General features: G+C 33.9%; 1 protein-coding gene across 6 annotated transcripts; it reads right to left on the reverse strand.

The window, feature by feature from the left end:
• Positions 1-210,718: 210,718 nt before the first annotated feature.
• On the reverse strand, positions 210,719-481,794 carry Gulp1 (GULP PTB domain containing engulfment adaptor 1). 6 transcript variants are annotated; one of them, XM_076866246.2, is made up of 14 exons: positions 481,224-481,794; positions 388,750-388,852; positions 318,803-318,877; positions 313,217-313,278; positions 264,332-264,403; positions 258,470-258,568; positions 249,632-249,769; positions 236,738-236,854; positions 236,461-236,541; positions 235,971-236,063; positions 226,592-226,816; positions 224,629-224,767; positions 218,394-218,488; positions 210,719-212,660 (listed from the first exon to the last, which is right to left on the reverse strand). In XM_076866246.2, exons 3-14 carry the CDS (start codon positions 318,828-318,830, stop codon positions 212,589-212,591), a joined length of 1,221 nt encoding a protein of 406 aa, XP_076722361.1. In that variant the 5' UTR covers positions 318,831-318,877; positions 388,750-388,852; positions 481,224-481,794; the 3' UTR covers positions 210,719-212,588. The 6 variants fall into 6 exon arrangements, with proteins under 6 accessions (XP_076722361.1, XP_076722362.1, XP_076722363.1 ...); XM_076866247.2 differs by lacking the exon at positions 481,224-481,794 and adding an exon at positions 480,309-480,578; XM_076866248.2 differs by lacking the exon at positions 481,224-481,794 and adding an exon at positions 448,042-448,097.
• Positions 481,795-576,716: the final 94,922 nt, after the last annotated feature.

Consider the following 576,716-nt stretch of genomic DNA (forward strand, 5'->3'; position numbering starts at 1 on the left):
TCAATCACTAAAATTCCATCGGAATATTCACTAGACATTTACTTCATGCTAAACAATGCTAGAGGAAGATCACAAAAGGAATTGTGATGTCCCCAGGTTTGAAGAATGCAACTTTTTAAAAACTTATGTCTACAAAAGCAAGATTTTTTTTTAAGAAAATGCTAGCTTCCTTTCACTGTTTGTAAACTTGGTCTGAGAAATCAGGGAATTGACAGATTTAAAGAGAAAAATGTCAAACAACTAGCCTATGTATTAAATCTTCCTCTTTCTTCCAAAATCACAGTACATAAATCAGAATTCTCTTACTATGGAAAAAATATTGGCTCCATAAAAATGCCACAAATATTTAATTTCATTTGGTATAGCAAAAGCAAGGTTGAAAGTTTTGACACATTTACATATTGAACATGGACTGAAAGATCAGATCATTGTTCCTCCTTGTACATCTTTGTGGGGTCTACTGACCTAAAGAAAGAATTGTTCTCTCCCTTAAAAAAGTCAGAACAGAATTTCCATTAAACACAAAGTTTATGAAATCTTTACCATTATTAGGAAGAAACTTTTCTATCTCTCCCAGACATGTATTTTTCTACTTTATATGCTGAGGGTTACAAATTCAAGTGTCTATGGTGGAAACACAGGAAGCAGGCTGGGGGCAGCAGGTGAAAAAGCAGGTACCCACCCTGGTAAAGGGAATCAAGGTTACATGGTAGAAATAGGCCTATTGTTCACAAGCCATTTCTTTTCTTCCCAAGCATAGGGCTGCAGTGTATTTCCTGACCTTCATTGTCATTAGGGGATTGCCACATATGATTGATTTCTAGCTAATGAGACTGACAAACACCATATCTAGGTCCAGATCATGAAGCCTCTTTATGCATAATTCTGTATTTTCTTTCTTCTTCCCTCTGCTGGAGAGGGCAGGACCCAGAGGAAGATGGTACCATAAGATGAAATGAGTTTGTGCCTTTGATATACTGCGTGGTGGAAAGCCATTCGGAAAGGTTGCTGAATCGCAGGAATACATTTACTGAACCATGGCTTTGGGGAAAAAATAAATATTTATTATGTTAATCCACTGAAAACTTGTGGTTATTCCTTGCAGAATTCATCTTCTCCTGATTGATTTATATTACCATACTAAAAGGAAAGCTCATGATTTCCATCTCAGTTTTTTATGACAAACCAGGAATCGGAAGTGTAACGTGAAATCCCTTAGTTATTAAATATTGACTAATAATTCAAACATTTAAAAAAAACACTACTTAGCCTAAGCAAATTGATTGTAAACTAAAAGTGATCCTCAAGATGCATGTTGCAGCTTCCTTTAGCCACATGGGATCACTCACCATTTCCTGAAGGTCCTTGGTCTTTCATGCCTAGTACATTCATTCACATTTTTCCCTCAGCATGGAATGTCCTTCCGCATTTCCTCATCTTTTTCTCCAGACATTTGTGTACCTTCAGTTAGCATGAATTTTGTTGCTTTTGTTTTATTTGTTCTTGTTTGCTTGTTTATTTTATAGTACTGGGCATTGAACCCAGGGCCTTGATCATGCTAGGGGAGTGCTCTACCACTGAGCTACATTCCAGCCCTTTTAATTTTTGTATTTTGAGATAGTATTTGCTAAGTTGCCAAGGTTACCCTGGAATTTTTCGTTCTCCTGCCTCATCATTTTGAGTAGCTGGAATTACAGTTGTGTGCCAGCAAGCAACATGCATAGTTAAGGATTTATTTGGTATAGAAATTATTTGTTTTATAATTAAATTTACTCATCACATAGACAAAAAGAGATTTATATAAATAAGAAAGCATGAAACAATTGAGTAAAAAACTTGCAGCAAGAATAGATGCTTATAAGTTGGAAAGTGTGTGAAGAGGAAAAAGAAGAAAAGGCAGGTTGATGATGGGAGTGAGGAATTAATCAGAGTAAATAAAATTGAAACTATGCTATAGTCTTCCATATTAAAATGAACATTTATTTTCCCTCCATATTTTCCCCTTCAAAGTATAGTCAGAAAGGGATACAGAAACATTACTGTCGATTTGCAGGAGGTGGAAATCATTCAAAGACATTTTGTTGTCAATATTATTTTATATGTCTATACCCAAAGAACTTAAAATCAGCATACTATAGTAACACAGCCAAATCAATGTTGATAGCAGCTCAATACTCAATGGTTAAATTGTGGAACCAACCTAGATGCCCTTCAATAGATGAGTGTATAAAGAAACTGTAGCATATATACACAATGGAATATTACTCAGCATTAAAAGAGAATAAGATTACGGCATTTGCAGGTAAATGGATGGAGGTGGAGATTATCATGCTAAGCAAAGCAAGCCAGTCCCCACAACCAAAGGCTGAATGTTCTCTCTGATAAGTAGATGTTGATCCATAATGGGGGAGTGGGGCATGGGAAAGATGGAGGAACTGTGATTGGGCAAAGGGAAAAATGGAGAAACTGTGGTTGGGCAAACCATAGCACAAGCCATTCAAATTCATTTCATGTACCCCAGGTATATGTATGACTGCACATATGGTATGACACTACATCATGTACAACCAGAGAAATCAGAAGTTGTGCTGTAATTGTGTACAATGAATCAAAATGCATTCTGCTGTCATATGTACCTAATTAGAATAAATAAATAAATAAATAAATAAATAAAAATTTTAAGAAATATTATCAGTTTGCTGAAGTGGCAGAGCAAATTTGCACTGGAGGAAGACACTATCTTCAAGTGTTCTTACATCTCTGGTTTTGTATCATAGGTATCAGATAACCAAGATTAGAAAACAAAATTTTAGGTGATTGAACTATAGTTAAAAGAAGATAAATTTTGTGTATTCCAAAAGTAAATTCTGAGCAGTTTGCTTATGCACATAGTTAATATGTTAACCTCAAAGAAGCCTACCTACAAGGATCTGTCAGAACTAACATGAAAGAGAGCTGAGCAGAACCTGTTATATAATCATATGAGAATAAAGAAAGAACTAGATAGAACAAAGCAATTATTAATATCTTTGTTATTCTAAGGGCTTCAACAATGCTATAGAGAAAGATAATTGGTATTTCAAAACCACATTCTCATTTTTGTTTTACATAAATATAAGGCATTAATTCATAATGCTTTTTACAAAATATTTGTATTGACACAATTCAAATGTGTTCACAAAATAATCATCAACTATTTCTTCCATATGCAAATAAATATGACATAGTTTTCTTCAAGATATGAAGTTTAGAACCCATCCTTGAATCTGGGTGATCTTTTGGCTTGTTTTGATTAATACTGCATGTTAATAAAGTATGCAAATATTTGCCTTGATTAATAATGCAGAAAGAGTAACCCTTCTTCAGTCTCAGGACTAGGACTTAGTGGACCTACTAGCACCTGATTTCATTCACCAGGAAGTCCAGCCACTGTGAAGAGAAGTCTAGGTTACTCACATGGAAAGAAATAGGCCACCTAGAGAGAAACTGAGGTCTTAGCCAGATGTATAAGTAAGCCCAGAATCAGAGCCCACCACTTAAAGGGAAAGCCCGCACCATCTCAGACAGTCCATAACATTCTGTCCACTTCAGCTGAGATGCCAGACACACATGTGAAGCCACCTTAGAGTTTTCAGACCCAGTTGATTGAATCATACCCACCCCTCCTCAACAATTATACCATATGGAGAACAGAAGATCCACATCCACTGGACCCTGGCAACTTCTATTAACTTGATCAAATGAATGGTCATTGCTTTAGAATATGAAGTTTTGGGGTAGTATATTATATAGCAATAGATAAGTGTTACATGAGATTTATGAAATCAGAATTATTCTTGGAAAAATGTATATAAGTAAAAATATTTTAAAATTCACTGTTTCAGTCTAATAGGTATTTTAGAAATATGTATCTATATGAGATGATTAGAAATTTCTAAATATGTTCTTTGTTGATGAGGTTTTATGAAATTGCTATATGAGTGAGATGACTTTTAATTTGCTCATTGGCTCAAGCCAATCTTAGTCTCTTTTTGAAGAGATTAGGATGATTTGTGAGTGTTAATGGCAAAGACCATCTGAGGTTAGTGATGGCTTAAAAGACGTCTTTTGTGTGTTGAGAGAGTTTATCATATGAAAACCCAGCTTAATGTAAAGAGGTAAAAGGAGGTATATAGACAGAAGACTCTAGAAACAGGCCCCCAATAACCCCTAAATGAAGGCCAAAATTATCTCCATTTTGTTCCGATTCGAATGATCACTTCAAGAAATTTCTAAATGGGCTAAGTAGGCTATTATCAGACTGGATAATTTATTTAAAAAAATAGATGCTTATTAGCTCCTGGTTTTATGGTCCTGGAAGATGGGAAGTCTAAGAACTTTGATCCAACATCTGGCAAGGGCCTTCTTACTCTAAAATAACACTGTGTAGGGCATCACATGGTGAGACAGAGCAAGCACGATAACTCAGGTCTCTTTTCCTCTTTGTTAAAGTCACTAATTCCCTAATAGTGGCCTCGTCCTCGTCCTCATCCTCATCTAATTGCAATTACCTGCCAAACACCCCATCTCCGATATCATCAACATACAAATTTGCAGGTTGAAATTTCAACACGTGAACTTTTGGTTGACACATTCAAACCATAGCACAGGCCATTCAAATTCTTTTCAAAAGATCTCATATATTTTGCTGGGTGGAGTGGCACATGCCTGTAATCCAAGTAGCTCGGGAGGATGAGGCAGGAGGATCACAAGTTTAAAGCCAGCCACAGCAACTTAGGGAGGACCTAAACAACTTAGCCAGACTGTGTCTAAATAAAATATAATAAAAGAGCTGGGGATTTGGCTCAATGGTTAAGTGCCCCTGAGTTCAATACCTAGTTCAAAAAAAATTATATGTATTTTACAACAGAGGCAATAAATGAAATAACACTGGAAGGCACAGATGAAATTTTAGGCTCAAATTGGGCTTGGCCACTCCCAATCTGAGTACATTAGACACATGATAAAACTTTAAAAAATATTTTTTTTAGTTGTAGATGAACACAATATCTTTATTTATTTATTTCTATGTAGTGCTGAGGATCGAACCCAGTGCCTCGCATGCAAGTGCTCTACCACTGAGCTACCACCCCAGCCTGACAAATAATAAAATTTTGCAAATCACAATTTCCTCATTTATCAAAGGAGGCATTTAAACTAGCTGATCTCTGACATTTTTTAAGCTAAAAAAATTTTGATTGCATGATCTGGTCTTAAAATGTAGCATATAGCTCTAGATATTAAATTTATACTGTTGTGGCTGTTCAAGGAAAAGCCTTGCAACTGCAATTTTGCTACTTTTAGCCTAAAAAGAAACAAGTGTAATTGCAGACAATTCTAGAGGGTATTGGTTTTGAAAAGATATCTTATAGGTTTCATATAGATGTGAAAAAATGCATTGTTTCTGTATTTAAAAATACACAAAACTTTTAAAAGACTGTGTTTAATTATTGTATTTTTTTGCAACATTAAAATTTGTCTGTTCTACATGACAAAGGCCTTAAAACAGTCTTTCTATTAGGAAATCCTCAACTGGCCACATGTGTGCTATTAAGCATTTTCATTTGGCTCTTCTCTGCAATTAGCATTCCAAAAGTTATGATGACTGGTTGTGAATACCATATGTTTGGCATCAATCCTTAAAGTTCTGCCACATGTTCATTTTGATAGCACCAGTTCTATGGTGGAGAGAAACAAAAGGTTTCCAAAGGTTTCAAATCAACATTTAAGCCACACATTTTTAAATTGAGTAAGGATTAAAGACCATGATGATTACAATTATTTGTGGGTTAACTTGGGCTGAATGTCCATATTGTGCTCAACGCATACTTCACAAAATATTATACACAAAATAATAATAATGACACTTGGAATACACAAACTGAACTTGCCTTGTCAAATTTATTTGGAGAATATACAAGTTAAAGTTTTAATTGTAAATGGAATTGGAAGACTGCATCATGATACTCATTGGGGTCTTTAAGCCTCTTGTCATGTATTTAAAGAAGTGATGTGTAAGATCACTATTTCACATGAATGGGACAGGCTTTTTCATTCAGAGTTTGACAGAGTTTGGTTTTAATCTGATTTCACTAAAGAAAAGGAAGATTGCCATGAAAATGGCTCTTTAGTACCCAAAGGGATGGCTTAAAGACTTAAGGATTTTTACAGATTTGCTATCATTATTCTCCCTGACTTGGTTTTTTTTTTTTTTTTTTTTTTGGCCATTTTCTATTGTTTGGCAGTAAGTAGACTCAGTTGATGGCTGCATCAGCATGGTTGAGTAATCAGAAAGAATTCAAATACTTAATATGTACAGTGGGACCTAAAAGAACCATGATCGCTGATGATCTTTTCAACTGAAATGGTAAAAATGATCATTAATAGAATGCTCCATTCTTCATATTTGCAGACATTTATCACCAATGTTTATGAATCATGAACACAATATTTCTAGATCTCTGCTTTGGCAACCTGTGGATAAGAAATAGTGAATCAGACTATATGGGGGTTGAATTAACTGAGCACTAAGATCACTACTTATCTTAGGACTGGATTCTAAAGCTATGTGATTAAACCTACAGATGGTCCATCAAAGTATTAAAGGTAGAAAGCACCAACCTCCTTCACACAACCTCTGATTCCTCGATTAGTGTGAAGGGATTGGGACAATGAATTCATCATGAAAATTCTGCCAACTGAAGGAAGAATCACTTCCCACCTTCTTTGCTTCTACATCTAGTCATCTACATAGATTTCCTGAATTTGTTCCAAGTTTCATCAGAATTTGAGGTTTTAGGTTCACTAGGAATTGTGTGCAGTGAGATGTTGGTTTATTCATTCTTCACTCACATAAAAATGTTTTGGAGCTAGTCCTGAGTGCCAGGTTCTCTGTTAGACATAGAATATTCAGCAGTGTTCAAAACAAGTATGGTACATCTTCATGGAGCTTATAGTCCTGAGGTGAAGCAGTTAAACATAAACAGACAATAATACAAATTGTTAATAAGAATGGTATAGTTATGTGACCATCAAGGACAGGAAGCAAGCGAGCTTTTTACGGAGCAATGTTAACTAGTCCTAGAATTCAAAGGAGATTTCCCTAAGGAAGGATACTAATTTCACTTAAGGTTTCAAAGAATAAAATCAGACAGACAAGGAAGGGTCAGAGTTAAAAATCTGGAAAGTATCAGTAAGCACTGAGTTTGGGGGTGCAGGGGAAGTTAATTTACAGATGATCACCTCTAGGCAAAAAGTTTTGAAGGCCAAAATCCAGTTTAGAGAAACATGCACTATGGAAATTCTCACTATTTGTAGTAGCACAAACATATACAAATTATATTATTCATTAATATATGAATGTTGATTGGAACCAAAAGATGTTGATTTGAACCAAAATATATAATATAGTTTGATGGATTAGAAAATAAACATATGGATAATTACAAAATAGTAACTAATTAAGACTATATGCTTATTGATATGAATAATTGGATAGATTTTTGTGTTTTTCCATCACTGAGGTAATGGAAATTGACACGTTAATATAGAATTGCTGCTGCTAAGACCAGTGGGGGAAATTGAAAGCATTTCAGAGAGATTCCTGGCTGTAGTGTTGGCAAACTATTTTTCTATTGGCTAAGTATATTATCACAACCTTCTGAAGAAGAAAAGGGAAACTTGTGCCCAACATGTTACTAGTGATGTTCTGGGCAATCATTCTGCACCCCTCCTTCCTTTATTTTATTGGCAATGTTGCACACAAATTTTTACCCCTGGTCTTTGAACACAGTTAGGAATCACCTGATGTTAGCATTGCACAGACAATTTAGAAGTATATGGAATCTAGTATAATAATAAATGTGTGAAAAAAGAGGTCAGTGTATTCCATTTTGCAGCATAGATCCTCTCAACCTATTTAGGAAATCTTTTTTAAGTTTTAGTTTTAAAACTTTAAATTGACTTTTTAAAAAATCTTTAAGTGTTTTAAGTTTTAGTTTTGTGGAACAATTAAACCAATTGTCCTGCCACACAAAGCCACACGTGATTCAGAATACTTTTGCTCTCATTCGGCTGTAGGCTGTTTCTGAACTGTGGTAGTAATCTGGACCAATTTCCTGAGAACTATAGATTGCTGCCTCTCTGATAATGCTGCTGGCCATTGGTTTGAAACACCTGTACTAAGAGGAAAATTCATTTCATGGAGTTCATTCCTTAAAAGAAAGAAAAGCCAACAAATAAATGACCTCATACTACACCTTGAAGCCTTAGAAAAAGAAGAACAAATCAGCAGCAAATACAGTAGAAGGCAAGAAATAATTAAAATTGAGCTGAAATCAAAACAAAAGAAACAATCGAAAAAATTGACAATACTAAAAGTTGGTTCTTTGAAAAAATAAATAAGATTGATAGACCACTAGCCATGCTAACAAAGAGAAGAACAGAGAGAACCCAAATTACTAGCTTATGGGATGAAAAAGGCAACATCACAACAGACAATTCAGAAATACAGAAGATAATTAGAAATTATTTTGAAACCCTATACTCTAATAAAATAGAAGATAGTGAAGGCATCGATAAATTCCTTGAGACATATGAACTACCCAGATTGAGTCAGGATGATATAAACAACCTAAACAGACCAATATCAAGTGAGGAAATAGAAGAAGCCATCAAAAGACTACCAACCAAGAAAAGCCCAGGACCGGATGGATATACAGCAGAGTTTTACAAGAACTTTAAAGAAGAACTAATACCAATACTCCACAATCTATTTCAGGAGATAGAAAAAGAGGGAGAACTTCCAAATTCATTCTATGAGGCCAATATCACCCTGATTCCCAAACCAGATAAGGACACTTCAAAGAAAGAAAACTACAGACCAATATCCCTAATGAATTTAGATGCAAAAATCCTCAATAAAATTCTGGCAAATTGTATACAAAAACATATCAAAAAGATCGTGCACCACGATCAAGTAGGATTCATCCCTGGGATGCAAGGCTGGTTCAATATACGGAAATCAATAAACGTTATTCACCACATCAATAGACTTAAAGATAAGAACCATATGATCATCTCGATAGACGCAGAAAAAGCATTCGACAAAGTATAGCATCCCTTTATGTTCAAAACATTAGAAAAACTAGGGATAACAGGAACTTACCTCAAAATTGTAAAAGCTATATATTCTAAGCCTCAGGCTAGCATCATTCTAAATGGAAAAAAAAAATAAATAAAGGCATTCCCTCTAAAATCAGGAACAAGACAGGGATGCCCTCTCTCACCACTTCTATTCAATATAGTTCTCGAAATACTGGCCAGATCAATTAGACAGACGAAAGAAATTAAAGGCATTAAGATAGGAAAAGAAGAACTTAAATTATCACTATTTGCGGATGATATGATCCTATACCTAGAAGATACAAAAGGGTCTACAAAGAAACTACTAGAGCTAATAAATGAATTCAGCAAAGTGGCAGGATATAAAATCAACATGCATAAATCAAAGGCATTCCTGTATACCAGCGACAAATCTTCTGAACTGGAAATGAGGAAAACTACCCCATTCACAATATCCTCAAAAAAAATAAAATACTTGGGAATCAACCTAACAAAAGAGGTGAAAGATTTATACAATGAAAACTACAGAATCCTAAAGAGAGAAATAGAAGATGATCTTAGAAGATGGAAAAATATACCCTGTTCATGGAGAGGCAGAACTAACATCATCAAAATGGTGATATTACTAAAAGTTCTCTATAGGTTCAATGCAATGCCAATCAAAATCCCAACGGCATTTCTTGTAGAAATAGATAAAGCAATCATGAAATTCATATGGAAAAATAAAAGACCCAGAATAGCAAAAGCAATTCTAAGCAGGAAGTGTGAATCAGGAGGTATAGGGATACCAGATTTCAAACTGTACTACAAAGCAATAGTAACAAAACCAGCATGGTACTGGTACCAAAACAGGCAGGTGGACCAATGGTACAGAATCCACAAAATTACAACTATCTTATATTCGATAAAGGGGCTAAAAGCATGCAATGGAGGAAGGATAGCATCTTCAACAAATGGTGCTGGGAAAACTGGAAATCCATATGCAACAAAATGAAACTGAATCCCCTCCTCTCGCCATGCACAAAAGTTAACTCAAAATGGATCAAGGACCCTTGATATCAAATCAGAGACTATGCGTCTGATAGAAGAAAAGGTTGGCTCCAATCTACATATTGTGGGGTCGGGCTCCAAATTCCCCAATAGGACACCCATAGCACAAGAGTTAATAACAAGAATCAACAAATGGGACTTACTTAAACTAAAAAGTTTTTTCTCAGCAAGAGAAACAATAAGAGAGGTAAACAGGGAGCCTACATCATGGGAACAAATTTTTACTCCTCACACTTCAGATAGAGCCCTAATATCCAGAGTATACAAAGAACTCAAAAAATTAAACAATAAGAAAACAAATAACCCAATCAACAAATGGGCCAAAGACCTGAACAGACACTTCTCAGAGGAGGACATACAATCAATCAACAAGTACATGAAAAAATGCTCACCATCTCTAGCAGTCAGAGAAATGCAAATCAAAACCACCCTAAGATACCATCTCACTCCAGTAAGATTGGCAGCCATTATGAAGTCAAACAACAACAAGTGCTGGTGAGGATGTGGGGAAAAGGGTACTCTTGTACATCGCTGGTGGGACTGCAAATTGGTGCGGCCAATATGGAAAGCAGTATGGAGATTCCTGGGAAAGCTGGGAATGGAACCACCATTTGACCCAGCTATTGCCCTTCTCGGACTATTCCCTGAATACCTTAAAAGAGCATACTACAGGGATACTGCCACATGGATGTTCATAGCAGCACAATTCACAATAGCTAGACTGTGGAACCAACCCTGATGCCCCTCAATAGATGCATGGATAAAAAAAAAAAATGTGGCATTTATACACAATGGAGTACTACGCAGCACTAAAAATGACAAAATCATGAATTTTCAGGGAAATGGATGGCATTAGAGCAGATTATGCTAAGTGAAGCTAGCCAATCCCTAAAAAACAAATGCCAAATGTCTTCTTTGATATAATGAGAGCAACTAAGAACAGAGCAGGGAGGAAGAGCAGGAGGAAAAGATTAACATTAAACAGAGTCATGAGGTGGGAGGGAAAGGGAGAGAAAAGGGAAATTGCATGGAAATGGAAGGAGACCCTCATTGTTATACAAAATTACATATAAGAGGTTGTGAGGGGAATGGGAAAAAAATAAGGAGAGAAATGAATTACAGTAGATGGGGTAGAGAGAGAAGATGGGAGGGGAGGGGAGGGGGGATAGTAGAGGATAGGAAAGGTAGCAGAATACAACAGTTACTAATATGGCATTATGTAAAAATGTGGATGTGTAACTGATGTGATTCTGCAATCTTTGTAATGTTTTGAATAACCAATAAAAAAAAGGAAAAAAAAAAAAAAAGAAACACCTGAAGGTACTTCGAGAAAGTTCTGAGAACTCTAAAAGGTCAATGTGACCCTCAGCACATGAGTCAGGCTTCTTTAAACACTCCAGGAGCTTTCCCATAACTTTTCTCTGTCCTCGTGTCTCCAGGTCTAATAAATGGAACAAATGGTTTGTGACACTCAAATCAGCCACTTGTGGAGGATTCAGGCTGTGTTTGCCTTTTAGAAACCTCAAAACTTTGGCAGTTAGAGACCAAAAATGCAGGGTGTGGAGTACTGTTGCAGCCTGGAGAAGGGAGAGCCTGGAACAGCGGTGCCCACTAGCAGTAGGAGCCAAATTCTAAGGTCATGGGGAAAAAGAGCTGGAAGTTACTTTGAAGTAACTGTATGGGAGCCAAGATCTTACAGCAATGGCCTTGCACACCCCACCCCCAGCACATTTTCAAGGGGTAGCCCCTCCTCTGCTTTAGCTCCATGCATTTAAATATGCAGACATTGACAGTAATTCCAACTGTAGGAAAAGCCTCCCAGCCTTTTTTTCCCCTCTCTTTAATTTCACAACTCTCTAAAACAAAGGATTTGGTAACCTTTACATGTTACTCTCACCCAAACAAGGGAGATATTTTCCTTAGTTTATAAAGCTTTAATTATTTAATTAGGGTCAGAGTTAAAAATCTGTTTACAAAATTAGAGAGTTTACAGTTTACAAAATTAGATAGATTCTAGATGTTTCTAGGTCCAACAAAAAAATAAATTCAGTGTAAGTCAAGTGACTGGCTCTGGCATAGCTATATCATCTAGAAATTTAACACCAATCAACTTGTAAATGTAGTAGTAGCACTAGTAACACCTTGTGTTTATACAATAGGTGTTCAGAGAGCTTTCCAACTTACCTCACTTGTTCACAACAAACCAGTGAGGTAAGTGGAACAAGGCTGTTATCCATACTTCAAAAATGAGGAAACTGAGACTCCAGAAGATTAATGTGCCCAAAGAAATGCTGAAGGGTAATGCCAAGACTGGAAGCCAAGCTTCCAAATTCCAAGTGTACTCTTTTTTCCATTACTCAACTGCTTCTTTCTCCATCTTACAAGAGTCATCCAGACTTATTTTTAATTTGAAAGGAGGAGGAGGTAATAGACATTTGAGAAATGGCTTTAACATTGCAAAAAAGAAAAAAAGAAGGAGGAGAAGAAGGAAAGAAAGAAAGAAAACAGTGCAAAGTGTAAAGCAGATGTAGGGCTTGGTTCAACAATGTGCATACTAACTAATGCTTGGGACTCGTGGCACAGGGGAAGTCTGAAACAGACTTAACTATACTCACATAAAAATAATATAACTAACAGTCTTCAATACAGAGTTTGCAGCTCAAGAGACTTCAGTAATTAATCACTTACTAAAAATAGCCATATATTCTAATATATTCTAATGCCCAATAACTGTATTAGTAGAAGTCTCTAATAGACTTCCAGATGACCTAATCATAAAACAGTTTTCACTTTTCATTTTAGTTTTAAAGATTAGTGTTTTGTTTGTTTGTTTGTTTGTTGCTGTTTATAAGATTGGTGCCTTTCAGATCATACTTTACTGATTTTGTTCCAGAGGAATAAAGTATCTTGATAATTCAATGCACTCAATGCACACAACTGTTATCTTCACTTTTTTTTTGTCATTTAAAGATGGACTTAATGGTTATTAGCTAACTAAAATAGTGAAAGATAATTTTAAAAATTTAGATCATTCTTTCCAGAAATAATGAAAAAATATCCTTACTAGAATGTACAACTTGTCAAATGACTACATAATAATGCAAGAATGCAATTTGTTGCATGACTATTAAAGAAAAACTTTAATTAAAAGAAATGAGTAAACTTGCCTCTTTGACAGTTTAATCTTCAAAGATCAGGTGCCTCTATCAAATTGTAATTGACTTAAAAATAGTACTACTGTTTTATTCGCTTTGTGAACAGAAAAGGAATCAATGCCTTAACATGAATGAGAAGCACCTATGATCAGGAACACCAGGCTGTCAAGCTGGCTACACCGAGAGCTGTGGCCTGAGCTTACAATCAAACATGGACTATGAGGACAGGAATGTCAGTTCCCTTCCCTGACTTTGAAGGAAGTATCAATAACCCTGAAAAAAAACTAAAAACCTGAAAAGAATTTTACAGAAGGATGTTTTTCTAATACTGTAGCGGACATAGAAAGATCATTTATTATTGAAAGAAGGAACTTTCTTCTATCAGACAGGAAATTACTCAACTCCTTGGAATGTAAATCAAATTTTCGAAATGAACAACTTAATTTTTTTTCCTACTAAAAAATAAGAGTCTGCTAAAGCAGCTCTTTAAATATTTTAAAACCACATTAATGGCTTAGATGCAGAGATTAAGAAGAGCACATGGGTGGTATAAAGCCACAATTCGGAAACAAGGACTGTGTTCCACACCATGGAATTTAATGTTTTATCTTCCAATTCATGAGTAAACAATTTCATTGAAATGCTGCATGTTTATGGAAAAGTACTGAAAACTAAGTATACTAGTTCATGAATTGTCATAAAAGGAACAGGACTGTGTAGCCACAAAGGAAGTCAGGAAGTCAAGCATCACCAGCACTTCAACAACTTCCTTTAGGCACCTGCCTCCATCACAATCCTTCCTCCCTTCATATAGCTACTATTCTTCCTTCCAATACCAAGATGGTATTTGTCTCTTCCTGTCCTGTATATAAAAGGGGTTCACATAATGCATGCTTGTTTGGTGGTTGGGTCTTTCCATTCAGGTTTCTGATTGTGAGATGCACTCACGTTGTTTTATATATTATGCTTTTTTTTTCCATTTTTCTATACTAACCATGCCCCTTATATTATTATACCACAATACATTTATGCTTCCCACATTGAAGAGTATTCATATTATGTCCTGGTTTATTCATTATGAGTAATGTCATATTCTTTTATTTACTCGTTTTAGGTATATTATTACTTGGTATATTCCTAAAAGAGTGCTGTGGATTATAATATATGCACATGTACAGATACAATCCATTTTCCAAAGTCATTGTAATTAATATTTTCATGAGTATTCTAGTTTCCCACCATCTTTTCTACCATCTAAAATTGTCATTTTTTAAATTTTGTGATTTTTGTTATCTGAAAGCTAATATTGCTATTTTTTCACATATTTAAATGAAGCTATTTGGTAATCCTTTCTTACAAATTTCCTATTCAAGTTGTTCCCCCTGATTTATTAAATTCAATTTGGTCTTCTTACTTATTTCAAAAAAATATCTCAAAAAAGTCTTGAGACTTTTTTGGCCTATGGGTTATTTAGAAATATGTTGTTTAATTTCCAAATATAAGTGGTTTTCCAGTTATCTTTCTGTTACTGTTTTCCAGTTGAATATTCAATTATAGTCAGAGAAAAGAATTTATCTGATTTCCCTTCTTTTACATTTGTTAAGGTGTATTTTATGGCACATCTGCATTAGTGTTCTATGCTTCAGAAAAATGTGCATTCTGCTGTTTTAGATGAGATATGCTATAAATGTCAAGCATATCAAGTTGATTGATGGTGCTGTTAAAGTCATGTGTACCCTTACTGATTTTCTGCTTGCTGGGCTAGCAGTTACTGATAGAGGAATGTTGAAATCTCCAACTGCAATAGTAGATTTATCTATTTAACCCCTTCAGTTCTGAGATGGGATAAAAAAAAAGAAATAAAAAGTATGTAGGAAGGAGACAAAAGAAAGAACAAGGAACTATAACTTTAATCTGAAAATCTTATGCTAAAGTTCCACATTCCTTCCCTCTCTAAGCCAGTTCTCTCTCCTAAACATTACTCTCCAAGTTCTTCTTCCATGGCTGTCCCTCCCAAGTTTCTGGGAAATCTCCCAATCTTAGAGTTCCATAAATTCATGCACTTATTGAAGATTACCTTGTATTCTGTTACTTAGTCTATGCAATAAATAGATTGAGCACAGAGAGATAGGATATTTTAAGAAACCTATTATCTAGGGTACTTTCCACCATTATCTGTTGATCAGATAATGGAGAACACATCTTCCTAAGAATCCTGAGACTTACCAGACCACCATAAACTAGTATGTAATCATCAGACTGATGTTATCCACACATACTTTCCCATGTTCACTCCTCACCAAGTTTGCTTAAGAGTCTGAGAGTCCCCAAAGCATCTTTCTCTTGAGTTGGCACACGTTGTCCCTTGAATGTGTCCCTACTTTCCTGAATAAATTTGTATCTCTCATGCATCCTCAGATTCATTTCTGCAATAATTGTCAAGAAGCCCACTCATCCTGGTTTGAAGTTCCCCTCTCTAGCAACTTATTGAGCTCTTCTGGTAACAGTTCTATCATTTTTCCCTTTATATATATTTTGATACTCTATTTTTAGAAATTTGCACATTTCCAGCAACCTGATCTTTAAACTTACTGATTTTTTTTTTCTTTTTCTTAAATCAACCAAGGAGGCCATCAAAAGCATTCTTCACTTGTTACTATGTTTTTGATTTCTGGTGTTTATTGATATGTCTTACTTATTCTAACTCACTGCCAACACTATTCCAACTGTTCTTCTCTATCATCTACTTTTTCCATTAGATCCTTTAACATTCTAAAAGAATCTTGTGATTCCAATAACTATGTCTTAGTTGAGACTGTCCTGAAGATTGCTTCTTTAAACTGTTTTTTTTTTCTTGACTGTTTAGAATGTCTTGCAAATATTATTGAAATCCAGACATGTATATCAAGTAATAAAGAGATGAGATAAAAAAGGCCATCAGTGTGAAATTTTATGTTAATCTGACTGGTAACCAGGTTATGTTTAATGCTTGTTTCAAATTACTCTTTGTTTTTGCTTCCTTTTTTTGACTTTGGGCTCCCTAAATACAACTCCTCAAAGAGTCTTTGTCTTTTAGCTCCTTCAGAAATAATTACTGTTATTATACTGGAGCCCAGTTAACGTGATAGAAAGTAATGGGTTGAAAGGAACAGTCTTCAATCTTCCAATCAAATTACAATAAAAACATTCAAATATTTCACAGATTCTTTCTCTAGTGATATACAATTTTCTCTCTATTTCCTACTCTTTTTTCCTTGGCTGTAAGTATTCTCTATCTATAACCTCAATACCCTAACACCCATAACTATATTTTAGTTGCCTGCCATCTTTGGAGACACAGCAATGCTAGCATGAGATGGACTGGGAGAGATTAATTTCTCTCGGATAGGATAAGGCTTTGGCAAAGTGATTTTCCTTGTAGAATAGATCTTTGTTATGCGGGAGGCTTTATGTGTATTTCATAGTGATTACTCTCTCCCCTGCCTTCCAGAGCCAAGAGGGGATTTCTTTCAGATGTTCAAAATGAAAACTAGGTGGACTTCCTGGGTAAAGCCCACAAAAGGATAGAGACACTTGGGAGTTTCTCAGTCTTACACTATTCCACACTCAGCTTCCAGAAATGTACCAAACTTACCACTTAAGAGTTCATCCAGTTTAGGGCTCCTTTGCTCTCTACTTTAGGTTCAGCTCTTGGCCTTGACTCTGTATTTGCTTGTGTCTCCAGATTTCAAGGTGATGGCTTCTCCTCCTACCCTAATTTTAGACATATTTGTAAACGATATTTACTTTGTAATTTATGGATATAACTTTCTACATATTTATTATTCAGTCAAATTTATTAAATATTGCCCAAATTTTCTTTATAAACCAGTTTTTCAAAAACATAAATAATTTGATACATTAATCATACTAATATGTCAAAACACAAAAGAAATGAACAAAAGCATTATAATCTTTCTTTCTTGAAATTTTTTGTTTTCATATCACTTTAAGACTACATATTAACCCAAAAAAGTAGCACTAATGACTTTACATTCTGATTAAAATCAGGGTGTTGATTGAATTTCATTTTATTATAAGACAATGATAACTTCAGAAATGGTTGCTAGATACTTCATTTAAAAGAATGTTTATCTCATTTTTAAATTTTGGATGAGATTAGTATTCATGTTTTCCAGAGAAGAGACACTTTTGTTTTAGTCTTGAGAGAATCTAAAATCAGAGTTATCACAGATTTTCCCATGCTTGGTTTCAATAATCCACTCTTATAATTTTTCAGTTACTACCTCTCAATCTTTAGCCAGAATCTAACCCTCATTTTCCATACATGGAGCTGTCCTAGATCCTCATTCATTGCCCTTAATATCTGTTATAACTTTCAGAACTGACATTAAGTCACTCTCTCTACATCTTTTAATGCTATTTTGAGACTTTTGTTGGAAGATCTGTGCAGATGGGATTTCCAGCACTACCTGACTTTATTGATTTCTCAGGAAAGTAAACAGTAGCCTAGAGGCCGATTTGGTCTACTAAAACTAGACATACTGAAAATATGTTCTATGGTAAAATTGCAGCAGAAATTGATTCCATCACTGCTACATTTAGAAGGAAAATATACTTTGGCTTTCACACAAAGCACATAGTGAACATAGCCAATCTCTCCCTAGCCACCAAATGGATTCTCTCAGAGGTAATGACTCAAATCCAGCAGCTGGAGAAAGCAGAAATGCCTCTAGGCATGAGAGTTTGTTTTAACTGTCTCAGTAATGTGGGAGTAAGACCTGTAAGTATTTTGCTTAAGCAGTCAGCAGGTGATTTGTTTTTACCTTTTTACTTTCTTTATAGCTTTCACAATAAAACTTATTCTTTTAATTGATCCTTAGAGATAAAATACCAAACAGACACTTTCTTTCTTTCTTTCTTTTTTTTTTTTTAGAGAGAGAGAGAATTTTTTAATATTTATTTTTCAGTTTTCGGTGGACACAACATCTTTATTTTATTTTATGTGGTGCTGAGGATCGAACCCAGCACCCCACGCATGCCAGATGAGCCTGCTACGCTTGAGCCACATCCCCAGCCCCCAAACAGACACTTTCATTCGTGTTAATGGTTTATTTGGTGAAATGGCTCAAAAATTAGAAGCAGGATATCAAATTTATATTGAAATAAAAGCTCATTAATTGCCAGGCCAAGTTCTGTGTACTTCCTCAAGTTCAATTGTGTCTATTTGATATCAAAAGATGCAATAAGAGAAAAATAAATTTAAATATCCAAATATAGAAACATGATAAATTTTGTCTCTTTGGAGATTTATTATATAACCCAGACTGAATTGTGTCCATTCACAAATTCAGTTAATTTAAATAAATGGCCACAATTCTTAACTGGAATCAGGGAGAATGCACACCTATGTTTTAGTTAACTTTTTTTGACGCTATGATGAAAAGACCCGACCAGAACAATTACAGAGGAGGAAAATATATAGGGGCTCACAGTTTCAGAGGTCTTAGTGCATAGAAGGTCCATTCCATTCATTGAGGCTTAAACTGAGGTTGAGTATCATGGGGAAGAGTGTGTCAGAGGGCCGGGGGTCACATGATGATCAGAAAGGAGAGAGAGGGGAGAGGGGAGAGGGGAGAGGGGAGAGGGGAGAGGGGAGAGGGGAGAGGGGAGAGGGGGACACACACTTGACTGGCCAGATACAAAATATATACCTCATAGCCATGCCCCCAGTGAGCAACTTCCTCCAGTTACACCCCACCTGCCTCCAGTCACCACTCAGTTAATACCCTCAGGGATTAATTCACTGATTAGGTAAAGGCTATAATCCAGTCATTTTTCCTCCAAACTTCGTGCATTGTCTCACAACCAAATTGTAACTACCCACTTCACTGTGAGAGATACTGTAATGAGTTATTATAGTCAATAATTTTGGAAAATGATGTGATGTACACAAAAATCTTACAGAGCGATTTTACAATATACTCTTACCAATTCTGCTTTTAAATCATTATTTCTCCCTTCTTATGAAGAACTACTTGTTTTTTGAGATTCAGTAATCTAGAAATCCCAAACACTTATTTTCCTTGTTTTTACCATCTTATGACCATGTGGGTACTCCCAAGCACTACTGATATTTTGGGTACTGGGCTTACTTTCCTTTTCTCATGAAGTTTTTCCATCAGCCTGAATGGCTTCACCATCCATACATCCAATATTTTAGTTTGTGGTCATTTCTTTTTTTTTAATGTAAATTTTTTATATACATATGACAGCAGAATGTAATACAATTCTTATTACATATATAGAACACAGTTTTTCAAATCTCTGGTTATATACATAGTGTATTCACACCCATTCGTGTCTTCATACGTGCACTTTGGATACTAATAATCATCAAATTCCACCATCATTAATTACCCCATGCCCCTTCCCTTCCCCTCCAATGCCTCTGCCCTATCTAGAGTTCATCTATTCCTCCCGTGCCCCTGCTCCCTATTTCACTATGAATCAGCCTCCTTATATCAAAGAAAACATTCAGCATTTGGATTTTTGGAATTGGCTAACTTCACTTAAAATTAGTCTTCTCTAACTCCATCCATTTACCTGAAAATGCCATGATTTTATTCTCATTTATTGCAGAGTAATATTCCATTGTGTATAAATGCCACTTTATTTTTTATCCATTCATCTGTTGAAGAGTATCTAGGTTGGTTCCACAGTTTAGTTATTGTTAATTATGTTGCTATAAATATTGACATGGCTGTGTTCTTGTAGTATGCTGTTTTTAAGTCCTTTGGGTATAGACTGAAGAGAGGGACAGCTGGGCCAAATGGTGGTTCCATTCCCAATTTTCCAAGAAATCTCCATAGTGCTTTCCATATTGACTACACCAACTTGCAGTCCCACCAGCAGTATATGAGTGTACCTTTTCCCCCACATTCTCTGCAACACTTATTGTTGTTTGTATGCATAATAGCTGCTATTCTGACTGGAGTGAGATGAAATCTTAGAGTGGATTTAATTCGCATTTTTCTAATTGCTAGTGATGATGAACATTTTTTTCATGTATTTGTTGATTGATTGTACATAATCTTCTGAGAAGTGTCTCTTCAGGTCCTTGGCCCATTTATTGATTGGATTATTTGTTTTTTTTTTTTTTTGGTATTTAGCTTTTTGAGTTTTTTTTATACTCTAGTGATTAGTGCTATATCTGATGTGTGAAGGGTAAAAATTTGCTCCCAAGATGTAGGCTCTCTATTCACCTCACAGATTGTTTCTTTGCTGAGAAGAAGATTTTTAGTTTGAGTGCATCCCATTTATTTTTTAAGAGAGAGAGAGAGAGAGAGAGAGAGAGAGAGAGAGGGAGGAGAGAATTTTTTAATATTTATTTTTCAGTTTTCGGTGGACACATCTTTAATTTATTTTTGTGTGGTGCTGAGGATCGAACCCAGCGGGATCGAACCCGTGAATGCCAGGCGAGCATGCTACGGCTTGAGCCACATCCCCAGCCCTGCATCCCATTTATTGATTCTTGATTTTAATTCTTAAACTCCTAGAACTAGTAAATGAATTCAGCAAAGTAACAATATAAAATCAACACCCATAAATCAAAGGCATTTCTGTATATTAGTGACAAATCCTCAGAAAAGTAAATGAGGAAAACTACCTAATTCTCAATAGCCTCAAAAATAAAATAAAATAAAATAAAATATTTGAGAATCAACTTAACAAAAGAGGTGAAAGATCTATATAATAAAAATTTCAGAACACTAAAGAAAAAAATCAAAGAAGATCTTAGAAGATGGAAAGATCTACCTTGCTCTTGGATAGGCAGAATTAATATTATCAAAATGGCCATACTTCCAAAAGCACTATACAGATTTAATGCAATCTGATCAAAATTCCAATGACATTCCTCATAGAAACAGAAAAAGCAATCATAAAATTCATCTGGAAAAATAAGAGACCCAGAATAGCTAAATCAATCCTTAGCAGAAAGAGTGAAGCAGGTGGCATCACTGTACCAGACATTAAACTATACTATACTATACCACTCAACTGCAGTCTGAAAAGTTAAATGGAAGATTCCATAAATAAATCATTTATAATCATATTCTGATCTGAGAAGTTTGATGAAATCTTAGAACATCCCATTTCATTCCAACCTGGATGAAAAATATCTCTTTGTTCAGAGTATCCACACTATATACACTACCTGTCCATTACTCACTTAGTAGCTAAGTATCATATAAACTTTCACAGTATCATAGTGCTGTGTTCAACTAATCCTTATTTTATTTAATAATGGTATGAAAGGCAAAAGTAGTGATGCTGACTATATAATAGGACAAAGAAAATTCATAAACTGTTTGCTTTAAGTGTATTTTGAGAGAGAAAAAGAATATATTCTCATGGCATTTATTGAAGTATAATGTTATGAGTATTCTATTTTATTATTGTCAATCTCTTTACTGTGCCCAATTTATTAATTAAACTACCCTTGTATGCATGTATAGGACAGCAAAATAGTATACATAGAGTTTGGTACTCTCTGTGGTTTTAGGTATCCATTAGAGGGTGGGGATTTAAAACATATCTCCTTTCAATAAGGAGAGACTAATGTATTCCATTGAAGGCTCTTGACTATGTGATAAGGCAAGAAAACATAATTAAAATGCATAAGTACATTTTTTAAAAAGTATAATTGTCTCTATTAGCAGATGACATAATTGTTTACAAAGAAAATTCCAAGGAATTTATAAAATATCCAATAGAATTAATAAATAAATGTGACATAGCAGTAGAGTTAATATACATACATCAATGTATTTTTCATACTTATCTAAACAATTGAAAAATTAAAACTATTTACAAATGAATCAAAAATCATAGAATACCTGAAAATAAATTGACCTAATTTACAAGTGCAGAGGATTTGAACATTAAGTACTACAAAACATTGCTGATAGGTGAAAAGCCTAAGTGAAGGAATTGGGAAATTCAATTTTGATGTTATCTCAGAAAAAGTACAAATGACCAAAAATTATATGAAAAGAATGTTTGACATCTTTAGCCATCAAAGAAATGCAAATAAAAACTACATTGAGATTCCATCTTGTTCTAGTCAGAATGGTGAATATCAGGAATAAAAATAATGATAACTTCTAGTGAAGATGCAGGAATAAAAAAAACTTTTCAAACTGACTCATTCAATATGAAAATGATGTGATTAAAGCTTTATTCTTCATAAAAAAATGTTTGACTGATTCTAAAACTTTTGTAGAAATTCAAAGAACTTAGAATTCTCAGTGAAGTCAGAAGGAGGAGGAGGAGGAGGAGGAGGAGGAGGAGGAGGAGGAGAAGGAGGAGAAGGAGGAGGAGGAGGAGGAGGAGGAGGAGGAGGAGGAGGAGGAGGAGGAGAAGGAGAAGAAGAAGGAGAAGGAGAAGGAGAAGGAGAAGGAGAAGGAGAAGGAGAAGGAGAAGGAGAAGGAGAAGGAGAAGGAGAAGGAGAAGGAGAAGAAGAAGAAGAAGAAGAAGAAGAAGAAGAAGAAGAAGAAGAAGAAAGCTGGAGGATTTTCAATTTCCTGGCTTTGAAAATTACTATACAGCTACAATAATTAGAATGATGTGGAACTGGCATAAAGACAAACATAAATAAACAGATCAAGGAAATAGAAAACAGTCTTCAGCCTCCAGACTACAGAGGAGTATCCTTTAAATGACTTGTGCATTTGACTTGGTTTTTAATTTTCAGCAAAGGCACAATGATACAAAAAGGAAAAGTTTCTCAACAAGTAGTACTAGAGCTTGTGAATATTCATGTTTAAAAGCATCCCAGAAATAATGTGTAGAATTATAAAACAATCTTGCAAAATCCAAAGCATGGAGCTAGGATTGTGGCTCAGTGGTAAAGCGCTAGCCTACCACATGTGAGGCCCTGGGTTCGATCCTCAGCACCACATAAAAATAAATAAATAAATAAAGATATTGTGTCCAGTTACAACTAAATAATAAATATTTAAAATTTTTAAAAAGATCTAAAGCATAAGGGATCAGAGGTCTAAATGCAAAATCTAAAACTTTAAGGCTTGTGAAAGAAAACATGACAAGATTTATATGGAAAACAGAGATAACCATAATAGTAAAATTGGTAAATTATACATCAAAATTAAAGCTTTTGCTCATCAAATGACACCATTAAGAGAATGAATAAGGAAGTCACAGACTGATAAAATATATATGAAATGTGGGTGTGTATGTGTATATATGATCTGTTTTCTATATATGTAAAAATCTAGATTTCAATTAAAAAAAACAGTGAAAATGGGCAAGGTATTAGAAACAGATACAGGAAAATGCAAAATAGAATCTAATGTATGAATCACTCACCAGAATGACTGAAGTTAAATATAAAATCATACATAAATATAATTAGGTTACAAGTTTTTAAATGTGATTACCATATTAGAAAATTCTAGCCGTTTTTATGAAGTTAAATATTCATCTTCCCTTGACCCAGAAATTCTACTGCTAGTAATTTACCCAAAAAAAGAAAGTATATGTCTAATAAATTATTCCTTCATGAAACTGATCAAATTATATTTTTGTTGTATGTATATTTAAACATGTAACAATGAATTCCACTACTATGTAAAATTATAATGCAACAATAATTTTCAAACACTTATTCAAGAGTGTTCATATGGCCTTTATTAGTAATAATCTAAACAGTATAAAGCCTAGGTATCCATCAATAGAAAATGAATTAGAAAGCTCTGATAAGTTTTTTTCAAGATGGCAGAATAAAGGAGGTCGCTTTCCTGGCTACTCCATGGGGTGAAACCAAGAAAGGAGATAGGCAGCTTCTTAGCAGGGTTTGTGAACAAAAAAGAGTGGAGGACTTTACTGGAATTTAAAACTGGACATTCAAAGCATATCAGGACTCAGGAGGTTAGATATAACAAAATAAGGAAAAATCCCCAGCAGCATAGCCACTGCCAAGGCTGGGCCCAAAGCACCAGCCAAAGCAGTCCCTCCATGAGTATACAGGAGGGATAAGGGAATTAAAGGAACCCACATTTTGGGGAGGCCTGAGGCGTGTCTGAGTATGGGGCATTTAGCGATAAAGGACATTGCCCAGCAAACCTGAAAGATGCGCTGCACAATATCCATGTATGAGGAAAGAAGCCACCATCTCTCCAGGCAGCATACAGAGAACAAAGGAAGGAACTATTTTGCAGCAGCTGCACAGGGGTTGGCAGCTGAGGGAGCTGATTCCTGGCAAATCCGAGTTGTGGCCCAAATGTAAGCCTAATAAACACACACTGCATGACACAGAATGTGACCAGGAAAAACTCAAACATGGAGAGAGGTTTACATAGGGGACAACTGGTCATGGAAACCCACCTACCTCTACCCTTCCCCTCCGATCTGACTGCTTTCAAGACTGAGAGAGAGGCATCTGGCTGGGAATACCAAAGGGCAATGGCAGAAGAGATTGTTTGGACTGAACCTGAGACCAGAAAATATGAGGTCTGAAGGTGATGCAGGGGACTAAGACTTGGTCCTCTACTACATGAGTGGAACCCTGGGGAGAACCCTGGAGTATAGTCTTCCAGCATGGACCAGCAAGTACTGGGTGCTGGAGGTGAGCTGATTTAAAATCTCAAGACCAATTGGCATTAAGCAAAGAGACTGGAGCCCACCTAAGCCTAAACCCTGACTCCAGGAACTTAGCCTATGGGATTGCCTCTCTCAGACCAGCAATCCAGAGGGTTGAGCATCACACTCTAGAAGACCCCACCTAAAACTGACGAGAAACAGAATATTTGAACTTCAGTAGAAAGAATTCTTTAACTCTTCATCTAGATCTTTTTTTAAAATCATCTTTCTATGTTTAATTGTGACCCTAGTGGCACATGGATATTTATACATATTCTTATTTGTTTATTCTCATTTCTGACATTTTTGAAGCCAGTTATTTTTCTTGGATGTGTTTTTTGTGTGTGTGTGTGAACTAGGATGTTTGATTAGTATATTTTAATTTTGTTTTGTATTCTTTTATTTTTATTTTATTTTTTTATCTTAATATTTTTCTCCTGTTTCCTTTGATTCTCTTTTCTTCTGCTAACAGCCAATCTCTATTGTTCTCTCTTTTACTCTTCTTTTAATTTTTTACTTCTTCTTCTCTCTTCCTCACTTATAATCATCATACCCTATATCACTTCTGTTCCTTCCCTGTATAACATTTGAAATTGTAAACTCTTTTTACTGAAGGCAATAACTGATCATATTATTTTTGTTTATGGTGGTAATTAACATTGTAGACACCATAGTAGGAACTATTTGGTTTAACATTGGATATTGTTTGCATGGCTTGCTGTTCTTATTTGTCTCCCTCTAAACAGTGAGGTACTGGAAAATTTCAGGGACACTGTAAGTCCACAGGGTAGAAAATCTACTATCTCAGATCCATATTACTAGATGGGTAGATACACAAACAACATGAAAAGCAAGGGAACAAATTGCCCCAGACAAACAAAAGATACTCCAATAACAGAATCCATTGATACCACAGTGGAAGAAATGTAAGAGAAGCAATTTAGAATATAGATAGTTAAAATGATCTGTGAAGTAAAGGACGGTATAGGAAATGAAATCAGAGAGAAAATACAGGAAGTGAAAAACCACTTCAAAAAGAGGCAGAGATTCTGGTAAAAAAAAAAAAAAAAAAAAAAAAAAAAAAAACAGAAATTCTCAAAATGAAGGAAACAATAAACCAAATTAAAAATTCAATAGAAAGTATCACTAACAGACTAGACCACTAGGAAGACAGAACCTCAGGCAATGAAGACAAAATATATAATCTTGGGAACAGAGTTGACCATGGAGAGGATATGATAAGAAACCAAAGAAATTCCAAGAACTATGGGAAAACATGAAAAGACCAAATTTAAGATTTATTGAGATAGATGGAGACGCAGAGATCCAAACCAAAGGAATTCATAATCTTTTCAATGAAATGATATCAGAAAATTTCCCAAACCTAAAGAATGAAACAGAAAATCAAACATAAGAGTTATAGGACCCCAAATGTACAAAATTACAACAGACTCACACCAAGGCATGTACATTATAATGAAAATTCCTAGCATACAAAATAAAGATAGAATTTCACCAAGGCATGTACATTATAATGAAAATTCCTAGCATACAAAATAAAGATAGAATTTTTTAAATGCTGTGAGAGAAAAATATCAGATTATGTGTACGGAGATATGAAAAAATATATTATATATTTATAAAAGTAAATACAGCTTAGTAATAAACTACTGGTATCTGCAACTGGTATCCTTAATCTGTGTTAAGGAAATACTAGTTTGAGCAAAAGTAATCAATGATTAAAAAAAAAAAAATCAGAATAGTGGAGCCAGGATAAGGATTTACTGGAAAGGAACGTAAGGGACATAAAAGAACTTTCAGGTTTATGGGAATGTTTTATATCTTCATACATATTTGTGTCCCACATATGAATTTTTTCATCTCATTGACTGGAACAATTAAAATTCAAAAAGTTCACATTTTTATATTTTATATAAATATTATATTGCATAAATATTTTATATTTTATCACAAAAAGTAAAATAATGAATAACTAAGAGTATCAATGGTAAAAAGTTAGCAATGACTTGCATTAATTTTATGATGTGTTTTGAAATGCATCAAAAATAAGATTGATTAATGCATGTATAAAAGGATGATCAAAATAGTTAGCTATACGGTTAATGTCACCAAATATTTATTTGAATCAAGCTGATTAGAATATGGGTGCCAATTGCATTATTATTGTACCTTTTCTGAATGTTTGGATATATTTATGATAAAACTTCAAAAAAAATAGGTAAATTGGCAAATTTGCTTATTGCCACTCGAGAGCATTTCATTTATCTCCAACTTGTTCCTTCCATTTTGATCTGTATTAGACACCTTCCTCCATTCTAAGGGATCTTTATACTTACCATTATCCTCAAATTTACTTAACATCTATGACCTCTTGATCTTTCTTATCACCATTTAAGTATGCTCAAATTTCTCATATTTTACAGATAATAGTTTTTAAAAGACATTTTCCTTGGATAACAACTGACCTATATTATTTTTTTATTGCCACTTTTTTGAAAGAACCACTGCCTCCTCTTTATTCCTGTTTCATAACTGATTTGCAATCTGGTCTCCGTCTCTAGAACTCTTGAGAAATCTTAGAGTAATGAAGAATCCTATTGCTAAATCCAGTTGACCATTCTCCTTCCCTACTTGGAAGCTTGGCAGCATTTTTCATGGTTAATTCCTACTTTCACTGCTAATTGATATATTATACCAGACCTCAGTATATGAAAAATGAAAGTGTGCAATAATATCTAAGCCACTCCTTCCACTCAGCACCTCCTCATACCCATTCCTTATTCAAACTATACCCATCCCTCAATATAATTGTTATGTTTCAGTCAAGTTCTCCTTGATTATGCCACAGGAATGATTATCTTCTGAATTAGTTTAATGTCTACTTTAAAATAGTATTTATTTATTGATTACATTGATTATATACTTGATGCTGATTCTATGTATGTGGTGCAGGTAAATAAAAAAAAAAGATAGAAATCTCAATAAGCATGGAGCTTTCTAAGCAGAAAATTGACTGCATAGAATCATAATCTTAAAAAAAGATGCTAAACTGCCTCACAACTTGCCATACATTTAGAAAAGTCTAAGCAGTAGATAATTATTCAAAAGTGGTTTAAGAGAATTATACATACAATTCTTTCTTTATTATTTTTTATTTTTTTCTTTGATGCCAGGGATAGAACCCAGTGTCTTGTGTATGCCAGGCAAGTGCTTTACACTGAGCTACACACTGTTTTCTTTCAAAACAGTTGATATTTGGTGTGGGGAAGAACAGGAGAATCAGCAAATAAGTATTACATGCCTTCTATGTATACTGCTTTATATTAATCACTTAATCCCTATTGTCATCAAATTTATAGATGACATTACTGAGGCTTAGTGGAATTAAATTATTTGCCAAGGGTCACACAAGCCATAGGCATAGTAGAAATTTTTACTGATACATTGACTCCTCTGCTAGATTCTTACAAGGATCTCAGAATAAATAGATGTGGGATTATTTAATTCTTTTTCTAACACTAGAACCCCTGATATATGTCTTTTTTGGTTCTGATTCTAATTAATGAGTATGATGCTTATGTTTCCTAAAGATTTATTCTTTAAAAGAACTTTTTAACCTAATATTTGATGTGATACTAAGATTTTTAAAATGCATATAGTTTAATGAATACTAATAAAAGTTTACAGAAACGATAAAGTATTAAAAACATTACCAGACTGAGATCCTAATCAGGATATATATCCTAATTAAGATATATTCCATGCTTGTATAAATATGACAAAATAGATTCTACTGTAATGTGTAAGTAAAAAAGAACAAAATAAACACTTGTACTTGTATATAGGACAACTCAGAAAATTATAGTGAATGGGTGCAATCTAGCACATGATAAAATGCTGCAAACACCATTAAGTTGGTGTCAATAAGAAATTTGCTTCTTTTTTAAAGAATGCAAATGCTGGCATTATCAAGAAAAAAATTTAAGACTTATTTTTCATCGTTATGAATTTGTACTGCTGATACTTGTCCACTGAAACATTTTGACTTGCATAAATTATGTATATTCTCACTTTTATATTAAAATTTCACACATAGATAAAAATGAAAAAATAGCCAATATCTGATTTTTCTTCCATACATTTTTCACTCACAACATATAGTCAGGTACCTTTTGACTCCATGGAGGGAAAATATCTAATTTTCAGAACTACCAAAAAATAGGAAGAAAATATTTTTTTTTCATTTGGAAATGAAATGTTGGAATATTTCCATCATGCCTTTTTAAGTATATTTTCCATCTATGCAGCATTCTAGTGGATGTCTTTGGGCATAATTGTTACATGTTTCCCATGGATCACACCCACTTCTCTAAAGACCAGCCAGAAAAGAGGAAGGAGTCACTTGCTTTCTAGAAAGCATTAATAGTGGCACTCTAGAAGCACACATCTGTACTGAGCAATTACTTGCATGAGACACTGGAGGAGAAATTTGCAAATCAGAATGTTCAGTGGATTTCTGACAACCTCTAATTTTATGGAGTGTGGTACGGACTAGGCCTACACTGAGTTCTCTTCACTCCTCCAGTAAAGGATGCACTATTGCCAGCAGCTTTTGTAGACAGTTGCTCTCTAGACAGTCGGCTCTCTACCAGCTATAGAGACCTTCTTACTTACCCTACTTCTTCTCCCAGTGGAGCTGGGGAAGGTGGAGGTACAAGCTGACCTATCAGGACTACAGCTGTGCAGCAATGACTGTGAACACAATTCTATTTTTAAATTAATTAAATGTATTAGACCTAAATAAAGTACAGCAAAAAATCATATATTTTCTCTGTAATAATAATGATGAAAACTGTCTACTTCATTAATGTCTTATAAACATTAACAACGTTGGAAACACTGAAGTAATTGCCAAGTTATTTTGTAGTAGAAGAATGAAGCTTAAAGTCAATATTAAATATTTAAATCAATGAAAAAAACTAGCTAAAACAAAATTTTATTTCCTGCCTTTCCCAGAGGCAGGAAATAAAAAAAAATATTTGTACTCTTATTGGATTCTAATTGTGTAACCATCAAATTATGTTTCCTTGTTGCCACTTATTAACATAGTCTAAATATGTGCTAGGCAAATAAATGGGGCAGATTTCACGTTATATCCTTCCTTTTTTAGAAGGAAGTTAAGAATATTGTTTTCCTGATATTAACACAATTATATTCAGGCATTGCATTTAATTGGGTGTGGGTATGTGTGTATGGGGTCTGTGGAGAGAGGATATGTGGAGATTCCAAATTGCAGAGTTGCAACAATGGTCTAGGCTCAACTATGGTGTCTTCAGTATTAGAAACAAGAATCCAATCTCTTCCTTTTTCTTTCTCCTAATTTAAATCACTCCTGTGTGTGCTCTGTAAAACACAAAGCTCATGCCTTTTCCATTTCTAGGAGATAAAGAATTCCACAAACTTCAAATTATCTCTAAGTGATTAACCGAATTCCAAGAGAACTCCCTCCACCCACTGTTGCAATTCTATGAATGTAGAAATAAGAGATATCAGGATTTAAAAACTCAGTGAAATAGAGTCAAATGGTGCAGAGGACTTAGAGGAAAGACACATGAAATGATCCTCAGAAAGCAAAGTCCATCACTGAATGCCAATATACTAAGCACTGTATGGAACCTGATAGTTTGGAGAAGGGGGTTAGAAGTAAGTGAGGCTAGAGGTTACAGTTTTGGAGAAATATTACTTTTGGAGAAGATTCATATTACAAGTAGAAATGATAATATTCCTTTTTGAGTGCCACACAGAGAAAGAAAAAAAGAAAAGTGGTCCTCCAGCAAATGCAATTGAGAACAATGCATGTACTCTCTCTGCCTCCAAAAAAAAAAAAAAAAAAAAAGAGAGAGAGAGAAAAAAACTAACAGATAAGGCTTTCCTCAAGGTAGGTAATTTTTCTCCCTTAGAAAAAAAATTAAACTGGAGAAAATTCTACCACTACATTCTGTAGTGAATTAAATGGCTCCTGAATATTAGAAAATGCCTTGAATACTAAATGCCAAACATCTTCCTCTTTGAGCTGTAAATGTTGTTGCTTTTCCTCCATGTTGATTATATTATCTATTTCAGGACCCCAAAATCTACTGCTTGATTTATAGTATGTTTAGGTTTTAGATGTTATCTATTTCTACTCTAGCAGATAATTTTCAAGTTGTTGACATTACTGATTGTCTTTTATTCTGTAAAATGGAGGTACATCATTTCTATATCAAAGTGCATCCTTGAGGGATCTATCAGGAAGGCAGAACATTTACACAAGGACACTTCATAATAGCTCAAACAAAACATTTACTTTCTTATCTGTATACTTTGCTCATATTTTTAAAATTTTTATTGAAATGTTCTTTCACCTCAACCTGGTTACCTCTGTTTTCATTCTAAGAAGTGTAGGCATAAAAACATTTTCTTCAGATTTCCTGAATCCTCCTGATAACCAAAATTAAAAAATAGTTGATAATTTCATAGTACATTGTGCACATATTATCATCATTTATCACGTAATGATGTTTGTCTGACTCAAACCATGTAAGATTTAATTCAGGTATAATAACTGTCTCTTTGAGACCTTTCTCAATGTCCTTTTCCAGCCTCCTTCTACCACCAGCATGTCAGATGTCCTTTCTTGAGCTCCACAGCATCCTGTAATTACCTCTATCATCCTGTTTAATACAATTTATTTTGAGTTTATGCTGCCTATGTTTCAATCCCAGGACAGAATAAATTCATAGAACATAGACTATTGTTCTTACTATCTCTATCATTGGTGTACAGCTCAGGGCTGGAAATATAGCTAGGGCTTAATAAATAATTAATGTACAGATATTATTAGAATATAGTCATTATTATTTTTTCTTGATTTGGAAAGTAAACGGTACATGTCTTCAAACCTGCAACTGAATCTCACTTATTTAAGAACCCAAGGGACAGCTTATTATGTATTCTATATTTTGTAAACATTTCTTGAATGTTTGAATGGAATGATTTTATAGTATTCCTATCTCAAGAGTTAATTCAGACAACTCCATCTGAAGTGAATTGAAACAAAATAAAGAAATGAATGAATAAATAAATAAGTTGCTTTATTTGCATCATACCAGCACCCGTTTTTGCACAATAAAATTTCTAGTACTAAAATATAAGTTACAATACTTGTATCTTACAAGGGTTGGAAAGAAATGAGCATATATCATATTATCTTCCTGGTAAAATATCGTTCCTGAAGTAAACTTCTTAACACAACTTGACAGTGCAGAAACCATTAAATCTTATTCTTGTAGAGTTTAGACAATGTTTTTCCTACTCAACGATCTAGAATTTATTTCACTTTGAACATGAAGAAATCAGGAATTGTATATGGCTACTGAAATCAGAATCAACGGCCCAGTCTACATCTAGAGGAATAACACAACTAAACAGTTAATAAAGTGTGAGAGATATTATGTGTCATAAGGGTTTAATATTAGAGTTTAGGGTAATCTTCAGTTCCTAGCATTGACTACAATCTTCAGAGTATAGTTCATCAAGAACTGTTTGTTATAATAAATGGTTTTCTGATTAGCTATTTTTGTGGCTTCCCACAAAAGTATGAACTCTTCATTTCATTTTATGAATAAGCATCATATTTTTCAGAGAATAATTTATGGGAAAATATAGTTTTTAAAATAATTACAGGCAGTAATTTCACAAAATTTCTAAATACTGAAAATTTAATTTATTCATATATTATACATGTTAAAGATTTATATATATACATTTATATAATTATGTCCTAAAACAAAATTAAAAGCTTACAATTAAGAACTAGACTTTAGGGCTAAGGTGGTAGAGCACTTGCCCATCATGTGTGAGGCACTAGGTTCAATCCTCAGAACCACATAAAAAAATAAATATATAAATAAAAAATAAAGAGGATTTTAAAAACTATGCTTTAAATACTCATGTAGAATTAAAATTTGGAAGCTGTTCCTATGATTAATCATGCAAAAAAATCTGAAATATCAAGAAGATATTTGTGATTTTATTTTAATGTACAAAAGTCCTTCAGTGGTGTTGGTTAATAACTTGGTCATAATTTCAAGCTGTTTTCCATATAATATATAGAAAGCAAAGAAGATCATTAGATCTTATAACTATTAATTGGCATGTTAGAAAATGAAGATTTGTTTTAAAAACATGCCTGCTAAGACAATATCCCTTCACTTTTGATTCATAAGATTTGAAGTAATGTATATATGTATGGATTTTTATATATGCTTCCAGTTAATATCCTCTAACAAGTTAATTTCTTCCTTTTATAGTCAAAGAAATTGCATACTAGGAACTCTAAAAGTTCTAGAGTTCAGGTATGGATACACAAGGTTACAATACAATATCACTTGAAGCAGAATGGTATTTAGTTACTTTACTGAGAATATGAAATACGTGTTGGTCGTTATAAATGCCCAGAACCTATTTAAAATATATTGTTTTTCTTGAAGATATAACTTATGGAGGTAAGAAAATCAATATGCTAGGAGAAACATACATTAAATTCTCTGTAAGTTTTCAAATTTTATTATAATTACTTCTTTTCTTTGAGAGACAATGTTTTTTTGAAGAGCCAATTTACTTCTCATCTTACTGATTAGAAGAACTAACTAAAACATAAAATTTAAAGAATTGAGAAAATAGTCACACAATATAAATTTAACCACTATAAATTAAACATCCAGTGACATTCATTATAATCACAATGTAAACCATCTATGTAATTCCAAAGTATTTTCATCAGCCCGAAAACATGTTCATACCCATTCAGCACTTGTTGCTCAATTTCTCCTCCATCTTTCATTTAATATATTATTGAGTTTTCTTTGCATTGGTAGCATGAATCAGTAATTCATTCTTTCTTAGGGAAGGATAATATTCCATGGTATGTCTATACCACTGTTGGTTTATCCATTCATCTACTGGTATACACTAAACTCTTTTCATCTCTTGGTTATTGTGGAGCTATGCATATGTGTACAAGTGAGTACCAATTTTCAATTTTAGGGCATATATACATAGAAATCTCCTCTTATGATACATTAAAAACAAGCTTGTAAATGAGTTTTCACTAGTCTAAAAAGAAAGCAGATATTAAAGAATATTAAAGCCATGATTTATTATAATAGGTAATGAATATCTATTATCAAACTATAAGTGGATAAATACGGTAATGTTCATTGCCTACCATGTCACACCTTATTCCTGGAAATGAAGGTAAAATATTAATAATTTATCACATTTTCTAGGATAACTTTCAAATTTATTTTATCCATTCAAGATAAGATATTTGTGATTTTATAAGACATGATCTTGCCTATTTTGAGCTAGATTTCTCATTAACCTCTAGCACAATACCTTGCCAAATAGATGTGCAGACAAATGCATTTTAGGTGTATAAAAAAATACTGTGTTTATGGCCACTTCACAATACTGGCTAAGTTTTATCCAAATAGGATATGAAACTTTGAGTCTCTCTCCTTTTAGTGAACTTATTTGATGGGAAGTTTAGAGCAAATTTCACTGAATTCTTGGAGACAACTGAAAATACTGAATCAACTTTGTCAAACCTAAATAAGAACTATGAAAGAATACTAGACTCTGAAAAAAAAAATTAAATGCTTACAGAAGAAATACTACTCAGATGCTTCAGGGATATAAGCATTAAGGGAAGCCTGAGATACCATGTTTCTATAAACAAAGACAAATACTCCATATGCTAGTGCATTATTTCTTTTTAGTAGAATTAGATGCTCATCTCTTAGCATCATGTCTCAATTCATTTCTGACATACTCATAGGTCTTGTAAACAACTAAAATGTTCAATAATTAAAGATGTTCCTCAATTTACAATGGGATTATATTGTGAAAAATCCATTGTACATTGAAAATGCATTTAACATATTTAACTTGCTAAACATCATAGCATAACAAAACAGTACACGGTGTACTATCAAGAGCATTTACCTTCACAATCACGCGGCTGATAGAGCTGCAGCTCTCTTCCTCTGCCCAACATTGTGAGAACATATTGAACTGTGTATCATTAACCTACAAAATGGTGAAAATTCAAAATTTAAAGCACCGTATCTCCTGAATACATTTCAAATTTATACCCTTGTGAAGCTGAAATACTGTAAGTCTAACCATCATCAATTGAAGACTCTCTGAATATGATGCTTACAATTTATTTCACATAAAATGTTTGGGATTTTTTTTTATGTCATTGACAAAAGTTGGTATTTCTTTTTTTAAAAAATGTTATTTTGTGAAAAAATATATAATGTTTTTATTGTTTTTTAGTATATATATATTGTTTATATATATATATATATATATATATATATAAAACAATAGGATTCATTTTGACATAGTTATAAAAGCACGGAATATAATTTGGTCTAATTCAGTCCCTAGTACTTCTCTTTCCCTCCCTTCCTCCCTCCGTGTTCCTTTCCATCTACTCTGTTGACCTTTCTGCCATTCAATTTCAGTTTTTTTCCATTAGTGTCTTGTGGATATAGATGATGGTAAGATTCACTATGGTATATTCATATATGTACATAGGAAAGTTAGGTCAGATTCAGTCTACTGTCTTTTCCTATCCCATCCTTCCTCCCTTCCCTTTATTTCCATATTTGCCTTTGTCTACAACATTGATTTATTTATTTTTCTCTCTCTCCCCCCCCCTCTCTCTTCACCCTCTCTTTTTTTTCTTTCACATATGCTTGTAAACATGAGAAAAAAATTTCTTCATTATTTCATAAGTCATTCTCTCAGATTATAGAGAGAACTAACTTTCACAATTTATGTATTTCTTTTTCTTTTAAAGAACGGTATCTAGGTTTTACTGTCAAAGCAGTTTTATTTGCAACTTTTATCAGTATCACTGCCTCAGCATGACTTCTTTGATGTGGTCTCTGTTTCAATCTCAATTGGCCTGAACTGAAGGGTACTGGGTTGGCTATTTTTAAAATATACCTCTAATGGTAAATGGATTGTTAAAATAAGCACTAAAGTTAAAGCAAAGAACATTTCCCTAAACTTACTATCCGTTTACATTTATATATTAATTTGTATTAGATTTCTTTAAATCTATATAGTGAGTGATAAATTGTAAAAGAAGCATATGTCTATTATATTTGTTAGTAGTGTACATATTATATATGTACACATTTGCATATGTGTGTATAATATTTATATAACACACGTATATAGGTAAGTTTAAGGTAGTTTAGTTTGAATGTTTTCTATTCTTAAAGTGTACTAGTCAGGTCCTTTTTTTCTTCCTTCGGCATTTTCCCCTCACTATTTCAATTTCAGTCTGGATTTTATTGCACAAAAAAATGTCTCTTTCTCTGATTTTTCTAGCCTGCGACATGTGATTAATGGGGCTTCTTTTAGTTATGATATCATTGCAGTCTCAGATTCAGAGACATGGCAAATTCTGTAGACTTCTGCTTTTCTAATTACCGAAAGCAAAATACACTAGGTAGTATTTAAACACAGCTAAGGAGAGAATTCCTATTAGGTCAGAAAGCAGGAAAGAGAGGCTTAACATTGAATTTACCAGTTGGAGCTATAAAGCCCTAAGTACGTTTTGTGATTTCTGCACGTCTTAGGCCCAACTAGGTCTGACAGAGAGCCACCACGGACACATTTCCTGTCTTAAGTCAATGTTGGACCTGGCCCCAGAAGCTCACAGTGTTATGCATACTTTTTCCAGACTTTGGCCAGGATAAGCCTCATCTCACCGACACATTACTAGCCTGATTCCCTGACTTGGAACTGCCAAAGGAGTCTAGGTTGCTCAATGAATTCAAAGTTTACTGCCGGGAGTGAGAAACAAGTACTCCATAACTTTCGCCTGAACCATGAAGACACATGGTCTAAATGTAGGGAGCATTCAGTTTTTGGCAATCTATATTTTACCTAGTTTTGCAAAAACATTACTTAAATATGAAATGTTTCTCTGGGAAATATGGTTTTCCAATGCCTTGTTATAAAAATTCAAGCCAAATTGGAACTTAGTCATTGGGAACCAGGAAAGGCATTTCAACATTTAGGAAACTCCTGTACAGAAAATTATGACTCTGCAGAGTTTTAGAAAAACATGTTAGCCACTCACTGACCATGGTAAAAAGGTTCTCCAAGTAATTCAATATCTTTAAAGAGAGGAGTTAGACAATGAATAAGAGAAGTTTAGTTAAGATGACCACAGTTAGTCATCAAAAATATTTTCCTGCCTATGACAGATCAATGTGGTTTAAAATTGTCTGGTGAGAGGTATATTTATTTATGCATTTGTTTTTCAGTATTCCTCCATGAAAGCCAACATAAAAAGATTTGCAAAACTCATTTGTAGAAATATATAATCTATTATAAGAAAAATTCACCATAGCATTAGTAAGAAGTCTATATTTCCCCAGGAAGCATGCCTTAAAAACAACAACAACAAAAACTACATGTACATCAAAAAGGCACTAATAAAAAGAAGAAGAAGAACAAGAAGAAAAGGAGGAGGAGGAGGAGAAGAAGATGAGGAATGGCTTACTATATTTGCCAGTAAATGGATGGATCTGGAAAATATTGGGCTAAGTGAAATAAGCCAGTCTCAAAAAATCAAAGGTCACATGTTATCTCTGATATGTGGACGCTAATGCACAAAAAGGGGGGACAGATAAAAACAAAGAATAGAGAAGCAGTGGAGAAGACAAAGGGAATGATTGGAAGGGATAGGATAAGGAAAATCAGTGGAATGAATCTGGCATACCATTCCTATGCACATATATGAATATAACACAGGGAATCTCACCATCGTGCTCATCCACAGGAAATTAATTTTTTAAAATATGGGTAAATGGTAGAAAGATCAGTAGAGTAGAGGAAAGGGAGCAGTGAGTGAGGGGAAGCAAAGGGATGGGAAAACACTGGGAACTGAATTGGAACAAGATAAATTCCATGTTTTATATTTATGCCAAAGTGGATTCTACTGTCATGTATAACTAAAAAGAACCAATGGGGGGAAAAGTTACAGTAAGTGCATACACATATACACACAAGAAGCATAAATGAAAAGCAGAAAAATCAGTAGAATAGAGGGAAGGGAACAGTAGGAGAGTGGAAGGGAAGGAAAGTAGAAATACTAGGGACTGAATTGAAACAAATTATATTTTATGCTTTTATGTCAAAATGAATCTTATCATATGTACAACCAAAAAAATAATAAAAAAGAAAAATATTCACTACTTCTTTATTAAGCATCAATTTAAAGTCTTATCAATTTAATATTCTATTGGAGAACAAGGAGAGATAAATAGTATTGTACTTCACCTCCACTTGCTCCCATAGTGTCCTTCCATGCTCAGTGAGAAGGGAAATATTGGAATAATTACAGGACATTTGATTTATAATCAGGGTAGTAGAAGCACCCTTTTTAAAGAGCAAAATATTCTCAGGAGTAGAGCCACTGGGGCAGTTAAATACCCTATAATGGAACTTGTCTTCAGAATGGCTTCCAATAGGGCATGGAGAATTTGAAAAGTTGCCTTTTGCTGAGGCTTGGCACTGCTTTTCTCATGCAGAAAATTCTTCATGCCCTCCTTGTAAGGGGTGCCAAGGGATTCCTTCAGAGTCTGTGGGGATATCAAGACCCTGACAAAAGAACTATATTACTACTCCCCATCCTTTTCAACATAAGGGAATTTCATATTTCTGTGGAATTCTGTGGATGTGGTAATATCTTTAGTTCAGACATTTTAATGTGCTTTCCTTTATTGAATGAAATCATCAAGTTCAAAAACAATAATAAATGTTGACCTGCTTTACATGGTTCAACAAGACTACTCTGCTAGCCTGCTGAAATACAAGACCATCCAATACTGAAGTCTTTGTAAGCTTACCCTCTCTGTAACCAGGTGAGGGTAAGTGGCATGGAGGATAAGCCGTTATATAGATGGCTTTCAGTCCAATATAGTGTCATTCGGCTTACCATACTATTCTCACCCTGGGTAATAGTCCTGTTTTTTCATCAAAGTACAAGTTCTTTCCCTATTTTCTAGTCTCAATCTCAATCTAAATAGCACAATTTGCAAGGCCACACTTTTAGAATAATTTTTGACTGAGTATTTGATTATATTTCAATTGAAGAATCTTCTACATGAGAAGATTCTTCAACAAGACTGCCAACAAGACTCAGAAGACGAGGAATTTCTCAAAAACATGAAGAATAGTGAGGATGTGGACCAGTTTTTTTTTTTTTTTTTTTTTGTTGTTGTTTTAATGTAAAGAACAACAAATGTTGCCTTAAAAATTAGGGGGAGGGGACTAAAAAACATAACATACACCCTTCCTCACATCAATATACCCTTTCTCAGGATGTTTTTACCTGTCTCATGTATGTCAACTCAATGACTCTTCAGTTAATGCTTTTAATTAAAAGTCCAAGATTGCTAAGTGAAATTTTTTTCTATACTTTGGTATTGATTCAGTCTTGAAATATAAATTAATTAAACTAGCTACAGTGTATCTCACTATAGCCAGAGTGGCAGCCTGCAACCAGGCGGAGCCTGCCATACAGCCACACTAGGCCTGATGCCTAGCAAGCCGTGCCCAGGCGTGATGATCTCTTATCCCTCAGAGACTAGGCCTGGGCATATTATGGAAGTCTGCTGCAGGAGCTTATTCCACACAGTGCTGTAGTTCCATCCTAGGACCTCAACTTCTTCCTATCTAACATGCCACCAAGAAAATGTAAGTGGGGTAGGCCTGAATGAAAGTTGGGACTCAAGAATTGACCAATAGTGTTAGTACACTTGCCAAGCCCAAATTAGCATAAGTTTGGACCAATAACAGTCAACCAGGTGCAATATAAACCCCTGGACTAGCACACTCAGAGGGAGAAAACCTATTATGGAGTTCCCTCTTGGAATACAAGAGTTCTGTTCTTGTTTCTATTCTCCAGTAAATCCTACTCTTACACTCACTTATCCTAGTCTGTGGATTTCTTTGAATTCACATGATAAGAAACCTGAAAGAACAATGAGTTCATTGTGAGCTGCTGGGGTCTGCTGCAACCCTGGAGAACACTAAGAGCTGCAACATTCTCAGCTGCATTCTACTGCAGAAGCAGTGAATTGAGTTTCATCTCAAAACCCTGGTTTCAATAGGAGGAAAGACTTCAGAGGCCTATTTCTTCAACTAGTTATGAGCTTAACAGCAATGTTTATATCTTTCCTCTTCCGTTGTATTTCATGATACCTTTGCTTTAAACTAGTGAGCATCTTAGCTAATTGAAAGACTTTAACCAGGAGGTGGCAAGATAATTGGCAATCTTATCTATAGAGCATTACCACAGACATCCTACAATCCTAGGTAGCTGGGATTATAGATGTTCACCACCATATCTGGCATATTTTTTTAATTAAAGTAACATAAATTAGAGGTAGAAATAGAATCTAAATTTCCAATGTAATTATAATATTTTTGTTCTTTATATCTGCAAACTGAAAAAACATACAGTCATGAGAATATGAAATAAAACACTGTGTTTGTAGGTGTAGTCACGAGAATATGAAATAAAATATTGTGTTTGTAGGTATAGTGCTTATAGATATCACTTTTATTTGCATTCCAGTCACCTCTCAAAATTTTGACTAGGGGAGAAACAATATTTTTTGTTAGTTCAAAATTTATCATGCCTTATAGAATTAAACCTCATCAGGTTTTGTCTGCCAGGAGACACAGTAAGTGAATCTCCTCCTATGCTATTTAAATGTCCCTTAAGAACAGTTACTTCTTGATACTTCTTGAAAACAATGTACATAGTAAGTAAAAATCATGGTTTTTAGTCAGCTATGTTGATCTAGGACTGAAGGAAAAGAGAGGTGATCAGCATGCACATAGCAATTTTTATTTTCCATTTGGCTATTATGAGCCTTTTTCTTAGTATTAGTGTTTTCTAATATACTGAAGTATTAGTATTTTCATACCCTGAACCCTCTTTGGAAAGTCTTATGAATTTTCACAAACTTCTTGACAATTGTTCTTTAATTTTGTTTCTGAAATCCATTATCATTAACAATTAGCAATGAATTCATGCAAATTTTAATCTTATCTCAAACAAAATGTAAAAGACATGTTACTCAAAATTTTGTGTAAGGGAATTTTTGCTGTTCCTATTACCTTTTAGAATCTACTTAATTAGAATTTTCTACCATGAAATGGCACTTCCAGTCGCTGTATTCTTAGGCATTGAGTGTTGAAACAGATTAAAGTATTTTGCTCATTAGTCAACTGGTGGTCAGAAATTTTCTTGGAAACCATTTGTGATATTCGGAGTCTGGTGGGACTGAAATAAGAATTGGCCTATTGGGAATTGAGTCACTAGCTCATGCAAATTATGGGTGTTTCTAGAACTGTCTCAGACCAAATTTCATCTTTTAGACTACCACTAATGTACAAACCAGACTTTATGAGTAGGTACATCAGAAAGCCCATACTTTATGACTTCAGGGAGTTTGATCATCTGATATTCTCAAGGTTAGGCATTTAGTCCTCAAACTTTTTTTATTTTTAAAGTATTTTTTAGGGCAGTTTTAGATTCACAGAACATTTGAGAAGAAAATATGGCAATTTCCTGTGTATACTCTGCTTGTAGGCATGCATAGCTTCCCTCATTATTAACATTAATAATTAGGATGGGATATTTATTATAATTTATGAACCTCCATTGATACATTATTATCACCCAAAGTTTATAGTTTACATTAAATTCATTCTTTAAGTTATTTATCCTATGGTTTTAGTATCATACTGATTATTTTCACTGCCTTAATAATTCTCTGTTCTACTCATCTTTTCATTTTCTTTGTTTTAAATTTCTAATAAACTTTCAAACATATATATGAGAGTAATAGAATGATATAACAAATCACCAAATACCTATATCTCAAACAATTATTAACACATAGATATTTTTATTTATCTATATATACCATACTCACCAATAACTATATTTTTAAAACTAAATACCAGACATGTTATCATTGAACTAAAATAACTCAGCATGTATCTCTAAGGGATTAAAAAGTATTATTAAAAATAATACTATTATCACATATAAAGGTTAACAATGATTCTTTATATCCACTTAGAATTTCTCCTGCTGATAAATACATATATTTTAAAGTGGATTTATTAAAATCAGAATCAAAACCAGTTCTGAATATTGCATCTGGATCTATTTTCAAAATCTTTTAATCGGTAATAATTGCATCTTCTTTTTAAATGTTATTAATTGATTGAGGAGATCAAGTTTTTATTGTGTAGAATTTCTTACATTTTAAAATTGGTGGATTACCACTACAGTGTTTTTAAATATGTTCCTCTATCCCCCATGTTACCGATATAATGAAAAGTTAGCCAGGCTTGTTGGCTGTCATCCTATAATCCTAGTGACACAGAGGCTGAGGCAGGAGGATTGCAAGGTTGAGGACAGCCTGGGAAACTTTGCCAGACTCTGTCTCAAAGTAAAATAAGGGGCGCTGAGATGTAACTCAGAGGTACATTCCTTCTTGGTTTCCATCCTCAGTACCAAAAAGAAAAGGAAGTTATTCAGTTATTCAATTTTAAGAATATTCCACAAAGGAATATTGGTGTACTCTTCAACAATTTAGTAATATTAGTGTTTGTGGAAGAAAAATGTGGACAGGAGAACCATTAAAGATTAAATGATGATAAAGAGGCATGAAAAATAAAAGTAATGAATAGTGAGATGTGTTATTTTATAATAAAGGACTTTACTGGAATAATTGACAAAATTTGATAGAGTCTATAAACAATTCATGCCCTTCTATTATTACAGAATACATTGTATTTTGACTTGGATTATTGTATTGTGGCTAAAGAAAGTAGGTCCTTATCTTTAGAAAACACTTTCCTAAGTATTCAGGGATAAAATGTATTAACTGAATGGTTCATAAAAGTATATATATTTGAACATTTAAGTGTCTATATTTTTATGTATGTACACAGAAAGAAAGAAAAGGAAGAGAATGAAGAGGAGAAATATCAAAAAATGTGGCAAGTATTAATATTTGCAGAACTTGGATGAAAGATACGTATGTTGAGATTCTTTGTTCTTGTTAATTTTTCAGAAAGTTCATATTTATATCAAAATAAAAAAGTTTACAACTATGACAGATCTGGGGCTTCATGAAATTCATGTTTAACAATTTGTCAAGAGTATTTCATGGGCAATGTTTGATCTTCCTACTGCATCACATAAAAAAGGACAGTATGTCTGGTTGTTTCTCTTTTATGATGATGTCAGGATTGGTAGGTGGGATCAAGCATTCAGACTGATCCTTTGGTGAAGATATCGTAAGTTTTACCAGGTATTGATGATGATTGCACAGATTGTTTCTGTAGGGATTTAAAATAGTTTTATATTGAGATTTTGTCATTCCTTTTGCATTGCTAAGCTGAAATTCTCCTACAAAGAGCTTTTACTTATCCACTATTTGGTTAGCTTGCAATAGAGTTCATTCAGTAAAGATAACATAGATGGCTTCTTTCCCTTTCCTTAAGAGTTTTCAGAAAAATAAGACTTTGCCTCTTAATTTTGCCAAATAACCAGGGTCCTTTTTGGTGTTCTTGGAATGTAACATTTTAAATGCATAACAATGCATCCCTGTCATGATTTTTATTTATATCAAAATTCTCATAGTTGACCATGGGGAACTCTTTGATTGATGGGCTTTTAATACAACTATCATAGTTTTTGAAGCTTCCTTGTCTCCTAAAGAAACAAGACACTATAGGTTTATCTAGTTTATTTCATTATTCAGACCTCACATCAGTCATTTCTTCAAGGATTTCTGGTTTCTCCCAGTAAGAAAGAGTGTATAGGCAATAGTTCAACAAATATATGAAAAAAAGTTCAACATCTCTAGCAATTAGTGAAATACAAATTAAAACTACACTGAGATTTTTTCTTACTCCAGTCAGAATAGCAATCATCAAGAATACTAGTAACAATAAATATTGGTGAGGATATGGGGAAAAAGGTATACTCTTTGTGTTGCTGGTGTTACTGAAAATTGGTGAAATCGCTCTGGAAAGCAGTATGGAGATTCCTCAGAAAACTTGAAATGAAACCACTATTTGACTCAGTTATCCTACTCCTTGGTATATTCCCAAAGGACTTAAAATCAGCATAATACAATGGTGCTGGAAATCAATGTTTATAGCAGCTCAATTCACAATAGCTAAACTATGGAACCAGCCTAGATGCTCTTTAACAGATGAATGGATAAAAAAATGTGGTATATATACACCATGAAATATTACTCAGCCATAAAGAGAAATTAAATTGTGGCATTTGCTGGTAAGTGGAGGGAACTAGAGACTATAGTGCTAAGTGAAAATAAGACGATAAGAAAAAAGTCAAATGTTCTCTTTGATATGTGGATGCTAATCCACATAAGGGATTGAGGGAGAGAAGAATATAAGTACTTTGGATTAGACAAAGGGGAATGAAGGGTAGGGAGGGGGAATGGGAATAAGAAAGATAGTAGAATGAATTAAATATTACTTTCCTATGTTCAGATATGAAGATACAACCAATGTAATTCCACATCACATATAACTAGAAGAATGGGAAGTTGTACTCCATGTATGTATATCAAAATATATTCTAGTGTCATGTATAACTAAAAAGAACAAATAAAAAAGAAATATTATGTAGTTTATTATTATATTTTCATTTCAGTGTGAAAATTACTGGAAACTAATAACTTAAAACACACACAGAGACACATACACATACAATCATATAGTTTTTGTAAATCAGAAATGTGGGCATGAAATTTACTTGAGTCCTCTGCTTGGGTATCTCAAGACTGAACTCAAGAGTTAAGCTGACCACCATTCTTATCTGTACCCTTAAGTATGGAAGAATTTCCTTCCAAGTTCATTCAGATTGTTTTCAAAACTAACTTCTTTGTGGCTGTAAGACCAAGAGCCATAGCTTATTGCTGGCTGTCAGCTGGAAAATAGTCTCTAGTGTTGGATGCCACACTCAGTTTCCTCCAGAATGCACTCTCTGTAGGTAGTTCACATTGCAGCAGCTTGCCCATGCAGCCAACAAGAGAATTTTTTTTCACCAAAACCTGCTAATGCAGAGTTTTGTGCAATGTAGTGTAATTCTGAGATTGACATCCCATCATTCTAGTACATTCTAATGGCTAAAGATAAGTACATTGCATTCAATAGGGAGGGAGTTATAGTGGGCATGAGCCATTGGGGTTTACTTTAGGGTTTGTCCACCATGAGGATCACAGTTTGGATCACCATGGTAGCCACTGTTTCTTAATTGATCAATACTTTTAGACCTCTTCGGGACCCAAGCTATGAAATATATTCATTAGATAGAGAAAAATACATCTGGAGTTTATTAATAATGCACATCTGATGATTTTTATTTTATAATACCAACTCTTGAATACTCCAAAAGTCTTGATTTCTAAAGACTTCCTTATAATTTACTTACTTCATTATATGCATAGGTGCATACACACAAAAAAAATGTACACAAATATTCAGTTTAATATAATGTTTATACTGCAAATATTTTTTGCAGGATATAGTTCAGAAGTTTTTTCATGCACAGAATATATTCAGAGAATAATTCCTGCATTTTGGAGTCAATAAGAATAATTCTTCTCTTCATATATTTGCTTATTATGTCCCATTTTTAAAAAAATCTTAGTTATTTTTGTGATTTCACTTTTTCATAATTATATAGCACATTTATGTAGTTCCAGAGTCAAAATTATAAAACAGGGTCCAGAGTATCGTAGCTTTCATTTGTTATTTCTTTTACCTTCATCTTCCTATATGTTTATTTCCCTTATTTCTAATAATTTCATTAATTGTGTTTATTCATTTTTGTTTTTAATAAATAAACATGTGGATATATCCCTATCTATCCATCTATCTGTTTATCATCCTCATCTCCCCTTTCTTATTTCTGAGTATGTGGGTTATTTCTTATCATTTGCTATTACACATTTTCACTTCTTTCTTCAGAATTCCCAGAGAAGTAGGAATTCTTCCAATCCAACTTTCTCTCCTAAACCACATGATAATCTCTCTCCGGGATCTCAGTCCTTCTTGCACAAACACCAAACATGGATTGATTGCAGGGACAATCCTTAGTACAACTCCTTGGCTCTACAAGGGAGAAAAACATCAAGTACTTCATGACTTCCTTCCCTTCTTCACCAAGCACTTCCACCACACAGATCTACGTGATGCTTTGGAAAAGGTGGGGAATATTCACTGCTGATTGGAATGTAATCAGAGCAAGTCTGCTGGACTCATCAGTGAACAATGCCCTTAAATTCTTAAGAGTGTTTTCTAATCTATCATTATTTTGTACATCCTCTTCTGTAATACCTTCAATATTTTAATTTAGGTGATAGGATTCTTGTGCTGTCTCTAATAGCATAACAAACATGTTTTAGCTATAAATAAACTACCATATTTGCATTCACTAAAATTTTCAAATACACTGGTATTTTTTTTCTGAGCAATCTACACAGAAACAATGATGTCCTATCCGTTTAATTGTTTTCTGCTTCAGCTTTTCACCATAAAATTCTTCTAACATTTGGAATTACATAATCAAATCCCTATCCCATCACTCTATCAGTTATCATTATTCTGTACATGTTTCATCTATCCTTCAGTTTTTAAAAGATATTTAAAAGCAAATCCTAGATATTATAGAATTTCAATTGTATATACTTGAGTATATATTTCTACATATACTTGAGTATATACTTATAAGACATAATTACAATACTATTTTCACATCTGACACAATTACCAAACATTTAATTTATCCAAAACCCTCTCCCCATTTTCCCTAATTATATATCCAAACAACATTTACAAGTTTCTTTTGATTGCTATGTATCTCAGGTCTCCTTGAATACATAATATCCCTTCTCCCCCCACCCCCCTTTTTTTTTCCTACTGAAACTGAAAAACTAGTTTCTAGTAGTACTTTTGATTCTTAATTTGAATGACTGTGTTTTAGTGGAATCATTTAACATGATCCCTTTCCTTTATGTTTGGTGGAAACTTCTGTCAGAGGTTTGATTATATCTAGGTGCAAATTTTTAGCAAGACTGCTTCATGTGAGATGCTGTTTATATCTTATTGCTTTACATTGGGAAGAGTTAAATATCTGAATATTCACTTTTAGAAATTTTAATATTTATTAGTGATTTCAGAGATGGTGGATCTAATGCTCTAGAGATTTGTCCATAAACTTGTTTCCTACTGGTTTTAGCAGATATTGATATTAATGTGCAGATCTATCATTTTCTTTGGTCTTTTAAGATGGTAAACTTTCAATTCCATTATTTATTCTTTTTTGTTTAACCATGATAGCACTATCTTTAAAAAATTTCCACATTAACTATTTGATTAATCTACAATATAGTCCACAAAGAAAGATAGGATAAATATTTGAATCTTTCCTTTATCAATATACAAAATAATGAGTTGAAACCACAGTGTGCTCTAGACATTTCTGTTTGTTTTTAATTTTTTAAAGTTTAAATTTATTTATGTATTTATTTTTTAAGTTTTAAATTACTTTTATTACAAATACATTATTATAATTGTTCTAATTTATTATTGGTACTATTGTTAATCTCTTACTGGGTCTGATGTATAAATGAAGCTATATCATAGTTATATAGATATAGGAAAAAAACATGGTGTATATATAGGGCTTAGTACTATTCATGGCTTCAGGAACCCACTGAGGTCCTTGAAAGCTATCCCCTTCATCAGAGCCCAGTGGCACATACCTGTAATCCCAGCGGCTCAGGAGGCTGAGGCAGGAGGATGGCAAGCCCAAAGCCAGACTCAGCACCAGCGAGACACCAAACAACCCAGTGAGACCCCGTCTCCAGACAAAATACAGAATAGGGCTGGGGATGTGGCTCAGTGGTCAAATGTCCCTGAGTTTAATCATTGGTACCCTGCCCCAAAAGAAAAGAAACCCCCTCATACAAGGGGAGACTACTAACTATTATTACTTTCAGTTTGCAAATATGGATACAGGAGCAAAATGCGTAATGTGGCTGAGTTTGCACAGTGAGGAGGTATTGGGGCTGGGTGTAACCTACACTGCTGCTTTCCATGGTACACTTGAGAGGTGACCCAATGTGTACCCCAAGGAACTGGCATCTCCATGGCTCACTCTCTTTCCTGGCCCTTTTCTTACTCAGGCGTTCCTGAAGAGTGACCATGTAGCCCCCATGGTAGAGAGTAAAATGTATATATTTATTGGAGATGTGATGTCTTAATGCCTATATACATTGATGAATGATGAAATCATGTTAATTAATATATATATATATATATATATATATATATATATATATATATAAAATCTTGGGTATTTATCATTTCTTTATGGTGATACCATTTAAAATCTTTTTTTTTTTTGGTCCATGCTTATCAAACATCAGTATTATTTATAAGATATACCAGGCTCAACTTACATATTTGCTGCCTCAGATCTGTTGTCATCTTCTTTCCAAAGAACCCTAGTTTGCTTGTTTGCTTTAGTGGACAATAGAATTTAGAGAACACCATATGGAAGGTAGTGTTCCTTTGCACTTTCTGCAACATTACACACACACACACACACACACACACACACACATTGGCAATAAAAATGGTGGATATGCAAACATACAAGTGGACGTATAATTTAGGAAGTTTAATACATTGCTAAATTAATACACAAGTATTGAACAGTGTGAAGTTATTCTAAATATTAAAATAAACTTTAAATATGCAAGTAGGAAAGAGCATTATATTTATTCTTATTGGTTAATACACAGAGGCCCCAAACACTCATTTTTTGTAGAACATAATTGCTCCAGCTGCTGCTTATATTACACAGCTGTCCTCAGAATTTTTCAATTTCTATACTGCACGACTAAGCCAGATATTTTCAACAGTTCCATTGTTCATAGCTCCCCAGTGAATATACAAACATCCTGCAAGTGGCGTGACCTAGAACATTGCAAACACATGGACAGAACAACTAACTAAAGAGTTGCTATATCCTGACTCACTGTTTATTAATAATTTATTACCAGTAACAAATGTAGGTCACCACGTGCATGAAGAATAATTACAATTAAAGAGAGATGCATCATTAAAGAGAGATGCATCATTTAAATAAAATGTGTGGGACAAGAGCAAATATTTCTGAGCATGACTAAAAATGTTAGTGCTCTAGTTTTAGGTAAGTGAAGGACACAGTAACTTTCCAGAGCTTGCATTCTACTTTATTCTTTTATGTATTCCTCAATTGCAAATTAATCTGCAAATATCTTGAGGATTATATATTTAGGAGTTAAGTTCTAAATCAAATGTGGGACCAGTCACATTATGTTGTGAGATAATATATTTGTTTTCATTAATGACTTTCAGAGATTAAGTATATAAATATCTAAAACTGAAAACTGGTTGTGGAAAATAAATATCAGAAGAACCCTTGGATAATAAAAAAACGGGGGGGATGGAATCAATAACAAAAAAGTGCTGATAGTAAAAGTAAGTCATAGCTCTTATTTATTGATCACTTAATATGTGTTAGTTTTGGTATTGAGCAGTTCTATCAAAATAATTCAATTTTTCCCTCACAAAATCCTCTAAGGAAGATATGACTTTATTATAGTTGTTACAGAGAACTGAATAGTAGAGAGGTTGAGCATTTTTCCCAGTTAGCAAGAAACAGAGCTAAAATTCAAATACAGAGATACTCTTGAAGATTTCTATACCTGAGTGGCAGTGCTTCTTAGATCTATGAAAACACAAGTGTTTCATGAGTGCTTATTAGACAAACTTACCAGGAGGGAGAACTAGGCTATATCTGTGGAGGTAGAAGTCTCATTAGTCAAGGAAATAAGGAGATAGAAAAGCATAGGAAATGGTTTTAAGTGTTAAAAAAAAAAAAACAGAAAATTTTATACTTTATTTACTTGATGGCAGTTTCTATAATATTATACAGTAGAAATCTTTCAAATGTAATACAGTCTATGTGGTTCTGAAAAAATATATAATGTGCATAGTTTTGAATCACATAAATACACAATTAAAGCTACACTTAAATTTCATCTCAATTCAGTCAGAATGACAATTATCAAGAAGACAAGTAACAATAAACGTTGGCGAGGATATGGGGAAAAGGGAATGCTCATACACTGCTGGTGGGACTGCAAATTGGTAAACCCTTCTAGAAAGCAGTATCTCCATTTTTTTTCCTTAAAAAATTAGGAATGAATCATCATTTGAACCAGTTATCCCACCAATGCAGTGGTATACATGCTACAGTAACACAACCACATCAATGTTTATAGCAGCACAATTCACAACAGTTAAGCTATGGCTCCAACCTAGGTGCTCTTCAACAAATGAAATGTGGTACATGTTCGCAATGGAGTATTAATTGGCCATAAAGAAGAATGACTTTAGGACATTTGTGGTAAATAGATGGATCAGGAAACTATCATGCTGAGTGAGATAAGTCCAATCCCCAAAACCAAAGGTCCAATGTTCCACAATAAAGGGGAGGAGGGATAGAAATTCAGTAGATTAAACAAAGAGGAAAAAAGGGAAGTGGGTAGGAAGGGAGAAACAGTGGAATTAATCTGACATAACTTTCCTATGCACATGTATGAATATACCACGTGAATCTCACCATCAAGAGATTAATTTGAAAAAAATAACTGTTGGTAAATGGCAGAAAGACCAATAGAGGGAAAGGAGCAGAGGGTGGGGAAAGAGAAGGGGAAGGAGAAGTACTGGAGTCTGAACTAGAACATGATATTTTCCATGCTTTTATTATTATGTCAAAACAGATTCTACTGTCATGTAAAAGTAAAAAGAACCAGTAAAATGTCAAAAAAATACACAATGTGCACAATTATTAAACAACTTAAGTAGGTTTATGGAAAAATAAATTTGTACAAGCCACTAGATAGTTGTTTTAATTTGTATCCAGAGCACTCCAAAGAATTGGCTCTCCTTTTAAAATATTAGCACAGTTTTAAAGACTTTTATAATTCTAATATGTAAGGAGAAGTTATTGTAAATACAAATGTTTGCCTGTTGGAGATGATGATGGCAAATAGAGAAAAGGTGGTATAAAAAAAAGCTTCATCCTGCTGAGGTATGATGACAAAGATAGATTGTAAATAACCAGGGAGAACTACAGAATAAGCACTTTAGACATGAATACATGCTCAAGCTGAGCCAAGAAGAACTAGGGTTGGATGGGCTCATGGGTAGTACTCAATCCTTCTGTAGACTGGTGCATTTAAATCTTGGTGCACCATACATTCAATTGCCATTCTTTACTATGCTAGGAAATATTTCACATAGACCTACATGAATTCTGAATTATACTGACCTCACCTTCCATTTACCAATTGCAAGTGCTCACATTCTTCTTACAGAAGAATATGTAAGGCGTTGAGATTGTGGCTCAATGGTAGAATACTTGCCTAGCATGTGTGAGGCACTGGGTTTGTTTCTCAGCACCACTTTAAATGAATAAAATAAAGGCTCATTGACAGCTAAAAAATATTTTTAAAAAAAGAATATGTAAGAGAACACACTGGGTTCAGTTTTCCATATTTACTAACCATATGGATAGCTTAATGTTAGTACTCACCTTTTCCTTTGGCAGATTTTTGCATATGTATTTTTACATTAGTATGATGGAAATAAATAGGTCTAAATACAAGATTTCATCTATGAAAAAATAATTTTCCATCTATCATGTTCTTAAAATGAGGTGTGAGTGTGATGTTATCCTTTGGGTAATAGTTGTAGAACTTTATTTTACATGGAAAAGTATTAGAATGCCTCTAGCCAGCCCAGCAATAAAAACCTAGTATGCACCTGCTGTATGATGAATTGCCTTCTTTGTATTAAATGAAATTCTGTCAAGTGTATGAATTAAAGAATGGCACTCAGTAATATATTATGAGCTCACACTGTATTGCTCTACTGTTTCTTTTAAAATTATTCAATTCAAGGTGACATTTTAAGATCATTTTTCATACAATAGAGAGGATATGATTAGTTATATATAAACAAATAAAAGGATCTGTTATAAAGCTTTATAAAATAATATCACCAATGTTATGTTTCTCAATGGCAGTGTATTATTTATAATTAATAAAACAATAAAAATTAAAATTTGGTGAATTTGCAACCACAATCACTACGTTGTGGAAGACATTTCTCCAAAATGTTCAGAAGCTCTGCACAGCACAAAACAATGTGGCTGAGCTAGACTAAAACTACATGGAGGCAGAAGAGAGATTATAGGGTCAAAATGAAATAATGCTTCATTTCCCAGATTAACTGTGAATTATGTAGAGGAAATGCAACAAGTCTCATAGGCTAGTGAATGCTAGGCAGCTTTTAAGATCTCATTGACACCACATTTAAAAAAAATCTAAACAAAGATATTGTGTTCATCTACAACTAAAATATATTTTTTAAAAATCTCATTGACAATAAGTTTTTGCCTACTTTTTGAAAACAATTTACCATAAATACCATCTAACCCAATTGGAAAGCAACTTAGTGCTAAAGGGAACATAGGAAATGCATATTTTTTCCTTAAAACATGACAGATTAAAATGATGCGCTAGATTTATGTTTTATTTTTGTCAGTTTTTTCATTTGAAACTTAAGTATTATTAACATCCTAAAACAAAGATATATTACCATCAGCATTTATCAAATGACACATTCAAAATAATTATTACCAAATATTTATGTAACAACTTCTTCAGAAGTGCTAAAACCAATGAAGTTATTATAGAAAATTGTGGGGAATATAAAGCACATGAATTTTCTCCATTTTTAGGTGTCCCATTTCATTTCTCATTGCCAGTAACCATAAAGAAAATGTATGCAAGAATAAACTTGAATTATATTAATAAATTATAATTAAAAGAAAGTAAAAGACATTAGATTAGCTTCCCATCGTTTTATAAAAACCAAAATAGCAATTAGCTGATGTCATTGAAATACTCCATCTGTATCTATTGATCAATCTATGTAAACTATTAATATATTTGTTCCCTACTGGGCTTCAATAATTATTTAATGTACTTAAAAATAGCAAAATATAACACATACAAAATATATGCATACCTAGAAATTATACATATATTCTCATTATTGCTCTAAAATCAGATCTACCTCCTCTTTCAAATGATAACTTTCAGAACAAATTGTGTCAACTTCTAAATAAAGGTGGCATACGTGTCTAAGGCTTTGAAAAGCCTTTTGCTGAGATACAGGAATAAGATCCATGTGAGGTTACAAGCTATCCAGTTGGCAGGAGATCTGTGTAGCTTTAAGTTTTAAAAATATAGTGTAATTGCCTGTGACCAAATGCAGAATCTCACCTTTAGATGGCTTGATATAATGAAGAAGCAAGAAAGGGATGTGAGATTTTATTTCCCAAATTAGCAATGTGTGATTTTGAGCTTTTTGATAGATCTATAGTCTCTGCTATCAGGGTAATGATCATTTATCCAACAGTGAACAGAACTTGAGAGATTTTCTTCCTCATATTGAGGTACTCAATTCAAGAGAACTGCCCATACTTAAAAACTGGAGGGACATTTTTTTTCCTTTATTCTCTTACAAATCTTGCAGTATCTATTCTGAGTTCCAGGTGAGGTACATTGATGGTTTGAGAGATCAAAGATGCAGCCTCCAGTGTTAAAGTAATTTATAATTTAGCAAATACAGTGACAGATTTTCAAATCATACATGCATAAAAGAGAAATCTTAATTGTCTTAAGGATGTAGGCTATTTTTATAAAAGGGAGTGTCAACCAGGCAGAGAGGAGTCTGGGAGTGCTCTTTCCTTTCTGCATTGGACAAGTGCTCTCTAGTTCAGAGTGATGGATAAAGGCTGTAAGTGAGGGATGACAACAGTCCCTGTTTGATAGGAACATTTAAATTATTTAGGATATAGAAACTCTCTCTCTTTTAATATCTAGGCAAATTGTATAATTCAATGTGACATTATTTAAGGATCTATGCTTTATAGAGTCCAGCTAGGTTTATTTACTACCAACAATCCTTCAGTTAGAGGTATCTCTATAAGGGTGTGCAATAGGTAAGATTTCTTCCTTCTGGTAAATATTATTAGTTTTCTGACCCAAAGTTCCAGTTATAAGGCAATTAAACCAGAAAGTCAGTTTCCCTTTTACTGTGTTCCTCCAAAGGAAAAGATGGATTGCAGAACAACTTCTTGAACTTCTTGAGCCCACTAACGTAATCAGAGAGACATGCAATTACGATCCATATTGGATCACTCTGCTTAGCCTGTGATCATGATGCTCACAGCTAATATATACCGTGTGCTGACTTAGGGAGGGGTGCATCTCTAAATTTATTTTAGTCATCTTTTAATTTAGTCTTCTTAGAAATCCCATATAATGGGTTTAAACAAAATCGAGTGACAAATTATTTAGGAAGCTTGCTAAATATACAAAACCAATAAATGGTAGAGCTTGGAATTGAAGTTTGGCAAAATAGCTCCATAACCTGCTACTGTAGAAAAACGTGTGCTTGGCTAGGGTGGTATACAAATTTTCAACAGAGCATACTGCCTAAACAAGGCCAAGGAGAAATAGGAGAAATGTCTTCAATAGCAAATGTTGGATGAGCCATGTTTTCCATAATGGTAGTTGGATAATGGGTGTAGGAAAAGGCAAAGGGAGAAACTTTCAATGAAGGTTTGTTTAATTAAGTAAATGCTTTCAACTTCACATGAATTTGCAAAAGCAAGAATTTTATATTTTCCTGAGAAATACTGGAAGGACAGTCATATGTCTTTTTAACTCTCTAAATTAAGTAAATATTTAAATCATTAAACACTTAAAATAGAAACTTTCCCAAAGAGATGCTTCACTTAATTAAATATTACAAAATGAGTATGATGAAAATATTTCTAAATAAATTAGATGAATATAATTAAAAACAACCCCCTAGGATAGTATTTAGTATAGGGATTGCTTGCCTAATAATTTCTAAGCTTTGGATATTTATATTTTTAAAATTTTATCAATGAATTTCTTTAAAAAGTGTTGCAACAATATCAGTATAAACATAGCCAAATAAAGAGATGAAATTAAAGGCACCAAATACAGAATGAATTCAAGTACCTTATTAATCATCCAAATAAGACTTCATTTAATCATTTATAAAAGAGAAAAAACAAACCAAAACCAAAACCTATACCCCTGGATAATCACCAAAATGAAATTGCTGACCACGGAGTTAGTGTATGCTTACTGAGAAATTTTCTATCTATTTTCCAAAATGGTTGTACCATTCTATACATCAATCATATTCAGCTTTCTGGTTTCTCACAATTTAAGGTTAGCCTTTTAGTCAACATAAGCCATATCTAATTGTGGTTTTAATTTGCAAGTCTTGAGTAACAAAGGTTAATGATTGATAAATATTGCTAATTCTTCTATCTTCCTTTGAAATGTATATATTAAGTGTTTTATTATTTTTAATTGTCTATTTTTGTTATGAAGCTATACATATACTTATCTTCTGGATACAGGTCCTTTAACACGTGTGTTTATAAGAAGTTATTTTCTATTGTTGCCTGGCCTCCTAGTTCATTTTCTTACAAGTGTTTTTGATACCACGTATGTTTAATCTTTATGAAATCTGATTTACCCTTTTCTTTTTGTTGCTATATCTTACTGTATTTTGGGTAAGACATTGCTACTTTTCCTAAAACAAGAATATATTACATTTTTTCTTGTTTAGTTTTCAGTTTCATTTCATTATACATCCAGAACATTTTTTATAAAAGGATCCTTGACATTCATCAAATTTACTTACAGATATAATACTAAACTATCATTTGTTGAATAGAACTTTTTTCCCAGTTAAGATATAAGCTCAACTCATTTGCTCTTATTTTTCAAGATTGCTTGGTTATCATGTTTTCTTTGATTTTACTCATAACATTTCAAGTCAGCACATCTAATTCCAATAAAATAAAAACCAAGCTGAAATTTTGACTAGGATAGCACTGAATACACAGATAAATTTAAGGAATTTTTTACATCTTAACTATGAAATTTTTAAAATCATTATGGGCCTCTCCATTTTTTTATGTCTCTCTCTTTTTTTTTTTGCACACTTTTACAATGTTTAGTGTCAAGTTTATAATTTTTAAACTTCTCCTGGATATTTTAAGTTTTGGTTTCAAGTAGATTAAATATTCTAAATGTTGTTTGACTCATAATTTGAATATCCAAAATGTAATTCATTAAATTATTAAATTATCACATAGTCTAATTCATTAAGTTAAATAAGAATGTTATCATTATCTCGAAGTTGTAAATATCACATTTTTTGGCACACATCATTATCAATTTATAGTTTAAATATTTCTAAGTACACCAGAAACAGAGAAGTACTTCTGAAAATCACAAAGAATATCTAAAACCTCAAATGTTAAAATCATTCTTTATTATGAAAATCTAATAGTTTTCCCTTAAGATTGGAAGCAGGGCGAGTTTTTATTTTCAAGTATATATTAGCCAAATTACAGTGAAAACATCACCAGTAATTTTAATAGAGAACTTTCAATATAAAGAATTGTTAACTAGTAACAGGGGATCTGTGACTAAGGTATAAGGAGGAAATAAAAGAATAGGAAAATCAGGCTGGGGGTGTTACTTAGTGGTAGAGCTCTTCCTAGCATTCACAAGGTCCTAGATTTGATCTCTGGTACTGCAAAGGAAAACAATTTAAAAGTACAGAAATCAGAAATACATAATAGTCACTATGTCTAGAATTGAAGAAGAATGCCCAAGGATGGAATAACTTGATAGAGAGACCACTTTTCTACTGATATTCCGACCTTGCAGAGAGGGTAAGACTGTGGTTCACTTCATGGTGAAAACTCACTGAGGGAGCACTGGATAGTGGGTAAGCAAAACTCATTGAGATATTTCCACTGGGCTGCTGGCAATACTTCCTGGTGCCCAAATACAACTGGATATCTTATGTATCATTGAACTCTATGAACCAAAGGCATAAGAAGAAAAAAATAAATAAATCATAGCAACACCAAAAGGAGAACCCCCTTTTATCAGTAGTGTCCCTCCAGTACTGAAAATATTTAGCATGGAGCCAGCCGGCAAGGAAGAAATGTTCATATGTTCCATTTCTAAATAAATATGAACAGAGAATTATGGATTTGGAACTGTGAATAAATAAATCAAATAAACACGCATTTCACTGCTATTCAATATTGTATCAACATTGTCTTTCCTCAGTATAATGAATCAAGACAAAAAAAAAATACATGAATATTAAAAAGAATTATGCCAAATTCTTTTTATTCATAAATAAGCTAATTGTTTACAACCAAAGTCCTGAGGAATCTATGAAAACTATTCATATTATTAACTCAATTTAATAAGGTTTCAGGATATTATGATATCAGATCTACTTCATTTGTATTTACTAATATCAGTCGCATTAGATTAAAACGAACACATTTAAAATTACACACATAATTGTCAAGTAGTCACCTGGAGACCTTACTAGCAACTGAGAACATGTAGGTTAGACATTAGCCATCTCATACCTGGATAAACTCCCTGTATGTGAGACCAGCAGAGGAACTGCTCAGCTGACACCTGCCTCCCCTGCAGAGAACCTGGGGTTGTTTTAAATAATTCAATTTGGAAATGGATTGTAAGATAGGAAGAGATAAGTACTTCAATTCTTTCAGCTATATTTTACAAATTTTGCCATGTTGTATTGCCCTAATTATTCAGTTTGTTCTATTTTCTAAATTCCTATGTGATTTCCATCTTCATCTCATGGGTTGATAGATTCTATTGCTTATTTTACACATAATGGCAATGTTTATTCTCATTACTATTAATTTCTAATGTTCCTCCTTTGTAGGACTATAAATATTTTCTGTTCTTGAAGTTTACAGAGCTTTGCCTTATGGCTTAAAATGTAATTTAAGTTTTTGAGTGCTTCCTTTCTACTTGAGAAGAAAGTTTATTTTGCAGTTATTTGAAATGGAGTTCTATACATTTCAATTAGATCAGGTTGATTGTATTGTCCAAATATTTATATCCTTATTAATTTTGATCTATTAATTTTAAGGTAGTATTAGATGGATAATAATATTACAAGTTTATTTCTCCTGCTATCTCTGTAATATTTCATTTCATATACTTTGAAGTGTTGCTCTTTCACACAATCATAGAATTATCAGCCCCTTCCTTTTAACAAATATGCAATAAACTTACTAATAAAGTTAAATTATTGACATTTAAATTATTCATTCTATTATTTTCTCTTTTCATTATATTATTGTTCACCTACTAAAATAAAAACTGTATAATAGAAAATAATGATATAATATCCACTCTAACAACTTTAATTTTGTCAGACATTTTCTACATTATTTTAAATCATTATGACATGTAAAATAGATATTAAGATTATATTTTGTTATTTTGTCAATTTCTGACATGCAATATAAAGTGAATGATGTCACCGAGATTTCAGTGAGTGGAGACTTGCCTGACCCCAGAAGTCTTCTTTTGATGTATAAGCCTATTATTGTTTACATTGCATTTTCTAATGCATGTTTGAATTTCTTAAATTCAACCATAAATGACACTTTTAAAGTTTTAATCATTGTTGTCTGATATTTGAAAATCTTTTTAAAATTTATTATCACTGATTGTCTAAATTGAGCTGTAACTTGTCCATGCCCACCATAGAATGCTTTCCAATTCATTAACTGAATTGTTAGAGAATTCTTGTTTTTTATTCTGAAAGCACAATCTAGTATAACATAAGTTTTTTTTTTTTTAAGTTAAAGAGAATAAATGGATCAGATAATTGTGGTTTATTACAAGGGACAGGGTTGTTTTCTCCCATAGATACTAAGCTATTTTTTATGGAAGTTAGCTTATCTTTCCTCATAGGCACCATGATTACAATAATCACAGAACAGACCTTTGGATAAGTATTCATAGGACATAATGAAGTACTTAAAGATTTAAATCTTTCATTCCCTCATAATTAGAATGAATATGTTCTGTTTTTATATATATGTGCATTTTTACATAGTATGCTACTACCACTTTAACAATTATTTATAGCATCAGTTTTAACTGCCCTTGCTTTTAACTTAGTGATCAATTTGCAAAAGGTACATGAAAAATCTTACAGTGGTATGTGAATTATGAAATTCTTTCTTTTTTTTATTCCTGGTACTAGAAAGTGAACCCAGGGCTCACTTTACTACTGAGCCACATTTTTATTTTTTTTATTTTGAGACAGTGTCTCCCAAAGTCGCTTAGGGCCTAGCTAAATTACTGAATGTCCTGAAAGTTGTGATCCTCCTGACTTAGGCTCCTGAGTTGCTGGGATTACAGGCATGGGCCACAGTGCCCAGCAATATGTGAATTCCTCTGAATATTTTAATCTATTTACCACAATAAATTTTTTCTGAAAAGTGAATACTTTCATATAGCATGATAGTAGCTTAAATACAGATGTATAGACTGGAACAGAATGATGTGTGTAGTCTTAAATCCACAGGTCTACAGCTAGCTGAACCTCCACAAGGGCACTAAGGACATGCCTTGAGGAAAGGACAGTGTCTTCCACAACAGGGTGTTGGCAAAACTACATAGTCACATGTGGAAGGGTGAAACTAGACCCCCATCTTTCAACATACACAAAAGTTGACTCAAAATGGATTGAAGACGTAAATGTAAAACCTGAAGCCATGAAAACTATCAGAAAAAACAGAGAGATGCTTCTGGACATTGGAATGGAAAGGGATTTTTGGGATAAGATAACAAAAGCACAGGACACAACATAAAAAAGAGATAAGAGGGAGTACATCTAACCAAAAATCTCTGCTTCTGTAAAAATGTGTCTTTTATGGCATTGTTTATTAGCAGGCTTACTCTTTCTGAGCTAGAGTCAGATATTTCTGAGTTCATTCATTTGCCAGATCTCTAATGATGTTATACAATATCTTTTAAAAAACATTTGTCTACATATAATCCTATTCCTATTCAATTTTTCAAGAGTTCCAAAATTATGGTGGAGGGTTTATATTTTATCATTTTTGCCTCTAAAGGATCACCAGAGTTTAACTCTTGTGATATTCCTAGATTCATTGCTTGTTTTTGGTGGAAGAGACTGAGGTTTCCAGATGGAAATGTTGCCTTAAAGAAGTATCTTCATATTAATGGTTGTAAAAAATAATTTAAATTAGTCCCCCCCGAAACTTGCCTTTCCTTTAAGTAGTTTTCTTTGGAAAGTTTCCATCTTACTTTTGTAGCAGTAAGCTGTACATATTTTTTAAATAAACCAACAAATAAACCCTTTTCTTTCTCTGTTGCTTTTATTAAGTGCACTCTGTGCCTATCCAGCTGTGCGGGCTGTGGGCCAGTACTGTGAGTCACTGCCCCATGTTCTCCATACACGAACATGAACTAACACAAAGGAAAATAAAAGATACTGGTCTTGGATTTTGCTTACAGCCAAACCTTAGGGAAGGGAGGAAATCTTGTGATTTTCAGGGAAGTCTCATTAGCCATAATTCCTTCAATTATGACATCTTGATCTTTTTTTTATTAGTTATAGGAGATCAAAAGATGGAACTGGGATAAAAGAGAAATGGTCCTCAGAGACATCCTTGATTATGTTTTAGCTAGGAAATCCCTCAACAAGGTTAGCAAATATTTTTACAAAAAAAAAAATGTCATGAAAGCAAAACATTGGTGATAAAATGCAAACTGAATATGAGTTTCTCAAAGCCGTAAAATTTTGCAATATCCAATCTTCATATAATATGGGTACAAACTTTCTGCTGTGAAGTCTTTTTCTGTGTTGATTAGAAGGACAGGACCTGAGATCTAGAGGAAATCTTATAAATTACATAGTGAAATATTTTGAAAATATTGCTCAAAAATTTCACAGATTAGAAAATCAAGTTCCAGCAATTTTAAGGGATTTACTTAGCTTTATTAAGGTAAATTTTGCCAGAATCAAAGCAAGAATTCAGTTTCATGCCCTTGTCTATTGTTATTTCTAGTGCATTCCCTGCATTAGTTCTTTTCCTTGGCTCTAACATCAACAACAACAAAACAAATTGTGGTGGTTGGTGTTTAGCTTATTCCTAAGGATACTTTAAATTGTCATTTGATTTACATCACCAACTTACACTTGGACTGGAGGTGGGTTCAACACCTGGTTTAAATAATGTTTGTTGGACCTAGAAATTTCTAAATTACAGAGCAATTGTACTTCTCATTGCCAATTAGAAGAGAAGCAGATTCACAAACATTCTCATGCCTCAGAGATGAGAAAGCTTTAATAAAGCCAGTTGGCTGAAACAGCACATCCCCCACCCCCGCCTCCCAGCTTCTCTCCCTAAGGAAGGGAAGGGTGAGTAAGAGTCCAGGGCAAAAGTGAATCTGAGGATGAAGATATGCCACGTAGCTTCTAGGGAAAAAAAAAAAAAAAAAAAGTCCAGATCTTTCAGAAGAGTAATCAGAACATAAATCCAACATTCTAACATTTTCAGAAGTTTAGTTGCTCTGTATCTCCAAAATGACGTCTCAGAGTTATTCTTACTTTTATTATTTATCAATTTCTTTCTTAAAAGATATAATTCTGCTTTTCATAGTGTGGACAAGTCTGCCTAGATTCAAAGCTACTTCTGTGCAAAGTGTAGGGCATGAGATCACTTTGAGGGATTACTATGTGGTTATGTAATCAAAATTTGCATGTTGCATACTTTGTGTGTCAGTAATTTTAAATCAATACAGGGTTCTTTGAGAACCTAATGCTCCTGCAAGTGGCAGGGACCAAAAATCTTTGCTACATGTCACTTTTCCTGGCCATGTTATGAACAGTGAAATGTCTGTCTTTTATCTTTATGACATTTAAATAATGTCAACCACGTGATTCCTGTTATTTTTGATTCTGACTTTTTGTGGGGTCCAAATGCTAACTCCATTTTACTGAATCCTCCTCCAGTAAAAGTTCTGGAAAGTTTCAAGTGCATATAATAAAAAACAGTGATGAAGTACCTTAGGAATGCAGCTTTACAAAATGGCCATGTAACAGTAAACCTACTAGAGCTGGGGAAATACTGTAAAGTGTGGTAAAAAACGTCCATCTGAGGGCAGGAAAATTCAATGGGCATTGCAACTATCACCTCTGTCCTCTTGTACCCCAAATTTAAGAGTGACATCACAAAACTTAAAGACGGACCACAGCTACTGTGGGAGAAAAGGAAAAGAGGCAAAAAAAAAAAAAAAAAAAAAACAAATACAGGGATATGAGGAAGAAGGACAAAAATTGTGATTAAAAACTAGCTTTGGAGATTGTAGCTATTAGACCTGGGATAGGAGGTATTGCCTTCTCACTGGAGGTAACCATGGCTTTGGAACTCTGGAAGGTGGGGTTGGCACACACAGATGGAAGCGAGTCCATCACTGTGAAGGACTTATTTTCAACATTTGGCTCAAAGACAAAAGGTTGTTGCCTGTAGCTATGTTCACATAGTTGTTAACCTTGTTATGAAAGACACATGCTCTAAGCTCTCAGTCCAATATAAAGTTTGAGTTCCCCTGGTGTCATATTTTAATTTGTTCTCTCAGCCAGAGCCATTTGCCTCTTCCAAATGACTCACTTCTGTATCACACAATGTGCTTGCTGCTTACTGTTCTTTCCCAGAGACCAGGATGCTCATTTTTTAGAAATGCTATTTGGAGGTATTGTATAATTCTTCTGGGTAGAACAATAAAGATTATCAAGCAAAGAAATGCAAAGTCATGTAAAAAAATAGAAGAAACCTTTATTTAAAAATTGGACACCCTCAAGGGTGGTTGCATATTCATTTTCTTGACACCCTTGAAGACCCACTGTCTGTATCATTTCTTCTATCTATGCAGTAACAAAATTTACTTGGGGGGAAAACTGGCTTCTTGTTTAGGAAAGTTCTTTAATAGACTTTTTAGCTCTAGAATGTAAAGTGTCTATAGGGAAAAGTTAGGAAAATACAGCAATTCTATTTCTAATGTAGTCAAGAGTGTTTACCTCAGGGAGAAAGTGTTTCATTATTGTTTATATGTTTTATTATTTGTTCTAAAGTATGCGGACTTACTCTATAAGCTGTTGGTTGGTGAGGTAAGAGGAGGGGCCATAAGCTATGAACATCTTTCAGTTCTGAAGTTCTAGGCCCTAGAGTCCTCAGAGGAGGCCTGTACCTAAAAAGGGCAGGAACAAATGAGCCCTCTTCTATGGGAACGAAAGAAATAACGTACTTAAGGAACATGGTATCTATATTAAGTTTTAGAGGATTCCAGGTTTTATATCGTGATTCTCCTCTGTCAACTCCAAACTTCATGCAGTCTGAGGTACACAATAGCTGTGAGGTAATGGGGCCTTAGTGGGTACTTTCTGCCTACACTTGAGATCAAGTGGAACAGGGAGAAGACAGCACCCAGGATGAACAGTGGGCAGTGAGCTGGTGGTGATTAAAAAGAAGGTAGGAGTTCAAAATGAGACGTGAGTGACCAAGAGAAAAAATACATGTTCCAGTAATCTTGGAATTATAGTGGAAGGCTCTGAACTTGGTACAATTACATTAGATGAAAGCATGAGGGTTTGGGAATACTTGGCATATCTAGGAAAATAAGATTATCCAATTACTTCAGAAGGCTGAAAATATAAAATTAGAACGTCTAAAAACCTATAAATAATGTTTCCAAAAAGTAATATACTTCCAATGGTTTAAAAGCAAGTACTTTCCATCTGAGACAACCCAGAGGATGGGAGAAGAGGAAAGATACCAGGGAGATTTGTTGGTCTCTATTACTCCTCTGAGGTTGACACAGTACAGAGGATTGTGTTGCTAGAGGAAAAATTCAGAGCTAGTTCATATCATCCTCTGTACTTAAGCACATCTTTGTTATTCAAGAGTGATGGCATTGTGCTCTTCCCAGGAGTACCACTAAAGGATCACACATATTTTAAATTAATTTCTGTATCTTTGAACTGTCCATGCATAAACATACTTGAAGACTGGTAAAATAATACGATGTGAACCTTTAATCTTTAATAAAAAAGAGCAATCAGTAACCAATATCAATGAAGCTTTATCTGTTACAAAGAACCCAATATTATTTTATCTTTCTAAGCTACTTAAGTGATATTATTTATTTTAACAAGATTTTACATAATTGGTTTGAACAGACTGTGAGCTCCTCAAGGGTGGTTGCGTATTCATTTTCTTGACACCCTTGAGGGCCCACTGTCTAATAGGCAATCAAATAAGCTCATTAAGTAAAGTCTTTCAAGAAGAACTCAATTTTTGAATTACTCTGGATGTCTAAAACATAAAAAATCTTTGGGCTACTGTAATTTGATGGATTAATATAAACTCTTAGTATCCATTTGCATTATGTATCCTTTGACACATATACAACATTCCTGACACATATACAACATTACTCAACAGGACATGTTGAGTAACCCTGGGGGTTACTCAAGTAGGTCTAAAACATTTTTACATTTGATCTTTAACCTCTGATGATGATTATCCCAGCAACAGTAAAAGTCTCTGGAATCAGAGCTTGAGTCAGTGAGGCCCAATTCTCTTTTCTGTAATTTTTTTTTCTTTTTTGAACATAACATGTTTTCCAAACTAAAAATGAAGGTTTCATTTTTTCATAAGCCAGTGTGCACATATGAGCTGCTGTGTGCATCCCAAGATGCCTCACAAGTGAATGAAGTTTTTCTTCCCCCTTTTATTATTGTTTCTTCCCTCTTTTATTATTATTACCAGATATTATACTCCAATTTTGGCTGAGGCAGATATTACATAATCAGGAAGAAAAAGTAAATTTTGCTCTCCATTAGACATTCCCTTAAAAAATGTCATGACTTAGTTCTATTTGCACCCATTTAAAGACCTTTCTGATGCATTTAGCTGGAAATGTGGGACATGAAGCTAGAATAGACATGTGACTTTTGAACTGAGAATGAAGAACATTGTTATATGGTACAAAGATCAGACATTAGATCAGGTTGAATTCCTTTATATTAGGTGTTGAATTTTATCCACAGTCACATTCAAGCACACATACATATAGTACAAATGTGACTGTAATTCAGATATAAATCTGGTAGATTTTTTTCTATCCTTTATAATTCATACTGCTAAAAGTGATATTTACTTCAGGTAAATACCACCTTTCCCTTTCACTGACATAATCTGAAATACACACATGTACACTCATATAAAGTTGATAAGAGCATACAGAATGCAAAAATAACAAATAAAGTTTCTGAAACAGGGTATCTTGCTGGGGAAAATAAAACAATGATTTTGATATTCAGTTATATTTTGTTAACAACAAAAAAAACACTCTTTGATAAAAAATGAGATATTATTACATGGTGAGATTTACAATCTATTACAAAGTAGAAAACAATAGTGACATTTTTGTTTTCTAATTTTCTCACTTTAATTTGAGCTAGATTCTTCTCTCATTCTTAAACAAATGAGAAAAGAATCTAACTTAAAGTCAAAATAATTTGAGCATTAAAAAAATAAACTTTTTAAACAACAAAAAGTATACTAAGACAAGATTCTAATGTCAGTATTCCCTGGTAAAGAAAATTCATCATGGAGCTAAGGATGTAGTTTAAAGGAGAGAGAATGCAACCCCTGGAGTGGGGTTGTATGATCAGAACTATGACTGAGGCTTGCTGAATTACATAGATTTGCGATCCCCAAGGCATCTATTCCTTGCTTCAGTGAGAGTGGCAAGAGTGGCATCTGGAAGATTCATCTCCATTATGTCTAAAAGCTTATAAATGAGGAATTTACTCCCTTCTTAGTATTTCTAAAGTTTGGCCTCAAACTCAAATTCCTGCAGTTCATCCTCTAGATAATAAGGAGAAGCAGAAAAACAAATATGTTATAAACGCATCCATCAGATGATGTAACAGAGTCTGGCAATCATTTTCCTTTTCAAAAGATACACCATTTGGGTATAACAATGTAGTAAATTGAGGGGTTACTCTGGGACCGAGTTCTAATTCCCCAACTTTCATGCTTTATTAGAAAGTGAAAAGGATTTAAATAAGAGGGTATATGTGGATTATTGGGGTAGGGATGGAGCCAAAGGGAAGAAAGAGATCAAGGAGAGCTTTTTGTGGATGCAATCTAAAAGCAAAAATACTTTTTCTTCTTCTTCCCTCTGGTTTTTCTTTGGTCAGTTGAAGTATGCTCAACTAACAAGTGGAGTTCTTTGCTATTTCTCATAACCTGAGCCTCAGCTCTTGTTCCTCTCCTTCAATTCCAGGAATCCATCTTATTTTCATGACGTTCCCTCAATTTCCCTGCCTCCTTGACTGTGGCATTGCTCTGTGCCCTAGTTGGTTCAGGTTCCTGTTCCGTACTCCTCAGGTGAGATACTGTGCTGTCAGGGCTCTGCTGACCCCAGAATGCAAGAGGCAGAGAAGTGAACACAGTAAAGCAAGTGGGAAAGCAAGAGCTCAGGAGTCAGAGCAGATTGTAAATTCCTGTCACTCACTTGAATACCTCCCAAACTCTTCTATTTATTTATCTATTTATTTAATATTATTATTATTATTATTATTATTATTATTATTATTATTACTTTTTTTGATACCAGGGGATTGAGCTCAGGGGAGCTTAACCACAGAGTCAATCCCCAGCCCTTTAAAAAATACATATTTTATTTAGAGACAGGATATCTCTGAATTGCTTAGTGCCTTGCTAAATTGCTGAGGCTGGCTTTGAACTTGCCAACCTCTCAATCCATTGGGATTACAGGTGTGCGCCACCACACCTCATAACCCCCTACTCTTTTTTTAAACTGATAAATGGGATAAATTTTATAAACTACTTAGCACAGTGTCAGTGTCTGGTCCATAATTAGCACTCATTCATTGCTGTGGGAGGTGATATACAAATATAGCCATTACCATTATTATGTTGTTTTTGTGACTATTAAAATTTATTATTATTATTATTATTATTATTATTATTATTATTATACTATATGATTTAATCCCTTATCTAATAATTTTGAGCTAGATTCTTCTCTCATTCTAAAGCAATATATTCTACAACTTAACTACTTGATGATTATCCAATATTTTATTAAACACTTATGTTTAGTTAAAAATGTACTGCATAATCTGTACTGCCCAACTTGTACACTTTGGTTCTATCTACTGGTGCTATATAGGATTAACTTATCCTTTCATTTATGTTGAAACAAACATACATGTATGTGCCACATGTGTGCTTGAGAATGAGCTAGATGGAAACAATATAATAAATGAGGCAGATATCATGTTATATTAGTCACCTTTGCATTACTACAATGAAATACCTGGGGCACCTAAATTATAAAGAGAAAAGGTTTACTTAGTTCACAGCTCAAAGTCCAAATTAAGGCAGCCCTATGTGTGGGCAGGGGGCCACACATCATGGTAGGAAATAAGTAGTTATATGTCAAACAGGAGCAGAAAGAGGACAGGTGGGGCCTTTATAAACCATTCCTTCAGGTGTCACACAATAACCTAAGTACCTCTCCAACAGGTCTACCTCACCAAGATTTTACCATCCCCCAACAGCACCATGCTGGGAACCAAGGCTTTAATAACTGAACTCTTGAGGCACAAAATCCATATCTACAGCCTATACCTACAACGGGCTAGTCAGAAAAAAAAATATGTATGAATGTAATAGATACAAGGATAAGACATATTGGAATAAAGGAGTGATCATTTCTCACAAAGAAGTTCTTTAAGCCGATTGTGATTAAGTTCCATTTTGAAAGAATAAAGGATGTTTCACCTTTGAATCAAAGGTAGAAACAGAAACAGAAGGATGAGGGAAAATGCAGCAGAATGTGCTCTATGGTGAAGACATGAGGAACTTGGTCACCCCAGTATAAGAGGGCTTTCATGATGGGTGTCCAGGGCAGGAGGCACAAAGAGAATGGGTGCAGATGAGGCTGAGATTTCATCCCAGGGGATGTGTATGTCATGCTAAATTTGCCACATATTACATACTTTTGCCAAAACAATAGGAACTCATGGGATGATTTTAAACTGGAAGACTTCATGTTCAAATTACAAAATATCAATCTGTAAAATGGATTGAAGGGACTCTAATAAAAGCAGAGAACCATTGAAACAGAAGTCAGTGATTCTGGCAACATCTCATTCCTTGAGATAATGACCTTTATTGTTGTTAAATTGACTACAAAAGCAACATGTGCTTTCATGATTTTGTAAGCATCTAAATCATACTGTTCACTAACGGCAAAGCAATTTCTAGCTTTACATGCATAAATATTATCTCTTAATTTGTGCCTACTTTTCTAACTATCAAGATATCGTTTTCCTTTATTGATTCCAAATTTAAGAGTATCTGAAATTTTCAGTGACTAAATCTATCACTTAAAATCATTATGACTTAATCTCATTTGGCATTTATTAATCTTTTTTTATAGAAAAGGAAACTGGGTGATGGATTCTAATATTACCTAAATTTGTGCAGCTAAAACGTGGGAAAAGAAGTCTGAACTCCAGATCTTCTGAGACAATGTGTGTCTTCAACTTCATGATGCTTTTTATTCAGTGTGTATTCTTACACAGATAAATTATTTAACAACAGCAACAACAGACTAATTTTCATGTTGTCAGACAAACAGAATTGGAATTTGAAAATGCATGAATGTGGACAATGGAAAATTAAAATGGAAAATTAGCTCCTTTTAAAATAAAATAAAATCATATTTGTTTTTTTCTTGATTCATTAGAAAAATATTGTGTTCATCAGTAAAATTAGAATAGTGTTTAATTTGTCTGGCAGAAAAGGAAAGTTAAAACAAAAACCAGTAAGGAAAGAGTATTAAAAATACACTACTAACCAAATTCTGGCCAAGAAAGCTTCTGTTACATTATCCATTCACATAAAATATGTATCCCTGACATATGTAGAAAAAAAATGAATTTGGATTTGATTACTCAGTGGCCAAAGCTTTTCAAATTATATTATCCATGCTTTAAAAATATTAGAAAATAAAATTTTATTATTATGAGTGACATCTTTTATAAATTTCTAATGCTGTATGAACTATAAAGTGAGGTTGAATCAACTTAATATGTAACTAAGCGGATACAGTGACTACATCTCCTTTGGACCAGTAACATCTAGTGAGTTTTCATTAAAACTACTGTAGTTATAGCAAAGGAAAGGTTAGAAGGTTTTAAGTTTTCTCATGCTACTCTAGTAACTACAGTGTGCCCATCCTCCAAAGTGAATAGTGTTATGCCTGATGCCAGAGACATTCAGATTATAAGAAAAGTATCTCCTACCATGGCAATGCATCTCATCCATGGAGAGGACCAGTGCATGCAGCAGTAATGCAAGGTACCAAACACGTTTTTTAAGTAATTCTTTTTTTTCCATTGGCATTTAAAAATTTGTTTAAATAATTTTCAAGGCAAAAATCAGAACATTTTATAACTCTTTACAATTACTTTATAATTTAGGTTTATTTTCTTTTTTTGATTTTAAAATCAAAGCATGGAAACCATAATCTTTTCATTGCTTAAAGACTTCAAAAGTTCTTTCTGGCTCTGCTTCTTTTTTATTTAATGCTATTTAAGTTATATTTAAAAATTACCAGGTTTGGTTGCCATTTGAAATCACAAAGGGTATATGAATTCTAAAATTATTTTCAGATTCTTGGAACTGAATATTCTGTTTTATGATTAATGACCACCCAAAAAGAAATGTGGTTTTAAACTTGTCATTGCTTTTACTCTTTAAATGATCCTGATTACTTTGTTTGTCACTTACTACAAGTGCTATTACGATTTGGATCTTTAATATCTCCCCCAAAAGCTTGTGTGTTAGGTAATGCATGACTGTCAGGGGTAAAATTATTACATTATGAGAGCTGTAACCTCATCAGTGGATTAATCTATTCAGTGGATTAATAATTTGAATAAAATCCTGGGTGGTAATTATAAGCAGGTGGGGCACTGCTAGAGAAAGTAGCTGAGGGCATGGACTTGAGTATGAGATCTTGTCCCTGGTTCCTTGCCCTCTCTCTTCCTTCTTCTTTACTATCATAAGATAAGCAGCTTCTCTCTACTATACCCTTCCATTATAATGTTCTGCCCCACCTCAGGCCCAGAGCAGTGGAGTTGGCTGACTATGAACTGAACCTCCAAAACTATGCATCAATATAAACTTTTCTTCCTCTAATTCATTTTTGTCAGATATTTTGATCACAGTAACAAAAAACTATCAAACACATAAATTGGTACTGGGAATTGGGTTTATTGCTGTGACATATATGACTATGTTGTTCAAAAGCCTTTGAAACTGATTTGTGAGAAGAGTTTGTAAAAATTTGGAGATGTAGACTTAAAAAGTCTTAGACATTGCAAGCAGAGACTAGTGGGTGATTCTGGTGAGAGCTCAGAAGATAAGAATTTGGTTAGTAAAGGCTGTGCTCATGAAGTTTCAGTGGAGAATGAAGGCTCTATTTGTAATTCAACCAGAGGCCATTCATGTTATATTCTAGCAGAGAATTTGTCTGTATTCTGTCCATATCTTGAGACTTTCTGTGAGAATGAATTTAAAGGTGATGGATCTTTATTAAACTGGTGGAGGAAATTTAAAGGCATAACAGAATCCTGGCAGTAGTGTCTTTTAGCCAGACTTACCACAAGAATCAGAAGCAAAAAATCAAAGGAGAAATATTTTAAAAGCTGACAGTTTGGCCAGGAAAGCTTAGGTAAAGTTGGAGATGGGTGTCAGAGAGGCTTCCACCAAGATTTTAAAGGCAGGTAAGGAGGACAGGCAAAGTGTAGCAGGTTCAGAATCCCTGTTGACAGCCCATGGGAAGGCAAGGCATGAAGCTGTAAAATAGTCAAACCTAGAATGGAGATCCCAGGTGTTAAGAGATGTCAGGAATGTGAATATCTGCTGAGCAAAGCTGCAGGAAGCAAAAAAGAAAAAAACCTGGTCAATGGGAGGACATATGGGCTACAACCAGCAAGATAATAAGGGAAGGGCTGCCCCAAACCTTTGAAACTCACATCTTCTCATGACCATGTGGCATAGGTGCCAGGTATGAAGCTATACAGCCCAATGTTTGCCTGGCTGGTTTTTAGTCTTGCTTTGGTTCCATCCCATCTTTCTGTGGCCCTATTCTCCTTTTTGGAATGTGAGTGTTTATTTTGTGTCATTGAATATTGGTTGTAAGTAACTACTTTTTATTTTTATAAGAGCTAACAGCCAAGGGTTTCCCTTGAGTCTCAGATGAGACTATGGACTTAAACTTTTGAGCAATGCTGAAACTGATAATATGGAGACTCATGTAGATATTCTGAATGCATTTTGCATGGTGAAGAGGCATGAGCTTTAGAGGTACAGGAGTACAGTGTAATGGGCTATATCCTTAACATCCCTGAAACTGAAAATGTTCATGTATTAAGCAAAACAGTAGTGTTTAGAGGTAAATGATTACAAGAATTATAACTTCACCAGGGGATCAATCCCTTTGATGGATTAATAATTTGAATGGACTACTGAGTGGTAACATTAGGCATGGTTGGGGCATGTCTGGGGCATGTCTGGAGGAAGTAGAAAACTAGGGAGGAGGTGGCATGTCTTTGAGCATATCTTTTCCCTGACTTCTTGCTCTCTTGCTCTGCTACCTGGCTACCAGGAGCTGGGCAGCTTTCCTCTGCCATGCCCTTCTTCCACAATGTTCTGTGTCACCTTGGCCCACAGCAATAGAGTCAACCAATCATGGACTGAAACCTCTGAAACTGTGAGCCCGGAATAAACCTTTCCTCCTCTGAATTCTCTTTTTCAGGTATTTTTGTCACTGTGACAAAAAACCTGATAACATAAGGAAAATTTCTCAACTTTTCCTGGAACTACAGCCTGCTGCATTCTATGGTTCTATGCCCCCTTTCCTCATCTTCAAAGCCAGCAATGGTGTATCTAGTCCTTTTACATCACATCAGGCACATGTGGCTCCTCTTCTTCAGTATCCTTCTTCCACTTTAAAGAACTAATGTAATTATATTTTTCTTTTCTGATAATCCCAAGTGTATTTTAAGGTAGTTGAACAGAAACTTACTTCCTTTGGCAACTTTAATTTCCTTTGCCATGAAAACTCATATGTTCACAAATGTCAAGGATGCTGGGTGCAGTGGTGCATGCCTGTAATCCCACCAAAAAAAGAAAAAAGAAAGAAAAAGAAAAGAAAAAAATTTCAAGGATTGGGACAAGAATATCTATCTTTGGGGGCAGAAAACAACATCCCAAAAGATGAGTATTAAAAGCAAGCTAATTGAAAGAAGTTAATTATGAAGGACCACATATTACATGTTTGGAATACCCAAAATAGGCAATTATATAGAAAAGAAAGTAGGCTGGAGGATTAGGCATGTTGTGGGAGTGACTGCTAATGGGCAAGGAGCTTCTTTTTGGAATGATTCAAATGTTATAAATTGATTGTGGTAATGATTGCTCAACTCTGAATTTCCTAAAAACCATTACCTTGTACACTTTAAAAGGATGGGTTATATATGATATACATATCAAGACATAAAAGTTTAAAATAAAAATTATATCTATATGTAAAATATATATAATATGCTTTGCCTTCCTTAGTTTAAAGAGGAAAAATGAATAATTCTAGTTATCTGGTCACTCAGTAGTTCATAGATAGGTACAAAGTATCCATTCAGCAGCACTAGCGAGTTTTAAAAATAAACTTTAAATACTGGGACAATGTAGATTTATATGAAGTTATAGAAGGTAAATAATATAGAGGGATCCTTGTATATAGTTCACCACTATTGAAGCATAACTGCAAAACTATCACACAGCTGATACCAGAGTACTGATAGTAACACAGAAGGACACAGTCAAGATTTGTCTATGGCATTCAGTATAGAATATGGTCCATAGTGACATATCCTATTTCATATCTAATATTGGTAATTTATGTCTTTTTTTTGGATACTGGGGCTACTAAAGGGTGCTTAACCACTGAGCCACATCCTTAGCCATTTTTTTTTTTACTTTTTATTTTTTATTTTTATTTTGAGACAGGGTCTCACTAAGCTGCTGAAGGCCTTGCTATGTTCAAATTCATGACCCTCCTACATCAGCCTCCTGAGAACTAGGATTATAGGCATGCAACACATGCCCAGCTGGATCATATTTTTAATTTATTCTATCAGTTTTTTATTAATCTCATTAATAGCCTTCATATTCAATATGATAATTAATAATTAGTGCTTCAATATGGTATTTCATCTTTAATTTTCTATTTTTTCTCTCTGAATTTTTTCCTTTTGTTGTTTTTTTCCTGATTTCCTATGTGCTACTTGGTTATTTTTTTAGATTTCTATTCTTATTTATATTGCATTTGATTCTTATTACACATCTTTTTGGGGATTACTCTAGTTTTTACATTTTATGTGTAATAGACACACACACACACATACACATAAACATCATATTCTCCTATTGCTATTTTACTAGGTAATGTATAGAAACCTCATATTTATTTGTATTTCTTTGCCTTCTGCATTTGTAAAATATTTTCTTCACATTTAGATCCACATTAGAAGCATTATAATTTTGGCTTTTGTTGTTAAATATAAGTTGGAAAACCCAAGAGAAGAAAGAAAATCTTCAAACGTCAAGTAGCTCTCTGTGAAAAAGCATAATTTCCTCCTAGAATCCTAAGAGTTTGTTGTAACACTGCTGTTGGCTTCACAGAGAATACACTCAGCATCCCTATCTACCACAGGTATGTGTCATTGGATCTGCCTTACTATGACCTGAATGGCATGGCGAAATGTATGGCATCCTCAATTTACTACACTTTCTTCTGTTGCTCTGGGTCCCAATTGAAATGGTAACTTTAGACATAAACCAATAAATAGGAAAGAGAAATTTTTCTGAATGTAGTATATGCTGCCTTCAAAATCCACAAGAACTTCCTAAGTGGTATACTTCTTCATCAGTGGCAAGATGTGAAAATGGCAATGACTTGTCTTTTACTTCACAAAAGATCATTCTATCACATGCCTACACCCAAAAGATTGACCAATGTAGCCAAATCCCCAAATCCTCTATTGGTCATTGCCATGTCTTATTAGGATATCCATAATGCCCTGCTCACCATGTCCAGCTAGCATGATATCATAACTACGGCAGAGATGATGACATTTCATAGACAACTAAAATGATCACTGTATCATGTTGACCCTACAGTGACTCTGCAAACCACATTGTGACACAATAGAGGAGTGTGAGTAGGTAGTGAATGTGCACTATTATACTTGACATAGAAAAGTAAACTGCTTTTGATTCTCTTTATTGGTAAGTGGAAAGAGCAGGCTCTTCTATAAGAATTACAATGTGCTTAAATTTATATAGATCATCTGTTACTATCTGGTTTGGGTTTGGGCCAGGCAGATTAACTAGACCTATGATAGAGACTATATCCTACATCTTTAAGTCTTGGGTGGTGCTAATCTCTGTAGTTATTCTCTGGATGTTGTGTTGTTTCAGAATTAGTATCTTAGCCAGGTCAGGGTAGTTGGGTTGGGATTGATCAAAATGGTGGCTGTATAATTACAAGGGTTTCAATTTGGCCTTTCCTATCTTAATGGCTCTCACTCCATGGATCAGAGAACCAATAGAGTGTTCTGCCAGATATTACTTAAATCCATCTTATTTAAGTATGCTGAGGCTGGGAATTCACCACTTATTGCCTTGCACTCATAGATCTGCATTATAACCACAGGATGCCCATTCTTCAGGCAACAGTTACTCTGGCAAATATCTGCAAGCCCCTCTGAGGAGACATTGGGGGAATTTTTCATTTAATCAATGGCCTCTTGGTCTAAAATCAAGCAAATTAATCCCCACCATAGCTACTTTGCACCATAGCTACTTCTGCATGTGGTTTATCTCCTGTTACCCAGTTTTCTTCTGCTAGTTACCTCCTAGTTGTATCTCATATTTCACCTCCCTAGAGAAGACTCTCTAATTTATACTTACAACATTGTGCATCAAATTTTTGTAGTGCCTAATCATATACTAGCTTATTAGTATCTTTCCTACTAGACTGTAAGCATGTCAACGACTGTAAGCTCCATGAAGCAATGGTCTGATCACCATGCCTAGAATTTATTTAGCACCTAATAACTTTTCATTCAGTAGAAATAATAAATGACTGAATTCCAAAAGCATGCAACATTATAAATGTCATAATTAATAAGAAATCATCATCAGGTTTACACACCTCTTAAAATTACTTTTGCTCTTTCCTAGGTTCTATTCCCAACATGGTTGTGGCAGCTAGCACAGTCAGCTCTGTTCCAGCTCTGCAGTCCCATTACTTCTCTTTCACCCATAGCTCATTTGAAAGAACACATTCTATCCAGATTCAAACCTAATAGCAACAAGAGAACTCAATTTATCTCTTGTTAAATTTAAAACAGACACTCTAAATTCTCATGATGGGACATGAATATTTCACAAACAAATAATACCCACCCCAACAATATCTTTAGATAATTAATATGAAAAGGGGAAGACTGAGCTGAAATTTATTATGAATCAGAATTCTATATCATGAGAACATAATAATTTTGTATTTCTATATAAATGTGGTACTATTAATAGAAATAGCATGACCTAACTCTGGCTAAATTACTAGCAAAGCATAGCTAGCTTTGTGAGTTTGTTTTCCAATGTATCTCCTGTGCTTTCCTTGACCATTTGTTTTCCTTCTTTCTTGGTAATTTTTTGTCTTTTTTTTTTTTCCACTAGGACTAGGCCTTGTGCCATTTCGGTGGATACTGTGCATGTACTAGGTGCATCTGAATAGTGAGCAAGTCTAAGAAACTACAAAGGAAGCTATTGAGCAGTGACGATGGGGAAGCAACATTTACAGATAATATGAGGCTCTTCATTGTAAAGTGTCAGAAAACTTATTTTCAGAGCAGTTTTATTTTAATCTTAGGTTTCTAAGTAGATGCTTACTGTTTTCCCCAAATAGTTTAAAGGAACTAACATAAGTATATGAAATGGTAAACATGACTAAGTATTCATAACATCCAAATTCACTGATAATTAACTGGTGTAACTATAAACCTGATATTTTGTGCAATTTGTGTCTGCACTGTGCATATTAAACACCAATTGCTCACAGAGTGTTCTCTACTTCTTATATGTCAATACCCTAATACTTTCATTCTCCCTCATTATTCCCTGCACCTTTCATAAAATTATTTTAACCTGCCATTTATTATGCATAAAACCTCTGAGCTTACCATTGAGGGTTGAAATTTCCTCTCTGAGTCCTACTAGGTCTGCTTTATTTCTTAGGTTGTCAATTTTTAAAAAGTTATATCAGAGTTAATTGTGGTTGGACTAAAGCCAAAGTTTCTCTTTCTGCAGCTTCTTCCTCTCTGGCCTCCTTTTCTCTTCTTTCTTCCTATGGAAAGGACAAGTGTCTAAAGGCATATTAAGGGATTAACAGGACCTAGGCCTTCCCCAGTGAAGTTAATCATTTGATCTAACCAGCAAACTAATAATTTTATGTCCCTCCAAACTGATATTGTTTAAAAATATAGCCAATATTTCATAATGGGGCATGTTCAATGAATGTAAAAAGGGTTTTACTTAAATGTTATTTAAAGTCTTGTTTGGGAGAGGCCAAATCTATTTATATTTTAACAGTTATAGGAGAACACCTGAGATAAGTAGCAACCACCATAATTTGACCTTTTTTGTGCCCTGTTTTAGCAAAGTTCAATTGAGAGATGGCCTGGGTGCCCTGCTCTGGGTCTCCTTAATTTGGCTCTGAACACACAGAATTCACCAAGAACACCAATGCCATCTCTTTTTCCTTTCCTTTCATCTGTGTCTCCTTCCCCCTACTCTTTCTCCTACGTCATCATACTACCTTAGTTTCAGCCTCTCAAATCCTCTTAGTTGCCACATCTCCTTTTCTTTCTGTGGCATTTCTTTTTCTTTTCTTCTGAGATGAAGAACAAAGAAGACGAATAACAATTAAAAGGTAATGTAATGCCTCCTCTTTCTCCTACTCCATTATTCCCTCCTATGGCTACCAAGCTATCTTTCCAACTTTCAACTCATTCATTTAACTTCCCAGCTTGAAATCTTTCTATAACTCCCAATTTCTGTAAAATGCTTTCCAATATCTTTGGGATTCATATATAATATTAATATGCTCATGCATCTGCATTCCTAAACCGAGGCTCTTACGGGACAGAAAATGTTCAATGCACATGTTGCAGGGCTTGTGGGCTTTTGTGCTTATCTTTATTTATTTTGTGCAGAACTTACTAACTTCAGGCAGGGAAAAGACTTGTCATAAACAATTATTGACTAAAACAGCCAGTGGACAATTTCATATTTTTTCTGTAATAGTATACTCTCTAGGCTGTAAAGATGGAAAGCTTAGTTCAATGACATGATGAAGATTAACAAAGAATATGATACCCTCTCCTTGACTTCTGTCCCCAAATAAAAAGCACAAAGTTCAATAGGAATGCTCTGAATAAAAAGATTTGTCTTTGTAATATGATTATAAGAAGTGATTTTAACAGTAAACTGTTCATTAAAAAAAAAAAAAAATCATGGAACAAAGCCAGCACTCTGGCAAAGCTGCGAGGGGATGTTTGGACCAGTGGGTGGTTTAACTTCATATTACATTAAGTATCACATATGTGTGTCTAATTAGGTGTGCAAAACTAGAAAGGGCTTTCTAGGTAACAAAATGTACACACTGTTTTTTAAATCACTTAAATATCATTAAACATTATTAGATATGCTTATCTTAGAAGAGTTTTTTCACATAATGCGTGGAAAACATTATTATTTATGTTTTAAGTTTTACAAATTACAGTAGAGAATTTTCCATCATAATTTTGACATTTGGTGGTTTCATGTTTTTGTAGTATTTTGTTGTTTGTTTTATGAAAATGTAGAAATTCTAAGGGGGAGAGAGTAAGAGATGGCCACTATGCCACATCTGATTCTCTAAGAATCCATATGTCATATGAGGCCACCAAGAAATTCTCTGTACATAGTGTTTACTCTCAATTGTTTAAAAAGATCTCCACAAAAGTGGAAGGTGGGATTCGATATAAAATTAGTTATACCAAAGGAAACTTTTTTTTTTAGCATACTGACATAAAACAGCACATGAAATATAAGGTCAATTGTAAGCTATTTTCTGTGGATTTTAGTGCATATGAGCAAAAATCTTGTGGACATATCTGTAAGCTCTCTCTACTGTCTTTCCTCTCTCCAGTTCACAGTTCAAAGTCTTTCTCTGCCAAACCCTATAAACATAATAGAAAACAGTTTGTCTTAATTAAGTGAATGGATAATGGAACACTTTTTAGGACCCATTTTTACCAATGGATAATTAATTTAAGGATAACTATTAAATCTATATTTACCTTTCAAAACCACGTTAAATATAATTCAGGATATGTTTGTATCAGAGAGGCTTCTAAACTATTGGTGGGAATACAAAGAATACACGAAGAATAGAAATGTTCTTTTAAAAATATGGTATTGATTTATTCAAACAGATGAAAAGAGCTAAATCTTTTCAGTTAGGCCAACTGATGAGTAAGAGGGAAGAAGGCTAAAAGAATTTGAAGGGTGTGAACAAAAAACACAGACAGCAAGTGTTTACCATTATGCAAATGCCCACTGGGTAAAACAGCAACATTCAGAATACACCCTGGTTCTAATAAAATATTTAGACAAAAACAATTGTCATTGGATGAAAAATTCATGGCTTGAATTATTTAAACTGAACAAATAAGAAATGTTAAATGTTTTAGCAGCTACTAGGAAATGTAAAAAGGTCATGTATAGAAACTTACTGGATCATGCAAATCAAACCCCCAATTTTTTCAGGTATCACTTTTCAGGATATCAATTAAATGCTAAGTCAAAGATGTGGAAAATTTCATTGTATCTGGTTGCATGTTTCATTGTGATCTAATGTTCAGAAAGTGGGCAATATGTGTTTCTGCTAAGAGTGTTGAATGATTTAGGCCAGGACTTCTCAATATCCTTGTCAGGTAATACAGGATCTTGAGAACTACCTAGAAGAATGCCATGGATATCTCAAACCCCACTGCTCCTCAAAGCCTCTCAGAACAGAGTATATCTAAATTAATTCAATCATTATTTTTTTAAGTCACAAGTATTCAGAAGACAGGACACTTAGGAAAGATAGGCACCATGAAATAAAAGCAAACTCCTAAGGACTTAAGAATCATTGCTTGGGGCAATAATTGTAACCATGAAATGAGTAACTTTTCTCATTAGTTAAAATCCTCCCCGTGATTTGGTTCATGGTTAGCCAGCACTCTTGATGGCAGAGTTTTATAGTCCTAACAATATAGGGATATGGTTTTGTTCTGTTTTGGTTTATATCCTTTCCAAGACCACTAATTATGGTAATTATTTATTTCTTTAAACTAAAATCAGATTCTAGCATTTGACAATCCCTCAGAGTATAATGGGAAGGAACACAGCATGGGACAATTCTATTTTGGTTTAATAACAGAGGAATACAAATCATACCAACTTCAGAGCACTTAATATTCAGTTCTGAGTATGGTAGCTTGGAAAAAACACAAGAGGAAAATAAGGCTTATTCATGTTTCAGTTTGATTATTCAGTTGATATTTAATGAATCTGCTATGAGGAAGGCACAGTGCTGAGCAGAGAGACCAAAATAGCCCCTGCCCTAAAGGAGTTACCCAAAAAGAAGGGGACATTAAACATTCACAAAACTATGAAAGACTGTAAAAGTAATGAGTGTCATAAATAAGAGCTATTGGTATTCACCAGAAGGATGAAAAATATTTTAGTATACAGAAATACAGAAGATAAGGCATTCCAGTTGGAGAGAATAGACCAAATATGCACAGGTCACAATGGTTTATATAGTTAATGGTTCCCTATGGCTGGAACAAAGCCAGTGCTAAGGTTAGATTGGAAGGTGGGATTCAATATAAAATTAGTTACACCAAGGGAAACTTTTTTTAGCATACTGACATAAAACAGCACATGAAATATAAGGTCATTTGTAAGCTATTTTCTGTGGATTTATATTGTGAAATGTAAGGTCAATTGCAAGCTATTTTCTGTAGGAAAGCCAGTGTGTTTCATAACAAACAAGTCCAGTGATAGAATATTTGCTTTAGAATGATTAATTTTTTTTTGAAATATGCAAGAATAGCTGAAGTGGGTAAAATATGTAGGCATGAAGAGCAGCTTCTGATTTTTAAGCCACAGCATTATCTTAAAATGAGGGTAAGAAGAGTCTAATGTTGGGACTGTAGTCAATAATGGAAAGGAAGGAAGACGAAGGATAGAAGGAGGCATTTTGAATTATAAATTGCCACATACTTCCAAAATTTAATGTTATCAAGATATTTTTGTAACTACATTTCAGTACTTTTAACAAATTAAACTAGTTATAGTATTTAGAAATAACATGCATTCATGCATAATATTATAACATTAGCAACATAGTTTATTTTTGTTTTGTTGTTATTTTGGTTTATTGCTTTTTCAATATTGGGGTATGAACCCAGGGACACTCTACCACAAAGCTACATTTTTAGCCTTTTAAATTTTTTTTTTTTTTTTTTAATTTTGAGACAGAGTCTAAGTTTCTGAGACTGGCCTTCAACTTGTGATTCTCCTGCCTCAGCATGTTGAGTAGATGGGATTACAGCTGTGTCATCATGCCCAGAGGATGTATTTGATTTTTAACAGTTCATTAGATGTTAGTAATATTCTGCATGTTCAAAATATTTGTAGAATTCCTAATTTTAAAAAATTCAATATTTGATTCAATTAAAATGTGAATGGATTAATTAAAGTTTACCTAAGTAGGCAGGTACAAATCTAAATGCATCAGTGTTAATGAATGAACAATAAAGCCAGCTAGTAACTGCTGAAGACTTATAAAGTCAGTCTTTGCATAAGTGTTTTATATAATACAACTGTGTGGGAGTAACTTTTGGCTTGCAGCTAGCAGCTATGAGTAGCTCAGAGTGCTAGGATAACCTATACTCATACAGGCCTGACAGGCACACCTGCAGAATGGGGCACTCTGCTCTAGGGAGCTGCTTGAGCAAAACCACATCCTCAGTGATTGACATCAGCATTGCCAGAAAACCCAGAGACAAGGGCCCCAGGGCATGGTTCCCCCAACTCATAAGGCCCCCTTTTCATAGGGACAATGATCTTTCCAGACAGCCTTCCACTACATAGCAATATCTAGAGCTTCCTCATAGTGCAGTTACATTGATCATAAGATGTTTGGTTTCTAAATGTTAGGTAACCTGCTTGCTTATGTATGATTGGAGGATGTGCCCTATATCATTTATAACCTCTTCTGCATTAAAGGAGCTTGCTGGAGGTCTGCCACCTGCTTCCGCTCAGCAGCACCCAGTATCTGTGTCTTGACTCTGCATGTGTACCCACAGCGACTGAGTGTAACCGAGGGACCCACAAAAACACACCTGTGTAAATAATCTAGTTCTTTTAAATGATAGGAAATCCCAAGTTTACATAGCTAAATTGAAATTAATGACACTAGATGTAAAAATCTATTATATCACAAAGGAAAAGTTAAGACATCAACTCTACAGTGACCCTAAGAAATAAGTGATGTTGGAGTGCTTAATGTTCTATAAAGCCTTTTAAAATTTAAACCTGTGATAGAGAACTATTTCCCAAATAAAGAATGTTTTACTGTTTTCTTAAGTCATTTCACAGGGCTGCACGTATAAAACTGGAGATTCTCTGTGTGTAGTGTGGGTCAATGACTAAACAATCTAGTCATTGTTATATTATAACCAATTGTTCTTTTCTCTTATATACTTCATTCTATGTCTTGTCCCATTCCCACACTTTCCTGTTTATGCCCTTAATTTCTATCATCATATGACTGTACTGACCAAATAAAATCCTCCTTTCCAACTTTTTGCACTGCCTATAATTGGGGTTTTTGTTCCTCTCTGTGGTGTTTGTTGCTGCTGAATACTAGGGAATTGCTTCTTTGACCACCAGAAATTTTCTTCTTGGCATTTTTTCCTTCCGTTAAACTTGGGAAACCATATTATTCAAAATAAGTCCATCCACCATTTGCCACACTGAAAATATTCATCAGAACTTAAAGGGAAGCGTCTTTGGAAATGCCAAAGATCCCATTGAGAGTCCTTTCTACAGAAAGAAAAGTACTTATGTTCCATGTACTTCATTTATTCTTTAGTACATTCAGAGGCATTTTCATTTCTTTATATTTTTACTACTTCTATTGTCTCAGCTGAAAAGCTTTCACCACTCATTCTTGGAAATTAAAAAATGATAGAACTGCCTTGGAAGTCAGATAACCTGATGTTAAATCTGGTTCTTTATTAGGAGCCGATTTTCCTTTCTGAGTATAAAATGGGAGTTATTCGTTTATAATTGCTCCTCCAGTTTTTGATTTCTAGGAATTATAACTGAGTTATGGAACCCAAACCTTGAAAATTATTAAGCAAAAAAGAGAAACAAGCAGAAGAAAAAAACAACATAGATTCTAAAGCATGAATTACTTGGAAGTTATATGAACATTAAATTTTTATTAGTTATTTAATAGTCTTTCCTCAAATGTGTTTTCTGACTATAAATATCAAAATATAAATTATATAATTTATATAATAAATGTCTTTATAAAATATTCACTTTTAACTTAAATTCTGATGGGATTAAATGGAAATATCAACATTTCCCCATTTCTTTGAGTTTTAATCTAAATATACAGTCAATTATCATTGTGCTGCAATTGTTCGATAAAATAGTTTTGTCATTTATTTTCCTTTTTTTCAAAAAACCATTGTGATCTTTTGATGCACTTATTATTGTACCTTGTACCGGAATAAAACTAAAGTTCTTTTGTATTACCTGCAAGAATCTACAAGAACCCAGCACCTTCCTAATTCCTCAAGCATCTGATGTTAGGTTCTTCATGTACTTGCCACACTCCTGAAGACTGAGGAAACTAATGAGATTAAAGAATTTTGGAAGTTACAAATCATGAGAAATTATGAAATATAAAGCTCATTGAAAATACAATTATTTAGGGCAGCTCCTGTGTGATGATAGGTTTCCCAGAACCTTGATGCAGCATTGGAAACAATATCCTTCAAGAGGCAATAGTATAATTATGCAGATACACATTGTATTGATGTCCAGTATGATCACAAATCAACCTAGTAAATTGTATGCTCAACTATTTGGTAATTATAATAATCATAATCATTTGAATTGATTGACTGTGGTCCTCAAAGGCATTCTCTTATCATCTACATCAATCTTAATTAAGTGGTAAAAGCTTGGTTCCCAATACAGTGATAATAAGTACAAGAGACTTTAAGGAGTGAATCATAGTGGGAAGGCTTTGGCCTCATGGAAAAGTTCTCTTGAAGTGAACCATAGGACCTTGGTTTCTTTCTCTGTCTTTCACTTCCTGGCCATGAGGTGAATGACTTTGCTTTGCCACACACCTCTTGCCATGGTATGTTACCTGACCATAGTCTTCCAAGCAATAGGGCCACGGGGTGTGGTGGAGCACACCTATGATCCCAGCAACATGGAAGGGGGAGGCTCAGTGGTTATGCGCCCCTGGGTTCAATTCCAACAGATTATGGTCTACTCTCTCCAAAACTGAGCCAATCAATAAAAACCTTTTCTCTATAGAAGTTGACTACTCAGGTATTTATTATTGTAAGAGGAATCTGACTAACACACATCATTTTTAGATAAGGACATGGAGGCTCTGAAAAGACAGTATTCTAGTGAAAGTCACACAGTTCATGCACAGAACTGCCAATCAGAGTGCATACACTTACTAAACATTGTCCTGCCTCACTCCATCTACAACCTCAAATAGAGCGCATTTACAACCTCCACAGAGCACAGTTATGTTATTTTACATAAATTATTAAAATCTATCTTTTAGAGACTCTTGAATAGTTCCTATCACAACTGGTTGCAGGAGATTTCACTCTAGTTTTATTTCAGGTATGAGTTTTAGAAAAAAGGCAAGGCTGTGTTTGTGTCTTTGCCTCTAATGTGTTTTAACATTTACAACACAGTTTGATCCCAGATTCATTTAAGAATGAAATATAATTGCTTTTTTGAGAGTAGTCATATATTTTCATTTTATTACTATTCTATGCTTCATATGCACTTCCACTTACCATTAAATCTCACGATTCCTATACTTAACATCTGGATAAATAGATATAGATTCTATGCCAAAGAGCAATACATGGAAAAAATCCTCTTGGCACTCACCAAAGATTTCCATTTCTTTAAAATTAGACTTTGCTTCTCTAGTAAGTAGAGATGAAAGCATATAATTAACCAATTTTTTTCAACTTAATGTTATTTTTCTATGTTAATTCTCCCCCAACACATCTGTGGCTTTTATTTTTGATGAAGCAGTGTCTCATCCTAATGGTAGTTAACTACTGAGTTTTTTCTCCTTTCCTGTGTATATAGGAGCATACATTCAATTTTGAAAACTTTCCATTTTTCTGTGTTCTTCTCCTGGTGATCTCAAGCCTATTAAAGCATATATTAATGTATTTTCAGAAAAAAAGATGCTTGATTTGCTCACACAGACTGCCAAAACAAACTGCCATTAAAACAGCATATCCATTTGTATTTTACTAAGTTAATGGGTGTCCCTGATATTTCTCAATTTGGCACTGCACCTAAAAATTAAAAAGGCAGTTGGAAATTTCAGACTCAGTGAGTTAAATGATACATATGACATCAGTATTAAGAGTGAAGAAATTTCACAAAATCCCCATACTTTCATTTCATTTTGCTTGCCAGTTATTATAAAGAAAGTCACTGTGATTTTTATACAAAATTTTTAATGGTATACAATATTGAATCATCTAATTAATTTCAACCATGCAAAACCAGCCACCCAGAAAAATGAAAGCTATACTTGCTAGTTATGAGACCAGGCCATCATTTCTGCCAATTTGCACTTCAAAGCTGAATCATTTTCCCTAAGAAACCTGAGCTTTTTTTTTTCAGACCAGCACTTTTTATATCATATTCTTGGTTTAATTTTTCTCCCCAAATAGCAGATGCTGTGTTTTCTCAAAGGGAATCTCATATGATCATTTGAACAGCTATGATTGAAAGGCCCATGTTTTTGCAGAGTATACTATTTTGTGAAGAGGTTACATTTTGTTTCTTAGTTGACCACTTACTCCATGTCTGAAATGGTCAAGAAGAAATATAATTATTGCTTCACAGATATTCTTGCTAATTCAACTCACCTGTAAAATAAACCAACTAAATGTTTGACAAGTTAGAAGTGTTCATGGAAATAGCTCTCTATTCATGCTACAATAACCTCGAATGTTGGAATCATGCACTGACCTCTAAATAACGCAGTTATTGAACTGTCAGTACAACTGGAAGAAAAAGGATTGTATTTGTCCTTAAATCTTTATAAACATTTTGCTGACATAGATTTAATGGCTTTCAACCTTCTTTCCCCCAGCTTTTTTTTCCTTTAATTTTTATATTGTAGATAGACAGTGTGTCTTTATCATATTTGTTTATTGTTACATGGTGCTAAGGGTCAAACCCAGTGCTTCACAGATGTGAGGCTAGTGTTCTGCCACTGAGTTACAGCCCCAGGCCTCCCCCAAACTTTTCATAAGCAGAAATTGGGGAGAGTAGTGAATAGATATTTTCACCTTTCTACTTAATATTTTTGAGAAAAAATAGGTCCCTGAATTTCAGTGACAAATATTGTCTTGAAAACACTAATTATTTTTGCATTATAACCAGTGAATGTTCATTTAGTTGCTCATGGTGGGTCCCATGTTTTCACACATGTGTCTTACATCATTGACTTTTATAAAGTTATCTTAATTAAATCTCTGTTCAAATAAAGGTAGATTTTGTATTTCCCATTTCCCTCCCCACCTCCTCTTCCTGTTTGCTTTCCTACACTTTAGCAATCTTTCTTCTATTTATCTGTGGTTTTTATTTAATTAGTGCATTATGGATATATACAAAGGTGAAATTCACTGTGACATACTCATATATGTACATAGGAAAAGTTTGGTCAGATTCAGTTCAGTGTTTCTTCCTTTTCCTTTCCCTTTTCCCTTCTCCTCTATCCCCTACAATGTTTGAGGTAAGTTTCTTTTATTCCTGGGTTCTCTAGGGTTTTAAAATAGGTGTTGGACTCTATCAAATGCATTTTCTGTATCTATTGAGATATCGTGTGATTTTTGTTTTTAATTCCTCTTATGTGGTGAATTACATGCATTGATTTGTACATATTCAATCAAACACCAGGGATGTGTTTTGAGTGCAGTTTGCCAATACAATATAAAGAATTTCTGTGTCTGTGTTCATCAAGGATATTGGTCTGAAGTTTCCTTTCTTTTTGATGTGTCTTTGTCTAGTTTTGGTATCAGGTTGATAATGGCTTATTAAAATAAATTGGTAATGTTCCCTCCTTTTACATTTCATGGAATAATTTGAGAAGGATTGGAATTAGATTTTCTTTAAATCTGCAAGAACTCTGAGAATTCACTGGTACTGGGCTTTACCTTGTTGAAAGATTTTTAATAGCTGCTTCAAATTCATTACTTGATGTTGGTCTACTTATGTTTATATGTCCTCATAGTTCAATTTGGGTAGGTCATATGTTTCTAGAAGTCTGTTAATATTTTCTAGAATTTCTAGTTTGTTGGACTATAAATTTTCAAAATAGTTTTTAATTAATTATCTTCTGGATTTCAGAAGTGTTTATAGTGATAATTTCATTTTCACTTCTAATTTTGTTAATTTGGGTGTTCTTTCTCTTTTGGTTTGTTTGGCATAGCATTTATCGATCTTGTTTATGATTCTCAAAGGACCAACTCTGTTTCACTGATCTTTTGTATTTTGTTTATTCTCAGTTTCATTGATCTTATCTCTGATTTTAATTGTTTTCTGTCTGGTACTGACTTTGGTCTTAGTTTGTCCTTTATTTTTTAGGGCTAGAGGTGTGATGTTAAATTACTTATTTGGTATCTTCTTATTTTTTAAGGTAGAAAATTGTTACTATAAACTTCCTCTTAGAACTGCCTTCACACTTCCCCCCAAATTTTGATATGTTATATCACTATATGTTCTTTCTGTTTGCTTCTGGGAATTTTTAAAATTCTTCTTTGATTTATTTTGCAAGCCATTCCTCATTCAAAGTGTATTATTTAATCTTCAGGTGTTAGAGTTATTTCTATTTTTTATCTTGTCATTGATTTCTAATTTAATTCCATTAAAATCTCATAGTATTATTTCTATTTTTTGGTATTTGCTAAGATTTTTCACTATGCCCTAAATATGATTTATCTTAAAGAATATTTCATGTGCTGCTGCTAAAAATTTCTGTTACGTCTGTTTGATTGATAGTATTTTAAGTTCTGAAGAATCTTTTTAATTAATTGATTTATTCAAATTTGATATACATGACAGCAGAATGTATTTCAATTCACAGTACACATATAGAACATGATTTTTAATTTCTCTGGTGGTACACTAAGTAGAGTTGCACCATTCGTGTCTTCATACGTGTACTTACAGTAATGAGTCCATTTCATTCTACCATCTTTCCTACCTCTTTGCCCTCTCCCTTCTCCTCTCTCCCCTCTGCCCAAAGTTTCTCCATTCCTCCCATGCTCCCACCCCCAACCCCATTATGGATCACCATCCACATATCAGAGAAAACATTCGACCTTTAGTTTTTGGGGATTGGCTTACTTCACTTAGCATGATATTCTCCAGCTCTATCCATTTACCTGCAAATGCCATGATTTCAATCTCTTTTAATGCTGAGTAACATTCCATTGTATGTATATGTATATGTATGTATGTATATATATATATATATATATATATATATATATATATATATATACATATATATCACAGTTTTTTTTAATCCATTCACCTATTGAAGGGCATCTAGGTTGGTTCCACAATTTAGCTATTGTGAATTGTGCTGCTATAAACACTGATGTGGCTGCATCACTGTAATATGCTGTTTTAAGAAGTATAAACTGAGGAGTGGGATAGCTGGGATAGGTGGTTCCATTCCAAGTTTTCCAAGGAATCTCCATATTGCTTTCCAGAATGCTTGCACCAATTTGCAGTCCCACCAGCATTGTATAAGTGTGTCTTTTCCCCCACATCCTCACCAGCACTTATTGTTGTTTGTGTACTTAATAGCTGCCATTCTGATTGGAATGAGATGCAATCTTTTAGTAGTTTTGATTTCCATTTCTGTAATTGCTAGAGAATCTTAGAGTAGTTTTGATTTCCATTTCTGTAATTGCTAGAGATGTTGAACATTTTTTTCATTTATTTGTTGATTGATGGTATATCATCTTCTGAGAAGTGTCTGTTCAGTTGCTTGGCCCAGTTATTGATTGGGTTATTTGGGTTTTTTGTTTTTTGGTGTTAAGTTTTGAAAGTTCTTTATATATAGTAGATATTAGTGCTCTATCTGATGTGCATGTGGTAAAAATTTGATCCCATTCTGTAGCCTCTCTATTCATCTCACTGATTGTTTCTTTTGCTGAGAAGAAGCTTTTCAGTTTGAAAAGCTTTGTCTAGTTATCTCATACTAGACAAAGGTGCCAAAAATATACATTGGAGAAAAGATAGCCTCTTCAACAAATTGTGAAGATTCTTGATTTTATTTCTTGTGATATAGGAGTCTTGTTAAGAAAGTTGTGGCCTAATCTGACATGATGAAGATTTGAGCCTACTTTTTCTTCTATTAGGAACAGGGTCTCTGGTCTAATTCCTAGGTCCTTGATTCACCTTGAGTTGAGTTTTGTGCATGGTGAGAGATAGGGACTTAATTTCATTTTATTGCATATGGGTTTCCAGTTTTCCAAGCACCATTTGTTGAACAGGCTATCTTTTCTCCAATATATGTTTTTGGCGCCTTTGTCCAGTATGAGATAACTGTATTTATGTGGGTTTGTCTCTGTGTCCTTTATCCTGCACCATTGGTCTATAAGTCTATTTTGGTGCCAATACCATATTGTTTTTGTTACTTTTGCTCTGCAGTATAGTTTAAGGTCTGGCATAGTGATGCCACCTGCTTCACTCTTCTTGCTAAGGATTGCTTTGCCTATTCTTGGTCTCTTATTTTGCCAGACAAATTTCATGATTGCCTTTTTCTCTTTCTATGAGGCATGTCATTGGGATTTTTATTGGAATTGTGTTGAATCTGTACAGTGCTTTTGGTAGTATAGTAATTTTGACAATATTAATTCTGACTATTCATGAAGAAGGGAGTTCTTTCCATCTTCTAAGGTCTTCTTTAGTTTCTTTATTTAGTATTCTGCAGTATTCGTTGTACAGGTCTTACACCTCTTTCATTAAGTTGGTTTCCAAATATTTTATTTATTTATTTATTTATTTATTTATTTATTTATTTTTGAGGTTATTGTAAATTGGGGTATTTTTCCTAGTTTCTTGTTCAGAGGATTTGACACTAATGTACAAAAATGCTTTGATTTATGGGTGTTGATTTTTATATCCTGCTACTTTGCTGAATTCACTTATTAGTTCTAGAAGTTTTCTGGAGGAATTTTTTGGATCTTCTAGGTATAGAATCACGTTGTCAACAAATGATAGTTTGAGTTCTTCTTTTCCTCTCTGTATCCCTTTGATTTCTTTTATCTGTCTAATTGCTATGGACAGTGTTTCAAGAACTATGTTAAGTAGAAGTGGTGAAAGAGGGCATCCCTGTCTTGCTCCAGTTTTTAGAGGAAATGCTTTCAATTTTTCTCCATTTAGAATAATTTGCCCTTGGGCTTAGTATAGATAGCTTTTATAATGTTGAGATATGTTTCTATTATCCTTAGTTTTTCTAGTGTTTGAACATAAACCGGTGCTATATTTTGTTGAATGCTTTTTCTGTATCTATTGAGATGATCATATGATTCTTATCTTTAAGTCTATTGATATGATGGATTACACTTATTGATTTCCACATGTTGAACCAACCTTGAATCCCTGAGATGTACCCCACTTTATCATGGTGCACTATTTTTTTTAATATTTTTGTATTCAATTTGCCTGAATTTTGTTGAGAATTTTTGCATCTATGTTCATTAGATATATTGGTCTGAAGTTTTCTTTCTTTGATATGTCTCTGTCTGGTTTTGGAATAAGGGTGAGATTTGCCTCATAGAATGAGCTTGGAAGTTTTTCCTCTTTTTCTATTTCATGGAATAATTTGAAGAGTAATTATATTAATCTTTCTTTGAAGGTCTTGTAGAATTTAGTTGTGTATTCTTCTGGTCCTGGTATTTTCTTGGTTGGTATGCTTCTGATGGCATCTTCTATTTCCTTGCTTGAAATTGATGAGTTTAACCTGTATGTTGTACTGATTCAGTTTGAGTAAATTATACAATTCTAGAAATTTGTCAATGTCTTTGATACTTTCTAATTTATTGTAGTACAGGTTTTTAAAAATAATTTCCAATTATCTTCTCTTTTTTTCTTTTTCATCACAGATTTCAGTAATTTTAATTTTCTCTCTCCTTCTCTTTGTTAGCATGGCTAATGGTTTATCAATTTTATATATTTTTCAAAGAACCAACTTTTTGTTTTGTCAATTTTTTTCAATTGTTTCTTTTGTTTCATAACTAGTTGAAATATATACTTCAAAAGAAAACAGAAAACTTTGTTATGCAAGAAGAGTTAGAAATTAAATCAAGAATGCAGAGAAAATTATGCAAATACAAACACAACAGAATTTGCAGGAATCTTGGGCAGAACATTTGACTCAACAAAAATGAGTTACATGTATTGTCTTAGTGCCATAAAAATGTCAAAGGATAGAGTTTCCTTTGTTAAAAATTATTCAACAAATATTCAACAAACTACCTCTATTACTATTATCAGTTCTCAATCTAGGATACCATAAATTGTAAAATACATCAATTTTTTTCTGCAAATGAATACATAAATATTATATCAATTATGCTTTTTAAATTAACCTACAAACAACAATTTAAAATTTTATAAACTATCCCACTAGTCATTATTAGGCTGGAAACTATTTTCCCTCAAGCTTTCTATATCCCAAGACAAAACCCGAGTCCCACTCAATTGATTTTGAAGATATAATTTCTAGGCTTAAATATAGTATCATAAATTTAAAAGTTTAAGATTGGTGTGAAGTACTACTTATCAATACAAATTTACCTTACCTTGAATACCCTGAGGGTTCCTAAATAAAAGTGGGGAAAGAATAATGATATAATGATGCAGAAAATATTGGGTCATTGAGCAAGTGTTTCAGCCCATTTCATATACAGGAATAACTGTTAGTTTAATCAACTCAGTGCAGGTTAGGGATGATTTTTACCTGATTTTTTTGAGGGGTGTAATATTTAAGCAAAGCATAAATATTTCTCAAATCCTAAATTATTTGAAAACATAATAAGGTATTAAGTGGCGTTCAATACATTCTAGTAATTTGAAATAATCATTTAATAGCAAAAAAACCCAGCTTTAATTCAAGTGTCAGCACTCATTCTAAAAATCATGTATTCAATTCATGAATTGTCATAAACTGTAAGTTCTTTAGTCAGACACTAAAGCAATTTTAGCTGGTTTTTTTTGGCTGAGATAAATAATTCAAATAAGTTGTATTTTAAAAATATGGATAATATTATTACTTGAAAAGAAATTTAATTTTCAGCATGAAAATATACCATTCTTATACTAACTGCTTCATGCTTTTTATCTAATATCAATTTAAAGTTTTGGAAAAATTGGAACTAAGACCTTATGGAAATGAATTCTCCTTTTAAAATGTTTATTATCTAATAGATATTGAGTAGAAGATAATTAGATTTTGCATAAAAGATATCCATTAAGGGAAATTCATTATATATAAATAAAATATCTTCACACTTTAATTCAACAACTTTTTCAGCAGATGTGAAGGAGAGTAACACAGTCCCCTGAAATCAAAAGTATAAATATGACCTTATAAAATTTATGAAATGAGTGGAGAAAACCTAATCAAAAAGCCAAAAGTCAGTCACCTATAACAGAAAATGAACCAATTTTTTATTTTACATTTAAAAGTTTCTAAAAACCAACAAAATAATCCAACAGTGCATGAGGCAGGGATGTAGTTCAGAGGCAGAGTGCCCAGCATGTGGGAGGCCCTGGGTTCCCAGAACCAATAAAGCAATGACAATAACCCTAAATGAGTGCCATACATAAGAAGAAAAACAAATAACTTTAAACTTACCAAAAAAAATACATAACCTAACTTGCAATAAAAGAAGTAAAAAATTAGGCTGTAGTTGGTTTTCACCAAAGAAATTATTAGATATATTTTTAATTGTAACATAATGTATTAATAGGGTAGGTAAACATAACTTCTCTGGCGATCAATTTACCAATGTCGATCAAAGAGTAAAAAAAAAAAAAAAAAAATATATATATATATATATATATATATATATATATATATAACCATGTTCAAGAATTTGTTTTATTCTTCAAATGCCCCAAATTATACAAATAAGAATATACACTAGAACATGTTTGTTTATAATAATAAAAATTGGAGAGATATATAGATAAAAGATATCCATTAAGGGAAATTCATTTTATATGTTATATATATATAATACAATAAGAAATATATAGTATATTATGTACTAAATGATGTTACATTTATATAGGAGAATACGATGCTATTTTTAAAACAAATATTGTTTTTATAATTATTGTCATGGTTTATCTCTAAGATATATTACTGGGCTGAGATTGTACCTCACTATCAGAGAGCTTGCTTAGCCCATGTGAGGCACTGGGTTTGATCCTTAGCACCACATAAAAAATAAATTAAAAAAACCAAAGGCCTTCTGTTCATCTTCAACTACAAAAAATTTAAATAAAATTAAAGCTATATTGTTAAATGAACCATGTAAATTGAAGAACATTATAGAGAATGTCTTATAATCTATGTGAACTATATAAATGTGCCAGTGTGCTTTCCTATACATAAAGTAATTTATGTTTGTGTTTTCATATAGTTTGTGTAGAGACAGAACCTGGGGTCTTGGGGAAGTATGGATAAAAATCATAGTTTACTTCATATACTCATTCTTTCTTATCATTATAATAACCATATAAATTATACTATAAAATTATAACAAAAGGAATTTTTCAGTAACACAGGTAGGAGATGAGTGCCTTAGTTTGGGGACTAAAGTGAAGATGCAATTAATAAAATCAGATGGTATCATTTGCATAAGAATACTTAGAAAAAACCACGTATGTTGACATATTTCTGGCTTAGTATCTGCTGGACCTCATGATCAGATTCTGTCAAATTCATCCTCTCTCATTTGTAAAAACCTTATTTTTACTTTCATCCATTATTAATTTCTAAAGTTTCATTGATATAAATTATATGACTTTTTTGTATGTAGTAAAAAGTCATCTTATTTGAGTTGAATAAATAAAACTGAGAAAATTTGCTTGTCTACAACAAACAGCATAATCTACTGGTCCATGGAGAAGTAGCTGAGATAGCAGCACCTAAAAGCCAGTTCATTAGCTGATAATCCAAGCTGTGAAAGAGAGTGGGGCACCCAAAACACATATCTAGCTCTGCATGGGTTTTGTATCTATGCTTTTAAAATTTACTTTGTTCATACATTAATCAATTTTTAAAATATGCCTGCTTTTTTTTTTTTTTTTTGGTACTGGGGATTGAACTCAGGGGCGCTCAACCACTGAGCCACATCCCCAGCCCTGTTTATTTAAAGACAGGGTCTCACTGAATTGCTTAGCATCTTGCTCTTGCTGAGGCTGGATTTGAACTCATGAGCCTCCTGCCTCAGCCTCCAGAGCCACTGGGATTATAGGTGTGTGCCACCTTGCCTGGTTATGCCTGCTTTTTAAAGGTATTAGAAAATATATTTGAACTGCTAATAAAATACAACCAACAAAATGTTATTTCCATTAGATGTTAGATTTTTATAAAAGTGAAAATATATTTCTACTTTAGCATATGTTGTAAATTATAGTCTATATCCACGCTGCCATGAATCCCGCACACAAAGTGACAGAAGCACATGATAAATGTTTCTGTTCCTTACTGCTGAGGCATGTCTGAACTCACGTCTTCCAATTTGGCAAAGACTTTTTTTTTTTGTTCCAACATTAACTATTTTTAATTCATTAGTTTGGCACACTATGATAATAAGTAATATGGAACATATTCTATACCTTAAAGACTTTCCATAAAAATCACAGACACAGAGCACAGCTCTAAAACAGTCCTTCGGATGGATTTAATCCAAAAGTAGACCAACTGGTCAAGGAGTACTCATAGAAAACTACACGCTTTCTTTTCTTTTTTCTTTTTTTTTGTCTCTCTCCACTGTTTTTTTGAACTGAACAATGGTTCTTCCAGGTCATTATGTCACCTACCCTAACAGTGACCACATAATGTCATTTCATTTTTATAAAATTCTCATAATGTCACAACACCGCTAAGGATGCACTGAGGGGTTTTTTTTGTTGTGAATTTCTCAGATTTCATGTGATAATCAAAATACTTTTTAAAGGTCAGTAACAAAGCTCCAGTTTTTATTTTACCAGGAAGTACAGATCTGTCTTTAAGATAATCAGTTATGAGTGTAGTAAATGACTTTATCCTTAAAATCATCAGGACTCTCATAGACAAAATATTTCACTCTGGCTTTACAACAGCCCTATAAAGATTTCAGGGCAGTGGGGAAAGTGTGGAGGAATTGTCTTTACAGCATACTACTGCCCAAAGCAGTTCCTAAGCTGATATTGATTCAGTCTAAGAAGTTCCTTTGGCCAGACCACATACATAAGCCACTGTCCACTCTTCTGTAGGCTTCTAGTGCAACAGAGACAACAACAAAAACCCGTCAGCAAATATTTTCCATTCTATCAGGCAGGATCTAGATGTACTCTCAGACCTAGAAGTAATAATGAGTCTGGCCCTGGATCAATCAGGGTGTCAGGATCCTTCCTCCTCCAATCTTTCTGTGGTGGAAGGTATGTCAGTGGTATCAAGTGCCAAGAAAAGAAGAAAAGGGTCACCTGTGGGCTGAGGGCATCTCAGTCGTGGAAAGCAGGGAGTGGGCTATAGAGCTGAAGCTGGTCATTAGAGGGATGGAGCCTGGATTCTCATGATGAGCAGCCTTTGGGCTCTTTCCATGTTTTTTATTGGTGCACTATAGTTTTACATAATGGTGTGGTTTGTTGTTACATGCACACAATATAACAATATAATTTGGCCAATATCAGCTCTTCCTCTCTCCTACCTCCACCCCAGTCCCTTTCTTCTACTGATTATTTTTATTCTCTTACTTCTCAGCACCTGTCTTTCAATAGCTCATTTTACCAGCTAGTAACATAAATAAAAGTATGAACAATCTCTCCAATCCAAATAGCATTTTTCTGAGAAGGTATTTGATAATCGGTATTTTATTAATGTATATCAATAATGAATGTTTTTCCACCACAATGGCAATCACATTTCAACATGAGTTTTGGAAGGACACATTCAGACTATACTAGCAAGAAATTTCCAGTAATTGTCATAAATTCCTATTAATAAGAAATATTTGAGTTTTGAAAATCTTTTACTTTTTACCAGATATCAAGGTTCAGGGACTATTTTTTTTTTGTTGTTGTTGTTTAATCGATATTATAGTTAAAGAAGGAACATATGAAAAAAGACATTTTACTTGATCTTAGAAATACACAATGACTATTTTTCTTTTAATCATATACATTTCAATCTGTTGTTGTCCATCTTTACATAGAAAGCTTTAAAATAAAGATAACAGGAACACAAGATGGCATTTATTCACTTCTATATAACTTCTATATAATTATTTTATAAGTCTACATGATTAATGGATTTATTACTTCAATAGTCATTGAGTAAAGATGTTTTATTTTTTGTGCCCTCTTGAAATGCTGGGCATGTAAAGCCCTAGAATAATACAAAACTATAGAGGAAGTGTAATTAATAGAATGAAGCTTAAGGTGTTTCACATAGGAGGCTACATTTGGACTGATTTTACAGGAAAACTGTTTCCTAAACAAAGGAAGAAAGAGGCAATGAATACCAGAATGACAGGTGGTACAAACACCCAGAGGTATTTATAAAGATGATATTATAAAGAAATAGTAAAAAAAAAATCTGCAAACTGTAAACTGGAAGGGCCTGAGGTAAAAGCAGCACAGAGGTAGATAGCAGTGCTAAGTGGTTCTCCTCTTACCCTGTAGACCATGGGAGCCAGAGGGATAGCATCAGAAGAGTTATAAGAGGGTATCTGTCTATTATTACAAATTACAAATAATTTTATAAATGAGGCAATGAACAATGCAGACTTTGAGATCTTGGAATACTAAAGAGAAACTCCTTGGAAAGTTCAAAAGAAATCTAGCCTCCCCTTGGCCAGAAAAGTGCAATGATTTCACCTACAAAACATTGAATATGTTACAGTGCACACCCAACATGAAGATAGAGTGGTTATAAAGTATGCTCTAAAATATTCTCTTTTAAAAAGGAAAGCATACAAGAAAATTAAATTTTCCTTGAAATACATTAACTACTGTGAACATAAATGGCTACAAAATATTTGCTTTTTATGAAGCATATTTATTTAGTTTTTCAGTATTTTATTACTATTATTTTTGCTTAGTTTGTTTCATAAAAATGTTACAAAAATGGCAATTTTACCCATTCATTTAGTCATATTTTTATTAGTAAAAATATAGCTCAGTTGATAGAGGGCTTCCCTCGCATGTACAGGCCATGGGTTCAATCCCCAGCACCACTAAATAAACAAACAAACAAACAGGGGAAAAACACTTTAATTAAAATTATGTTTGTAATCTTAATGTTTACATACCCAAGAATATAGTAGTAGGTTGCTATGCTTGTTATTGTTCTGTTTCATTATGGAAACTTCAAGGAACCCCTCAAGATTTGCTTGTTAGAAATATGAAATATTTCTGAACATTCTGGGTGTAAAATAAATAAAAACATCCTTGTGTAAAAATTTTTAACATTAAAGCTTAGAGTTCTCTTTCTTACACATGAGGAATCTTAACAACACTACAATATAGAATAAAATTTACTTGAGCTCTCTCAGAAAGTGAAAAAATGTATGATTCTAATCAAATAGCTATGTATTCGAGAGTGGTCACTTAATTCCTGGAAGGTATCTACTCCAACCTTTGGCTGTGGCATCTAGCAACCTAAATTTACCCAGAGTGGGGAAAGGATTCAGTCTTTCGTTCTCTGGGTCTGTATTCTGCACGGGTGATTCCTGGAATTGCTATAGGCATCTTGCCACCATCATGGTAAATCATCTGTGGCCCACATAGAGACTCACTTAGAAATGATACCTGGAACTCTGATTAAACTATTGGTGAACACCTCCTCTTCCTAAGTTTCAAGTTTCATTTGAACTGGCATAGACCTTTCATTTAAAAAAAAAATGTTTCAATTGTACTCTCTGATACTTGTAATTGAAAACAATATCATTAGCATACATTGAAATAGTCTATGAATAAAAATAAATTTCTCTCAATTTGTATTTTTCATTGTATCATAAGAAAATCAAAAGAGAAAAGAGAGACAGGAGGCATGAGCTCTAATTTGATTTAGTGTGTACAATGTCCTGGACACTGAATACCCACTGAAAGTAAAGGTTCCATGAAAACATGTGTCTCACTTCAGTAAAATAAAATGACTAGGGCTGAAATTGGCACAATACATAATTTTACTAAAACAGTGCAGGTACTATGGTTAAGGTATCCTCTCAAGACAGAAGTGCCACAACCTCTGAGGGTGTTTTAAAGAACCAGTGTTAGCAAGGTGAAGAAAGCAAGGAGATTTTAACACATGAGAAAAAGTATGTGTCATGAAACAGCTCATTGTCATCAGGGACTATTTGGCTAAAACATAATATATGACAAGTATTCTAGAGATAAATAAAATTGCAGAACTCATGAAAGAATGATGTGCATATTTCTGAGTTCTGGTCTTAAAAAGACAAGCCTTGATATTTACTGTGTTCAATAAAGCACATAGGGTACATTGGAATGACTGATAGCTGGAAAAATATATCATGCCTAGGTATGAAGAGAATAACAGTCCCAGACAATTATTTAAAATAGTAGTCCCTGAAATTTAAGGAATTATTTATTCAGACTAAGTGATCTAACAATAACAGTTCAAAGAATGTCATGTACCTGAATTTGAGATCTCTAATGGCCCATGGTGGGAGATATCAGTTATATTTAGTCTGTGTCTCAAATATTCTTTGAAGTTTAGAAATCACACATTCCATTTTCACTGGTTGGAAACTGCCTCTGAAATATGTCAGTGTTGAGGTCATTGGATCTCATTCTTTTCATTTTGCCACTTTACCAACTTCAATAAATTTTATATTCTTTTATAGACATGATCACATAACCACAAGGAGCTTTGTAAACACCAGCCCTATTAAAGTCCAGCAGGTATATTTTAGCACACACTTAAGTTTGGGTGAGGATTCTGGAAATAGTTTTCTTCCCCGTGATGATACAATTCTGGGTTAGTACATGGACTCTGAGTAACACATTCCAGCTACAGAACAGTTCAGGTTTAGTCCACTGCTCTCAGAGGTGGAATCAATGCCAGTGAACATCACTGACTAGTTCATACCACACCCTGAAACTACCAGAGGTTGATTCTCTTGTGCTTTGGAGGAATCAATTTATAATATTTTATGATAAAAATCATTGCATCAACTAACCACATCCCTTATGCATAGCATGAGGTCAGACTAACTGATTATTTTAAAACCTAGGGCCAATTATAAATGTCTGGAATTTCCTTTTGTTCAGAATAAATACCAAGAAGAGAAATGCAGTATAAGTTTTTGTGAAACTGAGAAAATTAATATCCATTCCGTCTTCTTAAAAGACTTTGAAATCTACAGTACTGTGAGCCTAAGAAAAAAATTCTCTGGTTTCTAGTTTTACTTGTTTTAAGATATATATATACACACACATTTTAAGCTAGTCAGGGGTAAGATGTGAGTTAAATAATGCCTCTGTGCATCAGCAAACCAAGCCAAGCCAGAGATTCTGAAATGATCAGTAGTCCACTTGATAACTGACTGAATAAGGGAAACAAAATAAATATAAGTAAATACAATAATTAGCAGTAAGAAAAATAAATAAAATAGGAGTAAATACAATAATAAATCATTCTACACACACAACCTCGCACATTCATGGCATGCAAAATCCTCAGAAAATAACCCTTATGAAATCAAAACAATGTATTAGTGCTCTCTAGACAGTGATGTCAGGAAAATGTCAGCTGCTGATTCCTGTCTGACAATATCTGATGTATAGTAACTTACATATGTTGAAATTGTTCTTAGCAACCAAATCTGGTTTATATTACAATTCCAGAATCAGTTCTTTTATCTGGGAGGCCAAATATGTGACTGCATAATATATATTTAATATGTTAGAAACAGGGTGCAAATTGAATTCAGAAACTCTGTTAGCATGCTAGTGTGAGTGTATAAATTGGCATGTGTTACTTATTACCCATGAAACTTCAACTTTAGTATTTGTTGAAAATTATATCATTAACATTAGTAAATATTTTTGAGAAATAGAATAAAATAGCAAATGTTAAATTACTTGTAAATTGTTAAATAATATGCAATTATTTGATATTGTGCACAAATTTCTACAGAAGTTCTTGCAGTCTAGTTCATGAATCATTAAAATTCTTTTCACCTTTATTTATCTGACAATAGCTTTAGTTTACTTACTTATTTAGACAATAGATTAATTAGATGTCAGAGTCTAGATTGATAGATTTTTCATTGATGATATGTTATTTTGCTCTTAGTCTGTCATTTTCCTCTCAATTTTTCCTGATGTTTCAATTCCCAAAGTATATAGCTGTGGATTTTTATTTCATTTTTTGTCATTTATTTCTTGCTCTGTACTTTCAATTAGCACTTCCAGTCTGAGGTTATATGTCTTCAATTCTGTTAAAAAAAAATACCTTACCCATTTAAAAAAAATCCCAGATAATTTCTAAAAGAAGAAATAAAAATGGCCAACAAGTATATGAAAAAAAGTTCAACATCCTTAACAATCAGGGAAATATAAATCAAAACTGCATGAGATTTCATCTCACTCTAGTAGGGTCTGTATTCTGCATGGGTGATCATCAAAAACTGAAAAAAAAATGCTGTTTAGGATGTAGGGAGGAAGGATATACTGTCCAAAGTACAACAACTTTGGAAAGCAGTATAGAGATTCCTTTTAAAGACTAGGAATGGGATCTCACTCCTTGGTGTTTATGAAAAGGAACTAAAATCTTCATGCTATAGTGATATATGAATGACAATATTTATAGCAATGCAATTCACTATAGTCAATTTATGGAGCCAGTTTAGGTGCTGTGAACTTATGAATGAATAAAGAAAATTTTATATATATATATATATATATATATATATATATATATTGGTATACAATGTAGTTTTACTAAGCCCTAAAGAATGAAATTATGTCCTGTGCTGGTAAATGAATAGGACTAGAAAACATCATGTTAAATGAAATAAGCCAAACATAGAAAGGGTTGAATTTTTTTCCCTCAAATGTGGAAGGTAAAAGAGGAGTTGGAGGACAAAAAAATAAATGAAAAAAAAAGAGAGAGACTTCAGGAAAATAAAAGGTGGAGACCACAAGATAGAGAAAGAGACTGAGATTAGGGAAGAAGGAAAGACATAGGGGCATATTAGGGGATAAAACTACCAAATTATGCTATGTCCACGTATATATACCACAATGAAGAGTGTGTGTATATTTATATAATTTTAATGCACTTATAAAAATAATCATTACAATATTAGAAGGAAGATTGTAGAGTAGCCCAAGAGGATCTAGGGAGGGACGAAGGAAGGAAAAACAAGGTACCAGGGAATGGGACTGATCCGATTGTTATGTGCATGTACAGATATGACATAATGAATCTCACTATTATGCAAATTATAAAGCACAAATGAAAAAAATTCTCTTTTCTTCCACCTTTCATTATTGTCTTTTAGAATTCTTCTTAGAACCCTGATGACTCTTCTCAAATTACTTTCCATTTCTCAGACTATTTTTTCATGTTTTACTTTTTAATCTCTTTTTTTAATATTTATTTTTTAGGTGTAGATGGACACAACACAATGCCTTTTATTTTTATATGGTGCTGAGGATTGAACCCGGGTCCTGCCTGTGCTAGGCGAATGCTCTACTGCTGAGCCACAATCCCAGTCTCTTTTTAATCTCTTTATATTGTGTTTTTGGAGAATTCCTCAATACTGTCTCTGAATTGGCTAATTAGTATGTTTACTTTCAATAGTTCTAGTTTTTTATTTCCAAGATTCTTAATTAGTTCTCATGTCAATTCTGCCTATTTTCAATACTTTTATTCATTGAATGATTACTGTTCATCTCTTGAAGAAGCATAACTACATCTCTTATTCAATCAGTTGCAGATTGGTATATTACCTTTATTGAACTCACACATAAATATTAATTTTGTTTACTATGCAATTTAGAATTAGTTTTATTTGTGCATGTTTTGACCTCTTATTTATACACTAATATTTAATTGAGGGATTTTTTACTCATTTTTTATCATTATTTCCTTGCATATTTCAAGAACCAAGTTCCATATCTATAATTTAAATAGCCACATTATATTTAAAAGTAACAAAATTCTTATTCTAATCATTTATACAAAGGAGTTCTCTTAGATAGCAAACTTTCTTTATTTATGAAAATACCTTGTTTTGTCTTTGGGGAGCTTAGTATTACAATTGTTTCTTCTTTTTATTGAATTATATATAAGAACTTCTATATACACATACATACATATATATAAAGTGACTTCAGAACCTCCCATTAAACTAGATACAAAATGTTTGTCTCCTTTATGTGACAAACATTTTGTATCTACATTTTTGTATCTACATTTGTATCTACATTTGATGTGTCTTGGGCTTATAAATTTCTTTAGCCAAATGAATATTAGCAAATATGACACAATGCAAGGCTTTGCATGTGCTTACATAATTTGCCTGAGCAACTTGAGTTTCAATAACCAAGAAGGAAAAAGAAAAAAACACCCTTGGTAGCTGAAGATAAGAATGCCACTCTGTAGCACAGGTAAACCAGATGAACTGAACTATAACCAACCCAGAAAACCATGAATGGGAAAATTATATTTTATTGTTTTAATCGATTGAGACTTTGGGGTTCTTATGTAGTACTATAGGAGGAAGATATGAAGAAAGCACAGTTTGACAAAGAACAATAAAGAAATGCCTGAAGTCTCTCCCTAAGAAATAACATGAATTTCACTGAGCGGGGAGCAGAGAAGAGATGAGGATTGCAGTAAGGTAGAAAAACAGATGCAAAGACAGATTTTGGTATCATAGCAGAAAAATGGAACTTGAATACAATGTATGTTAGTGAAAAATTCCTGATATCAAGTTGGTCAATACTTGACAGTTTAATCTATTATCTAAGTAAATTCAAATTTTTATAATCCCTTCTGATTTCCTAAACTGGTTGTAAATTCAAATGCCTTATAGGTGTGAGTATATGTGCAAATGTGTGTTTTCAATGGAAAAATAAAGTAGTTGAATGATATACTTCAAAACAAAACAGAAAACTTTGTTATGCAAGAAGAGTTAGAAATTAAATCAAGAATGCAGAGAGAATTATCATGCAAATATAAACACAATGGAATTTGCAGGAATATTGGGCAGAACAATTAATTTAACAAAAATGAGTTACATGTATTCTGTGAGTGCCATAAAAATGTCAAAGGACAGAGTTTGCTTTGTTAAAAATTTTTCAACATATATTCAACAAACTACCTCTATTATTATTACCAGCTTTTCAATCTAGGATACCATAAATTGTAAAATATATCATAAATGGTATATCAAATTTTTCTCCGAATGAACACATAAATGCTATATTAAGTATGCTTTTTAAATTAACCTACAAGAAACATTTAAAAAATTGCTTTAAGTTATATTTTAGTTTTGGATTCTATGAGAAGGAGACCGCGGTTAAGATTAAATATGCAAAGGTTTATTGGAAAATGCCTGAGGGGAAATGAGGTGGTGTGGGGCAGAAGAGGATGAGAGAGTCTTCAGATCATGGTACAGGTCCATCCCTGATGGAGGAGAGAAGAAAGGAAAGTTTGGATGAACAGTGCAGTCCTATTAAAGTTTCAAGGGTCTTCAAGTAAATTTGAATTTACTTGAATATTATATAAATTTGTGAAGTCTTGACCAACCTGATACCAGTGTTGTTTCCACATTACACAGTTCAAAAACAGATTAGGAAATTAATGCAAGTCTTTAAACCAAGTGGTCTGTAAGAAAAAGATCTGGCTCTGAGTCTGTGGTGCTCATCAATGTTTAGAGTGGCATCTGGGAAATGTGGCCTCTGTGCATGGGAAATGATGGATACCAAAACACCTGGCAAATTGGCATTGGTCAATTATGATGCCTGTAGTGGAGACATAGGTATGAAAGGAGTATTTTCATGGATGCCACAGGTATACAATATCTTCTTTTGCAGATTGAGATGAAAGATCAATTTCTTTCTACGATTTATACCTACTGACATTATTTTTAACACAGATATCAGAATTTTAGATATTTAATGAATATTCATCCCAGTAAAGTCTCAATATTTTTAAATTAATATTTTTCTTTTAAAATTATGTCTTATTTAACACTCCGACATATAAAGCAGATAGAGCCAAGATGGTTTGGATCAAGTTTGGAAAATGTTTCCTGGAGCACACACTCAACCTCTTCAGTTCTTTCTCCTGTGGACAGTGTAACCCTTCACCAATATTTTGTCCATAGAACATGGTGCAGAAATAGATTGTGAAATTCATGTTATGTGAGTGGAAACACCTACTTTTGTTGTGATTATAAACTGAAAACACTCAATCCAACAGTGGGTATTGAATCTGCTGTGTGTTTTTTACTGATGTTCTCAGCTAGACTGAAGAAATGCTCTTCTGGGTTTTGGTTTGGAGAGTTCCTTGTCACAAATGTCTTTTGGTTTTAGTCAAATGCTTTTTCTGCTTTTGGTTTTTAGGTGACCACTGCTCTGGTCTTGATTTTCTGTGAATGCAGTGAATCTCATAACTGATATTCAAATGGCTAATTTGAATTTCTTATATCATAAAATACTGCATTTAAAAATATTTCTGGATCCAATTTGCTACTATTTTATGGAGGATTTTTGCATCAATGTTCCTGAAGAGTATCATTGTTATTCTGCTATATTCTCCAAATATAATATCTTCATTAGGATTTCTATGATTATGACCACAAAATCAGTTGGAAAGCATTCTTTTTTTTTTTTTTCATTTATTACATTGGGACATTTGCATTTTCTTGTTGTTTCTTTTCTTTCTTTCTTTTTTTGGGGTCTATTTAGTTAGGGGTTCATCTTTTTTGTTGAAGTTTTCAACAATTTGAATTTTGGCCTTATTTTCACATATTGTTTGGCATTTTTCTCAATTATTTCCTTTCTTAAACCTACTTTAATTTAATTTTCTGTTGTTTCTACTTTCTTAATGTGGAGATTTCAATCCTGAATCGTAGACATTTCTTTTTTATGTATAATTTCGGCATTAATAGTTTCATATCACTGAATGATTCAATTGCCATTTCAATGTTCCTGATAATTCTGGGGAGAAAATTCTCATTGGGGAAATTAATTGTATTTACTGAATTTAAAATTTCAAGAAAATTCTTTAGGAAAAAGTTTATAAAATACATAATTCATCTTCTTCAATGATATGTTGTATTACTATCTCAGTAAAACATGGAAATCAGTAAAACATTAAAGTTACATTATACCTGGATTATCAAGAACAATATCCAAATTAACAATTGTACTTTCATTTATTATCCTGCCTAGGTTCTAAAGTCTGCAGGATATATTCAAAAAGTCCCAAAGTAATTTTGATAAAAAAGGAGACTTTGGTTATCTAGATATTACTATTTTTTCTTCAAAATGCAACAAGAAAACCCAGAAGTGTGGTTAAGTATTCTGAAGGATATATTATATTCCTTCATGGCTCTGTTCATATTTCCTTTCTCAACTTCACCTTCTCCAGTCCTAAAATTCCATTGTTTTTAAATCAAAGAACACACTATTAGCTGAGAAAAGTATTTTTGCTTAAAGTAATGTGGAATTTTAGATACTTCTTTAAATCCTCATGTATTTCAAAAGACAAACATGAAAATAAAATTTTTATGTGATACAATTCAACTCATATCAAATTATAAAGTAATATATGATTTTAAAATATGAGAAGAAACATTGTTCTCTTCTCATGGCATCAGCTTTATACTGCTTTGTTGAAGGTACAGAAAAAACGATTGAACATATGCTCCCAAAGACTGTTACTTAGTTAATTCTTTAGCAGTTCACCATTGTCAGACTATGAAAGTTTTAAATGAGACTTTGAGTTGTCACTACTATATGAGGTTATATTTGGCATTTTTAATTCAGTATGATTTCTTATCCTTTCATCTTCATCCTCACATAATGGGCGGCATGTTTTTAAACATAATGGCATTCTATTTTGTGTCACTGGCAAGAAGCCCTATGTGACTTCAAACTTAGACTAATAGACAGAGCTCCTTTTTATCACTGACTGTAAGAGAACTTGGAAAATATTTTATAAAATTAACAACCATACTGAAAAAAAACAATAACTGCATTGACTGTATTCTCAGAAACAACAGAATATTTTGTAATTAGGAATATTAAGAATGTAAGTTTAAAAGTTCACCTTTTTATCATGTGCTATCCGGCTGCTTATGATGATTTCCATGAATTTATGTCAATCATAAGAACAAAGTACTTGTTAATAACATTATATATTGCAGACAGCCATTTAAAAGATATTTATCTCAGATTGTATATTCTTTTTTTTTTTTAACCAGGGATTATAAGAGTTCACAAAAGAAAAAAATAAGACATAAACACTGTATCTTCAATTGGTGAGAGAATCTATGTCAACATTTCATATTCACAAAATTAGAATTAATGCTTGTTGAGTGTGCCATGTGTCAGATTGTAAACCTTTGCCTAAATAACATTTTTAATTTAACCCACTGCATACTCTCACAAAGGTATGAAGTTTTGAATAAATTAGGTAATCTGCCCTGTTTACCCATAGTAGTGGTGAATAGTCATTCTACCCACACAAGTCTGACTGCAGAACCCAGACTCTTAAACTTTGTCTCCTCTTTGTGCTGTCATTCTTGAATTTTACGTTCAGAAAAATAAAAATTTGTAGGGAACTGAAGTAAATTTTACCAAGTACAAAACCTGGAATCCAAAGCCATTCAGATCATTAGTTTTGATGATCTCTTTCCTTGTAATGTATCTTTTAATACCCTAGATAATTACACATTTGTTCTCTAACACAATGTATATATCAATTATGAAGTATGTGAGCATTCTAAAGAATAATTTTCCACCTTTTTTATCTCTAGTATCTATTATAGTACCTGGAAATATAAAGGGTTTTTTTGAATAAAACTTTCAGAAATAAATTTCCAAAATATACTTTGATATTCTCACAACTGTAAAGGTGGCATTGCACATAAGATAATTACAATTAATAAGAAAAATATTAAAAATTGGAAAAATTAACTAAATCCAACAAAATCTCAGGATGTATATATCCTGAATTATGGAATTCCAGAGACATGCAATTTATTGTACATGTATGCCATGCTTCAGAGTTTAAGTAGGGGCTACAAAAATCCCACAAATTGATTTCACATCTGAATACAGACTGGGAAGTTAATAAATATTCACTGAATGTCTAAAGTGGGGTAAACATGTGTCTTCTTAGCATGTATAAAACAACTTAATGTTAGATTGCAATTTTCAATGAAAGATATCCAGCTTTCTATTGATCCAGGTAAAAAATGATTCATCTGACTGGGGTACATAATTTCCAGAATAGGCAAGATTTCCATCAGAGTGGATTATATGGGATAGAATGAATACAGTTAAAGAAATAAAGTGATGAAGAACAATGTCACACTGGAGAGCAAAGTTTAAGACTGTGATGAAAATAAAAACCAGAAATTTTTATTTCATGATTGACTCATGTTGGGTACTAATATAAGTTATTTAGAAGGATTACCTGATTTGTGCTCCAGCATGGACTTTGTGGTAAATATAATAATTATGAGCCCTATTTTGCTAAAGAAAAAAAAATCAAAGAAATTAAGTGACTTACCAAAATAATATAATTAGGAAACAAAAGTCAGGGTTTGACCTATACTATGTGTCTCTAAAAATTTTAAATATTAACCTTAAAGTATTAAGGATATCAATAACACATTATTTAAATTCAAATATTGAAATATGTTACATCTAAACAGGCAAATAAACATGGAAGACAATCCTAACATTCTGTAATTTAGGGGACTGGGAGATTATCTCTCGTCTCAACAAATTAGCTGTACTTTATATTTATTTTCATTTATCTTTCCTGTGCCTAGATTTGCCAATTTGAATATTGAAAAGGCCAGAGCTGATACATTAAGAAATAACTGTTTTAAACAACCAACAATAAAAATTAATTAAAAAAAAAAAGAAGAAATAACTGCCTTCTTCTCAAACACTTCAAGTTTGCAGAAACCCAGGCACATTACAGGGTTTTTTTTTTTTTTTTTTTTTCTTTCATCTGATTCGTTTCACCCTTAGTACACAGTGATATTTACATGATCAAGAATGGGGTTAAGGGGCTGGGGCTATAGCTCAGTGGCAGAGCCTCACATGTGTGAGGGACTGGATTTGAGCCTCAGCACCACATAAAAAAATAAATTAATAAATAAAGATTAAAAATAAAAGACTTTATAACATAAAAGAGTGAGGTTAAATCATTCATAGTGCTAAATTGAACTTCTAACTATTGCTAACACAAATCAAGGTAATTTGATGAGACTGTGTTACAAAAACTAAAATATAAACAACATTAAACTGCACTTGGGTGTGATGGATTAGACATTTAGAGGTATTACATTAGACAGATTATGGCCGTTTAGAGGGAGAAGATACTGTGAGCCCTGCACAACTAAAGGGTAGTGCTTAAGGGTGATGATAAGATAGATATTTAAAAAAAAATTTGAAGCTGTAATCTTATAGAATAAAATTTCTAAAATATCAAACTACAAATTTTTAAATCATGTAGCAAATAAAGCTAAATTTCCTATACATAATATTAAAAACATTAAAAAATACAATATTACATTTTAGCAAGTCATCAAAAATGTTATAAATGAGTCAGAAATATATTATAATATGTCATTTTTGAAAAAAAGCACAAAAATTTTCTTCTATGACTTATCATTTAATCCCTAGAGAAGGTATCCTAAATTTTGTTTTAAAGGTAAACAACATCCACATGAATGAACAGAAATCATTATAGTTTTATTTATAGAATATATCTTATTTCCCTTATTCTCTGATCCCAATATACTAATCCCCATTTCAGAGATCTTAGCCAAATATGTTTTCATACATTTTAGCATCAATCCTAGTAGACATCAATTATAACATGAGCTAATAGTGATAACATTCTTATGTGCAACAGAGAAATCAAATAAGATGAATAAGCTTAATATATTCAACTGGTTTTGTTATGCAGAGAAACAGCCTGACCACCCAGTCTGATAAATGCCTGTGGCTTACATGTAGTCTGCCAATATCACTGTCCCACCACAGGCCACAGGATCAGGAAACCTGTTTCCTGTTAGCTGCCACCTGGCAATGCCCAGCTCATGTGTACACAAATCCAGAATGTTCAGGATTGCTCTCTTCCTGCTCCATTGGAGCTGTCCATTTTATCAGGTACCCCCTTCTGAAGATCAAGAACAAAGGATTAACTTTCTATTAGGTCCTAATTGAAAAGTATGAGGGTAAAGCCCCGATTTCCATTTAGGAGATGGGCAAGATTGAACCAAGCCCACCTCACCCAACTGTTACACCGTCTTAGGGCTCACAGTATCTTCTCCCTCTAAACGGCCATAATCTGTCTAATGTAATACCTCTAAATGTCTAATCTGTCACACCCAAATACTTCATCCAAAAAACATCATTCTCTATTCTTATATACAATCAATAATGTATTATGTCTCTCTTAACTGTTATGGGTGTTATTATTTTTTTAAAGAGAATAGTAGTAAATATTATGCTGACTTTCATCTAAGGAATAATGTAAAGTTTAATCCTTATACTAAGTTATTCACAAAAGAAAAGTGAATTTTTGTTATATTAAAAACCTAAACATTTATTTTTTTTTAAATCTACACAATGTTGAATATAGAAATGAGAACTACAATAACAATTTTTAAATATAAAATTGGAGGGAATATCAAGTAACATAATATAAATTCTAAGAAATGAGACAGAGATACTAGCCTGCATTAAAAATAAAAATACTGTAATATATACTATAAATCAAATTAAAAGTGGAAGGGTTCAATAAATATTCATGATACATAAAATGAAGGATTAACATATATATATTTCAAAGATCTAAAACTCCACTTAAAGATAAAAACTCAATGGAAAGGAACAAAGATATGAATACAGAGTTTACAGAAGATACAGTAAGAATGGCAAAAATTATTTAGAACATATGTACCTTCACTAATAACTAGGAGAATACACTTTAAAACAAATACAAACAAAGTTTCAGTCCTCACATTGACAAAATTTAAAGAAGTGGTAATTATTGTTAACATAATTGTCAGAAAATGACAACTTTGAAATAATGTTGCAGAGATTAAAATCGAAAGATTTTTGGTAAGGAAATTTCACTACAAATATTTGTGTAGCATAGTTATTTAGAATGCAAATTACCTGAATTAAGAGTCTGAGTCTTTCATTTACTTGCCACTATTATCTCTGTACCTGGAATTCTTTTACAAAACACACACACACATACACACACGCTTGGATGTTAATAAATAACTTACAGATTGAATTCTTTGCTCAATAAAAAACTTCCTCTATTCTAAAAATATGACATATTAATAGCTACATTTGTGATATTCTCTTTCCCAAAGCAAAACAAAAACATTTGAGATATATATATATATATATATATATATATATATATATATATACACACACACACACACACACACACACACACACACACACACACACCAATTGGCTAAGATATTAATTCCAAACAAACAAAAATCTACTTTAAGTCATTCCTAAAATACAACATGATTATTTTATCTCTCTAGTCTCCTTCAATTTCTTTGTCTATATTCCTTTATTACTCCCACATTCATCCTAGCAAGCATTTATTATATAGTTATCTTTCATGCATTTTGTTCTGGATTATACAGAAAGAAAAAATAAGTACAACATGTTTAACCTTTAGAAAACCAAATGAGGAAGTAGCATTTATACAACCAACAAAAAAGACAAAGGTGATGAAATTTATAAAAGATAAAGTTCAGTGGAGGTACAGGTCAGAGACATTTTTTGGCATTTGGGATTGAAACCAGGGGTCACTATACCACTGAACTACATCCTCAGCCCTTTTTGTTTTGAAACAGGTTCTTGATAAGTTGCTGAGGCAGGCCTTGAACTTGAAATCCTCTTACCTCAACATCCAGAGTTGCTGGGTTAATAGGGATGCACCACTGTACCAAGTGAGAAGTTGGTTTTAGAGAAAATTTCATTAAGGATTTGCTATTCCTGTGCATATTACATTTAATTGATACTGAAATATTGTCTGAAAATTATAGGATAAAGATAGCATCACAGTTTTTTTAACAATTGTGTTTTTCAAAATGTTTCAAATGAACACAAATTTTGCAAATATTTAGAAGAGTTTAATAGAATGCTTTAGTGAACCCTGGCTGAGATGAATAATTGTTCTCTGGTGTTTCTTTTCTAGAAACTCAGGTTCCTCAATATGGGAGAGTGGAATGAAGAAGGGTTACATAGATCCATATTTCAATCAGTTTGATATTGAATGATGTTACTAAAGATATGGATGAGAATTTTAAAAATTATTTTTTAAAAACTAAAGGAAACTCGTAAGAAATTAACTATGGCATTGTTTTTTTGCATATGCATTATATCCATCATAGTAACTAGGAAAAAGTATAATTTATATAAAAAGTGAATTACTTCTATTTTTAGTGCTCATGTTGTTTTTGTTATTTAAATTTGTCAGCATTGTTTCCTATTACTGGCTGAATTTTCTGTATTCATAGGTCACTGCCCCTTACAAAAGGCAAATAGTTCCCTTTGCCTCTTTGGTCCTTCAAAACACCCCAACCCCACTTCTGGATCTCTGTTCTGCTACTTGTACCTCTCTCTTGATTGCTAATCCTCCAAACATAGATTTCCCATTCCCATCTCTGCCACAGGTATCCATAAGACCATTGTCCCTTAGGAAAGCATGGAGTTGTTTTCCCTGATTTTGCATTGACCCAGAAAATAAAACGTCTGGGTCGTGGGGCTATGAGTTGCCAGTTTGGAAGGGGACAAACATGATCACCTAGCTGAGGGATGAAGAGAAGCAACACAGCATAGTGCCGCTTCCAACCGGCGAGGGACGGCAAGGTTAAGAAATACACAGGACACCAAGGTTCTTCATTCAGGAGGAAGCGTGAGCACTTTATTGTCAAAGTTTGTTCCCTTATATACCTTCTATAACAGCAGTGGAAATTTTACCCCAAACGGGGGAGGAGTAACATCTGCTACTCTTGGGTTACCGTGACCGTCCCTTATCAGGAAGCTCCGAGAAGGCCAAGATGTTCCCAAAGAGGCACATATGTCTGAGGCAGATAAACAGGAAATCGCAAACCTGATTCATGACCCTGTGAGCTGGCCACTTTGACATGCAGAACAAGGAACTGGGGGCTAGGGGCCAGGGAAGGCCTGCTACCAGCAGCATAGGTGGAAGCTTGCACAGAATAAGGTTGGAAGAAAGGATAAGGACAATGACTGGATAGTTAGTTTTCTGGTCCCTGAAAGGGAAAAGTGGAGGACCTATACCTGTAGGATACCTGTCACTGACTGTTGGCTGTTTAGTTAACTATTTCTCAATGATTAACTCTTAGTTTAATTGCTGCCACTTTTGTGAAGTCCTCCCTGTCTGTCTCAGGGGTACCTTACCACAATTTCTTCCATTTAATTTTACATTTTAATTTTTATGAAAACACGTATCTTATTGTTTTGTGTTACTACCATAAAGAAAATCTGATTTTCTTAGCACCGCCCCCCCGCCCTAAAAGACAGAATACTTATCTGTAAAATGCTGGAGTTACTGCCTGCAAAGCTCCTATGTCAAAGAAATGTTTCTGAAGGAAGACAGGAGCCAGGCCACTATTTTACTCTTGTGGAGTGAGGTAATCAAGGTGAAGGTCAGCACAGAATTACCTGACATTGTCCATGGTAATAGGAGGAAAGGAGAAAGTGGGGAATTAAACAAAGATAAGTAGATAGATAAAGGGCCTAGAAAACAAATGGAGTTTTCAGATTTTAAAGAAGTAATTCCAGATATAGGGGAAAATGCATTATACACTGAGATGTCTCCAGAATTGCAATTGGTTTGGTAATAGTGGTCAAGATGGTAAAAGGGGTTGGTTGGTACATGGCAACATGGGGGTCTGCTCTCTAAGTAGCTGTGAGTGCAATACCAATTTCCACAACTGTAATTCTTTAATTATAAACTGTCCTTCTTTTAAGTGTAATCTAATTAAATACAAGGGCTTTTTTAAAATCTTGATATCACTGGTAACCCGCATAATTCACATTCTATTTTTTCAATAAATAATGATGGAATGAATGGAAAAAGTGTTTGAGAAACTCAGAACACAGTTGCTTAATAGGATTTTAAAAGTTAAGTTCAAGTTGTAAATATAAAAAGTTTTAGAAATCTTTATTCTAAAATCACACTGGAAAAATAAACCATAAATATATATTCAGTATGTATATTTCAAAGCATCACTATGCATTTAGATAAAACTGAGGAAAATTTTTGTTTAAAATTATTAATACTTAGATGTTAAAGATGAAATAATTATAATGAAAGTAATGCTTTGATAACATTCATTATAATTATTGCTTCAAATGTTAGGCTCTGAGAAGTTAGTATTTCTTTTTCATTTCTTAAAAGTGTGTCAATTATTATCAGCCAATGAAAAAGAAGTAAAAGATTTATTAATGTTAATTTTAATGAAAGACAAAAATTTTCAATGTTTTACAATTATATACAACACACAATAGGAATGAGAATGAATTTGAAATTAATGAGAATGAAATAGGACAATAGGAAATCAGAAGGAGTTTTTAATGTGTTTTAGTTAACCAGTTAATTTACCTGTGTTTTTTTCATTCTATCCAGTGAGATATTATATTTGTACTTGCATATTTAAAGTACCAGAGGGATGCATTTAACTGGAGAATTCAGATCAAAGAAAAAAATGTTTACATAGAAGGAAGCGAGACTGTTCCTGTAAGTGGAGGGCCTTAAGATATCTTTCAACTATCCCAATGTTAACGGATTTGTTGAATTTTAATATTCTTGGCAAATGCATACATGTTCTGGTCCAAATTATTCAAGTTCAGCCATAGAATCCCTGAAAGTTATTCAGGATTATGATTCCTCTAGACTTGCTATCTCCTAATCTTTTGTTAATGCGTATATACTGACATTAGAGAAATTGCATACTTATGAGCTTTTACAGGTCTATCAAATAATTTGAGAAGATTTATACTAGACAGCTAAAAAATTATGCCTGCAAAAAATGGAATTCTTAAATGACTACTTTTTCTTCCCATCCTCAAACCAGTCTATAACCAGTCACTAGAGGCAATAAATACATAAATAAATAAATATAATTTGTGTCAATTTATAGCCAGAAAAATCTTTGCAATTGTTCAACTTTCTGACTTTTATAGATGAAGAAAGTCAGAAAGTTTGTGTTGCAGAGATGAATAAAAGTATATATTTATGAATTTTAAGTATTGTGTTTATTTTTAAATTAAATTTGTTTTAGCTGGTACATATAATAATATTATGCATATTATTGGGGTAATGTGATGTTTTAGTACATGTATAGATTGCATAATTTTGAAATTGGGTTAAACATACTAGTCTCCTCAAAAATTGATTCTTTTTATAACACAAACTTTTTATAGTATATGACACAGACTCATTATAAATATATACATGAATACACACACATATACAAAATCCTGGAGATTCAACCCTTTTGTACATATTTCTTCATATATATTTAAGCACCTGTGTATGCAGGGAGAAGGTCAGAACAGGATTCCATGCTTTTATCTTCCAGAACGTTCTTTCCTTCCCATTATAGTCTTGTTTATAATTTTTAAATGAATGGCTTTAATGCTGTGGATGTTCTCTTAATTTCCTCATTAACAAAGCTAATTTCCTACCCTTATTAAATAGCTTTCAATACAGTGGAGATGCTTATCTAAGTACCCAAGAAGCTTTAACAACTTTAACAAGCTTAAACATCCCTCCAACTTCTCTGGTAGTCTACACATAATAGAGGGCAAGGTTGATGGAAGTTACTGAGCAAACACTTTCTGGGTGTTTTTGTAAATATTTTTATGCTTCTGTAGTGAAGGGAGGGAATCTTCTACTGTTATTCAGAGGGCTGGTGTCAGCACCAACCCTAATTTTGTCATTTCAATCAGGTATCAATCCATCTAGTGAGATGATTTTTCTCACAGCCAGAAAATATTCAAGACAGATATGTAAAATCTGTAAGAAGTGAGTGTATCAAAAGGAAATCTCTGTAATGGTTTTGGCTCTAGAGTTACTGAATCTTTAGCCTCTAAGAAAAGAATACTCATAATTAGTATATTAATTTTATAGCATAATTTACACGATTACATGGACACTGCTAAATGTAAAGACATGAAATAGTCTCACATATTTCTTATTTCATCACAGATTAAAATTCACTTTGTATCTTGAGCTCTTTATTATAATTTTACATTTTCATCTTTTCAATCTCCACATTAAACATTGGGCCCAACACATAGTAAGAACTGAAATCATGGCAAGTAAAAAGCCCTTTGCATTATTCTTTCAGTGATAGAAAGATGGACTTCCCAAAGCATCAGTGCTATTATCTTGAAAGGTTACAGTTGAAATAATAATTTTAAGGAAAACATATCAGGCCTTCACAGTGGACCAAAATCCTCTTGTCAATCAAGTAGTACTTCCTTTAAAATTCTTTGTCTACAACATGACTGTATCCAAAGCCCAGGCTCATAGTGTGTATGAGCAACCAATTAAGATTCAACATGGCCCATGAGAAAAGGAAAAAGAACTTTTATAACTTGTAGGATAAATCATTCCCTTTAATGTCCATTAAAAACTACAATGATTTCCTTGTATCATCCAGAATAACATGTAAAATTTTATCTTGATAGAAATGTTGCAATACAAACATGATTTATATCTGATGAACATGATGCAATCTCTTAGCATGAGTAGTTTTACGTAAAGCCTGCTGAACAGAAAATGAGGAGCTAAGTAATCATATTCAATTGGTGTCCTGTAACCAAACAAATAATCTACAGAATTTCTTACCTTCCCCACATTATTAAAGGGGCTGAAAATACGAATAAGTATTTCATAAATTCCTGTGCATGAATAGTGAAAACGTTTTCAAGTTTCTAGGTCATCCCAGCTTCTTCTATGATTTCATGTTACTGGAAAACAACACAGGGCAAACTGGAGATGAAGTAAGAAACTGAATGAGCCAAAGTTGTCTTTCTCTCTACCCTCAACTCCCATCAGTCTCTCTCTCCTCCCTTGATTTAACTGATTTTCTTTTCTTTCTTTCTGTCACAGATGTTACTAATGATGCATCGATTGCTGAAACCAATGTGGAAAATATTTCACAAAAGAAAAACTATCCCTTTAGTTTTATTGCCAGGTATAAATTGATTCCATACTGTCTGGCTATCATTCGTGTTGGTTCTCTTTCTTTCAGCACAAAATGTATTCTCTTGCACTGACATGTGATGTTTTAGTTCTTTGCAATCCTTAATATGACACTGACTCTTTCATCTGAGGTAGAGGAGAGATACAATGGAGTTTCTCTAACTACTTAGAAAATGAAATATAAGAAATTCCGTTTAAAAGCCTCATTAACTTTGCTTTATTTTAAAACATTTATATTTTAACTCATTTCTCTTTGAAAATATAAACTATATCTTGATAATTAGCATTATTAAATGTTCAGACAGTATTTTTAAATGCATAGCTATAGACAACTTGCCAAAAACTAACATTTCACCTGAGGAGTAATCCCTAAATGTCTAGCTTTTAGATTGCAAATTATTTTGCAGCTTGATGCTTGAGCAAAAATCTAATGATGATGTGTTCTTCCCAAAAGCTTCCCAGAAGAGATTCCTTTCTCACAAGTCATAGATTTCAGATCCTACTTGAAATATAAATCATTCAAACTTTTAAAATGGCTAATTTGACATTTTTATGATGATTTGTGTTTTGAATAAGTTGAAACCAAGAAAGAAATATTAAAAGATAAATTATCTGGTATATATCTATTTTTTTTCACTGTGAATAAGATGTGCAAAGCAAGTTCATGATGCCTCCCCCAGGTACATGAAATGCAGACTTGAATGATCTCACAGATACTTTTCTTCTTTATATTATTTAATCCATAAATGATGTAGGTCATCCATTAAAAGATAATGAGTATTTGGAATGTTATAATTTCCAAAGCACCCCTCCCACTCCCCAAAGCATATTTATTTCTCTTCACATTATTCCACATTGTTTATTAAAAAAAAAAGAATTACAGAACATAGGAAAACATTTGCAGAAGTATCACATAGCCACTCTAATAGGACACCTTTTTAAATAGGTGTCATTTTAGACTAATATGTTAAGGTCTGCTCATCATTCACTATTCTCAAGAAGTCAGTGCAAAGAATAACTGAATGTAGATTAAGTTTTCCTATAATTACATAAAATCATTTTATCTTATTTCTTCATAACTTCTCTCCAACAGTAGAAGACTTAAAGACTAGACAATAGACTATTCCAGCAGCCCAGAGAATTACTTCAGAACTTACATGTAAGTTAAAGTTGAAAAATTAGGTGATAAGGCAAATTTAAATTGAAAACAAGGATCCCAATTTAGTAAAAATAAAAGAGATAACAAGCATAATTTTATGTGTCAGAAACACCTAGTACATACAGATTTTGTGTTCAGACAAATCCAATACATTCCAATATAGTCGAAGGGAGAAGACACCTAGCATATAGAGACTATTGCCATACCATATTAAGATTGAATCTATTTAAATTGCAACTTTAAGTGCATGTTAATGATAAACACTGTAACTGAAAGAAAATTTAGTGATCATTTTCTTTTTTGAAGTATAAAAAATAATATACTGAAGTATGATTGATATATAAAAACTACATATATGTAATGAAAACAATTCAATGAGTTTGGATGCATGTGTACACCCATAAAGTCATCACCATAGTCAAGGAAACAGATAAGTCCATCATCTCCAGAAGTTTTCTTGTGTACATTTGTGTTTTGTTTGATGGTTTGTGGTAAGAACATGAGATACACACTCCTAATTTTTAAGGGAATAGTATGGTATTACTCAATTATAGGAAGTATGTTACAGAGCATATCTCCAGAATGAATTCATATTGCATAACTGAAATGCTACACCAAATGCATGACAACTGTCCATTTTTCAATATTTTTCCTCTCCCCAACCTTTAGTAACTACTGCTGTTTTCTCTGCTTCTGTAAGCTTGACTATTTTAGGTTATTCATATAAGTGGAGTCATGCAGTTCTTGTCCTCTGGTGACTAGCTTATTTCACTTAACTTGATGTCCTAAAGTTATCCACAATATTATAAATGTCTATATCTACTTCATAGTAGGAATATATCATATTTTATTTGTCCAAACAACATTTGGGTTATTTCCATCACTTAGTTTTTGTCTGAATAGTGCTGCAGTGATTTGGGGGACTTAAAACATCACCTTGGGATCCTGAATTTAATTCTTTTGGACATACAATCAATAATGGGATTTCTGGACTATATGGTGATTCTGTTTATAACTTCATACTGCTTTCCAAAGTGACTACACCATTTCACATTCCCACCAACAATATAGTACAGTTCTAGTTTTTCTACGACCTCACTAACACTTGTTAACTTTTAATTTTTGATAATTCACCTCGTAATAGGTTTGAAGTGATATCACATTTTAGTTGCAATTTTCATTTCCCTCGTGACTAGTTATGTTTATCATCCTTTCATATCTCATTGGATATTTGTTTGTTCTCTTTGGAGAAATCAGTTATAAAACATAATACAGTCCAGGGTTGGTGCAAACCTATAAATCCCAGCAACTCAGGAGGCAGAGACAGTAGGATCACAAGTTCCAGGACAGCCTCAGGCAAATTAGTGAGACCCTGTCTCAAAATAAAAAATAAAAAAAGGCTGGAGATAAAACTCAGTGACAGAATACCAGTGGGTTCAATCCCCAGTACCAGAAGGAAAAAAAAAAAAAGACATAGTACAGTTAAATCCTGATGTTTGCCGTAACTATTTCAAAGCAAGAGTAGTTTAAGTACCATGGACTCATCTGACTGGAAGACAAATAACTTAAGCCCAAAATAAAGTATTGTGTGCACAGATATTTATAGGGTAATTATCTTATTTCAAAGAATATTCACTGTCTTCAATATAAAATTTAATTTTGAAATAGAAAAACGATATTAACTTTCTTACTTTTGAAACAGAGGACATGGTGGACACATCTGTCTGCTAGGGCTGTGGCTTAGGCAGGTCTGCTTCTCTTGGGTACAGTGTTGGTTCACCATGAGTAAGTGTCAGTGACAAAGCTGGAGTTATCCCTGGGTTCTGTCCTGAAGTTAAAGGTTACTGTGTGGCCAAGAGTTTCCTCCACAACTTCAACCAATGGCTGGCATCAATGAAAGTTTACTTCAAACTTGAAACCAGGGAAAATATTATCTTTAAACTCTTTTTTTTACATTGAGTTCAGTAAAATGTATTATTAAATAGTTGTATTCTTCTACACATATTATGGAATTTTCACATTGAGCAAACAAGCAGATGTAAATTCAGATTAGTCTTGCTGTGTGAAAAAAAGCATAACTTTTGTGTTACAAGTAGATTTTTTCTGTTAACTCCCCTTTTATAATGGCATTCAAATTTCTTTGTATCATCTCCCTCTTCCCCCCCCCAAAAAAAACTGAAATACTTCTCTGGCTTTAACTGGCATTTCCATTTTGTTGATTCCAAAATCTCTTAAAGGCCCTAACGTAGGCTAAAGCTCAGAAAAGCTCCTCTGTATTATAGAAATAAATTCTACTGTACATCTCAGGTAGTTTCAGAGACAACTCAGACTCATTGCATATACAAGTGATCTCTAATCCATCTCATAAAAACATAAAGAAAGCTTTCTCCTCTCTTCTCACTTTTTACAACCAGTCTCCTAATGTAAAAATAAGAGAGTCCACCCTGGAATCTTGTCTCTGTGCAGCATTGTTATAATCTCTCCCCCTGCATCTGCTCTTCTTCCTAATATACACACTCTCTGAGTAAAATTTCTAAATCAAAAAGCAGCAAACTTTGTCTCTGCTTTTTAAAAATATGCTCACTACTTCTCATTACACCAAGGTAAAAGTTCTTTGTATAATATTTAAGATCTCACAAACTGATTACTTTCTTTCACTCATCTCTATGGTACTCATTTCCTACAGAAACACAATCTTTTATGGACATTACAAATATATATATAAAAAAAAATACGTTACCAAAAGAACTTTTCCTTTTTGCAACCTCAGGTCTTTGCAAATGCTAATTCAGCTGCCTGGAACTTAGAACTCATTTACCTCCTTCTACCTTTGTTGGGCTGGTGGATGTCTATTTACCTTTTCACATTAACATTAAACATGACTTCTTATGTCCCTTCTTTCTCAAAGCTTTACTATCATTATGTGTTTACATTGTATAATGTCTGACTAGACTTTGAAAAATGTGGGTTTAGAAGCATATTTTTGACTACATTTGCCTTTTTGTGTTCTTAGTCCTTCTTGGACACTTTTGCACAAATGATGACATGGATATATATCCATTACGTGTTAAAAGACTTCTAGAAAAAGGATGATATTCTCATTATAGATCAATTAATTTCAAAGTTTTCTTTCATATTAATAGCTCCTATGGATCTGGAAATCATCCACTTGTCAATTTCTCTATAATCTGAAGGACAATTCTATCAGCAGAGGAAGGAATTAATGAGATTTAAGAGCAGAAAGTTAAATTTTGATGGTCATTCAGTTAATTTAATAAAGTGCTGCATTAAAGAATCTGCTCAAAAACTATCACATTTACATTTAATTTTGGCTTCATGTAATCTTATGGGTATATGAATATCACCCCCCACCCTCCACCCCCTTTCTTTTGTTGAGGGCATTAACCATTGGAGAAATTATGTGATTTTGCCAGACAGAAAATTTAAAAACATAAAAAACAAAACTTAAACCCATAACCTCTGGCTCTGATTTCCAACTTCTTCCCTTTCACCTGATCAAATGAGGTTCAGAAGCATGTTTTTGATAAAGTGTGAAGTCTATGACAATATCTGGCCCGATGTTGAAATGGAGTTTGGAATCCAAGAGATAATTATTGGGAGGTAAAACCTTGATCAGAGGAAACAGGATTGAGTATGGAGGAAAACAGAACATAATGTATATGTAACAAACAAAACAAACAAACAAAAAATAACTTGGCCAACCAAAAGGGGAGTTCTAATGCAATGACTAATGTCTGCAAGTCAGGTTAAGTCACACTGTGCAGAAATTTCCAGGTCCTACCATCCTGTCATCAATCATTTTGTGGGGCTGCTCGAGAGGTACTGGGGCTTATTCAAAAGCTGAGGCAGATCTTCAAATCAGCTAGCTGGCCTCCTTGTGTCTGTATGTCAGTGTTTCTCATGATGCTGCATTATATTCTATTGTGGGGGAAATAAAAATTTTGAAGTTGTTAGAATGGTGGAGCAAGGGACCAGCAGCTAATTTCCATAGATGCCCTCAAGGTGCATCTTCTCTTCAAGATGATCATAGAGAAGGAGTTGATTCCCAAGGGTATTGAGATTATATGTGTTTTTAAAAGTCTTACTTCCAGAAAAATTGTGTTCCACCAAAAGTCCACGTGGCTGCAGCCCTTTATGGATTGTCATCCTTCTCCAAGAAACCAAGCTGGCCTTGTTCAGTGATTATTTTTGAATAATCATCAGAATATGAGAAAATATTTCCTTATGAGTCACATAATTCTATTTTAGTGCCTTGTAAGCAAGTTTGTACATGAAACATGAAAATGAAAAACAGCTGGAGTCAACATTTTGTAAATGAGAAACTTTCTTTAGAAATCTGGAAGTTTACAGAATGTGCAAGATGGTTTGGAATTATTATTTTTTTTTAAATGGACAGACCCTTGAAAAGAAAGGAAAATTTTAACAGCAGGGCAACTTTAAGTATAAAAATATTTCATGCTACTGATCAGATTCCTAAACAAGAAAGATTTTTTAATTTGTATAGCTAAGTATTAGATAGATCAAATAATTGGCTTGTGATTAGAGAAAAGAACTTTGCTAAAATCAGTTGAAATTACAGCACTACTTTTATTTGCTATTGGTAGATAGTATAGATAGTACCTATACTGTAAAAATGTTTCTAAGCATTCCACATGGGAATCATAAATATTTTGAATTATAAGTTTTAATAAAAAATGATGACTATAGGTAATTATAGAAATTCATAACTGAATTTGTGTTTTATGCTTGTATTCACTGAGCTAAAGAAAATATTAATAGCGAATCATGATGACAATGGCCCATTGGCAGTTAATTTCTGGAAAAATAAAGTTATCATTAGGAAGAAGCAATACCTCACAATACACAATCTTATGTTCTTGCCTTTTAAAAATAAACAGGTCCTTCCAAAATCATCATTCTCAAATAGAAATTGACTCAATTAACTTAAGATGATTTTCAAATACTGCATTCAACTTCATGTGTCCTATGAATTTTTAAATCTTTGCAATATTGTTTGCTTTTTAAATTCTATATATTTTTTTCATCCAAACTTTAAAAAAACAAATAACTGGAAATATTCTCAGTAACAGTCTATAGCTGTTCTTTAATTTTTATTGTGGGTATATTACAGGAATGCTTATGAATATGTCAGCTGGGATTAATGATGTTACATCTGTGGTTGTATCCAGACTAGAGGCCAAGTAAATGGAGGTCAGCAACAAACATATTTTTCAAAATAGCTAAAAAACATTGACTTCTATTTTTATAGTGTTTAAAGAGAACTAAAGAATATAATGTTCATGGAATATAATTTATAACATCCCACTTTTAATCCTCTTTCTCCTTTATTATATTTAATCAGCTCTTTTCCCAAACAAACATGCTTGTTTTTTCTCACTTCCCTTTCTCTTAAGTTTGGAGATTGACAAAAGAAATGTTAGGAAATGTTAATAAAATAAGTCTTCCTTAAGATAGAAACTTACAATTTCAGGGTGAAAAGAAGGAGAAATACAGGCTAGCAATAGTAACCTCCTCTTTTGGTGATATATCATGAATATAATTTAATTAATATAATTATTCCTAAGGTCATATTTTTAGGACCCATTCTAATTTAACAATTTTACAAAATGTTCAGACATTTTGGGAAAAACATTTCAGGAGTATAGAGCAATTTAGTACTGTGTCTAGAGAAGCCAGTATGTCACTCTAAATGTTTTCTCTGGAGGCTCAATAGCCTAGAAGTTAAAGAGCTTTTTAATGACAAAATCACAGTGGTTTGAAACTCACATAGGCTTTCCTTTTAACAGAATCCCATAGCTTCATCATTCTTGGTATTTCGACTCACTCCACAAATCCATCTTGGATGTCACTAACTGCACAGTTTGCATCTGGCCTCTATTGCACTTTGCCCTCAGGTCACCTCCAGCTGGCTGGAGGTCAGGATTCCTAGGGCTTCTGCTGCTTGTGATAGGAACACTTTTCTCTGGGCAGTAGCACCCTACAATTTATGACTATGGTTAAAGGTGACAAAGATGTGATGTTTTGAAGGACATCAATGAGTGGCTAAGGATAATACAAGAAAACAAAAAGGAAAAAAAAAAAAAAAACCCTCTAGCTTCAAATCAGATACTTTCCCAGGATTATATGACACAAAATTAATAGAATGCCACATTACTCAAGTTCCACAATTACATAAAAAAACTTTTAAATACAGAAAATTTTGTTTCCTGTGGAAACTTGAGGAACTGTAAAGAAGAGGTAAGTGTACTTGGGAGAAACTATGACAGGAAGTGCTGTGCTTTTGAATCTTTTTATTTGTTTTTGTTTTATTCTGTTTTGTTTGAGTTTTCACTCTAGAAATCCTCAATCCCTTAGTTTATATTATTTAAATTTCAGTTGAATTACTGTACATCTTATGTAGTCACTTCTTAGCCAACTCCCTGGGGAATCAAGGCCTTCAAAGAATCCAAAAGGTCTGGGCAAAATCAGGCAGACCCCAGGACCAGCTTGGACTCTGGCCCAGATTTTCTCACCTCCTGGAGCAGAGAAACAAAGAGAAAGTCAACAGGAGATTGGGCTCTGGCTGCAGCAGTCCATTCCTCAGACTCAGCAATCTTTCTGAGAGTGTGAGGCAGGGAGAATGGGAGAATCCTTACCAATACTTCTGAAGGAGCAACTATTCCCATTTTAAGGGTTAAGACTAGAGACTGACAAAAGAAGAAATATTTGGTTCTTCCTACATACTCAACAATGGTATAAACTAGAATTAGATTTGACTGTAAATAATCTAAATATGCAGGTATTGATCATTCTCTCACATAACAAATATCCTGAGGTAGCTGGCACTTGAAACTTTCATTAATATCAAACCTCCAGGCATCTTCTGACATTTTTTGGTCTATCAGTTTTTATGTAACCATAAAATTTGAACCAGAATGAGGACCAAACTTAAATTTTTATGCCACAAAAATATAGCACCAAATTATAGAAAGTAAAAAACCTGAATTATAGTTATTTAATAGCACCATACTGTCTTACTAATTAAATTATCCAATAATGCAAGAAAATAGACTATAAATAATGTAATTAATGGAGTTCATACAAATACTTACAAACATATACATACATATATCTGTATCTGTTATGGTTTAGATGTGAGGTGTCCCCCAAAAGCTCATGTGTGAGACAATACAAGAAGATTTAGAGAAGAAATTATGAGAACCTTAACTCAATCAATGAATTAATCCCCTGATGGGAGTGACTGAGTGGTAGCTGATGGTGGGTAGGGTGTGGCTGGAAGAGGTATGCCAAGGGGCATGTCTTTGGGTATTTATTTTGTTTCTGGTGAGTGAAATCTCTCTCCTTCTTCCTGATCATTATGTGAGCTGCTTCTCTCCACCATACTCTTCCACCACGTTGTTCAGCCTCACCTCAAGCCCTGAGGAATGGAGCTGGCTGGCTATGAACTGTGACCTCTGAAACCACGAGCCCTAAATAAACTTTTCCTACTATAATTGTTCTGATCAGTCTTTTAATCTCAGCAGTAAAAAAACTAACTAATATACTATTTAAATTGTTTATATTATCTTTATGAAAATATACACAAATATCTAATACATATTCATTAAATATTTTACCTTTTCAGTGCCTAATGTACATATTTTTATATCTAATATTTTTCTTCTTCTAACTCAATTCTTTGAAAATCTCTTTCTCCATATCAATGAATTGATTTTATTAACTCCCAATTTTGTTGCCTAACATACTTAAATTATGAGTTAATTTCACTGTTTTACATTGGTTAACAATGTTTTATGTAATTCTTCCCCATCAATCTCATCTCTCTTCTCATTCAAGGAGCTGAACTCCATATGTGCCCACAGACATAGTATGACTATAGCTGTTGGCTTTACCTCTTCATTGTGAAAAGATCAAATTTCCAACAAAGAACACAGTAGCAGAGAATGTTGAGGAAATTTTAGCTAACCCACTTTTTAAACAAGCATTCATTTATTATATCTATCCTGAGCTTCTTATCTCTCCCATCCCCAATGTTTGATACATAGATTTCAGTGCAAAATTGAAGTGAGATTTATTATGAAATTGGTCACTGAATGGCGCTTAATGCACTGCTTTATGTCTTTTAAAAACGTAAATTTTATATCATTATTTTTATCTGTATTAAATTATCAAAAATTTTAAACAATAAGAAAATTGTTATATTAAGGCTCTTGGACTGAATTATAAACAAAATGCAATGAAGAGCATTTATCCATATCTATTCAAAGCAAGGTGGCATAACCACCATTTCAGGTTATTACAAATATAATATATATTTTAGAATAATAAGATATGGACTTAGCTAACATTTTCCTCATGTGAAAATTACGTTTTGTACATGAAATAAAATATCTCGTTTTTTATGATTTGTTATTTTGATATATTGTAATAGATATGTTCTCAACATAAAAGCAAGAACACTTCTCATTCTCAATTAAAATTGACAAATCATATCATTTTATACCCATTATAATAAGCAGAGAAGAAAATGTTGATTTTTTTTTTCTCTTAACTTTTGTTTATAGTTCTAGTCACAATTTCCAATTCTTTATTCTCATGTTGATTCTGTCATCTCAGGTACAGAATTGGAAAGTCTCACTTTGTCTTTTTTTCTGGTACTGGGGTTGAATCCAGAGGTACCATACCATTGAGCTCCAACCCCAGCCATTTTTGCTTGGAAACAGGCTATCATGAAGTTACTCAGGCTGACCTTGAACTTGCCATCCTTCTGCCTCAGCTTCCTGAGTCACTGGGGTTACAGGTGTGTACCACGGTGCCTGGTTGAAAGTCTTCTATCTCTACAATTTTTGTTTTATTATTTTTAAAGTGTACTGATCTAATGTGGTAAAGAAGGTAGCAATCCTATGGAAAATAACAAGAATGATATAATAAAACTAGAAAAAGAGAATCTTGCCTTAAAATCTTATGAATCTTTCAAACATAATCTGCTAATAAACTTTATATTTATTTTTAATTAAAAAAGAAAGAAGTGTATTATCTACTTGGAAATCTAACATTGCAGGATGTATTTGCCATCTGATTAAGGTATAAAATTTAAATATGATGAGATTAATATTCCTGAGCCACTAACTTTCAGAAAAAAAAAATACATTTTGGCTTTTTAAATAGCTATCAACCATTTAATATGTGACTTTATTTGTTAAACTATTAGTACATGATTATTCAATACATGCTCAGCACAAAAAACTTAATACATGTATAAATTTATAAAATGCAACAAACGTGAAAAAATCATAAGTCACTAGATCTCTATAAACTTTTGGTAAGTTTATATAGATATAGACTAGTTGAAGACTTACTTTGGATAACTTTTATAATCTCCCTTAAAAATATCTTAATATTAAATATAGAGGAACAATTTTCATGTCAAGAAAATCTTTTAATATTGGTTTCATAGTTATACCTGTAGGTTATCATTTACTTAATCATCACAGTATTTTGAGATATTTAATTTAGGTTTAGTATTTGCTGTTATAAACACTGTAATTATGGGGTGTTTGAATATGACAACAAGAGTTAACACTAGCTAGTCCAGAATTGTTTATCACATTTTTACATAGGTTCATTTAATACTCATGACGACTCTGTGACCATAAGTACCTATATTTTACAGATGAATATCAAAGGCACAGAGAGGAGAGGGTTACCCCAAAATAAGATTATAATGCATTTAGTCTTCCTCTGAAGACCATCTCTGCACCACCACTATATCATACCTTGCCCCACCAACAACTTCAGTATATCTTCAGAATATCTTTTTCCTTTAGAGAAATCCCTATAAGTCATGTTTTGGATGACATTGAAAGAAAGAATAATTTTTAATGAACTGACTACATTGGAAAATAGTTTTCTTAGTATTATTCCAACATTCAAAATTGTAAGAAAGCTGTAAGGATTCTGTTTAGCCTCACTCATAAAACTTTTTAATTTTTACTTTTAAAATATCTCTTCAAAATCAAAAGCTGTGTCTTTATTTTTATCTTCAGTTTTTAAAATATTAAATCATTTTTAAAAGTTTAATGATTATTTTTTTCTTTTTTACTTTTAATACTTTCTCTTCATATCCTAATATGTATTTTCTTAATAATATATAAAATATTTGTGTTAAGGAAACATATTTCATGTAATGTTTGTGATGGCTTCCTTGAAGTTTTGCTATATAAAGTTTGTAATGTTTTTCATTTTAATTTTCTTTTTAAACAAATGATATTTTTGAAACTGAATTTTTGGCTAGTTTAAAGGAAAGTATATTCTAAAAAGTATATCCTAGGAAGTATAGTATAGAGTATATTCTGTAGTTGGATCTATAACAACCTTAATGAACTTTCCAAATCACATACATGTTTTTGAAAGTCTAAGAGATATAAGTTTTAGTTATGTTTCTTACAATTTCTACACACACACACACACACACACACACACACATACACACACACCATGATTTTTTAAAAAAATAAACATGCTCTTCAGGAATGTGATAAGGATGGTTTTTAAATCACCAATTCCTAGAACTATCAATAACATTTGATCAACATGATTCTAAATAACTCTTTATTGAGAAAATAAATACAGATTTAGGGGTTGGGGTTGTGGCTCAGTGGTAGAGGGCTCACCTAGTGTGGGTGAGGCACTGGGTTTGATCCTCAGACCACATAAAATAAATAAATAAAAATAAAGGCATTGTGTCCACCTACAACTAAAAAGAAAAGAAAAGAAAAGAAATACAGATTTAACTTTGGCTATGTCTTCCTAGTATTAATAAAACTCTTATATTTAATTTTAATTAAATGAAATCTCTAAATTGCCATAAAACTGGTAGAATTGTTAAAATTCAGGAGATTATTTCTTTACCAAAATAACACCTTCTGAAAATATCCTTCTAAAATTAATGTACAAATATTATGAAATTTGAAGTTTTTGGTTTTTTATTTAGTTATAAATTATTTCTAAATGTTATTTCACACCATTGTAAAAATTTTGAAACTCACATATAATACATAAAGCAGTAAAATGATATACCCATATACACTAGATACTGATTATTAGAATTATTAACATCTCTGGAGACTCTTAAAATTATATTGCAATTACCACAATTCAATTTAATCCCTCTTATTAAGGATGATAAAATATACATCTATGTGTCTCATTCCTCTCATTCCCTTGATTTGTGATAATAGAGTTGTGTGTAGTCTTCCATTCTATAATATGAAGTGCTACCTGATTTCAGCTTTATTACCTGAGAGGATTCAGTACCTCCCACAGGTTTCTTTTCCTCCACCTAAGGCAGTTTCCACAGTGCTGAGCTCTTTATACTCATTACCTCTAGGTTGTTTGTTGTGAAATAATTTTACTAATATTTGCTTTTGTGTCTGGTGCTGAACTTGCCAAAGCTCTTTGACACATGTTATCATCTAACTGTGGCTGTGATACTCAAAGAAAATTTACCTGGGTAAAACTCTGGGGTATATTTCTTTCTTTCAATGTTTTGTAGACATAATTTACTAGATAGAATACACTGCCTTCCATCTTTGCCTGGACACCAATTATAGTGACATTAAAACCCCAAGACACATCTAGTACCTCTTCTTTGTACTCTGGTAAATAACATGCTTCATAACTTCACAGATTCCAGTCTTCATTTGTTTGTCGTTGTTGGTTTTTTTCATTGAAGTTTTCTCCTATTATGTATTTGAATAGAGTTTGTATTCTATGCATTCTGTACTCTTCAAAACCACCTATCCTGTGTGGCCCAGATGTCCTTAATTATCACATTTTAAATGTTTTGTAGGACCTTTTATTTAGCTGGTATTTTCCTTTTGTTAGGTGATTTGGCTCAAACCTATCCACACATTTCTGACATTTCTTTCAGTCATTTTACTCTTTTTTTGTTTCCATGGTAACTTTAATAGCTTTAATTCACTTCATTTCTTCCCCAGGCTCTGTTCTCAATTTATCATTTGTACTCGTCATAGTCTTTTGATTCCATAAAATTTACCTCTTATTTCTTTACTTCTTAAAAACTATGATGATGCTAACATATATTACTTTAGATCATAAAACATAATTTTCTTATGCCTTTCCATATTGTGGTGGGGTGATTTCGCTGCTACAGATATTTCATGTTTATATTTTGATTATTCTTTTAAATTGGTAGTTTCACACACAAAAGATTTTTTTTCTTTTTTCCCCCCTCATTAAACTTTGAATGAGCACTGACTTCCTGTAAAATATAATTCAAATGGGGACATTTGGAAGTGAGAAACAGAGTGAACTAATTTTCTAGAACAGATATTTTTCTGTTTTTTCTTTTTCTTTCTTTCTTTCTTTTTTTTTTTTTTTTTTTGGTAATCCTACTACATTTCTTATCCTAAAGCCAGGACTTGCCTATACTTTTGCTCTTTGAGAGACTCTTGGTTCTTAGGGCACTTCTCCATAGTTTTAGGGTCTCTATTTGGTGGTCTGGCTTCTCTCTACTTTTTCATTCTACTTTTTTACAGTCTCTTTGAGGTACGGAACCACATCCTGCATAAAATAAATTAACATCAGCTATATTTTTCTTTAGCTTTCCTACATAGTCATTCCAAACTGAATTTCTTTCTGGACATTTCACAGAAAACCTGTGATCAATATGGAACTGGGTATAATCCTTCTATTCAAACCACAATTGTGTTTCCCTTCATTTAGGTGATACTAATTTTTGGAAATTATGTACTTGGCTGAAGTTTCAAGGCAACCAGTGTTAGCTCTCAGAATGTTCCTCCTCTGAGTCTGGTCTTCAGTGTTGGCAAGCAGACTATATGGTTTGAGGTTAGGGCTGTCTTCCTCATTTCACCAATAAGATGTTTTCTCCTGATCTTGTATGCCTTTTTGTTGTTTTCAATGAGTCTGAGGGAGAAGAGAAATTCCTTCTTTTTCCTCTCATTTTAGTTCCATGTTTTACTTGTCTGTTGTAATGCACAAATAACTACATTTTATTCACAAACAAATTTTAATATTCTGTTGGTTATAAGATGCTGTATATTTTTAAAAAACTAGATGAAAGAATTTTGAAGGTTTAATGACAAAGAAATGATAAATGTTTTAAGGTTACTGACATGTTTACCTTGATTTGAACGTTACACAATTGTAAACATGTATCAAAATATCACATAGTACTCCATAAATATGTATAATTTTTATGCATCAGTTAAAATTCTAAAAATTTAAAAAGAAAAAATTATGTTAGTGATCTTCTAGTGACGGACTTTTGCTTTGTCTTCTCTAGTGATGCATTAATACAGGATTGCTATTTTCACAAATCATTCACCTCTGTTTTTATTAGTGTTGCTTTAGTTTGGTTTAGATTTGATCATTCTCAGATTCCAATCCAATAGCATTTTGGATACCTTCTCCTCAATATTGGGAATTGAGAAGATATCCACTTCCTTTCTTCATTCCTTCCCAATTCACAGTGAAAAAAACTGGTGAAGCTAATAAAGCTAGTTTAGTTAAATTAGTTTAATTTGACATTTTAGATATAGTTCATCACTGGTACTTTAAAAGAGAAATATAGAAGTCTATGAAGTCTCAAACATTTATGTCGATGCTTGTAATATTTGCAATTACTTTTTCTTTACCTAGATTCATTGCCGTACTTCAGTTATTTTGTGTGAGTTTGTTGTTATGAGATTAATTTTATCATGATCTTCACTTTATGAATTATATATTCAAGTACTTACATATATTTTAATTGATTTTACTTACAAAAGAAAACCTGTCAAGCTAGTCCAGTCTCAAGGGGCAATTTTTCCTAAACATTGTTAAGTGGAATTCTATTCTGTTTTCTTAAGTTATGACACAGATTCTAAGATTGGCTCATTTAATCCCTTAATAAGTACTGTGTGTGTGTGTGTGTGTGTGTGTGTGTGTGTGTGAAAGAGAGAGAGAGAGAGAGAGAGAGAGGAGAGAGAGAGGGAAGAGAGAGAGTATGAGTGTATTCATGTTTAAAGATCATTCTATTTGCCCTTGATCTTCGCCTTTGAATTTCAAAGACATTGCAAAGCCTCACCAGGCTTGATGGCGCATGCCTGGGATTACCAGCAGCTCAGGAAGCTGAGGCAAGAGGATCCCAAATTTGGAGGCCAGCCTTGGTACCTTAGCTAGAACCTTTGTCAAAATAAAAAATAAAAAGAGCTATAGGGCAGGGAGTGTAACTCACTGGTAAAAGGCTCCTGGATTCAATATGCAGTAACACAACAACAAAAAGAAACAAAAAAAGGATATTGCATAATTTTTTTCTAAGTCCAGTTTAGTTTAGCCATGATCTCTTTGCTGAGGTTACATTTCTTTATGTCACTGATAATTTCCCAACACTATATTTGTTTATTTCCCACTATCTCCTGTTTCTCAGATCTCTGATATTTGAGGGTGAATAAGTATAGCATATTCATGGACATTATTTACTCTCAAATTTTATCCTGATTCTATTTCATCCTGTGCTTTACTCAGGCAAACTTGCATTCCAGAAAACACTGGAGTGTAACTAGTTTACTCCTAATGCTTTTCTAGATTTGGACACCATTTCCCCCAAAGAATTCTCAACATCTATGCATTTGTATAGAAATAAACTACATATTTATGTTCACTAACTTCCAGCTTTAATGATAACGTGGGTTTAGAAACAGAACAGTAATAGTATAACTGTAACACCAGTAATAGATCAGAGATATGTTTTGGTCACATTACAGATATTGCATCAAATTCAAAATAAACTTTATTCTAAATATTTGCAATTACTTTGATATTGTAGCAGGCAACAGATTCACTGCTTGTGATTTTACTTGTAGCATTAATAAGAAAGAACATTATTCTGATAGCACAATTTTTCTTAATATTGTAAGGAACACATTTAAATTCAGTTGATTTCCTTTGAAATCTATAGCAGTGTATTTTATTTTGTGAATTAAAAGATCATCCTTTTGAGACAGAATCTGTAGGCTTCCTTGGGTAAGGAATCTATGGGTAGGGCATCCATGGTATTCAAAACGGAAAAGGAAGGGGGGGTTGCTGCAGCCCACTATGCCACTCTGGAAATCTTAACTAGCCAAATGTGTGCTCTGGAACACTGGCCATGGGGAAACAGCTGTCTCCTGGCACTCCTACCATGCTCTGTCATTCTCTGTCCTGCACAGACTGTGTGGCTTCTAAGAAAAACATGACTTCCCTTTGAGATATCAAGTAGATCATTAAAGTACCCACAACTGAAGACAATCTAGTAACTTTACTACTCATGAAAGATTCCATCTTGAAGGAAGATCTGCGTAGCACATCTTTTTGGTTGTAACAGGTGTACTATGGACAAAGCAAGGGGCAGTGAGAGGCACAGGAAACTCTATGCATTCATTCTACTTTCTTAGGCAGTGTCTAGAACAATTATGGAACAAAAGAAGTTGGTTATCATCAGTGTCAAAGACTTTTTTGATATTACAGATGAAGTTCTATTATTACACTTAAAAATCAACTAGTCTTATTGACCTGATTTATACCTGGTCTACACAACTTGAGTTTATAGTGTGTGATAGTAGCCAATATCCCTAGGACTTGAGAAAATTGCATTTTTTAAAACTTTGAAGTATATCAATATGCCAGGAAATTTTTGATTCAAAGAAATACACATTTAATATTAAAACATGGGAAATAAATCAATAAAAGTAGGTATAGGATACAATATAGTATTAGTTAGGGTTTTACTATTCCTCCTACTTAATGATACAAAACACACACATATATTGTCTATAGGAAAAAGAGCTTAGCATGAGCTGTATATTTATTGTGTATGTATTTGTGGAGGGTGAGCTTTCAAAAAATGTTCTCTAACTTTTTGGCAGATATATACATAATTCTACCTTTACAGTATTTTCCTTTCCTCTCACGATGCTTATATAACATATTCCATTATATGAACAGGACTAGTGCTATGGCAATAATTTAAATGGATTACTGTGTGGTAACTATAAGCAGGTGGGGAAGGGCTGAGGAAGTAAGTCAGTGGGGGTGTGCCCTTGGGGAAATTAAAATTGTCCCTCGTTCCTCCCTCACTGTCTTGATTTCCTGGCTGTCATGGGGTAAATAACTTTCCTCTGCCACACCCTTCTGCCATGATGTTCTGCACTACCTCTGGTCCAGAGCAATGGACTCAGCAGACCATGGACTGAATCTCTGAAACCATAAGTCTAAATAAACTTTTCCTCCTCTAATTGCTCTTTCAGGTATTTTGGTCACACTGATGAAAATCTGACTAACACAAGTATAAATTAAATTAATTTTTCAATCACACAAAAGCTTTCTTATAGTGGAATGTTGTTTGTTAATAACATCACATGGTTAGTCTGTAGCTTATTACATAATAGATAAATATCTTATAATATTCTAAATTGATATAATATTTCATTTATTTAAAAAACAAAGAACTTTGTGAAAATAGAAACAACATTCTCAAAATAGAACTCTTTCCTTTAGAGAGAAATTCCAGAGAATTCTCTGTAGTGACATCTTCTCTTAGTCTATTAGGAAACAGTCAAATCTTGACAACCCTACTCCCTAGCTGGGACATGCAACCCTCTCCTTTCCAAGAACTCATCCACTCACATGGACTTACAGTAAGTGACAAGGCCCAGAAATTAGCTCTCATCATTATATTCTGCATTTTATCTTCCATTACTATGAGTAACAAACATAGCATACTGATTAAGAGTGTGGTCTCTGGAGTTGGACAGGAATGTGAGTAGGTGTCATGCCACTTGCGAACTGTATGACGTTGCCAAATTATTTGATCCTTTTTGTGCCTTGTTTTTCTCTTGTAAAACTGAATTAGCAACACTCAAACCATGGGTTTTCTGGAGAAATACCTGACATCATAAATGCAAAATCCCTATGGTACTACTTGGAACATATTGTATTGTCAATTAATATTTACTATTGTTTTTAAATTGTAGGCAATTTATTAAATACCAAAGTTTTCTCAATTGGCTTAATATTTGACTTTGGTTTGTAGTTTAACTCAATCATTACCACCTCATTCTCCTTGTCAATAACTGATTGAAACTTAAGTAAATTATCACATTCTCCAGGATATCAAACCATAATCTTCTTCATACTAACAAAACTTAAATGGAAGTTCACTGATGCTTTTAAGTGAAACAAACACATCAACAATAAAAACTTCATTTGAAAGAAAAAAAATGGAATGATTTTTCCTCTTTCTATCATATGTGTAAATGTGAAGTATGTAGTCAGCCATCTTACTATTAGTCTTAAAATGCAGCCAACACCTACACACACAGGAGAGAGAGAGAGAGAGAGAGAGAGAGAGAGAGAGAGAGAGAGAGAGAGACCATAGAGAACTAGAGAAAGACTGAGAAAAACACATTGAATTGAGCCAGCCATAAGGCAGAGCATACCTCTTAACTTCCAAGTGCACAACAGATATTTTAACTCTAGCAAGCTAAATGTTAGCTTTTTTCTTCTATTTGGTGAAATGGGTTCTACCAGGGATCTTCTTCTGAAATATGAATGTACAAAATATATGTATTTGTATGTACATTGGTTGTGAGACTTTTAGTTGCAACAAACATAAAATATAGAGCAGGTTTGAAAAATAAAAGGATTGTTTTATATCACATAACTGAAAAATTCTTCCACTAAGACCACAATCTCTTGACATTAAGTAAGCCCCATCGCTCTAAATTTCCTTATTTTCCTGGCATTGTCTTCTTTCCTGTGCCAACATCCCTTTAGTCCAAATCAAGCCCCCTTCAAGAAAGGGCAGCTTCCTTTCATAGCGAACAGATGCCTACCTAAGCAAGAGTGAAGCATCTAAAAGAAAATGATGTTTCAATTGGAAAGGAGAAAAAGATAGGTAATCAACAATGTCAGCAAAGAGTGTTGCTTACCCTTCCTCTCATTAACACCATATTACATACCCTGAGGTAGTAGTGATAAGAGTGATGATACCACTGCTTAGTAGGTGCCACTCACTCTTGTGAACAACACATATTTATTAATTTAGTCCACATAATCACCTATGTTATGGTAGTGTTATTAACTCCATTTCACAGGGGAATTAACCAGGACATGGAGAGGTTAGGTGACCTGTCAATTGTTCATCCTAAGAAGTTGTTGAGATGGAGTTTGAACCAAGTGATCTGGTTCCAGAAGAAATTGTCTTTACCATTGTGTATTAAGCATCTTTGTACTGGTAGTTTATAAAATTCAATTCAAGCTGGTTTTATCCTTTCTTCTTTGAAAGCCACTGATAATAGAGCACGTGGATTGTTTGTCAAAACTTATGACTGTAATTGAACAAACTTCTGAAAAGCCTTATACCTATGGGACATGGAAACAGGCAAAGAAAATGAAGAAGGGAAATGATTAATTATATATTGAATTTTGAGTGAGTTTCCTCTTTTCATACTATGTTGGTTTTGAATTTTAATGGACTATGACTTAGACAAAAAAAAAAGAAGAAAAAACATGCTGAAAGATTTCCACCAGAAAAAAAGGACATATCACTAATGGCAAATCATCTCCAAATCCTGAGATGACAATGAGACGTGAATCTACCAAAATCTTGGCACCAAATTTCTAGGACAGTTTGACCACTATCATTATAATTAAAATGGCATGAGAATATGGTGTCACCATCAAAGACTTTGACCACTGATCCTGAAGTGGTTTTGATTATGAATCAGTTCTTCTTAACAATGCACATTTAGGCAAATGCTTATCACCAGGGCTACAACTAAATCCTTATTTGTGATTTTTTTTTCCTTTTTTTTTATTGGTTGTTCAAAACATTACAAAGCTCTTGACAAATCATATTTCATATATTAGATTCAAGTGGGTTATGGAATTTTTAATTCACTCAATGAAATGTATTACATGCCTATTATGAGCCAGGAATATGGACATATAGCACTCTAGAAAACAGGTGAACTTTTTGTTGCATTATAGATTAGAATGGTTTGAACAAATGCAGAAAAATAACCTCTCAGTGGAGTGAAACCAATAGCTGGTGCAACATACTATTGTAGAGAAAAACGATGTGGTATATAATAGTAACCAAACATGTGATAATCTACTTTGAAAATGGGCTTTTGAGATGTACATGGTTCCAAATCAGATCTACAGAAGTTAACCAATGTACAACTATAGTCATATCTCAAAAGGCATTTTATATGCCTGCACATTTGCTTATCACTGCCCTGAGTGCTGTAAGGAATTGCACCCTCAACATTTTTACTCTTTCCACCCTTTCAACCAACCCACAACTGATGACTGTTTACTCACAAGGCCATTGATGTAAATACAGCAACATGATATTTAAATACCAAGCATAAAGAGAAAAAAAATGCATAAGTGATTCTTGGTCAACAAGAGTTAAGAAGGCATCATTTATTTACCACCGTACATCTAAATTACTGGGCTTAGACCCTGGTAGAGTTGTCTACCCCAACAATGAAAGAGTGACTCAGATTTTTCATCTGGCCCCAATAATTAGCATGTTGTTCTGAGAGAATGACTAAGGATCTTTGCCTAGTCACTTAATTGTATATTATAAGTAAAGGACCCAGAGAGTTTTAACATTCTCTTCCAAATATTATTGGGTAGAGTTTTCCAAGATAAAATACACAGAACTTCATGTCTCATACTTTGTTTTTTCTTCCATAAGAAGGTTCTTTTTTCTATTCTTTGGTGAATTAGAGTTTTGAAGAATCCACAAAAATTTGGAAAATGTCTTATATGAACATTTTGGGAGAAAAAAAAAAAAAAAATATATATATATATATATATATATATATATATATATATATATATATATATAAAAGTGGTCCATTCCCAAAGTAAATTTCTTTTTATTGTAACAATAGGAAAAAACAACTGCATGCTTCATCATGTACTTAAATTATATCTTGCCCATCAATGTGCCCTACATGTTTGAAAAACTTCCATGGTTACTTTCAAATTCAGGGGGAAGGCTTGCTTGGCTTAGAGACAGACTGAAGAATAAAAAAAAAAAATGGATATTTGGGAATTAATAGCAATGTTTAAACTTGATCAAAAATAAAATGACACAGCACTATTGAAAACAAAATCTATGAAACTTTGAAGAAATATTCTAAAGCATACAGAAAAACAGCAATCAGAAAGTTTAAAAAAAGAATTCTGTGGACAAAATGGAGTCAATGAGGAGAAAAGGAAAAACTCAGAGGATAACAGAAGATTACATTTTCTATTTTCATGAGTGTTTCTTCTTCTTCTTCCTCACAACCATTATATATTTCAGCCTTGTTAAACAGAGGGGTTCCAGGTGATTCGCTTTAGCAATTAAATATTCCTCAATGTAATATGTGTCACTTCTGAGCAGACACTTCAAGTGCATTTTTCTTTTGTCGCTTTTCCATAACATCTGCTTATGTCCCAAATAAAAACCTTTTGTTTCTTGAGTCTAAGTTCTACAGTGAAAATTATAGGGGATTGTTCTTTTACAAAATATTTTGTCACTGCATAGTACTCTAGATTCTAAAGTCAGATTTCTCAATATTCTTACCTGTCCCCTGTCCTAACTCTCAAAGAATACACACAGTATTAAAAAATAAATTGTTTTATGTGGTTGTTTTGAGGGATTAGTGAAGTTTTGTAACTACAGCATATTTTATAACCTAACTGTCATGCAAATTGTATGTGGCTGTACTGGAAAACCTCAAGCATGTGGCACTTACTTCATGGCCAGGCAGTAGGCTATGACAAAACTGCTAGGAGATATTGAAGGACATTGACAGAATGCAGTTTAACATCTCTAAAACTGCACCAGGTCTCAGTTTGGAAACAGACCATTTACCTACTGAGTTTCTGCCTTTGGTCCATGGCTGCATTAACAAGTTTCTACAAGACAGAGATAACTCAGCAGAGAATTGGCTGGATTCCAAATAAAATTTAAGAAGTATAGAAAGTCAAGAATATTGGCCTTTTGTAAAGTTGAGATATTAAGTGCTCAAATTTTGAAAACTCAAAATTATTTCTTTCTCTCTCCCATTCATTCCCTCTCTCTCTCTCTCTCTCTCTCTCTCTCTCTCTCTCTCTCTCTCTCTCCCTTAGTAGAAACTACAAAGGAAATGATTGACAGCTTTGACTACCAAAGGAAATGATTTAAGAGTTACGGTAATAAACTTCAAAACTAAGTTAAAAAAAAAATCTGTGGCAGAAATATTTCCATCATATAAAAAAACACAATATCACATTCATTTATATATAAACTGCTTCTACAAAAGAAGAGTCAAAAAAGACAAATAGGCAAATCAGAAAAGAATAGGCAATACAGCAAAAAAATAATAATCAGTCAATAATTATATAAAACTATACTCAATGTAAGCATTTAATATCAAGGTAAATGAATTGGAACCACATATAAAATAACCCTAATGCCTGTGTGTCTTGAACTGTAGGGAAAGAAAAATTCACATTCACTTTTGAGAAGAGTAAGAGTTTGTGTAGTCTTTTAAAAGGGAATTTTGGCAATATCTAACATTTTTAGTTATGGTTAATGTTATCTCTAAATATATACACCATACAATGCTTGTGAATGTAAACATACTTAATGGATTTTAAGGGCATGAATATTTTAAAAAGAAAAGATCAATCAGGAAGAAAGTTGACTGTTACGACACATTCATATAAAATGACAAATGTGAACAGTTAAAAATTGGTCTGCCTCTAGGAAGATAACTTAATTTTTAGTTTTTATTTTTTTCTCTGACATACAGATTGTTTAGAAGAATGTTGTTTAATTTCCACATATTGCTGAATTTTCCGAGATTCCTCCTATTGTTGCTTTCTTGCTTTATCCCAATGCAATATGAAATAATATTAGAAATTATTGTAATCTTCTTAAATTTGTTAAAACTTATTTTGTGTCCTGTCCACAAATAATTATCAAAAACTTTGTGAATAAGATAATTTATTAAATTGCATTTGCTAATTTTCATATGGAATTCTTGCTTACCAGGTATTGATAATCTTCATAGTTAAAAATAAACTAATATAGAATTTCTTTCTGCTACCCTTGAATCTGAAATAGAATTTCTTGTTTGGGAGTAACTTAAATAATGACTTAGATTCATTTATAACACCTCAGATAAGTACACTATACTTATATATTTTCATTTTTTTTCATTTATTCATTCCCAAAGCCTGAGGTCATACTTGTTATGCAGGTCAAATTTGACAATCAGCAGAAAATTCAACCAGTCATCAAGATGTTACTGTCTGCACAACTTAGAAGCTTTTTGAAAATAAGATGATGACTGACTGAAAGATTTCTGTCTTTGAAATATTCAATAAATATCCTAGAACACTGGAACCCTTTCTACTAGAAATAAAATGGAGTGCTGAACATCCAACTGCACTTTCAAAATTCCTTATGTATATTGCAGGTAGGATAAAGTTGAAAATAGAACAAGAACTTAGAGATACCCTAATGACAGATGCATTCTTGAGGCTCCTAACGCATTTTACACACACACACACAAATATGTGGACCTTTTTAAACTGACATTGTGATTGTGATTTATCTGGAAAACATTTGTTTTTATTATGAGATTTTAAGTCATACACCTCAAGAATTAACCATAAATGTTCAATATTAAAAATCAATTAATCTAACCTAATTAATTCTTCAAATAAAAAGAATGTGAACCAATGGTGTGATACCAACTTGATCTCCTCCAAAATTTTCACCCACTTATTACAAAGAGGGCATTTCCAGTACTTAGACACCCAACAAATTAAGTACTGGAAATGCTTCAAAGACTTAAACACAGTTATCCAAGTTTCCAATTTATTTCTAAACTGTCTTGAGAAATGAAAACATACATAGCAAACTCAAGGCTATCTGCCAAAACTATTTTGCAATTAAATGCATAACTCCTACATGAAAACAACTTTAATTGGTAAAGTATATTTAAAAACACACCTTTACTTAACTACTCGTAGAAATACCTTTTTAGTAATAGGTTTGATAGCAAATGCTATTAATTAACAAATAATTGCCAAAATTGACTACATGGATAAGTGGCTTACAACAGACACTTGTTATAATATATGATTGCAATAACATTAAAATAAAATTATATTAATTAAGTTGTGGGAATAATGCTAGGGTATGATGTGCTTAAAGAAGGTACATACACAATTTAGGGCCTGATGAAACCTGAAATTAGTACTCAATAAAATGACATGCTAAAAATTTTGAATTGATTTTTAATGCAAAAGGGAATCATCAAAATAGTCTGGCTTGAAAACTACTACAGATTTTGGAACACACTATAGTGGTTATATATTAGATCAGAAAACAATTGACTTGGTAATTATAGTAGAAAAGAGATGCTAGGTGAGTTCAGATGATAGTTGACAGAGAAGCAATTTAATGATTGGAAAGGAGAGTACAAAAAAATCCAAAATAATATATACATTATATATGCTTCAATGTTGTTCTTGGTGAATGTAAAATATCCAAATGTAGTACAAAAATTATGTACTTTTGTTTATGTTTAGACAATAATTTTCAAATGCTATTTTTCAATTTATTGATTGCTTAATTAGTGTACATCTAGTTTTTGAACATCCACCATGTTCCAGGTATTATTAAAAGTGTTGAATATATTTCACATGATTTCTGCTCTCACGAGGTTATATTAGAAACTCCAGATAAAAAACATTGCATATAAAATCAGACGTGAAGACAAATGTAGCAGAATAGAAGACACAGAGACATGCCCATATAGAGCTGCCTAATAATAGAAAAAGGTGCCATAAACATACGTCAGAAAAAAGATAGGATCTTCAATAAAAGATGCTGGGAGAATTGGAAAGCCATATGTAACAAAATGAAATTAAACCCCTATCTCTCGCCCTGCACAAAACTCAAATCAAAGTGGATCAACGATCTAGGAATTAGACCAGAGATCCTGCACCTACTAAAAGAAAAAGTAAGTCCAACTCTCCTTCATGTTCCTGTAGAAACTGACTTGCGGGCTGGGGATGTGGCTCAAGCGGTAGTGCGCTCACCTGGCATGTGTGCGGCCCGGGTTCCATCCTCAGCACCACATACAAACAAAGATGTTGTGTCTGCCGATAACTAAAAAATAAATATTAAAATTCTTTCTCTCCCTCTCTCACTCTCTCTTTAAAAAAAAAAAAGAAACTGACTTGCTTAACAAAACTCCTAAAGTACAGCAGTAAAATTAAGAATTAATAAATGGGATGGTATCAAACTAAAAAGCTTCTTCATAGCAAAAGAAAGAATCAAGAGTATGAAGAGAGATCCTACCAAATGGGAGAAAAATCTTTGCCACCTGAACCTCAAATAGAGCATTAATCCCCAGGATATTAAAAAAAAAAAATGAAAAAATTAACACCAAAAAAATAAATAAATAAACAAACAAATGGGCAAAGGAACTGAACAGGCAGTTCACAGAAGAAATATGAATGGTCAATAAATATATACAAAACTGTTCAACATCTCTTGCAAGTAGAAAAATGCAAATTAAAACTACATTGAGATTCTATCTCACTGCAATTAGAATGGCAACTATCAAGAATACAGGTAACAGTAAATGTTTCAAGGATGTAGGGGAAAAGGTTCATTCATATTTGGCTGGTGGGAATGCAAATTGGCACAACCGCTATGAAAAGTAGTATACAGATTCCTTCAAAAACCTGGAAAGGAACTCCCATTTGCTTCAGTTCTTCCACTTTTTGGTGTATACCCAAAAGACTTAAAATCTGTATACTACAGTGACACAGCCACATCAGTGTTTATAGCAGGTCAATTCATAATAGCCAAGCTATGGATTCAACCTAGATTCCCTTCAATAGATGAATGGAGAAAGAAAATGTGGAATATATGTGCAATAGAATACTACTCATCCATAAAGAATAACAGAATTATGGCTTTTGACAGTTAATAGATGGAAATGGAGAATATCATGGTAGGTGAAATAAACCGATTCCAAAAAGCCAAAGCCTGAATTTTCTCTCTGATATGTGAATACTGATATACAATAAGTGAAGGGGAGGGAGGATTGGAAGTTCATTAGGTTAGACAATGGGGAATGACAGGAATGGAGGGGGGATGGAATAGGAATGATAGTAGATGGACATGACTTTCCTATGTTCACATATGTATACATCAACAGTGAAACTCCATATCATGTACAACTGGGGATCCTAATTAGAAGAAGTTATACTCCATATATGTATAATATGTCAAAATAAACTCTACTGTTATGTATAACTAAAAAGAACAAATAAAGAAATTTAAAAACCAGTTGCATAAACAAATAAATGGAAAATTGCAATTGATGAATTCTGTGATGGAGATTTAATATGCTTTCAAAGTGAATAACAAAATGGGTAAAACAAAGTTTTTGGATAGGATTTTAGCAAAGGCCACTTTGAGAATTTGGCATAATAAGATATAAATAATGAGAGACTAGATATGAGTGTGAATAATGTACCATGTACTTTAAAGAAACTATCATGTACTTTACATAAGAAATTTGAGTGCTCAGCATATGTACAGAACAGAGAGATAGTTAATATGGCTAGGACTATTATAAATTAGTAGCAGTATATGAAATATAAACTAAGGTAGAAGAAAAATTATGCTTTCTAAGCAATAGAACCTAGATTTAATTTTATTCTAAAGTCAGTGAAAAAAGTTTCTGAACTCAGTTTCTTCATTATAAAGTGATTATAACTGTACACCATAAGGCTTTCACAAAGATTAAATTAGTTACAATAAACAAAATAGTACCCAGCAACAAGGAAGCACTCTATAATGATTATTGTATTATTATTATTTGTAATACTGAAATATAGAAAGCCTTGAAAATAATTTGATGGAGAATGTAGGGAGAAGGTACCCTTAAACATTGCTGGTGGAACTGCAAATTGGTGCAACCACTCTGGAAAGCATGATTGAGATTCCTCAAAAAACTAAAAATGGAACCACCATTCAACACAGTCATCCCACTCCTCATTATATATCCAAAGGATTTAAAATCAGCATACTACAGTGTACAGTTACTTCAATATTTACAAAATCACAATTCATCATAGCTAAGCTATGGAACCAACCTAGATGCCCTTCATTAGATGAATGGTAAAGAAAATATTTATATATATATATATATATAAATATATATATATATATATACACACACACACACACACACACACACACACAATGGAGGATTATTCAGCCATTAAGAAGAATGACTTATGACATTTTCCAGTATATGGATCAATCTAGAGACTATCCTGCTAATGGAAATAGGCTAATACCAAAAACAAACAAAACAAAACAAAAAAACCCAAAGATCAAATATTTTCTCTAATATGTGAAAGCTAATCCACAGTAAGGAGGTAAAATCAAAGAATAGATGTTCATTGGATTAGTTGCACATACATGAATAAACCACAGAGAATCTCATTACCATGTACATCAACAAGACTAGGGGCCAAATTAGAATAATTAGAATATCATAGTATATATTCCATGCTTCTACAATAATGTCAAAATGAAATATACTATCATGTATAACTAAAAGGAACTAATAAAAAATGAAAGTTAGGTTTGGTACTATTATCAATGCATTAAGCAGATGACTAATCTTTCTTATTAGATAGCAGAACAAATATAAAACATATTTGATATGAATAGCAATATTTACTGAATCTGAATGATTACTATATGTAGGGTCAAGGCTTGTAAAATATACCAGAAACCAAAAAAACAAAAACATGTCCTCTCCTCTCATAAAAGGTTAACATTTGACATGTTCAAAAACGATTAACTACCATAAGAATTGATTTCTGTTTAGTCAGCTATTTTGTTGCTGTGACTAAAAGATCTGACCAGAACAATTTTAGGGGAAGAAGTTTTATTTAAGGATTCACAGTTTCAGGGGTCTTAAAAGGCCAGCTCCATTCCTCAGGGCTCAACTTGAGGCTGAACATCATGAAGGAAGAATGTGACAGAGGGAAGCAGCTCACATGGTTATCAGAAGCAGAGAGAGACTCCACTCTCCAGATACAATATATATATACCCCATAGCCATGCCCCCAATGAACCACTTCCTCCTACCACACCCAATCTGCCTCCAGTCACCACTCAATTAATCCAATCAGGGATTAATGCACTGATTAGTTTAAGGCTATAACCCAATCATGTCTCCTCCAATCTATGCATTGTCTCACACATGAGCTTTTGGGGGATACCTCACATTCAAACCATAACAATGTACCTTTATACAAACATGAAGTACAACTTATTCTAATTAGGATCTCAGTCTTGAGAGTATACATGATGTGGAGATTCACTCTGGTGTATTTATATTTGTACATAGGAAATTTGTCAGATTCATTCCACTGTCTTTTTCTGTTCTTGTCCCTACTCCCCTCCCATCAGTCCCCTTTGTAAAATCCACTGAACTTCTATTCTTCACCTCTCCCCCTTGTTGGGATGTAGTATATTCTTGTTTTGTTTCTCATTGTATTCTATTTGAATAAATGATAATTAGATGATTTTTCAAATGTTGAAGTAGGCAACATGTTGAATTCATTTAAATATTGGATTAAATTAAAATGTTAAACTTAAAAACATTCATAATACTTTGTAATTAAATACAGAAATGAATAAAATGTTATTGAAAGAAATTTGTAAAAAACTAAATGAGAAGTATAATAGGTTTATGATTTGTCTGAAATTGATACATAGATTCAATATAATCCCATTTAATATACTGCTATGTTAGTTCTTATTATCATGATTGTTTTGACCAAAGCTGATAAACTGATTAAAAAGGTTACTAAAAGTGCAAAGGGCCAAGAATATTCAAGACAATATTGAAAAACCAAGCTGGAGGATTTGTACTATCAGATGTCAAGATTTACTTTAAAGTTAAGGTAATTAAGACAGGGTAATGTTGGTATAAGGATAATGTTTTGTCAGTTTTTTGCTGCTGTGACTAAAAGATCTAATCAGAACAATTTTAGGAAAGGAAAAGTTTATTTGGGGGCTCACAGTTTCAGAGGTCAGGCAGGATATCAACTCAGAAGAGTGTGGCAGAGAAGCAGTTCACACAATGATCAGAAGCAGAGAAAGAGAGACTCCACTTGCCAGATACAAAGTACATACCCAAATCCCTGCCCTCATTTGCTCACCTCCTTCAGCCACACCCTACCAGTCTATAGTTACCACTCTATTAATCCCTGTCATGGGATTGATTCACTGATTGGATTAAAACTCTCACAACCCAATCATTTCTCCTCTGAATCTTCTTGCATTATCTCACAAGTGAGCTTTTGGGGGACACCTCAAATCCACACCATAATACTTAACAAACTTAAAGAATACTTAGCAGTGTTTCAGCTGGAAGTAGACTGATTTATGACAAAGAGGACACTGATATTTTCAATAAATATGCATGGGTAAATTGGTTAATTATATGGAAGTATTAACCTTGATCTAAACCTCACATCCTAAATAAATATGAATTCTACTCGAATCACCAATTTGTGAAATATAAAGCAGTAAACCTGTGAGAAAAATCCAAAAAAAGAACTAATTAACCTTAATATAGAAAATAATACATTTCAGGCATGATCTAATCAAAGATCAATCATTTGTAGTGAGAAAAATCAACCCTCATAAATTTTTCATAGATTGCTGAATGAACTTATAATCATGAATAATTGTAGTCTTACACCACATTAGAGTTTTAGGAAATGGGTATCATTGGGCTTCCTCTTTTACTGGTTGCTTCTAAAATGAGGACTAATGAGGTCTGCTCTTCTTTTTCCACTTTTGTTCTGTGGGGCAGGATTTTTTTTTTTTCTTTATTTTTTTCCCCTTTGAGTCTGCTGCATGTGGAAGCTGCAGGTTTGTGAGACCAGTGTTTTCCAAGCACCCTTGGCAGACCTCCAGTCCTTTGAAATTTAGTTTTGCTCTCTAGGCTGTAATGGTTTCCATTCTAAAGCTTAACTTCAATATCATTCATCTTACAAATGTTTGATCTTGGGTTCTTTAAGTGGACTTCAAAATTCTATAACTTATAAATAATAAGATAACTATGTACATAAAAACAGCCTTAAATTTATTTTATCCATTTGTACTTTAAATAAAAATTCAGAGAACCAAGATGTCTTCATTTTTGTCAACTGCTTACAAACTACAAGGATCCTATTAAAATGTATGTGGTAGAATATGTCAAAATAATGTTTCTCAATTCACAACTACACAGAGATTTTTCCACATTTTTTAAACAGAACTGAGATCTGTTGCACATTTCCTAAACTTTAAAATCCCTGCCATTTCTGAGGCGAAGAAAATAAAGAGAAAGGAAAGCATTTTGCCCATGGCCCTAAGAGTAGGTTCAATGTTACTGAAATTGTTTACATAAAAAAATATTAAATTGAATATCAAATATAAACACACATTCCTTGATATTTTGGGCAGTCATTTTATGGCATGTACTGTTACCAAAATAAAAGCTTATTTTAAAAAATTGAGAATAAAACCTTCTTAGACTATAATTTTATGTGAATTATATTAAAACACTAAGGATAAATTTTATCCATTTTTTGTAAACTATACAAAGAGAGAAAATGTAATATTTAATGTAATAAATTAGCACTTTTATTCATGCAGGGTATTATTTTTAAAAGTTAACCTGTATATTAGGTTAACATTATTTTTTCAGTTATCTTTTATGTGGAGTAATGCATTAAAATAACAACTAAATAATTATAATATTTTCTCAAATCTCAAAAAAAAAAAATGTTGTGTCAGAAAACCAAGAGTGTAACTCAGACCATCAGTAACAGGTGCATTCTAGAAAGAAAGAAGCTGGAAACAAGTTATACTAACTCTCCTGTTGATGTGGAAATTGTTTGATTTTGAAAAATATTAATAAAAATATTCTCAACAAAGAACTAATGAAGTATTTATGACTTAAAATATATTGATTTTGTTTTCTTCTCACCTTTTTTTTTTTTGTTGTTGTTGTTGTTGCAGGAATTGAACTCAGAGGCACTTAACCACTGAGCTACATCCCCAGCCCTCTATATTTTTATTTTGGGGCAGTCTCACTAAGTTGCTTAGGAGCTCTCTAAGTTGCTGAAGTTGGCTTTGAATTTTCAATCCTCCTTCCTCAGCCTCCTGAGCAGCTGGGATTACAGCTGTGCAACACCATGCCCAGATGTCTTGCTTTTTGTATTCCAAAAAAATTATTATTCATTTTTATGTATCATAGATAAAATGGTCTATGATAAACTGAACTGTCTTATAATAAAAAATTAAAAATCTCAAATTTAAAACCTAACTGCTTGTGTTACATATATTGTTTCATATTCTCACGTTTTTAATTCAAGTTGTTTTTGTTTTACATCAATATATGATCTTGCTTTTAAAAGAAAAATTAACCTAAGGTTCATCCATCCTGGTGTTATAGAATGAGCACAAGTAGAGAGCCCCATTATTCCTAGCAGGAAATTGACGGAGATCAACTGCCAACGCTGTGGAGGCATTGGCAATTTAGGGGTCAGTATAAGAGATGAGGGACCACAAACAGAGCAGTCAAAAAAACCTGAATAAAAATTGTCTTTTTCTTACCCAGCTCCTAAGGTGCAACTTCAGCAACTCCTAAGCTGTAAATTCACAAGGTGCAACTGCTGGGAGTCTGAGAACTGAACTGTGATTTCAGAGGTTGGACAATGCAGAGAAGACTTGGAAACGGGTGTGGCGAAAGTGAAGAATTCAGGTGAACATTCTAGGCATGCAATTAAGGCCAAAACAGACCACATGTATTACCAGAACCACACACTAGAAGTAAACACGATAGCAATAGGTCAGGGCAAAACCTAGAATACAACAACAACCAACGACTAAACAGAGGCCTGCAAAGGTCAAGATCTTGGCCAGGAGGTTAATTGCTTCCTAAAACAGAACCCAACAAATCTGTGGTGTTATATACACACATAATATATATGTAAATTACACATATAAATGGTATGTATTTATAGTTTCATTGGATATGTGTATAATAGATAAATGATTTCAAAAGTTATAATATATGATTGGGGTTTTTATCTACATCACTTTCTTCATGCAACTGTGGTTGACTGAATTCAATATTGCCCTCTCTCTTTTTTAGTTATATCACAAAGCTTTCATCTAAGATACCGATTCACATTTTAACATTTCTGAAATTGGGATATGCCTTATAATCAGTATGTGTCATAATTTAACTAGCAACTTTTTAACTTTGCTATCAGTATATAAAATAATATTGCATAATGCTATCGATGTAGTCTTTGGTCCAATGAACTCTGGTGAATATTTGAAAATGTAACTAATTATCTGTTATTATGGATAAAATACAAAGAGAAATTATTTTAGACAGCCATAAATGTCACCAAACTAAGAAATGATGCATTAAAAGCAAAACATTGACCTGTCAACATAATGATCAGACTGAGCCATGGCTGTCATTTATTAGCCAGATCTTGGAAAATTTCTTATGATTGTTCAGCTTGGTCTCCTCATCTGTAGAACTACATCAATAATAATAATGCACAATTCTAAGAGTTGTGAAAATTGAATAAAATTTAATATGTACAATATATTCAGGCACCTGAAACTATGGCTAGAATAAACTGAATGCTGAATGAATAGTAACCATTTTTATTACTATGATGATGATGATGATAAAGATATTGAGTTCTTCAATTTCTGTCATACACTGTTTCAAATAAATGTATATACTTATCTTTCATTCCTGAAGAAAGATAAAGGAAGACACGCACAAAAAAAGGGAGACAGGAATTAAAGTAAATAAAACATCAAAGGAAAAAAAGAAGTAAACAAAGAAGAAAAGGTCAATGGAGGAAAGGAAGGACTTATGTAATACAATGATAGATATAAAGTCATCTTCTTATGTATAAGTAAATTTGACAAAAATTAAAAGTTATTTTGTCATTATACCCAGTAGACTGTAAACTTTGTGTAAGAAAAGATATGACTTTTTTATTTTTCACTCAATAGTATGCTTAAATGGTAGGAAATATATGATGAAAATAGGTTATAGGTTGTAGAATTCCAGTTTTCTAAAGGAGAAAATTACCAGGTTATGAAAAAGAAATTGGATAAAAACAGAAATGAAGAGGTTCTATTTAACAATATTCAACTTAGTGTTAAAACTACTCAGCACTGTTATGAAGCAAACTTTAAGATAAATGATTATAATATCCAAATGACAGAGAAATATAAATATTTATAATGGAGTTCAGATTTTAAATGATATCCATAATAATTCTTTCAAGATTCTAATTTGTCTTCTCTGCTGATTAGAAATAGCAAAATTACAAATAGAGTGTAACACAGATCTTAGACAAATAGCAGAGAGAGAAAAACAGGAGCTTGTGGGAGAGACTCTGCCAATGAAAGAGAAAGAAAAACTACAAAAAAAAAAAAAAAGTAAATGTAAGAAAGGTGCAGTCCTCAGAGGTCATTAAAGCAGATCTGGAGTCCTCACACCCAACTTAACCTAGGTTCACATTCCAGTCCCCCAGTGATAGTACCTTAGGCAAGAACTGTCCTACCCCTTAAACGTATATAATCCGTGGAAATTACTCAGTTGAACATTTACCATAAAGTAGGCCTCTGTCAATGACAGCTTTTATTATTATTACTACCTTGGTAAATATCTTAAAATTACAATTTATAAAACTAAATTTATTACATGCTGTATCATCTGTTTATAGAACAGGTAAGAATGCTTTTCAAAAAAACATGTAGCATCCAAGATGTTTAAAAAATGATGACAACCTTTTGTGTTTGACTGAGTATGTTTACTTTTGGAAATTTATCCATGTAGGGTATCTCCTCTCCCAAGGACAGTAGGAAAACTAGAATAGACTATCTAGTATACATTTCATCCTCAGTTACAATCATTATAACTTAGAGTAAAAGGGTATTCTCTTTACAGATGCTGCTGTCCTTGAAAATAAACGTCTGAGCCTTATCATTTTTGATAAACAATGTAGAAAACTCTGGAGATCGTTCAGCTTGCTAAGGGATTTGATTTCCTTTATCACTCCTATTCATTCTTTCATAACCTCGTGAAGGGTGCAGCTGTGATGGGGCAAATTAGCTCAAAACAGAGTGAAAACTGACCAAAGATTTGGAGACATTTTTCCTCCTGCTTTCAGAAGAAACACTCTGTCTTTAATGTTTTCCCCCTTAAGCCACTCTGTCACTTTGCAGCCACTCCCCTTGGCTCCTAACAACAAGAATATGTCATGATTCTCAAAGAGGCAGCTGCATGTGGTTACTGTGCTGTGGCCTGCACACATATCAGGTCGACACCTAATTAAATACTGAGATCATTAAAAAATAGATGTTCAAGTTCTGTATGTTTGGAAGAAACCAATAGTAAAATGACTACAGCTCATTGTATAGGCATAAAAAGAAAATGTTAGTAGAAAGGATGACCTTGAAAGTGAACATAGGCACATGTACAGTGAGAAAGTGTCTCAGCTCCTTCATCCTGCAAGTCTTTGACAGCTAAGAGCTGAATGATATGCAACCTTATAAACATTTTCTCCAATTGTCTGTGACATATTTTGTGTATTCTGCTCAAGTTCCTTCTATCCTCAGATGTTTTAATTTTATATTATCCTTTATTCAGAAAGCAATTTAAGGCAAAATATTCTGATACATTAAAAATATACTAAAAAAGAATGCTTGCCAAGTAATTTATGTGCCAAACATAAGAGCATATTTCTCAGTTATATTTTTCTATAAAATTGGATTAAGATTGACATATTTAAGTAAATATATATTTAAATAAATTATATGCATCATATACTAATCTATATGTCTGTGTTATCATTTTAATACATTTGTATTTTTTCTTTTCAAATTTAATAAAGACTCATTTTCTTATTATTTGCCATTTATTCTGAATTGCTTATTTTTTTGTGGAATATACTATTTATCTCCTCATTTATTTTCATATTTTTAAAAGTATTTAATTATAGAACCAAAGATAAGTCAAAACTCTTTCCTTTTAAGTTTCCTTCACTCTATGCATGGAATGCACAAATCAGGCAAACAAATATTAGAAAGAATGAGTTTATGACTATTTCACGTTGTGCAACTTGGTCTCAGAGCATTTTTAGTGGTATCTTCTTCCCAGGCACAGTGGAAATGCAAAATTATCTTTATGGGGTCCAGATGTGTGTCAAATAAAAAGTTACTCTAGAACTATTTGATGCATTATTCACTTTTTTCCACATTTATCAGGCAGAGCAAAACTTGACCTTGCATTATATAAAATATCTTCTTTATGAAACTGTTAAAACCATCAGTATGGCTGCTCATTAATGGGCTGTCTTCACAGTTAAGATTTCATGGACAGGAAATACCCTGATAGTAAAGACCCACAGAATTTTTCCAAGTACATGGATACAGTCCTTTCAAAAATCCCAAGCTCCTTGGAACCTTGCTAGTTTCCCTGTGTGAAGCTTATGCTACACAGTTAAATGAAGTGAAGTGTACCTATCCTACAGCTTCAGTGCAGACAGGACTTGAATTTGAAGCATAAATTTGTTCAAAACCAAATTAAGTTAAAAGAGCCAGTCACAAATAGACTTTTTGTGTCAGTACTTCTTTCTGATATGGAAAAGAGCATGTTATCCCCACTTAAGTAAGTTAAGTCTTATGTCTCTTCAAAAAAGAATGTAAACTATTTGTAAAGTCTTCCAAATATTACAACTCACTGCCAAAACACAAAGGGTAGAGACAAGCATAGACTATTAAAAATATATATTTCTAATAATTTTGTTAAAGACTGAAAAGGAGGAAAAGTAGTTGATATCAAAGTTTGTAAATTCAAATTTTATCTTAGACATTTTTAGTGACAAATTACAGTTCTCATTAGCAAGGCACAGAAGAACATTTCAACAATGGCTAATCACCCATTATTATTTCAATAATGTGTAATCATCAGAGAATAATGTACTTAAAGTTTAGGTATTACTTTGTACTTGGTTCAAGTTACCACATTCTTTTTTAAAACCTGCCATACTTTTGTTTTTAATTTTTTTCATTGTATATGGACACAATACCTTTATTTATTTATTTGTGTGTGGTGCTGAGGATGGAACCCAGTGCCTCACACTTGCAAGGCAAGCACTACACCACTGAGCTACAACCTAAACCACATAAACTATTTTCTTCTATAGTCTAATCTCTCATTTGCCTACTATTTTATGTAAGTAAAATGAATTCAAAGTTGGTAAGATGCACATGCATCATTTTTCCTCCACAAATATATAAATGTAATACTAAAAATCCATTTTTAAAATCAAAACCACTGGATATTTACAATCAGTAGGTGTTTGGAATTAGAAAAGTGGAAAAAATGAAAAAAATGTGGGGAAATCAGAACACTTCTACTTGCTGTTGGGAATGTACAAATGGTTAATTCACTGTAGAAAAATATTTAGTACTTCTTTAGGATGTTAAACAGAATTCTCACATGACCTAGCAATTATCACATGACCCATTCTAGGTATATAACCACAAGAATTGAAACTAGGTATTCCAACAAAAACTTATACATGAATGTTTTAGCAACACAATTAATAATAATCAAAAGGCAGGAACAACCCAAATGTCCATCAACTGATAAACACATAAATAAATGTGTTACCATATTCATACAAAAGATCTCATCCTAACACATAACAAACACAGAACTGAAATATGCTACAACATGGATAAACCTTGAACACATTATGATAAGTGAGTAAATCAGACACAAAAGGGCATATTATGATTTTCTTTATTTGAAATTCCCAAAATAAGTAAATACATAGAGTTAGAAAGCAGAATAATGTTTGTCAGGGACTGGAGGTGAAAATGAAATAACTACTAAACAGATATGCACTTTCCTTTTAGAATGATGAATTTTCTGGAACTAGGTAGCAGTAATGATTGTAAATATACTAAGTTCCCCTGAATTTTACACTTAAAAATGTGTTTTATACCAAAAAAGTTGATATAAAAGGTTGACATTTTTGATAGCCACTGACCATAATGGCCTATAATTACTTAAGAAATTATGTATTTTCATTGGATTCTATAATACTTTTTTACTGAAAAAAATGAAAGCATGAATATCTCTGTTCCTTCTTGACAGAGGGATTAAGATTAAGATGACGGACAGCAAATAAATTCATTCATGGATATAAACCTATAATGAGACCAATGAGAATGAAATGATATCAGCAAGTATTAATTATCAATGATATTCAGGAAATGAAAATGATGAATGGTGCAGTCGAAAATGTTTGTGGTCCCCAGAATCTATTTTCCATACTTTATTTTAATAAAATTTAAAGGTGGGATGATGAAAATTAATTAGAAACCTATTAACAAAATATTTAATTTCCAAGTTCAATTTTGAATCATAGATTAAATTTCTCAAGGGATAATAGTTACCTTTGTTTACAACCAGGTTTCAGAGCCTGGATTTATTGATCACTGTTCTTTGTTAAAGCCACTCACTAAAAGTAGAGACTACCAAAAAGTTCCAGTATATGTAAAAGTTTCATGATTATTTGTAATTTCTGCCAAGATATCCACAATGAGAAATAGACCTCCAAGCTTTGCTTATGCAAATTATTCAGAAAACATTATTGATACATGAGAGGTCTTCAGTTTCTTGTTGTGCTCTTACTCTGTGTGTGAGCTATGGCAAAAATCCCAGAATCTGGTTTAAAGCAAGAAGAATGAATCTATGTCAACTTTAAAAGAACAACACTTTTGCTGAGAACATTAAAACACTTAAAACAATAAGCAAGGGGTATTAGGAAGAGGAGCATAGGAATTCTGGAATGTAAACTGTTTTGTTATTTAAAATATGTGTGTGTTTGAATTCTTCAAAGAGCAGCCCTTCTGTTATCTCCAACATGCACAAATCTACTGTATTGTAATAGCCTGTAGAGCTCTGGGTTTTTAGAGTTTACATATGGCATATTATCATTTTATGGAATTTAAAAAATATTTTTAAAATTGTATATTTCTTACTGCACTGGTGTTTGGGCATAAGGAAATACAGTGAGATGGTGGACAAAAAATTAGAAATAAAGTATTAAGAAATCTGAAATTTGACAGGTTCAAGAAATCAAGAGGTGCTGAAGAGAAAGCCTAAGGGTATTTGGTAAGCTTGATGTTGGGACACTGGGTCCCAGAGGGGCTTAGACTCTTGATTGAACTAAAACAATCCTATCCTAATTAGCTCCCTCAGAAACACCAGGAAAATCCTGCAGGACAACTGCTTCAGTGGAAATCACCATACAAGGATCAAGAATGTCAAAATTTTCAACTCTCTTTATCCTAACCTCGCTTTCTTCCACCTTTGACTGAGAATATACTCTTAGCTTCTTATCATATGCTCAAACTTTCCATTCCATTTAAAATTAAAACATCTTAATGCTTTAGAAGATAGGAATTAACATTTTGGATTATAATTTTGAAATCAATCTCTTGAAATAATGTCTACCTTTAACTCATTGGTTTTCAATGTGTGAAAAAAAAATCAAGTTTTGTGGGTCAAAATAAGCAAAATGAAATAGAAATATTCCAAAAGACATTCTGGTCTTGTTTTTAAACTATTAATTACTGTTCTTTAAATAAAAAGATTGATAATTAGGTAAAATATAAATATTTGCATTGCAGTATTTTAATTCTTTTTTAAAAATTTTATTCTCACTTTATAAAACAAAAACAAAAGCTAAAAATCATCTTCTTAAGAATCATTTGTCTGTGATTTTTATACTTTTGATGTCATTGTATCATTTTGGTTTCAGAATAATTCAGGTTCCTCTAAATATGTTGGGAAGTATTTAATCCTGTTGTATTTTCTGTTAATAGAAAGTATGGAATTGGTTTTATTTTCTTCATAAATGTTTGATAGCCCATGAAACCAGTGAGGCCCCAAATTTTCTTTTGGGGGGAATGCTTTTATATATAAACAGCACATGTGAAATGTTCTGGTATAAAACTGATTAATTATTCAGATTATCTATTTGATAATTTATATCCTTAAGGTATAATAAATTAAACTGTTTTTAAAATTTTATCTACATAGAATTTTTGGTAGTACTATTATGTTTTTCAAAGTTCTGTTAATCAGCATTTAATTGCTGTGACAAAACACCTAAGAAAAAATAACTTAAATGAGGAAATATGTGTGAGGGCTCACAGTTTCTGAGGATTTGGCACACAGTGGCTGGGCCACATTGTTATGCATCTGTAGTGAGGCAGAATATCATGGCAGGGAGAGTACAGCAGAACAAAGCTGCTCACCTCATTGTGGCCAGGAAGCACAGAGAGAAAGGGGAAATGGAGGTGAGGTCAATATATACCCTTCTAAAGTAAGCACCCAGTGACCTACCTCCCCAAACTAGGCCCCATTTCCTACAGTTTGCACCTCCTCGAAATAGTCCATTCCATTATTATGAACCCAACAAGGGATTAACCCATTTATGAGGTCAGAGCCCTCATGATTCAATTACTTCCTAAAAGCTCCACCTCTGAACATTGTTCTATCATGCTCCATGCCTTCAACATATGAGCCTTTGTGGGTCATTCCACATAGTGACGGTAACAGTGTTTATGAGGTCAGTAATGATGTTTCCTTTTTCATTTCTTACTTGGTACTTTTTGTTCTCTCTTTTTCCTTCATAAATCCATAAAGAACTTTTTTAAAATCGGTGATTGTGTAATACAATAATTTCTTGTTCTCTTTTGCTCCTCCTTATATCCAACTCACTTTTAGCTGACTTTATAAACTTGATGCTGCCTACAACTTGAAAAATCCTAATGTGCCCTTATGTTGCATAATCTATAACCTAATAAAAACGTACAAACTATTTTGGAACAAGATCCCTGAATGAATGAAAACATAATTAAACTAACTTTTATAGGGAATAATAAAAAGATTTTGCATGCAGTGATGCTGCTTCCCCTTATTTCCTATTTCCTCTGCTCTAAGCAGTTTTTTTAAAACTTTAATTATTTTGTATATTTTTTCTCTAATAAACAAAATTAATAGATTTTATTTGTTCACAGCATCCTGTGATGTTCAAAATACACACACACAAATCCTTTGCAATGGCATCATTTTGTTTTCCTAGGAAAAACATCCTTTCAAAATTCAAAAATATTCAAAATTATAATTTTACAGGGTTATCACTGTACCCAGGCATTCCTTATTGATTCTGTAATCTTTCCATATGATTCATTAATTCAAGTTTTTAGATCCTTAATTATTCAAGTTTTTTATAGGAGAATCTCTCTTGATTGAAGTCAGGTTAAAATATATCATATATGCTAAAGCAAAGAAAATTAATTATGGTTGGGAAGTGCCAAACTTCTCAAGATATATCAAAGAAGTTCATCACATCACAAGAAGAGGGGATGGCAACGCTTTAATTGATAAGCATTTATCCATTTAGTTTGGGAAACAGCTGGTTTCATATTGACCATTTTCCATCCACACCAAAATAGCAAATGCAATGATGTTTAGATTCTGCTTCTTCTAGTTTCTATGTCTTGCTGACAGAAAAAATTATTTTAATAAAGGATTAATTTTTCTACCAATTATACCATTCTTCTGCCAGGAAAATATAGTTTGGTGTGCCTGGTATCTTCTTTGAAACATATTTAAAAAATCATTATTTTCATAAATTATATTACAATTAAACTTATTTTCCAAAACACTTAGTTACAAAAATATGCAAATTTTTACATCTTTGCCTATCAACATGCACATTTTAAGATCAGCTTTATAAACTTCATAATCTTAAAAAATAAAAATGGAAAATGAAGTAACTTTCTTCATTCAAAACAAAACAAGTATAAGAAATACAAAGATACAAAGCTAGATTACAGAGATTGTTCAACTTTCCCTGAAATAATATGTGAATTATACTCTTTCACTGACATTTCAAACAGCTATATGAAATGATTTTCCCAAAGCAATTAAGTATAACAGGCAACTATTCAGCTATTATCTGCTCTTTCCAGTAGATAATAGATTTGAATCTCATCAAATCCAAATAATGAGTCTAGTAAGTCATAAAAAGTGCTCAATTTTCTTTTTGATGTGAACAGTTTAGTATTTGGCTCCCTATACTAAGTGGAGGGAGTAGAGTTGGTGTGTAGTGTGGTGGAGTTGGTGTGTAGTGTGGTGAATGAGGGAACAGAAAGGATATGAGGTGCCACAGACCCCATCACCCAGCTCCGACATTACAATCATTCAAACACTATAACCCTTTTTCACCTCATGTTACCTGTCTAAAAAATAAGGGCAGCTATAATGTGTAAAATATATTTTAAAATGAAGCAGTGCTTAAAAACTTCCGGATGTTTGCTTTTGATTTCCATTTGAGGAAGTAACTTATCTAACGTGCTACTGTTATGATGAACATATTGGCATTTATTGGATCATTTATGCAATTGTTGTAATTTCCAAGTTGATAAGATTAAACCCATATTGATATTTCCATGAATGTATCTGTTGTTCTGCCCAATTCTTTTTGGTTGTTGTTTTAATATAGTGATGTTCTTATGGGAGCTTGCATCTCACATGATTTGGACTGTCAGTTCGAATTAAATTTGCTATGGATATCCTTTCCTCCTATTAAGAGAGATAAAGTTTATAAGTTGAAACCCACAAAACTCTTGAAACCAAAATAACTATGGTTACTCTGGCATAAAAATTCATGATCTGTCTACTAATAGCATCTGAAAATGTTGCCAGACCAAATGACACAAAACTGATTTAAGCTGTTTTGAGGGTGTATTGTCTAAAAATTTGACATCTTTTCAGGCCTTCATCATTGCTATTGATTTATGTTTGTGCAATTTACCTGTCATGATTTTTACATCCTTGGAAGGAGATGCACAACTAGAATGTTCTGATCACCAGGACTTCCTGTACTGATCCCCAAGTTTCCTACATCAAGTGGTTTTGTTTTAGCTTATGAAAGGCTTTGGCCCTTCTTTTCACCAAAAAGTTCTAGAACAGAAAGTACCTTCTACCCCTGAGTTTTTCAATATTGATGTTGAACATTTTAATGATGTCAGGAAAAACTCTGGCCATTTGTCTACCCTACTACATAACAAAATGTGGTCTCTCGTCCTAATTTGAAGTTGGATGTGAGTGGAAAATTGCTTCCCATGCTACTATAGGAACCTTTTTCCTATTAATGGAATGAAGTATATTTTTGGGGGGCATGATGCATGATATATGCATATGATATACTTAAGATATTTTGTTTTGTTAAACCCTTTGCATATTCTAATTTAATTAATGATTTATATGCTATCTTACACCAAGATGAAATAAAACTGAATCCTTCTGCAAGATTAAACAGACCAAGTTATACACTTTATAGTCAAGTGATGCTTTGAATCTCAAAGCCCCAGTGTCCTTAGATCCTATTTAAGCATTTCTAGAAATCCTATGGCTGCGTATATCTCCAAACCCAGACTTTCACTTTCCAGGGTACACTAAGGAGCCAGATCCACATAGAAAGAAGGATTGGCTGTCATTTGGTCAATATTGTTTGGGTGAATGTGATCTACAGCAAGATACTGGAAAGACTGTTTCAGAAATGAGTCTATATGTTTATCTCTTTATAATCCTCAACGACTTGAAAGTAGGATAACTTGGCATACTATTGCAATGAAATCCTTCACAGATGCCTTTCAATTTCTGACTAATGTGTAAAGTCTGTTTTTCAATTAAAAAGTATAAAGACAACTTCTAGTTAAAAAAATAAAAAGCAGTGTGCAGGAAAATATAAAGGCAAAATAAAGATGGTATTTTGTTTTCCTATGAAAATGGCTATTATTAAAAAGACAAAACATACCAAGTGCTAGTGAAGATGTGAAGGACAGGGAACTCTTGCATACTAATTAGCAGGGATGTAAGCCAGTAGAACTACTCTAGAACTCAGTATGAATTATCTATCAGTATTTTTATCTCTCAAGAGATAAAAATAAAACTACTATGCAGCCCAGCAACCCCACTACTGAGTATATATTCAAAGGAATTGAAATCAGGATGTTTAAGAGAATTTGCACTCCCATGTTTATTATAGCACTATGTATAATAACCATGTGGAAATACCTAAGTGTCCATTAATTGATGGATAAAGAAAATGTAGTACATATGCACAATACTCTTTGACCACAAAAGAGGACAGGATGAGATTCTGTCATTTGTGGCACAATGAATAGAACTGGATCACATTATATAAAACAAAATAAGCCAAGCACAGGAAGACAAGTGTCACATGATCTCTCTCATCTAGGGAATCTAAAAATGTTGATCTCATAGAAGTTGAGAGTAGAATGTTGGTTACAGAGGCTGAGGAGAAGAGTGGAGAGGGATGGGGAAAAGTTGACCAATGGGTAATAAATTATAGCTAAACAGAAGAAAGTCTGATATGTTACTTCAAAGAAGAATGGATATAGATGACAAAGTCTATTGCATATTCCAAAAACCTAGAAGAGAGCTAGTGGTGTTGCTCAGTGGAAGAATGTATCCTGGCATGTGGGAGGCCTGGTTCCACCCCCAGAACTGCAAAAACAAACAGGAATAAAAGAAATAAAGATAAAAATTGATTTTGAATGTTTTTCCTGCAAAGAAATGATGTGAGATAGAGATGTTTACCTTGCTTTTAACATTACATCATGTATATATCACATGATGTCCCATAAATGTGTATGATCTTTTTATGTTTTAATGCACCACTTTTAAATTTTTTAAAATAGGAGGGAAACGTGAGATGGATTTTTAAAGAGCACATAAAAAATTTTGTCACATATAGCATCCTCAGGCCAGAACATTAGAACTTTAGGTCATTCACTTGTTTTGGAGAGAGGGAAAGAAGATAATATCCATTTCCAATATTACCTAATATAGGAAGCAAAGTAAGGCTAGAGCTTCCCAGGGTCAAGGAAGACTCAAAGGCAGGGTGAAACCTATAATTATGCCTGCATGTATTCTCTAAGTTAAATTTTACCTTAACTGTCCATTTACTCCACCATTCTTCTCACTTTTAAGACTAGACTTTGGAGTTTTTTTTTTTCACTCCAGTTAACAGAAAGAAAATATGAAATCTTAATAGAATTAGAAACATGGGCAGCTATGTGATGTTTTCCTTTGCCTACCTCAGAGAGATTGAATTATTAGTTCTAATTCTTCACTTTTCTGTGATCATCATATTCATCTATCCCAGTGTCTAGAACTTGAGCTTGGACTTGTGACTCACTTTAGTCAATGCATTGTTAGTGACATACTGTGAACTAGACTTGAAACATGTTTGAGTAGATGTGTTTCTCCTCATTCCTGTCTGCTTTTCATTATAAGTATTTGCCTGAGGTAGTCACTGGCACGAAATGGAGCAGACCTAGATTCAATCCAAGCCAAACTTGGAGGTCAGCCCTGCTGAACGCAGGCACGGTAAGCCAAACATCCACAAACCACGTGTCATGCACCTGTATTGTAGGACATCACACAGTTGGAGAAAGTGTGTGTTATACAGCATTATTTGGCAACAACTAAGTGATCTATTCTTCACTTCAGTGAAGAGTTACAAGAGCCTCCAAACTGGAGAGGGGCACAGGAAATGTTGGAGAAAACATCCTAGTGAACAAAAATTTACAGGTTCATTATTAATAAGGTTTTCCTACCATATGATTACCCTACCCGGGCTAATTGCATGTAAAAACGTAGTAAATGACAGAATCCTCTTTTGAGTATGGAGATCCAAGATTAAGGGCCATCTGTGGCAATGCTATTCTGTATCATCCAGGAAGTTTTTAAGCCTCATTTGGAAATCTGCAAGAATACAGTATGAAAGCTATAGGGAAGAAGTGACAGCATATTATTTACAGGCATATTAAGGCCAGACAAGCACCCTGTCCTCATGTTGTTCGGAAGAACATTTAAAGTTTCTCATGCTCCACTCTCCCCTGCAGAAGGAAATGAAGGTGTTGGTGGTTTGGAAAAGCACACACCATGGAAGAAGATGCAGACTTGTTATCTAACCAGGCATTTGACAGGATCCCAGAGAATGCCAGTAAGGGATAAAAATATGCCAGAGGCAATTACTTGTAGCTCAAACGATGCCAACATGAAACATTGGCCTGTTCTCCTGTAGCTTATTATCATCCACAGGAAAAGGATCTGAACTGCAAACCTCCTGAATCACAGTGCATTAAATTGATTTTTGGACAGGAGATGTTACAAGCTGTAACATGAATCTTAGCTAATACTCCTCAAAACTGGAGTTCCTGTCTATCAACATATTGCTAGGATTTTAGTGGTCAAGGAAGAATTCTTCTCATTGTAGAGAAAAACAAAGATGTCTAGCCCATTTTATTTAGGCACTATTTTAAAAAACTAGGTCAGCCTATTATATTTGGAAGAGAGCCAAAAAGTCTAATATTAATGCCATGAGGAAACCAGAAACTGAGGACCATGTTGTGGTAAATATGATAGCTCCCCTTCCTGAAGAGGTCTTAAGAGATTCACAAACTACTTTATGCTTATGCCTAAGCACGGGATCACCCACGAAGCAAAGCTGGAAAAGATTAGATTATTTAAACACCCAGAGAATTCTTTTTAAAATATTTTAAAATACTATGCTGTGGTTGAACAGGAAATCTTTCAGATGAGGGAGGGAGGGGGAGAGAGAGAGAGAGAGAGAGAGAGAGATTACATCTATTAACTTCTTAAATATAATACCATATTAATCCACATATTTAAAAATCTGTGAATCAGGTTGTTTTATTAACCAGGCAACTAAGATTTAGGCATCATCCAAGTAGGAGATACAGAATTGAACTTGAGCCTATAGGATAAATATACCACAAAACAAATACACACCTGCTTGTTTATAACTTTAAAATTCCTCTTGTGTATCCTGGTGATATTTGTTTTAAATACTTGAATTTTGATTTTGATTTCCTTAAAATTCTTACTATTCTAAGCTCTCTTGTCATTGAACCAAGATCTATTCATCTGTAGTGTGGCTTTTTTTTTTTTTTTTTTGCCATGAATATGCATGTGAATCCACAGAAAACAATTTTTAAAAAATAACTCAAATCATTTTGAAAAATAACTTAGCATTTAAATGTATGCTTCCAACCTTTTTTTCCCACCTTAAAACAATAGGTCAATGACTTTAAAATAAGTTATCTTGATAATCTGTACATATAATTATAATTATATATAAATTTAGGTACACAAATCTACATTTTATGTCAAAGAAAATCAAATATGCACTCCATATTTGATAATATTCATCCAAACATTTAATGTTGAAAGAAGAACATACCAAAAAATAATCATTATGTATAGTTTCAATTTAAGAATAAAGGCAGACTGAAGATACATTTTGTGTAAAACTAATTGTTGTTCACTGAATTTAAGCAATTTCCCTCGCAATTTCTTACATAAAAGCCCTAAGACCAACTTCAATTAAGATGCTTAAAAATATAATTGCTTGCTATCAGAACCTTATTATAAGAAAATAGCATAGTTGACACATATCTTATTATTGTTCAGATTAATAAGAGAAAAATTAATCAGTACCTTTGTCATTCAAATCTCTCCTTTAACTGTCATTATTTTAATCATCTTTTTCACTGCTACAAACTAAAGAACCCAACCAGAACAACTTTAGAGGAGGAAAAGTTTATTCAGAAGCTTACAGTTTCAGAGGTCTCAATCCACAGACAGCAGGCTCCATTCCTCTGGGCTCGAGGTGAGGCAGGACATCATGGCGGAACAGTGTAGTGGAGGGAAGCAGCTCACATGAGGATCAGTAAGCAGAAAGAAAGACTCTACTCACCAGATATAAATATATACCCCAAAGCCACACCCCCATCCCCTCCTCCTCCATCCACACCCCACCTGCCTCCAGTTACCACTCAGTTAATTCCATCAGGGATTAATTCACTGGTTACTTTAAGGCTCTCACAACCTGATTGTTTCTCCTTTGAACCCTCTCGCATTGTCTCACACATGAGCGTTTGGTGGACACCACATCTAAATCATGAACACGTATAACTATTTTATTTCCAATTACTTATACATGACTCACCAATTCCAAAGCAATATACTTAGTGAGTTACAAATATGGTCTTTTGATATCTCGTAATAACCCTAGAAAGTATTATCATCTCCATTTCACAATAAATGAAACTGAGACACTAAGAAGTTAGGAAATTTAGGTAGGTTCTGGAAGCCTAAAGCTGAGGATTGCAGTCTCAGCAATTTAGCAAGATATTTTCTCAAATAAAAAAAAAAGAAAGAAGAAGAAAAAAGGCCTGAGGATGTAACTCAGTCATCATCATCATCATCATCATCATCCTCATCGTCAATAACAAAAAAGAGAGAAGTTAGAAAATTTGTCATAACACAGCCACTGAGGAAAAGGCAGGACCCTGAACCAGGCAGTCTGCTTTTAGAGACTGTTCTCCAAATCACTACTCTACCACAGATTTCTTTTTATATTTGTTTCATATGGGGAAAAATGTATTTTTCAATGTAAGTTATTTATAACTATATCATATGAGTATTAAAATCATGGTATCATTAACCAATATGGTAAGCAATAACATGAACTGCACAAACTTTATACTTATAGTAAATAAGTTTTTCATGTTCTTTTTAAGTGATTGTTCAACTTATTTTTTTTTTCTTTGCTATCATAATCAGAAAACCATTTGAGGCATGGTCTTTCTTTGTTTAGATTAATCTTTACCTCTTTCCATAATCGTCCTGTATTGTTCCTTCTTCTGCTCTACCCTCTCTCCTTCACTCTTTTATAAATATCCCTTGACATCCTACTGTGAGGAAGTCTTAATACCATGAAAGATTCTCTTTCCACTAAAGTACTTGAGATCTCTGAGCCAGCCATTGAAATATTTTTGAGATCTGGGGAACTATTCTTAAGATAACTCCTCTACAACAAATATAAAATTGATCTCTTTTGCAAATCTGAATTCATGTCTACTCTAGACATGTAATTTAGGCCTGGGAATGAAGACATTTTTTAGGCAAGGGTGGTACAAAAGTGTTTCAAACATAAACAGTAGAATCAATAAAAGCAGAAAAGCCTGACTTGAGTTTAGGAAATGGAGTAGGAACAGAATGACAGAGACAGACAGAATTCCATGTTCCTCTGCAACAGAAGATAAAACTACAGAGCAGTTATTTGTAGTCATAATGTAGAGAGGACTCTGCAATTTCAGACTCAGGAATTTGACCTTAATTTAGCAAAAGAGAGGGTGTCTTCCAGAGATTCAGGGTGAGGAATGGCAAACCACAACATGGCAAACTACTATTTAAACAAGATTAATTTTGGTCGGTGGCCATCACTGATCAATCATCGTATGCACTTGGAAGGTGAGATGGCTCATCTGCAAGGTGATAACTTGATTTAAGAGAACCAGAACCCTTTTTGACACAATAGTTTAACTGAATTTTGTAATGTAGATCAGTCTAAGAAACTTTTTTTTTCAGGTAGTTTTCAAAATCTCCTTCATTAATCCTTAGCAATCGAATATAACTGTTATTACCAATTGTATTAAGTTTACTAAGTTCTTCTCCATGATGCCTTCACATCATCAAGAGCTCTTTTGAGCAATCTTCTAAATAATATCTTTCATGAATCGTTTCATAACTACAATTGTTGGTAAGATTCCTTGCTCTCACTTAAACTTAACCTAATTTATGTTGTTTTCAATCTGATTTTCTAATTAATTCACTAAAATGTGTGTACTGATTTTCTTAAAAACACTTAACTGTACTATAAAACTGGATTTTGATTCTGTTTTTAAGGATTTTCCAGAAGGCCATTTTGTATTTTTCTTAAGAGATCTTGGTGTCTCTCTCTCTCTCTCTCTCTCTCTCTCTCTCTCCCCCTCCCTCCCTCCCTCTCTCTCTCTCTCTCTCTCTCTCTCTCTCTCTCTCTCTCTCCACCCCCTCTCTCTGGATATATTCTAGGAATATGAATGAATATATATTTTTGTATAAAAATTCTTCTTATTTTGCAAAAGGGTTTCTAAAACAGAATTTAAAAATTATCTACCACAGTATTACTCAGAATATGAATCTTTCAAAAAATTGTCTTTCTAACTTACTTGTTAAATCTACTTACCACTTAAATTTACTGGCTATGAATTTTCTTCCACTGTCTTACTTAATTCACATTGTGATAGTATTTTTTTTATAAATATTTGCTGTAAAAATAATCTTAACATTGCAAACTCTTCAAGTTTTCTATAAGTTGGTTGCTCTTTCTAAAGATCCAATGATTGTTAACAAGTTCATCCATTATCTTCTTCTGTAATCTATAATATGTTTGGTTAATTAATTTGGTTTTACAAATTAATTTTTATTAGTCTTATAATTTTTAGTAGTATTTACAAATAATTTTAGTGGACCCTTTCTCCATGTATGTGGAGCAGAGGGTACTCTTGATGTAAAATTGACTTTTCTTGGAAAGGGCAGCTAATCCTTACAGTATACATCCTTTAATTTCATACAAAATTATTTTTCTAAATCGATAACATAGTTTTGCATAGTGTATGAAAATCAAGTACATTTGCCCTCTGAAATAAGATATTAATTTTTATATCACTTTAAATTTTGTTTGCTCCTCCATTCTAGATATCTAATATCATTCATTATTTGAGAAAAGGATGGGAGTGTGTTGTTTCTAGAGTAACTGTTCCCTTGGAACTTGAGAAATTAGATTGAAAGCCACTCCTGAGGCCATTTTTTTTTTTTTTGTCACTGCTGAAATTACTGTTGTTCAAACACAAAAGTACTTTTGAGAATCTAAATTTTTTTTCTCAGTGCCATATGGACCTGTGGGGCTTTTCTAGAAGTACTACCCAGAGGTACTTAGATTTGTTGTTTGTGTAAGCCACATACTGTCCTTCCTGCAGAGATGGAGATTCTGATAGACCTAAAAACTCCAAAATTCTAATCTCCTCTCAGTAACTGAATCCCTTCTCTTTCACCATCATATGACTACATTATCCCTTTAGTGCCAAACAGCTGTGCATCCCCAGAGTCTGTAGTCAGTACCTGTACCAGCTGTGTTGTCTCAGCTATCTTTTAAGTCAGATGTGCACAAAGAACAATAAGGAAATGAGTGCTCAGTCGGTAACAGTGTGCTCCTGTCTGAAGATAATGCTAACAATCTGCTCTGGTTCAGCTGGCTTGGCAACTTTTCTGAACCCTAACCTTTAAACTCTCTTCAACTTTTGCTGAAACTGTCCAATCTAGCTATTTAAACTAAAGAGCTCCTGGTGTTCTAACACTGGAGTTGAACTCTTTTCACTTTAACATGCATTCAGGTTGGTCATATTTTTCTCTTGTAATATGTGACCTAATAAAAATTTTGCATGATTATTGTAATCCAATTCTATCAGACTTAGTGGAACTTAAAAACTTTAGTGACGATTTCCTGATGGCAATATTTTTTCCAAGATTTATTCCAAAGCTATATCAATGAACACAGCTGCAAAATCAAAATACAATAATATGTTCCACAATTCCTAAGATCAAAAATTAGGAAATTATTTTTTTTCAGTCTTTGTGTATGATTTTAAGCAAATAATTAAAACATGTTTATGATCATTGGTCAGCCCCGCTCACACACTATCAGACAAAAATAAATATATACCATGATAGGGTTCCAAACAAAATGTTGCAGAAACAATATTGTACATTGGTAATCTTATCTTAATCTTTCTATAAAATTAACTCATTAAATTTGTTCTAGATAATCAGATTCTTATGATGAAGACTCAAAGGATCAGAATCAAGGTTAAGTAACTTTTTTCTTGTTCTACACAGCAAATAAGTAGAAGTAAAAGCAGAACTTGTCACTCAACAGTTCAATGTCTGTCTATTCTTTCTACGAAGAATTTTGTAAGAAAACTGAAGAGAGATACTGGGTCACAAAATAATTTTCAAGGCATTGGACAATGATATTGTATAACTCCTGCCTTCAAGTGTTAGTCAAGATGTAGTGGATATCTATTATTCTATACTTTAAAATTATGAATAGAACACTGACCTAAAGTTGCTCTGTGATGTGATCAAAGGAAGTCAAATTGCTGTGTACTTTCACACGTGAGGCTAACAGAATGAGTAGTCCAGGAAAAAACTTAAAAGACATGTACCAGGGATAAATGTTCAGACTGATGTTAGTGATAAAACATTCCACACCAAAATCTTTTAAAGAACAGAGTGTAGCCTTATAAGCATGGAATATACTTGATGTCTAGTTTCATTCTAAATGCATTAAATTGACAGATTTATCTAACTATGAATTTAATTCTATTCTATTATCTCCAACAACAACTTTTTTTCTCCACAACAAAGTGAAATACTTACAATGATATCTGTTGAACAATGTTTCCCAAATATACCTCTTTCTCCTCTACTCTCCCCGTGTAATATTTCTTGTTCTGGGCTTGGCTTATATGACTTATTGTAAATAGTCTGCACATCCATCTATGTTTTCACAAACAATGGGATCTATCTTTTTGATGACTGAATAGTATTTCATTATGTATATGTACAATATTTTCTTCATCTATTCATCAGTTGGTGGATACTGAGGTTGTTTCCCATTTTTGGGCTATTGTGACTAATATTGTAGAGCATGAAGAGTGCAAAGGTCTCTTAGGTATACTGATCTCATTTTCTTTAAAAAAGAATTTTTGTTATCAAACAACATTTGTTATCTTTTATCTTTTTGCTAATAGCCATTCTAACTGAAGTGAGGTGATATCTCATATTGTGGTTTTGGTTTGCATTTTTGTGATAACTATTGATATTGAATATTTTTCATGTACCTTTTGAATCTCTGTATGTCTTTCTTTGAAAAATGTCATTGGATAGGCCAATTTTTAGTTGGACTGTTTGTGTTTTTGCTATTATGTTGTTTCAATTCCTTATGTATTCTGATTATTAACTCCTTTTCAGATGTATAGTTTCCAAATTTTTTTCTTATTCTATAGATTGCCTCTTCAGTCTGTTGATGGTCCCCTTTGCTGCGCAGAATTTTAATTTGATGAAATCACATTAACTTTCTTTTTGCTTTTGTTTTCTGTCCTTTTGAGTTCTTATCAAAAATCACCCTTGTCTGTTCCAATGTCCTGAAGCATTTCCCCTATTTTTGTCTGTAGTTTTGATATCAGAAGAATGTCAGTCTTGTAGAATGAGCTTGAAAAATTTTCCTTTTCTTCAATTTTTTGACACAATTTAAAAATAAGTGGTATTAATGTTCTTTAAATGTTTGGTAGAATCCAACAGAAGCCACCTCGTTCTGGGTTTTTCTTTAATGTGAGAATTTTTTTTTTTATTATTTTGGAATTACTGATCTGTTCTGTTTCTATTTCTTCATTATTCAATCTTGATAAAGTGTATATATCTAGAAACTTGTCCATTTCTTTTAAATCAGTGAATTGTTTGGCATACAGTTGTTCATACCACTAGCTTTTTTTATTTTTCAATCGTAAGATTTCTTGTTTTGAAAAAAAAAATGTTTTACTCTTTGTTTCATTCATTTTTATTGACTTTCCATGATTTCATTGAGCTCCCTAGTATTTTGCTCTTCTTCTCTTGTTTTCATTGATTTCTGCTCTTTATGATCATCTTCTTTCTGCTTGTTTTGGATTTATTTTGCTTTTTCTAGATTCTTGATGAAGACTTAGACTATTTATTTGAAACATTCCACTTTTCTTTTTTTTAATCTTAAATATTTAAAATGATGGTTTTGATTTTTTTAATTGATTTTATTTTTTTAAATACATGACAGCAGAATGCATTACAATTCTTATTACACATACAGAGCACAATTTTTCATATCTTTGTATATAAAGTGTGTTCACGCCCATTCACGTCTTTATACATGTACTTTTTTCTTTTTGTATTACAACTCTTATTACACATATATAACACAGTTTTTCATATCTCTGTTTGTATATAAATCAGGTTGACACCCAATTCGTGGTCTTCATACATGTACTTTGGATAATGATGTCCATCACATTCCACCATCCTTGCTAATCCCCTGCCCCCTCCCTTTCCCTCCCACCCCTCTTCCCTATCTAGAATTCATCTATTCCTCCCATGCTCCCCCTCCCTACCTCACTAAGAGTCAGCCTCCTTATATCAGAGAAAATATTTGGCGTTTGTTTTTTTGGGATTGGCTAGCAGCATTATCTTCTCCAACGCCATCCACTTACCTGCAAATGCCATGACTTTATTCTCTTTTATTGCTGAGTAATATTCTATTATGTATATATGCCACATTTTTTTTATCCATTCATCCATTGAAGGGCATCTAGATTGGCTCCACAGTTTAGCTATTGTGAATTGTGCTGCTATAAACATTGATGTGGCTGTGTCCCTGTAGTATGCTGTTTTTATATGGAAAGTAGTATGTAGGTTCCTTGGAAATCTGAGAATGGAACCACCATTTGACCCAGCTATCCCTCTCCTCAGAAACATTCCACTTTTCTAATGTATGTAGTTAATGTTATCAATTCACTTCTTAGGACCATTTTAGTTACCTCAAAAATTTTGATGTTGTATTTTCATTTAGTCAATGTATTTTGTTATTTCTGAGATGTGATCTTTAATGAAAGATAATTTAGGAATTTCTTGCTCCTTTTCCAAATGTTTGGAATTTTTCTCCACGTTATTATCATTATTATTATTACCAGGGATTCAACGCAGGGGCACTTAACACATCCCCAAACCTTTTTAGTATTTTTATTTAGACACAGGGCCTCGGTAAATTGCTGAGCCTGGTTTTGAAATCTTCTACCTCAGCCTCCAGCACCACTGGGATTACAGGCCATGGCCTCCCAAGCCCCTGGGATTATAGGCTGCCTCATGATGCCTGGCAAGTTCTCTGTTCTTAGGGAGAGCTAAACACTATAGAGGATGCATGAGGTGGTAGGTTTTCTTTCCCTCTCATCTGGGGTCTCTGCATAACAAAGCTTTCTGGATTCAGACAAATCACAGTGGCACATTTCTCCAATAACTTGTATTTAAAAAAGATCAATAATATATGTGAAAGTCTTTGATAAAGGATAATATAAATTTATGGCAATATTGTTTTTCAACCAACTACAATTTTGCTTTTGGATAACTGAAATATTCCAAAGAATCCCAGACTAATGTTATTTATACTGATGAATAGTTTAATGCAGGAATTAAGTGATTATTGTCACTTTTTAACAAAAGTATATTGAGCAATTAGGAGGGAAAATAGAAACCTAGAAAGCCTGAGTGAAGTCTTGACAATAATGGTGCATTAAGGAACCTGACTCTGAAAGCCTTACTTACACTTGAAAGGATGTAGGGCCTCTAGCATCAACCCATGTCCATAATCATGACTGTAAAACCTGCACTGGTTGCAATCTAAGAAACAGCAAATATATTGAAATAATCCTATGCTCTGCTCCTGTCTCACAGTCTTAGGGGAAGTGAAGTAGTAACTACTAGTGAACAGCATACGTTTCTACAGAGCTATAAATCTGTGCAAAGATCCCTGATGGGAACTCTGTCCAATCATCTTTGCAACTCAGAGCCAACCATGCACCAGAAACCTAGAGAAGTTTCAGCAAACTGATATCAGACAAATATTATTGATGGGTATCAAATACTACCGAAAGTAATTGAATGAAGAATTATATCACACCTTTTAATCTCATTTTTAATCTCTAAAGCCTTATTTTATCATATCAAAAGTGGTTTGGCTAAAATCTGTTACAGAGTCAAAAGTTCCTTGTGTGTGTGTGTGTGTGTGTGTGTGTGTGTGTGTGTGCTCTTAAAAATTATGTATTTTAGGGCTCACCTAGCACATGCTAGGCCATGGGTTCAATCCTCAGCACCACATAAAAATAAATAAATAAAATAAATGTATTGTGTTCAACTACAGCTAAAAATAAATATTAAAAAATATGTATTTTGCATTTATCTTGCTATTAATTCAAAATTTGTTAGAAAGCAACAATTACATATTATATTCTAACTTTATTCTGTTTTGGCCAAAGAGCTCTATGACTAAGATCTGCATATTTGTATTCTACTGTCTGTCACTCAAAGGGATAAGCCAAATTTTAAAATTCAGCTCTTTTATAGGAATGATTTGAAATATAGATTTGTAAAAGCCAGGCAAGTGAATATCAGGTCTTATATAAGCTCCTGTGTAAGTAGCTGGATAATTTTTAATTAGTGACTAAAAGCACTGTGAAAGTCAAGGTAAAATAGAGTTAAATTCTACAGTTAAAATGAAATTTAAGACAACTGGGCCTGACCTCATTAAGAAGAAATTACCAATATTAATTCTGTCAGATGATATTTATAAGAACTATAACCACATAATTAATGGAATGAGTTAATGAAATCAAAAAATTAAAATTCTTTTAGATATGCAGTAGTTTTAAATTTAAACAGTATTAGTGTCATAACAAATATTGCCTTATTTTTACTGTAACCTGTGTTGAATTCCAAACTGAATAATTTCCAAGCATATATATGAATTCATGAATATGAATATAAGAACTTTTCTAGATGGATCTGATATAGACATATGACCATGATATAATTATTTTGAAATAGCAGGCAGGTTTCATCATACCTTTCAAAATATCTACATCTTTGAAGGCAAGAAATGTGTTTTATTAACTTTTTATTCTTCCAAATACCCAACACTATATTCTGCACATGACGAGTTGCAAAATATGTAACATCAACGTTGTTAGGAAAAATAAAAGAAGAAAAATTAGACTCATAAAATTTATTAGAACTTATTATTTTGTCCTCTTTCACATTTGCCTTTACCATTTATATGGTAATCTTCTGGAATAAAAAAAGCTTCTATAATAGGAAATGCATCAAAGCAACATGATCACTTCAGAGAAAACAAAAATAAAGCAAGATTCTTGATCCAAAATTGAGCTTTTAAAAGAAAAAACTGAACCTTTCTTTATTGAAGAAAAACATAAAAAGCATTCCAAGGATGTTTTGAATAAAGTTGATTAAGAACAAAACTATTACTTTTAAAGAATTATGAAATTAATATGTGATACTAATTTAAAAAGTTGTAAATGCTTGGGAATCTCAACTTAATGTTAGAACAAACTTTTAAACTACATGCATATATGATACAAAGATAAATTTAATTAATTCTCATTAGATGAGAATTCACCACTAATTCACTACTAATTATTACTCATATTGCCAATTTATTATCTAAATAAATTATCTAAGTGCAAGTGCACGCAATTTAATTGAACATTATCCTGGTGACTTGCACAAAATGTCTCTATAAACTCTCAGCTGTCTGTAAGTCAATATAGTGGGCTTAAGTAATTTTTTTCTGTTCATGTATGAATTCCTTTTTAGTTATAACAGAGTATGAAACACAGAAACTTACATCATGAGGAAGAATTATTTTCTCACATGATCACTGTCTGATTCAATTAATGTGAGTCATTGCTCAAAGGTGTTGGTGTTCTGGGTTGTCACAATTCTGTTTTATTCATAGTTGCAAGATGACTGCAGTGGCTCCAACTATTACCTCATGACTTGCTGAGGCCTAAAGGAAATATCACTTTTTAAGAATAAATAAATATTTCCCAGATACTCTCTAGAAGATTTTCCTTGCCAGTTGTTATTATTATTATTATATCTTTGCTTTTTAAATCAACCATTGGCAAACACAAAGAGTTTCCAGGATTTATTTATACTAATCATTATTCGTTCTTCGGGGGTACTGAAAGAGTTCACCTTCCATGAACACATGAAGGAGGAAAAAGAAAAACAAACAAAAAATGGGATTCTGGTGGCAAGAAACAAGGTACCCAAGAGATATCACCAAAACAAAAACAAACACAAACAAACAAAAAACAACTCTCTTAATCTCTCTTAATTATATTTAAGTGAAACTGGTTTCACTGTATTGTTCAACTTTCACAATTAGGCTTTATTTAAAGACTTGATTTTAGAAGAGGATTGTTTCATGTCTACCTTTCTAGTTTTTGATTCTGTAGCCATATCATATATCTGGGGATGTTGGACTCATCGCGATTTAACATGCTCTTGCAGAGGATGGTGCCATGTTTATTTCTGCCCAGAATCCCATTTCTACCTTACTCATTCAAAGAATAACTTACAGCTGTGACAAGACTTGACAAGAACAATTGTAGAGGAGAAGTTTATTTAGGGACTCATGGTTTCAGAGGTCTGTTTTATAGATAGCCAGCTCCATTCCCTGGAGTTCTAGGTGAGGCAGACTATCATGGCAGAAGAGTGTGTGAAGGGAAGTAACTCACATTATCATCAAAGAGCAGAAAGAATCTCTACTTGCCAGATACAAATACATACCCCAAAGGCAAGCCCCCAGTGCCTCATCTCTTCCAGCTATACCCTACCTGTGTCTAGTTACCACTCAGTCAATCCCATCAGGGGAATAATTCACTGATTGAGTTAAGGCTCTTATAACCCAATCATTTATCCTCCAAACCTTTTTGCATTGTTTCACACATGAGCTTTGTGGGGGTCAACTCACATCCAAACTATAACACTCAGTATTCTGAGTTTTAACATGGTAATATCTTTAATGGCTGCAGGTTATTGAGTTATACACAGATTTAGTATAGTTAATATTTTCTCTGAGGGATTTTACGATTGCTTAAAATTCTTATTCTTGAATATCTTTCCACATGAAACATGATGAAGGTGTGCATGCAATTTCCTAAAATAAATTCATAAAAGTAAAATTTCTGTATTAAAAGGTATACTGATAGAAATTTTGAAATGTTTTCTCAACTCCCTGGCAAAATGGTTTCACTTCTACTTATGTTTAATCAGTATGTAATGCTGCTCACTTACTTGCATCTAAAAAGATAGATATTATCAATCTTTTTTATAACATTATTTTAATTGCTTTCAACTAGTGAAATATCTTTTAATTTCATTTTATAAATCATATAGCACTAAGTATTAGGACCTATCCTTAGGACTATGTCTTTCTTTTTAAAAATTTTTTGGTGCTTTTAGATATACATGAGAGTAGAGTATACTTTGACATATTATACATAGATGGAATATAACTTATTATAATTAGGATCCCATTCTTGTGGTTGTACATAATGTAGAGTTATACTGGTCGTGTATTTATAGATGAGCATAGAAATGTTATGTCTATCTCATTCTACTGTCTTCCCAATTACTATCCTCCTTCTTTCTTAACATTCCCCTTTGTATAATCCAACAAACTTCTATTCTTCCTCTCATCACCCTAATTTGTTGTGGGTTCACATCCACATATCAGAGAGAACTTTTGGGCTCTGTCTTTTAGAGACTGGCTTATTTCACATAGTTTATTTCACTTCAGTTCCATCCATTTACTGGCAAGAGCCATAATTTCATTCTTCTTTAAGACTGAGTAATATTTCAGTGTGTATATAAACCACATTCTTGTTATCCAGTCATCTGTTAAAGGACACCTAAATTGGTTCCATAGCATGGCTATTGTGAATTGAGCTGTTATAAACATTGATGTGACTGACTCACTGTAATATGCTGATTCTAAGTTCTTTAGGTATAGACCGAGGAGTGGGATAACTGCATCAAACAGTGGTTCTATTCCAAGTTTTCTGAGAAATCTGCATACTGCTTTCCAGAGTGGTTTTGCCAATTTTCATTCCCACCAGCAATGTATGATGGTACCTTTCTCCCAAATCCTTGCCAACATTTTTTGTTACTTGTATTCTTGATAATTGCCATTCTGATTGCAGTGAGATAGAATCTCAGTGTAGTTTTAATTTGCATTTCTTTGATTGCTAGAGATGTCAAACATTTTTGCATATATTTTTGACCATTTATATTTCTTCTTCTGTGAACTGCTTGTTCTATTCCTATGCTTGTTTATTGATGGGGTTATTTATTTTTTTGGTGTTAAGTTTTTTGAGTTCTTTGTGTATCATGGAGATTGAAGCTCTATTTGAGGTATAGGTGCTAAAGGTTTTTCCCCATTCTATAGACTCTCTCTTCACATTCTATAGGCTCTCTCAATTACATTCTTTATTAATTCCTTTGCTGTGATGAAGCGTTTTAGTTTGATACCATCCCATTTATTGATTCTTGATTTTACTTCTTGTAGTTGAGGAGTCTTATTGAGGAAGTCAGTTCCTAAGCTTATGTAATGGAGACTTGGGATTACTTTTTTTCTAGTAGGTGCAAGGTCTCTGGTCTAATGAATAGGTCCTTGATCCACTTTGAATCAAATTTTGTGCAGGGTGAGAGAAAGAGCTCCATTTCATTTTAATATATGGATTTTCAGTTTTCTCGGCACCATTTATTGAAAAGGATATCTTTTCTGTAATGTATATTTATGGCACCATTGCCTAGTTTGAAATAACTGTATTTTTGTGGGTATGTCACCATGTCTTCTTGTCTGTTATATTGGTCTTTACGTCTGTTTTGGTGCTAATACCATGCTGTTTTTGTTACTATAGCTATGTAGTATATATAATTAAAGGTCTTGTATTGTGATACCTCCTATTTCACTTTTTTCACCAAGAATTGCTTTGGCTATTCTGGACCTATTAGCTTTCCAAATGAATTTCATAACTGCTTTTTCTGTTTCCATGAAAGACATCATTGGGAATTACATTAAATCTGTATAGTGCTATTAGTAGTATGACCATTTTGAAAATATTAATTCTACCTATCTAAGAACATGAGAATTTTTTCCATTTTCTCGGGTCTTCTTCAGTTTATTTCTTTAATGTTCTGTAGTCCTTCATCCCTTTTGTTAGATTTATTCCCAAGTATTTATTTTTTTGAGGCTTTTTTGAATTGGTTAGTTTTCCTGATTTCTCTTTCAGTTGATTCATCATTGGTGTACAGGAATAAAATTGATTTTGCAAGTTAATTTTGTATCCTGCTACTTTGATTAGTTCCTTTATGAGTAGTAGAAGTTTTCTGGTGGAGTTTTTTTTTTTTGGGGGGGGTCTTCTAAATATAGAATCATGTCATAGGCAAATAGGTATAGTTTGAGTTCTTCTTTTCTATTTGTATCCCGTTAATTTCTTTCTACTCTCTAATTGCTCTGGCTAAGGTTTCCAGGACTATGTGGAATAGAAATGGTAAAAGAGAGCATCCCTGTCTTTTTTGCAGTTTTTAGAGGGAATGCTTTCAATGTTTCTCCATTTAGAATGATGTTGGCATTGGTTTTAGCATATATTGCTTTTATAATGTTGAGGTATGCTCCTACTATCCCTAGTTTTTCTAATGTTTTAAGCATTAATGTATGCTGAATTTGTCAAATGTTTCTGCTTCTATTGAGATACTCATGTGATTCCTGTCTTTAAGTCTATTGATGTGATAAATTATGTTTATTGATTTCCATATGTTGAACCAATCTTGCATGGCTGGGATGGATCAAACCCATTTGATCATGGTGCACTAACTTTTTAATGTTGTGCATGTGATTTGTGTCAGTATTTTATAAAGAATTTTTTCATCTATGTTCATCAGGGATATTGGTCTGAAGTTTTCTTTCTTGATGTGACTTTGTTTGGTTTTGGTATCAGGGTGACACTAGTTTTATAAAATGAGTTTGGAAGAGTTGCCTCTTTTTATTTCATAGAATAATTTCAGGAGTATTTGTGTTAATTTTTCTTTGAAGGCTTTGTAGAACTTGGCTGAGAATCTGTCTGGTTCTGGACTTTTCTTTCTCCGTAGGCTTTTGATGATGTCTTTAACTTCATTGCTTGAAATTGATCTGTTTAAATTTTCTGTCTTCCTCGTTCAATTTGAGTAGGTCATATGTGAGAAATTTGCCGATGTCTTCAAGATTTTCTACTTTATTATAAAATAAATTTTAAAAGTAGTTTCTATATTCCAGTAGTGTCCATTGTATTATTACCTTGTATATTACAAATTTGAGGACTTTGAGTTTTCTCTCTCCTTTTCTTTGATAATTTGACTAAAACTTTAAGAATTTTATTTATTTTTTCAAAGAATCAACTTTTTGTTTTGTCAATTTTTAAAAATTTTTTTGTTTCTATTATTTAATGTTGGCTCTAATTTTAATTATTTCTATTCTTCTGCTGCTTTTGGTGTTGATTTGTCCTTCCTTTTCTATGGCCTTGAGAGGTAAAGTTAGTTTATTTATTTGATTTTCTATTCTCTTAATAAATGAGTTCAATGTAATGAACTTTCCTCTTAGAATTGCTTTTATAGTGTCCCAAAGATTTTGATATGTTGTGTCACTAATCTCCTTTTTCTCTAAGTATTTTTTATGTCATCTCTGATTTCTTCTATAACCCATCATCATTCAATAGCATATTATTTAGTTTCCAGATATTAGGGTAGCTTTTATCTTTTATTTTATCATTGATATCTAATTTCACTCCATTATGGTCTGACAAAATGCAAGGTATTATCTTTATTTATTTATTTATTTATTATTTATTTTTGTATCACTAAGAGTTGCTTTGTGGCCTAAGATATAGTCTATTTTAGAGAGGGATCCACATGGCTACTGAGAAGAAAGTGTATTCAGTTATTGAGGGATGAAATAGTCTATAGATATCTGTTAAGTATAAATTATTAATTGCATTTTTTAGTTCTATAGCTTCTTTAGTTTTTGTTTAAAAGATCTATTGAGATGAGATAGGCATGTTAAAATCACCCAGGAATATTATTTTGTGATCTATTTGATTCTTGAAATTGTGAAGGGTTTGTTTGAAGTATGTAGATGCTCCATTGTTTCAAGCATAAATATTCAAAATTGTTGATATATATTTCCCTTAAGCAGTATAAAATAGACTTCTTTGTCCCTTTGATTAATTTTGACTTGAAGTCCACTTTTTCTGATATGAGAATCAAAACCCCTGCTTATTTATAAGATCCATGTGAATGATATATTTTTTCCCATTCTTTTACCTTCAGTTTGAGGATGTCTTTGCCTATGAGGTGAATCTCTTGGAAACAGCATATTGTGGGTCTTGTTTTTTAACCTAATCTGCCAGGCTATGTCTTTAGATTGATGAGTTTAGAACATTTACATTCACTGTTATTATTGGGAAATGATTTTTATTCCCTGTCATTTGATTTATTTCTGGTTTTTAATATGAATTAGTTTCTCCTTCTTTGATTACTATTCTTATAGTGTAGTTTCCCCCTCTGCTAGTTTTCAGCATTATTTTTCCTTTCTTCTTTATGAAATATATTATCGAGTATATTTTGTAGTGCTGGCTTTCTAGTTGTGAATTCTTTCAACTTTTGTTTATCACAGTAGGCTTTTATTTCATCATCAATTTTGCTGTGTATAGTATTCTTGTTTGGCACCCATTTTCTCTCAGAGCTTTGTATATATTACTGCAAGACATCCTAGCTTTCAGGGTATGGGTTGAGAAATCAGCTGAGACCTTGGTCTGAATCTGTTGTAATTTTTTATATTTGGGGTTCTGTAAGCCTTCTGTACTTGAGTTTCCATTTTATTCTTAAGTTTTAGAAATTTTTCAGATATTACTTTATTTTTTAAAAATTGCGCATTCCTTTGGTTTGTATCTCCGAACCTTCATCTATCCCAATAAATCTTAAATTTGGTCTTTTCATGTTATCTCATATTTCTTGAAAGTTCTGTTCCTGGTCTCTTAACATCTTTTCTCCATGGTCAATTTTATTTTCAAGATTATATATTTTGTCTTCATTGCCTGAAACTGTCTTCCATGTGGTTTAGTTTGCTGGTGATACTTTCCAATGAAGTTTTAATTTGGTTTATTGATTCCTTCATTTTGAGGAATTCTGCTTTTTTTAAATCTGAATCTCTCTTTATTGAAGTGATCTTTCACTTTCTGTATTTTCTTTCTGTATTTTCTCCCTTACATTTCCCTTTACTTTTCAGATCAATTTAACTATGAGCATTCTACACTCCTTCTCTGACATTTCTTACACTATGATGTTGATGAATCATATTATTGGAGTATCTTGATTTTGTTTAAGGTCATTTGTTTCCTTGTTTGTTCATGTTGTTTGTGTGTCTATCCATTTAATAGTTGGTTTTGAGGCAGTAGAGTTTCTATCTTGTGGACTTATAGTGTCCCGGAAGGTTTCTAGTACTGCACTATTTAGGGGGAGACATATTAAAAACAGCATCCAATGCAAACAATTTACAGCATTAAAATGAATAGTTCTTGCTATGAAATATACAGTGTTGATTTTCACAGTAATCAGAAATGATATGATCAGTTACTGTCCACAGTAAAAACTGTAAGTTTATAAAAGGGTTTAAAAGTTCAAGTGGTGGGGGCTATGTTTGTTGCTCAGTGGTAGAGCACTCGCCTAGCATGTGTAAGGCCCTGGATTTGATCCTCTGCGCTACATAAAAATAAATAAATAAAAGGTACTGTGTCCAACTACAATTGAAAAATGAATTTTTTTTTTTTTTAAAGTTCAAGTGGTGGACAGGGATAGCACAGAAGTGGTGTAGGTAGGATGTGATGATTATGAAGAAGGAAGAGAGAAAATAGAAGAAAAATATTAAAGGAAGTGTAAAAGAGAGAATAGAGATTAACTGCTAGCAGAGGAAAAGAGAAAAGAGGGAAACCAATAAGTGACAGGAAAAAAAAACTATAAAATAATTCTTTTTTTACAAAGAAAAGGTTACAAGAACAAAATCTATATATAGTAATCAAACATCTGAGTCCTCAAAATATCGATACATGAAAAATCACTAGTTTCAAAAAATTCTAGAAATGAGAAAAAATAAACAAACATAAATATGCATAAGTATCCAGGTAAAGATAGAGTTCATTGAGAGGAAAGAAGAAGAGATTGGGGGTAGAAAAGGGGCTGTAGATTCAAGAGGTGAATACAGCAAATGCAGGGGCAATGTAGGATGTGTTTTTTGAGGGGGAAGCAGAAAAATGTAGAGGCAAAAGAATTAAAAGAAGAGTGAAAGGGAGGGAGAACAATAGAGTTTGGCTGTTAGCAAGAAAAAAAGAGAGAAATAGAAACAAAGGGAAACAGTTGTGAAACAGATAATAGAAAATCAAACAAAATATACTAACCAAACCCCTAACCCTTAAAAAAAAAAAAAAAAAAAAAAAAAAAAAGAGCATGGAAAAAAATGTTACCTTCAAGAAATGCTAAAAATGAAAAAGCAGAAACAAATCTGTATGTGTACAAATGTATAAAGGTCATCAAGTATCAATCAGCATACATTCGAAAACAAAACAAAAAGAAAGAAAAAATAATAATAGTCAAGGAGAGTCTCTTCATGCTGTCTGAGCCAAAGTGTTTTTTCATTTCTCAGTTTCCCTTCTCAGCAAGTGTGAGGAGCCATGGAAGATGCTATCCGCTTCACTTGCTGGGTATAGTTTCCGCTAGGTTTTGTGAGATGAGTTTCTGCAAGGGAGGCTCCCAGGGGTGGGGCTATGGTCTGGTATTGCCCCAGGTGTTTTATTGCATGGAGAATTGGGGGGCATTAATGAATCAAAGCACTTTTGGGAATGGATCCTACTACTCTCCTCAGTACACTCTTATGGGAAAGGGAGTCAGTCCTTCATCAATTCTTTTGTTCAGGGATACTGCTCTTTTTTGCCTCTCAAGAACTATTTCAAAGCCCCAAGCTCAATCACTCTGTCCCATTCCGATTCTCCCTGCCACAGGTCCTGTGTACTGCCAGGTTCAAGGGACCAAGGGAGGGCAGGCTTTTTCCAGCCTTTGTGATCTATATTACCCCCAGTCACAATGATCTCCATGCTAGAAATTTGCCATGCCAGAGACTCTCCTGATTTCCTAGGCTCAGATGAGATCTCACAGTTGGCATCTGCCATATTCATGTATTGTGTTCAGCCCCCAACTCACGGTTCTAAGTTGCCAAGTGTGAGTTTAGTGCCTCAGAGGTACTGAAATGGCTCCCATTTGCTCCCTGGGCACCGGCAGGCAAACTGATTTTTTGCACCAGCTTAATGAGCCAAAGAGCCTCTGCATTGGCCCAGGGCAGGCTGCCCCTCCCATCCTGGGATTCTTCATGCCTAGACTTGCCCAGCACTTTCGGGCCTTCTCTGACCTTACGTATTAGAGTTCCCCGCTGCAGCCCAGAGCTCAGCTCCAGCTCTGTTCCCTATCCTTGACTGATGTACCCCAAATTTCCTAGTCTTCAAGGCTCTCTGTCTAATATTGAGTTTTTTTGTTTTGTTTTTTCACTCACCTCCCAGAGAAGTAGTTTTCTTACTCTTGAGTCCTGAGTCATGGAGCTGTGAGAAAAGCCACTTTCCGCACAAATCTACCGTCCCCTCAGGACTACGACTTTCATAATTTACCTAGTTTATGAGTAGGTGCTAATATGATCACTAATTTAAAGAGAAGAATTAGGCACAAAGAGATTTCCTCCCAAAGCCATATGATTAGACATGGAAGCGCCAGTGTTCAAACCAGGTAGCTTGGATCCAAAGCTTAAAAATGATTAAAACTTATTCTTTTACATAGTTCATTTTTTATTTTAGTGTTCAATTTATTCATCTATCTAGAATATGTTATGTGTATAATGTATGCATATAATTTTTATTCATTTTAAAATAAATAATTGTCCAAACAGCAGTGAAATACACATTTTATCATCAATTTTCTTCCCATACCTGGAATAGTTTTTGAAGAATTTGATTAGGAATATTGGATTAATAGACTGTGAAATTTTTTTCTCAATAGATTTAAGCACAATCTTAATAATGAACATATTCCTCTATGTGCTCTTTGCTAATCCACATATTCATAGCTGTGCTAGCCTACATTATGTTAAGTGTAATTTAATCTTATAGTATGTGCTAAGAGACTATAAGATTTCTTGTATACTTCTAGCCCCCATTTTTAAATAATTTTAGTTGTTTACAGATTTTCTTCCAGATGGACTCAAAAATAATTCTAAATATGAACTTTAAAATTCTATTGACAAACAACTCTTAGAAATTTGATTTCTAAAGGAAATTGGCATTTTTTCAATGGTGTTGTCTTATCCTGACAAATGGAATAACCCTTCATTCTATTTTGTATGTTCTTCTTTTATTATTACTTATATTTTTTACTTCATAAAAATCCAACATATTGTTCTTGTTCCAGTTACTTCTTGTATTTTATGAACAGTTTGGGGTAAATGCATATATTTTATTGACAATTTTCTTGTTTATCATCAAGTTTTTGTTCTTTTTGTTTATTTATTTATTTGTTGGATATTATTGTAGAAGAGGCTCATAGTTTTCACACTCAAAAACATTAATAATAATAATAATAAAAATAACAATGACTTAAACTAATTTTGCTTTTCAAAATGTGAAGGTTCTTTTTGTTAGATATTTGTGACCTCAAAGCAGTTCCTTTCTAGACCTAGGTGAAAGGAGTACCTGCCCCAGAGCATGCTCTTTTGAGAGCCCCATGTAGCAAAAATGCCACTCATGTTCCAAATATGCTTTTCTGCATGTCTTACCCAAAGTGCTCACATCAAAATGTATTTCTCTCTGGGCGCCACAAAGATCTGGGTGCTGTGCGGCTTGCCACCCCTTCACAAAAAAAAGTTACTTCTGATAGTGAAGAGGATTTCAGTAGTAAAACACTTCACCAAGAGAAAGGGCAGGTTTGTTAATTTATCAAATTATTTCTCTCAGCTTCAATCAATAATGTCCATGTTGTCAGGGTAGAAGAACAGATTACACTATCCTTAAGATTTTTGTCTACTTGAATTATAATTTCAAATATTTAAACCTATGATGTGTGGGCCTACGTTTGTACCCCTGTCCTGGACCTTATAAATATGTTATCAAGTGATACAATATAATGGAAGCAAAGTAGACCATATTCTGCCATACATAAAATTATTTGAAGCAGGCACAAATAGTCATATAAATACATCCCTGTAAGTTCAGTGAGTTCTGAAGTTTTAACATTCCAGGAAGTGCCCACATGGAGGTGAGTTTGAATCATATTCAACATTATGTCAGTGTCAGGATTCTGTTAATTTTCTAATCAGATTCAAGTTAGACTCATTTATATGTCACTCTGCACAAGACCAGTCAAAATTCTAATCTTAGGATCATCCTACCAAATTCTTCCTTCCATTCACACAGACCTGAGCTGCCTAGGCTAATCTGCTAATGCTTAAAAAAAAGCAATTGACTCTGTTAGGTAGATTAAAATAGAATTTTAAAGCTCCATTATGTTACCTCTCTCTGATGTGTGAATTCTTATTTAGTGTCTTTAATATGCCAATTCCTGAATCATATATTCTCAGGCTACTTGCCATAGTGTATAGATTAAAACAAATAGTATTCTAGGTACTGATACATTAAAATGGATATTAAATGTAATATAATGCATTATTATAAAGGGCTTTCCTAAAATTCCCCAATAGAACTAGGCTCCTAGAAGCCTACTGCAGGCACACACCTTAATGCCTCACTTCTGGAATACAATTAATTTGCTTCAATTATGGAAGTTGTATGATTGAGTCTCCCCATGCTTACCGGGACTCCAACAGTGTTTCTGGTTTTGGCAAGTGATGCTGACCATTTTGCAATTGACTCTACAGGCCTAGAACAGTACTTAGGAATTCGAATAGGAATCTCGACCAAGAGTCTTCTGTAAAACAATCAAAATTGACTGCTTTATGTCAACACCAGACTGCTAATGTAGGAGCTTTCAAGGTCTGTTTGCACTTGTTCTCAGCAGAATTTCAAAGATGCTCTAAGTTTCAGGAATGGAATGAATCCTGACTTCTAGCCGTCTTTATCTCCCCTAATTGAAGCTGAGAAATAGTTTTTGTAATCTAAATGTTAGGCTGTATTCTTTACTTCTTCCTTTCTCTCTCCCTTTCTTTCAACAGATTCAGGAAAAAAAAAAAAAACAAAACGAGCTTTCCGAGAACGTTTCTCTTCCTGGACCTCCAGGAGTTTGGCTGCCAGCCCTAATGTCCAGAGGGGGGAAAATAATGATGCATTTGGTTCTCTGCAGAGCCCATTACTTTATCCCTGCCCTTCCTCTAGGGGTTTTCTTGATCAGGAGTTAAACAAAGGCTTGTGAAATGAATTTCAACCTAGGAAGGTTTACTTAAACTCACCAGCCCTTTTCATTTAGAGCCAAACCACTTTGAGCAGAGCAAGGCCCTATAGACCACAACCCATTGCCAGACTTCAAGAGGGCTGCACTTTGGAATAAAATGCAATCAATAAAGAAAAAGCAAATTTTATCTTGCAGTTCACTGGCTGGGTTTGATTTTCTCACTGTAGAACTGCAGTGTTCACAAACAAAGCATTTAAAATTACTCAAAAGAAGGACAGCATCCTACATTTTTTTTCTAACTTTTCCCATCCACACACTGCTTTCCCAAACCTAGATGTCATATGTTCTGGAAGGAAGCATAAAAGGGATTTGTTCAAGGGCCCCATTTCCCAGGGGTCCCTTCCCAGTTTAGTGCCCAATGCTTGTAAGAATTAAAGTAGCTGCTCCAGAAAATTCCCTCAACTGTGTCTGTTAGAGGCCCTCCCTTCCACGTCTCCTGCTGAGAGCACTCCAAGTTTGATTTGAGATGTTGGCCAGGAGTGATTTTTAATCACTCACAGGGTTCTCTCTTGCAGAACTGTTCACATCCCTGAGGCTAGTGATGGGATACTGATCTGTAAACAGAAGGGTAATAACTGCCAGATCCTGCAGTGCCAAAAGAAAGATTGCACTGTGAAACCTTGGGAGATGAGATTGTCTAAATTCTGAATTCCATACAGTCAGGGAATTCCCTAGCATGGGACTTTTGCTGTGAGCAATGCCTCTTGTTCCTGGTGTTCAATGATGTTAACCACAAAAGAAACATTGCATGCCTCTATAGTAGTCATCCTTTCTTCTCACCCTATCTTCTCAGGTTTTCCCAGGCTTCTGGTTGATTCTGTCCAGAGATTAGAGGCTAGGGATAAGATTCCAAAATCCAGAGTCCTTGAGATAAATGACCCCTCATCCTCCATTTCTTTTTTGTCTTATTCCGTAAAGGGCATTATAGATTAAATGACTGGAATGAGGTAAAACAGAATGGTTGTGTGTATATGTGTGTTTGTGTGCACACATGTGACCAGAATTTGTAATGCAATTAGTTTGCATAAATTAAAGAAGTCACATGACTGAGCCTTCCCATGTCTCCTCTACACGGTGCTCAATATTCACTGGTAGTGGGACTTTTGCGTTCTACCATGGAAGGACAAGACAAGGTAGATTTTTAATTTCAAAAACAATATTGCCCAGAGAGAGTGTTTTAGAACACATTTAAGAATGTGATAATAATAATAAAAAAAAATGGGGCACAAGACTCACAGGTTTCTCTATGAAATTGGAGCTTTACTAAAAAAAAATAAAATAAAATAAATGTACAGACAAGGAAGGCATTTCTCACTTGTCCAAAGGGAACTTGTCCAAAGACTGTATCTGGAAGATACAGTCGGGATTATCTGACTATTCAAAATTAATTTTAATCTTTTGTCTAAGTGATAGTAAACCCTTGTCAATACTAAGGAAAGGGGGTTTATAAGATTATAAAATATGTCATAAACTATTCACATGGATCATCAGTTATTCTCCTCACTAACCTATGAAATCAGGTTCATTTTTAAAAAGAAAGAATCTTAATTTGCCATTTTTATTCTTAAACCTCCCTACAAGGAGCTCTGATAACTGAACACAGGTTTTATTCTGTTTTCCAGCTAGGGAAATTCAAATAATAAAATTTCAAGATAGAAAAATTCAAGCTACAGGATTGTCATTTAAAACTCCATTACATTTTTAAAAAATATCTTAGTTAGTTAGGATTGTGTTTGGTTGCATGCAACTGAAAATTGAATCTTGTATCTTGTTATTTTTTTTTAAATTCCCAAACAAGACACTTGGACATAGATTGCTCAGAATTGGAATAAGTGATCAACCATGTATTAAATAGGTTTTTTTGTATTCTTCTTTGCATCTTTATTATCTGGATTTCTTTTTTACAGCCCCAGGCTATTGTGCATCTAGGAACCATGCCTGTGTTCCAAGAAAAAGAGGAGAATAAGAATTTCCAACTGACTTGTCCACTTTATATCAAAGACTATTATAAATTTGCCCATAAATATTATTTTATAATTGAAAAGGGGTATGAGTAGTTAAGTAATTTTAGTTAGCCATGAGCAAAATTAAAGTTCTTTTAGCAAGAAAGAATGGGAAATGAGTATTCAGTATACTACAAGTAATATATTTTGTAGCATTTTTTAATATTTGAATTGCTTATAAATTTTATTCAATTTTAGCTTCCAATGTGAGCTCATGAGAAAATCAAACATGTTTTTTTAATCCAATCCTGTCATGTATCCATTTGTTCATCATTGAGACACAAGATTACAATATAGTACCTTACCTATTGTGTATTAGGCTAGGTGAGGACAAGAAAGGGGAAAATAGCAACACATTTCTATATAGACTATATATGAGTACTACTTCTCGACTATATATGAGTACTACTTCTCAAACATTAATTTGGTGGGGAAATGAGAAAACAAACCCTAGGTAGGGAAATCTTCTTAAATGGGATGACAGGTAAGATTTATCATGTCTCCAAGAATTTGAAATGATCTCTATAATTTCACAAAAATCTCAAAGGGGCAGAAAAGAAGTGGAATTTAACAGCCACTCACATTGGTGTCTACTCTGAATCTGCTCTTTGGGAATAGTTTCAACCTATTTAACCTTAACATCTAGTAAGGACAATATGTCATTTGATGAATTGTAAACCTAGAAGGTTTTTGTTTACTTAATTTTTTGATTGATCATATTTAAAAACTAAATTATTAAACTATCTTAATGAATGTCAGTGATGTTGACATGCAGAAAGAGACAAGGAAAAGTCCGGAAAGCTATGGGTATAAAGAGTATTCTCTAGGAAAGAAAATGCTAACCGAGTTTACAAGGGGAAAAAATGTGTATTTCCTAATGAAAGTCTAGTTATGTGATAGGCCAGCCCTTTCATGTCAGACCTCTGGAAAAGCAGAGACAGATCACAGCATGCAACTCACCAGGTCCAACCCAACCGAAATCTAACAGTTTTATAAGAAATAGACAGTTTGCAGATATTTTACAGCGGCACTGTCTGAGTCTCATGGACCATGCACAGAGACTTAGATCAAAGCCACAAGACATGTTGAGGTTAAGCTCGTGCTTGAGTTTATCCAGAAACAACGGAAACATGATATCATACCACATCAGGGAATAACCAAAGTGGAAACAGCACAGTTTCACTGAAGGGTTCAGTCTGTGGTCAGGTCACGCAAGAAAAGGAGGAGAAAAAATAAATTGCCTTAAAAACTATATTTTCCTTTGTAAAAAATTATCGTTAAATTATGATCTGTAAGTTCAGGAAGATTTTTACTAGAGTGAGAAAAACCAACCAATGAAGACATTTTGTGCAATGAATTGCTTGTAAGTCTTACTTTTCTCTTTCCTTCCCAAGTCTCAGCATTCTACATCAGAGGCTCAGGTTTCACATCAGGCAAGCATGTTCTGGTAATAATTGCAAGTGTGAACTCTTGTGGAAGGAAAGCAAGGTGATCCCTAGTTCTTCCAGATAACTACATAAAACCTAAAGGACTGTTTTGATAATAAATGCATTCTGCCTTTCTCAACAGCAACATCAATAAAAATGCCAAATCATTTCTCTTCGACTTTCAAAGAATGATAATTATCTTATTTTGTACCTTAAAATTTTCATGCAGATTTTCAATTTAGTGTTCACTGAATATCAGGCCCACATTTATTAATAAAACATCATGTTTACATCCTCTTGATTACTTCATAACTAAAATGAATGAGGATAATATCTTGTACAATAATACCTTGCATTTGGTCATACTACTTTTTTTTTTTTCTGCTGTAAGATCCAGCTTTCTATTTATTACTCACATTCATCTTCTTCTCAATTAAATAAGCACAGATCTTTCTTATCTCTTAAAAATAAGAAAGGGGTTGGGGATGTGGCTCAAGTGGTAGCATGCTCGCCTGGCATGCGTGCAGCCCGGGTTCAATCCTCAGCACCACATACAAACAAAGATGTTGTGTCCACCAAAAACTAAAAAATAAATATATATAAAAAATTTCTCATAGTAGAGGATAGGAAAGATAGCAGAATACAACAGTCACTAGTATGGCAATATGTAAAAACGTGGATGTGTAACCGATGTGATTCTGTAATCTGTATACGGGGTAAAAATGGGAGTTCATAACCCACTTGAATCAAATGTATGAAATATGATATGTCAAGAGCTTTGTAATGTTTTGAACAACCAATAAAAAAAATAAAATAAAAATAAATAAAAAATTTGTCTCTCTCTTTCTCTCTCTCAGTGTTGAAGCACTTTCCTAGCATGTGCAAGGCTCTGGATTTGATCCCCAGTATCACAAAAATGAAATGAAATTAAAATAAGGAATGAATAAAGGTAATTTTCTCTAAGACACACCAAAGTAATATTTCAGCAGGGATTAGAAGCCTATCTCTTTTTCTCAGATCTCATTTCATCATTTGAATTTGAAAACAACAGTAAAAAAATTTAAGAGACACACCTATTTACTTTCACAGGTAAATATGGATGTTCTGGGATTGATTAGTTTTCCATTCTGTTTAACTAGTTTTAGCTTCCTAGAATGTTTTTCTTTAAAGGTAAGGATATTTTCAATCAAAATTGGAAATGTTTCTAAATGTCATTGGGAACCTCTCTGTTCCTTCATAGCTGTTGTGTACAACATGAAATAAAAGAAACCTACTTCTGCTGATCTTGTTCCTGGTGTGTACAAGGACATTGATTTCTCCTTGTGGTCTCTTAGATAGACAGCACTTGACTGCTTTAAAGCTGTAAACCTTTAATTCAACAACTAAATAGATCAACTGCTCGACATTTCCAAAATTATAATAGACAAATGTATCAACAGTCCCCTTTTTCTCTTCCTCGTATGTCATTTCTTTTTTCCTAATTTTTTTCTCCCTTTGGCCTCTTTTTATATTGTTTCTTTCCTTGGCAGAATGGTTAGATAAATCACCTCAAATTAAATGTTGAAATTGTGTTTTTATTTTTAGAAAAGAATCATTTTACTTTACAAAATGAATTCTGGTGACAGCCGGGAGTTGCCTAGGTGGCAAACCAAGAATCAGTGGTTTATCTGAAATTCAAATTTAATTTGATTTAAAAAATAGCCAAGAGTTTGGAAACTTGTAAAGGTAAAATCTAGAAGTAATTCTGAAGCACTACAAGTGTGAAGCACCTGTAAGCAATAAGAAAAAAAAATTGAACCTAGGTATAATCAGCATATACAAAGCTCTTCCTATATGCTCCCTGCCTTTTCAAGAAAAATAAATTAAACATTTAAAGGAAAAAATCTTGTCTTTAACACTTGTATTTTATCCATTATATAATTTGAATTTCAAAAGACAATCTTAGGGATACTTGTAAGTAACCAATAGCTAGCAAGTTAATGTATAAAAATATACTGGAAACCTCTTATTTCCTCACTCATGGAAGTGATAGAAAACTGTTCTGAGATAATGAAAATTTCTTTTTAACATGTTAAAAGCTTCAATTCCCTCTAAATCTGTCTCCAATTCAAAATTTAGATTTAGAATTGGAAGGATCTGATATCACATAACATTTAAACACAACAGTGTTTACAGGCCTGCATCAGCCTTTTCAAGCAACAGAGGTTGAAGAAACCCATATGGGTGGGATGGGTGGAGCTGAATGCTGGGAGATCTTCACTGTGGATTAGTATGTGTTCCATATGCCACTCACTTTCTTCATGATCCCACTTTACTGCTGCAGCCCCCAAATGCACTTACTGGGACTAAGTGCTCTGTCTCCAAAATGCTTATCAGTAACTGTAACTTGCTCTGTTCCCATCCTGTAAATGTCTGGCTCTGTTTCGATATTTACCTTAGTAGTTAAGTCTGTTTTATGTTGCTTGGACATTGGGAGAAGAACTTTTTTTCTACTACTTGAAAATATGCCACAATAACTTCAACATATTCTTAGGAACATTCAGGTTTTTGTTGTGGTGGTGGTCTCAATTGAGAGTTTTTGTTTTGTTGGTTAATTTTTGGTGATAAATCAAAAAATAATAACAATAATGAAGGGCAACTGAACTATAATAATGAAAAGCATACTGAACCATATTATGGCAAATATCCCAGGAGGGAGTAAGTTTCACCATGACTATATTACATCTAAAACTGAGGCATAGAAAGTTTAAGCAAATACCCTTGCCAATAGCAGACATGGGATTCACTAAGAATCCACTGCTGAACTGCCATATTTATTATACCATCCGTCTTATAAATCAAGTCAACAATTAGTTATGAGTTATGCAAGAACAGATCTAGTCCCCCTACACAAGTTCTTAGTTGTTTATTTCTGATTATAAGCTCATTAGGTTGGTAGTTAGGAGATACTAGCTGTTGATTCTAATTTACATGTGAGACATGGGTTCATAAGCTCTTTGTACTTTACTTTTATTGTCTGTGCAATGAAGTTGTTCAAATAAATAGTCTGTAAGGTCCCTTTTGTACCCTAAATCCATTTGCTTATAGGAACTCCATTCAATAGGATATACATGTCCACCTTAATTGCCTCCCTGTCTTTAAAAATTTCAGCTGGGAATGACAAGGATGTGGGGGTGGAGATTGAAAGTCCCTCTCTCTAAATTTTTGTCGCTTCTTGTGAAGTAGGTATAAAAGGTAGACTGGGTTCTGCTTAGATACATATGACACCTAATTAATTAGAGATCATATGTTCCATAGGAGATAGAAGATAGAAAGAAAACGGATTATAAGATGTGGATCTTGGGTCTTGAAGAATGCACAGGACTTAGATAAATGGAGTTTATGAGAAGAGGATTCCACATCAAGGAGACATTCTGGAAACAAATACGGAGGCAGGAATGAAAACCATGTGTTTGCAGGGGTGGGGGAGTGAGAGAAGCTGGGACACGCTGGAAATAATGTTTTCATTTTGGCTTATCTTTTTTTTTTTTTCCATTTTGGCTTATCTTGAGAAATAGCAGAGGAAAGATAAGTTGAAGTTAAGTTATAGAATGTCTCAAATGTTGGTGATTAGGGATCAATTGCTGCATAAATAAGTACCACAAACCCAGTGGCTTAACACAACACCCATTTATTATATCAGTTTCTTTAGGTCAGAAGTCTGATCATGACTTAGCTGAATTCTCTGCTCAGTGTCACACAGGCAGAGATCAAGCCCTTGGCAGGGACTGCTAGCTTATCTAAGAGATGGCCATTCAAGCTCTTTCAAGCTCACTCAAGTTATTGGCAGAATTTACCACCTGGTGATTGTTTGATTGGAATCCCCTCTTTCTTCCTAGCTGTGAGTGTGGAGGCTCCCCCAGCAACTGGAAGCTTTCATGTACAGGCCTTCTGGAAGCTTGGGAGTTTATAGCTTCTTAGAGATCAGCAGGAGAGTGCTTCTCTGACACTTCATTTACTTTCACTTGAAAGTAGTTGATTATGTCAGGTCCAGCCAAGAGAATCTGCCTTTTGATTAACTCAAAGTCAAATGGTTAGTAAAATAACCAAGAAAGTAACATTGTATTATAGCCATGGGTCCTGGACCCATGAAGGAAAGAGGATTATATAGGCCATATAAACTAAAGGCTGGGAATCTTGGGGGTCCTTTAAAAATATTTCCTACCATACTTGGACAGAAAAAAATACTATATGATAATAGAAAATGATAAGTTTTTGTGTTTGAGAAATTTTTGTTGTATAAATCAAACGTAGAAAGGCATATTAGAATACAATGTTTAAAGATGATGGTGAATGTTATGTATCTGTGTTTCAGTAACTCATTTCCCCATATGTGAGTGGGGTTCCCCTGATGGAACATAGCTGGGTCCCTCCATAAGAATTGTCCTCTTCCAAAAAAGAGCTGCCCCACCTAACACTGCACCTTATCCTCAGGGGAGGCTACATAAGTAAGATGTACAAATCTTCCCTAATTCAGTACATTTCTATAAAAAAAAATTCCAACTACATTGATTCCAACAGGATCATTTGAAGTCTCTATTGCAAAGAAGGTACATGGCAACTTCCTCTGCCCAATACTATTTCCTCCATTTCTTTATAGGTGTTGTTCTGCAGATTTCCAGCATACAGTCTGTTTCCACATAGGAGAGGACAGGATCACTTCTGGCAGACTAGCAAGGAGAATTAATCACTGCTAATAGAATACTGATAAACCCAGTAGCAATGCAATTGATAATAAATGACATAATGAAATAGTTTAGGTATTTAAAAATTTGGAGAAAATAGTGATAAGGAATATGCAATTGAAAATTCTTATTTGAACATGTGAGTACATTCAGCAATAAATAAAAATAAAACAAATGGTGGCCTGCTAAGGATAGTCTTTCAGTTTAAGGCAAACTATGTGAGACAAGAGCTCCTTGTAAAAATGCAAAACCTGGGGGGAGTTGGGGGACGTTGAGAGTAATGCTCGGGACATAAAGGGAAGGCTGGCTCCAGATAAGGTTTGATTCCTGATTCTGGAAATTCGTTAGGCCAAGAACAATGCTTTTATTGGGAAAAACAGAACTCTGAGACATGATATAAGACATGGTTCAATTAAATAAAACAATGAATACTTTTTCATTTTATAACCATCGCGCCAACAGAAGAGGCCTAAACATTCTGTTAAAGGTTTGTACTCTTCATCTATTGTTAGAGGTTCAAGAAGTCTTAAACATGCAAGAGAACATGCATTATTTTGGGGATCAGCACCTACCCATCCACTGGACAAAGGAACCAATAACTAGAGTCAATTCACAATATAACCTAGCAAAGGTAGTAAAGAGCTTTCCTCCTGAGGGATGAAATAGACTATGCCCCAAAGATGTTGCAGCGCTATATACTGGCAGTAAGTGGCAAAACATTTGGGGGCCAAGAGAAAAGAATGATCAATTTGGATATTGGTATGTGGTCATACGCCTGTGATACCTGTTTTTAAAATCTGGGAACACAATATGAATATGCCGATAAGAAGTTTTTTGGATTCTTTAAGAAAGTGATGGTATAATGTGGTGAAATAGACATACATAACTTTATTGGGGTAGATGGTGAAAGAAGATATAAAAAGATTGCGAAAGAAGATACAAAAAGTGCTATCAGAGTGGATAAAATGAATAAGGCCATAGAACTCACCATTTATGTACCTGAAAATCACACAGAGGACATCTTACGTATCAAAAAGAGAGAATATGCTGTGTGAGGAGCACTAAAGTTGCTGAGAAAATCTGTGGTTGTTGTCCTCTTTAGGATGATGGTGGGTGGTATTGATACAGAAATGGAGTTCCGTATAGCAAAGGGGATGACAGACTCATCATACATAGGTCAAGTGGAAGCATTTAACTGTCAGAAGAAAAGTTCTGCAATGATCATAATGAACAAACAAGGTTTGTCTCTCAGGCAAGGTTTTTGAAAACTATGGAGGTGGTCAAGAAAAAATGTAATTCCTAGGACCAATGTAGATCATTAGCCAACAGAAGGATTGCTCATTCTATAGCTATAGATACGGTATGGATCCATCTTTATAAATAAAGCACAGATGATCATCTGCGTCCAGTAAAAAGCCATCACCTGTATTCAGAATTGAACAGGTTTTCAGAAGCAGAGCCCATCTGAAGGGAAGTCCTAAGGAAAGTCTTTAGGAATAAGGATTCTGCATAGCACATCAAGCATATGGGCTAATTACACTCCTTGACTTTTTTCCATAGAATTTATGACCCATTACTTGAATAATTATACATTGAGGAAGTATTTTGAGGACAGATGGACACAAAACATTATCAACCTTTGTGTGTGTGTGTGTGTGTGTGTGTGTGAGAGAGAGAGAGAGAGAGAGAGAGAGAGAGAGAGAGAGAGAGAGAACTTGGAGCCTTAAAATAAATGAATTCCTGGCCAAAATTCAACTTTCAGGGGATCTCTTGGGTTCTCAGTCATTTCCCTGTTAAGGAAACTTATACTTTGTTACTAGACAAAACCTTCCAGGTGGTCCTTGGCATTTGGGATTGGAGACATTACAGTAGAATAAATAAAGTTTAATCAATTGGAATTATACACCCTTCAGCCAAGATAGTAAATTAAAAAAAAAAAAACACAAAACAATGGGTATTGAATTCTGGGGAAAAGAATGGTGAGAATGGCAGTAATTAGTTGCATTCCTAAAAACCCAAAGGATGCAGAATTGATGATCACAATAATCCCACTCAATTTAGCTGTCTAGTCTTTCAAGGTAGATTGTAATAGATGACAATGGCTCTTGTAAATGATATGTTTTTCTGATCTGGAAAACAGATACTTTTCCATTCTCCTTTCCAGAAAAATAGTCATGACAGGAAATCCTCCAAATGGCCAGAGCTTTGATGATGCACCTGATCATCCACTTTCTGAGGAAAGAAGACTGTTTCTAGGAATAATATTTCCAGATGAAAAAAAAAAAGTGGTGAGTTTGTTCATTGTTCCCATAAAAAAATATTGGAAAATTCATGCCATGGAGATGTGGCTTTAAGTCATGTGGATGGAACTTTGGGAGAGAGCATGGAATGTAAAGATTTTTGTATTATACACTAAAAATCACCATAGAGCATCCACATGGAAGTAGCCAGAAGCAACCAAGAAGACAGAATGACTTGGCCATTTGACAATTACCACCTTCTGTGTTGAGCAAAATGGGCACAAGAACAAAGTGGCATAGTGACAAAGAGGAAAGATGTGCCTACGTCCAGAACCCTTGGATTCTACTTTCTAAGGCTCTCTAGCTACTATCACTGTCAAATTTGCAATAGGCAAACAATAGAAAATATCCCAAATTTCTTGAATAGGTACCATTCTCTGAGATGAAAACTTAGTATTTGATGGCAAGTTGCTTATATTGAACCACTTCTACCCTAGAAAGAATAATATGTCATCATCATTGAAATGAACATATATTCTGGTTATGATTTTAACTTTCCTGCTGATGCAATCTTAGGATATATATATATATATATTTGACAAGAAATTCCCAAATAACATCACATCGTATCAAAAGAACCTACTTAGTAATATAGAAGGAATGATGTGGGAATACACCCATGAGGCTCATAGGGGCAAATTACATACTGTTCAATGCCAAAGCTGCACTTCTATTAGTATGAGTGCCTTATGACACTGCAGCAAAGGTATCAATTCAGAGATTTCCTGTGATCATGAAGGTCCATCCCCTAGGATGCAGTATATACCCTCAATCAATTACCATTTTCATTGATATGTCACTCTTAAGTAGAGTATGTTATGTCAAAGAGTAAGTGTAATCCTACTGTAATTCAGTAAGCCATCTGGAGAATTCACTTTTCCAGTCTCTGTAGTTATTGGTTTCATGGTTTCAGAAGTTTTGGTTCTTAGCACTTTCACCAAGGAAAAAGCAAAAATCCCAAGTGAGATTTAAGCTATGAATACTATCACTTTCTTTACTATCCAAGAGATCTTATACAAGTAAAGAAGCACTACCCTTGCTGAAAAAAATTGCCCCGAACCTTAGGTAGAAGTAGGATTGCCATTACATAATGAGTGTGGGCAATCCATTGAAGAATTGCCTAGTAATTTTCCTGCTTAATTTTGATAGTAAATAAGTGAATGTAGCAACTATAGCCTAAAGAGAACATGGAGCCCATACTCTCAGTTGCCTCATTGACAGGGGTCTTGCTCACCCTACTAGGATAAGCATGTAGAGTGGGATTGATACCATCTAAGATAAGAATTTAGAGTGGATAGTAGTAGAAAAAAAAAATGGTAGGTATCTTTTACTTCCCAAATACTAGCTGCAGAGATGGATGCTCTAAGTTTCTCCCCTAATTTTTCTTCTGAGAATATCCTCAGGAAAAGAAGACCAACCAGAATCATAAAGGATTTTTTTATTCATCCATGAATGAGTACAGAGAATGTGCTTCTTCCTCTCAGTGTGGAAACCTTGGTGGGGGCAGGGGGCTTCCAGCAGCACAGCTCCCTTTGCTACTGCATGGCAGCCCAACATCATTCTCTGCACAGATCTTTTCTCTCACTCTTACATAAGGGTCATCACTAAGAGCAATCTCCAGTGAATCACCTGCAGGTAAGTATCCATCACAGAGTCTGTTCCTTATGGAATCCCCCTATCACATTATTATGTCATGATAAATGTAGCATTTATTTAAAACATTAATCAGAATTCACTGAGGCCAACTTGCCTCTCACTGCTCAATGCACTACTTTTCAAAGGCCTTCCCCTAGGTTCTGATTCTTGCAGTTACCCTAGGGCCTTGTGCCCATGTTTTCTTCTTCACACTATGGAGGAGGGGAGTCATTTCCATCTGGGTTCACCCACATGTTATCAACCACTGCTCTGCTTATCTTTTTCCCCAGATGGGAATCCTTACGAAATTCCTATTAATTTATAACTTAAATGCCCACAATTTAGCAGCCTTGTTTATCTTCTTTTCTTTCTCTCTTGTGAAACCCCATTGAGGGTTGCATATTTCATATCTTCCATTCTGGGTAATCTACCCTTTAATAATTCTCAAGTATTCCTTTTGTAGCCAACCTTCCAGATAAAAGTATCTCTGCTCAGTTCCTACTTTTTGCATGGAAAGCATCTCAGTATTTTCAACCCTGGAAATACCTCACACATACATTTTCAGAAAATCATGTTAAGACAAGTAAGAATTTAAATTATGCTTTTATTAGTGAGGTCTCACATTGACTGACTTTTAAAAATGCTTCAGTTCTCTAAAGTTGATCTAATACTTTTTTTCTGGGCCAACCCTCAGGCCATAAATTACTTTGGGAAAAATATAATTTTGGAGATAGGACTGCCATACAACTAAAAAGAAATGTGAACACAAAGGTAGAGGTAGAACTGTGAATCAGGTAAGAGTTCATAAACAAATTGTGTGCTATTAATAACCCTCTATAACAACTCTGTACTGTACACTATTAGTGAAGCAAAAAGCATACTTTGTAGTCATCATTAGTAAGCAATTTGCTAACTAGTAGGAAAGGCAGTAGGCATCACATAAAAGAAGAATAAATGTAAGATACCAATCATGCCCGAGTAGAAGTTAATAAGACTGAGAATGTGATAGAAGATATTTCTTATTTTTAAAAAATAGATTTATACTTGTAAAAAGGGGACACTGGAAGAGTTGAGAGTCATACAAGTCAAATGCTTACAAAAGGAAAAAAGGTAAGAAGAGTACAGTTAAACAGAATGTAACTATTTTCTGTTCAGTGTCTATCTTGCTGAAAGAAGCAAAATTGGACAGTCAGTCAGCAGCCACATACAGTTCAATCCACATCTCAGTTGCCTAAGCACTCATATTTTCGAAGAATTTTTGCCAAGTTTGGTTTTGGTTTAAATTCTTCCTTGAGATTAATTTCAAACCATAGAAAAAGCGCAGAGTGTTTGTCTTACCAGTAAGTAACCTGGATTATAGTTTGTGGGAGTCTTGGTTCTCCAGCCTTGCTTGGCCCAGAGACTTCTGGCAGATGTAGGACATTTCAAAAGGCATACTTCGGGCTGCCGTGGCAGGGGAAAGCCCTGTCCTGGACCAGCATCCTGATTCCGGTTATGTTAGTCTTGTTAGGATTTATTTAGTTTTGAACATCCAATTCTAAAAACACTGAATCTCATTTTCATTAAAGATACTAACTTTGTAGAGCAAAGTTTTAGGCAGCTAAGTATTTCTTATTTTGTGGAACAGAGAATATAAAATTACTCTGAAGAATACATCTAATTTAATTGTTATTAGCTCATTCAATGCTGTATAAAACAAATACGAAATTCAGCCTTTTATATTAATTTTCTTAATGCTTCAATATTATCGCCTAAAATTTAGTTGAGCTATTAAGAATTATTGCTGTAACAATACCCTACATTCTTCTGCTACATATAATAGTAACTAACATTTAGTAAGTGGATCTAGCTTCAGATACTTTACATATTCATTTTCATTTTAGGATTAATTTTATGACTAAATACTGCTCATATTTTATAGGTAAGAAGGGTTAAAAATAGTAGATAATTTTCTATGGTCATAATGGCAGTGAGGATCATTATAGGTATGATGGAATTTCACTGCTTGCCAAATTCTTTGGCTCCCTGTTGAACTCAAGTGTTACATGCCTATTGAACTCCAGGGTATGCAAGTCTTACTTGGTTAATGAAATCACATCTTGCTTTTTAAGCAGCAATGACATGTGGTGCTACCAAGCAGAACTCTTCAGTCCAGTAATTGTCTTGATGTGACTCCTCTTTACTACAAGATCAGTAACGCCCAGTTAAGATATGTTAACCTGGTGCACAGTTTCCTGTAAAGCAGAATATCAACAACCCCTAATAAATATGTGGTGTGAATGAGAGACGTTTTCGTTAGCTCTTGGTACTTGAGGGTTGTCCATTGAGAGCAAATCATTGCCTAGAATGATTAGTTCAATAGGAACAATAAGTAGAATCACTATGATTTAAAAGGCCTTTCCATTACCCTTATTTTAATTCCTCTTGAGTTATTCATATATAAAATTTTAATATCCTCAATTTGGCTAAAATCCCCTGGAAGATTGGTAGACTATGTTAAGTTTTTACTTTCATATTGCTGTCTACTCAACATATTTATGTGGCATCTTCTGTGAATGAATGATGTTGCATTCATTTACTTCCAGTAAAATTTTTTCGATTTAAATTCAGGACAACACGTATATAGTACACATGTCTTTCCCTTTAAAGGAACTTAGGCATAATAAGTACAACTATTTTTTCCCATTCCCCAAGGTTCTTATTTTCCTGAAAGACATTGACTAACTCTTGAATTGAAATAAACAGGACTTTGAGGATAGTATAGGAAATTATTTTGTAACATTTTTGCAACTTAAAAAAATCTATTATTTCTATTGATGTTCTGTATAATTAATGACTATGCAAGTCAGACTTAATTGTCATCACTTCTGTGTTTATAAATCCATAGTTCTCTTACTTTTTTAGACTGCACTGACTTTTTTTTTTGTTTTTCTAAGGAAAAATGAGCATTTCTACAATTAATTTTATTTTTATATCTATATTGGATGCTTGATATTTTTAAGGTTATGTTAATTTAAAAAACTAAGTCAGTAAATAATTAGATTACTTTATCGCTCAAGTAACCTGGTACTTGTTTATTGTGGAACAGTGTTTAAATTTACAGAAAAATATAGGCCAGCTTGGAAAACTTAAGGAGATACAGTCTCAGAATAAAAAATAAAAAAGGGATGGAAATGTAGCTCAAAGGTAGAGTGTCACTGGGTTCAAATCCCTGTACTGCAAGTAAATGAATAAATGAATAAGCAAATAAATAAATAAAAGAAGAGTTCCCATATGCCTCATATATATTCCCCTATTTTAATCTTACATTGTATAGTGCATTTGTTGTAATTGGTGAATATTATTACAATATTAATAATTGTTCACATTTCATTATTTTCTGCCTCGTTTATTTTTTTTCTGCTACAGGATCCCATGAAGGGGATTTAACAGTACATTTGGTAATCACTGTCTCCTTAAGCTTCTCTTTGCTGTGGAGGTTTTGCAGACTGCTCTAATTTTGATGACTTTGTCAATTTTCAGTAGAAGTGGTCAGCTCATTTGTAGCAAATCCCTCTTGGGGGATCTGTTTGATTGTTTTGATTTTTATTATCAGACTAGGGTTATGGATTTTGGGGTGGAAGTTTTCAAAGGTAAAGGCCATTTTCATTACACCCCATCAACATGATTGATAATGCTTACCAGGTCTCCCCACTGCAGCTTTAACCACTGCTCTCCTCCCGTAGTGTACTTTCTCCACACCACACTGCTCTTCTTCCCAAGCAGCCTGCACTTAAGAAATGGGGAGTCACACTTTTACCTTTTTGGAGGTAAAATTATCTACATAAATTATTTGGAACTCTTCATTATGGAAGATTTTCCTTTTCTCCCCGAATCTATTCCATCACTTTAAATCAAATCAATAGAAACTCATGAATATTTATTTTTAATTTATTATAGTCCAACAGTGCTTTATTTTCTTGCTGAGATTATTTGATCTTTGGGCATTGTAATCTCGTTTACTTGATTCTTGTATCCCTTTGAGACACCCCAATCATTGTATTATTTATTTTACTTTATGTTTTTTTTCCTTTTTTAAAGAAATCTTTTTTTTTTTTTTTTCAAAAGGTACAAAATGTCCCCAGCTCATCTCATATATTTCCTTCCCCAAACCTTATTTTTCCAGGAGAATTCCTGGTTCCTATTGAAAAACAGTATTGGAAACCAAGATTTGGTAACTGATGTGTACATTTCTAGTGAAACATGATTTTAGATCCTCTCAGTTGCGAGAGTAAGAAATGTTTGCCTGTACACTGAGAATTAGAGATATATTTCTATAAATATTCTCCATATGACAAATTGTATCTGTATTAAACTAAATTGGAGTCCTACTCAGGACTCCAAGTCAAATCCACTTCCATGTGCCTCACTCTAGCCTTCTCTCCTTGCTTATCTGTAACCATCTGCTTCCACAGTAAGACACTGGCCACCATCATCTGCCATAGGATTTCTTAATTGTTTAATTTCAAGAGTACAAAGCTCATGTGTAATTCCTTTTGCTTTATCCTTTAAGATTCCATACAAATCTAAGTATTCTTAGGTCATCCATTTATTAGCACCCCCTTTTGGTGTGTTTATTTTTAAACATTTGTAATATAGTGAAATTAGTAGCATTCTGCATTTCACCCTGGCATCCCCAATATCCTAATTATTTTTTTGCTTAACTTGTATCCATTAGAGTTCATTTTTGTGCTGTAAAGTTCTAAGGGTTTTAAAAATGTATATTATATAAATAATATATTATACAGAATAGTTTCACTGTTATTCAAATACTCTTTCCCCTGAACACTAGGTAAACACTGATTTTTTTTAATCTCAGCAATATTTCTGTCTTTTCCATAATGACATTATTAGAATCACACTTTATGTTTCTTTTTCAAACTAGCTACTTTAAGGTAGCAATATGTATTTAATGTTCATCTGTATCTTTTCTTGACTGGATAGCTGATTACTTTTTTTCCTGAATAATACTGTATGGGAATACATTCACAGATGTAGCATGGTTTGCTCATATATTTACATGTTGGAAGACATCTTGTTTGCTGCCAATTTGAGACAATAATGAACAAAATTGCTGCAAACATTCAGGATAGTGTAGATATAGGTTTTTAACTCATTCGGATACATACCAAGGTCATTATTGGTGAATTAAATGGTAAGAACATATTTAGTTTTGTAAGAAACTGCCAAACTGTTTCCCAAATTTGCTGTATGTACTACTTTATATTCTCACTTCAACGACTGAGAGTTCATGTTGCTCCATATCCTTACTGGCAATTGTCAGTATTTCAAATTTTATCCAAATAATATTATGTAACTTGGAAGTTCTAGTTGAGAATGATATCATCAAGAACAGTCACAGTCCTAACATTTTACAATATTTTTCTTCTGATAATCATTGGTCCCAGAAAGTTTCTTCAAAGTTCACTTCAGAATATTTTAACCTTAGCTACCATGGTAAACTCAGCACACCATTAATAACTATCACTGTACTTGCATATAATTTTATAAAAAGAAACTAAAACCCAAATTACAACTAGAAATTAAAGGAATATATGTTAGAGTTCAGTAAAAAACATTAAAAATGTAACAGAACATAACCCACATTCTATCATATGCCTAACACAATTTGCGTTTTACTTAAAATTCCAATAGAGAAAAAAAAATTTTGTGAATTAAATTAAATTTAATGATAGAAGTGCCATTTATTTTATAGTTACAGAACACATATACTCATTAAGTCATCATTAATATTTATGATAATTTTGATCTTGATAATTTTAAAAAATCATGAATATTTCCCCATTTTTTTATCTACTTAAATGTTACCTTCTATTTTTAGCTCGGGGATTCTTAACATTATCTAATTTCTTAGTTTTCATCAAAGAAAATTATTTAAGATTATCTAAGAATGGAGTGAGCTGTAAAGGAAACATTTGAAATAATATGTTAATTATTTATTTCAATAAGAAAATATCTATGCCTCATGGATTTTAAGGCATTCATATGAAAATCCACTAGTTTCTATTGTACTTTCACATCTGTAGGCATAAAGTATTGATATAATAATCAAAAATTTCTGTTAAATAATGCACACAATTTTATAATACACTGGGAAAAAAACATGTTACAGTTGTTGATAATAAATTATCTCTGTCACCTCTAATCCTGGATCTGCCTGGACTATCACTATAAATATTACATAGGAATTTAAATATCACACTTTTCTATATACATAATTGTCTTGGCTATAGTTCATATTAACACAACTATTATGAAGTATCAAAATAAAAGTCAATAATAACTTATGAACACATCTGGGAAAGTATATAGATAAAATAAGAAAATATTCTGTATGGTTACTTGTTACTTATGAACACATCTGGGAAAGTATATAGATAAAATAAGAAAATATTCTGTATGGTTACTTGTTACTTATACATATGGACATATATTCTATTCAAAAAAAGAGAAAAAAGACTTCCATATATTTTTTGAGAAAAATTCACTTAGGCAAAAGGAATAGGAATTCCTTGATGCATTCCCTGGCTTCACTGAATGAATACCTGGTGGTGATTGTAGCTATCTTTGAGATCCTATATCTAAAAAAATAAAATAAAAATCATTATGAAATGCTATTCAGGCTATCTCCTTTAAAACCACATTTCTGTAGTTTGATAATAGCCATTTCATATTCTGCTGATCCACAATTTTTAAAGCCATGTTTTTAACCCAAGTAGTTGGCACAATTCTGAAGCAATGGCTTTATTCTGGGAAATCTTGCCGCCATGATTAGTGGTTTGACTGCAGTATTTCCAACTCTCTGCAGTAAGTTCCCACTGATGTGCTTGTGGTTTCACGTATACCAAAGACTGTTCTGTGATGAGTGCTGAAGGGAAAGGATTGTTCATCTCATAATGGTCTTTCTGGCCTCATAGATACATCATAATCTCTAGCAGTAATCTTGAAATTTTGGCAGTCATAAACAAACATTATTCTTGCCAATATATATTCGTGTTTATAACATTTTCCTTTGATAATTTTGCCTTTAGGAATTGAAATTTTAAAAATATGTGCCTAAAATGTTTCCAAAGTGAATATCCCAAGCTATTTGGATATTTGGTTTAGACCAAATTCAGAATCACATTTCTAGACTCCTCAGGTCTGTACACACATCTATCTATCTATCTATCTATCTATCTATCTATCTATCTATCTTTTTCCAGTGAGAGAAATAAGTGTGTATGAATGTGTATGTGTGGGAATGTAGCCATGGTGTAGATATTTTAATTGTCCCATCAGAATATGTACATTGAGGCACATATTGTTAGTAAAAGACAATAACTTGCTTTTTATTCCACTCTATACCCACTCAGGGGAACAGACTTCAGTTGGTACAAAAGGGCCTCATCAGAGAAGTCTTTTAACATAAAGCATCTGTCTCAAGTATTAAAATGAGACTTCAGTTTTCCTCATAAATACCATCACAGCTGACCTTTTGAAACAGAGCTAAAGTTTCTTTCTGTTTTAAATTGTTCATTCTCATGAAGAACAATAATGAATTAATGCATTTATTTTAATCATGTTTGGCCTTTCTTGAAAGCAAGCACATTCCAAAATAACTCCATTCCTTTAAACATCCACGAAATGAATTCACTATTGCAATTTTCCTGATAATTAAAGAAAAATATTCCTGATATTAGATGCAAGTTAATATTAAATATTATTAGGTATGTATGAAATGCAATTGAACAGACTTCAGAAACATAGAAACCAAGATGGTAAAATATCTCCCTTCTATTGTTCCACTTATTTTATTTTGTTTTTAGTTAAATGACTTTCATGCATTGCTCTTCTGACATTAGTCCAATTTTCCTTTAGCCTTCTAATTTTAGTTGTGGAACAGTGCGGGAAACAATCTGGTTTTGATGGAATCCCAAATTTTTGTGAGTGTGTGTGTGTTCTAAATAAATTCAACTAGGTCATATGACTCATGTGCTTTCCATGGTCTCACTGGTTTTATTTTCTGGGTAGAAACTAATTAGTCTTATTTGACTAGATAGACATTCTTGGTTGCCTCTTAAAAAGATGAACTATTTACTAACAGGGATGTATTTTAGGTTTCTTTCTTTTAAAAAATATTTTCTAAAGATTAGTGGAAATCTGATCAATTTGTGCAGCAGAGACAAATACTGGAGCCCCTTGTGGTTTACAGAGCCAGCTGTTTTCTCGAGCTTCAGCTCTGTGTTTAAGCTTAAGGAGGGGATGCAGAGTGATGAGAAACGCACAGGGCTGTGCTGCCTTTGGAAGATTTAACAAGCATCCTGGGGATTTTTATGTTCTCTGCATTTTCATTCCTTTATAGTAAAACAAACATAAAAAACGTTGCCAAAAAAATCTACTCAAGGAAGTATAATTCAACATGTCAAAGGCAAATTATACTTGAATCCATTTTAAAAAGTATTCTAACATTCACACTTGCACATATAAAACTTCATTGTAAAACCAAAGAACCTAAAGGCAAGTTGCTATAAAAATCCAGATATATGATAAATTCTCTGCAAGTCTGCATATCTCTATGCATGTGAGCATAGTTAAGAATACCTGTGTTTGACATTTTGGCATAGTATCATCTTATACATTCTAGTATTTTCTTTGCTGGCACTTTCAAAGGTTAGCTTTCAGTTGGAAAGAGGGAAGCCTTTGAATTTTTGTGTGACACATGTCATTGATGGAGAAATTACTCTGAAAAAGTGTCACACCATTGATACTTCTGTAGAGAAACAACAGTTCTATTCTGGTGTGAAGATTTTCTGAAGTCTGTCTGCAAATGTGTCCCTAGGAACATGAAAACTTGAGAAAGGAGAGGATCTGAATGATATTTTTGCTTTGTCCTGTACTTTTTATGAAAGAGAATTCTATATAAGAAACATGGTAATAAAATGATGCAAAGATGGTGACAGTTTTGGGATCTCCCCTACCCTCTTTCATGGGACCATTATCACCTCTGAGTTCCTGCTAATTAATTGCTCTTTGTACCTGGAAGTCTTTGATTTATTATTTATTTACACTAGCATGTAAATAAAATGTGAAATGCATAGTTCCCTCTGACATTTTTTTTCTTAATCTCAGGTTTATCTGGGGGATTTTCTTCTTTTCTACATTAAAAGAGCTAATATTTATGAACTTCAGGAGCCAGGATCCAATTATATGACTTTCCTAAACTCAAATATCAGACTAAAGTGTTAAGCATAATCTCATCATGGCATAGAGATTCACATTTTAGTTCAGTGATTCCCGATAGATCAGGCTAAGCTATTCTAAAGCAAAGGTAATTAATGTAAGTAATCTTAAAAAAAAAAAAAAAAAAAAAAACCTACTTAAAAATTCAGGTAAGGTATGTTGTGAAAGTTTTAAAAGTAGAGTGATTCCAAGAATCCAATATTTATTTTTCTAATTGCTGCTGGTGGCAGGAAGTCATGAAACCCTAGCCAGTTTATTTTCAGGTAATTTTCTTTTAAATTCCTTTTATCTAGAAAAGAAGAAAACTGTAGGCATTATCAGAGAACTAGAGGAAACAAAGAGGAATCACTGTAGAAAAGGCCTGTTATACAATTGCATCATTGTTATTACTCCCTGTCCCACAAATGTTCAAATTTGTCTGGAAAATGAACAGGACAAATATCTGTGCACAGTCACTTTGTCAACATAGGTAAGTTGATATCTCTAACGATTTATGACTTTCCCCTCGTTACTTCTCCTCTCCCATCCCCTGGGCTGTCTACAGTCTAGCACAACTTAAGCTAATCTAATTTCTACTAGAGCAGCTACTAAAAACAAATAAGTGGAGTGTATAGGTGTGTGTGAGAGGGACAGAAACAGAGTGAGAGATCAGAATTTTCTGCATGTTTTTAAAAGTTTCCTGTATTTACTGGTGATAATTATCTATTAAATTATATAAGGATACTGAAAGCAAATAACTGATTTTTAAAGCATATAAAAAGTGTAATGGGGCGGGGACTGTAGCTCAGTGGTAAAGCACTTGCCTAGCATGTGTGAGGCGCTGGGCTCAATCCTCAGCACCACATAAAAATAAATAAATGAAACAAAGGTATTGTGTTCATCTACAACTAAAAAACATTTTAAAAAGTATAATGAAGACAAAGCATAAGAAAATAATACCCATTTTAAATGGATCCTAGTATAATATTAATTTTTTTTCAAGTATTGGTAGATGCAGCTATAAAATTTTTCTACTTCTTTTCCTTTCAAAATGCAGCCAAGAAACAAATATCTCTCTTTGCTTTCTTTGCAAGAAAGAACCAGTCTGGATTATTTCCAGGCTATCCAGACAGCTATTTCTATTGGGAGGAGTGACCTCTGGAACAGACTAGAACATAGCAGGCTGACCAGACAGAGGGAGGAGTAGGCAACTGGGAAGGACCCCAGCATGTTCTTGTGAAATCTCATTTGAAGATGACAATGAAAAGTTAAGGAAAGATAAATGAACTTAAAGATATTTAAAGCCAATGAAAAATGTGTGCCCACATATGGAATTCAAGTGAAATTACAGTGTGAATTTCTGACTATCATTCTTTAATACACATGCTGAACAAATACAGCTCTCTACCCTTTTGAATATAGGTAATGCTTCTTAATTATATAACATTCATGTATGAAGCTCAATAATCATTCTTTTGTTTTCCTACTTCAATTGAGCCAGGTTTCCTTAGCCTGTGATTCTATGGTTGTTGTTAAATGCTTTTAGATAATTATCAAGAGGTTTATTTAGCAAATTATTGCTGTGGAGTGTTAACACAACAGTAAAGATTTCATTTACTTATAGAGGAGAAAGTAGTTATCTTCTAATATTTATCTAGAAAATATGTTGTTCTTCTCTTTCTAAGACAGCACAAGAAGCCTGAATTCACATCAGGAGCAGGAAGAATGATGAAGAATGACTTAACCTTTTGCTGAATGCTTATGGGTAAAAATGTTGTGGTTGGCACCAAAGAGGATACAAGGATGTCAAAGCAATCCTTCACTTCAAGAGGGTGGAACAGAAAATTTCTAAAGAATATTTTATTAAAAATAAAAATTTGGATGTTTCCAAGATTATATTTAATAATTTTTGAAAAAATATTAATAAGTTGATTAAGTCAAAGGTACCAAGAAAATGCTATGGGATTTCAGAATATTCTTTAGTAGGGGACTTAGGTAGGAACAGTGTTAAACAGGAGAATCAGATGATAACTTTTACACAATCAAGTCCAGTCAACTTTAATGAAAATAGCAACACCTAAAAGTCATAAAGAATGTTCTAAATTATCTATAGAGTTGTCTGCAAATTGGAAGAGTTTATTTCAATGAGTTTTGAACAGTCATCTCAACAAATGCCAAATTGTGGCTAAGGTAATTAAATAAGGTAGATTTTTGAAAATTTTGTTACAGTCATGCTGGTAGTATTCATTAACACAAAACAAAATTTAGTGATACAGAAACAAGGATTTCAGCTATCAAGCTATCATGTAATGTCAGAGAAATGAGGAAAAAGACTTTAAACTCAGTGCCTTCTTAAGTATGCCATCTTTGCGTATCCGTATCCTTTCACTCTGGCTTAAGAAATAGTGTTGCTGAAAATCTGTGAAGTCAAGTGGAAAATTAATCTAGAGAAAGGCAATGTATTTAAGTAATATCCTTATTTCATAAAAATTAATTTGAAAGCAAAGGAAATAGAAGATTTAATGATTTTAGGGATTGGTGTCTTTGCTGGAGTAAAGGGATCCCCACTATGAATTAATTCAAGAGAAAATTGATTTTGTGGGAGAAAATTTCATAAGCTTGTCACCTTGGACCTTATGTAACAACATATGATCAGACCATGAGATGACTGTATAAGAATTAAGGATTGGGTAAGGTTTTTGAGAAGGGCATTGGAGAGATTAGTTCTTAAAAAATTTGTCTGAAGTTATAAGGAGAAGATACTTACTGTATGAGATACATGTGTCTGTGGAGAACACGAGTCATGCCCATATCAACAATTTGCTAGCTGCTTATGGGGATCCAGTTTAGGTGGAGTCTGAAATTTAGTTGTCAAAAGTGAGTCCAAGATTCAACAAGTTATTTAACAGAGGCTGAAACCCAAAATCCTGAGTAAATATTGAATTTGGAACTATAGTTGGAAACACTGAAATAAAAAAAAAATATTAACAGCCAGTTTTTGTTTTCATGGTAATAGTAACATCAAAAATAATAAAATATATCAGTGGTTAGAAATGCAGCATCATAAAGTCTATCAGAAATTCTATTTGAAAACGAATTCCCATCAAATCACTAAATTAAAAACTTCAAATCCAAAACCCAAGAAACAAGAAGAAAGAAAGAAAATTATTGCCATTATCCTGTCTTGATAAACCTCACACTGGATATCTGACACTATAGACACTAACATAAGAGAAGTACCTGAATTTAAACACAGTCAAATACAAATGTTCCCAGGGAAGGTTTTGTTTCACTGGTTTTCATTTAGTAGCTCTATAATTTTCTTTTCCCTTTATGACTAAAAAATTACTGAAGGCTGGGAGCCTGTCAATTTAACATATCTATTAGCATATTTACTGCCTGTTTTCCTACCACATAATACATGTTATTCACATTTATTGAGTAATAAAGGAATTTTATTGTATGAATTTGGGAATTATTCACTGTACAAAGGCAATGTACGTGAGACTTGTGTGGTTCTAAGATGATTAACACTATGTTTTGGATAAATTCAAAACTTCTTCATAATTGCACAATTAGCCATAACAAAAATTATATTATCAAGTCCACATTTTGAGACTGTGAGCTAAGACACTCTTTGTCTTACTAGTTTAAAAAGTCCCCAACAATGGGAAGAGATTATTTACATAATATAGTTATTGCACCAGATGCTTCTAGTGAAAGGAACAAAATCGTGACCTCTCTCATCAGCAGGATCATGTCCATGTTTTCACAACTGAATGACATTTTCTCAAAAAAGCTAAAATGTGTGTGGGCTGTAGGAAATAAAGCTAAAAGTAAAGACTTTCTCTTTCTTTCCTTCCTTTTTTTTCTTTCTTTCTCCCTCCCTTCCTGCTTCTCTTTCTTCAGCTTTGATTAATAACCAAAAAACTTATTGTACATAGTTGCAGATTATGTCTAGAGATTATAGTTGCAGATTATGTCTAGAGATTATTTAATGAGTAAATGATACAATTTAATTTATTTAAAAACTTTTATTCTCAGCAAAATCAAACATATCATTGAGTTTACATAGAAATACAATTTCCAATCATACCTTCATAAAAATGCACTGGTGAAATAGATGTTCATAATTAATGACCAGTTATGCACTATTTAATCATGCCAGTAGCAGAATTGATTACCATTAAAAATTGGTAAAGTAACATCTTAAATGTGCAAATATCCTCTTAGTACTTTATTGTGTTACCACTGATAATAAATGGCCACTAATATATATATATATACCTATTACATAAAGCTTTTTAAAGTACAATAAAAATACAAATTCTATCTGTTAAAAAAAGCCATTTATGTGGCTTCTAATCATCCTCATTATATAAATCCCAAAATACTATATGACAAACAAAATTATAAAGACTCTTCATTATGAAACATATACTACCTCTAATTAACATATGACTTAGCAGATAATAACACAAACAAGAAGGTTCATATATGCCATAAAATATAATGGAAATACATACAATTTTGCATAAGCATATTTGATTTATTTTACTAGTGAAAATGTACCTTAACAGTTGAAGAAATTTCCATGAGTAAAAGAACCGATTTATATATTCATTTATTTTTGAGAGCTACCCTCAAACTAAGCCTATATTTTCATTAATTTATTTTTCTTATAATGTGATAAAGATAAACCACATTAAAATTTTTACCATCAATTTTTGCCACATGGATACTGTTATTCTGTCATATGATGGGCAAAGATATAGAAAACAAATATTTTCAAATGTCTGGGTTCATCAGCACATCACAAATAAGGTGCTAGAGAATTTTATATTGCTCATGTTCAAGAGGAAGCTGAATAGAAACTTAATTTTCATGAAAAAATGAGATTTTGATTCAACAAAACAAAGACAAATGGTATTGACTTAATATTTTGATAATTTATATAGATAGCTATCATAAATTTTAAAGTATCAAATGAATGGGGGATCAGAAAATAAATTTTGGTGAGGAAAAATATCTCTATCAAAGAAGAGAATATGACATGATGATAGTCCTTATTTAGTGACGAGAAATACAATTGGCAAAGTAAGCATGGATGCTAGGCATTGCACCTATGGTAAGCAAATATTCCAAATGTTTCACATGATGTTCAGATGTCATAGCAATGTAACTTAACACATTATAAATGAAATTTTAAGATTTCATAACTTTTTATTTTTTCTACGTTTATGAAACAAATTTGACATTTTAATATACCTAATAACAATAATTAATATTATTAGCTTGTATTTACTAATATTTGAAATAAATTTGATTGAATTGTTATTGGAATTTCTATCCTTTTTTAACCAACTAAAAATTTGTGACCTGGTAGCATAGTAGGCAAAGTTCAAATTTTTCCAACAACGTGAACATTTTATACATAGAATGACATCTGTCAAATGAATGGCAACATGCTTTTTCCTTTGAAAATAGGGCATGTTTAGTTTGGCATAGGTATATTTCTTCAGAATTTTAAACAGTTTTATTAAGGTATGGCTTTTTGAAGATCAGTAATAAATTAACAGCCTGGAGAATGAACACAAATTTCAAGGTGCTAATTATTTAGAACTTAGACAAATCAGATATTTGCATAATCTCTTTCAATTATAAATTCCACTACAACAGAAACAAATGAATTTTAAAGTATGTTATACATAAAACTAAATTGTTTTAAAATAAAAGTACAGATTAACAGTGAATGTGAAGAAATTTTACAGTTTTGACTTTCAAAATATTAAGATATTAAAATATATTTTGGCACATGTATAATACGTTCCAAAGTAATAATGCATGATATATGTGTATACAAAAAATTTAACATGGATGAACTCTTATTCTTGACATCAGCACCTACTGTCTACTGGGTCGAGACAAAATACAGTGCCTTCAAGAGTTAGTCCCATTTTGAACCCCTCCTGTAAGACAGAATAAAATCATTAAAATAGGAAATGCCCATGGCCAAGTAAAATAAAATCAGTAAGTAGAAGAGAAGATGAACAAAAGTTGAAATCTTTGTACTTCAATCAACTAAGAAATAATCATATGCAAAATTCTGGCTTGTCAAATTTTTACACAGATGTACATCACTGGCAGTTCTTTTATAACTTATTAAAATTTTAATGATTTAAATATATGTGAGGTTATCATGCATGAGAAACAGAAGAAATTAACCATATATGAAATTAAGTACTTTTAAGACTTAAATGCTTCTTTTTCAGTAGAACCTATTTAATATGTCAATTCTACTGTGGCTTAATTTGTTGAATTTAAAGATAATTATTGATTTAAATATTATCAAGAGAGCTACACCTCGTGGTGATGAGAAGTTCAAGATAGCCTGGTAATCTTCATCATTTTTTTCCTGGTTAACTCTGTCAGAGCCTGGGTAAAATACATTTTGTAAATGTAGTGCTATTTCTGGGTGCAGCAGAATCCTGTAGACCATTGTGCCTTAGAGAAACTTTCCCAAGTCCTGCTATTGTTCTGCCTCCTTGCACTCCTGTTTCCACCAGCATGTTTTAGAAGTTAAGTTGCTGCTGATTTATTGACCTAAAGTACGTCACTGTCATGAAAATTTTGTGCTTTTTATTTCCCCTAACATTTTTTATTAAAACTTTGTGGCAAAAAAATATGTGCTTCTCCACCACAAGCTCTTTTATTTTGCATAAGACAATTCAACTGTGGGCCATTGCTAGGTTTACCCTCTCCCCACATCTTCTCACTGGCCCCTAGTCTATGCACATTTGTCTATAAAGAAATGAAAAGCATAGACTCCCAACAATCAGTGGAACTGAAGGTCACATTGGAGGTTTCCTTGTGGAACCAATTAGACTACGTATTTAAAAGCATTTATCTTTCTAAATGCCAATGCAAGCATTTTCATATAGAGGAGATAATATTTATAAACCTGCAAGACACCCTTTGTTTGTAATTAATATTCTAACAATGCTCTTTACTATATGTATAGCATAAAGCAAGGCTATCACTGCATTTTTAAAACTTCTTTTCAGTATATGAAATACAAATTATATTAAATACAAATACAAATTAAATTCAGTAAAGGTCAGAGTACAGACCATAATTTTTTTTAAAGATTTGTTAGTATTACAAAAAGAAATATTTTCCCATATTACGCATAGTTTCTAGTGGCCACCAACTACTTTAAAAAGTGAATATTTTAAACTGAAAATATTGGAAATAAACTATATTTTCAAAACATTTTATGTGGATATCTGAAGGGCTATGTACTGTCATCTTCTAGTATATAATGAATGATAAGGGATAGGTACATAGGTAGAAGTGATAACTAGAGAGATAATTACCTTTGGAAAGGATTGATACCATATGGCATTTTAATTTTATCAGTTCATTCTGAAATTAAACTAGTATCACTTCCTTTATCCTGAATATATTAACTATCAATATGTCATCAGTATTAAAGGCAAAACAGCAAAGTTAAGTAGGTATCAAACATTATTTCAATACTTGTTTGTAAAGCAGATCAATATCTCCATGGTGATTTTTAAAGGATCCTTTCAAAGTTCCCTTAGGAAATCTACTCATCCTAATTAGCACATCTTATAAAGCTCCTTGGTTTTATTTCCTCCTAAAATGAAATTTCCTGCACATTTTTGACCTTCCTTCAGAAGTTTCGTTTTGAGAATCATATTTTAATTAATTCTGCATCCCTCCAACATTTCCATATTGTCTTGAATCTTAAACTTCTGAATGAAAAATGAGACTTTTTTTAGGTATTGATGGGAATTATCATTAACTAGTATCACAAAAAGAATAATTTTATAATTAACATTAACATATAAATTATATAATTTTTAAAAAATTTTTAATATTTACTTATTTATTAGTTTTCGGCGGACACAACATCTTTGTTTGTATGTGGTGCTGAGGATCGAACCCGGGCTGCACGCATGCCAGGTGAGCACGCTACCACTTGAGCCACATCCCCAGGCCTATATAAAATATTTTGCTCAACTGCATTGCTTATTGAAATAGAGAAAAGCATATCAATGAAAAACGTGTCATATGTAACAACTGTTTACATGCTGACATAAGTATTGAGTCTATATTTTTCCTATGTATAGTTTTTTAATGATTTTAAAGACAGCATAAATAACTTTCTCATTTATGTAATATATATATCAGCTATAATTTTCCATTTTTCTGTTTTCTCTACCAGAACCAATTTCCTGTATTACAGTTCAAATAAAACTAATTTATCCTGACTATACAATATAATTTTAAATTTTACAATTACTTATTAACTTCCAGTATTTTACAATCATGAATACAGCTAATATCATATTTTTGTGCATAGAGATTTAACAAATTTCTAATTATTTTCTCCTCAGAAAATAATAGACTATTTCAAATATTTTAATACCAGATACAAATTAAAATATTATTAACAAATTACCATCCAAAGGGAAGCTGTGAATGTCTTAAAGTGTTTGTTGCAGCATTCTTTCACTTGTGCTAATTACTAGTAAGAAAATGAAGTAGTTAATTTGCTAGATCAAAATAGCATTCAAAATTCTTTAAATTTGTATGTTTCTTTTTATTAGACAATACCTGTATGTATGTTAGCTGCATGTGGTCTTCTTTTGTGATCTTCTGTTTTTTATTTTTCTGTTGATTGTTTAGTTTCCTAATTTTTGTTTATTTCTGTGTGTGTGTGTGTGTGTGTGTGTGTGTGTGTGTGTGTGTAGCATTTATATATCCCAGCGGAACAGATTATAAAGAACTTTATAAAACTACATGTGGGGCTGGGGTTGTGGCTCAGCGGTAGAGCACTCGCCTCGCACGTGTGAGACCCTTAGCACCACATACAAAAATGAACAAGTGAAATAAAGGTGTTGTGTCCAACTACACCTAAAAAATAAATATAAAAAAACTATATGTGTATATTCTTCCTTATAAAAATCTATCTCCAGTTCAAAAGTCTGATGAATATTCATATATATTTCAAACATTTTTAACTGCCTAATGCTTTTGAAATTTACTTGGATATTATTGTAAGTTTTATTTGCCTGGACATTAATATTCTCCTAAATTATTCACCATTGACTTGACACCATTTGTGCATAATTCTTTCATCCTTCATGACTTACCCATCTTGTTTTTTAGCATATTAAATTATTATGGCTCACACAGTATGTTTCTGGGCATCAATATTATCCCACTGATTGGTTTATAGGAGACATGTGCCACTCAGTTTAAATTATATCAGTTCAAATAACTATATTATAGATTTCAAATAAATATCGAATTTTCTAATTAGTTAAAATGAAATATAGCTTAGCATTTCTACTTATATTCTTACATGCATAAGACATTCTGTGATTTGAAACTTAATTGAATTAAGAATTACTAAGTCAAAATCCTCTGTAAATCAAAGAGGAAAACAATATTTCACTAGGCTTATTAACTTAATGCAGCATCCAGAAACTATTATACTATATTAGCCTTTTACATGATATGCACAGATAGAAATAGTAGTTAAATGTGCACAATAATTAATTAGGAACAGCAAGGTTATTAACAAAATTCATCATAGACTTAAGTAAACAAAACATTATTTTACTTTAATGTGATCTTACAAGTAAATTCTGCACTAGAAGAAACAATCAAAAAGATGAATAACACAAGAGTGACTAAATCATGGAAAAAATAACCTTAAATTGTGAATAGTAAAACTTTAACCACAACTAATGATCTGATACAGTCATATGAAATTGCTGTTTGAATATTTATTAAATAAAGCATGCAACATTAAGCATTTAGCTTTAAAAAGGTTGTAAGTTGCTGAAAATAATATACCAACCATCGCTGGCGCTACCCACCATGAAAGCAGATGAGAATAAAAAAAGAGATTAAGAAAATATTAAAAACAGCAAAAACAAAAACAAAAGCACCACAGTTTAAAGTTATTTGACCAACACATCATTCAATCATTCTGATAGTGTTTCTCAAACTTGATTGACACAAAAATCGTGAGATGGAGGCTCGTTTTTTAAAATCTATGGACTTTTTAAATTTTGTGATTAAATAAAAAACCTTCCTAGCCAAGTAGTTTTTATGACCTGAGTCACTCTAACAAGTACTGCCCTATCAGTGCCCATGTTTGTGTTGCTCCTACAAACTCATTAGTCCCTGGTTGTATAAACCTAATTGCTTAAATGATGAAAAGAAAAGGAGTTGATTTTATATGAAATACATCATCATCAATAATTAATCATGCAGGTTTTGAGTAAATTTTTCATAGTATTTGAAATACATAAAAAAGGTGGGGAATTTGCATAATCAGAAAGGATACTGATTGAAAAAAGCAGAAATTTAATACAGTCATTTTAATTTTAGCCATATGATATCACCCACTCTGTAACACTAAAGTTCTTAATTTGCATTTTGTAGGTGATTCAATGTCATTTTTATTTAATTATTTTTTGCATTCATAATTATGTAATAAATGTAAGGGTAAGTTGTTTATAACTTTTTTTGTCAAGATTTGGGACACAAAAATTTAAGTAGATTTTAAAGATCAAAAAGAATTTTTCATAGAAAAAGAACTACAAATCATCCAACTTGAAAAATATTGTTTTAAATATACTGTGAAAATATATGTTTAAAAAACTCAGCTTTTAAAATGTACACAGTATTAAATCTACAAAAATAAGGAGTTCACATAACACCTAGAAAATAGGACAGTTCAAAATGAGTGGAAGGGTATTTGTATTATTTTTCCAGGAAGAGGAACATGTTTACTAATGTTAGATCAGAATTCACCCACTACGTTTTTGGAGGTATATGTGTGGGAAGGAGTGAAGCATAGAGAATGATGGAGTAACTCAGGACTAATTAATGGAAACACCCACTTCATATTGCCTTAATGTCTTCAACATCTCTTCTCATGAACCTTCATCTTACTGGTGTCTATCTGGATTCTACCATATAGAAACTTTTTCATCAATAATAGGGCCTAATACCTTCATCAAAATGTAAGGGAAAATATAAAGAGAGGACTTTAGTCTTTTCAAGCCTGCTTATTAATCATGGAGCATTGTATAAAGCTTTTAAACCCAATTTGCTCAATGTTTCAGAACAGTTTAGAATTCAAAAGTGAAAAAGGAGACAGAAATGAAAACTCAACTCACTACATTCCTAAAGAAGCTGTCACTGGGTGTCTGCTTTTTCAATAATAGCCCAGAAGTTATGAACCACAGCTACAATGCTTCCTTTCAGACAGAATGACTTTACTCTTACAAAGATTTTCCCACATCTACCCATTTACAATTTTGAAATTGTTAAGACTGAGAAATCTTATAAATCTATTGCAATGACCTTTTAATTTCTGGATTTCAAACAACAATCCATTAGAATCCATGCCATATTGTTAAAAAAAAGGAACCATCATATTTCCATTGTAAATTGAACCATAAAAATAAAAATCAACAACTTAATCCTTATCAGACGTATTTTTAGAACTAGATGTAATTTTTGATGTAGTTACTTTTAAGTAATTTTTATATTGACAATAATTCAAGAAAAGAGTAGTTTGATATATAACATTTTCTTTGTCCCTAATTTAAAAGGGGTGAGCAATTTATAGTTCAATGTGTTAAGATGGTTACCTGCATCTCATCTAATTTTGATTGAATATCTGGAGGGAAATCCCCTGCTCCACAGTTAAATGGGTCAAAAGGTTCGGCTCCAAACAGATCCCGTTCTAAAAGAAAGAAAGTATTTTAGTAAAGGAAATGACTAGAAACAAATTGGGGCAAATCTGATTTCAAAGGCAGGATTATATAAATAAATACAATATTTATATGATCAACTAAGCCTCTATACACTTTACATTTTATGTTGAGCTTTCTGGAGTTTAGACTAAGGAAGTGAAAATCCATTTTATGAGATTAAAAACTGTTTGATTATAAAGAATTGTAATCCAGAGATGTTTCTGTGTCTTTAATGTAGAAATATCAACCTCAACAAATATTTGATAATTAATATATTACAAAACTTGAATGTTTGCAACATGTAAAATTTACTACAATTGACATAATTTTTATCAAGACTTTCCTAGTTCCATTTATTGTTATGTCATAAAAAATTAGAAAGTGATAAGACCGAAGAGATTAGTAAGTAGTTTTATTCATAGTTTATATGCTTTTATAATACTTTTTACCCAGAAAAAAGCTCAAGGCAGTTTATCTTATGTACTATGAAACCATATCATCTTCATAGATAGCCACAATGAGACAAATTTTGAACAAAGTCCTCCTATATCAGCAATAAATTTATATTTTACAAGACACTGCTCTAACCCCTGAGATATGAAACCTTCATCCTTATATTTATTTTTAAGAAACAGCAGGAAAGCAGTATGAAAAAAAGCTCTATTTGTGTGTATTATAAAGTATGTGCCACTTTGTGTCATTAAAGAAGTACCAAAGTTAAAATTCATGTTTGTAACTTATAGAATATGTGTGGCCTATTATATAATTTAAAAATTTGAAAAATATTAACATTTGATTCCTCTGAATCAATTCAAATGAAATCTGAATTGGAAAATATTAGATAATGTATAGGAAGAATATTGATATATATATTTATACCATTGTTTTGCTGAAAAGGAATTCCCGGTGGGGTTCAATGGTATATAAGAAGTAATATTCATGCTATTTCTTTATATCATTTCCTCTAGAATCACTCAGGCACTGTCATCATGAAGGATCCTTGCTTTTCTCAGTTCCAAATATTTTTCAGTTTCTTGAGTTATTAATAAGTTAATAATTGGTAAAATATTTGAGAGTTTCTGGAACAGGTGAGTATTATATAAATAAAGGGAACATATAATTCATTATCCAAATAAGGCACTTCTAAAGTGAAAGAAGCATTCCCAACAATTACATTGGGACAAAACTCTAAAAACAGAAGTATTTTCAACAAATGGGAATGTATTGTTCTTACCTCCCTCCCTCTGTTCAATAGGGCTCAGGCAATAAATAAAAATTTAGAGAATGGAAGAACTTTTCTTTGGAAGCATGTTCTGGTAACCATGATACCACAAGTACATGACCCAGTGCTTTTCACATAGTGTTTGTTTAAAAGAACATATAAATCTAGATGACAGACTGCTGATCAGAGAGAATAGAGATTGTCATAAAATAGACTTTTCTCAAGTTGGAACTACAGAATCACTAGAGATTTCAGGTGCGTTTTGGAGAGTATGCGGTATGAGTGGACATGCTGGCTTCTTCTGTCAAGAGGTTTCCTAACTTATTCTCATGAGCCCATGATTCTCTTCCAAGTTAAAGAACAAACCACTCTGCACATTAAGAGACTAATTCCATGTAAATTAACAAACATTACGGAACTCCTTGGTGTTTTTTGTTTAGCTCATGTGGGTATCAAATTAGAATAAAAATTATAAACATTCAATATTCATGAATAAAGATTTGCTATGTATTAAACAAAATTAAAATTAGTTGAGTCTGATGCAGGGGTAAAAGAATAAAAACTAAGAGGTGGTGCTTCACTCAGTCATTATTTGCTGTATTCAGAAAATTTATTGAACACATATATCATGCATTTTACTAGACAGTGGTTTAAAGTAGCAGAGAAAGAACCATGTTCATTCATTCACAGAGTTTATAGCCAATTAGGGAACATAAGTGAATATGTGAGGAGGTCTAAATATGTGAAAGGCAAGGATAAAGAAAGAGATGCAGATTCACTCATCAGATAAAAAACAAATAAAAAAATAACTCCATCATAACATCAGGGTGTTGATGACATTTTCTAAAACATACTATGATATGTATGTCATGAATTATTTCCTCAATTTTGCATTGGTACAAAATATATCCAGAGCAATTAAAACATAATTCAACTAATGTATTGCAATATATATTTTAGTTTAAATTAAATTTATTTTAACTGATAATAAAAACATAAAAATTTTATTTATGAAATAAATACACACACATACATACATCATACAATGTTTTTTATCAGATGAAGCATATCTGTTAGAGCATTAAACATAGTAGTTGGGTTCATTTTAATATAATTATACATGCATGAAATTTTATGTACTCAAATTTTATGTAGTTCCTGTTCCCCATCTTTCCCTCCCTTCCTCATTCTCCTTCCTCTACTGATCTTCCTTTCACTCTCTAATTTATTTACTTTTGACTGGTATCTACATATACATAAAGGTGGCATTCACTGTAGTATATTTATATTTGCACAGAGTGTGATTTTGTTAATTTCATTCCACATTTCCTCTTCTTTCATACCCCTCTTTCATACCTCTTGACCTCCTTCTGCTCCACTGATTTTCCCTATATCTTTATGATATCCAATCCCTCCACCTTTTTTTTTAAATTGTGCTCTAGCTTCCACTTTTGAGGGAAAACATCCAATCCTTGATTTTTTTTTTTAAATCTGGTTTATTTCACTTAGCATATGTTCTCCATTTCCATCCAATTTCTGGCAAATGCCATAATTTTATTCTTTATGGCTGAATAAAACTCCATTATTTATATATAATATATATACTGCATTTTGTTAATCCATCCATCTATTGATGGGTTGATTCTATAATTGGCTATTGTGAATTGTGCTGCCATAAATATTGATGTGGCTGCATCACTGTAACAGGCTAAATTTGGTTCTATGGAATAAACGAAGGAGTAAGAAAAGTTGGGTCATACGGTGGTTCCATTCCTAGTAATTTGAAGAATCTCCACACTGCTTTCCAGAGTGATAGTACTAAATCGCATTCCCATCAACAATGTGTCAGAGTCCCCCAGCCCCACATCCTCACCTGCATTTTTTATTTGTATTCTTGATAATTACCCTTCTGACTGGAGTAAGATAAAATCTTAGTGTAGTTTTTATTTCCATATCCCAAACTTAATTGCTAGAGATGTTGAAAATATTTTCATATCTGTTGATCATTTGTATTTCTTCTTTGAAATTTCTTCTTTTGCCCATTTATTGATTGGGTTATCTGTGTTTATGTTGTAAGCTTTTTGAGTTCTTTCTGTATTCTGGATATTAATCCCATTCAGAGGAATAGCAGGCAAAGATTTTCTCCCATTCTATGGGCTGTGTCTTGATGCTCTTAATCATTTTCTTTGTTGTGAAGAAGCTTTTAATTTGATGGTGTCTTACCATCTTAGTTTTATTTCTTGAACTAGTTTTAGTTTTATTTCTTGATTCTTAGTTTTATTTCTTGAACTTTAGGAGTCTTGTTAAGGAAGTTGGTGCCTGCAGTAATATGATGGGTTGCTGACCCTATGTTTTCTTTTACTTTCAACATTTCTGGTCTAATTCCTAAGTCTTTGATCCACTTTGACTTTTGTTCAGGGTGATAGAATATCATTCTTTTAGATATGAATATCCAGTTTTCCCAGCACCATGTATTAAAAAGGCCACCTTTTCTCCAACAACTGTTTTTGGGACCTTTGTCAAGTATCAGATGACTGCAATTATGAGGTTTGCTTCTGTGTCTTCTATTTTGCTGATCTTCATGTCTATTTTGATACTAATACCATGCTGTTTATATTAGTGCAGCTCTGCAATATAATTTGAGATCAGGCATTATTATGCCTCCTTCATAGCTCTTCTTGCTTAGGACTGCTTTGGTTGTTCTGAGCCCCTAATTTTTCTAAATGAATTTTAGGTCTGTCATTTCTAGTTCTGTGAAGAATGTCACTTCTATATTAATGGGGATTGCACTGAATCTGAATATTGCTTTTGGTAGTACAACAATTTTGACAATATTAATTTTGCCTGCCCAAGAACATGAGAGGTCTTTCCATCATCTAAGGTCTTCTGCAACTTCTTTTTTCAGTGTTCTGTACTTTTCATTATAGAGCTCTTTCACCTCCTTAGTAATATTAATTCCCAAATTATTTTATTATTTTAGCTATTTAAAATATACAGCACATTTTCATTATCTGAAGTCACTCTATTGTACAATAGCATACCTACTACTATTAAACTGTGACTGAGTCAATTGAGTAACCTCTTCCCATCCCTCCCTTCTCCCTATTCTCCCCATCTTCTGGTAACTACAGCTCCACTGCCAACTTCTACATGATCAACTTTTTAGTATTCTACATATGAGTGTGATCACATGCTACTTCTTTTTCCTGTGTCTTGCTTATTTCACTTAATATAATAATGTTCAGTTCCATCTACATTTTCCCAAATGACAGTGTTTCATTCATTTTAAATCTTGAAAATATTCCATTGAATATACGTACCACATTTTTTTTTTATCTATTCATCATTAATGGACACTTAAGTTCTTTCTATTTATTGTCTACTGTGAACTGTAGTACAAAAAACATAGATGTCCAGATGTGTCTTTGACAAACTGCTTTCATTTCCTTTGGATATACAACAAGTAGTGGGATTGTTGGATCACGTTACTATTTTTAATTTTTTGTGGACATACTAATTCACATAATGTGCAAGAGTTCCCTTTTATCCTTTTTCCAGTACTTGTTATCTTTTGTCTTTTTGATAATAGTCATTTTAACTGGAGTGAGATGATTTCTCTTATGGTTTTGGTATGAATTTTCATGATGATTAGAAAGATTTAATGTTTTTTCATAAACTATTGGCCATTTGTATGTTTTCCTGTGAGAAATGTCTATGTAGATCTGTTGTCCATTTTTAAATTCTTCCTTTAGCTATTAACTGGTTGAGTTCCTTACATATTCTAGATATTAACTCTTTGCCAGATGTAACTTGCAAATATTTCTCCTATTCTGTAAGTTGTTTCTTTATTCTGTTGTTTCCAGTGCTATGCAGAAAATTTTGAGTTCAAAGTAGTTCCATTTGTCCATTTTTGCTTTTCTTTCCTATGCTTTTTGGGATTTTACCCAAAATTCTTGCCCATTTCAAAGTCTATTTTGAGTTGATGTTTTGAAATATTTTCATAAGTTGATTTTAATGTCCCTAATATTTTACTTAAGTCCTGTAAGTGAATTAAGTACACAACATGAGCAATGCATGATGTTGTTTTCCATAGGTGAAAAGAAATATATAGGTCCTGTCATATATTAAAGCCTTCAACTAAAACCTGAGAGTTATATTCAAAATGTATTAGTGTTAATGAGAAAGAATTCAGTAAAGCATAAGATCTCTTTTCTTCAGTTTCCCTTTGGGCTTAGTGACTGATTTATGGCCACTGAACACTATTTTTTTCATATTCTCTGACAGGGACAGATCAATATGCAGGTAAAATATCAAAATGAACATTTGTTATATGCTTTTTAACTTAGAAAAAAGGTACTTTGATATTTCTTCCAGATACATTGAAAATAAAACATAAAAGCAATGTTTTTTAAGCATTTTTGAAACCCTGAGAGTGGGGAACAAAACTTACATATCATTAAGATATAAACTGATTCATAGAATTGATGTAATTTATATATTTTCCACCAAAAATACCTATATAGTCTATAACAGTAATATTTAAACTAGGATCTATTAATAAAGTTAAAAAATAGCTAAAATTATTACCTCCAGTTATTTTTTACAAAAATTACTGATATAATCCCAAGTATAATAAACCTATAACTAAACAATTTTATTATGATGTAAGTAAACCTACACCAAAATATCATTGTTCAGTAGGTTCAAATTCCAAACAAGGATGTCTTTAGTAGTACTTTCTGAATTATAAAGTAAATTAGCTGCATTTGGCACATACAGAAAAACATAACACTTTAATAATTAGAGTTGTTAGTGAGCTTGTGAAGATATGCAATTCTCACAGTGTTAATTAAAATTCAAAATGTATCCAAATAGAGCAAGAAATATTTATTTATTTAGAAAGCTTACTAATCTCAGCAGATCTTGAAGGTACTGGGGGTGGCTGTGTGCCATTGTGAGTAGGTATGGAGGACTGGTGTGATACTGGAGAAAATGGAATCATATCAAAGATGTCAGTGGAGGGTGACTTTGGTGTTACACTGCCAGCCTGCAATGAAGATGATATGAATTAGTTGGCATTTCATATAGGCACTTACCACATTACAACGCTAAGCATTTCAAATGCATAATAATACATACAAATAATACATATAAACAACAAATTTTGTTGAATCATAAAACTTGACATTCTATAGATCATGCAGTAAAATAAAGCAAAATAAAATACACATTCTTCAATAAGCACCCCAATTAATTTGACAATAGGTCAGCAGTCAACCAAAGATGGTATATTAAAATAGGCTAGTTCATCTTCTGATTATAAATAATTTTTAAAAATCAAAAAATTAACAATTTAATGTGGCTTAAATTGTGGTAAAATGCTCATTTGCAAGAAAGCAATGGAAAATGTCTGCAATATTCTCAAAGTTGATGGCAATAAGGGTGGCAATGCTAGTCTATATGGATACCCAAGATGTTAGAATTTTGTATACCTAAAATTATTTCCACTTTTATCAGACAATTAGAAATATGTTAGAAACTATACATATAACGAGGTGATTTCAGTAATATATTTTGTATAAGGTTATACATTTTAAATAGAAATAATAGAACGTAAGTAACTCATCTTCCCAAGTATAAAGATTTATATGAAATGAACAATTTATACATTTTTAAAAACTAAAGTATATTTTAATTTGTATTGATAAGTACAATGACTATAAACGGTTATTTATTGTAGTTTATCTCATTTCTGAAAAATTTCATCTTGTTTTCTATAATAAATAGTGCCTTATAAAATAAATTAATAATCACCAAGATACCAATAATATTATTGAATTATCAGATAAATGTTTGTCAGGACTAAACAAATGCAGGGAAACAAAAATGAAAATGTAGCCAAGAAGTAACATGAATATGAAACAATCATCAATTTACCAACCAGTGGAAAAATATATATGTGTGTGACCTCCTATGGAAACTATCTTATCTGATCAGGAATGAAAGAAAAAGAATTTCCCTTCTGAAAAGGGATACAGGAAAAATATGCTTTTCCTCTACACCTTTATCAGGGATTGTTTCAAGTGGTTCTTATTGAAGTTAGAGATTTAAGACTACACTCATTTTTCTGATTCACTGATGTTGCATGAGATTTAAGAAATATACATGAGGCTGATTGTGTACACACAGAGTGAAAGGTTTCTGATTCTGTTAAAATGGTTTTAAGTGCATTTCTTCAAGCGGCAAAATTGTGTCACCTTTTGTTAAATATTGAATTACTGTACCCCTTGCCCTTCCTTCTTATTCAGGAATAATATACTTCCCATACCTCCCTGGCTTCCATATCTTCTTCCTTTCTTCTCAGGATGTAAAAATATTTAAATCTTTCCTGTCATTAAAAACAAAACAAACTGACCAAAAATGCCTTTACTCTTTACTCCTCCTTCCTGTTGTCTTTCTTTCTCCTCCCTTCAAGACTAAGCTTCTTGAAAGAGGCAGTAGTTTTCCTTTTCCAACCACTTATTTAATTTCCATCTAAACTTTGTTCTTTTTGCACTGAAATCTACTGAAGCTGCTTGTACCTGTATCACCAAGAACCTGATTTCCCAATTGCCGTGACTGGTGGGTCCTTCAGGTACTTTATGTACTTGTCCTATTTCATCTTTTAGATTTCTATATTATAACCACCCTCTATTTGAAACTCTGATATAGGGGAACCAAAAGAAATGAACATGGCACACACAGAGACTCCTATTCCATCACATTAATTCAAGACCTACCTGACTTTTTTATTAGTATAGAAATGGCACATTTCTAGAAGTATAAAAAATTAGGGGGATAATAAAAGAAATTTACTGCTTTGAAAATTTACATGTAGTCTTGAAATGCTGCGCTGACTGACTGGCCTGGGAAGGCCACTTTTAGAAGGCGGTGGTATTAACAGTCCCAGTGATAGTCTGGAATCAGGCGAGTTGACAGGAGGGACAGAAGTGGAAGACATGTTTAGACAGGGAGATGAAGCGTCACCACTACGCCAGAAAGTGGATGAGCATCTCTGAAACCTGTGTGGCTCATGACCAGACGTTCTGTGCAGCAGCTGCGAAAGAACGACAGAGAGAAAAACACTAAGGAGAATAAAGAAGGCAAGGAGGAATGGGAAGAATACATGAAAACGAATGTGTAAAAAAGGTGTTTTGTGAAAATATGATTATTTCATAATAATGTTAAAAAATTAAAACATGTACTTCAAGTTGATTTCTCCTACTGTGGGGGTTCTCAAGATTCTCACTTGCTCAGCTTGATCGTTTTTCAGGGAAATATTTTGTGTTTAGATATCTAAAATAGAATATTGTTTTCATGGGGACCTGAGAGAAAGGGATTAGAGCAGGGAATGAGGAGAGCCCCAGTTTTATTTTGGAGAAGTCCTCAGGGTAATGAGATGGAAAGAGAAACTATTGCAATAAGAGAAGATTAGTCACTGAAGGAGGAGTAACTCTCTTAAATAAGTTACAGCTTTGTAGAATCTACAAAAAATGGGTTACACTATGTGTTTTAGATTCAATCTTCAAATCAGTCTTTTCCAATGTTACTAATGGCAAGAGTAACATGTTTTTATTATAATAGGAATTAAGACCCATAGATCTGTGACTTATTCTTCTATGACTAAGAAACATAGCCAAAATTCAGAACAGTATGCAGTCGCGGTGACCTTCCTTACAAAGTGAGGAGTTTCTAATGGCAAGGCACAATGGAGATGGGGAGAGACTCTTGAAGAATCTCAAATAAATCACAGAGATAATTTTAAAAAAATAAGCAAATAATACCCTGAACTGGGTCTGAATATCAGTCTTTAGAAGGCTTCTGGGGGTTATTTCCCTAACCACATAAAAACCTGCTCTCAAGAGCTGAGCTGGAGAGAACACTGACCTGCCAGATGCCACAGAAGTCAATTAAAACAAGCCAAAATGAAAGTAACGATTAAGCCTTTTACTCTGACTGTGAGCTCATTAGTGCAAGGCCAGAAAGAAGGTGCCTGTTCCATCCAGGCTCCATTTTCCCCATGAAATGGCAGTGGGCAAAGTTCAGAAGCATCACTGCAGAAGTGGGACATTGCCTCATTGCTGAGGGAGCCTGAACAAGAAGTTCCTAAGGGTTTTGCGCTGTTGTTGGCCAATGGTCCTGAGAGAGGAAAAAGGGTGAAGCTAGGAGTAGAAAAGTACTAAAAACGAGTCATAGAGGAGAACCAAAAGGCAGTTTGGGCAAAAGCACTCAAGGCAGTCTCAGCCAATGACCCTGTAAAGATGCCTCTGAACAAATGATCGAAATGCTGAAATACAAGAAAGCATGGCTGTCCAGTGGGGCGAGTGCTGGGCTAAACTCCTCCAGCTGTTCACTGATCCTGATGGAATGGGGAGAGCAGTTCCCCAGAGGACTTGCTTGGGAGCCTTGACAATCCCAGGTGATCCAGGCTGAAAGATCACACACTGGGTGTGGGTCTGGACTTGGATTCCCCAGCTGCCAGTCACACTTCAAAGATTTTTCAACACCCAATAAGATTTAGAGGCAGCCGATTTTGACAAGCTTCATTGTGAAGAGTTACCAAACTAAAATTAGAATTAGAAGAGACCTTAAAGGATGACCTTAGCTGTTTCTCAATGAAAGCTTCATCATCCCAACCCCATTCTCCAGTCTCCGTGTACATTCTTTGTGTTACCCCATGTCTTTTAATAAAGTCCTTTTCCTCTTAAAAAAAAAAAAAAAAAAAAAAAAAGAAGGGACCAACAAGTTTGAGGGACATCCTCTACCTGGGAGTCACCTTTTTACACACTGTAGAAGCAGAGGGGGAAAGGAGACAGTGTAAAGTGAAATATTTACATTGAACGAAGGGTGCAGTGAGGAAGAAACATCTCTGATCATTTCAGTTATATATCACTCTATTAATATGTATATATAGCTCTAAAATTATTGACTTCCCTCTTGATCTCCATAGTGATATTTCTTCATCTGTTTAACTATATAAGGATAATTCAGGCTATAATTTAAAAAATTCATTTTGGGCATGTATCTTTTAGTGAGTGATTCTGTCATTAGTGGCCTCCTTATACTTAGTTTTCTGGTTACAACTAAAAGCTCCCTGTGCCAGCAATTTTGTTTTCCAAAATACTCTATATAACACGTTGGAGTACTATATACATAAATGTATGTATTTTATGAATACATATTAAATTTTCAATGAATATTTGCCTAAATTTACTATATTTTTCTTAAAACATAAGTTGTTCATATTTTTAGTAAAGTATAGTAAAATAGTAAGTAGTAAATATCCTTGGTATCACCTGAATTAAAAATTAAATGGAAATATTCTATATTGGTTTATGACAAATAATGGCCCCAAAATATTCACTAGATGCTTCAAAACAGACTGAAGACCAACATAACCTAATACAAAAGCACTCTAGTATTTTTGTCATGGTGTTAATACTATGGATTCACATAGTACTACTTTCTGTGGAAAGGTACATGTAAAAATGATGTTTGTATATGATATGAAAATAATCAAGTATTCAAATTCCCCAATTAAAGGCAATTTCACTTTTAAAATGGATACAGTAGGCATATCTGGTAATGCAATAATTTGGGTATAGTGAGTTTAAGATTAACACTCTCTCACAGGTCTTCTTTGTGTCATTGGTAATTTGGCTTTTTTTCCCCTCCCTGTTTGGAAAGACCCTCCCTGTCATGTGGGTCTTTTAAAATACTGAATTAGCTGTTTTCAGGTAAAATAAAGAGATTTCACATTAAAATCCAGAATACTCCTGGAGATTTAGCAACATAAAGTCGGCCCACGGACTTGGACAAGAATCACTGACTGACATTGACTACCTACTGAGTCTCTGAAGTGGGCCTGTGCTCTCAAATTTATTGCTACCTCTACATGCCCATGTCACACTCTTCTGTCACAGCCTGGGCTTACTGACATTTGGGTTTGTGATCCCTAACCTAGGAATAATTCATGTCAAGAAATTAGATGTAATATCTCTTTCATTGTAAGAAAGAAATCTAAGCCTGGCACATTGAAGTATGTGAGTACATGTCAGCAGCACCTAATTCTTCACCAGTGTTAATGAAATAGGAATAAGTAGGGCTGGGGATGTGGCTCAAGCGGTAGCGCGCTCGCCTGGCATGTGTGCAGCCTGGGTTCGATTCTCAGCACCACATACAAACAAAGATGTTGTGTCCACTGATAACTAAAAAATGAAATATTAAAAAAATTCTCTCTCTCTCTCCCTCCTCTCTCACTCTCTCTTAAAAAAAAAAGAAATAGGAATAAGTATATGGACATAGCAACTAAATGGTATACAGTAGCTTTTTTGTCACTAGATTAAATGTTTTGTGTGGTTTGACTAAGTGTAAGATTTCTGGAATTATTATTAGTTTTTAGCAGTTATTTTTAGCTACTTGAGACTGTTCATCTTTTTAAAGAATTAATTACTTTGCTTAGATAAAAGCTTGATCCTTTGGGCGTTTCTTCTGTCAGTATTTTGACAGATGATAAGAAGCCAAATATTTTAGGCTTTCCCATAGGATCACATGGCACCACTACTTAACACACCCTTTATGCTTATAATTCCAAGTGTTATGATCTTCAGGAGTATGCACAGGATTTAAAATGTAATGCTAAGAGAAAATCTGTGCTTAACTTATTACATGTTAATTCTGCAGAATTTGTTAGATTGTCAAGTTATATTAATAATGAGTGTCAATATTTGATATTTGTTGTTGCTGAAGTTTTATAGCTATTTTTTCCTCAGTAAGTTGTGGCTTTAGGTACATTTAGGCCATAGCACAGCTTTGCAGTAAATGTTTCATCAAGGTAAAATGCCACAACAGTGTTTAAATCCTATCAATAAATCCTGAGCACTTTTAAACTAAAGCAAAAACTGAATTAAAGTTTAAAAAGTTTTGTGATAATATCTCTAGAAATATTGACACAGAAATATTATTAGTGCTATTAATTTGCATTGGCAATAGAAATCCCTAAATACATTTTAAATGTAAAACAAACAATTTCCAAGATAAAACAGCTATAAAAATAGTGAAGATTCAAAATTCTATTTAGGATTAAGTTTAAAAAGTGAATTCCTTCAAGTTTATAATTTAAACAGAGATGTTTTAATTTTTTCTAGTTAAAAGAATATAAAAAAGAACTCTGATGATGGGATAGTATAATGGTAGTGTGTACAATGTTTTAGCAGACCTTTCTAGACTGTCATGCAGATTCATACTTTCAAAGTTCATTCTTATGCCACGTTGTCAACATCACTTCTTAAATAAGTTTCAAAAGTAATGAATTTTCCAGTTTAAATTTAGAGCACTAGGAATATTTTTTGTTTATTTGTTTGTTTTTCGGTTTTCTAGGTCCATAGCTGGCTTATATTCTTTCTTATTTGTAAGACCTACTATCGAATAGTTCTCACAAGGATCTTGCAAATTAAGTGGAGATGATTATCCACAAAGAACAGAGAAAACTGAAAGAAGGAGTGACTATAAGACTTGACCAGGTACTTCTAGTCGCAAATGAAATGAGAATGGATTTACTTCTCATTGAATGGAATTTGCTCTTTTTGAATCATTTTTTAAAAAACTAGCAATTATGAGAGTGAAGTTGTGGACTGGTAATTCACTTTTTGTGGGCACCAAATATTCTTGTACCAATGTTCATGTTTAACATTTATGCCTTTGTTTAAAGATTTGCATTGGCTTGTTGTGTAATTGAGACTTTTCACAATCTGCTCTTGCCCATCCTGACTTCAAGAGTAGGTTAGAAAGCACTAGAAAAAATAAACAAGCAGGTTTGTTTACCCACAATGAAATACACGTTTTAGGTCATAATTGTCTTATCAAGTCTAATCAGGGGCTGCATACTTGATTACATAAAAGTAGAATTTTATCTAATATTGGGTTTAACTGAAAGAACATTTATTTAACTCTGCAATAGAAAAAACAGTATTCCGTAGAACTACAATTTTATTCATTTAACTTCCTGGCAATAGTCTGATTTGTTTAAAAGTTTCTAGAGCCAGCAAAGTTAAATGTAAGCACTCAGACGTAAGAGTCAAAAGGAACAATTTGATTTAACTTTCTATACCCACATCTTATAATGGAACAATCTTCTGGAGGTGTTCATGAGGCTAGGAGGGCAGAATAAACCCTTTTTCTAATATAAATACAGGCAACACTGCCATGTGAATGTAATAAATGGAAATCAGATTGTTCCTAGATAATTAGAACCAAATGGTGGAAAACCCAACCTCTAATCTATTGCCAAACCACTAGAACACAGCAAAAAGCAAACAGCACAGTCAAGTAACGGAAATTTCTCAGTGTATCTAAATGATCGTTTAAAATAAGGACCCAATTTCTAAAACCAGTGAAAAGATTTCCACAATCTCAGTGTGTTGCAGAGGTATGTATTATGGGTATTATCAAAAGATATTTCATTTGCCAGAAAAGAAACCCATGACTAAACCAATTGGTGGTACTTAGGAGACATGTAAGCATTCTGGATTGGAATGGTCAGTTGTGAAGAACCATCAGTCCTGGGAGGCCATGTCACATAACATACTGAAAGCTCATGGAGAATACTATGACAAATTAATTGTATAAAATAAACCCATCTATATCATAATTTCAGTGTACAAAATGGGACTTGTTATTCATTTCAATTTTCCCCTAAAATATGGGTTCCTGATTAATCCTTGAAACAAAGTATTGTGAATTTGACAGTTTTGGAGAATTCTATCCTCTGAACTCAAAACAAACAAAACCTATAAGGTCTCCTTTCCAGAGTCATGAGCTCAGTGAACAGTCACTTTGCCAGCTGGGTGGCTTCTGTGAGGTGCTTTGTGTTCTGGCTCTAGATTATGTAAAACTGATATTCAAATTTCAAAGAAAAAACTGATGTAAAACATTTTTAGTTCAAAAGAAATTTCATTGCTCCAGCATGATGGCAAGAAATTAAACAAGAGATGCTCATATTTTAAGTTGATACTATAATTATTTACAATTTTCATTGTCTTTTTCAAATTTAACTTCAATTGCTTGAATCATCAACAACTCTTCTAAAGTGGCAACGTTTCATACTAAATAAGTGTAGATAAATTTATTTTTAAATTTTAATATCAGAAAATTGGTAGCTCATTTTAACAGATATGAAATAAATATACTTGCACTCAGTGTTACATTAGTTTATTTCACAGCTACATAATTAAGCTTGTAAATGAAAGGCAAAAGTGTTTGTTCATAATCAGTTTAAAAAATGAGAGCAAATCAACAAATGCCTGTAACAATATTTTCAAAACCATTTGATTTAATCAGTTATGTCAGTAATTTACATTTTAAACACTGACACTTAATTTCACATTTAAATTTTAGCAGTTTAAAAATATTCTTGAGGTATTTTGAGAATCAAATAATTTCTATTTTCCTTTGTTCACAGGCGTATAATTTGTTTCTTTTGTTCACATACATATTTCTTTGTGGTGAGAATATTTAAAACACCCTGGTAATTCTCAAGGATTATTGATGGTGCCATGTTGTACAGTATTCTTCCTGTCAAACTGAAATTTTGTTTCTTTTGACCCAAGTCTCACCTTGTTCAGCCTTCCCCACTACACCTCTGTAGGCTGTAACCATCATTCTGTTTTCTCCTTCTGTGAGTTAGACTTCTTTAGAATCCACATATAAGTGACATGATGCAGTATTTTATTTGTCTTTCTGTGCCTCGTCTATCTTACTTAACAGGATTCTGTCTTAGAGAAGATGTATATGTTCTAGTGTATGAGATTTAATCTTACATGATTAAAAAAATCATGTAAGACTTTAGAAGCTGAACATTTGTTTTAACAAATATTTTTCTAAGGTAAAGAAAAAGCACAAAGATATTACTGTGGCAAAAGAATATAAATACACTACAAAGTTAGAATTTGAGTTATTTTTACAATGATTATTTTCTACACCTGAGAATTAAGTGTAAAATGCAGAAAAAATGATTTCTTCTTTTGATTCATCCTATTAACTGTAGTCTTAGAAGCATACATTCAGATAGATTCAATCTGAGATGAACACAACACCTAAAATAATTATTAAGTGGGTTAATATTTTAAGAGCCAATTCATTTTAATGACTAGCTATTTTAATAGGTTTTTGTTTGTTTTGTATATCTGATTCTACCAATGAAAACTTCTGAATAAATGAATATGCTCACATTCTGTCTTTCATTTACATTAACTTTCTTGCTTACCACATATAATAGCTATTTCAGTCAAGTGGTCAAAAAAATGAATGCAATGATCATCGAATCATTCCTTTTACCCCTTACCATTTCTGAAGGTGAGTTGGTAAACCCAACAGATAATCAGAACCAAGCCTAACCCATCCTCTCATTAGTTACACCAGTTCTGTTCCTGAAAATTGACAACTTGGAGGACACAGGGAAAAAGGAGGGGGAAACAGTTTTATTAATATGCCTCAAATCCCTCTAATCCTTCCAAATCTTGCCCCTCAACATGGTATCCTCAGGGTTCTTTCTTCAAATAAAGCAAAAACACAGTGGAAAAGCTCTGCTTCTGTATCCAAAATGATGATGCATCCATTTTATAACTTTGCCAATACAAAAGCATTTGTCATAGATTCTACAAACAACTGTCTTTAAGACTCCTTGAAAAAGTAATTTCCCCTTTATTTTTATATTTTGTCTCATAGAATAGTTTATATAAAATTTCAACAAAAAGGGTACACATTCCATTTGGGTACCAAAAGTTGAAGAAAGTATTGGAGCTAATTTTCTGTCACTTGGGAAGAAGGAGGCAAGAGAAAAATTGTAATCCTTGAGAGTAGTAAACAGTGAAGAGAAAAATTAGGAAGGCATAATTATAATAAAGCCAGAACTCAAAGAGGATACCCCACCGCCTCAATGTGCTTCTCATAGTTACACAGGTACCTTCCTGGGAACCTCTGTCTTTTCAGCCACATCAGCCCCACATTACAAAACCTATGACAAGCAATGGAAAGCCCAACTTTTTCAGTGTGAATGGTGGAAAGTGTGAGTTTATAACTAAAAAAAAATTTTTGACCCATCTTCAAGGCATGCCACATTTGAAGCCATAAGTGCAATTTCTTTCTTTCTTTTTTTTTTTTTTTTAAGAATTTAACCTTTATTTTTATTTATTTATTTTTATGTGGTGCTGAGGATTGAACCCAGTGCCTCACTTATGCTAGGCAAGCACTCTACCACTGAGCTACAACCCCAGCTCCATAAGTACAGCTTTTTATAGAAGCATTTTTCATAATGATGAGCTGGTGAACTATTTTGAGTTTTTAGATGTAAACAAAATTACATACCTACATATGAAAATTTTCAAAATTCTTTCAAAAGTTTACTTAGACCACAATTGTGTTTCAGTTAATAGTATCATTCAATAAGTTATATATTAATTTTAAATATTTAATAATAACAATAAAATATACACATTAACAGAGATTAATTACAGTGGTACAGAAGATTCAAAAGGAAAAATAAAGTCCTAAATACATTTTGCCTACAAAAAATATTGTTTTCAATTTCAATTACTTTCAAAATATATCCTTCTGCACAAATCAAATAATAATGATGTCATACATGGTATTGGGAAAAGGATTTCAAAACTGTGGCAAGTCAGAAATAAATAATTTAACTACAAGTACTTGAGTGTTGTCGGCAGAAGCAGCCACTTATTTCAGTGTCTGAAATAAAATTGCCTCACTCCCAGTGGGAACGCTTGCCATGTAATATAAGAAACCATGTTTAGTCTCGGTATCAGTCCATTTCCTATAACAAAGTTCAGCACTCCAGGAGTAGACAGGCATGGGTCATTAAAACTGACCTCAGTAAATGCTAATCAATAAGAATGAAAGAAAGAATAAATTACAAACAGAAAGATAACCTTAAACCTTAAGAACACATGGGAGGTTGGATTATTTTAGAAAACAAAAGGGAAAGAGCAACATGGAAAACAACGCTGGCCTGAACCCCAGAGGCAATTTTAATTTTTAATTAGCCTGGTTTATCAGACTTCATCCCTATCTGTGTTTAATTTTAAATTATGGAACACAAAGTATTATAATTTGTTGCAGAATTTACAACTCAGAGAATGTTTTATCACCATATAATCTTGTTTTAAGGAAAGCATACACATATTCAATACACTTACTGGAGATGTTGATACTTGAGTTATTCTCAACTGATTTTCCAAATCTTGTACTTTATTTTTAAGTTCCGTATTTTCTGTTTCTAAGTCTTGGATCTAAAAAAGCAAATGAGTACTGAATAACTTTCAGAAGTATTTCTTGGTAAATATTGGCTATTACATCGACTACATTAACAAATAACATTTTATTTACATATGTATTTTTAATATACTCTTTTGTGCACAGGGGAGAAAGTTATTTTACAAAATAGGAATTATAGAGGATTCTAGGTCACTGGAAAGATAAATTCAATTTAAAGTACATTTTATGTGTGTGCAAATTTTATGTTCCTAATGTGTCATCTTTGTGTTTTCTTGTTGCACTGTGCAATCTATACCCATAATCTTGGAGTATAACCACAAGACAGTGAAACTTGCCTATGATGTTTTGAAGAGTGGAGAAAGGGTGTAATTTAATTACAAAGGAATCTGATCTGCATGGGAAACCACTTACCCAGCATCTGCTGCTTCTGCTGCTCTGATCCCCATGAGAAGCATCAGGAAGTGAAGCAAAGTCACATGAGAACACTAAGTTCTTGTGGGAATTCAATATAAAATAGTTAAAAACTGTGCAGGGGATCAGGAATGAAAAATTATAGGAACACAGTGAAAGCAGTTCCAATCAGTGTGGGGGAAATTTAATGGCAGGCCTTCTAAATTTGTTTGATGATATGCAAGCTTCCCTGTACTTACAGCATACAAATGTGAAACAACAAGCTTAGTTTACTCACTCTTTTCTGTAACCCTGCAATCTGTTTTCTTGTTTCAACATCTTTTCCTCCAGATTCTAGAAATTTCCTGTATGCCAGGTCAAATGCTTGGCCAATTGTTAAAGTTATCTCTTCAGCCTTTACAAACAAACAAACAAACAAAAAACAAAACAAAAAAATATTTGCATTTTAATCATAATATGCTAAACTGTACTTTAAATTAATAGAACACACTCGCATGAGGTACTCTAAGACATTCATAGGAAGTACTTCAAAGGAGCAATAGATAGGGACAGGGATGAGTAAATAAGTGAAGGAGGTCATGCTAACATTAATTCAATGGCTACAAAGACAATTAGGTGTGTGTGGGGGGGAGGCCATTGATGAACCACGAATAAATAGCTATTGAGTTTAGAAGCAAGAATTCCTTCTTTATGTCTTTTTATTTCTTTTATTGTATTTTTTTCCTAGTTGTTTTCTTCCCCTCCCCAAATAATCAGTGCCTATTAAATGAAAACTCAATACTAAGTGCAATTTCTCTTGTTGCTCTGCTCTTTTTTTTCCCCTAGTGAGAAAATGTGGCTAAATGCTGAGCAGGTAACCTGAATGAGGCCACCTGGGTGGAGCCTGTGGAAAACTTGAGGAGCACATTCTATAAATGAGGCAAGTTCTGTTCAGTTCCACTTAATCGCTGTCTGGTAGAAATGAATAATTCCAATCCAGAATGGTCAGGTCTTAAGTATGCAAGATGAGGTCAGAAACCCGAATTATAATGGGAGATCTCCCAATTTTAAGTGAAAGCGAACCATTTGTATTTTTGTAAAGCAAGGTGGATTGAATAAAATATAATTGTCATCTGAATTCATCCTGGTAAATAATTTACCATGTATGATCCATCACCTAGAAACTGCCAAAAATATCCACCAGAAAGTCCACCAACTCATTCTCTCTCCATTCATATCTTCACTAATTTTCATGGAGTCTATCATGAAGTCCACATTAAAAATATATTTATTTACAATGTTAACATTTAAAAAAATTAGAATAAAAGTATGGCAAACAGATTGAAGAAGACAAGTATAATGTTTTAATGACAGGAAAACTGATAGAAACAGTATTGAAAAGGCTATGCTTTAATTAATCTACTGAATTTCTAATACTTCGTGATACACTATGATTAACCTAATGTAAAAAACAGAATCTATTATTAAAGCTTAGACTATTTAATTGATAACATAATTTTTGGAGCTCACTATTTGTTTAAGGAGAGCTTTAGCTGTGAGAAAATATTTATGGTGCTTAACTGAGCTAACTAAAACATGCAAAATATGTACATAAAATTGTATAGAAGGCCCAGTTGTCTTATAAAAATGTAGGAAAAAGACAAGAAAATAAACTATGATAAGTTACAATAAAAATACTAATGAAATGAAAATGCCAGATACCAACTTATGTATGCTTACTTATTCAAGCCAATGAAAAATATTCAAGGAAAGAAATTAGTTGTGGTACATACTTGTATCATATGTAATATTTAAAAGTAGTGAAAGTGATAATGATAGGTTGTGTGATTCTCAACAAATTTTTCTGTTTCTAATGTAAAAAACTGGGGTAAATGTTTTTACTTTACAATAAAAATATTATATTTCATTGTGATTTATTTTTTCTCCTTTTAAAATCATGGTTTCAATGTTTCCTTTTAATGAGTCATTGTATTATCCTCAAATTCTCACAGTGTATACAATAATCCTTTAAATGATAATGTTGATGATACATCATTAACAATAGTCCACTTCATATTGTTCATGACAGTGACTTTTTTAACAATCATATTCTCTTTTTATAACAACAAATACTTATGAAGCATGAAACTATCTGGTAAGTATTCTGTATATATTACCTTTTTTGATTCACATAATGACTCTGACATGGGATTATTATCTCTACAATATGGATCGTAAAACTTCAATTCTCTATGGTTGAATATCTTTCCTAATATCTCAGTGAGTGGAGAAAACTGAGTTCAAATCCAGAATGTCTGATTCTCCAACCTGTGTATACAATCCACCACCTGTGTATACAGATATATATATATATATATATATACATTTTGGAAGGGGAGGTAGGAGGATAAATTTATATACCAAGAAATGTACACATCATAACTGTACAGATTTTTTGATAAATGAATATAAGTACCATATAAATTAAGACATGAAATATTGTCCCCTTAGAAAGTCTTCTGTGCCTACTGCTAGTCAAATCCCACCTATTATGGACATTTACTGCTTTAATTTCCATGACAATGGTCAGTTTTGTCTATTCTAAATATCAATAAAAAATGAATCAAATAGTACTTGTTCTTTTGTGTCTGGCTTTTTTAATAATGCAATGTGTTTGAGTTTCATACACACTGCATGTTTCAATAATACATCTGTTTTATTACTTATTTGGTTTTTCATGTTATGTATAGACTATAACTGGTTTATCCATTTTCCTATTGGAGGACCTTCATGGTGTTCCAGTACTTAGTTATTATAAATAAAAAGTACAAACATTCGTGTAAAAATCTTTTTGTTGACATGTACTTCCATGTTTCTGGGTAGATACCTAGAAAGTAAAAATTGCTCTATCATAGGATAAGTCTGCCAAATGGTTTTCCAAAGTAATATAACATTTCACATTCCAACCAGGAGTAAGAGATTTCTAGCTGCTCCACATTCTAACCAACATTAGACATTAAGTCTTTTTATCTTGAGTCATTTTACTGGATTAGTGACACTCTATTAAGGTGTTAGTAATGTTTATAGATTAACATACAATTCTTATTTTTAATAAACTACATTGCATCTTTTTGACATGTTTAATGCTTTTGTGATCATTTCTGAGAAATCATTGTAATCCAAAAACTCACATGTATTCTTCAATATTATGAAAAATGCAAGTTCTATATAAGAATATAAAAACTTCCATTTTTAAGTTGACCCACCTTAAGTTATTTTTACACAGCATAAGTAGGGGTTAATTCTTTGTAACTTAAAAATATACTTAGCTAGTTGTTCTAGGACTATTTGTCAAAAAGACTACTTTCTTAAATAAATTATCTGTTCATATTTGCATAAAAAAGAATATATGTTTGGATATTTTTGGACTCTACAATATTGCTATTATTTGTCTGCCATTACATTGGTACTACTCTGCTTGATAAAAATTTTTTTAAAGTAAGTTTTGAAATCAGGAACTATATGTCCCCCACCCCCACTTTGGTGTGTCTTTGAAGATTAATTTTTTATTTTCATGACCATTTGTTTTATCATATTAGAGGTAATTTCAAATTTCTTCTTAAAATACCATTCTGATATGATTGTGAATTTGTCTTTTTCTATTATATTTTTTAAAATGAAACAGAAAATCTAATAGAAAAAGACACGAACATATATTGGTCCTTTAATCATTATGACACCTTTAATAGGATTCTTTAATCATTACTAGCACTATTTTTTTCTTTTAATTCCCTGAGTACATTTGTAAAGCAGCATAGCATTGCAGATAAATTTTAAAAAGTTTTCTTTAATTCTAACCTTCACCTTTGCCCTTGCCACCTTTGTGGATGTAATGCCTAGAAAAAGGTCATAAGGACTGCACTTATTTATGTGTATATACATGTTCACATACGCTCTAAGAGTATAATGATACTAAATTTTGATTTATAGCAACTTTTTAGTCTGGAACTCTGTATTAAATATCCTATTCCTTTATTTCAGCTATATTAATTTCACCAATATCACATTAAATGTGAGTGATATTAACTTAAAAAATTAATCTTAAAATGTAACGTATTGTGTTCACAACTATGTAAAACATAGTTTTTCCCCTATAATATCTTTCAAATGAAAGCTATTGTTAACTTAGAGATGAAGAGCCAAACATTTTAAGAAACATAAATCTGCCTTCAGAAATAACTTATGAATGATGGGACAGTATTTTGAGTTTCTGCCTCAATAATGTTAAAGTTCATGTCTTTATTAGTATGTCACACTGGTTTTCTACGCTAGAAAAAGTGTATTTTAGTCAATAAACTTTATATAATATAAACCTCGGAATTCAACTAAATTCATATTCAAATATCTATGACAGAAATTACATACTCTGATGCTTTACTGGTTATTAGAATAAAATGTCTGGTTATATACAATATCAGATCACAGAAAAAGATCTCAAATCAAAATAAATAACTTTTAAATTTTCTAACTATAGTTTAATTTTAATAGTTTATAAAGCAAAGTATGCCAATTGAAATTTAAAAAATAAAAATGGCTTTATGCATAATATCTCATAATTTAAAAAAAAAGAGATTCTCTAAATAACTACAACAACTTATTATTTGGGAAATATGTCATAGTCCTACAAAACTGTATTTTTAAAATAAAATAATGTTTCCTGACTCATAAATAAAGAATTTAATGATATGAATATATAATAAGAGAATTACACTTAGATAAATTTCATGGTTCTTGATTTAAATTATTTTAAAAAGTAAAAAGAGAAACAATAAGTAACTTAAGTTTTTAAAATTTATTCATTTTTTATTCTAATTTGTTATATATGACAGCAGAGTGCATTACAATTCATATTACACATATAGAGCACAATTTTTCACATCTCTGGTTTTATATACAGTATATTCACACCATTTGTGTCTTCATACATGTACTCAGGATAATTTTATCCATCTCATTCTACCATCTTCTTTACCCCTATGCTCCCTCCTTATCTCTTTCACCCCTTGGCCCTATTAGATTTTTAACTCAATTAGCAATGTGGGAAGATCAATATAGGGCAGTAGCCCTATGTATTCCTACTAATTACACAAAATTTGAGTGCCTGGCTGAAAATATCAAATAGGTCAGTATTATAGTAATCACATAGAAATGAATATCAGACAATTTAATTAACTTAAATTATTTTTCTGGTTTACAATTGCTCACTCCTGCCTTTGTGTCAGAATAAGCCAAATTATTTGTTTCTTAAATTGTGGATATAAATTTTGCTATTTCATAAACTGAAGAAATGAATACAGCAGTAAAGGGAAATATTTAATAACAATAAGCTTTCAGATCTTTATTATCAACTAGTTATATTAGGTTGGATTACTAAACTAGGAAAACAGTTTTTATTCTCTGATAGTGTAATGAAATATAAAGAGCAATAATATTTTTAGTTAAAAAAAGTTTTGTGTCAAAAAATTTAAAAAGGAAAACAAAATGTTACTATAGAATAATACATAATAAACAACTTCTCCCAAATAGACCTTTTGAAAGGACTTCATATAATGATTACTTCTAGTAATAATGTATGATTCTATGGACAATGAACAATTTTTCTACAAATATTAAGCAGGTAAAAGAGAAGTTTTACACCTTGCCATATCTTACACTGCACTTCAAATTAAAAAAAAATTAAGCTGGAGGAGATGTGATGTGATAGTTTTGTCTGCTTATTGGGAGAAGCAGTATCCAATAAAAAAATTATATATATATTCCAATGCATACATTGGAAAAAAATGTGAAAACAAAGAATATCAAAATACGGCCTAAATGGTTACAGTGAAAATATTGGACTTATAATAAAGAAGCCAAATCAACCATATCAAAATGAATTCTGTATTCTAATATTATTTTTAAGTCTATATGTTATACTTTTAAAATATTCTTTTCAGTTATATGCAACACCAGGATACACCCTGACATAATCACAACAGCATGAAACATGGAACCTAACTCACTTCAATTCAGTCCCCAACACTACCCATCCCCCCTACTCCTTCCACTCCACGGATCCCTCTTAAATGCATTTACAGTTTACTTTTTTTTTTTTTAATTTTAAGTGTTGTATGGATGCATCTTATGCTGAGCCCCATCATGCTGCATCCAAGCCTGCACATGCAAATATTCAGTCAGATTCATTCCATTCTTCTTTCATTTTCCTGTCCCTTTTTCATCCAAATCAATGCCCTAAGTTTTCCTTATTGATCTTTCCTGTATTTTGATAAAATTTGTTTTCCCTTTTTTCCCCGTCTCTTTTTGTTTGTTTTTCTTTTTTTATTCCCTCTCACCTTACTTTGGATTAGCTTCCGCATATCAGAGAAAAATTTGACTTTGACTTTTGGGAACTGGCTTATTTTACTTAGCATGATATTCTCCAATCCCTTCCATTTACTAGCAAATGCCATAATTTCATTCTTTTTTATGGCTGATAAATATTTCATTGTATATATGTGCCACATTTACTTTATCCTTTTATCTGTTGAAAGGCACCTAGGTTGGTTCCACAGTTGGCTATCGTGAATTGTGCTGCTGTAAACATTGATGTGGCTGCATCACTGTGATATGTTGATTTTAATATATACCAAAGAGTGGGACAGCTGTGACACATGGTATTTCTAGTCCTAGTTTTCTGAGGAATCCCCATACTGTTTTCCACAACAGTTGCATTAATTTTCATTCCCACCAACAATGTATTAGTGTACTTTTACTCCACATCCTTGCCAGCATTTATTATTATATACATTCTTGATAACTGCCATTCTGATTACAGTGAGATGAAATCTCAGTGTAATTTTGATTTGCATTTCCTTAACTGCTAGAGATGTTGAACATTTTTTCATGTATTTGTTGAGCACTGTATTTCTTCTTTTGAGAAGTATCTCTTTAGTTATTTTGCCCATGTATTGATTAGGTTATTTGTTTCTTTGGTGTGTTAAGTTTTTTGAGTTCTTTTTATATTCTAAATATTAATGCCCTATCTGAAGAGCAGGTGGCAAAGATCTTCCCCCATTTTATGGCTCTCTTTGTACTGCTATCCTTTGCTGTGAAGAAGCTTTTTAATTTGATGCTATCCTACTTATGAGTTTTTTTTTTTTTTTTTTTTTTTTTAATTTCTTGAGCTTTAGAAATTTTGTTAAGGAAACTGGTTCCTGTGCTGACATGCTGGAGTGTTGGACGTATATTTTCTTCTTGCAGTTTCAGGGTTTTTGGTCTAAATCCTAAATCTTTGTTATGCTTTGAGTTGACTTTGGTACAGGGTGACCGATAGGGATCCAATTTCATTCTTCTACATATGGATTTCCAGTTTTCCCAGCACCATTTGTTGAATAGGCTATCTTTTCTCCAATGCATGTTTTTAGTGCATTTTTCTAATATGAGATAACTCTATTTACATGAGTTTTTCTCTGTGACTTTTACTCTATTCCATTGGCCTTCATGCCCATTTTTCTGCCAATACAATGGTGTTTTTGTTACTATAGCTCTGTGGTATAATTTAACGTCTGGTATTGTAAATGCCTGCTGTGCCATTTTTCTCACTAAGAATTACTTTGGTCATCTGGGCCTCCTACTTTTCCAAATGAATTTCTTTGACTAACCAGGAATTGAACTCAAGGGCATTTGACCACTAAGCCACATCCCCAGCCCTATTTTGAATTTTACTTTAGAGACAAGGTCTCACTGAGTTGCTTAGCACCTCGCTTTTGCTGAGGCTGGCTTTGAACTTGTGATCCTCCTGCCTCTGTTTCCTGAGTTGCTGGGATTACAGGCATGTGCTGTTGTGCCTACGTCCAGATGAATTTCATAACTGCCTTTTCTATTTCTAAAAGGAATAGCATTGGAATTTTAATGGGAATTGCATTAAATCTGTATAGAGCTTTTGGTAGTGTGGCTATTGTGACATGATTATTTCTGCCTATCCAACAACATTGAATGTCTTTCCATCTTCTATGATCTTCTTCAATTTCTTTCTTTAGTGTTCTGTAGTTTTTAGTAGAGGTCCTTCACCTCTCACAAACCACATGCAACAACACATTAAAAAGATACTTCACCATTACCAACTGGGTTTCATTCCAGGGATGAAAGACTGGTTGAATACACAGAAATCAATAAATGTAATTTATCCCATAGAGTGAAGGTCAAGAATCACTTGTTTCAATAGTTGCAGAAAAATAATTTGACAAAGTGCTGCACCCATTCCTATTTGAAATACTAACAACAACAACAACAACAAAAAACTAGAAAGAAGGAACTTACCTCAACATTGTAAAGGCTATATATGACAAACCCAAGGCCAACATTATACTGAATGGAGAAAAAACAAAAGCATTTCCTCTAAAAACAGTAACAAGACAAGGATGCCAACTTCCACCACTCCTATTCAACATGGCCAATGAAACCCCAGCCAGAGCAATCAAACAAGAGAATCAAATTAAAGGGACACAGATAGGAAAAGAGGAGCTCAAATTATCTGTTTGTTCATGACATGATCCTATAACTAGTAGACCGCCCCCCCCCCAAAAAAAAACTCTACTAGAAGAATTCTAAAGCTCATAAATGAACTTATAGTAGCAAAATATAAGATCAACACTCATAAATCAATGATATTCCTATACTCAATGATGAGTCTACTGAAAAAGAAATTAAGAAAACTATTCCATTCATAATAGCCTCAAAAATACTTGGAAATCACTGTAATATTATTTTTAAACTTAATGAGATAATGGGCTGAGGGTATAGCTCCATGGTAGAGCACTTGCCTAACATGAACTAGGATTGGATTCAATTCCCAGCACTACATAAAATAATAAAGTTGTATAAAATCATATATTAAAAATGAAATGACTAAAGAAGTTGTATAAATACTAAAACTTAATAATATATGATCTTATCAGTAAAGGAAATTCCAGTTTTGTAGCATACTAACATTTAAACTTCAAGGAAACTAAAAATTTATGGATCTGATTCTGTTACTATCTATCTAGCTTTGTGATTCTCAGAACTTCAATGAATCTCTCTGCCTGTATTTATTTAAGATAAGATAAAAGGTTTGGTTCAAACAGACCATGACTTATTTTTCTAAGTAAAAATTTCAGTCTGAGATCATTTTAGGCTTAGATTCACTTAAAAAAGAATACATACAGGTCCTGTGTGCACTATATCTGGGTTCTCCCAATGGTAACATATTTCAAAAATCTACTAAAAATCACAACCAGGATATTGACAATAAATAGTTAAAATGCAAAAATTCCATCTCTCATCTTGCTGTTTTGTACATGTACCCTCTTACACCTTGTTCTCAGACTTTCTTTAATCTTCTAGCAAACACTAATCTATTTTCCATTTCTATGATTTAGTAACTTTGAGAATGTTATAGAACAGGAATCATGGAACACATAAGCTCTGAGAACTGAATTTTCTCATTCCTTATTTTCTGAGGAGTCATCAGTGAGCTGTTATTGTATTCACAGTTCATTCCTTTTTATTGCTCAGTAGTGTTCCATGATTAGAATGTATCAGAGTATTTAACTATTCAGCCATTTTCTGTGGTGTTTGTAGATTTTTTCCATTATGAATAAGCTGTTATAAATCTTTGTGTATAGGTTTTTGTGTGAGCATTTTAAGTTTTGATTTCTCTTAAAATTTTTTTCAAATAGTGCATATGATAGTTGCATGTTTAGTTTCTATGAAATCGACAGACTGATTTTATCCAAGTGTCTGTAGCATTTGGTACTTTTATTGCAGCTTTAATCGTGTAGTAAGTTAATTGTGTAGTAAGTCACTTCTCGTTTTGATATCAATTTGCATTTCCCCAATACATAACTATTGTTAATATCTTTTCATGCACTTACTTGCCAATTTTCTATCCTCTTCAATAAAATGTTCTATCTTTCAGTTTTCTGTCAGTTTTCTAATTTGATTATTTTTATCCTGTAGGTTGTCAAAAGTTCTGTATGCTAGACCTTTGTCTGATAAGCAGTTTGCCAATAGCTCTTACGAGTTTATTTCTGTGTTCTTTACTATGTTCTATGGACCTATTTATCTATCCATCTACCAAAACTACAGTATTCTGGAGTAATCCTTTTTGGAGTTCACTGGATTTTTTTAAAAGTATAGGTTTATGTTATTTGTTAAATTTGGGGAGTTTTCAACCATTTATTTCTTTGAGAGCTTTTAGAAGGCACAGCTGCCTTCTTTCTCCTCTCTTTCCAGGACTGGAAGGACACACAAATGTTGGACATTATGTTACAGTCCCACAGGTCTCTCAGGTTCTGTTTCATTTTTGTTTCTTTTTGGGTCCTTCTGAGTGTGTGCATGCAGACAGGCACATTCATGTGTGTGTGTGTGTGTGTGTGTGTGTGTGTGTGTGTGTGTGTATTACATATTTATTATGTCTGAACTGTTTAGAATGGATATTTTCTATTTGTCAGAAAATACCCAAGTCACTAATTCTTCTGGTTTCTATTTCTTTGTTTAGGTTTTTTTATTTCTTTAATAAGACTTTCTACTTCTTCAGCTGTGCTTGTAATTGTTCACTGTCTCAAATTTTATGTGGGTAGTTGTAAAATTTTTGTCTTATAATTCTATTATCTCTGCCATAACGGTTTGGGGAATCTATTGGTTCACTGTTTTTCATTTAGTTTAAGATGGTTTTGTTTCTTGGTGTGAAGAAAGGTTCTCGGTTGAATCTTGGATATTTTGGATACTACTAGGTTATGAATTCTAGAAATTATTTAAGTCTTCTGTTTTTGATGGTTCCCTATGACACACACCAGCAGGGAAGTGAGGGTGGAAAAGCCCTGCCTCATAGTTCCCTGGAGGGGACAGAGGTTCACTCCCTTTTCAGTGATGGTTCACTGCGGAAGGAGGGAGACTCATGAACATGAATGGACAAATACAGTGATGGAAATCTAAACTCTTGGATTTTTTTCCAGATTCTGTTACTACTTAACTTTGTAACTTGGGGAAACTAAAGGTCTCTGGCCATGATTTGTTAAAATAAGAGGAAAGAATTATGCCATTAAGTTATAAGTTAAGTTATCAAACATTTTTTAAACCTATCAAACCACACTCATTATTTTAATCAGAGCCAATTAAATTTCATAGAGAATGATACAATGAAATTAAGGAAACATTTCCTCTTTGAGCTCATGAAGCTGATACAAACTTGTGATTTGAAGACATTTTGCACACTTGTTTTTCAAAACCCAGGCTTGCATCTACCTGCAGCACAACTGCTTGCTAACTGGAGCAGACCCAATTGATATATATATATATATATATGTATTTTTATATGAGACGTAAGAGTATTTTAAAGTCACCTCTTACGATTCTTATGTACACAAACTGGTTGTGAATCACTGCTTTCACTTTAATAAATTGTCAAACTTCAGAAAAACTAAATATGATATGCTATTTCCAAAAAGAATAGTAGGTAAAAGGAACAGAAATTCTAGTAATCAATTATAGAAATTTATGATTGAGAAGAAATAGGGTCTATGCTATTTAAAAGATATGACTATACATTTGGGCAAACATTTTATGAGCAAGTAGCAGATTTGGATGGATATCATAGAAAGGTATAACAAGTGTAAACGTATAAAGAAGTATGATATTTATAATTAATTATGATTATAAACATTACAGGGGACCCCAAGGAAGTGTATTTCTATGGGTACAAAAGGAAAGACAAGTGAGTTAATTGTTTAGTGCACATGTTAAAAGGTTATTATGTTTTACACATAGAAGATATTCAACAAATATCAACTTTAATCTTTCCAATTACATAGAGAAAAACATCTGCAAATAATCATGATTATGAAACACTTGAAATATGTAAATGTAATGCATTAATTCAAGAGGATAAATTTCAAAAGCAATTTGAGTTTCATACAAAATATCTTTTTGTGTATATAATAGTGTCTTATATGGGTAATCATATTTTTCAAATGAGATATTCCATAATATCCACTGGTTCTTAAAATGTATTATTATACCAAGTAGGTTAGCACATTAGTTTGCCTTTTTAAAGCACTAATGTTTAAAAGATATATATATAAAAAAAAACTTGAGCTACTTTTGGTAAATTTTCATCTTGAGTTTTTCCTTAAGGAAAATTTATGGAGCATCTGTGGTCCACCTGATGCAGAAAGTACATATAAATAGAAAGGCATTTGTTCTCAAGAAGATAGCACTCTAACACTAGAGATAAATGACACAATATGATAATAATATTAGTAATACTCTATTTTTGAGAGTGAAAATAGCAAATAATGAACTAAGTTTTATGTCCTTTTTAAACCAATAATATTGAGGATAAACATTATTCCTTCATTGAAGAAAATGACTGCAATGTGTACTTGTAACACATATTTTAAGTTTCATAGAAGAACTCAGATTAGATTATGATTAGAATTAGTCTATGCTTTTAAAGCAAGACACAGGATTTTCTTTAAGATTCCAGATAACTGATGAATGGTTGCCTGATTTACCTCTTGGAATAGCCTAACTGGCCTTACTAAGAATTTTAGATTAAATTCAAAGCAAACACGCACACTCACATGTACACACAATATTACTACCTTTCATTACATTAAATGACATCTGAATGACAGATATCAAGAACCAAATATTTAAGGTATTAGAGAATTTTTTAAAGGAGCCATGCAGATTTTATTTCATGGACCTTATAATACTATTCTTCATGAAATCTATCACATTCCAGGAAAACTTTAAAAAAAAAACAACAAAAAATAGTTTCTCACCATTACTCTTTGCATTATGTCCATATTGCTAAATATTTTTTGAGATTAAAATTACAAATGACTGATTACAAGATATATAAATGCACAGCACAAGTAGGACTGTTGTTCTAACAAAAGAAATTTGCATGCAAGCTTTTCCTCATAAACATAAGAATTTAGTTAAAGATGAAATCCTGAAGGATATTCTCATGACAGGATGAATCTATTAGTGTACTTAAGTATTTACAGACCTTATTCACTTCCAAATACTTTATTAATGTCGGAAACAAGGCAATTCCTGGCTTGTAAAATGGAACAAACCACCCTAAAACATCTGGCATACTTACACACTTTTCGCTGTCAAACACATAGCACAAATGTTTATTTGACTCAGAATCTTTGCATATGAAAGTGAATATCCTCTTGTCAGTTTTATCATCTGCACAAAATGATATTCTATGAAGCTGGCAATTGTGTTGGACTTCCTGTGAACACAGATGGAAATAAATACTGTTGATGGCAATTTTTTTCTATTTTCTGAAACATCAGCATGTGTTAATAACATATAACTTAAGACTTGAAAAGTGTAATAATCATCTGTTAAGCTTTAGTTTAACAATTACATATACCCCAAATTTAAACAAACATGCAATGTAGATGAACCTCCTGACTCGGGATTAAACTAAGATATTCATTTCAATAGTACTCAAAAAAACACAAGAATATAAGAGAATCTGAGTCCCACAGACTTCCAGAGCTTCAAAGCATCTTAAGAGACCATATACTTTAAATCCTTCATGTTTATACTGGAGAACTTTGAGGCTCAAAGAGATTAAGATACTTCAAAAAAGAATTAGCCTAACCTTTTTTTTTTAATCCAAAATTCTTTTCATTTTATGTCATTGTTACTAACTAGCATTACAATTAGAACATAACCTCATCTGGAGAAAAATTTCACCCAGAACATACCACCATTTTCACTCCTAGTTTTTTTTAATTGAATTTTATTTTGCATATCTTCATAGTTATTCATACACTCCTGAACTTTTTATGTCTAGGTAGGTCAACCTTGCAAATTATGTAATGTTCTCAATGGGAGAGGCTTCAAATGACTGTATCAACCCTGCTAATTGTAGAAAGACAAATAACTGCAACCAGACGTAGAGCTGCAGTACACTTAAGTGCACACACATACAGACATATACACAAATACTGAATTATAAAACTCATGCAAAACATCAGAATGTACTTAATTAAAGTAAAAATATATATAATTAAATAATAATGTTTTACAATACTATTATTTAGTCAAAAATTGAGTATTCGATACTACTTATATACTTACATTCTAATAGATCAATATTATTTATTCATTTATCTATCACAGTTTTCTGAAACATGTTGAAGATGAAGAAAAAAACTTATCTATTTATTTAATTATGAATGATGTAAATAAGTAAAAAAAATCTACTGTGGCTATTAGTATCTTTTTCCTCCTAGAATGTGTTACAGTACTAGGAATAGGAATCAAAAAGTCAGGCTACCTATATTATTTAGTGGGTATTGTACATGATTACAGATGGAAGCAACTATAGTATCAGCCAAGAAAGACAAGTGAATGTCCCATTAGAAAACCTGATTTTAGTAATGTTTATCTAAAGGTGGTTCAGTCTACCTTAGCACAAATACCTGGGTTGCCCATTGCAAACACTTTCCTCATCTTCACCCAGATCAATCAGAATCTCAGAGATTTTGATCAAAATAAATATCACTAAGGTAATAAAAATTCTTATCCTCTCAAGCTCAGAGTTTGATATGTCAGCTTGTTAAGATTTGATCTATCATTCTGATTTGCATTACTGTTCATCAGACTAAAGATTAGCATACAAAATGAGCAAGATAAAGAAATGTTAAGAGAATTTGCCAACAACATTGCATTTTTCCTTAGATGTAAACCAAATAGTAAACCACCAATGAATTTCTTGGCAAGCCTGAAAATTAAAAGAGGAAGAACAGTTATGCTTGTAAAGTATTACTAGATAGCTCATATGTCTATGTCAACAATAGAGAGGAACAGCTTTGAAGAGAAGGTTCAACTTATATAGGCTTTTTCAGACAGAAAAATCAAAAGATTTGTTAATATAGCTGGGTACACCTGTAATCCCAGCAGCTCGGGAGACTGAGGCAGGAGGATCGAGAGTTCAAAGCCACCCTCAGCAAAAGTGAGGTGCTAAGCAACTCATTGAGACCCTATCTCTAAATAAAATACAAAATATGGCTGGGGATGTGGCTGTGGCTCAGTGGTGGAGTGCTCCTGAATTCAATCCCTGGTTCAAAAAAAAAAAAATGTTAATATAACAGCAATGCAAAAGATATAATGTGGTGAATTTAATTCTTTTTCAATTGATATATATATATATATTATTTACATAGGCTTTTTCTTGTAGTCTGTGCTTAGATTGACAATGATCACTAGGTCTACATCACTTTAATAACTACATAATAATGTTAATGGTACATGAAGAGGCAACATCACTGTCATGCCATATAGAAAAATTATTCTAAAGAGAAATCACAAGGAAAATGCAAAACACCATTCACATAACAGGTGGTCAAGTCTAGGAAGAGCTTTATTTATCTACCAACCAGTATGAACAGAAAGCCTTAGTTATAAACAGTGTGAAATCATCCTAATATTTGTGTTAGCAAAGGTATCTTCCAACAAAAGAAGATTAGGGAGCTGAAACTTGTAAATTCCTTATTTTTAAGGTATTTGAGGTTTTTGTTTGTTGTTTTGCTATTATTGTGATAGATCTTTATGGATATTTAATGTAGCATTACTTTTGGTAAAATGGGATTAAAAAAAAAAACAACAGGAAAACAACAAGCTACAGTGCAGACACACATATCCTTTAATACTAGTTTAATGGAGTTGACACACAAAAAAATGAATAAACACCTTAGCCCCAGTCATCTACACCACATGCTTCCCACATGACATAACCTTCATCAGGAAAATGAGTAAGAAAAGAGAAAGGGAGAAAGACAAGGTACTGATAAAAAGGATATAGGATTCAGGTGTTAGATTGCTTTTGGTTCCATTTTGCCCTCTCAATTGGGAAAGAAAAATATTTTATTTTCTATAATGTTTTAAAATCCTGCTTCACACATATAACTATAAACAAATTTATTTTAGAAGTTTCATATATGAAATTTTTTCTTAAAAATATAAAACATATACCTAAAATGAAATGAATGACAGGGTGTTTTTCTGGTCCGTTCATGTCTCCCTGGTGGTTCCTAAGTACATGTGTGTGAACAGGCCATACTGAAGTTCCCTGGAGCAGGCTTGTTTCACCCTCTTCCGCTCTCCACTTACACACCTGTCCTTTTTCTGCAGATTTAAAATGCCCAAGCAGACTGCAGAAGTCACTCCACATTCTTTAGTGTGCCCTGGGGCACAAAGTGTCTGCAGAGTTTGTAAATCCCTTTTTCTGTACGGGCGATTGAACCCAGGGCACTTAACCACTGAGTCACATCCACAGTCCATTTCATTTTTTACTTTGGAACAGGGTCTTGCTAAGATGTTCAGAAGCTCTATACATTGCTGAGGTTGGCTTTGAACTTGAGATCCTCCTGCCTTAACCTCCCAAGTTGCTGGAATTACAGATGTGCACCACTACACGGCTTACCTTCATTTCTTAATGGAATTAAAAAAAAAAAAAAGAAAAAGAAAGAAAGACTTTACATGTATGAGTAAAGAGTAAGATACAATATACTCATATGCAATATCTGAGTAAAAGTCACTTGTTATATATTCATAGGTAGTATAATTGAACATACATATCATCTCAAAGATCTTAAAACTCTGAGATTATTCTTCATATTTTTTGGGAATAAAACTTCAGATGCTTCTTTCCCATTAAAAGCTTAGAAAACTCACTCTTTGGGAGAAAAATACAATTGAAGCTCTTTAAAAAATAGCTAGTAAGTATAAGAAATGAGGAATTTTGAATAGGAAATAAAATTGGCATTATTGACTTCAGTAAGGTCATATAGAATGATTATAAGTCTTGGTTTTATCTATTCATCTGTTGATGGGCACCTAAGCTGGTTCCATAACTTGGCTATTGTGAATTGCACCTCTGTAAATATTGGTATGCCTATATTAGTATAGTATACTGATTTTAATTCTTTTGAAGTAGGACAGAAGAAGCTGGACACCCAAGGAATTTTCAGGAAGCAGGTTTATCGACTGCAGTTGGTCCAGAGGGATTATCGCCTAAAATTCTCTGGACTTTATATTCAGTGGGAGGTGGGGCTTGAAAGTTTAAATAAAAATAATTTTTTTCTTTGAATTCCCAGAAAGTACTTTTTGAACCAGACAGAGATTGTATAAATCTTTACCAACATAACAGAGAGAATATCTTTTGCACAACAACCTTGACTGTAGATTCTAAATCTATCATACCTTTTGTGTGCAAACCTGGCATTTATAAGAAAGAGGAAGCTTCAAACCACAATTCCCTTTGCAGACATTCTGCCGATACTCTTTGTAAAAATCTGATGATAGGAGAAGCTTAATTATGGCCAGGGTCTTCTGGGTGGGGGTCTCTGTTAGGCTTCACTTTTGGACAAGTACCAAGGAGGGAGATAGCTGGGGCATTGGCAGTTCTGTTCTTGGCCTTTTGAGGAATCTCCACACTGCTTTCCAAATTGTTTAAACTAATTTGCAGGCTTATGAGCAATGTTAAGTGAACCTTTACTTCACATCCTCTGCAGCAATTACTGCTATACGTATTCTTAAGGATTTCCACTCTAACTGGAGTGAGATGAAATCTCAGTGTAGTTTTGATTTGACTTTCACTGATTATGAGGGTATTCTTAACACAATGAAGTTTCACTCAGTCATAAAGAAGAATGAAATTATGTCACTTGCTGGTAGAGGGATGGAAATTAAGAATATCATGCTAAGTGAAATAAGCCAGACTCAGATGTTGGGGGCTGAATGTCTCCTTTCTTGCAGAAATTAGAAAGAAATAAGGGGGAAGAACAAGAAGCAGAAGATATCATGACAAAAAGGAGAAGAGTAGAATAAAGGAAGGAGATTAAAGGGAAGGAAAGAGGGCTATGTAAGGCAAGCAATTGTGGAATGAAATTCACAAACATGTGCATATAGGAATACCGCATAATGAATTCCACTTTTATGTCCTATAATGCACAAATTAAAAAAATAAATAAATAGAAGGAAAACCAGTACAATATAGGAAAGGGATCAGAGGGAAGGAAAGAAGGGATAGGAAAATTCTGGGGATTGGGATCAAGGATCTATGTTATACATATTTATTTTATGTCAAAATGAACCCCACTGTTATGTACAACTCCAGTGACCTAATAACATCATAAAAATATCAACTGATTAATGCTGTTGAGTTGAACCCCATGTAACTGATATTTTATAAATGGAATTTAGATGAGGGAGGCATGGAGATTTGAGAGTAAAAACTTAAAGAGAACAGAATGATGGTTGATAGGCTACCCTTATTGGCAGAAATTTGGAAATATGATTTTTCAACAACAAAAATGGTAGATGGGAATCACCCACTTTCTTATCATTTTTTGCCTTTGTTTCTTTATCACCAGTAAAAAAATTTTTAAATCCATGTGAATTTTAAGACTATTTGCATTATTTTTTTCTTTGCTCTACAATATCACCCATATGAAGTTTTTTTAAAATGTAATTTCTAGTTTTACATTTACAAGTTTAGGAAATTTTTTTTTCTTCATTCCAGGTAAAACACAAAGATTAAGAGAGGAGCTAAACAAATAGCTTGGCAAACCCTAAATTACTGGTTAATGATCTTTACAACAATAGGTTTTCTCAAATGGTCAGGAAGCCAAGAAATAAAAAGCAAATCAATATGCTAGCAGAATGGGCTGATGATACTGGAGATTAAAACCAGTAATTTTTATTTTGACACTGAGTCTTGCTGAGTTGCTCAGACCAGCCTCAAACTTGTGATCCTCCTGCCTCAGCTTCCAGAGTAGCTGGGATTCATCAAATGCCACTGCATCTTGTTTGAAGGTCTTAACTTTTCACACACCTTTCACTTGAATAAAATACTATTTTATAAAAAGGTCATATGAAGTCATACAGGAAATAATAGGTTTAGTTAAAAAAGAAAAAGTTGCAATGCATACCCATATGCTCTTCACTTACCTGAGGGTAGCAATGTGCCACATTGCATTCACAATATCTATTTTTATATATAGACAGACTCCCACACATGTAGTATTAGTGGCAGTCATCTTATAGTTTTTAATTTTTTTATATTTTGTACTTGTCTGAGGACACACCGTTATTAAAGTGCCAATTATAAAAACTAAATAAATCCATATTTGTATTTTCTAAATACCTATATTTTATATAAATTGAATATTTTGAATTTCCTGAATTTTTAATAATAAGAGAACCATTTAGTAGATTATAGTACATAGACTGCGTGTATGCATTTGGGAAAATTTTGTAGCCTACAATACACCATGTTATTTCTGAATCAAAAACAAAAGAACATGTGAAAATGGCACATAGAGTGTACATTATTGACCCTACATATTTTATATTTCAAGATGTGCTTTGATAAGTTCCAAACAAGGACAAAAAATTTAATTAAAAAGTAATTAACATACACACACAAATATACACATACTCTGAAACTGCTACACAATTTGTATGGTTCAGAAGAAAACTTTCAACACACACATGGGCTCCAAATGACCTACTCTGGATGGACATGTGCCAGGATATACCCATTTAATTTAAAAAAGGAAATGCAAGAAGAGGATCATTTTTCTTTTTGATTACATGTAAAACTACACCTAGGTTACTATACTTCTGGCTGCACTACCCTCTGTAACTAATTGTTTCCTCATTATATTGACTTTTTTGTAACCATTATTTGCCCAAAGAATATTCTCAGCTCATTCACATATTCAAAATATAAAGCATCACTGTCACTTGTCTTATTTCAGAGATGACTACACATATTTCATTATGTGCTTCAATCATCCTTCCATTATCCTTTTACCAATTCCTTTTTTCACGATTTCCACAGCAGTTATTTTGGCATAGCTATAACTTAAGTAAAATCTCTATATCTTTGTTGCTATTTAATATTGAGGATGGATAATAGAAGGATCCTAGATTAGATGGTCTATTTGTGAGACGTCTTAAATCCATGTCTTGAAAAGTTTGAAGGAATGCCATTGCTCTTTAAGATGGACTTGAATAAGAGTAACTGTGGGTATATCCAAGTTATAGTCCCGTTGTTCTTAAACATTACAAATGCAAATTTTTCACATTTAGAGATTATGGTTCCATAGGCTCACATGGGACCTTACAATTAATTTTTGCAACTGCTTCAAGGCAATTTTCATGCAGGTATTCCATGGACTACAATTTGAAAATGAGGCCTACTGCACATAGTCACCAAACCACATGCACTATACCAGATCTCCTCAAACCTTAATGCACACAGGAATCACCAGGTTTTTCCATAAATTGTGGATTACATATTCAGTGGGTCTGGATGATGGTGCTACTGGATCTTAGACTTTGAGTTCTTGGAAGCTAGTATTCACATAGGTGAAGGTATCAATGGCATCTGCTGGGCTGTGGTCTAAAAGTTTCAGACCCATGAAAAAAAATTTCACAGTCTGTTCATGGGCTGGGTTTCTTTTGCCTTTATAACTGAATTAATTTTTCAATAAGCACTCTACAGTGATAGAGAAAAACTGACAATTTGAATTTGTAAAATGATTAGAGTTGAATTTTAATCAACTTTTCCAATCATGGTCTTACAAAATTATTAAATAATTCAGAGGCACTGGGACTAAGCTACTATATTAGCTTAATAAGGCTGCCATCACCAAATCTCATGGTCCAGGTGCCATAAATAGCAGAAATTAATTTTTTCACACTTCTGAAGGTTAGAAATCCAAGACCAGGTTGTCAGTAGATTTGTTGTTTTTGAGGCCTCTCTTCTTGGCTTTCAGATGTCTGCCTTCTTGCTGGGTCTTCACATGGCCTTTCCTCTGATTGAAATTTCAAACCACAGTGTGTCTTAATGTCACTGAAATTGGAGTATTGGACTATTAAATTAAACAAGCATTGTTTAATTTAATAGTCCAATACTCCAATTTCAGTGACATTAAGGACACACTGTGGTTTGAAATTTCAACAGAGGAAAGGCCATCGTGAAGTATAACAAAAAGCATTTCAGCAATCAAGGCAGCCAACTCATCACACCATTGCAGCCAATGTGGTGATTTCTCTACTTTGCCCATGGTTGTCCTATAAGCACTCCCACCTCTGGCTGGTGGGTGAGTTCTCTGATCTTGTTCTGATTCTGAGTCTACCTGGTTCATGAATCTAATGTTTGCGCAAATAATCTCTGTTAAATTTAAATTGTTTTCCTTTTAACAGGATATAAAACCTTTTAGAAGGTTATTAACTTAAATTGAGGCTATTAGTATGTTCCCTAATCCAATCCAACTGGTATCATTATAAGAAGAGAAAATTGAACGTGAGAAGTGACTAGAGGAGGATGTTCACAGAAGGACAATTGTATGAAGAGGTGGTAACAAGAGGGCCTCCATCCACAATCTAAGAGGGACTCAGAGCTTACCCTGTGAGCTCTGGATCTTGGAGCTGTAGTTTCCCCAGCTATGAGGATGTAAGTTTCTGTTGTTTAGCCACCCAGTCTATGGGTTATTGTTATGGCTTCCCTAGAAAACTAATATACACTGATTATGTCTATAAATAATAAAAATCAAAATAGGACATTCTAAAAAGCACACAGATCTTTTGACTTCTTCCATATCCAGTGAAGCACATTGGGTGCATCTTTTTTCATATCACCCGAAGAAGAATTTCTAAAAATAAGTGCAAGTGCTATTGAATGTGTTCAGTATAAGTTATTGCATCTCAAACACAGGCTGAAGAACAGACTACTCAGAAAGAAACTCCAAAAGTTTTTCCCCCCTCTAAAGCTCCTGTAGAGTTTTAAATCACCACTGAGAAATAATCGATTCACCAGTAATGAATTTCAAATATTCATTAAAACAGATATAAATTACAATTAATTAAACTTTAGAATGCTCTGATGTGCAAAAATAAGCCTTACCTTTGTTTTGGGTTCTAGAATTTTTACTCCATAAATTGATATTTGCAACTCAACTTTAGGGATTTTCTGGCCTTCAGATTTCTTGATGTGTCTCGCAAACTACAAATAAAAATTATTCATAAAAAATTTAATTCTGTTTTTGTGGAGAATGAACACAAATATACAAAGTTTTATTCAATGTCAAATTTTCATTAAATGAACTATTGCCCATTATAAAGCATTTTGTAAAAATAATCTCAAAGTATTTAGTAATCTCAGCACTTTACCATTATAATTCAGATTAGTTTTCAGTAACTTTATGAAAACATGATTTTTTAATGTACTTCTTTCGTGATATTTGGAAAATTGAATTCATACCAAACAATCGAGAAAACTTCATTGATAAACAGAGATAATTTTGCTTTCCTGTGGATCCTTTGCTTTTAATAGCTTGAGAGAACTTGCAGTTCACCAACTGTTGGATATGCCATCTTTGTTATTGCTAGATAGTTACCCAGTTTGGTGCACTACCCTACCCAATACCAAACTGTTGAACAAAAAGAGACACACTGCTATATCACAGTCAAAGCTAAGAACTGAGGTAAGTACCAGCTAAAACACTGATATGTAGATCTAGATTCAGGTTAGAATTATAAGCATAGTGAACAGCTAGAAAACAATTTTCACAATTTTTTTTTTTGTACCAGGTATTGAACCCAGGGCCTTATATGTATAAGGCAAGTGCTCTACCACTAAGCTACATCCTCAGTCCAAGAAATATTTTTAAGTGCTTTCAGAATAGTATGTATTATTTATTTGTACTGAATTAGTTAAGTGTATATAAATGTATGTTAGATTCTACTATAAAATCAAAAAGAAATATCAGAATACTCATTTACTTAGTAGATGCAGTTTCTAAGATCTAATTTCTTTCAGCTTTACCAGATTTATTGGTGGAAAAATTACAGGAACTCAGTTAAATGTGAATATTAACTAGTGCATATATTTTAGAACTTTGGAATGCATACACACACTCATACACATATTTATAAACACAAATAACAAGTATGCTATTAACTATAAATATTTTTAGGCAATAATTTAGAACACACTGGCATTTTTAAAAAGTTATTCATTGTTTATCTGAAATTCAAAATTTATTGGGCGTTCTGATTCATCTGGCAACCTCACTGTCTCATTCCTTTCCTTCTCACCTTGGTCTCTTCACCTTTCTTTCTAAGAAAAGGAAGAGATTTTTAAAAATAGGTTCTCTCACCCCTCTTCTAGGGCTTCCAAAAGTTATTTTCTAGTTTAACATTTTTTCAGCATCTGGATACTCTTCCTAATAGACTCAAAATAGATCATCTGTAAGGCCAGGCAGAGCTCCAGTCCTCTTTGTGTCATATTTATTTGCATTGCGCATTTCACCCTAATTTAGGGCAGATGTGAATACACATGGTATGTTTCAGTCCTGGAGCAGGGAGTGGTTAAAAGCCTTTTTCTCTGTGCACAGCTTTGCACTGCCATGGAGAGTAACATAATTAATGCATATATGTATGCCTTGAAGTGTCTGCCTTCGTATCCCAGGGGGTACCTTTTGTTTTTTTCCTTGTTAGGTGGGATAACTGTTCAGCTTACTGACTTTCCTGTTCTTTGGATGTAGCCTGCTCTTTCTTTTTTCTTTTTCTGCATCTGGCAGGCTCACATTCTACACATGAATCAACTAACTTGTGCCAGATAATTTTCTTTTTTGTCTTTAAGAAACGTGTTTCTCTTTAATGAAGATCAAAATTTCTTCCAGTTATCTCCTAAAGAATGTGCATTAATTTTCTTTTCCCTTCACCATTTCCTACGTAAATTGGCATCATCAAACAATTCAGGAGTTTTCACATATAAAAACTTACAAAACAAATCAGCTGCTCTGTGTCTATGTGGAGGCATCTGTCTAAGCAAAGCAAGTCCCAACTGCTGGCTGTGGAACCATTTATTCTACTTGCTTCCTCCCTCCTGTTTTCTCCAAACACAGTAACAGTGGCTCCTCAGGCCTCTTTCACATCTGGACACAACCATCCCTCTGACCTCTGATGAGAATTGTGCAACTTCTTATTTTGTAAAACGTCCACCACAAAACGAACAGCAATATTAAACTTAGCTGTCAGTAAGGCAGAAAAAGAAGAATGGAAGAAAGGAAGGAAGTAGGCAAGCAGGGCCTGATGGTAGACAGATAGACACACACACACACACACACACACACACACACACACACACACACGAGGGGTGAGAAGGAAGAAAGGCAGAGAGTAAAGGGAAGGAGAGAGCATAAAACAGAAAACATATGCATCCAAGTTCCTGAATCTTTCTCTCTGCTTCACATCAAGATAAGTAATGGTAGTCACAGCAGCTTCAGAGATCATCCAACCCAATCTTACCATTTAAAAAATGAGAAAAGTCCCTGAGAAATTATGTAACTTGGTCATAAAATGGGTTTGTAGCAACTAAGCCTAGAACCTACCTTTCCAGATGGGCACCCAACTACCCTTCTTGTTAGTGCACGTTTTCTGCATTTAAAAAATAAAATTCACAGCTCTGTTTTCATGTATATCAAGGTTTATACTGGTTATTGGGCTTGACTGATGAAAATATGTTGCAAAGCCCTTAGGCTTAAGGGTTTTTCAACTTATATTCTAAACAGTCTAATATTCTCCTTCCTGTTTCCTAAAACTTAAGCTTTCTGTGTTCTACACTGTGCATATTCCCCTCTGACTCTCCTCCTTTTTTCCTACTTGTAGACTTCTTAATTGTGCTCCCAAGTATTTCTAAGTTTGAAGTGTCAGAAGACATTGAAAGACATGCTGATAAATCCATCTTACATTAAATTCTTCCCCCCATTTACTGTTTTAATGTTGATTCTTGAAGAGTGATTTTGCCATTTCTTTTCATTATTTCTTCAGTGGGTTTGGTTCTTGGTAGAGCTAGCTAGATAGAAGGATCTACCACTAAAACTTAATATGATAATCTAATATAAACAGTCAAAGGGGATGAGGCTTACACATATTGAATAGTATCTGGACACAACAAAAACACAACAAAACCTTTTTCATCAAAAAACGATGAGAAATGATGAAGTTTTGCTTGAAATGTATGAAGTACTTAGTTAAATATATATTACTAAGTAGAACTGCTAAAGAAAATTTAAAGGGAGCACTGAACTTCAATGTCACCCTTACAGAATTTCTATTTCTCAAAGGACTTTTTAAAAAGTGAAATCTTAACCATATTACTAATGAAACATGCACTTTGTGGCAAGAAAAATCAGTTTATACTTTGAATCTATTATTCTGAGTTACCATTCACTTCTGTTGTTTGTTATATTTAAATTATTAAAGTATTCATAATAATTGAGTGGGGAAATGAGCTATGTTTGTATATAATATGATGAATCTCTAAACCTTTTATTAGTTAAATACTAGTTGCAAAGATAAAACAGTTATGCTGCACAGAAAGAGTGAGGCTGAATGGAAAAACTGCTGGGCTGAGATTAACAGGACTCCACAGTGAATCCCAAAGGCCATAAACCTTGAAGTAACTTCATATAATATCAGTGCAGCTCCACCAAAGTGAGGATTTTTCCTCTAAAAATGGGGCTCAGGAATGCCACCCCATGGTTATCTCCTAGAAAACTGACAAGTTTTGAATCTGTATTTCAGTACTTATTCATAATTAAACATTATAAATTGTTTATGAAATATGAGACCTCTGATATTTATGCTAGTTGTGTTAACAAAACAACTAGATAAATCACTATTGAAAATGTAATTCAGTATAATAACAACAACAATTATATAAGTAAACACATAGAAACTGAAAGGGTTTTAAATTATTACATTTCAAAATATTTGGAACATTTTGAAATCTCAGGCTAAAAAACAATTAAGAAATAGAAATTACATGATTAAGAAATAGAAAGTATGTTGTATTCATAAATGCAGCTTCCAAAAGTAAAAACTCCAAAATTATTAATTAAAATTAAAAATTAATTAAAAACAAAAATTATTACGTTTAAGAACAACTTATAAAGTCTAAATCTCCATTGACATAAAATTCTATATAAAAAATTGCTTAAAATTTTTCAAAAACTAAGCAGATGTTATGAAACAAAGAAACATGAAAAATAGATTATTGAAATCCTTAGTTTTTATCAGCTTGAATTAAATTTAGAATTCTTATTTAATGTTAGAAGGCAATATATTTAACATTGCAAACTTTTGAAAAATAAGTAAATATAAATAAAACGATACCTTATGTGTCAAATGCAGTCAAATCCTAAACTACAACAGATTTCAAAAATCAGTCAGAGTATATATGTTTGAGAAAAATAAGCAAGAAATTAAAATGGGGCTGTTTATACAAGGCAGTTAAGCAAAATTTTTTGGTAGAGTCATAGCACCACCTGCTGGCATTTACATGTCAACAAAATTTAAAAGTCAACAGGATCAACTTTTAAAAAATAAGTGCAAATATCTTTGGTATAATTTGAATTGTAGCTCTGACCTCAAATATAGATAAATTAAAACTTACAATAAAATAGTTCAAATTTATTGTTTTATTCATTATCATTAATGTATGTATCTTTACCCTTTGGTACACTTTCCTGAGATACAAGCTTTTTGAAATCAACAAAGTAAAGATTACTTATTAAGCATACAATTGTTCTTGAAGACACTCGAGAGACAAAAGCTACTATCAATTAGGTATACATTTTAAAACTACACTACATAAATTTTATCTTATTGTAAATCCTATTCATTCAAGCATGTGAAGAAAGAAGTAACACATAGGTATTTTTAACAAGATAAAGATGAGAAGTCTGTTGAAATAGTTTTTCTGATTTTAAAATCTCAGTGAGAACAGTATCCAGATGAGAAGCAATTAGATAAACATGTAGTGTGACATCTTACATAATATTGTTCTAAGGAAATATCAATTATGAATATGTGGAATTACTTCTGATTTTCTCGGGAAACTTGTTGATTATGAATGTACAGTTTTGCTTAGATTTTCTCAGGAATCTTGTTGATGTTGAGTCTATGGGGCCTCTATTCAATGTCCTCCTCTACCCTCTGATTCTTACCAGTTCCTCTATGGCTGCTCATGGGCATGGCCTAATCTCTTATATTTGCATAATATACAGGGTCACTACAAAATTCTGCTTTGCAATCACCTCTAAGTGCATATTGCTGACTGGTGGATATGGACTGCAATATATATATTTTTCTTTCTAGAATTTTTTTATTAATTTTTTGTTTATATTCGACAATAGAATGCATTACAATTCTTATTACATATATAGAGCTCAATTTTTCATATCTGTATACAGAGTATATTCACACCAATTTGTGTCTTTATACATGTACTTTGGATAATAATGTCCATCACATTCCACCATCATTAAGAACTCCATACCTCCTTCCCTTCCCCTTTGCCCTATTCTCTATTCCTCCCACGCCACCTCTCCCTACCCCACTATGAATCAGCCTTGGATTGCTATATTATTACCAGCTTTTGAGTGAGGGCATTGTCCAAGCAAAGTGAAGTCATGCTACTATATGTTGACCCTTATGAAATACTACCACTAAAGATTTTAGGGATTATGAGAAATTAACACTGTAAAAATACAATATGCTGTATAAAGAACAATAATTGTGTGTACATATTTATTATTTAAAAATGTCTCCTTGGTCTGATGGTATTTATTCAATAGCTAATTTTTACCAGGGAGAAGTTATCCCTGCCACAAAACATTTTCTGTTTTTATTTCCATCAATCTGTGATAACATGACAGGTTCCTTACACACTAGGCATTAATTAAAGGAATTTCCTTACCTTTAGTTTCCTTACAGCATCTCTCACAACTTCTGTTCCTTTCGGCTGCTCCACTTCTGTGCTGCCAAGAAACTGAAAATGGTAATTTGTGAGAACACATGCTATTCCATATCATTTATCACCAGAACACTGTGAACTACAGCACTGCACAACTGAATGGTTTCATAGAATGCAAACTTCAGTCCTAATTAAGTAGAAGAACCATCAATTAATTTCTACTATTTTCAAAACATATGGAAACATAAATATATTACTTGAGCATTTGTAATTCCTATTATTCAGACTTTAATAAAAACAAAGACTTTTCTTACATATTTCATTTTCAAATGATTACTAGAAAGAAAACAAACTGATGATTGGGTCCAAAGGAATACAGTTGATCTCGACATTAAAAATTTAGTAAGTATTAACAATTAAAAATTTTTATAAAAATTCAAAGCACATAAATATTTTTATTTGTTACTATAGCTAAACTTTGATATATTTCAGATTATAATTTCACTATATTTTCCAACCATGAAACTCATATAGCATGTAGTGTTTAAAAGAAAAAAGTTTTTAAAGCCCAACATATATTATTCAGTAAGCTATATCTGGGTTTGACTTTTTAAAAGCACACAATTTATAATTTAACTGTTTCAAAATGACCCCGAAGGCAGTCACTGAGAGTGTTAGGTTAAATTTAATGAGTCTCCAAAAAGAAAAGGTTTCCTAATAATTATCATATTTTGATAAAAATCTCTACCCTGGAGAGAATTAGGTCCTCCTAAATGGAGTCCATCATCATAAGATGCCCAAGACCAATCAGATGAAATATGCAAGTTTTATTCTAGAAAATATTTCTATGAAATTGCACATAATTATTAAATTCATGAAGTATATAGTTTCCCAAAGGCTGGTTTCCCTCTTGTCACATACCACCAACTAGAACACCATTGCCATCACGAATCTACCACTGCTCATATGTGTGCACCAGATTTCCATTAAGTGATTGAGGTGATGGATATGTGTGCATTTCCAAAGTGGAAGGGAATGATATAGTAAAGTCACAGTATTTCTCATTCTTCCCTCCACTCTTGAAAAAATAGCAAATTCATTAAGAGTCTTAGTTTTTTAAAATGAGCTTTCTGTGTTACCCAGGAAGCAAGTTAAAAAGTAAAAATACAGATTTTTTGGACAAATAATCCACAAATTTTAGGGTAGCACTAGGAACTTATTTATCTAAAAGCATTGTAATTGATGGCTTGGGCTGAAATCTGTAGGCAAAATTTGAAATCAGCAAACAGATTATGAGGATAGTTGAAAGTAGATAAAAAGGGTAAGTTGAAAATACAGATGATTGCTGTTCCTGAGAACCTAAGCTGGGTTGCCCTGAGGCAAAGTGAAGTCCTGCTTCTTAGGTTCTATAAGGTACAAAGTTTCTTTTTCTAATAAGTTCAGATTCTACCAAACAAATGCTACTGGGGTTTAGGTAAGATATGTCAGGCACTGTGACCCACTGTGACCTAAAGATGTTGGTGGACCAGGCATATATAAAATACCAAAATGAATGAGAAATACTCACCTTAAAAGGAATTGAAAACCTGTCCCCTCTCACCAATGAGTCTGCTCATTTCCTATGTTTTTTTTATAAGTGTTTTCAACTCTGGCTTCAAGACAGATTCACAGGAGGAGATTTAAACTATTCTCAATGCCTACAAATCTGATTCAACAGATAACATCTGTATGTTTTCCAGCTCCCAAGGTGATTTTAATGTGCTGACAGTTTGAAAAGCAAGGATAAAGGGTTCAAGTTACAGAGGAGGATGTAAGGCAAGAGGAGCTATTTAGCTGAGAGGAAATCCATGGTGTAGACTCTTCTTCTCTACTTCTCTGAATTGATCAAAGCACTGAGAGACAAGTAGCTCCATCCTCAGCCCTTATTATTATTTATTTCAAGATAGGGTCTTGCTAAGTTGTTGAGACTGTCCTTGAATTTGCCATCCTCCTGTCTCAGCCTCTCAAGTATGTGGAATTACAGGTGTGTGCCACACTGAGCAAAAGCATATTCTTTATGGATAAATTATACCTGTACTGAAGAAGAAAGGATCTGAAGTATTAGTGACAGTCTATAAGAGTAACTGGAAATATCTTTGGAAAAAAATTCATACTTTGGCAGAAATGTTGAGTCATTAAGTATTATATGCAAATAGGATCACATGGGAAAATTATGGAAGAACTCCAAGGATATTCTAAATGAATCTACCTCTAGCAGTGCTCTAGGAACCTTTTAATATATTTCTTTCACATTGGCTTTAATTAAACCAACTACGAAATAAAACAGTGGTAGAAGCCTTGAATGATGGTAGAATTAAACTAAAAGACACTTTAATATGAACTTGCTACTTGACCCAGCTTTTTCTTATGTAATTAGTAAATAATTTTAAAATTGAAAAAAAAATAGTCTACCCTTTATATTTCTTGCATATTTTTGAATTATAAAAGTCATAATTATTCTTACTCAGTAAACAACTCATATTTACATGCATCTAATTTCTATATAAAATATTTATAAAACTTAAATATGATGTATCTGTGCTAGAATGAGCTCTAGGCTCAGAATCTGAAGACATTAGAAAATTACTTAATCTCTGTCTTATATGACTGTTTTGAAAAATACAGATAATAATACACTTCTCATAAAATCATTTCAAAGAGCAACTGCAATAAGAAAAGGAAACAACACTGTAAACGGTGACATGTTTTATAATTATGAGGAATTACCATTCCTTTATTTAATGTTGGTCTGGGGAAGACACAAAGGTTTAATGGACACAGTTGTGCCTGCTCAGCTTTTCTGGGATCAGTGTCATCAGCTCAGGGACCCCTCCTCCAGCTTGCCTGTGCTTTGCAAGTACTGACTCACTTGCAAGCCCTTCAGAGTGTTCTAGTTAGGCAATGAAGTCCGCTTGCCAGTACTGAGAACTAGAAGCACCTGGGAGATTTTTGCACTGCTCCCATCCTCCTCCCATATCATGACATTCCTTAGCCAACCTCTTACTTAGTCAGGGGGTAGAAAAACCTTCCTCCTGTGCCTGGAGGCATAAAGGTGTGATGCAGAGCTTCCCTGGGACTCAGGATGAGTAAGCTTCCCCCATGCATACTCTTCTGTGCTATCCTGCTTGGGTTCCTCTGCCTTTCCTGATTCTGTATTGATTTCACTGGGAGCACTCTCTTCACAAAGCACAGACACCTAAATCTTTAATTTGGGGTCAAATTCTGGGGCTTCCAGCCACTGGTTAAATGTTTTAAATGCTTACATTTCAGAAACATACCACCTTGTACACAATGAGACAAACAACTAAAATTTTCTGTCCTAAGTGCTACTGAAGGCTTGTACAAAGTACACAGGTGGGACTGAAGACTGGTTTTCATCATTTCTACTCTGCGTGGTGCCTGAATGGTGGAGAGAAAAAACTGAACTGAATCATGCCAGGGCCAATGAATTCAGCCACCCCTTCTCCATAGAAGAGGTGTCAATTAAACCAGGCCAGGGTAACTGCAGACTGTACCATGCTAGGCATGGCTGAGAGATGAAATGAGGTGCCTACCATGTTAGGCAGAAGTGCATATGCTGACTCTCTTCCTTTGCCCATGTTCTAGGATACCGGGCGTCAGTCTTATAAGTCTCCAGGGAGGAGAATTCTTCCTTAGTGAAAGTGGCCCAAGAAAAATAACACAACCTATGCTGACAGCTGAGGTTCCTACATGCTGACAATCCCTGCCCAAGCACATGTCACTCAAGTTGGCTTTTGAAGATCTCAGTCTTAAATAGAAAGCACAGCAAGTATGTGTATATATTTTAGAAAACCCTCTCCCCTGAAGAACTGCTAAGAAAACAAACAAGAACAAAAAGAATGAGAAAGTAGGAAAAAGAGGGCAGAGAGGAAAACAAGATTGTTAAAACTCTAAAATCAATATAAATGTATTGAATTCATGATAAAAAGAAACAAGACACTTAGAAAAGCAGCATTTAGAGAACAAAAGAGAGACCATAGAAATTAAAAATGTGACTTAGATGATTTTTAAAAGTAGTAAGAATACTGTAAGATAAAGTTGAAGAAATTCATCAAGAAATAATTATTGGATGCTTACTATTTTTTCAAGTAATATCCTGGGAGGTGAGACTATAGCAGAGAAGAATCCAGGGTAAATTTCCTGACTGTGAGACTTACATGTTAGTGGGACAGAAGAACAACAAATGAGATCATATAAATAAATAAATGATATGGTGCTCTAGAAGTATTCTGGAAAGAGGGCAACATGAAGGGGCTGAAGCTCAAAGCAAGTGGGTGTGTCTGTGGGTCTGGTGCCTGCTGTGCCATTTTAGAAGATTGGAAGAGACCTTCCTGACAGGGTCAAACAATCCAAGTAGGAAGGATGCAATCCAGCTAGATATTTGAGGAAGGCAGAGAAGGAAAAAGGAATAAAAGTATGAAAGTCAGATATTGATATGAAAGAGAAAATGAAACACAGACGTTACTGAATCAGAAACTCTGATTCTACTTGCATCTATGGAATTCAGAAACGGAATTCTACTCAATCAGAAACTCAGGAGCTGGGCCCCAGAAAACAGTTTCAATATGCCCCAGGTGATCCTCATATATGCTTAAATCTGAGAATCACTGTCGAAGGAAATCCAACATCAAATTATACAGAGTTCTAGAAAGAGAATTGGAAAACCTGAGGAAGAAAATTCCCAGCTTTCCAAGAATCAAATCTATGCATTCCAGATTAAAGAATGGTTACATCAAATTAAAGAATGGTTAGACTTCTATGTAAAAATACATAGAAGCACAAACAGGTTCATCATCAATACACTGGGGATAAAGATCAGAAAACTCCAGAGAGAAACAACATGTATAAATGACAACAGACTTCTTCAGGACAGCAACAGTGGAAGAAAATGACTGAATTCTGAAGAAGAAAAAATGATTTGAGCCAAGTTTTGAGTCTATGAGGAAAAAAAACAAAATCATACTGATAGGTGCATGGGCACAAAATTCTGCCCTCCTATGCCCCAGAACTCAGTAACAAAAAATGGGACTAAAATAAAACACAGAGAAAATGGAACCCAGGAAATGGGAGAGATGGCAGGAGAGTGTTGATAGCCACTGCAAATATGATAGATCAAAGCACAGCAGTCAGCAGGTTATCCAGAAACAAAGAACCAATGACATAAGTAAAAGGAAAGCAAAAAGCATCTGCTTCAGTGAGACTTGGGAAAGGACCTGGAGATTTTTTTTTTAATATTGTTTTCTTTTTTGTTATAAATCCTAGAGAAATAATTGTTTAAAATGAACATAAGTTACATTGATGAAGCAAAAAATAAATTAAGTGCCCAAATGACACTGTGCTAATTTTGCACGTATTCATCTATTCCTTAAGAATATGAGTAATTCCTGTTATGGTGGTGCATGCCTGTAATCCCAGCTCTTCCGGAAGCTAAGACAGGAGAATCACAAGTTCAAGGACAGCCTGCATAACTTATGAAGACCTATTTCAAAATGAAAAATTAAAAGACCTGGGAATCAATCTCCAGTAAAACCACACATACACACACACACACACACACACACACACACACACACACACACACAGTATTTACTACCAGATAAGCATTTACTAAGTTCTAAGTGGAAAAATTTTCCTATTTTCATGAAGTATACATACTAGTGAATATTTGTGTGTGTTTGTATGTCTATACTATGTCTCTGTTTATGTCTAGATCATAGACAGATGCTTTACATCTTAGATGGCGGAAGTAAAATAATACAAAAAATGATAGGCAGACTGGGCAAGTATGGATATTAAGACAGAGGTAAATAGGAAAGTCCTCTGTAAAAATGTGTCATTTGCAGGCTATGGTTGTGGCTCAGTGGCAGAGCACTTGCCTCGCACATATGAGGCACTGGGTTCAATCCTCAGCACTGCATAAAAATAAAAGAAAATAAAGATATTGTGTCCATCTATAACTAACTAACTAAATAAATAAATAAATGTGTCATTTTAATTGAGACCTAAAAGAAAGGAAAAAGTGAAACTCAAACTCAAGCATATTGATATTAAATGCTTCTGACATGTTAACTAAAGATATAGACTCAGGAACTATGCATACAATGCTGAAGTTTAGGGATGAGATCTGCATAGAAAGATGGGGGTTAAGGGAATCCACTAAGATCTCCCATGGGAGGCTGACAGACTGAGAAGAGCACAAAAATTATGGATCCCCAGGTAGTTTCCAGGCCCAGGCCAGAAAGGAGAGAATGTTGCTTTAAGGGGAATGAAAACAGTACTCAGGCAAATGGCCAGGGGGATTAGAAAGTGAAATCATTAATACTGCTAATTAGAGTTGTCAGACTCAGCAAATAAAATTATAATAGGTCACTGCTGGTGGGAATGCAAAATGGTACTTCCAATGTAACCATCCAATGATAGCATTAGATAAACTTATGAAAGCAAATAAAATGTCTTCTGTTACTAATATTATTTATTCATTTATTTATCTGGCATTATTATGCTTATATATGTCTAGCTATAGTATGTGTCTGTGTCTATACATATTGAATTTTAGCTACTAATTGAGTCATTAGAAGGGTTGAGATTAAAATACTAGACAGGACCATCAAACAACATGGACAGATAGGGAAGACATAAAATATCAGAGACACATTTAGAATATTAGACTAAAAAATTAAGATGATAGCATTACTTTCCTAAAACTGTTGTTGTATTATTTATCTATATTGGAATTTATGACAACATGGCATATATTTTCCCCCAATTTTGCAGAATCTAAAATGCTTTTAAAAATATTCTATAAAGAGTTTGATAAAATAAAAAATATCTGATGCTATAGACCTGATTTTATATTCTGTACAAGTACTGTAACCCCTGAGTCTCTCTGCTCAGATGGAACGCTATTGTCTAGGCAGATGTACTCAAAATAGTCATTTTATAGGCTGCAGTCTGTCTGTTGAAATTGTAAGTATAAAAATGTCATCATTTTTCTCCCATTTACAAAGTACATACCTTAAGGCCTCTTAAGTTAAAAATGCTATTAATATGATAAGTTTTATTAATATATACATTATGGGGGTATACTGGGGATTGAATTCAGGGGTACTCAACTGCTGAGCCACATCTCCAGCACTATTTTGTATTTTTTTTCAATTTAGAGGCAGGATCTCAATGAGTTGCTTAGCACCTTACTTTTGCTGAGGCTGGCTTTAATTAATATTTTTCCAAATTCTCACAATTATTTTTCAATTAATTGAAATACAGGCTCCTCTTTTAAACTAATGACTGTAAGTGATATCTATAATTAGTTACTTCCATTTTTTTCTGTATTGAATTATGACCACCACAGAATTATCACAAAAGAATGTGAAAGTTTGAGAATCCTACTCTCATTTGTAAATATTATTAAAATGGACTTTTTTTTTTTTTTCCAATTTAAAGGCTGAATGGTTTATGACTCACTTTTATGCCAGTAGAGAGCAGTGTTGGACATCATTTGGATTTAATAATGTCTGCTCTTTCTCAAATGCTTTAGAATCACTCTATCATTAATGTAGACTTTTTTAAAAATGAAAAAACTAACAATAACTAAAGAGTTACTGCGTCTAATGGTTAGGACACTATTTACCATAAGAAGGAGCTAATTTATAATAGTCCTTCTTATGGTAAATAGTGTCCTAACATTAGAGAAGTACTCATTATAGTTATTGTTAGTTTTTTCATTTTTTAAAAAAGTCTACATTAATGATAGAGTGATTTAAAGCATTTGAGAAAGAGCCAGACATTTTAAATAATATCATTTCAAGATTTAAAAATGATAAATTATTGGTTGTTAACCAATGATGTACAAATTAGAAAAAAAAAAAACGTGTGTGTATCTTTGTAAACATTACAGAACCTCAAATATAATGGGACAAATTTTTTGAGTCAATTTGATACTGTATATGTAAAAAATTTTAAGAAAAATTAAACTTTTTAGCTACTTAACTGTACCTAATAGAAAAGTCATTCAGGAGTAAGACAACTTAATTTTATAGCCTTTATTTGGTTGAATTGCCATGTCACAGTGCCAAGTCCCACAGGAAATGTCATTTTGAAAAGCACATCATAAAACTTGATTGCTAATGTTTGATCAGAATCAATAATATTTAAACCTATTACTTGATCACCAAAAATATATTCCTGAAAAAAAATTAAAATAATTAAATTAGAGAAAAGGTTAAATGCTTTAAATACTCTAAATGTTGCCCTTTAAAGGAGCACCAGGAAATTTTGATAGAGAATTTTTAAAGATTATTGTTAATATTAAAAAATTCACAACATTTATTTATGTTTTGATTTTATATTTTTCAACTTATTGAAACAATTTGCTATTAAATATACTATTTTTATATGAATGTAGTGTGTATTGTTTTAGTAGCCTGTTACATTTAAAATAAGATTACTAAATAAATAAAAAAATAAGATTGCTAAATTTAAGCCCAAATAAACCTACTTGCTATAAATAAGAACCTGTGCTCATTGCACAAGGGATTCCCAAGCTGAATTTTTATTACATGTCAGTAAGAAGCAAGTTTTTGTCCTGTCTCTGGAGGCCCGTCCACAGTCCAACATCCTTCACATCCAAGAAGTGAAAAAGGTGGAGTGAAGAACAGGGAATTCTCCTGTATTTTTATAAATAGAAGCGTTATAAAAATAAGTAAGCACCAACTTGTATAGGAAACCAAAAGCATGAGCTTGGAAGCCACAGCCTATTTCCTCCTTAGAGAGCCACATAATTGTAACATGGACTTTGGAGCTCTTCTCAGTCACTTTCTATTATTTTTTAGGTGTAAAATGAGGATCATGGAAATGAAGTGACTTTCCAAGGTCACAGAGCTTGTTAGTGGCAGGGCTAGAGCTACAATGTCAGCTCTCCTGATCTGGGGCACATACTTTTTATGTTTCTATCTGAAATACAACAAAATAGATTGAGAAGTATATTACATATGTGACCATTAGTCAGAATTATATTACATAACTTTCTATGCCATGTCCATTGGGCTAAGGAAAATTTGTTATAAATACTTCTTATTGGGAGATCTACTCAAAATCTGAGAGAGTCAAAATAATATTTGGTCTGCTCTTCAGTCAGATAACCTGAGTTTTCATTTACTAATTCCACTATTTATCTACCAACTTATCACTTCTTCAGTTTTGTCATTAGTGAAATGTGGAAAACAGTGTAGTGAAATTAAATTAGAAAGTGCAAGTGACTAAAATAGGGTGAATATTTGATGAATTCATCTTTATAAATTAAAATGAAATAATAAAATAGTTGTAACAGGTAAAGAAAAAGAGCCAAGCCCTCACAATGAACTGTGAAGTAAGCAAGAAAAAAAATGAAAAGGAAGAAAAAGAAAAATGCTATTTTAAGCTCCTAGATTTGATTTTTGACTCTTGAGGAAGTTAGAATCATTATCAACATAAGTATATATTTTTCTAAAAACTGTATTGGCTCCTTTTAAATGTTCATTCTTCTGCATTCTCATTGCAATTTACTTGCAATTCACATTACAATTTAATCAAGTTTATATATAATGTGAGACAAGTGGATCTATACTTACTGATGCATCTATTTGTGGATGTCTTATTTGTATAAGTGTTTATTCTGTTTCTTAGAGAGGCTGAGTACATTTCTTGTTAAATATATTCTTAGAAGTTGCATTATAGATTTTGGTAAATAGGATAGTTTTAAATCCTTTTTAAAACAAATTATTGCTACTCTAATAAATATTTACCCAGTTTCTACAGAGTTTACCTTTTTTGTTTGTTAAGCATACTGACATATAATTATCAATAAAAGGAAATGCATTTCCTTTTCTTTTCCAATATTGTTATCAATTATTTATTTTATCTTATTATATTTGTTATAAAACAATGTTGAATAATAGTGATAATAAGGATTAATATACCATTCTTAATTTCCACTGAACTTAAGTTTTTAATACTATAATACATTGTTCAACTTTAAGTAAGCTTCCATAAAGTAATCTTCCCAAGTCTGCTTGTGTTTATAAATTCCAAATATACTTATTTGGATGAAACCCTAAAATTTCAAGTAACTTCTCCACTCTCTTGAGCTGAATTTATGCCTATTTTTCCCCTTCTGAAGAAAATATTTTTTAAAAAATGCTGCAGTACACCTCCTATTGCTGGGGACATGATTCCTAGTGCTTGCACTCCAAAACACTATTTTTTTTAATTGATTTTTTTAAAAAAATAAATGACAGTGAAATGCATTACAATTCTTATTACACTTATACAGTACAGCACAATTTTCCATTGTGCTGAATCTCTGGTTGTATATAAAGTATGTTGACACCAATTTGTGTCTTCATACATGTACTTTGGATAATGATGTCTATCACAATCCACCATCCTTGTTAATCCCCTACCCCCCTTCCTTTCCCTCCCACCACTCTGCCCTATCTAGAATTCATCTATTTCTCCCATGCTCCCCCCCCCCCTCTTTATCCCACTATGAGTCAGCCTCCTTATATCAGAGAAAACATTCAGCATTTGTTTTTTGGGGGATTGGCTAACTCTGGGAATGGAACCCCCATTTGACCCCGCTATCCCTCTCCTTGGTCTATACCCAAAAAGACTTAAAAACAGCATACTACAAGGACACAACCACATCAATGTTTATAGCAGCACAATTCACAATAGCTAACTGTGGAGCCAACCTAAATACCTTTCAGTGGATGAACAGATAAAAAAAAAATGTGGCATATATACACAATGGAATTTTACATATATACACAATGGAATTTTACTCAGCAATAAAAAAGAACAAAATCATGGCATTTTCAGGTAAATGGATGGCGTTGGAAAAGAATGGTAAGTAAAATACTATTTTATTATTATCATTATCACTATTATTCTCAATATGATTTCTGTATCCTATTCCAAATATATTTCTTGTGCATCATCGAGTGTCAGATACTGGTTTAAACACTAAGGGAACAGCAGTCAATGAAACAGACCCAAGTCCCTGACCTACTAATGCTGCTTTAGCTACACTCTCATCTTCAATGACAAGAGAGGTACCTGATTTTTCTCACAGATTTTATCTCTCCACTCTACCTAAAGCCATTTTATTTGAGAACAATCCAAATAGAAAATAGACTATAACAAAAAAGCTTCCAAATACACATAGTTGTCAGAGCAGAGGTTTCTGGCTATGAGTGATAATTGTTTGTTTTGAAATCTTAAGCCATTTTGAAGAACACCTTATCTTAAGCTACAAGTAGATTTTCTCTTTCATACTTGAATTTCATAGAAAATGAATGATCCTATTATGGGACTTTATACTACTCAGACTGCTGTCCTCATTTCTTTAGAAAGGGAGGAAAATCTACTTCGCAGATATTCATAGGCTGTGCATACTGCCTTTGAATAAAAAAAATGAATCTAGGATAATGAGACATCTGAAATACAGTTTTATTGATTTCCAATAGATTTTCGGTCAATAATGAGTCTGGCCTGATTGATTCTGCAAAGCATTGGTTTGGGTATAACTCCTAATTAGTGTGGTATGGTGGTTAAAGCAATGAAGACTACATCCTGCCTCCCCCAGGTTTAGAGATGCAGACCCAATCAAGGAAAGGCGAAACAAGCAAATAAAAACCCTTCTGAGCCAGAACAGATTGACATAGCTTAATTGTTATCGACTATGAATGTACCGTTCTACTCCCTTCCATCAGGTAGCCCCAGCCCCAGAGGCACTACAGAGAGCAGGCTCTGCACCAGAATAGGCCTTCTTTTATTCAGCAGTTGTTTATAGAAAACTTGCTATGTGTCAGGCACTTTCCCAGGTAGTTGGATATAGTTATAGATAGAAAATTCAAAGATTCCAGTTGATATGGCCTGGTAGAAAAATGTGAAAATGGACTCAAAGTTTGAATTTTGGTTCTGCCACTTGCTGGGCTAATGAATGTTAAGATGCCTGAGCAGCAGTTTACTCTTTGGTAAAATGTAGGTAAGTACAATCAGATTTATAGGTGGGTTATGCATAAATTTGCACAGGCAAAGTTCCTGCTGACATATAGTAGGCATTCAATAACTATTTGCTTCCCAAAACAAATGCTTCCAATAAAGTGCCCCGATATGCATTATTTGGTTCTAGAACCTAGAGTAATGCTGGAATATCAGTGTTTATGGTTTCATTTTTTTCAGCAAAGGTAAGTTTTTTTTCTTATTATTTTAGAATCAACAAAATTCTATGAATAGGGCCTAAAGGAATAAATAAATCTGCTAGGAAACTAACTCTGGTGCATGAAATGACAGATGGGGAACAAAAGAGTGAAGCAGATATGTGGTGACCTAGCAATGTTTACTCTGGAGCAGAGGAGGAGTGGAACACTTTGGTTTTGCATAACTGATTAGATCCATCATCCTTTAATGAGTGGACCTTGTATTCAGGTGCAAATATGAGGCAGTATGCTGTTCTATGACAGCAGCTAATAGCCTAATTCTTTCTTCCCCATTTGTAAAAGTGAGCAACTATACTACTTCCACTATCACAATTAATATTCTTTTTATAGTTAGGACAATTTTGTATACTTTTAAATTTAATTTGGTAATTTTACTTATGTTCTTAAGTCCACACTTTTTCTTTTTGAAGACAATTTTATTTAGTTTTTTCCCCCCAACACTCAAAGGCCATTATCACTAATTAGCACTACTTAGTCTTCACTGTAATGTTTAATCATTTTTGTTTGAACCCTACTACATGTAGATCTCATTTGATTTTCCTTGGCCTTTACAAAAATCAATGATAGCATTTTCCAGGGCAGCTCCTGAGAGTATTTTTCAGCTGCCCTTTGAAAGTTCTAATTCCAGTATTAACATAGACCTTTATGTTTTTATTGGAACACTTCTAAAAATTTAATAACCTGATTAGTGACTAAAATTCCAAATTACATAAGAACTTCCCTTTTTACATACAGAACTGTATTTCAGAATATTATTCTCAAAAAATTAGACCTTCCTATTTCCTATGATACATTTGATTAACATATCAAATATTCAAGCTTGCTGCTTGCAGACTACAGAACTGGATTTTGAGATGAGCCTTAACTCTGCATTTCCATTTATGAACCATGCACTTAATAGTTACATATGAATAATGATTAATGAAGTAGGCACTTCCATTTATTAATATGTCTGAAGTTTAGAGTAAGCCACTTATTCTAAACCTATTTTAAATTTAAGAATTTTGTGACATGCCATTTCAATTCCTTGCCGATCAGGCTTAAAACAAAATACAGGCGCTGGGGTTGTGGTTCAGGGGTAGAGCGCTTGCCTAGCATGTGTGGGGCACTGGGTTTGATCCTCAGCACCACATAAATATAAAATAAAGATATTGTGTACACCTATAACTAAAAAAAATAAATATTTTAAAAAATACATTTAGTGACTCAATTCTGAGATTAATTGGATTGTTTTCATTTAAAAGTGATAAATTTCTGCCTGGGGCAGTAGATCAGTGGTAGACTGCTGGCCAAGCCTGAGTGAGGCCTGAGGCTTGATCCCCACTACCACACACCATCTCTCTCTCTCTCTCTCTCTCTCTCTCTCTCACACACACACACACACACACACACACACACACATACACACACACAGTAATAAAAACTATTAAAAGCACAAATAAATAAAGTGTGGTCAAGCATATGACAGCAATAGAATCATGACATATATTTGCATCTCATTTTAGGGCCAACTAGATAAATTTCCAAATTACATGTGATCAGAGGATGGAAGAGAAAGGGAAGGAACTAGTAAGAAGATTGAGCAAATTATATGTTACATTTTAAATTAAATTTGATGATTTTATTTATTTTTTAAGTCGATAGTTTTTCTTTTTGAAGATCATTTTATTTGGGTGTTTCCCAATACTAAAAGGTACTTATCACTAATTAGCACTATGTAGTCTTCACTGTAATGCTTAATAATTTTTGTTTGTACTCCACCATATGTAGATCTTATTTGATTTTTCTTGGCCTTTACAAAAATCAATGATTTTGAAAAAAACAATGATAGCATAATGAATCCCACTATTATGTATAATTATAAGGCATCAATAAAATAAAAATATATATGTGACTATAGATGTTACAGATTCTACTTGCTGTATGTAAGAAAGAAACAAATGGTATTCTTTCTTTGCTCCACAAATGTATACTCTTTTATGAATATTCATGTTGAAACAGCTGCACAAATCCAAGATGCATGGCTCTGAAAAGTCCAAATAAGCTCCAGGGCAGAATTTTAGAGAATCTGAGAGATAATGCCATTTTATCATGACTTGTTATCTGAAAGTAGACTGCCTTTCATATAGCAGAGAGGTTGGGAAAAGGCCTAAGTCCTCATGACATCACATTGGAGCCAGAAGGGTCCCAGTGTACAGAACTCCATCTGTCAAGCTCTTCTCCATCTACAGAACTTCTGCTTGCAGCCTGCAGGATGGAGTGTAAATCCCTGGACGGCTGGGCAGATGCTTAGGGCAAACACAGGGAGAGAGCAAGTATCTTTCTCTACTCTTAACCATCATGGCCTCTCCTCAAGAAGCAGGTTGGGTTTACTGCTGTAAAAAACACTTCCTGAAAGAGGAAGTTCAAGGTGTGGTTGGTTCTTCTTCACTTTAATTTAATCCTCAGATTTTTATTAGGATGGAGAAATTGTCAATATATGACATAAACTATGTGTAATATATAAGGCCTGTGCAAACATAGAAGTCAAGGGGCTTTCCTTTTGTTAATTGTTTTTGACCTCAAGATTGACTGTTTACTGAAAAACAAGGTCAAACTTCACTCTGCACAATGACTGAGAGTTTAGGGGAATCTATGGCATCACAGAGATTAAGATGGAATCTTCATTGTGTACGTCGTGTATCTAATTACCATACTGTACCCTATAAATATGTACAAATATTATGCTCAATCATAAAAAAATAATATTTCCATAAATGGAAAGAGAAAAAATTCTGACTCTTGGTTTTGCTGTTACTAAGATGTTTTGGTGAATATAATTCGCATCTTTAAGTCTGTAACTTTATAAAAGGCAGCAGTGAGACTTCTGAGGAATGCTTGAGGCAACGAGACAATACAGCTTAGCATGTGCTTAATATTTAGTAAATTAATATTTAAAATATTTCTATCCCTGGTTCAAGTGGGAGAATGAAAACTATTTTATAGATATAAGCCAAAGAGTCTTCTTAACTAAGTTGTTTCATCCTACATAATCCAGGTAGATTGTAGAAAACAAATGCAATCAGTTTCTGGCTTTTAGCTACTGTTTTGAAATTAGATAAATGCAAGTGAGAAAGAAAGGCTATTTTTCATGCTAGTTTTTCAAATGGTTTTCATGTTCCATTTTAATTCCAGGAATTTAATAAGTAAAAATCTGAAATTTAAAAAACACAATAAAATGTTTGCCTATATTACTAAATATACTCATGACACTGTAATTAAATTTAAAAAAAAGGAGGAGTGGATAAGTAGGGTACCATTTATTGAATGTCAAAAATTAAAAATCATAGGAAACATCTCATTCAAACTATTAGACAGTGATTATACTACATATAATCTTTTCCCAGAAATCTTTCTTCTAAATTTAATAAAGTAAATAATTTGCTAGGTTACTATAACCATATCTGTTAAACTAAGTAGTACAAGTGAACTGTGTAGGTGTGGGATGATCTCACTAATAAGATCACATGGTTGGCCCACCACATGGGAAAAAAAGCTAGTGTGAGGTATCCACAGGGGCACGCTGGTTCAGTGACTACTAATTGGTGAAATTCTAAAATTTGTCCTGTTGAATTACCTTGTTTAGGAAGGTCCAGGTAAAGCATTCAAAAAACATGTATCAATCAAATTATTTCAGTGTCTCTAAGTTATATATCCCTAGTTCAATAGAGAATTTATTTATTAATTTTGTGGCAAGGCATTTAACATCTTGGTTATAAATGAAATATTGCAATAATAATAATTCCACTGCTAGTTTCAAATAGCTCATCTTTACCCTATGGTTGAACAAAAACATAGGCCATAGAGGATGGATGGGGCATTGCCTCACAAAACGATGTAATTGTGTATTATAAGGATATCACATATTTTATTATGCTTCTGTATATTATAATATGCACATTACACTCTATACATATAATGTTCTTCCTAGTATGGAATTATTTCAGGAAGAATGACAATGAACAGGGAGTTAAAATATAGAAAGAATGAATTAGTGACTCCGTATTATAGGTGACTTCAACAAGGACAGAAAAGAGGATGTATTTTGATGATAAGAGACTCAGCACTGGCAGATTTGGGGAGGAGGACAGACAATTCACCTGCCATAGCAGGTGATATATAGAGAGGTGTGGGCAGAAACACCCACCCTCACTTTAGAAAAGCAACAGGGAATTTAGTGTCCTTCAGAGAACACTGATTTTCATGTGGTGCAAAAAGCAGCAGCAAGGTTCAGAAGAAAGATTGAAGACAAGAGGATTTCATGGATGACTTATCTTGGGTTAACCGGGGTTCAGGAACAGTCCTTCAAAGAAAAAATTTCACTAATAAAAAAAAAAATCACCCTACTACATATCAAATGTATTTAAGGTGGCTTATAATGATTCAGAAAATAGAAGATTGAATAATTTGGGGACAATGAAGCAAGAAAAAAAAGCCAAAATATAGAGTAGAAATAGTTGATAGTCAAAAGCCATGCTATCCTGTAAATTTGCTAGAGGTTATTCATAAACTAGGCTTTGACGTAATTCAGTAGCAGCATAAAGTAAGAAACAGAAACTGTATGATTCATTGTTGATGAAGCATTGTAAAAAGAAAAGCTGTTTCATATACATGATGGGGCTTTGATTTGCAGCTGGATTAATATGTGATTTCACTGGTAGAAGTGTTTGATAGTTCATTAAATTTCAAATAGCCTACTAGATATTTGCTTTATTTTTACAATAGCTATGAATATGAAAACAGCTTCACAGTTATGATTGACTTTACTTCAACACCTCATCTTCTGTACTATTTTCAAGTACTCAGGAGAAATACCTATCAGAATCAATCCAAGAGAATGTATTAACCACTTTTGCCTTTAAATTCTGTTCTGCAGTTGCTTGTCTAATGTTCTTTCTGATTAACAGATCAATATTTAGTTTATTCCATCATGAAATAATTCTTGGATGTTAAGTGCATATCTGCTACTTAGGTCTCCAAAGTATCATTGGTAGCATTGCTTTTGAGATATTCTGTAGCACTGAATTAGGGGAGGGTGATTACAAGGGGAAAGATTCATTGGGCAGATTAAGATAAACATTTTTAAAAGAATTGTCTAGGCTTTATTTCAGTAAGTATATTTCAACATAAAACTAAATATGGAGTTAGAATGTGAGAATTAATTTCAATGTGACTGTATTAATAAAGCTTTATATTATACAGTATTATCAAAATACATGATGATTGCATTACTAAGGTAAGAATTCATGTGGCATTAGCAGTGTAATTGTGCTCTCACTCATTTGTAAGAAAGATTCAGCAAATAGTTTTACATGTAAAGTCCATGGCAGTTTTATTCACGTCTAGTTTTATTTATTTATTTATTTATTATTAGTTGCTCAAGACAATACAATGATCTTGACATATCATACATTTGATTCAAATAGGGTATGAATTCTCATTTTTCCACGTGTACAGATTCAGGATCACATTAGTCATACAGCCATACTATATATATATATAGTATGGCTGTATATATATACAGCAATACTAGTGTCTGTTGTATTCTGCTCACATGGACCTCAGAAGCAAGCAGGTGTGGCCATAGTCATATCAAATAAAATTGGCTTCAAGCCTAAGTTAATCAATAAGGATAAAGAAGGACACTATATACTGTTAAAGGGAACCATTCACCAACAAGACATAACAATAAATCAATATATATGCCCCAAACAATGGCGCTGCTATGTTCATAAAACAAACTCTCCTCAAGTTCAAGAGACAAATAGACTACAACACAATAATTATGGGTGACTTTAACACACCTCTAGTTATATTTATAAGAAAAGGAGATTTGTATGGTTAGAATACTGTGTTCCCTCCCTAATTTACGTTGAGACTTCATCCCCAAGGCAACAGTACCAAGAGATGGGGCCTAGAGGTAGTAATTAAGCCATGCAACTCTTCCTTCATGAATGCATTAATGCCTTTCTGACAGGGATTAGGGCACTAGCTAGTCCTTTATTGTCCTGACACTCCTTCAGCTATTCGAAGACAAAGTTCATCCCTTCCAGAGGATACAATGTTCAAAGTGCCACCTTAGAAGCAGAGACCAGGCCCTCATCAGACACCAAATATGCCCATGACTTTATTTTATTTTATTTTGTATACACACACACACACACACACACACACACACACACACTTTTCAGCCTCCAGGACTGCAAATAAATAGCTAGATAGATAGATACAAAGATTTCTTTTCTTTACAAAGTACCCAGTCTCAGATTTTTTAGTCATAGCTGCACTAATGGATTAAGACTGGGTTTTCCTAGAAAACTATGCAGTGTAACCTTTCAAAGCAGGGGTTTCTATCCTTATATCAGATAGAGCAGACTGCAAGCCAGAGTTCATCAGAAAGGACAAAGAAGGACATTCCAGGCTGCTTAAGAGAATGATATGTCAACAAGACATAGCAATTGTAAATATTTATGCCCCAAACAATGGAACATCTACATACATCAAACAAACCCTTCTCAAGTTCAAGAATCAAATAGACCATAACACAATAATACTGGATAGATCCTCCAAGCAAACACTAAATAAAGAAGCTATAGAAATAAAACATACATTTGATAATTTAGACTTAACAGACATATATAGAATATTTCATCCATCAATGACTGAATACACTTTCTTCTTGGTAGCACATAGATCCTTCTCTAACATGCACCATGTTATGTAAGCAATAAGCAATATGTTGGCAAACAATTGTAATATGTCTTAATATGTTTTTAGCATCTGTAGGGTTATTTTGATAGCTCCCTTTCCTTTGATATTAATTTTTGTGTTCTTGCTTTTCTCTCGTTAGATTTTTGTCAACTTTTAGTTGTATTATTTATTTTCTATTTCATATATTTCTGCTTCTACTTATTCTTTCCTTCCTAATACCTAATTTGAAAAGTTCCTTTAAGAAGTAATGCCCTGGTAGCACTTTAAAATTCTCAGATTAAATTAAATTACTGCATATATTATAAATACTGTAGAAAGTATAGGGAAAGAGATGATTTTTAACATAAATTGATTTTCTCCTACTTGCCACACACTGTGAAAGTTGTTTTCAGATATAACAAACATCCTATTGGAAGGAAATGGAAATCTCATAAAATGATCCATAAGTCTGTAGACTTAAGCAGACAATTTTCACTTTTAATAAGATAACTAATATCTCTTTCTACATAAATTCAAATTGTAAACATTACCTCAGAGGAAAAATGAATAATTGACTCTACCATATTCATATAGCACTAAAAAAAGCAGCATCTATATTAAAACTGAGTCCAGAATTAAAAAAAAATGCACAATAAGTTTTCTAACACGTACAGATAATCTTTCCTTAAGAATTCTCACCAGTCAATCATGATAAATGAAATGCATATGGAAACCCCTTTCCATGGCCCTCAGGTGTAGCTTTCTCCCCTCTTCTTCCCTCTTCTCATTGGAACTGGCCTCGTTTTATCAGGTTCCCTTTCGTTTTGCTAGCATCTCCAAAGAACCTGCACAAATCCTTCTTACCCTGCCATGGCTTTCCTATTTACTGTGAAGCTAACAGAATAAGTAGACCATCTTTCTGAAATCAGTATAGATGAGAAACAAATGTACTTTCTCAACAAAATAATGTTTTTAAGTCAAGAGATTTAAAATGTAGAAAATATGGCTCTGGAAATCCTGGTGTGCAGAAGAGAGAACACAAAGAATGAAGGCTGGGAGAGGTAGATTGGGAGGGGAGGGAGAGGGGGAGTGGCCTGCCTGACTGATAACTTCTGGGGAGGCAGTGACAACAGGACACTTGTTCTTGTCTGTTAATGGAAATTTTCAGGAATAAATTGAAAGAAACTACTTATCAGAACCGTGGAGCTTATCAAGCAGTTAGACAGGACCATTCTTTCCTAATTGAACAGAATTGAGGGCTATCCAGTTATATGGGAAGAAAATTCAGGAAGACCAAGTGTCATCAATTTCTTTATTCCCCTTGAAATTTTTTCCACCCGTTTTAAGACTCAGGAGCATCTTTAACAGAAGACATTCTCATTCCATACAAAGGGTTTAGAATTCTCATACCTAGTGGAGTGCTCTAATGACTAGAAACTCATGCTGTAAATGCTATCTACCCTTGAGTACAATGATGATTACCAATGGTCTAATGCTGGGATAGTTAGGTTCTCCCAACTTCAATTTCCAATCGACATAGGTAAGTAAATATAGGGTTGTTCTAACTATGGAACTTACCTTATAGGAGCACCATGAGAATAAGAAGAAAATATGTGCCTTACAAATTACAAGCAGCCAAAATGCTAGTAGGATTATTATTAGTGCTGAAGTATAAGTTTATGAATCAGTACAGACCAATGACCAGTCCTACTCTTACGCAACTTGGTAGAACATGGCACGTTTCAAGATATGAATTCAGGAAGCAGAAAATTGGAAAATACAAGGATTTTCACTGAGACAGTGTGGATGAACAAATGGAGAAAGAGGGGACTAGAAGGAGAAACTACCTAATTTTGATTCCATCAGAACTTACTCAGGATGGACATTCAGAAAATCTTGATGGATGTGTCCATACTGTGCAAATGTATCCAAGAACAGTTTTCAAGAAGCATTTTCACAACATCGGAAAGTTATTCTTTATTTTAGAATAATCAACTTTATTTTGTCTTTTGTCCTCAAAGACATATTTGTCTAGTTGACACCAGTACAATGGATTATTCAATTCATGACATTTTTTTCTTATTCTCCTAAATCATCACGTTTGTACAACTTTGATGCTTATTAACACTGCCACAGCTGGAGTGCAGAAGCCAAGAGAATTAAAACTAACAGCCCTCATCTTTGCTGATTATTATTAGCTTCCTATGAAGATTGGTAGGGAACAGGCAGACACTATGGATTAATACAGGCTTTATCTGTGCATTTTGTTTGTTTTGCTATTTGCATGCTCCAATGCAAAGAAAATAACCTTATCTTTCCCAAAGCTTCTCAAGAATACTACAGTCGAAATACAGATTTCTAGGAGGCATTTCCATGGATCAAATGTTTAACATGCTCAAAAACAACTGTCTCTTTTTTAATGTAAAAAATTTAAAAATGTCAAATTTAAAAATAAAATTTGTATACATAAAAATACATTATCTCCTAATGTGCTTAACTAATATAAAAGTAGTTAGAGTCTATATTCCCATACTCTTACTTTCCTGAAGCTAGAAAATGTAGAACAAAAAGGAAACATTATATGTCAAACTGGTTAGAATCTAAAAACATGATATGCATGAAAGGCCAGGCTTCAAGTTTTATATGGTGTGATCTTGGACACATAATTTATGCTATGAAAGATTTTATTCTTATTTATAAGATCTAATCATAATATTCTGACTACCTCACTGTAATGTAAAAGCACAAAGAGACACGGTAGTAATATTTGGCTGAAAACAGGGAAGTCTGCTAAGGGAGCAAGGCCAGTATTCTAAATGACATACACAATTTTGTAGCTCATGGGAAATCACTTTTTGCTGTTTATGATTACTTTTTAGACATTTTACCATGAGACAGTATGAAATACATGCACAATATAATATTGATGATCCTTGCTATTTGGTACTTGAAAGGGACTGGCTTATCATTCTGGGGCTGGAGGGCGGGGGTGCTCATTTTGCATATTCTCAGGTTTTAAGAGGATTACTTATGTGAACAATTTTTTTTTTTGCCAACACAAGACAGCTAGATTTAAAACCTGGTTCTGGTTGTCCCTGGTCTGTAAGAAGTACTAAAGGCATAGTGCTTGTACATATGTACATTTGTATGTTTGCATACACGTGTGTAATGCTCATGTGTGTACAAATGCTACACATACACATAGATGGGCTTAATTACAATAGATTTTAACTTCGGACATTAATTCAAATCCTTGGTTGAAGAGCCAATTGGAACAGGAAGAAGCCTGATTGACTCCATGTGAGAGAAATGAGCCATAATGAAATCCTCATTTTAAGCCCCTTCTCCACAGGAAACTGAGACTCCACTAGCTCCTGTGCAAATCTTACTGGAGAAAACAACCTTTCTTTTGAGGATGTTGAAACTTGAAAAGAGTAATCTGGTCTAACATATGTGCAAAACATCAAAGTCATTTTTTTAAAAGTGTATTCATGTGTTTTCCTATTTATAACATGTTCTGGCAGGAACTGGTGGAGCTCTTCAAATTAGTCTTTGAGTTGTTTACTATTTACTTAATGATCATAAATATTATGCTCTATATTTGAGGGTTTTAATGATTTTAGATAGTTTCAACTTACATATTTCATAGGACCTAAAAAATGCAATGCCTAGAACTAAGAAATATCTTTGACCCAGTATCTCAGATTCCTGTCTCAAGTTAAGTCTCCGACTGTAGTTCTGTTATCCAGGAATGTAACTAAAGCAGTATCCTGTTGATTTTTAATATATTTTAGTAGTATACACATCAAATTCTAGCTACATGGAATCCTTAGACCTTCTTAAATGTTCCATGTCCTGATATGTCTCTGGAATACTGTGCATGTTCTCTATAATGGGTCCCTTACCACAATCTCTAAAATAATTTCTCTTGCTTCTTTATCTCTCTTCAGGAATTTCTCTTTACTCTTCTCATGGACACTCCTCAGTATAACTCAAGATGCCAAAGTGTGTAATATAACAAGCTAACTATGCATACAACTGGGATACTAATCCTTGGCCAGTTATCCTATAGGGGCTTTTGATACCAAAAACCTTCCCACGTATGTTGTTGGTTCATAATCTGGAAATAAGTTTTGTATGATTCACAAAGGAACTTAGAGATCTGTGTTTGTAAGGTCCCCAGGCTCCTCATGTTTTGCATATGACCTTCCTCTTACCTTAACTTTTCTTACCTTTATTAGAGCTTTGTATGAAACACAAAGGGCTTATATGCCTTTTCAATCATCAAAGTAACAAACTTTGTGTAACCCTTACAGGAGGCATCTTCCATGAGTTTTGAGAGCATGCATTCTACATACCTTTCTACTTATGTGCACCTAGAATTTGCTAAAGAAAAGTAAATATTCATGTCTTCTTTTTTTTTTTTTTTTTAAGAGAGAGTGAGAGAGGGAGGGAGAGAGAGAGAATCTTTTTTTTAATATTTATTTTTTAGTTATCGGCGGACACAACATCCTTGTTTGCATGTGGTGCTGAGGATCGAACCCGGGCCGCACGCATGCCAGGCGAGCGCGCCACCGCTTGAGCCACATCCCCAGCCCCTATTCATGTCTTCTTGATCAGCTATTCTGGAATAACAAACTTGCCTCTTTTAATTAGGTTAAAAGGTTGTTAGTATGTGCCCTAAAAAATTAAACAAACTCACTCCAAACAAAATAATAGATTTCATTTCACTATAAAGAGATTCATGGTGAAAAAGATAGCAAAATAATTAGACATTTTAAAACTATATCCATTTTCTACTGTGCCCTTGAAAGAGACATTGCACCCATTTACTCAATTAACCTTCTGTTGTTTGGATCATCTACTATAATGTTATGTGTGTTTGCATTCTTTCTGATTTTTTGCTGCACTAGGAAATCACAGAAGAAGATTATTTTAAAAATCTATTAAATAACTTACAAAATAATATTGATTTGTTAATTCATTATAAAATTTCAAACTGAAGTCATACAAGTATTGTTGATACAATGCTCACAGGTCTGTGCTCTGTTTCACATTTCTACCAAAACTTTCTCTAGTTTATTAACTTTTCCAAAACTTAGAGATAATATATTGTTAACATTTTTAATTTGCTCCTTTAGCTTGTTATTGCCATACTCACACACAAAAATATAAAATAACCTGTATAATTCTAAGTTCATTGCTTAAGTTACTTAGGTTTTCCTCTCTCTTTTTTTACACACTTTTTTTAAGCAATTAAATTCATTGAGTTGTTTCTCTTGCAAAACTAAAGCATATTCAGTCTTGCTCATTTCCCCCAACAGTTTCTGAAGTAGATTTTTCAGTCTGAATATTTGCAAATGGAAATAGCTTCTTCACTGCTAAGATTTGCTTTGTTTTTATTCCATCATCTCAGCAAACCTTTGTGTGAGCAAGACTGAAGTAATATCATTTGAATGAGCAATAAAAACAGACATGTAACCAAGAAGGTGATGTGGCAATCCTTGGAAATCAGCACAGGCTCGGAGGAGCTAGAGATCGGCTTTTAATTATTGAGGATTATAACTAAGGATTAACTAACAGCAGACCAACCTCCTTCCTCACTTCTTTCCTGCCCAGGATAACAATTCTCATCTGAATTTGCAGAGTCTGAGGTGGAGTAACTCATGCTTGCCTGAATTTAAATCTCATAGGAAGTAATTAACCATTGCTGCAGTGCCTATGTCATTAGTGAGTAATTCTGTCACAGATAAAATCTGCCTGGAAGACAGGGCCAGGAGAGAAGGAGATTGTACAAGTCTATTCAGCTTAGTTCTATGATGTCATAACAATGGGTCTTGGAATGGTCATGTTATTAAAGTATGCAAGAATTAGAGACTGAACTCCTAATGAATATGAAACGTTCTAAAAAATCCCATCTGTAGTAGTAGTTAATTGAAACTGTGGAAACTTTATCCATTGTAACAATTTTTATTAAGTCTTTGTTAAACTCTAGGATAACTGAGAGAAAAGAGGCAAACTAAAATTTAGCATAAACCATGTGCTAAAGTATGCATAGGTATTATCATATTTAATTGCCCCAAAGACTTTATAAAGAAGATATTATTTTTCATTTTGTAGATGTGAAAACTGAGTTTAATACTATGTCAGCCATTGAATTGTAAAGTTTGCTTTAAATTTGTTTATATGAGACTCTAAAGCCCAAGCTGTTTTGATTACAGCATATAGCCTTCTTAGATCAAAAATTATTGATTCTGTTGTACTAATAACAGAACAGCCCTTAACTATCATATATATTTCTTTGGGTAAGATTTTTTTTATTACATTTTAAAGAAAATAGACCTAATTTTCTTTTTCTTTTCTTTTTTTTTTTTAGAGAGAGACACAGAGAATTTTAATATTTATTTTTTAGTTATCAGCGCACACAACATCTTTGTTTGTATGTGGTGCTGAGGATCGAACCCGGGCCGCACACATGTCAGGCGAGCACGCTACCACTTGAGCCACATCCCCAGCCCTAATTTTCTGACTACGTTTCCTATGGGATTCTTCATAGTAGACCTGAGGATTTTACTTTCCTGTTTCAAGACATTAGAGAATTTTGCTGAGGACTTAAACTAGAATGGATCTAGTATAGAGGGATAATGAGGTTGATTGCTGGGGGTTCTGAGAAAAGGGTATATGATGTTATAGTGTAGGCACTGGGTGTAGTCCTGCAGGACATGAACAGTTGGCTCTTTGCTTGAGTTCCTTTGTATCTCTTCAAATGGATCCAGAAACTGAGTACATTACCACAGTAACCACTGAAAGTTATTAGTGATAGTATGTGGGGCAGAGGTTTAACACAAAGATGTGGCTTACTTCTGGGGATCCTATGGTGTAGTGAAAATGTACTTACTGGCAAATATACTGGCAACTTAGAGTACAGAGTTATAAGAGATCAGAGAGGATGCTCAAGTACAAGGAACCTCCTCCCCCAAATCCTTAAGTTGCAGATTTAGTTGGGGATGGGGATGAATAATATCAAATAAGTCTTCCAGGAGGGAAGAACTAAGTTATTTAACTCACAGACATGAGGATTTAGCAAGGAATTATGGTGGAGCCTATGTGCAAGGTAAATGCAAGGAGAGCAAGAGTGCAAAAGAGGTGGCAAGAGAGAACTAAACAGCCCACACTGGAAACAAACAACATTAAAAAGAGGAGGCTGAAGGATTAAGAGGACAAGTCCAAGGCCACCTTAAGAAGTGAGGAATAGATTATGAGGCATATGTAAGGTTAGTAAGGATTTTTAGGTAGGGAAGTAAAATCATTTGCTTTTCATTTTTAAATGATTATTTCTATCTTGAAGAAGGGTAAGAACTGGAAAAGAGAAGAGATACAGAGATGCAGAATCTAGTGCAGTGGTCTGTATGAGAGAGCAGAGGATGACCTGCAGCAGTCCAAGGCCGGGGAACTAGCAGATACAGGTCAGAGCAAGAACAATCATCATGCTGCATGTGAGATAAATATAGATCCCAAGGATTAGCATTTATACATTTGTATAGCATTTTGACAAAGAATCTGCATCTTTTAAATGTATTTAGGTAAGATTTCTGAAAACATCAGTCTCTGATAATTTGCGGGGGAAGTTTACAATTTCTTCACAGACACTCTGAGAGGCACTGGCCTATATCAGGAGGGTGATAGCAGCCATGTCAAAAAGTGGACATTTCTGAGAGATTTTTCAGAGACACATGAAATCTTCACATTTGATTAGTAGTGCATGAGGGAGAGAAACGCTGCATAAAGCTGATACTGGGGTTAGTGAGTGTTGTTTCTGACCTGTGTATCTGAAACATCTCTTTCTTCCTTCTTTCCAATAAAGACTTAGCTTTCCTTTACCAACCCACCTTTCTTCCACAGTCAGTCCATGGGCCATGCTACAAGGACAGAGGCAATGAATCCATCCATCTTCCTCAGAGATTGGCCTGGGAAGGCACATGACCCTCTGCCTCAAGTTCAACAGGGCCAGCAAGATTCTGTTCAAGGAACTGTGCTGGAGCTTTTAGAGAAGTAGGTCTAAGAGTGGTAATAATGGAAATCTGACACTGCCAGGGGCCATCCCTGGTCTGAGAACAGAAGCAACTTAATGAAAACTGAAGTAAAGAGCTTATCCTGATGACTTCAAAGGAGCCCAGAATCAAGCTGCCCTAGAAAGAGCCCTCCCTGTGAAGTGTCCTTTTATGTAAACCAGTCCATTCAGCTTCTTATTTAAGCCAGATTGAGTCAGTCCTGCAGCTCGAAACCAAGAGTTCTTAGTGGCAACTCTGATGGAGAACACTGAAGGAGGATATTAAAGAATATCACAAGACTGATTTGGGATATGTCCTTATGTTACATTAAGGTCATCCAGAAGCCATGTGGCGGCTAGGCACATGTTTTGCATCTAGAGTTCAGGAACGAATTCAATCAGGAAAATCCTTGAGAGATGGATAGTGATTGAAGTCATGGGTGTAGGTGAAATTGCTCAGAGGCAGTAGAAGAAAAAAGGAAGAGGCCTAAGGACAGATCACAGACCAACAGCAATACTTAGAATAACTAGAGCAACCAGGCAAAGCAACGGAGGAGTGGTCAAAATAAAAGTAGGACAAACACAAGAATGCAATGAGATCCCGTATAATGAAAAGGGAAATTACTTGCAGATATAAAAATAGACCAGAAAACAAAATGACCTAGGGTAATCAACACCAAAACATATTCATTATGTTATTAAAATATAAGAATAATGTGTCAAGTGTCCATACAGAAAATGTAAGACACCTTCAAGACACCTGCAAAACGGAGGCATTTAGGTGTTTTTTCTACAGTGGAATGAGGGAAGACTGTGTAACGGTGACTAATGTTCTGAGGGAAAGATAGATCCAAGCAAAAAGATGACAAGCAGACATTCTCAGAAGAGAAATATTCGGCCCAGCACATTGGCGCATGCCTGTAAGCCCAGTGACTCCGGAAGCTGAAACAGGCGGATCGTGAGTTCAAAACCAGACTCAGCAAAAGCAAGGTGCTAAGCAACTCATTAAGAACCTGTGTCTAAATAAAATATAAAATAGGGCTGAGGATGTGGCTCAGTGGTTGAGTGCTGCTGAGTTCAATCTCCAGTACCTCCCACCCCAAAAAAGAAATATCCCTCAAAATGTTGAAGTCACTGGGTCTATTTTTTAAAAAAAATATTTTTAAGAAGTAAAACCAACATTTAAAAAGATCTCAGGAATGGACAAGAAATGGTAAGCAGTGAGATCGTGAGCTGAATCAATTTCAATATGTACTTATGGAATTATGACGTCAGAACAAAATGTAATTGTTGCAAATCTTGAGAAGTAAAACCGAAAAATAAGCAACAAATACAGGAGAGTTGACATGCTGGCAGAGGAGGAATGTAAGTAGGCCCTTTACCTCCTCATTCACACATTCACACTGCCAAAAACCCAAATGTGCCATTAAGGATAAAACATGGGGATGTCAGCCGCTTAATGACTTTCACAATCATCTCCCTTTAACCTTAGAGCAATCTTTTAGGAAATAATATTCCATTCTGACAAACAGATACATAAATTTAGTAACTCTATTGATTCACACTGATTTCTTTTTCTTCTGTTGAATTTCAAGTAAAGTTCAATGCTTTTTATTCCAACATAGCATGGATATTATAATTTCTTTTTTATAAAGTTAATTCCACCCATCTATCTATTCATACCTATTCTGCTTAATGAGGGATATGAATAGTTCCAATCTTCTGGTGCTTTTGTGAGGATTAAGGAAGATGACAGATATAAATATTTAGGTTACTAGTATACAGTTGTTTATATAATGTGGAAAACTATTCTAAAAAGAATCTATAGGTTTTTAAACTCACAAATTCTTAAACTCATATTTAAAGAGATTCCAGAAAGACTCATAATCAAAACACTGGATCATTTGTGCCTGATAAGATTATTTTGAGCATTGTGTTAATTTCAATACTTCTATCCTTTTCTTACTGCTTGAATTATAATAATTAGTATATATCATATTTCTGAGATAGTTATTATTCTCAGAAAATATAATACATTGTAGACCTAGGAATGTCGAACAATTGATTTGTCTGTGATCTACCTTTTGCTCTCTATATTTTGAGATTCATCATTTCTCACAGTGTGGTTGTATAAATTATACCAGGTCTTTCACTCCATAGGGATGTTTCTTTCCACGGCTTTGCTATTACAAATGTGCAAGAAAGGAGATGTTCTGATTCTATCTGATTGACATGCAGACTGATCCTGGAGTTTTCTTTGACTTTTTTGAATATGATTTTAAAAGTTCAAAAGAAAAAATCACTTAGTTCCAGCAGAAAGAAAAAACAGAAGACGATACACACTTGCCCGGAAACTGAAGAAACAGGCACACAACAGGAGATTATTCTTAAATGTAAAAATATGCAAAACTGCTCTGCAGTTAAAGTTTCCCATAGTTCCTAACATTAGAAAGACAAAAATAACTTTAGCTTGATTTAAAATAAATGTATTTATGTGTATATTTCCTAAGGAATAAAAGACTGTTTCTTCTCAACTGTCTCTTAAAATGTAAGAGAATCGTGTACTGGAATCTTACTTTGTCTTTAGAAGTGATTTTGTGTCTCTGGAGTTAACTGGCCACCTGCCTTATCTCACACCATGTAAATAAAATAACAGAAAGAAACTAGCGGTAACTTGCCTCCATCTAACATCTTTTTCATCAATACCTTGCCATCCTGAGTAGACTGCTTCCAGAATTCCCATGCATTCCAAACATATAGGAATGCTCAAGTACCTGTATAAAATGGTGCAGTACTTGCATATAATCCAAGCCCACCCTCCTGTATTTATAACTTATCTCTAACTTACTTCTAATAACTAATACAATGTAAATGTTATAGAAATAGTTGTTTTACCATATTGTTCATGGATTAATTACAAGAAAAATGTCTGTACTTGTTCAACATGGACAGTTTTTCCCCACAACTAATTTTGTTCTGCAGTTGGTCAAATGCACAGATGTGGAACTTACAAAAAAAAAAAAAAAAAAAAAGAGGGCTGACTGCATTTGAAATGCAACCATTGTAATCCATTAATGATGCTTATGTTGTGTGCAGACCTAAATCCTCTCCACAGCCCAGGTGTTTCCTGTAACATTTACCTTCTGTAACAATCCCTTCCCATTCTTGTCTCTCATTTCTCCTCTCTTTGCTAGTTTTCTTGTATTTAGCATATTCTGACTTTAGTCACTCATTACAGCCACTCATGAAAGGAGCTTGATAAAAGCATTAAACATCTCGGATTTTTTTCAAACATGTTTTTTCTTCTTCTCTTATACAACGCCCCACTTTTCCTTTGTCCTCAGTGTTTTGAATTTCACATTCCAGGCTTCAGAATGCTACTGCTTGACCCTTTTGAGATCAACTCAGATCTTTCCTTTTTCAAAAGCATTCTTTGGCTATGAACATGCTTCCTTGTTATTTCACATAACACCAGACATATCCATGTAGAAACATGAAATAAATGATAAATATACCAACATCCAGTATATTCTCCAATAATAAGTTGTCATGCTTGAAGAAATATTTAGAAACACAGATAACACCTAGGCATTTTTTTCCTAGGGATTAGGTAAACAGAAATAACATTTATAAAAAAGCAGAATAAGGGAAATAAAATATATTATAGAAACTGAGACACTGTGGCCTCAGGGTTAGGAAGGCAAATATATAGACCTATTTAGTCTGCTTACCTCATGCACATCTCTGCCAAAGTCCTGGCTGGTTTTAAATGATATCCAGAGCATCACTTAACAGACAAGAACTCCACAGATGAAATAATTTAATACATGACAGATACAAAGGGCAGACTTGTACACATATTCTATTTCGTCTTTGTTTTATTTGTTCACAGCTAAGTAGGTTAATTTCTTTAAAATTAGGAACCATATATTGCAATGGAAAGCAAAATAGATATTGAGACCTGATTCCTACACTTAATTTTACTACTATTTTCCTGTATAAATTTAAGACAATCACTTAACCTTTCTGGGCCTCAAATTGCTTTTTCAAGAAAATGACAGATTATAATAAATTCTGAAGTCCACTTAAATATTAAAAGTTTTTGAATATGTAACTCATACTAATATTTTTTAAACCAACTATTTAAAACAACACCATAGTCCATAGTCACATGCTATAATATGATGATTTTGGTTTCTATTCACTGATTTCTAGCAGCTGTATATACTCTTTTAGAACATTCTTATATGCAGAGTACTAGTTTATAATCAAGACCTTCAAAATTATGTTCAATAACTATTGCAATTATGTAAGAAAATTTGTTTGGGGGGGGGAATAGGCATTCTCTTTAAAGGGGCTTGAATTTAATAAAACCACCAAACTGGTTTTATTACATTCATTTCAAGAATTGAGAAGTCAAGTATAATTCTGTATTTACTCTTATTTCTTTCTTAATTTATCCTTGCCTTTTATAAGTACACACCAAGTATAAAATCACCATTCAACAAACATTCAGCTACTACTATGCTCTTCTTACTTGTTTTTTGCATTTTTAGCATGAAAAATACCTTATCACTTCCCACTGTATAGAAGTCAAGGGAAGAATATCATTTTATAGATTTTTTACTGTCCTTTTAAATATGTATCAGTATACTTTGGGTGCATAAAAGAACACTTCAAATGACTGCAGGTGCAGAAATATCAATGTATGTTTTAGAGTACATTAATTTTTAATTGGAGAAAGTGATAGTTAACATTTAATTACAGATGCTTATTCTTCAATTTTCAAGTATTTAGAATGAATATATGTGATTTATATATTTGCATTAATAAATACTAATTGACCAAATGTTGTTCTACTGTGTGCATGTATGAATATGTAACAATGAAGCACACTATTATATATAATTATCATGCACCAATTTAAAAAAAGAGCAATTCTAAAATCTAAGAAAACCTATAAGCTTCTGTTTAAAATTTTTTTATTAAGTTCCTATGCTTTGAGATTAAGTTAAGAATTCATTTTGTAATAAATCAAATGGATTATATGAAATGCAATTGAGCTCTTCATGTTACTTCTGTATTTCCCCTTGTATCTACCACCAGCAAAATTGGCAAATACTTATGTTTACTGCCATCATACAACTGCTCTAGAGAATGTCATGAATTTAAAAATCTAACCCATTTTGGATGGCTTCAGTAAGACATCAAATCAATTACAGAGATATAGCTTTTGCTTCATTTGAAATGATTCCACAAAGTTCAATTTAAATATGTTGTCTTTCCTGGTTTCTTATTTTGACATTTTTTTTTAAAATTTTGACAAAGATATCATTTATTTCTAACATGTAGATTTTTTTCAATTAACTCAAAAACCAATATTAACATTTCATTGAATGGCAATTTTTCATGTATTCACCAAAAATGATTTAAGAAGCATTAGCAAATTGATGTGATTATATTAAGATCTTTCTCTACCATGACTCATTAGGCTACATAATGTTGTAACTTTCCTTCTTCATTAACTTCTTACTTATATGACTCCCTGACACAGTTTTTAAAGCTGTGCATGAGCTTCCTCATATTTCTGCATTTGATTTTAAGACTAGGACAATATTTGCATTAAACATTTCACAACCAAATGCCATTGTTAAAAACTCAATAGGAAAGTATAACCACAATGGTAGTTTTCTTTAATGGTCAAAACACTCTCTTCTACAAAAGTCCAGCACACTAGCACTATTGTCTCCTATTGTGACTGCAGGAAAGGTCATCCTTTCCCTGCTGAAACTCTCAGGGTGGCCACTGCAGATACCTTGACTGATGTCATTGTTTCTGATGCAAACAGAAAAGATAAAATACATGACATGTATTCTGAGTGGTTTGGTCACTGTTTTTCAGATAATATAGCAAACCCTAAATTATTCTCAAGGATCATGACTAATGCCGACTATGGAGCTGATAAAATATTATAGCAAAAATATTAATAATAATTTGATGACACATTAGACAAAGATATATATTATATGTGACTATATGTAGTCATTTAAATCTCATGAGGCACAAGCAAATAATCTCATTTTATAAATGAGAAAACTCAAGGATAAAAATTCACATAATTCAGATACGAGTTGAGAGTAGAAATTTGAATGCAGATGGTTTGAGAAGAGGCTGCTCCAGTCACTGTAACAGGATGAAGCAATTATGTGGCTCTACAATATGGGAGCATCATGAAGTTGTTAGTGTGGAGTTTCTTCATGGAGGTACATCTGAGCATACCACATATCTAGGCTTCCATGTCCCTATTATAATTACTATTGAACAGAATTAGATATAAATTTCAAATATAAGATGCCAAGATGTGATTTTCAATTAGCTATGAAGTATTAGCACACTCAAGTTCCAACATCTTATAATCACATGGTATCTTGTTTGTGTATTGTTTTTATTAATAAAATTATACATACTAATATGGAACAATGTAATGTTTAGATACATGCATACATTGTCTCATGTACAAATCAGTAAACATATCTGTTTCTTGAAATATTTATCATTTTCTTGTGATGAAAATAATAAATTCTTTTATTCCGATTTCCTGAAATATACAATACAGTATCAATTTGTTTTTGTCTTTGCTCTTTTATTTTTTTATATTTTTTGAAACAAATAAGAACTTATGGGTCATAAATGTGGAGGAAGATTCATTGTAAAGGTTGAGAAAGCCTAGGTAGAAACTATATGACTTCCTAATTCAGCAAGGCTTCTCTCTCATAAAACAGGTTAGTGGCAAAGGAAGCACGTTTCATAAAGAAAACTAATGCCTCCAGAAAGCATTGAAATATGATGTAATCTTCTTTTCTAAACCTCTCTTCATCACTTACACTTTGTTTTGATGGTTGTCATCTATGTTGTTGTCCAAAATCCTTTGTCCAAAACTCTTTGCTCCACATGAGTCTTTTCTCCCTCCCAGGAAAACATAATTTTAACGTCAAAGTCCCTGTTCATATATGCCTTGGATTTGCTCACTTTTAGAGGTTGGAAGACAATAAAGAGATAATCAAGCATCATCTGACTCAGTTGTTCCACTCTGCTATCTATCCACAGGAACTAAAATCAATGTACTATAATGATACAGGTATGTACATGTTTACTGCAGCATAATTCACAGTAGCCAAGTTATGGAACCAACCCAGGTGTCTGTCAATAAATGAATGGATAAAGAAAATGTGGAATATATGCACAATGGAGTTTTACATCGTCATAAAGAAGAATGAAAGCATAGTATTGAATGGTAAATGGATGAAACTGGAGATCATATTAAGTGAAACACGCCAGGCTGGAGAAATCAGGGTTGAAAGTTATCTCTCATGTGTGGAATCTGGAGAGGCAAGGAGGGATGGATTGAGGGTGTCATGTTGTGAAAATACAAGGGAGTTCAGTGGAGTAAAGGATGGGGTTGAGGAGAAGAAACACAGACAGGAAAAGAGAGGAACTGCAGAATTAAATTGACCCTATATGAATATTTCACAGCATTTTCTACTTTTATGTATATCTATAAAACATCAATTAAAGAAATAAATAAAAACAAGGAAAAGCAATAGAGGAAGGGTAACAAGAAGAGAGAGGAGAATAGGAAGAAAAGAAGTCCTGGAGACTGAAACGGAGCAAATTATATTCCATGTATGTATGATTGTGTCAAAATAAACCCCACTATTGTATAGAATCATAATACACTAATAAAAAAAATTTACAGATAATCTAGGGGAGGGTTTCAAGATGGCGGAATAGAGAAGGTTGCTTTCCTGGCTGCTCTGTGGCATAAAACCAAGAAAGTAAACAGGCGGCTTCTCAGCAAGGTGGATGAATAAAAAAAAAAAAAAAAAAATGGGGAGGGGACTTTACTGGAATTTAAAACTGGACAAAGCAGATTAGGAACTCAGGAGGTTACATATAATAAGGGAGAAATCTCTAGTGCCACAGCTGCTTCCATGGCCAGAGGCACCAGCCACAACCATCCCTTCACAAGCAAAGTGGAGGGATAAGGGAATTAAAGACACTTCATTTTTAGAAGGCTGAAAGTGTCTGGGTAGGAGAGTTTAGACACTGCCTGACTAAGACGCTCTGCACAATATCCTTGTGCCAGAAAGAGGCCGAATTCCTATTGGCTGCATGTGGAGGAGAGGAAGGAAACATTTTGCATCCATGGTGCTAGATCCAGTAGCTAAAAGGCTGATTCCTGGCAAATCCTAGTTTGGCCCCAAATATAGGTGTGGCAAACACACTACACAACATAGAGTATGCCTAAGTGACCAGGAGAAAATACAATGTGGAGAAAGGTTTACACAGGGAAATATTGGTCATGGAAACCCACCCAGCTCTACCCAACCTCTCCAATCCAGCTGCTTGCAGGAAAGGCTGGGAGAGACATGCCTGACTGGGAATCCGAAAGGGCTGAGAGATTGGGTTTGGACACTGCACTCAAGACTAAGAAATATGGGGTCTGCAGGTGACATACTGGAATAATAATTGTCTTTTCCATCACAGTGGAACCCAGGAGAGTTCCCTGACTGCAGACTTCCAGTTAGGACCTGCAATTGCTGGGCCTGGGAGGTGCAATGATTTAAAACCTCCAAACCAACTTGTGTTCAGAGAAGAGCCTGATGCCTACCTCAATCTAAACCCTACCTCCAGGAGTTCCACTTATAGGATCACCTCTCTCACTCCAGCAATGTGGAGGGTGGAGTGTCACACTCCAGATGATACCACCTAATACTGCTGAGAAGCTGAGAATCATTTAACCGTCAATGGAAAAAATTCTTTAACTGTTGTTCACTGAGATTTTTTTTCCTTTCTTGTTTTATTCCCCCTTTTCTGTGTTGTGACCTTTATGATTCATGGATATGTATACATACACATACTTGGCTTCCCCCCCTCCCGCTCCTCATTTTTAGCATTTTTGAAGCCAGTTAGTTTATGTGGATCAGTTTTTTGAGGAATGGGATGTTGACTAATATACCTCAGTTCTGTGTTGTATTCTTTTATTTTTATTTTTAATATTTTAAATTTTACTCTATTTTTCCTTACTTGTTTCAATTGATTCTCTCTCTTCCAATAACAGTAAATCTCCATCATTCTCTCTTTTACTCTTCCTGTAAGTTTCATTTCTATCTTCTCTTCCTTCATAATCATCACATCCTATGCCATTTCTGTTTTCCCCTGTTCATCATTTGAAATTGTAAACCCTTTAGTTGCAAACTTACTGTTTTTATGTAAGCAATAACTAACCATATCATTTCTGTTAATTGTAACATTGTAGATGCCATAGCAGAAACTATTTGGTTTAATGCTGTATATTGTTTGCTTTGGTCGTTGTTTTTATTTGTCTCCCCCTAACATGTGAGGTACGTTCAGGACATTATAAGTCCACAGGGTAGAAACTCTACTGCCTCATATCCATACTGTTAGATGAGTAGACACATAAAAACATGAAAAAGCAAGGGAACAAATTGCCACAAACAAACCAAGATGCTCCAATAATAGAATGTATCAATACCACAGTGAAAGAATGTCAGAGAAAGAGTTTATAATGTGCATAGTTAAACCAATCTCTGACATCAAGGACACTGTAAGTAGTGAAACTGGAGAAAAAATACACAAAGTAAAAGATCACCTCAATAAGGAGATAGAAATCATGAAAAGAAACCAAGCAGTAATCCTCGAAATGAAGAAATCAAAAACAATGTAAAGCATCATAAACAGACTAAATCACTTGGAAGACAAGAGTTTCAGGAAATGAAGACAAAATATATAAAACTGAAAATGAAGTAGACCCTGGAGAAAAGATGTTAAGAGACCACAAACAGAATTTCCAAGAAATATAGGATAACATGAAAAGGCCAAATAGAAGATTTACTGTGATAGATGAAGGCTGGAGAAATAAGCCAAAGGAATGCACAATCTTTTCAAAAAAAACAATATCAGAAAACTTCCCAAACCTAAAGAATAAAATGGAAAACAAATACACAGGAGTCTTATAGGACTCCAAATATACAAAAATGCAACAGACCCACACCAAGGGACATTATTATGAAAATGCCTAACACAGCAAATAAGGAAAGAATTTTAAAGGATGAGAAAGAAAAATGATAATTTGCATGTAAAGGAAAACCAACCCAGATCACAGTTGATTTCTCAACCTAGACCCTCAAAGCTAAGAGTTCTAAGAATAATGTATATCAAGTTCTGAAAGAAAATGAATGCCAACTGAGAATACTATACCCAGAAAATTAGGCTTCAGAATTGACAATAAAATAAAAACTTTCCATGATACACAAAAGTTAGAAAGAACTAACAACTAAAAAGCCTCCATTACAAAACATACTCAATATGATATTTCATGAAGAAGAAATTAAAAAATTAAAAACCAATAAAAGGAGCAACTACACTAGTAGAATAGCCAAACGAGAAAATAACTCAAATTAAAAACCAGAAATAAATCAAAATGACATGGAATAAAAGTCATTTCTCAATAATAATATTGAATTTAAATAACCTAAACTCATACATCAAAAGCCAAAGACTGAGCTGGGCTCAGTGGTGCACACCTGTAATCCCAGCAGCTCGGGAGGCTGAGGCAAGAGAACGGCAGGTTCAAAGCCAGCCTAAGCAAATATAAGGTGCTAAGCAACTCATTGAGACCCTGTCTCTAAATAAAATACAAAAGAGGGCTGGCGATGTGACTCGGTGGTCGAGTGCCTCTGAGTTCAATTGGCAGTAGCTCTGGGGGGGAAAAAAAAAAAAAGGCCATAGATTGGCAGATTGGGTTTAAAAACAAGACCCAACAATATACTGTTCCCAGAGACTCACCTCATAGGCAAAGATATCCACAGACTGACTGTAAAATAATGGGTAAAAAGATATTATTCACATGGATCTCATAAACAAACAGGAGTTTCTATCTTCATATCAGATAAGTGGACTTCAAGTCAAATTTAATCAGAAGGGACAAAGTTTCATACTGCTTAAGAGAATTATACATCAAGAATACATAACAATTGTAAATATTTGTGTTCCAATCAATGGAGAATCTATATACACCAAACAAATCCTTCTCAATTTCAAGAATCTAATAGACCACAACACACTAATATGGGGTGATTTTAACACACCTCTCTTATCACTGGATAGATCCTCCAAACAAAAACTAAATTAGAAGGTATAGAGAAAAGAAGAGGTGAGAATAACACTCAGACCAACCAAAGCCCCACACCACTGCATCCCCCATGTCCAGCAGCTGCCATCATGCCACCGTCACCACCATGCCCAAGAGAAAGGCTGAAGGGAACGGTAAAGGAGATGAAGCCAATGTAAATGATAAACCACAGAGAAGATCCACAAGGTTGTCCTTCAAAGCCAGACCCCAAGCCTAAAAAGTCCCTTGCAAGGAAGAAAGAGAGGTACCCAAAGGGAAAAAGAGAAAAGTTGACACCAGCAAGGATGGAGACCCTGCAGAAAATAGAAATGCCCCAAAACTGACCAGAAGGGTTGGAAACCTGAAGGTGCTGGAGATGTCAAGTGAAGTGTGTGCATTTTTGATAACTGTGTACTTTGGTAACTGTACAATTTGAAATACTATTTTTTATCAAGTTTTACAAAAATGCAGAATTTTTTGTTTTGCTCGTTTTTTTTTTTTTTTTTTTTTTTTTTTTTTTTTTTTTAAAGCTATGTTGTTAACACAGAAAACAAATGCTTTAATATGTTGGGAGAAAAATGCATATGTCACTAGTAGATGTCTCCAAAGCCGGATTGCTGTGAGGGAAAATACCTTTCTCTGCTAGTTTTGAGAGACTTCCTCTTGGCTTCCAAGAAGAGTGATTCCCTGATATTGGCACATATAGCTACCTTGGCAAAAAAAAAAAAAAATGGAAAAACTCAAGTTCATCATTATGTTGTCCTCTCCCTCTCTGCATTGGCATAGACTTAACTCCCTTAAACTCAGACCTGTTGGAACCTGACTCATAACAATTGGTTTTACCAGTGTGTTGGATAATCTGGACTTTCCAGTGACATCGTTGAAACAATGTCCCTTAGATGAACTGCAGCTCCTTTTCTAGATTGTGGATCTTCAGACTAATAATTCTGCTATTTTCATTTCATTTATTTAAAGTCAGGATAGGTTTGTGAAAAGTTGTTAAACACATGCTAAATGTAAAAGGTCAGCCCTCACTCTAAACTTGCCCAATTCAGAGCATCAAATGAAAACTTCACTGGGTTTTATAGTGGCTTTATAATTTTGGTAGTCCATCCAAGAATGGAGTTAGAAATTTGTTATGTACTGTTAACGATTGTCTGCCCATGTCCTGCCTGAAATACCATAATTGTTTATGAAAAATATCTTTAAAAAGCTGGATACAGTTTGGCTTGCAAAAAAAAAGAAAAAAAGAAGAAGCTATAGAACTAAAAAAATGTAATTAATAATTTAGAACTAAAATACATATATAGAATATTTCATACATCCTTGACTGAATATTTTTTCTACTCAGCAACACAGATACTTCTCTAAAATATATCATATTTTAGACCACAAAGGAACTCATAGCAAATGCGAGAGAGAGGGAGAGAGAGAGAGAGAGAGAGAGAGAGAGAGAGAGAGAGAGAGAGAACCTATCATTTTATTATATCATAATGAAATGAAAATAGAAATGAATGGTAAAATAAAAAATAGGAGCTATTCTAACTTCTGGAGACTAAATAATATGCTATTGAATGGCCAATGGATAAATAAATGGCAAATAAATAAAGGATGAAATAAAAAAAAATATGTAGAGATAAATGAGAAGAACAACACAAAATATCAAAATCTCTGGGACACTACAGAGTCAGTGCTAAGGAGAAAGTTCATTGTATTGAACAGGAAATAATTAAAATTAGTTGAAATCAATGAAAGTGAAACAAAAGAAACAATCCAAAAAAATTGACAAAACTAAAACATGGTTCTTTGAAAAAATGAGTAAGATAATCAACTCTTAAGCAAGCTAAATAAGAGAAAGATAGAAAAAACACAAATTACTAAAATTCATGATAAAAAGGAAATATCAAAACAGACACTATTGAAATATAGAAAATAATCAGAAACTATTTTGAAAATTTATACTCTAATAAAATAGAGAATCTTGAAGACATAGATACATTTCTAAAGGCATATGACCTAACCAAACTGAATCAGGAGGACATAGAAAATTTAAACTGATAGATTTCAAGCAATGAAACTGAAGATGCCTTCAAAACCAACCAAGAAAGTAAGACCCAGGAGCTAATGAATTCTCAGCCAAGATCTACCAGAACTTCAAAGAATAAATAACACCAATCCTCCTCAAATTATTCCATGAAATAGAAAAGGAAGGAATCCCTCCAAATTTATTCTATGAAGCTAGTATAATCCTGATAACAAAACCAAAGACACAGCAAGGAAAGAAAATTTCAGATCAATATCCCTGATGAACATAGATGCAAAAATTCTTAACAAAATAATGGCAAATTTCATACAAATATATTAAAAAGATAATGCACCATGATCAAGTGGGGTTCATCCCAGCCATGCAAGGTTGGTTCAACATATGAAAATCAATAAACATAATTCATCACATCAATAGACAAGAATCCCATGATTATATTAATAGATATGGAAAGACAAGAATCCCATGATTATATTAATAGATATGGGAAAAACATTTGAAAAAATTTAGCATCCAGTCATGTTCTAAACACAAGTGAATCTAGGGATAGTAGGAACATACTTCAACATTGTAAAAGCTGATATACCAAAGGCCAACATCAGTCTAAATGGAGTAAAGATGAAAGTATTTCCTTTAAAAATTGGAACAAGACAAGGATGCCCTCTTTCACTACTTCTATTCAACATAGTACTGGAAACTCTAGCCAGAGCAATTAGACAGTAGAAAGAAATTAAGGGGATATGAATAGAAAAATAATTCAACTATCTCTATTTGCTGAGGACATTATTCTATATTTAGATGACCCAAAAAGCTCCACTAGGAAACTTCTAGAACTCATAGATGAATTCAATCAAGTAACAGGATATAAAATTAACACCCAAAACTCGATTGCATTCTCATACATTGGTGATGAATCAACTGAAAGAAAAATTAGGAAATTATCCCACTCACAATAGCCTAAAAACAAAAAATTAAGTACTTGGGAATCAATCTAGCAAAAGAGGCAAAAGACCTCTACAACAAAAACTATAAAACACTAAGGAAGAAGTTGAAGAAGACCTTAGAAGACAGAAAGATCTCCCATGCTCTTGGATAGGCAGAATTAATATTATCAAAATGGCCATACTACTAAAAAATGCTATATAGGTTTAATTCCTTTCCTATTAAGATTCTGATGACATCTTTCACAAAAATGGAAAATGCAGTCATGAAATTCATTTTGAAAAATAAGTGGCCCAAGTAGCTAAAGCAATCATCACAAGAAAACTGAAGCAGGAAGCAACACAATACCAGACCTTAAATTATAGTACAGAGCTATGCAAAAATGGCACAGTATTAGCTCCAAAATAGACTTGAAGACCAATGGTACAGAATAGAAGACAAACCCATAAATACAGTTATCTTATACTAGACAAAGGCACTACAACATACATTGAAGAAAAGATAGCCTCTTAAACAAATGGTACTGGGAAAACTGGAAATACATATGTAAGAACATGAAACAGGATCCCTATCCCTCACCTTGCATAAAACTCACTCAAAGTCGATCAAGGACCTAGGCATTAGACCAGAGACCCTGTTCCTATAGGGTTAGGAACTGACTTCCTATCATGTTGGTTAGGAAGTGACTTCCTCAACAAGACTCCTGAAACACAAGAAGTAAAATCAAGAATCAATAAATGGGATGGTACCAGACTGAAAACCTTCTTCACAGCAAAGGAAAAAATCAAGAGCTTCAAGAGAGAGCCTACAGAATGAAAGAAAGTCTTTGCCACCTGCACCTCAGATAGACCACTAATCTCCAGGATATATGAGAACTCAAAAAACTTAACACCAGAAAATAAACAGCCCAAACAATAAATGGGCAAAGTAACTAAACAAACACATCACAGAAGAAGAAATATGATTGGTTAACAAATATATGAAAAAAAAAGTTTGATATCACTAGACATTAGAGAAATGCTAATTAAAACTACACTGAGATTTCATCTCAATCCAGTAAAAATAGCATTTATCAAAAATAGATGCAACAATAAATGTTGGTGAGGATGTGGGGAAAAGGGTGTACTGATATGTTGCTAGCGGGACTGCAAGTTTGTGCAACCGCTCTGGAATGCAGTATGGAGATTCCTCAGAAAACTTGAAATGGAACCAATGGTATCTACCCAAAGAACTTAAAATCAGCATACTATCTATGGTATCTACCCAAAGAACTTAAAATCAGCATACTACAGTGATTCAGCCACATCAATCTTTAAGCAGCTAAATTCACAGTAGCAAAGTTATGAAACCAACCTAGGTGCCCTTCAACAGATGACAGGATAAAGGAAATGTGGTACATAAAACACAATGGAATAGTACTTATCCATAAAGCAGAACAAAATTATGGCATTTGTGGGTAAATGGATGGATCCGGACTATCACGCTGAAGGAAATAAGCCAATCCTCTGATATGCGATGCTGACTTACAATAGGTGGGGTAGAGGGAGTGGAGGTTCTCTGGATTGTGCAGGGGAGTGGAGGGAAGGGACAAGGAATGGGAATGGAAAAGCCAGTAGAATGACCAGACATAACTGTATGTATATATATATTTGGTTCTGGGGACTGAACTCAGGGCCTGTAGCATGCTAGGCAAGTGTTCTACAACCTATCTAAATCCCCAGCCCCATTCTTAGATATCCTAAAACTAGATCTTTCATAGAACAAACTTTCTTAGAGCAGTTCTATATTTTAGAATAAAATATTTAATAAATATTTTACATGAAGCCTGTTAGTGTTCTTTATCAAAGAAATAACTATTGTACACTAACAGAGTGATAATAAAAAATAAATTTTTCCAGTGTTTCTCCTTTGTAGAAAGGACAATTAAGCATTCTCATTGAAAATCAGAGGGAATAGGAAACACTATCGTCTCCCTTAAGGGTGACCTTTTCTTTAAAAAAATTCTGTTTTAATTTTTTATTGTAAAAGCAATAGGAAACTAATAAGCAAACCACCTAAAGATCTCCTCTGCTTTATTTTCAAATTGTATCCAAAGTGTCACTGATTTTCTTCTCCAGCTCCTACCCTGCTCCAAGCGAAATCTCTTGCCAGAACTCAGTGCTTCCACAGCTGATTCCTTACAGCCAATTTCTGTGGTTAATTTGTCTCAGCTTTACTCTTTCTTTGAAACCTGTACAAAGTCACCACTTCCCAAAGTTTTCAGAGGTCTAGAAATACTGTAAGAGCTTAAAGACACCCTTCTCCCCTAGCTCTGCTTCACTGTGCCTTTTGATGGCAGTCACCTGAATTTCCCACCAGGTCGCCTGCCCAGCTAGTGGGTGAGGAGCACCATCCTCCTTGCTCTTGTCCTGCCTGTCTGGAACACTCTTCTCCTTCACAGGCACATCTCACTTCCTCATTTTCCCATAAGGCCGCTGTTCTCCCCTAAGATCTTTCAATTTATATAAAACAGTAGCCTGTTTTCTACTCCTCCGATTCCAATATTCTGTTATCTTGCTCTATTTTTCTCTATAGCAATTATTTCAACCTGGAATATTATAATAATATATAAAATATTATATCAATATTACATTACAAGTACTAATATAAAATATTAATTTTATATATGGCACATATATATAAAAATATGGTAGCATATGCTTAAATAATATTAATTTTGTCTTAATCCATAAAATATAATTATTATTTTCTTATTGGCATTTCTGAAAAGATATTTTGCTTATTGAATTTAAGCCCAAGGAGGACAGGGGTTTTGTCTACTTTGTTCTCTAATGAATACCCATTGCCTAGTTTAGGACTTGGCTTAAAGTAAGAGATGAATTCAAATGAATAAGTTTATATGTGAATGGATATATGACTAAACCTTATTTACTTTTACTCAATGACCATGTTTATATGAATATTTCAGAAAACAATGTAAGATGTTGTATTTAATGATCACATGTAGTTTAACTTATATAGTAATCATCTCTTCTATTAAAAATTTAATTGCTTTTATAAGCAGTTATTCTTGTTATTAGTTTTTTATTTAAATTAGTTAAATCTGGTGAAGTCTTTGGCACCCTGTAAAGGCATTGGATTTCAAATTCTTTGGATGCAAAGCACAATTTTATGGAACAATTCAATGCTTAACATATGCATTCTGAAAATTTATTTTCTTTTTCTGTTATTCTATTTCATCTTTAAATATATGCATCTGATAATTAACAACATGGATCTCATAATGCAGTTTTTCAGAGGTTATAACCTACAGCTTGAAAACTTTACTACTACTGAGTATACAAAATAATGTGAAAGTCCCCAATGAACTAGTATTTATGCACATTTTTAAAACCTTTATACTAATGATTGCTGCATGGACTAATACTTTTAAAACTATTATTTTATTTCCACATGCAATCTGAAAAGGTTACACTATGAATATTAAAATGAAAAATTTTGAAATAAATGTTCTACAAAATGAAACAATGTAAAACTAAATCGCACTCTAAATAAATAACTATAGGAGCTATACTAGAATATTAGAGAAGAAAACTATAACCTTGATGACAACTTAACATAAATGTTATTACATATCTCCTCAAAGAAAATTATTCTTAATGAGTTGTTAAATTCTCACTTTAATTTGTAACCAGTGGATGCCAAAAGTAAGGAGAATCTTCAGCCATTCTCTCTTATAAAAATACATATTTCTCTCACTCTCCATACACAGTCTATTCCTATGTTGCATCACCTGTTTGTTAGTAAGGTTTATAAATCTTTATTTTCCACTACACATTTGTTTGCTAACATATGGTAAACTTATCACCATTCAGTTATACAATCAAAACAACTTCCTAAGAGGTTTACTGTCATCCTATCTCTACTGATGCAAATCAACTTTTATATCACTGCAGATTTATTGTCCAAAAGTTCTATTTGATTAATTCACAACCTATCAGGTTTTCTTTTGCCATCTACAACCCTCTCAATTTACCTATTTACTCTTGCAGATCATTTGTACTTGTTATGCTCAGTTTTATGTGTGAACTTGGCTATTATAGTACCCCATTATTAAATCAAATGTTAATTTATGTGTTTCAGTGAAATTATTTTGTGGATGTGATTTGATTAATAGTTATGATTAGTTGAATTTATGTAGGAAAGATTACCTTGGATAATCTTGGTGGGTCTAATCCAAGAAACTGAGAAGACCTTACAACAAACAGAACTAAAGCAGAACTGATGGTTCCTTTAGGAAGAAAAAAAATCCCACCTGTGGTCTGCAGGGTCAGTTCCTAGCAAGAGGTTCCAGCATGCCCTTCCTAAAGGCCTATTACATACGCCAGACTTGGCTGGTCAGCTTCCCCCAATCTTTAGTATGTGTGTAGATATCCCACCTATTCTATTTCTTGGATCGACTTTGATTGACCAGGTCAGCTTCAATATTTCATACTGACCCCCAGCTCCTGCCATATTTTGTGCCTCATACTTTATTGACTCTCCTGGTCTCCTACCCTAAGACTTCTCATCTTGAAATGGCCCCTGACTTTGTTTTGCCCCCTGAATATTACCTTGTTTCCACTTTTATAACATAGGAGTAACACACTTCTCTGAATCTCTACACCTTTCTGTGCTTTTGAATGACAAAACATGATGTGTCTTTTATGTTGGTTAATATTACAGTATTTCTTTATGATAATGAACACCATAAGAAAATAAGCAATGTGTTATAAAGGTGTAAAGTGTCACCAGCATCCAATAAAGTTTAAGCAACATGCCTTTTACTTGAAAGCAATTTAAGGAAAGAGTAAATAAACAGGTGTTATTACATACATCTAAAAATGTAAAGCTTTGAAATCAGATGGACTTCAGTTCATCAGTCTGGCTCTGTCTCAGTAGCTTTGTGACAATGGACAAATGATGCAATTGTTCAGTATTTTTTTTTAATTTTCAAAGTGATAATAACATTGTTATTCATTTTTCTGAGTCATGGAAATAAAGTAAAAGTACACCAGTAAAGTACTTGGCATATATTATATTAAGACTCAATAAAAAGTAACTAATTATTAAGATACTTGGGACTAATTCATTGTGTGTGTGTGTGTGTGTGTGTGTGTGTGTGTGTGTATCACCCAGACAGGCACTTTTGTAAGTCCTGTGAAAATAAAATATAAATTAATGACTGCTAATATTTACTGAGACATTATTTTATTTTGGATATTGTTCTGAGACTTTATCTAACTCCTTTATATCTGTAACACTCCAGTGGGAAATTATTAGTATCATCCTTGTTTGTGGATGAATGATAATAGAGAAAAGTAATTTTCTCAAAGATTCACAGCTAAAAGTTTTAGAGTCAGGATACAAACCAAGGCCATCTACACTACTTCCTATCAACATAGATTCAGCTTTCAAGTAACATATGCTCTAACAAAGAGATACAGAACATCTTCAAAATAACTCCACAAAAATACTACACTATAGTGGTTTGAGGTATATAGAGTAATTCGAAGAAGGAAATAAGATTTTTTTTCAAATTGTTTTAATACTACTTAGCACACATATGACAAACATTATTAACAAAACCAACTGATCCTTCCATATTTAGCTGCCCCCAGTTTGAAAAGATGTTTCTGAACCTTCTAATCAGTGTGCTATGTCTTACAGTTATGCACCTATGAATTATCACAAGCAACTTGTCCATGTAGACAAGCAGATCTCTGCTTTCACATAAACCACAGAGTTCAAATTAAAGGTGGTTCTAATTATAATATAATATTTCAATGCTTTATAAACCAGTTTTTCCAAATTAGAAATTTCAAATCCATAAAAATAAATAATCTCAGTTGTTTCACTTGAATGATATAATTCCACTATCATTATCAAAATCTGAGCATGAGTTTTAAAATAATCCTTGATTTCTGGAGTAAATTCTGTTCTACATAGGCTTCATAACAATAACTTATTAATTAATGTGAAAAATATCTATAGAAGAGATAGATAATATGAACTTAGTTTGGTTAACTACAGTTTGCATGGTAAATCATGTCAATCTTCATGCAAAATATACAGGAAAATTCATAAGCACTGCAGTAATTTCAAGAATATTATTTTGCTTAGAAAACATTTTGGAACTTTTTTTTTTTTTTGCTACAAAGTCAGTAAGAAAAATAGTAGCTTCACTCTATCCATCTCACTACTGCACAACAGTTCTAGAAGAATTTCTTCTAGATGACCTTTTAAATGCTTCTTCTTGCTAATTCAGACATACACCTTCACTGTAGACTTTCTTAGTAAACACTATTGATTTTCTGCTCAATGAATGTTTTTTTTTTCCTTGTCCTTACATAATTTCTATGTCTAATCCTATTCACCAATACATAGTTAACTAATCCACAAAACCTTACTTTCCCTTATTGGGCTGGGGTTGTAGCTCAGTGGTAGAGTGCTTGCTTAGCATATGTGAGGCACTGGGTTTGATTCTAAGCACTGCATATAAATAAATAAAATAAAGGTCCAACTAAAAGCATATTTTTAAAAAACCTTATTTTCCCTTATAAAACTATTATAATTTTATTTCCCCCCTGTTGATGCCAAAGTTAGGCTGCATTTGACCCATTCACATTCATGATCTTAATTCTTTAATTCACTTATCTCTCAAATTTTGAATCAGATTTCTCTGAAAACTAATTCCTGTTTGGTGCTTACTGACTAAAAAACAGCACCTTTCTTTAAAGTTAATTTAGTAAACTTCATTCATTCCTTTGTCCCATTTCCCAACAACAGCAAATCAAAGTTTTAAAAACTCGGACACAGATTTTTACTTCTATTTTAAAATGTAGCAAATTGAGCTAGTCATGGTGGCATACCACTTAAACTCATGAGGCTGAGGCAGGAGAATCCCAAGTTCAAGGCCAACCTCAGTAACCCAACAAGGCCCTAAGCAACTTAGTGAGACTCTGTATCAAAATAAAAGAAAAAAGGGGCTAGGAATGTGGTTCAGTGGTAAAAAGCCCCCGAGTACAATCCTCAGGATCAAAAAGAAAAAATAAATGTAGTAACCTGAAAAAAAGAGTAACAAAATGAACTTTTAAAAAAATTATTATTAAAATTTTGTTCGCTAATATTCTTGGATGGTACTTACACTTATTAAAATTTTAATTTATTTTTCTCATTTCCAGGCTAGTTTTTATTTTTAGTTACAATAATGCACCATTAAAATATTTTTAAAGGAAGATAATTTATTTGTTCTTTTCTTTCCTACAGTAAATTATATTGCAAATAATTTTAACAATAGCCAAAATTACTAGAAGAAAACACATGCATGAAATATATGACAAATAGAAATTTAAAATGACATACTTTGTAAAACAAGAATCATTTATTTGGATAAAAAAATAACTTCCTATATCATACATTATGTAGCTATTTTATTTATGTAACTTTTTTTCAGAAATCACTTACCAGGGAATGTCAATGCATAGTCAAAATTTTTCTAATATCAACCATAAATAGTAATAATACTATCCAGAATAAAATTAAATAATATTATATGAACTACTTTTACCTTTGCATTATAGGGAATGTAATGTTTTGATAATGCTTCAGGTGTATGCATCCATGTTTTGTCTGCAACAAAGAAAATACAGTCATTGTTAAAGTAAATTATGGCTTCCTATGGTATCAGTCATGCATTAACATCTATAGGGAGTCTGAGCATTTCTAATTTTGAGTTCTCCATTATAAAATAATAATTAGTCAAATATAACATCAATGTAACTGGAGAATGATTATAGGATTCTTGCCTGGTATAAATGTCCCCCACTTTAAATTTTTTTAAACAAAAATGCTGAATTTTTGAAGAATATTTAGAAATAACATTAACTATTTTTTCTTTCATTTACTACAGGTTTTTTGTTTTAATTCTCAGAACAGTAAAAAAAAACCTGTCTTTATTCATTGTGATTATGTTTTAGCATCAAGATTTAAATATTCTAAAGAAAAAATTTTATATTAAGCTACCAGTTGCATTTGTATGAAGCTGAAATAAATTAATCTACAATTTCAGAAATCAATATAATATTAGAATATTATTCTAAATTTAGCGAAATATTGATTATCAGAAATTATAAATATAAAAATCTTAGATGATAACTACAGCGAATGTTTCTTGAATAAGTGTAATAATTATTAGAAATGAAAATGGGACAAAATCATAGATTTTTAAGACTAACTTACATTGTACATTACTTATTTTTGATATTTATATATTTCATTCAATTTTTGAACATTATTAATACATTCAATATAGTTTCACAAATATTTTAGCAAGTGTATAAGAAGGGAAAACATTAAAGTTCACACAAAGCAAACTGACTTCTTGTTTTTTGAAACTGCATTTGTTTTGGAGTTAGATTTCTTAATCTTCAAATACATCTTGTTGTCTCCATTTGTGAAGTTTTGTATTTTAATCTCCAGGGGAGTCTAAAAAAACTAAATCAATTTTATAAATAGAAAATAATTAAAGATATATTTTACCATGGAAAGGGAATATCAGATTACTAACCAAGTACTTTCAACATTCAATTGAGAACATTTAAAATAGTGCTTACAGAAACTAATTAGATATCATTAAATTAGAGCTTTTCAAACTGAGGGAATTTGAAAATATAGGAAAAATTATATATATTCATGGCACGTCAGTTATTTGAAGGACATTGGACCATATCTGTATATAACATATTTATGGGTATAAAGCAATATTCACAAGTTCTTCCCTGATAATACATAAGAATCAACAGCATTGGGGCTATTTCTCTCTATTGGAGTGGACAAGTGAGAACTGCATTTCAATGAAATATTTTGAAAAGCAATGCTCTTCAAGCTTCAAAATGCAATATTGACAACAACATTTTAGGTGTTTTTTTTTTAATTTCTGCTATGAATTTTATCTTATAATTTTTAAATTGCTAATAAATAGTGACATGTTTAATTCAAGAATAATTTATACTTAGACTTGGCATGTAGTCTTTCTTACTCTTGAACATTAAAAGAGGTAAATCATAATTCTGTACACAAAAACAATAAAAACACCAAACATTTGCCTTTTGGAAGCCTAGAAAGATATCCAATTTTTCTTTTTTATGACTTTGCACAATTCTTCTCATGCCTCCTTCCCATAATATACAACACTTCTCCAGGAGTTATAAAAAGTCTGACTAAAGTCTTAATATGAGGCTCATGCCAATCCTGAGGCAGAGAGATAATTGCTTTCTCTCAAAAGCCACTCTTATTTGAAAACTGATGATATTGCCTGTGTTATAGTCTCACATTTCAGTGACCTTGAAAGAGGGTAGGTATACCTAGGTGTTTCTGGTTTCAGACTAAAATAAACACAGTATGAAATTACCAGTGGATGAGCTACACAGTTTCTTCAATAACTAAAATCTGCATTCACAGAACATAAAATGTGGATTTTTTTAGTGGTTGCTCATTATACAATTTCTGTTATAGGTAGTGCATTTATGAAACCTGAAGGACTTCCAAAATGAGTTATTAGTGACATCTGAATTTATACTTTGTTAAAAGAAAAACAAAAAAATCAAAGAATAAAACTGTTGATATTAACTCACATAGATGTTTTTGAACCTTGAGAAGACATTACAGATGATGGTCTTTGGTCACTAGTTGTGTCCACAGAAGCAATTAGATAAAGAGAACTAGTATAAACATGGGAATATAGACATTCCAGAATGTGTTGCCCTTCCTTGAAATTACATTAAAATTGCTAATTCAATATTGAACACTCATGTGAGAGAAAATATTGACATTCTTAAATGCTTGACAAATGTCAAACAACTGAATACTGGATCAATACACTTAAATTTTTAAAATGCAGTTAGATTAGGAGCTCATCATGAAAGATGCAGTAACTTCAAATATATATATATATATATATATATAATCACCAGAGCTTAACATAATGAAAATGCCTAATTTGAGTATGTTAAATCTGAAGCTAAATATTGTTGGTTGAAAGAATAGATTTGAATGGCATTTTTCATAAAAAATAAAATAATTCTTAAATATTTAATTTTATGTATTTAGACATTAGGATTATATTTACTCATTAGTACATCAACTGGTAACTTAAAGTAGTAAAGTGTAATTTGTTGAATTATTCAATAGCACTATTCACATACTATATTTTATACTTTTTTTGCTAAATGGTTTAATTTTGATGGAATAGGTAGAAGATTTTCAAAATTCAAAGAGACTGCTAACTACGGAAGTCTCTGTAAAATAAATACAACCATCATTAAAAATTAATCTATGATTATATGAGACTAACTTTTAAAGGGCTCAAAATGTTGCAATTCCAGTCTATTCAAACTTTTTCAGTCTCTGAACGACTATAACACTGTTATAGTATTTGGTAAAAAAATTAAAAAAAGTGAAATATCTGGCTAATTCAATATAAACACTATAATAATAATTCTGAGACTTAATAAAAAGAAACAACTATGTTTAAGTTAAAGAGAGAATCTTTCTTTCTTTCTTTGGTTTCTGAGGCTTTTAGTAGGGCTATGTGAAATGATCAAATAAACTGGGTATCTATGAAATAAGAAATAGGCTTTTCCTGACAGAAGACCATTTTACTTTTTTTAGAATACTATGCACAGTATATATTGTTACTAGTTATTGGAAGTATCACTTGAATTATACATTCTCTAAGACTTTCAGGATATAGGAATTCTGTGATAACATTCAAATTCCCCATCTCCAAGTAAAATTCAGCTAATAGTACTATTACTTAAAGCCTGGAACAGAGGTTCTAAGATTTTTTTTCATTTAACAAATGGGACTCAGAACTAATTGACAAATTTAAGTAAAACTTCTGGTATCAAATTGTAAGTTAGAGCTGGAGCAAAATATTGATCAATTATTACCAAATAAGAATATTTAATCATTACACTTGGAAAATAAGAAAAGGTGATAAAAATCAAAAAAGAACTAAGCAAAGGAGGAAATAAGTGCTTTTGCTTCTGGATTCTACAAACCACTCCAATTTTCCCCAAGGCAGCACCCCACTGGGTGCAAATGAGACCAACAAACAATTACTGGTGACTTATATCATTACCCAGTCCTCTGGAATAACCACCCTGTATCTCCTTAAAATAAATAGTAAATTAGAAACAAGCAGTTGCAACTTCAAAGCCATGGGATGGGGAATTGTGTGTGTGTGTGTGTGTGTGTGTGTGTGTGAGAGAGAGAGAGAGAGAGAGAGAGAGAGAGAGAGAGAGAGAGAGAGAAAGAATGTGTGTGTGTGTGTGTGTGTGTATGTGTGTGTGTGGGGGGTGTGTGTCTTCCAAGGTCAAAAATGTTTTCCAAAAATAAGGTAGTGTGATTATAGTGATGAATTGTGATGTAAGGTTTCTATTACTTTATTAGAAATACTATGATATATCATAAAACTATTTTTACTCTTTCTTACTAGTAAAGAGAATAAAAAGAAACACAAAAAAGAGACATCATTTTACTTTGGGGATATGTTTTAAATCAGCATGAAGCTATATACAGCAAACAATGTCATTTTGCTTCCTCTTACTCAGAAAAATAAGCAAAATAATATATTTCTAGCTTTGCAGTCTTGAAAAGTGTTTGAAAGGTCACATTATCTAAACTCCCACTGATACATTAATCTTCTGTACCATATCCAAATGTTTGAATGGCTCTCACTTCTGTGACACAAATTTAGTAATTTGAATAATCCATTATACGTTTACAGGACACTGCTGAAATGCTCTTTCCTACATACAATCAAGGACCTTATAATTCACACCTATTTCTCCTTTATTAAAATAGTCCCATGGCTAAACGGCAACCCTCAAACACTGAAAAGCAGCTGCTCCAAGGGTCTTCAGTTATGGCTCCCATTATATATCAAAAAGCTGGTGTTATTTCAGCTTTTATCATCTGGGCATATTATAATGTGTCAGCTAACTATTTAAATATTTGGGAGAGAGAACACACTATGCCTGATTGTGTGAAATAGAACAGAACAGAACACTCTGGTCCCTAGTTCTGGAAAGTTCATTACCCATCTATTAGAACAGAAGCTTTAGCTCTTAAAAATCATAGTGTTGATTATTAGGCCTTTTTTTTTCTTCACTAAATAAGCACTTAAGGTGCATCTTTCAAATAATGAAAATATATGAATAATAATAAATAATTATGTTTGGGGAGCCCTTAGTTGGCAATTTATAATATTAAAATTATAGTGCAGAATATAACTTAGATGGTCATTTTCCCCCACGTATTTGTAATCCTACTTTGTCAGTCATTTCTTCCTCTTTTCAATCATCTATGAATTTGATTAGCATTGTTTAAATATTTGTTTCCAATTCATCATAAACCAGGGATCCCTGTGCCCTATACTAGAGAATTTCCAGAATTAAAAGCACACATTATTTTAGCTTCACTGAATTAGACAAAAAACATAAAATATTTCTTTCCAACATAAGTATTTCATAAAATATTTTGTCAAATTCCATTTTTCTTGTCCATTAAAAAAATAACATGTAACTAGCTAGTTGTTTCATTTATGCCTTTATTGATGATTACGATACGCTGAATTTGTGTTTATTTTATATTCCTACCATAGTATTAATAGCAAACTTATTTTGGTCTCATTATTATCAATTGACCTATCATGAAGCCTCCCATACAATTCAGTAATACATCAAGTGGGCATATAAATACACACATACATAAATATTCAGGAATGAATTTATATTTTGCAACCTTATGTAAACCCAGGCAAGTTAATATTATATGGCTATATAAACTGAACTTAGGACTCAGTTTCAAATTAGTTTATTCTTTGCAATTTCACAACATAGCATAAAATTTCCAGAGAACATATTATCACATATGTATTGTGAACTAAGTGTATTAACCCCACTCTTTAATTAGAGTGATAACCAAAGAAGGTTAATTAGCAATATTTACAGATTAACATTGTTCTAATCTAATTTCATTTTTGAGCCATGTGGTCTCATAATGGGAAAAACCAATTTCCAAACATCTCTGCTTTATTTTTAAAGCAATGTTGATTTGATTCCCAAGTCCTTTTTAAAATGTGCACATTTACCTTTCTTCCTGTTAAAAGCACGGTTCATGATGAGGCTCTGTCAAATAAGCGTTCAGTTCAATCACAGTTTGTATCCTACAAAAATGACAAAGCATTAAAACATTTTGAAGGACTGTTGACCAACTTCTTGTGTTAATATATTTTACACACCTTTTTAAAAAAATTTTAAAATACATACAAACAATATTCTAAAATGTATCAAGGGACAATGAGTAAGAATAATATTATGATTGGCACATAGATGAAAAACAATATATTAAGTAATATTGGCTAAATTATGTTGTTAAATTGAGTACATGTACAAACATGTAACAACAAATCCCATCACTACGTGCAACTATAATGCACAAATAAAAAAGTTGAAAAAAATTTTTTCAATTGAAATTCTATGAATTGTTTAATGTTCATTTTTACTACTATATCTATCCATCATTAATTATATTTATCTGAAAATTTAATGAGAAAGAAGATCAATACTTTTCACTGCACTTGTTGGTAAGAAGTATGCTCAAATTTGGGGCTCTCGTTAACAGTATTGGTAGATAAACAAAAGCTTTTTTTCATTTGTGTCTTTAGGAATAAAATCTCTTTTGTAAATCCACTCAAACATATAAAGACATATATTTTTTATTTCACTGAACTCATAGGGGTTCCATGATGTTTTGAAAGTTCCCAAAGCAGGTGACATATCCGCAGTACTGGTTATAAACGGAAGGCTGCTTTGCACTTTAGGTGAGGCAGGAAAGCATCTGGTGCATACTGAGTTCAGAAAGTATCAGCAACTGTAACTGTGTTCGATACAGCACAGGCCCCAAATCTTCTTTATATGCATTATTATTGATGACAGAGGTCACATTAGTGTTCAATCAGTTTTATGTTTTCCTACGAGAACTCTTCATCAAAACCAGTAGTTTGGTTAGGGGACTTTATGGTCTCTAAAGTGGTTGTGCAATTGAGAGATTTTCATTTTATTTATCCGGGGTATTCATGTAAGAAACAAATGCTTTATAGATTTTGTACTCAGAAACTCATAGACAATACACATTAGGGACTTGGAAGGCAAGTAAGATTCAATATTTACTAGTACTTCTTCATAATCTATATTCAGAGTCCATGAAAGAGCTATCTTGGTGGTGAAACAGGCAAAAGTAACGCCCTTGCCGCTCTGGCACATAAATATTCTTGAACTGGAAAAACCTCTCACTTTTATTTTATTTCCATTATATTTTAAGGAAACTCAACTTTGTTAGAATTAAAAAATAATATTCTTTCCATAAGTTGCATTTCTCACATTTCTGGATTAATTCAACTCCATGAAATAAAAATATCTCTTTAGTAATCTGCTCTCAGAATAATTCGGAGACCTGCTTCAAGAAAAATTAAAGTCCATTCCTGTGCTTAGTTTAAGAGCCCAGTTCTATGGACTTACGTTTTCAGGTAACAGGAGAGTAACTGAACTTTGGGTAAAACCCTCCCCACAACTGCCCAGACATTTCAGTGGATAGGATACAAGTGACCACGAGCGATACATGATTCTGAAATACCTTCCCCCATTCTACTATGAGATTCAGAGACTTAACACCACTTCCTGCTCAGAGACCCTCATGATAATTGGGTCAAGTTCTTTATTCCTAAGTATACTGGTCCACACAAGAAGCCAGGGTTCCCAGGCCACTCTCCTCACTCAGATTCTGATTCTAATGCACTACACTCTGTGATCACATCTGTTCTCATTCCCATTTTCTGGAAACATTTTTCCTGTCATCTGGCATTCACAGGAAATCAATATCAAATTAATCTTGCTTTTTTTTTTTCACCAGAAGATTCCCATCAGTTTGCTGCTCTTAATTCTAGTTGTTGTTTGAGGAAACTGCTTCCATTTTAGTCCTCACAAGAGTTCAGAGGGTTTTCCCCACAGATAGTATTCCAATGAGGATGTAGGTCTTGTTTTTTAATCCAATCTGCCAACCTATGCCAAAATTGAATCAGGAGGACATAGAAAACTTAAAACAGATCCATTTCAACCAATGTCATTGAAGACACCATCAAAACCTACCCACAAAGAAAAACCCAGACAAGCTGAGTTCTACCAGACCTTCAAAGAAGAGCTAACCCCAATCCTCTTCAAACTATTCCATGAAATAGAAAAGGAGAAAACCCTTCCAAACTCCTTCTGTGAAGCTAGCATAATCCTGATACCAAAACCAAACAAAAACACATCAAGGAAAGAACCCTTTAGACCAACGTCCCTCATGAACATAAATGCAAAAGTTCTTAATAAAATGCTGGCAAATCCACACAAATCATATTAAAAAGACAATGTACCACAATTAAATGGGGTTCATCCAGAGATGCAAGGTTCTTTCAACATAATTCATCACATCAATAGAGTTAAAGACAAGAATCACATGATTATCTCAATAGATGCAGAAAAAGCATTTGAGAAAATGCAGTATACATTCATGTTCAAAACAACAGAAATACTAGAGATAGTAGGAATACACCTCAACATTGTAAAAGTCATCTGTTAAAACCAAGACCGTTATCTTTTAATCGGAGAAAACTTAAAAGCATTCCCTTTAAAAACTCAAACTAGGAAAGGATGCCCTCTTTCAGCATTTTTATTCAACATAGTCTTGAAATTCCAGCCAGAGAAGTTAGGCAAAAGAAAGAAATTAAAAGGATACAAATAAAAAAAGAAGAGCTCACTCCCTATTTGCTGATTACATGATTCTATGTTTAGAAGACCCAAAAAACTCAACCAGTAAACTTCTAGAAGTCAAACAAATTAAGCAAAATAGCAGGATATGAAATTAAGACCATAAATCAATTGCATTCCTATAAACCAATGATGAATCAGCTGAAAGAGAAAGTAGGAGGACTATTTCATTTACAATAGCCTCAAAAAAAAAAAAAAAAAAAAAAAAAAAAAAAAAACCTTTCGGAATCAATCTAACAAAAGATGTGAAAAACTTCTACAATGATACTACAGAACACTAAAGAAAGAAATTGAAGAAGACCTTAGAAGATGGAAAGACCTCCCATGCTCTGATAGGCAGAATTAATATTGCCAAAATGGCTATACTACCAAAAGCACCATACAGATTTAATGCAATTCCTATTAAAATTTCAATGATGTTCTTCATAGAAATAGAAAAAGCAGTAATGAAATTAATTTTGAAAAACAAGAGGGTAGAAAAGACAAAGCAATCCTTAGTGAGAAAAGGAAAGCAGGAGCATCACATTACCAGACCTTAAATTTTATCACAGAGCTACAGTATGAAAGTGAGCATAGTAATGGCACAAAAACAGACGTGAAGACCAATGGAACAGAAGACACAGGGATAAACCCACATAAGTACATTCATCTCATGCTAGACAAAAGTGCCATAAACATACATTGGAGAAAAGGGAGCCTCAATAAATGGTGCTGGGAAAGCTGAAAATCTATATGAAACTGAACTCCTATCTCTCACCCTACACAAAACTCAACACAAAGTACATCAACAACCTAGGCATCAGACCATATTTCTGCACCTACTAGAAGAAAATGTAGACCCAACTCTCCATCATGTCAGCTTAGGAACTGAATTCGTCAATAAGACTCCTAAAGCACAAAGAATAAAATCAAAAATCAATAAACGGGATGGTATCAAACTGAAAACTTTCTTCACAGCAAAGGAGAAAAACAAGAATGTGAGGAGAGACCTACAGAATGGAAGATAATCTTTGCCACCTGCACCTCAGACAGAGCATTAATCTTCAGAATATAAAAAGAACTCAAAAAACTTAACACCAAGAAACCAAATAACCCAATCAGTAAGTGGTCACAGGGACTGAACGGACACTTCAAAGAAGAAGAAACAGGAATGGTCAACTAATATAAAAAAATGTCCAACATCTCTAGCAATTAGAGAAATGCAAATTAAAACTACACTGAGATTTTCATCTCACTCTAGTCAAAATGGCAACCACCAAGAATATAAGCAACAATAAATGTTGGCAAGGATGTGGGGAAAAAGGTGCACTAATACATTGATGTGCATATTGGTACAACCATTCTGGAATGCAGTATGGAGATTTCTCAAAAAACTTGGAATGAAACCACCATCTGACCTGGTCATACTACTCCTGGATAAAAATCAGCATACTACAGTGATGCAGCCACATCAGTGTTTACAGCATCTCAATTCACAATAGCCAAACTATGGAGCCAACATAGATGCCATTCAACAGATGAATGGATAAGAAAATATGAACACAGGAATATTACTCAACTTTTGGCAGTAAAGCATGGATCTGCTGACTATCATGCTAAGCAAAATAAGCCAAACTCCCCAAAAATCAAAGATTGGATGTTCTCTCTAATGTGTGAATGCTTACACAGAACAACCAGGAGATCGGAGGGGAAGAGTAGAAGTTCAGTGGATTAGATAAAGAGGAATGAAGGGAAGCAGGGGGTATAGGAATAGGAAAGACAATAGAATAAATCAGACATAACATTCCTGTGTTCGTATATGAATACACTGCAGTGAAACTCCACCTATGTATAATCAAGATAAAGTGATCCTAATCAATAAATAATCCAATCAATAAATAGGCATGTATGTATAATATGTCAAAATAAGCTCTACTGTCATGTATATATAAAATAATTTTTAAAAAATAAAACAAAAGAACTAAAGATGCCTTCAGAAGATCCTGCTGTCGATTGGAATGCATTCTGATCAAATGGCTAAGCCTGAACAAAGGGTTTCTTACAAAGATTAGAGAGAACAGACCTTATAAGTAACATGGAAGCTTACAACAGGGGGGAAATTTTCATATTTCATAAGACAACAAATACTAAGAAACATTTCTATTAATAGGGAAAATTAAAGGTAGAATAAATGTTGTTTTGGTCTCCCTTACAAACATTCAGAACAAGATCATGAATTTTTTTCCAAGTGACTTCATGTATTTCAAAACTATGCCCAATGATATTGTAATGAATAAAAAAAAATCAGCATTCAACATAGTAAAATACACAAGGAAAAGTATCTTTAATAGCAATCTGGCATGCAAAGAAATAGAAAATACAGTCCATAATGAAGAGAAAAATCAATCAAAACTGATCCAGAAATAAATGAGATAATAGATAGAGAGAGATAGACAGGTATCAGTCTGAGTCAAACTTCTAGGAATAAAAACAAAATGTGTAATATAAAAATACATATATGAAATTAATGGCAGATGAGACCTTGTAGGAGAATGGCGAAGTTGAAAACACAGATGTATAAACTAGTCAAATTTGACCCAGAGAGAAAAATAGGCTAATAGGAAGGAGGGCAAAAGGGAGATAAGGAGAAAAATTTACAACATACTACATCATACTACATACTACTACTAACCTACTTATTCACTGACAGAAAAGAAGGCAGGGGAAAAGGGGACTGGGAGATGATGCACAGAGGTTAAAGATGAGGGTAGCAGAACTTTGCATATCCGAAAAAAAAATGCAAACTAGAATATAGAGTGCAACATCTTTGAAATAATGAAGGAACCAAAATTAAATTAGAAGAAATACATGAACTGAGTATATATGGGAAACAGTAATGATTATTTTTTAGGCTCATTTTAAGTTTCTTATATATCACAATTAAACATATTTGCTTTTATTTTTGTTAAGGTTCCAGAGGCAAGATCCTATTCTAAATATTTGTAGTATATTGAAAATAACATTAGACAACCTTAGAAATTCATTTGATGACTACAAGGTCTGGTTATGTTTAAACCCCTAATAGAGTATTTAAATGTGACCAAGTAAAATTTGTAAATTCATAATTTATGTATGATTTATTGAAATGCTACCATCCACTTCTACTTTGGAAAAGTTGTAAATCACTTTTTAAAAGTTTTAAATGTATATATTAAAGATAGACGCCATTAGATTATTTTTCCCTCAGTACTGATGACAGAAACTGGAGGCACTCTACCACTGAGCTACACAGCTACACAACCAGCCCTCTTAATTTTTAATTTTGAGACAGGATCTCATTAAGTTGCTGATGCTGGCCTCAAACTTACTATCCTATGTCAGCCTTATGAGTTGCTGGGATTACAGGTGTGTGCCACCACATCTGGCTTAATCTAAAATTTTACTTAAAAATCAACAGTCACAAAGCACTGTGAGGTGAGATTAACTTACTTCATAAATTTAGCCTTTTATAAGCTTACTAATGTAAAAAGTTTGGCATTAAAAAGCATGTCTTTAAGTAAATTCAGCACATTCATGTCTGAAAATTGATTGACCCAAAAAAGAATATGCTAATATTTATAAACTAGTTTAGAAGTTTAGTGTATCCTCTTAATGAATGACAGTTTTCTGCTATGCCACCTGCTACTCAAGATTTTATTGAAAAAAAAATTACATCATATTGTTATGATAAGGGAAATTAGATATGTGGAAATAATAAAATAGTCAGTTCTGATTTTATTTTTATCCATGTAAGTGTATGTGAAATCAAATTTTCCTGGAAAAATATTCACAGTGTTAAAAGAAAAAAACCCTAAAAATTTATTAAAACATAGCTTATATTAATATGCCACAAATCATTTTAAACTCTTGCAGTTCATGAAGAATCTGAAATGGAATGATACCAAAATAATGAAGTCTAATCATGAGATTTAGTTCTACATAGGAAGTTAGGTACTAGATAAAGTTAAAAAATAGTAATTGCTTTTTTGTGAATGTATAGTATATGCATTTTTTTACCCTAAATCTTTCACATATTTTTAAAACATATAATTTGGTGAGGTACTTTTTATAGGATGTGAGGTAATTTTTATATCTTAAATTACCTCCTACTGTTTGCTGAACACTCTAAGTGGCTAACTATTGAAACTTCATTGCTTACAATGGATAATGAAGCTCACAAATTTCAGTAGGAGAATTCACTTCATTTTTGGCATTTCTTGATTTGACTAGTATCTGTTGTAAAGGCTCTCTACTTAAATCTCCCAAACGTAAGACATCTTACAATGTTTTCTTCATTGATTTTATGACCATAAATTGCAAGTGCCTTTGCATTTATAGATCAATACTGAGTGGAGCCAAGAAAAAGAATCAGTGCACAGACAGCAGTTTCCCATTACCGGGAGAGGAAGCCACATGACATGTGGTAAAGAGAATATACATTTATAGCTTGTGGAGAAACAGCAACAGTAGTATTTTCTGAAATTCCCTCACTTAACATGTATATGCTTATCATTATTTTCCTTTTACCTAATGTTGACCTATATCTTAAAACATGCATTAAAAAGTCTCTGTCCTTTTTTTAGTTGTATTTTGAGACCATTTTATGTGACAAGCACCGTACCAAGAATGGAAGATAAAAATAAGTATGACATGGGCCCTGCTTTCAAAAAGCTTGCCAGCTGGGGAGGTAGGGGGGCATGGTGTGGGGCTCTGTGGATGAGGACAAGCCCTGGGAAGGAAGGAGATACCATTGAACTCAAAAGGAAGACGCTAGGAATGACTGTTGAGTTCAAAGGGACAGCTTCAGAGAGATTGAGAATAGTAATTTCCTAGATGTTTCAAAGGCTAAAGGTATAAAAAAGAAAGAATGTTCAAGGCAGAAAGGCAAAACATGTGTGCTGCATGTTGATGAGGCAGACAAAACCCCTAGTCATCTGGCTAGTATCAGGGAGCCATCAACATGCCTCCCCTGAGGCTCCTGTCTACCCTACTTTGCAATATCCTTGACTCTGGGTAGGGAAAGGTCTATCAGGAACACTTAGGGCACTCAGTAAATTGGTCACCTCTGCAGAATGCCTAACATGAGAAAACCTAAATGTATAATGCCCAGAAATACCAAGTTTGTGGGCCAAAATAAAATAACATGCATTTACATGCATTTACTCTAATGCCAAAAGTGAAGTCAAAATAAAGTGTCTAATGAACTAAAAAGGAAAAACGGGAACACAGAGTCCTTCCTGACATTTGAAGCACGAAACTTAAATCACTTCATTCTGACAATAATGAGGTATTTTCATAAGACATTTGCACACCTGTAAATTCTCTTACTGTACCTAAGTATCTTGCAAATAAGTATGGCAATGTTGGGACATCACAAGATTCTGTGCAGGGACTTGGTAATGCAGGGGTACACCTTGTTCCTCATATCAGCCTGGACGGTGCTTCTCCGTGAGGTGTTTATAGTCCTTTTTTATGCCAACCACCAAAGAATGAAAGCTCCAGGGAAGGAGCTACACTGGAATTCCCAAATTGCCAAAGCCATCTCTTTCCTGTCAGTATGAAGAGTGTCCCAGCAGACTCTTACAAGCATCTAAGATTCTGAGGTAACACTGGCAGGCTTTTGGCAATTGGCTTCAATAATTAGATGTTGATATTTTTTTCAATACAACTCCTGATTTTTCTATGGCTTTTCTTTCACCATTATCTTGTGTCCGTAATGAAAGTCAGCTACCTTCCTCTAAAATGAGACAGTCACACAGCAAATAGTTCAGTGAAGAAAAATATTCTTGAAGACCACTAAAACCATTTCATAGATTGTAAAGCTCCCTATGTTGAAACAAATACTATTTTTAATCAAATTAACTTGGAGAGATTGTATGTAGACGCAAAAAGTAGCTTCAGTTTAGTTTCATTTGGAACCACAGATTTTGAAGTACAAATGTAGAAATCCTAATTGATATTTCATCTGGATCTTATTATGGCAATTTTATTATAACAGTACACTTTCATTTTCCTTTGATTATCCATATCAGCACTACCTCCTTTTAGACCTGCTGTTTTAGTTATTTCACCAAATATTTCCATATCCACATCCTAACTGTGAGAAAGAACTTGTGGGATTCAATTAAAGAGGTAACATCATCTGTCAAAACTACCTAAATTCCTTTGAAATACTAAACAGCTTGATGGCACAATTAGTGCTTAAGTGTTAAGACTAGAATACGTGAAATATATGTTTCTTAAGATTCAGTTGATCTATATACACAAAGCAACAGCTATAAAATTTTTCTTTCAAATTTTCTAACTTTTATTAGGATGTCTCACTTGAAAGATTAGTCTTATTTAAATCTCTTGCTTTAATGTAAGCTATTTATAGATTGGTATTTTATAGAGTAAGCAGTTTTAAAATAAAAAAATACTTACATGAAACGCTAAAACTAAATAAGTGTGTCCAGACTTACCATTTAAGCATTTTCTAAGGTTTAAGATAATTTCCTTTACCAACTTTCAAGGCAGTCCTCAGAAGAAAACTCACCTTTTTGCTTATGTACAGAGCATCTCTCGGTAATCTAAGAGACTGCACTAGGAGAAGATTGAGCTACAGGGAGAAGGAAAGTGAATCCTCTAAAACAGAGCCTTCAAGTACTCACACAGGCAAATCACGTGGTCCTTCCTATTGAGGACAGCGTGGATGCTGCTGCCGTGCTTGCTGACACGCAGCAGCCCTTGGCCACAGTGCATACTTTCTGCTTCTGTCCCTGTAATCATGCAGGTTCTATTTTTAATTTTAGTGGGACTACAGCAATCTTAAATTTTCTAACCTTAGTTCTTTGGTCTTCCTACCAATCTTTTATGTCTAGCTACAAAACATTTCTTTTCAGAAATCTCTCTGTGTTCTTCACCTTCTTGAAAATGGTGAACTTTACCCTAGCTCTGTGATTCCGGAAAAAAAGCAAATATTAAACAAATTCTCCCACTCCTTTGTATCCTAGAAAGAGCTTACTTGGGGTGGGGGGTGGGGGGAGAGGGACAATCTTCCCTGTAGGATTTAGATGCAATTTTCAGAAGACTCTTTTGTATCTGTAACAAAGGTAAATGTAACCCTCTGACTTCCCATTCTTTGCTTCATGAACAATTAGCTGAACTGTTTGTATCCACTGCTCAATCTGGAAAAGACACCTGCTTGAGTTGAGCTCATCTCTTTCACCCAGACCCCTGACTTTGACCCAAGCTCAGTCCCATCAGCAACAATTCTTTCTTCCCTGCTTCTTCTAATAATAATAGGTTGACCACAGGCTACAACATCCTCTGACCTACTGTTCTTAACCACATCACCCTGAGTCATCCTTTCCCACACCCATGTCTTTCCAGCCTCATTTACTCCTAACTATAAAAGAAACACCACTTTCTGCCTAACCTTTGACACACTTACTGATCCCATGGTGGACATATTTCTCCTACTGCCCCTGTCCCTCTCCCCTTCTTGCAATAATCCTTTCAAAGAAAAGTTTACCTAAGTCCAAATGAACTTTTTATTTGACAGTCCGTTGAACATAGTTAGAAAAATTTCTGGCAACTAACCCTAACCTACTTTAGTGAACTAATTTACAAAATTTCCTTTCAAAATATCCACTCAAATGAAGCTAGCCCTCTTATTCTCTTACACTAATGACTGCTTTCACTGTACATCAAATACAAGTCCCTCAAATGAATTACACAAGAATGGCCTAGAAAAATAAATGAATCTGGATGCTTATAACTTTGTTCTCTGCATCCCTAGTACATAGTAAATATCTATAATAAATAATTGTTGAATTACAAATAAAACATTGGAACAAGTTTTCTAAAATTTTCCATATTTTATTGCCATAAAATGTATACCATAGTTTACTAAATTTGATGAAAATATATAACAATTTTTAAAAAGTCAAATTATTTTGAAGGTAGTTTCAGAAAAATGAAATTCTTTAAGGTTATTCAGTAAAATGAGTTACAAAAAGAGACTATTGCCTTGTTAAAAATAACCCAACCCAGATAATTATGATAAAATATATGATAAAGTACATAAAGACAGAGCACATTTTAATAAAAAAATCTATATACAGAAATGAGTTATTTTTATAAAGTCATCCATATTTTCAGACTAAAGTTTCACTAAGGTCAAGTAAATATGATGATTTTCTCAATACCAATAATGAAGGAAATTTTGGCTTTAAAAGGAAATAAAGCAATATCCTAAATTTAGGTTTAACCTTTATTTGAAACAAAATCCTAAGTCTAGAATTAAATTATGATAGTGACCAACAGAAACTATCATTTAATGAAACAATTAATTTATAGTATCCTTGACAGAGCCTCTGATAAATTTTTAAAGGGACCACTAGTCCTCAGTTACAGTGATTAATCATTTTATTGATGTAATAATTTGTTTATTCATATCTTTAAAAATATTTCTTTCATACCTAATATACATTAATATACCTACAAGACAAAGGAAGCAATATTTGCAAATGAGAAAAGAGTAAGTTATTCATAAGTGAACCAAATGGAAAATAATAGTATGAAAATATAATGGCTAAAAAAATTTAAGTATGGGGCTGGGGATGTGGCTCAAGCGGTAGCGCGCTCACTTGGCATGCGTGCGGCCCGGGTTCGATACTCAGCACCACATACAAACACAGATGTTGTGTCTGCCAAAAACTAAAAAAATAAATAAAAATTCTCTCTCTCTCTCTCTCTAAAAAAAAAAATAAGTAATTTTAAAAATTTAATATTTTTATTAGTGTTCTATACTTACAGGTAATAGTGGGGTTCATTGTGACATATTCTTAAGTGCACATGATATAATTTGGTCCATTTCACTCCCTAGTACTTCTCCTCACTCCTGTCCTTTCTTCTCTAATGCCCTTTCTCTACTATGGCAGTCATCCTTCTATTTATTTATAGCTTTTAAAATCGTATAGTTATGTATAAAAGGATTCACTGTCATATGCTTATACATGCACATTGCACAAATTGGTCAAATTAATTCCCCAGTTCTTCCCCTTTCATTACCATACTTCCTCCCTTTTGGTCCCCTACCTTGACTCTACTAATCTCCCTTCTATTGTCACAAAATCCCCTCTTTTTATTCTTTTATTTCTCTCTGGCTTCCACATAGGAAAGAAAACATTCAACCCTTTACTTTCTGAGTCTGGCCTATTTCACTTAGCATGATATTCTCCAATTCCATCCATAGAATATCAAATGATATAATTTCACTTTTGTTAACAGCTGAGTAGAATTTTATTGTGTATATAAACCATGTTTTCTTTATTTTTCTTTTTTTCAGAGCTGTGGATTGAACCCAGGGCCACACACATGCTAGGCAAGCACACTCTCATTGACCTGCATTCCCAGCCCTCCCACATTTTCCTTATACATTCATCTGTTGTCAGGCACCGGGGCTGGTTCTATAGCTTAGCTATTGTGAATTACATTGGTATGCATGTATCCCTATAATACATTGATTTCAATTCTTCTGGATAAATATCAAGGAGTGGGACAGCTGGGTCATATGCTTGTTCATTTCTAGTTTTCTGAGGAATCTCCATACTGCTTTCCAAAGTAGTTGTACTAATTTGCAGTCCCATCAACAATGTACAAGTGTACCCCCACCCCATTCTCACAAGCAATCATGTTATTTATATTTTTGATGATTGCCATTCTAACTGGGGTGAAATGAAATCTCAGGGTAGTTTTGATTTGCATCTCCCTGATTGCTAAGGATGTTGAAGATTTTTTTTTTTCATTTATTTTTTGGCCATTTCTATTTCTTCTTTTGAGAAACATCTATTTAGATCATTTTCTTATTTATTTGATTGGGTTATTTGTTTTTCTGGTATTAAGTGTTTTGAGTTCTTCATATATAATCCCCCATTGGTAGAATAGCTGGCAAGGATTTCTCCCATTTTGCAGACTCTCTTCATGCTCTTGTTTTCTTTGTTGTGTGAAAACTTTTTTTTTTTTTTTAATACCATCCCTCTTATAGACTCTTGGCTTTATTTCTTGATCTTTTAGAGTCTGCATATTGTGTTGGAGTATTACCCCTGTGTTTTTTTCTATCAGCTTCACTGTTTCTTGTCTATCTCCTAAGTCTTTGATTCATGTTGAGTTGACTTTTGTAGGAAGTGAGATACAGGGATCTAGTATCTTCTACATATGGACATGCAGTTTCTCAGCACCATTTGTTATAAAAAGATGTCTCTTCTCCAACATACATTTTTGGTAACTTTTTGAAGAATCATATGACTGTATCTATGTGGATTTGTCTCTGTGTCTTCCAACTTATTCCATTGGTCTTCATGCCTGTTTTATATTAATATCATGTTGTTTTCCTTACTCTAGCTCTATAAATTTGAGATTTGTATCGTGATGCCTCCAGCTCATTCTTATTGCTCACGTGAGCCAAATGGAAATAAATGTTAATTAACAGCATAAACACACAATGGCTGAAATTTTTTTAAATAAAATAAATAGACTAAACCAAAGAATAGGTACAGATTATAGATGAGTGACTGTGTTCAAAGATTAAATGGAGGAATTCTCCAACAGGACTACAAAAATCAAAAAGAGTAATTAGATATATCCAAGAAATTCCAAAGACAGAAATAAAGCTTTGAAAATACAAATAGTGGGAATGTCATAAAAGAAAAAATAAAACAGAATATGAAAGAGGAAATACTTATCTAGGCATAAAGAGATGATTGCTGAAATAATAAAAACCAAAATAACAATAAACATCATAACTATTTTCATGCTGAAAAAACAATTGAGCAGTATTTTCAAGGTACTCAAGGAAAAAAACATCTGCACTGTAAATTTTTTATGGAGTAAGTATAAAACAATGTTTAGGAATAATAACAATATTGGAAGACATTTCATCCCTCATAATTTTTGCTACTGAAAACCCAATGCCAAAAGTACTCTAGAGAATATTAAGATAACAATCCTTTGCAGAAGAGAGAAGCTCTAAAGTATAACCAAATTGCCAATTTATAAATTGTACCAAAGAATTTTGGTTTTGAACAACAAAATCAAAAGAAGGACTAAAAAAGGAAAAAGAAAAAGAGCTATATACAATAACAAAAGATCAAGAGGTAAATGTATACACAAATAGAGAAATATAGAGATTAAGATTTATATCCTACACACATACAAATGTACATATCCTTAACAACCCATAACTAAAAATCTAAAGATTTTCCATATCATAGAACATAGAAGAAAATCCAAAGAGACATGAAACATATTTAATACTGACTTCTTGCTGGGAAATCACAGATTTTAAAATTTAAGAAATTAATGAGTGAATTATAAGCATGAAAACATGTGCTAACAGTAACAACCTTAAGAACAAAACTACAATATGCATTTTTAAATCAGACAAAGCTTTATCTAATGGATAGCAAGAAACACACACACACAAAAAAATACATTAAAGCGGACTGATTAAAAATATGAAAGGAAACAGCAAAAATAAAAGTCCACTGATTTTATAATACATCTTATTGAATCAAATACACTTTTTAGATGGCAAAGGACCCCTGATTAAATAGAAAAATAATATTTTACAATTAATGTTGCCAGGCATAGTGGCGTAATCCCAGTGGCTTGGGAAGCAGAGACAGGAGGATCACAAGTTCAAAGCCAGCCTTAGCAAAAGCAAGGTGAGAAGCAACTCAGCAAGACCCTGTCTTTAAATAAAATACAAAATAAGGCTGGGGATGTGGCTCAGTGGGCAAGTGTTCCTGAGTTCAAAATAAATAAACAAAAAAATAAAATATATTATTCATGTCAGACTATCTTAAAACTAATTACTATTTAAAGTAAAAAGAATGAAAAAAACATATCAAAAAACATGCAGAAAGCTCATGTTGCAGGCTCTCCCTCTGTATGTGTCTCTGTATCTTCACTTGGCATTCTCTTAATTAGGGCACCAGCCATACAGGGTTGGTCCCTGCCCTTATGACCATTACTTACCTATACATCTGCAATGACACTATTTTTCCAAATAAGGCTACATTCTTCAGTACTAGTGGTCGAGATTTAAAATTAACTTCAAGGTAAACTGGGGGAAGGGGAGCACAGTCCTGCTCATAATAGTTATTAAATCCAACAGTATATTTAAAATGACATTGATAGTGCAAAGTTTATGCTAGACACTTAAGGGTTATTCAACATATGAATATTTGCTTATTTTATTTATTATGTTAAGAGGCTGATTAAGAAAGAATGTAATTAACTGAAGAAATACACAAACATTTGTTCAAATTCTTCAAAATTCAAAATTTTTATGGAATTAATAATAAAAAAAAGAACTCTTAACAAACTAGGAAATTAATCTCCCTCATTTTGTAACCTTCAGCAAGTAGTACACTTAGTAGAGATTTTTAAAATACTTTAATCTTAAAAAGTCAGAGCAAAGTCAGCTTTGCATTGTGGTATGAAAGGTACTTAATTGTAATATAAGGAAATTAAAGGAGAATCCTAAGTGATATTGAGACATAAATGATGTAAAGTTTTTACAATAAAAACAGTGTAACGCTGGCTGGAGAGCTAAGAAATGGCTTGGAATAAACAGTTCATAAACATCCCTATAAAGATGGGACCTTAATATATAAGTTAGGGATGCCACAAATTTATAAGGAAAGGATAAACTTTTTATCAGACAATATTCAAAAACTTGGCTTTTTATATGGGGAACCAATAGAATATTAACACTACTCAAGGTAGGTCTCTGAATGCATTAAAACATTTACAAGTAATAAAAAGAAAACTAAAAATTGAATAGAGGAGAATGTACAAAGATATAATTTTGACCTAGAGAAATAAAATATATTTTTGAAAATCGATATGCAAAAATAAAAAATATAAAGTGCTGTATACTAAAAATAAATATTTGATTTCAAAAGAAGATCACCATGGACGAGTTAATAAACCAATGACATATTTACGAAAAGATATTTGCTTGCTTTAAATCTGACACAGAAATAAGATCTAAAATATACAAAGAATCCCTTATGAATCAGTAAGATTAAGTCAGTAAACCCCAAAGGAAAATGAAAAAAGGATAAAAACTGTTAATATTCAGAATAGGCTACCCTAAAGTCTTTCAAGAATATGAACAAATCTTCAAACATGCTGGCAATTAACAAAGTATAAATTTAAACTATATTCGTTTATACCAATTTAGCTGGCAATACTAGAAAACTGTATTCTGCCCACTATTGGTGGTAATGCAAGTTTTTAACAGTGATTCCCATGTAAAGGGAATCATCATTTAAATCTTGAACCATCAGAATTATGTGAGTGATATTGAAAAATGTTACTGCCAAGAATTCATCCAATTCATTTAAATCAGAATGTGGACTCCTAGTTTTCATCTTTAAAAAGCAAGACACAAAACAAAACAAAAACCTTCAGGAAATTCTAAACTTCAATGAGCATTAAGGATAACTGACCCATAGCTTCTTTTAGGAACCGTTGGTGATGATTTCTAATTAGTGAAGTTTACTAAAAGAACAATCCATGGTGCTTAAACAAATTGAATGTTCATATTCTTTGTAACTGAAAAACACCATTATTGGATATACATCCTAAAGGAATTCTGAATTCTCATGGGTCCACAAGAGACTTGCATGATGAACATTATCACAGTACCATCTGTGTTGGTGAGGATTTGCAGGCAGTCTGGAAGTTCATCACTAAGAAGGGCAGAACATCGTAGAGTACTACACAGGATAATCAGTTTAAGATGATAATTAGACATGTACTAATCTTGAAAAAAAAACACTGAATTTAGTAAATAAAGTCAACCTTAATAAACTCAAAATTATTTAGATCAACATAATAAACCCCAAATCAAGTAATACTTGCATGTAAAACAATACCAATTGTAGAAGAATGAATATAAACTAAACAATGCACATCAAATAACTGACATTGGTAAAGATGGAAAAAGAGGAAAACAACATAATAGAATAAAACGAAGGAGAAAAAAAGGACAGGGATTTTGAATAGAACTTATCAATAATGGTCATGTTCAATGTCTTAAAATGTTTTTCTAGTATTTTCCAAAAAAACTTTCTGACATTTTGATTGCTTTTTCTACTGTGTCATATCCTCAGACTCTTTGCAGTTTTGTTTGATTTGTATTTCAAAGGGAGAGCTAATTAGTCTGAATTGATGGATGGATATTGAGGGTAACAGAAAGAGAAGCCAAGGACAACTGTTAGGTTTTTCTTTTTTTTTTTTTTTTTTTTTTTATTTTAACCAAGTGAATTTTGTATCATTATTAAGAATGGGATACTTGGGGAAAGCCAATTTCAAAGGTAGAATTCCCAAGACTTCTACTTTGAATATGGTAGTTCTGAGATACCAAATGGACATCTTGAGGGTTACTTTGTGAGCAGTATGATCTAAGAGTTGTATGCAAGTTTGTAGAGAGGGTAAAAATGAAGATAATTTGCAAAGTAACACTTAAGTAATAGGAGTAACTATGCAAATGATAATTGAGCCTAGCTGTATTTACTCAGAATAAAAAGAGTAAACTGGAAATGGATGAGAAAGACTCTTAAATTCCAATGAAAAAAAAGATACGTGCTGTTCTGGTTTCTAACTGAAGAATCATTTCTCAAGAGAAAAAATGATTAAGTGACATTGAGAGTTCACAAAGGGGAATCCTAAAATGTAGCTATTCATTTCACACATGGAAGCTATTGGTGATTTTTGCATAACTGCAGTGGACAGGGGCAAAGATAGCCCAACTGGTGTTGGTTCATGACAGAATAAAAAGTGAGAAAGTGAAGATGAAAAGCAGAAAAACATACAGAATTTTTCTATAAATGGAAGCAAAGAAATAAGACAGGGACCCAAGGGTCACCTTGACTCAAGGAATAAACATTATATTAGAAAGTATTGCATATGGAGATGCTGATGGAAAAAAATATGTGAACCAGAGAAAACTGGTGATACAGAAAAGAGAAAGGATAAATGCAGAAACAAATTCTTGTGTAGCCATGAGGGGATATGGTCAAATCTACAAGTGAAAGGTCTCTCCTTAGATAAACAGAGGGAAAAATAGCTCATCATAGGGGAAAAGATGAGAGACTCCATCAGCACACAAAAATAATTTACAGTTCAATGAATTTAGTGATGGTGAAGTGTGAGTTTCTTTCCTAATTGCATGCATTTTCTAAGTAAGAAGTAGGTTATTAGCTCTGAGTGAGAATGATGAAGAGACATAAGGATAGAGAAAAGAAAAGGTGTGGTGGGGAGTGGGAAGAAAATACTTATCTCAGGTGGTAGACTAAATTAAAGAAGGAAAGTAAATTCTAAGCAATTTCATTAAACTGATGAAAACTAATCCAAATGTAAAATATGACTCATAAGCATGGTTGTGCGTGTTTATAGTTGTGCATAGGTGTGTGTTTATTCTGGACAGTATCTGCTTAAGTGTACAAGAGTACACAGTCATCAGCAGAGATTGGGGTTTTTCCAGGCAAGTTTGTCAGAGGAAAGGGGCAAAGGTTTCTTGGTAAGTTATATTCCATACTGGAAGCAAGATTTACCTTTGAAATTGGTCCAGTCTTAGCGACTAAGTGTAACAATTATGTTTCCTCTTTTTGGGAGGGTGAGGGGGAGAAGAATACTGGGGATTGAACTCAGGGGCACTCAACAACTGAGCCACATCCCCAGCCCTATTCTGTATTTTATTTAGAGAAGGGTCTCACTGAGTTGCTTAGTGCCTTGCCATTGCTGAGGTTGGCTTTGAACTCACAATCCTCCTGCCTCCGCCTCCCAACTGTTGGTATTATAGGTGTGAGCCACCCTGCCCAGCTTGTTTCCTTTTCTTATCATACTTCCTTATACTTTCTTATCATACTATAATCAATGAATGTAAGTATTCACTACAATTTACTCTTTTAAGAACATTTTCAAATTACCACCATGTAAAAAACTTGTTCAAAAATTAATATCCAAAAAAATATATATATATATTATACATACTCATATATTTTGATTGTCAAATATATATATATATGTGTGTGTGTGTGTGTGTGTGTGTGTGTGTGTGTGTGATTTTCTTGAAGACTCTAAGAGGCGAATTACAAGTAAGAAGAAAGACAATATTTTAGTGTCCCTGTGCTTGATGTGAATCTCAGCACAAATGAACATCAGTGGCAAAAACTACTGACTCAAATCTTTATAGATTAGCATCATGAGTTTGAAGTTTTAGATTTCCCTATCCCTTTTATCAGTAAGTTCTCTTGCCAAATTTGAATTAGATCCCTTTGACCCTGATCTACCAGATGGAGTGAGCAAGTGTGGTCTAGGGAGCCAAGAACACAATGCCATCTGCAGCTAGAGTGAAAAGGGAGAAAGGCCAAGGGCACCTGAGTCATCTGTACCTACAGCCAGTAAACATTTCATCTCTAGCCCAGAATACCTTTTCCTACTGGAACCTTGGAACTCTGGCTTATCTCTTCAAACTCTGGCCTCTAATCGACTTAATGGGGTGATTTCCACCGTTCCCACTCCTTGGACTGTACACCAAAACCCACCTAAGGGCAATGTTTTCCTTTGAGGGAGTTACTCAGAGAAAAAAATGATAATAATACAAACCACTTATAGACTCTTAGTTTCTGTTTCTTGGAATATATCAATAATTATCATTATTTACTCATTGAAAAGCAAAAGGAACGCAGAGATCTTCGTAGTACTCATGAGATTTGCATTAAATATTGATCCTGTTTCTTAACTATGACTTTGTTTTTAAAGTATTAAGAGATAGGGAAGGTACTGAGGCAGTTCTACCAACCAAACCCTATATAATAAAGCAATATAAGTAGTTACTAGAAAAGTCATTCATGTAAATGTTTCCATGAAACCCTAAAGGTAGCAAATAGATGTAAATAATTTATACTTTGGGGTAAACGAATTTTATAGAACAATAACAAGGATAATATTTATAAGCATTTACAGTTCTAAATATATCAGACCTTCTTGAATCTTGCCCATTTCATCAGTGTTCTGTATACGTGTACTCAAAAAAAAGGAACAATTAAAAGAGTTGTCTTCTATCAGCATGTTGTAAATTGGCTAATCTTAACACACGAGCATATTTGTTATAAATAAATGGAAGAAAATAGTGAATGACATATCTTGAAAAAAAGAGAGAGAGAGCAAGCACACATTTTGATATTTGAGACTATTCAGCTTGATTACTTAACAGACAATCCATCCAAGACTAAATTTAATAATCTGTTGTGTTACCACTTAATGCTGTAAATCCTAATACTTCTGAAAATGTATTTACTGCTTTTGAAATATAACGCATCAGGAAGTTAACGTAACATTAAAGTTCTACCTATAGACAAAAGATTAATACAAAACAATGATAGTGTAATTACTTTGGATTAGTGAATTTCAACTTCAGGGGGCACCTGTCACAATATTAGCAGTGAGAGCAGAACAGGGGACCAAAAACATTGTAATTTTGAAAAACTTGAAAATAGTATATTCATATGTTCACTACAGAAAATATCAAATAACCCTTTCCCTCACCAAACTCTATAAAATCTGAGTTTGTGAAAACTTCAGAAGATAAACATGAGACAGTTCTCTTATATGATGAGTTTGAAAAGTTCATAAATATGCATGCAAAAACAGCTCCTGACATTCCTGGGAATCTAACATGTGATTTGAGTCTACTCTTTATTTTGCATTTTTACATCTTAAGACTATTATCAAGAAGAATCCCAATAGGCCTGCTCTGCCTTCTGGCCAGGGACCTGGAGGTGAAAAACCTGTTCCTCCTGCTATTCACTGGTGAAACACACAGCTCCTGGATCTGGTCCTTTCTTTTCTTTCATTATCTTAACACATAAAAGGAGGAATCACAAAAGCATAAACTTCAAATTTAGTGATGACCAGACAGGGAAGAAACAAGTTCAGGAATGACAAAACTAGTTGGTCCCTAGCCTTCTTCTATCTAGAAAGCTATGTGTGCATCCTAAAAAAAATATTAATTACTCTACATAAGGATCTGCAATTAGAACAATACTTAAATGATTACAAAATAATCCATCTCAGTTTTTCTAATTATTGTCTTTAAAAGTTTAGCTCTTCTATTAGAAAATATTGTATTTACACATATTTAACATCCTAAATAGATGTTTGCTTCTAAATTAAAACTTCATTATTATGTTAATGACAGATACATTTCTACCATGCATAGAAACCAACCACTTCCCTGTATTTGAATTGCATTGATGCAATTTAAAATTTATTCATTTTTTCACAGTACAGTCTAGCAAGCATATCAAAGGGAAGAGCAAACAGTGAAGAGAGATAAGAGTAAGTTCCCAAGTGACCTTCTTTACAAGTGCAGAGCAAGGCACACTTTAAAAGCATTGTATATTTAATTATGATATTAATATCTAGAATAATAACCCCAAAACCTAATATAAAATAAGTATGTATTTTATTTAAAAGAAAGTATTGGGACAATATGAAAGTTTAAACACATTTTAAGCGCTGGAAAACTATACTCATTTAATTCATCTATCAGAATTATCAGCAGATAGCCATTGCATAATGATAAAAATTCAGTATGTGCCCCATTACAAAGAAGTCCTGCCTTGGCAGGGGCAAAATCAAAGCTTTCTTTTAAAGAGAAACAAATCTGGAGTTCTCTGGTTTCCAACCAATGCTCTTTTTTTTTTTTTCCTATTAACATTCTGTTCTCATAATGCAAACCGTATGTGACAGCATGCAGCCTGAGCTCACTCCTGTAACACTGCACAAATATGCTCACTCAGCAATACAACAAAAGTGACGGAATAGTTGTGATTGTCTTTGATCATCTCTATACCAGCATTGACCAGATAGAATAAAACAACAGTGTGTCTTTCCTCTGGAATAGATCATGTATTTTAGATCATAAAGTCGTTTGATATTTCAATTAAAAAAACAACTAGGTCTTTAAAAATTTCAAATTTAGAAATCATCAGTCAAAACCCACTGTTCATGATTTAGATGCCAATGGTGCTTTGTACTCAGCTAAAGAGGCACTAAATTTTGTAGTTTTAAATAGTTACATACATTCATTTAATGACTAATTCGCTGAAAGGCTAAGGTAAAACTTCTTACTTGCTTAGCAAAAACCAGAAACAAAGATGGAGAAATGTTGTTGAAACTTAATGGTTTTCAGCTGTGAGACAGATGGTGCCTGAACTTCAAGTCTTACTGAATAGCAATGTCTAGGCTCCTGAAACATGAAACAATTCTCCTCTGCCTTCGTTGAAGTCCCATTTTGGATTACAGAATAGCAATTTGTCCTGAAAGTTTATCAAGTCCAAGTGTACCTACTAAACGGAAAACATTTTTGGCTTAGAAAAGAAATCTCATGTCACAATATTCTTGTTATTTCTTTTATATTCAGTAAAACATGAAAGAGAATTGAAGAAAGCATTAATAATTCATCTTGGCCCACTGGGTGCACTGATTTTTAGCACTTCAGAAAAAGTATATAAGTGTACATGCATATTTGCATACAAATAACATATATATCTACAATGATTATAAAAAACTACTTTTAATAGTAAAGAATAACTTAAAAGTTTGTGTTTTGCAACTGGTTTCCTACATCAAGATTATTTCATGCCACTATTATTCTCTACTTGAAATATTCTTGATAAAGTTCAAAAGAGCTAAATAAAATCTGACTATATTTCAATTTCAAGGTTTCCACAAACCAGCTAGCAGTTACATACTTAAATATTAGGATAAAAAATGATAATTAAACATCTAATGTGAGTCTAAAAGTCCCTACTTTCTCTTTAGAAAAACAAATTTCTTTCCATGTTCTGTATATGCTAAATTATATAGATAGTACTTGGAATGCAAGAGCACTAAGGTATCTTAATGGTATTTATGATGATAATATAATTTGTGTCACTTTTTTCATATATGTACATTATTAACATTAGCCTATAAATATAATTAATTTGTATGTATTAGTATGCAAACTACAAGTATGCAAATTTGATTACACTTAGAGGAAAGCAATTAGTAGAAGTCTCAATGTACATTATCAGAAAAGGAGAAGGAAAGAGGGAGGAAGAAAAACAGAGAAAAGGAGAATAATCTTCTATATTTCTGAAAGAATAAAAAAATGAATGAACTCTATAAATGGCTTCTTGAACTACTGCTTAACTCTGCCTCCTTTATAGTTCAAGCAAAACCAATTTCTCACTGAATTTGCCAATAAGGTAGCAATAATTCATTTTACCCAAAATCTCCTACGATCTTTCCAATGCATTATTTCCAGGCATGACTCCAAAACTCTGAATCTTAGAGTAGTAATGGGAATTGGTTTGCAATACTTTGCATTTGCAGAAATGTATTCCCATTTGGAAAATCTATAGGGGAAATACCCATTTTAATTTTCTAGCTTTATCACTGCACTGCATAGTCTATGCTGCGCTTACCAACCCATGGAAGCAACGATATCTCACAGCTCTCATGCTATCTGCATTCTAATACTGTTATATGTTGAGTTTCGTAAGGCTGTTACTAGAAGTATATTTGCTACATAATTAGTATTCATTCTACACTATTTCCTTAGAGAGCAAAATAAATAGATGTCTTGAGGAGGCTGGCCAAAGCTACAAATCATAGAAACCCTATGAGATGGGGGGAAGAATACAAATAAAAACTATGGAAGAAAGAAGAAGGAAAAGTAGTAAGACAAGAATGCATTAAAACACATTTTCTACCCTAAGGTTGTTAATATTATTACTTGAAAATATAAATGGAAGTCCAGGACTAACACATTTTACAAGATGAATATTCTAATTTTTGTGCAAGGCTGGAGAAAATGAAGTAGGAAGAGACAATTACTGTTGAAAATGATGTATTGAGTTTTAACACACCTCTACTGTGCTCCTATTCTTTGCCAGACTCTGTACATCCAGATGTTTTCATATATGTTCTCATTTGATACAGTCATTCTCTGAAGCAGATAATATGATGTTTATTTTATAGATGAGGATACAGAGGTTCATGTAGGTTATCAATAGCCCCAAATTTGCACCACTAGAGAAAGATAGTAAATATCTGATTTCAGTCTTCTGAAGGAAAGTACTAGAGAAAATTTTCTTCTATATTACAAATACCATACAAATGTGATCCTTACAATATGTTTTCAAAAGAAAGATAATATTTAAGTAAAATATCTGTTTTAGTTTTTTGATGATGTGGATAAAAAACTTTTTTGGGTAAGGCAGTAGAATTAAATTTGAAATTGCCAAGGAATAAAGGATACAGGCTCTGATTAATTGGAATAGTATAGAACAAAGAATTACAAAATATATCTATAAAACAGATTAATTATAATTAACAATGCTACTTTTACATGTGCTATCCTTTATCTACGTAAACTGTATAGCACAAATTTTCTGTGATATTTCTAAACTATTTTTCTTAACCACAACAAATGACCAAATATTTCAGAAATTCTGCCCTCACAATTCAAATAATATTTCCATGAGTTTACATTCTGTCTGGAGCTGGCACACAATGTGTTCTGTTGTTTCAAATTATGCCTTCAACCAAGGTGTATGATTTTTGCTTTGACCAGCAGAACTTTTATACCTACTACAGCATCAGTATATACTATTAATAAATTAAATCTTCTAAAATATTGCTTTTTACAATAGCAATAACCATAGAGGCTCTTATTCCCAAATCTGTCAAACATCTAGGAAAAAAAAATACCAACATGGCATTAAGTAAAAACATGCTCCATTCATACAAGTTAAAAGATAGACTTTCTTTTGTATAGAGACTGAAATTTAACATTTTCAAGTCTTGTTTGATAAAGGAAGGGGGATGAAAGAATCCTAGTGGGTACAAAAGACTCTGGAACTGAAACAATTTATATAAGACGAGTCATTGTGGCAAAAGGCTGACAAGCAACCTAAACCTAGACATAAAAGTAGAATCCAAACAAAATTCCAGTTAGCCATACCGAATTGAGTCTAGAAGACTCAAAGAACAGGTCCTCTGTAGTTTTATGCTACCATCTTAACAGTGATCAGACTTGGATTCAGTTTCTCTTATGTAGTATTCTTTGAGGATACCAGTAACAGAATAAAAGTAGCTTCTATAATAGAGTCTATCTTATATAACAAGAAATTGGAAAACAAATAGTTCCTTGATTAGCAATTACATCAGCACAAACTATTAGCAAAGACCCTATTGTTTCTGATTCTTCTCTCCCACTCTCAGTATGATAACATCTGTCTTTAAGGTACTGCTACACATTGGAGAGCAGGCTGTCTCTGTTCGCTTAGATCCTACTAATGTAGGTAGGAGAATATTTCATTTTATCACAGAAAAAAACAAAAACATTCTAGAAGCTTCCAATTCATGAGTTTCATGATAGAATTACAACAACAGGAAAGTGCAACTTTCCAACAACAGGAAAGTGCATACTGGTTCTCTTAGTCTCTGGTGGACTCACTGACAAGGAAGGGTAGGGGGAAAGTTGGAAACTGAGTAGCTAGTCATGTCTACAATATGTGAATCTGAGATCATCATAGATGAGTTTACAGACATCAGGTATTATTCCTTTGCAGTAGAAGCTGACCTACCTTGAAATTACATGACATGTTTATTTTTGCTTTACTGCCTTCCCCAAGCATCAATAAAATCTATCAAAAGGATAAAAAAACTTGTTCCAACTCCTGAGATTAGTAATGACTTATAATGGAAAACACAGTAGAAAAAAATAAAACATGAAAATACCTTTTTCATTGCCAAAAATTCTGTCCTGAATATTTTGAAATTGGAGACTTCTACTAAAAAACTAGTTTGGGGCAGTAATATGGGCTCATCCAGATCATGACAGACCTAAGATTCTACCGAGAGTGGTAGAAGTTAAAAAGAGATGCCAAAAAAATATGTTAAGGACTCAAACAATCCTTTTCCATTGCAATCTACTCTATTGAAAAACTGTTACATTTATTTTTATCAGAGCTAATGATTGCTAGAGAAATCAGTACATAATCATTCTTGTATTAGAGCAGATACATTCATAAATGAGCCTCTTGAAATGCCTCCCATTTACTTTCTCTGAATTATCTGCAAATGAAACCCTGCTTTGTACCTGTATCTGCCTGACCTTCTTTCAATGTTTTGTTTTTTGCTCTTATTAAATTTGCTCTTATGAAATTCTTCATTGTTGATATTGTTTGCTTGTTTGCTTGTTTTTTATAGTTTTCATTTTCAGGCATCAAGAGATCTGGGTAGACTGTAAGACAGGATCATCAGGCTAAGGAAGAAAACTGGAATTGAGATAAGGCTGAGCTGCATCAGTTTCAAGGTTCATACATCAACCACCACAAGAAACATCAAAAGGCCTGGATCCACAAACCAGGAACATGAAGTTCTGTCATGCACTGGGATCCTTTTCTTCTATGGCAATAGGAAAGTTATTTTTACTACAAATTTGACAAAATAATGAGTGTCAACATATAAAACAAAAAAATGACAATCAGTTAAATTCTACTTTAAAATTCCTTCATATTCTTACAATTCTTTCCTTCAAAATCCACTATTTAAATATTTGTAAGATCATGTCAGTGTTGGGTAAGACAGTGAGGAATATTTTTTAGCAGAAGTTGTATATATCCTAGCCTGAAATGCACACTGTAGAATGTCAATAAAGAATTATAACCTGCTTATGATCTACCAAGCACTGAGCTTGTTTATTGTGTAGCATGTCGGCTCTGTTATGTGCTAGTGATTGGAATGCTCATGGTTAATGCACAAATTACTGATACGATGTGATCATGGATAGATGCCACGTGGCAGTGAATAAAAGGATTGATCCAGAAGTTCAGGCAAGGCAGAAATCACTCCTGGCTGGCTGATGGAGGAACTGGCTTTTTCCATTAAGTTTATGGTAGAAAAACGACTTTGATAGATATTGATATTGGATACTGATGAAGGAAAGTATGTTTTGTCAATATTAATGTGACAGGAAAAACAGTACAATTGTTTTTTTTTAATTTTAAATTGAGAGATAAAATTGTATGTATGTATCATTTTTTGAAGGATGCACACATAGTAGAATGATTAAATATAGCTAATAAGCATATGCATTACCTCATACTGCAAGTCATTTTTGTGGTGAGAACACTTTACAACCACTCTGGGATTTTCAAGTATACAACATATTTTGAACTACTATGCACTATTGTTCAGATTTCCTGAAGTTATTCCTCCTATGTAACTGAAATCTTATATCATTGGAGAACAGAATCATTTGAATAGGAAGGTACACAAGGTAGGAAGATCAGTTACAGGTTTACTGCGTTGGTGTGAGCTAGAGACAATTAAGGCCTAGAAGCAGAATTAGAAAGAGGAGAACCTGGCCACAGGCACTAGAAAAGAAAATACGTTGCTACAATGTGTTTCACAAAACTTTCTAGAAGGGCATTTTGGAACAGAAGAACAAAAAGCCAAAAACATATAGAATTGACTTTCCCTTTCTGAAGGAAAACAAATTTTGGTCTTATTACTGACTGACATAGTTTAAATTCTATTCTTAACTATAACTAGAGGAAAAAATCCATTCGTTTCTTAGTTTAAGCTATTTTATAACAGCATCATTTAGTAAATGGTAGTTCCTAAAGAACTGTATATAGATTTTTAATCTAAACTTCTAATAACATAAACTGATAAAATAAACTGGTTTTACATATAAACTATGCCAGCTACAAGACAATGGGGCAGCAGGGTTTGTGAGGAAGCACTTTCCAAAATTAAGGCATTTAGCTAACCACACTGCTAGCAAGATAGTGTGGTCCAGGTGAGGGAGGCCCTCTGCTTTAGCTAACTCTATTGCATCTCTCTTGTTTCTTGCTAATTCTTATTTCCCTGGTGCATATTCCTTCTGAGAACACTATACAAATCTAACACAAGTTAAAATATAAATAATTTAATAGTGAAAACTTTGAATAATTAAGAGATTTTTGTTGTTACTGCTGTTTTCTTTGTAGGGCACACAGACAACCATTCTCCTAAGACTGTTGATCCAAACTATAAATTTCGTTTCCTTGATAACTCCTCCCTGGTACAAAAGTGAGAGACAGGGCCATGAGAAAGTGGAAGACTCTAATCTTTGAAATAAAATTTGGAGCTTAAACAGAAGTCAGGAGTTTTATAGTACAATTATTTAATCAGCAAAGCAAACAAGCTGACTCATACTCTTAAATTGTAGGATATCAAAAGAAGAGTTAACAGCTAGAGATTTTAGTGTAAGCCAAACACCATTTACATACTTCATGAATATTATCTCAAACATCTGCAACTAAAATTCTTTTGGGTAGATCCTCTTATTATGCAATTTTATAGCCAAGGAAATAGAGAGGTAGAGAAATTCATCTATAGTCATATAAGTAGCAAGTTAGAGATTCATTCCCAGGCTCTCTGGTCTTTCCTATTTTCCCCAAAATATCTCAGAATCTATTGAGGAGTCAAAATTGAAATAACAACAATAAAAAAAAATTTAAAGGCTTCCAATAAATTTATACACTTTCTCTGAAAAAAAAAATTCTTAGTGTTTTTGTATCATCTTTATAAGCGTTTTATTTATGTTATATAAATAGCTTTTTGGTTATCCACAATCAAAACTTTATTAAATTCCTTTGTTCTTCATTTTACAAAAACTCCCCTCAAGTGACCTAACTAAATTTGCCTTGCATGATTAAAAGCCATGAACCAAGATCAAAATAACAATGAAAAGAAACAACACTTCTTTATGGACAAAGTAATTATGTTTGTGTACTAGGTCTCTATATTTTATTCAAAAATACCAAATGGAATAAAATTAATTTTGACCTTTACATATAAATTTAAAATGTCACAAACCATTGTTTTAATTCCAAATGTGTCTACTACTTTACTTTTCACACAAAGATTTTAACCTCTGTAATTAATGTTAGAAGAGAAATTCTACTGGCATTTAAAAAATAAAGAACATTCCCATTAGCTGACATTTGATATTTTTCACTGTTTTTATAAAAGGCTATTTTTTATGTTTTAGGAAAACAATGGTTGTAAACTGTCAACACATCATTGCAAAGTCTAATTCAAAATGTCTGCTTGCTAAGGAAACAGAAGCTATTTTATATCTGTAGCTATATAAAACCCACAAAGCTCTATTGGTCAAGGCTCTTGCAGATCCAAATAAAGAAAACTCTACTATAGCACAGGTAGGAAAGAGAGGGGCATTATTGGTTCACTGAACTAAACCAAAGCATGTGGCAAGCTCACTGGTAGACAGCACTGGGCCCTGGGCCTGTGCTCAGGGTGGACCGGGCAGCATCAGGCCTCCCTGCTCTCCACCTTGGAGCCCAATCTTAATTTTATGAAGATAAAAAAGCTGTTGGTTCCTTTCAGACATCTTTCAAGATGATTCACTGTGGATAGATGTTTAAGCCTGAATGTCAACACCTCTTGCAGAAGTTCCCAGACCCAGGTAATGAGGCCCAAGTCTCAGCAGCAATTCTGTCCACAGGAGTCCTGGCAGGTGTACTCACTGGATTTGGAGAAAGGCAAAGCTTTAAATCCCAGCTCAGAATTTAGATTAAATATCAATGGTCTTCCTTAAATGTAAAGGTCATGATAGCTACTTATGTTTCAATTATGATTCAATAAAAGAGCATGTTCCAGGGCATATACAGAACTTGATACATAGTTACCACTTATTATATGGGCTGGGACAATGGAAAGCAAAAGGAAATGTGGTTTCCTCTAAACCATGGAGGATCAAGTATACAGGCAAGTATTTTGTAAACACAATTAGACATCAGTTATAAAATGCTCATCTTCAAACTTTGACTTATCAAGTTTCTTTACCACAAATTGGGCCATTGTTCTCTGTCTGGCCCACTAGAGATCAGGATGCTATTCCAAAGTCTTTGCCCTCTCAGTACACAAACCAAACAAGAACAGGGGCCACTTCTTACATGGTCCTCTCCTGACCCTGCCCCCTACAGTTCCTAGAGACACTCAGAGCACGGAATGAAGTCCCAACAAAAAAAGGGTAAGAAATGTAGTTCAGTGGTGAGAGTGTTAGCCTAGCATGTGATTGGCCCTGGATTCAATCCCCAGTATGAAAAGAATAAAAGTAAAAATAAAAACAAAGAATGAAGGCCTAACATACAACTGAGGACCAGTTAATAAGATTTATTCCATCATCTAGTCATTGATAGAAATGAAAAATTTCAATGATGATGTAAGTAGAATCTCATCTTTTTATACTACCAAAAATAATTCATATAGTAACCTTGTGAATAACAAAGCACATGACTATTTATGGGTCTACTTTCAAGTTGACAACAAACTACTAGGTCTGAAAACACTAGTTTTAGTGTTTTTCTTCTTGCAGAAATAGTGGCTAGTGAACACTGTGGTTAATTTTAAAAAAAAATTTAAGTATAACAAATAATATGTGATAAATGAAGAAAGTAGTTCCGTTCAAAATTGAAATACTGCAACATGAAAATAAATTCTCATATGAATATGATGCTTCCCCAGATACACAAATTTGTCCCTAAGAATTGAGGTATGACACATGATTAATTTTTAAGATAGCTCACCACTTTAGACACCTGGGGCTTTATTTAAATTTTGAGACACTACTACACTTAGTTTTGGCATCTGAAGTCTGAAAGAAACTTTAGCTGTATCCACTCCACCCTCAACCTAATGCAAAATAACTTCGAAAGCTTCCCAACAATAGATTTGTGTTCATGTAATAGGAACCATAAATTGTGTTTTTTTCTTAACTGTTCTGGCTGCTAGGAATATTAGAAACATATTTTTAGCACAATTTTAGTTAATGTGGTAGGTTTTCAGGATATATATTTCATGAACTACTTCACCTTAATTTTGCCTTTTTTTTGTAAGTGTTATCTCCTATTTTTACCTTACTTCCAATTCTCTTAGATGTTATGGATCTACTATGTATTTTGGAAAATAAGGTAGGACACAAATGTAATAAGGAGGTTATAAATGACCTCCCTCTCTTATCTCTGATCCTATTTGGTGCAAGGCAGTCTTCATCATATTGCTCATACAGCAATCAATCAGTACTATCTGTAGTATTTTACTTCTTGTTTTGATTTTTTCATGACATATGACATGTCTGTTACAAGTTTTTGGAAAATAGAGGGGTATAGAAAAAGAAAATGAAAGTCCCCTTTCCCAAGAGCCATTTCCTGGAGAGCACACTGGCCACATAACAACCTGATATATGTGATTTAGAATGCACATATATAATTAGCTTGTGTGTATGTGTGTGTGTAGCATTTTTCATCACTTTAAAGGTCAAGTACCATTATTCTGTCATATCTTTAAAGGTCAAATACCATTATTCTGTATGGACATACTATAATTTATTTATACAAACACAGATAATCTGGTGTGGGGACACAGAAAGAATGCAGAGGATATTCCTCTATACATGTCTTTGTCTGCATATGCATTTCTGTAGGACAGTGTTTTCCTCTTCCAAATTTGATTTAATGGTTTTACTCTGCTACCAGACAGGAATTTGGACAATCAGGAGGACTAGAATGTTATATAAAGTGGAAAATGTGCTTTGAGGGGCTGAGGGTTAGTTATTCTATTAGTAACAGTCATGTCTTTTACATTCTAATCTTCATGAAATCCACCTGTTCTCAACCCAAAAGCCTTTTGATTTTCTGAATTTACTTATTTCCTGGATTACTGAGATTATTAACTTACTTTCACTTCCAAATGTGTATTGAACACCAAGAGTTTTGGGGAAATATGTTTCCCTGGGGATATGAAATGCTGAATGTTTTCCTTGATATAAGGAGGCTGATTCATAGTGGGATAGGGATCAGGAGCATGGGAGGAATAGACGAACTCTAGATAAGGCAGAGGGGTTAGAGGGGAAGGGAGGGGACATGCGGTTATTAATGATGGTGGAATGTGATGATGATCATTATCATTCAAAGTACAGGTATGAAGACACAAATTGGTGTGAATATACTGTGTAGACAACTAGAGATATGAAAAATTGTGCTCTATATGTATAATAAGAATTGCAATGCATTCCGCTGTCAGAGAGTTACATTTCTTAGAGAAAATTTATCTCTTTGTGTTTGACTATTCATATATTGGCATTTGTTCATACAACTTTGTGTTTTCTTTACCACACATTTTTCATTTCCTTGTTCTGCCCCTTCTAGCTTATTTCTGGACAGCCACTGAGATTGACTTAATTTTTCTTGCTGGTTCTTCATTCTGCTGTAGCAACATGGATACGCCCTCAGTGTGACCACAGGGTGGTAGGTTTGGGGCTTGGCCAATGAGATGTTAGAAGATGCAGTTCAAGTGGGAGCCTGAAGTGTACTTGCACTATTGCTTCTGGGTATGATATATAATAATTTTGGATGGTTTCTCCCAAAGTAGGGGTATTTTATGTTAGAGTTCCCATCACAATATTTTTTAAGTCAATGGTCTATTTTGGTGTTCCAGGTTTTGAAGTTCCTTTTCATGGTAGGAGAAGCACTCAGGCTTTGCTTGCTGCTGGATGTTAGCTTCCTGCCTGAAGGAAGCCCAAAGCATATCTTCTACCCCAGAATGATATTTTCCTTCATATCTTTTTAGTTTTGTTGTGCAGTTCAATATTTATTTTGTGCTTACTGGACGTTTCTAACTATATGCAACAGAAGGAGGGGTCAGTCCACATTAGATTAGTTTGATATTTGCTCAAAGACAATCAAAAAGTTTGTGCCTAATTAGCTCATTTAGTCATAAGACAAGTAAATTAAAATCACTAGAAGAAACTGAGCACAAAGTTAGGAAAAATAATCATTCCGTCACAATCATTCTCTTGGCTGGAAATATCTCATATTAAAAATTATACCGGTGAAAGGTGAGTAGTGCCCTATGATATTATTTATTAAATCATATGATACTATGCATTTTGGGGAGTCAAAAAACCAAATGTGAATTTAAGGAGATGGAATTTCAATAGGAAATATTTAATATGTATACACAAATAAATAATAAAAAAGTGAAAGTATGAAAAAAGACAAGTAGATAATACTGATATGAGAGCAGAAAAAATCATTCCAGATGAGGGGGACACTAAAAGTCAGCCTTAAAGAATTACTCCTTCCTTCCCACCCTCCACCTTCCCTTCCCATTGCAAATATTTGCTAAGCATCTCCTGTTCCTATGTTGGCACTATCTGGGCTGGGAAGCAACCCCTAAAAACAACAGATACACTCCCTGCTCTCATGGAGATAACAAACTGGGGTGGGCAGGGAGGCCATGATAAAATAAACACAGAGTTTTAAGGAGTGAAAAGTACTACAAAAGATAAGGTAGAATAAAGGGGTAGAAAGTGAAATGGTAGGGCATAATAATTTTAGATCTGAGGCGATGAGTGTTAGGTAAGTGAAATAAAATGATTTTTGAGTAGAACTGACTGAAGTGAAGAAGTCAAGGAGACTTCTAACAAAAGCTGAAGGAAAATGCAAACCTGACATTTTGAAAACCTGCAAGAAAACGAGTGTGCAGTGGTGTTCAGGTAAGAGAGACTGTGGTAGAGGCCAGAAGAGGAAGATCCTGTAGGGCCAAGTAAGTGTGGTAGGAGTGTAGATTCCATTCTGCATTCTCATTGGAGAGTTAAGCAAAAAGGTGATGTGATATGACCTTTTAATTAAGAACATTATGCCAATTAAATGGAAAATCCACCTGTGGGGGAGAGGGGTCCAGTCTATGAGTAGAAACAGAGCCATGAGAAAGGCCTGGCGGAAGTGAGAGATGAAGGCAGTCTTCAATGGTGCTGCCAGTGTAGCAATGAAAATGAGTCAGATTCTGTATATATTTTAAAGGCAGAGCCAATAAGCCTTATTAGTGGATGGAATGCAGGTTTGGGGTCTAGGAGATATGGGAGAAGGTGAGATATCAATTATTGTCCCTGGGTTTGTGAAAGAGAAGAATAAGTAAAAAGCCAACTTGGGTGGGGAAGGGGGCATTGAGTTAAAGCTATACTTATGAACACTTCTTAAAGTAATGATATCCTACAGTTCTGTATTAGAATATCATGGTTGATTTGCAAAAACAACTTTTGTTTAAAAAACACTCTTATATCAACAGTCCTTCATGCCTAAGTGCTGGTTCCAATGACAACAGAGAAAGAAGCTGGGCAACAATATAGCTCATACCTATTGTTCTTTTCTACAACCATAAAAACCAGGGAGTGGGACATCTTAAATATACATTTTGCTTACTTCCTATGTGGTTTTAATTCTGTCCTGACCTGATCTATGACAGTGATTTTTTTGTTCAACAAATGGAAGGGGGATAAAAAAGGACAATCAATGTAAATGTTTAAAAATATTCAAGTCGGCATTAAATCTAGAAAGATGATATAACTGGTTGGATTTAGCTTAGTATATATATTGAACACACTATCTAGCAATCACCTATATATGGGAAAATAAGATCTAATTTATAGATGGCCTAAAATATCTTTTTAATATTTCAATATTTAAATCTTAGTGGTTTCCTACTTTAGGTGATTCATTTTAAAAATTCATCAGATAACAGCAGATATTGTAAATACTTTGCTTCCAGCAGCAATTTCTAACCTCTTTGCTTTAAATTAAAATTATTTTAGTTTTTTGAAGAAATATTTCCATTTAAATTGGTTATAAATCATGCTAAAGAAAATAATTTTAAAATGCCCATAGTAAATTGATATTTAAATTTTAAATCCTTCACTCGAGGAGAAAAAAATAAAAAATAAAACACTTCTTAACCACTAGAAATTCTATGCTTAACTTGTGATCTAGACACAGTCCTAGCTGCATCTGGGTAATTAATATTTGTTTTGAATTATCAGGCACAACAAACTAGTAGCTGTCCTCTTTGATCTCAGAACAGATTAAGATATTTTAAACAATTATTTTTTAAAAAATTCCTTAGCTCCTGTATGTTAGTGTAACTTGCAAGTCCAAGCAATTTGATTGCCAAGCAAATGCTGAAGCCAACACAGGGTCTTTAAAAAAAAAAAAAAAAAAAAAGGCTTTCCATCTCTATCTAGAACAGATGACCCTCCCAATGTATAATAAACTCTATAAGCTTGATATATAAAACTATCAATTAGACTGTGTGAGCTCTGAATGGTAAGCAACCCTACAAAGCATTCCCCCCAAAAAATAATAAATTTAGTTAGTACTACTCTTCATTCCTGAGAAATAAAAATAATCTGAAAAGCATGAGTGCTACATTTCTATAAACGATTCAGGGACATTTCCTCATAATGCCCTATCAGTTAACAGATATTAATGAATCATGTGAAAAATATAATCCAATAGTTTTCACATACTAAAATAAGAATGTATTAGAAAAGCTATCTTGGCAGAACTGGTATGATAAAGTTGATTAAAAAGTATAAAATCATGGAGGATAATGTTGTGGTGCAGGTAAGTAATAAGGCATGTTAGTTTATTGAAGAACAGTTGAATTTTATTGGTTTTTACCTTTGTACAAGGATTAAGAATATATACATCAAGAGAGAGGAATGTAGGCCTTCAAAAGTAGTTCACTATCTAAAAAGTGGTTTCAAAATGTTTTCTTCTTAAATATTGCATGTAGAAAATGTTTAAGCATGTGCCCCCAAAGTACAAATTAATTATGCATATATAATATGGATTATATTAAATATTAAATTATATATACAAACTACTATCTTAATATTAGTGTATATATTATGAGATATATGTATATATAATTCAAAGGTATGAGATAAAATTTTATTTTCTAATACAAATTGTAATATTTCTCCCTTTGAATTCCCCATAGGGATTAATGTGTCCTACTTTGGAAACCAATGATCAAAGAAAACAGATAATCAAATGTGCAAATTGTGATAGTTACGTGAGCCTGCTTCTGTAATAAGAGCTTAAGGGGAACATCTAAATGAGTAAGGAAGATAATCCCAAAATAAAATGATCAGAGGCTAAGGGCCTAGACTTGGATAAATTAGGAAGATCATATCTTTGACGCTGTAGTATCTTTTATTATTATTGTATTATCTCCTGTTCAATTTTGTTAACATAAAAAAATGTAATTATAGGATTTTAGAAAAAGGTGATAATAGTGGCATAGTTTGTGAATTCTTCTATAAAGAGAAATAATACAGCCAAGGTAGAAAAATGAATAATCCAGGAAAGAAATCTACAACAAAAGTAGGTACATGACATGTTAGGCTGTATTCTGAATTGGTCTCCAAGATTTTTACCCCTAATGTATATGCACTGTCCAATCTCTCCAAAGTGTAGCAGAACCTATGAATGTAATTGGGTATCCTACTCAGGATTGCTTTAAAACGTGATAAAGATGGAGAGATTCTGACGATACAATTAAGGTTAGGAGGGAAAAAAAAAAAAAAAAAAACACAGTTGAACTTGAGATAATATAAAGAAACGATCCTGGGCTCAGTACATGAATTATCCTGGGTGAACCTAGCATAATCATTCAGAGCCCTTAAAATATGTATGTAATCTGGTCCCTTTGAACTTGCAAAAGCTACCTTCCAGGATGAAGTTTCATATTAAAAGTAAGTTCTGGGAATAGAAAGAAATTGAGATAAATTGGAATAACTGTGATTCAAACCCAATCGAGTCAAATGTATGAAAGATGATATATCATGAGCTTTGTAATGTTTTGAACAATCAATAAAAAAAATAAATTAAAAAAAAAGTCCAGAAAAACAGGGGAGAAAATAGGACCTGGATTAATCTGATAGGATGAAGCTATAATTTTTTTGGCCTTACTGGAAAATCACAGAATAGAGTTTTAGAACTGTGACACAGAGAAGATACGGTAAGCCATTACTTTCATTCAATTTTCATTCAGTTTTCCCAGTGGCCACATCATCTATGGCCAACCTAGGTGCCCTTCAACAGATGAACAAATAAAGAAAATGTGGTATATGTACACAATGGAATATTGCTTATCCATAAAGAAGAATGAAATTCGCTAGTAAATAGATAGAACTAGACTGTCATATTAAGTGAAATAAGCCAATCTCCCAAAACCAAAGGCCAAATGTTCTCTCTGATATGCAGATGCTAACACACAAAAGGTGGGGAAGGAAAAATAGAATTTCATTAGATTAGACAAAGGGGAAAGAAGGGAATTAAGGGGGCATGGGAATAGGAAAGACAGTAGAATAAATCAGACATAACTTTCTTATGTTCATATACAAAAACACAACCAGCGTAAATACAGGTCATGTTCAACCACAAGAAGGGGATCCTAATTAGAATAAGTTATACTCAATGTCTGTATAATATGTCAAAATACATTCTACTGTCATGTATATCTAAAAGAACAAACTAAAAAAATTTGGGGAAAAAATATATGTACTGGGCCCTTTCTAAAGAGAGACTCTTTCTTGCTGACCTTGAAGAACAGCCTCTGGAGAAAGCTGCCTTTCAGACTCCTAGAAGAGAAGATTTTGTCTCTCCTTTGCTGCATCGGAAGAAGAAAGCTTCCATAAGCTGCACAGATAGAAGAAAATTAATTCTGACAACAACCTGAGGGGTCTCTGAAGCAGGTTCTTCTCTAGCACAGCCTGCAGATGGGATGATGCTCAGCCATGCCTTAATTTCAGCCTTGTGATACCCTAACCAGAGGACACAAGTAAATCCATGGGACACAAGCTGTGAGGTCACAAATAGCTGCTGCTAAAGGCAATTATATGTGTTGTGCAGCATAGAATTTGTTATACGGCACAGCAAATTAATTCACAAGCCATCTCCAAGAGTTCCATAGTGCAACTGAGGGATGGCAAAGCACTGACAGCCAGAAAACACTTATGGTATCAGCATCAGGTTGGAAAAAATAAAGTAAACCAAAGGACCACTTAACACACCAGCATAACCAACAAATTGCCAGTGAAAGCCACAGCAATTGAGAGAGCAAACTGAGCAACTGAGAGAGCCCTTGGCAACTCTCTAGGGACAGCAAAGGGTTTGCATTAAGATCCAAGAGTAGCATAATCTGGTCCCTTTGAACTTGCAAAAGCTACCTTCCAGGATGAAGTTTCACATTAGAAGTAAGTTCTGGGAATAGAAAGAAATTGAGATAAATTGGAATAATGGTGAGTCAATTAAAAGTCCAGGAAAACCAGGGAGAAAATAGGACCTGGATTAATTTGATAGGATGAAGCTATAACTTTTTTTTGCCTTACTGGAAAGTCACAGAATAGAGTTTTAGAACTGTGACACAGAGAAGATACGGTAAGCCATTACTTCCATTCAATTTTTTAAAAAAATTTAATCTCATGCCAAAAATTAAAAATTGAAACAGAATTCTTTGCATCTCATATAAAATTATAATAATATAAAAGAAAATAAGGTGTGAATAACATTCCTACAAGCAATGAAAGCATGCCCAAAAGACTTGTGAATGAATCAGATTAAAACTCTATTATCATTTTTCAAAATAAACAAAAAGAAATTTTAAGAAAATAACAGAAGATTAAAAAAACACCATGAATATATATTAGGAAAACTCAAAAATTAGGTGATAAAAGTTAGAAAATTTAGAAATAAAGGAAATAATAAAACTTAAAAAGGAAAAATAAACCAGAAAGAAGTAAATACAACGGACAATGCTATAATGAACTAGTCATAGTTCCTAATATTCTAGTCATATTACAGTGAAACTTAAATAGGAAAAAAAACCTGGAAACCTAGATTAAAAACTCTCAGGCACTGTGAAAAATCTGATTGTAATCAAAGTTTTGATGGCATTGAAAACAGTGCTTTGTGGCAGAAGACAATGGAAGAAAATAAAACAAGATAGAGTTAGGTGAAGCAAATAACTTTCTTTTTTTTTTTTTAATTCTTCATAGTTGTAGATGAACAGAATGCTTTTATTTTATTTATTTTTATGTGGTGCTGAGGACCGAACCCATTGCCTCATGCATGTTAGGCAAGCGCTCTGCCACTGAGCTACAGCCCCAGCCCATAAAGCAAATAACTTTTAAATATTAAAGAACAGACCAACTGTTATCTGCATATGAGAACAAAGGAAATATTAATCCAATCAGCTCTTCCTGAAGTTCCATCCCCAGGCATTGAAACTAAGTAGAGAAACAGTGACATGAGGCTACTGATGAACAATAAATAGATCTTCAACAGAAACTTTCAATTTTTAAAAACAGGAAAATTGTACCTCGTTTTCAAGTATATACTGTTTTATGACTTTAACCTTAGAAACAAAGGTAATATTTTACTAAATGATAAGTGAAATTTAAAAGGGCAATTTCCAAAAAACAGAAAACAAAATTAAAATGATCATAAATGTATATTCAATTGGTAATACAACCAGACAAGAGTTATTTCATGTGCCTTTAAATTGATTATAATTTCCCAAGGGACAAACAGAGCTCAAACAAATTTTGAACTCATTTCTGTAGTTACACAGATGAGCTGGTAATGAAATTGTTATTCTGAGTCTTTTTTGTTTGTAACATGACAAATAAACAATCCAATAGTTTTATTCTATTATTATTTTTAATGTTATTGAGATTTAGAAATGCAGGCAAAAGAAGCTATACATATACAACAGCACTGGTAATGGACAAGCACCACAGTCCTAATTTTGAGTTGGAATAGTATGAACTCAAGACACATTTTATCTAAAAACAAAACAAAACAAAAACCTAGCCTTGACTTTTAAAAGACTAGGAACTACTAACCCCAGTGGCAGTGTGTATCTTAGCCCTAAGGTTTGTATCTTGAAAATATATTTTCTACAAAAGAGACCAAAGCTCTAATACAAAGTCACAGGCAGGAGTTGTAGAAAATCTAAGAAAAAGATTAAAGAGACTCCAGTAATTAAAATGACAAATAAATTATACACTAGAATAACTGCAATGGGTTAAAATATGTCAAACATGTCTACTTTTTAAAATTTTCTGTCAGCACTTAATAAGCCCTAAAGTTTATTGATTACAAGGAAAGTACAGTAACTCCCAGGAGGCTTAGCACCTAAGAAATAAATGTCAAGGTAAATATGTCTAAATTCATAATATAATAAAAAAATTCATCAGTCACCAGTGAAAGAACCTAGAAAATGAATTTAGTATCTTGAAATCCAGTAAATAAAAGGAAAGAATCAACTATTTGTCTTGACTTTCCTATATAAAGGATTTCACTATTTAATCTCATAGTAGATGAAGGGAAGTTTTTCTCTTTACAAACCTGCTGCTAATAAATATAAAAATATTGACAGAATTGGAACATGCATTTTCAATCCCTAATAAGCTAGTGGAATCATTGATCTTGATTGCTACTGACATCAAACAAGAGAAACAAGCAAACGTTATATAACTTCCAATAAAAGAACACATCACCAAGCATGAAATAGACTTGCCAAAAGAAAATCAAACCTGATTCTATTCAAAACTTTATATCCAGCTAACATATTACAGGAAACTCAGAGAACTGAAGAACATGATAAAGCACTCCACAGGGATGCCATCATTAAAATCCAGACTGTAGCAACTACAGCACAAACAATCAGACTTCTTCAACATGTATTTGTTACAGAGGGGGGAAAATGGAAGATGAAAGACAAAATTATTGATTAAAGAGACTAAAAAGACATGAAAAATTACAAATTCTGGGCATGTTAGGGAATATGGGTTATACTGAAAACCAACAAAATCAAAACATTATGATGTTTACAAGACAATTGGGAATTTAAACACTGACTAGCTATTGATGCCTTTAGGAATTATTATTAATTGTTGAATGTGACAATGGCATATTAATTATAATTACAACATGTTTTCTCTTTGAGATTCACATAGAAATATTTGTGGACAAAATGATGTTGGAATTTGCATTAAAATGAAACCTGGGTGTGGGTAAGGAATAAGTTTATAGGAGAACAGTATAACCATAGAGCCATGCCATGAAATTACTGAAAGGGAATGATGGACACCTGGGAGTTCATGACAGACACGCTGCATCATTGCACCTGTTTGAAAATTCATGCAATAAAAGTTAAGAACAATTTACAACTACTACAATGAACTCAATTCAGTCCATTAGCAATTCTGATATTTTTAAATTATAAAAACTATACACACATAAAATTCTAAAAGTGTTGCAATTTTTGAATGGGGATGGCATTTGTTTCTACTTTAGTAGTTCTTGTCATCAATTCAAATTACAGTCGCAATTTTATATGACATTCAAGTTTAACTAAAAGATTTGTATCAAAACCCAGAGAAGTATTCCTGTAATAACAGCACATCTAAGACCACATACTTAAAAAAAAAACTTATAGTAAATAAAATATAACCGCCCCTTATAAGGAGCAAGAAAATATGGGTGAGCATGATTTTTTTTTTTACATTATGTTTTTAAATTTAAAACAATGCTTTCTCACTTAAAACAATGCTTTCTCAGGATCTATAAAAGAGTGAGTTTTAAGAGGATACAGTACTCTTAAAATGCAATTGAGTCATAATCATGGACTCTTTGGAGAAGGAACTGATTGATTTCAAAATAATAAAAGGGGCAAATATGTGAAACAGCACTGTGTAGCAGAAAAGTGCTTCCTTAGGAATAGAGAAAAGTAGGTTCTAACTTTCTCTATCATAATCTTTGTGGCCTAAGGGAAATCATACATTGTGTGGGATTTAATTTTTTTTCATTAGTACCAAAAAGTGAGAATATATTGTTTGTATAAACACATCTAAATGTTTTTTTTAAAAAAAAAGAAAGCTGTTTTCTCATATTTAAAACAGGATGATTACAGTAATATTAATACATTACTGGTATATATTGAGTTTCATGCTATAGAAAAGCAGAGCACAATTTCTTAGATATTTCTTAGACATTGCTAACAGATATCTGCAAATTCACTCAGCTAGTAAAACCTGATTTTCTTTTCATACTAGGAACAGTGAGTGAACTGGAAATAAGCATGGAAAAGAATCCATATTTGTTGACTTAAAAAGCAGACTACATAGTGCTAGAGGTTAGTGAAAACCTCCTCTCCCAGGTAGTGTTTTTCAGTGTGGAGGTCAGAGAGACATTTGAGGAGTCCAGGGGTCTGGAAACTGAAAGCAGAGAAATAAATAGAGCTGTATAGGGAAAGTGGCTCTAATCAGCAAGGGACAGAGATCCTCTACTGCTCTCATGTCTGGTCACAAAGAAAGGCAATTTTATTGTATAACCTCTGTGCCCTAGAAAAGGCTTAGAAAAGTTAAAACTACTTCCAGTAAAAGTTGAGAAAATATCTTTTTAAAGGATGGTAAGGATTTTGTTAACTCAAGATTCCCATATAAACACCGGTTGACGCGACATTTTATTAAAACTTTCATTTAAATCTGAATATTTTATTTGTTTCAAATGAACATGTACTAAGTTTATATTTTTAAAAAATCAGAAGGTCTCAATTTAAACTGTAAAACAAGTCTCAAGTTTCTAGTATTAAATTTCATGCTTGCCAAAGAGCAAAGCAAATATCAAATTATCTAGGTCTACTGTATTGCAGAAGGGAATTGAAAAGAAGGCCTATATTTAGTTTTGAATTTACTTATGAACACACACACACACACACACACACACACACTCTTTTGTGAATATATTATACACACACACACATATACAGTGTAGATATATACATCATGTATATACATATGTTCTGTACACACACCACATATACATGTGGCATGAGTTTGTGTGTATACAAACATATACCTAAAAGTGTATGATGATAGCTTAATATAGTCTAAGAAATTAACCAATCCATGTACCTGAATTTATTAAATTTAAGGGTCCATTTATAATTCCTGGGCAAATTAATTCCTGGACAAATTAATCACTAATTATCACTTTGAAAGAAAAATGAAAGATTCTGTGCTAAAGTACCAGAAGAAATTAAGAGAATTTTCAGATGAATAAGTGAAATATTTTAAAGGACAGAGGTCTACTGTATTGCAGAAGGAAATCTCTTGATTAATAGAGAAGGGATTTTCTTTAAAGAAAAAAAAAAGATAGATTAGGTAAGAGAGATGAGGTCAAAATTTTCAAAATATATAAAAGAATTCTTATAACCAAGAAAATATCAGTGACTCCAAAGGTTATTTAATGGTTACCTACATTGTGAATGTATTTGCCACATGTTTGAATTTTTAACATACAAGAAAAATAAAGAGCTGGGCATGGTGGTGCACACCTGTCATCCCAAAAAAGCAACTGGGGAGGATGAGGCAAGAGGATTTCAAGTTCTAGGGCAGCCTGAGCAATTTAGTAAGACTCTGTCTCAAAAGTTAAAAATATAATAAAATAAAAAGGATTGGGGGAGCTAAAGGCTAAAGCAATTAAGAGGTTGAAGAAAGAAATTACATAATGGGATTAATATTCAGGATATATAAACTCAAAAAACTTAACACAAGTAAAACAAATATCCCTATGATTAAGTGGATAATGATCTAAACAGGCATTTCTCAAAAAAAGAAATAAAAGTAGCCAACAAACCTATGAAAAAATGTTCAACATCCTTAGCAATCAGGAAGATGCAAATCAAAACTACACAGAGATTTCATTTCACTCCAGATACAATGGAAATCATCAAGAATACAGAAAAAAATAATTGTTCATCATAATATGGAGGGAAAGGTATGCACACATTGTTGGGAATGCAAATTAGTACAATTACCTTGGAAAGCAGTACAGAGATTCCTTAAAAAACTAAAAATGAAATCACCATATGAGCCAACTCTCCCACTCTTTGGTTCTGATTCAAAGGAACTTAAGTCAGCATATTATAGTAATACACGTATACCAATGTTTATAGCTGCACAATGCACAATACCCAAGTCATGGAAACACCTAAGTGTCCCTCAACAGACTAATGAATTTTTTTAAAAATGTGTATACATGCCACAGTAGAGTTTTCTTCATCCATAAAGAATTATTTCCTTTTCTGCTATATGGAACTGAAGAATATCATGGTAAGTGAAATAAACCAGACTCAGAAAGTCAAAGGTTAAATATTTTCTCTCATATGTGGAAGATGGGTAAAAATTAAAAAGAATAAAAAAGGGATCACATGAAAACAAAAGGGAGATCAATAGAGTACAGGAAGGGAATCAAGAAGGAGAAAGGAAACAGCATGAGAAGTACTGGAGAATGAAATATACGATCATTATGCAGTTTATGTCTGAATGTGCTTCAATGTACCTCACTTTTATATATAATTATAGTGCACTAATTAAAATAATAATAATAATAATAATAAATGACAATAATAGAAGGAAGAGAAATAGAACAATTGATGAGAGGGATAGGATGAGAAGGGAAGGAAATGGATGGTACTAGAGAATGAAATTGATCAAATTATGTAATGTGCACATATGAAAATGGTATAATAATTCCCACTATTATGCATAATTATAGTGCATCAATAAAAAAATTAAAAAATTAACAAGAAAAACACATGGAAAGACATCCATGTTCATTGAAAAACTTACTAGTGTTAGCATATTCATAATATTCACGTGACCCAAAGAAATACACAAATTCAATAAAATTCCTATTAAGCTCAGAGTCACTTTTACAGAATCAGAAGAAAATTCTAAAATTAATATGAAACCACAAAAAAACTAACTACCTAAAACAATTTTGAGAGAGAAGTACAAAACTGAATTAGTCATCTTTCCTAATTTCAAAATATATTCAAAACTACATTGATCAAAATTTTATGGCATTATAATAAGAATAGACATAAAAACCCATGAAATGGAATAGAGAGTGAACCCAGAGATTAAAATATGGTATTAAATCAGACTACAAAGTTTCTTCATAGAACAAGAAATTCATCAACAGAGTGAAAAAATCTATGGAGTGAGAGAAAATAGTTACAAACTCATGTATCAGATATGGGATAATTTTCAAAATATATAAAAGAATTCTTGTAACCAAGTGTCAAAATAAATACACATACACAGGAAGAAAAAAAAAAAAACTAAGGGGCTGGAGTTGTGGCTCAGTGGTAGAGTTGCTTGCCTAGCATGTGCAAGGCCCTGGGTTCAATCCCCAGCACCACATAAAATAAATAAATAAGATATTATGTCCAACTACAACTAAAAAATAAATATTAAAAAAAACTAAACACAATAAATAAATAACCCAATCAAAAAATGGGCCAAGGACTTCAGTAGACCTTTTTTTGTCTTTCTTTTTTATTTATTTCTTATATACATGACAATAGTGAAGTGCATTACATTCATGATTATCCATTCATAGCACAATTTTTGTAACTCTGTATATATAAAGTATGTTCACGCCAAATTATGCCATTATACATGACCTCTCTTTTTTTTTTGCATACAATTCTTAATACACCTTTATACCACCATTTATCATATCTCTGTTTGTATATAAAGTATGTTGACACCAAATTCACATCTTCATACATGTATTTTGTATAATGATGACCCTCTCCTTCCACCATCCTAACTATTCCCCTTCTCCCTCCTTTTCCCTCCCACCCCTATTACCCTCATGGCATTTGCAGGGAAATGGCTGGTATTAGAGAAGATTATGCTAAGTGAAGTTAGCCAATCCCCAAAAAAACAAATGCCAAATGTTTTCTCTGATATAAGGGAAGTGACTCAAAGTTGGGTAGGGAGGGAGAGCATGGGAGGAAATTTACCAGTAGACTTTTTTCCAAAGAAGAAGTATAAACAGCTAATAAGTATAGGAAAGTTGCTTAATATTACTAATCGTCAGGAATATGCAAACAAAAGTATAATGAGATAGCACCTCCAATTTATTAGAATGCTTATTAACAAAAAGGTAGAAGACAAGTCTTGGTCTAAATTAGGAAAAACTAATCCTTGCACACTTCTGATAGGAATATGAACTTCTATAGACAGTTAATGGAAAACTGTGTGGAGGTTTCTCGAAATTAAAAATAGAAGTACTACATGATCCAGCTATTGTATGCCTGGTTTTTTATCCAAAATAATTTGAATTAGGTCTATGTAGATATATCAACACTCCCAAGTACACTGTAGCACTTTTTGCAATAGCCAACATATGGAAAATATCTAAAAGGCATACCACCAGATGAATGGATAAAGAAAATGTGGTGTATACTATTTAGCTTTAAAAAATATTTGATAGTGCAGAGAAATCTTGATGATGTTTTGCTAAATAAAATAAGCCAGTAACAGAAACAAAAATACCACATGATTCCACTTAGATAAGGTTTCTAAAATAGTCAAATTCTTGAAAGTGAAGGCTGGAGTGGTGGTTGCCAGGGGCTACAGGACAGGGCTGGGGTTTAATTATAAACAGACATAAAGTTTTAGTAAAGCAAGATGAACAAGTTCTAGATTGGTGCTGTACAATATTCTCCTCATAGTCAACAATAATGTATTATAAACACAAAATAAAGTTTATTAAGAGTGTCGATCTCAAGGCTGGCGTTGTGGCTCAGAGGTAGAGCTCTCACCTAGCATGCATGAGGCACTGGGTTCAATCCTCAGCACCACATAAAGTAAAAATAAACACATTGTGTCCACCTATAACTAAAAAATAATTTTAAAAAAAAGAGTATAGATCTCATGTTATGTATTCTTACCACAGTAAAATAACATCATCTAAAACAGTTAAACATTAACTAGTTTATAAAACCAAAATGAATATCATAGGTACTCTTTAAGGAATATGACTTTTTAAAAATGACAATTCATCACTGTGAAAGTAATATGTCTGATGTGGACCATACAGGGTATAAAAGAAAATATAAAGAATAATAAAATTAAACCATAATCTAATCAACTAGAGATAAGTACTATAAACATTTTCAAAAACTGCCTTATAGTGGGAAAAATGTATTTCTTTAATAAATCTGAAAACTATCTTATTTAAATAAGACATTTTTTTCAATTAAAATTATACTTGGAAATATAAACAAAAGTGAGGGAATAAGCTCTTTCTTAAAACACAAATCTACTTTCCATTAATGAGGAATTGGGACTAACTTATCAAAAAGAATCTTTTGGATTCTCAAACAATTGTTTCCATGAATTCGATCTTTCATTAAACCAAATTTTCATTAAGATTAGCTACTCTTTAGGGCATTTGATTAAGTATGAAGCAATTCTCTAGACAGGGTTCAGTGAATATTTTTTTCTTTTAACTAATTTGAATGTATTAGTTATATAAACTATAAAAAAATGAAAAAAAAAAAGTTCAGTGCATCTCCCTTTCTGCTGACAGACCTCACCTCAGCTATCTCAAAAGTCTAGAGTGTATAGACAATTTATGACAGAAATAAGTGGCAGAATGTTGGGGCAATGCTAACAAATAGCACTAGCTTGAGCAAGCATGAAACCAAACAACCATTCTTTATAACCCAATGAGCTATGCATTAGAAGCTCCTAACACTCTCCCAGAAATATTCACTGTCAACTAAAAAGCAGCCATCTCATGTCCTAAGAGATAATAAGAAAAGGGATTTCCTACCTCATGAGTGACATAAGAAAACAAAAGTGATCAAATTGACAATATTTTGATGTACAACAAAAGTATCTTGCATTTCTAAACTGTTATATATATTTTGATTGCACGAACTCCCACTGTTCCAGTTTTACAAGTAGAATTTAAGTAGTTCAAAAAATGTCCTAATATAAAGACATAAACTGGTGTGAATATACTGTGTATAAAATCAGAGATATGAAAAATTGTGCTCTATATGTATAATAAGAATTGTAATGCAACCCGCTGTCATATATAAATAAAAAAGTCATATATAAATAAAAAAATAAATAAATAATAATTTCCAGGTATCCAAAACTTCTTAAAAACAGATCATATAATAATTTCTTAAACTCAGTCTTCACCATCATGATATGGCATTTACCGAAGAAAGCCAACATCTGATTAAATGCGGTAAATGTTTTTTTTTGTGTGTGTGTGGTTGACAGGTTCTTGCCATGCTGTTCAGGATGGCCTCTACCTGGCAATTCCCCAGCCTCAGTCTCTGAAGTAGCTGAGAGTACAGGCATGTGCACTGCACCAGGCTGGCTTTGTGTGCTTTAAGTTCACCTTTTCATTGAATGTTATATATATTAAAGTGCTCACTATCTGTGACTTGAATAAGTCATAAAAAGCAAATCCTATCTAAGAATAGTCACAGTCTTCTTTTCCAGGATGTAGGACACAAACCCCACAAACTGCTGTAGGTGAATTAAAGCTGCATCTGAGGCCATGTTTCTGATTGTCAGTCCATGTCTTCCAGCACAAGATAAAAAACTACAAAAGAAGAACTGAAAGGGCATATCAATTTAATCCTTATAGAGTGTCTAGTCTTGTGATTTCTGTAATCAATCTGAATGAGATAAGCTGCTATCCTGTATTTGACTTATTTCCTATCACCTTAGTTGACCTCTGGTTGAAATCTCACTTTTTTAAAAATTCGCTTACTTGATAAATAATTAACATACCATAGATTTCCTTGAAATGCAATTTCAATTGCTTTTAGGATATTTACAATATTGCATAAGCATCAACATAATCTAACTGTGGAACAATTTCATCATCCCAAAGGACCATGTTATTCCCTCCCAAATGAAGAATAGAAGTAGAGGGAAAGGAGAAAAAAGGGGTGCAGAGTAGGAGAGACAAAGAGAAATTTCATATAAGAACTTGATCTTAAAGAGAGAAAAGGATGCTTTATTTTTTTTAAATGCTGGAAATATAAACTCATAATTTTAAAGTGTATTTCTTACTTTTTTCCTATATAATTTATTTTCCTTCTTAGGTATCAGTCAAAAACATCCCTTTATTAATTAATCACATGATGGGCAAAAGATCTTCGGCAAAGGGCTTTGTAAGTCAGGGATCTCCTCGACCAGAGAACTGGGGCATCTTGATTAGTTTTATCACGCTGCCAATGATGAAGTTCAATTATAACTGAGAATGACTGGACTTAGTACATGTTACACCTCCGGATATTTTAAAATTATGCAAGTATTTTCCTTTCGTTCTTAATCTAACACTCAGTTTTAAGACTAAATTTATATTTTCTTTCAGTTCTTAACAATCTTTTGCTTTTAAATTTTTATTCTAATTAGCTATACATGACAATAGGATGCATTTTTTTAAAGAGAGAGAGAGAGAGAGAGAGAGAGAGAGAGAATTTTAATATTTATTTTTTAGTTTTTGGTGGACACAACATCTTTGTTTGTATGTGGTGCTGAGGATCGAACCAGGGCCACATGCATGCCAGATGAGCGCGCTACCGCTTGAGCCACATCCCCAGCCCAATAGGATGCATTTTGACATATCACACATATACGGAGTACAACTTCTCATTCTTCTGGTTGTACATAATGTAGAATCATGTCAGTCATGCAATCACATATATACAAAGGGTAATAACATCCGTTTCATTCTACTATACTTCCTACCCCCATACCCCTACCTTCCCTTCATTCCCCTCTGCCTAATCCAAAGTACGTCTATTCTTCCCTAGCTGCCCCAAGTCCTAGCTGCTTTATTGTGAATTAGCATCCACATATCAGAGAAAACATTCGGCCTTCAGTCTTTTGGGATTGACTTATTTTGCTTGGCATGATATAATCTTTTGCTTTTTACCCCTGTGATAGAAAAAGATGAATTTGACCATTAGAAAACTGGCATTAATTGCAATTTTAACTCATTTATTTTCAACTACTTCTCCTTTTCTAAGGACATACTCTAGATTTTTCTATTTGTTGCTTGCCCAATTTCAAACACCCTTTTTACTGATTTGCTCTGCACTGACCTAGGATGTGGGCAGACATTAACATTTTCCCCAAACTCACTTTTCTTTGAAATTTGCTAGGGCAGCAGAATCAGTGTCACATTCTCCAAATTACCATGCAACTCTTCAAAAAACCACCCGCCAGGAATTACCATTAAACTTTTCAGTATCTTGAGCTACATTACACAGACAGATATATAAGCCCTGCAGTCTTCAGAGATAAAGTTGCTTTATTGCTTAGATAAAATAGATTTCATTAGAGATCATTCTTCCTAGCCCTGAGATACAGAAACCTTAGTAACCTTCATTCTATAGTCTTTTTTTTTTTAAGCTGCAAAATGTGCTCATTACTCTTATCTGTGAAATACACTATTCCCTTATATTTATTCTTACTCTAATCAGAGGCTACAAAGAACTCCAGAGAAAATTATCAGGATCATATTAATCTATAATTAGAAATTTTAGTTATTTGTAAACTAATTCTGGGACTGTGAATCAAAACCAATAAACTCTGTGTAAGTTCATAAATAGTATTTTAAATCATCTTAACACTTCATTCTCACATCTAAAGACTTATCCCATGGTGACTCATTTACTCTGGTTATATCATTATTCCATAAAGATATAATTCAAATGTGATACAAAGAGGTTGAAAGGGTCTCCAGATACCACTACTCACTCTGTTAGAGTTTCATTTCATAATTATAGAAGAGCCACTCAAAGTAATTGCAATTAAATTATAAATTATTCTAATTATTTTTGCATTTGTGTTTGGAAGAAATCAGAAGAATTTCTATCATTGTATAATTAAAACACTCCTTTTCATGATTTATAGTATTGCATTCTTTGGGGAACTGACGCATCACTGACAACCAGGCTGTCCAGCTTTAGCCTTTTTTGAGTGCTCTGGGAGGGCTTTCAAGCCCTTCACTTAATCCTTGCTAAATTAAACTATAAAAATATGCAACTAGTAAGTTATAAGAATAAATTTTAAATGGTTATGTAGCTGTAGTCAATACTGCAATTAAAAATGTATTCATGTATTTTTTTTCCTATAAAGGACATGGAAAAAATTCAGCAAAGTAGACTGAAACTGAATAAAACAACCTAGTCACCAACTAGAAGTATGTAAAACTCCATCAATTCTAACTAAACACATTTTCTTTATAAAGCAACACTGAGTTAATTTAATACATTAAAATAAATTTCATTTTTAAAAAGCAAATTGAAATAAGAGCAACCTCTTTAAAAAATATATGAACCCACTTACATAATATCATTTGTCCCCAAAATGATTATTTTAGCATTTAACTTTTATTAGTATATAAGATGATAATATAGATTTTTTAAATTATATATCTTTTGTTTAAAGATAGTATCAGAGAATTAAAAATCTGATAGTAACATAAGTTCACTATCTCAAAAAATAACCCAGTATTAAAATTAATAGTAAATATACCCATCGATCTCTTATTTTAAACAATATTAACTGGGAAGCTATATTGTGGCTGACATTATATGAGTGACCAAGATAGACATAACTTATGCCTCAGTGTTTGTTTATGCACTCTCAGGAAAAAAAAAAAAAAAAAAAACATATTGTGGGGGAGAGGGGTGGAGAGATAATTGTACATAATAATTGAGAACAAATTTTAAAAAGATAAATGAAGTACTATGGGAGTCTATTATAATAGCGTCTTAACCACTGTTAAAAAAAATCAGAAAATTAATGTTTAAGGTACAATGTCATGAGCAGTAAATAAAATCACTGCTTTGAACTATGTAAACCCTGGTCAGGGAGACACTGCTTTTGGGAACGCTGTGGTGCAAGAGTGCCAAGGGGAACATCTATTTGCAAGATGACTCCTGTGGATGAGGAGAATTCCATTCTTGCCTTGAATTCCATGCTTGCCTAGTTCAAAAGCCTTGAATTCAAATCCCAGTTGCCTGGAGGTAGAAGAGATGGGCTCAAATTGCTATTGACATCAAGAAGGTTTTTCCACACTGAAACCCTTTGATGCTCCTACCTTTATAACAAAAACATGCAGGCTCTTGTTCTTGGTTAGAGCCAGCCTTCACCACAGCTGGATCACCCACCAAGTCCTACTTCCACTTACAAATGAGTCTTTTTCTTTATTTCTTATAATTTCTTATTTTCTTAATCCAATCCACCTGCGTTAGGAGAACTGTTTTGTGCTGGGTGGGTTGCAATACTACAACTTGAAATATTTAAGTAAAATATTTACCATGCAGAAGGAAGTATGGCAGCAAAGATTTGATGGTGAAGAAATGTGGCATTTTAAGAAAATAGACCAATAAGGATGAAGAGTGGAGAAAAAGGACAGGATGATAATAGATGTGGTTGAAGAAGAAATGAGACATTGAAGAAACAGTTTGGCACCCTAAGCCTTGCAATGGGAAGCAACTTAAATTATCTGGGAAATATCAAATCTGCATGTAAATGTGTTGAGGGTTTTTGCATCTATATTTATTAGAAATATTGGACTGTTATTTTCTTTTATTATAATATCGTTATCCTATACAGTGTGATGGTGCCTGCCTATAATACCAGCAATTCAGGAGGGTAAGGCAGGAGGATTCCAAGTTCAAAGACAGCCTCAGCAATTTTGCAAGGTCCTTAATTAACTTAGCAAGACCTTGACCCACAAGACAAAACCAAAAATGGAAAACACCCTTATCTGGTTTCAGTATCAGGATAACAGTGACTTTGTAAAATAAGTTTGGAAGTTTTTGCTTTTTTTAAGAGTATAAGGATTAGAATTAGAATTAAATTTTACTTTGTAGAATTAAAATTACTTTTTAGAATCTGGCAACAAAGCCATCAGGCCCTGTGCTTTCCTTTGATTGGAGTTGATTTACTAATTCAATCTTCTGAATCATTATCGGTCTATTCAGATTTTCATTTTCTTCAGCATTTAGTGTTAGCGAGTGGTATGTTTACCCATTTCTTCTAGGTCATCCAATGTGTTTATGCATATTTATTCACAGGAGTCTGGATCCCTCACATATCTGTGGCTTCAACTGTATTCTTTTTCATTTCTGAATTTCAGTTTTTTCTATTTTTTGCCTTATGCAGTCTAGCTAAATAGTAAACCTTTCAAAAAAATCAACTCTTAGTTTATTGATCTTTTTATTGTTTTTCTGCTCCATTTCATTTACTTCTACTCTTTTCTTATAAATTTCTATTCTTCTGCTAATTTGGGGCTTGACTAGTCTTATTCTATTCCCTTGAAGTATAATTTCAAGTGTCTTTTTTTTTTTTTTAATCATTCTTTTGTTTTCGATGTGTGTGTTTATAAAATACCCGGCTAGTACTAGTACTGTTACTGCTTTATTGCATGTTTTGTATGTCAGCTTTCCATTTTCATTTGTCTACAAATACATATTTAAATTTCTATTTTAATATATTCTTTGACTCACTGGTTTTTTATAAGTGTACTTAATTTTCACATGTGTGAATTTCCATAATCCCTCCTATTGATTACCAATTTCACACCATTCTGATCAAAAGAGATACTTGATATAATTTCAATCTTTTAAAATTTGTTATTATTTGTTTTGTGACCTAACATATGATCTCTCCTGAAGAATGTTCCATGTACACTTGAAGCAATGTATAATTCTGCAACTATTGGGTGAAATGTGTGCATAAGTCTGTTAGGTCCACTTGATCTAAATGTAGTAAAATCCAAAGTTTCCTTTTTGATTTTCTATCAGGATGAAATTTCCATTGTTCAATATGGCATATTGAAGAAATCTAATATTATTTTATTGCTATATAACTCTCTTTAGATTTGTTAATATTTGCTTTCTATATTTCTGTATTCCCATTGTGGGTTCATATGTATTTACAATTGTTGTATCTGTGTGATGAATTGTTCCTCTTATCATTAATGCATTGCCCTTCTTTGTCTCATTTTACAGTTTTAGACTCAAAATCTCATATAAGTGTAGGTAGGCCTGCTCTCCTTTGGTTTCCATTTGCATAGGATATCTTTTTCTATCCTTCTAATTTCAATCTATTTTTATCTTTAAAAGTGAAATGAATCACTTATAGGCAGCATACAGTTTTTTTATTGCATCTTTTTTTAGTGATTCATCCAGCCCCTTATAACATTTGATTGGAAAATTTTATCATTTTTTTTTCAAATTAATAATTGAGAGGTAAAGACTTGGTACTGCCATCTCGTTAAAAGTTTTCTGAATATTTTGTAGAGCCTTTGCTCCTTTCTTTATCTGGGTGCTCTCTTCCTTTGTGATTAAATGATTTTCTCTAGTGGTTAAGTTTTGATTTCCTACTCTTCATATATAATGTGTAACAACTATATATTTTTGTCCTGTGGTTACCATGAGGCTTATATAGAACACTGCAGTTAAAACAACTTTTAAAGATGATTACAACTTAATTTTAACTGCATACACTTAATGCTTTTATTTCCTGCTACACATTTTATGCTTTTGATGTTAAAATTTACATTCTTATATTGTATATTCCTCATCAAATTATTATGGCTAATATTTTAATGCTTTTTCTTTTATCCTTCATAAGAAGATAAAAGTGATTTACAAACCACCATCACAGTATTAGAGTCTTCTGAATTTGATTGCATGCTTAATTGTACTAGTGAGTTTTATACTTTCATGTTTTTGTTTTACTAATTATGGTCCTTTATTCTCAGTTGAAAGAACTCTCTTTGGTACATCTTATAAGACAAGTCTATTAGTAATGAACTTTCTCAGTTTTTGTCCATCCAGAAAAAATTTTATCTCTCCTTTATTTATGATGAACAGCTTTATTTGTATTCTTGATTGGCAAGGCTTTATTTATTTATTTATTTAATTTTTTGGTATAATATTTCAGTATAACTTCTGAGAAGTCTGCTTCTAATCTTATTGCAACTCCCTTATATAAGATATGCCACTTTTCTCTCACTAATTTCAAGGTCTTATCTTTGGCTTTGATTTTTTACAGTTTGATTATAACATGTCTGTATTATTTTGGTTAAATTCAGTCTACATGGAAACCTTTGATATTCTTATACATGGATATTTTTCTTTCTCTAGATTTGGAAAGTTTTTGCTATTTTTTTTTTTTTTAAGTTCTCTGATTCATTGTCTCTTTTCACTTGTGGGGACAAGTGCATGGAGTACTGCATACATGGCATACCTTAAGGGCTTCTGAGTTTCAAACCATGCCCCAGTGCTAGGAGTGTGAGCAACAAACTGCGTACCCCATAGGCATAGCCCTGGGTGAGAGGCTATGTGTTGCAGTCCCTGCGCTTGCTCCACAGCCTGCTCCTTGATTGGTTGCTGCAAGGACAGTTGGTCAGAAATTGTATTGGTGGCTGCCTGTAATCTGCTTTGCTGCTACCTGAATATATATACATGGTAACTGTGCAATAAAATCAGACCTGCTTCCTGCTTGGTCTCCGGAGGTCTTAAATAGACAGTCCACAACCACACTCTTCTCTATCCTGTTCCATGGATCTCTTCGTGGATCGAGAGATAGCCCATGCATTCACTCTTAAAACTTATGTAACTGGAAAACTGATGTTTCTTAAGTCTCATAAGATTCCTTCATTAATTTTCTTTCTTCCTTATTTTCCTTTCTTACTGTATATTTTCTTATAATCTGAGTTCACAGAGTCTCTTGCCTTATCAATTCTGCTATTGACACTTTCTATTTCATCTTCCACTTCACTTATGTTTTCAGCTCCAGAATCCATTTGATAGTTTATAAAAATAATAATTTCCACTTCGTAACTTTCTCTATTTGGTCATTTATTGGTTTTCTGATTTTCATTGAATTATTTCATTGTGTTTTCTTATAGTTCACTGAGCTTTCTTAAAACAATAGTCTTGAATTGTCAAGCAGTTTATACATCTCCATTTTTTTGGTTAGATGCTAGAACTTTTTTTGATTGTTTACTGATGTCATGTTCACAGATTGTCCTTCATTCTTGTGGCCTCTATACATTTGAAGTAAACTTCTTCCAGTCTTTGCAGATTTGTGAGAAAACTTCTTTGCAGTCAGCCCAACCACAGGTTCTGGGAAGGCTATCCCGTGTGGACCACAATGGGCTTGATGCTGAATTCTTCTGTCAGGTTTGCCTGCCACTTCAGTCAATAAGTTTGGATGCACTGGAGTTGGATTTGTTACCTGGGTCTGTGGAGGTAAAGCTATGGCCACAAGAGTGGGCCTAGAGCTGCAGAGGTAAGCCTTGGCTGGAATATGGTACCATGAGAACTGGCCTGTAATGGAGTCTATGAGGACTGGCCTAGACTCTTGTGTGTGGGTATGGTCCTGAGAACTAGGTCCATTAGGGTTGGCCTGGGCCCTGGATCTGTGTGGGCAGTTTGGAACCTAATCCCTAGGAGCAGCCCTGAGGCATGGATCTGTGAGAACAAGTTCAGCACTGGGATGGGTGACACCGAGACTTAAGTTATAGGATCAGCCCAACACTGAGCTGTCCTAGAGTCTGTGTCCACAAGTGCCAGCCTGGGGCCTGAGGCTTAGCACAGGATCAGGCCTGAAACCTAGGGCTATATGTGCTGATTCTTGCTCTGGGATGATCTAGAACATGAAGCCTGGAACATGGAGGTTTAGGGGCAGGTCTGAAATCTAGGGCCACTAGGGTCAGCCATACAGTCAGATGGGCCTTGATAGTGAGTCAGCTGAACAGGCCTACAGATTGAAATTGTGGTATCTGGTCTAGTACTGTGGCAGGTCTGGAAACTTTGAGCCCAGAAACTGGCCTCAAGTCTGGGGTCTCCAGGACCTGGTCGGTGCTGATTTTTAGAGGGGGAGGCCCAGTGTTGAGATCCAAAGCAAAAGTAACTATTCACTCTCCTTTCTTCAAGTGGATGGTATCTCTCATCAAGCTGGCCCTTTGGGCTTGGGAGACGAGGAATGCAGTAATGTAAACCTTTCCTTCTGCCCAAGTTCATGTGCCTTTTCTTCTTCTGTGCTTTCCCTAGATCCTGTTATCTCTCACCTGGTCTCCTTAGCTCTAGTGAAAGTACTTTTGCATGTGAATAGTTTTTTCAAAATGGCATTTCTGCAGGGGCATAAGTGCTAGAAAGTCCTATTCTACTATCTTTCAGATACCCAGTCCACCTTTGAGATTATTAATTTACTGAGGGATACTTTAAGAAGAAATAATGATCAAATTTTTAATTCACTTGACTTCTGATTCACTCTTTTCTATTCAAGCAATATCTCTCATATCCATCTGCTGTTACAGGTTAATTGCTCTCTGCTTCATTTAACTCTTGCTATCTCAGTGCTACCATCTATCTTCAGTGAGAGTAAGAAAACAAACCATACTAAAGAAAGAACTATTTTAATATTTGGTCTCCTGGTAATATGTTCTCTGATTCTCCTCACCATTGTTAATCATCTGAAGACTTACAGTTTTCCTTTAATCCAACCTCATATACTCACTCTCCACACCACAAAATACGGTTCTGCTGGTTTAAAAAACATGATTGCTCCTCTACTGTACTCCAACTAAGCAACCAGTTAATTATCCCTGAACTCATTGCTTGTCCAGCAATCTGAAATCTTTCTTTTGAGAATGGTGCAGTCTTGGGGCCACACACACCTTTGATTAACAGTCTTCCCTGTGCAGGTATTGAGATATGGTTTCCTTCACAAGTGCAATATATTTTTGGCCTACTGTGTGTCTTCTGCTTATTTCCCAACATAGTCATGAATTGAATTATATATGATGTATTTATTTTCTGTTGTATCCAGGGTTTTGAGTGGTGAGAAAAAGATTGTTGCATGTGCTTGGTTTATAATAAGAAACAAAAAAGTCTATAATTTTCTTCTCAAAAAGTAATTTAACATCAAGTATGTGTTTAACTTATACAAGGGAATGTCAGAAGTTCTAATAGTTTCATATTTCTAAAAACTTACTATTGCTTTGTTCACTTAGGGCAAAGAGCTAATATATTTATGTTTTACCATTTCAATAATTTGTTTTCATCCTTTCTAATGAAACAATTTAAGAGATTTACTTTGAACTTTCTTTATAATGGTATATATTAAAATACCTGTATATAAAATCATAAAACTGAATATTAGGTAGGAGAAAAGCTATGTTAAGGAATCTGAAATGAATAAAACACAAGGGGGTAGAAGGTACTAAAGTGTGGGAGAAGATGAAATTGTAATATGTCTAGCACAGAGCTGAATGTCAGATCATCCATAAGAAGGCAACAATGACGAGGTGTTTAATTGGCTTTTTTATTGAAAACCTTTCTTCAGTGTTAATATGTCTTCCTCACAAGTAGGGTAGTAGACAGAATAAGAACAACAGCTGCATTCAACTCTCATCTCTGTCATTTGACTGCAGGAAAATTTATTTACCTGTTTATGACTAAGCTTTCTCACCTGTAAACTAAGTTCCCTACCTCAAAACTCCACTGTGATGATTAAATGGGTCAATTTGTATAGATAGAACAGTGACTAATACATACTACACAATATGAAACTGTAGGCTATCATTATTATTATCACTGTGATTATTGTTATGCTAAGTATTTCATAACATTTTTGAAACTCATTCAGGAGCTAAGAAAATTCCACTCAAGGACTGGGCATAATCAGCCCATAAACTTCTAGCAGATAGGTTTTCCAGAAAAGTCCATGTTTGTTGTCCTAATTAAGCCAAAATTTTGGATACATAAAGTTGTTTAGTTATTCTTTGCATTAATAAAGTGATATAAGAAATATAAGCTGGCTTTGGAAAACTCAGTATCCTCACTGAAATAGGTTTGGGCTTATTTCGTCTTATAAGTATCATTATCTATATTTTCTTATGATAACTAACAGAGAAATTTATTTCTAGTATGCTTATTACTAGAATCTATTCAAAACTACTTTAAAGAAAGAGCATCTGTTTATTTTATACTCATTAACAAGTAAAAGGATGTTTGAGTTTTGTAATTAAACAGAAAAAAAAATTATACTTCAATCCAGGTCAAGATTAACACATAGTTTTTAATGATGAATCAAAGCCAATAATGTTGTTTAAGCAATTATCAAAAAACATTTTTTTAAAAACTCCCACATAAGGATCAAATAATTTTCTTTATTACAGGTAATTGCCAGCATTTGTCCATGAATTAAAGTTATTATGAATATAATTATCCTGTAATATCTCTTGGTAACTCCAAAATAACAGAATAGTCTAAGGGCGAAAGTTTTAATTGAATCATCATATCATCCAGGATGTGTTAATGGAATAGTTGTTTAATATTCTGAAAACAGAAGAACATGCAAATATGTTCTGTTCTCACAGCACACCCATGGATTTGTAAAGTACATTTAATATTACAGTTCTAACTTTGCATTCCAGAAATCTAAATACCACTTTAGTCTTACATAAATTAGTAAAATCTGAACAGAAATGTTATGGCTAATCACCTTACATAAGGCAACCTGGAATTACCTGTGACGACTTACATAAAATAATCTATTTCTGTGTGTTATTATATTGCTCCCATTCACTAATAATGGTTTGCAAAATCAAATGAGAAAAACTTCAATCTAAATTTATTTTCTACATTATTTCCAAAAGTAATGTTTCCCCAATTTATCAAATAGTTACTTAACCTTAGGACATGCAATCTATATTTCCTTACATATTTCAAGATATTTTATAAACACTGAACCAGGTTTTATGGTCCTTTATCCTCTTGCAACTTTTTTATCCTAAGTCAAAAGATGCACATTCTTTGGAAATCAATTGTTTATTTTGTAAAATACCTTTGTAAATATCTTATTTCAGGTACATTTTATGTGCTGAAATTTATCCAAAAAAAGTATTTTTCTGTTTATAAAAGCAGTATATGCTCATTGAACACACTGTGTTATGAAACCAAAGATAAAAGAAGACAAATAAAATCATCCAGAAATAACCAGGCTAATATTAAGTGCATTTCTTATAATATTTGTTATTAACTGTAGCCAAATATATAGTGTTGAGATGTTACTATAAATACAACTTGTCCCAGTTTTATTCTTCTCACTTGTCATATCTAATGATACTTCCTATGACACTGAAAATTATTTCCAAAGGTATTCATTTAATTCTGCTATATTCCATTATTAGATATAGTAATAATATGAAAGTTTTCCCCCCAAATTTCCAATTTCAGGTACCATTTATATGTGATGGCTTCCTGACTCAACTTTACCAGTATTATATAGACAGTTAGACAACAAGTTTTGAACATATTGATTTGGAGTTCCTTAGCAGCTCAAATTAAGAAATGTCCAAAACTGCTGGGTGCAGTGGTGCACACCTGTAATGCCAGCAGCTCAGGAGCCTGAGACAGGAGTATTTTGAGTTCAAAGCCAGCCTTAGCAACATAGTGAGGCCCTAAGCAACTCAGTCAGATCCTGTCTCTAAATAAAATATTTTTTTAAAAAAGGGCTGGGGGTGTGGCTCAGTGGTTAACTGCCTCTGGGTTCAATCCCCAGTATTAAAAAAAAAAAAAGAAAATATTGAAAACTGTATTCTTCATTTATTTATTTATCCATCTTTCTCTCTCACACACACCTACAGTCTCACATCTACTATCATCTACATATACTCACAAGATTGTACCTGAGCCATCATGTGATTCCTTTCTTATCATCCTTTTCCTTTAATTCACATATCAATTCCACTTTTGTCAAATATCAGAATTTTATTTATCCTCTCCATTCCCACTGTCATCTCCTATTGAAGCCACTATCATTTCAAACCCATATAATTGCCGTGTCTTTGCTATCTTTTTCCTCCCATGTTACTCAGATTATTCCTCATCTCCACATTGCACCCAATGTGATTTTTATAAAACACAAATCTTCTTAAGCCATTTGCCTGCTTAATTCCCTCCTGTGTCGTCACCACCACCCCCACACATGCTATTAGAGTTAGGATAATGTCAAATTCCTTAAAATGTTTTCTTATTGTCGTCTGCCCCATTAATTTCTTTGTCATTATCCCTTCTCCCTCCTCCTCCTCCTCTTCTTCTTCTTTTCTCTTTCTCTCTCTCTCTCTCTCCCTCCCTCCCTCCCTCCCTCCTCCTCTCCCCCCACTCCTCCAGACCTTGCTAGGAACACCAATAGTATTTTGTATTCTCCCATAATTTGTTAAATACTATTCTCCACAAGATTGAGACCTACTCAGAATCTCAGGTGATCTCATTAGGAAATAGGTTCTTTGCAGATATAATTAGCTAAAGGAATTCTGACAAAAAAATCATTCTGAACTTCCTATGGGCCCCCATCCAATGACTGGTGTATTTATAAGTGGAACAGAGGACACAGAGACACACAGGAAAAGAGGCCATCCAGAGATGGCCTGTTGAGTAGAGCTGAGGCACACCAGAAGTCTCCAGAAACGGAAGGAAACAAGGAAGGATCCTCCCTGACAGTTCCTGGAGTGGTAGTGACCTGGCTGACACCTTGATGGATTCCCCAACTGTTAGAGAAGGAATGTCTGTTGTTTTAATTCCACCTCCCCCAGCTCGTGGTTCTTTCTGATAGTAGCCCTGGGAAACAAATGTACCACCCATGTTATGATTAATGCAATATACAATGGCTTTCTTTTCAGTTCTCAATAGAATACAGGGTCCATAAATAGCAAAGAGTAATTCTGTTGTTTACATTTTTATGCTCACTGTCTGGTGTGAAAACTGGAACATGATACACACACACACACACACACACACACACATACACACACACACACACACACACACACATACACACACACACACACACTCAAAAGATATATTTACCAAAGAAAGAAAAAGTAAATTTCTCATGATAATAGATACTTACTGAGATCTGAGCAACATTATCATTATCTACATTCCTTTTACTGGCAAAAGCTTTATTTTTGGAGGTATTATTGCCATTGTGACTTGATGGCTCTTGAACGCCTCTTCTGAGAAGGGAGCTTTGCAATATCTAGTGTTTTTGTTTATGCCACACCCACTCCTGATCCTAGTCTCAGAACTCTGAAGTTCCTTCTGGGACTTACCCTCTCTGAGTGCAGGCAATTTGGAAGAACTGTGCATCAAGTACCAAGGTTCCTGGGAGAGGACAATGACTGAGGTCAGCCAAACGCACTCTTTTTCGTGAATGGGGTGCAGAGAAAGGGGGCAACTTTAAATGCATTACTGGTCCAGAGTTAGCTCCAGATGTACCCATGAATCTCTCTATATATTTGAATAGATTTATTTATGAGTAGATCTTGGAACAGTCTGGCTCCTATCTTTTCTGAGAATAATTTCATCTGATTACCTTCTGATTCTCTAAGCAAAACTATTCAGTAAACTAATTAGCACTTTGCAATATAGAGACCAATATGTGATGAGCTACCACTTGATAGACCTCATTATTTCATTAAAATGACAATTAACATATGAAGGAACCATTCTTGGCAATTACATATTATTTAAGTATCCAAAACATTTTTTTCTTCTAAACTCTTTACTAAATGAAAACCAATGTTAACACTGTATAGGCAAAGACTAATTTGAACATCAAGATAAAAACAGGAATAGGCTTTACACACATAGAAATAATAAATGTTAACTTCAAAGGAGAAATAAAAAGAAAACAAGTTTCTTTAATTTCTTCAGTGGCTTAACAGTTCTTTGCCTTTTTATCTAAACATATAAAACATCATCTGAGTATGGTTTGAATCAGTCTTCCACTGAGGGATTTGCCCAGAGAGTCTCTTCGAGTAGAGTACTGTTAGCCTTACCTATTGCAACAGAATAAACAGAGATTTACATATCTAGGTCTTTTTTGCCACTTTCCTTACATTCCACCACATTTTTGTCTCTGATTTATTTTACCTCTCACTATTTTGAAAGACTATCCTCTTCTTTACACTCTCCACCTAATCTACTACAATGTCCATAAGAACGTATCGTTTAAGACTGCAAAACCTTAAAACCACCACGATAAATACATTTGAATTTAAACTTTTTAAATTTGTTCTTTCTAGTTATGCAAACAGTCGAGTATATATTTGACATATTTATGCAAACATGAAGTATGTGTTACTGTAATTGGGATCCCAGTCTTGTGGATGTACATGATGTGGAGATTCATTGTGTTGTGACCATATACGTACATAGGAAAGTCATGTTAGATTCATTCCACTGTCTCTCCTATTCCTGTCTCGCCTCCCTTCCTTGTATTCCCCTTTCCATTTCTTAAGTATGGAGCTGATTTCTAGCATGAGATTTGATTGGTTAGTACCTTCAGTGATGTTAAATGAAAGTGAGGCCAATCAACCTTGTTTTCTTGTTCCTGATCTTATTTATAATGCTACTAGAATTTCCTCCATTGAGTAAAATGCTGTCTTTATAATATCAATATGTACAGTTAATACTATTAAAAAAGATATCCAGCCAGGCATTGTGGTACAGGCCTGTAATCCTAGCTTCTTGGAAGGCTGAGACAGGAGGATTGTGAGTACAAAGCCAGCCACTGAGGCGCTAAGCAACTCAGTGAGACCCTGTCTTTAAATAAAATACAAAATATGGCTGGGGATGTAACTCAGTGGTAGAATGCCCTTGAGTTCAATTCCTGGTACAAAAAAAAAAAGATATTCATTAATTCCTATTTTCTTGAATTTCTAAAATCAGATTTGTCAGCCTTTATGTAATAATTCATCCCACTGTCTTTCCTAGTCCTACCTCACCTTCCTTCCCTTTATTCCCCTTTGTCTAATCAAATGAACTCCTATTCCCCCCACTTGTTTTATGTTGGCATCCACATATCAGAGAGAACATTTGAACTTTGTATTTTGAAGATTGGCTTATTTCAGTTAGCAAGATTTGTCTCTAATTTTATCCACTTATCACCAAATATTATAAAGTCATTTTTTATGTCTGAGTAATATCCCATTGTGTATATATACCACATTTTCTTTACCCATTCATCTGTTGTCAGGTACCTAGTTTGGTTCCATAGCTTAGCTATTAAGAATTGAAGTGCTCTAAACATTTACGTCACCGTGCCCCTGTAGTATACTGATTTTAACTTCCTTGGATATATACCCAGGAGTGATATAAGCAGATCAAATGGTGGTTCCATTCAAAGTATTTTGAGGAATCTTCATACTGCTTTCCAGAGTGGTTACACTAATTTGCAGTCCCACTAGCAATGTCTACGTGTACCTTCTCTCCCCACATCCTAACCAACATTTATTATTACTTGTATTCATGATTGCTGCCATTCTGACTGGAGTGAAATGAAATCTCAGTGAAGTTTTCATGTGCCTTTCTTCAATTGCTAGAGATGTCGAACATTTTTTTCATGTATTTGTTGATTATTCATATTTCTTCTGTGAGTGCCTGTTTAGTTCTTTCGCCCATTTATTAATTGGGTTACTTGTTTTATTGGTATAAATTTTTTTTTAGTTCTTTATATATACCAGGTTAATGCTCTGAGTTGCAGGTGGCAAAGATTTTCCCCCATTCTGTAGGTTCCCTCTTTACGTTCTTGGTTGTTTCCTTTTCTGTGAAAAAGCTTTTCAGTTTGATACCATCCAATTTGTTGATTTTACTTCTTGCACTTTAAGAGTCTTGTTGAGGAAGTTGGTTCCTAAGCCAACATGATGGAGTGTTAGGACAACATTTTCTTCTAGGAGGTGCAGGGTTTCTGGTCTAATTCCTAGATTTTTGATCCACTTTGAGTTGAGTTTTGTGCAGAGTGAGAGATAGCAGTTAAATTTCATTTTGCTATATATGGATTTCCAGTTTTCCAAGCACCATTTGTTGAGGAGGCTCTCTTTTCTACAATGTATGTTTATGGTGCCTTTGTCTAACATTAGCAAACTGTATTTATGTGGGTTTGTCTCAAGTGTCTTCTATTCTGGTCCATTGGTCTTCATGTCTGTTTTGGTGCCAATACCATGCTGTTTTTAATACTATAGCTCTGTAGTACGATTTAATGTCTGGTATTGTGATGCGTACTGTATCATTTTTCTCACTAAGGATTGCTTGGCTCTTCTGGGTCTCTTATTTTTACAAATGAATTTCATGACTGCATTTTCTATTTCTGTGAAAAACAGAATTCTAATAGGAGTGGCATTAAAACTGTATAGAACTTTTGGTAGTATGGCCATTTGACAATATTAATTCTGCCTATCCAAGAACATGGGAGCTCTTTCCATCTTCTAAAATCTTCGATTTCTTTCTCTAATATTCTGTAGTTTTCATCGTAAAGGTTTTTCACCTCTTTTGTTAGATTGATTCCCAAGTGTTTTTATTTATTTCTTTATTTACTTACTTACTTATTTATTTTTGAAGCTATTGTGAATGGGGTAGTTTTCCTAATTTATCTTTCAGCTGATTCATCATTGATGTATAGAAATGCAATTGATTTATGGGTATTAATTTTATATCCTGCTAATTTGCTGACTTTTTTTTGAGTTCTAGAAGCTTTCTAGTGGAGTTTTTTGGGGTCTTCTAAATAAAGAATCATGTTATCAGCAAATAGGGACAGTTTGAACTCTTCTTTCCCTATTCATATTCATTTACTTTCTTTTTCTGCCTAATTGCTATGCCAGAGTTTTAAAGACTAGATTTAATAAAAGTGGTGAAAGCATTCCTGTCTTGTTCCAGTTTTTAGAGAGAATTCTTTTTCCAATTAGAATGGATTTAATATATATAGCTTTTACAATGTTGAGGTATGTTCCTGCTATCCCTGGTTTTTCTTGTATTTAGAACATAAATGGATGCTATATTTTGTCAAATGCTTTTTCTGCTTCTATTAAGATAATCATGAGATTCTTATCTTTAAGTCTATTGATGTGAAAAATTACATTTATTGATTTCTATTTGTTGAACCAACCCTGCCCTCCCTAGGACAAACCTCAATTGATAATGGTGCACTATCTTTTTAATGTGTTTTTGTATGTGATTTCTGTCAGTATTTTATTAAGAATTTTTGCATCTATGTTCATTATAGATATTGGTCTGAGGTTTTGTTCCCTTGATGTGTCTTCATCTGGTTAAACTATATTTATAATCTAAGATCAAAATTTTCTCTTTTTGTAAACTTTTTTTTTTTTACTTTCTACTTCTCGTACACATTTACATTGAACTTATATTTCCTTTAACCCTATCCTTAAATTTCACAGTCCTTGTCCATAATCAGTCCATAAATCCCTTTCTCTTTTCTTTATTTCCAGTTTAGCCTAGTATAAAAGTTTAGCAATTTTGTTGAGTTTTAGGAGTTTTCTGTTCCCACTCTTTCATCTTTTCCATTAGTTTTAAATGGATAAAAATCTATTTTGTGCTGAGCATTAGTATTAGTCATCCTGCTAGGTATTTTGAATCTTAAAAAACACTTATTCGGTAGAAAAAGAGATTGTATAAGCAAAAAATGGAGAACATAAGATGTTTTGCAATTTTATACAATTCTATAGATGTATATGTAGTAATGATTATAATATATAAAGTTGAAATATAAATATAAAGTTGAAATCAGGAAATCAAAAGTCAGATCATCAGGGACTATTTCCTGCTAAGTAACTGTCATCTGGCTTATAAAGAAGGGAGAGACCCAAAGAAAAATGTTAAGTAAAAGGAATGCTCTTATCCCATGTGGGTTTCATATCCACTTTGCCGGAAAGATTTGAAGAGGAAAGGGTTAGAAAGACTTTGAACATTTAAGGGTTATTAAACTACATTTGGAAGATATCATAAAAGCCTGAAAACAGTAGGTGAGACATAAAAAATAAGGAGTTGTAAATGATAAAAATGCAGAGAATAGAATGAAAAAGAATCGCTAATCAATGTAAGGATAGACGTTTTAAATGAGAAGAAATTTTACTTGACTCTAAGTTTTCCAATTTGATTATTCAGGTGAATAGTAATTCTGATCAGAGAGGCAGTAAATACAGATGAAAGATCATGATTTTGAGAATGTGAGATAATGATTCTACCTCTGATCTACTGAGTTTGTTCCAAGTGTAGACACAGCATACAAATGGAGGTAGCCGGAAGCGAAATCAAATGTAACAGGTCGCTTCTAAGATGATTTCCAGCAATCTCTGCCTGCTGATTTTCTTGCCCCTTTGTGATCCCTTGCTCTTGAAATGTAATCTAGACTCAGTAACTTACTTCTAAATAATAGGAGACTACAGAAATAGTGATATATTAGTTTCCTGGGGCTGCCAAAACAAATTACCACACATACACTGGCTGCCTTAAAAGAATAGAAATATATCCTGTCCTCATTCTGGAAGCCAGAAGTCTGAATCAAGGTATTGAAAAAGCTACACTTCCTCAGTAAACTAAAGGCGAGGTTATGTCTCCTTTGTCTTCCAGCTTCTGGTGGTTTCTCCACAGCATGTGGCTACATCAATAGGTAATAGGAGACACCTGAAGTCCCTGAGTGTCTTCACATGGCCTTCTTTTTTTTTTATATCTTTCATTATTTTTTGGTACATTATATTTAGAAATAATAGGATTCACTATGCCATATTTGTATATGCACAAATTATAATTGATCAATCTCATTCCACAGTACTATCCTTTTCTGTTCACCTGATCTACTTGTTCTACTCTGCTGAACTCCTTTCTGTTGTTGTTATTGATATTTTAATTAGTAAATTATAATTAAATATATAAGCAGGAGTGGTATATTTGTACATGGACATAACATAATATGGAATATTTCTTTCACCAGTACTTCACCCTCTCTTTATCTTTTAAGGACTTGTGTCACTAGAGTCAGGTTCAACTAATTAATTCAAGATGATCACATACAAAGATCCTTAATTATATGTGAAAATACCCTATCTGTCTAATAATTTTACATTCACAAGTTAGGACTTGAGAATCTGTTTGGAAACCAATATGCAACTCACTACAGATGGGACGACACTTCCCAGATTTGGTTATAAAACAATGCAGCTCCACTGGGAAGTTAAATACCCAAATGGCCGCTAGCCATTCCTTGAATCTGAATCTACCCTTAAAGTGTCATGTTGATCTATATTCATTTGTTCATCATGTATGCTTCATTCAATACATTCAATACAATCTCCTGGGATGGGGATTATGTCTTCTTCATTATTCTTTCTATAGTTCATGGTTTAGTGCCTGGCAAATAGCAAGTGTTCAGCCAATGGTGATTTCAAGGAAGGAAAAGTCTACAAATTACTCTGCCTTTCTTTAATCTGAGTTCTATTTGTTCTTTTAAAACACGTATCGCTAAATTAACTTCTCTAAGGATAGCACAGATCATCTGATTCTATAAAAGAATAACTATATGGCTGGAGTTGTAGCTCAGTGGTAGAGTGCTTGCCTCACATGCATGCATGAGGCACTGGGTTCAATCTTCAGCACCACGTTAAATAAATAAATAAAATAATATTGTGTGTGTGCATGTGTATATATATATTTATATATATACATACTATAAAAAGTTAGTCCTTGCTATCTAATGATGAAATACAAATTCCAAAGTATATCAATCCAAATCAGAGAACACACTCCCCACTACTTTGCTCTCTCTACCCTATCTGTCTAATTTCCTGATAATCCCCCATGCCTTCCTGGCCCTGCCCTTTGCTCTGAGTTGACTCTCCATTTCTTTTAACTACCAGTCCTACTTATTCTGGAAATCCGGCTTCCCACTTGTGAAGAGGCCTCACTTCAGCAACTGTTCTTTCCTTTTACTTCTTCTGTGGCACTTGGTACACTCTGCCTCTACTGGAATTACTGAAATGTGTTTCTTATCTTATCATAGTTTTATTGAAAAGCCAAAGTAACAAAGAACTATTTCTGTGCTTCTCCTCCCCTAATCTCAACTAACACCACTCCCATTGCTCAATAATCACAGTGGTTAGGTTAATGTCACACTAAGTTTTCAATAAACATCAGTTAAACAGATGGATACTTGTCTTCATTGACAAATACTACATTTTCAGTCATGTGGAAAGATTATGCATATATAAGATTATGCATATATATATAGCCACTTTTCTTCTAGGCCTAGTTATATAAGGGAATATGTTTGTTAAATATATCTGACTAGGAGAAAGCTACGGTTTTCAATCAAAATTTAAAATCCTAGTTTTGAGTTTTTCTTCAACCCAAAGTAAGTTTAGTTAATAAAATTTTTTGTATGATAAAATAGTAGGCAATAATTCAACAGTCTTCAAAACTGAGTAAGGACAACTTTAACCATTTCTACCTTCTATGGGTAAACTCAGCAACAGGAACAAAAAGCCTTTAAAACATCATAGTCATTGACTCAGTGATGCTATTTTAATAACTCTACTAAGATAATAATAACTCTGTTTTTACTGAATAATAAAGACACATACCCTAAATATGAATATACAATGATGGGGGGAGTAACCAGGGATTGAACTCAGGGGCACTCAACCAATAAGCCACATTTCCAGCCCAATTTTGTGTTTTAAAGACGGTCTCACTGAGTTGCTTAGCGCCTAGCTTTTGCTGAGGCTGGCTTTGAAATCAAGATCCTCCTGCCTCAGCCTTCCAAGCAACTGGGATTACAGGCATGCGCCACCACACCCAGCACATACCCTAAAATATTTTAAAATCATTTATATGTCAAATGATACAATGTAAAATATGAAACATTAATTCACATTCCCAAAGAACAGAACAAAGTAGGTGTGTTACAAAAATAGTTACAAAAATAATAAAGAAAGCTTAGAGTATAGTTCAGTGGTAGAATAATTTTCTATCATGAGTTTGACCTACACACAGCACCAAAAAATAAAAATTAAAAATAACCATAATATTATCAACAAAGATACAAAAATATAATTTATCACCTCAATTTGGTTTAAAAAAGAAAACCAACAAAGCAAAAATCAAATGACATAGAACAACCACAAAAGTTATTTTTTAAAAAAGATATATATATATTTTTTTTTTGTACCAAGGATTGAACTCAAGGGTATACCACTGAGCAACATTCCTAGCCATTCTTTTTTTTTTTTTTTTTTTTTTTATTATTGATACAGAGTCTCCCAAAGTAGCCCAAGTTAAGCTTCAACTTTCAATCCTTCTGCCTCAGCCTCTTGAGTTGCTTGGATTACAGGTGTACACTGTGGTACCCCATTTATTTCTGCTCTTAACTTTATTTTGCTTTAATGCATTTTATCATTTTTCCTTTAATAATCTTTTTAGAAATAGTATATAAGTAATGATTTGTTCTTACCTGAATATGCTCAAATATAGTTGAAAGAATTTATGGACACTTGGCCTTTTGTAGCTTCAATCATATAGCTGCCAACAGAATTCTTCTTCTATCACTTCCTCTCCTATGTATATCAGATAAAATAAATACAATAAAAATGAAATTAAGATTGGGCTTAATAAAATTCATCAATAATTACATTCTTTTATTTAGAGAGTACATTATATCTTCTAAAATTTTAATTATACATCTTGTGAAAGTTCAAGAAAGTTACCATATGGTAGGAAATAATAATAAAACATATTTTTTAAAAAGATAGAGTGGCAGGTTGCTAGATGATGACAAGTAGCAGTACTGCCACATACATAGTGAGTTAAATGTTTTAACTCGTAGGTATGTTACTGTTATAACACAGTGGTAGTTGGTGGACAATATATGCCTCTCTCCCTTGAGCTGTGTAAGTAGCTCAGTTATCTCTTTCACATAGTAGCTAATTAGACTAACAGTTCACAACCTGCTCATGATTCCCAAAGTGATACAGAATATGAAAAAGCAAAGATTTATTTTCATTCCACTTCAATTATGATAAAAAGGCATTTAGATAGTTATCCTTCTGTTGATCACCATGCTAAAACCAAAACAGATAGTTTGGGTTAATACTTTTAAATTTTCATCCCAACAGACAAATGAAAAAGACTTTCCAGGTAGATACAACAGCACAAATGGTCTTCCCTTAATTCAGTCACTTCAAATGTACCTCCAACATAAATCCAAATGGTAGCAGAAAAATTCACAGAATAATACCTCTTCTTGCCAAAACACCAGTTTTTTTCAGGCAAAAATAAGGAGATTCCCAGTGGTGTTAATTAGATAGATAGATAGATATAGAGAGATAGATAGATAGATATAGATATATATATAGATAGATAGATATATAGATATATAGATATAAATATACAGATATAGATAGATAGATAGATAGATATAGATATAGATATATATAAATAAAAATTTGTCTTGCCTCCACCATGATATGAGTATCAGTGACACCATATCTACAGTTTTTACTTTCTTCAATAATAGATGAGATCAAATATTATTTTATTCCTACCTCTGTGTTTGTATCTAAGATATATATATATATATATATATATATATATATATATATATATATATATACTGAAAACTCTTCTTTCATCTTAGGTAAAATCTTCTTTAGAAACTTGTTTATCTATTTGTTCACTTTCTTTTCCTTTTCTATCAGAGCTTTAAAAAGATCTTAATTTAACTTCCCCCAGAGGAAAATCCTGATGTAACAACTCAATTACAAGACAATGTATTTGTGAGATGATCCCAGGAAACACCAGTAGGGAGAAAAGAAGTGAGACAAGTACTGTAAGGCGTCTTATTAACAGAGAGAGCATCATCAGGTCCATCAACACTGTTGGCAACAACAGTGTAAACTGGCTGAGAAAAATCTGATACCCAGTGTAAAGGGATACATCTCACCTGAAGAATGACAGAGTAGGCATTGGGATACACCAACCCTCATTAATCATTAGCTGAGTCATGCTCCCAGTGGTGTTAATTCCCTGAGACTTCCGGCCTGCTTTTGTTGGCAAAGTTGTCTTTGGTAGTCAAAGAATCCCAAATGCAGGAATATCTGATAATGGAGATTCTGCCAGTGTGAACTGCAGTGTTAATGGGAATAGCATATAGGCAGTTCATCAAGAGCATCTGCCCCAGAAGACCACAATTTAAACATCTGAATTAAAATATAAGCAATATAAATTACAATATAAGCAAATGTTAACCAAAATATTCAATAAATCATATTCTAAAATATTTCAAGGCCACATATAGATACTTCATAATATTAAAGATAAATAATATTTGCCCATCCAGTCTGATGATATTTGCTAAATCATATGGTATTCTCTTACTGATCACTAGACTTTGGGGTGTGTGAATGATAACATTCATTTATCTTTCCTCAAAATGTGAAGACTGCTTTGTCCTATACTGCCAGCTATGATAAAAGGTCTGTCCATTGAGGATAGAGAATTTTAAACATGGTACATAGTGAGAAGAAAACCATGAAACCATGTCATGATTTCCAGAGTGATTTAATAAAAAGATCATATTTTTCTTGTTTATTGTCTTAGGGAAGAAGAAAGAGGGGGTAAAAACTAGTTCTTTTTCAGGATGAGGGTAATTTTGTGGCAAATATTAATCTAAAAAGTTAGAGAGAAGCTATTCAAGATAACATAAATGTTAATCAAAATATTCAATAAATCATATTCTAAAATATTATTAAAAAGTACACATAGTTGGGCTCAGTGACCCACACCTGTAATCCCAGCAGCTTAGGAGGCTGAGGCAGGAAGACTACAAGTTCAAAGCCCACCTTAGTAAAAGCAAGGCACTGAGCAACTCAGTGAGACCCTGTCTCTAAATAAAATACAAAATAGGGCTGGGGATGTGTCTGGTTGGTTGAGTGCCCCTGAGTTTGATCCCCAGTACAAAAAAATTAACATGTTCCTCAAAATGGCCAGTTCATCTTAACATTCCCAGAGCTTTTATTTGCATTTCAAATTAACTGAAACTTGATCTTACTATAAGAAATACTTTTCAAAGTAGAATATTTTATGCAATGTGACAGAATAAAGAAGCCCAGAAAAATAACCACATCAAAAACAAGAATGAACTTATGCCTACTTCTTTCTTTCTTTTTGCAGGAAAATGATATATATTCTGCACTGGATCTATTATTGCAAGGCTGACATGATTATATTTGTTCATAGAAAGAACACTTAGAATATTCTTCCAAAAAATGAGATTGGCTTATGAGATGCTCTTTTGAACATGTTTTTATTTTACATTTTAATATAAAATCCTGCTTTCCAATTCAAATGCTTTTTTTAAATTTTAGTATGTTTAATTTGATACTGTTTTGCCACTATGTATGACATTCTCATACAATTTGAAGATGTATAGGAAATAAATGAAGACAATCATTCCTTTAGCAAAATTTTCATTTTTCCCAATAGCACTGACTTATGAAAAACATTATTAGAATTACAACACAAACTGTTAATGTAACACTTGTATCTTTAAATTTTCCTATATAATAAACCAAACTGAACAAACAAGGCAAACAAAAAGTCATCTCTAACTGTCAGTAAATGACACACAAACCACAATTATTAATATTATCATTTCTACATACTCCAATAATTTAAAATTATTTCAATTTAATCTGAAAAATGTTGCCGAAAAAATTCCTACATAGTTACCTCCCACAGTCTCTAAAATTCAAAGAATTTTAATTTTAATTCAAATCAGATATTTGGATCTAATGTTTATTTTTCTTTTCTCCTTTTTAAAAATGACTTCAATTAAGTAAATAGAGCAACGCTTACCGTAACAGCCAGACACCTACCATTACTGGTCCTTCTTATTTCCCTTATCACCTACAGGCAGTTATGTCAGAGTAAATTACACTCCACTTAATAAACAGACTCCAGTTTGTTTCCTCTTCTGGTTTATGCCCCCAGTTACCCATCTGTAACCAGCCATGATCTTCTCAAATGTTTCCACCCTAAGGTACAAATGTGGTGACTTAGGAGTCTGTCCTAAGTGGCTTGGGGCAGTCATTTCCTGTGTATTCCAGTCTTCCCATTAAGGCTACAGCATACATATAATCGTGACCACACCCCTATTCTTTAAGGAAAATACATTAGAAAAATCATTTAGTCCACTTAACTAATATTAACTAAGTATCTCTTGAATGATTATTTGTTTTAGTCAATAATAAGAGGAACATAAGTCTATATTCTCTGTTGCATTTTTTCAATGTAACGAGTGCTGTATAAATAGTAAGATCAGGTGCTACAGAAACATAGAGTAGCTTCCGGAAAATCTTCCTTAAAAAAAGATGGAACCCGTGAACCTTCAGTTAGAAACTGTCTAGCTACTAAGTAGGAAAAGGCCACAGGTGGGAGAGGAAGAATAAGAAACAACTTGCCACGTGGCAGGAAAGGTAAACAGTACATTGACTTGAAAGTAAAATACTTAAAAGTGATTGTCCTGCACAAAGCTCTAGTGACAACTTGAGACCACATCAGGAAAGTTCGTGAACACTGTGCTGTAAAATTTGGATTTTATCCTAAGGTGACAAGAGGATGATAAAACAGAGAAGTGCTACAGTGTGTGTGTATACACACACACACATACACACACACACACACACACACACACAAATATGTATATATATGGGTGTACATATATATAAAACATATATAGGTACATATATATGGTTAAACATATATGATATACATGTATATACATTTGTATAAATGTTATAATAACATTGAGATAGATAGATAGATAGATAGATGATAGACAGATAGATAGATAGACAGATAGATATTATTTTAGGAAGATCTTGCTCCTAGTGTGGCTCAGAGCAGACATGAAAGAAATTAGATCACATATTGGGGAGACCAATTCATATCTCAGCAGATTTTTCAACCCAGACTCTCAAGCCAGGAGATCCTGGAACAACGTAAACCAAGTTCTGAAAGAAAATGGATGCCAACCAAGAATTTTATATCCAGCAAAATTAAGCTTCAGATTCGGTGACAAAATGAAAACTTTTCATGATAAACAAAAGTTAAAAGAATTTAAAGCAAGAAAGCCTGCAATACAGAGCATTCTCCACAAAATATTCCAGGAGGAGGAAATGAAAAACAACAATGAAAATCAGCAAAGAGAGGAACTACACTAAAGGAAAGGCCAATCAAAGGACAAACCAAGTCAAGATAAAAAAACAAAACAAAAATAAACCAAAATGTCTGGGAATACAAATCATATTTCAAAAATAACCCTGAATGTGAATGGCCTCAACTCCATCAATTAAAAGACACAGACTGACAGATTCAATTAAAGAAAAAAGACCCAACAATAGGTTTCCTTCAAGAGACTATCTCATAGGAAAAGACATCCACAGACTGAAGGTGGAAGGGTGGGAAAAAACCTACCACTCTCATGGACCATGTAAAGAAGCAGCAATCTCCATCTTCATATCAGATAGAGTGGACTTCAAACCAAAGCTAGTGAAAAGGGATAAACAAAGACATTTCATACTGCTTAAAGGATTCAGACATCAACAAGACATAACAATCACAGATACCTATGCCCCAAACAATGGGACATCTATGTATGTCAAACAAACTCTAAGAACCAAATGGACCACAACCACAACCCAATAATACTAGATGACTTTAACACACCTCTATCACCTCTAGATAGATCTTCCAAACAAAAACTAAACAAATAAACTATCTAATTCAATAATACAATCAATAATTTGAACTTAATAGACATATATATAGAATATTCCATCCATCAATAAGCAAATGCATGTTCTTCTCAGCAGCACATGGATCCTTCTCCAAGAGACCATATGTTATACCACAAAGCAAGTCTTGTCAAGTACAAAACATTGAAGATACTACCCTGCATTCTATCAGACCATAATGGAATAAAACTAGAAATCAATGATAAACATTAAAAGAGAAACTACTCCAACTCCTGGAGACTAAACAATATGCTATTGAGTGACACATGGATAACAGAAGACATCAGGGAGGAGATAAAAACATTAAGATCTTAGAGGTAAATGAAATTCTTATACAACTTATCAAAATCTCTGGGACACTAAAAAGGCAGTGCTAAGAGGAAAGTTCACTGCATTAAGCTTATTCACCCAAAGAAAAGAAAGTCAACAAATAAACGACCTAACATTACATTTCAAAGTCCTAGAAAAATAAGAAGAAACCAATACCAAAAGTAGTAGAAGACAGGACATGATTAAAATCAGAGCAGAAATCAATGAAATTGAAACAAAAGAAACAATTCAAAAAATTGACAAAACAAAAAGTTGAATCTTTGAAAAAATAAATAAAATTGGCAAGCCCTTAGCCACTCTAATGAAAAGAAGGAGGGAGAAAACTCAAATTACTAAAATTTGTGATGAAAACAAATATCATGACAGACACTACTGAAATACAACTAAAAAATAAAAGACAATTAGAAACTATTTTGAAAATGTATACTCCATTAGAATAGAAAACCTTGAAGTCACCAATAAATTTCTAGAGGCAAATGATCAACCCAAACTGAGTCAAGAGGACACACACAATTTAAACAGATACAGATCAGTTTCAAGGAAGGAAAATATAAGATGCCATCAAAAGCCTACCAACCAAGAAAACATTGGGACCAGATGGATTCACAGCTGAATTCTATAAGACCTACAAAGAAGAATTAATTCCAACACTCCTCAAATTATTCCATGAAATAAAAAAGGAAGGAAACCTTCCAAACTCATTCTATGAAGTGGTATCACCCTGATACCAAAACCAGGCAGATACATCAATGAAAGAAAATTTCAGACCAATATCCCTGAAGAACATTGATGCAAAAATTCTCAATAAAATTCTGGCAAATTGCATATAAAAACATATAAAAAATAGTGCAACATGATCAAATGGGGTTAATTTCAGGTATGCAAGTTTGGGTCAACATAAGGAAATTAATAAATATGATTCATCACATCAATAGACTTAAAGATAAGAATCATATGATTATACCAACTGATGCAGAGAAAGTATTTGACAAAATACAGTACCCTTTCATGTTCAAAACATTAGAAAAACTAGGGAAAGTTTTTTATCTCAACACTGTGAAAGCTATTTATGCTAAACCAAAGGCTAACATAATTCTAAATGGAGAAAAATTGGAAGCATTCCCTCTAAAACCTGGAATAAGACAAAAACGCCCTCTTTCACCACTTCAACATGATCCTTGAAACTCCAGCCACAGCAATTAGACAGACAAAAGAAACTGAAGGTATACAGATAGAAAAAGAAGAACGCAAACTATCATTATTTGCTGATGAGATGATTCTATACTTAGAGGATCCCAAAAACTCCACAGAAAATTTCTAGAATTAATTAATGAATTCAGTGAAGTAGCAGAATATAAAATCAACACCCATAAATCAATTGTGTTTCTATACATCAGTGATAATTTCTCTGAAAGAGAAATTAGGAAAATAACCCCATTCACGATAGCCTCAAAATAAAATAAAATAAAATAAAATAAAATACTTGGGAACCAACTTAACAAAAGAGGTGAAAGACTTCTATAATGAAAACTACAGAACACTGAAGAAAGAAATTGAAGAAGTCTTTAGAAGATGGAAAGATCTCCCATGCTCTTGGATGGACAAAATTAATATTGTCCAAATGGCCATACTACCCAAAGCACTATACAGATTCAATGCAATTCCAGTTAAAATCCCATATTATTCCTTATGAAATAGAAAAAACAATTATGAAATTCATTTGGAAAAATAAGACACCAAGAATAACCAAAGCAATCCTTAACAAGATTATTAAGGATAATAATCCTTAACTGTATTATGATGCAATATCATAATACTGCATCATAATACCAGACCTTAAACTAAAAAACTATAGTAACAAGAATGGCATGATATTGGCACTAAAATAGACATATAGATCAAAAATTCAGAATAGAAGACACAGAGACAAACCCACAAAAATATAGTTATCTCATACTAGACAAAGACGCCAAAAACATACATTTGAGAAAAGATAGCCTCTTCAACAAACGGTGCAGGGATAACTGAAAATCCATGTGCAGCAAAAAGAAAATAAACCCCTATCTCTCACCATGCACAAAACTCAGCTCAAAGTATATCAAGGTCCTAGGAATTAGACCAGATACCCTGTGTTTAACAGAGGAAAAAGTAGTCCCAAATCTTCATCACGTCGGATTAAGCCCCAACTTCCTTAACAAGACTCCTAAAGCACAAGAAATAAAATTAAGAATTAATAAATGGGATGGACTCAAAACTAAAAAGCTTCTTTTCAGCAAAAGAAACATCAATGAGTTGAAGAGAGAGCCTACATTTTGGGAACAATTTTTTCCTACACGCAGGTCAGATGGAGCACTAATCTCCAGGATATATAAAGAACTCAAAAAACTTAACACCATAAAAACAAACAACCCAATTAATAAATGGGCCAAAGAACTGAAAAGACAAGAAGAAGATATATATTTGGACAACAAAATATGAAAAAATGTTCAACATCTCTAGTAACTAGAGAAACACAAATCAAAACTACTCTAAGATTTCATCTCATACCTGTCAGAATGGCAGTTATCATGAATACAGACAAAAGTAAATGTTAACAAGGATGTGGGGGAAGAGGCAAACTCACACATTTCTGTTGGGACTGCAAATTGGTGTAACCAATCTGGAAAGCAGTATGGAAATTCCTTAGAAAACTTAGAATGGAACCACCATTTGACCCAGCTATGCCACTGCTCAGTCTATATCCAAAGGACTTAAAATTAGCATACTATAGTGACATAGCCACATCAAATGTTTACAGCAGCTCAATTCACAATAGCTAAACTGTGGAAGCAACCAAAAGGCCCTTCAATGGATGATTGGATAAAGAAACTGTGATATATATATACAATGCAATATTACTCAGCATTAAAAGAGAATAAAATTATGGCATTTGTAGGTAAATAGGTGGAGCTGGAGACTATCATGCTAAGTGAAGTAAGCCAAACCCCAAACCAATGTTCTCTCTGATAAGTAGATGCTTATCTACAATGTGGGTGGGGAGGGTAGCATGGAAGGAATGGAGGAACTTTGATGGGGCAAATGAGAGGGAGGGGTGAGGAGTGGAAATGGGTGAAGGAAAGATGGTGGAATGAGATGAACATCATTAACCTAGGCACATATGTTGTGATGTCACATCATGTGTAACCAGAGAAATGAAAAGTTGTTCTACAGTCACGTACAATGAATCAAAATTCATTCAGCTGTCATATATACTTAATTAAAATAAATTAATAAATTTTAAAAAAGAAAAAAATTAAAGGGAATCTAGTAGAGTAGAGAAAAGGGACAAGAAAGGGTAGTAGAGCATGGTACTAGCCAAATTATACTGTTGTACTGTGTGCACGTATGAATATATAACAATAAATACCCCCATTAGGTATAATTATAATGTACCAATTTAAAAAAAAAAACTGATTGTTAGGATATTTTTAAATGTGAAAAAAAAAAGCTGTCAAAAGCCACACTTAATTTTTAGAAGATTTCATAATACTAATAAAAGCTACATATCATGTAAATATATTTCAGAATTCAGGAAAGCAGCTATTCACTAAAGGCCCTTATTAAATAGTCACACAATAAATACTATTCAAATGAAAGAAGCCAAGAATTGGTTGATTATTTAATGAAAAGACAGACTAGAAAGTATTCATTAACTTGGATTATATAGATAGTCACTATTTTAGATTTTCTAGTCCTATGAAGCCTAATGTTACTCATGATACTCTCCACAAAGTGTGTAATACATTTAAATGCAAATTTTAATGAGCTATAATTCAGTCTTCAATTTCCCACAATTGGTTGGGGATGTGGAGAATTTTACGTAATCTTGTCTTTATCCTAAATTAATTGCAATATCACCATAATTGGATACGATTCACTTTAAATTATACACTCAATAAAATCTGGGAAACTTTTCATATCATTATAATGCAGCACCCAAAGTATACATATGAATCTACTGTTAATCATATAATTATTATTTTATGAATGAGGAAATGGACTCAGAGATGCAAATATCACAAGTGTCCTATATAGTGACTGGGCATGTTTGAAGTCTTTTCTTTAGCAAACATTTTCAGAATGTTCTACAATCATTCTGTATGCTTCTCTAATGCCAAATGTTAGTGTATTATTTTGAACTGCTGCTCTTTTATCAGGTGACATTTTCACATAACAGTACATCTTTCATTCTTCATTCACTTTAGTATATACTTACACTGTGCTCTCTTGACACCACCCCAACCCTTCCCCACCACCAAACATTCTGGGAATAGCATCCTGGGTTTGTTTTTTTTTTGTTTTTTTTTTTTTTGCACACCCACACTTTTTCCCTTCTTCCCGCAGATATATTTGGGTATGGACGGCAATGCCAGTACCAGGACAGGACAATAAGAGCATGATCCTAGTCATAAGTATTCATGAAAAAAAGTGTGGATAAAGTTACAATATGCAAGATAAAATCAGTGCCTTTCTCTAAACCTTGAAAGAAGTAATCTCTTTCCCCTTGAGTTGATTAACTGCACAAATGAAAGCCTGAAATTTATTTGGACATTATATTTCTTGACTTGAAATATCTAGCTGTCTTACCCTGGAAAGCAGGGTAGTGAAAAAGAAATAAATATATGAGTGCCTGGGCTGGGGTTGTGGCTCAGTGGTAGAGCAATTGCCTGGCATGTGTGAGGCACTGCGTTCGATTCTCAGCAGCACATAGAAACAAATAAATAAATAAAGTTTTATAAATAACTAATAAAATATATATATTATACACACACACACACACACACACACATACGTATGTGTGTGAGAGAGTGTGTGTGTGTGTATCTGGATTCAGCCATGCTTGAAGACCACTATAGAACTTTTGATTATGATAACCAATGTATATTTTGTTTCAACTGAGTTGTTTTCTGTCAAGTATAACCAAATAATTACTCTTAAATGTACACTATTTACTGGTACATACTTTATTGAATTTTATATGGCTTCCCCTTAGTTGAGCTAACATCACAAAATAATAATGGGACAAAATGATTGATATGTTGAAGAAAATAAAATTTTCCTGCAAAATTATTATTCAACCACTCTTTTGTTGCTTTTAAAATATGCGTTATTGTTAGAGACTTTAAAAGTACACAAAATTTCAAATGAGCCTTTAGTAGGTTTTTCAGATAAATAGGGAGAACTTTAGAGACTTCAAAATTTTTATGTTTGCTTAAGATGCAATACAGTGTTTCACCAAATATAGGTAGGAATATTACAATATTAATTACATCTTTCCTTCTGTTGAGAATCATGGAGGGGATCAAATAGTAAATAAACAGATTTAGCCAAGATATGAACAATTTCATAAACTTCATGTTCAATATTGATGTGAAAAAATTCCTCATTTAAAAATTACACATAGTGAATGATATCTCGTTGCTGAAGAGTTACCATAATATTTTACAATGTAAAGCTAATTAAAAAAAAAAACATATTGGTTGCTGAATAGAATTATTCTAACCTTCTTCTACTATTAAAAGGTAATTTCTTAAAAGGTAATTTCTTATTTCTTTAAAGCTCTGTACAAGGATAGTAGCTAAGTAAATCTTTTGTGTCCTACTAACTGGGCAGTGAAGTTTCTACAGTGAAGTATCTGCTTTGACATCTGGACCTTTAATAACTTTCCATGCCCAAGGATTTGATATCTTCTGTGTGATGTCTGAAGAGCCTATTGAAAATAATCACTTGAAATATCAGCACTTGTAGAACTGGAAATATAAACTCAACTTTATTTTACAAGAAAGTTATAGATACATCAGATACCTGAGTCTACAGTTTCACAATTTCATTTTGAAGACCGGGTGCTGGACTATGTCACAGTATCACAAAATATAACATATTAAAAAGTTTTCCCCAAATATCAACTATTAAATTCATAAAAGTTTAGCTTATGAAATCTCATTTTTAATTTTTGTTCTCTTATAAAAGTATTATGACCATTTTTCTTCTCTGGGTTCAAATATATATATCACTATTTACTGCTCCCTACAAGTACCTGATCATCTCTAGATTTTTTTTCTACATTTTTCCCCTTTCCCTTAGCACTAAGTCCCAACTCAAATAGAATTCTACCAACTATAACCACTGAAGAAACAAGTCATGCATGATAAATATGTATTTGAATGATTACCTTCTCCATCCCCATAAAATATCATCTAGACTCTAAAATTAATATATAAATTACTTATAAAGAACAAACACTATATATACCCTTCTGTGACCATCTTTTTGTTAAGACTTCTCTACATTTTCTTCATCAAAAGAAGTTTTTTCCTGCCTTAACAATACTTTAAAAATTTCTTCTTTTCCAACTGTTCTGTGATATTTGAAGATAGTTTTCCATCTGTGAGCAAAGAAGACAGCAATCATTTTGTTGGATTTAATCTCCCAAGACCCAATGACATAGTTTAAAGGAGATTTAGTAAATCTCTTCTTTGTTCACAGATTTATCAGAAAAATTAAAAGTGATGGCAATGCCAAATAATAACATCAAGTCTAACTTAATTTGATGGTTAAGTATGTTGCATGGAAGTTAAATCAAATGTTCTATAACTTTTATAGCACGTTTTGCAACACTACGTTATCTTTCCTCCCTCTCTCCTAGGGGCATGTGTGAAAGCTGTAAGCACTATACAAATGTGAGATCACTTTACCAGCAACAAAAGATGCATTCCAGGATAAGTAATGACTTATGCTGAAGAAGTAAAATGTTCAACCAAACTTCCCTATTCCAGTAAGTAGAATCAAAATCCGCCCTTCCATGTAAACTTTCAGTAAGACATTTCAACAAGGAACCACAGAAAATACAAGAACTTGCAATACCAAGAATGTCTAATTTCCAAGTTGTTATTCATTAAAAGAAGAAAATAATCAAAGAACAATCTTCCTAATTTTCAGCATCTATTCGTTAAAGGGAAAGAAACTAGCATCTGCCATAGGAAATCACTCCCCTGGAGAACTCATCTCTGGAAAACTGGACAAACCAGTCTTCATCTCTTTGCTGTGCATGAAAACACTTAAAATCAAATCAGTAGGAAACATTATTTCAGACAATGAAGACATCACGTAATTCAGTTAATGAGGGCAATACTGCCAGGAGCACATTCTTCTTTCTAGTGTGCTGTAACCATTTACGGCAAGTGAGCTGAAAGGAACAAAAATCTTCCAATCTCACTTTGAGGCACAGATGAATCAATGACTTAGTATGATAGATGTACCTCTCTCTGTAAAATATGGCAAAGTTGCTAGAATACTTTATAATGAGCATATTCCGATATTTTAAAGATTATTCTTTCCTCATCTTCTCCCTAGTTTTATTCATCCAATGAACATTAATTGAACACTTGCTCAGTGTCTAGCATTGCATTTTGAACTGGGAAAAGAGATGAAGAAATTTAGCTTCAAATAAAGTAGAGGAGACATACATGCAAATGAATTATAATAACTTGTAATAAATGCTAAAATCGATGTCAGCCCATTAAGCAGTTTCATCTAACTTAATTCTTAATTTCTAAGTAGTAATTTGTACAAATTAGGTCAGTCTCTGATGATGAATTGGTAAGGTTCTTTTCATTTTTCCAAGTGCTTTCACTGACATAATTGCATTTTATTTTCAAAACAACCATGTCCCATATATAATATTCCATTTTTCCTCTTTTACCAAAGAGAAACATAACAATGAGAATTGAGTTAGTAGCATCAGAGCCAAGACCACAACTTTATTTCCTTTTTACACCTGGATGATATCACACATAGTTTACATACTAATCCTATGTGTTATTTATCCTTTGATTGCACTTTTTTGGTAAGCTCTTAAGTTTTTATTGATAGTCCTGGAATAGGAAAGCTCTTATCCATTTTGGATAAGGGGTAGTCTTATAAGAAAACTATCCTAAACTATGAATTGTTTATTGTCAATTAAAATAATGGTGAAGTTTGGTCTTTTTTCTGTTAATACCTGCCAAGAATATCTGCTACAGAAGAAAACAGACACAGTATGAAGTCTGAAACTATGTGGCAGATGTGTGTACAAATGAATGGAAATTGCTGCCTAATCAAGGAAACCATAGTATTCAAAATACTTCTATCATGCCAGCTGCATTTTAAATGTGGCAATCACGCCCTTGCTATACGTCTGAATTATATTGAAATTGCATCATTTTCTTTATGCCTGGACCACAGTAAATGCTAGATACATGTTTGGGGAGGATTTGGGTGAGGAAAGGAAAGAGTTAAAGTAAGAGAATCTTATTAGTAAGTTAGGAGCTCTACTCTGACAACAAACACATAAACAAGGGGTGGGAGAAGACAGAGACAGAAGGGGGTGAAGAAAGGGAGAAGGGGGGGGGAAGAGAGAGAGAGAGAGAGAGAGACTGTTATTTAAACAAAAGGAACCTACATTTGAAAGGCAACTTCATCTCCCATTTTAAAAACTCTAGCTGTGCTTTTAGTGGATACTATCTGCATAATCTGTGAGCACCTGCTAAGGGATTTTATAGAGAAGTAATGTTTCCAAGATAGAGACAATACTCTGAGATATAATCTTTGTTCCTTTAAAAAAAAATGAAATAGTCTTATATGCTTACAAATGTCATCAATATCAAGTAAGTGCAATTTCCTGGAGAAGTAACGTACGTATTTTTAAGTCCCACCTATGGGTGAAAACTAACCCATAAAATGAAAATGAAATTGGAAGAGAAATATGTAAATTAAATGAGGGAGGTGATAAGTAAAATATGCAATAAAATCCAAAGACAGCCTCAAAAACAAAATGAGAAATAAGTATTTCTTATTCACTGACTGCTTTGCTCAAAGCAAAAATACATGGAAGGTCAACTATGAGCAGGTCCCTGGTGTAGGTACTGCAGGTGGTCCTCCAACCACCACACTCAGCATGCCCAAGTAATTTCTCACCATATTCAGACTAGCCATCTGTATGCTCGGAAAACGACTATTGCTGCTATAAATCTCATCTGCAAGCATCCTGCTCTCCTCCTCCTGCTGAAAGAAAAACCCTATCTGAGGCATTGAGCATAAACCTCCTCCTTCTAAAGAGACCAGCGTGAGCACCTAGGTTAAGACCAGCTGATCTAAATCTACTATGGGAACCTGCACCCCACAGCAACAAAAACTCCACCAAAACAGAGAAAATGAATTACCAGAACAGAGAACATGTTCTACATTCTGAATCAGTCTCTGTAACTAGGAAAGAAAACAAAAGATACATAAGAAGAAGATGCTTTACAAATGTTAGGAGACAGTAGAAGTCATGCAGAATAAGAACTGTGAGTGATCAGAAAATGGGTCAGAAGAAGACAAAGAAATATGATCCAGAAGAGAGTGTTGGGAGCCACAGAAAAGGCAAGACAGAAGGGAACCTTTCTCATTACAAAAGTAGAGAATCAACTCTGTCACTAGAGGGCAGAGAGGGAATCTGCTTGGAAGAGCTGCTCTGGTTACTTTCCATTTCTTAATCTCAGTCCATTTTCCCTGGGAAAATCCTTAAAGACTGGACACATGGCCAGAACTCCTGTCTTCATCCCCAAGCTTAACCTTACCTGGGTAACCTGAGTCTTTTTCTTTGTAACCCAAAGAATCTAACACCATCTCTCTGTCTTGTCTCCTTAATATTCCCCTTAAGAATCAGTGATTAAAAAACAAAACAAAACAAACAATCAAAAAACAGCAAAAACTTAATTTATCCAACATTGTAAAATAATTTATTTATTCTATTCAATTAATATATTCCCAAGGAATTATAATGCACCAATGAAACGGGGGGGGGGGGGCAAAAAGACATATAAATCTGTAGATATCTATTCTTCTGTAGCTAATTCAAAAGCAAAAACAACGAATTTCTCCTGTGATTTTTCTTTCTTCCCAAGAACAATAAAGCAAATATAATGGCTCCTGTATTTTTTGTTGTGCTTAAAGCATTTTGTGGTTTATTTTTTTAAACAAGGCTAAATTAAATGCATTCTTAAGACTGTATCAATGTTGCAAAAGAAATAAATAGATAAAATTCCACTCAATTTTATGGATCTCCACATATTTTTCCTAGATTATTCTTAGTTATATATTAGATTTTAATTTCCAGCCATAAAATATTAGGTATAAAAATTTTTCATGCTTACAAAATATACCCTGCATCTGGGGGGAAAAAGTGGGAAAACAAAGGTTGAAAGAGAAAAGAGAAAGGCATGAGAAGTAGAAAGGAGTAAGAAAAGATAAAGATGCCAAGGGAGGAGGAGAAACAAGGTGTGCTCATAATTACAAGGACACCCACAGAACATTACTACATCCTTATTTCCAAGGCTTCATCGTTGGATTCCCAAACCACCCTACCCCGCAGACAAATCACTTTAGGGAAGAGAATACCTAGGCTTTTCCATTCCTCATTCAATCATGTTCTGCACTCTGCTGACTGGCTGACGGACAAGGCTGATTGCTGGGCCCAGAGTCACAGCCTCCTTCCTCCTGGAAGCCATCCATTGTGTTAAGGGGGTATAGACATTACCTTCCTAATTCTGCACCCCTTGTTGAGTTTCAGTATGCAACTATCACTATCCTGGTACCTGTATCTGTGTTCCTAGGATCATATCATACGTTTGTCACACTCTTTCTTCAGAAACTAAAATTTGACAAATAAATCCCATGCACTGACATGAGCAGAGCTGGACTACAAAAAGAACACCTGTTATAGCCCTAGGTGTCTCCATATTAAATACCACCTGATTCTCCACTACTGTGCCATGCCCTAAAACTAAAGCTCCCTGATGCTCCATGTTGGACTCCTGGAGCTAATCTATTTCCTCCAAAATGCCTGGAGGTGTTCTAAGGTAACCTTGGCTATAAGGCTTCTGTCCATCCATTGGAACTGGACTGCGTGCCCTACAGCTGAGACAAACCCCCCAGCACCTGTCCTGTCCCTCAATCAATCCTGGCCAGTCCACACAGACACAAATAGATGCTAAGATCAGAGAAAAATTGAAAATGGGAACATCCTTCCAGTAGTTATGAAGTATTCGTTTAACCAGTATTTGTTTAATTTTGGGGATGTATCCATGCAATAGTGATATAACGATGAGTAAGACAAATTTTGTACCTTACTGAATTTATGTTTTACTTATCTGAACATGTAGGCTGAAATTTAGGAACATATAAAGATAAAATCATGGCTCATTTGTTACCACACTAAATAAAAACATATGTGCTTATAACTGTTACCAAATATAGAGAAAGTATCTGGAATGCTAAGGAGATACATCATATTTTCTTGAATGGGAGAATCAGAGGTTTAAAAAATAAGAAGTTGCCCTACAAAGCAAATGTAACTAAAATACAAAGAAAAACATGCAGGTAGAGAGATATGCAAACGAATCAAAAGGTAATGAGGGAAGTAAAGAGTGTGTTCAGATGCAATACATGGCTACTTCAGCAGTTATCCCAGAAGTACATACAGTTAACACTCAGGTATGTGCAAACATAAACTTTGTTTTCTATCTTGAAATTGCATATTACATCATGAACTTAAAGCATTCCAATCTGGAGAAAACACTTTTTGCCTTTCTAGGATTTTCAGTACAGTTACTTATTTTAGCATAAACTTTTGTTGTTGTTGTTGTTTTTCTTGTTAAGTCCCAGTCCCTGTTCAGTGCAAAACTTCTAATTCAGAGCCTCCTTCCCTCCTTCCCCAGCTCTCTTTCTGTCCCTCCATCTTCTATACCTTATTTTCTTGAAAAGCCACCCTGGAGTTACCTGTGAATTTAAATCTGACTTCAGATTTGAATGCCCCTCCCCACATAAATGCCCCTTGCATGGAAGGTCATCTCCACAGCATATAACAGAGCATCTCCTCGGATGATTAATAAACCTCCCCAGCCAGCGGTTCAGAGAATCAACTCTGGAACAGACCTTCCTTTAAGGGAAAACTAGCGAGTTGGGATTCCAGAATGCCCCACAACTGTCACAGCAGAGGTATCTGGAAGGTATTTCTAGCTACCTGCATATCGTGAACACCATCTCTTTTGCCAAGGATAATATTTTAGTGTTTTATCTAATTAAAAATCAATGCTTTCAGTCTTACCCCAGCCACTTCTGAAACTTGAATCATTGATTGGAGTCTTCAAAAATCATCTGAACACTCCACGCATGCTGATTAAAGTCAATTGATAAAAGTATGTGTATGTGTGCCTAATGTATGTGTGTGAGTGTGTGTATCATGAGGTCTATATTACAGAGTATCAACATAAATTATTGATATTATTGGCAATATTCAGAATGAGATTCGAATCTCCCTTCCTTGGAGAAAACCATAAGCTTTCAAGGGATACATTAACCAGCATCGTATTCCCCAAAGAAAGAGAAAAGACAAAGGTGAGAGGACAAGGTGAGAATACTCCAATGCTATAGTCTACCTTACTCTACCTTAAATGTCCTGAAGACAGAACATTATAAATTAGTTGGGTTTCATCAGAACACAGATGTGGACGCTGAGGGCCTAGTACCAGGTTCAACCTGCTACGCTGAAGAAAACACTTGGAATTCAAAAACTTTCACTTTCTACTCTGACTTTTCTCCACAGGCATCCTGCACTAAGGAGTAGTCCAGGTAACCCTGGGAAACAGCAAGTGGTTTCAGTGAGCTTCCCCTCTATCTAACAAAGTGGAATTCCCAACACAGAACGCCAACTGGGATGTTCCTGGGACCTGAAGATACAGATTTGCCAAAGTGCTGTCAAATGCTTAAGCACTGTGAATAGGATGATCAGGTGCAAAACAATAAGGAATTATGTATTTATTTAACTATAATGAATGATTCTCTTGAGCATCAGAGAGAAAAAGTCAGCTAGCTCTAAATAAGGCAGATAATAAAGAAGCAACAGCACACAGCAAGCCCTCTGCATATAAATTGAAACTTTTTAATGTATCTTTTAAAAAGCGATACTAAGTTTGATATATTTGATAGAATCCACTCTATGAAATTCTATATAATACAAGCACGGAAAGTATGATTAACAGAGACTACTGCCACTGGTCAGCTCCCAAGGCTGCCACAAACTAGACACATCCAAATAAACCCTTATCTTTATGACTGCCAAAGCTGCTCTTCAAATTTCTCACCTTGCAAATGTTATTAGTTCTTCATGAGATACCATCTTTCTTCCTTTCACTCAACTCTTTACATCCTGTCACCACATCCTCTGTATTTTGTTTAAAAAAAAAAAACTCTTAAAAATGTATTTTGTCTTCTCCACTCCTACAGTCACACACTAATAACCCTGTACTTTAAAAACTGGACAAATTCTCCTTGCCTACTGATTTCTTTAGTCTTTGCTCCACTCTCCCATTGGGATAGTCATAAATGCAAATCTTGATTCTCCAGCTCACTTATTAACTGTCTTTTATGGTGTGGATGTAAGGTGTCCCCCAAAAGTTCACATGTGAGACAATGAAAGAAGGCTCAGAGGAGAAATGACTGGGCTGTGAGAGTCTTAACCTAATCAGTTAATCAATCCTTAATAGGATTAACTGAGTGGTAACTGGAGGCAGGTCTGGTGTGGCTGTTGGAAGTGGTTAATTGGGGGTATGGCTATGGGGTACATATTTGTATCTGGCAAGTGGAGTTTTGTTTTGTTTTGTTTTGTTTTGTTTCTCTCTCTCTCTCTCTCTCTCTCTCTCTCTCTCTCTCTGCTTCTTGATCACCATGATGTGAGTTGCTTCCCTCTGCCACACACTCCACCATGATGTTCAGCCTCATCTTGAGCCCTGAAAAATGGAGATGGCCTTCTATGGACTAAGACCTCTGAAACCATAAGCCCTCAAATAAACTTTTCCTTCTGTATAGTTGTTCTGGTCAGATCCTTTAATCACAGAAGTGAAAAAGCTAATCAAAACTCTATCCTTCAATGCTTCCTTAGAATATGCAGAATAAATTTTACACCTCTTTAAATTTGATCCCTGAAATCATCTTTAATTCCACTTCAGTCAACTAGTCCTTGATTTATATCCATTGTTTTCAACAATAACGATCCATTGAATTCAATTTCCCATGGAACACAAAATTATTTAAAGAATGTACAAAGCCATACGTGCACTGAGTCATCATCTATAGACCAAAAATGTCACAGAGACATATCATAATCATTCAAAGGTATAAAAATAAATCTTCAAACATACATATTGAAGCAATCAGATGTTGAAATTTCAAATTCTTACAAAAACAACAGATTCCCCTCACCACCAAACTATTTTCTAGAAGAAAAAGCAGGCAATTATGTTAATGGAGAAGACACTGGAAAATTGAGAAAGGGATAGATTTTCAAAAGGCTATTTCCATAGCTGTAGAGAAATTAAGAGTAAAAAGAACTTTCAAATGAATTGGATGACTATTTATTTCATCCACTTAGCTTCACACTCTAAGTTTTTCTTTTGTTAATTAGACAGAGGCCATTTCTATTAGGCATTTCTTTCCTGTTCTCCTTCACTGGTTTGAAATAAGAAGTAATAATTCTCCAAAAACTCCAGTAACATATTTAGTGGGAAAAGCTAGTGTGTACACTAAAAGAATAAAAATGTTCTACTCTCTTTGGCAATATTAGCCATCAGCCTTCCAGTTCAGATACCAAAAGAGGAGAAGGAAAATATCCATGTCCCTCAATGTCCAGAAACTTTTGAAAAAGAAAAAACTACAAAAACACAACCATCTAATAAAATTTAGCATGAAGCTAGGAGGACGATACTCATTCTTTTTTGCAAAAGGGCCTGGAGTCTCCTGTGAATTTAAATCTGACTTCAGAAGAACAAGCAAGAAGCCATTAGCAGGTATATCTGTAAGTCCTATAAGCACTTCACATCTGTTTGGCGTCAAAGAGAAACATAAGTCTTCCACTGTTTTGTTCATAAATATGTTCAGGTGAGAAAAGCTTCACCAATATTACCACCTGCAGAAATAAAAGTCAGTTTTATGAGTAGAACTCAAAATAAATTCTGAGAAACACTAGTTCTGTGAAATGTAAAGGGCATTTTATACACACACTCAAACTAGTTCCATTGTCAAATATGTTTGGGAAATTCTTGAACAAAAAAAATTTAAACATTTTACTATAGTACATCACATATTTTAACATATTAATGCGTATTTTGAAGCTCAGAAAATGAGCCATTCCAATGAATCATTTTCAGGAAATGAGTCAATTACTACAACTAAACTCTTGATTGAAATGCAGAAGGACATAACAGATAATCATGAGCACATTAAGTCAGGTTCATAAACATGCCACGAAATAATTTTTATTTTTTTAAAATTGAGCTGACAATATATGGCAGCATTTGAAAGAACATTTTGTCATTAAGAAGGAAATAGATTTAAATCTGGAAGGGGTAGTTGGCTTGAGTGCACTCACTGCAGAGGGAAATGCCTGCTGGGGGTCTAAGAACTTTGATATCTCCCTTTTTCTTTGTCTCAAAACTCTGTCCTCATTATTAAATTGGCATGAATTGGCTTCGAGGACAGGAACTGAACTTTCAGTCACAAATTCTGGCATCCCAGAGGGGACTTTAGAGGAACCCCCACTCTGCTTTCTTGGGGAAGCCTAGCACTCAAAACAACTGCAAGCAGAGGATTAACTTTTTGAGAGCTGACTACTGGAAAGTTAGGAGATATGCCAGCGTGCCTGAGAGCAGACCTAACCAAAGGAGCTAATCCTGTAAGTAAAAGGAGGCACAGAGGGACTCCCAGCAACTGCTGAAGCCCCTTTTGCTTCGAGGAACCTCCCTCATTTCTTCCCTGCACTGTAAGGATTGCTCCATCTCTGTCTGCTTAAAAAGAAGGGCACACCGAATGCAGTAAATTCGCCACACCGAGACCCCTGATTTTACACTTCTGGTTGCCCCTGTGTGAGAACATCTGGTCCACTCGTGGGGAAATCTATGATGCCACTAATGTAGGAGTCATAATGGGAGTTAGAAACCTGGGGAGATTTTTCTCTTATCTGGTCTGCTTTAAAGGTTATTATAGATTGTTTCTTGGAGATGATCTTGGCTGAATGTGTATCTAAAAGATGATTTTTATTGTAACAATTTGGTATCTGAATGGGTTTTTGAAGCATTGCACAATCTTGCACTTAAACGTTGGGTTTAGGTAATTGTTTAGTTTATGATTTCAGATAAAATTCATGCCAGAGAACTTAAATACTTAGGATGGAAAATTAAAGAACTCTACTTCCAAGTTGGTAAGTAACTCCCAATCATTTAGTTCTATTTTTTCATCAATTTTTGAACTGGGTAGCCTGGGAAGATTTCATTAGGTGTACCAGTGCATTAATTTGGGCAAGGATAATAAATTATGATATGGTATCTGTTCCCGTCAGTGTGTAGGATTTAGGAAAGGGAAGTGTTGGATTGGGACGTTGGTCTGGCTTATTGAAATGACATTGAATAGCAACAGTCTTGGGAATTTTTAAAGCTTAATTTTGGATATACATGGTAGTGTGTGGTTCTCTTTTGGAATTTTTTTTTCAGGTGATTTAATGTAACTTAATACTACTTTAGGAACTTCAGAACAAAGGAAGTGGCTTAATGATCCTGAAGGAATTTCTTCTGATGGTAGTTTTATATTATCAAGTAAGATCCTATTTTCAGTTTTGTGTGAGCAAGTTTTTCTAGTGTAGGAAGATATAAAAGAATGAGATTTTGTGAACTGTATCATAAACTTGTGTCATAATTTTCAACATCCAAACCTGAAAATTGTGACTTATAGTTAAAATGCCTTAGGCATGAGGCTTCTGCTCAGAACTCCAGTTTTTCCTGATACTTCCAGACCTCAGCCATTACTTAAGTTGAAATGCCAATAGAAGAAGCCTGCAAGCTCAGTAGGAGACAGATCTGAGGCCCAAGGAGAAGAACAAAAAAAGTAAAAGTGAATTTTTACCTGAACTCAAACTAGACTAAACCAAAAAGTAAATTGTATGGCATTTACTAATTACTGGCCGGTCATTTTTTCTAGGACTCTTGCTTTTTCTTAGATTCTGTATTTTTTTTTTTTTTTTTTTTTTTTTTTTTTTTTTTTTAGCTCATGATTTTGATCCTACAGACCTAGGTTAATGTTTTTCTGATTAGTTCTATTTTTGATCAACTGTGGAGTTGTTTTTATTTTTTTTTTTTTTAAACATTGCAATGGAGATTTCACCTGAGAAAAGCTACAAGACCTTTACTATTGTGTTATGTGTGCACACTTGTGTTATGTGTTGTATGTCTGTATGTGCGTATGTCCATATGTAATACACAGGATATGAAGATTGGCAGATATATGAGGAGCACTCATGAAAAATTTTTAAAAAATGGATCCAAATATCTTTGATTCTCATGATTTAAATGGTTCAATTTAAATTGGGTAAACAGATAAAAGTAAAGATGTCTTTAAAATTAAGCTTATAAGTCTTTCCTAGGTGATCAAAAAAACTAATAAAATGTTGATGTCTATGAAATAATCTGCCTAAATTCAGAAATTTACAAGGATTGTTTCAAAATGTGAACAGAAAAAGAGGTTAACAGAAGGAAAAGAGAAATTAGAAGGTTCTAGGTATGTATTTAACAGAGGGAAAATGTGTTTCTGGCTAAGAGAGTCTATGTGATTAAGTAAATAAGAGGGTTTTAGTAAGTGATAAAGAAGGTCTGTGTAAGTTGATTATATGTGTAAGTTTTTTGAGCAAGTAATTCTAAAGAAATTAAAAATTATACAACTATGGTTAAACAACAACTGTCATTTTGCAATATTGTAATGTTATTTCTTTAAGAACTAAATTGGGTTAATATAAAAACATCAATGTAATTGTGGTGCTATTACTGTGTTCATATCTTCCAGGTATACAAGACTGTAAGACAGAAGCTTTAAAAGAACATTATATCAAGCTGGTGTTCTAAAACTGTATGGTAATTTTAGGCTTAAAAGAAAAATATGTTGGAGATTTATTTATATCATTTGTGTTCTATAACTGAACTTGTTATCAATAAGATATGTAAAGTTCTATGTTACTTTTTATACTGAGATACAATTTAAATGTATTTTAAGTTAATGAGAGCCTAATCTGTGTAAATGTTGATATTGTAAAACACAAAAGTACTTTGCTACTTTTCTACAAAAGGTTAAAAGCTTTCAGCCTTTCTTTAATTCATGTTTTAGATGTGATACTATATTGTGTTAGCTAACATTTATGTAAACTTGAGCAACAATTTATGTAGGCTTTATAAAATGATGTTTAAAAAGCAAAGATCAGCTTCAGAACTACAGTACTTAAAATTTATGAAGAGCCCCGCCTTACCTGAGATAAGGCTCTGTGTCCCAGCTCACAACATGTAAAAATGACTATGAAATAAGTAGGCCAGATTTCAGTACATTTAAAGTTGTGTCCAAAAGTTGGTTTTTGTCAAGATTACTACGATCTCCAACAGGGGTTATAATGTATAACTTTGCCAAAATTCAAAGGTAGCTATTACATGAACTAAACATGTTTTTACTCTTGTTAATTTTATTTTGTAGTTTTTCTTATAAATGGTCTAAAGATTGCCTGTTAATGTTTTGCATAGGTACTGATTTAAGAACACAAAACCTGGGTTGATTTAAGATAATGAGTTATCACCTACAAGATTGAGAGATAGACATTAAAGCCCAGTACTCTTAATATAAGGCTGTTGAAATTTATTTGCTGGATGTTTAAGATTAAGTTTTAAAATTAAAGTTAAATTAAAAGGGCCAAGAAAACCAATATTTGGCTCTTGCCCTCTGAGTCAGTCTGAATCCAGGGAACAGGGGACATCTCTAAAGAGCTTTGCAACTCTGGGCCACATAATCTCCCGATCAGGGAGATTAATGAGACCACTGGAGAACAGAAAGCCAGACAGTGCATTTGCTATGAAGAGGGGGGTCATCAGAGAAGAGAGACATCCCTGATGCTTCCAAGAGAAGCAACATGGTCAAGCAAGGCCTGGACCCATCCTAGCACAAATGGCACTAGCAGAACTGAGAAGCTGCTGTAAAGTTCCCCCAGGACTCCCATGGAAACTCAGCTGAATGTCAACAATAGATAGAAACGAAAGTCAGTTTGACTACTTCATCTTAAACACTTAGCAAAGACAGTTAAAACCAAAACACAGTTATTCCTGGGCATTTTAAATAATAATAATAATAGTTAAATGTAACTTCCAAGAATAAGTAAGTTGGAGGCTACAAAAGAGATTCTTAGGCAGGAATGCCTGATAACTATCAAAAGGAACTGCCAGAGTAGTTTTTAGTTTAAAGCTTACAGCTATTTCTAACCTACACAGGTAGGCTTGATGTTTGCTAGTATGATTATCCAGCCCTAAGTAACAGAATTAAAGGTTTCTCTATTAGACACAAAGGTCATACTAGTCAAAGGATTTTGCAAGATCAGATGACATTAAATTATTAAACTGTTTAAAGCCTGGTGAGGGAACTTCTGTACAGTGACAAGTTCCAGCTGCTGCAACACTTATTCAGTACTCATGGTTTTTGTTTCTCTCATAGAAGCACCCATCCCCAGATGACACCCTGTTTTCCCCAACCAGACTTCAAACCGAACTGACTTCTAAAAGGGAACTCATGTCCCCCACGTCATCGTTCCCCATATCGTCCCCCATGTTGTCGAGCCCCCTCATGTTCAACACCCCTTTTCAGCTCTGAAGCAGCCAGAAGGAGCCATCACCCCTTCTCCTTACAGCAATAAAGAGTTCCTAAAATTAGGGGGGAATGAAGCCAAAAATAGATAGACAGTGTAGATAGGTAAATCGACTCAGGTTGGATCTAGGAGGCCAATTTTGAGTGAGTCTGGGAAGTTGAAGACTGTCCCCTGAGGATTACTGTTTATCAAGATGTAGAGCATGCCCAAATAGGTCCCCAACTGAGGGAACCATGATTGGTTCCCAAGTTTCCAGACAAAAAGGGTAATGAAAAACCAGCCTCTACCTCAGAGCAAAGCCTGTCCAAGGAAGGGACATCACCTTTGTCCTTGGAAAGACCCACAGAGCACTCCTAGGCACATTCCCACCCTGCTAAGTTATTTATCTACAAATAACAGGAGAGATCTACTGCCCAGGTGTCCCTGACTCAGTCAGGCTAGGTGGGGATCCATAGCAACCCCCTAGCAGCCACCAATCAGCATGAGACAGGGAAATACCTGGGATGCCAGATGACCCTCCCAGTAGTTTATGGTGGTTGATAACAGTTGGGAAACCATGTAGTTCAGCATGAACACCCCTCTTGGCTTAAGCCAATCAGTTCAAATGAATCCCCCTCTTGTAGTAACCAATCACCCTCACCCAACTTGTTCCTGCCAGTGAATGTGCTAATCATGTTTCAGAGTTGTTATTTGATTTTCCCGCAGTGTGTGATGATTTGCTAAGAGATGAGATGATGTATGTGGGGGTCCCTGCCTTCTCCAAAGAATGTATAAAACTGCCGCAAACCCTGGGCTCAAGGCCTCTCAGCGTCACCAGTTGCTGTGTGTGCACGGAGGATGGAGCTAGCTCGCAATAAACACCTCTTTGCTGCTTAAAAAATAATAAATAAATAAACAAATAAATAAATCTGGAAGGGCAGGCAATCTTGATGAAAACTAAATTTTGTTCAAAGTCCGTTTGAATTAAGAAAAAATTTTACATAAATGGCATGTGTATTTTTCTAAAAGAACTGTGCCTCCTCCCCATTATAATAGGATAATTATCACCGTTTACTTCAAAGTTGCTTACCAAATCAGGTCATAAAAGCTGCATAAATAAGTGTCACTTTCCCCCAATATGTTTTTCTTTTCATAGAATTAATCTGAAAAAAAATTAGCTAGATTTATTTTAGGTGTGAACATTTGACAAATCATAACATCAAATGCATAATATCTGAGGATAGCCTCCATATTTTTTTCAGTAATCATGATAAAGTCACAACAATCTCTCTATACAAATAATATCACATCATTTCCATGCACAAAATCATTTGATGTTTTCTGCATGTACATACAGACCCACAGGCCCTGCATGACCTGGCTGGATGCCTTCTCCCTCCCCCCGCCACCACCCCATTCCATCCACATAAATCTTCTTACTGAGTCTCACTGAAGCCAACATCATTTCTGCTTTAGGGGCTTTATATGAGTGCTTTTCCTAGAACTTTCATCAAGTTCAAGCACCTTCCCATTGCTAGAGAGTCTGATAGTTTGAGGTCAGAAGTAGGTATCAATATTTCTTAAAAAAAATGATAAGAGAAAGAGGTCCAAGATGGAACAGGTGAATAAATGATTGATATAAATGAAGACACCTACTCCCTAACAAAGATATTTACACAGGAAAACAATTTGTACTGCATGTAACTTTGACACCTAATTCCTCACAGTCAAGATGATTATAATTGTCATCTGCTCAATATTACACAGTATTTTTAAAAGGCAAAGAACTTTAAATTAGTCATTTATTGGTGAAAACAGTTAAGGTTTCTAGTTTACACCACCGTAAAATTGGAACTGTAGTCTGTTGAGTGTGCTGAATGATCACAGTCTTCAGTTGTATGGTAATTAAACAATTTATGATATATTAAAATCAAGACTGCTATTTGGGCTATTTATTTTTCAACTTTTAATATCAAATAATAAAATGAAATATAAATTTCCATAATAATATTTCTAGAAGAAAATTTGTGTTTTATTATTCTGCATTCAAATGAGCATGTCATGTCTTGCTGTCTTTCCAAATATAGCAGCCAAATGGTTTCCACTTAATCTACTCCTCTAGCATCTTGCCAGACAAGAATTCTGTCAAGGATATAGGAATCAAACATTGTGCAAATCCTCACCCATCCAAACACACACACACACACACACACACACACACACACTTCACCACTGACTTAGTCAACATTAATAATTAAATCAATCTTGCTCTTAAGAAACCAGAATAAAAGTTTCACAGGTGAAGCTGTTCTTACTGCGAAATGACTTTCCATTACATGATGCATTCAAGACTTCGTACCAAAAAAATGTGATAAAAACTTTGGAATGCTGCAAGTAGCTTTCAGCTGTTAGAATTAAAAAAAAAAAAAAAAAAAAAGTAAATGCTTGAAAATCAGTGTTAGAAGAAAACCTGAATTTGTCTATGATACTTAATTGGTAGTCTCTAAGAACTGTATGTAGTAAGTAAGCAAATATAGACTTTTGGAGCTGTGATTGATGGTCTTTCTGCCTTAAAATTATTAATAGTTCAGAATAAAAGTGAAGCCTATTTTGTCCAGAATACATTCTCTTTAGTCATGTGTGACACTGTTTATAGCACAACCAGAGCATTGAAGAATGAGCTAGGTACAGTCATCAAAGCAAATGAGTGAGGGACTAATCAAAGAGAATCAGAGATCAAGAGACCGCAGAGTATGCTGCCAATAGGGAAGTAAAATTCCCCAACATCAAGAAGACTGCATCACATAACAAAATATCAACAAGTCTTGATAATCAAGATATTTTTAAAGCAACTATAGTCATAGAACACTGAATAATCACAGAACACTGAAGACCTCCACAGAGTCTCCAGCCTATTCCTTAGTCTGTTTATTCTTTCCTCTCTGCCATAATAACTTTGATGCATATGATTGTTTAATTTCCAGAGTTTACTAGTGCAAAAGTAGCATCAAAAATTGCATTCAGTCTTCTAAGTCCTATAGTACTGTTCATTTTACACAGAGAAGTCAAACCTTTTCCTTCTAAAACCATGCTAAGGAAAAAAGAAAAATCAACTATTGCAAGTCTACTACCACCCTTCTCTCTATAAAAACAAAATCTAATGGTAAATTGGCAAAAAAAAAAACACAATTAATCCTGCTTTTATATCTATAGTAACTAGGAAGTCACCACTTTTACTTAAAACAATTAAGTGAGGCAAATTTTTCCATGAACTAAATTTGATCATGATCTCATTAATGGCTTTAATTTTGCATCCTATAGATTCATGAAGCAAGTATGATAACAAAATGCATTCATTGAAAGTGCTAAAGAAGAAAAACATTCTAAAGTTTGGCGTGGTTAGATAGATATTGAGTTAGTTAATAACAGCTTATGTCTGCATTTTTATTTTCATTTTAAGAACTGTGGAACACAATACCATTTATTTCTCCTTAGTATGTATCACTTAAGTAATATGAACAGCTACTACATCTGCTTTGCACACTACTTTATCTCCAACTGTTGTACAATGCCTGAAGTATAACTGTAACACAGACTATATCTACTGAAAGAATAATTAATATTAAAAAGTAAAGAAAAGAGAGCAGGGTGGAAGCATATCAGCTGACAAATACTTTATGAAACACATATCTGGAATTTTATATATTACTTTGTTTTCCAAATCCAACTTAAATATTAATTTTTTTCATGAATTATAACTAACAGGCCTTCCAGCACTTCTTTAAAACTGCCTTATTATGGTTTTCAAGTATTTGGGGAAAAATCTTGGTTCTCTTCCCAAAATAAAAATAATCCAGAAGCCAAAAGAATATAATTGAAATCATTTCCAACATACAATGGAGTTGCTGCATTGAGCACTTATTTTTCATGTGTCAATTAGTTAATGCTTTCTGATTGAAATAAACACCCATCATTCTAAGTGAAATATACCAGACTCAGAAAATCAAGATGAAATATTTTCTCTTACATGCAGAAGCTAGAGAATAAAAGGGAATTTAAAAAGCGAATCTCAGGACCATACAAAAATCTGTAGAGGAGAAGTCAGGGACCATAGGGAAGGGGAGAAAAGGGAAGAGGGAAAAATTAGGGAATTAAGTTGACCAAATTATGCTATGTGAATCTATGACTATATCACAATGAATTCCACTTTTAAGTATAGCTATCATGTACCAATTTTTTTAAATAAATGAATAGAAGGAAGACCTACAGAGTATAGGAAGGGGATTAGAAAGAAGATGGGGGGGGGGAGAAATACTAGGAATCTAAATAAAGAAAATTATGTTATATGCATTTATGAATATGTCAGAATAGACCCCCTATTATGTATAACTATAATGCATGAATAAATAAAATATTTTAAAAACGCATGTCCAAAGTTCATGATTTTGATTAAACTACTGAATTTATAGCAGATGTTCTCAAACTGTTGTATTGGTATTTGAAGAAAGCTTGTTTTGGGGTTTGTGGCATGTGAGAGACACTGGGTTCAAGTCTCAGCACCATATGTAAATAAGTTTAAGTAAAGGTCCACTGACAACTAAAAAACTATAAAAAAAACCCAGAAATCTTGTTTTTAATTTTCATCTTATGAAATACTGTTTAAGAATTAGGCAGTCTTAGACTTTATACTGTGCAAAACTTATTCTGACATCATTAACTATATCTTTTCCCCAAGTAAGTTATTTATATTTACCAAAATGTCTCAAGAAAATAGAAAAACAACCAGAGAACATGGTTATATGTACATCTTCCTTATTTGTGATTTTATAACTTTTCTACCTAGACCTTTATTTTTTTTAGGATCCCACAATTATTGTCAAAGGTCACTTTAATCCTTCATTAAATCATCTCAAAATATTAATTTGTTATTTTTAAACCCCTAATTTTATTATGTTTGCAATCTTCCTTCTATAAGCAACTTTGCCAAAGTTATAGAAGTTATCTATAGTCTTCATAGAGTATAAAATCTAGATTATCAATATTAACTCTTTTGTTTCCTATCTCTTGCTTCAAGAGCATGACTATTTTCCTTTCTTTTTTCCATTTGCTTGCTTTTCTCTTTGCCAGGATATGCATGATGTTATCACAGTCATCAGGAATATCCGTTATAAGTCACATCATATAAAGGGAAATAGAATACTCTGCATATAATACTTCTTGAGTACTAAATTTGTTTGTTCTTTTATTTGGTATTTTCCAGCACTAATCTACCTAAAACATAATCCAGGAGTTTGATCTGTCTCCAAAATGATCCCCAAACTATATCCCAATATATACATTAGTCAATGTCAATTCCTAACCAAGGACCTATAATTCATCTTTTCAGCTGATTTTACTGGGAAGATTTCATTTTCTGCTTAACAACAGAAGGATCCCAATCTAACAAATTTATCAAGAGATAAAGCTAAAAGAAGAATGAATTTTAATTAAATTGAAAAGGATGTTCCTATATTTAGAACCATACACTTCATGACACAAAGCAAAGTTAAAGGGTGAGAAATCTGCTTAAAATCATACAGTATATCAGTGGTGCATAAATTTATATTCATGAAGGTAACTTAATGATACAAATATGCAAAACAAAAGAAACAATGATACATCAATGATATGCATATTTGTTAAAGTAATTTTCTTGTACTTAATTTTATTTTAAATGAAAAGTAAAATTTTCAAATTATTTCTTGATATTAAGTTTTAGTAGAAATTTTACATGTGTTTAGTAACAAATCTTTGAAGCCATGTGATTATAGTGAAGTTACTTTGCAGATATCATTCTGAAATTCTCTATAACAATACCTTTTAGTTTTTTTTTTTTTAAGTTTAACTTCTTTGAAGTGATCTATTGTTTACATATATTTAAATATTCATATATGGACTAATATTTTAGAATTAATATAGCTATCTTAATATCTACATAATTTTATAAAATAGTCCATTATCACTGTAAGTTTCCAGAGTTGGAAACAAAAATGTATTCATTTAAAGGACATTTCCACAGTTGGAAACATAAAAATGTATTCATTTAAAGGACATTTTTAATAGTTTTTGAAATGTTAAATAACTATGCAATAAGACCATACAATATTAACATGTATTTTAAGGGAAAATGTTTAAAAATTCCATCACTGAAAGCAAATATTGCTCTTACTCAGCCTAGAAGCTATTCATCAGATTCTCTGGCAAGATTTTCATTCCATTTTCTACTCTCTCTACTGCATGGGAGGTTTCTGGGTGTCCCAGTGATCTATGGCCTATATAAATGCACTCCAAGAAGTCCTCAATTGCCTAAAATTATATGCAATATAAGGTGTGTATATACATATATATCTTTGTTATTCTCAAATGGACCTAAAACCCCAATGCTGCGTGTTAAGAATTGCTGCTTAGCATACATTGGTATTTCAGTGTGCAAGCTCACATGAATTCATGAGTGGCTTAAAGACACATATACTTTTTATTTTCTTTAGTTACAATGAAGTTATTGCTTATCTAAACTAAACAGTAACCAGATGAACTTTTTTCCAAAGTACCTGTTTAAGTTTATCTAACATGTCTTGTTTTCAGTCCTCAAAGCTGCAGTCTTTAACACATGCCTGAGTTTCTCAAGGAATCATGTGTGAAATATAAAGCCAATAGGTAATGCCTTTTGGAATTAGAACTTTATAAACACATAAGGAGCACTGTTGAGATTCCTAAGCAAAATGGGTTAAAACACTTTTAAAGTATTTCTTTTATCTTTTGATTTAACACATAAAAACAAATAAGCTTTTGAAAATAAGCTTTCAAGTACAGTGATGACAGTACCATACTAAAGTGAAATGAACACAGGGAAAAAAAAAAAAAAAAACATAGAAAACACCTAATGTGCTCACCTTGCCCTGCCTCAGAGAGGGGCTGAGTTGATAATTTATAATCACACCATCTGATGGTCTTCTCACTTTTTTATGATAAGAAAAACCTCACTGGCTGGCTAAGTATCTTGAGAGAACCCAACAGTAAACAAAGCATAGGGCTTCATTTACAAAACAAGATTGATTTGCTATTTTGACAAGTAAGAATGGGAGGGTGTGGGTGGGGGGGAAGAAAAGAAAAAGAAGCTATTTTTTATTTACATAAATAAAAATATATAAATAAAACCTACTTTTAAGTTTGTCATTTTCTCAGATTTATAGTGGTAATGATCTTGAATTTTTAAGCCAAGTGTACTGTTTGTACTCATAAAATCATGTACTTGCCTATTTTTTAATTTTTATGCATCAGCCTTTTACTTCAACTTTTTATTCAGTCTTTTAAAGTGGGAGGTGGTGGGAAGAGCTGTCTATCAAGGATTCTTTATAATAGGCATATTTTCTTTTTGATAACATCCCAATGCATGTGATGCTCATTCTTGTGTACCCTTTTAACTTCTGAAAATGTATGCTTGAATGAATTATTAGAGTGAGATTTCTTAAGCCTAAAATACTGTTTAAAATGATTAAAAATATATGACATGAAATTTATCATTTAATCATTTTGCTCACAACTTTTATGGTTTGGGTCTGAAATGTCCCCCAAAGTGTCACATGTTCAGAGGTAGGATTTTTGGAGAAGTGATGGGACCATGAGCACTGTGATCTTATCAGTGGATTAATCCCTTGAGGGCTGAATGTACTAGCAGGAGGTGGCACCTACTTGGTGGAAATAGGTTGTAGGTCACAGCGGGCATGCTCTGCAAGGGTTCATCTTCTCCCAACTGTTTCTACATCCTGGCTACCAGGACCTGGGCAGTTCTCCTCTGCCACACCCTTCTGCCATGTTATTCTTCCTCACCTCAGGCCCAGAGCAATGGAGTCAGCTGACCATGGACTGAAAACTGTGAGCTATCTTCCCTCCTGTAAGTCGTTTTTCTTGGTTATCTGTCACAGAAATGCAAAGCTAATACACAACTATTAGTCCAGTAGTTTTAAGTATACTTGCTTTGTTGTGATCCAAACTTCAGAACTCTTCATCTTGCAAAACAGAATTTCTATTTCCATTAAACATCAACTGCCCCTCCCCCCAGTTCCTGTCAAATACAAGGCACTTTTAATTTGATGGGAAAGTACAAACTCCTTGAAGAAATGAGCTTAAAATCTTTTTTGTATTTCTTCAAAGTACTCACTGCATAGAATTTTCTGCTCAAGATATGTGTTGGTCATTGACAGTATTTTTTTTATATATAATTAGCAAAAGAAAACACACTACATTATTTTCTGGACATCAGTGGCTCCTATGAACCAGAAATTATTTTTGATAATGAAGACTGCTTCAAGTAATCTGCCTACATTTTGTGTGCTCAGACCTTATTAATAACATTAGATAGCAATAGAATGTCAGACACTGTTTTGTGTGTTTTAAAATGTATTTATTGTTCTATTTTTGACAACAAATATATGGGTAAGCACTAATATCAGCACCATTTGAGATGGGAAATTGAAGCAAGCTACTAGCTAGTTCATGATCATTATATGATTATACAAGTTTGAAGATGCACTTTAGTATGGGGAAACATCTGAAGATACAAGGTTAATGAACATCTTAGTGTCCATTTTGATGTTGCCAAGAAGGATTCTTCCTAAGATTCAAAATGATAATAATTTCAGTGCATGTGCTTCTGGTCTCTACATTGTAGAATGAAATGCTCATGGGTTTTGAAAACCTGAGCTTGAGTAAACTTCTGTTCCACTGCTCCCTAACTTTGAACATAACACTTAAACACATCCCATTTGTTAAATGGGATACTCCCACATCCCTGCTTCATGGCATATCTATACAGGAGAAAGAACATGCCAACAAGGATTTTGCTAATCACAGTAAGTATAAGGCAGTTCTATGATTCTTATGTCTGAATGAATACATGAGAAGAGGGTATACCAGGCAGTGCTGAACCACAGCCACTAGAGTGTTCAGTGTGAATACCAGCTGAGTGGCCTTGCAAATGATTTAGCTTCCTTGTGACTTATTTTCTTCATTCATAAGATTAAAAGAGGCTGGGGAGTGATATTGATCAAATTATACTGTCACATGGTATGCATGCATGAAAACGTAACAACAAATTCCACGATTATGTACAACTACAATGCATTAAAAATAAATATATAAATAAATAGTGCCATGGCTTGTTGTAAGGATAAATGATTTAGTATACATATAGCACTTAGAATAGTGCATGATTTGTAATGAATGTTTGGTAAATGTCAGCTTCCATTTTAGTTTTCCTATTACAAATTGCAGTTTTTCTTATCTCTACCAAGTCCTTTCCTAAAATAATGCATATAAAGGGCCTCATAAAGCATTTATCAAGCAGTAATCACTCAACAGAGGAATGTTAGTTGGACACTGTACAACTATCTATTTAATATACCATGAATTTTCCAGGTTACCATTTTATCATAAGTTTTTGCACACAAATATAATTGGTCTCTTATTTCTCACAAAATCTTACAATCACATTCAAAGGGAATAAACTGATTTAACTGATTAAATTTAAAGTATAAATATGTGTATTATGTGATAAATCAGTGTTATCTTATTTTGTAAATTATCAAACTCATTTCCTTCTACTTTGTGTCATTTTCTTAGAAGTTCAATACTTACAAATGATTTCAGAATTTTGGCATTTATATAGTAAACATTTTCCTACTTTGGTTCCTCAATAGTGATGTTGAAGATTGAAGAAATGCATTCAAATTGAAATTTTACTGAAACATGATTTCAAACGTATTAAAAGTAGGTTGACAATGTTAGTCAGGGATCTTCAGAGAAACTGAACAAATATGGGGTATGTGGGGGTGTAGGGGTATATTGGAGAGAGAGAAAAAGGGAGAGAGAGAATTGTGTTGTGAATAATGAACTCATGCAAAAATTATGGAGGGTAAGAACACCCAAGATCAATAGTCAGCAAGCTGGGGACCCAGGAGAGCTGATAGTGCACTTTCAGGCTAAGTATAAAGGCCTGGGAACCTGGAGAACCACAAGGAGAGTTCCAGTCGAAAAGCTTGCAGGCTAGACACCCAAGAAGATCTGATGTTTCAGTCTGAGTCTGAAGTCCAGAGAAGATCAATGTTCCAACTGCTCCAGACAAAAGCAATTCCCTCTTGGTTTTTTTGTTCTATTCAAGTCTCTATTGGTTGCATGTCCCCCCCTACATTAGAGAGGCAAATCTACTTTATTCAGTCTATGAGTCAAATGTTAACCTCGCCTAGAAACACCTTCACATATATACCCAAAATGTTTAACCAAATGTCTGGGCATCCAGTGGTCAATCAAGTTGACTCATAAAATAAGCCATCAGTATCAGTAATATATGTATCATTCAAACTAGAACACAAGGAAAAGAGATCTAAATGGATAAGATGCTAGGTCCTAATACAAACTCAGATTATCTCTGCTGAATAGGGATGCATTTTAACCCTACTAAAAGGTTGGGTATTAGTTAAGAGAATTTTTTTTTAATATAAGATGCAAGCTACCTTCTTTTCACAAATCTAAAATCATACCTTAGGCCTGGGAATGTAGTATACATGAAGCAAATATTTACTGAAAAAATGAGGACATTAATATATGAATATGTACAGAAATTCCCACATGACCTGACTGACAGAGCATGATATGACTATGTCAGTAACACTTTGCTTCTAGAGTGTGATTACTTATGGGTGTCCAAATTGATATAACAGGATGACATGATGCTAATTAAAGCATCAAATTCATCCTGCACATTAGAATACATCCCTATAAATTTTTAATACAGATATTTGGGGGCTTTTTTCCTACTTATTATGAGCACCCCTTAGAATGTGTGGAGTAGAGTTCAGGCTCCTCTGCTGTAACGTAAACTTCAGTGCAAAATTTCAACCACTCAACTCAGAAACACAGGCTGGATAAGTGACATGCTACTAGAAATTTAGGGGATGTATGAAAGCCCAAAAGCCTCCGTAGCTACTCTGAAATGCAACATGATATAAAGAACATAGGGATTGGAATCAAAAGGATGTATTTGAAGTCTTAGGTCTTCCATTCATAGCTTTGGGACCTGAACAATTCATAGTACCTCCTCTCATATTCTTAGCTGTTAACATTAGTCATTTTTTTTTCTTTCCTCCCTTTACTCTGCCCCAATCAATCTTTCACAAACTCATTTTTGTCGCTCACAGGTTCTCTCCATTCCACCTGTCTTTTCTATTCTAACTAAAACAAACTTTTCTACATCATATCTGCCTTACCAAAAAATATTTCTAGTTATTCTTTTTTGTCTTCCTCAAACTGTACTCCATTCTCTGCACTATTTTTCTAAAAACTGATAGAAAAATTATATCCATTCTTTAAAAGAATGAGGCTGTGTTCTGCCTTTGTCATAGTCTTATGACTTACCTTAGTTTGCAGGTTTTTAGTTTTCTTAACATCCATTGAATTTGTACTCAATACTATACTTTCCTTTGAGCTATTTAGAGCATGTCAAGATACGGTTTCTCTATGAAATTACGTTGCGGAAAGAGACAATTTTTTTTTCCTAACCTCTGCATTTTCTAGTACATTCCTGGAAATGAATATTTGCTGACAATTGGATTATAACATTAAGATGATTTGCTTTCCAGGTTCATTCACTGTTGTACTGAAAATGTGGACTGAACAGATGCCACAATTAGCATAATCATGATTTTTAGAAACCTGTTACAACTACATATTATTAAGCTTGTTATATTATAAAATTCAAATTTTCAAAACTATTTAAAAAAAAGAGATAAAAGGCAACTTAGTGGAAAATAAAAACAACATACCTTTATTCATAAATAACCAGGTCTTACATATAAAAAAATCTGATGGAAACAATAAAAACCCTCTAAGAATGATTAAACAAGTTCAATAAGATGAATTTTCAAAAATTAAGTATATTTCTATACATACTAATGAACAGTCTGAAAATCATATTAAGGAAACAATCCCTTTCACAATAACATCAAAAAGAATAAAATAACTAAAATAAATTTAGTTTCAAAAGTGTTAGATGTGTACTCTGAAAATGATAATCATTTTGTTGAAAGAAATTAAAGAACTGTCTAATGAAAAAGATACACTAGGCTCATGTGTTGAAGATTTCATATTGTTAAAATGGCAATACCCCCCAAATTGATCTATAGATCTAATGCAATCTGTAAAAATTAGCTGCCTGCCTTGAAGTAATTAACAAGCTGACTCCAAACTCCTATAAAAAGTGCAAGGAACCCAGAATGGCCAAAGAAATCTTAAAAAAATCAGAAAAAAAAAGCTAGAAGATACACTTTTCAATCTTAAAATCTACTACAACACAACAATAATTAAGGTACTGTGGTACTGTCATATGCTAGACATATAGATCAATAGACAGTCCAGAAATAAACCCCTACCTATATATTCAATTGATTTTCTACAAGGGTACCAGGACAAATCAATGGGGAAAGAATAGTCTTTTCAGTACACAGGTTTCATAAAACTGAATATACATATACAGAAGAGGAAAGCTAAACCCTCATGTCATAGTACAATGCAAAATTTCCTTCTCAATGATTTATATAAATTGTTTAGAAGAAAACCTAGAAGTAATTTTCATAATTTAGGGAATAGTTTCTTACATATGATACCCCAAGAAAAAGCAATAAAAGGTATATATAAGGATAAAGATACACACATACACATGCACATGTATGTGTGTGTGTGTATAAAATCAAATATTTTCATCTAAGTTAAAATGTTTTATGCTTTCAAGAAGTACAACATCTTTCTTTTATATGTCAAGAAAATGAAGACAACCCATGGAATGGCAGAAAATATTTGCAAATCATATATTTGATAAGAGCAAAACTCAACAATAAAATGATAACCCAATTAAAAACTTGGCTAGAGATCTGAGTACACATTTCTCCAAACAAAATGTACAGATGACTAATAATCACTTGAAAAGATGCTCAATATTTTTAGCTGTCAGAGAAATGCAAACCAAAGCCACAGAGAGATGGCATTACAAAACCACTAGGATGGCTAAAATAAGCAAGACAGATATTAATAAATGCTGGCAAGCATGAAAAGAACTTGGAACTCTCATGCACTGCTGATAGGACTGTAAAATAGTGCAGCTGTTTTGGGAGCCAGTTCGACAAGTTCACAAAATATTAAACACAGAGTTACCATGTGACCCAGTGATTCCACCAAGGTATATACTCAGAGAAACTATGTCCATAAAAATGCTGGACACAAATGTTCAGAATAGCATACTGCAAAACAGATTAAAAAAGTGGAAGCAACCCAAATTTGTCAACTAATAAATATATACATAAAATGAGATATGCTAAAATGATGTCCACTTCAGTCATCAGATGAGTCCCTGTCACTAACCAGTCATATACACTCAAATAAGTTGCTTAACTTTTCAACTTTCTCAACCAGAAAATTCAATTAATAATGACCCCTATTCGCAGCGGTAGCAAGGAAAGTAACATATGAAACCAAATACGAATTTCTGGTGCCTAAGTTCTCAACGTGTCAACTACGGTTGTTGCCTTTTCTGAGCCCCAATTTCCTTATCTGTGATGGCACAATAACAATACCTCCTCTACCTTGGATCCATGATGCCATGACTCAAGAGCAATAATGCCTGACATTATGCTTTATCAAATGACAAAAACAATGCACCCTCTAAATGGAAAATATTTTAATACTGTTTTTTATCAGACACTCACTATGTATCATAAAGGGTACTACTTGTTCTTGTTTGTGTTCTTAAAGACTCTGCTATTAGCCCTCATTAGAAATGTGTGTATACTTGAGTCTTGCAGCCTCTAAATGACAACTCTCAGAAGCATTAGGAGGCATTAATTGACTCCTCAGGGGGTCCCTTCAACCTGGAGATTCTGCAATTGGGCTCAAGCCAACCATCCCATTACAACACATGGGTTTAATGCTACTCTGAATTAAGCACATCATCTTAAACAATAGAAGCTTGATAAAAACACTACTAGAATTAGGTCCTAAAAGATATTTCTGTTTTCAGTGCCAAGGTTAAAAGGAATTTCCACTCTATGTGATTCATCCGGATGGGTGTATTAAATCATGGCTCTCAATAAAAATAGGCCACATTAAACTCTGCTAAAGAACATGCTCAGGGCAGGAATGACCCCTATTCACTTCTTGGTGATGACTTTAGACTATAAATTCCAAAGAGCAGAAATAAGACTTCAGGGTTCTCTTCATAGAACATCAGACGGAATGACAAATTCAATATATACAAGTAATATTAGGGGTTATTGCTATTAACAAGAGTTGAAAGAATTTGAAGAGGAACACTGTTTTAGGATGGAACAGGGCCAAAATTCAAGAATTTTCTCCTCTCTTTTATCACCTGTACTACTCTTCACTGACTTCTTTATACCCATGCCCACCTCTCTTTCAACTGTGACATAAAATCTGTCTCCATCCTGCCCCATCCACTCACAGGAAGCCTTGCTTTAGGAGTGGTCCACACACAGCACTTGCATTTCCTAACTTCCTGCATACTACTGAAGCCACAGCAATTTACATTCACCCCCAGACTATATTCAACCTCTAAGGAACACATTTAGCCTTTACTTAACCTCTCTCAGCACTTGAGCATGGTCACTCTGTTTTCCCTTTTCACATCTGTTCCCTTGGCTTCTGGGCACCAATACTTCCTGCTTTTTGTCTGAGCTAGTTCCCTCTCACAGGCTCCTATGAGACTCAACAAGTTAGCTGAGGTGTAATGTAGCTCCTTGGAGGGATCTGAGAAAATCGGTAAAGTAAAAAGATCTTGAAAACCATTTTCAAGTGTTCTGTTGTGACAGCAGGAGCAAGTGACACATGGGGCAAAATGCTTAGGAGAGTGGTGTGATGCTAATGGTTTAGGAAAATGGTCTTGTGCAACTGGAGGGAGAGGAGAGAGTCCATCTGCTTCACAGCTAGCTCCACAAACTGATCATAAAAATAATAAAAACAATTTTTCAAAACCATACTTAGTAAGCAAAAAGTGTATTTTTGGCAGAGCATAAAGTACATACTTTGAGGTTTTAAAGAAGACCAATGTTCATAAGCACTGCTCAGAGTTTTGGCATAAAATGTATTACTCATGAAAATAAGATGCTAATTGTTTTTTATAACAAAGCTGTAGTCTTTTGAAAAGTATAATATATTGCAGGTACATTGTGTAATGTATCTATTCTGCAGCACATATCTGTTTAAAGAACATAATCTAAATGTGTGCAAACATAAATGCACGTACATATACATATGTACTCTGTATGTATGGGAGCGTATTTACAATAAGCACAGCCTTGATCAATCACATCTACATTGAGACTCTGTCCTATGAAGCTCAAGTGTCATGAGAATGGCCACCCAGGAAAAGACCACCCAAGAAGAGGCACACAACTAGATGACCCTGTGGTCACAGAAGTGCAGAAATACTCTCTCACAATCTGAAGTTAATTTTGGAAATATGTTTCCTCTCATCTCTGCCTGTGATACAAATGCCAGGAATTCATCGTTTCTCAATCCCACAAAATAAACAGGCACTTGCCTTCTTATGAATTCCTCTGCTATCTTGTCCTTCAAAGATGGCTCCAATCTAATTTTCTGTATAAATCTTTTTCTCTTGAATCCGGTGTGAGCTTCGTGTAGCACTTTTAAAGGACGATTAGAAGACTAGCTGTTCTAACAATGAAGTTCCACTAAACCAGCTCAGGGCTTCCTTTTAATCATCCATTCTTCATTCTTCTCTTCTAAGCAATTCACCATTTAGTCAGGCAGTCACTCCTCTTGTTACATTCTGTACCAGCAAGCCAGCTATCAAATGTGGGAGGATAGTCATTAAAATTAAAAAGAAATTCGCACTTAGAAATTGCAGTATAGGTGTCCCTAAGTTCTTTTTCCATTTGAAGAAGTCAACATTGGGATGATCTGTAATGAGGATTGTTTACATAGAAAATACTTTGTAGGACTTCACTCATGCTCAAGGAAAAGCCCCCATTTCTGGGAAAAGTTTCACAAATAAATGTATTTGTCTAAAATTTCAGACAAAATAATTTACTTTAAATCCCTTAAATCCCAAGTTTTCAATTCTGTGAATATTTCAATAAAATTGACAGAGATGGAGTAAAATTAAGGTTGAAAATCATAACCATGTATTTATATATACTCTTTATATATTTTTATAAATATATATGAAATATAGACATAAACATTCATATGTTCTAGTGATTCACCAATTACTTTTCTCAAAAGAATAGAATTCTGAAAGCATGATATTTATTGCAAAGTGACCATAAGTGGCATATCTGTAGCTCAATTTAGGTTTCTTATAGGTATTTCATATTTGGGATGATGAGACAAAATGAATTAAGTGGATATGCACCTTTTTATAATTCTCTTTAGATGTCTTTTACCTTATAAACAATCTTTTCAGATAAAGGGACTTCTATTCTAAATGTATGCTCTGCTTTGAATATGTAGTAGCCCCTAAAAGCTCATCTGTGAGAAAATGCAAGAAAGTTTGAAGGTGAAATGATCAAGTCATGAGATTTAATCTAATTGGTGTGGTATTAACTGGGAGGTAAATGTAGGTAGGTAAATGCAGGTAGGATGTGCCTGGAGTAGGTAGTTCACTAGGGGTGAGCTTTTGTAGTTCATATTTTGTCCCTAGTGAGTGGAGCTCTCTCTGCTTCCTAATATTCTGAGCTAGGTTCCTCCTCCACACCCTTCTGCCAGGATGTTCTGCCTCACCTTAATCCAGAACTAGGGCATAGGTCATCTATGAATTGAAACCTCTGAAACCATGAGTGCCAAATAAACTTTTCCTCCTTTAAAACTGTTCTTTTCAGGTCCTTTAGTTACAGCAATAAAAAGGCTAACTAAAACAATGTATTCTATAGTAGCTTTTATTTTTCTGTTAATATCTCTTTCCTAATATGCTACTCAACTGCTTAAAAGCAAATATTTAAATCTGGATCAAAGAAACACATTATTTGTTTTAAGCCTGTATAAGTCACCTGTCATTCTTGTTTCCCTCTTTTCCTATCTCTAAAAATGGGTTCAAAATTAAAGCCCACATTTCTTCATGAATCACCTCTCCAGGGCTTTTAGCAATCTACATGAGGCTTTCACTGGTCCCTGCATTTTATTTCCTAGAAACCGCTTTCCTGTTCTACTGGGCAGAGGAACAGAACCTATAAAACAAGGAGAATGGCATCTAGATTTCTTGATGCCCAGTATAGTGTAGCTCTGGCTTTTCTCTCTTAAGTGCCACCAATTTGGGATATTCATCTAATATTATTACATCTTCTTTGCATTTTCAATCTTTTGAATTCATTCTCTCTTCACTAATTCAGTGCCAGCTCCCTAGGTCATCATTGGAAGTGTTTTGGCATAAGACTCAAGAGACTTCACTGAAATATGTATTATCTTTTTACCATTTAGAGTGTCTTAAAAGTAATTTCAAATATCAAAGCTTTAAATAATAAGCATTAAGTATGCATATGTATCTTGGAAATAACAGGATAAAAATTAGCATATATTTTTATAGAGATGTATCAAAAAGAAAATGAAATTTAACTCTAAAATTAGGGGAGGATATGTCTGGCATTAAGCCATTTTATGTTTTAAAATATTCCTTTATTGCTAGGCATTGTGGTGGTACACACCTGTAATCCCAGCAACCTGGGGGACTGAGACAGGAGGATCACAAGTTGTAAGCCAGCTTCCACAACTTAGCCAGGTCCTCAGCAATTTAGTGAGACTCTGTCTCAAAATAAAAACTAAAAAGAGCTGGGGACGTGGCTCAATGGTAAATTACTCCTGGGTTAAATCCCCAGTGTCCAATTTAATTAATTAACTAATTAATTAATGAAAACAAAAAAAAATTCCTTTACAAAGTATGCCTAAAACCAAACAATCTATAAAGTAAGATGGTCTGAAGTCAAAATTTGTATTTGTAGTATTTCACTTATTTATTTATTTGTTTGTTTGTTTGTTTGTTTGTTTGTTTTTCTATGCTGGAGATGGAACCCAGGGCCTCACACATGCTAGGCAATCTCTCTGCCACTGAAGTACCTCCCCAGGTCTCACCTATTTCTTTATTATAAATACTCACAATACCTAATGGTTCAAATAGTGGTCCCCAAACTATGTGCCTGTTAATGTGATTTAATTTGGAAATAAGGTCTTTGTAGTTGTAATAAGATGAAATTTGTGGATGAGATCATTCCTGATTCAGTTCCATTGGATCACTGACCAGTAAGTGTCCTTATAAAAAGAACAGAGAGGAAGATTTGAGATACAAAGAAACAAAGGGGGAAAACTACTTGAAGATGGGGCCAAAGAGTGGAGTTATTCAGGTAAGAACTTTCAGCCACCACCAGAAAGGAAATAATCATGTAACGGGTTTTTCCCCAGAGCCTATAGGATAAAACAGTTCTGGAAAACATTGGTTTTGGACTTCTGGCTTCCAGAACTGTGAGAGAATAAATTTCTGCTACTCCAAACCATTGACTTTGTGGTGTTTGTTGTGGCAGCCCAAGAAATGAATACACTATATGATTACTTATTTACACATTTTTCCTTGTATTCTTTGTACTTCCAAAAATGGATTTTCTGGATTATTACAGGAAAAATGTCATGCATTCTGCTCATACTACAGAACAGAGGAATAAATAGAATTGGGTAATCCATCAAAAATGTTTAGGAAAGAGCCTAGTCTAAAAAAAAATTGCTATAAAGGGTCAGTATTGTATAGTAAAGACTGTAAGTTCTACAATTAGACTAGCAATTTCTATTTTTGGTTTGATCGTTTATTTTAGTTATATGAGCTTGGACAAGGTATTTAACCTCTCTGAGCCAAATGTCCTACCTCTTCCATATACTGAAAGTAAACAGTACTCTATTATTTTATACTTATGAGAAAGAAATTTGATAATCTATATGAAAAATCTTTGCACGTCTCCTGGCATGTGGTAAATAAATACAAGTGAATAAATGTCAGCTTTAATTAGTTACAATTAAATTTTCATGAAGGATTACCTAAAAGTTGATCCTTTAGATATAAGGATATAATTTCTCATGGGACCCTCTGAGAGGGCAGCTTTCTCCCTTATCTCCAGTGCCAGTTGCTCTAATTTTAAAGAATTTCACCTGTGGAGTGGGGCAGTCACTCAGTGGATGAATGCTTGGCTAGCATGCACAGGTCCTTGAGTTCAATCCTTAGTAGTACAAAACAAAAATAAAAAAGGAACTTCACCCTTAAAATTGATATTACATAAGATATTTGTTCAGAGAGCCATGGGGCAGAGAAAGTCAAGAAGCCTCTAGCATTTACAAATGGTCCCTTATTGACAACCAGCAAGAAAGCAAGGACCTTAGTCCTACAATAGCACAGGAAATTGAATTGTGCCAACAACAACCTGTGCACTTGGAAAAAGACCCCAATAAACTTGTTTTCTTGGCCAAAAAAAAGAATTTCCTCTAATTTGGAAATAGCAACTTAACTATCATCTATGGTTAACTGATTCCTACTTACTTCACTAACATAGAAAATAAAGGGCTTATTGCCCTAAAGTTATGCTTAAATTTGTTCCACCATTTCTCATGTCACTACCTCCTGAAGGTAGCTCATTACCTCTCTTGACCTCTATGATCCTACATTATTCTGATATAAAAAATTACACAAATACCCATTTAGTTTTTTTAGGTTAATCAATATTGAGTGACACTTGAACAAAGTCCTTTTTAATTAGTGATCAACATGTGAACAGTATTTCAGAGTTCACCCGAGAACACTAGATCATTCATTTCCTGATAAAATCCTAATTCTATATACAAGGAATTCATTCCTATTTTACAAATAAGGACACCAAAGCTCAAAAAAAGCCTAATGAATTGTCTAAGGCATGGAGTAATGTTAGTCCAATACATAGTATCTTCCTTTCAAGTTTTTATTATGAAAAATTAAACATATAGAAACATAATAACAATAAATCTTGATGAACCCATCCCCTAACTATAACAGCTATTTTGAAGATTTGAAATTTCTCGAAATTTCCCTAGTGAGGTAACACATGTACATATCAAGTCCTAGTTCTTCGGTACTACAGCATTACAAATGTATACCATGTCTTAAAACAAAAAGGGGAAAAGGAAGCAGAAAAAAAAAAAAAAAAAAAAACAGAATGAGAATGTTCCATCCAAAGCACCTTTAAATCCATAAGGACAAAGAGAACAAAACCAGGTGATAACACTCAATTGATCATAACTTGGTCACCAAAAACTTTAGTAATCATGATCTAAAGAGCAAGTCTAAAAACTCATTGGCAAAAGCAAAATCTAAGCATGCATAAACCCAATAAATGTGTCCCATATAAAGGTATTTTAGGTCAAATATCTACTTTAAAATTGATATTTAATATAAGCTGCTCTTAAAAGTGTATAGTACCATAAGAAACAAAATCTTTACATAAGAAAAATGGGGAAACTATTTCTCTCCTAGTTATAGTAGTGAGCAGTTTTAATTTAAAAAAAAGCGAAATATTCCTAGGAGTCAATCACCATTTTTACCTGCAAAGGTCATAAAAGGGATTTTCTTTGCTAGTAGTCATTATAAGGTCACTGTGCCCAACTGACGTGTCAATGAAAAAAGAACACAAATTGAGCTATGAATATAATTTCTAAAAAATAAAACTGGCACGAGTAAATGAAGATTCAGAACTTCCACACAGAGTGGAGAGATAGCCAGGAGCAGAAAAAAGAAAAGTCATTCTAAAGAAGCAGTTATATTTTTAACAACTCTTCTGAGGCCACCCTGGCATAAGTACTGGACAGATGGGTGTAGTGATAATTATAAACATATTTTTACCTTATTTTTTGCAGCTATTAAAAACACTTAAAATTTAGAAGATGTTTCTCAGATGCAGCATAGTAGATTTCATAAAATGTAGGTTACGTATTTTATTGAAACAATGACTTCCATACAGACATTTACAATTTCTCAGGGTAAACAACTAAATGCATCAGTCTTACTGATGGCGGGGAGGGGGGGGATCTCTGTAAGAGAGGAGCTTTCTGGATTAATGCATCCCTTGTTGATGATAAATGTGGGGGCCTGGAGGAATTTGAACTCTAGAGGGAGGGTTCAATATCTGACAAGATCCTGCCCTATAAATTAAAAAAGACCAAAAAAGAGCTTTCAGTAGGATGTAACCAAATAGTTACTGTGCATTTCCATGAATGCAGAGAAAGGAGGCTTAGATAATAGACTGAAGTTTGCAAAATAAAAAAATGAAAAATGGGATTTTGAAATATGCAGTGTTTACATCTTCAGGCTAATCTTTTGACCATTAATTAGCCCAAACATATAGAGTTGGAATGACTTGCTTTTCAGTGCAGGCAGTAAATTTCCCTGTCCCTCACTTTCAAGTACAAAGAGTTGACATAGAGTTCTTAATTACAAACAACATAAAAGCACTTTAGTTAATTTAGGTAAAATGAAATTTCTGGAAGGACATTACAGACTTACAGACAGATTCTAAGATGGAACCAGGCTATGTAGTCAGGAATAGCACAGAGATAGCATAACACTAGTCCTGTGGAATCCACACTGCTACCATCACCAGGCACACACATCAAAGTCCACTTTGCTAACCTAAATCTGGGCATCAAATACTAGATTAGAAACTCCTATGTCTGCCCCTGTCAACAAAATGTATTTGCCAAATTTATCACTGTCAGAATGGCTTCCATGGTGCTTGTTTCTTATCACTAATTTTTGAAGGTGAGAAAGCAAGCTTTTATTTTGGAAAATGACTCACAAGGAAGGATTTCCTTAATACACATAAAATGCATCAAAGATGTTGGGAGGAATTATTAAAAACATCAAAGGTGTCAAAAATATCAAAGAGGTGAGAACATTATGGATTCCTCTGGAGTATCTTCACAGTGGTATCTAAAAAACAATGTTTACCATTGACTCTAAGTCCACAATCTGGACCTACCAACCTCTCACCTTATCTCCTGCTACTCTTTCCACCAGCCACAAAGGTCCTTCATGGTTCTCTAATATGCAAAACTCTTGCAACGTTAGGATTTCTGCCTCTGACCATCCCTCTTCCTGGAAACCCACACTCTTAAAATTATGCACCAGTGACTCCTGTTTTGATCTCAGGTCTCAACCTAAATGTTACCTCCTATGGGAAGTCTTCCCAGGCCACTCCATCCATAGCCATCCACCACCACACACACCAGCCACATTGTTCCTTGTCACCAGGTTCTATTTGCTTTATGGCACTGATCACTAATAGATTTGTTTTTTTTTTTTTTATTTCCCATCTAACTTGCCAAAATGTCAGTGTCTGTGATCTGATTTGTCTTTTATGTTGCTACATCTTCCACACTGATGTGTGTCTTTGGTTACCATGTGATGCTTCAATACATGAACATATTAGGTAATGTTTAAATTAGGCTAAGCATATCATTTCTTCATGGTAAAAATATTTGGAATCCTTCTTTCTAGTTCTTTGAAATATATAGTAGATTGTTGTTATGTATAGTCACCCTACTGAGCAACAGCATACCAGATCCTTGCTCCTTTCTTACTGGACCTTAGTACCCACTGATCAGCCAGCCCTTCCTTCCCCATACTCTCCCTGATCTCTCTTAAACACCACTATACTCCCAACTCCTATGAGATCAACATTTTTGTATTCCACATATGAATGAGATCATGTGGCTCTTGTCTTCTTGCTCTAAGCTTATTTATAACATAATGATCTCCAGTTTCATCTGTCTTCACAAGTGACAGGACTTCATTTTTATGGCTGATTAGTAATCCATGGTACATAGATACATTTTCTTTACTCATTTATCAGTCAACAGACGTTTAGGTTGTTTATACTTTTGACTATTGTGAATAGTGTGGTAATAAACATGGGAGTACAGATGCCTCTTTAATAGACTGATTTCATTTCCTTTGTTGTTGTTTTTCTTTTTCCTGACACTGGAGATAGCAGCCTGGTCCTTGCACATACAAGGCAAGCACTATGCCACTGGGGTACATTCCTAGCCCTCACTTCCTTTGGACATAAATACAGTAATGATATTGTTGGATCATATGGTAGTTCAATTTTTAACTTTTTAAGGAACTTCCCTATTGTTTCCCATTGTTACCAGCACTTGTTATCTTCCTATAATGGTCATTCTTACTGGCATGATGTGATATCTCCTTGTAGTTTTGATTTGCATTTCCCTGACTGTTAGTGATGTTCATGATTATTTCATTTGCCTTGTGGCCATTTGTATGTCTTCTTTCAAGAAATACCTGTTTAGGTCTATTGCACATTTTTAATTGGGTTATTTGGGTAGTGTGTGTGTGCATGTGTGTGTGGGGGGGGGTGTTTGCTATTGAGTTGTTAGAATTCCTTATATATTCTAGATATTAACCTCTTGTCAAATGTATAGTTTGCAAATATTTTCTGCCATTCTGTAGGTTTTTCTGCCATTCTGTGATGCAATCCCATTTGTCTACTTTTTATTTCCTGTGCCTAAGGGTCAGGTGCTTCTCAAAGAAAAAGAGGCAGCAGGGCAGAGAAGGAAGAATATTGTCTAGGGAAAAAACAAACTGTGAATTCTATAATTACACATTTCTGAGTCCAAATCTGTTCACCAAGAACTCATTACACCCTTGTAAGATTTTTGAGATCATTAAGTGTGACCACAAATGTAAAGGGCCTTTTATAGCATGATAGGTATAAGTGCTTCATAACTGGAAGCCATAAAAATTAGTATTAATTTATGAGCAATGAAGTCACATCTGAGTTCATATTCTCTGAACAATATGTGAGGGGAGACACATCCTTAACAAAATCTAAATCAACGAGTTTTCCTGTATACAATGAGAGAGCTCGAATTTCATGCATAACTAAAATTTACTGGAATTTTCTGTGACAAGGATGTTTCACACAAAGATTGAAGCCTCTAAATTTCTTTCTAGATATTGATGCCAAGCCCACTTCAATCTCAAAAGATTATGCAGTCACTGTAAAATAAGATCAAAAATACACTATTATTTCCACTTTTATGTATTTTGAAGCACTTGTTGAGTCAAATGCTAAACAAATGCTTCTAAAAGCACAAAAGCCATTGAAAATAACCCCTGCCTTCAAGCCACTCTGGTTTCATAAAAGAAACGCACAAAATGAGCAGCAATGTGATACACAAATTGCTACAGCAAGTCAGAGGGATGGTACCCGGACCAAATTGAAAAAAAATTTTAAAAGGGTTTTTAGAAGAAGTGATTCTGAGCAGAATCCTAGCTGAATGATCAAGACGAGTTAACCAGAAGTACAAAGGGCCAGACATGCCCAGAAATTCTTTGCAGATGAGGAGGAAATAGTATCTACAAAGATCCAGTGGAGAGTTTAAGGAGGACATCTCTGAGAAACAGCAAGGTTAAGAAAGAATAGGGTCACAAAAGCCCCCAAAAAGGAGCATTTTAAAGAAGAGGCTGTTCCTAACCCCAAGAATGCTAAAACTGCAAATGATTAATTTCCCTTACTTAGTCTATTTTCCCCAAAAAGAGAAAGAATTTATTCAATTAATTGTCACAAGACCTTTCTAATCTGGCACTAATCCCCAGTTTGGGGTCAAAAATTATATTTTAAAATAAATGCAGGTGGTGTTAAACATTATATTTTCATCAAAGCTCAGACTCGTGTTCCTTTTTAAATTCCTTTATATTAGCAACTTTCCTGAAAGTAATTGTACCTTGTCTTTCTCTGTGCATGCAATGCCTTCGAGTCACCTTTCTTTGGCAATTTTCTCTAATTCCTCCAAGCAGCATTTTTCATTTCCTCCCATAAAGTGACAGCACTTTCTACATTACTTCTATTACAGCTCTTAGCAAATTGCCTTTTAATAAGTTTCTTTCTTGCTAACTAAGATTCTGGAGGGAAGGTTTGATCTTTGTATCCCAAACATGATATCCCTCCCATAAACTTTTTTTTAATCTTAGAACAGCTTTAGAATTACAGAAAAGTTGCCAAGGCAGTACAGGTCCCTGTGGAACCTTTTGAAATTCAGATTTACAGATGGAAGGTCAGGGGTAAGTCTCAATGTTATGGATTCCTAATAAGTTTCAACCTCATGCAAAGGCTGCTGGGCCATGGTCCCCAGTTTTGACAAGTGCCAGACACACTAGGGGAAAGTTCTCAGTCCTGGTTACAAATTGTAATCACCTGGGTATTTTTTTTTTCTTTGTTTTTAAATTCCAATGCCTAGGCCCTCTCTCCTGGGGTTCCTGTTTAATTAATCTGTCATAGATCCAGTAATCTATATTTCATTAAAAAGTCTTCAGGTGATTTCAATGTGCATCCAGAGTCAAAAACTCACTTGCCCTAATTCAATGGACTCTCATATCCTAGCAGGCTCCCAGTTTCCTCCTTTGTACAACAGAAATAGTAAATATCTGAGAAGTGGTTTGGGGACTAAATGAGAGAATGAAAGTAAAACACAAAATGCAGTGCCCACTACATTCTTTGTGCTTAAAAATGTTCATTTAAGATTTTTTTTTTTAAGACATTTTCCTAAGCTGTCTGTCTTTCCAGGGTTAGACTGCTCTCAGATCCCCAGCTGTCAAGAGAACACTTGAAAAGGTCAAAGTTCAGTGCTAGGGTGGAGTCACTATAGAAATTCCCAAGTCTTTAGGGAATGCAATTGAAGCATCTTTTGATTGATTCAACAGACCCTGCAGCTGAGACTCAACTAGAGGGAGTCCCTGCCTGTGTAGGACAGACACTGCTTTGTATGGGACTGTCCAAAGTGTGGCTACTTAGTTCTAAGCTGCTTTTCATAGAACAATGAGTGATCACATCTGCACTGCAGCTGGTCTTCAGGAGAAATCTCCAAGACTGATCTGGTTTTAAACTGCTGTTCATAGGCTTAAGGGCAAAGCTCCTAACAAAATTCAAACAGGGGTCATATTGTCATCGAATTCAGTAAGAGGGCTCTAACAATTGTAAAATAACATACTTTTAGATGGACTTCTTCCAACATACAACCTTTCTCCAACCCTAAAGAGGATAAAAGTGATTTGAATTTTTAACAGCTTCTGCATGTTAAAGAGTTACCTGATCTTTATTTTCCTTGAACCTACAGTTAGGAGATTCTCAGGATAATTTGAAAAGACAGAGCTTATACATTAAAAGATGCCATTCATAATTACTACCTTCTTTGAATTAAAAAAAAAAAAAAGAGAGAGAACAAATACAAGTATAATTAATTCTGGCTTGACCTAAAGCAGTTAGCATCTCTGTATCTTTGTCCATGATATTTTCACCTGCTGGGGGGAAAAAAAAAAAAAAAACAGCAGGAATGCTACTTACAGCCCCTTCAAAGCCCCTAAACTTTTGCCACTGACATTTTATAATATCAGAATAGTGTTCTGATTGGTCTCACCATCCAGCTGAACTCCCCTAACCCCAACTATCTGCCACACTACTGCCACAATATAAAACTGATCAGATTACTTAAATTCCCAAATTCTTTAAAATGGTATAGAAATTTCTCCAAGATTTGAGCATTCAAGAAATGGAATAATGTGGCTGGAGTTGTGGTTCAGTAGTAGAGCACTTGCCTAGCCTGTGTGAGGCCCTGGGTTCAATTCTTAGCACCACATATAAATAAATGAATAAAATAAAAGTCCAGAAGCATCAAAAAAAGAAAGAAAGAGAATAATTATACAAGTTATTTTATGACTGAATTTTTCTTTCTACAATATTTTGTGGTGAGTTTATAATAACAACTTACATTTTTTGATTATATGAAATGTTTGTTAAAAATGTAAATTGCTGGATTCCATCCCTGGTCTTTGGATAAGGAGTCCTAGAATATTCATCTTAACCCTCTAAGTGACTCTTACACACAATAAACTTTGAGAGTCACTAACCACAGATAATGTCTTCAAAACATTATGGTAAGACAGTCAAAAATTGGAGGTTTCAATTATGTTTATTTTGGCTGGACAAAAGAAACCATAAGAACAGTTACAAAATGGAATGTGTTATCATTCCAGCTGATGAGACTCTGGCCTCTGCAAATAGATCTTGAATAACTAGTCTCAGGGATGTGGTAGTCATCTTATATCAAGAAAGGGGACGAAAGAGATCATTTCTAGGGTCTATCTCAGCTGTAGGATCATAAGACTGTATAATTAAAGAAGGTTAAGGCTAAATTACATTTTGGAGACCAAAAAAAAGAAGCATTACCTGGAAGAAGAATTATGAAACTGGCTGGATTTGTTTTTAGGGAGTAGTTTATTGGTAAGGCAGCTCTCAGAGCTAACCAAAACCTTAATTAATTGAACATCTTTTTCCTAGAAAAGATTAGTAATGAACTGGGTTTTTTGTTTGTTTGTTTGTTTTTGCTTTTGCTTTTTTTAAGAGTTTTTAACTAATCGTCCTGTGGTCAAGATGTCTTGGACAGAGTGAAAGGACCAGACAGCTTTGGCATTCCTGGCCCACTATGACAAAAGGCTGGGGGACAGGGTCTCTGGAACTATGTAGATACCAGTTATCAAATTTAACTTTTCATTTTCAAACTAAGAAGAGGAAGCCCAGAGAAGTGTGCTATAAAATTCACATGGTTGGTTAGTGACAAAATAACTATCTTAGAAATCTACATTTAGACACCTAATCTGGTACTTGGGTAATAAAGACTCCTTTAATATTACAAATTGCTTTTGAATCAAAATCCTAAAAAGTTAGAGAATCAAAGAAAGTCCAAGTGTGAGAAAGTTTCATATAATAAATGTACCACATTGTAAACAAACGGCTTGACATAACTGCATTTAAAAAGTAGATTGACATTTCAAGGATAGCTACAATAATGCCCCTTATGTTCTCAGAGTTATAATTTAATTCTGTTTGGCAGGAAAATCAGTGATTACTCTTACTTTCTGACATTTTAAATAAAGATGCCTTCCAAAAAGGAAAATATTATTTTCAAGTATATTTCTTGTGCTATACATAATTTACATATATATATATATATATATATATATATATATATGTAAAGTGTGTGTGTATAGATAGACAGATATAGTTTACATAGACATGTCAGTATTTTAGTAGATATGTACATTTATAGGTCCTTATGCTATATATACATTAATGATGGAATATTATAGTTTTTTATTTTTTATAAAATCTGACACATCTTATTAATGCTATTTTTAAAGACTGACTTAATTTATCAACCATATATTTAACAAAAAACATTCTTTTTACAAATATCCAACTAAAGAGTTTGAGATTCAACGGCCTAAGTCATTTCAGTAAGTTTTGTAACTTTAAATACCATCTACATGTTGAATTATATCTCTAGCCTAGACATTTCTTCTGAACTGCCTATTCAATGAATATCAAACTTACCAGGTCCAAAGTCAAATTCCTAATCTCTTCCAAACTCTTCCCCCGTTGTTTTTGTTTGTTTGGGTTTTGTTTTGTTTGTACAGAGGATTGAACTCAGGGATGCTCTACCACTGAACCACTGAGCTACATCCCCAACTCTTTTTATTTTTTTATTTTGAGACAGGGTCTTGCTAAATTGCAGAGTTTGGCCTTGAACTTGTGACCCTACTGCCTCAGGCTCCTGAGTAGCTGAAATTACAGACAGGTGCCACTACACAGGTTCTCTTCCTTCAATGCTTCTCCTCATATCAGTTGCTACGGTTGACATAATTCTAGATTTCTCTGTTAACATTATATATACATCAGCAAATCTTGTCCCCTTTGCAAAAATATATCCTATCACTCTTCACTATCTTTGCTGCTACAATCACCATCGTCTTCCTCAAAAGCCTCCTGACTGGCATCCCTGCTTCCACCTTTGCTGCCATACAGATACTCTCCAAGCAGTAGTCCGATTGACACTTTATACGTTTACCAACTTGCACTCTCACACTAAGTATATGCCCCAGAAAGGTACTCTAGATCCTCCCACTTCATTCTTCTGGACCTAAATGACTTAATTCCCTACTACTCTCCTACTTGCTTACTTCATTCCAGCCACCCAGTCTATCGGGCAGTGCATCCAAAACTCCATGAAAAAAAGCTGCTGTTCTCTCCCCACATATCTCCTCAGCTTTTTTCCTCACCCCCTTTGCACACCACTGATTATGCCAAACTACCACAGGAATATATACCTAGAGTAGCATCTACATCAGTCAGGGCCCTAGTCAATGGATGCTCCACTTAAAACTGGGCTCACTGGTGAAGAGAATTATGAAAGACTATCAGGGAGTGGAAAAGATGCCATAAAACTAAAAGGGAACCTAAGAGACAGTAATACCAGGGATACTGCCACCACCAGTCCTTAAGGAATATGAGGGAAGAAACATATTAGAAACCAGAGAAGGACCCAATAGGGAAGGCTACCATGAGAAAACTAATAGTGATTGGAAGAGGGCAGCAGGCAGCTTGAAGCACTTGCTAGAGAACAGACCTGAAAGAATGAGTACCCTAAGTTCATACTTCTCTCTCCCTCAGATCTTCCCCAGAAGACCTATCAATATAATTCATAATGGTTTCCTTGCTAAGGCACAGAGTAGGATGGAGAGGGGGAGAACAGCACCTCATTCCATTTCTCCCTATCTTTCATACATAGTGAATTTCTTTTCCATAGCCCATATCATTATCGGATATCTTATGTTACCTTGTTTATTTGCTTGTTTCTGCCACGAGATTGTTCGTACCCTGAGCACATAGGCTTGTGTCTACTTGTGTGCAGTGATCTCCCTATGACCTCACATAGAACTGGCACACATTAGGCACTCAAACAATATTTATTAAATGAATCAATCTTATATGATAGTGATTTTCCACTAAATTGTTTGTTGTTTTTTTTTAACAAACAGTATAAACCATATTTCTTTGAGAAAAACTCCAACAACTCTGGGTAAGCCCACAGGTGATTTGTGAATTGATTCATGTTTGACATACAGCCCAGATAGTTCCAATTTTAAAAAATGGAAAAGAAAGTAATATATATGCTACATCCCAAGAGGTAAGGGAGTATTAAATGTTTAAATATCCATCTATATACCTGCATTCACCATGAATAAATCAAGCCAGATCTCTCATAGGATACTTCATCTGGCAAGAATTCATTACAGAAAAGCTCTTTGAGGGAAAGACATTAGTAGGACTTCTGATTTCCTGGATTTCTATCTAAAAGTATTAAGACATTTGGGGGAATCACTTTATATGTAGCAATCACAAATGCATTACTTCTTTTGTTTGAGCTTTCCAGACTACCCTGAAGCGAGCACAATTAAAGGAAAAGATAAAGCAACAGATCAGAAGGGCAAACCTCTGTTTTACTTGTGAAAATTGAGGAACTCATCTTGGTGAGAACCTATTAGCAAGTAATATACTTGCTCATTCTATTAGCACCTTCTACACCACCCCAACAGGAAAGGGAAAACAGCAGTTAGCATAAAGTATCTTTAGAAGAAACAGAAGACAACTCTGGATTTATCCCTAGAAAAGATTCTTCACACCCACTCCCATTTCATGAAGAGAATAATCTTATTCCTTGGAGACCTCTGTCTTCATTTTCCTAGAAGGATGACAATAAATAAGACTGAGAGAAGAAAAAGAGAGATGAAAGTAAATAGTTCAAGTTATGTGAGGTTTTTGAAATTTACACTAATATTAACCACAGAAGCACAATTTCATACACTCTAAGAGCAGTAGTGTGTATTTTCATCCAGTTACAAATCCTTTCCTCTGAAAGGAAGTAAGACACGTTAGTATAATTGCTCTCCAATTTAAGAAATAATCTTTGAGTTCCTCGGAGAAATCTATGTGCTATCGAGACCCCATTCCAAATGTTTCAGTTTAGGGGTCCATCCAGGTACTACAAATTTTTAATTTTATATAGTGAGCATAGAGGAGACCTTTATGAAAATAAATTTCAAACCACTACAAATTTAATTAATTTGAAAATTATTATAAAATTCATAGAATTCAGGATAACTGCATACATTTTTATATAATTATTAACATGTTTTTTCCTTTTTTGATGTTTTGTTTTCTTTCGTCTTATACTCCTTTGTGTCTTCATATTTCAAATATGTTATATGATCTTCTATCAAATTGAAGGTAATTCAATTCTTCCTATATTGGGGTCAGTAAAGATTCCTCTCTACACAGTTGCTTCTGGTTCCAGATGCTCTCAAATGCATGCATGTCACTAAATGACCTCTGATTACATACTTCAACTGATGGATCTGGATACAAAGGCTCATTAGGAAGCAGTAGTAAAGTTTGTGGGGACATTGCTTTATCAGAACCATAGAAAAAGCTTACATACACAGTGAAGTAACTTCAAACAGTATAAATATTAAGACTAACCATATGGAATTGCTGATGTTCAATCATTTACAACTTCCAAAATTAATGCCTCACATGGTTCACACTACTTTATTCCCCAAACCCAATGCATCTACCAGTTCAGCTCCCCGTTAGCTAGATTCTAACATTGTTCATGACAATCTAATACCACTTTGTGTATTAGGGAAATTAACAGAGAGGGGAGAAAGAATACAAAAGGACCACAATCTTTACTTGATTATGTTTATAACATCATAACTGTAAATTTACCCATGATCATGTAAACAAGGCCTAGGGACTTGGACACAACCTGAGAAGGTAAAGGGCCCTGCAGCTAAGGTCCATTAAGTTTCTAGTAAATCTCATCTGCTATCTCAGTCCTGTCACTGAAAGTTTCATCCTCTTGACTAATCCATGGAAACATGAAAAATAAACATACCTCTCTTTTCTTCCAAAGAAATAGTTCCCACATGTTACAAATAAATGATTTCAAGTTTTATAGTAACAGCAGAGTATAACCTTATTCATCTATTACTAGGTTCAAATAATGCTATCCAAATAATGAAAATTTCTGTTAAACAAAGAGTCCTCTGTGAGCACAGGAATATCATCTCCCTATTATTCCTTAGGGTATTCAACAACTGCATGTTCTGTACACTAGGCACCTTGCCCTCACATGGGCCTTGTAAAACACTACACCCTCTGATAAAAATGGTCTCAATGCAAAACATAAATGTGTGCTTTATCTGGAACCTGACACTGAGTATTTGCTAACTGGCCCTACAGTAAAATAGCTTTTTGCCCATATGGTTTTAAAATCTGACACAAAGTACCACACAGAGAACAGAGTTCAGTTAGAGCCCTCCACCCATTTTAATAACAATCTTTTTTTTTTTTTTTTCCTTTCCTGGTTTTCCAGATAAGTCTCTCCACTGCACACTAATGCCTTACATAGGCAGATTGTTTATGGGCTGAATTCTGCTGAATCAGCAGCACAGGCCAGGGGAACTCTGCTGAGTATACGCAAAGGCCACCATCTGTTGGAGAGCTTCTAGGAACAGTGTCATCAGCATGAAACACAGTGTCAGCCCTAATAACTACAGGATTGCCTTGGAAGCTAAAGCCAATGACAGAAACTTACTCCAGAAAGTCATTAATATCTGGCTTCTTTGCAATCATTTAGAACACTGCTACAGAAGGAGAATGAATCAAACTACATCAAGCATTCACTCTATATTTCAAAAATAATATAATCATCAAATATAATCAACACAGACTTTAGATTCAGATAGGACAGAACCTCATCTATACCACTCACTAGGTGAGATGCTGATAAGAATAATAGGAACAATACCAATAAGGCTTTCATTTATTTAGGGGCTACTATGTACCAGAATGTACCTTTTAAGTCATAAATCTTCATTCTCACATCAATGCAATAATGAAGATCTTATTATCTAAAAGGCAAACTATTTTAATCTCTCTCATGTTTTCAATCTATAAAAAAAGAGTAATTTCATTTATTTTTTCAAGATTTTAATGAAAAGTAAGTATAATATAAAGTATTGAGCATTTAATAATACATGCATGAATTAAAAAACATTCATTTTATTCAAGTATCATTAAACTCTTAAAGAATATACAGATGGTATATTTAATGACATATTAGATTTGCACTCAATACATACAGCAAAAGTTTAGAAAACCTCAAAAATTTCTTCAGATGAGCTATGACACTGCCTTGCTGATTTCACAGATTTAAGAAACAGGCTAACAAAAAATGAAGCAGAACAGTTTAGTGGAGTGTCTCATCTTTAAATCAGTCAGCATGTATTAAAAGCCCACTCTAGTGTGATAGAAAACTGCTACAAAAGGAAAACACAGCCCTTCTGGAACTGTATTTTATCATACAGAGCATATATGGCTACTGCACTATTTTGTCATCCAGAACAAGGCATCTAAGATCACAATGAAAGGAGTGGGAAAACAAAGCATTAGCTTAGAAAAAGTATTAGTCATAGATCCGGAATCAAGGATTGTGGTGAATTGAGCCGGGTGCAGTATACAATTCTCAGACTAAAATCCATCTTCAGCATAAAACTGGTGTCCACATGCAAGCGTCAAGGTTAGCTGGTGGTTCTATTCCAGACAACTCTAACCCTATGGTGAGATATTACCACTCTCTCCATACCCCACGCTTCTGTTTATCCCCTACCTTCTTAGACAAAATATCTCAAAGGTAGACAGGATAAAGAACCAAGAGAAGCTTGAGAATATACTGGCTGCAGCATCACATAAGTTTTTTGGGGGTCCTAGAAATTAACAAATAATTGCCACTAAGATAAAAATTACAAAGAATGGAAAAGTAAACTTACCTGAATGTTCTTTTATCACCACCCAATTCAAAATAAAATGTCTTACTTAAATCAGAAATATGGACATCTAGAAACAAAGAAGATAAGGAAGCTTACCAGGAAAAAAAAAAAAACTACCCTCATATGGGAGGGAAATATACACATATACACACACATATACACACATATATGCATACCTACATACATAATTAAAAATATATTACTTACACATGCACACAATTGAGAGAAAAAAATAATAGAGTAAATGAGGTAAGATCTAAACATTAGGTTAATGTAGGTAAATAATATCCTACTAGCAAATTTATGCTAGTGTTACAATTATTTCCAAATAAAGTTATTTTAAAAAGCTGTCAAAAAATTCCATAAAATAAAGTAAAAACAAGTAAACTTTCTAGTATTCTGTCCCCTTAAAATTCAAGAAAGCTTACTGTAATAATTGCTATTGTATTTTTCAGGAGGAAAACTCAAAATCTTAGTTATAGTCCATGAAAAATACTGGGTCAGACTACAAAACTGAGGGTTTTATTTTATATGACTCGTATGAATAAATATGAATCTCTGACAAAAACAACAAAGAGACTCAAACTTAAAATAATTCTAGTTAGCCAGACATAACACAAGAATGAATAAGACTTGAAGTAATAATAACTAAATTATAATTTGTTCTCTTTTTAATGACTCCATTATATTCACAGGTGCCAGTCTGAAAATACAAACAGGGATTACATTGCACTCTCCAAGAGGACTACCAAGTACTACCATGACCTCATATATTTCTGGCAAATATGAATGCCTCATATTTTTTAATTATTTTTATTTATATATGATAGCAGAATGCATTACAATTTTTATTACACCAATAGAGCACAATTGTTCATATCTCTGGTTGTATACAAAGTATATTCACACCAATTCATGTCTTCATACATGTATTTTGGATAATAATGACCATCACATTCCACCATCATTTCTAACCCCATGCCCCTTCCATTCCCCTCCAACCTCTCTGCCCTATCTAGAGTTCATCTTGAATGCCTCATATTTTGCCAAGTTAGAGAACATGCTTCAATATTTTATAAAGATGTCCAAATGTCTGCAGTGAGTTTTGGGAAATATAGATTAATAAAAATTTCTCCATGCAATAGTGTTGTTTAGTATCTACACACTTGCTGCAGATTTCAGTAGTTTAAAAATAGGTCAACCTTTCTAAAAGAAATCAAATTTTAAATTGCTGAAATAATTAAGCTCAATTATAAACCTAAGAGTTCTTAACTCACTGTATTCAATGTGCTAAAAGTTTGACTTCGGCATCTATGAGGAAGAGAAAAATTCTCATGTGTCATTTGAATTCATCTCAAAGAGAAAGCCCTGAAAATTGTGTTGGCACTTTATATGTTCACTAAGCAATTATCATTAAAGGATGGGTTTCAGAATGCTCCCTGAAAAACAAGTTAGGGGTATCAGAGACGTTTACAAATTTAATTAAGAATATTAACATTCAGTCATTTACTCATTTAGTCCTGCGTAAATGCAAAAAAAAAAAAAAAAAAAAAAAAAAAAAAAAAAAATGCTGAGCATCATCCCAGACACACCCTGAGCCATTGTAACATGAGGGTCCAGACTGAGGGCCTTCCTAAAGGTTGTCTTAAAATTAAATCCTTATTTTTCTATTTCTGTCATTGGTTCTTTAGACTAAATTTAAGATAAATATACCTGGCACTAAATTTTGTGATGCTATGCTTGTTACAAAGTTCTACTGAAAAGACAGGAAAGATATAAAAGTAACATTATTATTTTCAAAAGCATAATTTTATGACTCAATTATTATAAATGCTTTAGCAGAGTCTATTTTTGTTTTTGTTTTTCCTGTCTGGTAACTTTCTGCATAGAAGGTATGTCACAGGAAAGAAAGAGACTGGGATGCCTGACAATTTTCCCATGTCATTAGAGCAATTTCCCCCTTAAAAATTAGAAACCCATGTTAGGAATCAGGAGTGACCCCAGATAACCCTAAATGACTAGTTAGTGAGTACAAACTTTAAAAAATAAGATATTAGTGAGAGTAAAAGCAGCCTTCTTTTTTTTTTTTTTAAAGAGAGAGTGAGAGAGGGAGTGAGAGAGAGAGAATTTTAATATTTATTTATTTATTTATTTTTTAGTTATTGGCGGACACAACATCTTTGCTTTGTATGTGGTGCTGAGGATGGAACCCTGGCCGCACGCATGCCAGGTGAGCGCGCTACCACTTGAGCCACATCCCCAGCCCAAGCAGCCTTCTTCTTCCCCCAACTTTGTACACACATGCACATGTGCAGGTGTGCGCGCGCGCACACACACACACACACACACACACGCACACGCACACACACACACAGGATCTTCAGATTTCTCTTCAGTGATACATTTTCCTGCAATTCCCACACACAAACTCCTTAAAGGAGTAGGGATTTTGAGAAGGAAGTGATTTCTCTGCAGGTGGAAAAAACATCGAGATTCTTCAGGATATTGTTTGAATAAATATTAAAATAACATTCTTTCATAAAAAAGCAGTTATTCATCTTTCCAAAAATTAGTTTTTTCCAACTGCAACTTTCCAACGTGAGTACTGAAGTCTCCTGAATAGGAAAGAATTCATACCAGGACGTTGGTCCTGTTTGGGACAAAGGAACAGATCAGAAAGCCGATATACCTGACTTTATAGCACAAGACTTCCTCTAAGCTAAGACGGCCATCTGGCCATAAAATGCAAAATAAAATCATAAGAAACACAACAGTGATTCAGGAAAAAAGTGAGATATTACACTTGTTTGTAGATTAAAAGACAAGCTTAATTAAGGGGAGAGGCAAATGGAAGTTGAACTTGGAAGGGAGCGCAGCCACTTACAAATGAATTCATATTAGTTTATGAAAAACAGCAAAAGAGAAAACAGCAAAAGCAAAGGTAAAATCTTGTAAGGGTACAATGACCCAGTTGGTGTAGAGTGCCAGAGTCATGCAAACACAAGGACAGGGCAAATGGTGAAGGGAACAGGGAGTCGGGATTAAGGAGTCTCTACAGAAGGTGGGATCCTGAAGGCTTTGGGCCAGGATGAAACACCACCAGAGAGGCAATGAATGAGAGTGAGAGCACAGCAAAAGCTGGGAGAAAAGTCAAGAAAGAATTTCAAGTAACCAGACAAGAGGTATTGAAGGCCAAAACGAGGGCCAGGGAAGTAGTGGGAATGGAAATTGGCAGGCTCTAAGGTACCTCTCAGCCATAAAGTCTACAATTTTAAATAAATGTGACCTTTACTACAAAGAACTAAGTGAGGGTAGCCTAAGAAACTTTAGTCCATATGCATTTCCAGAATAAACCTCCATGAAGCAGCTGAAATAACAAAGGATTGCATTGCTGTGAGAAACTGAGCAATAGCTACAGAAATACCAGGTAAAAGAATAGCTTTGAATTTGGATTATCATAAAGCACCCGGAATATTATCCCCAGACACATGTTACAAACTGCTTATAATGGCATTCCTGAGGAGATCAAGAATTAAACAAGCTATAATCAGCTACAACTCTCTCCTTTAAGTAAGCTATGACTGAAGTTTATGCCATAAGAATTGAGCAGAATGCAGAGGTCACAATGTCACTTCCTCCAGAATCCCACCCAATAGCCAATGCCAAACTCCTCCCCATCCCAAAAAAAGAGTTCTAAGCCATCACTTATTATACTGTTACCGTCTAGGATGATTGATATTGTATAGAGATCACTGTGTATAAAATTTGAAAATAATGAAGCAGAATAACTTTTAGTCACGTTCTGGAAAAGTCCTACTTAAAATCTGAAGCCTCTGCAAATCAGTTTTATAATGCACAAATTTGTTCTTCAATGCAGTGGAAGACAGTACTTTATATGATTGTGATTCCTAAATAACCTTTTAACTCTATCACCTTTTTTCCTTTACTGTTCACTTTAAAGGGTATTCAAAAACAAAATACAAGACCATGACATATTTCTCCCTTAAATATATATAAGCTTTAAAAATGTTTACTTGAATATCACAATCTGTACAAGTAACACTCAGATATTTTCTATGATGCAAGAAAAACTAAACATAAAAAACCCTTTAACATGATATGACACATAGGTTTTAGTATCAGTAAACTTAGTGGTTTGATGTTATCAAAACATTACATTTTAGTAATTTTTTTTTCTTGCTCTCCAGTTTACAGTAAATTAGATCTATTACTTTAGCTAGAATTAGTATTAAATATAATATTGATATCTGGAACATAGTTTACATTGATTTGAAAACAAAAAAGGCACTTCATCTTTGCATTGGATTTGCCATTTTTCAAATTTTTGGAAACAGGCTTAATTAGTTAAAATAAAAATTAAGAAAGAAAATTAGAAATTATATAATTAAGTATTAGTGTGCTGAGAACAGAGTAAATCAACATATTAAAATGAATGCAACACTTGAGTTTTGCATTCAGATTTCACATCAAACAGAGTTGCATGTTAGTTCTGAAAAGGAAGTGATTTAACTACATGGTGGGGAAAGCTCGGATAGGTAATTCTTTTAAAATAGTCCATAATAGAAATTTCTTTTAAAGTCAACAGGAAATTCATTAAACATGAATATATACTAAGGACGGAAATAAGAACATTAAGTATAAAAATACAGGAAACATTTTTTTAAGTAGCCTAAATTTCATTGTGAAGGACAGTATTGTTGTTAGTAGTTTACTTGGGGAGAAGAATGCCAAAATTTTATATTTCAAAATTAAATGTTATCAGTAAATATTTCCTAAGTAAGAGAGGGTTTGCATAATTAAAGAAATTTTCTTATGAAAGAAATCTGAATTTTGCAAATTTTAGATAAAATATTAAAATTTTAGTTTATGTGATTTCCATTTAAATTGAAGATTACTCACATCCAGATATTAGAGAGTAAATGTTGGGGTATTATGTGTGGGAAAAACCCTTATATATCAGACTTCATGGTGCAGCATCTATTGTGGAAGTTCCACTTCTTTTGTTTTTTAACAAATGAAAAACATGTTTACATGCTTCTTTGCATTGGTCTAAACACATGTATTTTTTTTTAAATGACCACAAGATAAAGTAATGAATGAACTTCTATCAAGACATAAGGAAAAGGATTTGATTTTTGCAATTTTGAGTTATAGATATTCATAAAGGATAAGACTTAATCAGCAAATATGTTTCTAAGTCTATGTCATATATATATGTGGATTGAAGGCTTAATAATGTACTTAATGACAAGGTTAATCACACTTCAAAACATGTTATGAACTGGTTCACAGATAGCTGCCTATTTTTTCATGGTCACAACTGGGGACATTGTGCTGGCATTTAGTGGGTGTTACAAAACACCCTTCAATGCACAGGACATCTCCCTCAACAACAAAGAATCAGCTGGTCCAAAATGTGGATACTGCTGATGATGAGAAAACCTGGGCTAAACTCACACCACAAAACATATGGAAAATGTGAGGCTTGAAGACAGGAAAAAAAAAAAAAAGGAAGGGTACAGTAAGTCAAATAATATGGAGGACAAGATAAAAAAGAGATCAGAATCAATAAAAGAAAAATCTAAATGATATTAAGTATTTGCTCTATAGTTAATATGAGAAATACAATACCAGGTCATCCTATACAAACACACAAAACGTATGTGGGCAAAGTTTGCAAACATCTATCAAAGAAAACTGATTTCTAATTTTTTTTAAGCTACATTTCTGGCTTGATAAACAACCTGATTTTACACAATTATTTTACACTCTTGTGGACACATTTCCCATTCCTCAGAAGTTCTGTGCAAAGAAAATACTAGAGTTAAGTAGGGAGACCAACTCTGGGCAGCAGTAGTAACTACTTGGGTAGATTTGACCCAATAAAAAAGAATGATCTTCAGTTGTACAAGCAAATCTCTTTAATTCCAAAGAATGTTGATCTCCTCCAACACAAGATAAAAGAATATGCATTATGACCCCATTTTTAACTTTTTAAAAACCAAATTTATTGTTTTCCATGTTTGGAAATAGTTAGAATTTTGTGTTGGGAAATGCATACTAAACTATTAACACTGGTTATCTCTAAAAAGCCTGGGTGAAAGGGAGTCATGAAGAAAAACATTCATATTTGCTCTGACTTATAAGTGACTAAAACTTTATAATGGGAATGTATTCATGTGTAATAACTTTGATTTTTGCAAAGTATAGGTTTTTCCAAAAGCAGAATGCAAAAATTCTGCTATAGCCTATTAACATATAATACAAATATCTGGTTTTATGAGATAAAAATTGTTTAAATATTGCAATAATAGCTTTAGTCATATTCCCAAGATGAATCATGCTAGATAATGAAATCTTATAGAATTTACTTCATAGATCAATTTTTATACAAAATAAATATCACTCACGTGTTAAATTAAATACTGAACTGTATTTTTATACATGGAGTTTACCAAAAGAAAAGAACAAATGAATTATATCTGCAATCATTGCTATGACTAGGAATTTTATTGACACTTATTTTGATGCCTGTCTGAAGATTAATCAACTAATATATTAAGACATTTAGGACATTGTGAAGAGCTTAGAAATTATCCTAACATTTATGAAATATTTACACAAACTCTAAAACAAATTCCATACATGTTTACAACTTTCATGTGAATTACTCTAATTCACATATATTCATATGTAACATATATAGAAATAGTCAATGAACAATTAATTATTTGAATTTTTCAATTTTGCTTTTTTAAAAATTCTGATAAGAAATAATTACACTTTGGTAGATGTTAATTGATTTTCTTCATTTATTATCATGTCATTTAGAGGACAAAAAAAAAAAACTAGAAGAAATTCAGTTATTTCACCCAACTAAAATTAGGCAGGTATCATAAAATTTTCTCACTCATCAATTAAGGTAATTTGCAATAAACAGCCAAGTAAAATTCTGGCTGATACTAAAGATTAGCTTGCCAAGGTATAAAAAATGAACAATGAAAAACTAGAAATGAAAAAGCTCAATCATAAACTCAATGCCCGAACAGAATTAATTTTATTCTTAGGAAAAAAAGTCTTGTTCCAGCCAGTATCATTTTCCATGCAGTATGCACATACTACAATAGAGAAAAGAATAGCATAAGCCTATTAATATAGTTAATAGCATATGTTAAATATATGGTGAATACACACATTGTTATGTGCGCTTAAGTCATATACTCATATGATTAGGCATATAGTACTACATATTTTAAATAAAATCTGTGTCCTTCCCAACTTTCCAAGGAGTGTTATCTATTAATATGATACCAACAAATGAATCAAAAACATGTTTACTCCTTCTCATACTGGAATAACAAGTGGCATTTTTCAGCACAAAAAACATTTTGACAGGCCGCACCCTAATGTGGAAAAATAAGCTTGAAATAAAAAATGTAAGCGATAGAAAAAAATAAGTCTAAGCAACTTATTTGCCCACTAGAATGGAAGACACACAGATCAGGAATTTGTTTTTTCAACAGACAAAACATGTAAAACAAATTATTAGTAAGTTATGCTAAATATGTTTCTTTCAGCTATCACCAATTCATAGAATTTGCTCCCCAAATCATCAAAAGACCCCCTGACTAGATTATATCAACAGCATTTTACTTCCAAAATATTTTTAAATGAATTTTTTTTTTATTTCATTAAGCAGATAATTCCACTTCAGTCTGAAAAAGACCATGTTCTTAGGAATGAAGCCCTTACCTAAGTCTATATATATGCATCATCCTAAATAACTATAGGGAAAAAAAAAAAACAGGCAATGAAAACTTATATCATGCCTTCATAGGAAATGAGATAAGGTAGAGAGGTTATCAATATATAAAATATATTGTGCCAGTCATGCAAGGCCACTGCAGGTCACGCTGCAGAGCTTGCTTTATTTTCTGCTAGTGTCTCTGACCTGAAAACTTGATTTTTTCCAAGTATTGGCACTTAGGTAATGAACTACAATGTACAGGTGTGCCCCTATCCCAATTTGTTATCTGACATCTGCATAATTCAAACAGCTCTTCCCACAGCATTGTTTTAAAACAAGCATCTTGGTTGAGGTATCATTCTAAACCAGATCTTAAAGTCTTTGTTTCTTCATTTACTCACCAAATATGTGAATTCCTGTTGTATCAGGCACTGTTTAGGTCTTGGGTCCCTAGGAAAAAACAAATTCCTGATCTGTGTGTCTTCCATCCTAGTGGGCAAGACATAAAAGCATAATAAATAATTACGTTGGTTGCTTAGTACATTAGATGATGAGCACCACTGAGAAAACTGACACAGAATAGATGGTGGTATGATTTTAAATATGGTGGTGATTTCTGGGGAAAGAGCAAAAGACAAAGAAATCAGCTACATGTACCACTGGGGATGTGCACTCAGGGCAGTACATGGACTGTGTTCACTGAAGTCACCATGTGGGACTTTCTAGGTAATTATTGCTTCTCTGTAAAATGAGCCATAGGAAGATTTTGTGTAGAGAAGTGACATAAAGCAGGACACAGGACACTAAAATGGAAAAAACCTGCTGCAGTGAGTGCTGCAATTTTAGTATTAAAATTTTGTTGAAAAACAAAAAGAAAAAACCTATTGGACAAAAAGCCAAAAAGTGTCAAAGGTCACAGAGAAGCTGGCTGCTAGCTAGACAACTTATAGTTCTTTCATTATACTAGAAGTTTCTTGCCACTAAATCCGCAAGCCTGTTTTATCTGCATTTAAAAAACAAAAATTGAAGTTGTAAAAGATTATTTCTCCCTCCCTCCGTTGTATCTGGCACACAAATTAAAAGGAGAGGTATATTTTCAATTAAGAGCAGTACAAAGGATTTCTTTCTTTTTTTTTTTTTTTCAAACAGTGAATCTTATGTTGTGGCAGTTTATCTACATTTTCCCCTAAATGGTAATCAGTATCAGTACAACTTTTTTCTTATTATCTTCCATAGAAGTTTATTCACATCTTGCTTCTTATTGGTAGTGTTTCTTACATGCATATTTGTTCATTCATTGACCCAAGAACCCTTGCACACTCAAATGTTCACACCAACTGGTATGCTGAGTACTGCGGGAAAGAAGATTAAAAAAAAAAAAAAAACACTAAAAATCTGAAACAATAGCATGAGGGCATTTAAGTACTAAAGAAGGTTAAATGGGACTGGCAACCAAACACAGTGTAAACTACTTTCTGTGCCCCAAAACCTTTTGTGAAGAAAAGAGATAATAAAATAGCTCATAGGTTTGTTGGGAGGGTTTAAATGACTTAATACATGGAAAAAGCACTGGGGCTGGAAAAAGTGCTGATAAAGGCCCTGAGACATTGCAAACACTCAAGAAGTATTAACTATTTCAATCATTTATGGTAAAATTTGAATAATGTTCTACAGTTTTTCAAAAAACAAACAGAAACTCCAGATAAAATGATTTACAAAGATGTTGGATGTTCTACAAACTAAGTTTTATTGGAGTATATTATCTTATCTTGTGGCAACAACCAGAGAGAGGCAGGAAGAGGTTGTAGAATATGCAGAAAACTTAATAAGTCATGACAAATAGAGAGGAAGAGAATAAAGATATAGGGCATGCTTAGCTGGGGTTGTGGCTCAGCAGTAGAGTGCTCTCCTAGCACCTGCAAGGTCCTGGGTTCATTCCTTAATACCACATAAAAATAAAGGTATTGTGTTCAACTACAACTAAAAAACAAATAGTTTTTTTAGAAAAGATATAGGACATGCTCCCCACACATGCACAGAATAACAACTGGAGAAAAACTATACAGGAAAAAGTTTGACTCTAATATTTCAAGGTAAAAATTAATGATTCTCAAGAACAAAGATATTCTCCTACTTTACTATGCTAGTTTATTGAGGGATTCTTGTTCAGAGGTTTCTTCATCTATCCCCAATACCATTTTATATAGACAGATGAAGTGTCCTGATGAAGGTTATCAAGTTGGGTGGCAAGAACAACACAGAAGATTCAAGAAAGTCCATAACTAAAAATGCACTAAAAACAACTTTCCAGAAAATGCTGGAAGACGTCATGTTAGCACTAAATCCAGAAATGATATTTTATCAAATTAATTTATAATGATTCTTTCATATGCATTTCTTCTGTTTCATGTTCCTTGCTATGAAAATTTAAAAGAAAAAAAAAGCCTTAGCTATACTTTAAAGTCCTTGTTTCTTAAAGAAAAGCAAAGACATGCCTTGACAGAAACACAATAACAAATCTAGGTATGTTAATTTTGAATAACATTGAAGGAGCTGTCTGAGAAGACATCAACACAAGTGGACTTAGACATCTACATGAGTGCTGTATTTCCCTCAATGCTCACTTTTCTATTAGAAATATTAAGTCAAAAGAAAGTTTAAGAAAAAAAATGTTTAACATCAACCACACTTAAGATATGCATGGATTAATAAATGAATAAACCACACAAATGTGTATATATTTATAATGTATAACGCTTTTAATAAACTAAAATTATATATTAATAATTTTCATTGTAAAATAATGACATTTTTCTAAAACTATTACTATAACTTTATATTAAATAATGCTTGTCATATTTAGTTCTAGGGATTTCTACTTATTTTTAATGATTGGTCAAATTCATAATGGTATCAGGATCAGCAACCCTCAACCTGAGGTCACAAACAGAAAGAGGCAACTCCACAACACAGGTTTTTTTTTTTTACCTTTAAAACGAGTTATGTAGAAACAATGCAGATATTGCCTTGGAAAATCAGGCATAACAGAGAATGTTTCACTCAGCTCTTTCACAGCTGTGACTAAAAGAGCCAATCAGCACAATTGTAGAGGAGGAAAAGTTTATATGAGGGCTCATGGTTTCAGAGGTCTCAGTCCACAGACAGCAGGCTCTATTTCTTAGGACACAAGGTGAGGCTGAACATCATGGCAGAAGAATGTGGCAGAGAGAAGCAGCTCACATGATAATCAGAAAGCAGAGAGAGAGACTCCACACTCCAGATACAAAATATATACTCAATAGCCACACCCCCAGTGAACCACTTCCTCCAGCCACACCCCATCTGCCTCTAATTATCACTCAGTGAATCCCATCAAGGATCAATTCACTGATTAGGTTAAGGCTAGAACCCAATCATGTCTTCTCCAAACTTTCTTGCATTGTCTGACACGTGAGCTTTTGGGGGACAGACACCACATTGAAACCTCAACAGAGGGAAACCTATAATTTCTCATCATTTGACCAAGGACTGAAGTTCATTTTACTAAGCCTATGAAATATGTATTCATTTTCTGAAACAGAGCTGTGTAAACATGGAAAACCACAACCAAAACATGAACATGAAGCTCTGGCCAGCTGAACCAGTCCATTCTAGAAATATTTGATGAATATTAGGTGCAATTTGGTCTTTAACACAGAATGGTTCTTTCAAAATATTTTTCAAGTCAGTCTTATCTTTTCCATTCCCTGTTAAATAGCAATAACATAGATTTTGATTACCTCATCCTAAGAAGGGCAAGATGTCCATTTGACATAGAAACTTTTGGTTTGGATTTTCCTCTCGGTGTATATTGCTGGCTTCTAAGATTCCATTTCCCCTTACATACCAGTGTTCTAGAGGATCTGAACTCATGGCACTAACAATCACCTCCTTTTTGATTACTCCTAGATCTTCATCTCCATCCCAGGAGCTCCCTCTGTTTCCAAAAGGCATATCATAGGGCATCTTCCCCTGAGTGTTCCCCAAACATTTCAAACTCAAAAATCCTTAGCTTTTCCTTTTAATTATGTTCTCCATCTTAATGTCTTGGTGAGTTTTAACATAATCTAGTCCATCCTAGGTCTATACTCAACATATAATCCTCCCCATTTCTTGTCCTTGAAATACAAGCATCCAATCAACCAACAAGTTCTAAAAATTAAACATTACACCAATTCATTTTTCTTCCATCTCATTGATATCTCTTAAATCGATCTTCTTAAATTCAGGTCTTCCTCATCTCTAATACGCATTATTTTAATATTTCCTTCCTTAGATCTATGACTTTATTCCGATAAGTCTTCCCTCTGTCTTTCCCAAAGGTTTTGTAATGGCAAATTTTCTCCTTTTATTTTGCTCTTACGCTGCTTAAAAATCTTGATTGGTCCCTACAGGTCACAGCCAGAGAACTCTTAACAGAGGCACAAGTCCACTTAGGGAAATACAACATCAAGCTGAGGAGTATGTGAAGTGGCAGGATTAATACTTAATTGTCCTAGAAGACTGACATTGCTGTATTATAATGAAAATATAACAATTTGACTTTAAAACAAACTTCATGGAATAAAGGGCCATGAATTTAATATTTCAAAGGAACCCCACGTTCAACAGGCAGATTAAGCATGTCTATCCATGTTTCTCTCCCATTAAGGGTACTTTGGAATATAGTGCAGTAGCTGGTATATAAGAATAAAGTTTAATTACCCATTTAAACTTCAATTATTCGAGTTGGAATTTGTACATCTTTTCTATGCAACGACTCAAGCAACAGATAAGCTATGGGACACTCTTCTACAGCAGCCGTGATGACACACAGCTGTTCAGCTCTTCTCCAAATAGATTCAGTAACAGGGCATCATTGATGCATAATCAATCTTGATTCATTGTCAGAAGCTTTCTTTCTTGTATTGACAAGGAATTTCAAGATAACAAAGATTTCCTCTTAACACAGAGCCCTTGGTGATGTTACATATTTCAAAAAAAAAAAAAAACAGTATTGAAAAGAAAAATACCACTGGATTCAGACTGTGAAGAGGAACAATTTCAAAAACAACAGTGTAAGGATAGAAACATTAACTCTTTGATGATTTTCAGAAACTTCATGTGGTCTAATAAAGGAAGGACTCGAGGAAATCTGATGCTACATGCCTCCCAAATACAACAGAGACAGCATGAACTCTAATAACCTTGAGGCCAAGAGAGGGCACACATGAGGGACAACTACATGAAAATTTATGGATGTCACTGTATATGCTAGCTTTTATACTTCCCAGCAATGCATACAAAATTCATATCATTATCTTCATTTCACATTTAAGAAAACAATTCTGAAGAGGCTGAGTATCTCTGAATTTCCTAAGCAAAGATCCCTTACAGGGTCAGTGATGGAGCAGGGTGCAAGACTTCTCACCATGGGAACATTTGCTAAGGGGCCTGGGTTGATCAGTATCTCAGTCTTCAATTGGGCATTCTGTAACATCCTGCAGACCACAAGCTTCACTTCATCTTTTCTTGCAAAAATTTAGTACATAAGATATACGGGGTAGATAAAAAAAAAAAAAAAAAAAAGTAAAACAAACTTCCAGTGGCTTTCCACTTTGTAAATGTGTTTCTCTCTCCCCCCCCCCTCTCTCCCCCTCCTCCCCTCTCTTTCTGACAACATATTTTCAAATTTTAACCAGGGAGGATTTGTTTTAAAAATTTTAGAGGATAGAAACTAATTTGTGCAAGGTTTTCATTATAATAATGAGAATTAGTGTATTAAAGACTTTTCTGATAAATAGTTTTCCTGTGCAAATATACAATACAAAAATGCAGTTTTCCCTGAGCCCTTGATGGAAATAATGCATTTTAAATACCAAACCTAAAACAAAAATTGTGTCCATGAGGTCTAATTTACTTTAATGTCTATTTGGATGTCAGGAATGAACTCAAATACAGCTTTTTCCCATAATCAAAATTAGCTGAGTCCACACACATGTGGATGCTAATGCATGCAAACAGGAAATAATGACCTAAAGAATCTATATTTTAGGCCTCTGGTAATCATGCACCCAGATCTTGGATGGAAAATAAACCAAATCTTGAGAGGACTATGATTGACAAAAAGCAAAGGGTCACAACGGGCACAGGTGACACCCAGTTTATAATATACTCATCTTTTCTGGGGGCTCAGACAATCAGCTGTCTACTGGTGAAAAATCACCTGGCTCATGGTTTTGACAGAAGCCATAGCCAAATGATTTATGTCTCTCTGGTTACTAATTTTCTGTGTAGATTCAATCAATCCACAACATTCCACACGTATTTTTAATTGCACCATGAATTTGAAATCATGAAATACACAGAATTCTGCTCTCAAGTTCTTCCTGCCCTCATACCAGTACACAGACCTAAATCTACAGCTGAACATCATGGCATATTATGTGAAAAAAAAGAGAAATCCAATGACAAACAAGTGTGTAGCACATGATCACAATTACAATTGAAAAACATAAGTGTCATCAAAACAGCCAGGAAGACTAACTTTTTTTTTCCTTATGCTAAACTTCAGTATTCTTAAATGTGTTTCAACAGTATATAACTGAGAAAAAAGTGTAGATTCATATATGTAAAAAACTTAAAAGTTTTCTCCTACATAATTTTAAAAATAGGGTTTCTTACTTTGATTTATATTAATAATTTTATATTAAAAATCTTTCTACCATATTTAATTTATTTTTAAAAAATTATAACAAGATCAATGGCACATGCCAGTAATCCCATCAGCTTATGAGGCTGGGGCAGGGGGACTGCAAGTTCCAAGCCAGCCTCAGCCACTACGGCAACCCTGTCTCAAAATGAAAATTTTTAAAAGGGGCTGGGGATATGGCTCAGTGGTTCAATTCCCATACCAGTTAAATGTATGCAATGTTTTAAACTAGTGTGTATATTTTTTGAAAATGTATAACTTTATTTGATCGAGATGGTCAAAACAGATAAAAATTCTATATCCCTCTAATTTTTTATCTTATATAAATAACAAATAATCTAGATTAGTATATTGAAGTTGTTCCACTTGTATTTATCATCAGAAAGTCATTTTGATAAAAAAGCATATTTTAATCATAAGGGAAACAGTATATATTTAAATATAATTATGAAAATTATACTTCATATAATAAAACCAGCTACCATTTTTTGACCACCTTCAAAATGCCAGCCACTATGCTATATGTATTAGATATGATGTTTTTAATCCCTCAAGAATCTTGCATGTAGTTTTTAGCTGTGCTATGTTACAGGTTAAGAAAGAGAAGAAGCATACAATTGATTTACCTGCCAAAGGGCACTCAATTTGTAAATGGTAAGTCCTATCTATGAAGAAAGCAAAGTTCAAGCTTTTTCTGGTACAACCTTAGGTTTTATATTGATCATACAGAACTATAATGATATACATAAACACATATTTGAGATATTAAATATTCTAAAATATGAAGTGCCAGTTTTGTACTCTATAGTAAATAAATATGGTCACAGCACGTAATAGGAACATGAATATCTGCTATCAATAAACTTACTTGTATAATAAATAGAATCTCATCATTCTCCCACAGTGAACTCAATGTATTTCTAAGTGTTGTAGACCCTTCAAATTCATATTTTTGAGCCCCAGCCCAACTCTGTGATGGCATTTGGATGTGAGGCCTTTAGAAAGCAATTAGGTTTAGAAGAGGTCATAAGAGGACCCTAATAGTGGGATTAAGGTGCACTTATAAGAAGAGACACAAGATAGCTTGCCTTCTCACCCCATGTATCTTTGCTGCCACATGAAGACACAGAGAAGTCAGCAAGACAGGGAAAGACCTCATAGAACCCCACACTGGTACCCTGATTTTGGACTTCCATTCTCTAAGAAAATAAACTTCTGTTGCTTATGCCACCCAGCCTATGATACCTTGTTATGGCATCTTGAGCTCACTAAGTCAACAAGATACACAAAGAAACAACACCACAGGTGCCCACAAACCTGCTGGTCATATGTGGTCATGATGCCAAGTCCCCTGTGTTCTTTACTGCTCAGCTTTCCATCAGCCCATATCCGTGATACTCCTTTATAAAGAAGCAAGTATTTGCCTTCTAACAGCTCCATCCCTAGGATGCAATCCTTCATGCTCCCAAACTTATACATCTTTGTGGTGCCTGTTCCTATTATTAACACTACAAATGTTGACATTTAGAGTTTAATTGAAGAGTCTTAAGTAGGACTGATTTCCAAAACCCAGGTGAAACATTTATCCAGCACACTGACCTCTCAGTTTCTCAACTCTATATACCCAGTCATCTTCCTCTATTACATTCTTCAGGCAAATCATCCATTGCTCTTCTCACTTGGAACAATTACCTCTGACATCAAATATTCTGAACACAGACTCTCTCCATTTCTAAGCCTCCTCCTCTCCCCTTACCAATGTTTCATTCCTCTCTCATTGTGTTCACTTAGGAAACTAGCCCCTCAACATTGTTTAGAATTCTCATATGCCATCCTACTTTACATTGTTTCTTTTTCTCCACAGTGGCCTGTGTGACAAGTAGGTCCACATTCTCACTTACCTAAAGGTAGATGAAACTAAGGAAAGGCCCCCCACTTCAAAGGGTAGGCACCCTTGAATTCACCATAGGGCCCACCAGCCAGCATAACATGTTTATTCTATATGTGTACTTGCTGATCCCTAAAGGCATTTTATTTGCCAAATGTGCTGTAAGCATAAAGAAGTCTCTTTCATATTGAAAAACCCCTCTGGTAGTATAGCACATTCCTTTTCAGTTTCCATAGTATGTCTCCTTTTCCATACAAAGTTATGCCATGAAAGACTTGTTTTCAGTGTTGTTTCAAATACTCATGCACATGCACAATTCACCATACACACAATTACCCGCAAATTGTTTTCTTTAAGCAGTCACCCATGACTTTCATGTAGGCATAATAGACTCATTTTTTCTTCTTTTCTTTGTTATTTTTTTATATTTTATATTTTACCTTCCTACACTATTTAACAATTTTGATCCCCCATTCCTTGTCATAAGACTCTTTTTTGTTAGCTTCAAACGACATCACATCCTCCTGCATTTTCTTCTTCCTCACTGTTCATTTCTCCCAGTGTTACCCATAGGATTTGCTTTTCCTACTTCTGACCTCAGTTGTAGACTTTCTTTCTACAGTAAGCCATTACTTTTATTATTCTCTAAATCAAAAACTCATATTTGTAAACTGAAAGTTAAAACCTTCATATACGTACAAAGTCATACCCATACTCACATATGCACCACATATGCACTACACCTGGTCAAATTTTTTAGCTATAGACCTATATATCCAATGCCTATTGATCAGCTAGAACAGAAAGATCCATAGGCAAATCAAGATGTTCTCAGGTTTAAAATCATTCTTTTCCTTCAGTAATTCTACTGGGATTTATTTTGTTAACAAATGATACAAATAGGCTTCCAAACGGGAAACTTTAGAATATAAACTTTAATACTATTCTCCCACCTGCCTCCCACAATTACTAGCAGATAAACAAAGAACACATAATTCTTTTCTCCTAAATATCACTGGAATAAGCTCTTTTCTCGTTGCCATCACTGTAAACTGCACTGTCTACCTTCTCTTGCCTAGACATATAAAGTACTATTTGGTTTTTTTTTAATATTTATTTATTTATTTTTAGGTATAAATGGACACAACACAATGCCTTTATTTTTATGTGGTGCTGAGAATCGAACCTGGGTCCTGCTCATGCTAGGTGAGCGCTATACCGCTGAGCCACAACCCCAGCCCCATAAAGTACTATTTGGATTACAAAGTTCAACAAGATCAGACTTAGCCTCACTGGGTTCCCCTCTAGCAATTTCTGTCTCTTTTCCTTCTCTATTCTCTACCTCTAGTCTTACAGTCTTCTCATTCTATTGCTGAACCATGTACTCTCTCCTCCTGTAAAATTACCTACACACCTAAAACACTCTCTTACCTTCTCATTGTGTTCAAGAAACCTCTTTTAATAACCAGACTACATCAAATCCTTTGTCAGTAGAACCTTCTCAAAACATCTAGGCTAAAACTACCACAAGAGATCAAATGTCTTAGAGTTTAACTTACCAAAAAGGAAAAAAAAATAATAAAATAAACTGCTCAAAGAGAGACAACTTTGAATATAATATCTTGATTAAGAAATTGGTTTTAGCTTAAAAAACTATTTAAACAAACATAAAGACTACCCTAAGGAAGAAAATGTTCTTTGAGGCTCTCCAGCCATCCTCTCATTTAAAAAAAAAGTTATCAATATACAAGTTCATGTTAGACAACTAGAAACTGTTAATATTAGTGATGTAATAATATCTTAGACTTTATTTACTAAAGCCTTATCTTTTGGATAGATGGGATAATAAGTTAAGAAAATGTCGAACTGTCTCACTGTGGTAGCCTTTCATCACTATAAGAGACCCCTGAGATAGTCCACTTACAAAGAGAAAAGGATTATTTTGGAGGTCTCTGTCCATGATCAACTGGATCTATTACTTTTGGACCTGTAGAGAGGCAGAATATGGTAGAAGGAACACTTAGCAGATTAAAACCACTCACCATGTGGCCAGAGAGCAAATAAGAGAGAAAAGAAAAAAGCAGATCCCATGACCTTCAGGGCATGCCTCCAAAGCTCTAAAGATATCCCTTCTTGCCCCACTTCTTAAAAGTTTCCATAAGCTCCCAAGAATGTATTCTTCGGGGATAAGCCTCAAAAAAAAAAAAAAAAAAAAAAAAAAAAAAAAAAAAAAAAAAAAAAAAAAAAACAGGCCTTTGGGAGAAATTGAAGATACAAATTGTACACTCACCTAGCATTTTAATTCTCCTGACAAATCAAATTAAACAAAAGTCAAAACATTTGTAGACACAACTTAGTCAATGAATTAAATTTTATATTTTATTTTTTATTTCTATCCATTTAAGTAGGGTAACATGGAAAAAAAAAAGAATCTTATCACATGGGAGTTCCAATTCACTAGGCTAAAAGTAAGAGATGAACAGCTAATTTTGCTATCAGAAAGGAAAAAAGGAAAGAATCAAGTATCAGTCAGAAGTCTAAGTGTTCTGGATGCTCAAAGATGTTTCATTCTCGATGGGATTGTCCTCTGAGAACTCCATGGAGGTCACTGCACATTTCTGCACACTTTCTCAGTTACTCTGGTGGTTGAGATGGTTACATTCTATCACCTGCCTTCCCTTCGCTCCACTATCTGCTGTCTGTGGAAACTCAAGCAAGTTTCTCATTTACAAATTACAAAAAAAAAAAAAAAAGCACAACACTTAGAACATGGCAAGTACTCTGTAAATAGTACTTTTATCATTACTCTCTTATTCAAAAATTCTTGGTGGTGCAGATTCAGAGGTATAAGAATATAAGCTAATGGGTTGGGGATGCAGCTCAGTGGTAGAGCACTTGCCTAGAATGTGTATGAGTACCTGGTTGGGATCCCCAGCACTACAAAGAAAGGAGGGGGAAGAAGAGTGCAGGCACCATGAAGACCCCAGTAGAGAGACAAATTGGGTGGTGCCTTCTCTACTTACTTCAGCACAAGCAAGAGTTGAAAATTGCATTATTTGGATACTCATTTTTATCTAGTATGACCAAGTTGTATTTTCTAATAAAATTTCCAAAGTAGATCATCAGATTTGCTTTATGATAATCTCCATACCAAGTGGCTTTTATTCACATTCAACAACCCCCAAGAATGTGGCCCCCTTTTAAACCAGAGAAAGGTCACCAGAGGGCACCTCTATTATGTAAGGGTAAAAGGAAGCCCTGTGACAATCCCTGAACAACATTTTCTAAAAGAACAATAATCCTCTGAGAATTGCAGAACTTTGTATCCCCTGGTCTCTCTTGCCTAGCATTCCCTCTGTGGGGACTTCCTCAGTTGCTATGACTTAAGGTCATGATCTCATGGATAAAGCATCTCAAGCATGTTTATTGCATTCTTATGCAAAAACAAAACAAAAAACTAAAATGGACATCTCAATCATAATGATGCAGGAGGTCTTATTACCTTGTAAATGTCTTCATCAATAACTGCTTCTTAGATGTAACTTTCATTTTCCTTTGATATTCGAGTTATTGGCAATGTCTCTGCACCTACAAGTTTCCAGCATCCACCCCCATACCAATTCTAATATGCTACCATTCATGACCAATGTTCCAGTCAACACACCGCTTTACTGCAGGCTTTCAACATCTGTAGCGTTCCCACCCACAGTCTCACCAACTGCTCTCCCTCATCTGCATTGCCCACATAACCTTCTTGCTCTCTATTTCTCACACCCCCACATTCTCAACCAACCTGCTTACTGTGAAACTTGCCTATTCTTTAAGACTGTTATTTGTTCCCAGATCCATTTGACTATTTCACTTCAGGAGCACATTAATATCCTATAATACATTTCACTCCTGATTTTGTCAATTTTGAGCTTTGGATAATTTCTACTACCTTTATAACATGAGAACAAGGAGTCACATATATCTCCACAGTTTAAGATATTACATTACAAAAACTAATATGCTTAATGCTAAGTCATCAAATATGCCAAGTCAAAGAAAATTCAATTGCTAATAATTCCAGTGAACTAAAGTCTTATAAAACTAGTGTTTAAGAAAACAAATATTCATGATACTTGCTAAAGAATAGTAAGTTAGGCTTTATTTAGGATCACAACAATAGGTATTGAAAAACCAGCCTCTACCTCAGAGCAAAGCCTGTCCAAGGAAGGGACATCACCTTTGTCCTTGGAAAGACCCACAGAGCACTCCTAAGCACATTCCCACCCTGCTAAGTTATTTATCTACAAATAACAGGAGAGATCTGCTGCCCAGGTGTCCCTGACTCAGTCAGGCTAGGTGGGGATCCATAGCAAACCCCTAGCAGCCACCAATCAGCATGAGACAGGGAAATACCTGGGATCCCAGTAGTTTATGGTGGTTGATAACATTGGGAAACCATGTAGTTCAGCACGAACACCTCTCTTGGCTTAAACTAATCAGTTCAAATGAATCCCCCTCTTGTAGTAACCAATCACCCCTCCCCAACTTGTTCCCACCAGTGAATGTGCTAATCATGCTTTAGAGTTGTTATTTGATTTCCCCGTGGTGTGTGATGATTTGCTAAGAGATGCTATGATGTATGTGGGGGTCCCTGCTTTCTCCAAAGAATGTATAAAACTGCTGCAAACCCTAGGCTCAGGGCCTCTCAGCGTCACCAGTTGCTGTGTGGGCACAGAGGACTGAGCTAGCTCGCAATAAACACCTCTTTGCTGCTTACATCGATCTTGGTCTCTGGTGGTCTTTGGGGGGTCCCGAATTTGAGCATAACAGTATAGGGATCACTGTGATGGGATTTTATAGTGGGGGAGATTAAACTCAAGTCCGAAACAGATCAAAGGAAACTGAGAATGCATAGCCAATGAGCAGAAAGGAGAGCCACGGAAGAAAAATTACTATGAGGGGACATTACAGGTGACGGAGCATTCTGACTAAGCCAACCTAAAAGGATTCCTGCTGAATGCAGGCCAGGATGATGAGACATCACCCAGGAGATGTTATAAAGTAAGTGTTATGTATGGTTTAGATATGAGGTGTCCCCCAAAAGCTCATGAGTGGGATGATGCAATCCCCTAATGGGGATTAATTGGATGATAACTGTAGGCAGGTAGGTGTGGCTGGATGAGGTGGGTCAATGGGGGCATGCCCTTGAGGTTTATATTTTGTCCCTGGTGAGGAGGGCCCACACTCTCTCTCTGCTTCCTGGTGCCATATCCTGAGCCACTTTTCTTCACCATACTCTTCCACTACGATGTTCTGCCAAATCTTGAATCTGGAGCAATAGAGCTGGCCATTTTATGGATTAAGATCTTATTGAAACCATAAGTCCCCAAAGAAACTTTTCACTCTCTAATTGTTCTTATCAATCTTTTGATCACAGCAGCAAAAAAAAAAAGGGGGGGGGCTTTCTAGAATAGTAAGGAAGTAAATTAGAAACAGAAAATGATTGATATTGAGATGGCTTAGCTGTTCAGCAGGATTCTTATCACATCTGGACAAACACAGAAATTCAGAAGGCACTAGTGGGGAAGAAGATGGAGAGAAACTCTTCTTGATCACTAGTTATAACTTGAAAGTCTGTAATTTTAATACTTCTTGGAATGGATCTACAGTTCTATCTTTCTTTAATTTTCCTTCCATAAGGTTTACCTTTTATATTTAAGTAGTTATAAATTAGCATTAACAACAGATTACAAGTTATAAATTACTCAAACCAGGCATTGAGATTTCTTTAATGTTTTTGATGTATATGTAACATTTTCAATAAAATCAACAAACAGGGACACAATTTTGTGAACTAATTTATATTTCATATGGACCCAATCTCTATTGAATTATGTATTGTCTGACCTATTAGATTGTTCCCAGGTTTGCTTCACTCTTTTTTCTCCTTAATTTACTCATCTCAGAATAAATTTGGTTAGTAATATGACTGATCTACTTACTGTATTAAAAATAAGTAATATTTGTTTATTTTAATAACATTTTTATAGATGAATCATACTAACTACGTAAAATATTTACAAAATTAAAGTGCCCCTGAACTTTCTTTAATAATTAAATTACTACTGCTAACATTTCTAAGATGATTATTCACAAAATTAAGATATAACTTGTATAATTAGAATATTTTCTATTCTAATTAATTACAAATTCTTTTCAAGTTGGTTTGTAAAAATAAAGAAATTCATCTCACTCAGCAGTAATTTCAGAAATATGGTAGGTTGATTCAGGGACCCAATAAGTCCATCAAGCACCCAAGTTGTTTACATTTTTATGTGCTATCTTTAATACATTTGCTTTACCCTCAAGCTGGATTTCTTCTTCACAAAAGATAATTCCCTGGAGCAATATGAAGCATCTTTTCCAGACAGGAACAATATCAAAAACTCACATTTGCCTTCTCATCCAATGTTCCCTTGCTAAGTGTAGTGAAATCTTTCATATGACACTTCTCCTTAATTATGTCATTTCATATAGTTGAATAAAACTGAGACAAGGAAAAGGTGTCCCCTCAATAATTGATCACTGCCAAGGGAAACAGAAACACCATGATTATTAGCTTAACCATTTCATTTGAATGAAAAGTGAGATTGTTTTCCCCTGAGTTATGTGGGGAAGAAAGAGTGAACCTGTGGATAATACTAGAGCAAAAAGGAATAAGAGATGGGTTCAGTAAACAACTAATAGTATTTACCACAATAACAAAGAAGGTGATGTGGCTCTTAGAAATGAAAATATCCTTCTTGCAAATGGAAATGCCAGAAATGGAAAGGAGGGTCAACTTTAGGTAGAGAATGACACCGGGTTTAATCCAGTGTCATCCAAAGGCTATCTGGAGATTCAACAGGGGAGGGAAGCAAAGAAGAAGCAATGGTGGCTGAGGCCTAACAGAAAGCAGCATACTGAAAGCATTATCTATATTTGTGATCTTGAACCTATTATCAATTTGCTAGTATAATCCTACTGCCTCCAACCTACAAGGGTAAAGGAAAAATGTTCCCTTCATCTGGGTTCTCTTCAATCAACGGACAATACACAGATTATGTAGAAGAAAAGCGACTCAAATTTATTCTTGTACATGGGGAGAAATTACAGCATGGGAGTCACACTTAAAGTTTAAGTCTCCAAGCAGTTCCAGGTGGTTGAAGTTTAAATAACTTCCCCAGCTACAGAAAGGAACTGAAACTGGAAGGAAAAGGGATTGGGGAATCCTGGAGGGCAGTAATAACAGCCAGGGGAGGAGGGGAGAGAAATATGCACAAAAACAAAGGTGGTTGTATAGATAAAGTCCATTAGGTAATCCCTCAGAGCTGCCCACAGAAGATTAGATGAAGAATGTTCAGGGGAGTGTCTGACACATAGTTTCTACCTTTCTCCAGTGGTTAATCTTTCCTGGTTAATGCGATTGCATAATAACTGCATTCCTTCTAGGATGATAGCTTCAGAAGAAGCTGCTCCCTGAATCTGGGGAGACAAAAAGGACTAAGAGACAGGGAGGCTGGTGATAAGAGAAGTTCTAAGATACTTAGAAGCTGATCCTTCAGTTTGAGGTGGCCATACTTGGAGGTTTGGGGCATCATTTTCTGAGCCCCAGCAGACCCATCTTCTTGAATTTTAGGTAGTCCAGACCTACTAACTGAAGTCTGAATGTCAAGCTCTATATGTTAATTATCGCAAATTAATATAGTGAAAGAGACTGCTCCTGTCAAATATTTTGAAAAAAAAATGAATCATTCATTTCAAATAAATATCAACAAAACTAAATTAAAATGAATGTATGTCACAGAAGTTTCAAGTTCGAGCAAAAAGAAAACTACAGGATGATAAATACATAATCTATATTTTAATTATAGGTCTCCTTCATAACGGAGTAATGTGCTACACTTGTATGTATTCTATTTTATTTTCTAAAATTTTCAGTATACCTTTAAATAATTAATTGGTAGTTGTGGAGAGCTGCTACACAGAAGTGAGCATGGACCCTTAGCCTGAGCTATGGAGGTGTGAGACTGGTTTCTGCCAAGCTTGGAAACAGGTGGATCTCACCTCCGCTTGGGAGGGGAATGGTGCTCTGGGAGTGGGCTTCACCCAATGACACTGGGCTACACCCCCCTGAAACCCAATCCCTTGTCTCAGGTTGACTTTCTGAAACATCTTTCTCCCAAATAGAGGATTTTCAGGTAACTTGCTCTCTCTTTCAAATGAACCCTTAAGGTTGAGAGCCATCCCTGATTCCTGCAAGCAAAAGGTATTTCTGTGTGTTGTGTGTTCTTTTGTCGTTTTCTTAAAGAAGTTATTGAGATAGCCAGATTTTGTGAACCCAGCATAGGTAGCCAGCCCGACTAGCTGGTGATAGGTAGTTGTCAGTCAATAATCTACATTATTTAATCAAACATACAACTGTAAATAACTCACTGATATGTAGAAAAAGAAATTAAATTTACATATGTACAGAAATTATTATTTCCAATGAGTGTTCACAGAAATTCTTAATGGTGACATGGGTATCTATTACCAAAGAAGACACAGATGAACTTATTTAAAACATCAATTATTTATATCTGAAAAATGAAGGATCACCATACAAAATACTACCAGCCAAATCATAATTCATCCACATACACTTAATGCAGTGAAAAATCAATTTTTAAAATTTACCTATTTCTGAAATTTAGTGAGAATGTGAAAGAGAATACAACCTCCTGCTTGTGATTCAGATTCTAAGTTGTTTGAACTAGAGAAATAGAAAATAAGATGGTAATTTTTCAAAACAGTTAAAATTCTTAAGTTCCTATGTGTAATTACTGATGATTATGGATACAAACACGGAGACTTAAAGGAGAGACGTCTCTATTTTTCCAAAATCCACAAGTTCCTCTGCTAAACCATTCTCATGGTTTCAGGCCTCCTCACCTTTCCCAACTGCTTTCTGAAACTCCTTCTTTCACCAGCCTAACTCAGCTATTGCTGTTAGACTGGTCTAAGAATCACCTCCACACATTCCCCTCTTCTCTGCTACTTTCTCAACATCCTCTCCAGTGTTTCCAGAATTATAAGAAAAAACAAATTCTATTTAAGTTAGTTTGACATATTTCTCTGTCACCTACTAAAAAAGGACAGAACTACAAAAAGAAGCAGTATTCAACAAATACTTATAAAATTCAACTAGATCGTATCAGAATCATGGATTAATCAAAGCTTCATTTTCCAGAATGAGAAATAAGGGAGATTACAAATTTATAATAATTTAACATAAAATCACTGGATAAAAATCTCATTGAATATGGAAGACCCAAAGAAAGATTTATTATATCAAGACTAAAACATTGTTCTTTAAAGCCTCACCTGCACTACTCCAGAATTTCATTTTCCCACATCAATAATATATTTCCTAGTCTATTTTATGTAAGCAATTAAGCCTCTGATAATTAACATGTTATAAATTTAATAGTAGTTAGGCCTTTAAAAGGATTGAAGATGATGTTGGCAATATGATAGTCCTTGCTGGTTAGCTCTTAAAAGTTTTAAAGGTTTTCTCCCATGTATCTGGAGTCATATTAATATATGAAAACAAATAATAATTGATACATTTTTTTTTTAAAACTACCTATTCTGATTAAAAAGCAATACTACTTTATAATTCTGGAATATCAATTGACCTTTGTCATTTTAGCTCATATTTATGTAATTTCAAATAAAATTCATTTACTCAAATATAACTCCTTAACAATTCTCTTCAACTATATTTTGAGAGACCACATTGCACAAAAAATACTCATACAAATTATATTATTATAAAGAACATAGGATAAATTGCTTTGAAATTAATTGTTATACAATTGTTCTTTTCAATAAGCCAAACTTTCTCTACATGCATTATGTGCATTATCAATATGATCAGCATTTATTCTGAAGAATGTTTTTATGATTATATTAGTTCATATCTTCAAAGGGTAATAGGAAAATACAACTAGCAATCGAAATTCTGCATTTACTACACAATTCTTCAAAGCAAACAAAAAATGAAACACAGTTCAGAAGACAGTATGAACTTTGTTCTTTTAAAGACACTTTATAAAAATTTCCTGTTTCTAAAATAAAACTTATCACTACTTACAAATCTATATTTTAACTCATCTAGGTTGAAATCTGGGTAAAAGAACTGATTTGCTATTAAAAGTTTATTTTAAAACATAGCATCTTCTCTACTGTTATGAATGGCTACGAGAGATAAAAAAAATAAAATAAAAGCAAATTTATTCTCTTATGTCAACTTCTAATTACCCCAAATTTGCATGTTTGCTACCATAACACAGATGTTCTCTTTGCTCTTTTTTAATGAGTGTAAATGCTCTTCAAAGTAGATATTACCTTTTAAAGTACAAACCACGTAAGATGGTGTGGCTTGTCATCATTCATAAAATATTAGGCAACTTTCTGAAATATTACATAGCCAAATTCTTAATAATTCAGTTATTGAACTATTTATGTTCTTAAATGACCATATTCATATCTACAAAACAAACAAACAAACAAACAAACAAAGACTGAATCCAAATCTTTCAATCCTGCTTTTTGTTGTTATCTCTGGCAAAGCTTAGTAAGACATTCAAAATCCTTGGGGTACTGATGGGTGAAGTTTCAGGAAAAAGGTCAACTATAACATCTGATCATATCATGAAAAAGCTGTGTTAACACCAGGAAAACAATACATTTATTCACAACTCTTACTTCAGAGAGTACCCTATCAACTTATCAATAGTAGCTACCTCGTAAGCAGTGAATTACCTTCTTAGACTAGTTAACTGCACATCTTCCTAAATTCTACTTGAAAAGAGTAAAAAAGGATTTCCATGAGGATGTCATTATCACAGCCAGTAATCAAGAATGTGGATGGACCTTGCTCATTATTTATCTTTCTTTGCAGATACAAATAAAAGGCTAACCAGACCTTTTTAAAAGTTTTTTCTCTTTTTTATTAATTTATTTATTTTAATTAAGTATATATGACAGCTGGATGTATTTTGATTCATTGTACAGAATTGCAGCACAACTTTTCATTTCTCTGGTTGTATAGGATGTAGCGTCACACTATACGTGCAGTCATATATGTACCTAGGGTAATGATGTCTACCTCATTCCACCATCTTTCCTGCCCTCATGTACCCTCCCTACACTCCCTCCCCTTTCCCTAAAATTCCTCCATTTTTCCCATGCCTCCGCCTCCCTCCCTCTTATAGATAAGCATCCACTTATCAGATAGAACATTTGGTCTTTGTTTTTTTGGAATTGGCTTACTTCACTTAGCTTGATATTCTCCTACTCCATCCATTTACCTGCAAAATGTCATAATTTTATTCTCTTTTAATGCTGAGTAATATCTCATTGTGTATATACACCACAGTTTCTTTTATCTATTCGTCTGTTAAAGGGCATCTAGGATGCTTCCACAGTTTAGCTATTATGAATTGAGCTACCATCAATTGAACATTGATGTGGCTGTGTAACTAAAGTAGGCTGATTTTAAGTCCTTTGGATATAGACTGAGCAGTTGAATAGCTGGGTCAAATGATGGTTCCATTCCAAGTTTTCTAAGGAATCTCCATACTGCTTTCCAGATTGGTTCCCATCAGCAATGTATAAGTGTGCCTTTTCCCCCACATCTTCGCCAACGTTTATTGTTGTCTATACTAAATATGCCTTTTAATTTTGAAAAAAAAAAATCTCAAATATCCCTAGCAAAAATTAGCCAGGAAATATTTTAAGTTAATTATTAAAATTACAAGCAAACATATCAATTAATTGAAACTACTTCCAAAATCACAAATAGAGAAACATTCAAGGATATATACACTTCATAATTGTAAATACACATATAGTTTCTTAGTTTGTTTGTTTGTTTCTTTCTTTCTGGGTTTTTTTTGTTTGTTTGTTTGTTTGTTTAAACCAGAGATTTAACCCAGGCTTCCAAATGCCAGCCAATGCTCTACCCCCTGATCAACCCTTTTTCTTTTTCTTTTTTGTTTTGAAACAAGGCCTTACTAAACTGTCCAGGCTGGCCTCAAAGAACTTTCAATCCTCCAATCCTTTTCTTCCTCTTGAGTGGCTGAGATAACATGAATATGCCACCATGTTCAGCTGGAAGTTACTAAAGTTTATTCTGAGCCACTTTGTCAAAGAGTATGTATCAAAGATAATATGTCAGTATATGGATGTTAATAGTTAAAAAAAAAAAAAGCAGGTATTATTACCTAGATTAGCTTTCTTGGGTACACCCTAGAAAATATATAAAAAAATTATTGGAAATTCTTAAAAAGCCATTTCAATCTTTGTGATGCAGGATAAAATACAGTGGCAATCACAATTTCTACATATTGATTCATTTTTTTCATACTATACGAGTGAGGTGTAGCATAGTTTCAAAAACTATTATTAAATATGCACTGTTTAAAGACAAAACTAATTTCAAACTTGACCATAACTATACCATTTCAGTGTCAATAGACACTGGCACTTATTTTCCTGCACAATAAATGAATCAATTAACAGTGTTCTGATGAGAAATAATCATGCATGGTAAGCATTATTAGAGTGGCTGAAAACAATTTCAAAGCATAAAACAAACACAAAATTAGCAAATAACAGAGCTGTATACAGTCTAAGCACTGTTTTCTAAGTCTTACTCTGGAAGAATGACTCAGTCACTCTTTTTAAAAATAAAAACCTGATTTCAAATTCTTTGGAAGCAAAGGGATTTCCATGTTCAAAGTTTATACCACTTTTCCTCTTCCAAAGCCTAAATTTTTTAGGCTCCCATAGGAACAAACTTAAGCTTCCTGATCTCTAAATGCATTAAAGCAAACACTATTAGAACCACCAGCCTCTAATATGTTCAGGGACCAGGGCTCATGGCAGCCATGCAATTGGCTTCTCTAACCACCTTTGAATTCATTATTATATTTAAATGAAATAACTTTTTTATTCTTTAGAGGTTTTAGAAGACAAATTACAACACTGCAGATCCAACAACAAACAAATCACTCTGCTAAGTAGAATTTAAATAAAAATTATCATTTCATTTCACCATGGAAAAAAATAATTTTCAAAGGAAAAAAACAGACTTTTATATTAAAATTATCATAGACTATCATTGAACATTCATTTGTTCTTTGATGGTTTAGAAAAAATACCAACAGTGTTAACTATAAATTCAACACAACTGTTATATCACATATACTCCTGCTTTTTATATGTTCATGATAATGTAAAGCCTAATAATAAAAGCTATTACTAACCATTTTGGCATAATATTTCATAAGAATTTATTCATACACATTCTGCTTTCTGTACTTAATTGACCTTTTCATTTGAAAGAGTTAAGTTAAACATTAATGAGTGCAGCACAGTACATTGAGCTATAAAAACAGGTAATATATTTCACAGACATGTGAAACTAAAATTTAAATATTTCACAAGTATCTTGCAAAGATCAACAATTAAGTTCATAAATTATAGATGTCAATATAAACAATAAATGATATGTTGGTAAAATGCTTAAGAAATAAAATAACATGCACAAATCAACAGATCTGAGAAGTTCAGTGCTGAGATCTGAATACAGGACCAACAATTCAAAATAAGCATGGAATAAATACTGGTTGAATCAAGAAATAACTGCCAAATCTATCTTCTAAAGTCTTAAGGAAATTGCCTGGCTATTGGGAAAAGAAAGTTTGTAAATCATAAATGTATTTCAGTCTCTTAAGTGTTATTTCTGAGAGCCAAATATATTTCTATGAATATATTTATTAACTTCTCCTAAAGGCAAAATTGAGCTGAACTTAAAAAATAACTGGTTTCAAATATAAATATAAGCTGAAAGAAATATAAATGAATTTGCTGATTGTTCTTTTCTGTTTGAAATAATGACTCAGCCTTAACCATAACAAAATTTCACCCAACTTCCTCAAAAATAAAGTTTATGATTAAATTAAAGCTATTAGCTTTGCAAATTAAATATAGATGTCATCATTACATGTGTATTCTAGATATAAATATTCCTATTTTATCCCCATAAACTTAGCTGGAGTCAACTGAGTCAGAAGCCCTGTTGCCTTTATGTCTAAACATTTTTTAACATTATTTCATCTCTTTAATTCTCACAGTAAGCTTGTAATTATGTAAAGGAAAGTTTCTTTACTTTGCAAGTGGAAAAACTGAAAGCATAGTCAAGGAAAACACTTTGCAGAGGGTGATTCATAAAGTCAATCTCAGCAAGCAGGATGATATTCACAACCTCAAACTCAGGAATCCAGAAATACAAACCACATTTGTGTTTTTTTACCATTCAACTCCCATGCCCACAATAGTAGACCTACCTCCCTGAAAAGCAAAAAAGATAGACATGAAATATAAACAACTTTAATATATAAAAAGAAGGGTCTGAATCCCACATAAGGCTTTGAGTCATGTCAGGTCTGAAATTAGGACTTTTAACTATTGGGCAAATGTGTGAAATACTGAGCTTGCCCCAACTTCTACTTCTCCAGGTGAAAGAGCAAGATCTGTTGAGATTACTTCTGAAACACAAGGAAGTCATGCTGGATGTGTTTTTCTCACTTTAGTTCCATGACCCAAATCTGTGCTATTTGAGAATATCTAATTGAATTATTCAATTTTGGTAGAAAACCATCTGCTCAAAGCCCAAGTCTTCAGTTCTTACTGGCCATGAAAACAAAGAAGTAAGGTCAAGGTCAAGGGACTGAAGTTGCAGCAAACCTAGTCCAACTTAGGGAGACAGATAGCAACAAAGTGTGAACATTTTCACAATATCATCAGAACAAACAGCATAAGGTCCCCAGCTATTCCACTCTAACACTGATAAGCAAGGGTCAGGCTTCTCTCCTCCAGCCCTTCTTACACCTTTCTCAGTTATGTTCAACTGCAGTCTATGTTTTTTTCTGTTGTTGTTTCCCAAGAAGAGTGATTTGGTCACCTAAAAATTTTCATTGTAAAAGAAACCCCTTGTTTAAATCCAAGTACAACCAATAGCACCCTTTCCAATTATCCCCTGCAACTTCCCCAGTTTCTTTCATGCCTGGCTACTGAGCTCAGTCTAGTTTGGCTGCCTGCCAGATTCCTCTCTTCTTTCCTTGTCAGTCGTAAAAACTTGGAAAATACTCCTGGACAGCTCAAGGAGACCTTTTAATTATGCAATGTAGCAGTACCTTAGCCTATCCGGGGTTTTCAGTAAGGCTTGTGGTCACCAGCAACTCTGTTCTTCTAATTGGTGGGTTTTCTAGTAAGGCTACTTGTTTATATGGGGGAAGGAGAGAAAGACTGGCAGAGAAAGGAAGCAATTTGCAAATCTGAAGATTTTACAATTCCTCTCAGTTCCCTACATTCTAACATTCACTCTATCTCCCAATCTGCCCTCCTTTTAGGACCAGATCATCCACGTGATTTTAAAGATACAAAATCATCAGTATCCTGACCTTTTAGTAGCCCTAGAAATTACCAAGATAGTCATAACTAAAACACTCTCCAAAACTTTTTATTCTTAAATGTTGGTGCAACATTTCCTTTAAAAGCGAGCACAACACTAATTTATTAAATCTTTCCTAATCGATTGATTCACATTTTGTCTAACTTGCACACTGAAAGACTGCATGTAAATGTCTGATTGCGATTGCAAGTAAGACAAACTCAGCTGATTACTACTGCTAAGACCCAAAAAGGGGTCCCTGACCGCCAGCCCTCAGAGTTTGCCCAACGTACGTAGGTAGTGGACCCCGCCAAGCCCAACACCAGCTACGTCTTCCTTACTCTACCTTGGCACGCTATTTCCAGCTGCAGCATCCAGCTTCCTGTTCATGTCCCATTCAACATTGTAAACACATTCCAAGAAACCAGCCTGCCCAGAGTTCCCTCCCGCACACAGGGAAGTCAGCGCGGCAGCCCCAGCAGCCTCAGAATGGAGAACCGACTGCGTTGGCTTGAGATCCGTGTAATAAGGAGTGAGGCCACCGGGAGGTGGACCCAGGCAAGGTCTCGACACCCGCTGCGCCTGGCGCCCCTCTAAGTGTAGCGCCCTCCAGCAGAGCTACTTGACCCAGCCAAGGGGTGACCATGTGGACACCGCCCCGGAGTGTGGGCCCTCCCTGTTCTGGCCTTTAAAGTGTCCGCGGCCCGGCCTGGTAGCTTCGCGCCTCCCCGCCCCCATGCCCACATTTTCCCCAGGAGCCAACAAAAGGGAGGCTGCGAAGGAAGAAGTTCGCTCTCAGGTCTCCTCGCGGTGACCTGGTGATGACTTACTTGTCCGCTTAGCCGCGAATGGTCTATGCACCCTCAGCGGGACAGCCTCCTTCCAGCTCCTGTGCACCAGCCCAGCCACCCGGACCAAAGTTACCACAAAAGGCTAAGAAAGGCTTCAGGAGCCCAGAGAAAGCTGCGCCCCCGACCTCGTTGAGCTCCTCCATCATCCCCCAAGCGCTGCCATAGTAGGCGTCAACAGGTCTTAGCCTGCTCTCCTGCCGGACGACTCCCTGCGCTTTTCGCTGTCCTAATTTTTGCAACCTGCCGGGCAAAGGCGACGCGCAGCCCCGCGCCCTCCTTCCCCAACACGGGTGGCTGGGGCTGACCACCGCCCGCCGCCCCACAGGATGTCTAAAAGATTACACGGCACCTGGTTGGAGTCTGGGCTCGCAGTCAGGGAAGCCCCCTGATAAATCACGGTCTTTCCGTACCTTGATGAGAGATGCAGTCGGGTCAGGCTTCGGGCAGGGGCGTGGAGAGCTGCTGGGTCTTCGGAGCTCGGCGATCTCCGCTCCCGCACAGCCCGGGCGCCTTTCCGTGGCCGACAGGGAAAGTTTCTCTACGTCAACACCGCGCAGGACTCGGGACCCTCTGGCTCGGGTCCCCTCCCTCTTCGCGCTCTCTGCCCCCTCCCTCCTCTTCCTAATCAGCTGAAGCCAAAACTGGCGCTGGTAGGGGCTGGGGCTGGGGCTGGGGCTGGGGCTCCGGACGCCGGGTCGCTCCCGGCTGGGAACGCGGGGCTCCCCCTCTCGGCCACAAGGAAACTCTCACAGACTTCGGCTTGAGCACTTCTGTCGGTCTCCTTGGACACTTCCACACGGGACGTCTGTGTTCAGTCCGCTGACTTTCTTTCTTTCGTCTCCAATGATCGTTTTCTGCAGGCGCACTGGGCAACCCCGCGTTTCCACGCCGAAAGGAGGGGCTGGGGCACAACGTGCAAGAAGCAGGTCTGCAAAAGGAGGGGCGGTACCTTACCCTGTCCTTAGCCTGGACAGAAGCAAAGGCACTGTCTCCCACTCCACCCCCACCCGCGCCGCGTTTCCTTTGAACCTCCTCCCTGAGCAGCCGAATCACGACTGTTTGCCTGGATTTCCTAACACAATTTTAAAACACCTCTGCAGCTTAATAGCGGGAAAAGTGTCAAAAGAACAGCACGAATATGGGTAAATTATGCCTTCTTCACACCCTTTATCAAAAAAACATTGACACAGTTGCTGCTGCTCTTGCTGTACCACTACAGACTTTTAAATTTTTCTCCTCATCCTTTAAACTCAGCCTGAAGCTCTGAACTTTGTTGTGCCTTTTTTTTTTTTTTTTAACATGAAAACTGCCTCATCCGCTAAATCATGATTATTGGCTCTCTTCAGATGTTTACCTCAGAATTTAGGACTTCTATATTGGGTTTGAGTGAAAACACTGCTCTGTGGGAGGAAAGGGGAGAGAAGTCTCATGCAAGCGATTTAAGGAGAACAAGAGGACCTTTACTAAAGTTTTTGGAGATGCTTCTCAGAATTTTGTTTACTAAATTTTAGTTTGAATGTAAAAATAGATAGCAAAAGGGAAGTGGAGGGCGTTTTACAGGTTACCATTTACAGTGTGTTACACTGGTAGCCAGGGCTTACAGTCAGGCCAGATTCCATTGTTGAATCCATCTTTACTCAGTTGCCCTAGGACACTCTACCTAGTTTCAGTTCACAGAATCACAGTCATGTTTACAGAAGTTAAAGTACCATTAGGCAGAGAAGATAATAAAAATTTGGTTCTTACATTCCTACTGTAATTAGAAGTGGATGGAAATTTTCCCCAAAAGACTCTGTAACTGAGTTTTCTTCTCTCTGAAACTTTCCAATTAAGAAATATACAGCTTCACAATTTTTAAATGGAAATTATGTTTGGGATCACCTAACTCTAACCAAACTCCCTTATTTTGAATATAAGGTAACCGAAGCCTGGTAATCTGAAGTGATTTTTCCCAAAATTTCATGGTTGGAAAGTATTAAAGGTGGGATCAGAGAATAGTCCTGCGGATACTTTGGCCAGTCATCTTTGTTTAACTGTTTTCCCATTTATTACAACAATTAATCACACACTAAAATTATTATAATGAAAACATTATTGTAAAGACAATGCTAGGTGCTTTTTCTATAAATAATCATTGAACAATTAATCTATGAATAATCACTGAAGTTTAAACAACATTATTTACATTATCATTTATTATAAACATGATTAAAAAAATAAAAACAAATGGTAGTCTAATACTTAGGAACAGGAAGTTGACCGGATGACCAAATTCATTGTATACTTACAAATATGAGGTTTTGTTTTTGTTTTAAATACAATTACTATTGTATTTACTTTTACTAAAGATTATTCTCATAAAGAATTCTAAATGCACAAGGATACACAGGCAAACAACTGGAGTGTGCTAACTTCTTCCTGAGAAATACTAGAACAGTCTTCAATACATATATCTTCACCTAAACTAGTACAGGGCCAAATAACAAATCAGGTTGCAGAGATCAAAGATTGTAAATTCTGTCCTATAAATTAATGGAAAAGCTCATGGTTGGTAGGTATTAAATCTAGGACTAGAAGTTAGGTCTGTGAATATTTGACCCATGGTCTTCTTTAACTGTTTTCCCCTTTATCACAACAGTGACACATACATTAAAAATTATTTTAATTTAGTTAAATAAAATAAGCATGTACTTATTCCTTATTTGGATTCCTCTGGTAGCTTTAAAGAGAAGGATTTTCCAATACTTTCTCACTGAACTCAACATTGAGAGTTCTCTGGGTTTTTACAGAACTTACTCTTAGATTCTCAGAGATAAGACCCTATGTCCTTACTCTCATTAAGAATTTTCTCATATTCCAGTCTGCTCCTCAATTAGCTGCTGAAACAACTTCCTGAAGATAATGCATAGTCTTCCTGTAGAGGCCTGTGCTTTCTTTTAATGATACTTAAAAATTATGACTAAAAAGTGCATCCAATATGGTTGAATGAGTGAGGATACTCAAATCTCTAAACTGTCTTTTCCAAATCATTGCATACAATACCAAAAATTAATTTTTACATTTCCTACCAATGTTTAAGATTTCTAGACTTGCTATTGCTTTGTAAATTTTGTGACCTGACTTTTGATATGAACTGCTTTATGAAATGGTTTAGAGGTATAAAATCTCAAGGATGTCAAAACTGAGTTTTTAACAACACTAAAACCAAACAGAACAAGATTTTAAATCAGATTTATATAGCATGCCCCAGAAAGTGTAGAAAGGATATGCCAAGGAAAGAGTTGCATAAGGCAGGCAGGACAGCACCATTAGAAAATGCCAGTTCTACCTATTGCAAAACATTAGATTTCCATTTGACAATACTTTACATTCATCATAATTGCACATACACTGCTAAAAACTTGGCAGCCTTCTAATTTTAAAATTAATTTTCTTTCTCATGCCAGTTTGAAATTTCTTTCCTGAACTAAAAGGACATCGACTAAGGCTGAAAACCTCCTATTATGTTCAGAATAAGAATTTTATTGTTGATTATTACAAAAACAAATAACATATGCAATTGTTTAGTTTTGTATTACTTCAAATGTATCATAAGAAATAAAAAACATGATGGAATTAAAAATTCAGTCTGAAAAGGGGGCAGGATCCTGTGTGTTATGTACAACAATGAGCAATATCTTTGGAGTTCCTAGGGGGATCTGGGTTCCAGTATTAATAAGTGTTATATTTATTTTCAAACTTTCATCACTTTATCTGTCATTCTGAAAGAACTACTTTATTTTGATCTTTAATTAAGAACAGGAAACATGTGCATTAAATAAAGGAAATTAGTAGAGGCAAGTGCAAAAAAGGAAATAAATATCACCTGCATTCTTCCCACTAAGAGTACCTATTGCTCATATTTACTCTATACCCTCCAAGGTTTGTTGAGGTCCCTGAGAGACTCTCCAACAAATAGCATCTGTTAAATGCAATCTTTCATGATATCTGGGACTTCTTTTAAACTAATGTTCATAAAGACATGCTACAAAACCAAATCTCTTATATTTTCACTTAGTATTATATAGTTTTAGTTTTGCTTTCCAGTAATTTTCATATGAAGTAGAAAGATAAGACTTTTTCCTCTCCTCTCCCCAAATAGTATCTATGTGTCCAACACCATGTACTGAATAACCCATCACCTAGTGCCTTTAGAAGTAATTTTTGTCCCATGCTAACTTAGAAATAAAATGTGGTATCTCCATGCAGAACTTCCAGATGTGGTAAAAAATGCAGTATGAAATGAGACTGCTAAAAAAGGCCCATCACCCACAGAAATTCAGCCAAGATCCCTTGCCATTCAAGCCAGTGGAGCCCTGGAACCTGGAGAAAGAACTACTTTTCTAACTACACAGCCATCCTCAGCCCTAGCCAAGGATCTACAGAGCTCTGAGTGGAATATTTTTGATTTGACAAAGGCACCATATGAGCTAACAATAGAGTTTTCCCATTTATCTGTGGATACATTCATTCCTACAATAGAACATTATTAATTTTCCCAGCCCATAATTATTTCAAAATATCTATTGGGACACGTTCTCCTCATTATTTCTTCCTCTCTTGAAAAGTTTCATCATATTCTTTCAAGTTTGTCTTTCCTAATGAACTTTGGAATCACTGTTACATTTTCTTATCACAGCTTTCTCTTCCCTACCTTTGACCCCAAAACTCTTCTACTAGACTTGTGTTCAGCTCATACCTCAATTTACTTGAACATAGTTCATTATTCAATTTTTTTTCTTCTGATCTTGCAAGAGGATGCTTTTCCATCTTGTGAAATCTATTCTATTCCTATTTGTATTATTTCTTTACCCTCCCACCCCTAAATCACTACTCCTTAAGTGAAAAGGCCATTATCCTACAAGAACTGCAGACACAAATAATACTTGGAACACACAAACACTAAAGTAGGAAAGAGGGAAAGCACAGATCTTAGTCCAGGATCAGCTTTCTACTTCTAGTTTCAGCTCATGTGTATTCTCTAGATGGTACTGAGTAAATGTCTGTATGTGGGGTCCAGCCATAATCAAAAGAGAGTAGCTCGGGACCACTTCATGAGAAGACCTGGCTTACTGACCAGGAGTGGTCTCCTGAGGCATGCTGTCCTACCACAACATTTGCAGACCTGGAAAATTTGCTCAAAGCGGTTTCACTGTCATGAAAAATTGCTGCATTTAGAAGATATTTTGTTCATTTGAAAACTCACTTAAAATGCAAAAATAGAACAACCAGAATTTTTGTATAAAATAGAAAATATCTTTATATAAATGTTTTATATAAAATATAACATTTTATATTTAATAATAATATCAAATAAAAATAAAATAATTATTAAATAATTGTTCCTCAACAGAGTAAAAAGATAAATGGTCTAAAAATGATTTGGGGCTATAGAAAGCTTTTTATTTGAAAATCATGACTTGAAGTCTTTCACTAGAATGCTAATTTCTAAATTCCTCTTCAAAATCCTATATCAGAATTTACCCATGCCTGATGATAGGGACTGAAAGAAAAACGAAGCAAAGCAAGGCACCTATACGCTTGAGCCTGACATAATGTGATTTGGGAAAATGTCATCATGCTTTAAAATGTAAAGGGGACATTGGTCCTATCACAACCTAACAACAAAAGACATTCTCTCACTGAGTATTTTTTTCATTATAGGGGTAAAAATAATTCTAACAGTGGCTTTTCTGTTAAAGGCAAACTGTGGCAAGAATTGCCAGAACTGAGACTTGTCATGTTGATTCTGAGTCAACTGTCTCTCTGGCTTGGCAATCTGAGAATATACAGAGATAAAGCTTTATCAGCTCAATGGAAATTGGCTGGTTTACAAAGGGTGTGACTGCATAAGACCATTGTTCAGTTTGAAAAATGAAAGTCTCCCAAAGCAATTTCAAATTACAGAACTCTTGCACATATGCCAATAATGAAGGTAACAATCATCCTTTTCCACATAAAAATAAATTCCTTAAGACTTTTAAATGAACACTACTATCTGTCAATATTATCTGTCAACACCACTATCTGTAATGTTTGAGATGATACATATTATACAAGTCAAGAATATAATACATTTTCATACCAATTAACAAAATTAAATTGTTTGATTGAAACTTTTTTTGTTCTGTGCCATAAGTTTCAGGGAAAATTAATAAAATGTTAATGTATTTATGGATTTAATCTTATAAAATTGCTCTTAGAGTTTCAATAAGCCCTGGAAGCTTCAGATATTTCTTTTTCTTTTCTTTTCTTTCTTTTTTTTTTTTTTTTTTTTTTTTCTGGTAGCAGGCATTGAACCAAGGGGTGCTTAACTACTGAGCCACAGCCACAGCCCTAGCCCTTTTAAGTTTTTATTTTGAGACAGGGTCTTGCTAGGTTGTTTAGGGCCTGGCTAAATTGCTGAGGCTGACTTTGAATGATCCTCCTACCTCAACCTCCCAAGTTACTAAGATAACAAGATAACAAGCCTGCACTACCATGCCCCAACACACCCAACCCTCAGATATTTCTTATAAAAGTGAATTTAGGCAGTTGACTTATGAAGGAAACTACATAGCCTAAAGTTTTTCATTATTGTTTTGTTTCCTTTGGTTTTCATATTTTATTTCTTTTGAGACAGTATCTTTAAGTATTTCCCAGATTGGTCTCAAATTCATGAGTTCCTGGAATTCTCCTGTTTCAGCCTCCCTAGTAGCTGGGACAAGAGGTGTGTACCAATGGGCCCTGTTAATATCATGAAAGGTTTTTTTTTTTTCTTCTCCTTTTTGCAGTATTGGAGATTGAACCCGGGGCCTGTGCATACTAGGCAAGCATCCTACCACTGAGTTATATGCCCAACCCACAGGAAGAAGTATTAAAGCATGAATTTTGAATTACTTAGAAACTGTGTCCTGCCATTTATTGAGTGTGGAACCTTGGATAAGTAACTCCTCTTCATTTAATAATTATTTTTGCATTTTTAAATCAAATTTCGTTGTTGAGACTAATTGAATTAGCATATTCTGCCCAATAAGTTTAATATCCGTGATAATTGTAAAGGGAAACAGGTAAAACAATTAAAATTTTAGATATATTAATATTAGTTTGTCTTGAAACTGAATCAATGTGAGTCTAAATAAAAGGAAAACAAAAACTGTTTTGGTTTGGTTTGATAACCAGACTATGGATGTATAGATTTTTCTTTAGGGAAATAAAAAATATTCCTTGTATTATTTTTACCAAGAAAGAAGAATTTTAGTTATTCACATATTTATTTTATTTGATAACTAATTTAGCTATTGTCAGTTTTCTACCAATGTCTTTTTTTTTACTCCAAAATCCCACATAACCTTTAAGTCTCCTAACCTTCTTCTAATTTGTACTAGTTCTTTGATTTTTCCTTACCTTTTATGACTTGGATACTTTTGAAGGGTAATAGAATATTTTGTAGAATGTTGCTCAAACAGAGATTATCTGCTTGTCTGCTCTTTTCTCATGCTTACACTGGGGTTATGAGTCTGGGGGAATACATGAATGTCCTTCGCATGCATTGTATCATACTGGGGTACATAATGAGCTCACAATGATGACATTGACTTGGTAAAAGTAGTGTTTATAAAGTTCCTCCAAAGTAAAGTTACTATCTTTCCCTTTGTAATTAGTAAGTAATGTGGGGACAGAAGGGGATGTGATTTGAGACTACATAGGAAAAGTGTCCTGTTTCTCCTTAAACTTTCACCCAATAATTTTAACATGCACTGATGGAGCTTGCTACAGTAATTATTACTTTAGTGGTCTAATAGTAGTTTTTCCTTAATTTCCTTTTATAATTTCTGCACTTGCTATTAGAATTACTTTGTAAGGAAGAATATTTCATCTAGAGTCACTTTTTAATTTAGTTTAGTTCAAATCTTGAAACAATGTCTGCTCAAAGGACCAGACTAACATTCCATGAAGAAGCAGGGATGATGGAAATCAGACCTGCCCCAGAAGTTCCATCATCATTCATTCAGCATTCAGAATTGAGTACTTCTAATGCCAGACACTGAGCTGTTGTAGGAGAAATGATGATGAATAAGCAGAGTCACTATCCTTAAGGAGCTCACAGTCCAATAGAGGGAAACTCTTGTAACAAATGAAGTAATAAATAAGTGCAGGTTAGGCGATAAAATAGAAATATGTTCCTTCATGTTGTGGGGCAGAACATGTTAACAATTTAGAAAACAGTCATATTGTCAAAATGTGAGTTGAATTTTGGAAGGCGATTGAGTGTGCAGCATGCATGCAAGACTAACAGAGGTGTGTAAGATAGGGAAATAGCATGATGAAAGGCTGAAGGGTCTGAAAAAACAATATAAATATTAGGAAGTTCAAATTCCTTAGTGTGTTGCTAAGAAAAATAAAGGGTTTGAACTTCATCTTGCAGGAAATGAGAGCTACTAAATATCTTAGAATTATTTTGTTTTAGAAGAAGTCTTCTGATGAGAGTTATTGAAGCTGTGTGAGATTGGAGGTAGGAAGGTCAGTTAAGGAACTTGAGCTGTCTTATAGACAAAAAGGTAAATAACAGAGCAACATTTTAGTCATTACTGAAAAACATAGAGTCTAGATAATGCAATATTATAAGATTTCTAAAAGAGCTTTGATTAGATACTTTGTAGATACTATCAAGATATGAAGAAGAAATGCATAAGAAACAGCAATTAGACTATAAGCTACTGAAGATAAATTAGTAATGCAATGATCTTTGAAATTATGTATAAAATCATTAAGAATTCCTTGAGTATTAAAAAAATACCAATCTATACAAATATTTCAGAAAGGTACATGAGAAACTATGCGTATTCATCAGTCCTAGAAGAAAACAAATTCCTCATTCAAACCAGATAATTTGAGAAGAACTTAATACAGAGATTACTTTTAAAGGTGTGGGCTGAGTTGAAGGAACACTATAAAGCAATACTTTGGGAAGCTATTACCATCCCTATACTTGAAGGAGCAAAACAAGAAGGAATGGTTACCAGAATCTAGAGAGAATAACTATTCAGAGATACATGCCTGATAAAACTTGTGACCTTCCATAAAGGAGCAACCTAGCAGGAAGAGGATGGGGGAAAATGAGTTGACATCACTCTTTTCCCACATTCCCATTTTTTGATGGTGCTTCCCACTGGCCAACACCAACAGAAAATCCCAAAGCAATGGAGTTGCTATAGGCTAGTCTCCTATGGAGCAGAGCAGGGTAAAGACAGATGAAGAGTAAATATATCAGATTAAACTAAAGATATTCAATACATTTTAATTAATATTTTGTAGGATGCCAGACTTGTCTTAATTTAGATTGACCTTCATTGGAATGTAACTCTCCTTACTTACAGAGGGATTTGATCAACATGATTTGGGAGACTGGTTTAGGATTTATTACACTTGGGGAAGCATAGAACTTAGCACGTCAAGTATGCATTATATTTTTAAAGTAAATTTTATAATTTTTGGAAACAACATGCAAAAATATATATAAATTAGAGAAAAACATATGGCCTTTGGTCTTTGGGGATTGGCTTATTTTGCTTAGCATGATAGTCTCTTATGACTTTTTATTTTTATTTTTTTTACTTTTTAGTTATAGGTGCACACAATATCTTTATTTTATTTTTATGTGGTGCTGAGGATCAAACCCAATGTCTCACACATTATAGGCGAGCACTCTACCTGTGAGCCACAACACAGCCCCATCTCCTATGACTTTAAGACCAATGTGATTCTACAACATGTACAATCAAAAAAAAAAAAAAATAAGAAATTATACCCTGTTTATGTATAATACATCAAAGTGCATAAATATATTTATTGTCATGTAAAATTAGTTAAAGCAAATTTAAAAATTATAAAATTATAATATATAAATCATATATCTACTTGAGAAAGTGTTTGAAGATATCAAATGTATATAATGTAGAATGAAATAACACACAAAATGGGTACAGTTTATAGACTTAAAAATTTTAGTTCCTTAATGGGCATCATGAAATCCAATTTGACATAAAATAAATACAAAAACCCATGACATGTGTTTAGAAAAATCCTTTATATAATATTCGAACATCAGAAAGTACTTATATGCCTTTGGGCAAAAGTAAAATGAGAGTTTTATGAGATTAATATTTAACATTTCTTTTTCCAGTCAAGTATATCATGTGTAAATCTCCTTTATTTGTGTTTTTTAAGTACAGTGCTTAAATTTTCACACAGATAATTGAACAGTATCATCTTAATTCACTTCAAATAATGTTTAAGAGTAGAAATAGATTATACTTTTAGTAGGTTAATTTTATTACAATCTGTTATTCCATTTCAAGATGGAAAATTTTATTTTGAATCTTCCAAATGAGACAATATTTAAGTATACACTTTAAAAAATAGAATAAATTAGTTTTACAATTTTTCAAAATATTTTATTTTGTATCAGTTAAATATTAGTTTCTGTTACCCAAGCCCTGATCAAAAGTATCTCTAAAAGTTTGGTTTTTTGGAGTTCTTTATATATCCTGGAGTTTAATACTCTATCTGAGGTATAAGTAGCAAATACTTTCTCCATTCTGTAGGCTCTCTCTTCACATTCTTGATTGTTTCCTTTGCTTTGAAGAAGGTTCTTAGTTTTATATCATCCCATTTGTTAATTCTTGATTTTACTTCTTGTATTTTAGGAATGTTGTTAAGGAATTAGATTCCTAAGCCTATATGATATAGATTTGGGTTAGGATATATAAAGATCTTAAAAAAAAATAACACCAAAAAAAAAAAAAAAAGATCAATAAATGGGCAAAGGAACTGAACAGGCACTTCAGAGAAGTAATACAATCAGTCAACAAATATATGAAAAAATGTTCAACATCTCTAGCAGTTAGAGAAATGCAAATTAAAACTACAGTGAGATTTCATCTCAGTCCAGTCATAATGGCAATAATCAAGAATACAAATAACAATAAATGTTGGTGAGGATGTTTGGAAAAAGTTTCACTCATACATTGCTAATGGGACTGCAAATTGGTGCAACCATTCTGGAAAGCAGTATGAAGATTCCTCAGAAAACGTGAAGTGGAAATACCATTTGATCCATTTATCTCATTCCTCAGTATATACCCAAGGGACTTAAAATCAGCATACTATGATGATTTGGTCACATCAATGTTTATAGCAGCTCAATTCACAATAGCTAAACTATGGAACCAGCCTAGGTGCCTTTCAACAGATGAATGGTTAAAGAAAATGTATATATCTACACAATGGAGTATTACTCAGCCATAAAAAAGAATGACTTTATGACATTTTCAGGTAAATAGCTGGATCTGGAGACTATCATACTAATTGAAATAAGCCATTCCCCCAAAATCCAAAAGCCAAATGTTCTCCAAATGTTGTTTCTGATATGCATATATTAACTGATAATAAGGGGACATGGGTAGGGAAGAATAGAAGGATTTTGGATTAGACAAAAAGGAATGAAGGGAAGAGTGGGGAAATGGAAACAGGAAAGATAGTAGAATGAATCACACATTGCTTTCCTATGTTCATATATGAATACATGACCAATGTAATTCCACATTACTTACAACCAGAAGAATGGGAAGTTGTATCCCATGTATGTATAATATGTCAAAATGCTTTGTACTATATCATGTATAACTAAAACAAACAAATTTTTTAAAAAGTGTTCTTTTTTCAAGTAAGTTTTTAATTTTAAAGAAGAGAGTTAATTTTAGGAAAGCTTTCAATTATTTGTTTACTGAAAGTCTTCCAATTTTGTAATTGTATCTAGCAGAACTTTTCCAGGGCTTTCAATCTTCATATTGCCTTTTAGGAAAGTAGTAGTATTATTTTCATTTTCTTGGCAAAAATATGTTCAACTGATATTATAGCTCCAGTTATAAAACTGAGTAGACTACTTCTTTTATAATTGATTTAGACCAGTCTAAAACTAATAATTCAAGATCATCTTTGAGACAGGTAAGGAAGTGACATAGAAAACCCACAGCAGCAGCATTCCTGAGAGCAACTGGACCTCTGTCTTGGTTTTGCCCCTTCAGCACTCCCTCAGTGAACTCCACCAGCCCAGGAGAGCGTCTTCTGATGTTGAGTAAGATATTGATTTTCATGTTTCCTTGAACCCATTGCACTGGTGGTGACAGTATTTCCCTCTGCCCTCTGTATGAACCGGTGTCTGTATGTACAGGTGCATGTATTCTGGTTTTGCAGCCCCTAATTGAGCTTTTAGAAGCACCTGCTACAAACAATAACTTGAAAGGGAAGTGTTTTTGATTTCCAAGTGACAGATTCTTTGGAGAGAAAAAGTTACATTTTAGAATTTTTTTAAAGCTGGGTTTTGCATATGAAAAATGAAACTGGCAGAACTAATGCCAGGAGCCAGAGAAGGATGATAATCTAAAAATCAATCTCCCTGCCCAAAACAAACAAGAAGGAGTGATCTGTGCTCCTTGTACAATGGGAAATCTTTTCATGAACACTGAACTACGTAGGAGGCTAAGGACTAGGATTCTATTTTCTCAAATCCCAATCTTCTTCCTATCTGGACAAGATGGGGGGAAGCTAAACATTCTACTCTCCATGGTTGACACACTCTACAATGTTCCACACTTAACCCTTTTTGGAATCTCTAGTTTTATGTTTCTAGCACAGCAGAACAGCAGGAAAAAAAATCTCGTTTGGTATGCTGTTATGCAAATTTCTTAAAGATAATTATGTTTGTAGGTTATTCTCTAATAATGATGAGTATTTTGCAAAGACATCAATGATAAATTAAGAAACTAAAAATTGTTATCAGCTTGCTTATTGATATTTCAGCCAAAATAAAATGAATTTTCAAATGGTATGTGATAGAAACACTGATCCTATTGCCAGTCTTTAATTCACATAATGTTGAATCTTGTGATTAGCCGGCCTTGTGAATAGCATTACTCCAAAGAATGTAGTTTAAATCCAGATTTAAAAGAACAAGTTGCTTTCACTTTGTTTCTCTTAATACCCAGGCTCTATGCTGTGGGAAACCTAATCTAGGTCAGAGGCCTTGTGGGGGATCCACTGGGGAGAGGAAAAAGTCCTTGAGCATCAACAAACCCAATCACAGTACAACAGTAAGAATGAGGTCCCAGACATAGGATCTAGTTGAGCCATTCCAGCAAACTGTTTCCCACCATCTTAGCTGAGGCATCAGACATGTGGGTGAAGAAGCCCTGGTGGATATTCCAGCTGGAGCAGCAAGGCAGGCTTTATAGACGTGTGACCTGAGCAGTCAGATAGGTTTCTCTGCTTTCTTTAAGGATCCTGTGCTTGTGTCACTGCTCTGCAGTCACCAATATGAAACGTTTAATGTTTTACAAACAATGTCCCCCACTTTTTTTGGTATTGGTCCTACAAATCATGAAGCCAGTTCTGTTGAGCAGATATTCTGCCATTTGAAGCTGGGAACATCAATACTCACTGTGCTCTGTTCAAATATTTGAAGTAGTAATTAAATAGTTGTGTTTTAAGTCACTGTTTAGGGGTGTTTGTTCCTAGCCACAAATAACCAAAACGGCATTTCTAAATGGCAAAGAATCTCGCAAGAATCTTGTTATGGGTTAATGTAAGGTGTCCTCCAAAAGCTCACATGTGATATGATGCAAGAATTTTCAGAGGTCAAATGATTAGTTGGGAGGTATAACCTAATCAGTGGTAACTATAGGCAGGTAGGATGTGGTTGGAGGAAGTGGGTCATTAAGTGTGTGCCTTTGGGGTTTATATTTTATCCCTGGTAAATGGAGCTATCTCTCTACTTTCTGGTTGCCATGTCCTGAGCTGCTTCCCTCTGCCATGACCATCTACCATGATGTTCTGCCTCAACTTGGGCCCAAAGCTATCAAGTTGATAGATTATGAATTGAACCTCTGAAACCATGAGGCAAAATAAACTTATCCCCCTCTAAGTTGTTCTTGTCAGGTCTTTTGGTGACAACAGTGAAAATTGACTAAAGCGAAGACCATGAAGATTTATTGGAGGCCTTGCGGGTTGGGAATGCACATTTTTTTTTATGGAAATTTAAGTGTCTGCTCAAAGAATATATTCAGAAAGTGCATATTACTTAGGATGAAAAAGAAATAGAGGAATTTTGGAAAACATAAATATATTATCCAATGAGTCATCTGAAAAAAATTAAGATTTTATAGCTGTAGTTAAAACTTCTATTTTTGGTACCAGAAATTTAACTCAGGGGCACTCGACCACTGAGCCACATCCCAGCCCTAGTTTGTATTTTAATTTAGAAACAGGGTCTCACTAAGTTGTTTATTGCCTCATTTTTTTTTGAGGCTGACTATCCTCTTGTCTCAGCCTCCCGAGCTGCTGAGATTACAGGTATGCACCACCATGCCCAGTGGTATTTTTCTTTTTAATCTTTGTCAATCTGAAATGTAAGAAATGATATCTTATTGTTTTAAAATTTTCATGACTCCACTGATTTTTTTCTATTTGTTTCTATTTATTTATTTTCAGTCATTTGCATTTTTTCTTTTATATAGGACTAAGACCCTTCCTTGCCTTTACAGATAATAGAATTCCTCAGTGGTTGAGAGTCTAAATCCAGGTCCAGTATTTCCCTATCCTCAGTAACAACTTACACTTTTTGTACTGTATTTGCTTTCTCTTTTTATTTCTAGCACCTGAAATTATTAAGTGAATGTTTTGTTAATTCTCTAGCACCTTGGAATATAATTATTTGAATGGTTGACTGTATCCATAGTGGCCAGCAAAACATTCCATTTAATCCTTCTATTCATAGCCTGGTTAAACCATTCTCTTGGTGGGATCACTGCAGAGATTACAGAGTGCTTTGGAACCAGGGTCCTCAGTGAATATCATGCTAACAATAAGTGTTCATTTTCTTATTAGTCTCAATACATCTTGGGATAAATGACCATTTTTTATTAGTGATAGTTTCCAAGTAGTAGTATAAACAAACGTCTTTCTTCTATGCTTTATAGTTAAAATAATTTTTTAAACATTTTGTGATAAAAACAGAGTCTATTATAAATCTTTGAATCAAATAATAAGATTATGTTGTTAAAAACACCCACTTACAATATGAAAAATTGTTTAAAAGTCATTGGAGTAATGTAAAAAGACTTTAAATATAATATAAAATACCACTGGTAGATGAAAAACTACTAATATTAAAGTCTTCTAACACTGTTTGAATTAGAAACTCTAGTTCTACGAAATCTACAGCAATGGATCAATTGAACACCCACATATGTATATATATTCAGCATATATTTCGTAGTAGATTAATACTCTGTTTCTAGGGGAAAAAAAAAGTGTTCACCTTATTATTATTACCATTTACTTATTGGGATGACAATCTTGCTCTGTTGCCCTGGCTGGCCTCAAACTCTGGAGCTCAAGCAATCCTCCTGTCTCAGCCACCTGAGTAGCCAGGACTATTGTGACAAGCTTCATATATTATTTTAAATAAAATCATCAAATTGCTGTTTATACTGTGTCTTTGAACTTCTTTTGTTAATTTGTTTGTTTCTTTGTTTGAAGATGCCTTGAACATCTAACTTATAAAAGATACTAGAAAATTCTTACAAAACTGCTTCTTCTGAATGAAGCCCATACAAAGAGTCATTTTACATTTTCAGCTAAAATATTTGTCATAGCAGAGAGGTTGGAAAAATAACTAAAATGTTATATTCTCTTGGTTGCAATCAAGTTGTAACTTGGCCACTCTACAAGGAGAGCCAAGAGAATCCAATATTTGAAGCAATACTGGTTTACAACTTTCCAAAACTGATTTGAGAAGCTTTCTGAATCATTCAGAATAAATACAAAGAAGATACATTTAGACAATCACATAAGAATGGATGAAAGAGAAATGCCAAAATTTTAAAAAGTCAAAGAAAGGAAAAGGTATATTGTCTCTTAAAAACAAAGCCTTAGAAATAAGTTCCTAATAAAAATTATGAAATCGGTATATACTGACCATTTTAATAGTCCTGAATGAAAATATTCTTAACTTGGATTTCTATATGTAAACATATATAAACATATTCTCTAAAAGGAAAGAAAAAAATGTTTTCTAAATACAAATAACCTCAAAAAAATTATCAGTAGACCCAAAATAGATAGATAGACACTAAAGTGAGTTTTCTTTCTCTCAAAAGCAAATTCCACTTTACATTTATGTCAGTCTGAACAACTTGTATATAAATTTGTCTAAACCATCATTTAATCTGTGAGACTCCTTTTTGAATCTCCTCACCCATACAGTAGAATAACACTTTTTTCTTTCTTCAAGTGAATTGTAGAAATTTGTTGAAATCTGACTCTTTAGTACAAACTTGTGGCTGGCAATTGTATTAAATAGTTATTTTAGAATATTGTGATTAAAGTATGTCTTATTCATTTTTTTAAAATTTTGTATCTTTATCAATTATCATATTGTCTGACTTTAGTATGGATTCACTATGTGTTTGATAAATAGATAAGTGATTGAATAAGTAAATGACTTGTGTAGTAGAGACTGTGAATAGAAAATAAAAAAAATACATGTATACAATCTATTTTCTAAAGTGGTTATAAGCTAATTAAGATGACGAGACTTTTGCACATTAAATTTTGTTCAGCAAATTTGTATACTTTTAAATATCAGTAATAAAGTTGTATTATAGCCAAGTCCTCTGAGATTTACTTTTTAAAGTATTTTTTTAAATACTATAAGAAGAAAAAAGCTAGTTAGTTGGTCTTAAGAAAAATCTGCCTAATTTTATGCATCCTTACTTGGCTTTCTTCTCATTTACATAGAAGATAATGGCACCTGAAAATTTTTTGAGAAATGAATTAATTCTATAGAGTACTAGATTTGTCATATTGTGAAAATGAGCATTTCCTAATAAACACTCCCAATTCTTTTGGAAATACAGTTCTATACCTGTAACCTCAAAGAATTGTAACAGCAGAAAAAGATAAAGGTAGAGATGAGCCTAGAGGTTGAGCTGAGAAAGCGTCTTCTCAGGTTTCCCTGGCTTTGTTAGAGCTGACCATGCTTCTGCTGGGGTAGTGGTGTTCTTGTTGTCTGTAAGTCCTACATGACCACAGGAGTCATGGAGGAAACTGACCAATCCCTTTCAGTCCCCTGAAACCTCAATTTGAATCAACTGCAATTTTATATCATTGCTAAAATGCTGACTTTATTCAATGATCATCTGGATCTAGTATTGTAATCCTTTTTCTCAAACTAGCACCTAGTATTTCAGTTCATGATGAAATAAATTCCATTTTCTTATAAAGCTTATGTGTTTGAAGTTTCTGTTGCTAAATGATCCTAATCCAACCAAACAGTAATGATGCCATACAAGGGTTCAAGGATGCTGCTTCTTAAGATTCTCCTTCCTTATCACCCCTCCCCATTTCAGTCTATCAATGGAAAACCATTTAGGTGACTCAGACTTGTTTGGTCGCTTCACATATTTCTACTATTTTTGGTAAAATTGGATGCCAAGCCCAGCACAAAGACCCCAGTTATATTTTTAAGAAGGCTTTAATGGTTATTTATCTCTACCTCCTCACTTCCCTTGAACAAACGTCATTCCTTTCTGTACCAATCCTTGTTTCTTTCATTCCATTTTGCACAAGTACACACTTTAAGTTAATGTTTAGTTCTTTCCATGATTATCTGATTCTTGAGGGTAGAGATTTTATCTGATTCACTTTTGTATCCAATAGCACCTAATAGAGTGAAATTAAGTGGAAGTCAAATGCATATTGAACACCTAAAAAAAAAAAAAACATAAGTGAAGAAGAATAAACTAAACACAGCAATGCATAGTGCATAATTACTCCAAATGTATTTTCTCATCTAGGTAGCAATGTCTCAGGAGATACTTCCTCATTGTTTGGGGATTCTGCTCATCAGATTGTATGTAATAAAAATCTAAAAACTTGGAGGCAACATAAAGAATTCCCCCAAATTTGTTTTGTAACACTTGAGCATTAAACCCGAACACATGCCTTGTCAAATTTTATTGCTTCTCTGCTATCACGCTATTTCTCTTTTGAAATTTACACATGGGGACCAAAAAATAAAATGAATGTATTGAAGGCAAAATGCGTAATAACAATGTCATAAACAAATATTCAAAGAGACTATATTCAAAGCTAAAAATGTGATTTTGTTTAAAACTCAACTTAGTAAAAGAGTTTGTATGACTAATGCTGCTGATAAATAAGCCACATGCTAGGAAAAAAAATTCAAGCAAGCAAGTAAAAACAATAAATAAAAAAAGGTTGGAGTTTTTTAAAGTCAGCTGGAACTCTCTTCTATGCCAAGTGTAGGAATTTGTACTTTTCCTAAAACAACTCTTTGATCATGCACTGAAGTGACTAGATTAAAGGAGCATTTCTGTGTTATCAATTTGCTGTTACTATAGCAAAATACCTGAGATAATTAATTCATTTATTTATTTAGTGCTTCAGAGTGAACCCTGGGCTTCATACTTGATAAGCATGAGCTCTACTTATGAGCTATACCCCTAAACTGAGAAAATTAACTTAGAACATAAAGACTTGTTTGACTCACACATTTAGAGATCTTAGCCCATAATTGGGTGTACCCATTGCTTTTAGACCTCTGGTGGGAAGCTCAGATGGCATGGTGTGGAGTCTGTGACACAGCGCATATGTTTACCTCTTGAGCAAGAAGCAAAAGAGGCAGGAGAAAGAGAATGGGGTCCAGGAATCCCCTTCAAGAGCATACCTCCAGGGACCTAAGAACCTCCTTATGGGTCCTCCTAAAAATTCACCACCCTGGAGATCAAGGCCTTTGACTCATACACTTGTGCAGAACTTTCAATATCTAGACTATAGACTCCTCTTAATGAAAAATGAAAAATCTTACCTATCTACTACAAATGGAAAAGAATTTCCTAAATTTGAAACACTTGTTTATAATGCAGAAATATATTTTTTTTGCTAAACTTCACTAGTAGAATAACTAATGATAATTTGATTTTGTCAATTTTATGATCAAATAAGAATTATGTTACTTCATTTTTTGATAGTACCTTGGGAAGATTGTCACTATAAGTTCCTTAAAAAGGAATAAACTAATGAATTTCACAGTGTTGTGTAAGTTTCTTTAATTGAGTAACAGCTCTCAATGGAAGAATTTTCTATTTTATTGTACATGTATTTTACACTTGTTTGAAGGGGTTCTAGTAATACCTATTGATATAAATTTGGGTTTGTTTGCTTGTTTACAATGCTGATATACGGTTTCAGGCAAACAGAAAGCACTTCGGTATAACAGAGAAAATTCAACACAGAGAACATTTATACAATTTAAAAGTGGAGCTAAAAACAAAACAAAGGATGATGAGATAATCCAGAAATTTTAAACTACAAAGTCATTATCATCATCACTATGCTGGAGGAATAAAGTTGTTACTAGAGCCCAGAAACCGGGACCACCTGCTAGAAGGCAGAAAGTGGACTTATACAGTGGGACCTCAGTCCAAACAGTTGTTTAATGATAATGAAACCACTGAGAAAAGTTGTCCAATACTGGAAATGTCAGGAGAAAAGGAGAGCTATGGGGGGAGTTGAGCCATACACCCTGACCTCCATTCAATTCTGCGCTGTAATCACATGTGGGTGCTTCTCCTTGGCACCAGCAGAAAGTCTGTGCAAAGGAGTTCTGAGAAATTTTTTTCTTTTTTCTTTCTTTTTTTTTTTTTTGTTTAGAAGAGAAGAAGTTGGAGAATGAAACTGAGAGAAAACAAGCAAGTGACATGCACTGTGATTTTTAGAATACTTTTCATAGTTAATTCTTTATATTGCCATTTTCCATCTTAAAACAGAATCAAACTCATGTTTCTGATTTCATTTTAAAAGGTTCTTATTAAACAAGTTATAAAAAAATAAACTTCTTAGAGCATAGGTAAACATTTTCATTTTTGAAACTACAGATCTAGAGTTTAAGAGACAAAAAAATGGAATTAGCTACTATATTTTGAAAAGATAATAATCTATTTTTAACTATTGCTTAGAATAATACAAAACAACGTGAATAGTATTTTAATACCACAAATATTAAACGACATGGTATCTAACATTAAACTTTATAAAAAACCTTAACCCAAAGTTCCTATGTCCCAAAGTTTAAAGATCCACACATTTTTTTTTTCAAATTTGTTTTACAGTTGTCATTTAAAAAGAAAAGTTATGCATACAACTAAATGCCCATTTCCTCAGCCAAACTCTAAACCTCTTTTTGTTTGAAGGCATATATGCTTTCTAAATATATTATCTTTGTATATTTATAGTATACATGTTCAGATGTTAAATTTGCATAAATTATACAAAGTATGAATAAACTTTCAGAACTTGCCTTTTTTGCTTAGCTTGTTGGAATGTCTAGGACTTATCCATTCTTTCAGTTTAATTGTATGTAGTATGCTATTGTATAGTACACTATTATTTGTAATCTTTCCTATTGCTTTGTAGAAACTTACACCTAATCTTTTGGTGATCGTATTGGAAACATGCTCCTTCAATCTCCATTGTATTTTTTGTCTAAAATGTCTTAATGGGAAATAAACTTTTTTCTTATATATTGTTTTATCTGTTTTTAGGAATAGAGGAAAATACCTGGAATAATAGGAAGCACCACCAAAACTTTTTCATAAGCTAAACAGTTTATTTTGCATGTAAACACACATAAGTCTTCCCATTCAGAGAAAAATCACAATAAAAAATTCTTGGATAAAAATACTTTAATTTGCATACATTATACATTTTCTTTTTTACTGGGTGATTAATGACTGCAAAGAAGCCTGAACTCATTTTATGTGGAGAATATTGGTAAAGGGAAAGACAAAAGAAGTTATGAAAAAGAAATAACTTAAAGTGGAGATTCTAAAAGAACATTGGATCTCATTAAATAAAAAAAATTTTCTTTCTTTTCTGCGAGATTTGTAAGTTGAAAGTTGGGTATATGCATGCTATTATTCATTCACTCAGTCACTTAATCTTTTTATTTTCCTTTTTTATTTAGTAAAATGTATTAATGAGTGTTGAGAGTCAAGATGAAGACTTCCCTTGATTATGGTGGATTGTTTTGTAGCACAAGAAATAAAGTTTGCATGAGTTTGCAACCATTTTCTTTCATGTCTCTTGGATATTCTTCCTAGATTCTAGATTTGGTTCTACTTTTTCTTACAAAAATTGTCGATTATTGCAATAAATATTAGCAAATATTTTCATACCAGAATTTTGGGACTTATACATTGGAAAACAATGTAATTTGATATTCTAGAACACTAATCATACTTCTTACAACAAGCAAGGATTTTTTAAAGAAATCTCCTAATCAATCATCTCTTTTGTGCTTGAATTATACTTTTGTTTATGTAACATTCTCTTACAACACTCTGTTAGTTGCCTTAATCGATTTGTAACTTGGTGATGGATTCATTAATTCATTAATTCATTCACTCATATACCCATTTATATGTATTAACTGTTTTTTCCCCCTAATTAAAATCTGAGGTATGTGGGAATAGAAACTTTGTGTGTTTTTTTCAAATATTTTGTTCTTAACTCATATAACAGTGGACAACATGGAAATGATATATTGTTTGTATTTGTTGTAGAAATAGAGCAATCAAGCCCAGGACAGTTAAGGGATCCCCCAAATATTATGGACGTTCTATCTCCCCCTACCTTAGACTTCATAGATTGAGTTCTGGGCCCCTTCTCTATCACATCTTCCTATGCTGTTGAGATATTGATTCTTTTTCTTATCTCAGTGCCTAATTTTACTCATAGGTTTCATTAGGCCATTTAATATTTTAGGTATTGTCAAGTTGTATAATTTTTCTTATAACAAAGCCTTTTGCTTTAATTTTTTATTAGAAACTTACATTTCATATTTCTTCATATCTTATCATTATATATTTAGATTAAACTATATATACATATTTAGTCAATATACAAGCTTATTTGTTATCATTGTTTCCTCTTTATTTTTCTTATTGTGAATTCACAGCTCTGTCAAATCTGTGCCTTAATTTTATATATATATATATATATATATATATATATATATATATATATATATATTCCTTAACTATTATTCCAGAACCAAACCCTCCGAATCCTTGTCTAGCAACAAATCTCTTCCTCTCTGCTAGGAGACTGTTATCTAGTCTGACTAAAGAATGCTCAGGTTATCATCCTTTTTTTCTCAGTAGTCTGAATATTAATCCATTGCTTTCTATCAGATCAGAAGTCGGACACAAGTGGTTATTTTTCTTTACGAGTAAATTGCTTTTTTTTATACCTAAAAGCTTATAAAATTTTCTCATAGAGTTCTAACATTTTTACCATGATATGACTTGATATAAATCTTTTGCCATCAGCATCACTTGGAATTTGATGAGGCATTTTAGTCTGTTAGCTTAAAAATGTATTTGGCTTACATAATTTTTTTTTACTCTTTGTTTGATCATTTTCTCTTTTCTGTGTATTCTTTTTCCTTTCCTCTGAAACTATTATTCTTCAGCTGTTGTCTCAGTTGTCTCTGTCCTGTCCTTCAGAACTCTTATTTTCACTTCTATTTTCTATGTGTTGGTGCTTTTGTGCTGTGTTTTGAGCAGTCTCTTTCACTTAATCTTCCATTTGAGATTTCAACTGTGGTCCTACTCTAATTTATCTTCAAAGTGTTTTAGTGCAAAGATATGTTTCATTTCCCCAAATATTTTTTTCTATGTCTTCTTTAACTTCTTCCTCAGAGGTTTTTATTGTTTTTGAGACAGGTTCTTCCTATGTTGCCCAGGCTGGCATCAAACTCATGATTCTCCTTTCTCAGCCTCTAGAGTAACTGGGATTACAGAAGTGTCCCACAAGGCCAAGGCCGAGGTTCTATTTCTATAAAACACTATGTCAGAGGTTTTGCTTTCTCCTTTCTATGAGCTACTGAGCCCTTCAAATGAGTAGTCATGTATTTAGTCCCACTGCATCTCAGGTTCACTTGCCCATCAGAACTTGAGACTTATGGTATAGATGTGGTGTTCTCCAAAAGCTCACATGTGAGAAAAAGCAAGAAGGTTTGGAGGAGAAATGATTGGATTATACAGCCTTTAACCTAGCCAGTAAATTGATCCCTGATTGGGATTAACTGCTTGATGATTGGAGGCAGGTGAAGTGTGGCTAGAGGGAGTGGTTCACTGAGGGCATGGCTATGGGGTATATATTTTGTTCTGGAGTGTGAAGTCTCTCTCTCTGCTGCCTGATCACCATGTGAGCTGCTTCCCTCTGCCACACTCTTCTGCCGTGATGTCCTGCCCTACCTTGATCTCTGAGGAATGGAGCTGGCTGTCCATGGACTGAGACCTCTGAAACCCTGAGCCCCCATGTAAAGTCCCACCCCCCACCTGAATACAATTGTGCTGGTTAAGTCCCTTAGTTGCAGCAGCGAAATAGCTGACTAAAACATTGAGTTTTCTAGGAAATAAACACAAATGAAGATGTATGTGTGTGTGTGTGTGTGTGTGTGTGTGTGTGTGTAGTGCTTTTTATAGAGAGTGATCTTTGGATCAACATCTATGGAAGGGAGACAAAGGAAACAACTGAGCAAAGAAAGAAGTTGAGCCACAGTTACCATCCCACAGAAGGATTCTGCTTTAGCCTGTGGTGAGCTCTGGCATTGGAATGGCTTATTCTGGGTAGGGCTAAAGGGGATGGACCTTTGTTATCTTGCACTGATCAGTAATTTGACAAAAGTTGCTTCCAAAGGCATGAGCATGTGTTTGCAAAATTTCTTCAGCTGAAGCAATGCCTAAAGGGAACTTATAGCTGAGTGCTCGTTTCTGGCATCACTCTTAGAAGCTAGTAGAATAATTCTGTTTTTCTTGAAGGGAATCTGTGTAGGGCATCAGAGTGCATATCAAGGACTCAATGAGGGAAGTGAGCCAATTATCAAGGATATTCGTTCATATTATATATTCAGGGAGCAGGGAAAAAACTACCTGGAGGGTTCGTGAACCAAATGAACCTACTGTGAGTCAGATCTGGGCCTAGGGCCAGCTTCTTGTGAGTGTGACCTGTATAGTCATACAAGATTCTATCATTAGAAATATACCATGTTTGGTTTAATGCTCTGCTTCTGTTATCTTTACATTTTTGATATTCTTTTCTTTTTCTAAGAGCCTTGTATATTAATTTTGTACTGGACCTCATAAGTAATATAACTGTTCTTACCTGGGCCATAGGATCTCATTCTTTACCTGGCCCATGTGTCTTCATCTAACTCATAGGTCAATGATGACCTATGGTGTCTCTGGTTTCAATGTTAACTTGGACCCTATGTTCAACTGTCCTCTAAATACAGCCCTCTCTTCCAATGTAATCAAGTAAATAAGTACAAGCCCCTTAGCGGAAGGCTACAGGAATGTTGAAAGAATAATTACTGTAATAGTTAAATGGTTCTTTTCTTTAGGCAAGTCAATGAGTTTTGGTCAGAAAATTGGTCAAGGAATAATACCTTTTTATTGTTGTCACCTCCCTTGGCCTTGTGATCATTCATCCTTGAATTCTTATGACTGCATAAAATAAATAATACCCTTCATAGTTTTCTCCTGGGCTGCCTTGTTCTAAATACCATCTTTATACTTCTCCTCTTGCTACCAACATCTGTAAGTCAGTAACTGCACTCCATTGTGCATTGTTGTGGGCTCCTGTCACCCCTTTGCTATTAGTGATCTCAGTTCATCAATGACATTGCTACCTGTCAGTCCTAGCTATCGCAGGGCTGCTATTGAACTTCTTGGTGATGTTGGAATCCCTTTTATGGGCACATTGTTTTGTGTGTGTGTGTGTGTGTGTGTGTGTGTGTGTGTGTGTTACTAATGATAGCATATCCTTGAGATCCTCCTGTGGAACATAATTATCTTCTGGGTTTTCCAGGCATTCATATAATTTTCACACACTAAAATGCTCTCTTCTGTAGACCTTTTACATTCTTCTACTGTCTACCTAAGTACTATAGAACTTATAACTCACACAAAATGTGGCTTGCAGATTTTTCACAGTCTAGGAGCTAGTCAAGAAGTTTTTGTACTATTTTATGGGGGACTTCACAGAATGAGTCATATCTCCTGAAAGAACATTCCCATATTAAATTTTTTTCCCCAAATTACTTTTGAGGCCTATTATTTGTCTAGCCCTATAAAAGTCCTATCCAAAAAATAGTATTTTGGCTTTTGGTACTGGTAAACCCAGGGGCACTTTTTCACTGAGCTACATTCCCAGCCCTTTTTATTTTGAGATAAGTTCTTGCTAACTTGCCCAGGGCCTCACTAAGTGCTGAGGCTGGCCTGCAAACCGTGATCCTCCTGCCTCAGCCTCCCAAGTTACTGGAATGACAGACACACATAGTCACACCCAATAGTGTACTGGCTTTTGAAGAATATGTTGGTAGATCCTGCAGTTCCTTCAGGGTATGGTCTCTTTTCTTCATTAGCAGGCTTAGCATATTTCTAACAGGGGCCATATTAATTTACCCTGAGTAATGGTCTAGAAGTAGAAAGGGAGATGGGAGCATGTCTTGAAAGAGATGCTTAGTATTGCAGTGTAGTCTGTGAATTTGAGCACACCGGGCCTTATATAGGGAGACATATGCCTTTTAGAGCATTCAGAGGGGCATGAAAACTTGAGATTTTTTAATATATAAACTCCTACATTTCACCTCATCTGTTAGGATTCTATTCTTTTTTCAGAAAGTCCCTGGCCTTTTTATAGCAGAATGACCAGTTGGGAGTTTAATCTTTGGAACATGACTATGTTGTGATTAAACAATCTTCTTTAGCCTCCACTTTTACTTCCCTTGTGCTGCAGAGTTGGAAAGCCTCTCCTGCATGCTAACATGCTACCAGGTAAGCTATCATATAGCTTTCATACAGCTTTCAATTGCCAATACACTCACTTTCTGTTTTTCTTTACCCTTTCTTCAAAAAAGTTGTACTTGGCAATTGCCACAATTTCCTTGTCTTTATGGCTAAAATTTTCCCATTTCTCTAAGGCCTGAAGCATCTTACTAACTGATGCATTAACCTTCTATTCCTACACAATACCATCTCCTACATCTAAAGAAACTGTTTTTATACTAGCTTTGCTACCCTGTCCTGTATTTGCTAAGACTGACCCATTCTGTTCAATGTTATCTGGTAGCAGAGAATTCAGGTCTAAAATTTAATCTTAGCATCTTAGTCTGCTTTCTCTAACTACACACTGATATCAACTGTTTCAGGGTTTTTAGGAAAAAGAACATGAGCTGGATATTCACATTAGGATATTTATTAAGAGTCTTGCCAGGAACATGAAAGAAGAAGAACTGGCCAGAAGAAGGTGGGCTCTGATGCAATCCTAAGTTCTCAGCTGGCTCATGAGGAGACACAGAACTGTCATGGTCCTTCCGTGTTTTCCTGAGTTAGGGCAAGTGGACCAGACCTTTTACTCCCCAGTAGGTTAGCCACTTCTTAAGACTGCCCTTGGTAGAGACATGTCCTTATGGTTGGCCATCTTCTTGATGCAAGATACTACACAAAGAAACTGAGTCAAAGACCACCTGTAAGTACACTTTGAATTCTGGGGAATATGTTCTTCATTCCTGAAGGAAATCAAAGCAATACACCACAGCAAACAGAACTTTAATTTCAGGCAGTGCTGAATGTGATAAAAACGACCAGGCTCCCTGCTTTATAAGCTAGTGCAGTAGCCATATGGGTTGTCAGACACTATCTTGGCAATCAGGAAAAAAAGATCACACTGTTTCTTTAGTTTTTCTAAGTTTTTTTTAAAAAAAACTTATTTTATTTACTTTTTTTTTTTTTTTTAATGTAGTGCTGAGGATTGAACCCAGTGCCTCACACATGTAGGCAAGCACTCTACCATTGAGCCACAACCACAGACCAAGATTCTCTAAGTTTGAAGATTGAAGATAATTTAACTTCCTTCCCAATTTCTCAGAAATTTGGGGAATAGAAAGATGAGACACAGTCACTTTAACTCCTGAGGACTTATCGCTTACTGTGGAACATGCTTCACCTATCTGCGGATTCTTTATTCAGTTCTTTGTCTTCAGCCTACCTTCTATGTAGGTAGGAAAAGTCTTGAAACTATTTTGTCTTTGCTCTGGGCCTGGCCAGATGTCCCCAGGAAAGAAACACTGAATCTATCTGTACACTATCCAAAATGCAGCCACTTCTTACCACCTCACCTCCACTGACCAAGGCCAACATCACCACCTATGCCCTAGAGCACTGTAATACCCTCATAACAATTCTTCCTGCTTTCACATGTACTAGTTTTAGTCTTTGTAGCCAGAGTGATCCTTTTAAAACATATTAAGCTGAGCTAATTGGTGGAATATCAAAGATATTTATTCTATTTATTCCATCTGTTTTTTTCCTTTTCCCTTTTCTCTAACTTTGCTGGTTTGAATGTTTTATGATTTGAATGATTTCCTACTTACCACTACACATGCTTTAAACCTCACTATGCTATACACTGCTATAATCTTTGCCTCAAGTGGCCAAATATATTTTAAACATTTTAAAAAGAATAAACTTCTTCATATTTACCGACATAGTCACATTTCCAGTTCTCTTCGTCCTGTTGCTTAGATATTTCCACATGGTCCAATTTTTTCTGTCTGAAGGACTTGCTTCAATGTATTTTTTGACTGCTGGTGATGGATTTTTTTGTCAGTTATATGTCTCAAAATGTCTTTGCCTTTGTTTTTGAAACATACTTTCTCTGGGCAGAGAGTTCTAGATTGACAGGTTCTTCTGAAAGCCTCAAAGAGGTCAGTCTAATTTCTTCAGGCTGGCATTGTTTCCAGTGAGAATTCAGCTGTCATCTTTATTTATGCTCCTCTTAATGTCATGTGTCTTTTTTCCCCCTGCTATTTAGACTTTTTTTTGTCACTGATTTTAAGCAATTTGATTATAATGTGGCTTGATATAGTTTACTTCATGTTTCTTGGGTTTGGGAGTCATTGATCATAGTGGATCTGTGGGCTTATAGTTTTTGTCACAGTTGAAAAAAATTATTCACTGTTTTTTCAAAAATTTTTTCTCCTCTCTCTGTCCTTTTGTTCAAGGGCACCAATTACATTCACCATATCAAGGCTCTTGAAATATCTCACAACTCACGGAAGCTGTGCTCATTCTTTAATCTTCTCTCTGTATCTTTCATTTTTGAGTTTTTCATGTGTGTTTAAACACAAATGTCTCTTCTGCACTGTCTAATCTGATGACCACTCTATCTGGCCTTTTTTTTTTTAAATCTCAAACATTGGAGTTCTAAGCTTTAGAATTCTGATATATGTCTTTTTGTTATCATTCCTACCTCTACTTAACATATTCAGTCTTCTCTTGTTTCTTGTACTCGTGTAATACAGTTCTAATAACTGTTTTCAAGTTCTTATCTGCTAATTCCATCATCTGAGTCATTTCTGGGTGTTTCCATAGATTAACTTGTGTTCTCCACTGGGGCATATATTTTCATGTCTCTTTACATGCCAGATTCGATGTCAGACATTAGGCATTTTACCATATTAGGTGCTAGATATCTAGTTGTTCCATTAAATATTCTGAATTTTTTTTTTCTGAGAAACAGTTATACTATTTAGAAATCATTACATAGTTTGAATCTTGCTTTTTAAGTGTTGTTAGCCTTCATCAAAGAAACATCTAGTCTAAGGTTGTTATGGTTTAGATATGAGATATCTCCCAAAAGCTCATGTGTGAGACAATACAAGAAGGTTTAGAGGTCAAATGACTGGGTTATAAGAGTTTTAACCTAGTCAGTGCACTAATCCCCTGGTGGGGATTAACCAGGTGGTCACTTAGTAGGTAGGGTGTGGCTGGAGGAAGAGAGTCATGGGCAGGGATGACTTTGGGGTTTATATTTTGTTCTTGGCAAGATAAAGCTCTCTCTCTCTCTCTCTCTCTCTCTCTCTCTCCTTCTTTGTTCCATGTCCTGAGTTGTTTTCTTCCACCATACTTTTCCCCGATAATATGCTGCCTTACCTCAGTTCCTGAGGAATGGAGCTGGCCATCTGTGGACTGAGACCTCTGAAATAGTGAGCCCCAAAAGAAACTTTTTCTCTTCTAAAATTTTTCTTATCAGATTTTTTGGTCACAGCAGTGAAAAAGCTGACCAAAACAAGGATTAGTTTTGTGTTACCCATGAGGTGGACACCTTTTGAATATGCTAGCCAGTTCACCATTCATTCATCAGTTTTCTACTCTGGCTGTTGGAAAACAAGACTATTTCTGACTTTAGGTGAGCTCCTGAGAATTGTTCCTTATAATCCTTCTGTATTTCATGGACATTTGGGTAGTTTTCTCATATGCCTGAACTGAGTAGTACTCAACTTAAAACTCAAATCAGTGAAGACTCCAAAGTATACTCATTCTCTGAAGCCTATTTCTGTCCTATACCCAGCCCTAAGAACTTCAAGCCCCTTTACCTCTTTGGTCTCTCAGCTCTGCTGTAATTAGGGAGTCCATTAAGTCCTTCTTGTGTCTCATTTCCAGCTCAGTGAATATTTCCAGGTGGTTAAGGTGGGGCAATCATCAGCCACATCTTGTTCTTTTTTTTTCTCAGAGATCACTGTCCTTTGTTTCTGGATTTCTTAAAACTCATTGTTTGTATTTTACAAAAATTTTTCTTCTCAGGAAGAACAGTACATCTCTACTATATTACTTCATTTTAGCCAGAAGCAGAAGCACATTACTATATGTGAATGTGATTTCTCTTGACTACTTAAAATTTCAACGGTATATTTCAAAAACTACTATTATTATTAAAAAAAAAATCACTTGAAAAGAAGTCCAAAATTCATGCTTCTTTTTAGTAGGGAATCATAGTTGGTTTTGACTTGTACTATGAAATCTGAGAGTACTTGTTTACTCTTTACAGCGGCCAGGCTTAATTCTTCCTTCCTTCCTTCCTTCCTTCCTTCCTTCCTTCCTTCCTTCCTTCCTTCCTTCCCTCCCTCCCTTCCCTTCCCTTCCCTTCCCTTCCCTTCCCTTCCCCCACCCTTGGTATCAGGATTATATTCAGGGACACTTAACCACTGAACTAGATCCCCAGAAAACCCCCCTCCTTTTTTTTTAAATTTTGAGACAAGGTCTTGCTTAGTTGCTTAGGGCCTCACTAAATTGCTGAGGCTGCCTTTGAACTTAAGATCCTACTGCCTCAACCTCCTGAGCTGCACAGGAGTGCACCATCATGACTGGTTCTTTTAAGATTTCTAAAAGAGATTTTTTTTAAAAAAAGTAAAAGGCCTCCATGCTGTGTTACTTCTTGCTTTCAGCCGTATAAGATTATCAGCAATTTAAATAATTTAATCAATCTCAGGTCATACTTACAATTAATGGAATTTTTTTCGAATATTATAATGATAGAAACGAGAAATTGCTATGCTTCCCCTTATCAGTGTTTAAGTGCGGAAATCTTTTTTTTTTTTTTTTAAAGAGAGAGTGAGAGAGGAGAGAGAGAGAGAGAGAGAGAGAGAGAATTTTTTTAATATTTATTTTTTAGTTATCGGCGGACACAACATCTTTGTTTGTACGTGGTGCTGAGAATCGAACCCGGGCCGCACGCATGCCAGGCGAGCGCGCTACCACTTGAGCCACATCCCCAGCCCCAGAAATCTTTAATACATTTTTACATTTCAATTTTTGGTGGTTCAAGATTTCTAAGTGATAGCACGATTTTTAAACACCTTATATAGACTAACATGTCTAGTTTTCAGAACATTAGGAAATAAGTTTTTAGTGTTTTACCCTTTTTCTTCAATGAGAAAAAGAAGCAAAATAGAGTCCCTCTACCAAGATGTAACAGAGCTGATATTCAGGCCTGTTATCCTACTACTGTCACTCATTAAGATATCAGATTTCTATGTTCCCTTGCCTTTTATTTCTTTAAAACTTGAAGTTAAATATTTAGTAGATACACCAAACAATATTAATTTTATATTAGTGCTAAATAATGGCATAAAATCTTATACAATTACAGAATTTTGAGTCAATAAAACTAATTTTATCTAATTTGTTAATTTTACAGATGGAAAATAAATTTAGTTATATTGCTCTAATAACTAGATAGGGCCCAAATAAGTTATTATCCACAAATTATTCTAGGCATTTAAGTGAAAATACCATATGGCCTAATAAAAAACAAGTATTATTTAGATGAAGAGATTCTCATTTTATTCTTCCTGCTTGCCTAGTCTTAAGTGGTGAGAAAGTCAGAGTTTTAGGATTAGTCCCAGACTTGCTGGTTTATAAACTGTATTCTTATAAAGCCCCCAGGTGATGTGTGGGCACAGTGAAGTTTGAGAAGCACTGTTCATCCTGGTTGTGCAGATGTGTCCTCCTTCTGTTCATTCATCTCCCCAGTAAGGAGCTGTGATCTGACTAATTATCCTTGATTAGCAACCCTTAGAGGAGGAGGGAGAGCAGTTGAAGCTTGAACTCCAAATTACCGACTTTAAGCAAGAACTATCACCTGCTTGGTTTCCTAACAAACTCCCACTCTACTGCACTTTCAAGATATCTGAAACTTGGTAATCTCCTGGCAAGCAAGATTTTCTGTACCTTAAAATATTCAGTAGTACTATTTATGCTTGTGATTTCCTGATTCTCTTTCTCTGGTTTCTACAGATTCCTTTTGCTTTAAATATTTTTCATTATAAATTTGGAGAATATATACAATATAATCAAAGTTGCAGACATTAAATGATTTTACTGTTTGTAATTAAGTTGTCAAAGATCATGAAATGAATCACAGAATTTAGAATTTACTTTTATTGTAGTTGGAATACAATTTAGATTGTCTAAAATCAAATCTTTGAAGTATATTTAAGACTTAAAAAAAGTGTGATTGAAAGACTGTATATCAAGAGGCTATTTTGAAATAAAACTTTTTGGGGCTGATCAGGTAAATTCCAGCATTGAATTATTCCTACCATATAATGGACAGTACTAGAAGAACTGTATTATTGAATTTTTCTAAGATCCACATGCTAAGTAATAAGATATATAAGGGCATCATAATTTTTCATAGACATTAAGAGTTCTGAGTTCTTGGTTGATTTGCTTGCTAGGAGGAGAGGCCACCTCAGTGTTGTGAGTTTAGGCTTTTTCCTTTTCACTAGAGAGGGAACTCTAAAATGATTCACAGGGACCTGACTCTCTGACTAGCCCAGTGCCAAGAACTTACTACATTACACATGGTCTATGGAATGACTGAATAAGTATTGTGTGTGGTTATTTGACAAGTTACTGCCCTCTATTTACAGACAGTACCATATGCCACTTTTCATTCCTAAAATTTTAACCATTAAAGTTACTAAAAAGACAGAAAACATGAAAAGCCTTTTTTGTATCTCTGGGTTCTGTATTTATGGATTCAACCAAGCATGGATATAAAAATTATTCTGAAAAACAATAGCTGCTGAATTGAACATGTACTGTCTTATTTTCCTTGTCATTATCCCCTAAACAATAGAATATAACAACTAATTATATACCTCTACATTGAATTAGGCATTATAAATAATTTAGAAATTATTTTAAGTATGCAGGAGGAACTGTGTAAGTTATGTGAAAATACTATGCTATTTTACATAAGGGATTTGAGCATCTGTGGGTTTGGTTGCAGGATTCCTGGAACTAATTCCTGGTGGGTGTTATGGGATGACTGTAAAATAAACCTATGGCACTATCCCTAAAGGGCTACACTGAAATATATATATTGGAAGTAGTTGTCTTTCTACTGCAATGGCTCTAAATTCTGGCTGTAGTTTACAATTAGTTGGAGAGATTAAAATAGCCTCCAACTCAGATTAATTCTATCAAAATTTGTATGTTACATGGTGTCATATACTTGATTATTTTTTAAGGTTCTTGAGCCCTAAAGTTATGCCAACCAATTCATAAACTGCAAGTGAGCCAGCTTGCCAACAGAAAACACAGCAGTCAGTCAATGGACAGGAATGCAGTAATTATGTGGACAAGTAGAAATAATGGGGCACTAGAGGTTTGTCATATTGCTCTTAATTTTTTTTCCTGCTTGTATTCCACGTCATTTGTGCTTCACTCGATAATACAAATATTTCTGTCATAAAGTAACTATAGGGCAGAAACCTAGTGCTTAATGATCTAGTTATATGTGTGAGTACCTAAGCTAATTTCAAGGTCTATAACAACTCAAATAACTTGTCTTGTTATTCCACAGCCCAGTACTTGCTCTCATAGTAGTCTCACACATAAACTGTGCTTTACTTTCTGTGGTTTAACTTTTTTTTTTCTATCTCCTTCTATTCTTTCTACCTTTAATTCTAATGACATTATTCCCTCTTACTAAGAGCAAAGGGATTTCTTAAATCTCAAGTCTAGCAGTAGTCCTCTTTGTGAAACTAAGGAAGCACTCAAGGTTTCAACTATGACTTGGAGATTCCAGTTTTACTATACATGGTCTTATTGTTTCATTTACTTGAAACATATGGTCTGCAATTTGAAGAGGCTGTATCAGTATGGATAGGATAGTTTATGCTGCCATAACAAATAGCTCTCAAGACTCAGAAGTTTATTCCTCACTCACATTGGATGTTCGTCACAGATCAGGTATGACATTTTAAATAATTTTACTTCATTATTCAAGAAGATAATGCTGCTTCTAGTAGAAATAACAAGAGTAAAAGTGGAAGAAGGAAAAGGAATATGATCTACATGTTGACTTCTCAATTTTATGCTCCTGTGCAGTATACATCATTTGTCCTCATGTTCCACTAGTTCATCAAATAATATGAGCATACATGATATGATATTGATATCATAGGGAACTATGATTTCCCTTCCTTAGCCAGGAAGGACAGTGAGTATATATGCACAAAAATATACTCTACCATATAGGGATTATGTCAAGTAAAATTTTATCTATTATTAAATTGTTTCTATTGTATTCTATATAACTTTTATGCTCATTTACTCATTTGTTTATTCATAAAACTAGAAATTCCTTCAGTCAAGAAATTTGTTTTGTTAGTTCTTGTTTCCTTAGCACCTATAGCTGGCATTATACAATTGCTTACTGAATGAATTAAAGAAAAACAGTGTTGAATCATAGTTGTATCTATAGCTTTCTGAACACTTTTTTAAAATAATAAAACCATATATTTCTTAAGTATAAATACTTTGAGTTTGAATAGTTATGCACTCAGATTATATCCTGATATTATCTAGCAAAGACATTTTATCATGTCCAACATGTGGCAGATCCTGTATCCAAATCATTAAAGTATCTTTCTAGGAATGTATCTGGACAATAATAAAATTTTGACTTCTGCCAAAAGCATTCTGGGCATAATTCTTAAGATCTTTAAAAAAAAATGGTATGGGGAGTTTGTCTGCCTCACTCCTTTCATCAGTAAAATAAAGTGTGTCACAGTCACAATGGAATTTGAAGTATTTGTGGAAAGATGCTAAACAGTATTTACATAATTTACATGCATCCTTAACAGACAAGGCTCCCTTTTGATTTCTCAAAACTAAATATGCACAGTTTAGTATTTTTGTAGGGCTAGGTATTAGAAATTTGATTATATAGAATAAATATATATCATCTAAGAGGGATACACATCTGAAATGATGTTTTTTTAATAAGTTAGGTTAAATTATATTTTATGTGATATTATTATATAGTAGACAATATTATTTTGCATCATGACATTCTATCTCAATAAAGAAAGGGAGAAAAGACATAACTTTCAATTAATTTCTATAAATGTGTATTAAACCTTTATTTTTTCATTTAAGTAGCATTGCATAAAGACATGAATATATATTTAAAATTTTTATAGTAAATATTGAATTTTTATTTTCTCTATGAGAATAATTATTGATTAGGTAAAATGATAGATGTTAAAATGAAAGAATTTTATTTATGTGAAATGGAGTATAGGATTGCATGAATGTCTTTGGATTTAGACAGAAGTAAAGCTAAAACCTCAAAGAAAAAGAGAGTAAGGGGCAGATCTCCCAGCTGCTCACTGATGCCTGAAATTGAGCTCCGGAAGCCAAATTTATTCCACTTACAGGTTTAAATTTCTGTAAAAATGCCTCCTTTTCCACAATAAAAATCATCTCTTTTAAATTGTAAATGATTTGAAAGGAAGAGACAGAATATTATCATAGCCACACTCAGGTTTTCTTAAAGGGAGTATCTAAATATGGATGAATCTTATCACAGGAAACTAATTAGTCAGAAACTAAGAAATCAATGCTGCTATTTAAAAGGTGCCAAAAGTCTCTTGGTTCTGAGGTAGACAGTGGTTCATCCTGGAGGAGATCATACTAAAAAATTGTTCTCTTAATCTTCGTGGCAGGAAGGATTCAAAGTCTCCTGTGAAGGATATGGAAAAATTAGCATAATACCTGAAGAAACTTGCAGAATAAAGGGTATAAGAATTATTTTCTTTCATTGATAAGTTTTTTTATAGCCACTTTTCTGGATTGAGTAGTTCCCTACTTAGGTCTTTGAAGGAAAAGATACTAGATACTAGCCAAAGAAACTCACCATGCTGGTCAGGGTAGGAATCAGGGACCATAATGATGGGGATTTGGAGGAGCTGGACCAGCTCCATATGTGACCAAGTTTGGATTCCACTTCTGATCTAGCCAACCTATCAAGGATAGAAGAGCTAATACCTTGGGAGCTCACATATGGAACATTCCCAACCATGAATAAGATGGTAAGGTTGGGGTTGCTGCACTTCCCCCTTGGAAGTACCACTTTGACCTGCTCCAAAATTTGGAGCACCAAGAAAACAGGAAAAACTTGCGCAAATACTGCCCAAAATGAGTTTATGATTTGTATTAAGAATAGTACCATTATGATATATTTACACATATAGAAAGTTATCAAAAACCATATGAAATACATTTGAGTACCTATTTGATATTTTGACAATTATTTACATTATGCCAGGCTTTTTTCAGATGCTTTCTACCTTTAATATGTCTTTAAAGTCCCTTATGTATTCATTCCTGATCTCATTTTATCATTAACTTTTCTTTTTCCTGGTGTTAAACCGATTCCTTTATTTTCCTCCAATTTTATTAAGTTTAATTGACATCATGAATTATCCATTATCCAGTATTTTACACACACACACACACACACACACACACAAATATATTTCTTAGATATATAAATTATATAGACATATCCATAAATTTAACTTTAAAAAATTTGATAATGGCATATAAATATATCAACTGGACACATTCATCTGTAATTACTATTTTTTCAGGATTAAGATTTAAGCTATGGGCTGGGGATGTGGCTCAAGCGGTAGCGTGCTCACCTGGCATGCGTGCGGCCCGGGTTCGATCCTCAGCACCACATACAAAGTTGTTGTGTCTGCCGAGAACTAAAAAAATAAATATTAAAAAAAATTCTCTCTCTCTCTCTCTCTCTCTCTCTCTCTCTCTCTCACTCTTAAAAAAAAAGATTTAAGGTATGTTCACATGGATGGATGAAGCTACTACAAATTATTTTTTATCATAAGATTATACTTGTTTATACTTTTTTGTTTATGGACATTTAAGATTTTTTAAATTTCCCCCTCTAGATTTCACTTGAGATGATAATATGATTTTTCTTCTTTAATTTCTAAGTCCAACAAAGTATATTATTATAGTTTCTGAAATTTATCTCTTTCATTCTGGAGATTTAACAAAACTTGATCATTTATTTTTTACATTATCTGTACCTTCTTTGTACCAAATTGGCAAGAAGTAAAGCAGACCACCCAAACTATGGCTTCTTCTGCTCTGAGTTATTTATTTATTCAATCATTTATTTATTTGTTTATTTAATAAGAATTTCTTTTTTAATTGAAGATGGGCACAATACCTTTATTTTGTTTATTTATTTTTTAATGTTGTGCTAAGGATCAAACCCTATGCCTCACACATGCTAGGCAAGCACTCTGCCACTGAGCCACAACCAGCCCTGATTTAATTCTTAGTAATAAATATGACCTATTGTACCCCAGACTAGTGAAGGGGGTCCTGCCTACTACATTCATACCTATGTCTGTCTCAGGGCCCATCATCATTGCTTTCCATATGGCTCTCTTTCTTCTTAATCTGTCTATGTTCCTTGAGGTAAGCTATAAGTACTGTTGACTTTTTTGCAGAATGATGGCCACAAGAGACATCCATGTCCTAATTCCAGGTATCTATGGTTTGGTTAATTGACAAAGAGGAATTAAGTTTGCATATGGAATTATCTTTGCTAGTCATCTGACCTTGAGATAGGGAGATTATCCTGGACTATCTCCTGGGCTCAATGTAATCACTAGGGCCTTTATCAATAGAAGAGTGCTATAGAGAGAAAAATACAGATGTCAGCAGAAAAATGTTTTGGCCTGATATTTTTGGCTATGAAGATGAAGAAATGGGGCTGTGAGCCAAGGAATGTGAGAGATCTAAGGAAGCTGACAGGGCAAGGAACCAATCTTTTGCTTAGCTCCAAAAGGAATGTAGCCCTACTGACCCCTTGCTAGGCCACTGAAATCCATTTAAAATTGCTGACCTAAGAACTATAAGATAATAAATTTGTGCTGTTTCAGACCACTGAATTTTTGATAATTGTTAACAGCAGCCATGGGAAACCAGTACATGGGGGAATAAAGCAGTAGAGCAGGCTACACCGACATTTCTGGTAACTTAGAAAGCTTTGTAACTCATCTCTAGTCCTTAAATTTCCTTCCCTCATATTTAAATTTATAAAATCTAGTTCCTCCAAACATTATATACTTGCCTTTAATCAAGTTAGCATGCAAACATTATTTATTATCATTCCTTGTTTCAGGACATATTTACTGAGTACCAGTCCCACTGTGGTAGCCACTGAAGAAAAAAGTGCCAAGACAGAGATAAAAGATGTTTTCTTTCTTCAAGAAAATTATGGTTTGGATGACAACATCAGACATACATACAGGTAAAAGTCAAATGAGTAGCATATTTAATAAACACTAGAAATTCAGAAGAGGGAAGTAGGGATCAGATATTGTTAAACAGAAAATCTTTTATAATAAACTTGATTTGGAGGGGACTGCTTAAATCAAAAGCAAAGGCATACAAATGTGTACAGTATATTTAGGGAGGGTACATGACTGAATCTCAGCGGTCATCAGTGATGATCATAGCACAGTGTTTTTAATAGATGACATATTCTAAAATTTCTGAAAAAGAAAAATGTCCTTACTATAAATTCTTGTCCAACTTAATAAGATGGATTGGGGATGCTAATGAAGGAACATCCTTCTTATAAATTACTTTCCTTTACTTATCATTTTCTTCCCACCACATTTGGCTTTTGTAAGGATTTTGTTTCATTTAATTTCAGGCATTGGAGGGGCTCAGGATGTGGCTCAAGTGGTAGCGCGCTCACCTGGCATGCATGCGGCCCGGGTTCGATCCTCAGCGCCACATACAAACAAAGATGTTGTGCCCCCCGAAAACTAAAAAAAAAATAAATAAATATTTAAAAATTCTCTCTCACTCCTTCTCTCTCTCACTCTGTTTCTCACTCTCTCTTAAAAAAAAAAAGACTTTAATTTCAGGCATTGGAGAGAGATGGGTTAACCCAATCATTCAGTTGCTTATTTAATAATCAGTTCACTCAGTGATTTGTCCACCACTGAGGTAAGTTTCAGAGATACAGGAACTAACAAAAGTAGTTCTAGCTTTCAAGATGGTCGTAGGTGACAGAGAAAGCAGACATATAACCAATTAAATGTTAGCATGTAAGCAATGATTGGCATAGGCATATAGTAGCTGAGGGGGGCACTCATGTGAAAAAGCAGTCATTTTTTTACCTGCTAGATTTAGAAGAGCTCTCTACAGGATCTGAGCAGAAAAAGGTGAACATATAAGATTCTTAAGGACATGTTACCAAAAGCTTGGTCCTTGTCATTAATGTCAATCCAAGAATGAGGACACAGTTTTGAGAGAAAGGAAAAAATATATATATTGTTTTTCTAGCAAAGGAGAAACACAGGGGACTCCTGGACCAGAATCTATGATTCTATTAGGGGGAACAGGGTTTATTATTTTTTAAAATACTTTTTTTAGTTGTTGATAGACCTTTATTTATTTAGATGTGGTGCCAAAAATCAAACCCAGTGCTTCACACATGCCAGGCAAGTGTATTACCATGAACCACAGCCCCAGCCCACGAAAAAGGGGTTTTTAAAGAGGTGATTCAAAGGCGATGTTCCATGTGTTCTCTGTCTTTAGTTAATTCACTGTGTTAATTTGGGAGATGGTCAATTCTTAGATCTCTTGGTGCCATCCTCAAAGTCTGAATTACTTCATACCTATTTTTGTGGTGAATGTGATCAAGGACAGAGAATCCTGGCTCTGATGTGTAATAAAGGTAATCAAGTTTCCCCTGAGATTATAGAGCGGGAGATTAGGGATGGAGAGAGATTAGGGAAGGGGGGAAGGAGAGGAAAAGAAAGAAACTTCTCCACTTAAAAAAATAAGACACAAAGTAGAATCTCATCATTCATGTCTTCACACATGTTCTTAGGGTAATGATGCTCTATATGTGTACTATGAATTGAATTGCCTTAGAATAAATAAATACATTTAATTAAATAAAATTTATAAGCAAGAAACAAACAAACAAAAAATAAGACACAGTGACAGAGCAGGGGCTATATTCAAAGCATAAAGTGGACCACTGTTACAGACAGAGTCGGGAGATCATTGCAGGTAGTGAAGCAATATGAGAAAATCATGGAACATTCTTTAAATTCCAATTGTATTTCATTGTCCTTGGAATGTAGTATAAAATATTGAATGCAGGGAAGAAATATCCTGGAGGGGTGGACAGAATCTAAAACAAAGAAGACATTTAGAATTTATTTTGGCAGCAAAATAAGAGCCAGTTGATGATGATTATGATCTATAAGCATTTTAGAAAGATGACTCTTATGAGATTAGAATAGCAAAAGTCTGGAGGAATTTGTTTTCTGGACTCTAAAGACTAACTGAACTTGCATAGAAGTCATATTTGTTCTTTTTTTTTTTTTTTTTTTTGTACCAGGGATTGAATCCAGACATGCTTAACTACTTAGCCACATCCCCAGCCCTTTTTATTTATTTATTTATTTATTTTTGAGACAGGGTCTACCTAAGTTGCTTGGGGCCTCACTAAATTGCTGAGGTCAGTTTTGAACTTTCAATCTTCCTGCCTCAGCATCCTGAGTCATTGGGATTACAGGCATGCACCACCACACTCAACTAGATTTGTGCTTATTCTCTACATAATCCTCTTATACTCCTCCTTCACTCGTGTCTTCTTTACCCCTCAACTAGCCAGTGTTGTGTATAGTTAATATTTATTGATGAATGTGGTCAAATACAGATAAAATAGTTGATATTTACAGAGCAGATATTGTGTTAAGATCTGTGCACAAATTATTACCTACTTCTTCCCTTGAAGTAGATTGTACTAGATTGAGAGGTTAAACAATCTCGGGTTAAAGAGTCTTCACCAACCATGAAGAGGGCACTCACAATTATTAGAAAAAAATGGCACCAGTTAACACAAATGTCCATACCATCTATAGAGGCAGAATTAGACAGGCAGTCAGCATAGATAGGTAAATCAAGTCAGGTTGGATCAAGGAGGCCAATTTTTTTTTTTGAGTGAGTCCAGGAAGTTGGAGATTGTCCTCTGAAGGATTGAAATGTTAATTCCTTCAGAGCCTTTCCTCCACCCTTATCAAGAATCTCCCCCTGCTCTAACCTGTTGCTAAAGTAAGGGTCCCAGGAATTGCCCCTCCCTACAGGAAGCTATAAGGTTGTTAATTAATGTGTCCTTGGCTGCTCTATACTGCCCTTCCCCCTTCAGCCCACCTGTTTCCCACATTTTGGCCAGGCCACCGAGCATTTCTGGGCCTAGTCCAATGCCTAGTCATAAGGAGAAAGTGAAGGGAAGAGGGCAGGAGAACAAAGGAAGTCTAGAACATTTAAAAAGGGCAGAACACCTAGCTTCTTGGGATACCAGGATACCAGCTATGGCCCCCTTCACCTTCCTGGGAGAAGCCTATGTTACCCCCTTTTGAATAAATCCTGCCTTAATAATGCTTGCCTTGGTGTGCTTCTCTAATGGTCAAACTTCAACAAGTGAGGAAGGAGACACCGGTGGTATTGAAGCCAGACTTAAAGACAGGTAGTCAGTGTAGTTAGGTAAATCGGGTCTAATATCGAGTAAGATCCAAAATAGAGGCCATATTGAGAATGAGTTCCGGGAAAAGCAGAACAACTCTTGGAATATTAATGAAGTGGGGGGGGGGCAGGAACACTCATGGAATGTTACATCCCCAAGGCCCAGAGCCCATCCCAAAGAAATGTTAATGAAACAGCTCCCAGCAAACTTGAAGATGCTGACCCAAAAGTCCTAAAAGTTTACTTCTTTGGCCCACCTGTGACCCACCCTTTGGGCCTTCCCACCTACCTACATTCCATCACTGAAAGATAACAGAACAGAGGACAGGAAGGGGGGGGTAACCAGATGAAGACCCTAGGTTAAAAAGGGGAGACAACCACACTTCCACGGATTCCACCTCTTGGGTCCCCTTCTTCCTCTGGGAGAAATCTTTTCTGCTGTCCTTTAATAAACTTCTACTTTCCACTCTGACCTTGCCTCAGCTTGCTTCTCTGGTATTATACTTCAGCATTGGGGAAGCAAGGACCCGTCACCGGTCAACAGCGGTAACAGTATCACCATTTCCACACATGTCCTCATGTAGCTAAAGATATGGAAGATAGACTTGTCTCTTCTAAACTGCAGACAGCTTGTCTTACAAGAAATAAAAACAGATGAAATCATTTTACTATGGTGAACTAAATTAATTAAAAATTTAACTGATACACAAATTGCATGTTGCAACACTAGAGTTTGTCAGCAATCCTTAAAACTGCCAGTGACAGGGACAGGAAGTTAACAATCACATGCAGCTGACATTCTGAAAATAAACAATGCATTTTGTGTGCTTTTTTTTCCCCTCTCAGGGAAAAAATAATTAAAATCTACATTAATGTTAAGAGTCTAGAGGTGAACAAAATTGAAAGGCCATTCCAATAAGTCAATAATGAATTATTTTAACACATGTAATGAGCCCAGCTTTTCAAATTTGAACTTGAAGTAGTACACAATGCTTACCTCATCCCAATTAAATAAAGGCTAAATAAATATTTAAAGATTATCTCTCTAACTATGTGCCAAATTATTAGCCTGTCTTGCCTTCATCCAGGCTTTGAAGATTGTTACTAACATTATATTTTTACACACTAATTATTTTGGCTTTCACATCTCTACTTAGAGATAAAGAAATTAATGTTTAGGTAGTTTGCTGAAATCATACAATTAAGAGGTCAAGGCACTTGTATTTGAATTCAGGTTAACTTGACTTTGAAGTTTCTGTTTTACCTAGTCTGCTTCTATCACTACCCTCAGGTCTCCTTTCAGTATTCAAAACCAAATACTGCCTTCTCTAATCTTCTTCCCTGCTACTGGGAAAGAACCAGAATTTATTTGGTAATATTAAAATAAATTATAGTCATTGTTTACTAGTTAAACTTGCCGCAGTCCGGCTGCAGCAAACTAACGGCGGGTGTGTGTGTGTGTGTGTGTGTGTGTGTCCAACAACTTGTGTAGATTGATATAGCAGGAGTAGGAACCCTTTATTGTAGGACAGGAGTGGTATTTATACATTCCACACAGCTTATCTTAATTAGCATAAACTAGATACAGCAGTCAACCAATAAGAAATCTCCACACTTAATGGCTCCCTGGCTCCACCTCACAAACCACTCCCCCTGGCAAAATGCCAGGGGCCATCCTGACTTGTTTACAGACTCTAACAAAACTCATCGGTGATCTCTGATTATATAAATGATGAAATCCTGTGTGATCCAGAAGCTTCTACCCTCACCTCTTACTAGAAAGTTTAGATTGCAGAAAAGAATGGTGTCTGATACATCAGAGATAAGAGACAGAAAGTTCTGCCATTACTTTAGCACAAACTTACTTGTCCTGGAGGACAACTCTACCATATCTTTAGTTCCTTGAGACAATAACTCCCTTCTGACTCTTGCTCTGTAAAACTGGTTCAGGTTACTGTCATTTGGAAATGAAAGGTTCTAGATAAGTCCTGTGGGGGTACTGGAGCAAGACCTGGGCTTATAGTTAGACAGACCCAGACTCAGAATCTAGTTCCTCAGCCCCTTATCTGTTTGATTTTAGGCAAAATACCTCTTTGTGTAATAGTTTTCTCATTTGTTATGTAGAATAATTTTTCAGTAATTGTGAGGATTAAGTGAGATGCATTTAAAGCGTTTGGCATATTATTAAATAATAAAGATATTATTAAATAACAAAGGCAGTAAAAGTAATGTAGTATAAACGCGTAAAGTGGAAAATTCAAGTTATGGATGCTAGAGATAGTTTTAAGCTACAATTACACAAGTAAACCTGAAAAACCAGCCTCTACCTCAGAGCAAAGCCTGTTCAAGGAAGGGACATCACTTTTGTCCTTGGAAAGAACCACAGAGCACTCCTAGGCACATTCCCACCCTGCTAAGTTGTTTATCTACAAATAACAGGAGGGATCTGCTGCAAGGTGTCCCTGACTCAGTCAGGCTAGGTGGGGATCCATAGCAACCCCCTAACAGCCACCAATCAGCAAGAGACAGGGAAATACCTGGGATGCCAGATGACCCTCCCAGTAGTTTATGATGGTTGATAACATGTTGGGAAACCATGTAGTTCAGCAAGAACACCCCTCTTGGCTAAAACCAGTCAGTTCAAATGAATCCCCCTCTTGTAGTAACCAATCACCCCTACCCAACTTGTTCCCGCCAGTGAATGTGCTAATCATGTTTTAGAGTTGTTATTTGATTTTCCTGCGGTGTGTGATGATTTGCTATGATGCATGTGAAGTCCCTGCCTTCTCCAAAGAATGTATAAAACTGCTGCAAACCCTGGGCTAGGGGCCTCTCAGAGTCACCAGTTGCTGTGTGTGCGCTCACGCGGAGGACTGAGCTAGCTCGCAATAAACACCTCTTTGCTGCTTACGTCGATGGTGGTCTTTCGGGGGTCCCGAATTCGAGCGTAACAAACCAACCACTTAGTTCTACTGATTAAAGTATTAAGCCTCTTACTATTTTGTCTGTTCATTTCTCATTTTTTATCTTCTAAGTATAACAAATCGCTATTTTGAACAGTTGAAAGTTATGATGAGAAAGAATTGATTTAGAGTCTTGATGAACTGAAGAGTTATTGAGTTAGTATAATCTTATTTAAAATAATGACATAAATGTTAAAAGCAAGATATTGCATGATTTTAAAGAGATTATTGTTCTTAGATTCAGAAATGGAGAAAAATAAGATAAAACTGATAAAATGGTGTAAGGAGCTTCTGCCATAGACATGCTGGGATATGCTGGGATTCGATAAATTGCTGGCCATAAGGAACAGCAGCCATTGAACTGCTTAGGGATGTCTGCTTGCAATTGATAAAGAGCTGTAAGGGGCACTAGCCATAGACATGCTTAGTAATAACTGGTTACAATTGATAGGGAACACAGCTCCATGGACATGTGCAAAGAACATACCCAGTTGCAATTACATCACCTCACTGGACATAACCAATGGACATTGACTTTCACAGGATGTAACCAATCACCAACAAACACCAACAACGTGGAACTGTATTTAAATTGCCGGTGCTGTCATGGTGAAGAGTTTTGCTCCAAGGACTCGGTGAGATGGGTCACCTTGCTGTCCATCCCTGAACTGACTCCATCATTCCCTGACGTCCAGCAGTTAGCTGGAGAGAACCACTGGACAAGGACAACATCTGCTCTTTGCCTAACAGAAGTTGTGTGGCATAGGAGGTATTTTGGGGCTCGTGGTTGCCCTGGGATTGTGTGATTTTTCTTACAGTGTTTAATTAGTGTGCACTGAATGCTAGTTAGGGTGCTCCCATACACTCAATACTTTTTGCATTACTTGCTTATATTTGATGATTGGTATGATCGAATATATGCTTGCATTTAAAGACAATCCGCCTTTAAATTAGTTATTAATAGCGTCACTTGTGACAAATGGCAAATAGAAACATGGCAATTTGTAGACTCTCTTGAGTAGTCACCTGGAAATGATGTTTTTTTAGTTCATTTAAATACTAGCTATAAAATCATATTGCACTTCATCAGAAGAAGTGTTTTAAATTCACTTAAGTTCCAGGTAGAAGCTTTTCTCTATAGTTGAGGATCAGCTTTTCAAAATGACCCTAAGGTAAAAAGATTTGGATTATAGAACTTCAGGCTTTTTGAATTATGTTTAGGCAAAGAGCTGGAGTGCCTGCGTAAATGTCTTCTCTGTATTTTTTGCATTCATGAAAATAAAACAATAAAATCAACACATGAAATGTGGACAATAGTAATGACATTTCATGTATTTTATGAGCAGTAAGGATAATACTAATGTCTATTTGCTACTATTACTTATTTTAAAAATAATTTTGAAGCTTCCCATGCCTTCTTTTGAATGCAATGTTTGAGGACAATGATGTGTACACTGAAAAGCATTTTGTTTTCCTCCAGCAAACGTGCCCTGCTTTTCTAATACTGCCTTAGAAATTTGGAGTTCTGCCTCCATTTCCTAGGATGCTGACTCAATCAAAACCTCGCCATACACTAGCTGAGTCCTGCCCTTCTTCATTCCATCCTATTTGATTCAGTCCCTAAAACAGGCATCATAACTCACTTCTCACAAAGGTCATGAGAACATAATTACAAGGCCAAAGTTTGCTTTACTTCAAATGGTATCAAACTTTGTGACAAAATCTTTACTCAATCTGTATTGTTCACCTATTTTTTTCTTTTTCTAGGCCATAATAATTTTTCTTAAAATGCCCTAGAAAGATTAAACCATTAAAACATATATACAGGAAAATTACTAAAGTAGAATATTTTTATATGAAACTTTTTCTGTCACTTTTACATAGATTCTTGCCCTCTTCAATATCATACTAACCCAAATTATCTTTGAAGAAAATTTATAGAAGTAATAATCACAGATTCTCTTACACACTTTCAAAGTGCATGCGTGCGCGCGCGCGCACACACACACACACACACACACACACACAGCAGTTTGGACACTGTTATTGTGAGACAATATGCCAATAAGAGAATGTTTTCTCTGATAAGCCCATGCTGATCCATAATGGGGTAGAGAAGAATGAAGGAACTTTGGATTGTGCAGAGGGGAGTGAGGGGAGAGAAGAGGGTGCCGGGGTAGGAAGGACAGTCGAATGAGAGGACATTATTACCCTATATACTTGTATGACTGCACTACCAGTGTGACTCTGCACCACATTCAGCCAGATGAATGAGAAGTTCTGCTCCATTTGTGTACAATGTGTGAATATGAATTCTACTATCATAGATAACTAATTAGAACAAATTAAAAAAAAAAAACAAAGGAATTACACAACACTAATGCTTCTGAATGAAATATCACTCCATTTCCACTCTAGGGCTCACTGAGACAACATGAAACTTGACTGATATTCTATTTATTCAGAAACAGATAGGACTAAAAGTATGGTGCCATCAAGTACTTTAACTGAATTTCATTGTCATCACTAGATCAAGAGATAGATTTTTGTAGCAAACATTGCAATTGTTCTTTTAAACTCTCTCTCTCCCTGGTTTATAGATAGCCACTTTGTCTTGAGTCTTCATATCATCTTAATGGTTCCTCTCCTTATCCTCATCTCTTCTTATAAGGACATCTGTCATATTGAAGTCTTCCTTAATCACTTTATTTTACCTTAATTACCTCTTTAAAGATCCTACCTCCTTACATAGTCATATTCTGAGGTACTATGTGTTAGACTTCGACAGGGATGGGGGAAATTCAGTCCATACAACACCAAAGTACATATTTTTTTTTAACCATAATGGAGCTTTATGTATTGTCCATATTTTGTGAACTCTCCAGTGAGCACCAGGCCTTACAAGGTTTTGAATCTCCAGCATTTCTCAGGATAGATGTGGGCTTAGAAGATATGGATATAACATCAAAGGAAACATTTGCATTAAAAAAATCAGATAAATCAAAACTAATTAATGATTCCTAATTGATTTCTGATGAAAATTAAGAAAATGTCCTTGAAGGATGGATCCCTTATATGAGGAAATAACAAAGAAATTTATTAAGAAGCAGTCTGTATGTATGTGAACAGCACAGATAAATGGCCATCTTAGGATGATAGTTTCCTATTAACATGTTTTTTTTTTCCATGTGTTTGTATCTAAAACAAGGAAAAGAACAGATGTATTCTTAATACTAAGGTCTTTCCAAAACTAAATAAGACCCTGTCATGAAGCTTGATTGGTTGTGTTAGAGCCTGAATGCTTCTTGATGTCATAGGAAAGTTGAAAATATGTGAGTGACTGTCTAACATGATGTAAGGTGGACTTTCCATGTGCTGAAAAACTTTCTACTGGGTAATTTTACTGGGGAGTGTAGCAGTAGGTTAGTATAATGTGATTGGTGGCAATTCAATGATGAGTTCTCTACCTGAGCCTAAAAATGAGTTTGACAAGGAAATAGAATATATATGTATATTTAAACTGGCATATTTCTACATGTGTAATTTAACTGAAGAGCTGGCTTTCAAATCTTTGATCAGTTAAACTGTAATCTAAGATGTGCAAATACATACACAAACATGTACACATTATGTAATCTAACATTTCCTGTTTTGTTTAATTCTATTCCATTTCAGTATATTTTACTGAAGTGTTGCTTCTGACACAGTAGATTTCATACCATGCTGAGGCTACACCCAGCAGCTTGAGAAGCACTTGAAAATCCCTGAATGGGAACTAGGGAAGGTGTTTCAGTCCCCAGCCCCTGGTGTGCCACATCTACCTTGCTTAAGGTGCCCCAGGGAGATAAGGAGGTCAGAAGAGGCTGACAATCTGACTCCAGAGAAGCATCATTATACTGGAATCAATAGGGAACATGAAGAGTCAAGAAGGAAAGGGAGTCAGAGTTAGGAAGAGAAGGGTATCAGGGCAATAAAGCACAACACAGAAGAGCCATTATGGGACAGAGAGAAGAGGAGAATAGGCAGGAACAATGAATGACCCTATTACTTTGTAGTGTTCGAGAGAGTAAGCCCTGGAGTTGGAGGAGTTCTTTTCAAAGTCTTAGCTTTGCTACTTGCAAGTGTTTAACTTTGAATGAGCATCTAATCATTCTATGCCCCATTCTACAATCTATAAAATGGTCTCTGTGATTTATGGATCACTTAAACACAAAAGCCTATAAAAGTACTTTTCATATAATTCACTTAATAGTCACACCACCTTAATGAGATTGGTTCAATTTTTATTCCTTTTGTATCTGTATTTTAAGTTATTTGAGGAGAATAAAATCATAGGAAATAGTTCCTGGTACATAATAAATATCCATTATATCAAAATGGTGATATATAAAGATTTTCTTTTCTTTTTTTCCCTCAGCACTGGAGAATCCAGGGGTGCTCTACCATTGAGCTATACCCCTAGCCCTTTTTGTTTTTGCCAAGGCTGTCTTCAAAGATGCCATCTTCCTGCCTTAGTCTCCTGCATCTCTGGGATTACAGGCACATACTGCCATGAGTGACTGAGATAAAAAAAAAAATTTGGATCTTTTTAAAGAATAAAGTAAACCAGGCAAAGGAAACCCACATAATCACTAAGTGTCATGCAGGTTCTCATGTATGTCATGGGGTGATTGTGTTCCTTTATTTATCTATAAAGGGGAATAAAACAAAGTTGAAGAGTGAGCTAATGAATATAAACAATTTATTATTGAGGAACATTTCTCTATGGCCCTTGGCATGCTTTATATTAACTTTTGTTTTGGATTGTCTTTTTAAGCATGTGCTTAAAGGAAATAGCCTTGGGAGACAGGGAATGTCTCTCATCATCAGGGCAGAGGCCAGTGTATCATCTTATCATCTTTATTAAGATGACATCTTGCTCTAGGACAAAAGCTAAACAAATTTAGTAATTATCCTCTGTAAAAAAGATTGCGGTTACCTAAATTTGAGGTTTCCCAGCTGAAGTCTATGAACCTACTATGTGTGCAGCATCCCTGGGTGTCTATCTTCGTCTCTCCCTGGGGATCCTAGGAGGTACAAAGAACAGATGCAGACGTGAAGCTCATGCTGCCAACTGTGCCATAAGCAAGAGCGCTCTTCAGTCTGTGACCCTGAAGTCTATTCTTTCCTGTCAGCATCTAAGAAACAATGACAGGCTAACTTGTTAGCTTGCAAGCAGGGAAAACATCTCAGACTATTCAGGTTTTTTTTTTTTTTTTTTTTTTTAATAATTAGACAATGCTGGTCACCTAATAAGTACATGAAAGCCTTTTAGTTCCATGGTATTTGTCAATGTGACGATGTGGCAGAGAATCAATTTAATTAAGCAACTTAATACATGCCTGCTACATGCTAGTCATGAGGCAAGATGCTAGGGTGAAAAAGCTGATCGACAGATTCTCTGATTTCATAGTCTGGAGAAGAAAGCATCTGAATATACATAATTATACCATGTCTAAATACAATGACAGAAATATGCAGGAATATCTAGAGCTGCATACAAGAGTGAATCTCTATCTCTGCCTAAAATGTGAGAAGAAAAGGTGTCTGGGTAAGTTGTTCAGGGCAAAAAACACTGAATTTTAACAGTGAGTGTGGACTTGTTACAATGTCAATAATAATTTGCTATTATCTTGTTATTGTTTACTATTACAATTTGTCTTAGGTTGAGAAGTATCTCTCTGTTATGCTCAAGTTCGGGACCCCCAAAAGACCACCGGAGACCAAGATATAAGCAGCAAAGAGGCGTTTATTGCAAGGTAGCTCCATCCTCTGCGCACACACAGCAACTGGTGACGCTGAGAGGCCCCGAGCCCAGGGTTTGCCGCAGTTTTATACACTCTTTGGGGAAGGCAGGGACTTCACATACATCATAGCATCTCTTAGCAAATCATCACACACTGCAGGAAAATCATAAAACAACTCTAAAACATGATTAGCACATTTACTGGCAGGAACAAGTTGGGTATGGGTGATTGGTTAGTACAAGAGGGGGATTTGTTTAAACATTGGTTTAAGCCACCAGGGGTGTAAGTGCTAAACTACATGGTTTCCCAACATGTTCTCAACCACCATAAACTACTAGGAGGGTCATCTGGCATCCCAGGTATTTTCCCTGTCTCATGCTGATTGGCGGTTGCTAGGGGGTTACTATGGGTCCTCACCTAGCCTAACTAAGTCAGGGACACCTGGCACAGCAGATCTCTCCTATTATTTGTAGATAAACAACTCAGCAAGGTGGGTATGTGCCTAGGAGTGCTCTGTGGGTTTTCCCAAGGACAAGGGTCATACCGCCTTCCTTGGACAGGCTTTGCACTGAGGTACAGGCTGGTTTCTCATCCCCAGGAACATACATTGAAATCCTAACCCTGGGTGCTTGTGAATGTGTCCTGATTTGAAAACAAGTTCTTAACAGATGTAACTAAGTTGTAAGTTAAGTTGATGTCATACTGGGGTAGGGTAGACTCTTAGTCCAACACAAATGATTTGCTTAAAAGAAGAGAAGACATAAACACATTGAACAGAGCAAGGAAAGACTTACAGACACCAGAAGAAACATGGCCATAAGCCCACAGAGGCAAAGATCAGAGCTACACCAGTCTATGCTAGGTAGAGAATTCCTAGGATCCAACAATCACTGGAAGCTGGCAGTGAGAGTGCAGCTACTGACACCTTGAACATGTATTTCCAGGTACTAGCAATGTGGCTAGAATAAAATTTCTGTTGTTTTAATTCATATGGTTCGTGGTATTTTGTTACAGCAGCCCAAGGAAACAATATAATATACAATTTTTACCGTTATTGTCTTTGACATGATTATCTTTAGGCAAAGGTGAAAAAAGGACACCATAGTCAGACAGAAAAGAAATAAAACCAAGAATGATAAGCTCAGGAAGCCACATATTGCTTAATTTCACTGTATGGTGAAATCAATGGCAGCTGATGAAGCTAGAAAGTGATCCTCGGGCCCAGATGTAGTGTTGTGGGTGTAGCATTTGGATGCTGACCCTCATACAGTCCAGTTCTAGCTCCTCCACATATCTTGGTGGTTTAACCATCTTCTCTGAGCCTCAGTGTCATGTGCAGAATTGGATAAACATTGCTACCTTGAGTGGCTATTTGAGGGAATTTGGGAAACAAGGATAAAGTCCATGGCAAATATTTAATACATGGTTGTTCATGGTGCTGTCAGATTTGTGTTTTAGAGAGATTCTTCTGACAGCTGTGGTGATGATGGAAATGCAGATGGGGTGGGTGAGGTAGCTGGGAAAGAGACATCCATGTGGAAACTGTTGTATCAGCCTAGGTGAGAGACCAAAGAGGCTGAGCCAAAGCAGTGATACAGGGGGAGTAAAAGGGAGGACATGAGTGAGGAGGATGTTTCTCTATTTAAATTAATTGGCCACTATTGACTGATTGGAAGAGAGCAGTGATGAGATGGAAGTAGTCTTCAAATAAGTTCATTACATGCAGAATGGCAGACCAATGGAATGAAATTTATATATGAACAATTCAACATTAATTTGACTCAGTTTTGGTGGGGGAAATCCCAGCAAGTTGGATTACCCAAATGTAGTGACACTGCAACTTGACCATATAAAGAATTGCATTAAGTTGCCTTCAATGTCTAGTGACAATTTAGAGGCCTTAACCTCAGTTCTATGGAATCATACAGAAACACTATCCTCTGCTCTTAGAAAGTCACACACAATACAAGGAACCCCCACCCAAGCCCAAACCTAAACAAATAGAAGCACAGGAAAACTATGCTTGAAGTGGTTTCTTCTGCAAAAAAATGCAAGTAACATTCTCTTGAAAATGTATTTGGTTAGAAGCTAAGAAAATTTTGATATATTTAGAAAGGTATAATAAAAAATAAAATTTGAATATTAAGTTTTATGAATCCGAGAATTTTCAGAAGCTTATATTTATCTCATAAAATTACCTTCACACACACACACACACACACACACACACACACACACCATTTTAAATATAGAAAGGAAAGATTTGAGATTTAGAATAACAAGACTTATAAGTGAGACCATTTGACCAAATAATTCAACATTAGATGCTTCAAATGCAGGTTCAAAAAATCTAAAATGACAAGTACCAAAATTAATTCGTAACCACTAAATAATGAGCATGAAGCTTACCAAGTGGAGATGACAGATTTCTGAGAACACAGAAGTCAACACCCTTTCCTAGAGGTCTCCTTTCATTTGATGCTTATCTGAGAAATGCTTGTGTGATGTAAACATCACTGCACTATGACAGACACCACCAATTTGCCTTTGGAGTCAGGAATATTAATGCTTACTTTATTTTCATCTTCATGGTACGTTTCTTATGAACACCATTTACCATAGTTTCTAGATCCATGTACTTTCAGATCCAGCCATTCTAGTCTAAGAAATAGTCTTCAAATGAACAAAAACTGTGGACTCAAAGATTGTTTTCCTGGTGTCATCTGTGGATTTGTCTTCGCAAGCTTGAATACTTTTGTTGAGAAGCATTTGTGGTAGTAAATCTTTGCTCTTTGAAGATGAATTTGGTTTTTTAAACACCTACATCATTGAAAGATACCTAATGTTTAATAAGATTAATGATTAAGTAACAAAATTAAAAAGATTTTATTTTTAAAACATTTTTAAATTAAAAACAAAACTAAAGAAAAGAATCCCAAAAAACATTTTAAAGAAACCTGTTATATTCATACAATGAATTTGGAAGAAGATCTGTCATTCATAATAAGAGGCAGCATTAAGATTGGATGTAGCTTTTCCTACATCCAAATATGGGGTTAATTTCTACAAAGAACATGAATAAAGAACAGTGTTTTTAAGAAATTTTGATAAATTTCTTTAAGAAAAAAATGATTTAAAAAATTGAAATTTGGGAAACCTAACATAACTTGTATAAAATACTGTTTATCTTTGTCTTTCAGAACAAAAGATACGGTTTTTTTTTTTTCCTTCTGTACTTGATTACCAGGTTTGTAGGGATGAGGAATGCCAGACACAATGACAAAAGGCAGTGGTCAGAGTCCATTTGCCTCTGGGAGCCAGCTGACCTGTACCTTTCCATCCTGGTCTCACCAGGGAACCTGATTCTGTACCCTCAGTCATTGTTGGGCCTTTGGAGGCCTCGCCCTCCACATTTCCCCCTGCCTTTAACCAACATAATGAGTTTTAAATTATTATGGTAATAATAATTAATTGGAATAAATGCCGTTGTTATTTGCACATGTGCTCTCTTTTAAGTGAGGTGCTTTGGCACACAGCAAGTGTGGTGATTTTTTGAGACAGCAAAATAGCCCTGGGTATATCATGTATATCAGAGTGTGGAGAATATCAAAAGGAAGGAATTCCATATCGAGTGTAGAAAAATGGACACATTTAATTGTATTAACTTTTGGTGAATTGAAAATGTATTCATTATCTTAAAGCATATAAACACATGAATTAAGCCAGAGAATAGAAATAATTTATTTGATGACTTCTTCATTGCCTCATAAATCTATTCAATGAAAACATGCCACTTATTGTATTTTAATTAACTCTAAAGTATTATTTTATAAGACTAACTGATAAGCATATCAAAATGACTATCTGCACAATTTTGCAAGGGCATAATTTAAATTCTGGACCCTCAAGCAAAATTTGTATTAAGTCTGTCACTTATAATATTTGACTTGTCATTATAATTATTATTGATAGTTGTTAACAATTTGATTATAAGCATACCTTGATGGGAGTGTTATGATAGTTAGGAGCCTGGTTTTTAGAATCAAGCAGATTTAAGATCACATGTTCTTTATACTATCTGACAAAATACAATATCTGGCCCCTCTAAGATTTAGATTTCTTATCCCACATCTGCATTAAAATCTACTTCATAGTTTGTGATAAGAATATGGTGAGATGTTAGTACAGTGCATGGCATCTGACATATAATTGTCCATAAAATTAAAATGGTTGTTATCTTTCTATATTATTCTGTAGTCAGATAATTGTAGGTGATTCATTATTCTTGTCATTATACGTATTTTTAGATTATTTATTTTTCCTTTCCTATGTTCTAATCCTAAATTAGTCCTTATCATATTTCCTCAAAATTTAATATATATTCTTCTTTGTCCATATATTAGTAGTGTGTCAACAATACCAATCAACTTTGCTTGACTTTGGAATTCATCAAAATAACATTGAATTGCTAAAAGAATGAAGAATGACTGAAAAATGAGTGCTATGAAAACTACATAAGTAGGGTCACAATTAAAATCATGAATGACAGAGTTGAGCAAGGAGGAGAACTCTGATGATGCCACCATTGAATTCTTGTTAATCATTTTACTTCTGAAAGAGTGTCATTATTGTCATGGTGTGACTGGCACAGAACAGTGGCACCATTTTTGCCATTATTGCCATAAGCACATATGGGAATTATACACTGGTGGCAGTTCACTACTGAGCTACATCCCCAGCCCTTTTAATTTTGAGACAGAGTCTCTGTAAATTGAGACTGGCTTTGAACTTGCAACCCTCCTATCCCAGCCTCCCAAGTCACTGGGATTACAAGAATGTACTGTTTTGTGCCCAGCTAATATGCTTTTTCTTGACTGAACTGTTAGGTCACAAAAGCAAGTTTCTAGTATTTCCAGTTCAATAATTGAAGATAGTTTCTGCTCTCCATCAAGACTTAGAGTGGAGAATTTTCTAAACATGACAAGTTCAGATATCATGTAATAAAAAATTAGCTAGTGCTCACTATAAACAATGAATTTTAAAACAATGAATTTAAATCAAGCACACATGATAAAAGCTCTCAGTAAACTACTAATTGATGTCAACCTTCTTAACACAATGAAGAATATCTACCCAAATGCTGCAGTTAACGGCATACATGGTGGTGAGAAAATTGCAGCTTCTCTACCAAGACCAAGAACAAAGCAGGATGTCCCTTCTCACAACTGTTTTTCAACTTCATACTTTAGGTCCTAACTAATATAATAAAATAGGAAAAGGAAATAAAAACTATACTTATTGAGAAGGAATAAATAAAAATCATTTTTGTTCACAGGTGGCATTATTATCCATGTAGAAAATCCCAAAGAATCAACAAAAAGCTACTGAAATTTAATATTGGTTATAGCAAGGTTCTAGGGCAAGAGGTTCATATATATGGTCAATCACTTTCCTATATATCACCAATGAAATAGAACTTAAAATTAAATGTACAATATCATTTTACTAGTTTTCCCCAATAATATTCTTTGCATATAATTTTATCAAAATGTGTAGAAGATCTACACAAGGAAAACCATAAAACTCAATGAATGGGCAGATGTCCATGCTCATAGCTAATAAGGCTCAGTCTTCTTTTTTAAAAATGTTGGTATTGGGGATTGAATTCACAGCTTTGTGCATGGTAGGCATGCACTCTACTACTGAGTTACATTCCCCTGCCCTCAGTACTCTTAAGATGTCAGTTTTCCTCAATTTGGTCTATAGTTTTAATCAATTCCAACCAAAATTCAAGCAAATTGTTTTGTGGATATTGACAATCTAATTCTAAAGTTTATGTGGAAAAGTTAAAAAAAACATAATAATGAAACAATATTGAAGGAAAAGAACAAAGTCAGACTACTAACACTATCTGACTTCAAGACTTACTATAAAGCTGCTGTGATATAGGCAGTGTGGTATTGACTAATTAATAGACAAATAGATCAATGGAATAGAAAGAAAACTCACAAATAGAACCACATCGATATAGTCAACTTCTCTTTGATAATGTAGCAAGGCAATGAAACAGAGAACAAGATAATCTCTTCAACAACTGGTGGTAGAATGACAATGTTCTGTGCATAGCAAAAAAAAAGAAAAGAAAAAGAAAAAAGAAAAAAAAATATATATATAGAGAGAGAGAGAAAGAGAGAGAATATCTTATTCATTTCACAAAAATAAACTCAAAATAAATTAAAGGCCTAATTGAAAAGCACAAAACTATGAAACTCCTAGGAGATAGAAAATCAAGATGGCCTTGGGTTTGAAAATGACTTTTTAGATATTAAACTAAAGACATTTAAAAAAATGAATTGATAATCTGACTTGATTTTTAAAAAATAAATTTTTCTCTGAGAAAAACACTCTCAAGAAAACAAAAAGAAAAGCCACAGAATTCAAGAAAATATCTGCAAAAGACATATCTGATTAAAAAGCTAGTATGCAAAAACTACAATGAACTCTTAAAATTCAGCATAAGGGCAACAAACAACCAAATTAAAATGTTGTTCAAAGTCTTTAATAGACATCTCACCAACAAAGAAATATAGATGAATGGACATATTAAAAGATGTTTCATATCTATTATGATTTAACGTGAATTGTCCCCTAAAGACTTAAATGTTGAAGGCTTGGTCCCCAGTGCAGCAAAGTTCAGAGGTGGGGCTTTTGGGAAATGGTTGGATAATGAGGTCTCTAAACCTCATCAATGGATTAACCCATCTGACAAATTAATAATTTGAATGGACTACCAGGAGGTGGTGAAAACTGTAGGAAGATGGGGCATAACGAGAGGAAGAAGGTCACTAGCGGCAGACTCTTGGTGAGGGTATCTTGTCTCCCTCAAACCCCTGTGCTTTTTTGGCTTCCATGAACTGACCATATTTTTCTCTTCATGCTCTTCCACCATGATGTTCTGCCTTACTTGAGGTCCAAAGCAAGGGGGTAGTCAACCACAGACTGAAAGCTCTGAAAATGTGAGTCAAAATAGATCTTTCCTCCTCTAAGTTGTTTATGTCAGGTATTTTCATCCTGGTGACAAAAAGCTGACAAATGCAGAAAGCTGGAACTGAGAGTGGGGAGGTGGCTGTGAATATACCTGAACACATGGTTCAGAAGCCTTTGAAACTGATTTGTGGAAGGAATTTTGAAAAGTTTGGAGATGCAGGCTGGAGAAGCCATAAATTATTGCAATCAGAGCTTAACGGAGGATTCTGAGTTTGCTCTGTTTTACACTGGCAATCTTAACCTCTCTAGTAAAACATTTGTCTTTTTGTACTTTGTTATTTTGCATAACATAATGTCATCTAAGTTCATCCATGTTATCATGAATGACAGGATTCCCTTTGTTTTGAAGGATGAATAGTATTCCACTTTGTATAAAATCTTATTTTTATTCATTCATTCATTGATGGATCCTTAGGTTGTTGTGATTTCTTTGTTATTGTGACTAATGCTGCAAAGAATCTGGCAAAAAAAAACAAAAAACAAAAAAAACATCTTGGAAGACCAGAATGCCAATAGGAATGTGAACAGACTGTGCTCAAGAGGTTTGAGATGAAAATGAAGACTCTATTGGGAATTAGGCTAGAGACCAAACATGTTACGTCCTGGCAAAGAGCTTGTTTGTATTTTGTCCATGCCCTAATACATTGTGTGAGCCTGAATTTAAAGGTGAAGAATCAATCAAACTGGAAGGGGAAATTTCAAGGGAACACAGCACTCAGGCAGTGACATGGGTACAGCTAGTTTTCTTTAACCAGGTTTACTGTGGTAATCATGAGAAAAAAGCAGAGCAGAGAGATTTGAAAAACTTGCAGCTTGTCCAGAAAAGCATGAATAAAATTGGGGTCTTGCACATACCTGGCATCTCAGCAAGTTGGGAGACTGAAGCAAGAGCATCGCAAGTTTGAGAATAGCCTCAGTAACTCAGTAAGTCCCTATCTCAAAATAAGAAAAATAACAAGGGCAAGGATGTAGCCCAGTGGTAGAATATCTCTGGGTTCAATTGGTAGTACCACAAAAAAGAAAAACAAAAGACAAATAACAAAATGAAACAAAACAAAAACCTGGGGACCAAAGAAACTGAAAAAATTAGCACTGTAAAAGAGAAACCAAGTACTCTGCAGGGAAGCAATCAGAAAGATGCATTGAGGACATCTCACTGCAGGTTCAAAGGTGTGAAAGTGAAAACTCATTTGAAAGATTTTGAGAAACAGCATGGGCTACCTTACTCTCATAGGACAGAATGCCTAGGAAGTTGTTTCCACATAATTTACTTCATCATGTTCATCTGCCCAGGCACTGAGATCACTGCTGCTGTGGCCCATGGGGGCCCAGCTATAGCTTCTGCTGGCTGTAGACCTACTGTGGTCCATGTGTTACTGATTTTTCAGGCATGAAGAATGCAGGAGTTATGGGGGAATGCTTCCACTGAAATTTCAAAAGAAGGCCTATGAGTTCAGGCAGTGTGTCCCAGGGTCAGATTCCCTGTGGGCAGCCCTTGAAAGTATGATGTGTGAAGCTTTGAGAGTAAAGCCAAAGCTTCAGTGCAGACCTAAGGAAGTTATGGACTTTAGGAACATTGAACATCTGTCTGCCCAGGAAATCTGTTGGCAGTCATCAGAACCTGCCATGTGTGCCATGAACAGCAAGGCCATAGGACAGGGCTGCTCCAGTCCTTTGTGGTCCATATTCTACCACTGTGTGCCCCAGAGGGCCATTAGAACTATAGAACTTAATGCTTGCCTGCCTGGCTGCATTTCCATATTGCTTTGGTCCCATCCCTTTTTTTTTTTTCTATGCCCCATCTCTCCTTTTTTGAATGGGAATGTTTACCCAATGCCACTGTATATTGGAAATTTGTAGCTTGTTATTCAGATTTTTACAGGGGCTCACAGTTCAGAGATTTCAATGAGTATCAGAGAAGGCTTGGAGTTGGATTTTTGAAAAATGATGGAATTGTTGAGATTATGCTGGTCCTCAGGACTGAATGCATTTTGTACTGAAAGATGGATAAGTCTTTGGATGTTACAATTGCAATGTTATGGTTTGAAAATGAAGTATCCCCCAAAGACTCATATGTTGAGAGTTTGGTTCCCAATGCAGCAATGTTCAGAGGCAGGACTTTTGGGAAATGATTGGTTCATTAGAGCTCTAAACTTAGAGTGGATTAATCCATTTGATAGAGTAGTAATTTGTATGGACTATGAGGAGGTGGTAGAATTGTAGGCAAGTAGGGCATAATTAAAGGAAGTAGATCACTGGGGTATGACTTTGTTGTCTATATCTTCTTCCTGATTTCTTACTCTTTCTTCTCCATCATTCCCCATCTCTCTCTCTGCTCCCTGGATGTCATGAACAGTGCACCTTTTCCCTATTGTGTTCTTCTACCATGTACGGTTTAGATATTAGGTGTCTTCTAAAATTCATGCATAAAAAAATTCGAGAGGTGAAATGATTGGGTTATGAGAGGCTGAATGTAATCAATGCATTAATCTGCTAAAAGGGATTAACTAGGTGGTACCTGTGGACAGGTAGAGAGTGGCTGGAGGAGGTGGGTTACAGGTTACTTGAGGGCATGCTTTTGGGATACACACACACACACACACACACACACCCCTAAATGATCTAGATATAGAGTGGAGCTTTCTGTGTGCTTCCTGGTGTGATGTCCGGAGCCACCTTTCCTTGCCATACTCTTTTTCCATGCTGTTCTGCCTCACCTCAGACACATAACAAAGCAGTTATCTATCTATGAACTGAAGCCTCTGAAACTAAGAGCCCTCAAATCACTTTTTCCCCTATTATTGTTCTTGTCAGGTCTTTTGGTCAGAGCAGCAAAAAAATCTGACTAAAACGTAAATTGGTACCAAGAAGTGGGGTTGGGCTGGGGTTGTGGCTCAGTGGTAGAGCTCTCGCCTAGCATGTGTGAGGCCCTGGGTTCAATTCTCAGCACCACATAAATAAATAAAGGTATTGTGTCCATCTACAGCTAAAAAAAGAAAGAAAGGAAGGAAGAAAGGAAGAAAGGAAGAAAGGAAGGAAGAAAGAAAGAAAGAAAGAAAGAGAGAGAAGTGGGGTCGTTGCTGTGATTAACCTGACCATATGGTTTAGAAACTTTTGGAGCTTTTTGGAATTTGAGAGAGAGATTTTGAAAGTTTAGTGATTAAAGCTGGAAAGGCATTAGAATGTTTTAAGTGGACCTTACTGTGTAACTCTGGTGGGAGTTCAGAAGACCAGAATGCCAAATGGAGTATAGATAGTAAAGAGGGCTCAGGAGGTTTCAGAGGAAAAGATGAACTCTATTGGAAACTGGACTAGAGACCATTCATTTTATGTTCTGGCTAAAAATCTGCCTACATTTTGCCTATGTCCTGAGACTTTCTGTGGGGATAAATTTGAATGTGATAAACTCCTTAATCTGGCAGAAGAAAACTTTTAAAAGGTGGCATGGATATTTCTGTCACTTTTAGTGAAGTGTTTTGTGATAATCAGGAGCAGAAAGCAAAGCAGAAAAATTTGAAAGGTTTGCAGTTTAGCCAGAAAATGGCAAAACTGGTGCTAAGGAATGTGTGGTTGTTAAAGACACTAAAGAAATACTAAAGACCACCCCAGAGACAATAAGAAAGATGGCTTGAGGGTATCTCAGGAATTGGCAAGACTACACCCATCTCAGACTCAAGGGTGTATAAGTAAAATTTCATTTGAGCAGAGACATGTGGGACATTCTGCTTGCACAGGAGGTCCTCAGAATTTTTTTCAACATGGTCACAAACCCAGGTGCTCAGAGGCTGCTGCAGCCATGCTCCCTAAAGTCTTGGCTAGTGCTGAAGATGGTGGCAGACCTTGGTGGCAACCATGAATGCAGGCTGCTGGAAATTACGGGGTCATGGAACACCCCCACACCCCCCCCACCCTCCAACCCCAGATATCATAGGAAGACCTGGGAGGCCAGTCAAAGTGCAGCAAAGTTGGAGTCACTGGGGTAGCTACTGAGATGGCTGTGTATGGAGATGTGAGGAGGAAGCCAAAGCTGCAGTGGAGACTCCCAGATTAAGAAATTCCAGTACTGTGGGACATCTGTTGAGGAATGCTACAGGAACTGAGCAGAAACAAGCCAACAGAGAAGCCACGTGGGCTGCAAACAGCAAAGTCATAGGGGTGGAATTGCACAAGCCCTTTGGAGAGAACATGAGGATGCCATGTGCTCCAGACACCAGACAAGGAACTCTAGGACATGTTTGGCTAGCTGGATTTCAGTTTTGCATTGGTCCTGTTTCTTCTTTCCATGCCCCTATTTCTCCCTCATGGACTGGAATTATTTATTCTGTACCTTTATATATTGGATATGTGTAACTTGCTTTTGATTTTCACAGGAGCTCACACTAGGAGTTCACATTAAGTTTTGGTAAAGGCTTTGGACTTGGACTTTTGGGCAATACTACAACTGTTAAGACTATGTCTTGAAAATGTACTAACTGTTTTTTGCATTGTAAGATGGGCATGAGCTTTTGGGGGACAGGGGCAGAATATTATGGTTTATATATAATGTGTCCCCCAAAAGCTCATGTGTAAAACAATGCAAGAAAGCTTAAAGGTGAAATGATTGGGTTATGAGACCCTGAATCTAAACAATGCATTAATCCTTTGATAGGGATTCACTGAGTGCTAACTATTTGGCAGGTAGGCTGTGGACGGAGGAGATGGGTCACTGGGGGTGTGCCTTTGAGGTTTATATATATATTTTGTTGCTGTTGAGTGGAGTTCCCTCTCTGTTTCCTGGTGCAATGTCCTTAAACACATTCCTTCACCACTTTTCTTCACCACATTTTTTCCTCATGCTACTCTGCCTTTCCTCTGGCCCAGAGAAAAAGAGTTAGCCATCTATGAACTGAGATCTCTGAAACTATGAGCCCCCAGATAAACTTTTCCTTCTCTAACTAGCCTTGTCAGGTTTTTTGGTCACAACATGGAAAAAGCTGACTAAAACACAACATGATGTTTTACTTCATCTCAGGTCCAAAGCTATGAAGCCATCAGAGCATGGACAAAATCCTCTGTGAGACAAAATAGGTCTTTCTTCCTCTAAGTTGTTTATGTCAGATATCTTGGTTGTGCTTATTTAAATCTGACTAATGCATCATTACATATCATCATAGAAATGCTCATTTAAAAAATTGGGGTATTCTTTACTCACTTATTAGAGTGTCTAGAACATATTAACAGCAAGTACTAAAGAGGATGTGCAACAACAGTAATTCTCATTAATTGTTAGTATTGATGCAAAATTATACAACCAATATAGAAGCGTGGCAATTTTTATGAAACTAAACAGCATATTTCACTCATGTAATTTATGAACCATATTCCTTGGTTTTTATTCAGAGAAGTTGAAAACTCATTTCCATTCATATGAAAATATGCATATGGATGTTTACTGCAATTATATTTATAATTGCCCAAACTTGGAATGAACCATTATGTCCTCCAAAGGTGAATAGACAAATATACTATGATACATCTATATAGTGATTGTTATTAAATGCTTAAAAATGAAATATCTAGCCATGAAAATATGTAGAGGAAACATAAATGCATATTGCTAAATGAAATGATCTGAAAGCGCTATATTATGTGTGGTCACAACTAATTTTCTGGAAAAGGAAAACTTATGATGATTAAGAAGATCAGCAGTTGCCAGGGGCTTAGGGGGATTGAGCAATGAAAAGGCCAAGCTCAGAAGGTTTAAGACAACAAAACTATTTTGTTTGACTATATAACTCTGTATACATGTTATAAATTTGTCCAAATCCATAGAATTCAAAGAGCAATCCCTAATATAAGCTGGCTTTGGATGGCACTGAAATGCTTATGTAAATTCTTCAGTTGTAACAAGTGATCAGCTTTGGTGAGAGATGTCGGTGATGGGGGTGAAAGGGAACACCTAAGTTGGGCTAGGCAGTATACGGGGAAATTCAATTTTTCCCACTTTTGTTGTGCAACTAGCTGCTCTAAAGTAATGAAGTCTTTTAAAATTCTTACTCAAATGATTAAAACAATGAATTTCTGTAAATAAGTTTTGATAAATGAGGTTTTCTGTTTAAATGTTCACATGGATAACAATAATAGCAAACTTTCTATCTTCTAGTTACTTTCTGTCTTTTAATTATTTATTATATTGATTCAAACTGGACGAGGTTTATAAACAGAGAAGCAATGCTAACACTTGGGATTTGTGTAGTTCTTCATGCTTGGGGAGATTTTCACTCCATTCTTTCTTCTGATCCACTGAAGTTCATGTGGAAATTATTGTCAGCATTTTCATTTCATAGGCAGAGAGGACACTCAAATTTTCTCCTTTCAGCTTTTTAGAGTAAATTCATTTTTCTTGTGATATCTTTACCTTTAGCTCAGCAATGAGTTTAATCAATCTAAAAAGTTCTCTTAAATCCCTCTATCCAGAGTGCTTAGAAAAAGCTGCAGGATATGACACTCGTGTAAGCTAATTTATAATTGTTAACTCTTAATCTCAGTTAAGAAAATGTGTGGATGGAAAGAAAAATGAAGCTATTTTCTAAAGTGAGTTTGGAGTTCAGGCATTTAAGCTGCAACTAAAATCTAGGCTCTTGTCCTGGACCATTTAGTGCATTTACTGTATGTAACTCCTTTTTTTTTTTTTTTTTTTGTGGTGCTGGGGATTGAACCCAGGGCCTTGTGCATGTGAGGCAAACACTTTACCAACTGAGCTGTATCCCCATCCCCCTATATAACTCTTTTTAATTGGTGATTTGGGTTGGCTGGAGGGTCCTATCTTCTCAAGTCTAGAAGACTTCTGAGTGAACTCAGACAAAAACTATGCAAACTTGATTGTCTTTCACTCAGATTATTTTTTTCCTGCAGTTACATTGACACTCAATCATGAGTTAGTTTCTGTTGATAGACATTTTAGAAAGCTTTGCCTCTTTGAGAATTTGTGTAATACCCCATTTAATATATACAACACCCAAATAAACCTAAGTCATTTGATATAGAATAGTCAGTGCATGGAGTACGTCTCTGAGGTGAAGACATTTCTCTGAATGTCAAATGACTGAATTTTCTTTTTTTTTATTTTAATTTTTTTATATGTCTCTCAGGATGAAACTTGGAATAGAAGGATTCTGAAGCGACAAGATCAAGAAAGCACACGTATCCTTAAAAAATTAATTAACTTTCACATTTTTAAAGAATTATTTGTTGCCATACCCCCAATAAAATTTTCAATCTATATAATATCTAGCAGAGTCAGATAAATATAATCTCATCTTTTTTTTACTGGTAAGAGTCTTGTGTGCAAGTGTGACTCTGTGTGTGGTTTATCCACAATCCTCTTGCCTATTTTCTCTCCATCACTTATCTGAATCCCATAGTGTCAAGCTGTCACAGATTCGCTTTATCTACCTCTTTGTGCTGTTGTCAGCTAAGAAATAGTTTTCTGTTTTTTTAGTCACAGAGGAAAGAAAAACTGTCTATAAAATTTAGATATTGATTAAATAGACCAATTCTAACTTTTATCTTGGGATCCTCAAAGGTCTTCTTCTTGGGAGATAAATAACTTAAAACATCTTGGCTATTCTCTCAAAGTCAGCTCTCTTCAAAGGAAGTTTTTCTATGACATTTTAGAGCTTCATATGATTTTTAGTAACTTTTGAGTTAAGTTAAATGAATGAATGAAGTTAAAAACTTGTTGGGTGTCATAGTGGTAGCTTCTGTTTGAAGGATTTTTGCAAAATATTCCCTTAATACAAAAAGAGGAAAAAAGATTATTCTCAAAAAAGAATATGCCTTAACTTTTTAGCACACAACAATTAGATAAGAAAAAGTAGGGGTACAATGAGGGCTTAATGGGATTTCTTTTTGTTTAGATTAGATGGCTAAGCTGGCACACACACACTAACTGTTGTAGGGTGCTTAATATTAGAGACTCAAAATAGTCATTTTATTTTTCTAGTTTGGCGCTTAGCCCAGACATCCTGTTGTGACAAGTGGATGATATAAACAACAACAACAGTAACAAAATATCGACTACTAACCTTAGTAACAGAAGTTAAACTGAAGAACTATGGGGTGAAGTGGTATTTTAAATATCATACAATGCCTCCTTTCTTGCCAAATTAAGTGATTGCAGGAAAAGACATTAGGTTGTTAAAAAAGCAAATGCTAGTCTTACTTACTTAGATTTCTGTTTATTGTATTCTTTCTCCTGTGGTATTTTTCATTCTTACTTATTCATTACTCATTTGCCGTATTTTTGATGACAATGTTCTCATCAGCATTTTTATTTGCAGAAGAAAATATCTTAAAATAATTTTGGTACCATAGTCTCAAATGCATAAATCATTATGTGTTACTTTGCTAAGCAAGCTGGAGATCCTGATCTGCAAACTTGATTATACAATTCAGTATATGGATATATAATAACTAACAATGCCTTTGAAGCCCCCTTACTTGAAGTAAGGCCTAAATTTTAAAACTTTTCTTCAACTTTGTTATCTAACGCTCATTTTAAAAATCAGAAGTCAAAAATTTTCGCTGAGTACCTAAATGTGTACAAGGAACTGTGCCTAATCCCAAGCAATGGCCTGGAGAGCACAGAGAGGATGTGGCTCTTCCTACTCTGTGGAAAATGAATATGTGACTATTTCAAGTAAATAAAAATTAAATGATGATAAATGTACTAGACTGTCAGTAGATCATAGGAGAATATAACAGGTAACCCACTTTAGTCCTAGCCTGAGTATTCAAGAAGTGTTTCCCCTTAGGAAGTGAGGCTGAATCATGAGGAGCACAGTACCTACCTAGCTGTATCTCTTATTTTCATTTGAAAAAGAATAGCATTCAGGCACAAGTATCTGCAAAGACTTTGAGAGGAGCAACAGTCCAACAGGTGTGAGAAAAAGAATTCCAGGAGAGGAGGACATGGAAGGAATAGTAAGGGAGGTGACTCAAAATGGGGTAGGGAGGAAGAGCATGAGAAGAAAATTACCTCTAGATAGGGAAGAGAGGTGGGAGGGAAAGGGAGGGAGAATGGGAATTGCATGGAAGAGGGAAGGAGACCCCCTTCCTTATACAGAATACAGGTATGACAATGTAAGAGAAAAAAGAAGTGGGTCACATTAGATTGGGTAGAGAGAAGTGATGGGAGGGGAGGGGAGGGGAGGGGAGGGGGAAAAAAAAAGAGAAGGAGTGTCCTGTTAAAAGCCTGGAAAACACATGCCTCTTGCTAGGCAGGACCTTGTAGATCAGGCTAAAGATTCTTAGAAGGGACCAGGAAAAGGTTAGTGGTAGCAAAAATAGAAATAGATTGCTGATACATTTGTAAGGCAGGATCGCTAGGAAGGGACTGCATGAGAGCAAGGATGGCAGGAACTCGGAGAGTTTAACTTACTTGAAGGATACCAGGTGATGGTGTTAGTACCAGAGACTAAAAAATGAGAAAAATCAAGTTTGTAGATCAAGAGCAAGAGGTAAGATTTGGATTTATTAATTTGTGTGTCTCTGAAATATATCAATGAAGGCACCGAGTGGGAACTTGGAGCTTGACCTGGAGAAATGGATTTCAGTGTCTTCAACCACAATATGATAGATTTGTTATGCTTTAGTCTTAGCTATTATAGTAAAAATAAATTCAAATAGAATGGCTTAGACAAGACAGAAAACCATTTTCGCCTCTTCTAGAAATACAGAAAAAGGTGGTCCAGGGCAGCCAGGAAACTGTTAATTTCAACACAAGATTTCTACTTCAACTGGTATAGCATGAGTGTATTCTAGTCTAGGGGGAAAGGAAAGGAGGAGGTTGCTTATTTTCTTTTAAGGAAATTGGAAAAGAAACATGTCACTTAACAGTCAATTTAGGCAAGAAAAGTGCTCCCTGGGTTTGGCAACAGAACATTCTGTAGTGATCGTGCTGTAGCAGATTGAAGGGTGTTTATTATGAGCAGAAGTAGCAAGCTTTCAAGGAAACCTGTCATGGAGAGTAAGGCAGAAGCTGGAGGAATGGGAAGGATTAAAGTGGACTCCTTTAAGAGAGGAGGATTCTGACATATCTTCCTCTTAAGGATTGTATTGGTAGGACATATCCTTCTGTTCTTAAGGCTAAATCATCACATGCATTCAATTTGAGGACCTTGAGGAAGAGGGCATATTTGACGGTGGAGTGATAAGAATGAGAACGATACAACATGGTAGCAGAATGGCAGAAAGGGATGGAGACAGTTGCAGGAACATTTGTGGACTTGCTGGCAGAACATTTACCTAGTTCCATTTGCAATTTTCTATCTGCAAAAGAAAAAAAAAGAAAAGTCCTCTGCTAAGAGTGATGGAGGAGGTGGTACCAGGAGTTACAGTGTTGAGGAGAGAGATTTGAAAACACCCTGGTGGCAGGGCAGCCAGGTGCACATGAATAGGTTGTGCCCCCCTCATCTCGTTTGCAGGACTTGCCATTCATGCAGGTCTCTGTTAGAATAGTGCAGTCTAGGGTTGTGAGCCATAGAGCCACTTGGTGTATAGTGGAGGCCTGGGCGTTTGCAGAGTGTGTCAGTGGAAAACTGACTAGAGAGACACATCTATACTAGTATTCAAGGTTAAGGGTCATCAGCAGCTGTCAGCCAGAATTTATGATGTACCAGCTTAATTTATGATGTACCATCTTTTCTATTATTGCTTAGCAATGAAATCCATTCCCAATCTTTTTTTGAGTTCTCATACTTTATCATATCATGAGCTTTCTACCTTAGATTCACCTTTTTTCCCTTACTCTGCCTCATTTGACAAATTTGTTCAAGAATCTACTTTTCCTTAATATTAATTCTTAAGTATTTTTCCATTATTCTCCTACTTTGTTTCCTTGCTTAAAACTTAGTTTTTTTTATTAATTTTTTATTAATTTATTTATATATGACGGCCAAATGCGTTATAATTCATATTACACATATAGAGCACAATTTTTCACATTTCTGGTTGTATACAAAGTATATTCACACCAATTCATGTCGTCATACATGTACTTTGGATAATAATGTCCGTCTTATTCCACCATTATTTCTAACCCTATGTCCCCTCCCTTCCCCTCCCTCCCACCCCTTTGCCCTATCTCGAGTTGTCTATTCTTCCTCCCTCCCCCTCCCTCCCCAACTATGTATCAGCCTCCTTATATCAGAGAAAATATTCGGCATTTGGTGTTTTGGAGTTGGCTAACTTCACTTAGCATTTTCTTCTCTAACTCCATCCACTTATCTGCAAATGCCATGATTTCACTGCTGAGTAATATTCCATTGTGTATATGTGCCACGTTTTTTTTTTTTTTTTAATTCATTCATCTATTGAATGGCATCTAGGTTGGTTCCACAGTTTAGCTATTGTGAGTTGTGCTGCTATAAACATTGATGTGGCTGTGTCACTGTAGTATGCTGTTTTTAAGTCTTTTGGGCACAGATCGAGGATAGGAATAGCTGAGTCAAATGGTGGTTCTATTTCCAATTTTCCAAGAAATCTCCATACTGCTTTCCATATTGGCTGCACCAATTAAATGATTAATATCTAAATTTACTTATACATTTTATATTCTACACCTTTCCTTTATGTCTGCTTTCTTCAGTTTTCAAGTTCTCATTTCCTTATAGAAACACCTCTTCACTCATTCTATTTGGTTTACATGACTATTGTTTTGTCTGTCTTAGGTATTATATCTTTCAAAGTAACTTTTAATTTATTTTTAGTACATTAAATCAGGAGACGAGGTTGTAGCAGAAAGGGGCCAACTCTGATTAATGATGCCTACTGTGAACAAAGACGTGGAATGTGGCACTTATGCCCCGTGTCTCATTATTCTTCTTATTGACTTTATCAGAAACAAGCAAGTAACCAATATGATGACAACCAATTATATTTTCTCTGAAATATAATTCTAATTTTACTTATACCCAGAGACTCTGGGGAAATTCTGCACAAATCCTGAAGTCCAAGAAGGGGAAACCAAGAGCTATTAAAGGCACAAAAGTTGTGCAGTTCACTGTAATCTTACATCTCAGTGGTAGTCCCTGATAAGAAGTTAACAGGCCAAACTTACTAGCTCACAAAAAAAAACAATTCAGATATCTGAGTTCAATGCACTTTATGAACTCTCCCACTTGACTGATCCTTGACTATTCTTTTAGAAAAGTATTGTCCTTGCAGGGAGTCTGGCCTGATTTCTAAAAATATATGACATTTATTATCCCCTTTTCACATATTTTGAAAATAAAGGAATGGTGGAATGTATAATGCAGAGAAATGGAGGTGGCTGTAGGTTTGGTCTTTAAACTTGTAGTCTAAATGTCAAGAATCCAAAATGTAAATAACTCAAAATGTAAATGGGTTTTTCAGGCTCAATGCAGTCACGCATTTAACTATGAGGAAAAAAAAGCCTATTGGTACCAACTGTCGTCCAAAGAGGTCTAGACAGTGTTTCTAAATGAAGTGATCTAAAGAAAAATTTCCTTCTCAAGTCATTTTATGAAGTAACTATATGCTAGATTTTCGGGTAGATGAATGAATTTTATGCTTCATGAGAAAGTAAAGTGCTTATCTTTCTAGAGTCCTGATATATGTCTTTATGCAAAGATGAAAAGTACTATATTTGAAGTAAAATCACAATGAACTTCATCATTATCATAATTAAATATCAACTACATAATGTCTTTCCTGATATTTAGAAAATATAGATTTTTTTTCAGTCAATATCAGAGATCTTCAGATGCAATTCTCATATTAACTAATGATCAGCAGCACTTAGTAACATGGCTGATAGTTGAGTCTCACTCAAGAAACCATCTGATATAAAAGATTTCAAACTGTGCACTGTGGAACTTTCAAGTTAACCTTAACCTTAAACCTCCTAGATGAGTGAGGATATATATATATATATATATATATATATATATATAGAGAGAGAGAGAGAGAGAGAGAGAGAGACATATATGTATAATTTCAACATTTATACATATATTATTACTTTATCATATATATATATACAGACACACATATATATAATTTCAACATATATACATATATTATTACTTTATCATATATATACATATGCATATATATATATATATATATATATATGTGTGTGTGTGTGTGTGTGTGTGTGTGTGTGCACGTGTATGTGTATGTGTATGTATTCTGTTGCCCAGGTGAAATTTTGTATATATATATATATATATATATATATATATATATATATATATATATATATAAAGGTCTCCCAAATGTCCATTCCTGACTCCAAGGTTGAGTCCTAAATACTTCTGACCAATCAAAGTAATCCTTCTGCCTTTCTATAGTTACTGAATTAGGGATAGGCATGTCACTCTTTTTTTGAAGGATGAGATGCAAAAGGGGATTTTTGAGAGTTTCTTAGAAAGTAAGTAGATAGTGTTTGTGGAGGGTGATGAGTTTCCAACTCTGGATGTCAATGAGAAAGCATCTCACTGATTGCAGCTGACAGACGTCTGAGGAACATGAGGATGAGATTTCTAATGAAGCCAGCATGAATGATGATTGAACCTGAAGAAGGAATAACTCTTGCCTTTGATGTCATTGCTGAGCTCTGAATCAACCAGCCTGAAGCTTGACTTCTTTCTGACTTTATTTTAACCAATATAAATCCTATTGTTTAACAATGTACATTTTTTTCTGTTACTTGCATCTGAACTCATCCTGACTGACACATGTATTGTATAGAAAGGAAGTAGCTTTGTAAAAAGGCACAGTGGTGAGAAAAGGCTTGGCATATATACGGAATAGCAAGTTGTAAGTCAAATGGTTCTAGGCACTGATTAGAAAGAAATTATGCATGCAAGCATAAATAGTTTAAGGGAATGAAAGCTTAGCTTAATGAAATTAAGGTTTGGAAGATGTCAGTATTATGAGATAATGTTGGAATTTAGAGTAGAAGGAAATGGTGTTTCCCAGGTGAAAATTTTCCACTGACCTTGAGAGTCTGATGAAGATGAAGGTAAATGAAAGAGTCTAGGCATTTAGTAGCAATTGATAATGCCAAATGTCTTATGAAACAGAAAACATAAAAGTAGCTTCTCCTGAAAGGGCTTCAGAGAAAGAATCATAACCAAGAAAGACTTATTCCAGGTAAGCCCAATAAATGAGACAGAGTTTGAGTTAAAAGGAAAGTCTGGTAAACATGAAATGTGATTCCCAGAGAGCAGAGTGGAATAGATTTTCAGGAAAGATAGGTCTTGGGTAAGTTCATCCTACTCCCACCCAATTTCTCTCTCTCTCTCTCTCTCTCTCTCTCTCTCTCTCACTCACACACACACACACACACACACACACACACACACACACACACACTGAAAAGCAGACAACCAGCAAGGGGACACTAGGAATGATTAAAGAGATAAGAGGCAGGAAGAGAATATCTGACTTCAAAATATTATGTGACATTGTCATTTCCGTGCTAACTGAAGTTTGCATGAAGATGCCATTTTTCAAAGACAAATATGTAAGGAGAATTTTGTAGAAAATCAGAAGAAATCCTTGAGCATATGTGCAGAAGATCAAACTAGTTTCAAGAACCCTCTTTTAGAGCAGAATGTGTAGAAGATCAAACTAGTTTCAAGAACCCTCTTTTAGAGCAGAATAGTAGGAGCTGGGACAGGATGTGTATGCTCTTAAGGAAATAGTAACTTACTTTTGGTGTTACATCCCAGGGAGAAGAGTCAGTGATCACCAGAAGATGTGAGGCCTTAGTCTCTCTAAACGAAACACACAGAATTGTTTTTAAGGGTGCACTATGTTCTTTTGAATTGGTAATGTAACCAAAGAAGAAAAATAAGCTTTTCAGACAACTGGCAATCCACAGACAAAAAAGATCCTTTTCCTTTCTTGGTTATCAAACCTATTTGTCCAGTGGATAAAATTTCTTAGAATGTGAAGAAGTTTTTCTTCAAAAAAGTCTGTAAATAAATATTCTTCCTTCTATAAATATATGATATGTTTTTAAATTGCTGGAGGAATTTGCTTATTACTATTATTTTTAATCATGAAACTAAACAGCCCACAAGGGGAAAAAGTTCATAGTGCTATGATTGGATGTGGTGTCTCCCTTGGGAGTTTATGCATTGAAAGGCTAGACTCCAGAGCCATAATACTGAGATACAGTGAGACTTTTAGAGGTGAAGTTTAGTGGGAAGTAATTAAGGCACTGAGGGACCTACCCTTGGAAAGAATTGACAGAGTTATCATGGGGCCCCCCGGTTACTTCATATGAGAGAGTGTTATATAAGAGGACCCTTGAATGTCACTTTGGCTTACTGTTTTGACTTTTGATCTCTCCCTTTTGCACATACTCCTTCCATGATGCCATCTGTCATAAGAGATGCAGCTAAGGAACCCTCATCAGAGTCAGTGTTATGTTATCAGAAATTCCAGTCTCCTACACTGTAAGCTAAGTGAACCTCTTTTCTTTTTAAAGTATTTAGACTTGGGTAGGTAAAAAAAAAAGTGAACAGTAAACAGGGTTATAATTAGTTTATTAGTAAAAAAAATTTTATTCTGTTGCATACTCAAAACTAAAACGCCAAGCTACTACAATCAAAAGGTATATATTTTTCAAAATGAATTAGATCAATAAAGATTTTGGATAGAGGTGCATGATTTAGTGATATCAAAAACTTATCATATTTCATAGAGTAGTTTTCTAAATCAGAAAGGCATCATTGAAGTAAAAAATAAACTACATAATGGAGATATTTCTGAAAAATTTCCTCTTTCACTATATTCTATCATCTGTTTTTAGATCATAATTATAATTATGTTGTTCTCATTTCCTCAAATATCTTCCATTTCTCTGTGAATTTATCAAATTAATACCCATTTTTTTCACAGCTTCATTCAATTTTATTTTCTCAGTGGAAACATCCATAACTGTACTTGTCTTTACTGGCTTCCTTTCTCTTACAGTTATTCCTGAATTATGCCTAGTTTTGCTTAATATTTTCTAAGTTAAATGCTTGTTGACTGTAAGCACATTATGTGCAGAGACTTTATGTTAGCTATGCTCCATCTATTTCTTTAACTTTCTAGGAAAGTAAGAGTGACTTGCCTGCAAGGACTCTTGCGAGGATTAAATGCTATGATGTATGTAAAGTATAGCTGTGGTAACAAAAACAACCAAATAAAACAAATATAAACCTCTGAATCATGTCATAATAATTTAACATTTAGGAATTCTTATAAAATACACACACATATATATGTATATGTATATATGTATGTATACATAATATTATATGTACACACATTTGTATATATATACTATATCTATTAACTTTAGTTCTATCACAGATTGCATGCACAGCCATTAAATTGTTTTGAGTTTACTACTGATTTCCTACTGGACAATATTTCACAATTATATGTACAATAGTTCAATAATGTTAGTTTATATCCTTTAGAAGCACTGGGAGGGATGACCTAGAATCATCCATTGTTAAGACTTTCCTTTAAATTCCACCTGATTCAAACTTAAACACAGTTTAGGATACTCTATACTATTTTTAACTGTAGTGGCAAATGCCACTGATTCCTGATAAGTGATTCTCCGATCAAATCAGTTGAGTAGAATCCATTTAGTTGGTTTTATGGGATTTTGCCTCTCAGGATAAGTAGCTGTTTTCATATCTATACACACTTGTCATCTTTCACAGTGATTAATAAATTCCCATTAGAATGATGGATCTCCATGGTTCTCTCTACAAAAATATTATTATATTTCTTAACAAAGAAACTTTTGGGATGCAGAGCTTCTGGTACATAGGCAATTTGACAGTAATTAATTATTAGAGCATGTTCAATACATTAAAAAGTCTTTAGTTAAAATATAGAGAGCTTCCTTTAGGTAATTATTGCTTGAAACAAAAGCATGTGAATATTAGATTTGAAATATTAATAATTATGCATGAAAATTGGATTCTATGAACATGTTTGCAAAATAAAATCCCAGTGAGAGTTTTTAGGGATATAAAATAATTGAAATAAAGTTTACAATATCCTTTCGGCTGGTGGTATATTTTTCCGATGCCTTCCTTATATCTCTGCAGCCTGCATGCTTAGAGCAATATTTACAGATAGCAGGAAGCAAAAAATATGGAATAAATAAATAAAATAGGTAATAAGGAGACAGAGTTGGGGGATAAGTTCTGAGTACAGGGAAGAGTGATTAAGAAGTGAGGAAAAAAAGTTTAAAATCTAAGAAGTAGAAATGCTTATTCAGAAAGAGATTAGGACAGAGATATCTCATTACCTCTTTATTCTTTGTTTGGAGTTGTTACATTTCTATGACAGCCAATATTTCATTATTAGTGTTCCCCTGGGCACTTGCCCACCATGTGTCTGTGCCCACAAGACTTCACTCTTTCTTCTTTCATGGGAAAAATACAGCTCTTGCTCTCTCTCTTCATGGCAATACCTACTTCAAGTCTACTAAGTAAACATTTACTAGCATTTCCTCTGTGCAAGTCTCTAGGCCAAGGGAAACAAAGAGGTGGTATAGTCTCTGATCTCAAGATAATCAGCTCACAGAGACCAGCATTTACAAACAGTCAATAAAATGCATTAATGGTTGAGATGGATGTCTATTTAACTTGTCATGGAAATTTTGAGAAGGAATTTGACTTTATACTATTGAGAGCAACGTAGAGAGGGAGAAAGACTTATTATTACATGTGTTAGACCGCTTTGTGTTTCTTGTGGACAAAAGACCTGACAAGAACAATTTAGATGAGGAAAAGTTTATTTTGGCTCATGGTCTTGGAGGTTCTGACCATGGTCAACTCACTCCATTGCTCTCAGCCCAACAGGAAGCAAAACATCATGGCAGAAGGGCCCAGCAAAGGAAAACTGATCAGCTCATGGCAGGGTCAGGAAACTAGAGAGAGAGAAACAAAAACAGAAGGGGCCACGGGGAAGATGTAACCTTCCAGGACACATCCCAGTGACCAACCTCCTCCAGTCATGCTCCACCTAGTTACCATTAACACACAGTCAGTCCATTCCAACTAGGATGGACTGATTAGGTTGCAACTCTCACAGTCCAATCATTTTACCGCCAAACATTCCTGCATTAGTATAGCAGGTTTTGGGGACACCTTGTATCCAAACAATAACACTACATTCATTATTTATGGTTCATTCCCTGTGATGCGTGCCCATCCAATAAAGACCCATTCCCTTGCTGATTTTTACTGATGTACCCCTCACCTCCAGCGACTTAACTTAAATTTCTCTCTCTCTATTTTTTTATAACTGGGTGTTATGGTTTAAATATGAAGTGTCCCCCCAGATCTCATGGGTGAGACAATGCAAGAAGGTTTAGAGATGAAATGACTGGGTTATGACAGCCTTAAACCAATCAGTGAATTAATCCTGATAGAGATTAACTGGATGATAACTGTAGGCAGGTAGGGTGCAGCTGGATGAGGTGAGTCCCTGGGGGTATGCCTTTGAGATTGATATTTCATTCTTGTTGAGTGGAGCTCTTTCTCTCTCTGGTTCATGGTGGCCATGTCCTATGGTGCTTTCCTCTGCCACACTCTTCCATGACGTTCTGCCTGCCCTTGGCCTTTGAGGAATGGAATTGACTGTCTATGCACCATTTTATTCAGATTTTTTTTTTTTTTTTTTTTTTTTTTTGCTGCTGCGCTAAAGACCTGACAAGAACAACTTTAGAGAAAGTTTATTTGAGGGCTCACAGTTTTAGAGGTCTCAGTCCACAGACAGCTGCCACCATTCCTTAGGGCTTGGGGTGAGGATAAACTTCATGAGGAAAAATGTGGTGGAGAGATGCAGCTCACATGATGATCAGAAGCAAAGAGGGACTCCACTCACCAGATACACAATGTATATACCAAAGGGCCCCCAAGGACTCACCTCCTTCAACCATACTACACTACCTGTCTTCAGTTACTACTCAGTTAATTCCACCAGGAGATTAATTCACTGATTGGGTTAAGGTTTTCAAAACCCAATTATTTCTCCTCTTGCACTGTCTCACACATGAGCTTTTTGGGGACATCTCACATCTAAACCATAACAGACTGAGACCTCTGAAACTGTGAGCCCCCAAATAAACTTTTCTTCCTCTAATTATTCTTGTTGTGTCTTTTGTTATAGCAGTAAAAAAAAAAAAAACTGAATAAAAAATCCATTGGGAGTCCTAACAGTCCTAGATAAAAGGTAATGATGGTATATATTAAGCAGAGAAGGAAGTTGGGGAAATTAGTGTCTGGGGGGAGCAGCATTAAGTGCTGATTAATGCTTTCAAGAAATATTTATTGAACATCTATTACATACCTGGTGCTACTGTAGGTTCTAGACATATGGTAGTGCACAAAACAGGAAAAAATATTATCATGAAAATTTAGGTATCCTTATAGGTTAATTAACAAATAAGTGTGAAAAATGTTTAGCATGTCAAATGATGGTTAGTATTATGGAGAAAAAATGAAGCAGAAAAGAGAGAGAGGGATCCTTAGTGCAGGGTAGGTCTACATTACATAAGATGATTAAGAAAGTTCTCACAGATAAGGTGACATCTGCGCAGAACCTTGACAGCTGTAAGGGAGTGAGCTATGAGAATATCTGGAAGAAGAAAATTTCATAATGAGAAAAGAATAACTGCAATGGTCCTGAGGTTCAGGGACTACAACTAGGTATTAGAGGGCACAGTGATCAAAAAAAAGATAATTTAAAAAATGAGATTATAGAGATAACAGAAAGCCTGATTGTGCAATAACTGTGGACTTTACAAAAAGATGAAAAGATAACCAAGTCCAACAGGAAGTCAGTCAACATTCTGAGTATCCATACAAGAGTTTAGGTAGCAGCTAGGAATGTGTCTTTCCCAGGGACAGAAATTCAGTCTAGGGAAAAAGCTTAACCCACTCTCTTATTTTTAAAAATAAAATGGACAAGAAAAGACATAGATTTGGACTCTGAGTGGTTTCTGTTCTGACCCTAACTAGATAGCTAATCTAGAGCTAATAAATTAACTCTGGATTTCTTTTCTGTTTTTCTTTCAAAAGGAAGAGCTATTTCCGAGATGCTATCTTACCTTTAAACATCAATTTAAGGCTAAATGGCAATTGTTGCAGAGATTTATTATTTTCAAGAGAGTCCACAATGCCAGGTTCATTTTAAGATTGCCAGTATTGTTTTTAAGATTTCCATGAAATAACATTTATTTCCACTCATTTTCTGCTTGGTGAGAAAAACCTTACTTCCCCAGTTAGTCTTATAACCTGTGTTTTGAAGACCTCAGGGCCAAGACAGATCATGGCAAATCAGAAAGCATTCTCTTAGAGGTCTGCATACAAATGCTCATCTTCTGTTCACTAATTAACACTGGTGGCATCAGTATGAGTGGGTGCAGTTAAAACATGCAGAGAGAAGCTTGCTGTGGAAGAGTTATGCTGTTCCTGTCTCATTTTATCCAGACCCAATCCCAGGGGAGCCTGTTGCTACCTCTGTTATGTCAAAAGCCTCCATACTCACAAATGCATTGTATTTTCTGTAAAACCATCCTTTTATAAAATGACTTTATCATATATGCTTATATTCTGAGTATAACAGAAGCCTTATAGTCTGAGTTCCTAACAAAGAATAATCTCTTTATTGATAATTTTTCAGTTTCTGCAAACAGGCATTATCAATTTTCATTATACTATTTCCGAGCAGATTTTTAAAAAACAAAGCAACAGATTGCAAGATTTATGGGAAATAAACATTTAATAGAAAGAGTGATGAGAGATTTTATGAACATAAAATTAATTGCTCTAGAAGCAGAAGGCGTATCAAAAAAGTAGCTTTTATAAGAAAATGAAAGATATCAACTTCTAAAAAAATTTAGAAAATGAAGGTGCTAAATTAGGAAAATGATTGACACAAAGTGAACTTTATTTCTATAGTTTAAAAAATGTCAACTGAATAAGTTAACAGACAATGTCAGTGAAAATTAAATAACTTAGTTCTTAACAGTAAAAGCACAATCAAGCAAAGTAACTTGAAGATACATTATAGAGATATGGACCTACTCCTGGGGACAAAGCTTTACAATTGTAATAGAAAAACTTATAAGTAGTTATGTCATTTCTACCATCCTATCTTATTTTTCTACTGAGAGTAAATATGTTAAAATTACTTGTGATCTACATTTCAGACATTTAAAGATCATGTTCATACATGCATTAATGTAAAACTTGCAGCTGGGTTTCACTGTTAAATTCAAGGAGATTTTTTTAACTATAAATTTACACATAATTTATCACTGAATAATCTCAGCTTTGAGATAAAACAATACAACTGTATTCAATTTTAGCTAACTACCTTTCTTTACCTATGAAGCATGCATTCTGAAGATCTTATTACTATTATTAGGGTCATGGGCTCCAGTGCCTGGGTCTCCACCAGTGAGTTCCATTCCTAAGTCATAGTAACATCCTTTTAAAGTGGTCCCAATGAAGGTAGGAACCTAATATCAGTGACTTTATTGCAACTTACCTTTTTTTTCCATTTTTTGTTTTGTTGGTGAATCATAATTATACATAATAGTGGGATTTGTTATGCCATATTCATACATGCAAATAACATTATTTGATCAGTCTTCTTCCACAGTACCTTCCTTTCTCTCCTCCTCCCTCCCCATCTACTTGCTCTTCTCTACTATTCTCCCTTTTATTATTATTTTTTTAATTAATGCATTATCATTATATACATAAACAGGATTTGTTGTGGTACATTTGTACAGGGGCACAGCATAATTTGGTAGCTTTTGTTGCCCCAGTTCTTCCCTATGCCTGTCCCTCCAGCCTCCTTCTTGATTACCTTGTCACTCACCTTTTTTATGTCCAAAGAATCCCTGAGTGCAAATCTTGCTGACCCTGAGGATGAAGAAGAGTGCAGAGCAAGAATTTTGGAAAGTGAGCATACTCACTAGAACTTCAGTACCTCAGTGAAAAGAGTCAATGTTGGTTGTTTGGATTTTCCACAGGATACAACTGTAATGGTTCTTTCCTTTAAAAATCCCCACACCACACTCCTGCAGCCCTTCCTATATGACACAGCTTCGTGGAACCAAAATTAACATATATGTTACCTTTTGCTAATGAGAAATAAGAGAATGGAAAACAAGGGAGGATTTGGAAGAAAATATGATTAGCAAACTTTGGTGGTTGACTAAAAGCAGAGGATTGAGAAAAGAGGAAAATCAATAGCAAAATCTAGGTGAATTAAAGCCTAAGTGAAAGGTACATATTAAAAAAAAGGGGTGGGGGAATTGAGGAGCAAGTTATCCATAGGGAAAGTACAGAGTGTATTGAAAGGTCAATGCTCCAATGCAAGGAAGAACAAAGCATGCTCAGTTAAACTGAGTATAAAGAGTTATTCAAATAAATTTTCAGTAGTAGAGTGCTATTATGTTTTAAGCTAATTATTAAATGTTTTTTTATGTACTGAAACTTAATTACATCAGTTTTCATGTGATTGCTGCTAGACTGGGTGAAGCATGCATGACCTACCTGGTCTGACTTGGTTAAATATAGCATACAAATGAAAGGTGAAATCTTGAAAGGAAAAAAAAAAAATAAGAAGGAGGTAAGAGCAGAGTGAATTGAAAATACTGCCTTCAGCCTGAATGCAACATTTACTGCTTATTTTGCAGCTCATCTTGCCTGTTGAAAGGCTACCAAATTTATTCTCTCTTTGTTCCCTTGGTAGTCTGTTAAGGGATTATGTCATTTAGCATTGCTCCAATTACAATGTCCTGTGAAGATGTAGTCCTCCATAAAAGGAACCAGAACACTGGCAAAAATTGTCAAAATCAAGTTTTTCAGGTCTCTAGAAAGTAATCAAAGTCTTGTAAAAATCAAAGTAGCATTTGTGGAAGAAAAATGACCGAATATAAGAAAAAACACTGAGTCTGTGACTTTTACGTTTTTACTTTTACTATTTTCATTCTCATCTCCACAGATATGTGGTAGCTGAGAACAGCCACTATAATACTTATGAAATCTGGAAGCCTAGCCGCCAATGGAGGGGACATATGGGTATAGAGCTCCTCAAAGCCCACATATTCAAAATGTTACCAGAAATACAAAAGAATTTTTTTTTTTATGATAAAAGAGTCATTATGGAACTGGGATGTAGCTTAATGGTAGAATACTTCACTAGCATGGGCATAGCCTTGGGTTTGATCCTCAGCATCTCAAAAAAAAAAAAAAAGTACATGAAAAGACAGAACAATCATAAACAAGCATGGATCTATGAGAAGAACATCAATATGCATGAGGCAAAGAGGGCCAAGATTGAAGGGAGAAATAGACTATTAAAAAAATATTCCAACATCACAAATGTATAGAACAAGCAGGCAGATGATCAATAAGGAAACAGAAGACCTTAATGACACCAGAAATCATCTAGACTGAACAGGTGTCTGTAGACACTCTACCCAAGAACTACTCAAAAGTACTGGGTTTCCCTGTGGCTGTAAAGGTGCTATGGAAGGTAACAGGCCAGAATCATTCTGAAAGGTCACTACTCAAACTGCCTTTGGGGATGAGAAATATCTGAATAAAAAAAGATAGAAAAAGAAATAGTAAGGTCCCAGGATTTACAGCATATTGAGGGAACAGTTCATGGGAGGAAGGTAGGAAAGGAGATAGATTTGAGTGATTGTGGTAGACTAAACTGTTATTCATAAATGTTCACTCTCCCACCTTCTCTTACAAAGAAGTTTTGTTCCTTTGATTTGGGGTTGCCCATATGATTTGCTTTGACCACTGAGATAACTGCAGATGTGAATCACCATGAATTTAGCATTGCTCCAATTACAATGCCCTGTGAAGATGTAGTCCATGGATTGGAAATATGCTTATACATTCCTGTTAACCTGCCCTCCCTTACACCTCTGCCATCATGAGAAGAATATGTCTTAGATAGGTCCCTCATCTCACAACAAGAATGAGGATGAAAAACAGGTGAAGTCAGAGCATACCAAGCTAAGCTACCCTCGTTCAGTCAACTCTCAGTCAAATCATGTAATTCATATGTAGAAACTAGAGAGAGAGAGAGAGAGAGAGAGAGAGAGAGAGAGAGAGAGAGGTGAGTGTTTCAAAAATAGAAGGGAGGATGAGAAGAATCGAGAGATAGAGAGGCAGAGAACCAAGAAGGAGGGGAGAGTGCAGGGAAAGGGGAAGAACTGCAGAATGAAATTGACCAAATTATTCTGTATGCAGGTATGCATATATCACAATAAAGTCCGATTTTACATACAATTATAATTACCAATCTAAAAACAAATAAATAGAAGGAGATACATAGAGTAGATGAAGGGGGCCAGAGGAAAGAGGAAGGAAGGGAAAGAAGTACTGAGAATTGAAAAGGAGCAAACTATGTTATGTGCATTTATGAGTTTGTTGAAATGAACCCCACTGTTATATATAACCATAATGTGCTCATAAAAACCCCAGAGATTTTTGAAGATTTATATTGATTGTTATTTTGAACTACTGAATTTTGGGGTGGCTTACTAGCAAAAACAGATGATTGACAGAGGGTGATGCTCCCAGGACCCTAAGAAAGTTTCCTGCAAGACATGGAGTCATATTTGATGTTAACTAATAATAGACTGGACCAGGCTTCATAACATATAAGAAAAGACACTTCCAGTACCCACCATTGGCCAGATTAGGTTCTGCACAAAGTACTGTTCAGAGCTGGTTTCTAGTGGACTATCTTTTGGTACATATAAATAAAAAAGTTATGGTTATTTCCTTTCAGTGATAACTACTTTAAAATGGTGAAATGAAGTAACTGAAAGAGCTAAAGGAAAATATGTTCATCACAAAATATATCACCCTTTCACAGAATCACTAGGGGGCTAATTGATCTCAGCACCAGTAGAGTAGTTTTGATCATTTGTGGCCACACAATAGCGCTCATCTACTAGATAATAGAGTAGTATGTCCTTGGTTTTATCTAAGCAATTTGGTTAGATACATGCTGTCTTACTATGAGGCAAAGCTTTTGCATATTGCTAAATGAACATAGTTTTAGTAACCCATTAAATCAATTCATTCTTTGTAACTTTATGTCTACATCTAAAAATATACAGATGAGTATGGTAATTTTTCTATACAGAATATATCGTACCTATAGTAATAATTAAAAATAAGATGAAGCACAATAATATAAATCCAAATTGTCTTTGTCATTTTGATGTTAATTTGTTTGATTTGTTAGAGACACCTTGGGAGAGATATTCTTTGCTTTCTTCAGAATGGATTTTTAGTCCTCTCTGTTTATAGGGTGCCAAAGAGATTAGATAGTTCCTTTAGTCATAAGATGGAGAATTTAAAGTGATCAAGTAGTAGTCACTACTTTTTCCCCTCTGTCAATTGATATATGTTTACCTGGAATTGATATAAAGCCAAACCAAACCAATCAATCAAGAATAAACTGTATGGTTGAGGCTTAAGATGTCCTTTTATTGAGGGGAACTAAACATATCCCAAGGGAGCTCAGAATACAGATTGGACCTGTCTTTTTATCTAACCCCTCGGGAAGGGGTGAAGTGGCATGGGGAAAATTAATTTCCTTGGATATCTGTTGTTGAACCCAGGAAGACCCAGAATGTGACACTGTGGCATTAAACTAAAGAAGGTTTGAAGACTTTAATAGCAATATTCTTTCTCTTACTTGCCTGTATCCCCCAAGACCACCCATAGAAACTAAATCCCCTCTCCCCACAACCAAGTCATAAACCTAACTTCCCCTGATTTTTGTATAGGAACTGGTCACAAATAAATTCTCAGGCCTACATTGTCTGATATTAGGTCATAAGACACTCATACCAGAAAGGGTTCTGCACTATACCGAGGAAGAAAGAATGTTTACTCAGAGAAGTGAAGAAATTCTGAACACTGTGTCCTGTAGTACCTTAGATCCCACCCTTTTGTCCAATCTTATGGCTGCCCAATCTTATGGCTACCATACATTTTTGCCCTACACTGTTAGTTCAAGGACAAAAAAAAATTCCCTGGAGGAAATAAAGACACCTAAATTAACGGGGGGGGGGGGGAAGAGTATAAGTTTGTTTTAGAGACCCTGCAAAATAGGATCAAATCAATCCTGATTTGAGATAAAACTATCATCTCTCATTAAATTATCCTGCACTACACATCCATGGATTTAGGTCTGAACTCTAGAGAGAGAAAACTGAAATGAAAAAGGAAAAAAAAAAAAGAAGGTCTAGTGACAATTGCTTTCATATTTACAGAGGACATTGAAAACATTACTTGTGTCCTTTATAACCAAGGAGCAAAAATTTTAAGTGCAGCACATAATGTCTATCAGACTAGCTTACATGTTGGAATAGGAAAGAGGGATAGGTCTTGATTCCTTTAGCATGAATGATGCTACCTTTGATGCAAGTCTTGACAGCCCTGGCAGTTGATTCTACCTGGAAACAGCAAGTGTGTGAAAAACCACAAACACAGCCCACCACAACCACAATAAATGGTCAATGAGCAGCTAAAAGATGCTGCTCTGAAGAAAGTAAAAACTATTAGGGAGTATTTTGAGGGAGCTGCAATTCTTGCAGTGAAGGGAGAACCAAAAACAGGAAATAGTTTTTGTTTGTTTAAAGAATGTTGTTATAATACTATTATTATCCTCAGTTTGGTGTCATCTGGTGAAACACAATGAAAATACTGGCTTGATGTATTCCTATGTTGATAAATAATATGTTCAATATGCCTCTTGAAAATTTGGAAAATAGAGAAAAATAAAAGTATAGAAAAAAGCTATCTGTTATTCCAGATATAAAATATTTAGACAGTTTGTGGAGAAAAAAAATGGGTAAAAAGGAGACATTGGAAGCAATAGTTTCTATTATACTGCATGTTCAGAGGTGACCTCTCAGTACATGCATTTCCCATTAAAAGTTTTATGCACACTTCTACTTTTCTGCTGTAAATTAAAAAGCTAAAGAGAAACATTAAATAACTAGAAGTAGACAGATTTAAAATGTCAAGTTATTGTGGAATAGAGTTAAACAATACAAATTCCTAAAATAATGTCATGAGAAATGTGAAGAACGGTTTTATAATCACATTCAGATATTTGAATATATGTAAAAAAGAGAATAAATCATTGTTAGTTTTCAACACGAAACAAATAATAAACATGCCAAGAAATCATATGGCTAAATTTTTCAGCCATGTCTTCCTACCTGCCTTTAAATTTATTGCTTTTGATACTTCAGCATGTGGACTTAGAGATTTTAAAATCACTAACTCCTGCACAACTACTCAAACCTCCATTTCAAACACAAGAGATTTGACTCACTTTAAATAATTTTCGTTTTATTATTCTTGGAAAAGTAAGAATGAATAAATTGAATTAAGAATGATCATACGCTTGTTCAGTGTGTGAGAAGCTCTGGTTTCAATCCCCAGCACCACAAAAAGGAAAAAAAAAAAAAGAATTATCACACACATTCTTTTTGTAAATATAGCAGGTAATCTTGTTTTCCATAACAATGCATTTTTATATAATACAAACGTTATCACCTAATTTATGTGTTTTATAGCTTTTGAATTTGTCTGTTGGGCTCTTTAAAGTAGTTTGCAACCTACAGTATTCTGTCTACTCAAAAGAATAAATAAAAAGATTAGTAACAAGAATTTGAAAGAGAAAAATGCTTATTTATTTATTTATTGTCCCTTTACTCAGAAATACACTCTAGCTCCCATTGGTCATATTTTAAGAACTGTATTTAAGCCAACCACTTGGGGACAGATATACAAGGTGGATAATGTACACAAGTAATAAAAGAGAGAGAGAAAAAATAACAGTATCCTTTTCACAGACTTATTATTGGTGTCTGGGGATATACCTAGGGAAAACGCTAGTATAACTTATTTGCAAATTTAGGAATATCACATTTATAATAAACCAGGTCTACACAGATACAATTATTTCTATCCTTAGGGATAAATGAATCCTTGCTTAATGGTTTCATAAGAAAATGTTTTGTTCAACTTTGAGACTTGCATAAACAGATATTTTCAAGTAAAGATAATAATGAGAACTTCTTTGCATATTTTCTTACCATATCTTAAAAATATAATGCATATTTTTGAAGTAAGTCATTGGTGCTTTAGCAATGAAATATGTAAATAGAAATCTAGCTCAAATTAAAGTATAGCAGAAACATCAGCTTTAAGATGTATGTAAAGTACATGTACTGCCTGTTCTGTTTAAATTTTATAGAGGAAAAATGATAATGTTGTTCAGTCATTTAAATGATTGTTAATATTTTTCATGCTGATGAGGTAAATTATGATAAAATTGTAGCATTGGGGGTAATTGCTTATGTTATGGTTTGGATCTGAAATGTCCCCCAAAGGCTCATATGTCTTGGTTTTCAAGGTAGCAATGTTCAGCAATGGGGCTTTGGGTAAATGATTGAATCATAAGGGCTATACCATCATCAGAGGATTAATCCATTGATGGATTCATAATTTCATGGCATTATTAGGAGGTGCTGGAAATTTTATTAGCTAACTTCCTCCCCTAGGAGGATGACCTTGAAGGTATACCTTGTCTCTGGTGCTCGCTCGTTCTCTTGCTCTGTTCGTTATAGTTTGGATATTAGGTGTCTCCTAAAAGCTCCTGTGTGAGACAATGGAAGAAGGTTTAGAGGAGAAATGATTGGGTTATGAGACCCTTAACCCAATCAGTGAATTTATCCCTTGATGGGATTAAATGAGTGGTATCTGAAGGCAGGTAGGTTGTGGCTGGAGGAAGTGGATCACTGGGGGCATATATTTTGTAAGTGGTGAGCAGAGTGACTATCTGTCTTTTCTTATCATCATGTGAGCTGCTTCCTTCTGCCACCCTCTTCTGCCATGTTGTTTTGTCTCACCTTGAACCCAGAAGAATTAAGCCAGAGGTCTATGGATGAGACTTCTGAAATGGTAAGCCTCCAAATAAACTTTTCCTCCTCTAAAATTGTCCTTGTCAGGTCTTTTAGTCATAGCAGTCAAAATGCTGCTTCAGGTTTAGCATGAGTTGAGTGGCTTTGCTTTGTCATGGTCTTCTGCCATGATGTTCTTCCTCACCATACATACAGAAGCAATGGACTCAACCAACCATGGACTGGAACCTCTGAAAATTTGAGCCAAAATAATCCTTTCCTTCTTTAAGTTTCTTTTCTCAGGTATTTTGCCACAGCAACAAAAAAGGTGATTTACAGAGTTTACGTATCAATAAAATATGATGGTCACCCTGTATGTTAAGGTATATAGTGCAATAATAATTTTAGTAGACATATCTGAACTTATCTTCCATCTGTACATTTTCATTCATCATAGTATTTTCTTCATATTTAGCAGAACTTAAACAGGAATCAATCTGTGTCTTATTCTCTAAATCTGAATAAGTTTTCTACTTTTTATTTTTCTAATAAGACAAGAAACCTGGATCAATAGTTTGAAATACAATTCCATTCTTATTCAAAAGAAGAATTCTAAATACCTTGCAGCTAATTGTAGCATCCCTGGAATAAAAGTATGGTTCCTGGAATGATTAATTTGGAGAAGGTTTTGTAGTTTCCCACTGCTTAGCCAAATTCTAGGCAGCCTTCTTTCTGACTTGAGGTCCCGAACTCCCTTTTCTTAGAGCCTTTTATTTAGAAAACCTAAAACTTTAAATTCTTTCTTTCTGTGAAAGGTAAATCTTTTGAAAAACTTCTTGCCAGGTTGAAAGTCCGACCAGGTCTTTCTTGAAATCTCTTTGAAATGTAAGCATTAAGGGAGATGCTTCCTCCCAGCTTTCATGGGATATTAGGGGTCTGAGTTTGGTGGGTACCTCGCTTACCTCTTTGCCTTGAAGATATGTGAAAGTTTATTTTCCTTCTGGGTAAGATCCATTAACAAACACAAATCTATTAGGATCCTCACCCCAGAGTGTTCAAACATTCTCCAAACTTGTGTTTCAATAGCCTAAGCTCATGCCATAATTTCGTTTTGTTTTTATTGCAACATCCTTTAATAAAGTCTTTCCTATCGGTTTAACTTATGTGGTGTTTTGACAGGTTACAAAATTTTTATTCTCTTCATGCTTATCTACACATCTATCCCATCTGGCATATTTCTTCATCTTGTTAGATGAGTTTAGGAATTTAGTTAAAGTGATTTTCAACTCCTTTTTTTTTCTGTCGTAATTTTTCAGGAACAACTATGGTCATGAACCAACTAATAAGAATTGGTAGAAAACATCACAAAACTATGTGAATAGTTCCACTTCAAAAGCATGCTGTCTATCTTCTGTTAAGTTTTTATTGTGAGCAAATCTCTGTTTAGTTGCTTTATTCAAAGATTTTAACTTATTGATAGTTTACCTTAAAATACCTCAGTATAGACCAGTAGCACAATATTTTGAACTCTCATTCTACTATCAGGAAATTGAACTAATAAATGATGTGACTGACCTACAGAATTTTCAAACAATAAAAGAATGAAATATAAATGAAACACAGCTGTAACATCAAAGAAAAAAGATAGTTATAATACAATTGAATGTATTACATCTCATAAAACATCATGTACAGTGTATACTCAAAGGCATAATGATATAGCCTGACATTTTCACTGATGTTTTTATTACTGTGATTGCAACAGCCACATGCACAGACTGATACAGGTGAGCTGTCATGGTGCTTCAACCAGTAAAAGTAACTTTGCCATTGGTGATATACTTTTCTGAAATTCTAAGTCGTACCTGATGAAAATTTTAACAAAATGAAGTATCTCTCACTGACTTATGTGTCACTTGCATTGATGAAAAATTAAGTGTTCACTAAAATGATGGAGAAATAGCTTATGTTTTTATGCAAAGCAGAGATGAAACCAGGGCTCAGTATAGGCCTAAATAAAATATTCAATAAAGTATAGAAGGTCTATATAGCAGATAATTTGAAATTTTTTTGGATTCAATCCAATACTTTTTTGTAAGAGACTCTCCCGTGTCTTGTAGGACATCTTGAAACTGTGACTGTCAATCACTAAGCATTCATTAGTAAAAGTTCTATTAACAACCAAAAAGTCCCAACAAGCACTCATCCCCTGTCAGAGACAAGATGAATCAATGTTTGTTGATATTAACTTCCATCAAACTTTTATGAAGTGTTTAAATTTGAAGTAGCAGAATGAATTGCTTATAATTTAAGAGTAGTTAACTAACAGTTTAAAGGCTTTAATCAAAGGCCCCTACTTCAACCACAGGTATAGCAAACCATTCAATTAGTGTTATCTAAGTCTCTAGAGAATTTTTTAATTAACATAATTAATTGTCAAAATAATCTTTCAGTATCTAAATGAGGGCTAAACGGGATATGCAATCGGTTAAAAATAATGTATGAGTGTCATTAATTAAATTTGAATGTCTGATGAGCTCAGCAGGCTTTCTAGGAACACCCTCATTGTCTCTTGAAGCATTATCCCCTCTTTTGCTAGAGGATTTGTTTCCTGATTGAACTAGAAAAGTCCAATGATCCTGCCAGCAAAATATTTGTTAAATTTGCTCCAGGTGAACATTACATCAACATGCTAGTTGGAGTGCCTAAACAGCTAGAAATTTGAGTCATCACTAGTTTACATTAGCATGGCTTTATTTTTGTGACTTGTTTTGAATGTGGAAAAATTTAGTCGGAGACCTAGTGTCATGCAAACATACCACCAAATAGAGGAGTTCCAGAAGAGGAGAACTATACCTTCTACCGTCTTCAAATTGCTGGCAATGGCCAAATTGAATTGAGTAATCTGTAGCAGTATTTCTCACCCTGGGATGACCAGTGTATTTTGCTCAGGAATATCTAATATATATTGATATGTGAAGTTACCCTAAGAGACTATGATTAATTGGTCGATTGTGTAGTCTAAGCATTAGTTTTTAATTTTTTTTCAAAATTCTCAAATGTTTTTTAAATTAATTAATTTATTTATTCTAATTAGTTATATATGAGAGCAGAATGCATTTTTATTCATTATATGCAATCGCAGCACAACTTTTCATTTCTCTGGTTGTGTAAAATGTAGCATTGCACTATATGTGCAGTCATACATGTACCTAGGATAATGATGTCCACCATCTTCCCTGCCCCCCATACCCTTTCCTCTCCCCTCCACTCCCTCCCTTTTGCCCAATTACAGTTCCTCCATTGTTCCCATGCCCTGCCCCCACCATTATGAATCAGCATCCACCTATCAGAGAACATTTGGCCTTTGGTTTTTTGAGATTAGCTTACTTCGCTTAGCATAATATTCTCCAACTCCACCCATTTACCTGCAAAGGCCATAATTTTATTCTCTTTTAATGCTGACTAATATTCCACAGTTTCTTTATCCATTCATCTATTGAAGGGCATCTAGGTTGGTTCCACAGTTTAGCTATTGTGAAATGAGCTGCTATAAACATTGATGTGTTACTTTAGTATGCTGTTTTTAAGTCTTTTTGTTATAACCTGAGGAGTAGGATAACTGAGTCAAATGATGGTTCTATTCCAAATTGTCTAAGCAATCTCTATACTGCTTTCCAGATTAGTTGCACCCATTTGCAGTACACCAGCAATGTATGTGTGTGCCTTTCCCCCTACGTCTCGCCAATACTTATTGTATTCTTGATAACTGCCATTCTGAATGCTGTGAGATGAAATCTTAGTTTTGATTTGCATTTCTCAATTTAGCAGAGATGTTGAACATTTTTTCATATATTTGTTGATCAATTGTGTATCTTCTTCTGACAAGTGACTGTTCAGCTCCTTAGCCATTTATTGATTGGGTTCTTTATTTTTTTGGTGTTAGGTTTGTTGAGTTCTTTATATATCTTGGAGATTAGTGTTCTATCTGACGTGCATGGTAAAAATTTGCTCCCAAAATGTAGGCCTTCTCTTCACCTCATTGATTGTTTTTGTTCTTGTTGTTGAGAAGAAGCTTTTTAAATTTGAATCCATGCCATTTATTGATGTTTTATTTTATTTCTTATGCTTTAGGAGTCTTGTTAAGGAAGTCAGGGTCTAATTCAACGTGATGAAGATTTGGGCCTACTTTTTCCTCTATTAGGCGCAGGATCTCTGGTCTCATTCCTAGGTCCTTGATCCACTTTGAGTTGAGTTTTGTACATGGTAAGAGATAGGGGTTTATTTTCATTTTGCTGTGTATTTGGTCAAAGTTGAGAATCCTGACCTGCATCCTTTCCTACAGCACTATTCTGAAGTATTTTCTTTGTGTAATCCTGGTCTCTAAGTTTTTTTTTTTTGGGGGGGGGGTGGAGGTGGGGGGGAATTGAGGACATAATGAGAATGCTTGAGTTTGCTTTGCTTTTCCCCTTGGAATTTCTCTGTCTTCATTCATCTCACAGTCTCACATTTGGGAGGACCTGTCACCATCTGTTTCAACTGGAATGTCTCTTTCCTGCTGTCTAAAAGGTTGGTTCCTAGATCAATGGCATCATTCTCACTCAAAATCTTATCAGAAATGTGGAGTCACATGCATTGTGTCAGACCTGCATCAGATCTGTTTTTATATTTATTTATTTATTTATTCATTCTAATTAGGTATATATGACAGCAGAATGCATTTTGATTCATTGTACACAATTGCAGCACAACTTTTCATTTCTCTGGTTGTACACCAGACCTGATTTAGCACCCTGTTCAGGCCATTTGTAAGCACTTAAAGTTTGAGAAGTATTTCTCCAATGTGTTATCTAACTAAACAACTGTTAGGGGCAGTTTTATTCTCTTCCCTGACTGGCTATGGTTGATTAAAAACTAAATATTCTTATCCTGAAATAACAACCTCAGTATCTTTTTCCTCCTCTAACAAACAGAAAATGAACAAACACCTTCCCTCAGAACGTCCTAAGACTTTAGAAAACAGTTCTCAGCAATGAATTCATACATTCATTTATAGATTTTTTCTTTTACATATTATTATTTACTAGTAAGTATGGACTGTGCCAGGCCCTGTCCATGCACTGGAAATACAATGAAGAGTGAAATTGACACTTGGTCTGTCTTGCAGAATTATAGAACAAACTAGAGGAAAGATACAATGAAATAAATTACTCCTATAAGAGGGGGCATGATGGGCTGAGTTTGTGGCTTAGTGTAGAGCACTTGCCTAGCATATGTGAGGCACTGTGTTCAACTCTCAGCACCACATATAAATAAATAAAATAAACATCCATTGACAACTAATACACACACACACACACACACACACACACACTTTTCTTTTTTAAGAGGGTGCATGATACTCTGTATGCATATGCAAGGGAATTGTACCCAAGACAGGAAGTCCTCTGGGAGGAAGCGATCTTTAAAATGAGTCATGCAACATGAGGCAAGCAGGTGAAGCTGGGGAGTAAGGGTAGGGAGAAGGAAGATGCTGGAAAAAGAAGCAGAGCAGGGTTAAGGGTGCTTGACATGCTTGAGGATCTGAAAGAAAACAAGTATACTGGTTTATATTTATCCCTTCCTTATTTTTGTAAGGATAATCTATATTGTCATGATATTTATGACCACTTATTCTGTAACTCCTTTCAGTCTGTCTTCTGGTACCAAGACTTTATTAAACTTGAACTCAGAGTTATCAGGGTCCTTCCAGTTGTGAAATCCAGTGGTATTTTCCCCACATCCTCAGTCCCTTAACATAATCCATGTAGCAGAGGAGCTGGTTGTACAAAAATTGGTTAAGAGAAACAGCTCTACAAATCTACTTCTTAATGTGTGCAAGGGATCAGAAATTCCTTTTTTAACAGATTATTTGATAGTCAAAGAGAAAGTTGGGGAATTCTTAAGTTATTTCACTGTAAGGCCAAACTGTGCCTATTACTCAGAGGAAAGATTGCTGAAATGTTTTGCTCCTTCTTAAAATCCTTGATGTACAATTGATTCCTAGGCTGTCAGTGGGTAAATTCTCCTTTTATGTATCAAGGTCATTTGAATAAATGATTAAATCTGATTAAGTGGGATAAGGAAAAGAAAGAGCGCTCCTTCCATCTTTCTCATCCTTAGCACTGATTATAGGGCAACCATGTCTAAATAATTTAATTTCATTATTGCCCAAGTTCCTATAATAACTCTAAACAAAAGTTTTATATATCTTTTCCACAACTCATTAACAATACATAACCTAGTAGTTTCTTACTAAAATATCAAATTTGAGCCACTTACAACATCTTTCCTGTGCCTCATCTCACCCAGGATTGATAGCTATAATGTTCTTCTAAAATTGATTACATTTGAAAATTTAAATAATGTGATTATCCTTATTCTTTTTTTCTCATCAACTTTTGACTTCACATCTTGTTTTTGTCTTTGGTTTTTTTTTTTTTTTTTTAGATTTTAGAGACTTTCTGCTTTGTCCACCTCTCTTCCCATTTTTCTTCTTGTCAAGATGAACAATATACCAGAGTAGCAACATTTCTTCTCTCTCCTGTAGGAGAATTAACTTTTAAAAATACTACTTAGTCTGAGTCTAAAGGTTAAAAAAATCCATTAACTCAAACCTTTATCAAGAGTTTCTTATACTTTCAGAAAATTATGTCACAGAAATGATCTATATCCATACAATACAACTTTATCAGTGCTTTATATTTTGGAAGGCTATTAACTGTTTGTTCAATTTTTTTAATATATGTAAGCCTATTGATACCATTTATTTCTTCTTGTGTAAATTTTATAGATTGTGTTTTTTACTGACTAGGTCCATTTCACCTAAGTGGGAACTGTTGTTCATAATGTTCCTTTGTTATCTGCTTTCATTTCTCATATTAGTATTTGTGTCATCTCTCCTTCTTTCTTGATTAACTTAAATAGAGATTTATCAATTTTATTTATCTTTTCCAAGAATCAACTTTTGGTTTTATGTTATATACTAATTTCTTCCTTCTGAGTTCCTTAATTTCTGCTCCAATTTTTAATATTTATTTTCTGCTTCAGAATTAATTTGACCTTCTTCAATATTCCTAAAGCAAGAAATTAAATTTTGACATGTGTATATGTGTGTGTGTGTGTGTATGTCTGTATACATGTATGGATGTACACACACACATATATATATACGTACACAGAGGGAGAGAAACACACTCAGACTTAAAATCTTATTTTTTAATTATTTTATTTATTTATGTTTTTTAATAACTTTATTTTATTTATTTATTTGTTTTTATGTGGTGCTGAGGATTGAACCCAGGGCCTTGCACATGTGAGGTGAATGCTCTACTGCTGAGCCATAACCCCAGCCCCTTATTTTTAAATATATGCATTTAATGTTATACATTTCTTTTAAGCATTGTTTTTGTTCTATTCTAAAATATTTGTTAGGTAGTATTTTCATTTCCCTTAACTTCAAAAAATTCCTTAATAATTCTTAGGTTTGAAAAATATTAGATAATATAAGATATTCTACTTTTAAATATATTCTCTGAATCATAAATGCATTTTTCTTTTCATTTACATGACAATATTTGTTTGTATGCTCTCACCTCTTCATTATCTCACTGATGATTTAACTACTATTTTCAGTCTCCATGTTGTCTTAGCTTGTGTTTACGAAGAAAACAAAAGAGAAATAAGTATAGCTAAGATACACTAAGACAATGTAGGAAGAGAGGGGAAGAGAAATTTTTAGAGGGAAATAGGATCAATTTTTCTAGTTTAATTCGAGAAATTCTACTTATGAACTTCTCTATTTTCTAAGGAGAGTGGATGCTATTAATTGAAGAGATTTTCCAAAGCAACATGATGGAACAGGTCATATTTAGTACTAGGTAGGAGCTGTGGAAGGAGTGTTTGTATAAAGGAGAGAGAAATTCAAAGATCTTTCCAAAAAGTCCAGGTTGGAGGAGACAGAAAGCAAGCCTACAGGCTCAGTAAGAAAATGTGACATGAAACAAGGGAGAGAATTGAACAACAGCACAAGAGGTAGAGAGGGAAGATGGGAGGGGAGGGGAGGGGGGATAGTAGGGGATAGGAAAGGTAGCAGAATACAACAGTCACTAATATGCCATTATGTAAAAAGGTGAGTGTGTAACCGATGTGATTCTGCAATATGTATTTGGGGTAAAAATGGGAGTTCATAACCCAATTGAGTCAAATGTATGAAAGATGATATATCATGAGCTTTGTAATGTTTTGAACAACCAATAAAAAAAAAAAGAAAAAAGAAAATGTGACATAAGCTAGACATCTTGGTGGTTGCTTGAGTTCAAAGGAAATTAGGAGTAAAGGTAATTTTACAGAGATTTGGAGCTGCTTGAGCATTTTCAGTAGATCTTATTTTTAATGTAAAACTAATAGTACATTATGTAGTTTGCTAATAGGTTTCTTATAACAGGGTTTAAGATAGGGGACATGCTATGGCTGATGATATCCAAACAGTTTAAAATGAGTAGCCCCATGTTTTGGCTAATAGTTTATTCATTGTAAGAAGTGTACATGTGGACAGTTCTCTTTCTGCAATGGTAAACTGAGTGATTTAAAACCATTCACTTTTAAATTGACTTATTCACATTTGGAGTATAGTTTATTGTTTCATTGTTCTAATACCCTTTGTTATCCATTTTACTCAAGCAAAACAACGCAAACACTCAATAATAAATTTAGATATTTATATGAGAAGGTTTATCTTTTTGTATACATTACAAAAATATTTATTGTGATTTATAAGATTTTTGTATACATGTGTCTTTAGCTTATAAGATCTAAAATGCAACTGTAAAGAAACTAGATAATTGTGCATAAAAAATATTGACTATACTTAGATCAACTTCCTTTATTTCCCACCCCATCTTGATTGACTTCAACCTTCAAATGGAATCTCCCATTTCCTAAGGAACTTAATATTGTTGAGGCAGACACTGTAACTGGGTATACCACAGCATTTATAGCTCTTATCTCTTATGCAGTTCTGCCTCTCTGATTCCATTATAGTTATGGGTGGCACATAAAATAATTTTGGACAATAACATGCATGTACAAACTCTAAGAGGTTTTGTTTCACAAATATAAAGAGTTCCACAAGGATAAGGTCTTCTGTACTCTCCTCCCAGTTTTTGCCTATAATGTGGGTATTGTACCAAATGAGCAGAAGTCATCTGGTGACTTTAGTGTTTTGATGACAGTGGGCTGAGAAATTCAGAAAATGTAGGCACTATAAATAAAGAATATAAGGATAATCTATCTGTGAAATTATCCAGCTTTAGTTTCCATGATGATGTGTAATATTTCATAATTAAATTAAAACCTTAGTATCTGACAATTCCAGAAATTACTATAATCCTGGTATCAAGGGGGAGCTGTGCTGACATTCCATTTTAAAACCAAATTATTTTTAGCTTTAGAATAATTTTAAGTTCAACTCTATAATTCTGAGTTCTCTGAAGTTGTTAATTCTTGTCATTGTATGAGACGTGCCTGAGGATGGTAAATGGGCTAACTGTACCAATCTGATGTCAAAGCTAAATAAAAAAGGGACTTAGGTAACTTCAGGGCACTCAGTCCACTGGTTGGCCATCAATAATAGATAATTTTTTTCTTCTTAGCAATCAAACTA

Source organism: Callospermophilus lateralis, chromosome 9, assembly GCF_048772815.1.
Source record: "Callospermophilus lateralis isolate mCalLat2 chromosome 9, mCalLat2.hap1, whole genome shotgun sequence".
Lineage (NCBI taxonomy): Eukaryota > Metazoa > Chordata > Mammalia > Rodentia > Sciuridae > Callospermophilus > Callospermophilus lateralis.

Coding starts and splice junctions, on each gene's coding strand:
- Gulp1 (XM_076866246.2), bottom strand. CDS start 318,830: ATGAACCGTGCTTTTAACAGGAAGAAAG. Junction 264,404..313,216: donor ACATTCCCTATAATGCAAAG/GTAAAAGTAGTT, acceptor TACCATTTTCAG/TTTCTTGGCAGCACAGAAGT. Junction 236,542..236,737: donor TTGCAGGGTTACAGAAAAGA/GTGAGTAAACTA, acceptor AATTCCCACAAG/AACTTAGTGTTCTCATGTGA.